At 39.0% G+C, this 488759-nt stretch overlaps 1 protein-coding gene and 1 non-coding gene across 2 annotated transcripts; one reads left to right on the top strand and one right to left on the bottom strand.

Annotated features, from left to right (window-relative positions):
• The first annotated feature begins 69574 nt into the window (after positions 1-69574).
• On the top strand, positions 69575-69706 carry LOC115831055. Its single transcript, XR_004026603.1, has one exon. It is a non-coding gene; the product is annotated as a small nucleolar RNA SNORA20 (small nucleolar RNA).
• Positions 69707-186181: 116475 nt separating this feature from the next.
• LOC100601868 (POU domain, class 6, transcription factor 2) lies at positions 186182-414132 on the bottom strand. Its single transcript, XM_030795618.1, has 5 exons — positions 414021-414132; positions 312745-312916; positions 191747-191838; positions 188461-188689; positions 186182-186393 (listed from the first exon to the last, which is right to left on the bottom strand). The coding sequence occupies exons 1-5, from the start codon at positions 414123-414125 to the stop codon at positions 186182-186184; spliced, it is 810 nt and encodes a 269-aa protein (XP_030651478.1). The 5' UTR covers positions 414126-414132.
• Positions 414133-488759: the final 74627 nt, after the last annotated feature.

Here is a 488759-nt window from a genome sequence, read left to right on the forward strand (position 1 = left end):
TTTCTACCAAAAATACAAAATTTAGCTGGGTGCAGTGGCGTGTGCCTGTAATCCGAGCTACTTGGGAGCCTGAGGCAGGAGAATTACTTGAGCCCGGGAGGCGGAGGTTGAGTCCAGACTGAGTCCAGGCAGAGTGAGTCCAGATTGCGCCATCGTACTCCAGCCTGGTGACAAAGCGAGACTCTGTCTCCAAAATATATATATATATATTTGTCTATATATATGTCTATATATATAGTCTATATGTATGTCTATATATGTCTATATATATGTCTATATATGTCTATATATATGTTTACATATATGTCTATATATATATGTCTATATATATATGTCTATATATATATGTCTATATATTATATATAGATATAAAATATATATATATGCTTTACAATCTCTCACACCACATTGGACCAACTGGCCAGAGCCTCATACATCTGGTGACTCAGTCCTGCTCCTGTGTAACTCCTGTGCTCCAATCTATCATGTGAGTTAGCACCAACAAATGCAGCCCTCCTCTTAGTTGCACAGGCAGAGTACTGAAAGGTCAAAATTGGCGCTGAGCAGTCTTTCATACTAGTTGGGAATATTCCAGGACATAAAAACTCAGCAGCCAAAGGTGAATACCTAGCTCTTCTCTGGACATTTTGGACCAAGAAATTGCATCCCAGATGTCCCTAGAAATTCTATGCCTGGAATTGGGTGGGGCTGGGCTGGGCTGAGGGCTTAATCTCTTGGTTTGAGGTTATTTGGGAGCTGAAGGATAAAGTGGCAGTGAACAAGTCTTTCTTTTTTTTAATCATTGGTTATGGTGGTGGAGACAGAGTCCGGCTATGGAGCCTACATCTCCCCACCCCTGCCTCATGAACTAGGCCAAAGCCCCACAGACAGCAGCACGGGCCTAAGCTGAAGGGGCTGCCTTCCCCAGATAAGGATGGATCCTATGTGCCCCTAGGCACAAGCACTGCTGCTTTGAGGCCAGGTGCTGGAGAGTGACATCAGTTAAGGAGGTGGGATTTCTGGGGGTATCAGGCCACTTGGGCACTGAGATGGTCTGTGGCTCCCGAAGGTCATTGGATGCAGAGTGAAAAGTGAAGCTCTACTCAGATGGCTTCACGAAGCCTGGAATTCATTGCAGGTGGACAGAGGGGACTCTCCATGAGCACTTGTGGACATGCTGAAGAGTTATTCTAGAAGTATGCTGGAGAGAGAGCTATATCCTACATGGGGCCCAGGTCCAAGTTACGCAGAGTTATCGATGAGCTCTGCACCTAGGGAGCTTGGGAGCACTTAAGGGAGGGGAAGGAAATAAATGAGTCTGGCTGACACACAATGATCTGGTGGCAAACTCTTAGAAAGCTCTCCAAAGGGATGCATTTCTTTTTATTTTTAAATTTACTGACAAAATAGTCAAGCCCAGAGTTGAGGGGAAAAACTAGCTTTTAACTTAACCCAATACATTGATTTGATTTTGAAGTAGAGCGGTCAGCATTATGGAAACACACCAACTCTAAATCAGATTTTATCCAAGTTATATGTAGACAAAGACTGTATTACTACAAGCCTACACATCTCATTTCCTTTTCTGTCTAGTCCTCCATTTAATAACCTGAAAAATCTATGTTTTTATTGAGTTTCATGCTATTTTCTTACTTACATACAATAGTGCTACTCTTACCAATTGCCTATTGTCATGGCACATTAGTTAGGTGAATTTGTTGATATTTCAGTTATTTCTGTTATTTTTTTATATTCTATCATCCAGTTTAAACAAGTGATTGGGGGCACTCTTGTGATGAAAGTTTTTTAGAAATAAATTTTGCCACAGTATAGCAGTGGGTGTTACTCTAGTTTCTAGCTACAGAAAAGCACAATACACTCTTTACCCACCTATGCCTAATTTACTTCAGTTCCCAATACTTGCTGAGTTCTTACAAGGGACAATGGGTGCTATTGAGTGCAGAAAAAAGGCCAGGAAGGATGAGGGCCTCCAAGAAAGCTGAGACACAGGCTCTGTCTTTCTGGAGCTTCAACGCAGTGTTGTTTATCAGATATTTTCTAATAAACCAAGGTGCAGGCTCTGTGCTAGACCCCAGGGACACAGAGATGGACAAGACAAGAGCCTCATGCCTTGAGGCACTAGCCGTATAGTCACCCTACGTAGCCAATGCTTTAAGAGAAGGGCAGAGGGAGTCCAGACAAGGGATCCTCATCAGGCTGTGGGGAATGTGGGAGATTTCTTGGGGAAGACAGCTTTGGAACTGAGTCTTAAAGGATGGCTCAGAGCTGATTGTGAGGGCAGTGAGAAGGTGAGAGGAACAGGCTTCTCACCCACTGGGAATAGCATCGTCAAAGGTGTGGTGTTGAGAAATAGGATTTTGTGTGTGGAGAGCTGCTAGTTTGGCACTTCTGATATTTTGGGGAACATGAAGCAGAAGGAGGAAAGCAGCAGATTATGGGGTAAGGCACGTGCTTGTAGAGGGAGGACCTTGTATATTATTTTATGGACTTGTCCTCTTTATTCATAGGCAATGATGGAGGGACATGATCAGATGTGAACTTTAGAATAATCACCTTGGAGACTGAGTTGGATTGGGTGGAGATGGGTCAGACTGGAGGCAGAGGAGAACAGGAGGTAGCTGGGAGCAATAGGGCAATCGGAGGGAGGGAGTGCAGCTGGGGGTAACTGCACACAGAAGCACGGTATGGTTCACCACTCATTCATTCATCAAACACAGCATCGACTGTGTGTCAGGTATGGTGGTGTGGTCTCTCCCTGCAAGCTTCTAGAGTATTGGAGAGACAGATATGTAGACAGACAAGAGCCAATGGGTACAAGCCAGTGTACGGGTATGCTAAGTGAGCCGTGGACATACTGGGGAACTGGTTAGCTCAGTGGGGGAAAGAGGAGGGGTGTCATGGAAGCTTCACAAAAGAACTGATAGGAGCTCAATCCCGGATAAATCACAGACCAACTGAGCAGATGGGAAAGACACACAGTTGGAATAGAAGAAAGAATAATTATGGGATTATGGGATGTCAGAAAGCTGGCTATGCTCTGAATGTCCACAGCACACCTAAGACAGGAGATGGAGCTCAGGAACCTTCTGAAATGGGCTTTGAAGGCAGAGAAAGAAGGTGGGAGAAGGAAAATAGGAAGTCCATGTATGAGTGGTGTGCTTGAGTTCATATGGCATAGAGTGCCCACAGAGCGTTTCCCCTGCAGGCTGTTGTTATGAAAACACCTCAATATTCACATCCTCATGCAACATTAAAGAGCTAGCCTTAACAGCTTTGCAGCCCAGGAAACAATACCAATTGGTAGTCATCAAGTTATAAAATAATTTCATTTATTTTATATAAAGGGAATGCTAAACTGCTGACTGACCAAAAATTAATAATTGAACTTTGAATAATAAAACCAAAGGCATCATCTTTAAAAATACAGAATGTTCTCTGTTACAAAAAACTACATATATGGATGATGAAGAACCCCCATGGCTGGGTGCACGTGTTAAGACTGAGCTGTGATTTTATAAAGGATAATGTTAAAAATTAATTAGAAGGGCTGTACTAGTTTATTATGAGATCTCAGGTTCCTGAGAATCTGCACAGCATAGCTGGAAGTCTTTTATTTATTTGGGGACTAAGTACTGGAGTATTCTGATGTATTTTACTCCAGAATATTGTGTCTTTTCTACAGATTATATTTGTACCACTGAAACCCAAGAAAATTTTCTTAAGTCCAGCTAATTCAATTAATTACTTATAAGGAACAAAACATATGCCTCCTCTTCCTTCCATCCCAATAACCACATTGGTTATTAAATATGCTTGTAACAAATGTTATGCATAATATCTTTGTTTTATCAGTCCATGGGCAAATGGAGAGCTTTGTTAAGCTGTTACTGAATTTTATTGTTATGTATAATGGCTTGCTTGCCTCATAAAATGTATCCACTGAACAGCTGTTGTAGAAGGAAGCTAGCCAGAGATATGCTAGCCATCCCACAAAAAATACTACATTTGGGCCATATGATATATATTTTTAGGGGACCAGTAGAAATGAAGCCATTTGTTGTTGGTCTGCCGCTGAACCTTAGAACATCTACCCTCTTGAATTCACAATAAGGGTCAGATATATCATTTTAACTATAGGGAGAAGAAAATGCCATTTCTGGTCATGTCACACCCATCTTAAGTGGGTGTCTGTAAGCAGCCCTGGGTTCACATCCATGAAGATTTCTTCATTGTAAAGAGCCCAGGGGGTCCTTTTGGCAGATGGTTCGAAAAACAGCTGAACATTCCAGGAGCACCTGCCACACCTGTGCCAGAGGTGCCACAGCATTAAGTGCCCAAAAGAGAACTATGTCGTCAGGAAAAAGAGATGGTCTAAATTATTAGAGAAAATACGACTGTGTAGAAGTGGGAAGATAAGTACATGAAAGGGAATGCAGAAAACATGACTAGAATGCTCAGAGGTAAATAAAATCCTTCTCTGCTCACAAAATATATTGGTTATAGTTTGTTCTAAACACATTAAGCTAACAGTAAGAACCACTACCTGTAGAAGCCGTAAGCCAAGAAAATATAAAAAGTTGTTGTATAGATTGTTTGGGAAGTTCCCATTAATAAAACCGAACATAGGTTAAAAAACATAAAGCTTAATCTCACCAAGAGCAAAAGCAAGGCTGTGTGGGAATTTTCTACATTTAGGAAGAAGAGAGCAGGGAATCACTGATGAAAGAAACCCATCTCCCCAATCAGCAAAGAGAAAAATATTTTTAAAAATGCTTTGGCAATCCTGTAACTATTGAGAAATGTTTAGCTGTGCACTTATGAGCAGAAACTAGGTAACTGGTAGTGCAGGAGAGAATGTAAAATTGCTCAAAGTCTGGGCACCTGGGCTCTCTTCCTGCATCAGAAGCTCCCTGGTCATGCCATCCTGCCCCGCCTGAGCCTCCATGTTCCTGTCTGTAAAACGAGAAGGTTGAACTACATCCGTGGTTCTCAAAATGTAGTACCAGACAGCAAAGAAGCCATAGCAGTATTAGGGATGTGTGTTACAGAGTTAGCCTTCCCTGACGAAAACCTCTGATACACACTGAGGTCCACCCATCAATCATCCCTTGTGTTGCTCCAAGGATGGGAGAAAGCCAGATTTGCTCCCTCCTTCCAGAGTTCTGTGGGGTGTTGAGTCTAAGGCTAGTTCCACGAACGCTCAGCTTCTCCGAAGCAGACCTGCAAGAAAGGGCTTTCTCCCACAGTAGCACTGAGTGTGGTCCTGGAATGAATCACATCAGCTTCACCTGTGAACTGTTAAAAATGTAAATTCTCAGCATCTACCCTAGACCTGCTGACTCAGAAACTCTGGGGGCTGGAGCAGCAATCTGGGTTTTAATAACTCTTCAAGTGATGCTAATTCATGCTGAAGTCTGAGAAGCCCTGAATCAGATAATTTTTTAAGGTTCTTCAAATGATAAAAGTCTACGATGATGCTAAAATGGAATAAAATTTGGAACAGTGCTGTATTTTTTGAGTCCTGCTCCTAGAAGGATTACTAAATAAATGTATTAACTAAATAGAATTATCTAAGTCTGTTTCAGCAAGTAGGAACATATGGCTAGAAATAAATATTTAGTGAGTCAAGGCTTATAGCACGTTTTTTAAAATACCTGGGCTGTTCATTGCCTTCTAGGTTGGCTTCCAGCAGCCCACACGCAGCAACAAGAGGCACGTGAACACCTCTGGGCTGGGAATGGGACTAGTGGCCTTTCCAACATGATCAGAGCTATCACAATGTTCTATCCTAGGGAAAACAATAGAACTTTAAATCTATAATATATTTTTAATAACAACTAGTTACCTAATGTTAAAAGATAAGTAACTGCAAGTCGACCAGACAAAGGCTTTCAAGATTATAGCAAAGACTTAGAACTCACATAGCAGTTTTGCCTGTGTACTGAAGAACAGTACTGCAGAAGGGAGGAAGAGAAAGGATTGGTTGTCGCTTTGCAAGAGAGGGTTGCCGTCTCTGTTGACAGAGACACAGCTGCTGGGGATTTTCATCAGGATAACTTTGTTATGAAACTTGGGAATAATTTAGGTTTTGAGGGGATATATTCTTGTGCCTGGATGGTAGAAAGTTTTACTTATGCTTTGATTTTTTTCAGAATAACATGTACACTACTGAGTTCTTATTTTGTACATTACATTTTCAAAAATGAGAGCATATCTTATTATTCATTATGCCCCTATACTTCTCAATTGCCATACTTAAAGGAAAAATAAAGCAAATGGTTCAGTGTAAAAAAAAGGAGGAAAAGAAAATAAGCAAGTTTAGGAGGTGATCATATAATTATTATGTAGGAAATATTAAAATAAAATATAGAAATAGAAACTGAAGTAAAAACCACAACATATAAACATGTTTACTTTTCTAATATTTTGGCTTTAAGAACTTGGACAAATTGACCAAGATAGTCATCAGAGGTTTCAAGAGAAAAAGCCATCAAATAACAAGAAGAAAATGTGATTTTTCAAGAATTTACCAAAATAAAATGGAAGTTCATAATGTTTTAAGAATAATGTATTTTTTAGCTAGTGGCTATACATGTTAGCAAGCAATGATATTTTGGTAGAATACTTGACAATTACAGCAATTCTCAACGTGTGTTTTGTGGGACCCCAGTCCCAGGGTTTGCCCAGAATGAAAGGCTTGGGAATGAAACAGGTTTGGGGAACACTGCATGAAGCATCTACCTCTTGGTGATTTATAATACATGTCAGGACACTGACGGTTCTGAAAGTTGTCCACAGGTAAAAAAACAAAAAACAAAAAACAAAAAACCTGCTCAGCTTGTTTAACTCTGCATTGCCCAACATTATTTGATGATAGTACCCATTTCTCATGTAACGCCACTAACATCCCTTAGAACTTATATTCTATGTTATACACTCTGGGAAAAGCCGGGTCACGTATTACTTTGTTATCCGCCGATTTAACGAATGCACTAATGGAAGAAATCTGTAATCCACCTTGGCTTTTCTCATCAACTATAGCTAAAGGAAGGACTTTATCTTCCAAACGTAGATGCTTCTCAAACCATCTAGGTCTGGAAAACATTCCCTTTGGTGCTTTTGTTAATGTTCATGCAAATTAGTTAAGATTTATTGATTTAAAAAGAATCATGGAGATGCATGAGCTTTAAGAATTCATGAACACATCTGCCTTGCCTTACCATTAAGTGACCATCACGGTGATATTTCTGCTTTGTCAGAATTATCAGAGTCTCGCTTTGTCGCCCAGGCTGGAGTGCAGTGGCGCTATCCCAGCTCACTGCAGCCTCCACCTCCCGGTTTCAAGCGATTCTTCTGCCTCAGCCTCCCAAGTAGCTGGGACTATGGACACACACCACCATCCCCAGCTAATTTTGGTATTTTTAGTAGAGATGGGGTTTCGCCACGTTGGCCAGGCTGGTCTCGAACTCCTGACTTCAAGTGACCCACCCGCCTCAGCCTCCCAAAGTGCTGGGATTACAGGAGTGAGCCACTGCGCCCAGCTATTAAGTGAAATATCACTAAATGAGCATGATCGTATCTGCTGGTGTCCTCACTATCACTACCTATCTGATGTAGCAACTTTTACGTTCCAAAAAAAGAAGAGGTCTGAATGGAATGGAATGCAATGGAAAGGAAGCACATGTATTAAACAAAAAACTCTTAAGAGGGAAAAACTATAAAGTTGTTCTCAGCAGTAGGTGGGGATTTGGAGTAGGGCCATCTGTGTTCATTTGTGTCCATATGTGTCTATTCTAAAGGTCATAGGGTTTGAAATGGATCTGTGGCTGACTTGCACAATTTTGGCTTGGGAGTAATACTTTTCATTATTTTCTATTCATTTGTGCCTTAATATAATTGTTAAACACAGGGGAAAAATGGCCACTAAGAATCTCATTTTGTTTTTGAAACCTCAACATTAAATAAAACCAAGAAACACAAATTTTTATATGTATAGAATATTATAGTTAGGAAAAAACATTTTTGTATGAAGGAGCCAATTTACATTTGGTACTCTATTTTCCTTAGTTTCCGTAACCACAGCTTCTTTTTTAACCTTGGAAATACTGGAGGATAGAGTGATTTGCACCTACAGATCAATTGCTGTCCTTCACAACTGCAATCAAGGCATGTTACTCACAACTGTTGGTCTGGTTATATCCAAAGTTTTTCAGAACTGAAAATGTTTATATCCAGTTTCTGAGAAACTTTGGATATAACCAAAGTATAGTCATGATAAATTATAATAAAATATTACAATTAAAAGCCTGGCTCTAAAATAAATCATTTTGATATTTTAGAATTTATCAGTGACAAGATTGTTTTGAAGCATGTCAGAATAAAACTAAAGCATGTAGAATTATTGTTCTTGGAAATACATTTATTCAAGACATGATATAGTCATGTTGCTACGCTCTTTTCCCTAAATTTTCACTGATGTGTTTAGAAAAGTAAAATGGCACAGGGGCTTGCTGTATATTTCTGAAAATGAATGACACTACTTGTGTTTCTTATGGCCATTGCTAGTAACACTATGACCAATACAGATATATTTCTCTGTGACAAACATCTTCTTGAGGAGGAGCCAGTAAACTGAAGTGTATAGATATCAAAGTAAAACAATAAAATTATGGTAAAGAAGCCCAAGAAATGTAGAAAAAATTGCGTTCCATTTCAAAAACTTTTGGAAACAATCCTATAATTTTCTAAACATTTTTAATGCATTTCTTTGTCACCTAGTATTCAAATAGTAATCATGCAATACATTATAAAATAGGTTATCTCAAGTAGAAATGGTTTCAAATATGAAATAGAGTTTATGTATTAGCCATTAATTTAACAGAATAGGTAGATGCACTTAACAGCAAAATAAAGACTTTTCTCTCTCTTTTTGATTTTTGTTTTTCTCAGAAGACTAAGTCCAGGAAATTCAATTCACCATTATGAGAATCATTCCACAGTCAACTTTTGTTTGAAAATCATTTTGGGCCAGGTGTGGTGGCTCACGCCTGTACTCCCAGCACTTTGAGAGGCTGAGGTGGGTGGATCGCCTGAGGTCAGGAGTTCGAGACCTGCCTGGCCAACATGGTGAAACCCTGTCTCTACTAAAATTACAAAAATTAGCTGGGAGTGGTGGCAGGAGCCTGTAGTCTCAGCTACTCGGGAGGCTGAGGCAGGAGAATCACTTGAACCCGGGAGGCAAAGGTTGCAGTGAGCTGAGATTGTGTCATTGCACTCCAGCCTGGAACAGAGTGAGACTCTGACTCAAAAAAAAAAAAGAAAGAAAATCATTTGGATAATCAAACAAGGATATCAACAGGACATTTAAACAATGGAAGCAAGGAGATGATTTTGATTGATGGGGACTGTGATGATGCCTACTGAAGTTCCCTTCTCTGTTTCTGTGATGGTGAAGTTTTCCATGTGAGCACTGTCACAGGACAGTGAAACACTGGACCGTGAAAACAGATACACGGTCAATTCTGCTTTCACCAAGAAACCTCTCCATTCTCTTTTTATAAAGATTGAAAAACATTTACTCTGCTCCTTCTTTGAAAGGTCATAACCTGAGGATTTATAATTTCCTAGAAATAACTGATTCTGGTGTCCCTTTATTTTTATTTTACAATTAAAGGATATGAAGTGGCCTTGTTGATGGATTGGATGACTGCTCGAGGCAGGAGGTCTGGCTTTCCCTCCACAAACTAGGAGCAGCCTCAGGAATCACATGAACATGTTAGATGTGCACCTTTCAAGGCCATGGCTGGATCTTAGATTCATTCTGTGACTATCTAAGGCTCAGTCCTGACAGCCAATGGACTCCATCAATGGTTGATTAACGCATGATGTTCGACGACTATCAAACAGCAGCTCGAGAGCATCTGTAGCAAATGAAAACAACTGCTTTTGGCGGAAATTGTCCTGTATCCAAATGGACAAAGCTGAATAACTGTGTGTGGATGGTTATATCAGTTCTACTGTGTGGAGCCAGGAGCCACCGAATTGTGGAGGTTCATGTGGATGGAATGCGCCCCATGACGTACTAACTTGATCCTGACATTCCAATGCAATCCCCTATTCTCTAAAGGGAAAAACTAGTGTATTTGTTAGAGACATAATGGAACTATAGAGAGTACATTCAATCAGCTACGCAAACTGTGAAACAAATGTCAGGTTTTCCTGAGTTCTGCCATTGTGGTCTGTAAAAGAAGAAGTCTGAATGGGATGGACTGCAATGGAAAGAATGCACATGTATTAGACAAAAAACTCTTAGGAGGGGAAAACTATGAAATGGTTCTTAGTACTGGTAGGTGGGGATTTGGAACAGGGCCATGTGTGCTCATGAGTGTCCATATGTGTCTATTTCAAAGATGGCACGATGGAAAATAAAATAAGGATTGTGTGTGTCTTGTCATGGAGACAACCACTGTGGAGAGACAAGCAGAACCATCCAGTGTGTGACCCTGGGTTCCTGGGGATGAGCGGGTTGGGTCCAGTGTCTTCCTGTCCCCCAGCACAGGGTGCCGCAGGGCAGCTCGACCTACCACAGGGTCCCCTGCTGCAATGGCCCTGGGCAGCTAGTGTTTCCAGCTGAGATACAACTTCTCTGAGCAGTTGCTGTTCCAGCTTAGACTGTTTCTGCCCCACTTTCAGGGCTGAAGTCATGAGCCCAATACAAGGGGAGCTGCAGAGGGGAGCACGGCATTGACTATTACCATCATCTCCTAACTGGCTTGCCGGCTGTGTATTTAAAGATGTTTTTGTGTGTGTGTTGAAGACAGACTGGAAGGCAACCACCTATCTAGGGATTTATACACAGGATAAGTGTGCTAATAATTGTATGCCACTGCTATTTGATCCAACTTCTTCCTGCTCTTTTTTGCATTATTTTCAGAAAATTAAAGAAGGAATTACAAATAAAATAAAGTGGGACTCTAGCTCAACCATGGCCTAATATTATGGAGATAAGGTGACCTTTCCCATCATAGTTCAGTCCCTGTGCTGTTGCCAGAGCAGCCATCCTGAAACATTTGCTGAGATCCTCCACCTGTTAAAAATCTTTGCTGGTTCTCCCTTGGCCTCAGAGGAGCGACTCATCTCTCATCTCACTGTGACTGCCCCAAATGTACAATTCTAACCTTATCTTCACTCTGCACCAAGTGTGAGGGAGCTATAATGGAAACCGTGGAGCTCTGGAGTCATATTGTTTGGGTTCTAAAGGAGGCTCTGCCACCCTGTCACCTAGATAGAGTTCCAGGTGTGTTTACCCAGAAGCAGACTCTGTGAGTTTAGTGTGTAGGATGTTAATGGAGGAGGGACCTTGGGATTGACCCCTGAAGAACAGAGCAGGTGGCAGCTGGAGTGAGTAGAGAGAAATCAAGCTATGGCACAGGCCTGGCATCTCTGGCAGCCCCATGGGGAAGCTTTGGAGCCAGAATGGTCTGTAAAAGTGGCCTAAGTTGGGTTTTTTTTTTTTTTTTGAGACAGAGTCTTGCTCTGTTGCCCAGGCTGGAGTATAGTGGCGTGATCTCAGCTCACTGCAAGCTCTGCCCCCCAGGTTCACACCATTCTCCTGCCTCAGCCTCTCGAGTAGCTGGGACTACAGGCGCCCGCCACCACACCCGGCTAATTTTTTGTATTTTTTAAGTAGAGACGAGGTTTCCCCGTGTTAGCCAGGATGGTCTCGATCTCCTGACCTCACGATCTGCCCTAAGTTGGTTCTTTAAAGCACCATGTGAGTAGGTCATTGGATGTAGGCCACCCTGGAAAGGGGCATGGTCTTGGGCAAAGCTTTGGATGAGAAGACTCTGCAGCTGAGACCCTCTGGGAGGGGCTGCTGACAGCAGGTGGCTGTGAGCCAAGAGCACTCCCAGACAGCTGGAGCAACACTTCTCCATTGAAGAGGGATCTGGGGCACTACAGCATCCCCATACCTAGCCTCTCTAAGCCTCAGGTTCCTCCAGTCTCAATGGGGAGTGATAAAAAGCATTTACCTTGGGACATCGGTATGAAGTTCAATGCTCAGGCACACAGCAGGTCGCACAAGGGTGATCACTGGGTTCTTAATGCTCTGACCACTCTGAGCAACTTCGCAGCTCCTAGAACCCAACATGTTCTTTCACACCTCCAAGCCTCTGATTAGCATACTTCTCTCTCACTGGTGATGTGATGGTTTCCCAGGACCGTGTGCAACTCAGGAGCAGAGACCATGTCTTATTCATCTTTACTTCCTCCCTCTGCCCCCGGTGCTGAACGCAATGCCTTGTTAGGCAAGCAATGGGTGTTTGTTGAACGAATAAAAACACAAGAGGGAAAAAGCAGGCATTCGTGACACACAGATACTCTTTCCATTGCAAAGATTTGAGATTTGCAGAACTTATTGTTTCGTTTTCTAACTTTACCCTCGGGAAGCTCAGGGTTAAATTTAATTGGCAATTATAGCAATGATATAAGCCTAGCTATTTGGTATCTTATTTTCTTTTCACTCTGCATGGATTTTGGTGTTTGTATTACTGGCTCTGCTTATGAGTATTATATGTTTTTGATTATAAGTTCTCTCAGATCCCTTTTGGATGTAGGCAGGTTATAAATCACATATATACAAGTAGCATTTTCTAAATCCTGGCTTCAAAAACATTTGGATATTATTTGATCAAAATTTATCCCTTTACTTATGAGGATTTATTTAGAGGACACGAAGCTTCCAAATGTGTTCTGAATCAACTTGACCCAATAATTTTGCTTTCATTCTGTGTGTATGAGGAGCTGTGGGAAAGACAGATAATAAATGGGTAAACCACAGACAAGGCAATACTAGGTAGTGGGAAGTGCTAGAAAGAAAAGGACTAACTGGGGAAGAGAGAAAAGATACTTTCAATTGTGTGGTCAGGAGAGATCTCTCTGAGAAGGTGAGAGTTTAGAAATGAGAGGAAGCCAGCCATGGAAACATCTGGGTGCAGAACAGTGCTGAGAGGGAGCAGCAAGTGCAAAGGCCCTGAGGCAGAAGCAAGCAGGGCTTTTTCTTTTGTCATTTTTTGTATATTCATTATTTTAATTTATAGCCAATACATGTGGCAATGTGTTCACTTTGGTTAAAAAGAAACACAAAACGACTGAAGATTCCAACTAACTCTTTAGTTCTCAACTCATTTGTTGCCCTACATTTCTATAGTCTTCGGACATGATCATTGATAAGAGCACGCTTTGAGTTGCAGTGCATTTTGTTAAAACTTTTAAAAACTTTATACAGTTTTTAACAGGTCATCTGTCACCACTATTACAAAAAGGAAACAGCCCAGCCATGTTGTCTGGTCCATGCCCTGGAGCATTTGATCCAAACCAACTGCAAGTATTTCTAAGGACAGAGTATCTGTTATTTTATGAGCCACGACCAATAAAATTCCTTTCTCCAGACTTTAGTGGAACAAATGAGAACCACTGGGGCTGGTTTGGATTTATCCTCCCCTCCTTGACCTCTAACTGGACAGTGCTTTGGATTATTGAATCAGCTTCAGGATCAAATATCTTTGAGTTCCTTATATTTCAATGATTGTTTACCACATATTTTGAGACTCCTATCTGGGGTGCCATATATCATATTCAAATTAAACATTCTGGGGAGAAGATGATACAGTTAAATCATTCTGTTAAGCATCTCTGAGTGATATGAACTCAGTGCTGATGTTAATACTCTGTTGGTGGAGACGAAAGAGGTCAAAGATGTATCTCTTCATGCTGAAGAGTTTACACCACTGGATTGATCTAATTGGGGGTCTTAGATCTCCTGATTAAAGGAAATTTAACATTTTCTTTATAAGAATAAACTAAAATATTGCAGAAAATAGGAACATAGGAGGTTTCTGTTAGTGGTGATTCAGACTGAGGTTCTTTTGTCATAGACAACAAAAATAGCTGTCTGGAGTTCCTAGAGGCATGAATCATGTCAGATCACCAGGATTTCTGAATGGCTGGGAGGCTTTAAAAACAATTTTAATCTTGTGCATGGAAATATTACAAAATGCACTGCCAACTACATTTCCTTCTTTAACCTTTATTACTTTTGTTACACACAAAGTACAAGTTTGTTGTAGAAAATTGTAAAGACAAGCAAATAAAACTTAAATTAAAACCACATCAATCCCAGAGATTACAATGCTAATATTTTGGTACCTGTCCTCTTGCAGTTCTCCTTGGCAATGCACATATTAATAACAATAGGAGCACAGTATAAGTACTTTTTGGGGAAAGGTAATTTTTAAATTCACTTTTTAAAAACTACATGATATATTATTCATTACTTTTCCCCACCAATAATTTTTTGTGCCTTCCTATACTTAATGAAATTCCTCATTTTCTTGATGACTCCAGGGTATTATTATGAAGATCAATTAGTTATAGTGTGACCTGCCTGGCTCTCTGCCCCCAGTCCTGTTTCTGGGGTGTTTGAGGATCTCCACCTGAGGAGCTTTGCCCTCTCAGATAAACAGTACATTCGAGCTTTTCTGACTTAGTGCCCTATTCTAAGGCTCTAGGTGGCAACCAGCCTCTTCAAACTGGGTTATGATCACATTTACTCTTGCTTGAGCTCTTTCCCTGAAAACCTGCAAGCTACAATTCCTTCCAGTCTGACAGCCTCCTCCAACCTTTAATCTTCCAACCTCCCAAGAAAGCCAGCTCTATCCTAAAGCCTTGCCTCATCCTGCATACCAGGGCCAGTAGGCCCACCACATGAATTCCTGGGTCCAGTGCTCTGTCTCTTTTCCCTGAGATCCGTGGCTGGGGCGGGGTCTATTCCAGTTGCCTGCCTCACCCTGGTCCACTCGCCTGCCTCGGTTCCTCTAGGTCCTCCCCCGTCCTGCTGGCCCAGGTCTGAGTCTTTGTGCTGGTGCTGCCCTCTTTCTATTGGATGACCTCCACCCTTTGCCTCAAGCTCCCAGGCCCAGAGGCTCTGTCTCTCTGAGTTGTATGTTTCTGTTCTGTATCTTCCCATTCTGATAGGTGTCCTTGGGTCTGCTTCTAAAATCACCTTTTTCTCTTGTTATTTGTTAATTACAATCTGCCATGCTTTTGCAACCAGATAACCAATCTGGTTGGATCTGGGTCAGAACTTAAGTGATTTCTCTCCTTTAAATAACGTACATGACATTTTGACAAAGATTTAACCATTTTTATATTATTATTATTATTATTGGCTTGTGTGTTGATTCTCAACTGCTACAAAGAGCTAAGTTGCTGGACAGAGGAGCTTCTAATAGGGGAGTTGCTACCTTAGTTGTGGGTGAAAAAAATGTTTTTTCTTACACTTTGTCATGAAATTACATAGCTATTAGCTCAAGGGATTTGTTAAAGATATAAATAGGTTCCAGAAGAGCTTGTATAACTTTACTACAGACAGAAACTGGGTCAGTAAGTGGAAACCAGGAATCTAATCAACTGATTATAGGAATCCATTTCATAATTAGGTCATTTTTCTGCTTAAATTGGAACATGGGCATTGTCCCCTGCAATCATGCAAATATCCGTAGGTTGAGAAACACCTATACGTACAAATCAGTCATTTGCAACTCATAGCAAAAGACTTCCTTGGGGGTTCTCTTGAAAGTAGCTTTGGATGGGTTGGTGGAATGTGACCCAAGGTGAAATGCCTTGTGCCTGGGGAGGAAAAAGAAGTTTTTAAAAATGGAAAGAAATGAAGCTGGGCATGGAGGCTCATGCCTGCAATCCTAGCACTTCGGGAGGCTGAGGTGGGCAGATCATTTGAGGTCAGGAGTTCGACACCAGCCTGGGCAACGTGGTGAAACCCCATCTCTACTAAAAAAAAAATACAAAAAATTAGCTGGGTGTGGTGGTGCGTGCCTGTAGTCCCAGCTACTCGAGAAGCTGAAGCACAAGAATAGCTTGAACCCGGGAGGCAGAGGTTGCAGTGAGCCAAGATCGTGCTACTGCGCTCTAGCTGGGGCAACAGAGTGAGACTCCATCTCGAAAACCAAAAACAGAAACAAAAATTAGCTGGGCATGATGGCTCACACCTGTAATCCCAGCTACTCAGATGGCTGAGGCAGGAGAATCGCTGGAACCCGGGGTGGGGCAGAGGTTGTAGTGAGCTAAGATCGCACCACTGCACTCCAGCCTGGGCAACAGAGTGAGTGAGACTCTGTCTCAAAAACAAAAACAAAAAACAAAAAAGGCTGAGAAGGCTGGATGGTTGATCACAATTTTCCTGTCACTCCATGCTGTGGGCTGCCCCACAGTTTTCTCCTTTTTTAGGGGATGAGATAATCTGAGGACTTTTGAGTCCACCTGTCTCTCGAATGCCACACAGTGCTTCTACCTGGGCCCACTGGAGAAACTAGCGGGTGAGCACGAGTAGAATTTCTGGTGCACACGACACGAGGAAGCAGGACTTGGGGATCTGTTGGGAAACTTGTCTCGGCAAAGTCATTACTAAATATCACTGTGAAGAGAACCAAGAAGGGAAGACTTCTAGGAGCCAAAAGGCAGGAGCAGCACTTCGGCAGCTTTTCATACTTTGCCTCTGTACAGCTATTTATCATAGAAATGGATATGTGCTAATATAATAATACAAAATAGGTAAAAGATATTTCAATTTATAATGAGGTGACTTTTTTTTGCTAGAATCTAGTATTCTCACACTGATGTTGTTCTTATTTTGTTATAGTTTAAAAACTTCCTGTAATTTGTAATAGAAGCAGTACTGAGCTGAAAATAAGGAGTTTTCAGAGCATCCTTCTGCTAGGCTAGCCGAGTGGCCTACATCAACATTATTAGAGATGCAAAAAGATTCCTGCAAAAGATGATTTTTATACATGTAATAAAATTTACCATGTAGCATAGTATGTGCCAGATACCTAACAAAAATTACTGCACTTAATCCCACAACACATTGAAAAATAGATTCTATTATTCCCATTCTCAGATGAAAAAACCAAGGTTAAATGCCTGGTCCAAGAGGCCCGGGAGCAGCTGCAATTAGAATCTGGGTCTCACTCACTCCAGGGATGACACTGCCTTCTTAGAGTACAACAAATAAAAGAGAATTTTGTAGGCCAGGTTTATACAGCTCAAATTAAATGGAGCCATGAAAATATTCAGTGGGAGCATCTATATTTCTCATGTGAATAATATGGCAATTTTTTTCCTGAGTTATCTATATTTCTTCAATTGGGTTGGGATGAATAGATCATTTCTAAATAAAACAGGAGAGCATAAAAAATGAAATGAATGGGCTCAATCCCAGTTGAAGCAAGAAGAGTAAAATACATTTCCCTGCTTGAAAGAAAACGATTCATCTATTTGAGGTTCTATAAATGCCCTCTTTCAGAAAGTCATACAGCTCTGTCTAGAAAGGCATTTTACCTCAAAATGACGAGGGCTTTCATTTTGAGAAGGAATATCCTCTGGCACTCTGGCCCAAGCGAACAGTTCTCTCTGAAAACCAGGGGAGTTGGTGTTGGTGATATGAGGGCAAGGCAGGATGGGAAAACGATGAGGAGAAACCAGCCCTGGATTTGTGTTTAAAAATTTTTTTTAAAAGAAAAAAGGAGAACAATAGTAATCATCGTGGAAAATGGCGGAGCTTGTAGACCGTCTGGCTCTACTGCAGGATCACAAAAACCGGGTGGAATTTTACCTAAAGGGCATTTAGTAATGAGTCATGCAAAACAGGAAAAAGAAATAATTTGTGCCTGTCCCTTAACATCTGAGTTAGGAGGATTGGAGCTTAAGGAAGGGAGGTGAAATGATTCTGCAGGCAGGTGGGTGCAGGGTGAAGAGCAGGGGAGTTGGTTTGAAGACAGAAGGGGAAGTGGCTAGCTGAGTACATGGACTTTCAAAATGTAATAGTGACTGTAAGTCTCAAAGCAGCGGATTGATTGCTGGAGGAAGAGTAATATAGTAAAATATCTTTCCACCAGAAGAGATTTTAATGCATATGATTCCAGTGCAAAATCTGTGGTTCTAGCTCCAACTTGGGCCTAACCTCCAGACAAATCCCAAAGGTCTGTTGTGTATTTCCACGAGAATGGTGCACAGCACCTAAAACTCAGCTTGTTCAAAACGGACTCAATTTCTTTCCCCCAGAGCCCTCCTACCTGATTCCTGAGTCATTCATGCCTGGCTCCTCTCTTCACTTCTAGGTCCCATCAATGACTTATCTTACCATTTTGACTTTGAGGATCCATCTGCTTGTCCTCCTTTTTTCCACTGCTGTTGGCCTAGCTCAGGTCCCCATTTCTTCAAATTTGGACTATTGCAAGGTCATTCTTGACCCACCTCTAGCATCTTTCATGTTTAATCAATCTTCCCCACAAAGGAAAATCTCAAAGAACTACATAATTCAATTACAACATGAGCATCAAGAGAGCTTAAAGAACTACATAATTCTGTTATAATATGAACATCAGACACTTCTATATGCACGTGAATTGCCAAGAATGGCTGATTTCACCTTTCATATGATCAGAAACAATTTAATAAGGATTTCACATTGGTCTTCCTGGAATCTGAAGAGTTTCTGCTACTTTTTGAACCCAAGTTGCAAGGATGATAAGCAACATTACAATGTTGGAGAAAGAAGGGGTTTTTCAGAAGATCTGTAGAAGGGCTCATTTTTCAGAAGCAGAAACTAACAATCATGACAGCAACAGATTGATGGGGCACAGACTGTGAGGCAGAGTCAGGACTTGCTTAAACTCTGTCTTCTGACTCTTGGTTCATGCTCTTCCATTCCACACCATGCTCCATCATACCACCTCATGCTACATCATGCCGCCAATATGCCACATCATGAAACCAACATGTTTCCCCAAAGTTTCAGGAAGGTTGACTTAGTCTGTAGGGGGGATTGGAGGGGATTAGGGGGAGCATGGATAAGGAAGAATGGGAAGGAGGTCAGTGCTAGAGCCTCAAGAGCTATGACATCTGCAAGGTAACCCAGGATGGTGGCAGTGAGGACAGAGAGAAGGGAATAAATTTGAGAAAGAGAACATGACTGCACCCGTAAACTACTGATTTTGCTCAAGGATGTTCCTGGGATGGAGATGGTCTCTTGAAATATATTCTCATCATTATAAGAGATGGATTGTCTTCCAAGGTAGTGGTCAGTAAGTCACTTCTCAGATGCCATCAAAACCTGGGTCAAGAGATGGGGTATGTACTCCCACTTATATCATTGGACCAATGAGTGGCACAAAATATTCTGAGGGATGCAGATAGCTTGAGGGGCAGATTGCTGGCAGAAACTTAGTCAAGAGATTTGACTCCAAGCAAGAGGGAGAAGGAAAAGTTTGAGGAGAAGGAAAAGTTCCTCTCCTAAACCAGCTCTTCTTAGAGGACCTACCTTTTGTGGCTTTTATGCAGGTTACTTTTAAAAGTAACTAATTTTTAAAGTGGATATGGTTTTTGTATCTTTCCTTGCTTTTTTACAACTCTTTACCTTTCTGCAAGTTCCCCCTCCCAAGTCTACCCCTAGTTCTTTGGGGGAATTTCTGGGGTTAAACCCACATGTTTCAGGTCTTAAAGCCATCTTGGAACACATATGGCAAAACAAATATATTTAAATTCTTCTGCCCCAAGGTTGACACAGCAAGGTGGGAGCAGGGAGCTAGTTGCTGACATCTGAACACTAAATGAAGCTCTGGAAGCTCTTCCTGTAAAGCTGTCAATGCCTATATGCTTTGGCAAATCTTGAAGATGTGGGCCCAGGAAGACAACCTTTGAATAATTCTCTTAAGTATGGCAAACATTTTCATTTACTAAGGAAATTATTTCTTTTATATGTAATTAAAATATAATTATAGGCCATGCACGGTGGCTCATGCCTGTAATCCCAGCACTTTGGGAGGTTGAGGTGGGTGGATCACCTGAGATCAGGAGTTCAAGACCAGCTTGGCCAACATGGCAAAACTCTTGTCTCGACTAAAAATACAAAAGTTAGCCGGATGTGGTGGTGTGCACCTGTAATCCCAGCCACTCGGGAGGCTGAGGCAGGGGAATCGCTTGAACCCAGGAGGCGGAGGCTGCAGTGAGCTGAGATCACACCACTGCACTCCAGCCTGGGCGACAGAATGAGACTCCATCTCAAAAAAATATATAAATAATTATAAAAATATTTAATATTTAAGTTATTTAATATATAATTTAAATATAGTTATATATATTAAACAATTGATTTTAATTCACTTTATATATTTAATATATATAAACAAATATATTTATATGATAGATATAAGTAAAATATATTTTTATAATGAAATAAGTAAATATGCACTTAAAATATGCTAAATATTAAATATATAAGTATAAAAATACTGAATAAATATTAAACTACACTAATATTAAAATATACTAAAGTAATATTAAAATAGAGCAAAAATAATTCTAAAAATAAACAACAAAGCTATGTCCATCACAGATACTCACATATTTAAAGTATCATTTTGAGCTTGACATCTATTCTAGGAACTGGAGGCTTTTCCAGTGTTGTGGTTATGACTATTTTAATAGCAAATGATATTCAAGTAGATAATAAATTTAGAGTTGTAGGAGTCCCTGGAGATCATCTACTTACTGGGCATATGTGGCCTTAGGTATGTTTCTCAAATACTCTGGGTCTTACTTTCCTTATCTGTGAAATGAGAGAGCATGAGAATGTTATCCAGGTGTCAGTTCCAGACTGGACCGAGTCCTTTTCAGCACCAAGCACAGCACTGAGTTGGTGATGGAGCCAGCACTAAGATTCCCTTCTGGAGACCTTATTCTCCACAATTCCTAGCCTCAGTGCTCCTCTCCTTTGCTTCTCCTCCTATGAATACCCCTCCTGAGTACTCACTCCTCCAACACAGTTTATTTTCATACTTAATTTTAGCAGACCAGAATAAAAGAAAGTTTCAGCTCAAGCCACAAATCTCCTTTGCTGTCCTTAAGTGAGCATCCAACAGCACCATTCTATAGTATAGATCAGTGAATGGATAAATTGTGGAGTCTTGTATGACCCTATAAGGCAAATTAATCACCAATTTGCAATACATTGAAAATGAACAGAATTGAGTCAACAATATAAGCTACAGTTTGTTGAGGACAATTATTGAGGGCACACAATAGGCATTGTGCTAAGTGGGATTTTTTTCCTTCAAATAAAAAAAGTCTAGTGAAATAGGTACTCTTATAGCCCCATTTTATAGATGAGGAAACTGAGGTTCTGAGAATTTAAGTAGCTTGCCCAAGGTCACACAGCTAGTGAGTGGCAGAGTAGGATTTGAATTCAATATAGTCACGATCCCCTACTGCCTCCTTGAAAGGGGCAGGGATGAGGTTTGGGAGCAGAGAGAAAAAACAACAACAACAAAAAACTCCACCCCCAAATTGCTCTTTCTGCCAAAGCATCTCCTGCTATTGACTGCCAACCCGAACACTTAGTCACAGGACAGCTCTGGGTATGTCTCTTGGGGCTAAATGTCTCCTTTAGGGCTGCTTCTCCTGGGGGGACTGTGTTAAAGTCTGTCTTCTGCCTCCCCTCCCGGGAGTTTCCACACTGCTGAAGCTTTAAATAGGAATCTTAAATATTTGAAAAAAAAAAAATCAAGGAGGGAGCATTGGTCTTGGCCATCGAGTCCCTGTGTCCCAGCAAAGGGAAAGGTGAGTGGAGAGCAGGAAGCCAGGAAGAAGGGACCGCAAAAGAGGACTGCATGGCTGGCTCTGGGGGTGCCTCCGTGGAAGATCGGGGGGCTGGGAGGACTCCCACAGCACCAGGGACTGGGCAGCATGGCCTGAATGAAGGTGGAATTTCCCAGTCCCACTGGTCATCATCTGAGTAAGAGCTGGAGAGTAAATGAAAATAGCCATCCCCAGGAGAAAAATATTTATTCATTTAATGGCTGAAACAAAATGCCATCTCTGTTGTGATAACAAAAGGTTTAAAGTGCATTACTGTCGTTTCTCAATACACTTGTGGTTTCGCTCCCGGGTCATATGGTGCAACAGTCCATGTAATCCCCTGAATGGAAAAAAATTAGGCTCAAAGTGCCAAATGGATGCCCACAACATAATATCAGGTAAAACAAGCATATTCCTTCATCTTCCCGCCAGCCCCCTCCCAAAACCTCCCCAAATGTTAGAGAAATAGAGAGAAATTCCAGTCATTTCTCATTACTGTGAAGGTCAGCCTGGCTGGGAAAATTGTTTCTGCTTTACAATTCCCCAAACTGTAGAAAGCAGTTAGACTTCTGGACAAAAACTAATGTTGCATTCAAAGGAAAAAGAGGCTGAGACGGCATTGCTGCAGTAATAAGAGAATTTTTTACTCTTTCCACTTCCCTGTGAACCTAATCAACTGTGACATGAGAAAATATACTGGGTTCACCCAGCCAGAATCTGACTGCCACCTGAAAATGTCCTCAATATTCCACTGTTTGGGACTTTACAATGATCCTTCCGACATCAATTTTGTGCATGTATATCAAAATGCCATTAGAAATGCCTCCCCACTCCTCCATTCAAACCGAGAGTCCTGGTGAAGACTCCCCCGTGGTTGACTGACGGTTCCTTTCTGCTACTCATTTGAAAACATTTGCTTATATGGAAAGGTGTCTTGTGAGGAAACTGGAAATCTATGGATCTCTATGCTGACTTCTCCCTAAAAGCATTCTTGAATATCTTTAGATGGGGATTTTAAGAATCTGGGGGGCTTTAAGAATCTGCCTTAAACCTGTAATTAGAATTTGTTGACTTGAGTTCCCAGGCTTTCCTCCAGACCCAGAAAGCCGTCAGCATCTCACGGTAGACTGGAGCTCAAGAAAAGGCGAACCCAAATGTGTTTGTGTGCAGGGGCTGCCCACATAATCCTAGCTGCTGTCAGAAGCTATACTGTACAGGTCCAGTGCAGGTGGGTAGGTACACAGATTGCTTTTTATTCCATTCTCCTCCATACCACAAGCTTGTGTACGTTCTCTGGGCTCATACACAGACACATATACATGCATAAATGATGTGCAGCAGTTTTTGACAAGGGCTTGGCATGTATAATGACATTCTTGATGACAGCTGTATTATTTCTCAGTGACGTAAAGTTGAACAAATCTAATGCGACTTTTCACAGTGGCATTATCATCTTCTCCCTTTGCCCCAATATTTACAGGAAATATTACAAGTGTTTGACATATAAATTCAGCATTTGACTGACTTTAATAACCATGTGATCAATAAGAAGTGATATTTTTATAGTCCAAGTTCAATATTTAAAGGGTCACAGGTGGCAAATCTTTATCAAAGTAATAAGGCCAGATCTTTTTATTTTTCAAAATCCATTATTTCTTAAAAAAAATTTCTTTTTGGGCCGGGCGTGGTGGCTCACGCTTGTAATCCCAGCACTTTGGGAGGCCGAGGTGGGTGGATCACGAGGTCAGGAGATCGAGACCATGGTGAAACCCCGTCTCTACTAAAAATGCAAAAAAAAATTAGCCGGGCGTGGTGGCGGGCGCCTGTAGTCCCAGCTACTCAAGAGAGGCTGAGGCAGGAGAATGGCATGAACCCAGGAGGCGGAGCTTGCAGTGAGCCGAGATCGCACCACTGCACTCCAGCCTGGGTGACAGAGCGAGACTCCGTCTCAAAAAAACAAAAAAAAAACAAAAAAACCAAACTTCTTTTTGGAATGAATATAATGAATATAATTAAGAGTTAAGATCTATGAAAAGTTGCCTATGTTTATAAAGAGTACGGACATTATAGAGGGCACAGATACAGATACATTTGCTCTCTCAACACCTTGATTTTTGGATACTGAGAAGAAATTCAACATGATGAACATAGATAGCAACTGGGTAGAAAATCAATGAATGTAAATCTGGGAGCTTATTCTTTATTCAATAAGAAGACCAGTTCCCAGCCTCTTTGTAAAATTATTGCTTCACCAGTAAATGCATACAATTAGCTAGACTAGGTAGGCAGTTCTCCATTTTCTGTGTGCTTGGTTCTGAATCATTTCTGAAGGGAAGTACCAAATTCTTCCATCCACCTTTCTCCCTTAGTCCATACTTCTCCTTGGGGGCGGGATCTTCAGAGCGAAAGAAACATCTATGATCTTGATTACTGGGCTACAGAACAGGACCGTGACTGTTGGCTCTTGGCATACTAATTCTCATATTTGAGTTGCTCATAGCATTGGTCAGCCTCATAGGTCAATTAGTCGATCTTCCAGCACTTAAAATCTGGAAAGCGCTCAGTGTCCCAGAATTATCAGAGCTTATCTCCCATCTTCTTTGTACCCCTCTCTTCTTTTACCTTCTTTCATCAGTGTCACTGCTATCATGGTCATTCATATCTAGTACTTATATAGCACTCACTTTGTGCCAGGCATTGTTCTAAGAACTTTACAAATACTAATTTAATCCTGATTCATAGCAGATCTATGATGCTGACACTTTAATCTGCATTTTTAAAAGAAGGAAACAAAGGCGTAAAAGGGCTAAGCAACTTGCCTAAGATCACACAGCTACTAAACGAGAGTCAGAATTCAAACCCAAGCAGTCAGGTTTCAGTCTCTTCTCCTAAATATACATCTTGCCTCTCATTATCTTTATTTTAATTTTTAAAATATCTTTATTTTTAGGGGGCATTATTATTATTATTATCATTACTATTACTCAATAGCAAGGGTAAGAAAACTACTGCTCATGGGCCAAATCTGGCCCATAGCCTGTTTTGGTATGGCCTATAAGCTAAGAATGATTTTCATAGATGAACATTTGCAATTGATTTGTTAATGAGGAGCACTAAGTTTGTACTCTAATGATGTGATACATTATCCCCTGGTGATCGTTAATTTTATGTGTCAACTTGACAGGGCCACAGGGTGCTTAGATGTGTGATCAAATATTATTCTGGGTGTTTCCATGAGAACATTTTTGGATGAGGTGAACATTGAAGTTGGTAGACTGAATAAAGCTGATTACTCTTTGGTATGTGGGTGGGCCTCATCCAATCAGTTGAAGGCTTCTGCAGAACAAAAGACTGACCTTCCCCCTAGCAAGAGAGAATTTTTCTGCCTGCTCACCTTCAGACTCTATCTGGTATATCAGCTCTGCAGATTTTGGACTTGAGAGCCTCTATTATAAGGAATTGTATAGATAGATATATTCTACTGATCCTTTTTCTTTGGAGAATGCTGACTAATACCCCCAAAAGAATTCCATTCTTCTCATTAGTAAATCTGTGTTATAAAAATTCTACTCAATTCCTATTACTATATTTTGAGTTTCATCAATAAAAATTTTGTGGAAATTTGTTTTCTCTCTTTATATAAGTACATAAAGAATATCCTTGGCCAGGTGCAGTGGCTCAAACCTGTAATTCTAGCACTTTGGGAGGCTGACGCCAGAGGATCGCTTCAGACCAGGAGATTAAGACCAGGTTGGGCAACACAGGGAGACCCCATTCCTACAAAAAATTTTTAAAAAATTAGCAGGCATGGTAGTGCATGCCTATAGTCCTAGCTACTTGGGAGGGAGGCTGAAGCAGGAGGATTGCTTGAGCCCAGAATTTGGAGGCTGAAGTGAGCTATGATTGCATCACTGCACTCCAGCTTGGGCAACTGAGCAAGATCTTGTCTTGAAAAAGACACACAAAAAACAAACAGACAAACAAAAAGAATATCCTTAACTTGCAAAGCCTAAGATACATACCATCTGGTCCTTTACATAATATGTTTGCTGGCTCCTGCGCTATAGCAATGAGCCCGTGGTTGAATGTAAACTAGTTAATTAGTTTGATTAGCTAATTGTCTACCATGAGTGGGTGTTTGGCAGAATTATCAGTGGAGTCAAATGACAGAGGATAACCACAGTGTGTCCAGCACGACTCTCCTCTTGGGTGGTATTGGGGAAAGCCACAGAGCTGGCTCCAGAGGACATCTGTAAAAGTGACAGAATAGCCAGTGGACTGGCTCTGCATGGAGCAGTCAGGGGTAAAGGATGGTGGGAGGAGGAGAGAGGACCAGCTGTTAGTGCTCCGGGACCCCAGATTGAACTTTAAGAACCATTCTCGGCTGGGCACGGTGGCTCACGCCCGTAATCCCAGCACTTTGGGAGGCTGAGGTGGGCAGATCATGAGAAACCAGCCTAACCAACATGGTGAAACCTGTCTCTACTAAAAATACAAAAAAATTAGCCGGGCATGGTGGCGCACGCCTGTAGTCCCAGCTACTCAGGAAGTTGAGGCAGGAGAATCGCTTGAACCCAGGAGGCAAAGGTTGCAGTGAGCCGAGATCATGCCACTGCACTCCAGCCTGGGAGACAGAGTGAGACTCTGTCTCAAAAAAAAAATAAATAAATAAATAAAAAAAGAACCATTCTCGAGTCTGGCTTCTTTTTCCCTGAAAACACATAGACAGCCTTGATTCCATTGACTGCAAAGATAAGTATTCTTGCTTCCACCACTGCACAGGTCTATGTCCTGCCGAGGAGAACTGTATTCCTTTCATCTTTCTGGAAATTCATATGATCTATGAGAAAGGGAAGGTATTAGTTAGGGTTCTCTAGAGAAACAGAACTAATAGGAGATATCTCTGTCTGTCTGTCTACCTATATATTGAGGAGGAGACGGATTTATTTTAAGGAATTGGCTCACAAGATTATGGAGTCTGGCAATTCAAAATCTGCAGGTTGAGCCTATAGGGTGGAGACCCAGGAAGAGCCCATGTTGAAGTTCAAGTTCAAAGGTCATCTGCTGCAGGATTCCCTTTTGCTTGGGAAAGGTCAGCCTTTTGTTCTATGAGGCAATCTGCTTTACTCACGGTCCACCAATTTAAATGTTAAACTTATCCAAAACACCCAGAATAACACTTGCGCTATGTGGGCACCATGGCCCAATCAAGTTGACATATAAATTAACCACTGCAGGAATTAATTTAGGCAGGGGTGGGGAGGGGGCATAGTTGGCCAAAGCAGTGGCACCCATTTGAAGCAAAAGAGAAATCATCCAACTGAATAACTACTACTGATTCAGACATCCAGGAGCACATGCACCAATGTCTTCCTCTGGCTCTTCCTGTCCTTCTAAATTATACTAGAACTTCAGAGCCCTGCTCAAGTTTCACCACCTCAAGGAAGTCCTCTTGGACACTTTCAGTTCTTAGTTGGCTCCTCTTTGGGTCTTTGAGCACAACTGCTGTCTTCCCACACCGTTGATCCTTTACTATGTTCTCTTATGTTGCACGTTAGTCTTGCCTTCTGGAAACATCCTAATAATCTATACCAGTAACAATGACCCCAAGTCATCAGGAAGTTGCAGTAAGGTTTCCTTTCATTTACACTGGGAAATCTCATCAATCTGTCAAATCTGTGAAGTGTCTACCAGGTTGCTGGAGGATAATGCAGGCATACCTGGGAGATATTATGGGTTAGGTTCCCGACTACCACAATAAAGTCAATATTGCAATAAAGCAAGTCACATGTTTTTGGGTTTACTAGTGAATATGAAAGTTATGTTTACACTCAGTCTATGAAGTGTTCAACAGCATTATGTCTAATGTATAAAAATACTTTAGGCCAGGTGTGGTGGCAGCACTTTGGGATGCTGAGACAGGAGTATTGCTTGAGCCCAGGAGTTTGAGGCCAGCCTGGGCAACATAGTGAGACCCTACCTCTAACCACCCCCACCAAAAAAAAAAAAAAATAGCTGCGAGTGGTGGTGTGTGTCTGTAGTCCTAGCTACTTGGGAGGTTGAGGTGGGAGGATCGCTTGAGCCTGGGAGGTCGAGGCTGTAGTGAACTATGATCACACCACTGCATCCCAGCCTGGATGACAGAGCAAGATCACATCTCTGAAAAAAATACTTTATTGTTAAAAAACGCTAGCAATTGACTGGGCGTGGTGGCTCATGCTTGTAATCCCAGCACTTCGGGAGGCCAAGGAGGGCGGATCACCTGAGGTCAGGAGTTCAAGACCAGCCGAGCCAACATGGTGAAGCCCCATCTCTACAAAAATACAAAAAAAAAAAATTAGCTGAGCATGGTGGTGGGTGCCCGTAATCTCAGCTACTCAGGAGGCTGAGGCGGGAGAATTGCTTGAACCCAGGAGGCAGAGGTTACAGTGAGTCGAGATCATGCCACTGCACTCCAGCCTGGGCAACAGAGCCAGACTCTATCTCAAAAAAAAAAAGAAAAGAAAAAAGAAAAAAAAAAGCTAACAATCATCTGAGCCTTCAGTGAGTATATCTTTTTGCTGATGGAGGGTCTTGCCTGGATGTTGATGGCTGCTGACTGATCGAGGTGGTGGTTGCTGGAGGTTGTGGTGACTGTGGAAATTTTTAATTTTACCCACAGTAGAACTTCTTTCAAAATTGGAGTCAATCCTCTCAAACCCTGCTGCTGTCTGAGCAACCAGTAGTTTATGTAGCATTCTAGATCCTTTGTTGTCACTTCAGCAATGTTCACAGTAGTTCACCAGGAGTAGATTCCATCTCAAGGAACCACTCTCTTTGCTCATCCTTGAGAAACAACTCCTCATCCTTTTAAATTTTCTCACGAGACTGCAGTCACATGAGATTCAGTCACATCTTTAGGCTTCACTTCTAATTCTAGTTCTCCTGCTATTATATTTCCACCCCACCTTCACTTCCTTCCTTCACTGAAGTCTTGAACCCCACAAAGTCATTCATGAAGGTTGGAATCAACTTCTTTCAAACTCCCCTTAGTGTTGTTATTTTCATCTCATTCCAGATGTGCTGTCATCCAGGCTTTGCTGTTTCATTTATTTATTTATTTATTTTTTTGAGACGGAGTCTCGCTCTGTCACCCAGGCTGGAGTGCAGTGGCGCGATCTCGGCTCACTGCAAGCTGCGCCTCCCGGGTTCACGCCATTCTCCTGCCTCAGCCTCTCCGAGTAGCTGGGACTACAGGCACCCGCCACCACGCCCGGCTAATTTTTTGTATTTTTAGTAGAGACGGGGTTTCACCGTGGTCTCGATCTCCTGACCTCGTGATCCACCCGCTTCGGCCTCCCAAAGTGCTGGGATTACAAGTGTGAGCCACCGCGCCCGGCCTGTTGTTTCATTTGTAAAGCACAGGTAGAGTTGATTTAGCATCATTCTTAAGGGCCCTAGGATTTTACCCTAGGAATGGTAAATGAGCACTGGCTTTAACTTAAAGTCACCAGCTTCATTAGCCCCTAATAGGAGAGTCAGCCTTGTCTTTTGAAGCTTGAAGTCAGGCATTGAACTCTCTAGCTATGAAAGCCTTAGATGGTATCTTCTCCCGATAGAAAGCTGTTTCATCTACACTGAAAATCTGTTTAGTGTAGCCACCTTCATCAATGATCTTGGCTAGATTTTCTGAAAAACTTGCTGCAGCTTCTACAACAGCACTTGCTGCTTCGCCTTGAATTTTTACGTTACAGAGATGGCTTCTTTCCTTAAGTCTCATGAACCAACCTCTGCTAGCTTCCAACTTTTCTTCTGCAGCTTCCTCATCTCTCTCAGCCTTCATATAATTGAAGAGAGGGGCTTGGTCTGGATTAAGCTTTGGCATAAGGGAGTGATGTGGCTGGTTTGATCTATCCAGACCACTCAAACTTTATCCATATCAGCAATAAGGCTGCTTCACTTTACTTTTAATTTCCTTCAAGAACTTTTTCTTTGCATTCACAACTTGGCTAACTGGTACAAGAGGCCTAGTTTTCTGCCTTTCTTTATTTTTGAATGCCTTTCCCACCAAACTTAGTCATTTCTAGCTTTTGATTTAAAGTGACAGACATGCAACTCTTCCTTTCACTTAAACTTGGAGGTCATTGTAGGGTTATTAATTGGCCTAATTTCAATATTGCAGTGCCTCAGGGAATAGAGAGGCCTGAGGAGAAGGGGAGAGACAGGGAAATAGTTGGCTGGTGGAGCAGTCAGAATACACACAACATTTATCGGTTAAATTTGCCGCCTTTTATGAGTATGATACATAGCACCCCAAAACAATTACAATAGTAACATCAAAGATCACTGCCCACAGATCACCATAGAAGTTCTCATAATAATGAATAAACTTGTAATATTGTAAGAATCACCAAAATGTGACACAGAGACACAAAGTGAGCACATGCTGCTGGAGAAATGGTGCCGATAGGCATGCTAGATGCAGGGTTACCGCAAACTTTCAATTTGTAAAAACTGCCCTACTTGCAAAGAGCAATAAAGCAAAGTGCAATACAACGAGGTGTGCCTGTATGAGATCATGTTTGTGACAGTACCATATAAACCACGGGCAAGATACAAATAGAAGATTTTTATTACTGTGATACTCTGTTTAAGAAGGCAGGGGATGGGAGCAAAACGCTTTTAAAAGATGTACATTTTACACCTTTTATAGTGCTAGTACTAAAAGGTTTAACCCTTACCTCTTCTGGGAAAACTCATCTATCAAGAGAAACTTACTTGTTTGAGGGTGATGGATAGCCAAGGTTTTCCTGTGCTATCCTGATATTCTTCCATTCTGTGTCTTTTAAAATACGTTTATTCTCAGATTTTAAAATTGTGTTTATGTTCACAACATGGGTGGTGGCTATTGGACAAATGGCTTCCCAAGATCATTGTATATTTGAACATTTAAATTTAAAATTAAAGGTTCAAATTTAAATATATATGAATATTTTGACTGAGAGGAGGAAAGGAAATAATTTCCAAACTACTGTTACTGGTAATGGTTAAATTAATGAAGATTAATTCATCAGTTTTTTTGGAAAAATGACTTATGGTGAATAGTGTTTGCCATGGGTGAAAATGACCCTAAAGCTTTCTTGTGATTCTTAAAATATTGCCCCTCTTCAGGTTCCACCCTCTATCTTTGTAAAGATGAGCCCCAAAACTTTGTGTATTCCTGAAAAACTCACCCCTTCTCTCTCCTCTGGGTTCTCAAAGCTGCCACCACAGTCTACCTGGAAGTAAGCCCCGACATCTTGTATCCCTGTTTGTGCTGGTCACCTCAAGACGCCCAAGAATCCCAGCTCCATCCACACATCTGCACATCTTTTCCCATATGGCATCTGCACACCCCCTCTTCTCCCCTGCCTCCCCAGCTCCTGAGACCTCCCTCTGGGCTCTCTGGAATTCCTGGTCCTTCACTAGCCAAGTCGCCCAACTCCTCAACATCTTCTCAGAATATGCTCCACACCTTTTTGCCCCAGCAGAAGTCTGGCTGTCCTCTGAGGACACTGCTTCACTGAAGACCTCATAGGTGGTGGCTGTCCCCTACCCGTTCCTAGTGTCTCTGGGCTTGGGTGGGAGGGGATCTTGCTTGCTGGTCGTTGCTGCTCTCAGACTATTCTCCCATCTCCTTGAAGACTGCAGTTTAGAAGCTCACACCCTGGGACTATACCATTTGCTACCCTTTGTTACCCTTAAAGTCCTTAAGTCACCCCACCTCATTCCTTGAAGCCTTTGCTCCTGGCTCTCTGTCATGCCTTGTGGAATTATGACTGCTGGGGGAAGTGTGTGTGTGCGTCTGTGTGTGTGTGTGTTTGTGATATTTACCTCCTTCCAATACTGTGGTCTCCCAGTTCTTTGCCCTTCTCTCCTCAGGGAGGATGTCTTTTGCTCCACCTCAGCCGTATCTCCCAAGGTCATGCTCTGGTATTGTCAATGACCACACCCTTTCCATTGTCTCAGGTACAAGTATTCCACTCTCTGGCCTTTCCTACCTGTTTCCAGCTCATTCCTGTGACTACTTCAAACTCCAACAGTTAAACAATTCTTTAACCCCACTGGAATTTATAACACTTAAATCCCACCACCTTTCTATTGCCCCTAAGCATCCCATCCCCTAGAGTTCTTCCTTCTTTACCCAGCTTAATATTTCATTGTTCAACTTTGCACCTGCTCTGTGCCTGCACCTACACAGCTGAATGTGGCTGGAGAAAATCCTATAACTGTGCTGATCAGCCTGACTTCAGATACATAACCATTAACCTCGAGTAGACACACCCTGGCACCACCCAGCAATCCTAGGACATTTTACCCACACACCTAGAAGGACTGTTTCACATCTTCTTGCTTCTCTTCAGACCTTTAGCACCTCCTTTCTCATTCTCACTCTTAGCCATTGACCTGGCTTCTTATTCCATTGAGAATAGATAGTCTACTTTTTGATGGGATTGTTTTTTTCTTGCTAATTTGTTTGAGTGCATCATAGATTCTGGATATTAGTCCTTTGTCAGATGTATGGATTGTGAAGATTTTTCTCCCACTCTCTGGGTTGTCTGTTTACTCTGATGATTGTTCCTTTTGCCATGCAAAAGCTCTTTAGTTTAATTAAGTCCCAGCTATTTATCTTTGTTTTCATTGCATTTGCTTTTGGGTGCTTGGTCATGAAATCCTTGCCTAAGTCTAGAAGGGTTTTTGCAATGTTATCTACTAGAATTTTTGTAGTTTCAGGTCTTAGACTTAAGTCCTTAATCCATCTTGAGTTGATTTTTGCATAAGGTGAGAGATGAGGATCCAGTTTCATTCTCCTACATGTGGCTAGCCAATTATCCCAGCACCATTTGTTGAATAGGGGACCCTTCCTCACTTTATGTTTTTGTTTGCTTTATCAAAGATCACTTGGCTGTAAGTATTTGGGTTTATTTCCAAGCTCTCTATTCAGTTCCATTGGTCTATGTGCCTGTTTTCATACCAGTACCATGTTGTTTTGGCAACTACGGCCTTATAGTATAGTTTGAAATCAGGTAGTGTGATGCCTCCAGATTTGGGCTAGGGGCATGAATAGACAATTCTCAAAAGAAGATATACAAATGGCCAACAAACATATGAAAAAATGCTCAACATCATTAATGATCAGGGAAATGCAAATCAAAACCACAATGTGATACCACCTTACTCCTGCAAGAATGGCCACAATCAAAAAATAAGAAAAAAAAATAGATGTTGGCATGGGTGTGCTTAACAGGGAACACTTCTACACTGCTGGTAGGAATGTAAACCAGTACAACCACTATGGAAAACAGTGTAGAGATTCCTTAAAGGACTAAAAGTAGAACTACCATTTGATCCAGGAATCCCACTACTGGGTATCTACCCAGAGGAAAAGAAGTCATTACACGAAAAAGATACTTGCACACGCATGTTTATGGTAGCACAATTTGCAATTGCAAAAATGTGGAACCAACCCAAATACCTGTCAATCAACGAGTGGATAAAGAAACTGTGGTATATATATATATATGATGGAATACTACTCAGCCATAAAAAGGAATGGATTAATGGCATTTGCGTGACCTGGATGAGATTGGAGGCTATAATTCTAAGTAATGTAACTCAGGAATGGGAAAGCAAACATTGTGTGTTCTCACTCATAAGCGGAAGCTAAGCTATGAGGATCCATAGGCGTAAGAATGATACAATGGACTGTGCGGACTCAGGAGGAAAGGGTGGAAAAGGGGCGAGGGATAAAAGACCACAAACTGGGTGCAGTGTATACTGCTCAAGTGATGGGAGCACCAAAATCTCAGAAATCACCACTAAAGAATTTACTCATGTGGCCGGGCGCGGTGGCTCACGCTTGTAATCCCAGCACTTTGGGAGGCCGAGGTGGGCGGATCACGAGGTCAGGAGATCGAGACCACGGCGAAACCCCGTCTCCACTAAAAATACAAAAAATTAGCCGGGCGTGGTGGCGGGCGCCTGTAGTCCCAGCTACTCGGGAGGCTGAGGCAGGAGAATGGCGTGAACCTGGGAGGCGGAGCTTGCAGTGAGCCAAGATCACGCCACTGCACTCTAGCCTGGGCAACAGATCGAGACTCCGTCTCAAAAAAAAAAAAAAAAAAAAAAAAGAATTTACTCACGTAACCAAACACCACCTGTTCCCCAATAACCTATGGAAATTAAAAAAAAATTTTTTTTAAAAGAGAATAGAGAATCCACCAGAAGACAACTTCCACGCCCTTTCATTGCTGCAATATCCACCTGCAGCAACTATGTCTATGTTCTGTTCCTGTGGATGAGAATGCTGAGCTCCTCTCTAGAGAAAACCCCCACTGCTTCAGTGCATCCATGCCTCTTGCATATTCAAGAACATCCCTGATTTGTTTCATCAATTTCCTCCCTCTACAGGATCTCTACCACCAAGATATAAATACGAAGTTTCTGTTTCCATCTTAAAAAACAAACCTCTCTCGACCCAACCTCTCCTTTAGCTATTATGCCATTTGTTGGCTTCCTTTCAGAGAAAAATGCCAGAAAAGAATTGTCTATTCTTGATGTCTCCAATTCTTCTTTTATTTCTTTTTGAATCCACTTTGATCACTCCAATTCATCGCTCCCGCTCCACTGAAGCTGTTGTCAAGGTCACTACTTATTTCCAGGTGAAAACTCCAATGGTTAATTCTCAGATTTCTTTTTACTTGACCTACCCAAACTGGTTGACACAGTTAATCATTCTCTCCTTGAAACACTTGATTTACTTTTTCTTCTAGGAGCCCCCTTTTCCTCCCTCACTGAGCCCTCTTCTTAATCTCCTAGGCCAATTTCTCTTCCTCCTCAGAAATCCTTAAAGTTGGGGTGCTCCAGGGTCCAGTACTCGAACCTCTGTTTCATCCAGGCTCACTCTCAAAGTAGTCTTATCTAGGCCTCTGGCTTTACATACCAGCAGTACACTGATGAACTTGCAAGTTTATATCTCCAGCACGGACCTTTTTCCAAAACGTGATTAACTAATTGCTTCCTCAACATTTGCTGTTAAACATTTAGTGATCTCACAAACATGACGTATCTAAAACTAACATGTTAAGAAAAAAACATGCACAAACCTTCTCTTCTCACTGTCTTCTTTGCCTCGATCAGTGGGGAACTTCATACTACCAGTTGCTTAGGTCAAAGTCATTGCAGACATCCTTGACTCATCTGTTTTCCTTACACTCCAAAGCCAACCCATCAGCAAATTCTATCAGCTCTTCCTTAAAATATATTCAGAGTCTGATTACTTCTCTCCATCTCCACCACGTACAACATGGTACAAACCATGATTGTCTTTGTCTGGATTGCTGCAGTAGTCTCTTAATTGGACTTCCTGCGTTCACTCCTGACTCTCGGCAGTCTGTCCTCTTTATAGCATCTATGGGTGTTTGTGTTTTATTCCAAGTACTAGCTACAGTTCTTACAGTGGCCTACAAGACCCAGCGTGATCTGGCCTCTGCTTCTTCTGTGGCCCTATCTCCTGCCTCTCTGTCCCTCGCCCACTTTGTACTGGTCTTGCTGGCCTTTCTTGTGCTTTCCGGAACCTTCCAAACGTCCTCCTATCTTAGGGGTTTCCATCTGCTCCCTTCCCTGGAGTGTGCCCTTTCCACTGGTCCCGGGAGAGATGCCGTCTCTGATTAACCTACATCAAAGAGTAACCCCCTACTCTAGCACTTTCTTTCACTTTGACCCCATTTATTATTCCCTCCATGTAACTTATCAGTGTTTGACACACTATGTGTTTGTTTATTTGCCTTTTTTTTATTTGTATGCATGTTTGATTCCTGCCCTAGCTCCTAGAATAGTGCTTGGCATCTGTAAGTGCTTAATACATAGTTGATAAATGAACAAATGACTCATTAGACTAAAATGATACCAGAAGCGTAGATCATAAGTTTACTAAAATGGTATCAGGAAACTGAAGAAAGTTCCCTAGAGGATGAGGTCTGGGTCATTTTGCCATAGAATCCCCTGTAAATCTTAGTATTCCACGAGTCCTTCTGACCTTGCTTGTACTGTAAGCAAGCTTGACCAGAAGGGAGGGTCCTAACAAGGGGATCCTGGCAGGTTCTTTTTGGGCTACTCAATTCTCCTTATATGTGTTGGAATCAACAATTGCATTTCCCCTTCCCACTTTTTTTTTTCTGGCTATTGATAGTTTTCAAGAGGAAATAAAAAGGCGTTGCTTAAATGCACACTATCTGAATTTTGGTCCAGACTAGAAACTTCAAGATGTATTTTAATAGATGTTTTTTGAGCAATTTAAGACTAGATTATAATTTTGTTTAGATTCACTGAAAGAGCAGCTTCATAATCTTAAACAAGGGGATAGCAAGGGCTACCATGACATTGGAGGCTGAGGAAACTGAATACCACTGTATACTCTCAGACATCACCACCAGATAATGGCAGCCAGAGGGAACCTGGCACTGTCCTATATGGCTGGGTGCCCTGTCTGCTGGCCGCTTGTGAAGGACACGCTACATCCATGAGACAGAGGCACTCTCTGTGGCCTCTTCCCCCTTGCCTAACCCACTCACTTCTGCAAACAACCTCGGATTCTCTCAAACACCCGAGCTCAAACATTTGTAGGTGTTCTTTATTCAGACTCAAGAACTTGCAATTTCATCGTGACCTCTTCAAACAGCACAAGTAAGGAGAAGTGGTGAGAGAAACACATCTTTTAGTGTTGTTTCTTGGCTCTCAAAGTATGTTACATAAAAAGAAAAAGAATAAACTTTAAAATGTTTTTCGAACTGTCATTTGATGATGTGTTCGGCAGTCTTCAGAAAATAGGTACATGTTACTACCACATTAGGGAGAAAATAAGTTAAATAATAATTTCCAGTAGCAAGCCTGAAGGCTATCATATTGTCACTCAATAATCTGTTTCTGAAAATCCCCAAATGCATTTTAGTAGGTCTGCGTGCTTTCAGCTTTCTGGATCACATATCATAGGCATTACATCCAAAAGAAACAGAGGCAGTCAAACTGACGGATTCTAATTTAGAAACTGAAAAGTGAATCTTCTAGTGTTTCTGAAGGTTAAAAAAATGACAGCCTTGCCTCTTCTCCTGAAAACTTATCTTTAATTATGCTTTGTGGTGGGAGAAAAACAGCATACTTGCTAAGTACAATACCTGAGTTTTAAAAGCTACTTTAAATTAATTCATTCGTACTTTAATCAGTGGGTCAAGGAGTCTGCTTTGCAGAGCTCACAGCTACATTTATGCAGCCAATCTCGATTTATAAGAGAAATCAAGGCTGAGCACAGTTGAATACAGGGAAATCACCACCTACAAATAGAAAGTAAATTTTACAGTGAGGGCTTCATTAGATTAAAGCCTTTTGCCTGTTTGGGGTATGTTCTTTCTTTCCTGTTGAATTCCTGAGTTCCCTCAGGCCAAGTACGAGGTCCAGGCTCTCCACCTCTGCAGACCCCTCTTGCATCAGGAAGGCCAAGGTTCACACCTGGTGGAGCTCTCTGTGCATATCCACAATGCAGAAGCAGTGTCTCCAGAGGCAACACAGGCTCCATGAGGAAACACACGAGTGGTCAGATTGAATTCTTTCAGCAGATAAGCGGGGAGAAAGGGAGCAAAACTAAGATCGATTGAGTGACTATTACGTCCTAGGTGCTGAAAGATGCTTCACATACATTATTTAATCCTCACTACAAATTGTCAGAGGCATTTGAACCAGAGCAACTTCATCTTGAATAGGGACTGGGTAAAATAAGGTTGGAACTTCCTGGGCTGCATTCCTAGATGGTTAGACATTCTAAGTCACAGGAAGAGATAGGAGGTTGGCACAAGATACAGGTCATTTGCTGATAAAAACAGGTTGCAGTGAAGAAGCCGGCCAAAACCCACCAAAACCAAGATTGCCACGAGAGTGACCTCTGGTTGTCCTCATTGCTACACTCTCACCAGCGCCATGACAGTTTACAAATGCCATGGCAATGTCAGGAAGTTACTCTATATGGTCTAAAAGGGGAGGCATAAATAATCCATCCCTGTTTAGCATATCATCAAGAAATAACCATAAAAATGGGCAACCAGCAGCCCTCGGGGCTGCTCTGCCTATGAAAGTAGTCATTCTTTCATTCCTTTACTTTTTTAATAAACTTGCTTTCACTTTATTGTATGGACTTACCCTGAATTCTTTCCTGCACAAGATCCAAGAACCCCTCTCTAGGGGTCTGGATCTGGACCCCTTTCTGGTAACAAAATGAGTGCCCTACGTGATATTTTACAGGGTAGAGGTAGAAAGCCTCAGAATGTTTATGTATAACTTCAAGGTTTCTACTCTTTCTACTTTAAATCATGTGCTTGAAGTTTAGATAAATTGTTTATTTTACATTTAACGTTTCTGTTTTCTTTGTTTTAACAACTGTGTATAGCTTGTATCTCATCTCTCTCCCTCTAAAAGTACATTCAGTATATTCATTGGAAAGTATTTGCCTAACACCAAGTTAACTAGTACTAATTAATTCTCAAAATCATAATTAATAGGTAACTGCATTGTGGGCGGTATATCTCAAAAGGAGCACTTTCCCTTGGTTAATATTTCATATGTACCTTAACCATAGGAAGATACTATCTGAAAATGCAATTCTAAATAAGGATGTTAACTACCCTGTTGAAAAGTACCTGAATACTTCACTGCAAACAAATCTTGCATGTAAAATATAAAAATTCTCTGTGTTGCATTTGAAATCTGATAAATATTTATTATCAATGCTGTTTGCTTTTAATCTGTTCAGGATATCATTTCTCCAGCTTCTTAGTAGTTAAACAAAAATGGCATTTACATTACAATATTGCTTGCCAACAATCTCATTTTCTGGTTTAGTCAGCAGCCCTTCATGCTTGATTAGTCTTTAATTATACAAATACCTACATATTAAAAAAAGTTTTCTTTTTTCCATACTTTGAGCATGTAATTATTTTCTCTTGCATGCAATAACCTTTAATTTTAGGATTAAGCAACTGATTCTTTTTAGTATGGATGGGCCTTTTCAAGTGTTAAAGCAAATTTGGTTATTGTATTATGAGAAAAATTAACTTTGGGAAACCTCTCATCAGTGCATTTGACAGCTCCCTGATCAACTGTTACAGAAAGCATCTGGAATCTAAAAAATAAAACGAGACTTCATTCCTCCAGCTTTTTGCTATGTCTCCCTATCTCTTCGGTCTAGAAATGTGATAATTTAATTAATTAAAGCCTCCAATGTACCAATTTTCCTATTTCCATAAATTAGGAAGGAGAGCATATATTTTACATAAAAATATTTTAATACAAAGGCTGTTTACAGTTCTAGTAGAGAAAATCCCGAACTGTAAACTTTTATAATAAAATATTTTTCTATAATAAATCCAGAGGACATTTAAAATATATGAGTATCTTGTTGGGTTATACGGTGTTTGTCTCTACTGGCCATGCCTAATCCTTGGGGCCAATGAGATGATCAAACAACAATGAGGCTTAGAAGTGGTACCTCTCTTTGCAAAACCAAACTTGGTGTAGATGAGCAAATCCTTTACATACTAACACGTTGTTAGGTACTTCTTCTGTATTACTTTCCTTCTTTCTCCTCTCATACTAAACCCAGAAAAAAAAATCATTTTCTTAAGGGAATCACCTTAAGAAGCAAACTAACTATAGAACGTCACAGCACTCAACAGCCACATTAAATACGTACCATGTTCTAGGTTCCATATTAGGCATGAAGGAAACAGAAGTGAGTAAGACTCACAAATCTATGCAGTTAGGTTTTGGCCTGTGTTTAACGTGCTGCCAAGAAGACATTTTAACTTTTCTTTATTATCTGTTCCAAAGTTTAATTCATGGGACAATAAAAGCGTCTTCTTGTCTTACTCAGTTTTTTTTTTTTTTAAATATAGAAGTACAGCTCCACTTCCTTTTGTCCTATTCTCAGGGTTAGCCAGAGGATCTCAGAGTCTGATAGGATCATAAAGCACACCTGGTCCGACTCCGCTACTCTTCAAGAGAATCACTGAGGAAATATTAACTGATAATAATGAACAACCATCTTCAGTTATTCAATCTTTCTGTTAAAAACCCCAGTCTCTCACAATGCTGTAGCTCAACCCATTAACCATTTTTTTGTGTATTGCCCTGGAGCCTTAAGTAACAAGTAACATCTCTTTATTAATAAATTGTTTACAACTTTATAGAGCAGTAGTTCTTAAACCTGCTGATCATGAAAATCACTGGCTGCATCAAAGACATTCTGATTTTGCAGTTATTGGGTTGGGTGAGGGGAATTTGTATTATTAGAGTCCCCATCTGATTAAAACTTTTTTATTTAATTTTTTCTTATGAGGAATTTTAAATACATCTAAATAAGACACAATAGTATAATTAAGTCACATGGACCCATCAGCCAGCTGCAATAATTATCAACTCACGGCCAATATTCTTTCATCTGTACCGCACCTAAACACCTCCACCCACATTATTCTTTTTCCTTCAATATAATTTTAGAAAAAAATCCTAGGGCATGCCATCATTTCATTTGTATTTCAATAGGTACCTTCAAAAGCTACTCTTAAAAAAGAACTACCTATCACTATCACACCAAAAAATATTAAAAATAATTATTTCATATCATCAGATATCCAGTCAGTGGTCATATTTCCAGTTGTCTCATAAATGTCATACTATTTCCTTTTTACCGTTTGCTTGAATTGTAATCTAAATAAGGCTCACATAATGAGATTGGTGTTGTGTCTTTTGATCTACAGGTCCAATTCTCCTAGCTCACTCTGTCTCTTTCTCTCAAAATTCATTTGTTGAGGAAATCTCTGCAGATTGTTTTGATATGTGGCCAATCTGGGAATCATGACTGCTCTGAAGCACCCTCAGAGGCCACCAGAAGGGGCGCTAGAGCAATTCGTACTCTGAAGCCCCCACCCTTGTTTATGAAACCCTTTGCCCCTTCCCCTCCATGCCACCTGCAAACCTTTTACCAACATGGCATTTTTGGCTCTAGAGAGAACACGATACAGTTATAAGAATTACTTTTTCCATCTTCTTATTAAATTTAGAAGTCATCCAAACTTCCTAGCTTTTGTGGCATCGAGCCAAGTGAAATCAGGTGGCAGTTGGGAAAAATGTTGGAGGTGGCATGGTGATGGGCTTGGGGTAAAAGGCCAAATAACTTATCCTCCAAGCCAGAACAGTCCTGAGAATGAAATGTTAGTGATTACCTGGATGGTAGACTTGCACAGAGACTACCCTGGTTAAAAGGGTGGGAGGATCCCATGGGGTCAGACCGGGGCTCAAACTCCAGCTCCACCTCTTACAAACTGTGGGGCTTTTGATAAGTTACCAGCTTCTTCTGAGCCCTAGTTTCCTCACTTTCATAAATAATTGCATGGCATATGTAGAAAAACATACCCAAAACACCTAGGACAGTGCCTGGCATGTGTTAAATGCCCAGCAATGTTTTTGTTTTTTAAACTGGATCATTGTTTTCATACTGGGAGATTCCATGTATGTTTGTCTGCTCTTGCAGTGGGGTTTGAAGCAGCCAGGCTGTGTCATGTAAGAGTCCCAGGCATCCAACAGTGGGGTGTGAGGTGACTCAAGGTAGGAGATCCAGTTTCATTTACTTTGCGTCTCCCTATCTTCTTTATAATATGTTTATGCTTTGGGTAACATGATTTAACCCACGGATCAATCAGATCTATAAAGTATTAACAAGACCTGCTTCTTTGCCTATTATATTCTGAATATCAAGAACTACCATGTGTTATTGAGATGGCAGGGAAAAGGAAACAGATTAATTAGAAAATGATGGTCCTTACTTTGATGTACATTTCTTCCCAGATAAAATAAACTGATTTAAAGCATTTAAATCAAGCCCACATTTCCCAAAGCCCACTGTGAAGATAATGCAGAGAAGGATGGGGTTGAAACAATTTCAAAGGAGTCATCATAACATCTAAGGCTTTTAGAGTTCTTACAATGTGCCAAGCATGGTTCTAATTATAACAATAAATAGCTCTTCTTTCATTAGTCATTGTTATCTTCATCAGGAAATTTTGCAAAGAATTTTAAGACAGTCTGATCACAGGCACTTACATATTTGTGACATGAATAATTGTTAAATCAGAAATCATCACATACAACAATTATTGACAGCTCTGGGATACAAGGAGGTGTGAGACATTGTATCTGTTCTTAAGGGGCTTATAATTCAAATGAGATAAATTGTCCATAAAAAAGATGGAAATAAAAGAAAAACACTTATTCAGCAAATGCTAAGTGCCCAATATATGAGTTCAGGAAAGCGATTGTTGATGGCTGGGCCACTGTGGGCACTTCACGGAAGGAGCAGGAAGTGAAGTGAGCCATGAGGGGTCAGTGATGAGAAGAGGGGGCATTCCAGGCAAGGGGCATAGAGCAGCAAAGCGAGGGAGGGATTGTGTCAGGCATATCTGGGCATGGTGGGGGGCCAGGGTGAATGCGGCAGAGGGAGTTGGAGGATGGGGTGATGAGTAGGGCCACAGTGTCCAGGCTAAACAGGCCAGCGGAGGGTTTGAGCATGGAGGTGATATAAATTAAATGTTCTTTTAGGAAGATTAACTTGACAGTGGTTTGCAAAGTGGATTAGAGAGAAAACAGAAGTAGGAAGACCAACTTAGGGAAGATGGTGATAGCTCTGCCTCAGGGCCAGACTAGATGGGAAAAGTGAGAAAAGTTCCAGGTACTTTGGATGTGAAGCTCGACAGCCCCTGACTTCTCTGACCAGGGGCCTGCGGACCTAGCCTTCGACTTGCACCTTCCTGAGGGACACAGCTTCCAGGGACCTAAATTAGCCAGTTAATCCCCGTGGGGTTCTGTGCTTCCTTCCCACTGTTTCTCTTTCCCTTTCACTTTCTCTTTAGAATTACCTACTCATTTTTGGTGGGACTACTTGTCAGCTTTTAATATATTACTTAGTCTCTCATTTTAATAGGCTTGTTAAACCACTAATCTGCTGTGTGTTTTCAACCACATACGCAGTGGTATAATGTTGAATCTTGAAGTTCCCTGGAAGATACATGTGTGTGGGTGAAGGCTGGGGGGCGGGGTGGCAGGCATTTCTTTTTGGTTCTTTTTGACTGTTGGGAAGGGTGTTTGGTGTTTAGGGGCTCATCATCACATGCAATATGTTGGGATACTGATATACCTGCTTCCTGGCCTGTTACACACCTAAGAAATCCCATCTCTGTCTACCTGAAAAGCTGGGTCTTTCAGGCTAGGGTTTTTCAAATTCTTCTGACCTTGGCTCATAAGAAGAAACACATTTTACATCTCAAGCCAACAAATATATACATACAAAAATATATGTACAATTATATCTATCTCTCAACATGTAACTATATATGTCTATTTGTATATCACTTAAAGGAAAGTGTCTTTAAAAAAATTTGTAGCCTTTCTGTGCTCTGGCATTTTCTACTCCTTTTTATTATTTTCTTTTAAAAATGCTAGTTACAAACAACTAAACCGATTTAGCAATCACTCACAATGTCATGAAAAACACCATGCCCTTCCCCAATCTGGGCACATGGTTCCACCTAATCCTTCACAAAGATCCCTAGAAAGGTCCAAGGCACAGCCTCTCGAGTGCCAGGGCCAGCCTGTTTTCCATGACTGCCTGTTTTCCTATTCCTTGGTTCAAGGGATCCTCATTTTAAAAATGTGCCAGATTCATTCCTGGTGGGAGGGAGAGCCTTTTCAGACTGGGGGCAGAGAGTATAAACATCTGGCCCAGTGATGAATAAATGGGATTTGGGCAACCCATCATATGGTCAAGAAGAGAGCTCTTACTGCTCCAAAGGCAACTGATAACTATTGATTGGGAAGAACACCTCCTCTCCCTCCTCCTTTCCAATAATCTCTGTTTTAAGATGATTTCCTTCAGGAAAGGTTGAACTCTTTATCTAGTTTCCTGATAAAGCAGAAATGGTTAGCAAGAAGTCTTACATTCCTCCTAAATTCTAACTTCTGAGAATTTCTAATGAAATGGCTAGACTGGGTCTCCTTCTTTGTGTTTTAGGGTCTCCTTCTTTGAATCCTAATGGGGAGATAAGAATTAACTACAGTCAGATTCAAGGATATACAATGAAAAGGATCTAGACTCTGATGTGTTTTCTTTAAAAAATACTATACTCCGTGCACATCAACCCTGAACACATGGTATGGTATAAAGTGGTGTTTATCTAAACATTAGAATACCAGGACCATATCTATGTTGGAACAATCAGATCTCACAGCCTAGGTTTCTTCTTCCTCTCTTGTGACACTTTAGATTATTTCAATCCATGTCCTAGTTGAAGAGCCATGTTGGCAAGGAGATTTTTCTAAAGGTTTTTTTCCCATTGCTCAGAGCTAAAGGTTTTGTCCTCTGACCTTTTGATTCCCGCTCTGCATCCAATCAATGTCAGGTCACCACATGTAAAACTAAAAGGAGGTTAAATGGAAAAAACAAAAGCACAAAGCCAAAAAAGCACAGGGCCCCAGGCCCGCCCAGCTGAGATTAAAAAGCTCACCATTTTGAAATAGTACAATAGTACAGTCTCTTGGAAAAGAAAATATTTCTTGTTTACCCTCCCTGTTCCCCCCACCTCCCATTTGTTTGGTGCCAGATTTGTTTCCAGTTGCAGCAGGGAGGTCAGAGCAAGCCAGGAAAATGAATGGAATCAGCCTCCTGCCGGGCCGCCTGGAGCGGGCGGGTGTTACGGATCAGCGTAAAGCCAGCTTCCTTTCCCGGGCCTGGGCCGATGTAACTCACTGGAGTGGCAAATTACATCAGACCTACAGCTGTAACCCGACATTATGATTAATTTGATCAGTAATTTCTCCTGTTTTTCATTTTAATCGGTGTGACTATTCTGCTGTGGCAGGTCTTTCAGATCTAATTAAGATAAATTTCCAAGTAAAAGACTTGGCAGACTTTCCGAGTCAAATCCAGGCATCAAGTGTGAAGACCTGCAGCCCCAGTCCATCACCTTTGGGGAGGGCCGGGCCTCCCGCTCGGCAATCAGCCATTCACACTTAAGCAAATTCATAATCTCCAGCACTGCTTAGTCATTCTCTCAAAACGTCCCAGGCAGGAAAGGAAAGGAAGTAAAGCCCCAGACAATGTCATGTTTCCCCATTCCACTGATTTGCCCAAACTACATGGATCACCCCAAAAGTGGATGCTTCACAGAATCCCTTAGATGATTTTAAATAAATTTTAAAAGCATTTAAAATAAATCCATGCATATGCACATATTAAGCAAACGCAAGTATGTATACATACAAATATTGAAAATACATGCATGCAACTATGAGGATTTGTCATTCACATGTACATAATAGTCTAACCCTTTAGTTCAAGGAGACAACTATACACATATTGGGTGGGGGTTGGCAGGGCATAAGAGTTTATTTTCCCGATTTGTTTTCTTTTAGGTCAACCCATGCATTCATGTATGCATCCTTAGGCTGATATTTGTACAAGTTCCCGTAGGTTTCTGTTCTTTGAAGATGAAAGTGTGAAAGAGATTTCTTCCCAAAGCCCATCAGCAGGACCTGCCCTTCCAATCTGGGGCAGGCAGACATTGGGCAAAGGTCCAGCTGTGCCTGGGTTCCTAGGTCCACCTGCCTCCTTGCAGGAAATGCAAAGTCAGGCCAAGACCTTTGAAAGGGCAGGTGTTTTTGAAGACATTTCTTCCATTTTGTCAAGAAAACGTGTTTTTATATTCCACGTTCTCACTTACAGGTGGGAGCTAAATCTTGGGGACACAGGGACATAAAAGATGGGAGGAATATGAGACTCTAGGGGCTTCCAAAGGAGGGTGGGTAGGAAGGGGCAGGGGCTGCAAAACTTCCTTTTTTTGGGGTGCTATGCTCATTACCTGGGTGATGGAAGCAATAGAAGCCCAAACCTCAGCACCTTGTGATATACCTTTGTAACAAACCTGCACATGTACCCCCAAATCTAAAATAAAAATGGAAATTGAAAAAAAAGGAAACTATTGTCTTGCAGTGATGGCAGTACTTCCAATTATTATAAAGTAAATTCCCCATTCAAACAGGAGTGACTATTTCTGAAAACAAACATATGACTGGAGTATGCTTACTATGAATGTCATTTTGTACACAGTTCTTCTGCACCCCTGCCCCCTTAAGAGGTTAAGGAATTTCTCTGAACCACCACTACAGGATCTGAAATCAGGTAAAAAGAACCACAGTCTGATTCTGTGTATGGCCTCTACATTTTAAGGATCATTTTGCTACTGTTTTGCATGTGTCTTGTGTTTTGCTCTTGAAAAAAAAGTGTTGAAGCTATGGTGTTAGGAGAAGCCGCCGCCCCCCCTCACTGAGGCAGGCAATCTCAAATGTACTGTGATTGCTGCATGAAAGACAGTGGGGACGGGTATGTGTGATCTTCACAGTCCTATAGCAAGGTGATTTGGGGCCTACAAATTAGCATAAGACCCTCTGACTTCTCACAGGGTTTCTGTTAGCTATCTCAGCTCTGATTTAGTTACTGGCCACAGACCACTTTAATCGCTGCACTGGTGTTTCAATTTTGTAGAAATGGCTTCAACAAAACTAGTATATTTACTAAAGAAAAAGAAAAAACTTGTCCTTAACCCTAAGCTTAGAGTTGCTGATTGCTGAGCAATAATCAATCAAGATTTAGATCAGGAGCTATGAGAAAGCCGTAAGCTTCAAGAAAGATCAGAGAGGTGGGCAAATGAGAGTCTTTCCTCCAACAGTGCTATCTACCTGCATGGCTCCAGGAGTCATGTAATTTAAATAACATCACTTTAGAAGGAGGAAACTCCCACCATGAGAAAAGACTAACAAGAGGCAGATTTGCACAGTGGGTGAGGTTTTGATATCAGATAGATCTGAGTTTAAATCTTACTTCTTACAGGTCCTCACACCTAACGTCCTCATCTGTGAAATGGAGCTGGTGGTACTGGGGCCGGGAGGTGGTGGGTCCATTGAGTAGCGCTTTTCCATTCAAGGTGAGTGACCCGCTGCATCAGCATCCCTGGAGCTGGTTAGAAATGCAGCATCTGGGGTGGGCTCTGGATCAGAATCTACATTTACCAGCATTTCAGGTGGATCCATATGCAAATAAAAGTTTGAAAAGCCCTACTATAAACTAAATGAGACAACATCTAGCAGCAGCGGGGCATCTAATGCACTCTCAATCAGTAGCAATTGTTCTTGTTTTGAGAAGATGTTAGAGATTATGACAAGGATTATTTACTTTCCCTATTATAATTTAAATATCAAATATAAATCACCAGGTTTGAGCTTTTTCTGCAGATATCGGGCTAGTAATTCAACTCCAGAGTCTGAGAGAGGCCCAGGTGGCTGACAAAGCACAGACAGGGTTGTTTTCCTTTCCTGATGGGCTGTGAATCTGGGGAGGGGTAGAGCACAAATGATGCTGGCTCATCCTTTTTGGAAATGAAGACCCAGTCTTATTATATCATAAAAGTAAAGTCAGTGCTGAATCATGCAATCAATACTTAGGGCAAAAAGCATTTTGTATAAACAAAGGGTAGGATTTTGTTCTTTAGAAATGAATAATTGGCAGCCTATTTACAAGATCATACATAGTTGTCCTCAAAGCTGGCTGCACACTGGAGACTCCAGGAAAGTTTAAAAAATGCTGGTGCCCACCTTGGTTCCATTAGAATCCTTGGGCGGGACCCAGGGCATTGGTATCTTCAAACAAACAAACAAGCAAACAAACTCCTCAGGTGTTCCCAGCGTACAGCCAACATTGGGAACCACTGCTGTAAACCTGGAAAATCTCTTGGAAAAGAATACAAAGGAATTGAACAAAATATGGCTGTAGGAGCGCAGGCGTGGTCTCAGCTGTTTGAAGATGGTGTGGCTTGGGTGAGACAAGAAGAAGGAGAGATAGTCACCTGCCAGGCAAGGCCCAAGTGGCCCTGAAAATATTTGATTACATGCAGGTCTTCCTTTCTGGTATGAAGATGCTCACTTTTTCACTTGAGAGGCTCACTAGCAATGAAAATAACATGTAGGCTGTGCCTTGAAGATGTGTCAAATGGCTTTAATGTGATCATTGCATGCAGGGAGCTTGGAAAACATCCATCTTTGCTTTCTGCCTTTCATAACTTTCTGCCTCAGGCTGGTCCCAAAGACCACTTGGCTTTAGCCTTAGATTGGTCAGATTCCTTCCATGGAGTGCAGACTACTGGAGGTGAAAACTGCTCTAAGGAATATTCCTTTTTTGAACCTTAGACAGGAGTTCAAGATTATTTGTATTTTATCTAATTAAAAAAAAAAAAAACAAAAAGCCAAGTTTCCAAGCCAACCAGATTCCAGAGAGCTTTCCTTGGGGGAAGTGAGAGGGTTTCTCTTAAATCTTCTCCCCGGAACCCTAAATATTGCTTTGTTCTCTTTAAAGGCCACAGTCACAACATCAAAATACAAGGACAGAGAACTCATGTCTGGAAAGAGCAGCTAGTCTCTGGGAGGATATGGAGTCCAGCCGAGAAAAAAAAAAAAAGGAATCTCTAACTTTACTTCTGTTTTATGACAGTTACATATCTCCTGGTGTAGAAAACTAAGTGGAGGTGCTGGGCTGAGCCCTGTCGAACTACAGTTCAGACAAAATGGGCTGGAAGGGTTGCATTGATCGGAGCCCAACTGGGCCTTCAGACACAGCTACTAGTTCTGAGCACAGAGCTGACAGCATACAAACGCAGGGCACCCCTCCACTCCTGCATTCATCTGCGGCCGTGAAGGCATCCCTACCGAGTGGCCAAGGACACAGAATTGCCCTATCCAGGAGACAGCCACTCCAAGTGGCAGGTGAACCTGTCCTGCATGCCTCAACGTGGTGCCTTTCTCTGCCTTGGCTCTGCACTCACAGGGCCCCAGGACTGGTGTTTTCAGCCAGAATGCCCAATTCAGTTCTGAACAGTGGAAGACGAAAGAGAAAGAAAACACCAGTGATTCTGAGAGTCTATTTTTAAAAACAGGAAATAGAAAAAGAGCAGGATAGGAGCCTTGTAACTAAGACAATGCCCCACAGACACGGAGTTTTGACAGCTTGGTGCTCTAGACGACTTAGTCCTGGCTTACCACACAGATTTCAGGCTGATGTGACCTGTTGTTTGGAATACAGACCCTCTTAAAATGCAAGGGTGGAGAATGAGGGTGCCAGGGGCTGGGGGATCTCCTGACCATTGGAAATTCCTCAGTCAAAAGATGAGGAGGGTGCAGGTGAGGAGGGGAGAAGGCATGCACTCTCCCAGTTCTGTCGGTCCCGTGGGTCTGCAGGGGCTACGTGGTCCAGGGGCACCCTGGCCATTATTCGCATGCTCTGGCAGGGGGAGGCAGGACTCCGGTTGTGTGAGCAGGAGAGACAATGGGCAGTGAAGAAAAGGAAGGAAGAAGGAGGACTATCTGGAAGAGAAGGTCTCCAAGACTTCAGCTGCCGTGAGAAGCAACCCAGCCAGGTATTTTATGAAGTGATTTTCCTCACTGTCAATTATCAGAACCACACCGTTTCAGCTTTCTCGTCTCTTGCCTTAGTTTTAAGTTTTTCCTTCCCTCTTTTCTCACCTTTCTATACTTGGTTTTCTCCATGGCCCAGCCTATTGGACCTTGTCTGTGGATTTCTACATACTGTCCTGGATAAGGAAATGGAGGTTATTTTAGTTGTGCTGACTCCACAATTAAGGAGGCTTTAGAGCAGTGGTTCCTGAAGGATTTTTCACAGGAGATATTAATTAGCATTATGTGAAATAAAAGGCTCTAGTGGTTTCATAGGTTTCAGAATTTCTTGGTTAAATCGTGTTAACTAGACATCTCTACTGCAGGATGTCTTTTAGCCTTCAGTATTCAAATAATCTTTGCAAAATATATAGGAACAGCATATAGTATGCAGCACTTCTATCTACCCATCTATCTATCTACCTGCCTACCCACCATGGAATCTGTTTTCAATAAAATTTCTTTGGATCAGTGTTTTGTGGAAGAAAATTTGAGAAATGCTGACTTGGAAAATGCTAGGAGCCAATAAGGAAATAAGAATATGTATTTCACTAACAACCAAAATGAACATCGCAGAGGTGGTAAGATATAAATAGAGACACTTTGAAGTCAGACAGACTAGATCTGGAATCCCAATTCAGCCATTGTTAGTGATGTTGAGAAATTTGCTTGAACTTTCTGAGACTTAGTTTCTTTGGGTTGGAATGAAGGCAATTTTAGCTTCTTCTGGGTTGCGATGAGGAGAAAAAGAGAGACTAAAGAACTTAGTAAAAGATACATAGGTAAAGGATCATGGTTACTCCAGTTAGAACTGTGAACTCAAGAGGCCAATGCATGAAATCAGTATATAAAAATGCACTTTGTAAATTTCAAAACAGATGGAAAATACTAGCCAAATAGAATCAGAAGTATTTCTTGAGTACTGCATATGTGATGTATGTTATGGTGTGGTACGTATATCGTTCTTTCTTTCTATAGAATTTAAACCATGTTATTTGTGTTATTTCAGAAATAGAATGTGGAGATAGGAAGGGTTTAAAGATCATCTAATATAAACTTTTCATGTAATAAGTGACATAACTGAGTCCTAAAGAGATTAGGTGACTTGCCCATGGTCACTAATTAGCGATCTAGTTATTGGCAGAAGTGAGATCATCAAGATTCTTCTTCTTTACCCAAATATTAAAAACTACAACTTTGGGAATTTACAAGGAAAAAATAATTCTTGGTTCTTTTTTTGTTGGTTTTTGTTTTTGTCTCAAGAGTTTATTGTATAGTTCATATATTGAAAGTTTTAGATGTAACAACTGTCTTCTCCCAGCCTAATATCTGTACACCAATTTTCCCAACTATTGACCACTACACAATATGTCATTTCCCTATTAATTTGTGATGGCATCTTTATCCTATATCAAGTATAATAAAAAAATTATTCATTCTTAATAATAATATTGATGGGATGGGCACAGTGGCTGACACCTATAATCCCAGCACTTTGGAAGGCGGAGGCAGGTGGATCACTTGAGCCCAGGAGTTCGAGACCAGCCTGGGCAACATGGCAAAACCCCATCTCTACAAAAAATACAAAAATTAGCCAGGCGTGGTGGTACACGCCTATAGTCCCAGACACTCGGGAGGCTGAGGCAGGAGGATGGCTTGAGCCTGGGAGGTCGAGGCTGCAGTGAGCTGTGTTTGTGCCACTGTATGCCAGCCTGGGTGACAGTGAGATTTTGTCTCAAATAATAAGAATAATAATAATAGTAATAATAATATTGATGGGGAAACTGAGGTTTACGTTGGAAGTCTTTAAGATTATACGATTAGGCAATATTAGCATTATGTGAGTGCATGGCTACAGTCCTTTCTTTCTGTTCTCAACCCCTTGGACCTCCACAGCTCTGAGATGCCCTTTAGTGTAGGTTTGCCCTGTACTGTGTGTGCTCCTCACCCCTTTCCTCAGAAATCCCCCGTACCTCTCTGACTCAGGATGACGCTATGAAACTGACATGCAATTGTTAGCCTAATTCTAGCTACGATGGGTTTTTGTGTAGTTTGCAGGGCATCATTTTATTGTGTGCACATGCATTTTTACATTCCTGTGACTATTTGTGTTTTGTTCAACTTTGAGTGCATGTGTTTGTCTCATATTCCCCAACCGATTATAATATCTATAGTCGAGGATGGAAAAAAAAGTAGGCAGGATACTAACATTTTTTGAGTGCCAGCTATCTATCAGGAACCAAATTAGATGCCCTCATATAAGCCATTGCATTTAATCCCCACACCAACTGTCTGACCAGTGAGGAAACTGAGACTCAGAAGGATGTGCTGACTTGACTCAAATGTCCAGCAGAGCGAGCATTCAAACCCAGGTCCATCCGCTTCTCAAGATCACACTTTCTCTGAGGCATCATTTTGTCTGTTCTGCAAACCTTCTCCAGGACAATGCACAGCACAGGTGCTCAATAAATATTTACAAATCATGATAAAAGTGCTTTCTTTACAACCAGGAGAATATTCACTTGCAAGTCTATGCTTTGGAAGTTAATTTAAAAACCAGTGGAAAATTTACCCCAAACCTGTGGGAAATAAATTGAAGCTACAAGATGAGAAATAACTTGTGATCATGAAAGCACTAGAATATTGTATTAAGTTCACATAAATACTGGCCAAGCATTGCTGATTCAGAGCAAAGTGCCAGCCGGCACATTTTGGGCATCTCAAATTGCCACTAGACCCTGCATCTATGCACGTGAAGGCAAAACTGTTTCAGAAGCATTCTGAGCTAGACTTTGGGATTACTTTTATCAACCATCATCCAATAGCGAAGGGACTGGACAGTGTATGTGGCTCTAGGCTCTTTGCTGAGCTTGCTGCAGACAGACCATGGCTCTACTCGCACTGTCAGGATCAGAGTGGTTCTCTTTTCTTTGAGACGTGATCACTTGCCATGTTCAAACGCTGCAAGAATCTTCCCATCCTCCTTTGAGTCTGGCACCCTCACCATCTATCGCTACTTGACGTGAGTTTCCACAGCCAGTGGTGTGAACACACTTCCTGCTTTGTTAAACCCCTTTCTACATGATTTGAGTAATCTACAGAGCAGTACCCAGGAATGGTAAATTTAGACAATGACAAAGAAGCACTACTGTATATAAGTAGATTCTTGGTAAACTAATTTTTCCCCTGCCACTCTCAAAGCAATATAAACTTTGTTGTTCCTCCTGGATCTCAAATGCTTGTAATAAATTCTTTGAAATGTCAGTAATGTTGAACTGAGGGTTTTTTTAAGGAGATTTTCTTTCTTTCATAAAAGGAAAAATTGTCCCTTGCAGAGTATATGGGTAAATATGTTTTGTTTATTTTATTCAGTCCTTAATACAGTTGGGTAAAGGGATTCTCATTTCCCACCGGACCTCTCACTGAATGAGTGAATCATGAATGAAGCCCTCAATTTTCTGGAAGGTAGTATAAACAGAAGTAAATTCATACTCTTTTATATCTTTAGGCTAATCAATATTTGCTTAACAAATTTATAGCATACAGAAGCATTCTCATCAGTATGTTATATTTAATTTTCATAACTCTCTGAGCTTAGATGGATTTTCTTTTCCATAATAATAAAGTTTTCTTTGGCTTTTTAGCCAAGAGGAAGCCTTGCCTACCCCACGTGGACTCTTCCAGTATTCCAAAGGTCCTCAGAACTCGGATTGCTCTGAGAGAATGTTGTCTACATAGTGATACTTCTATTATTTTTATTAACTTACTTAATTTCATAAAATCATAAATTAGTTCAGTGAAAAATGTCAGCCAAAAGAGTTATTTGATTGTCATAACATTTCAGTTCCATCAAAAATAATTGCTTTATTAGATCTGTGCAATGGGGAAGATGGATTTCTAGCCCCTTCCTTGCCCCAATTTGTTATCCAACATGCATTTGTTTTTCTACTGTGCAAAATTTGGTGCAACATTCAAGTTCAACTAGAAAGTGAGATCAAAGACCTGGCCGAAATTTACAATGGACAGAATGTCATTGACTTTGGTGGATTTTTGCTAACTAAATCATTTAGACAGCCGGTAGCAAAGCTGAGAGGGATGAAGGTGAGATGAATGAGGCACTCATTTCAGGAACCGAATTTAAAGGTGTGTCCAGAAACGTAGTAATCAAGATGAATAAGATCTTAATACAATATTTTTAAAATAAGAATGAGTGCCAAAAATTCATGATCACTAAATGTTCATATGACTGATTTTTTTCTTTTGCCTCAGACTCCAATATGGCTCAATACTGTCACTGATCCTGCATTTAAAAATTTGAAATTTTGTTGTTCATAGACTTTTGGCGTTCATTTTGATTTCTGAAAATATTTCATTCAAACATTATCTGAATTTTTGAGTACACCCTTAAATTCTGCAACTGAGATGAGTGCTTCCAAGCCTCACCATCGTCTCAGTACTGGCTAGGAGAATTCTGCATAGTGATTTAGCCCTGTGTAGGTACAGAGATGTCTGAGTTCTATATTTACAGTGGCCACACAAAGGAGTTATATGAATACACCCACATAGTCACCCAACTCTACACAGTTTTAGGGGTTTGTAACATAAAACTCCAATGGAACTGAAGGAGTTCTAGAAAGTATTTAATTTTACCCCCTCCCTTTTATAGATGGAAAAACAAACCTAGTCCCACAGAGCCTTGAGTAATATTGTGGTAAACTGATCAAGACTAATTGCTGGGGGGGAAGGGGGTTCGGCCTAGGACACTGGGTCTTTTCCATAGGGCAGACCCATGATTGGAGACCATTTGCTTTAGAGAAATTGAAAGTCCTATAGGTCTAGCTCCTTCTCAAGGCTTTGGGCTCTTTATTTTGAAAAGTGATAATGTACCACCTTCTCCCATGATGTATGCACTTTGGAACTTAGTACTAAGTTTGCCAGTGGGAAAATATCTCAAATGGGAAGACCAGAAGGCGATGCCCACTGTGCAACAGAGGTGGGATTCCTATGCAGTTTTACTCTGCTGTGCCTGAGTGGTAACTAGACCTTTCCATTAGCAAATGCACACGGTTGAGAATACATTTTACGCTCTCAAGCAACTTCACCTCCGAGGAGGAGACAGTGCCCCTCATTCCTCATACAAGCACAGATAGCTTTCACTCTCCAATTCCTACTGATCTCTCTCTCCCTCTGTTATTCATTAAAATGTGCAATAGAACAAGAAAAGGAAAAGATTATCCTGCATCCTGCCATGCAAGATGGTACGCGGGAGGCCAAGGTTAAATGCAGCATTTGGTTTCTTAAGCTTCTCTAATGTATAGGTGTGGAAAAGCAATCTGGGACCAGAGCTTATAGCAGTGACTCTCTGAGGATAAAAACTTGACTTTAATTTGGACTCTCTGGCTAAGATAAAATCTGCTTCTGCTATCATTATCCCACTTATGTTTGTCCTCCACTCTCTTTTCACTCTGCCACCCAGCTGAGTGGGAAGAAATTAACCTGACCTTGAAGAATACTCAGAGAATCTTCAGGACCATCGAGTTTTCAATAGCCAATAAAATTCCAGAGGCCTACTAACATTGAGATTATAGACTCATAGGCCTGAAAAAGACCTTAGACCACACGGATGAGGGAAATGAAGTCCAGAGAGCTAAAGTGACCTATCCAAAGTTATGAGTTAGTTGGAGGCAGGGTCAGAACTAGAAGGGGGACTCAAGCCCTCTGGTTACCCTCTTCCACCTACACCATGACTGGGCTCCAACCATGCCCAGCATATCTCCAGACCACTCAAGAGGGAATATGTGCACAATAGGGCTTTTATAAGATGTCTGAAATTTTACCAGTGCAAATAAAAACTCCCAAGGAGTTTTCTTTTCAAGAAAATTCTTCTTAAAGTCATAGAAAGGAGGCTTTTATTTCACCATTCTTATGCTTATGGGGTCTCTATCCAGATTAAAATTACATATTGAATTGTTTTTTTTTTTTACCTAGATCGTGTTTTTTGCCCCAAAAGATTGCTTCAATTTATGTTTCTGCTTCTATCAAACACAGTCTATATTTTTAGTTTTAGATTCAGGCACAGCCTGTGGACTGTGCGTTTGAGCAAAAATAAGGAGTATGGACTGCTCTCCATCCTGGCACCCAAGGACTAAATTCAGCTCACAGTGCATCTCGTTTGTCCCACGCACTGTTTTTATAAATTTGATTTTGGGTTTTACAACCAAGATTACTTTACTTATTTACAGGGACTGCCAGGCCCTGAAGACCTCTGCCCTTGCATTTCCTGTCTAGAACTTCTCTCCTCAAGCCTCCTGGGCAAGAATGAAGCCATGGGTGGGTGGGTCCTGAGTCTCCATGGAGAATCTATAGACAGATATCCAGGGGCCAGCTTCTAGAGTCTGCTTTAGACCACCAGACGTCCTATAATGCTGAGTGATCAAAATTAATAAACAAAGTGATCCCCCTACCTGTGTGTCTCTGAAAGGATAATGCTTTAGACTCCTATCTATCTTAAAACAACTTGGTTTTGTAAATGTAATCCTTTTCACAGAATTGAGTAAAAGAGTAAAATAAAATTACACTGCAATATTGCAGAAAAGCCCAGTAAGAGATATTTGGATAATTTTTGTTTAGAGTATTACTACCTACCAACACTATTGATTTTTTTTCATCTCAAGAAATGACCTCACCCAAATATACCACACAACCTACTTATATTTATTTTTTTCTAAAGACATGGGAGCATCTGCACAGTTTTAGAAATAACTGTTGTCCTCCAAAGTTTTGTTTTTAAAGCAAAAAACCTAATTGACTGGCTTTCCCTGATAATCTACATTGCATAGTTCTAAACTAATATCTCTCCAGCAGATTTTTGAATGATGTAAAAAGATAAAGCCCACATGAAAATAAAGGATTGTAAAATGAAATTTAGGCTATCATATATGAATTTAGTTGATCTTTATTCCCTTAATAATCTTCAAACAAAAACACTTTATAAAGATCATTACTTTGGAGAGTTAAATATCTTTGCAATTCCTTTTAAACAGTTTTCTTTTTAAAAAGTTCAAACATCCCATGTTCCACAAACTCAAAAAGCCTGCAGCTAGTGTAAAACATTTTTTAAACCAAAATATTCTCTATTTCCTTTATACATGCCTCTAGTAAAGGAAAAAAGTCCTTTTATGCCTACTGACACAGATTTGTTCAAAATTAGTTCTGTATCTGCTCAGTAACATTTAAAAAAAATTTTGTACCAAGTCACTCATTTGGTGGTCACCTGTTAGATCCACAGAAGTCAAACAGCTCCTCTATATTTAAATGTACTTTAAACATATTTATTAAGTTTATAAGTTAAAACTTCAATAATGAAAAATTAGAATATTCTCTCAGTGTTACAAAGAAAGAAATGTAGCCCTGAGCCTTCATTTGTTGCAAAAACAAAACAAAACAGTCCTGGGATTTCCATGAGAAACTGTTAGGAGAACTTTCAGAAATTCTCCTAAGTTTATTTTCATAAGGCTGCATGGTCATTTCATCTAAAGTCCTGTCAACAGTCAGTCAACAGGGCTTGTCTTCACTGGGATCTCACTGGCCAACAGAAATTTATAAAACACTGACAGTGTTCAGGGAAGGCTGAGGTCCACAGAGCTCAAAACTTTCACCTAATAGGAAGGAATACTGGACTATATAGGACAACTGGGGACATGCCTAAGTAATTTCACTCCTCAAGGAAGGGCAATTTTTTTCTTTGGTAATTTTAACTATTTTGGTGCCTGGAATAGAGAAATTAGATGGTATATAGGTACATCTAATGTAAGTGTTCTTAAAAAGCATTAAATTAATTTTTTGAAATAATAAAGTTGAATCCCAAATGCTGCCAACATTAAGGTTGCTGTAGTCACGCCTTTTGTAAATTTGATGACACCTGCTCTCCCAGTAGGTGTCAAGTGGACAATGAAGACGTTTTTGGCCCATGTTCATTTTAGTCCTGGGTCGAAGGTGTTATGTTTTCTCACCATCATAAGATTTGTATAAATACATCTTGAAACTCCACTCATGGAAATGTTCAAATTGAAAGTAGCTCTGGCCCAAGAGCCCAGAAAAACACAATGACTCATCTCTCCCAAATGTGTTCATTTCTAGGAATGCTTTGGGCCACACCACTGAGAATCCAAATTGGAGGAGACAAAGCTATGGGACAACAAACTAAGTTCTAAAATACCAAGTCTCTAATCCACCTGCCTTTCTGTCCATGTACCAACCTGTCTTTATTTTGTATACTTTTCTATTTAGGAGCCAAGGATACCATTGCTACTGTCATTCTCAGGCTGGGGAGAGCCAGACTGACTGAGATTCATACCCACCACTATGGCAGGGGGATGAGATGGCACTTGAAACAGGTCCACAGGCTGCTCACTCTGTTGAACTTTGTCACAGTGCTACAAATACACGAAGTTGTCTGAAATCTCACAGGGAAAAATGTCATTGTGCAAGTCAAAGAATGGATGGCTTGGCTGAGTTATTAATTTCTGGATCTGATATGATGACATCACAGTCATTATGTTTTGAAGCTAATTTATTTTAAAGACACCTAAGTTAAAAATGGTTTTCTGAAGTTTTAAGTCATATACATATATATATATATTTATGAATGCACCTATCCATTCCTGCTCAATAGGTAGGTTATAGAGGAGCTCTCATGGTTAGCCTGAAATATCTATTTATGAAGCCCTCAGCTTCACAGTAATAAAGTAAACCGATAGAAGTTTTATTCCTTTATAAAGATGCATATTGGTTGAGGCTCTTGGCATGAATTTAGAGTACTTGTTAGTCTGTGGAGTAATGGTTGGAATCTGGGACATAAGACTGGGGCTAAATTTCTTTGCCCTCCTAACCCCAGAGAGTCTTTAGAAAAATAGAAACAAAAGAGCACAAAGTACTTAAGGTGAGACACTGTTGTATTCATAATATAGAGAAATAACCACCATGCCTCATGGACAGTAGATGCAGTTCTCCACGGGGCTACAAAACTGTGCTAGTAATAATTTTAATTGGATGCTATCTTTGCTGCCTTCAAAAAGTATCATAAAATGGAATTATTACAGGCTCCAAGTGCACTTATAGTGCTGGCCTCTCACAGAAGGAAACAGATAACATTTATCCTTTGGAGGGCAACAGAAATGGGCTTCTATTTGTTTCGTTTACATGCATCCCCAGTTGCCTTCTAGTTGCTTCTTCTTCCCTATGTCTAAGAGATCAATTTGAATTAGATGCTGCAGAACTGGATGCTAAGTTTTGCGGTCCCTCTGCCTTTGGGGATGGCACCACCCCATGGAAAGATCCTTGGTGCTCCTAGGGGCAGATGGGAAGCACGGGGAGCATACCTGTAGAGGATTGGGTGGCGTGAGCGGTGAAGGCAGGCCATGTCCTGGAGACTGACTGGGTTTCTGCGGGGGGCTGGAGCTCTGCTGGGTTGGAGATGGTTGGTTCTGGTTCTGGGAGTGGGAGTGGGGTTGGTGCTGCTGGGGCTGAGGCGCCTGTTGCAGCTGAGATGTAGGAGCTGGCGGCTGATGAGAGGCGGGTGGTGGCTGCTGGGGTGGGGTGGGCTGCAGCGGCTGCTGCTGGGACTGCGAGGGCGCCTGCGGGGCTGGCTGCGGGTGCTGGTTGGTTGACGGGGGAGGCTGCTGCTGCTGCTGCTGCTGCTGGAGCTGGAGCTGGAGCTGCTGGAGCTGGGAGTTCAGGGATGAGGTAGCTACAAGGAGAGAAAGCGAATGTGGAGTGAGATAACATGACAAAGTGTCTTGCTGGGTCTTGACAGCCTGTCCAGTGCAAGCGGAGAAGAGTTTCCTTTAGAAAATTCTTGTCCTCGCCCCCTGAAGCTCTTTGGTATTTAAGAGGGTTGTGAGGCACTGGGAGAACAAAGGTCACTTCTGGGGAAAGTTTAGAATTCCACGAGGACCAGCATATAACACATCAGGCATTACTTTAAAAGGTGGTGAACAATGCAAGCCAAAGGTGTGTGGTAGAAATGGAAATTGTTTTTTAACTACTTTCTCTCTCTTCCTTTCCATACTGCATGGGAAATACACTCATGCTTTCAAGATTTCATTTAGATTTTTGAAGTCTAACCAGTTTAGTTGTTTTGGTAAGTGTTTGACTGGAGTTAAGAACAAAAAACCAATTGTTTGCAATTGCCTTTTCATCCATCATCAATATCATTAATGGTATCATTTTCACTTGCTACTTCAGATCTCCACCCAGTTGCTTAGACGCCTTAGTGTCAAATTTCTATTTTTTTATTTATTTTTATTTTTTATTTTTTTAATTCAAAAGTAGTACATGCTTCTCCATTTTGCAGGGTCAAAAGCCTGAGTCTGAATTTTTTGCCTGCTGATTAAAGAGACGGAACCCCTAAACTGGAAGGATGATAGCAGGTGACTGAACCAAACAGTGGGGTGATTAGACATCAGCACCTAAGGACAGGACAGCACCTAAGGACTGAGGGAATGAAATCATCTTTTAAGATCTTGTTATGAGAAAGGTAGAGTTGGTGGGAGAAGGTATCTTAGCACTGAGCACGCAAAATTTGTTCTCACATGCCCACGTAGCACTGAACAATTTCTGCAGCAGGAAGCTGGTTAGTTTGACCTAAGAATGGTCTAGAGAAATTTATGGCTAAAAACCAAGTTCATTTTCTTTTTTGCCTAAATCTCAATCTAAAAGCTTTCTAACAAGCCCATGAACAAATAAATATATAAGGATCAATGTCAAACCTACAGGCCTTAAAGGAAAATGTAGCTGTATTGGTGAAATGACGATGCAACCATTCCCAGGGGTATCAAATACCAATTCCGTGATCTCACGTACCACGTAGGGCTTCCAACTCGGTCCAGTTGGGATAGCAAGTCCTCACTGAGCCATTGAACTGCTCTAGGTCTATGCAAGCAGTCCAGTGTGTGGCCTGCCTTGTGTGTAGAGCCAGGGTGCTCTGGGGCTTGTGATGTGATCGTAGAGATAGAGATGGCATGGGGGAGGTCTGGAAAGTACACCGGCATCAGCCTGTTTATTAGACCTTTTAGAGAAGGGCCTGCTTTTGCCATTTCCCCCTTTCTTCTATTTTACAAAATCACATTTTATCAAAGATCTGGGAGCCCCGCTCAATTCTGACCTCTCCAGATCTTCTGCAGTCTGGAGGATCCTGGGGCAGTGGAGCCTGATCTCTCCTTCTGGTGGAGTTCCAGACTTCAGGGACTTGATTGCATCTGGCCTCCTGCCTGATTCAAATCAAACCTAACCTGATGTCTTTCAGGTGGGGGCACATATGTCAATGCTTATTTCCATGGTTGACTTAAATACCACACTGCTTCATTTTGGTTAGAAAAGCATTTATCTAAATCAGCATTTAGAAACAGGAAAGTCTGGGAATATTGGCAGATAGATATTGGCAGACGGGTAGGTGCAGCAGACCCTAATCTACTAATGAGCCCTGGTCCCAAATATGTCTCCCTTCCTCCATATCCCTAAGTTCATATTGCCTGGGTATTTGTTTTCCATAGCAGCAGCTTGACTGGAAAGGCATAAACCTAAGCCTTTGAGTTACATAAACTAATTTGACATCTGCAAGCAAAAAATAATACAGAATTAAATATGTTCAGGTATATACCAGATGCAAAGGAAAGCAGCAGGGGCATATATGAACGTAACTTGGGTCTGAAAAACACCAAAGCCACCTACACACTAACATGAAAATGAGGGTTAAAAATGTGAAAATATAGTGCATTGAAGTGGCTCGTTGTATAAAGCATAGTGAAATAGGACACAGAAGAATGAGAAAGTAAGATGAATAAAGTTAGGAAGGTTCAAGCCTGTATTAATATTTGAACTACAAAGAACGTTTGCAGATAAAATGATGCTTGTTGGGGTAAAATTCTGACCCTAAGCAGGGAAGGTTGAAGACTTTACTTTCTTCCCTGGTATTTATGCCCTTTTATGGTGGTTTCCTCTCTGTCTTGTTACTATACACGACATAGGTCAATGTTAAATGTAAAATTTAACTGCAGAAACAGCAGCCATGAAAGGAAAAGGGATGCCCAGAAATACATTCTGAAAATTTACTTTAAAATTTTGAAAAAGAAACGCAAAACAAAATTTCATCAAACCAAATTTCCTAGAGAGAAGAGAGAGTTACGGTAAAGCCAGTGTCTTGAAATTTCTCAAATAAATAATTTAATATGACAAAGAAGTAGCCAAGAATCCAATTTGTTCAGTTTCTATATATTAGCTGTAAATCGTAAACAATTTCTCATATTGAATCTTTGTTAAAAGTTTCCTCAGTAAACCCCTACACATAAATGGAGCCACATCATCAGAGGTATCAGAATTATATCAGATGGGGTTTACACAAGAAAAGTCAAAAGCACTTGAAAAGCAAGTCCGTGGAAGATTCCGGAAAAATACAAATGTGTCCTATACTTAGCAATGTACAGAAAGAAAAATGGTGCTCAAATGCTAAAGGAAGTAGGATTTCTAGCAACATCCTAACCTACTTTATGCCAAAATATAAGATCATACTATTATAATCACTCTAGTCAGCATCTCCACTTCAGCATTTACTTGGACTTCTCAGGCTCAGGCAAATGTGGGCATGGCTGGCAAACTGGTGGATTGGGTGTGAAAGCCTATTGGGAAGGAGTACAGCCATTACTCACTGCTGTTCACACACCTCCGGGTATGTCTGGGAGCTGGAGTAGCCTCATCTGGATATGTCTACAGAGGGCAGAAAACCCACACTGAGGAGGAAGGAAGCAGCAGGGTTTATCATTGAAAGTGCCAGGAATCCTGGAAAGAAGCCTTGTGGTAATGCTTATCCAAACCCATCCTCATCCCAGCCCCGCCGTGCAAGCCTGGGCTAAGCGAAAGAAGCCAGACAGCCTTGGCCACATTCCATTTATATGAAATGTCCAGAATAAGTGAATCCACAGAGACAGAATGCAGAGGGGTGGATGCCAGGCTCTGAAGGTGGAAGAGAGGAGATGCCAGTGGGTGTGAGTTTCCTTTTAAGGTGAAGAAATAGTTCTGAAACTAGACAGTGGAAATGGTTGGACAACATTGAAAATATACTTAATGTCACTGAATCCTACACTTAGTTAATAGTTAAAATAGATTTAATAAAGTGGTAAATAGTTAAAGTGGCAAGTTATATGTTATGTGTATCATACTACAAGAAAAGAGCTGTTTCTCTATATTCACACACTGGGGACCAAGTTACATCGCCTTGGGAAGCCACAGGGCAAGAGCATACTTCTCTTTTGCTCTTCATGGCTTTATGGTCCTGAGGGGTCAGGGCAGCCACCAGCAAGGGCTGTCCTGTTGGAGCCACAGGAGAGCCTTGGCCAGGGTGCCGGCACAGGGAGAAACACATCGTGCCCACTGGAGAGGCACAGGTTTGGCAGGGCAGGGCGTTGGGAACTGTGGACTCATTTTTAGGTGCACACAAGACCCCATCCCAGTGGCTTCGAGAAATGCTGGGGAAGACTTGGAAGCTGCACACTGAGCAGGCACAGAACAGCCAAGGAAATCTGGGTTAAAAGTAAGACAGTGCTTCACAGTTTGAAGATACCTTCATTTAATATGACGAATTAGCTTTTCAAGACAACTGTGTGGACAGATGGTGTTATTGCCATGTTATACATCTAGAACTCAGTCTCAGAAAGGTTAAGTGACCTTCCCAAGTTTACATAGCCAGTGAATACCCTGGGCACTTCCCAAAACCTCTTACGTGACAGGATTATTTGTAATGATGAGGCAACCTATTTTCTCCTAAGGGCTTGATCACAGAAGACTGCTCACGTGCAGAAAGATGCACTCCATGGCTGTGCTTGTGAGAAGGGGTGGCTCAGGTATCTCATTATTGAGCCTAAATTGAAGGGTCTGCTTGTTCAACTCCTGGGAAAGTGTACAGTTGTACCTCAGACCTACTGCAGGCAAATCATTTGTTTAAAGCCTGCTGATGAGAAATGTAAATGTGTGTTTTGAAGATAAAGATGCTAATTTGAGTATGAGCCACAAGTTATTATAAGGAACAGAGAAACATGGCTGTGGGGAGTGTGGTGGTTGCAGGAAGGGAGGTGAGAGGTATGAATGGAAGGGAGGTGGAGAAGGGCCATGGTACATGTTATTCATACCACTAGTTTACCTTGATGGTAAGAAAATGCCTCCTCCATGCTTAGACATAGGGTGGCAGCAGCTCTGTGCTCAGGCTTGGTGCCAGTTTAAGGAAAGTAAATAGGCATCACTTTACCTTGTCCACAGAACTCTGTGACATATTGTCTCTAGAGTATCCCCGGGGTGGCATCTAAGAGTTCCCCAGCTGGATTTGTCCCTAACTGGGGGAAGCAACTCCCTGATCAGCCCCAGTTGTAAAGAATCAATGGGCCCATGGAAAAACCTGTGTTCCCGGATGTAGCCTTTGCCTCCCTAACTCTGTATTTATTGTGTGCTTTTGCTCCCCACTAAGATCTCTAGAAGAAGAAAAAACAGGAATCTTGAACATCCCAAAAGGAGGAATCTGAGTTAGTAAATGGAACATCCACACATGCCCATTAGGTAAGAATATCTCAGGGAGCTGAACCAAGGATGCAAATCAGAAACGCTTTCTGGTGTCCTCAGTAAGGGCATCCCTAGCCTGCACCCACAGATGGAAGTTTTGCAAAGTCGATGGGAAAAGGTAGATGGCTGGGGACTGGGGATTTTGAAAAAGTGTAGAAGGTGGAAACTTGCTGGGAGGTCTGCCTTTATTCTTTTTTTTTTTTATTTTTCAAACTGTAGATTCAGGAGGTACATGTGCATGTTTGTTACGTGAGTCGATTGTGTATAATAGTGGTAATTTGGCTTCCAATGTACCCATTCCTCAAATATTGAACATTGTACCCCAGAGGTAATTTTTCATCTGTCATCTGCCTCCAATCCTCCCTGTTTTGGAGTCCTCAGTGTCTATTATTTCTATTTTTATGTTCATGTGTACCCAGAACTCTGCCTTTATTCTTGGTAACAATGTCAGAAACGAGCAAAGTAAATTCTGCCTCAGAGATTATGATGTGTGACCATCTTGCCTATGGTCAGTGTTATCAGCTCCAGAAGTATTGCTACACATGTACTTAATCTGTCTTTTTGCTTCTTTTGCATTTAAGGCGGAGATCTAAGTGTCTCTTGAGACGTCAGGGGAAAATAAAGAGATAAATTCTTCCAATGAAAACATCCCTACACATTTTCTTGTATTGTCTGAGCCACCCAAGTTTCTTTCTTAGGTTGATTGTTTCTGCCAACTCTAGCAGCCTATCTCCAATTGTGGACCAGAATCACCAGGGGAGCTTGTTGGGAAATTAGATTCCAGAGAGTAGGGCAAAATCTGCATTCTAAAGACCTACCTCAGGGGATTGGGAGCCATTACCCTTGGGGCTCCTAGCAGCCCTACAGGGAGTTGCAGCAAGTGGGGAGAGTGTGACTTTTCCCTTGACTTTCAACCAGATCAGCTTGCAAATGCAGCTCCCCGACACTGAGCCTATTTTTATTTTTATTTATTTATTTATTTATTTATTATTTATTTATTTATTTATTGAGACAAAGTCTCAATCTGTCACCCAGGCTGGAGTGCAGTGGCACAATCTTGGCTCACTGCAACCTCTGCCTCCCGGGTTCAAGCGATTCTCCTGCCTCAGCCTCCCGAGTAGCTGGGACTACAGGCGCGTGCCACCATGCCAGGCTAAGTTTTTGTATTTTTAGTAGAGATGGGGTTTCACCATGCTAGCCAGGCTGGTCTCGATCTCCTGACCTCGTGATCTGCCTGCCTCAGCCTCCCAAAGTGCTGGGATTATAGGTGTGAGCCACCACGCCCGGCCTGAGACTATTTCTTTTAAACAAATTGTTCTGCCATTAGAAAAAAAAAAAAATTGAAACAAGATCATTGGTTGGAAAGAAAAGAAACAGACATCTGGAAATCACCCAGTGTTCTTTAGTGCCTTTTGTTTTGGAAATTAGGGCAATTCCCCAACCACTACCGCCTTTGTTGACATTTTAGGGCACACTCTTACTGGAATGTTTCAGGACAGGTTAAGTCTGAGACATAACATTATCTTTTAGATGCCTCATTAAACAGGAAAGATACAGAGCGAAGGATGAGTGCCCCCTGTAAAGTAGAATGTAGAAGCTAAGCAAGACTAACCCAGGGGAGCTGCACCTGCTCAGCAAAGCGTTGGGGGCGGGGGCTAAGCACTCAGAGGTGGCAAGTCCCCCATGAGTTCCCAGGGGGTGCTTGCTGAGGTCTCTTTATGGAACAGCTGACTTCCCCACTATTTCCACCTGCAGAATGACCCCACCTAGGCCTAAAATCTCAAAAAAGTAAGAGAAAGAAATTGAGAAAACATTCTAACGTGGATGTGGGCACCCCAAAGTAAAGTGCTTTTCCTCTCACTTACCCTAAAAAAGCCAGTCAGCCTACAATCTCACCCCAAAACACTGAGCTCTCCATTGCTTTTCCCAGTCCTTCCAGATGTCTCCCGAGTGCCAACCAAGATGAAAGAAAAACAATCCGCACCTAGACTATGCCGCCATGAAACTGCAGGACACCAAAGATAAAGATCTTTTAAAATCCAAAAAGATTTTGGAGAGAAAATGAAGGGCCACATATAAAGAAACATAAATCAAACTGCTATCATACCTCTCATTAGCAAAACTATATAGCTAAAATCAGAGGAACAATGCCTTCAAAGTTCTGAGGGAAAGTTATCTCCCACCAAGAATTCTATTGCTAGCTCAACTGTCTGGCCAGGGCCAGAGCAGAGGAAGGCCCATTCTGGAACTTACAAAGACTTAGACATCTTATCTTTACATAATTTTATCCTTACATACTTTTTCTTAGAAAGTTGAATAGGTACTTCAGCAAAATAAGGTTATGAACTAAGAAAGAGGAAGACAAAGGACCCAGGAAACAGCATCTAAGTCACTCAAGAGAGCAACCCAAAGGAGCCCCACTGCAAGAGCTGTACAGCAGTTCCAGACTGCAGCCAGTCCACAGCAGAGCATAGGGGCAGAGGCTGTAAGGGGAAAAATCTGCAGAAAAATGGGGGATTCCATAGTAATGAAAAAATATCTGAGATTTTGGAAGAATCTGAGAATGTGAAAAAAGAAACAAGAAAATTCAGGAAAAATCAAAGCTGTCGGGGAAAGTCACAATCCAAATATGAAGCAGCTGTTCCAAATTAGAACAAGAAGTCATTGAGCTTCCAGGAGAAAAACTGTTGAATTCAATGCTGAAGAAAAAGTAAGAAGTGAAAAGATGCTAGCCAATTCCTAAAGAAGATACACATTTCTTTTTATAATAATACTAATGATTTCAAAAGGAAGGGCAATAAGAAATTTCTGGCAAAACAAACAGCATTAGAAACAAATGCATGGTTTTATAAGAAACAGTAAGAGAAACAAACATAAACCAATTGTGCAATAAAATGTGATGTACTACTTATCAGGGAAATGCAATTCAAAACCACAGCGAGGCCGGGCGTGGCGGCTCACGCCTGTAATCCCAGCACTCTGGGAGGCCGAGGTGGCCAGATCACTTGAGGTCAGGAGTTCGAGACCAGCCTGGCCAACATGGTGAAACCCCATCTCTACTAAAAAATATACAAAAATTGGCTAGGCGTGGTGGCATGTGCCTGTAGTCCCAGCTACTTGGGAGGTTGAGGCAGGAGAATCGCTTGGACCCAGGAGGTGGAGGTTGCAGTGAGCCGAGATCACACCACTGCACTCCAGCCAGAGTGACAGAGCGAGACTCCATTTCAAAAACAACAACAACAACAACAACAACAAAACAAAACAAAACCAGAGCGAGATACCACCTCACTCCATTAAAATGGTTATTATCTATAAGACAGAAAACAAGCGTTGGTGAGGATGTGAAGAGGGAACACTTACATACTATTGGTGGGATTACAAACTAAGACAGCCTTTGTGGAAAACAGTACAGAGGTTCCTCAAAAAGTCTAAAATGGAACTACTATATGATCTAGCAATCCCATTATTAGATGTATATACAAAGACAATGAAATCAATATAGTCAAAGAGACATCTGTATCCCCATGTTTACTGCAGCACTATTCACAATAGCCAAGATATGGAATCAACCTAAGTGTCCAGCAACTGTGAATGGATAAAGAAAATGTGGTACAGATCCATAATGGAATACTGTTTAGCCATAAAATGAATGAAATTCTGTCATTTGCAGCAACATCAATGAACCCGGAGGACATTATGTTAAGTGAAATAAACCAGACACAAAAAGACAAATACCACATGATCTCACTCATATGTGGCATCTAAAAAAGAAAAGCCATAGAAGCAGAGAGTAGAACAGTGTTTACCAGAGAGTGGGGAAGGGTCAGGGGAGGAGAGGCAAAGCTTGGTCAATGGGTACAGACTTAAAATTAGATAGGAGGAGTAAGTTCTAGTGTTCTGTTGCACAGTAGGGTGACTGGGTAACAGTAAAGTATTGTACATTACAAAATAGCTAGAAGAGAAAATGATAAATGCACAAAATAATGAATACAACATAGATATGCATGGAAATATCAAATGGTAACCCAAAATATGTACAATTTCAATGTCAATTAAAATAAATAACTTAATTGAAAGTAAAATGTGGTGTGATTTTGAGCACCTGGTGGAGTATGAAAGGATGATGCACTTGGATGTTTTCTTTGAGTGGCACTAAAATCCACACTGAGAGGAATACTTGATCACTGCATATTTTTTTTGGCTCTGCAGGAAATAATAAGGTAGCCATATTAAAGTCAAGAGTGTTTACTGACTTGCAATTTTTGGAACAACCTATAAACAAAGCATGAAAGATTTCATGAGAACACAAAAGCTATCATCCTTGACTATGTGGAAGGGAAAGCTTGGTGGGAGGGAGGAGGGAAAGGGAGGACCAGGGCACTACGTGGAGAGTAAAGAGATGGCTCTGTAGTTGACAGAACAAATAGAGACTTAAGTATGCTACTTAAAATTATACAGTTAACTAAAAATAGTGCTATGCTTCTCTTTGGAGCAGGGAGAAAAAGAGAGTGAGAGATGTTGTAAGTGAACTAAACCCTAATACTCCACAGCAGGAAATGAACAGATGATACATCAAGTTAATACAAGACAGAGATAAATTGGAAGTCTTTGGAAATACGGAGGTAAACTCATAAAGCCTAAAACCAGAAATGGTTAAATGTGATTCCCCTGGGGAGTAATCCTGAGGGTGGAGAGGAGGATGGCTGAAACTTAGCATGTTTTCAGAAGCCTTGTGGATTGAATTGATTTTTAACCACATGCATGTATTACATTGATAAAAAATTTAAACAAAAATTAGTTTCAAAACTATGGCTACATTTTATATGATAACAGCAAATTCCTATGTTTTAGGCACTGTTTTAAGTATTCGACGTTAATTTCTTCATTGGTTTTCTCAACAACCTTATAAAGTCAGTCTCCTAAATTGGACTCTCTCAGATGCAGACCCTGATCTAAGAATTTGAGTGCAAATGATTTAAAGAAGGGCTCCCAGGAAAAACAAGGAGGGGAGCGAGGACAGCAGGATGGGAGGGCAAGAAGCCAAGCAAAGGCAGGATTTCAGGGCAAGTCCCAGCCTCATCCTGATTCCAGGGAGCTCTGAAGCATAAATGACACCTTGGGGTTTATCCTGCCTCACAGAGTCCCTCTATTCCCTTGACTTTTCCCAACACCAGTGAATCATTGATCCCAGCTGGGGACCGGGCATAAACTCCAAAACATTTTGACTTTCCGTAAGGGGCAAGTGACTTCAGTGCCTAAGAATCAAATGACTTCTAAGAATCAAACTATATATTTAAAACTATTATCAGAGGTGTTTATACTATGTAACAGGCCATGTTAAAGTACTCTTAAGAAAGTAGAAATTGCCCTCAGAGAGGCAAGCTATGAATTTCCATGGAGCAAATTTATAATGGGTTGGTGAAAGCACAATCATATCAGGTCTTCTTGGCTTGCTTTCTGTCTCATATACACAGACATATAATAATAATATATTATTATATTTATTATATATTATACAATTATATATATTTACAATAATATATACCATGTAATTATATTTTATACATATTTACAGTGTTATATATAATATATATATTACACCAAGCCATGTTAAAGACACAGATGGCTTCCCATTTATTTGCTGCTTATAATCTCACTGTGATATGAGCAATTATACACATGGGATAAAATAATATTGAGCCACTGTAAATTGAGATGAAGTAACCATTTTCATCTCTTCTGCATGGAGTAGACATTGTTTCTGTGTAGTATATCTAAATATCCTTGAACTGGTGAAGGTTTTAACATATTGACAGAAACTAAGTGTCTATCAGATGAAGGTTAGTCATTACGGGAAGTACAGAAAGATGGTATCACAGAAGCCAATTCTGAGGTTGCAGTGGTGGTCAGAGGCCATGCCCTATCTGGTCCAGCTGGCAGGCATATCCCACTGTGTAGACACATGTGGCCATTATATCTCTGAATAAATCGACATGTCAAGTCCTGTATTTATACTCATCCTGCAACTTTCTGACAAGAAAAGGATTTTCATGGAATTGTCCTTTACAAGCAGAGAAGGTGTTGATCAAAGGGCAATAATATTAGCGCCCCTTGACAATTATATTTCTCTTTGTAAATTAAAATGGGCATTCTGGTTCTATAGTCTATCTTCTTCAGTTTGAGTCAGCATTGTGATATTCTGATCCAGCCTAGGACACTAATTACATTGAGTCTCTTGCCATAGGCTGATATCTAGACCCTATACGGGACCAAATTCATCTTTGGCTCCACTGATGATACCAACTGTGGCATGAACCCTCTTTTGAAAAGTCAACAATAGACATTTGTTCCTGATAGATTAAGAAATATTCCCTAGGACTATTCCACAGGATGCTAGTTGCCACATATGTTCCATGAAAAACAAGTGTCCGATGGCCAAAAAAATTATTTGGGAGATACTGCATCTTTCATCCTATTTTTGGAAATTCAGTGAGCATTAGAATATTAATGGCTAGAATTTCAGCATTAAAGAAAGCCGATTCGGCCAGGCGCGGTGGCTTACGCCTGTAATCCCAGCACTTTGGGAGGCCGTGGCTGGTGGATTACGAGGTCAGGAGATCTAGGCCATCCTGGCCAACATGGTGAAACTCCGTCTCTACTAAAAATACAAAAATCAGCTGGGTGTGGTGGCGGGCGCCTGTAGTCCCAGCTACTTGGGAGGCTGAGGCAGGAGAATCGCTTGAACCTGGGAGGCGGAGGTTGTAGGGAGCCAAGATCATGCCACTGCACTCCAGCCTGGGTGACAGAGCAAGACTCTGTCTCAAAAAAAAAAAAGAAACCCAATTAACATTTTCTATCCAATACTGACCAAACTCATTTGACCTTGGAACACCATCTTTTTTTTTTTTTTGACACAAACTAATGCATACATATATGGAACTAATGTTATTGGGGGGGGGGGCCTACTTAGAAATAACCTGAAGGTGTCACTGTCTTTGTTGTCAGACATGACTGTTTTATAAATGAAGAAATTTTATACATATGTCTATATATATATATGTACACAGAATTTTATATATATGATTTATATATTTTATATCAGGATCTCTGGAGAACATGATGAACTATTTTCAATATAAAATAAACATAATAAAATTCTTTTTCTTTTTTAGAGTGGGGGGTCTCACTATGTTGCCCAGCCTGGCCTTGATCTCCTGGACTCAAGTGATCCTCTCAGAGTAGCTGGGACTACAGGCATATACCACCATACCTAGCTTGCCTATTGATATTCTTGTTTATCCCTAATAAGATTACATGTGTTAATCCATATGTCAAGCTTATCCAGTGTGATGAAACTGGCGAATTCACACTGAAGAGAAATTTGAAGGTAATAAACATCCTTGATAGATAAAAAATATAAAGGTGTTAAAGTATAAATATGTGTTAAGTGGGTATATGCGTATGAATTTCTGTTTTTTTTTTTTTTTTGAGATGGAGTCTCCCTCTGTCGCCCAGGCTGGAGTGCAGTGGCGTGATCTCAGTTCCCTGCAAGCTCCACCTCCTGGGTTCACGCCATTCTCCTGCCTCAGCCTCCCGAGTAGCTGGGACTACAGGCGCCCACCAGCACGCCAGGCTGATTTTTTGTATTTTTAGTAGAGACGGGGTTTCACAGTGTTAGCCAGGATGGTCTCCATCTCCTGACCTCGTGATACACCCACCTCAGCTTCCTAAAGTGCTGGGATTATAGGTGTGAGCCACCACGCCCGGCCTGAATTTCTTAATAAATGCAGTTTTCATGAAGGCAAAGTATTTCAGATAGTCTTGTAGGAAAGGAGAAAGAAATACAAAAAAGGGTCTTAAAGTGTGCAAAGGTGGGAAACTGGAGCTGGGACTTTTCTGACCAACTAGGACAACCTGGGGCTTAGCTGAACTCTTCCCAGGCTCTGGGAAAGCATCACTGTTATGGATTTTCAGCTGTGAGGAGCTTCGTATGAAAATTCTGCTCCTCGAATAAGCCTACAGCATGAGTTAAAGAAGAAAATGCAGTTCTGTCAATACTAAACATTTTAACAAGATCTTCTTTAAGACAAAAAATTTAAATAACCCTCTTCTGCCTTTTCCCATCAAATTTCAAGTATTTTCCAGGTGTTAATACGATAGCAAATTAGAACTCCTAGGGTTTGAGTGGGCATTTTGACTTAATTCTGGTGGATAGATTCTACATGTTCCTTGATTTTGCTTAATTGATGTTTGGATAACCTGCAAGGAATCCATAGACTGTTTATGGAAACATTGATTCTTGATTTGAAATCTGTCTGCTCAGCAGATGGGACCAAATTTACCCATCAGAGAATCTAGCTCTCGCATAAGAACTAGTAGTATTCTTTCCTTACAGAGTTTGACAGAGGATCGGTGAAGAACACGGCAGAAACAATGGGACTCTCCTTGGATATCAGTTCTTTGTGCTCTGCAAATTCTCCAATACATGGATAACCTAGTGGTTGTTGTTGTTGTTTTTCTAGAAGTCTGAGATTCACTGTCTATGCCTCACTGTCTTCTTGAAACCAAATGAGTTTAAGGACAGAACATACATTTGGGTGAGATAGGAAGCAGCTCAAAAAAGTGCTCATGTCACATTCAATCTCATTATTTTTCCTCCAATAATGTGAAAAAGACCTATTTACATCTTTGATGACTTCTTAGAAGGCCAATCCACCTTGGAGGTCAAAAGGTTTAAAATTAGAGCTAACATTTATTGAGCATAGGTTTTCCAGGGATATTTTTACATTTATAAAAATTAATGTAGAAGAGAACACATAAGCCATATTCACTAAAAATTATGCTATGGGTATGGGGGGAAGGGAGAAGTATGCTCAGTTTATATTCCTATGTTAATAAAATAATTCCTTCAATTCAGCAAAGCAAGATGCACCCCAGCTTTCAAAGCATCAGTGTTTGACTTTTCCTTCAAATGGAGATTTGTAGGAGAAAATATTACAGACAATTCAATGGCTACTGTGCCTGGTTTAAACACAGCACTATGCTCAAATTTCTTTTAGGCTATAGAAACATGGGCCAGTGCTTATTTTCATGGTTGATTTAATCCATCCCCTGTGCCAGTGTGGGGATTATTCCCTACAGTTATTCTCCAGTGATCTGTCAGTTCAGATTAAAAAAAGTTAAGTGACAAAGATGCAGTGGCTGATTCCTTTAGAAGGCTGTGGAAGCTGGAGTATACAGCAAGAGACTTCTTTTTAAGGCTCTGACTATGTTCTCTCTTTAACTTCCCTCATATCGCCACAAATCTTTCTTATCTAGGCTGAACTTTAAACTTCCTAAACAGGCAATTCAATTTTGTTCATATACAACAATTTCAGGGTTGCCAAAAAGGGTTTCCAGATCTTACTTCATTGGCTCTTGCTTAGTTTTTAAGAAGAGGAGATAGCATATATTTCCTCACTTTACAGATGAAATCTAAGACATGATTCTAGGACCACATGGATCCTAGCTTTGCTTGGGATACACAATAAATGATGATACTGTCTCTTAAGCTACATCTCTTTTTATATTTTGAGATATAGGATTCAAAATATACCTTTACCAGATTTGTAATTCTGTTCCAAATTCTTTGAGAAGAAACCTGCAATAAAATGATTTTAATTGTATAGCAAAATGTTACTCGCGTTAAATGGTAAAAGTTACTCATATCATAAATATTATTATTATCCTCACTCTTATTTTCTCTTTCCATCTCTACAATATAATTCTTTAGTAGGATTATGAAGATACTGGGTGAGTAATTTGGTTATTTTGTATTGATGTGCAAATTAGTCATTCAATTCACACATTCATTTTAAAGGCTTTCATATGTACTAAGTTAAAAAGAAGGCAACTGACAGTTTTAACAAAATAATTACATTAATTCTACACTCTGCTGTGAGAAAAGGGTCATCAAAAATAGAATCCTGAGAAAATTCATAAGAAACAATACAATGCTGGACTATTAATGGGGCTAGGATGTAATATGGTTGCATCATCTACATGATTACAAATGTTTTCTGCAAATGTCTCATGGATTTCTGCTAGGATGGTTGGTCTTGCTTATGAGAAGTAAAATAGTATTATTTTTACTTTGTCTACTGCAATGTGGACAAAAGGGGCAAATAGAACTGGATCAATCAGGATAGGCTAGGTTATGCTGCGATAACAAGCAACCTCAACATCCCAGTACAGTTTACTTCTTTATGTGTCCTAAGTCATCAGGGGGCTCAGCTCATTGTAGTCACTTAGGTGGCCAAGCTGGTGGAGCACCTACTATCTTGAACATTACCAGAAGGAAAGAGAGCTTTTGTGGGTGAGAATTGAATGCTCTGGGCCAGAAATAGCCCCCATCACTTTCTCTTGAAACTCATTGGCCAGCACTGGTCACGTGGCACCACTTGAATGCAAGCAGACCAGGAAGTGCCAAAGTGTCAACTCTCAGAGAGCAGGAGAGCCAGGGAAGTTTGGTGAACCACATTAGTGACTTCCACAAAGGTCTCACTCTGCCCCTCAGATGGTTTCCATATTTATCACTTCCTTTCCATTTTCATTTCCCTTTGTTTAACCTCATTTTGTCTTGTCTGCATCACTGCAAGAGTCTTTTTTTTTTTTTTTTCTTTTTTTGAGATGGAGTTTTGCTCTTGTCCCCAGGCTGGAGTGCAGTTGCGCTATCTTGGCTCACTGCAAGCTCCGCCTCCAGGGTCCAAGCAATTCTCCTGCCTCAGCCTCCCAAGTAGCTGGGATTACAGGCACCCGCCACCAGGCCTAGCTAATTTTTGTATTTTTAGTAGAGATGAGGTTTCACCATGTTGGCCAGGCTGGTCTTGAATTCTTGACCTCAGGTGATCACCTGCCTCAGCCTCCCAAAGTGCTAGGATTACAGGTGTGAGCCACCTTTCCTGGCGGCGCAAGGGCCTTTTAACTGTCCTCTAATCTCTTGCCTTCCTCACTCTCTCTCTCATTTATTAAATTAACTAATGTTATCAAACCATTTGCCAAGTGTCCATCTGCCACCAGAATTATCTTTGTAAAACACAGATAGGATTATCCTATTAATTTTTTTAAAGAAGGGAATATGATATCTCTCAGCCCAAGGAATTAAACCATAGTGCTCAGCCCAATATTAGAGAATGAGGGAGGGTACTCTGACTTCAACCCACTTTTCTAGAGATATCCTGACCTCTTCTGAGAACCTCACTTCTAGTCCAGAGGTAGAAGCTGATGGTCCATGGCCATCCACGGGGATGTCCCACTTCCACACATGGAATCAGGGCTTGAGAAAAGTTTGAATTGATTGACAAGAATAAAAAATCAGGAGAGCCTCCATAAAATATGTATTGTCCATTTTTCTTAAAAACAAAACAAAACACAACCCCATATCCAGAAGGTCTGGTAACATGACCCTGCATGGGGACTGGAGCTGAGTGCAGCTGTCCTCTTGCTGGGATCCGTGGCAGCCAGAATGAACTGCCCCCTCTCCTGAAATTCTATGAGGGGACATCCTGTTGTGCATTGCACCACAATTAATGTGTCCCTGGATGGTTCTTTTACCAACTAGCACCCTAAAGAAGGTAACCATTTTTATGCAAGACTTTTTTTTTTTTTTAATCTTCCTGTCTTCTCTCTCAGCAACCTGCATATAGCAGATGTTCACTAAATAATTAGGAATTATAATTGTAGGGAGCTGTAATTTGATTGGCCACTTGATGACTTCAGCTTATTCTTCCTACCTAACATGTATATGTGCTTGTTTTGGTTAAGTTCACAAAAGTAGAGATATCATTGGAGAATTTCTGAGGTTCACAAGATCCATTGCTCAGGGTTCTAGGAGACTACCTATAAATCATGTGACCTCTGAGCCTGCATGGAGCTGCAGTTAATTTGGGGGAACGGTATAGATTTATTTTTCTAAAAAATCAAATTCTTGTGTTCCTTTTTTGAAAATATATAACTGTACAGGCCAAGGCAGCCACCTGGATGCATCTGGAGCCATATCCTAAAAATTCTGTAAAATAATTTTGTTTATGAACTAGCAAGTTATTAAAGGAAGTGAAAGAACACCACCTAAGAATTCAGGATTTGAGGGTGTGCTATAGGAATTCAATAGGAAATATGTATATGAAATGTGGTTAAAGAGGAAATGACAAGCTTAGAGAGCCCTGAAAGGTTATCTGGATAAACAGAAAAGTACTGCAGGTAGGTCTGAGATGGACAGATTAAATCATAATCTTAGAAGAGTGAAAAATGCCATCTTAACCAAGGGCTGACCCAAATTCCACTCAATCTGGAGAGAAACATAATAGAACACATGGATTGAGGGTTTGACTTGAAGGTCAGGTTTTTAGTATGTCTGGGCTGGCAGGATGTAAAAGTCAGCCAGGCATAACAAACACGTTGCCCTGTTGAGTGAGCAGGTGGCGGAAGGGCCAAAGCATAAGGTGCAAGTGAGGCCCATGGGTCAGTTACTCACTTCTCTTCCCCGGTCACACTCCACTCCTGGCCATCTGCAATTGCATGCTCTGTCCCTAAGGGGAACCAGGCAAAAGTATAGGATGGATGAGCACAGATTCGCTAACAGGACAGGTAAAGCAACACACAGATCCCTTCTACTCACAATGAATTAGAACATTTAACACTAATTTCAAACAGTTTATAGAAAAGCTATTTAGAGGAGGATGAGAATTTGAGTTTTACAGCGAGATAGCAACTCAAAACTATAAGATACTTACTTCATGAAGGCTCTCATTGTTTGTCTGGACCCATGTAATAGTCTCCTGTTTTCTCTCTCTCTCTCTCTCTCCTCTCTATATATATATATATATATATATATATATATATATACAATGTTTATTCTTAAAGTACAGCTCCTTCCTCCCCTGCTTCTCTTTCTCCCTCTCCCTTCCTCCTTTCTTCCTCTTCCATTTTCCTCCCTTCCTTCCAATGCATCTTCTCTCCTTACTCTAAAAATTTATTAAGCACCTGCATTATGCTGGGGAATGTGCAGACAATTGAACTTATAAACATAACTTCAACTGTGATTCTGCCTTCCTGCACTTCGTTCACATCCTATCTGGGAAGACAGACATGCAAATGCTCAAGCACAAGGTGATATGTCAATATTTCTTCTTGGTTAATGATTTTCACTGCCTCCCCACATCTCTAGAGAGTACACATCCTCTCCCTTCACATCAAAGCCCTTCATGACTCTGTTCCAAGTCCACTTTCAGGTTTTAGCTCCCAACATTCTTCTAGGTGTAACCTCACACTCCAGCTGCCCATTGCACGTCATTTCACACTCACACCTGGCTTTTGCTCATGATTTGTTCTGCTTTCTGAAATGACCCCTTAGCTCCCCCTCCTTCTGTTTCCCTCTGTCATGATCCTACCCTTCTTTCAAAGCTCAGCTCTTCTTTCTGGGCAGCCTCTTCTGCTCCCATTTACACAAAGTAGGTATAATGAAGTGATGCCCTGGTTATGGTACACACAGTAGTGCCCCCTTATCTTGTGGTTTTTCTTTCCTCGGTTTCAGTAACCTGTGGTCTGAAAACATTACAGTATTTTGATAGAGGGAGGGAGAGACCACATTCACATAACTTTTATTACAATATATTGTTATGTTATAATTGTACTGTTATAGAAGAATTGTTATTTATTTATTTTTGAGACCAAGGGCTCACTCTGTGGCCTAGGCTGGAGTGCAGTGGTCTGATCATGGCTCACTGCAGTCTTGACCTCCTGGGATCAAGCGATCCTCCCATTTCAGCCTCCCAAGTAGCTGGGACTACAGGTGCATGCCACCATGCCTGGCTAATTTTTTAAATTTTTGGTTGAGATGGGATCTCACTATGTTGGCCAGGCTGGTCTCCAACTCCTGGCCTCAAGCAATCTTCCCACCTCAGCCTCCCAAAGTCCTGGGATTACAGGCATGGGCCACTGCACTCAGCCAAAAATTGTTGTTGTCGTTAACCCCTTACTATGCCTAATTTATAAGTTAAACTTTATAGGTATGTATAAACAGGAAAAAAGCATAGTATATAGAGGGTTCAGTACTATCTGCAGCTTCAGGTAACCACTGGGGGTGTTGGAACATGTGCCCCCTCAGAAAAGCAGCAACTACTGTATGTCTTTTATATTAATAGTTGTTAGCCAACATTAGAACACTATTGTCCTAGTTCAGACCATGCTGAAACTCTAGGGCTGCAAAAACACTTTTTTGGATTATGAACCCCTTTGAGAATCTGATAAAAAAAATGTACCCTTTACCGAGAGATGTGTTTATACTTATAAATTTAACATAATCTCTCAGGGGATTTCAGACTCCTCTAAAGTTCATCCAGAGACACCTACCCATCTGATGACTGACAGCATCTGCGGGGGACCAGGCTACAGGTCTGGGTGAAGGGCATCTGTCCCTGAAACATACAGCCCTTCCTGGCATCCGTTGATGGGGAGAGGTAGGTCTTCTAATGGAGATTCAGAATCTGGAAGGTGGGCCACAGGTGGTTGAGGGAACTCTGGCCACTTGTTAGTTTTTATTCTCTTCAGTCAGGTCTTGAGAATTCTTATCTAGCCTCTGGACCTCCCAGGTGAGAAGAGTTAAAGCCTATCTGCCCCATGGAGGTTCATTCTGAGTGAGCTCAAGGTGCAAGCCATATTATCTGATGGGAGGTTACCCTCTGAGCTGGCTTAAATTCATGTTTAAATAGTCTAGCCTAGTCTCATTCTGTTATGGGCCTTCAGATCAGACAGTATAGTGCATTGCTGAAACAAGATGCAAAGAGGATGTCTGAGAATTAGGTAGACATCTCTTCATGCTTTGTTGAGGCTGTCTGAGAATTAGGTAGACATCCCTTAATGCTTTGTTTATGTTATACAGAAATATGATTTTAAATAGTAATTTTGGAAAGAGCTATTGGTGTTCTGTGAGTCCCGCTCTCTGAAGGAGTAGGGACTCTTTCCCCTTCATTTTATACCAAGAAAAGGGGGCTTCCATGGAACTGGTTTGTGTCCCTGCAGTACGGAGTCACATCAGACCTGTGTTGGCCTCTTGTTGGAAAATGCCACAGGTAAAAAGACAGGCTGGTTAGCTGCTCTAACAGAGAGGCTATGGAGAGATTGTGGCCCTGGTGGCTGGCACTTGAGGCTTGCATAAGAATTTCCTCAGAGCTGGATGTGGGCCACATGAGTGACAAAACCCTAGCATGGCCCACCTGAGATTGTGTCTGAGAGAGTCCCGTGCAGGGGTGAATATATCTCAGCATGGGGAATTTAGAGGTAGGGCATCACCCACATTAAAGGATTGTATTTGAGAGGCCAGGACTGGGAGGTTTCCAAAAAACCACAATACCATCCCCCAGAAAGAGTCATCTGTAAATATCTCCAAGTCCAGTGAGCGTGAAGCCAGCCAACAGTAGTGCCCATCAGTAGGAACCATCCCTGCTTTCTTTTCCTCTGAAAGGGTCAGAAACTAAAGATAGAGGAGGAGGCGCTGAAACTGTAGGTGGGGAACAAAGAGAGATTCCCTTTCCCAGTTACAGGCTTTCTGCTAACAATTTGGTTGACATGTAGGACATGGGAGGTGAAGGGGTCTGAAACCTCAAATCAAATTGGAGTTTTGTTTTATTTTTTTGAGGCAGGGTCTCCCTTTGTCACCAGATTGAGGTGCAGTGGTGTGATCATGGCTCACTCCAACCTCAAAATCCCAAGCTCAAGTGATTTTCCTGCCTCAGCCCCTCTAGTACCTGCATGCACCACCACATCCAACTAATTTTTTAATGTTTTTAGAGATGGAGTCTCACTATGTTGCCTAGGATGGTCTCAAACTCCTGGGCTCAAGCCATCGTCCCGCCTCAGCCCTCCAAAGTGCTGGGATTACAGGTGTGAGCCATTGCGCCTGGCCCCAAGTTGGAGTTTTGACTATTACCTGGGTTTGTACGTTCTACTTATTAAAGCAAAATAGTAGTGTTTATATTACCTAGCAGTAGCCTGGGATGTTACAGGACTTCCTTGAGTTGTCATTTGGGGGTAAGGGAAGAACCAGCCCTAATGAATAAGTTGAAAGCCATAGTGAGTTGAACAAGTCATGTAGTGACTGCACTAACCCCAGAGGAACTGAGCCTTGCTTTGTTTTTTTCTTAAGAGAGCAGAAGGGTTCTTTTGCAGCAGACACATAAGAGCTACTGGGTTAAGTGCACTGTATTTTCTTCTGTGCCTTTCCTCCTTTTCTCTCTGGTGTTGTCTTTGTGAGTCTAGGACCTTTGTTGAGGAGAGGGGTAAGTTTCCCTTTCTTTGGAAATGTTCATTCAGTATTCAGCACATATTTATTGACTGTGCACTGCAGAGGCTATCAAGCCTCAGGGTACAGAGGGATCACCACAGGTGCTTGTAAAAATGCTGATTCCAGGGCCCCACCTATGCAGATTTTGATTACATACCCTGTAGTGGGCTGAGGAATTGGCAGCCTTTAAACAAGTTTCTGGTGCAGGGGTCCTTGGTCCATACATGAGTAGTGCTGGTCTCTACTGGTTTCCTGGCACTGTGCTGGGTGCCTAAATATCACAAGAAATCGGGCATATTTCTTACCCTCAAAAATCTAACAGTTTGGTGGCATATGTAGCTGGCCTGTAAATTATCAACGTGTTTGAGCATGTGTTTCTTTGGAAGTATTTACAAACCATGAGACAGCAATAGGGTTAGTGTGGGAAGAGAGAGAAAAAAACCCGTGTAAGTGCCAAGCAAAAAACGTTTCCTACTAGTGAGACAGTCAGGCTGGGAAGAAAGGGAAAATGAAGGGCGAAGTCTTTAAGAGGCTCACCACAGTGAAAGAGCGACTAGTAATTTGAGGATTCCTTTGCCAGCATTCTGCCAAATGTATGAGAATTAGAGCTGTCAGGGTCCTTGGAACTCATCAAACCCAATTTTACCCTTGAGAAATAAAGAAAATGAGACCCAGAGACCCTGAATGATTTGCTCAAGTGCACACAGAGAAGAAGGTAGGATTGTTTATCTGATACATTCTGAATATATGTTGAACCAATAATCACTTATGCCAAGGTGGGTCATTTATTGGCTTAGAATTCTGGAGGCAGTTCTGTACCTAATAGTTAAAATCCCTGTAAATATATGATTCAATGAGGAATATAATTAAAAAGGCCTCCAAAAGCTTCTTTATAAATAACCATTTTGTCTAAGATAAAACAAGTAAGTGAAAAGAAATCCCCATGGTAATGTATTATGTTTTAGTTTTTGACCATAAATTATTAAAACTGAAAAATATCTTTGGCACAAAAACTGAGTTGTGAATTCATCTTCATTTGTTCAGGCACCATGTATTTACTGAGAGCCTACTATGTTCCAGGCAACCGGTAATGACTTCCAAGCCAGTGTGGACTATGAAAGAGGGATCCACTTTAGAAAGGACACAGCTCCCTCTGGGTGTGTGCTGGCTTTTTTTTTTTTTTTTTTTTGAGACGGAGTCTCGCTCTTTCACCCAGGCTGGAGTGCAGTGGCGCCATCTCGGCTCACTGCAGGCTCCGCCCCCCCGGGGTTCACGCCATTCTCCTGCCTCAGCTTCCCGCGTAGCTGGGACTACAGGGGCCGGCCACCTCGCCCGGCTAATTTTTTGTATTTTTAGTGGAGACGGGGTTTCACTGTGTTAGCCAGGATGGTCTTGATCTCCTGACCTCATGATCCGCCCGCCTCGGCCTCCCAAAGTGCTGTGCTGGCTTTTTACAAGTCATCGGCGAGTTCCAATCATGTGGACAGCCTATGTGCAGGCTTAGCTGACTGGGGAGTCAGTTTTACATGCCACTGAGCTAGGGTGTTCTCTGAGAGATACTGCCCCTCCAATGGCAAGGCCAGGTTAAGCAGCTTAGTGACACTTACTTCCTTGTAGCATAAAGGATAACTTACTGCGGAGGGGGTGGGATTTGAGAAAAAGAAATTCCTGCTCTGGAATAAAGCACCTCGCTTATCTTGAGAAGGAAGGTGAGCTCCTGATTCTTGCCTTGGGAAGAACATCAGAGTCTTCCCTTTCAGGCTGAGACAATCCCATGTCACTGGGAAGCTTTTGTTAATCTCAGGCTATGTTTCTGATTTTGCCCCTCACTTTTCAAGTGAAAGACTTGAAAGAGAACGGATATTCAAAAAGACTCACCTCCACATGAGTTTATTTCCCTTTTATTATTAGGTGGTTAACAAAATCAAGTTCTATTCTGAAACTAATAATTGTAACATTTCGTCTTCCTCCAGCAATAGGATGAAGTGGCCCGTTGCCTTGTCTTACAAATAAATACTTTAAAAGTCTGAAGATCCATTTAGGAAGGGAACTAGGAAACCTAAAGTCTTTCAGAGGAGATAATACACAGAGATAGCACACCAACTATCTCTGTGTGCTACACCAACTTAGGGGCTCCCAAGATATAAGTCTTACATGGAACATAGCACAAAGAACTTGGCAAGCATGGGGACTGCTGGGTATCCCCAGAGCTGCTTGACCCCACATTGTGGTGGTGAAACTCACTCACACCGCAATCAGTGGGTACTGGGTGAAAACTCAGGGGTCTCAGGGGCAAGCTAGATTCCTAGGATATTTCTCAGCCACACTGCCTGAGGTCCAAACCCTTTACTGTCAGGTATTCGCATGTGGGTCCCTGGATATATTGGGGACGAGTGTCACATGAAACTCTGAATAAAATCACAATTACACTTTGTTAGTGTTAGAGTTAAAAAAAGAAATCAAAACACCAAGTTCCTGCCAGTGTTCAGAGGCTCCCTGGAAGCAAAATTAATTCAAATCTGTCAGCCCGGTGACCCAAATGGTACAGTTTGGGCATTTAAAACAGGAATGCTGAAAAGATAGCAAGTTGAATATTGAACCCTGTCAATAGATTGAGGAATGCTATTTCTGAGATTTCTACTCCTGCCATTACTACTGTTACTATTCTTATTCCTGGTCTGATTGTGACCACTCTCATTGCTGTTACTCCTACTGCTACCAGTATTACTACTGGGACACAGTGCTAAATCGAACTTAAACTCAAGGAAGGGCCTCCTCAAGCTGCTCCCAACCAACTTCTCTCATCTTAACTGGCAGAATTTTTCTCGCAGGAGAAGTATATCAAAAGGATAAACCATTTAATTTGGGGACAAATTATGTAACTAAATCTTAGGCCTTTTGTCTATATAATTAGAAAAAATTCGTCACACCACATGGGTGTTATAAAGCCAATCCTAGGTCAGTGTCACCCATGAAGTCGAAACACTGAAAGTGTTCATTCTTTCCTTTTCTTTCTCCCCAGCCTACTGCCATTCTTGCTACTGGAGACTCCAACCAGGACTTAAGGGAGAGATCCGTGGGATAAGTGGGAGAGTTTGAAGGAGAAAGGGGAATGGAATAAAGAGGATTAAAGCAGAGCTGCCCTGCTCTAGTAGCTATGATGAGGGGCCACTCAGATAGTAGGGCTGCCTGCTGGAGGATGGAGGAGAGTGAGAACTGACCATAAACCAGTGGCCATTAATTTTTCTAACAATACAGATTTACTGGCCCCAAAACACAAACTAAACTAATGCAATCAAAATGTTTATGGATCATTCATTGAGTACCTATTATGTGTCACACTTAATAGACCTCCTCTAACCCTTGCAAAAACCCCTGGTGCTTCATTTGCACATATGACTTAAGGGACTTGTGTTAATGACCAGCCGCAAGCCAAGCCAGGAAAATCCTTCCTGCAGTGACCCTCGAGTATGGATACTTCCCTGGAAAAATTAACATTGTAAATGTTAAGGAAGTGTTTAAAAGTGAAAAGAAGATTCTCTCCTAGGTTTGATAGAATTAGAGTAGCAAGCCTTTCTCAAAAATCCTAACCTATACATAGCTATACATAGCAGCCATCCCCTACTCAACAATAAATGGAAAGCACAAACTTTTCTTTCTATGGCTATAAAGCATGATACTAAAACTGACAGCACCATAAATCTCAAGTCACGGAAACGCTGTGAAATGTTACGTGTAATGGTGCAGTGTTACAGGTAAGACCACAGAGGTTGAAGTTTTGCTATGTTTCGATTTTGATCACCTGAACACCATCTTTCAGAAGTTCTTTACTGTCATGGTGCCATGACTAAGAGGTTTTTTTTGTTTTTGTTTTTGTTTTTAAGTTATCTACTTTAAAGTTCAGAAGAGTAATTACCTCAGTTGGGCTTAAGCAGGTACATTTCTAAAGAACTAGGAACAATTCTTTTTTTATTCAGAGCTTTAGATCTATACCTTTGCTAGAGTTCAGTTCGTGTATCCTTTAGAATCAAAGTGTGATTAACTTCAGTTCCAACAAAAAATAAGTTTTTGTAAATGTAAGAATAAATGTTTTATGTTTTTACTGTGGCATGGAATGTTGTTATGAATTCTATAACTTGCCAACTGGACTCAGAAACAGCAATAGCCTTACAAACATGATTATTAGGAACATAAGAACGACGAAATAGAAAAGCAAACAAAAATGTTTGTTTCATGCTCTTCCTTACCACTCCCAGCAAAAATGCCCTCTCACCAAAATGCCCTAAACCAACTCAATGCTCTTTAGAATCTTTAGCTTATTCACATAAGGTCTTTTACCCTTACATCAAAGAAATATTGAAGCTTGCTTCATCCAAGGCCCATACCTAGCTGCGAGGAGTTGCCTGAAGATCATATTAATGACAATTTTCAAAAGAAATAGGGGATGATCTGCTTGCTCAATTACAGCAAATGAATTCCTCCTGTTGGAATTACTGCTGAATTGTAAATCTCTTCAAGAAAGGCCAGTCAACCAACTGTGCTGGACTCCCACACGCCGGGAGTGTTGTGATTCAAAGTGCAGCCAGTAGGAACTGGGTGAAGAAGCCAGGGACCTGACCTGCAGGCAGAAGTACAGTCACAGTTCCCAAATGTAAATGTCTGCAAATCACCGTCACACACAATAGAACAATCGAAGCTGCACGCAGAGCATCACAGAATCTCATGTGTGCATAGCATCACAGAATCTCAAAGCAGAAGAAGTTGGGGGCTCTCTGGATTAAACTTCCTTCAGATGGTAGGGAATTCTCCCATAGGGTCCCTGACAGCAAACATCCGGCATCTTTTTCACAATCTCCATGGGCGGGGAAGCTCAGCATCTATGAAGACGCTGATTCTATCATTAGCTCTGACGCTAAGATAATTTTCTTGAAAAACGGAAAAATTTACCTTTCTGTAAGTGTTCAAATTCTGTTTCTGTAGCAATATCTGAAAAGTCATTGTTGACATTTCTTCTAATATATTTAGGGTTAATTAACACAAAGGCTAGATATTCATCAGATTGTCCTGATAAGATTTGGTTTTCAGACCCCTCCGTTTAACTGCTTTTACCCTCTAGGTTTACTCTGGTTCAAAAATGTTAAGGGGATGGACGGGGAAGGAATGGACTTAGACCCTGATTTATTTATTCACTAAATAAATACTCGAATGGTTACTGTGTTCCAGGCACTATTCTAGGAATAAAGAAAAAGAAAACAGATAATAATTTGCAACCTCAGGGAACTTACATTTTAGTCTGGGGGAGACAGATAAGAAACAAAATATGTAAAGAAGATAGAGTAAGCTAGATGGGAATAATTGCCAAGGAGAAAAATCAAGCAGAGAAGAGAAAAAGAGGGTGTCCGGGGTATTGGAATTTTAGGTAAGGCAGCAAGGAAGGTCTCATTAAATAAGTGAGGGAATAAGACAAGTGGTGAAGAACCCTTGAGGCAGAGGCAATAGTGCAAGGCCTGAGGTGTGGTTGGGTTGATGGGTCTGGGGATCAAGAGGAGGGAAGTGAGGCTGGAGAGCGTGGGTCAAGAGGGAATGGAGTGGGGGATGGGGCTGGAAAGATAAGGGAAACCAGAAGGGGCAGAAACTTGTAAACCATGGAAGGAACTTTCGGTTTTCTCTGAGTGAGGTGGATTCTCCACTCATCTCTTTACTGAGTGGATTTTCCGAATTGCTATGTTCTCTGGGCTCTCACATAGTACAATAGTCCGCCCTTATCTGCAGTTTCAATTACCCGTGGTCAGCAGTGGTCAGAAAATATTAAATGGAAAATTCCAGAAATAAACCATTTACAAACTTTAAATTGCATGCCATTCCGAGTGGCGTGATGAAATCTCACACCGTCCCACTCTGTCCCCTGTGGGACGTGAAGCAACCCTTTGTCCAACAGATCTACATTGTACCTACTCCCCACCTGTTAGTCACTCAGCAATCTTGGTTGTCAGACTGACTGTTGCAGTATCGCAGTGCTTGTGTTCAAGTAACCCTTACTTTACTTAACAGTGGCCTCGAAGTGCAAAAGTAGTGATGCTGGCCATTCACATTTGCCAAAGAGAAGCAGTGAAGTGCTCACTTGAAGGGAAAAGGTGAAAGTTCTCAACTTAATAAGGGAAAACATAGTACATAGAGGGTTTGATGCTATTTGCGGTTTCAGGCAGCTAGGGGTCTTGGAATGTGTTCCCCACAGATAAGGGGGGAACTCCTGTAGTGGCTTTACTGCTTGGCTTTGTGCAAAATACTTAGGTCACGTTTTCTCTCGAAGCTTTATTGAGCTTGCCCCACTGTCTTCTGGCACTGAGTGTTTCTGTGAAAAAGCTGGAGACCAGCTTACTACTGGTCCTTTCTAGACAGCTTGCCTTTGACACCTGCATGCCTGAATAACTAACCTTTAAGTTCAGTAACAGTACCAAAACATACCTTATAGCAAAGATTCATTATTAATTTTTCCCAGAACTTATTTTTTCACGCTGATTCAGTCCTTTCTTCATTTCCAGGTGTTTTTTTTTCCTACTACATCTTCCATTCTCTTTGGAAAATCAATTCCTTTATATTTATGTTGGATCACCAATGTCTATCCTCGTATCTTTTTCTTCTGTGAGTTGCTTTAATCTACAATTCCTTTTCTTCTATTTTCACTGCATAGAGATATAGGGCTATTAATTCTGTTTTCAGCTATGTGTATTCTGTTCATTGATGTTTCTAATTTATTATTCCATTCTCTAATCATGTTATTCTGGTTCATAATGTGTTCCTGTAGCCCCTAATTCTTTCTTTAGAAGTTTCATTCAATGTTGCCATTACCTCTTTGAGGTCTTGTTTAATTAATTTTATGTTCTCTTTCATTTCTTTTGTAAGGAACTTTTTATGTTTTTAAAAACTTTCAGGATAAATCTTCATTTGCCCTTTGCATACTTTGTCCCTTTATTTTACAACTTGTCATTTGTGTCTCTATCTATCACAGCCTTCACCTGTGGCTTTATCTACAGCTATAGCCACTGCTCTCTATGTTTATACCTACACCTACATAGCTAGATCATTGAATTATTTCTGCCTGGTCTAATGCTGTAACATCATTTATCCACCCATCCACTAATTAACTAATTAATTCAACAAATACTTATTGACTACCCAGTAAGGGCTGGGCACTGTTTTGGATACTGAGACAAATCAGCGATAAAAACAGACAAAAATTCCTGCCAATGCGGAGCTTACATTCTAGCGGAGGAAGACAGAAAGTAAATAGTGAGCTTCATAAGTTGGTATATTATGCAATGTGTAAAAAGGTGATCAGTGTGATGGGCAAGACTGTGGCAGGGCGAGGTGATGAGAAGTGCAATGGGTCACCACAGGAGAGTTTTGAGCAGAGGGGTGATATGACTTGGTGTTTTTTTATTTTTTTTATTTTTTAGAACCTGGCTGCTTTTTGCCTGTATAACATGTACCCGATATGACCACTCTGCATAGTGTGAATGGGTTCTCCTTGAACTTTTTTTTCCTTATCAGGGATCCTTTGCCCCTCAGAGTTTCTGTTGAAGGCTAGGGTTTTTCTTTGACTGAAAGAGTGAGGAGGAGGAGACAGCCACTTGGTAACCCACTCCCTGCTCTCCAGAAATATTGCCAAAAACTGCATGCCAGGATGACTCTATCCAACCGGGATGTGCCCTGCTTCCCTGGAGGATCACCCTCCTAACTGTCCCCCCAATTCAGGGTGAGTTGCTTTCACTGGAAACAAAGGCAGTCGGCTTGAGGTCGCCATTGTCCTGCTTCATGCCTCTTCCCTCCCTTCCCAAGCAGCTCTTCACCTCTGTCTTGGACACAGGATGGGAAACGCAGGCAGCCAGTGGGGCCCCTGCTCTGAGGCAAGGCGGGGGACTTCACCAGCACCCTGTTGCTGGGTCGCAGCCTCTCCTGGTGGCTCTTGGCTCTGGTGTGCCCTCTTGCCTTTCATTCTGCAAAATCCTTTCTTTTAGTTCTAGGTAATGACAATAGTTCTGCCTTCCTCCTGGCTGGGAGAACAAAACTAGTATGTTGTGCTTACACCATGTAATGGTTATTTGTTAGCATCACAAAGTACACACTGATGCATAACGGTGTTTTCTTAATTTTAAAAAGAATCTGTTTAAAGGGAATCAAACTTTCATTTTGATACTTAAACCAATGACAAATGTTTTTCACCAACACTTGAGGATTTGGATATCTATCACTGGTTGGGAAAATGAGGGTCTTTTATTAAAAAGTCTGTGCTTCTAGGGGACAATCTCCTTTGTGTTCCTGAGTCTCATAAAATGAAAACTTAAACAGATATTTGCGTAGAAATCAATAAGGACACTTACCCCTTCCACGCCTTATACATAAAGCTGTTATTTCCTAAGTGTGTATAACATGTTGAAACTTCAGCTACTTTTCAACCTTGGAAAGTTATTTTTCAAAAAATTATTAGATTCAATGCACAGATCTGAAAGGCTTCCCATCCTTTACAAGATTTTTTTCTTTCTCTTTTTCCGCTCATTGTAAAGCACTGTGAAGTATTGCACTGTGGGGCTATATACTCTGGATTGCCCTAGATTCAGAGAATTCAGAGTTAAGGCTCCAACAGTAACCTTAACTTTGCCTTCTCGCGGGGTTACGGCAGGCTTTTGTTATGTGATCACATCATCCAAAAGAGCTAAATTCTCCACCGCTTATCTGCCATTCCACCTGCAAAACCCTCTTTGAAGTCGATGGAGCTCTGGGCACTGAGGGGCCAGACATACTATAGGAGAATTAGGCCCTGTGCATTCAAAACTACAAAATGACACATATATGTGCATTTCTTATCTGCGAAAAAAGGTTTAAAAGGCCACAATTTAGCTACTTGTTGGTGCCTTCTGGAGGAGCTATAGAGAAAAAAGAGTGTGAGCTCTTCCATTTATGTAAGTCACATTCTATGTCATGTCACAAACTCGTATATAGTTGTTGGATAAAAGCCTCCATTGTACAGGAAAGGTAACCTTGTAAAAATGACAAGCGTAGGCTTTCTCCATGTTTTATGCAATTAAAATGTTAACCTTGACATTATACTAGCCCTTCAGTTTTCTTTAAATGCCCTTCAGTTTGTGAACCTGAGGAAAAAAAAAATTTTTTAAAGGTGTGGAGTTTCTAGAGCTAGCAATCTCCTTCTTACCCACATCTTCTTTATGGACAGCCATGGGGATCCGCTGACCCAGCCAGGGGCCATTGCCATTATTTGAGGGTTTCCTTCACCGTCTCTACTCCTTCATTTATTCCAGGAAGTTTCTTTCCCATCCTACCCTGCCTCTTCTCTACTGAATGATTAGAAGTTAGAAGAGGGAAGAGAGAGGACAGAGAGCAAATGTTTTTCCATCCACCTCAGTCCACCCAGTGTGACAATGGCAGGTAGGATTCCTTGCACCATCTCCTCACTTGAGGAGGCTCCGGCGTTGCTCCTTAAAGAAAATTCTTTGGACCCTCTCCAAGTCCTGAGTTTCCTCAAAGGCAGCTGAATCTCTTTTAGTTCTCTCTATATTGTGTGCCCCACTCCCTCCCCCTCGTTCTGATTTATAACCAGGAGTGCCTCATTTTTATCTACATGGGGGGCAAACAAACAGGAGGGTGGGTGACACAGAAGACTTTGAATGGCCGCTTGCAAGCAGTAACATCTGTGTAGAAAACCTCATAAACGTGGCATGTGTCTCTGGGTGTGGCTGCGCCACAGGACACTGAGGGAGAAGTTCTGAGATGCTGCTTTCCAAAATGGCCATCAGAACCCTGCGCTGACCTGAAAAGAGGGTAGGAAGGTAGGCGGACCAACTCCTGGCACCCGCAGGGGAAAGGAAGTGAGTTAGTGATGGGCAGTCAGATGATGTTTCCTGGGATGGGGTGGGGTACATGGCACAGGGCGCCCACTTCCTGCCATGCCTCAGCCCTGGCTTGGTGGAGCAGAATACACCCTTTTCGGCTGCCCCCAGGAGCAATGGCCTCCAGTCTGAGCTGGATGACGTTCTGCTTCTTCTGCCTGGTATGGGGGAGGGGACAGGAAGAATGGAAACCCTAAATCCTATTGTTTTTGAGGATAATGTTCTGATATTCCAGTTGGAATTCTGAGGTTATTTTTACCTAGAGACATGAGCTCAATTCTCACTCACATCTGTAGTCCAGGACCAACTTTCGGTGGGTTCTAGATTAGGAAGTGTGTAGGGCCAGAGCTGGAAATCTCCTTTTCACCATGAAGCTGATGAAGCTTACGTCCCAGGGCCCCTCATGGGAAGCTTACACACCTGGGGGAGGCCCTCACACCATGTCCTTCTGATCACACGTTTCACTGAGATATTTAACTGCAGGTGGCAGCCTCTGTTGTCTTTTTCCACATTGATCCCCATCCCTGCCCCCACCCCAACACTGCCCTAGGTTGGGGGTACTTGGAATGGTCGTGGGCATTTGTGAGGAAGTTGAGTTGGGGATATATTCAGCTATGGTTGTCAAGACTGGGATGTCTTTACGTGGTTTGCAGTTCCTTCTATGAATAGCTGAGTTACTGTGAAATATCTTGGTGTAGAAAGTCCTTCTACCCCTTTGGAACATGGATATGCACTGCCATAGGACCTTGTTCGGTGGCACCTGGCACTGGAAGTAGGTGGACAGTGGAGGCAACAGTTGATATATGCAAAGCCAGAAGCTAGTCTATGAAATATTCTTCTAAAACTTACAACTCTTTTTTTTTTTTTTTTTTGAAATGGAATCTTGCTCTGTTACCCAGGCTGGAGTACAGTGGCGTGATCTCTGCTCACTGCAACCTCCATCTCCCAGGTTCAAGTGATTCTCCTGCCTCAGCCTCTCTGAGTAGCTGGGAGTACAGGCATGCCACCATGCCACGCTAATTTTTGTATTTTTAGTAGAGACAGGGTTTTGCCATGTTGACCAGGCTGGTCTCGAACTCCTGACCCGCCTACCTTGGCCTCCCAAAATGCTGGGATTACAGGTGGGAGCCACCGTGCCTGGCCTAAATCTTATAACTCTTATAATGAAAGTAACTTAATTGAGGACTTTTTTCATTTGACAATAATCCTAAAACTTTACTTACCAATAACACATGAAGCTCTAAGAAGTTTTTGTAAGAATGAATAATTTTTCAAAAAAGATTAATCATGACAGAGGAAGTACAAAATTATCTTCAATAATCTCTGCGGAAATTGAGATTGCACAATTTTTGTCATCTGAAGAGGCAGTAAAAAGTATTAACCAAAAAACGTAGGAAATATTATTGAGTATGATAGATTATATTTGTTAATTTTGTGATGTTTATGGCCTTTCCAACTTTTATATTTGTAATTTGTTGTGATTTTTTTCTTATTCTAAAAAATATTAACTTTAATACGTAATTTTGTATTCTTAATTTGGTACTCTTTTTCTTAAAGAGAGTTCCGAAAATTATACATGCTTCATGATCTACAATCCCAAAGCTGCCATTGTAGAAATAATTCAAATCAACATCTCTCAAGCCATCATTTGGTGGGTCTCTTGGACATCTGAACAATCCAATGTCCTCAAACACTTCATCACTGAGTGACGTCCCCTGTACCTCTTCTAATGGATCCCTCCAGAATTCTGATCCTAATTCAGAGCTGAAAGATTGCAATAGTAAAGCCCATTACAAACAGGAGCAAAGAAATCAAGAAACAATCTTAATCCTAACGTGGATGGAAACAGGGTCCTCTGGCAGAGTAAATGGAAAGCAACAACTCCAGTTTGGCCAGAGGTCTCCTATCCAAGGATTAGTATATAAAATCATGCTCCAGACACCCTGAAAGCATATGCAAATAGCATGTCTTTTATTTGGAAAGAAAGTCCTTAGGCTTTTGGTGTTCTGCAGAAATCATATATTCCTGGCCAGTTTTTCTGAATTTAGCTAGATATCTAGATTAGGTAGTGACCCCAAAAGTGAGACTAGACCTAAAAACTCGAACGCAATAATTACAATGATGACAGAGTGTGGTTAATATATTCTAGAAAGTAGAACCAGGCAGAAGGGCCCCAACTGGCACCTTGTTAGTGATGTAATAGTGGCAGGGTGGCGTAGCTGGGAGAGCATGGGTTTTGGAGATCTAGGTTTAAATCTGACCCTGGCTATGTTACATAACTTCCTGAACCTTGGTTTCCTCATCCATAAAGCAAGCTTAATGATACCCACCTGCAAGAATGCTAGGAAGAATGAATGCAATGCTGTGGGTAAAGTGTCTGGATACCAGGCGATATTCAATGAGTGACAGCTATTATTTCCTTTGTGAGTTTATGCCACCACTGCTGTTGGAAGGTCAAAGTCTTAGACTCATCCATAATAGCTGCTTTTATAAGCACGCGTGACTTTATTTTCAACAATGCTAATTTATTGGCTACTGACAGGCTGGCAGTTCTTGATTTAATGTGTTGGGTTCTCTTGATTTGTGAACCTTGTTTCTGTTTGTTAGAAGCTGGGAAATTTTAGACATTGCTCACGGATATAGGATTTCACGGGCTAAATTTGCAAATGGAATGTTTCTCTCTACAGTTAAGTAACTATAGATTTTTTTTTTTAAAGGGAAAGAAAAGGAAATCGTAAGAAGGGCTATTCTGGAAGGAAAAGAAACTGAGTCATTTCAGAGTGGTTAAAGGATTTACTATTCTACTCCAACTTAGAAGTTCTCTAAGAATAAATTTAGTTCATTTCTCTTTCTCTTTTACAAATATTCAGTGGAAATCACATACAGGACAATTCAAAGTATCAGGCTTCAGGATGTTCTCTGCACATTGAAGAACATTAGCAAAGGCCTGTTTACCATCTTACATTTTCAGAGAGATATAATATTGCCAATTTAAGCCAACTGTTTTCCTTCAGGTCATACTGTATGTTCTCATTGGAATTGCACAGCAGGGGAAAAGCCTCTACAGAAGTCCTCCTATGCAATTATAATACCTGGAAACTTCAGAATTTTAACGCTGAGGACTATAACAGCAAATAACCACAAATACCAGGAAATGCGCAGACATTTGCTGCACATCTGTCTACACATAATGATTGCGGCATGAATGCTTGTGAGTAGGCTAACTCCTCTTGGTCTTGTGATAATAAACCCAATATAAAGCTGGAGGGCCATTCTGACATTTTTAAAAACTACTCTTTAAGAGTTACAAGAAGGCATTTTTGAGTTACATACATTTTGATTTAAACACATTTTAGAAAACAAGATAGGAATTGTCATTGATTATACAGTAAGAAGTGCAAAATTAGAAACACTATTATTCCTAATTGTATTCCCTTGGGCAAGTTACTTGATTTAATTAAGCCTTAGCTTCTTCAAGAGTAAAATGAGGAAATGATACCTTCTTAAGTAAAGTGCCTGTGAAGATGAAATGAAATCATGTTTCTAAAGAGCTAATCTCAGCACTAGATGTCCAACAATGGTAATGATGATGATTTTGGACTTTAAGTTACATAGTGGATTTTAGCATCACACATGTTAACTTGTGAATTTGTATAGTATACATAATTGCAGAAAGTTTGTGTTTGTTTGTTTGAAAACAGGCTAAGAATTTAGCTGGGCAGGCATTAGCCTGAAGGTATGTGTTGTGTCTTCTAACACACCTTACTTAACTGAAAGACTTTTAACTAAATCATGCTCTGTATGAGTCCACTTTCTAGAATTTATTAGCACACTCTGGTGGCAATGGTAATCATCGCTCAGGGACTTTTAGCATTAGGCTTACTTTTGGAGTCACTACCTAAGTATCTTAATTCAGTAAAACTGTCCAGGAATTTAGACATTTTCTGCAAGATATCAAAAAATTTAGGGACTTCCTTTCCAAATAGAAAGGAATGCTGTGTGTGTGTACTCTCAGCTTGCATGGGGAATTATTTTTATTTTAATCTTTGGATGGAGGACTTCTGTTTAAGCCAGAGTTGATGGTTTCCATTTACTTTGCCAGTGAGCCCTATTTATGGGTTATTTCCATTGGAACTTGATTTAAGATTATTTCTTGATTTTTTTTCTCCTGTCTTTAAATTGGCTTTGTTTTACAGAATCTTCTAATTTGGGGTCAGGATTTTGGAGAGATCTTGTGATACACATACTTCTGTTATAGAGTTAGTGAGCAGAGGTTCGATAGGAGTTAGTCATGGTGAACTGTCTGAGGTTAACGGATTGTTCAGACACCCAAGAGACCCACCAAACGTTGGCTCAAGATACGTCGATTCGAATTCTCAAAATCTCTCCAGAGACTGTTTCTGTAGTTTGTTAAGTTTTCTCTTTCATGTCTTTGCCCATGTTTTCCCGTGATGCAACAGCCCCTTCGTTACTGTTTGTGAGATTTCTTTATATATTAAAGGTACTTCACAGTCTATCATATGTGTTGCAGCTTTTTTTCTCAGTTGGTTATTTATCTTTTCATTTCGGTGGACTTTCAATATAAAGTTCTTTTACATTTTTACATATAAAATCATCAAAGATTTTCCTTTATGGATTTGTTTTGCTTTTAGTTTTAGAAACACCTAATCCTATTTGAAATGATATAAAAATCACTGAAAGTGTTGGTGCAAAGGGGTGACATTATCAGAACTGTGGTTCAGTGAATTAGTCTGACACCATATTTGGGATAGTTTGAAGTGGATTGATGTGGAAGATGGAGAGGGCTGAAGTTAATACTTTTGTTAAGAAATTATAAAGGTCTGAAGTAGGTGGTATTTCATGTATTATATTTCTTGACTTTGTTTTTTCCCTCTGAGAAGAATTAATAAGACAATTTCTTAGAATTTAGTGAACTTCTTCCTCTCTTCTTTCCTTTCCTATAAATATATAGATTGCATGTCCATTCCTAAGTCTGCAGGCCATGGCTAGGTGTGCTGTGTATATCATCACCTGTCATAGTTGGTACTAAAGCTTTGCTCCCACATTGACTGAAGGAGGGAAGTCAGCCTAGCCCCCAGAGCATCATTCCATCCCATCCAACCAGGGGATCACTTCTTTTCAATCTTCCAACAGATGCAGGGAATGAGAATATTGTGAAAAAGAGAGGACAATAAAAATTATAATCTGAGAATGTTGTGTTTCTACACATCCATATTAAAATAGTCAAATAGAGGAATTAAAACATAAAGCAGGGCTGGGCTCGGTGGCTCACGCCTGTAATCCCAGCACTTTGGGAGGCCGAGGCAGGCAGATCACAAGGTCAGGAGATCGAGACCATCCTGGCTAACATAGTGAAACCCCGTCTCTACTAAAAATACAAAAAATTAGCCGGGTGTGGTGGCAGGCGCCTGTAATCCCAGCTACTTGGGAGGCTGAGGCAGGAGAATGGCATGAACCCGGGAGGCGGAGCTTGCAGTGAGCCAAGATGGCGCCACTGCACTCCAGCCTGGGTGACAGAGCGAGACTCCGTCTCAAAAAAAAAAAAAAAGCAATACGCAATACACTGTAGTGACAGCTATGTCTGGGCTACAATATCCAGTGCCTTTTCAAGCAGATGCAAAAGCAATGATTCTCCAAGTGGAATCCCCAGCCAACAGCATCAGCATCACTTTGGAACTTAGTAGAAATGTAAATTTTCAGGCCCCAGCCTGGACCAACTGATAGAAAACTCTGCATAGGACCCAGGAATCTGTGTTTTAAAAAGTCCTCCAAGTGATTCTGATGCACATTCAAATTTGAGAACCAATGGACTGGATTAGACCTCATATCTAGGTCTCTGACGTTCAGTCACTCATCACTCAGTCATTGTTGTATGCCTACTGTGTGCTCAGTTCTACAAACACTTAATGTACTCTAATGGAACTGGTTGTATGATAGATGCTCAAGCGATGAAGAAAGGATGTGGTTATGCATATTGCTTATCTAAGAAGTAATTTTGATTTTACTCTATTTTCCTGGCTCTCATTGATTGTTTCTTTCAAGTCAAGACAAATGGTACTTATTGAAATTCTGTATGTCTTGTGCTGTGCTAACCACTGTAGAGAGTCCAAGCAATGAGAAGACATAGCCTCTGTCTTCAAGGATCTTACAATTTCATTGAGACCAATCAAACACGCAGGGAATAAACAGTGCCAGGTTAGAATATAGATTCAACTACTGAATTCAGTGATACCAATGTGGAGTATTGAGTTTCTTCTTTTACACTCTATTAGTCTTCAAATGACTCTTACCCAAACATTTTATCTTTGGAACAAAATTCACAAGTGCATAGAGTGTGAGGGAAATAAATTTCACCCCCTAACAGTGCATTTTTGGTATTAGATCCATCTATTATGATCTTTATTCCTGTGGTGGAGTAGATCCCCCCTGTTGTCCATTACCCTCTTTTTTAAGAGTCCTTAGGTTACCTTAGTTCCAAGCTTCTTTGAACAAAACTTGTCTCATAACTTTTGAATTTGCATAGGAGAATGGGGTGTGAAATTGAGAAAATGTAAAAAATTTCAAAAGATGGAATAAGATGGTTTCTGAAAACTATAGACTGGAGAAATTGACTTCATTCTCATGCAAAACTCACAGCAACTGTATTAAATAAGTGGGTTGTAACTGCTTAAAGGGGGCAATGGCACAGAGCTGGCACATCTTATCCATGAACAAATAAAGAGGAAGAATTCTTTTTTTTTCCCCGGAGAAACATTAGCTTTGTAGACTTGGAGGAAACTATAGACAAATTACTACCATTATGTGGATTTAGGCAGAAAGTCAACAAAGTATGTCTGTGTGATTAAGTTGGAAAAATATAGGCTACTGGTGGCTCCATAAAATCCACAAATCACTGAGCATGCAAGTCTAGAGGACTTTTTAATGGGGCAGTGTCAGCCCAGATAGCTCTCTCTGTTGCACAGCCTTAAAGATCTGTCCTCAGCCCTTTTCTATTTAACATTTCATTAGTGACTGGAATAAGGGCATAGAGGGACAGACTGTCAGGGCAATGACTGATGGAATAAGGATCCAAAAAGTTCATGACAGGGTGGAATGATGACACAAACCTGACCACATAAAGTTTAATGAAGGCACAGTTAGCAATCTTTGTGGTGGTTTCACACGCACACACTCAACACGTGTGCCTCTGCAAGATTGCTAGTGTGTGATCTGCGGGTAACAGCAGCACATGTTAAAAAGCCTTACAGGTTGTGGATGACAACGAGCTACAATGGATTCAACAACAGAAGATGCTGTTGGCCAGTGCTGATGTGATTGATAAAGGAACAGTGCCTGGAGGAAAGGTTGTAAAATCCCTCTGCACGGTGGACTGACAGATCCTGCGGGGGGATATTGTGTTCAGTTCTGGATGCCATGATTTGCAAGGGCACTGGGAAGATCTCATCATTTCTTCCTGATGCTGGAAGACTCTGAAATAAACACAACCCAAACTTTTGGAAATGCATCAATTCTAGCTTTACAGGATAGCAAAGAAAAGGAGTCGAAAAACTATTAAATAGCCACTGAAAAACCACTTTTGAGCATCTGGATAGCCTTCTGGATAGCCATCATAGTGGACCAAAATATAAAAATCCTGAGAAGAAGAAAGGCAAGGTTACTCTATGGCATTTCCTCAAAACACAAATGGGATACGATTTTCCCTGTAGAATGAAAGACAGCATTTCAAGGAAAAGAACTTTGCAAAAGTGGTAGTGAGTTTCCCAGTAAAGTTGTTAGAGGCTGAATTATGTCTCCTCCTGACAAGTTTCTCTGTTGAAGTCCTAACCCCCGGGACTCTCAGAATATGACTGTGTTCAGAGATAGGATCTTTAAAGAGGACAGACATTAAGTTAAAATCAGGTCCTTAGAGTGGGCTCTAATCTGGTGTGACTGGTGTCCTGATAAGAAGAGGAAATTTAGACATGGACGTGGACAGAGGGAAGGTGATGTGACCTCTCAGGGAGAAGACAGCCATCTGCAAGCCAAGGAGAGAGGCCTGGGACAGATGCTTCCTCCATGGCCCTCAGAAGGAGCCACCCCTGCTGACACCTCGATTGCAGACTTTGCGTCTCCCGAACTGTAAGAAAATAAATTTCTGTTGTGTTAGCCACCCAGTCTGCAGTACTTTGTTACAGCAGCCCGAGCCAACTATGCCGAAGTTAAGTGAGGGCTGAAGAGGGTGGCTGTTGGCCAGCTCCAGCATTCGTCACTTGCCGTGAGGACTGGCCTGAGAGTTGTAAGTCCCTCCCCAGCACTTTGAAACACCTTCCTAAGGTCCCTATCACTCCTCTGCCCACTTTCCCTCCCTTCCTGGTCTTCGGGGATCTGGATATGTCCCCGATTATCTGCATGGTTTCTATTCCACACAACTGAATTCTGGCTTCCACTTTAGTTCTAGTTATTTATCACAATGTTTAGTTTAGCCATGTAGAAGTTTTAAACTTTTATAAACTCACGTTTGTTTACCTTTTTTTCTTGTAACATTTTTGTGAAGGACACAGTTTCCTACACTTGGGTTTCAGGATTTCTTCAGTGGCTGAAGGTGATTGGCACTGGGAAATACAGCAGATGGCGGGTCCTCGTGGGCTTGGCCTGCCTTTGGGAGGGGAAGAGATGTGGCTCTGCAGTGGGAAGTCAGGCGGCCTCACTGGGACTGCTGGAAACAAAAACAGTGGGCTGGATGCTGAGAAGGAGTCTCTGCCTCCTGGCTGGGGGCATGAAACAACAGTGGCTGTTTGGCAGCAAAAAGCATGGCCTGAAGGAAGCTGCCTCGGGGCACATGCCAGCGTGCTAAGTTAATCAAGTTGTGGCTCATCACTTTTTCCCTGGCTGAGAATTCTCCCGAGCCTTTCCTGCCCGAGGGACCTTGACATCAGCAAAGGCCCTTTTGGAGTTGAATGAAGACCCACGTGCAGAAACAGCAAAAATATCAGTGAGATGGGTAATCTAGGAGTGTTGTTTAGTTTTTAACCAAATGCTCCTTAAATCTGGTTTATTTAGTTCTCACGCTTTTTAGATTTCAACATTCAATTATGAATGAAGCCCATACCAAACTTGAAACAACTCAAGCCCCTCATTACCTATTTAGAAGTAGTTTTCTGCTGGGCAGGGAGGATCTTTTTCATGGCCTGCTGTGAAATTGACACACTTCTAGCTGTTTCTGTTTTGTTTATTTCGGTGTCTTTCGTAAGTATCAAATGCTGCAGGCACAATTCAGGGAATTGGGCTTATTAATTATTTGAGTTCCTTCTCTAAGTGGACCCAAACAGATCTTTATGAAATAGATGAAATACACAGCAGTAGCCAAAAGGGTCAACAGATAAGACTGTCTGGTTATTCAAAAAGATGAAGAAAAATATGTGAAGTAGTGATGAAAAATAAAACTGCAAGCATCTGCCTGGCCCGACTTCAAAAGCAGGTGAGGGTAGTTTAAATTTTTTAAAATTTAATTTAATTTTTATTTTTGTTTTATTTTATTTTACTTTAAGTTCCAGGATACATGTGCAGAACGTGCAGGTTTGTTACATAGGTTTACATGTGCCATGGTGGTTTGCTGCGCCTATCAACCCGTCATCTAGGTTTTAAGTCCCACATGCATTAGGCATTTGTCCTAATGCTCTCCCTCCCCTTACTCTCCACCCCCTAACAGGCCCTAGTGTGTGTTGTTCCCCTCCCTGTGTCCATGTGCTCTCATTGTTCAACTCCCACTTACAAGTGAGAACATGTGGTGTTTGGTTTTCTGTTCCTGTGTTAGTTTGCTGAGGATGTTGGCTTCCAGCTTCATCCATGTCCCTACAAAGGACATGATCTCATTCTTGTTTTATGGCATCGTAGTATTCCACGATGAATATGTACCACATTTTCTTTATCCAGTCTATCACTGATGGGCATTTGGGTTGGTTCCATGTCTTTGTTATTGTAAATAGTGCTGCAATAAACTTACATGTGCATGTGTCTTTATAGTAGAATAATTTATATTCCTTTGGGTATATACCCAGTAATGGGATTGCTGGGTAAAGTGGTATTTCTGGTTCTAGATCCTTGAGGAATAGCCACACTGTCTTCCACAATGGTTGAACTAATTTACATTCCCACCAACAGTGTAAAAGTGTTCCCATTTCTCCACAGCCTCACCAGCATTCTATTGTTTCTTGACTTTTTTATTGCCATTCTGACTAGCATGAGATGGTATCTCATTGTGGTTTTGATTTGCATTTCTCTGATAATCAGTAATGTTGAGCTTTTTTTCATGTTTGTTGGCCACATAAATGTCTTCTTTTGAGAAGTGTCTGTTCATATCCTTTGCCCACGTTTTGATGGGGTTGGTATTTTTCTTGTAAATTTGTTTAAGTTCTTTGTAAATTCTGGATATTATACCTTTGTCAGACGGGTAGATTGCAAAAATTTTCTCCCATTCTGTGGGTTGCCTGTTCACTCTGATGCTAGTTTCTTTTGCTGTGCAGAAGCTTTCTAGTTTAGTTAGATCCCATTTGTCAATTTTGGCTTTTGTTGCAATTGCTTTTTGTGTTTTTGTCATGAAGTCTTTGCTCCTGCCTACATCCTTAATGGTATTGCCTAGGTTTTCTTCTAGGGTTTTTATGGTTTTGGGTTTTTTTGGATTTTGGATTTAAGTCTTTAATCCACCTTGAGTTAATTTTTGTATAAGGTATAAGGAAGGGGTCCAGTTTCAGTCTTCTGCATATGGCTAGCCAGTTTTCCCAGCATCATTCACTGAATAGGAGATCCTTTCTCCATTGCTTGTTTTTGTCAGGTTTGTCGAAGATCAGATGGTTGTCGATGTGTGGTGTTATTTCTGAGGTCTCTGTTCTGTTCCATTGATCTGTATGTCTGTTTTGGTACCAGTGCCATGCTGTTTTGGTTACTGTGGCCCTGTAATATAGTTTGAAGTCAGGTAGTGTGATACCTGCAGCTTTGTTGAGGATAGTTTAATTTGACTACACTGAATCCCATCCCATACTGTCAGGGACATTTCACAGATGGCAGCCTAGCAGCTGTATTTTAGAAATATCCATCAAGACACATACTTTTATTTAAGACTGGACTTAAGAGGGGAGCAATATATGTCACAGTGGCCTTGCAAACTAATTCAGGCCATGATTATATATGTTAAAGCAATAGATTTCCAGTTTCCCTACTTTTTGGTTCAAGTAGTAGTCAGATAAGAGATTGGTCTGAGGCAACTATACACTTAACCAAGTTTTTCTTGTATTATAATAATGTGGCCCACGTCATCACTTGTTAAATCTGAGTTTCAAGTGATTTTTGTCTCATAGTGAAGGTAAATGCCAATAGGAAACCCATGATGCTGATGGTATCATGGTACAGAGTCTCAGACTTCATACAGGAATGCTGAATTCAGTCCAGGAAAAAAATGTGCATCTATATGTGAATTCGTATGTGTGTGTGTATATATGTATGCGTGTTTGTAAATACCCCTATTAAAATAATTAGGCATAAACACTAAAGAATACAATTTAAAACGTATTATTATTAGAGATTTTACTCTAATCATCTTAATTACTGCTTAATTTAACTCTTTTGTCTCATAGGCACAAACAGACCTAGGCTTTCAAATATATTTTAGAATTAAAAGCTGTTCAGGCTGTACATATTGTTCTGATACCTTGGGGTTACACAGCATGTTAATGTTAAAAACTCCTTTGGCTTTGAATAAATAAATGCACTGAGCTTTTATTAAGCAGTTAAACTCATTCATTCATTGATTCGTTCATTCATGCATTCAATGAGAGACATGGGACAGGCACTGGAGAAACCATAGTGAATAAAACCAGGTGTAGAACCTATTGTCATAGAGCTAAGTGCCAAGAGGGGAAAACACGTTAAGCTAATAATCACATATATGAATGTAAAGTTACATCTGTTCCCCTCTGGGGTGGCACTGGCAGGAGGGTGGCCTCCCTGAGGATGAGTTCGTGCCAATGAGGTGGGGAGGAATGAGGTTCCAGGCAGAGGGAACAACACCAGCACAGACTGTGCAGTAGGAGGGTGTCAGGAGACCTGGGGAAGGAGGGCTTGAGGCTGTGTTTAGGGATTTTGGCTTTTATCCCAAGAGCTACAAGGGTACAAAATGCTAAAATTTGCATTTTGAGAAGATCACTCTGGTTGCAGTGTGGAAAACAGATTGGATTTGAGGAGAGGAAGAGGAGAGAGGATGGTAGCTTATTGAAATGCTATACATGATAAATGTGAGTATTAGGAATACAATTAGACTAAGATATTGTATCTTGCTCTCAAGGATACTTAGTAGGGAAGGCAAAAATTAAGATTTAAAATTTGTTTGGTAGGGAAAACAGATTAATTAATTTTAGAGTTCTCGTAAATAATTAATTTTAGAGTTCCTGTAATTAATGAGCATCTAATAACTCTTCTATTTTCTCTTGTTCCCACAAAAGATAAAAACCCAGAGAATGTACAGCAGGGATCTATGTAGGAAGACTGGGGTCCACTCTGAAATTATTAACTAGAACATTATAAGCTTAATAGATATCTCTAAGTTTCAATTTCCTTAAATCTATGATGTGACTTTGCTCTCATTAAGCTATTACAGATGACATTTATATGATAAATGCACTCCCATTAGGGTGCAAAGGTCTGATAACAGCACTAGCTCCTCATTAATTTCTGCTAAAGTGTGAAGGGCTGATAACAGGGAAATGCAGCTTTACAGAGGCAGGTACCAAGATTCCTCAGGTCTAGTCTAGTGTCTGGTACATGTTGTTGATATGAAATAAAACTGGGTTAATTCTCTCCAGTTACTTGTGTTTTGAAAGAATATGTTTAATCATATATTGGAAGAAATTTCTAGTGGATGAATTCTAGACAATTTGCTATGAAGGTTGTAGAAATCATTTTAAGTAGTATTGCCTTCTTGATATCAAGATATAACAACACACAGGACTACTCTATCTAAATACTAGGCTTGAGCTGCCACTCTTCTTTCCCATATCTAACTTATTTTTTGGAGACAGAGTCTCACTTCTTCTCCTAGGCTGGAGTGCAATGGGGCGATCTCGGCTCACTGCAACCTCCGCCTCTCAGGTTCAAGTGATTCTCCTGCCTCAGCCTCCCCAGTAGCTGGGATTATAGGCAAGTGCCACCATGCCAGGCTAATTTTTGTATTTTTAGTAGAGACTGGGTTTCACCATGTTGGCCAGGCTGGTCTCGAACTCCTGACCTCAAGTGATCTGCCCGCCTTGGCCTCCCAAAGTGCTGGGATTACAGGCATGAGCCGCTGCACCCAGCCTCCCCATATCCAACTTCTTATTGTCACGTCACAATTCTCCCATGAGTCCCAAGAAAGCAGTGAGACTGATTTTCGTGTGTTGCTTACAGAACTCAATCACCCACACCCCCTAGGTTTTCAATTTAGGACTCTGATAACTGTGGAAAACATAATTTGGACTAAGTATTTTGAAAAAAAGAAGAAAGAAAGAAGGAAAGAAAGAAAGAGAGAGAAAGAAAGAAAGGAAAGAAAGAAAGAAAGAAAGAAAGAAAGAAAGAAAGAAAGAAAGAAAGAAAGAAAAGAAAGAAAAATTAAAACAATCTTGCTTAGGACTACCAGAATGCAAACTAAGAAATGTAATTTTTTGACCCTAGAGAAGTCATGGCATGACCCAAAGATGGGAATCTATTCATAATCTGTTTCTCTGAATCCATGAAGTATTGTGGAATTCCTGTTTCACTCACCAAATGAAACGATCATTCCCCCAGGACCCGCCCCTGATTTCAATGCAGAGCGTCTTTCAACATAAGTCCCAGGCCTGACTCTGAAATGTTCTCATGTTGTGGGCTCAGTCCAGCAAGCATCCCATAAGGGGTCAAATACAAGTCAGTCTCGAGGTGGGAAGTGGAATGGCCCAGCCACCCTACAGCCATCAGGCTGGATAAACATTAGCCACCCATGCTGGGAGTGGCACAGGTCCTGACATCTCTTGGTGATCTGGCTTAACCAAGACTGGCCCACCCCTTTCTTGAGCTCTAGAATGAATCAGGATGCATTTGGTGGACCTCAGTGGTACAGCAACTAGTGAAACAACATTTTAGTCCACAAAATTCAAAGCTAAGATGGACTCTGCTTTATAAAAACATCAACTGAGACAAATTTTGTTTTGTATTTAGACACAGTTTGGCTCATTTGCTACTTCACAGCTCTTTCAGTCTAGATAGGCAGAGGAAACAGTAGCTTGTTTTTGTTTTGCTTATCCAAGGTAACTCTTTTTATTTTTCCTTCTCCCCAGTGGATTGTGAAGTATTAGGTTGGCGCAAAAGTAATTGCAGTTTTTGCCATCAAAAAGTGATGGCAAAACCGCAATTACTTTTGCGCCAACCTAATACTATTGTTAGACAAATGAATGCATCTTGTTAACAAATTGGCTGGAAAAACCTACTTCTAATTCCTCTGGCTAACCAGAAATATCAAGTCAGAGTAAAAAAATAGAGACAGCTGTTGCCATCATGGTTTCGGGTTTCTGAAGGGACCTTTCTCCCACAGTGAAATGATCTCACTAGACCTGATTCTCATAGTTTAAATACAGGCACTACTTTATTTCCTTTTACTAATCAACTTAACTGGTTACTAGTTTTTACAACTAATAAATGCTATCAACAAATTGCCTCTCAATTTTAATACCAAAATGGTTTAACTTACTTTTTTTCCCTTTTCCCTGTCAAATTTTTTCATCCTTTGCTCCAGTCTTGTGCAGACCAAGCTGGACCTCCCCATCCAGTCTTCGATGATCACTCAGGCCAGGATGGTTTCATGCCTCTCAGTTTCCCCAGGGACAGTGCAATTTCACCTCACCTCACAGGGTTGTGTAAAAAGAGATGTCCTTTTTCATTGGGATGAGAAAGACGTTGCACTTTAAAAACAAACTGTCACGGGTTTCCTTTTTTGGGCTGAGTTAAAATGTGAACTCGGTCTTCAGGTGCTGTTGATTTGTTATCACATTTAGGTTTTATACATAGCTGACCCAAAGACTTGGCCCACTCCACCCTCCCTTGTCACCGGCGTTCACACACAGTCCAGTGAATGGGCCACCCATCCTTAGGAGGAAGTGGGCCTGCTTTCCTCAGCTATCACGTGGTCTGAAGCGATAATGGTTCTAGGTAGATCCGAAAGCAAAGCCAAAGGAAGAGCCGGACAACAAAAAGGAATGAAGAAAGGAAAACAAATTCAAGGGGAGTAACGACGGGCCCCAAGTGGCCTTATTATATGAATAGACTGCACATAACTACATCTTTCTACCGCAGCGCTTCATAAATTCTGTCATCTTGTTAGGATTGTCAGAAGCACACTGACCTCACTTCCTCCATTAACGAGCTCGCCCTATTTTGAGGGGAGATTCTTTACGAACACCCAGCCCAGAAACACCTCATAAACAGCTTGTCAGCCTTGTAATTCTGGAAGTAACGAACTCCATGCCAAGGAGAGTGAGGGTGGCACCCCAGAAGCCAGCTGACCCGCAGCAGAGGGGAGCCTGGCACAGTCAGGGCCGGGCAGAGGCAGGCACACAGCTGGGTTTGTGAAGCGGCTAACAGCAAAGTTTAATCCCTGCTTACCAAGAAAGGTGTCAGAGCTAGATTGGTGGCTTTTCACGCATTCACCAGGTTCTTTTTATTTGCCTGGATGCTTTCTCTTTTTGGTAAGACAGAGGCGGCCAGAGCCCAAGCGAGATTCGGGGTTTGGAAGGGAGGTACGGAAAAGGCTCATTTGCGCACAGCCTACTCTGATGTTTTCTTGTTTTTGAGAGCCACTGCAAGACCTCAGCCATCCCTGCAGCCCCCCAACCCGATTATCTTCTTTCAGGCTAGATGAGGAAAACAGCTTTACGTTCCCAGTGATCCAGGATGGATTAAATGGTCAAAAATTGCATTCCGCTTCTATGAGACTGAGTTTTTGCTGAAGTCTCCAGTACAGTCATGAAAAGATTCTCGACTCTATAAAGGGAAGAAAAACTCCCCATGGTCAGCTTATGTATGGGGCAAGCTCCATAAAGTTGCTCTTGCTGACTAGCCTCAGTTTTAGTGTCTTGAGACAAACCGCATCAAATTATATATAAAAACAATGCATCCCAAATGCCAACGAAGACCTTATCTCTTATTCCTAAGGTGTTTCCTCTTGCTCCCCAGCGAGCTACTTTTCACCCTGTTGATTTACGCTCTGTTGGTGGACACAAAGGTGGGCCGAGCACAAACTGTTTAGTGCTTGCATTGGTGCCTTGAACAGATAATGAAAACAGCTCAGTGGCCAGGACTCCTTGCCCTTTCTTTCCCATAACGATGGCACCAAAACCCTTCACAATGCGCATGGTCATCAGAGCCCGTGGCCAGGGAATGGATTCATCAAAATTCATTGGATGCATTTTGGGGAGGGTGGAGGTGGGGAGCAGAGAGGCAGACAGGAAAATGAGCTCGGGACTCACCCCCACTCTTGCAGGTTTCACATCTAGCCTGGCGCCGGGTGGAAGGTGTGTAGGGTCATCAGTTATTTCCAGTTGCTATTTTGGTCAGCAACATAAAAAAGATCCCTGACAATTCTGAATTGCATGTATAAACCATTTTATGGCTGTTGGTCTTGTTGCTCTCTCCTCTCCTTCTCAGTTTTTTCCCCCTTCTGAGTATCCCATATTTCCTCCTCTCTGCTATATCCAACATAAACATTTATCTTCTTGGACCATGTAGTCAAAAAAAAAAAAAGGTAAAGGGAATAGTAAAAATACAGAGTCAAATGTGAGTGGCAGAGCTATAATTCTTTATGAAGTAGCAGGTAAGATTGATTGTCAAGGGTCAAAAGGCTAGGTCAAACTCCGCTCATTCGTCAGCTGAATGTCATTTTTGTTTTCCCTGTCACCAGATAGCTTTAAAAAAAATTGCAACTCCTTCCTCATTATCTGGGACTTGGCTCCTTTTCTGCCATCCAGTATTAATGAAACCGTGCTTCAAGCCTAGCCCTCATCTTCTGAGGTTCTTCTTCATGTGCTGCCTCTCTCTCTAAAGCACTGCAGAGAAAGCACCGTTTCAAAGGCCATTTTCTCCTGCAGCCACATTGGGAAATTGCCACTAGAGTGAGAATGATTTGAAAACACACACGAGGTATAAACGTCTGAATGAACAAAAATGTAATTAAATCATAGCAGGTCTAAAGCTTGTGATCCAGTGTAATTGGATGGTGGCAATATCTTTGCATCTCATAAAGAGGAAAACAAAATGAGATGTAATATCTGGAAGCCATCTAAAATTATGTGTCATAAATAAAGAGAAAAATTTTCCCCTTATAATTATAACAGGTCACAACAACATAATGGAAAACATAAAATAATGCATTGGCATCTAATGTGCCATCCGCAGCAGGTCAAATGTAGGTTAATGCTATCAAATAATCTCACCTTCAAAAGACTCATTTAATTAGCTCATGTTTAATTATTCTAAAATGAAAGACAGTGGTGATTAGATGGGAATTAATTTGTGAATTTTTAAGCACAGATTTGCCAAATGCTATACGTTATCAGCTAGAAGAGGTAACCCAAATTTATATCCACAGCCAGATAAAAGCTTAAAGTTTAAACCTTAAGCAATGATGTTCAGTTCCTTGTTTTGTAAACTTGTGCTTTTTTTTTTTCTGTCCTCTTTGCCTCTAAATATTAGTTCAGAGACCTGGACCAGAGTGGCTTGATAAACCCAGATTAGAATTTTCTTTATAGTAGTGACATTATTTGAATCAATCGTCTAATCTTCTCCTCATGTACTTGCAATTTTCACTAGTCCATCTTACTCCTATTGGTTGGCAGCCACGTGGTGTGAGTGAAGTCTTTTATGAGCCGGGGAATTTTGCTTTATTTCTATTTCGTAATCACAGGCCTGCAGTCCCTGAAGGAGGACAGGTAGTCACCACAGAAAGTCCTGCAGAGCATCTCAGGAGGTTGCAAAGAGAGGGGGTAGCTGGATTTGTAAGATCGACACATGGTCTGCTTCTTAAGGAGGAAAAAATAAGGATGACAACAAACAAAAGCCTTCAAGGAAATTCTCAGTTAATTTAAATTTACCTAGAAATGATAATTAACTTCGAATATAACATCTATTGATTTTGTAGCACGATATGTTTAATCCCTGAAAAATGGCGCTTGCAAAGCCATTCACCAGGTTCAGCTTGAAGAACTTGATTAAAAGGAATATAGCCTACCCATGTTTAGAATCGAGAATATCAGAGCACAATGCTCAGAGAACAAATTCTGTACAGGGAGTGGCTTGGTGGGGAGACTTGCCTAGGCAGCCTGAAGCTTTTAGCACTGTCCCAGGGAGCTACTCAAGCGAAAGGTGCAAGTACGGAGGTAGGCTGTGGCAACAAGAATGTTTCCAGTGAGATCTGGATTCTCAATGGGGATGGGTGGGGACAAGTGGCCCTGGGGAAGGAGCTGTGAAGAGCAATTCAGGAGACGGACTAATACGAAAGAGTACGTTGTCCAACCCAAAATATGAAATGGATTTTTAAAACTTGTATATCTGTGTGTACAAGAAAGGTGCTGACATAAACACGTTAAAAATACTTTTCCTTAAGTCATATTTTTCTTCTAACTTTGGATGGTGCTTTATCTTATCATTTCTAATTAAAGCGAAATGATTTTACATTTTGTCATCCTGAGTCTTATGCCTATTCTTTGTAAATGTCACTGGGTGGTGAGAACTGAGGCCCAAGTCGTCTGACTAAGCTAAGATGGTCCAACAGCAACACTGCTCACACTACTGACAGCAACTGTGAGGAGGAACACAGTCCAGAGATGACATGACAAGCCCCATGAGGATTGCCCCAAACTACAAATAATAATGGAAATGTAACATCTCTGACTGAAAATGACCTGTGTGCTATACTGTGGGGCTAGTGTATTTGTTTTAATGGACTACCAAAACCAGTGCCAACTATTTTGAACCATAAATTCAGATTATTGGAGAAAACTGTAAAAAACTGACTGTATACATTTTCTTTTAAAACATCATTTTGATGTTGTTGAATGATCAACAGCTACACTAGAATTTCAAACAATTGGGAACTGAATCACGGATAGACCTATTAGTGAAAGTTGATAGCTAATATTTTTCACAATCGAATCAGAATGCTAAAAGACCTTGACAATTTTTGATGTGGGCATCAACTGAAAAAAAAAAAGTGAAGTCCTGCTTTTAGGTAAAACAAAACAAAACAAAACAAAACAAAACAAAACAAAACTGTATAGCTGTAAGATCAGCAAAACTTGGCTTATGACACAAACAAAAGACTTTATTTAATTATATAACCTAACAGTTTGACTTGAAAATAAAATGGTCATGTGGTGGGTGGTTTCATAGCTAGAACGGAGTTCATAGCAAGGCTGGACCAGCCCTTCTGGGCCTTGCTGTCTAGTTTCCAGTGCTGGGGCTGGAGTGGCCCCCTGTATGTGTGGCCTGTGTTGGGTAATGCTGGGGCAGGAGGACCTGTGGCCAGGCAGAGCTGCCACTGATGCCTTCCAGAGGCAGCTGGGAGGAGGAACCAATGAGGAGGGGTTCATGGGGCAGAAAATAAGCAGAAAGGGAGGTGTGAGTGCTAACCTAACATATTTCAAGATGTTCTCCTGAAAAGAAGGAATTATAGTTAGGTAGCTCCAGTTTAGGGGAAGATCAGGAGCAATGTTTGGAAGTTGGAGAAAACTCACTGTTTTGGGCTCAAAATGAAATAAGGGCTTAATTTTTTATTCTAAGGATGGAATGTGCTGTCTTGATAATCTTTGAATACCTCTTGGTGGGGCTGAATAGGCAGAGGCTGGAAGAACACCTGGTGTAGAAGGATGCTGAAATTGTATGGGGGCTTGGCATAGACATCCTCCACAACTGTATGTAACTATCAGTTTCAGTGGCCAACATTGATTGAGCATCTTCTACGTGCCAGACACTGTGATTCAATGAAGTACCTAGTGGTGTTGTCAGCATCTACATGATATGCTCATTCACTGCTTTTTTATTATGTGGTCTCTACTGACCACAATTAGGGAATGGGTTGAAAACTATGATGACTATGGGCACTGTAGGACAGATTATTCACGATCTGCTTAAATGATGGGCTTGCAAGCCAATGGACCAGGTGGTTGTAGCTCCAAGAAGCATTTCAATTTTTCACTTCACCAAGGTGTTCACGAAGAGAAGGCTGATATGTGATGAAGAAGAAAGGAACCAGTGTTTGCTGAATGTCTGCTACTTGTGAGTCACTATACTAGAAGCTCTATATTAGTTTATCCTTCTCTGTCCTATGAGATGAGCCTGATTATGCCCCTGTGACAGCTGAGGATGTTGAAGCTCAGAGAGGTGAGGTTATTTGCCATGTCACATAGCTGAGAGGGGCAGAGGTGGGCTTTGAACTCAGGTCTGTCTTATTGCAAAGATGGTGGTCTTGACACTGCAGCTTATTGCCTCTGAGGATAAATAGTCCCCTGAATTGTTAACATTATCTCTCATAAAAGCTAAAGCTTCGATTATAATTGAAAGAAGATTAAACAATTAAAAAGAAAACATAATTCAAAAGCTCGGTCTTTAATTATTTTTTAGTGTTTAAAATGTACCTGCTCTTTGATCTTATTTAGGCAAATAGTGTTAATTGCTATGAACCAAGCCCCTTCCCATTTACCCTTTGCATGCCTTTGACTCCAGAATTTCCCAGTCAGCAATCTCCCCTACTGACAGTATACAGGTTCAGTCAATACACACAGATGCCAGAAAGCCCCCCTGAGCATCTGTTATATACAGAGCCCTGGGCTGGGTGCTGCGTATACCCTCAAGGCCAGTGGTTTTCAATTCATGTGCCCAGAAATCACCTGACATTCTTGAGAAAATGCAGGCTCTGATTTAGTGGGTCTTGGCTGGGGTCTGGGAGTCTTCATTTCTTACCAGCTTCCAGGTGATCTTGGAGTGGCAAAGCACCTGGGAACCAAAGAATGACCCTGGACAGGTAAGATTTTAGATCATTAGATGATTGACCCAAATGTTTTTCTCTGTGTGTGTCTCCTGGAATCTGAATGTGAAAGGCAAAACCAAACACAGTTAAGAGGGAATAGGCCCTGAATAGAAGAGAAGATAGAAAAATGACACACAGCTAACACATAGTACTCTGCATACATGAACATATTTAATTTTCAAAATGACTCAGTGAGGTTGGTAGACTATGACTTTCCCCATTTTTTTGATGAGAAGCTAAGGCCTGGGAGGGTGAATAATACCTAGTAGTAACTAGAAATCTGGACGTTAGCTTTAAGGCATTGTGCATTAAAGGAGGGGTAACATACAGGGAGAAGAATCCAGGGGAGGAAACTGGGACTTTGAAGTCTAAAAGCCGTATCACGCGCACAATTCTTGAGGGAACTATGATATTTAGCCTGGATTTAGAACTTGTCTTCCTTATCATTTTCTTCAGTTATTTGATGAGCTGGTTTGAGGAAGGGAAAGTAGGTTTATTTTATGTTTATTTAGGTAACTATTTGCAAACATTGCTTGTTGGGCTATTAATCTTGAGAGATGCTGTGCCAGTAAAAAGTGATGCTGTGGACACAAGCAGGCTTTGTGCCTGTTCCTCATACAGACTCACAGCATCCATTAGCCTATTAAAAACTCTGAAAAGTCCCTGGGGAAACAGACTCGCTTGACATCTTTTAAGTTAGGAATTTCATTCTTATTTGACCACAGACTCCCTCTCTCCCTTATGGAAAAAAAAAAAAAAGAGACCTCGAAAAGCTGGGCATGGTGGCTCATGCCTGTAATCCCAGCACTTTGGGAGGCTGAGGTGGGAGGATCCCTTGAAGCCAGGAGTTTGAGGCTGCAGTGAGCCAGGATCATACCACTGTACTCCAGTCTGGGAGACAGAGCAAGACCCTGTCTCTAATAATGATGATGATGATGACGATGATGATGGTACCTTTTAACATCCTATGAAACTAATTTGCATCATTGGGACACATTTCGGAAAATGCTGATGTCAACTGGCGTAATAGGGCCAAGGAATGAAAGTTTCACATCAGGGAATGAGATTCCAGAGTAATATAAAGAACTTTTTTAACAATCTGACCTGTCCAACATAAACTCGCCATCACCAGAAATGTTCGAGGAGAGGCTAGAAAACTGTATTTGAGAAATCTGAGCACATCTGGAAAGACACACCATTTACAGAACAGGTAACTGGAACGTTTTACATTGTCCTGTTAATTCTGCCCCTTAATTTGACAGTAAGATTAAATCATGCTGCGGTTTCTAAAACAATGACATTAGGAAATAATGTTATATAAGTACTGTAGGTAGTTAAATTATTTTGGATTCACTGCTGAGCCAGGATGTTTCCTCCTTGTAAACTGTGTGTACCCCAGCCATCCTGCTACAGAAATACTTTTGTGATCCTTGGCCTGGTTAACAGCTCTAGAGTCTTTGAATCTATGTAATGTAGCCCCCAGCCCCATCTTGTTGGTAAGTGGGATAGATGTATGACCGTAAATCATTATTTCAGAGGTTCCCTCCCCACTTCCCACTTCCCAGGTTAACTCTCTCACTTGCTCTCTGGGGCTAAAGTTTAATAAAAGAAAAGCTGTTTGGTCAACAAGTAGAGATGAGGCTTTAAGTACAGATGCTGGTGGGAAGAGAAGCTCATGGACTCCTATTCACCCTTTTGTTCACTAATTCACTCCATCAATCAGCATTTATTGTGAATGAACGTGTGTCCTGTGCTGGGAATATAGAGCTACATGCTTCCTCCTTTCTGGGAATCAATGCTAAGATCATATGCAATCCTGAAAACAGGTTTAGATATGAGGATGGGGAGAAAGGCACCAGGAGTGGGAAGAGAGCAGAGGAGCTGACAGATAGAGGAACACGGAGTTGCTGAGGATGCTACTAAGAAACTTCATCATCTCGTGTAAAGTCAAGGGCCAGTCTTTTTACAACATTTTATATAATTTTCAGATTTCTTTCCTCTATGGCTGATTGAAATATGTATTTTTTCAAAATCTAACTCACGTGATTTAAAACATAAGGTTTTTGGTCCTTACCTGGGGAGTATTTTAGTTTTACAAAATGTTGAAATCCATACTATTGCCATGCAAGTTTTAGAAACACATAGCAACTAGATTCAGTACAAATATGTTTTAAAACAAGCTGGCAACTCTCCCTATATTCACAAATGGGAATCCCTGAACCATTGCTACTGGCTATGGAAACAAACCACACATTCAAAGGTCCTTTTTGCTAGTGGGTCAGCTGGGCAGAAAACTATGGGTGACTAACACATGAGGTACGTTGGGCATGGTGGCCATACATCCTACAGGTTTTATGGGCAGTCTTGAAAAATACCCTGTCCCTTTGTCAATCTGTGCATCATGCATGGAACCAACCATGGCATCAGAGTTTTCAGTGGGAACTATCTGCAGTGAGGGGGTATACTACAGGTGATGGAAGATGAGTTCCAATCCTTGCAGGAGGAAAAGTCCAACAAATACAGTTGTGACAAATTAGAAAAAAAAAATTGTTGATTAGGAGTCTGAAGACCTGGGGATAAAATCCAGGATTTGTCGCTTTCTGGCCAAGCCACTAGAACAGCCTAGGTTTCCTTCTCTGTAAGATGTGATGGTATTCCCTGTGAGGGATGCACGCTGTGGGCTCGAGAGCTTCACGGAGATCCCCATGGCTGACCCAGGTACAGGGGGAGTGAAGCCTCCAGCCTTCTTGTGGATCCTACAGACCTTGCCTGTGAGAAGCAATGATGCCTAGACCCACCCAGACCATCCTTGTCGTTAGGGACTACAGATATTTGGGCATCTTGTATGGTCAGAGGAGGAGGAAACAGCCCTTGAAATACCATCATATTCTTACCAACCTTGACTGAATTTAACTTGAATTAGGAAGAAAAGCCATTTCTTATTTCTTGAGTGGCATGGAAAAGCCCAAACCTGTTATGATTTTAATGGCAAACACATTAAAATACCAAACAAAGTATCTGAAAGCTAGCACAGAGAAAGAGATGTGTATTTCTCCAAAGGATATAGAGTCTTACTCCCACTCAGAAGGCAAATATTACTATTTTAAAGAACAAAGATCAAATTAAATGTTCATGTGCTGTCACCAAGTATGTCAGTATATTTATGAACAATTCAAAATTTGAACTGTTTTCCAGACAGCTGGTCATATGTACATTAAAGTAGTTATAATAACCTGTCAGGAGAAATTTCCTCCAGCACATTCATTGGAGGAAATACGTGTAAGCATGGCAGCCTTTTCAAACCCCACCAAATCCCTTTATCTTGTGAACAGCTACTACCACAGCTGCAAAATCCACAGAAAGCCAGAGCTCACAGGAGTTTATTATATGACCTCCTTGTAAATTTGCTCCCTACTGTGAAGACTTTGGGCTAAAACATGCATTTATACAGAAAGAGTTGCACCAGCCCAGCCTGAGATGTGTTAAATGGAATCAATCAGATCTCCAACATACAGACTAAGTATCTATCTTAATCACGTGTACTTCAGAAAAATTTATCTTACTACCAAATCTCTTTTGCAAAAGGATTTCCAGCCTTCTCGAGACCATAGGATCTTGATAATACCGGAGAGGCTTGGTTTATGGTGTAGGGGAAAGGTTTGGCCTTGGAGGCAGAGAGTGAAATTTGCATCCTGGTTTTGTCATTTACTAGATGTGTGCTTAAGCAAATCACTTAAATGGTTTAAGCATTTGCATCGTCTTGTATTATCTGTATCCTTTTGTATTATCTGCAATAACTTAATAATGCATGTGTCACACTTTGAGAGAGTACAGGTGCCAAATTTTTAAAAAGTTAGAAAGGAAAATAAGTTAAGTGTCTTTTGGCTGAGCTATCCAGAAGCAGTGTTTCTTTAATATGTTCATTTGGTAAAATCAGCAGGTCTTGGGAATGAGTTAAAATAAAGTAAGCTTAAAAAGTCATGATTTGCTCAATAGCCAAAAAGTGGAAACAACCCAAGTGTTCATCAGCAGATGAATGGATAGAAAAAACGCTGTGTATACATACAATGGAATATTATTAGTCTTAAAAGGGAAATTCTGATACATACTACAACATGAATGAAACTTGAAGACATTACCCTAAATGAAATAAGCCAGTCACCAAAGGACAAACACTGTATGATTCCATTTACATGAGATACCTAGAGTAATCAAATTCATAGAGACAGAAAGTAGAATGGTGGTTGTCAAGGGCTTGGGAGTGGGGGGAATGGGGAGTTTTTGTTTAATGAGTACTGAGCTTGAGTTTGGGATGATGAAAAAGTTCTGGAGATGGATAGCAGTGATGGTTGCTTACGAATGTGAATGTACTTAGTGCGACTGAAATATACACTTAAAAATGATTAGTAATTGGGAAAGAGAAAAAAATAAAGGGCATTCAAATTGGAAAGGAAGAAGTTAAATTGTCCGTATTTATGGATGACATAATCTTATATATAAAAAAACTTTAAAGACTCCACCAAAAATCCTTTAAAACTAATAAATGAATTCAGTAAAGTTGCAGCATACAAAATCAACATTCAAAAATCATAGCATTTCTAAATGCCAATGGTGAACTATCTGAAAAAGAAGTCAAGAAAGCAATCCTGTTAACAATAGTTCCAAAAAAAGAAGTTACCTAAGAATAAATTTGACCAAGGAGTTGAAAGATCTCTACAATGAAAACTATTTAAGCACTGATGAAAAAAATTGAAGAGGATACACATAAATGGAAAGATACCCTGAGTTCATGGGCTGAAAGAATTATTATTATTAAAATGTTCATACTACCCAAGTGATCTATAGATTCAATGCAATCCCTATTAGAATACCAGTGACATTCTTTACAAAAGTAGAAAAGCAATATTAAAATTCATATAGAACCACAAAACAACCCAAACAGCCAAAGCAATTTTGTACAAAAAGAACAAAACTGGAGGCATCACATTACCTGACTCCAAAATATACTACAAGGCTATAGTAATCAAAACAGCATGGTACTTTTAGAAAAATAACCCCAAGACCAACAGAATGAAATAGAGAACACAAAAATAAATCCATACACTTACAGCCAACTGATTTTTGATAAAGGTACCAAGAACACATATTGGGAAAAGGACATTCTCTTCAATAAATGGTCTCACAAAACTAGATACCCCCATGCAGAAAGATGAAACTAGACCCCCTATCTCTCATCACACACAAAAATCAATTCAAACTGGATTAAAGACTTAAATGTAAAACCCCAAATGATAGAAGAAAACATAGAGGAAATGATTCATGACATTGGTCTAGGCAAGGGTTTTTTGGATAAGATCTTAAAAGTACAGGCAACAGAAATATATAAATAGACAGACAGGACTATACCAAGCTAAAGAGCTTCTGCACAGAAAAGGAAACAATCAACAGAGTGAAGAGACAACCTGTGAAATAGGAGAAAATATTTGCAAACTATGCATCCAACAAGGAGTTAACATGCAGAATATATAAGCAACTTGAACAACTCAATAGCAAAGCAACAAATACTCTGATTTTAAAAATGAATAAAATGCCAAATAGACATTTCTTGGAAAACATACAAATGGCCAACCTGTATATGAAAAAATACTCAACATCACTAATCATCAGGAAAATGCAAATCAAAACCAAAGTGAGATACCACTTCACCCCAATTAGAATAGCTACAAAAAATAATGAATGCTGATGATCATGTGGAGAAAGGGGAACTCTTATACGCTATTGGTGTAAATGCAAATTAGTATAGCCATTTTGGAAAACAGTATGGGGTTTTCTCAAAAAATTAAAAATAGCACTACCATATGATCCAGCAATCCAAGTACTGGGTATATATCCAAAGGAAATGCAATCACTATGTTGAAGAGATGCCTGTACTACCATGTTTACTGCAGCACTACTCACAACAGTCAAGATATGGAATCAACCTTAAGTGTCCATCAACTGATGAATGGATAAAGAAAATGTGGTATATACACACAATGAAATATTAATTCTGCCATAAAAAAGGGATGAAATTCTGTCATTTGCAGCAACGTGGATGAATCTGGAAGACATTATGTTAGGTAAAATAAGTCAGACACAGAAAAACAAATACAGCACGTTCTCACATATATGTGGGATCTAAAAAAGTTGATCTCATAGAAGTAGAAAGTAGAATAGTCGTTCCCAGAGGCTGGAAAGGGGAGGCAGGAGGAGGGATAAAGAGAGATTGGTCAACAGGTACAAAGTTACAGTTAGATAGGAGGAGTAAGTCCTGATATTCTATTGCACAGTAGGGTGACTATGGTTAACAATATTGTATTGTGTATTTCAAAATAGCTAAAAGAGAGGCTTCTGAATGTTCTTACCACAAAGAAATGATAAATGTATGAGGCGACAGGTATGCTAAATACCCTGATTTGACCATGATGCAATGCACACATGTATCAAGACATCACACTATACCCCACAAGTATATACGGTTATTATATATCAATCAAAAACAAAATTAAGAAATGGTAAATTTTATATACATTTTACCAAAATAAAAAAATATAAACATTAAAATGGCATGATTTCTAAGTGAACCGGTTTTCATATGTCTTGTATTCTCTGTTTATTTCCCTGGTATTTTCCATTCATAAATACTAAAACTTTTAAAAGATGCATTTATCTTGCAAAGTGTCCTTTGGTGCTACTCTAGGAGATTTTGCACCAGGGTGCTCTGGATTCCGGCAAGATCATAAATGTTTGGAAATTCGCTAGTATCTGCCAACTTGTGAGCATCACCACTTTTTAGGGAGTGCAAATATAGGATCTGATGATTACTTTGTAGGCAGAAGATGTCTTCATTCATGTTTTATTCCCAGTGCTTCAGTTTAGTGAAATCCCAAAGCAATCGCTATGTTAACTTATTTTCTCTTGGCTGCATTATCTTATGCATTATCTTGGTTGCATTAGTTTTCTTCCTCCATTATGCTGTTCAATTATATAGTGTGAAGCTTTCAGTAAAAGAACCCACCTATCCCACTTCACTGCCCCCCTTAAATTACCTATGAGAAATGTATCAGATAACTAATTTCAGAAAGTAGTCATAATTATTTCCATTACCAACATGCAGCTGTAATTGCCTCTTCAGCAATTTTCAAAAGCAATGGAAAGGAGAGTAGGTTTCAGAGACATGGTCTGTTTGAATCTTTAATCTTGGAACTTGTATTATATGTAGTGGCATAGTTTAAGATTCTGGCATTCCTATAAGGTCAGATGGGAATGCTCAGGAGAGAAGGAGGGAAAGGAAGCAGCATGGACTGTGTTTCCTTGGTTGAGCACACACTTTGGGTCACCTGTTATAGATGCCAGGGTTGTGCCTGACAGTGGAGTGGGCAAGCCATCTGCACACACCTTGGGGAGCATGGGCTTAGCACATATGAAAACTTTGTATTTATTATGTGTCACAGGTTAAATTAAGTACTCCCAAAAAGATATGTTGAAGTCTTGACTGTCAGTACCTCAGAGTGTGACCTTACTTGGAAAGAGTGTCTTTACAGGGATAATCACATTAAAATAAGGTCATGAGGGGGTCCTTACCTAATAGGAACTGATGTCCTAATAAAAGGGAAAATTTGGGCTGGGCACGGAGACTCACGTCTACAATCCCAGCACTTTGGGAGGCCGAGGCAGGCTAATCACAAGGTCAGGAGTTCGAGACCAGCCTGGCCAACATAGTGAAACCCCATCTCACTAAAAATACAAAAACTTATCTGGGCATAGTGGCAGGCACCTGTAATCCCAGCAACTCAGGAGGCCGAGGCAGGAGAATCACTTGAACCCGGGAGGTGGAGGTTGCAGTGAGCCGAGATCGCTCTATTGTATTCCAGCCCAGGCAACAGAGTGAAACTCTATCTCAAAATAAATAAATAAAATAAAAGGGAAAATTTGGACACAAACACAGACACACACAGAGGGAAGATAGCCACATGAAGATGGAGTATTGGAGTGATACAATGTACAAGCCAGGAAATGCCAAAGATTGCTGGCAAACCACTGAAAGTGAGGAAGAGGCAAGGGAGGCTTCCTTTACAGGTTTCAGAGGGAGTGTGGCCCTGTTGACACCTTGATTTCAGACTTCAACATTCCAGAACTGTGAGACAATGAATTTCTTTTGCTTTAGGCCACCCAGTTTGTGGAACTCTGCTACGACAACCCTAGGAAAACAATGTATTATTTCATTTCATTTCCACAATCACCCCACGGGATGATGTTATTATTTTCTCCTATTTCTCAGATGCAGAAACTGAGGCTCAGAAAGGTAAGGACTGAATCAAAAGTCATATGAGCAGCATGGCAATCCCTAGGCAGATGCTGCTTAGGACATCTGGGAAGGTCGGCAGGTGGCACCTGTGTTGGGGCTTGGAAATCCAGTAGATGTTTGCTGGGTGCAGAAGGGAGTGCACTCCAGGGTGAGGTGAAGGAAGAGGATTGTGGGGATCAGAAATTCTGAGTGACTGGAGTATAGGATGAGTGGCAAAGAAGGGCATGAGGTGAGATTGGCAAGAGTGGCTGGAGCTGATTCTGAATGGCCGTGCATGACACACCAGGCAGTTCGGAGAGACTAGGGCCAGGGCGCACCCGGGAGACTGGGCAGTCCTAATTCCAATTAGAAACGAGAGTTGGGATTAAGGCTGTAAAAGTCAGGTTAGGGAACTGGAGGTGTGTTTGTGTGCTGTTTTGGAGACAGAATCTAGAAAGTTGGAAGTAGTTGGTAGTGAGGGAGAAGGAGGTTTGAGTTTCACTTCTCCAGCCTGAGGAACCTGTGGATGGTGATGGCTAAGAACGGCAATATGCAGGATGCCATGCACAAAAATGCTTCTCAGCTGAGCCACATGCTGGACTTGGTGACAGGCACACATCCCACTGTTCCTGCCTGTATAGCCCCCTGTATGCCAGCGTGAAGAGTGGGCACAGACACAGAGCTGCTGGCTACAGGGGCTTTCTTGAGGTGAGAAATCCAAGGACTTCTCAGCTGTCAGAAAGGAGAGCCCTTACACGGGGGTGGGACAAGCACCGGGTGGGTGTCTAGACTGGGCCACCTGCCCGCATTCTACTTACAAGGAAGGTCTGGAAATCAGTTTCAGAATCTACTCAACACCCTTTGTTCTCTGCATTCCTCTATAAAAGGTAAGTTGCCAGGCATCCTCATTAGAGGGTGGGCTCTTTTCAAGAAGAACAGAGTGGAAGAATATTGGCCAACTGGACTCTTCTGATCGATGTGGAGAATGAGCAAAACCAGGTGCGCAAACTCCCCTTATCCCCAACACCATGCAGAAGGTGACTGTAAACAGGCTCAATGCCATTGGTTTGTGTCTCCTGGGCCTCGATCTATGGAAAGAGCTTACTTCCGGTTTCTGATCACAGTGATGCCGAAGTGTCCCGTGGCTCCTATCTCAGGAGCTTTTCCGAAATGTCTTCTCTGCTTTTTCTCAGAGTTCTCCTTGCGCTGTGTGGTCTAGAGGAGCTGCTTCTCATCTACGTCCCCCAACATTTCCTTCCTTCCTTCCTTCCTTCCCTTCCTTCCTTCCTTCCTTCCTTCCTTCCTTCCTTCCTTCCTTCCTTCCTTCCTCCCTCCCTCCCTCCCTCCCTCCCTCTCTCTCTCTTTCCTTCTTGCTTTCTTTTGATGGAGTTTCACTCTGTCGCCAGGCTAGAGAGTGCAGTGGCCCGATCTCGGGTCACTGCAACCTCTGCTTCCCTGCAACCTCTGCCTCCCGGCTTCAAGCGATTCTCCTGACTCAGCCTCCCAAGTAGCTGGGACTACAGACGCATGCCACCACACCCAGGTAATTTTTGTATTTTTAGTAGAGAGGGGGGTTTCACCGTGTTGGCCAGGATGGTCTCGATCTCTTGACCTTGTGATTCGCCCGCCTTGGCCTCCCAAAGTGCTGGGATTACAGGTGTGAGCCACCGCTCCTGGCCCCCCACCTTTTTCTATAGGGCAGCTTGGCTCCAACAGCTTTCTTAGGAAAATTTCCCCCTAACCACTTCGGTGGCCCAACCTCATGAAAGTTTGTTAAGGGAAAGTTAACCAAAGCACCAATGTTTTCCCTTTCCCTGGGTCTTTCCCCGCTCAATTGATGATGACAAAGGATCTGAGATCCTAGATACTCCACACTTCCCCAGGGCTGAAATCAAGGCACTGGTGCTTGGATACTCAGTAATACTTGCTTTTTTCGGAAATAGAAAACCAAATATTGCATGTTCTCACTTATAAATGGGAGTTACCCCTGGGTACATGTGGACATAAAGATGGGAACAATAGATGCTGGGGACTCCAAAAGAAAGCAGGGAGGGAGGGATGCAAGGGCTGGAAAACTTCCCACTGGGGACTATGCTCACTATCTGGGTGTCGGGATCAACAGAAGCCCAACCTCAGCATCACGCAATATACCCATGTAACAAATCTGCACATGTACCCTTTGAATATAAAATTTAAACTTAAATTTAAATTTAAAAATGTGTTTTTCTGATTATATTGATTTATTAGTGATGGGATTTAAGAGCCAGAGAACTTCCTGTCTACCTTTATTTACTTGAAACTGTACTGTTTCTTAAATCTTAGCTATTGTTTTTACAATTGAAAGTTTCTCCCAAAGCACAATGCTGGGAGTTATGTTTAGAAAGAGAATTTTTTATACGACTGGTTCAAATTAAATGTTAGTGGCCAAGAATAAATATTTTGGTAAGTAGTTTGAAGACGAAATGAGAAGGTCACCAAATTCTTGAATACAACTGTTAGTTTACATTATGTAAATTAAATTTATTGAAAATAAGCAAAGTTGCCATAGTCATGCAGTTATTATAAATATTTGTTTCAATATTTTTGCTTTCACTCTTTATGGTTTATTCCAAAAAGCATTCTAACTGTATAATCTTTTATTCATTGACATTTTTCATGGTTTTATCACTATAATTTTGTTGCCAACATAGGCTTCTCTAAGGCAGTGCCTTTAACTTTTCTGACGCAACTAAAGTGTTACATTGAGAAGTAGGTGACAAATTGCAATCTACTGAGGTAAAGGGAGGAGGGAACTAGTTAGTACTCACTGTTCCCCGGTGATACTCTTTAAAAAAAAAAAAACCAAGAAACCTTTAGTCTTACAGGGTTTTTTCCAGTTGTCCATTGACATCCTCTTTGTGCTTCAAGATCCAGTGCAGGATACCATGTTATATTTAGTTGTCAGGTCTCCCCAGTCTCCTCTGGCCTGTGATAGTTTCTCAGTCTTTCTATGTTTTTCATGACCTTAAAGTTCTGAGGAGTACTGGCCAGGTTACCTGTAGAATGCCCCTCCATCTAAGTTTTCTTGATGTTTTAATCTTGATTCGACGGGGTTATGAGTTTTTGGAAAGAACACCACAGAGGCAAAGTGCCTGTCTCATCACATCCTATCAGAGGGTACATGACATCCACATGGCATCGCTGATAATGTTAACCTTCATCATTTGGTAAAGTCATGTTTTCTAGGTTTGTTCACTGTAGAGTATTTTTCCATTTTTACACTCTGTTCTTTGGAAGCAAGTCACAGAGTCTAGCCCATCCTGGAGGCAAGGGGGAGGGTAGGGAAAGAGCAGAATTATGTTCCCCATCCTGGAGGGCATGGAATATCTCTATATGTTATTTGAAATTCTTCCTTAAGAAAGATTTGAAGTTCTTTTTTATTTTATTTTTTCTTATCTTTGACTTGTCTAAGTTAGTGCTTCAGAATTTCTTGGCTAGTATCCTGCAAAATATCATATTCTCATACTTTCTCCCATCATCTCCCATTCTTTCATTCCCTAAAATGTTTATAGTTTGCTTAAAGTTGTCTTTTCATCCTCATTATCAAGGAATTCTGGAAGGAGGGCAGTGGCTCTGACTTTGTCATTGCTCATTGTTTGACTACAGTTGAGTGACTATTTGTTCAGTAAATATAATCTAAGTGCTAAGTCCTCTCCTACTTGTTATAGAAGAAAATACTTTGGGAAAAGAGCTATACTGTCACTAAATAAATCACCTTTATTATCCTTTCTGCTTAAAAATAGGTCTTCCTAAAAATATATAATTAAGAATCCAAAAGTCCTACATTAGCAAATTGACTCAGTTGGTATGAATGTAGCCAATGTTTGAGAAACTCAATCTTGGAAATTTAAGTTTCAAGAATGTTTGGTGCCATAATACTTAGGATATTTATTTTCAGGGAGCTCCAAACTCAACAAAATGTTTCTCCCCACTCCCAAAGTTGAGCTAAATAGGTGTTTTGGGTTTTTTTCAGCTAACATCTATTTATTGGGTTCCTATTACAGCTCTGTCCCTGAAAGCAGTCCTTGGATTCACTGAGGAATAAAATATTATGCTGGTCTCCAGGGACTTCCTGGTTGGTAGGGAAGGAGGACAGAAAGGCCCCCTGGTCCAGAGGGAGGAGGCCAGATTAGGCTGACTGGGAAGACTCCAGCAGCTGAACTGTGATGGGAGTGGAGGAGGATTTAGCCTGGAGTCTCTATCTCTCTACAGTAGTGGGAGGATGATGAATCAACTGGTTCTTAATACATTTCTGTTTGGTGTTTATGACTTATCTCTAGCTGAGCAACTACTAAGTGCTGTGTTTTCTTAAAAACCACGGAATGGTTTCTTCCCTATGATCCTGGGTTATTTCTGGACTTCCCTCTTAAGTTTTCTATGTAGCAATCATAATATTTAAATTTATCTCCAAATCTACCATCTAAATGTTTTTCCGAAGCACTAGCTTTTCTGTAATCTGATCTAACAACAACCCCCGCCCCGACACACTCACACCCCAACTCCTCATCCTCTTCATAACCGTATGGATCCCATGGATCCCATGGAACCCAGCCTTTTGCTAGATCAGAAATAAAATCTGTAAATTTTTTCTTCTGCAGCAAATTGATTTTGCTGGAAACATTTCTATTTCCAGGATTTATTTTTTTAGTTAAAAAAAGAAGAATAAAATAAATTGAATGACTATTTGAACGGCTCCTGGATGTCTCACCCTCATATTACAGCAAATTATTCCTCCTGGCAGAGATAATGTTTGAAAATGAGCATATAGGCATGTTACTGATGGAAAGTTGTGGCACATTGAGCAGGTTTGCTCAGCCACGAGAGGGGAATTTTGCAAAGCTCACGCTGCTGGGATAATCTGCCGTTCCCCATGGCTCACACAGCTGCCAGAGCCACTTCTGCTGGCACGCAGCCAGGCCCGGGCACTCTGTGATTCCTTGGCTGTAGGAGCTGCTCCCTGGTCATAGGGTTTTTTTTTTTTTTTTTTTTTTTCACGGATTGAGCACAAGACAGTACCTGGGTTTCCTTTGTAAAACAAAACAAAATAAAACAAAGCCAAACTAGAACTTTTTCTCTTGCCATGCCTTTAGGTCCATGTCGGCAAACTTTTTCTGTAAGGCGCCCACATCATAAAGGTTTTAGGCTTTGCAGTTATCTGGTCCCTGTTGCTACTCATATTCAACAGCCCCCAAACAGCCTAACACAATATGTAAATGAATGAGCAAGACTGGGTTCCAATAAAACTTTATCCAAGGACACCGAAATGTGAATTTCATATAGTTTTCGTGTCTCATGAGTGCTTTTCTCCTTTTGAATTTTTTCAACCATTTAAAAATGTAAAAACCATTCTTAGCTCACAGGTATATAATAATAGGTGGGGACTTGGATCTTGGGCTGCTGGTTGTGGTTGGGTCACCACTGATCTGCACTGAAGGATACATTACCCAGCTGGCCCCTGGCTGGAGAAGAGACCGCTCTGTGCTCTGTGGGGTGTGTGAGGGCAAAGCTAACTGGGCCAGGACTCTGACAGAGAATCCTAGAATCCTCAAGGAGGAAGGGGTCTTGCAGAACACTGAAATAAAACAGCCTTTTGAAGCCAGGGGGAAGAAAGTGAGCCTCGAAGTTACTGAGCTGAGTTGAAGTTATGTCACTAATTGGGGCCAGAATATTGGTGGTTTGATTCTCTAATCTGCGACCCTCCAAGGCCTCATAGTGACCAGCAAAAAAAATCAATGTTCCATTGTAGCTTGATTTCCTAGCATGACAAGATCCAGGTTTAGGCTGTGGAGGTGATAAAAGCCCCACATATACTTCATTACCTGCAAAGACTTGTGCACCCTCCCTTACCTTCCACTCCACAGGAGAAGAGAAGCGAAGAGACTAAAAATAGCAATAACAATAATAACAACTGCCATTTACTAAATCCATTTCCTTGAGGCAATATAGCACATGTGTTAAAAGCATGATCTCTGACATCAAACTGCCTGGATTCAAGTCCCCTATCACATACTTCCTATGGCAAATCCTTTAATCTCTCTGTGCCTGTTTCCTCATCTGTAAAATAAAATTGTTCTAAAGATTCAGTCTGTATCTACAAAGTACCCATGGTGCTACTTCATGTGTTTGTTCCCTCATGTCATCAGAATGACTCTTAAAGGCAGGCATTATTAATCAAGTGTCACATGTATGGATACCAAGCCTTAGGCATGTGACTTGCCAATGGTCTCCCCCGCTGGAATTTGTAGCTAAGTCTGCTCATTCCTGTAACTGTGATGGTGCCCTGTCTCCCAAAGACAGGGAGAAATAAACAAGATCTACAGGGAAACACCCTCAAGTGCTCTTCTGTACACAGTTATGGGTCCTTTCTTAATGATTTTTGTTTTAACTATACTACTGATAAAACTTCTTCCTATTATTGAAAAATATTGAGAGCTCGTCTTGACTTAGTCCTGACATTGAAATTCCAGCCTTGATGAGTCTGGAATGAGATGGTGTGATTTTGTCTACTTTACCTTGGATGGTCTTCACAATAGCAACACACATACAGTCAATATGGCCCATGATTACATGACCCTCACACTGTGATGCCACATTTTTCCATGCAAACAATACATAAAAGAGGGTTTCCCAAGCTCCTGGCTTGCACCAAGAAGTGAACACAAAGCTCTAGCAGGCTTCACTTCAACAGGCTCAGGGGGTGCTCACAGAGGACCTGCCAGGCAACCCAGTCCTGCCTCAAACTCTAAAAATGAGGCACCTGGGAAGGCAGATTCTATGACCTGAGTCTATAGGAGCTGATGAAGAAAGAACCACTTATAGGATGAGAAGACGCATGGTAAAGTAAAGGGAATAGCTTACCCTTGACCATCCAGCTTGTCAGCTGGTGGAGGCCAGGATAGGCTTCCAGCCCTGCCGCCCAGCAGATCATCTGTATCTGGGCGGGGGTGTTGGGGCTGTCACAGGACTGGGGAGGGTCCCAGGCAGCATCTCAAGAGAATCAAGGCCTTTCTCCTGACCCCTTTACTAGGAGGAACTGTCCAAGAACAGTCAACATCATGCTGAAATGAGACAACCCATGTGCCAGGAGTGGCTGACGCTGCACCTGGCTCAAGGTGAAGGCTGTGTGTGTGCCAGCCTGAAACCTTCCTTCTCTCCCCTGGGGTCAGTGGTTCTCACCCACATCATTTCTTTTTAACACATACTTCATAACACTCCCTTACTAGTCTGAATTGAAACAATATAACCTACCTGCACACATACTTTCTAAAAAAATCAATATAACCCCTCAACTATATCAAAAAAGAAATAAAAGGAAGCTAATTTATAATAAAATACCATGTATTTCCATCTGTAAATGCTCGTGCATGGCTATGCTGAAAGATGTAGTGAAGTAGTCTGACTTTTGGTACTTACAGACAGAGTCCTGTGAGGATTATAACTATTAATCAGAGGGATCCAGGAGCATGGGATTAGCAACTTAAATACTCCTGGCAACACTTGAAGTGGAGACTTATTTAAAGCGGTGAAAACTCTCAGTCACTCTGGTGGCAAATCTGAACAAAACAAAATTTAGCCCTCTCCTGGTGTCAAGGGTAGTTGCATTCCTGGAAAATGTAATGTGTATTAATTCTGTATAAAAAGATTGTTTGGATTTATACACAAAGTGGACTTAAGGTTCTCTGCTCACATCATCATAGAAACATTTTTCCATGAGCGTGAGTGTCTGGCAGGACAGTCAAGAGCCACGCTGTATCTATCTTCATGTGCAAGGCTGGCCACGTGTTAGCTTCTCTTTCCCTTACCTATTTTTCCACAGAATACAAAGTGACAAAGGAGCTCTTTTTAAACACTGCCATTTGGAGTGCCCTATAGATACTTCTGCTTGAGCAACTTAACAGCAGTTCTATCTCTCTGCTTAAAAAAAGCCACTGAAAGTCATCAAGCACCTTCCGCCTCAGTACTTTATGTACTGCCATCCTTCTGCTGGTGTAAGCCATCACCCTGACATGTTTTGTATGATTGTCCCACAAGTACAGACACTCATAAAGATAACATCAGGCAGATCTAAATTGGCACCAATTAGTGTCCCTGCACTGAAATTCCAGCTTGGGTGGGTGCAGAATGGGCAATGTGATTTTATTTTATCTACTTTCCATTATCTTTGATGGACTTTACAGCAGCAACAAAATCACAGTCAATCTGGGCACGTGACTGCGTGACTTTCACACTCTGTTGCCACATCTCCCTATGCAGACGACACATAAAAACATGGTGTATTATCTCAGGGGCTGAAATGGACGAAGTCACCAAAAGCGAATGCTTCTCTGGAATTAGTATATTTTAAGGAGAAGCTTATCTGTGAGATTGCTGTGGGGTGCACCTTCAGGATCAATCTGAGTAACCCCTTCCAGTCAAACTCTCCTCACAAGCAAGCTGTGTGTTACCCACCTTAGGAAAAGACTGACGGACAGACAAAGGGCTTGGGGAGGGTAAACCTCATAGTATGAATAAATTAAATACCGAAATTAAATTAAATTCCGACATGAGGAATAAAGAGTGTCAGCAGACTAGCTAATTAGGGTTAACAGTGTGTGCTCAGTTAAACTTCAGAAATTTTAGTCAGGTGCAATGGCCCACACCTGAACTCCCAGCTATTCAGGAGGCTGAAGTGGGAGGATCCCATGAGCCTAGGAGTTTGAGGCCAGACTGGGAAACATAGCAAGACCTTGCCTCTAAAAAATAAATACATAAATAAAATATTTTTAAATGTATGAAAAGTTAACAGCTAGTACTCATTCATTATGCGTATTACTTTACAGAAGAATATCTTTTCCAAATCTTGCAAATTATAAAATGTCACTGGGATTCTCCCTCTGTCAGGTTTGTCACAAATTGGCCCTATCCAGGATACTCAGTGACAGGCAACAGATGCGGGGCTCCCTGCTGCCTCCCTAGGGCCTGGCACATGCCTGGCTTAGAATATACACTCAATGAGCATTTATTGAATACATAAATGAATTAATTCCTGAACAATTGAAAATAAGGGGTGCTCGAAGGATAAGAAAACTACAGAAAATGACACTTGTATATTTGAAGAGCAGAGAATCCAAGAGCCCAATCCCATTTGCTTTTCCTACAGTATAACTTTATGGGCGTCTATGTGTGTGTTCTCTTTCCTACTCCACAGCCTTCTCCCGTAGTGCTATTCACCCCTTATTTTTAACTTGCCTCTTCTTTAGTTTTCTAGACTTTTGCCATTTTCTTCTCCAATTATGTTATTCAAACAAGCACACCATCCCTGGAGCCCACCAAAATAATTCTTGGTCATGTTACTGATAAAATGCAAGGCAGCTTATTTAAAAAATATAGAATCTTCATTTCAAAATCACTATGCAGGGGAAGAGGTTGGTCCACAGGTACAAAGTTACCACTACATAGGAGGAATAAGTTCTGGTGCTCTATTGCCCAGTAGGGTGACTATGGTTAACAGGAAAAGTATTGTATATTACAAAATAGCTAGAAGACAGGCTTTTGAATATTCTCACTACAAAGAAATGATAAATGCATGAGGTGATGAGTACGCTAACTACTCTGATTTGACTATTATACAATATAGATATATATCAAAATGTTAAATTGTACCCCATAAATATATGCATTTACAATGTGTCCATTCAAAAAAAAAAAAACAAAGAAGAAGGCCAAGTGCGGTGGCTCTTGCCTGTAATCTCATCAACTCAGGAGGCTGACGCAGGAGGATCGCTGGAGCCCAGGAGGTCAAGGCTATGGTGACCTATGATCACACCATTGTGCCCCAGCCTAGGCAACACAGCAAGTCCCCATTCCCCCTAAAAAAAGAAAGAAATAAGAAAGAAAATAAAATCACCATACAGGGAGATGCAAGGGACCAATCCCCATGCTGGGTTGAGGGTGATTCCATAAGGCTATGTAAACGCTGCCAAGGAGGAGGGCCTGAGCATTCTGCCCCTCTGTGATTTCCTGGGGAAACTGGCTCATTCAGGAGCTCTTTGCTGATCAACTACTACATCCTTGTGGTGCAAAATGATGTTGATGTTGACCCTGAACCCTTCTTCCTGGTCAGTGCAGACTTGTATCTGACCCTGTTCACGTGGATATCCTCCACCTCCAATAAAGTTATCTTTTTTGGACACTTTTTAAGCATAAAAACTTTATTAAAATCTCCTGTGGCTCTTTGCCAAGGGAACTTCCCTGATGGGTCAGACAGAAACCCAGCTGGATTCCAATCCATGAAAAAGGCCTGGTGAATCAGTGTGTTCATGGGATGTTTCCCTCCCAGTGGGTGAGACGCTTTGATACATCTGAAAACCTCCACTTCCAAGGAGAAGGCAGACCAGCCTTTCTCTTCCCCTTATTATTGATATCTTAGCAATTAGAAAATGTACGGACTTTGAACATGAAGGGTTAAACACAGTTTAACTGATAAGGGAGAATTCATTCTGGAAACTCCTTGGAGACACTTGTAATTAATTTGATCTTCTTCAGTCATTAACTCAGACTCATAGTGAGTCGTCAGCACACCGCTCTATTAATTCACTGGAGATCACTTCCTGGGATTCATTTAGTTAAGCAGCACTGTAGGATTACATTTTAAAACCCTTAAAACTGGTTGTAATTGATGTCTGTTTATAGAAGCTTACTTTAATGGAGTCAAAGCGAGATGGAAATCTCTTCTGGCAGCCTGAGATGCTACCTTCCAGCATAAAACCCAGCTCTGGGGGTACCAGGTTGGGGAAAAAACTATGGCCGATTGAAATAAATTATTATTTTAATTTTGATAGCACATTCTAAAATGTGGAGTATTTCAATGGTAAAGCTATGGATAACTTATTTGAAACCACATGCCTCTCTTGAAATGCACATGTGAACGTTTAAATGTATTAAGAAAAGCACATACTTTCAAATGAGCCAAACATAAGTAATAATAATGTGGGTTAGGTGTGAGATTTGGGGAAGCCCTGGTTTTCTCTCTGAGGGAAGTTGGGGTGGAGGGACAGTAATGCTTTTTGTTAGACTTCCTCAAAGCCCATCTGGCTCCAGAAGTTCTGGTCAGGCAGGCTGGCCCTGGGTGGGTAGTCCTGTGCTCGGGGTATGGCCGAGCAGTTTAAACACCTGCACCCCAGACCTGGGGGACCGCACAGGCTTGGATTTCCTATCCCAAATTCAGAACCAGAGGGTCCCAGAATTTTTACTAGGGCGTGTATGTGTTGGGAGTGGGGGAGAGTATCTTTATTTTTTCTATAAAATAGCAAAGTGAGAACTGCCTGAGGTATACATTCTGACCTTTTCTGTTTATTTCACCAGGCTGGCTTTTCTCTGTCTGGCCAGACTTTACCTTTCCTTCAAAGTTCAGCTCAAGGCCTAACAACCTTCTTTAATAATCCTTCTCTGACCATGCCTGACAATAAGAGCAAATACTTTTTTGATGTGTAGACATTTGCAGTTTTTCCAAACAATTTTGGGTACTTTCTTGGATTTATTCTTCAGAACAATTCTTTGTGGTATGTAGGGAGTATACACATTAGCCATCTCCACACACACATACATATGTGTATATACATCTGTACACACATATATGTATGTATATATGCATATATATCCTCTGAACACCTAAATTATATATTGAATATACTTATTTATTTACTGATTCATTCAACATTTATTGAATACTTAGCCTGTGGCAGGTACTAAGCTAGGCACCAGCAGTACAGGCTTACACCATAGGAGGGGAGCCAGATGGGTAAATAACTGATGATCTCACCAGATCTTAGTCTGTCAGGGGACTGAGTGGCCAGGTTGGGCAGAATTATAGAGATGAACAAAGTTTAGACACCAGCTGGGACTCTCACCATCCCAAATGATACACTCAGGAAATAATCTTGCCCCCACAATCCCGCTCTTGCAGTCAGAATGGTTTCCTCAAATCTTCATTATAACAGGGATTGAATCATCTGACCAGGCCATAACTCAGTAGGGCCCAGTTGGATGGCTGGGCGTCCAAGTGTATTTGAATGATGGGTCCACATTCTTACTTCCTTGCTCCCTGGTTTCCTTCACTAACAGCTGACACCAATAGAGCACTTACTGTATGCCAGGCCTCATTCTAAGAGCTTTATGGACGCTAAATCATTGAATGCTCCCACAGCTGAGGTGGGTGAATTGCCCACGCAGCCCAGGTAGGAAGTGGGGAAGCTGGGCTCAGACCCTGGAAGTCAGCTGTAGGGCCCATAGTCCTCATCACCATGCTGAGAGGCCTGGACTTCCATTTTGATGTCTTAGGGGCCTTGAGACTGTCAAGAAGTACCTCCTAATGCCAGTCCTTCCTGCCATTGAGCAGAAAATTAGCAAGTTGACATTGGAAGTCAGACTGAGGAGCTGGGAGAACTGAGAGAATTCAGGGCAGGAAATGGCCACGCACACATCTTTATTCTGTCAGCACTTATTGAAGGGCTGCCTCTATAGTGCCATGTACTGTTCTAGTCTCTGGAGAGACAACAGTGAAGTAAAAATAGTCCCTGCCTTCAGGGAGGTCACATCTGGACATGGGCCATGGTGATAGGGGCTGGGGGAAAATAGACAATAAAAAAATGCTGTTCTGCATTCTATCAGGTTGCAATAAGGGTAATTAGAAAGATGAAGTGGGGCATGTGACTCGTGTGTGTGTGTGTGCGTGCACGCACACACGCACACACATGTAATTGTATGCATGTCTAGTAGGCTTCACAACTCAAAAGCCAATACAAATTATAATATCCTCTTTTGACTTTTTCTATTTTTCTTTGTTCAGTACATTGTATCCAAAAGATACCCAAATTATACAACCGTGTGTATCTTAATTAAACAAAGACACAATCCTCTGATCTTAAAAGGTCTAGTGAAGTTCAGACCAAAGGTACAGCTTCAGGAATACATTCAGAATAAGACGCTAAAAGAAAAAAAACCTTGACTGCTATAGAAGGTGTGATTTAAACTTTCAAAAACATGGGTCCACTATGTGTGATTAGATAAAATATTGAAAGGAGGAATACCAAAACATTACCAGTAGATAAGTCTGAGTTATAAAACTCTGGGTGATTTCAAAACACATATTTTATTTTAATACTGAAAAGAGAAAAAAGAAAGTAACATTTTCCTTAATCTTATGACAAATTAGGGATGATTCTAGTTTTCTTTTTAATACTTTTTTACATTTTTGAATTTTAAAATTGTGCATATGTGTCTTTATAATAATAAAAAGCACACAAAAGAGGTCTCTAAAAATGTGGACTGAATTTCTGGGGACAGCATGTGGTTTCACAACAAGAGGAAACAAATTGCCACAATCATCTTTAACGTGATCTTATATCAGATGAGCAGAACATGGTACCTTAGGAAACCCGTCTGTTTTCAGTCAAATAAAAGTGATGGGAAATGGTGATTTTCTGAGCAATAGCACTCTTGTTGTCAGAAAAGAAGGGAAAGGGAGCTGGGTGCTATTCACAGAAAATGCACTGGGTAATTTTGTTAAGTATATGTTATAGGTTCCAATGAATTTTATGTTTTTTAAAAAAATCTGACTCCGTGATTCATGTTGGTTGGAAAAAAAACAACAACAACAACATCGAACTACAACTATGCTACAAATAAAATGCATACCACAAGATCTGAAAGTAAAGACGCTTATGTTCTGATATGGTAATTCTACTCATTTTGAAGATAATAACTTTAAAGTTTCCCCAGTGTGATATTGATCAGTATATTATTATGCTTTTCTTAAATATGAAAAAACCCTAGTCATTTACAAAAAGAAGGAGCACAAAAGTGCTCTACACAGTTGTACAGCAGTTGTTGCACGTTCGGCATTTGTAGAATGAAGAGTCGAACAGTGATCCAATGTGGATTCCATCATTGAACTTTTACAAAATCAGGCTCTTAGAAAAAAAAATGGATATAAACCTGAGTTCCAGTAAGCATCTTTGGGACTTGAGCTTGTCAGGATCTCCAGCCACTGTGACTATGGGCACAAGCTCACTGAAGCCATTCAGATCCACCACTCATTCCTGTTTTATAAGGCCATCCTTTCCCCATGTTTGACAGTTGCCAGTTAGGTCTCTTCCTCTTGATGTCCCACCAAGGTCTCATAACAACACTGTTTTCCTACTGCAAATAGGAACCTCATGAACCACTGTTTCAGCATAATTATGTAATATATGAAGCTTATATTTGGCTATAAACTGGTCTAAGATGAAAGATTTTGAACCTTTACAGATCTCCCCAAACTGGCACCATTGAGCAACATTTTTTGTTGTTCCCAGACCCCTTTTCCAGTGTTTCTCCACCCTTCCATATTGCTTCCCGCAGCAGCCAACTCAGAAAACACATTTCAAGCTCTCCCACCCAGCTGATTCCCACAGGCCTAAAATCACGATGACAGAAAATACTGAATGTGTTTTAGATTTATTGGCTCATTTCCTTTACATCTACTCTGATGACTTAAAGACGTACTAGTGAATTTTCTAGTTAAACCAGAAAATATGCAATCTACATAAACATGACAAAAATGAAAACTCATTTACCTGAACAACATAGTAGAAAACAAATCACAGAACTACAGAGATGAAAAGGGCCCTAGGAATTACGAGGTCCATTTTGCCATTCTTAGATGAGAAATGACAGCATGGTGTAGTGTGGTCAGGTCCAAGTTCAAATCCCACCTCTGCCACTTACGAGCTGTGTGAACTTGAGCAAGGTACGTAAACATTCTGTGCCTGTTTTCTCATCTGTAAAACAGGGTTGATAACGGTTCCTACCTGAGGATTATAGGGAAGATTCAATGAGATACTTAAAATAAATGGATGAGAACAATGCCTTATAAAAAGTGAGAGCCAGAAAAGCTGATTCTTCATGATGGCCAAAAATGGAAAGTCAGTTTCAAGCAACTAGACAAATCCACATTATGACTTGGATATGTTCTAAGAGGCAACCACTGGAATGACCTACTTTAATAAGGTGACCTAAGGAGTTAACAGAGAAGATGTGATGGAGGAAGGAGGATTCAGGGAAATGCCTGGGTGTCAGGAGAAGAGCTGGCAGTACAGGAAGAGCATCCCAGTGGAGCGGCTTCCTGCAGGAGCAGGAGAGGTGGCCTGGCTGAGCCCTGGCATTTGTGGAATTAGTGGTCACAGAACCTTTGCCTAACTTTGTCTCTGTGGCAGCTTTCATTGTTGACCAAAAGAAGCAGGAGACAGTTCTGTGGTGTGGGGTGTGTGTGTGTGTGTGTGTGTGTGAGTATGTGTATGTGTTATGTAGATGCGTGGTATGTATGTAGTGTGTATGTGTGATACATGTGCTGTGCTGTGATGTGTGATATGAATGGTGGTGGGTGTGGTCTGCATGTGATGTAGGGTGTATGTGTGAGATGTGTATAATATGGTATGTATTTATAGGTGGCGTGTGTGGTGTGTGGAGTCTGTGGTATGCGGTGTGGTATCTGTGTGTGCATTGTGTGTGTCTGTGGTATGTGCAATGTGATGTGTGTATGTCATATATGTGTAAGTGTTGTGTGTGGTGTATGTGGTATGTGGCATGGTGTCTGTGTGTTGTGTGCATGTGGTGTAGTATATGTGGTGTGCAGTATGTATGCTTACGGTATATGTGTCGTATCTGGTGTGTATGGTGTGGTATGTGTATGCATGTGATGTATGTGTGGTGTGTGGTGTCTATGTTGTGTGTATGGTGTGTGTGTGGTATGTGGTGTGATGTGTGAGCAGCATGGTGTGTGTGTGGCTTGTGTGTGGTATGGTGTGTATGTGTGTGATATGTATGTGTATGGGGTGCATGTATATGTGTGTTTCTGGTGTGTGGTGTCTGTTGTTTGTGTGTGTGGTGTCAGCATGGTATGGAATGTGTGTGTGATGTGTGTGTTGTATGTGTATAGAGTGTATGGTATGTGCATGGTATTGTGTGTGTGGTGTGTGCATGGTATGGAGTGTGTGTGTCGGGGGTGTGGTGTGTGTATTGGATGTGTATAGTGTGTGGTGTGTGTGTGGTATTGTGTGTGTGGTGTGAGCACAGTATGGAGAGTATGTGTGTGGTGTGTGTATGTGTACAGTGTGTTTGGTGTGTGTGGTATTGTGTGTGTGGTGTGAGCATGGTATAGAGAGTGTGTGTGGTGTGTGTATTGTATGTGTATGGACTATGTGGTGTGTACGTGGTATTGTATGTGTGGTGTGAGCATGGTATGGTGTGGTGTGTGCTTGTGGTGACTGTGTGTGTGGGTATGTGTGTGTGTGGTGCATGTACCTGTAGGGCATGCACACACACAGGGCTCCTACCCTCCAGTGTCCCACAGGCCCGAGGCTGCAGTAAATTACAAGCCAGACCCTGGGCGTCTGGGCTCTGTCTGCATGGTGCCTAGGAAAGCTGAGAGCTGGGGCAGGCTCATGGGCTGTGGGGAGCAGCCCCCAGATTACCCTAAGGAGCAGGGGAGGCTGTTGGAGAGGACGAGGAGGCCAGCAGAGAGAGAATCTGGAGCAGCCCAGGGAGGATGCTGAGATAGAAAGTTTTAGTGCATACACAAGTCTGCTCTTACCGCCCGGGAAAGTTAGGAATGCACAGGCCCAGGCTTCCTGTGTGTCCCCGTGCCGCCTGATCATCCTTTGACTCCAGGAGGGCAACACTGCCCTTAGAACGTGCTCAAGGAGGAATGTGGCTCCTGGAGCTCAGGGCTGGGTGTCCTGCTCTCTCTGCTTCTCGCTTGCCTTTTGACTTCCCACAGTCTTTGGACTCCTCAGTCATCTCCCTACTCGGGGCCCAACAGGCCATTTTGTTTTTCTCTCTGTTCAAGGACAAGTTACGTCGTTTGTGCATGTTTTAGGGGGATGATCTGTTTCCAAAGGCCGGAAACTTCTCAATACAAAGTCAGGCCGAATAACTTACCCAGGATTACATCTGAGTAAACAGTTGGCTTAAAAAGCTGCCTACTGTTTTATTTTTTTCTCGATAGAGAACAACATTGAAACTGGAAAACAAAAATCAGCTGCCGCTTAAGTTTATAAAATGTATTGTGACGAGGGCAGAACTGGGCTCTTATCAATCTATAGTCTTTAAATGTCTTTGCTTAATGTGGCTTCTAGATAATCATCCGACTTTTGATAGAGTGATTACCAGGTAATGCTATCAAATAACAATCATGATTAAACAAGTTACATGAGCCCTCAGGCCCTGAAGCAATTTCTGTGAAGAATGAGTTTGTCCTTCAAATGCCATAATAAGAAAAAATTAGGTGCAATTCACCCAGAACACTACGTTATACTGGGAGAAGTGTAATATGTTTACCCATTCCTAACAGTTACAAATGGCCTGCAGTTAGCTTCCTTTCTTTTCAGCTTCCTTCCTTTCCATTTACCTTTGCATTCTTTGTCACGTGAAATGAGCAAGGTGGTTTGTAGCTGCCACTGTGATTTTCTGCCCACCTGGACCACTTTACAATATCACAGATTCTGCGATGCCCCTACTACCTTCTTCTTCTTCTTCTTTTTTTTTTTTTTTTTTTTAACATCTAGAGTAAAAATCCACAAAGAAGACAGAAAACAATTTGTGGCTATTAGTGAATTTTACACCTGAAATGTCAAAAAAGCTATTAAACATAATTTGAGCCCAGAAAGAAATTAGCAACCAACAATTGTGTTACCACAATAGACGGATCTCTATGGAATGAAGCAACCAGGAAAAAGGTGGGTTGATTAATTTATCATATACAGGGTCTAGGCATAAGATTCTTAAATGTGAAACTTGTGGCTTATACCAGCTACCAGTGAGGACAGAATAATGTGACACACACTTTAAAACCAGTATGTGACAATGTCTGGATAAAATCCCAGGCTCCAGAACGCAGTTTTTAATATTTCTCTTTTTCTCAGTAAATGTTCTCAAAAAGTAAAAGGTAGAGCTGCCGCCTTCAAATCTCTCACAGTCCAGTATAGTGCTGTTGCCTCTGGGTATTTATTTTTATTTTGGGAGACAAATCAATGAAAAAATAAAAATATGTAACTACCGTTTCTGTTGTGAGTTACAGTCATAACCAAGTCATCTACGTGGTATTATCTGAAAGTTAATTCCACTACCCAAGGATATGAGAGCTAAGAATTTGTGATGTATTTAATCTATGTTCGGCCTCAATTTATATCACATTCTTCTCCCCAGGTAATCTTGCATCAGTAGGAAATGGGGGGAAACAGTGGTCGTCCTAACAATGTAGTTTCAAAAATGTATATGTAAATAGTATTAAGCACTGATACTTTCTTTTAAGAATTTTATGTTCCCTCTGCATAAAAGTTATAGATGTCTGAAAGCTTTGATATGCATGAAACATGTCTACGGGGAAAAAAGTAGAGTAAGTGTGGGAGTGCCATGCACATATAAATTTCCCCCGTGTGTACCCTGCCTCAATGGGCACACAAAACTTCAGAAGTGTGGGTTTTCTCGGTGGAATTTGTGATGCTATATGTGATTTTGATTCAAATGCATAAGTATTAGCTTTTTATTTCAGATGTTTTAGGCTTGGGGTTGTAGTTGAAAGCTCCATTCTAAGCCTAGTTCTCTTGCCTTCTTAGTTTTACTTTTTCTTTGCAAGTATATGTCTTCACAAAGCAGGGTGGGTACATATGGCGCACGAGGTTGTGCCTTTCACACCCACCCTGAGCTAGTTTGTGGGTGTATAATCCTACGGAGACACAATGTAAGCAGCTTAAAGCTTTTGTTTCTAGATAACACACAATGATTTTCAGATGTGCTAACAGGAAAAGCAAAACCAATACGAATAGGAATTTAAAAGTTCACTGTAACAAGAAGATATTTTTTTCCCTTCAAAAATGGAAAATTTTATCTAAGGCATATTAAATAATTTGAAATTCTAACTAGGCTTTACAATGACTAAATAATTTCTAGGTTTTTCAGAAGTTGTTACTCCTAACTCCAAGTGCATGTATTTCCCCAAAGTATTAGGACGTATATCAGTCAGGATCCTAGAAAGTGGAAAGTCTCAAAGTCTCCACCTTTTCCTTCCCTTGGGTACCATGCTCATTTGTATCTGCACTGTTTCCCAAAATATAAATGTACGTGGCTCGTGAGCTTAGCTTAGCTTGTGGCAATAAACAGATGCAACAAACCTTCCATTGAGAGGGTTGACGGGAGTTCCTCATAAGTGAGCTGGTAAACTTTTAGGTATAGACGTGCTATGTAGTTAATAATAGACTCCTATGCAGTATTAGTTTGCTATTTGCTGCTATTAATAACACAAATTTGTGATCTTACATTTCTGGAAGTAAAACATGCAAAATGGGTTTTAATGGGTCTTACTGGGCTAACATCAAGTGTCGGCTGGGCTATGTTTCTTCCTGGAGGCTCTATGGGAGAATCCGTTTCCTCGCCTTCTTCAGCTTCTAGACTGCCCACGTTCTTTGGAAGGGGCTCCATTCGTCTAACTTCAAAGCGAGCAGTGGCTGGGCCAGTCTTTCTACACTGGTTGACTCTGACCTGCTGCCATCATCACACCTTCTTTAATTAGGACTTTTTTCTGCCTCCTTCTGCTTTAAAGGACTCTTGCGATTACATTGAGTCCACTCGATAATCCTGGATAAGCTCTCTACTTTAAGGTAAGCAGATTAGCAGCTTTATTTCCATTCACAACCTTAATTTTTATTTGCCTTTTAACAACCTATTCACAGGTTCTGGAGGTTAGGATATAGACATCTTTGGTGAGGGAGCATTATTCTTCCTATTGCATGAAGAGGGAGTTTAATGAGGAATTAATTCCACTCTGATCTTCCTGGCTCACCTCTTTCCCCCTAAAGAATTGGTACTGTCCCTGTTTTTCCCCCAGCCTGATGGAATCCTCTCTTGGGGATTTTGATACCCCGGTCTTCCTATGCTTACTGGCCTATGGGCATGCTGTCCTTTTGCCCCACTAGATTCCACCCTTCTTGTTCTCAGCACCCGTTGAGGGCCTGCTGTGTGCAAGGTCACATGCTTTATGAAAGGAAGTAGATGCATACATATAACAAGGTGAGAGTAATGAAAGCTATGGAAGAGCAAAACAGCAGAGTTCAAAAAAAAAAAAAAAAAAAGCAGTGCATCAGACAATCTCAGTGTGGAACAGAGAAACATCTGGGGGATTCAAGGAATGTACCTGAGAAAGGCAGAAATCATTCTCGCACTTGTAACTTTCTTGAATCCATCAATCCATTGGTAAATGTACATTGAGACCCTATTCTTTACTACTAGGTGATTTTTAATGTAGCCTCTATGTGGAGTAATCTATTAATTCAGCAAACTTCTAAGCAGGTGCTAGAGGCTAGAAAAGCGGAAGATAAAGATACAGTTGCTCACCTGGAGGAGCTCATGGCTGGAAATTTGAGAGGGGCAGTACTGCTTTTAAAGGGGTTTGAGAAGACAAATTCACATACACAGACTTTTAAAAATGAAGTCATCTGGAATCTGCCAGAAGGCCCTCAGCTTCAGACACACTGCCCTAAATCCCTTTCCTCACCCAGGGTCGTTACTGTCACTTCTAAAGTTAGACGGCTTACGATGACTTATTTGGCAACCGGTTAATCCAAACCAGGCATTTAGCTCACTTAATTTTTAAATAACTTGAGTTAAAACCTTTATACTTTCCAAAGTAGTTTGCATTCTGCTCCATTTCCTGAAATATTAAGACTGCAGTCATTTATTATTAATACCCCAAACATTTATTGACCACCAAATACGTGTCAGCTTCTTCATGTGACACCAGACACACAAAGATGAGAAAGGCATGCTTCTTTGTCCTGAGTCATAACACGAAGAATAAAGTGTCTTCTTTCCATGAGGTATATGTAATAATTTAGTGGAGCATATTCTCATCTACTCTGGGCAGGAATACTTTCATAATTTAAATTTTCCTGTTTCGGTCTTTTAATACCTCTAATATAATAGCTGTGACCTTCTGATTCACCATGTATTATTTCCAATTAAAATAATTTTCACAACAGTAGATGTTTATCATTAAGAAGGCACTTGTGTTTAGAGAAACCACATTAATTTTTTAAAGTGATCATTTGTTTAAAATCAAAGTGTCATTGTTTTAGGAATGCTTCAAACTAACTTTTCTATTTGTATATTCAATTATAATAAAAGGATATAGTCACACTCAAAGTTGTCTAGGATATATATAAAGGATATATATAAAAGGATATTCACACTCAAAAGTTGTTTAGACATTTTACAAATCTACCCCATTATTTACATTCTCTTAGATTAATCTGTATTGTTTTTCTTGGGCTGTCAAATGACCTGGGTGAGTTCAGCAGAATCACAACAAGATTTGGAAACACTTGTGTTGTGTACGCTGCTGCTGAGGCCCTAAACTGGGCCCACTTTCTTCAGCTCAAAATTAATCCTCTCTTAGAAGATATATGTGTTGTGGCTGAAATGCATGAGCAGGGCAGATCATATTTCTCTCTAAAATTTGAAATTAAGTACCGAGAGATCTTTTGCAACAGACACCAAAGCTGAAGTTATGGGAAGGAGCCAGAAAACAGATTGAGGATGGCCAAAATGGTATGGAAGCCAAAAATATAGGAGAAATTATGAAGAGTCAGAGTCCCACAGTTTGCTAAGGAGGCCAAGGGATGAGATGCTGTGATAAGGAGCTTGCAGATGCTGGAAGCGTGACATTGGTTCCTGGTGGCTTCTCAAGGTTGGTTCCCTGAGACTCGATTGCTCTGTAGTGTCTTTAGATTCCCAGGAGATCCTCATTAATATTTATAATGGACACCCTCTTTCTTGAAGCAGCTTAAGTGAACCTCTGCTTCTCACACTAAAATCCAGACTAGCATGGAAGTAGGTGTGGGCCCATTCTACAAACCTTGACTCTTCCATTTTCTTTTTGGTACTGCAAGAGCTGCCCTCTTTTCTGATGGGACGGTGTTTTAATGGATATCAGGCTGTTGGGAATGTTTAAAGAAAAAAATAAGAAAGAGGCAAATCTCACTGTCATTGGCCTCCAAATTACTCAGTCTTCCAGCTTTTCTGCAAATATTTGTGAGCCTTTTTATATGCAAGAATCTGTGCTGAGGGTCACAAATCCAGTGCCTATCTCTGGAGCTGTCTGAGCTCTGGGGAGGGTTTGGGTAGGTTGCACAGAGTGAGAAAATTATGACACGAGGTAGCAAGTGCAATGACAGAAGGAAGCAGAGATCAATGGACACTTTCCTTCTACTGATCTTCCAATGGCTCTTAAGTGTCCTGACTTTCAAATGGGCTTATGACAACTCCTTATAGTTGGTCAGATATCGCATTCTAGGCGAGATAAAGTTGAGCCCAGATACCAAGAGGCAGGATGTTGATAATGAATAAACTCTAAGAGAAAAATATAATGGTTTGGCTATCGCAAAGAAGCAGCGTAATAGGAAACAAACTGTTAAATAACTTCATCAGAAGCTTAGCTGAGAAAGAAAATAAAAGTTTCTTTGCAGTGCCCCATTTTCAGCGGTTGCTCTAGGCATCACTGTGCCTCGTCTCCTCCCTGCTCTGTGCCCTCCTCTACCCGACCCTCCACTTTGCATGACGCTGGGGTATTCAGCTTCTCAGTATTGTGACCTATATTACATGCTTCTCATTTAGGCGATGGGCAGCAGTGATCAGCTGTTGTTCTGGGATTGGTAGCAATTCTGTAATTTCATTCCCTCATTAGAAGCTGTGTGTTTATTTATTAAAGCCGCACACTACCCAAAGGCAATGTACAAAAAATACAGAAATACCAAAATTAAATAAAGGCTATTATTGCTGTTATTTTATAAAGCTTGTCTATCACAAGCCACCATGTGCATTTATAGGGTAGAGGCTCTGTTAACCAGGTGCTCCCCAGCACCTCACTCAACAAACTTTCTACTACCCTGCTTCTTGCCTCTGTCAGCACACAAGTCCTCTCTATTCCAGATTCTAGCACGAGGCAAAGAAGGCAGGAGATACATCTAAATTCCTGCAACTTTTTGGAAATTCTCCACCCTCCAAACCACCCCTCCGTGTAGCTCCTGGGAGCAGTTCTGCTGAGCTCAACACCACAGAGCAGCAGCTCAGGAATTTAACGAATATTTCTGCCTCTGCATGGGTTCTTTCCTCTGTGCTGGAGGAGGGATCACAGCAAGCCGTGGATGCATTCCTTCCTGCACTAATGTTCATGGAATGCCCACTATGAGAGGTGTCTCTGAAGCTAGGAAGCCAGCAGAGACCACACACAGTCATGGCCCTGCTGGAGCTTACATTCTTTGGGGGCTAGCAGGTGGTACAGAAAATGGACAAATACTCAGGGAAATACATGGTCTATCGCATTATGTTAAGAGCTATAGCTAAAATAAAGCAGGGTCAGGGCATAAGGTGTGCCTGTGGGGTGGGAGTTTGGGGGTGCTGTTTTCTACATAGTGGTTCAAGGAGTTCTCACTGATAAGATGTCATGAGCGGACCTCTGGAGAGACTGAGCCAGCAAGCCATGTGCACATCTGAGGGAAAAACATTCCAAGGGAAGGAAGAGCAAGCACAAAGACTCTGAACATGTGTGGCAAAAAAGCAGAGGCTGTTAGGTTTCTCCAAACACAAATGTTCAACCTCTGCAAACAGGAAGCTCATTTATAACTTGATGTTAAGGACCCTCTCCATAGGAGAGAAAGCTGCATGAATCCTCAAACATGCTTTGGGTTAATGCTTTTCATTTCACAGTGGCAAAGATGTCTCTATTTCAAGCTGTTGGTTAGTTAGATTTTCTTCAGATATTTTTCTAGTGTTGCTCAGGATTCCGTGTGTGTGTGTGTGTGTGTGTGTGTGTGTGTGTGTCTTTCTGTGTGTGTGTTTCTGGGGTGACTCTGGAGAGGCTGCAAAACTTATAGATCTAAATTTTGTAACCGGTTTGTAGGATTATCCCAACGTCTTTGGGGTCCTCTTTGGCTCAGTTAGAAGGGGACCCACACTGAAACAGAGGACAGGTAAGTAGAGGACAGGCCAGATGCCAGTGATGAGAGGTCCTCCTGGAGCTGCAGGGACAGACCCTGTCTGTCAACTCCTTTAGTGTTCTTTCTCATGATGTGCTGATCTCTCCACAGAGATCTGAGGAGCATGAGAGAAACAACAGGGATAGCCACACACTTGAGGGATGTAGAGCTGGCCCTCACATTTCAGATAGAAATTGAGCGGACAGGAACAATTTTTAGACACAGGGATGGATCAGAGGCAACTGGTACTGATGTGAACCACTGAAGATTCTGCTACCAGCCCTTTCATATCTTTTGAGTCCCTTTACTTTTCTCCCCTGGGTATGATCAAACTTCAGGGTAGGGGTTGTAAGGGTGGTCAAAGGAGGGAAGAAAGAAATGAAAAAGGAGGAACTCTCCCTGCAACACGTCTGTGTCCATGCTGGGGGTCTGGTGGGCAGACTGTGGTGTCCAGAGCATGAATCTTAGTGCATGTCCAAGGCCACGGCGTCTTTGTGCAACATCTCCCAGGATGCTAGAGTACAGACTGCATTTGCTACATGAGGAGAGGAGTCTCAGAAATAGGAGCTCAGCTGGGCTGGGGAGATGTCTTCTTATTTTTATTTCTTTCTACTTAACATTAAACACGCATGCAGCCTCATGCTAACCAGTTAGCATTTGAGCCTATTTTAAAGGTAGGGGCCATCAAATAAAGCATTAACAAGAAAGCTTACTGCATTTTCTCCACAGATTTTTAGTTTCCTATAAAGAACAAACAAACCAGTTTTTCCTCCTTCACACTCTGGCGTGGAGACCAAGCTCTTCTCCAAGCTTAGGCTCACAAGTGTCATTTTGTTCATTCTCTTTGGCCAAAACTCATTTCAGAGAACACTGCTCACTATAATAACTTGGGTTTTAAGTGGAAATATCTCCTGTGATGCCATCAACTGGAAAAAAAAAAGAATAATTTTCAAAACTCTCTTCAAACAGCAAGCAGCACAGACTAGGCTGATCACAAAAAGCAGGCAGCCTCTTCTGGAGAGGGAAAACATTAAAAGAATTAAAAATGATAGAGCCCATTTCTCTTTTCTGAGCAATGGAGAGATTACAGATGAATGTGGGAACACTTAGCTTTAAAAATAAACCAAATCGTGTTTAGATTTACGTAAATGAATGTTGCCAACCTGTGAAGTTTAGACCCTTAATTAGATGCTGCAGAAGTTTCAAGTGTTTAATTTTGAGCCTAGCATCTTTCTCCCTCCAGGTTAGCAGGCCTCAGGGTGAATGCTATTATTGTTATTCCAAATGGAGACACAAAGCAAAAACGCGAACGCATTTGCAGTTATTCATGATAGCAAGTTCCTGCTTGGCACCGTGATTTTTTACTGAAAAGAAAATGTTGGTTGACTCTATCTGGCCAACAGGGATTTATTCTTTTATATAAAGATAATTTTTCCCTCAGGCCAATTCAACTTAATCTCAAGAATCCTTCATATCATAATATGAATTAATTACATGAAATGGCCACGGTGAATGTGACTGAGCAGAGTAGCGGTGGCTGAGCAATTCTGCCATCTGGGATTAAGGTGCTATCAGCCCCATCGGGGTAGGATTATACTCTCCTCTCTCGTTTCCACTGGCAAAATCTTGGAACAGAATGATTGCACTTCAAACAGAACATTTTCTATCATAAAGAGATGAGATAAAGAACTATTAATGAATAAGGAGATCTCAAACAGGGCCAAAGTAGGTTAAATGGAAGGTGGCTATTAAGGAGGGTTTGTTTTCCTTGTACCTGTGTATCAATGAGCCACATCTTTAGATAAGGCTTTCTCAGCAGGATACCAGATCTTATCCAATGTTGTTACACACTATTTAGTCTCTAGGGCCAGCGACACAAAAGAAATGACATCCCCAACAGAACACACACAAAAACAAACTGGAGAAAACCAGAGGCGGTGCAATGAGAGGGTTTGGGTGGGCTGCACAGTCAAGATCACGGTCACTGTTTTCCGTAAAGCTGAGTTTTACCTGAAGTGGGTGCAGATGATAAGATGCGTGCAAGTGAGTGGGTGTGTGTGGGTTGCAGGAGTTTTCTGAATAAGACACGTGAAAATGCAGGAGAGAAGTAGAAAATAAAATTGCACACGGGCTGCCAAGATGGAGCTGATATTTGTTTTCTCTGGTACTGCCGAGGCGGCCCTCTCTCGATCCAGCTTTTGTCCTTCAGTGCTGCGAGAGCCCACGCTTTAATGCCTGCAGGTTGACCATGCATTGTTATTATACAGTCTTCATGTTCACATCATGTGTCATCTGACCAAAGGAGAGTCTACAAAGTGAAAGGCTCATGCAAAATTTATGCTTATATGGCTGTTTCAGTCAGTGGAAAAATCAATACTGCAGGCTTGATGCACAGAAATGACTGAGTACTCTCTGACTGACACTAAAAGCACCGGGAGATTGAGAGCTGCATTTGCTGTTCAAGGAATCGAGTGTATTAGAGCTCTTATAATAGTCTGCTCACCTTATATTAGCCTTTCCTTGGGATTATTTTTTGATAACAATTATGATTGTGGGGTTTAAGGCAATTACACTGTTACAAAGAAAAAGCTGCTTTTTATGTCCTGTAAAGCTGTCATATATTTCACACCGCAACTGCCTTCCAATTATTTTGCTACAATGCACTTTGCAAGCAAAATGTCCTAACTGATATATATTAGTCCTTTATGTTTTATAAATAAAAATCAAAGGTGTAATGTAATCCTTCAAAAGGAGCTTCTCAGTTTCCCCAGACATGATCTGAGAAAGAGCAGAAATGTGGTGGGTGCTGTACATTTTAAGACAGATGCATTACAGCATCTGTGGTTCCCCTGGAAGGGCACACATTCCAGGGGGGCTGCAGAGCTCGGGAGAGAGACCAGGGCCGAACCCAGGTTTAAAATGCTAATAGCATCTGTTAAGTGGAGGGTTAGGGAGGCTTACAGTTGGCATTTAATGATGAAGCAGAAAAATAATCCTTAAAATTAATTCATTCTGAAAGGAACTCAAAGATATGTTGTGACAGCACATTAAGGAGTCAGCAACAATGCAGATAAGATTTCCTCTTAGTCTTCAAACCCTGTTGCAATGAAGATTTTACAGCCACGCTGGGGCCTAGCTGTCAGGAGGCGTGGATGGGTGGAATATGGAGACCTGCATGGGGAACAAATATATACCAGGTAGAAAGAAAAAATTCATGGACTAAAATGAGTCATTGTCACAGGGATCTGGCAGTTAAACTGTGGCCTGAGAAAGCTCCTTGGGGATGAGCCATGAAAAAGCATGCTTCTGTGTTAATGTCCCAGGGGCAGTGTGAGAAATGCTATTGTTTCTGACCCTGAAAACCATTGAGCAAGATGGGCAAAGTCAGCTCAGTGGGGATAGGGACTAACTGGGCTAACCTGTCTCTACCACCCACGTGACACGTAACTACTCTGGGACAACGAGGCAAGTAGTTTAGTCTCTAAATTAATGGTATTAAGGTTGCTTTGTGTTTGCACTCCAACAGTAAACAACAGAATTGCCCAAAACTACTGGAAGCACAATGGTTACTCTGATGATTAGGATTTAAATATGGATGTGGCACATACTGTGGGTGTATTTCACGAAAATTACCCACCTAAGAATCTTATCCATGCATGCACAGAGAAGATCCTTTGGGGATTAAGAATTCAATGCAGAAAGGATTTCCGTGATCTCTGGGCGCCCACTATAGTGGAGAGGCACAGACATCTGGACACGCCCAGTAGCAGCCTCATGCAGGAGTTCTGTGACGGGCTGAGGAGGGGAAAGGCGATGGGGCAGCAAGGATGATTCTCTGGCCTTCCTTGAACACATCTCATCATTTTGATTTACCTTTTATTATCTCCCTGATCAGAATTCTTTCTTAAGCTGTTTTGTTTGGCTTTGTTTTGTTTAATTAGGAAGATGCCATTTTAGTAACTTTCCCTTTGTTGATGCTGAGTCTGAGAGTGAGCTCATTAGCCAGAAACGCTATCTTAATCCCATATCCTGTTAAATATCTTTACGGCACTTGAAATGTCAACAATATCTCTTAATAAGTCAATATGTCCACTTCTCCCAGAGTAGTAATGCCACTGTGCTTTCTTTTCTTTTCTTTTTTTTTCCTGGAAAAGAGAACAGTTACTGGGAAGTCTACCAAAATCAACACACTAAATCCCGTCTTTAATATTGGATGTATTTTGAGGCATCCACCTGGGATACATATTAAGAAATTAAATGTACTTTATAATTTCTTAGGAAAAGGATCCATCCCAGATTGTCAGGAAAGACCTACCTCTACCCAGAAAGAAGAGCGGAAAATAAAGATTGTAGAGATGCTAAGAAAACTGCAGAAACTTCCAGGCTCTGACAGGGGTCCTACCTATTAGCTGCCCTGGAATATTGTGTTACAGTTGACCATTAACTTAAAAGTCTGTGACTTCTTGATTTGCTTGAAGTAAGTCCTAGCCTGGGGGATAGGGTGACTTCTGGAATTCCTTCATAGTCTCTTATGAAAGTGGGATTGGTCATTAAACAGTAGCTGATGAGTACCCATATATCAGTGAATGGGCTGATACCTCAGTGACTACGTTAGAGCAGAAAGAGCATTGGATTTGAGGTTCCGAGTCCTCAGGTTGAATCCTTCTCTGTCATTTATTAGCCGTATGACACTAAGAAAACTTCTTGAGCCTCTTTGAGCCTCCGCTTGCTTGTTTGCTTGCTTGCTTTCTCTCTCTCTCTCTCTCTTTCTTTCTTCTTTCTCTCTTTCTTTTTTCTTTGAGACACAGTCTCACTCTGTCTCCCAGGCTGGAGTGCAGTGGTGAGATCTTGGCTCGCTATAACCTCCGCCTACTGGGCTTAGGCGATTCTCATGTCTCAGCTTCCCGAGTGGCTAGGATCACAGAAGTAATTTTTGTATTTTTAGTAGAGATGAGGTTTTGCCATGTTGACCAGTCTGGTCTTGAATTCTTGGCCTCAAGCAGTCCACCTGCCTCAGCCTCCCAAAGTGCTGGGATTACAGGCATGATACACCATGCTTGGCCTCCATTTATTTATCTGTAGAGTGAAAATAATAATCCTTAACCACAAATCGTTGTAAATTACATGGTAATATTCAAGGAGGAAGCACCCAGCACAGAGCTTGGACCATCAGGAGCACTGAAGACTTGTTCATTCTTTGTTTCTCAGTCAGAGTGGTTACAGGCTAACAAAGCCACCCTGGAGGTGGAGGTTGCAGTGAGCCGAGATCGCGCCATTGCACTCAAGCTTGGGCAACAAGAACAAAACTCCGTCTCAAAAAAAAAAAAAAAAAGCCACCCTGGATTTGGGGTGAGCTGGATTGTGTCTCAAAACAGCAGAGAGAAGACTATCAATCTCTCTCTCTCTTTGGCTAGAAACATTCATAGACTAATTGGCTAAGTAAACACTGAGTGAAAAAAAAAAAGTCCTGGTTCATGAATGAGATTCTTAGGGCCCCAGTTTTTGACTGCTATTACTGCTGGCAATTACACCATGGATGATGAGGATGGTGGTTATAGCTGATATTTATTAAACCATTGAGAGGAATTAGCTCATTCTCAGAGTCATCCGATCAATTTCATGGGATAGTTAGATTGTTCTTTTATCCCAATTTTACATACAGGAGTCAAGGCTCACACAGGTTAAGTAACTTGCCTAAGGTCAAAGGAGGGCTGGGGTTGACACCTGACGCCAGACAGCTTGGCTTAACCACTTGGTCACATCTTTCACTAATGTTCCTTAAAAGTCACTTTCAGTAGGGGGTCAGCTTAAACCATCTCAATCTACACTGTATCCTTTATTTTCTCTGTCCTGACACTGTTTTCCCCTTTGGTAGCACTAATCACAATTTGCAATTATGTGCTGTCTGTGCATATCTTTAGGTAAATGTCAGGCCTCCCAGCAGAAAGTCCCCTCAGAAACCAGGCCTTCCTTGGTCTCCTCCTGTCATCCCAGTGCCCATCACCATGCCTGGCACATAGGAGGGGCTCAGAACATATTTGCTGATGGAAGTCAAACATGATTTCATAGATTATATTCCTAAAGGTTGACCAACATTTCTCCAATGAGACAATTTTAAAAGGTGGTAGCAGGTGACAGAAAAGCCTTGGGTTCACTTTCAACTTGGTTAACGTCTTGTTTCTTTCTCTCTGAGCATTTACCGCAAGACTCCCTGATACGTGGCTCCCTGAAATGGTCAGTGAGAGGAAAGCAAAGTAGCTAAATCATAAATAATATTTCAGTTTCTCATCTATATATCTAGTGCTTATCTCAAAATGCCATCTGGACTTTGCTCCCATCACTATGCTTGTAGAAAAAGGGTTGGAAACAGTGGTGAGGGCAGCAACAAAAGGCATCAGAACCATGATCTTCTTGGTCAAATTACATGGTCTTCTTTCTACTTTTTCAGGATTCTTTCCCCATTGATGCTCCTATTGAATCTAGCTGGAACTATGTGCAGTCCCATGTATTATACACTGGAGACCTCTAAGGTTTTACTGCAGATGATAACATGATTTCATGCAAAAACTAAGTTCCTCCTAGATGGAAAGAGACTTGCATTAGTGTTCAGTCCTAATCCAGCACGTAGAACTAATAGCCTTTCCAACAAACTGAATGATGTGATGCAGACAGGAGCCTCTTCTTAATAAGTTTAAGAAGAAAGTCAAAAGTTGATAAAAAAACCAAGTCATAAAAAAAGATTTTCTTTCTAACTGGTAGATATTGCTATCAAGACAACCTCTTGGGCCAAAGGCTCAGCTAATATTTTCCCAGTGGGTCTAAATAATAAACAGAATGAAGAGACCCCAATGCCTAGGTGTAAAAGTGAAAGGTAGATAATCATATGTCATTTTCACTTTTCAGAATTCAGAACTAGAGGAGAACTGATCAGTACTCATGAAAATTCTACTTGGGTCAAGTTTTACGAAGCTGTCTGCTCACTTTTGAGTAAGTTAATTTGTTATTATCTTCAACTCAAGATCTTAATGCAGGGCCAGATATTTTCTCCAAGCACGTTTAACCTTTAAAGATATTCATTTCTGTGATTTAGAGACCCAAAGCAGACTTTAGCTTTGCTTGATGGTAACTCACTCAACAAAATCCTTAACTTCATTAATTCATTACCTAAGCCCCACATTATTTCTGTGAAATACCTATAAGGTTATCGACTTTGGACATCTCCAGGATACCTTTTTTCATGGGCTGCTGTGAAGTTCAGAGATTTCTCATATCCCTCTGGAAATATTAAAGGCCGTTTGGAGTATTTGTGGCTGTTACTGAATTCTTCTGGTTCATTAAAAGGTATAATTTTTATAAATGATATCCTTTTCAATAGAAGAATCATTTCTGGGTAAGGGGCAGCTGTGAAGTTAATGCCAAGGAAGAACTGATGGCAAGCTTAGATCCTCTGAGTTGGGGATGGTGATTCTGTTCATGGTAAGTATAAATGAGAACCATGATTTTAACACCTGGCTCAGAATGTGGACCTTCATGGGACAGATAAACACAGGCTATGATTTTTCTACATTAACATTACACTACTTGTATGAATGTGTGTGTGTGAGTGTACATACAGAAATGAATGACTAGTTGATGGAATTTCTTGGGATTTCATGATATTGTAATTTTAGGGAAAAGGAGCTACCAATAACTACCACCAGTAAGTTAATACCAGTTCCAGCTATTTCTCATACATTGATGTATTTAATCCCCATAACAACTCTAAACATAAATATTCTTATTCCTGCTTTATAGAAAGGAAATTCAGCTTCAGAGAAAGAAATTCATCATGGTCACACAGGCAACGAGTGGTACTCAGGCTCAGCTCTTGCCACAGAATCAGACCGTTTCCACAGTGAACCCAACTGTAGTTGTGAGATGTTTTTGCAGCGTGGGCATTTGGTTTGGGGGCAAAATGCTGTTTTCTGTCTTCCTTTTAGAAGCACTTTAAAATATGCCTATGCCTCAGAAAGATATCACAATCTAAAGTTAATGACAGTACTTGAAATTTATTCTAATGTCTCTTGACAAAACTGTTTTTTTATATGAAGTTTTAATTGAATTTCTCTTTTTCTATTTTGTAGTCCCACTTCATCTGGAAATACAGTAAACCAATATTTTTCCCTTGAGAGAACCTGTCTCTAATCTTATAATGGACATTACCAGGGAAAGATTGTCATTAATGGAAAGTTATCAAATATGAATACCTTTTTGATCAAAAAGCTTCAAGTCTCCTCTCTCAACAAGCTTTAAGAACTTGAAGACAACGTTGTAGGTCTGGAACTGTCAATGACCTGAAGGACTTTCCAGCACTAAAAATAGGCCGTACTTCAAAGTTGGTACTTAGTTTAAAAAAATGGGCAAATTCTCAGTTTTCCAACTGACCAAGAGACAAATCAGATGGATTCTGGGGACTTCATTTCTGGGGATTAGTGTACTATCCTAACAGAGCTGAGTTTTCACACCCTTACAATATAAAACCTCTAAAAATGTGTTCATTTTGATCTAGTAGTATGAACTGTCCTGGTTCCCAGAATAAATTATTGATACTACAATTAGCACCTCTTATCTCTTCTTGGAGAACTCAGTAAAATAACTCTCCTAGAGCTGAGCCAATAAATAAGGATTAAAGGGCTTTTTGTTATATTTTTTCTTTGTTTGCTCTCATCCTTCTGGCTCTGCAGAAGTGGTTACAAAGGTAGATGCTCTCATACCCTGGCAGGGTATAATTGTTCCCAAGCAATGAGGCTGGGTCTTCCATTGGTGAGTGGAGTGGAAAGGGCTTGCATCCAGCTGAGTGAGGAAATGGCTCAATTATGCCTTGGTTAAGGGGTGCAGGGGGTGCAGTGGAGGTGTGTCCCCAGAGTATCCTGTATTTAGTGGTCCTTGCCTTTCCATCACTGGGAGGACAGTTTTGAGAAAGAACCACAGGAAATGAATGATGAGCCCTATAGTCTGCTACTTTTGGGGACCACCACTCTTGATCCAGTTGGTAAATAAGGAAGAATACTGCCATTTTATTATTGTTCAAATAATATAATATGTGCTATGTGTTATTGAGAAGAGTTTTATTTAGTGTCTCTGTCAAACCAGTTTTGATTTTAAGAAACAGAACTATGAAATAGGTATGCTTGGTGATTTCTTATAGTTTTAAAATTCATTTAATTCAACAAACATTAATGGAGGTACTTCTATGAGGACAGTATTGTGTGGTGGTTACAGAGTTCAAATCCTCCAGATGTCACTTATTCTTAATAGCTGAATGAACTTAAGTGAGTGATTTTCTTCTCTGTACTTTGGTTTCCTCATATGAAGGGTAGAGGAGAGAACTAGAACCTGATGGAGGTGGTGTGAAGATTAAGTTACTTCATACCTGTGACTGTGTACACATGTGCCTGCATGTATCTGGTACATCATACATGGCAGTAATTATTATTTTCAGTATACTGGCAGGCACAGTGCAAGGTGTTTTCTATATTCAGTGTCTATGTTTGTTAGTACAAATATGGTATGTAATTATGGGTATACCACCCTTCTCATCCCTCAAGACTTGGTTTATGCAGTAGCTTCCTATCTGATTTTCATAACAAGATCCTAATTCCAGCCCAAGTTTGTCTTTCTAAAGCTTTGATTTTACCATATCATGACCACCCCCAAAAAAGCCTTTCTTTTTAGACACTTTACTGAAAAAGATACAGAATAGACAAATAAGTTCAAGAAAGATGGTCAACATTATTAGTCATTAGAGAAATGAAAGTTAAAGCCACTAGATGCTTAGTGGAATGGCTAAACTAAAGACAAGAAAAGAAAAAAAAAAAAAGCAAAACAAAAACTGACAACATGAAGTGCTGACAGGATGTGGAGGAACTAGAATGCTCATACCCTGCTGGTGGTATTGCAAAGCAGCACAACCACTTTTGAAAGCTGTTTGGCAGTTAACATACACTTACAATACAACCCAGGAATTCCACTCCTAAGTATTTACCCAAAATAAATAAAAATTTATGTTCACAGAAAAACCTATATGCAAACGTTTACAGTGGCTTTATTTATCATTGCCAAAAAAAAAGGGAAACCATCTAAATATCCTTCAACTGGTAAATGGATAAACAAACTGTGGCATATTCACACAATGAAACCTTACTCACAGAAAAAGGAACTAACCTGTTACATACAACATGGATGAATCTCAAATGTGTATTTTAAGGGAAAGGAGCTGGACTCAAAAGGCTACACATGACGCTCAGAAAAAGGCAAAACTATAGAGGCAGAAAACAGATCAGTGGTCACTGAAGGCTGGTGGTCAAGGAAGAGTTAATTACAAAGGGGATGAGAAAATATTTGAGGAATTTGTCTCTATCTTGTATCACAGTTACACCAACTGTGTGTGTTTGTCAAAACTCATGGAACTGTATACTGAAAAGAGTGGATTTTGCTTTATGTAAAGTATAGCTCAATACATTTAACTAAAAAAATACTTCCCATTACCAATAGAACAAGGCCTAGTCAGAGAGCCAAGTTATAAAAATTTATTTTTCCAAACTGATCCTTAATAACTGTCCCCTACTGACCTCTCCTCTCTTCATTCAGTGTCTCTCTTCCCACGAATACATGTTATATATGTTTCTACTTCCCTACATTGGATCAGACTCTCCCTGCAAATGAAATGCCTTCACCAGCTCTTCACCCATATCCAGACCATCCAAGTTCAGGCCATGTGCCACTATTCCAGTGACACCTTCCTCCCCATACCAGCACACAGTGACATCTTCAGAAAATCCCTCTGTCACTTAATCTTTGGATCACTCATTTGGCATTTTAACATCTGACTTTTTATCTTGATGCCATTTGTTTCTATACTGATTCATTCTTTCTTTTACTTATTGAACAGCTATTTATTAAACAGATATTTAATTCTGGAGCAATCACTATCCATTGATTATGTAAATCTATTCCTCTGCCTCCTTCTTTCTAAGAAAACCTTGATTTTGTTCAGGGAACATACCCATTTCTCCTAAACTATCGAAGACAATTATGTATCCCAGACCTCTTGCCAGGAACAGGTTAAGAGTAGGCATGTGACCTAATTCCAGCCAATAAGAAGTGAGAAGTCTGCTGAGGTCTTGCGGGGAAGGGAGGAAGGTTACATGATGTTGCAAATGCAGCAGCTGTTTGGCAACCACAAGGTGAGTCAGCTGCAAGAAAGTTAACATGCCCAAGATGGTGGGCAGAGGAAGGAAGAAACCTAGGTCTTTAGCGACACTGTTGAGCCAATAAAAATGCCAATAAATGAGCCAATAAAGATGCTGTTTCCCTTTTGAATTCTTAATATATGAGATGAGACATTTTCCTGGTAAATAATTTTGAGCTGCGATTTTCTGTATGGCTGAAAATATCATATCTTTTACTTGCAAGAGTCGTTAAATAACAAAAACTTCATTAGTATTTATTTATCAAAGAAACTATTGTCTCAGTAACAGAACTATTATTAAAATAGTCATTCGTTCATGCAGCAATACTTTTTTAGTACCTACTTTGTGCCAGGTGCTATTTTAGATACTGGGGATGCCACAGTAAACAAAGCAAGGTTGTATTTTAAATCAATAAGTATTTTGTAAAGTTTCTTACTCTGTAGATTCCTCTGGTCTTATGCAGGAGTTTGAGTTGATTAGTAGGAACTGGTTTCTGGCCTTACAAAATTGGGGCAGTTAGAATTCACAGAATTGAGAGGCATATTAGAAATCAACTTTCTATTTATAAGGCCCCTTCGATTTACAAATGAGGAAACTGAGGCACAAAGGGATTCTGTGGTTTGTCTAAGGTCACCCAGCACGTAGTGGCAGATGTAAGAACCAGAATTTGGTACTCAGAGCCACTGCCCTTTCCATAAAGTTCTTCTTTAGATTATTTTTAGACACTGAACATCCTTTTGAAGGATCACTTATGTGACTTGCTTCTCCCAATAATTATTCCTTTCCTTGTCCTGATTTGGGGTAATTTCCTTGCACATGGCCACCTTAATTCCAGTACAAACAAAGATGTCAGAGACAGAAGAGTCCTTTCAGTGGAATGCTTCAAATACACACAGCCCAGCAGGAATGCTGGAAATGGAGTATTTTTAAAACTCAGGCAGAATCAGCACTAAATAAAACTCCTTTCCTGGTCCTTCAAAGAAACCCTCATATTCTGTTCAAGAATACTTAGCAGTTTCTGATCGTAGTGGAAGTGTCTACTTGTAGATGTGACAGAAAACAGCCTCTCATAAGAGAGTCCCATTTGTGAAGTTATCCTGAGTGGTAATTCAGGACTTTGCCCCCTTTATGAAGCCACAGTTTTCCACCTCTTTGTCATGAAGTTTCCTCAAGGGAAGGTTTATAGGCTACTGTCTTTAGAAATTTGGTTCCTGATAGTTTTTGTAATTAGTGTCATCTGGCCCTAAGGAAAACAATTGTCATACGCTTCCTTGGAGTGGGAGCAGAAATCACAATTAATAATATTAGTCTTTGTTAAGTGCTTTGCATGAGACAGGCATTGTTCTAAGTGCTCTTCAGGTATAATTTTATTTAATCCTTATAAACTCCATGAGGCAGATATAAGTCCACAATCCCTTCCCTAATGATCTTGGTCCAGAAATTTTGGATTCAGAATTTTTAATATTTTAGAAAATTAACATGGAAAATATATACCACATATTAATAATATTCCCAGTATCATCTGTAGCAGCATTCCACCATGAAGCACATTAATATTTCTGCAACAACACCTATTACTTTTCATACTAAGTGGGATAAATAAAACCCATAAATATTCTGATACAAGTTAAGGTCAGTTGTGCTGCTAAATGAATTATGAAAACACCTTTGCTTTTCAGAGATTTTTTGGATTTTGGAATTGTAGAAAAGGAAATTTAAACCTACTCAACCATTTGGCCATTCTACAGTTGAGGAAACTGAGGCGCCATGAAGACAGCTGTCCCAAGTCTTATCACTAGTCGGGGTGGAAAGTCAGGATTTGACCCTTGACAATCTCAGCTCAGAGAAATTCTCTTCTCTGTCTCTCTGTTTTTCATATTATTCCACTTCAGATATAATATCCCAAGTGCAGAAAGTACATTAATTTTAAATATATAGCTCAAAAATGTTTACATATGTAACTGCCATCTCGTGCTAAATAATGGAGGTATAGAATGCTTCAACGGCCCAGAGTTTTCCCTCACTACGCTGACTTGTATCACCAAGAGTTCGTTTTATATGTTCTAGAACATGTAAATGTGACCATACAGTATGTACCCTTCTATTTTCAGCTTTCTTTGCTGGTCCCATGTTTCTGTGTGTAGGAACTGGTCATTCTTTTTATTACTGTGCTCTTTGACTGCACAAATACTACACCACAATGTATTCACCCATTTTCCTCTTGATAGACATTTGAGTTGATTCCAGTTTGGAGCTGGAGTCTTCACTACCAGACCTTGCTGCCAACAACTGTCAGTATCTACCCCAGATCCAACCTCCAAACAGGCATGGTCACAATAGCAATAAACAGATTCCTCCAGTCAGGAGGAAGGGAACTGCCTGCAAATGCTGTTGACTTGGGTTAAGAGCTATAGAGCAAGTGTTGGCAAACTTTTTCCAGAAAAGGCCAGATGGCAAATATTTTTGGTTTTGTGAGCCACATAATCTTTGTTACAACTATTCGACTCTGCCATTGTAGCATAAAAGCAGCCGCAAACAATATGTAAACAAATGGATGTGGCTGTATTCCAGTAAAGCTTTATTTAGAAAAACAGGTGGGAGATGAGATTCCGCTGGCAGACTGAAGTTTGCCAAGCCCTGTTTTCTAGTTGATGACTTTGCTTTCTGGTAAGTTAGTCTAAGAAGGGAGAGAAGGGAGAGGAAACAGACACTGGCGAAGCAGCTGCCATGTGCCAGGCGGCGTTTGTCCTTATATGTTCATTGTCTCTAATCTCCGCTGCAGCCCACTTGGCAAGTACTATCTTTGTGCTCATTTTACAGATGCTCAAACTGAGTTTAGAGAGGCTTAATAAACTGCCTCAGTTTGTAACTGGTGATTTGAATCCAGTGCTCTTTCCATGCACATTTAGGGACCCATGAGCGAACCTCAGAGTATTTATACCCCCCTGAAATTACATGCAGATATCTGTGTGTTTCAGGGGATGTGGGTTTTTTTCTGTAGGGAGGATCCATAGCTTTCATTCACATCTCAAAGACTGTGATTCAAAGAGCAAGAAGAACCAGGGCCTAGAGAGAGTTCCATCAACACGAGAAATGGAGAAAACCAAATGGTTTGTTGCTGTATATTTAGTAAGGGAGTTTTCACAGTGGCCAGAAGTAATGTTACATTTAAATTCTGCATCCCAATCCTGCATTTCAGAAAGGGACATTCTTTTTTATTATAAAAAAATGTTTAAAAGTGAGTTTTCATTTGAGAGGCTCTTCCCTTTTGTATGGGTGCCCCCTGCAAGGCCGGGTCTAGCTGAGTCATATTTACAGGTACGGGAGTGAGTTGCTGCTGAAATGCACCATGTTCAAATACACAAACGGTTGTTTCTGAGGGGCAGTAGTCCTATATGGATAAAGATGCCCAGGCATCCATCTATGGACACCTTTCTACAAGTGTCCATAGCTCTTATCTGTCCATGGGTTCCACTCAGCTAAAGTACTTCCTGGACCATAAAGAAAGGGAGACAGCGAACACGTAATTGTTAGCTGTATTTCATGTTCACAATTCCTTTGAGAAAGGTCCTAATTAGTCTAAGCAGTGTTTAATGTAAATCAAGTTTCACTTTCAAAATTTCAAGGGCCCCATTCTGACAGAATGTAGATTTTTTAATGCTACACATAAAACATGGGCGCTAGTAAAACTTTGCATTGACAGGCAGGGGAAAAGCAGAAATCAATACAGGAAAAGTTACTGAAATTAGGTAGGCTCGGCATCCTGGAGCAGCCTAGGAAAATAACCCTTTTAAAAAGAAGACTTTCTAAGCACACGCTTAGAGCTTTGTTTTCCTTGGCTTTCCATTTGCTGATGCGCCTTCTCTCTCCAGCCTCATTCAGGCTTCTACAAGTGTTGGCTCTGACTTAGGGCTGTTTTCACTCAAGGCAAAAGGAGGAAAATGTTGAAGTGCTTCTGTGTGTGAGGAGTGTAGCACCAGACAGCCCCTGAGACACTGCTGGGATTCCCAATACCCTGATTTATTTCACAATGTGATCCAATTATTGAAAATAGCGTCTTTATATCTTCCAATTCTTTTATACACCAAATCACAAAAACCAGGATCTTTCTACTCGTGTTTGATAGCATGTGGTTAGCAGTTTTATAAAAAAAAAAAAAGATACTTACAGTTTTAGTATAAACTATGATTAATTTTGTTAAGAGGATACATTTATATATCATAAAGTGATAATTTACTTGAAGATCTTTTTTTTTTTCTGTGAGTTGGGTAGTTTCCCTTTGTGAAGAATGCAGAATTGTATATGAGATATTTGAGTGTCTAAAACGATGTATGATAAATGAAATAGCATGCTACTTATACGCTTATCATGTTCCCTGACTAGCAACAGGTTCAGCAAAGGGCACAGCCAGTAAATGAAATTTTCCACCAGGACAATATATCATCACAAGAAATGTATGTGCTGGAAACTTACAAGCTTGCTCAAGATGCGGACGAGGTGTGAAATGGTAAAAAATGAAAAGCAGCAGCATCATACAGCAAATTTCAAATTCAAGTGCATATTGGTTGGGGCTGATACTTAACTATTTCAAACCACAAGGATGAGAAAAAAAATGCAAACACAATCTGAAGGCAGGAATAAGTTTCCATTATTACCAACACCATGGAAGCAGAGAAAAATGACAGGTACTGAAATGTATATAAGTGCTATGGTATTAATTTGAGAGGCACTTAGTTATATTCTTAGAGTACTCATCACCGTGTTTAACCTTGAATGCATCCATTAATATTTCTGTACCTCAATTTCTTTAGTTGTGATGTAGAAGGTGGGGACAAATAATTTCTGAATTGTATTCTATTTAAAGAAAATTCTGTGGTTCTCTGAGTCTTACCTTTGAGTCCTCAAAGGAAGTGGTGAGTGCAGTTTGGTTTTCAGTATGTATTATATTAATAGTTTCTTGGGAAAATGTTGCAATTGCATTTTGCTACTTAACCAAAGAATAAAAGATCTATTCCAGAGACGTTCCAGAAAATGCAGATGCACCTGTTCAGTATTCCATTTCAATAATGATCACTTCTTAGGAGTTATTTATCTCATCTTCTGGCTCCTTCAAAGTCATCAAATGATGCTCTTGATTGGAAATAAGACATCTGTGTGATCCAGGAGGTACAGGCTCATTTTCCCCCACAAGTGTTTGCATGAAGTGACACCAAGGTCCTCTGTTGATGGGCAACATGCATATGATTTCCGTTTGCTAGCTACTTCTGGTGACAGTGGAAAGTGACAGTTTGCAAAGGTGAATTATCCGCAGCATAGTGTCAATAGGTATAAATTACAATAGGCCTAGGTGACAGCTATTCTAAGGATGGGCTTCCTGTATGTTAAAAAGCTCAGGGGATACAATGCCCAGAGAGTAAAGGGATAAAATGCAATCTGATCTAGACTGAGGTCTTGTCAACGCCAAGGACCTCAGAAGGGAAACAGGTTGAAACTTTGACCCTCAGGGGAGAAAGCTCAGTGGACTGGCAGGAGAAGGGGCAGGGTGGTCTGGTGGTGAAGACAGGGAGACCTTGGCTTTCATCTCGGCACCACCAATTACCAGGTGTGTGACCTTGAACAAGTGAAATGGAGATGATAATAACTACCTCATAAAATCATTATGTGTATAAATGAGATAATAATATGGAAAGTCCTAACCACAGTACTTGATATTCAGAAGGTATTTTTATTATGATCTGCCCAGATACATCTATTATGCTGCCTTTGTTGCCTCCTTTTCCTTTTCTAAAAATGAGTGGCTGTAGATCTGGGTCAGACAAAGGCAGGCTGCTAAGAGAGATGAGCATGTGAGCAGCAGGTAGTTACACAGCAAGGAAAGGAAAAGATGGTGTAATATTAATTAAGAAGGTAAAAGTAGCAAATCCCGGAATACAAGGGGCTGACCCCAAAGCACCTTGGTGGTGTAGAGTTTAGCATCCTAAAGACAGCAGAGACAGAACCTACAAGGCACTACAAACGCATAAACTGAAAGTGGGAAGGCACTTGTTCTGTTGCATTAGAGTGAAAGAATTGGCTTCTCAACACAGGGAGAAAGCCACGCCTAGGGAGGAATGCCTAAGAGAATTTCACTCAGTTAGCAGTCTGGCAAAAGAATTATTTTGATGCCATATCTGGATAGTTTTACTTCCAGAATAACATTATAGCAGAATGTAACAAAAATGGAACAATGGTACTACTGATGCAAGAGAAATTCAGTGTGTTGGCAAGAAAATTGACATGAGTAGAAAATTAATTTCTAACAGTCCCTATAAAATAGTAGTTCACTCCTATGAAGAGGGGGTCAGTGGAATCATTGGAACAAAAGATGCTTTTGCACCTAGAGGTAGGTTGCATATGAAGCAGCCAATAGACAAACAACATACAAAAGAAAGGTGAGTTTCCAGAAGGATCACACTGTGATCTTGTTCCTTTACTTCGTCTCCTTCCCGGAGATAAACACAGAGCAACGTGGCTGCATTTTGTCTTCACCTGAAAAAAAAATCACTAAATCCAATAACTCATTGATATTAATCTTCTGCACATCAAAACTCATAGAGTCTAAGGCTTAAGAGCACTCAGGGCCTCAGCACTGCACAATACCAGGAGGCACCATTTCTACCATGTTCTCTGGGACAGGGTTGGGGAGAGTAGGGGACAGTCACTTAGAATACAGTGACAGCTGCTCAACCAGGCAGTACTGAAAGCATCCAAGTGCTAATCAGAGGCCAGAAAATATTTCCATTCAGAGTCCTTTGTTTCCCTTAATAATCTAATTTTAATCATAAAGAATCCCAAGGGTACCATCCTATTCAATACTCGAACAGACCGATTTATCATTAAAAGGGAAACATGCATTTTATCTAACAGAGGGATTACAATATCCTGGGCTGATTGTCTACAAAATGGGGCTCTTATGGTGCTGTATGCTTAGCATATGTGTGCCAAAGATGTAGTTTCCATAAAATTTATGTTAAAACAAGCAGGACAGAAGGCCCACATGTCTATTGGTAGCAGAACATTAAAGATTCAGCAATGCCTTTCTCTGCGCCGAATACCATTTAATGAAAAGTCTCAGAGGAAATATCCCCATGCTCTGATTTCACAACCAGAAGCCCGGAAAACACAAGAGGAGGACAACCACGCAGATGGATTGATATAATTAAAGTGATTGGGTTTTACACTTTCTGAAAGACTCTGCTATGCTGGAGAAAATGAGTCACAAGGAAGTTCGGTCATGTATACATATTGTGTGTTGGGGGGTGGCATTCACATGCTGGCTTTCTCTGGGGGTCCGCTAACAATCACAGGACTCTGGCCAGTGGCATTAGTAATGCAGCCATGTGGAGGGGGCTTGGGAAGAGATGAAGAAACCCAGGTCCTAATTCCACTTTGCCATAACCCAGATCATCATCCCCTAGCCCTCCGGACAGGATTCCTCCTCTGTGCTGGGAGGGAGGGAAGTAGATTAGCCTCGGGACAGACCCTTCCTACAAGTCCCAGAGAATGAGAATGTAGCAGTGCAAGAAGCTTTGCACTACCTTATTTCTAAAATAGTTATTAATTAAATTATTGATAATATTGGCACCTTAATTAATTAATAAGGCAGCTAATGATAATGTTGAGAAAAGCCAAACGCTAAATTCAGACTGGATACCACTTAGCAGAATTTTTTTTTTTTTGGTAAAACAGATAACACCACCATTTCTTTAGTTCTCATTTTACAATATTCTATCAAATTATTTTGCAAATTACCTGTTTTCAGGTCTATCTTCCTCACTAAACTATGACCTCTGTATTACTCCTGTTAGAATATAATATTGAGAATGTGGGTTGAGGTTCCAGACAACTGGTATCCCTGAGCACAGCATAGGATAGGTAGTTAATAAAACACATGATAAATAAATTAATTAATAAATTGCATGTAATTTGTCAGAAAACATTTAAAATGTATAATATGCTACAATGTGATCTACAATAAGCTAAAATATTATTGACAATAAGCTTAAAAGCTTAAAAAGCAAGGAATAGTCCTGGAGAGTATGGAAATATATTACACACAGAGTCAAGTTCTGTAGATGTCCTTGAGAGAGCACACAACTTCATTCCATGGGCAAGTCCTTAGTTTAATGCCATGGAAATTGATCCCACACCAGAATATTCCTTGCCTTTAGCATGTGCATTTTTTCAGGCAAATGACATGGGCCATAACTACTTCTGATCTTAGCATGTCATGGCAACATTAAATGATTGCCACTGCAATAATATTTGCTTGATATGTTGAGTTCAATAAAATCATTGGTAGCAAGAAGTTAAAGGAAACCTACCAACAATTTCAGCATGTGTTCATTCTGGTTAGATCTTTTAACTGCAATAATATAAATATTCAGATTAATTTAGTAAGTATTTGAATACCATCTATATGCTGGAGGGAGATATACACATTCTTAAAAAATTGGATGTTTTCTATTAAAGGGTTTTCAACTTAGTGACCATGAGTGATAGTCTTTTCAGAGACAGCTCCTTTGTTCTCCTACTTGGAAGTAAAATGATTGTCTTTCTAGTTGATAACTTTGATCATTCATCAAGAGTCAGTGTTTTGTTTGGGTGTGGAATAGAAACAGGTAAGCAGCACTTGGTTATCTTCTCTCCATTTTTTTTTCCTAAAAATCTTTTGTAATCTATTTACTTGTCCTTTGCACTTGGAAAGAAGAACAACTAACAAATATCTAGTTAATATCAGAAGAACATGTAAAGAATAGTGTCTATTCATATGTAATCATAAACATCATACATTTTTATCTGTTTCTAAAATTGTTGAATATTTATATACTTCAGGGACGGACATATTTGTATCAATTTATGTCTCTATAATGAGAAAATTCAATGATAATTTTATCCTTTGACTTTTCTATTTAGAAGAAACACAGGGAAAATTATAGACATCTTTTTACAACTGTTTCTTGAAAATAATTTGTACTTGTTTTGAAATGGCTTATAATCATTTATTTGTAACACAATGTAGTCATCATGGACAGGGGCTCTGGGATTAGAAAAACACAGATTCAAATTCCAGCTTATTTAAAGCCCCATGTATTAATTAGGGCACACCAACTGCTCCAAGAAACAACCCCAAATTTTAGTGGATAAATAAAATAATGTTTTTTTTTCTTTCACATCTATGTCCAGCGAGGGCCAGTGGGGCACAAACAGTCATCCAGGGATCCAGGCCATTCCCTAGGACCCCTGAGTCCTCCACTGGATCCGCAGGAAGGGAGAACATGCAGGGGATTGAATAGAAGGAATTTTTTGGAGCCAGTTCTGGAAGAACATATCTTATTGTACCCACATTCTATTGGCCAGGATCAGTCATAGAGACCCGCTTAACTCTAAGAAAGGATGGAAAATATGGTCTACGTGTCAATGAGGAAAAGGAAATGAAGTGATCAGAACAGAACTATCTCTGCCATACCACTTAATCTCTTATAGCAAATTTGTCATATATAAAAGGGTATAATTATATATATTTCATAGAGTTGTGATGATTAAATATGATGTCAATAAAGCATATAGTAAATGCCTGGCATGCCATAGGGGTCAAAAACTGCTACCTATTATCATTGCTGTTTTCCTGGAAGTTAATTCCATCCCTGTTTAAAATTGATTATAAGGCCAATCCCATTAGACTGTGAAGAATACTGAAATAATTTTTCAATCATGCTAACAATATTAAGATGCTTTTCTTATCACAATTTCTAGCCAGAACACACTTGCACTTTCAGATTGTAAATTTAATAAGGCTTCTTTACCCTTTGTCATTTTTTCACCCTCAACATTAGTTCTTTGATCCAAGGTTTATCAATCTCAGCACAATTGACATTTGGGGCTAGAGAATTCTTGTTTTGATGTTGTCCTGTGCCTCACAGGGTATTTAGCTGCATCGCTGGTCTCTACCCTCTACATGCCAGTAGCACCACCACCACCAATTACAACAACAAAAAATGTTTCCAGACATTGCCAAGTGTCCCTGGGGGAGTAGGGGAAGACTCACCCCCAGTTGAGAACTACTGTGCTTTCCTTTGTCTAGCACCTTCTGACCCCATTAGCACACAGATCTATTTGGGGTGCATTGGGGGGGCTTGTATTCTAATTAAAATTTTAGTAATAACATTCATCAGACACAGAAAAGTGTGTGTCTATATATTGAGTATATTGATCAGTACTAACTGGCATTCTCCCTTCACTTATTCATTTTAAGAATGGCAGAAACTATTTGTATCAATTCTGATATTTCTGTTGGGCCCTTTATGATTTTTCCCCCTTTCTAGATTTACTTGCAAATTCTTCTATTGCTATGGGAAGGAGACATATTTAGAGGCATGAGGTTGTTCCAGTTAATCAATTCATCCAGTTTTATTGAGCAAGTATTACAATCTCAGCATACCAAAATTTTGTAATCAAACCATGCTATCTTGAACTCTTTTTTTTTTTTTAAACAGGGTCTTATGCTGTCATCCAGGCTGGAGTGTAGTGGTGTGATCATAGCTCACTGCAGCCTCAAATTCCTGGGCTCATGTGGTCCTTTGCCTCAGTCTCCAAAGTAGCTGAGACTATAGGCATGCACCACTACACCCAGCTAATTTTTTTTTTTTTAATTTTTGGTAGAGACAGGGTCTCACTATGTTGCTTAGGTTGGTCTTGGACTCTGGCCTCAAGGAATCCTCCTGTCTCAGCCTCTCAAAACGCTGGGATTACAGGCATGAGCCACCATGCGTGGCCTACCTTGAAATTCTTACAGATCTTGTGGGAGCCACTTTAAATGTTCCAAACCAGTAGCAAGTAAACCTGATTCCCAGTTCCTGGAGCAATGGAAGGGACAGGGCATCTCAGCCAGACAGCCCAATTTCAAACTTGGACTCCACTGCTTCCTAGTTTTATTATTTTGGAAAAATCTCTTAATCGCATCTGTGCCTTGTTTGACTACCATGAACAGTGAGGAGGATAATGCCTGGACAGGGTGCCTGTGGCAAGTAAGTAAGATGAGTTTTGAGAGTGCTCAGAATTTAGTATGTGCTCAATAAATGTGAGCTGCGAGTCCACACAGGAACATGGAGATCCTCAAAACGTCAGTTAGTATCTCCCCTTGTCTCCCAACCCCAATGTCCAGGATTACACACATTGTTTAGGGCAAAGATTGCAAAGTAAATGGAGAGACTTACTGCTGTTAAGAGCTACCTGCCTGTTTCTTTAACACACTTTCCATGTGAATGGAATCTTTTGTTTAGGTAATATTCGGATCATTACTGAGAAAACTTTAACATCAGTGTCTCACAAACTAGTATCTTACTAGTGAAGTCATATAGGCTATAGGATAAGGGTATGAGGGGGAGGAGGTTCTTCTCTTTTCCTAAATAATTCCCAAATCCAGTTACCTGATGGCTGGCCCAAGCTGCTGCTTTCCTGTACGTGTTTCTGGAATCATTGCTGGGAAATTCAACCTCAGGATGAGCAAGTGCATTGAGACTTTTCTCAAGAGGAGGTTTGGACCAAGGAGAGAAGGCAGAATGGCCCGGACAGTTGATGCCAGATGAGAAGGGGAGAGAGGGAGCATCGCTAACGAGGGCAAAGGAAAGTCCGAGGTCGAGAAACAAACTCGTCCCAGTTTTGCCTGTGGCCGATCCTTCAGACAAGTTTGCCAGCTCTTAAAGACAGCCTACTGAAGTGAGGCTGGAGGATGCGCAAACAAAAGCTGCCCTATTGTTTTCTCTTTCTTGAGCTCTTTATGTATTCACAGGCAAATGTCAAGAGGGCTGCTGTTTTCTAACCAGAGCTATCAATCCACTGGAAACAGCATGCATTTAAGGCTCTCTTGACTAAACAGGAACTTAGTGCTGAAATGGATCTCCTCATCCAATTCCACAAGCATCACTCACTACTTTGTGGTCTATGGAGATGGCTATCTGATCAGCAGGGATGTACTTGTGGTGAGGAGAAAATGGGGCCAGGAGGCTCTCAGTGCCTAAGCCTGGTCCCCAGAGTGCGTTTACCCCATTGACACTTTTCTGCAGAGCCCGAAAGACATTCCCAGAACAGCAATTGCAAACTCATCCATGAGCCTGGGAGCAAGGGTCCCAGGTTTAGAAGCTATTAATTAAGGTAATTATTCCCAGGGCTGCAATTACAACCCAAAAGGTCCCACTTAGCATCTCTTCTTGATTCTCTTGTTTCTGTAATGCTGATGTCTCCAAAAGATTCATTTGCGACCACTTACTGATTACATTTACTCCAGTATATTGTTTCAGATGGACAGGACGGAAAGCCAATACGGAATATTGACCTTGGCGGCATCCTGTGATTACATGGGCTGTCCCAGCTATCATTAACCACCCCGTTTTATTTTCTGAGTGCCACAAACACTGCTGGTGACAGATCCGTGACCTTTTCCCTAGAAATGTTATGAACCGAATGTGCGGCAGAAATGACAGGAGGGATGGATGTCAAATGGTTGCTTAAATGCTACGTCAGCAGCCACAGCTACAGTCTTGGGTTTTGACGTTAGAGGACGTTTTGGTGGGAGGGCTATGTGCTTTCTACTTCAAGAAAACAACAAAAAACCAAGCCAAAAGGATGGAGTCAATAGGCCATCCTCTGCCTACAAAAACAGACACTTCTAGCCAGCTCTCAGGAAAAAGTTTTAAAATATTTTATATTAAATTGGGATAGAAATCTCAATTTAAGTCATCAAACCTACACAAAAACAATGGACTGAAAGTATATTTTGAGCCTGTGATTTGAAAATGCAATTAAATAAATAATGCAGAATTCTCCTATAACCTATTTGTGTATGTGTATTTAGGTCAAAGACACAAATGCAGATATTGTGAGTCAAACAACTATTCCCAGCATGTAAAAACTGCATAGAGGAAGAGTAGAGTTGTGACTTCTGGTAAGGCAGGGATGAATCCAGGCCCACCAACCCCATCCTCTCTCCTTCCCTTCCTCACCTAAAATAGAGCAACTTCACAAAGGGTTTCCCTACCACCTGCTCTTAACAGAGCTGTGGTCTCAACCCTGGCTGCACAGGACACTCAACCAGGGAGTTTTTTAAAGGTACCAATGTTGCTGGGCGCGGTGGCTCAGGCCTGTAATCCCAGCACTTTGGGAGGCCGAGGCAGGCGGATCACGAGGTCAGAAGATCGAGACCATCCTGGCTAACACAGTGAAACCCCGTCTCTACTAAAAATATTAAAAAAAATTAGCCAGGCATGGTGGCGGGCGCCTGTAGTCCCAGCTACTCGGGAGGCTGAGGCAGGAGAATGGCGCGAACCTGGGAGGCAGAGGTTGCAGTGAGCTCAGATCGCGCCACTGCACTCCAGCCTGGGTGACAGAGCGAGACTCCGTCTCAAAAAAAAAAAAAAAAAAAGGCACCAATGTCACAAGGTACCCTGGATTCATTACATCAGAACTCTATGAAGGGGCCTAGGAATTGCTCTTTTTTACAAAGCCCAGGTGATGCTACACAGGCAGCCCCACCTGAGAAGCACCTCTGTAGTTACAGAGCTAGAAAGCTGCCACTCTGGTTGAAATCAACATGATACAATTTTAACTTACTGAAATGACTAGCACTTTTCTTATTAGAGAAAACAGAAAAATAAAGATGAGAAAACTTCACAAAAGAACAAAGCTTGATGGAAAAAAAAGGAAAATAAAAGAGGACATTCTAAACAATCTATCTTAAAAGATTTCTCACATTTAGTGGATTTATTTAAATATAGTACAAGTACCAATTTAGCCAAAGACCTTAATATTTAGAATTTTTAGAAGTTCTACCTATATTCAGCTGTGGTTCATGGAGGAAGAGATGAAAGCAGGGAAAAGAAAAGAGACAGAAAATGGATTTTGAAATTCGAAGGCAAATAATTTCACAGCTTATGCTTTAGTACAGGGTCAAAGTATTTAAATTTTATCAAATATTTAAGGCACAATAATTTAGAAACAATATATTTCAAAAAGTCATGACCATCTGTCAAAAATAGTCAATGTAAAGGGAAGAAGAATAGCATGCAAAATTAAGCCCGCAACTCATTCCCCTGTTCAAAATTCATATCAGCTCATTACTATTGAAATATGATAGGTATTTATTTTTTATCAAACAGAAAAGGAAGAGTCTTGGCCTTTCTTCCCTAGAACACTCTTCTCTGACCACAGAAACAATTATGAGTGTTTTTACAAAATTGGAATAAAAAGGGAGAAAAATGGGCAACTTCTGAATGACCCACTTTTAGGAAGATATAAATTTACCATCCTGCTAACATGTTCTAGGTTTTTGGTGAGGTGTTAATCATACTTTTGAAACAAACAAAAAAATGGTTTAAAGTGAAAGCTTTACATTCAATGCACTTGTTTCTTTCATGTACATTTTAAAGGGTCTTTCTTAGACATTACCTAAACAATGAAGAACTAAGGAGAAGCCTCCGTGTTGCTTTTAAATGTGTGGTTAGATTGTATTTGTGAGCATTTGATGTTCTTCTTTAATAACCTCAAGTAAAAGGCTGAATGCATTCAACAACAGTAGCTGAAAAAAGTGCAATGAGTCATATTATAGGAAAATGGAGAAAAGGATACAGGCCTCTCCACTGAACACAATCCTATATTGTAGGCAATCTGTGATAACACCCTTTTCATTTCAGTTCAGTCCCATAAAATTACCACTAACATTACAACTCATGCAGAACACAGATAAATGTAAAAATGTCGCAGAATTCTTCCAGATGGGACTTTTAGTTCCACTAGATCACCATCTACTTTTTTACTTGTCTAATATTTCATTACAACCTTCCATAAGTTAATTTTCTTTCCACTGACCATGTAAATCACAAATCAATTTTCATTTAAAATGCCTGACTACAGATTGCTCCTGAAAGCTCAGAGCATATGCTTCAGTGAATTCTCCAACATCCTTAATGTACATTAGAAAAATGTTGTGTGTTTTTTTAAAAAAAAACCTTTTTTTTTTGTAAAGGAATTAATTCTACATTAAAACCTGGCATGAGACCTGAAGCATTCTATTTTCCCCCTAAAATGCGGATATGTTTTTACGGCATGAAATCACATGTGGTCAAACATTTGTTATGACAAAATTAAAGAATATGGCAACCTTTTATACCTGCATAAAGTACAACAGTTTTGCTGAAGAACACACGCACATTCACATACATCTATTACATACACAGCATGTGGCTATATCATCTAGTTTTTAAGAGAAAATTATAGATCAAATTTTAGACAAAGTCTCTTATACCTGATAATTCTATGAATGTCATGGATGTGGAATTTTTCCCTTCATGGGAACATGCTTTGAAATCCATGTTTCCCCTTAGTGGGGGGTGAAGAAATTCAACCCCAGCACATTGAGAATTCTTCAGAAATATTCAGACAGAAAAGGGAACATGCTTTGAAATCCAGGTTTCCCTTTGGTAGGGGATAAAGAAATCCAACCCCAGTACATTGAGAATTTTTCAGAAATACTCAGACAGAAAAGGTAATCTTGTGCTTTTGTTATGAGAATTCAACATAGCCCGATTAAAACAACTTCAAGTTAGGCGAAAGGTGGGCAGCTAGGAACCAAAAAAAATATATTATAAAACAGCCCTCTTTTCGAGTTTTAGCTCCTTAATTAAATGTTTATTATTTTACACTTGAACCCGGGAGGCAGAGGTTGCAGTGAGCCAAGATGGCACCACTGCACTCCAGCCTGGGTGACAGAGTGAGACCCTGTCTCAAAAAACAGAAAGTTTATTATTTTAATGCTATTTTGAATTAAACAGATGTTTATGTTTGATAACATTCCTGATTTCTCCCAAAAGCCTATGAAATTCAAAGTGGTTTGAGGTTTTTGTTTTTTAATGCATTCATAAATCGTATTTCTATGTGAACACAATATTGAAATATTTCAGGTGAGAAGTGGTTGGAGTTCTCCTTCTTAAAATACAGTTCGCAGCTGGCTGCAAATCAGTAAATCACATGGTCATACGATATTCTGGAACATTCAGGAGGGAAGCACTGACAAGACTGTCCCAGGTTTCAGAGAGAAACTTTCACTTACAGACTCAGTCACATCTGCTGAGGGGCCCTCCAGAATTCTGGAAAAGCTGTGGTGGGAAATAGGCATGTCCTTTTTCTGTGCCCACTGTGTGAATGAATGTGCTGTCAGTCATTACAGACATTCACGAGGCTGATCAACTGGTGTGAGGTTATTTTTTCTTTCTTCTAGTAACAGTGATTGTTTTTGCTTTTTTTTGGTCTGTATTTCATAATATTATCACCCTTGTGACCAACAAATAAATTTTCAAGTTTGCTAACTGGCATAAGGTAAAGCAGTCACTGGTGGTTCTAAGGTGTGTTGGGGGAGTGGAACCCCTGAACATGGACCCACTGAACTCTCAGTAGCATTCTGCTCCAACTGCCTCATCTTCATTTCCAAAGACTTGGAGAATTTAGCTAAGAAGACATAACTGCCCCAGACATAACCTGGGGAGAAATGCTAGAGCAGTTTGGGGTTTCAATAGCTATATTTCCTCTTTTTTTTTTTTTTAAGTGAAGAAATGCAAGAGCATTAATGATTTGAAATGCAAATATTCTCAGAGCCAGGCTTTCACAGTTGGAAAAGTACTACCTAGGAAACACACAACTTTCTGGCTGGGAGTTGGCCAAAAAATTAATGCTATTTTATGACCCATTCATTAATCTCCTGAAAAAGTGTGCAATATCATTTTATGAGCACCAATGACTTTATGATTTTGAGGGGCTTTTGTACACTGATTCTTTTCTTTTGAGGTGACCTGGCTACCTTACCCTGCATTCTATTTGTGGCTAGAGTATGGGGCAGACTGTACAGATGATATAAATGTCAAAAGCTTGCTGGCGAAGTGCACCTCTACTAACTGCATATCACACTTGACTTAAACAAAATCATCTATTGCATGTGAAAACTCTAAACACAAAATACACCAAAAATGTCTAATAAATATATAGGATTGGATAGAAGTGCTCAAGTAGAGAACCAACTTAATTTTGTTACTATAACTTGAAGGCTTTAACTACAAAAATTAAGGCTAGAGTAAAACAAGAGCTAGAATAGAAAATTTACTAGAAAAGTAAGTATTATACTTCAAACTGATGAGAGAGCAGCTCCCACTAGGCTAAAGCATGAATATGGCAGACATGTTCTTGACATTCAAAGCAGAAAATAAGGCAATACTCTGGCATGGAAGAAATTCTTGTGATTCAGGAAGGGATTTAGATAGCTCTCAAAGTTAGGGAAGATTTCAAGGTTGGGGAAAAATGCTACAAAGAAAAACAGGATGATTGTTTAGGTCCTCTGTCGAATTCCAACAGTCAGGATTTTACTGAGCAAGTCACAACTTGAAAATCTTTAAGGAAAATTTTCCTCCAATCTCTAGGTATTTTATTTTTTGCCCAGTGTAGCCTTTAATTGTATTGGAGTTCAACAGAAAAAGAGGATTTGCATTGCAAGAATTTCTTTCATGGTAAAAAGAAGTGTTCTTTCATGTGAGTATCCACCTGCATATATAACACAGTTGTATATACCTAAAGTGTAAATCCAACTGCAATTATATAAATACCGTAATGATGATATTTACAAGTTGAAGGGCACAAAGCAGAAGTAACACAACTTCTGAAGCGTGCCTTCTCCTTAGGTTATTTTAATATTTGATATCATACTTGAATGTGATTAAGCCATATTAGGAGAAGTCAGTAAGTAACTGTTCTCTCAAAAATGCTCCTTCAACCATAATGAGATATCACTTCACACCCAACAGGATAGCTACTATAAAACAAAACAAAACAAGAAGCTTCCAAAACAAACCAAAAAACCTCAGAAAATTGTTAAGTGTTGTTAAGGATGTGGAGAAACTGGCACCCTTGTGCACTGTTGGTGGGAATGTAAAATGGCACAGCTGCTACGGAAAATAGTATGGCAACTCGTCAAATGATTAGATGTAGAATTACCGTATGATCTAGCATTCCTCTTCTGGGTATATACCCCAAACAACTGAAAGCTGATACAAATAGATATTTGTACACCCATGTTTGTAGCAGCATCATCCACAATAGTCAAATAGTGGAAACAACACAAGTGTCCATCCACAGATGAGTAGCTATACATACAAGTGAATATTATTTAGTCTTTAAAAAGAAAACAATCTGACACATGCTACAACATGCGTGAACCTTGAAAACATTATGCTAAGCAAAACAAGCCAGTTACAAAAGGATGAATACTATATGATTCCACTTCTATGAGGTACCCAGAGTGGTCGAATTCATTGAGACAGAAAGTAGAATGGTGGTTGCCAGGGACTGGGGGAGGGGGATGGGGAGTTGTGTTTTAACAGGTACAGAGTTTCAGCTGGGGAGGATGAAAAAGTTCTAGAGAGATGGATGGTGATGATGATTGCACAGAAATGTGAATGTACTTGGTGCCGCAGAACTGTATACTTAAAAACAGTTAAGATATGAATTTTATGTTAGGTATCTTTTACTCCAATTTTGCCATGAAAAGTCTCTTCTCTTCCTTTTGTCAATTTCTCTAACTAGATCAGACTGAATAATGGATCCTTACCAGATAGATAACTCCTAAAATTTTCAAGCATTCAATTGAATTTGGCAGTTCATTTAATTTTTTTTCTGGAACTTTCAGAAATCTGCAAATACCCTTTGTGGAATTATTGGAAGCTTTTAGCAAAAGCAAGCAACAGGCCCCTTGCAAATATGTCTGATGTTGTGGTCAAGCATTCCCTCTGAAACATTCTTTAGTGACAGACAGCATTGCCTATGGTTCTTTTTAAACAAACCAAATTCTGTGTGGATGCCTAAGCTTTTATTCAGCTAACTTTTGGTGGTGAAAATAAGTAACTAACAGAGACTGCAAATGAATTAAGACATTTTTTTAATCCCAGAAAAAATATAGCTTGTTTGTTAATTTATTAAGGATATGGAAGTATAATTCTTAAGGAGCATTTTTAAATGTTTTAATGTTTTTTATTTTAAAATATTTAAACCATAAAGACAACTACAGTGAATAACACACAGAGGGCCTGTGTACTCATCACACTGTTCTCACAAATTCTAACATTTTGTCCTTCTTGCTTCATATTGTGTTTTTTTAAAAATATTACAAATACAGTTGAAGCACACAATTTCTCTATATTTCACAGTAAAAAGTGTACTAATTTTTAAAAAGACAAGATCATTTTTGGGCCAGGTGAGATGGCTCATGCTTGTAATCCCAGCACTTTGGAAGGCTGAGGTGAGTGGATCACTTGAGGTTAGGAGTTCGAGACCAGCCTGGCCAACATGGTGAAACCCCAGTCTCTACTAAAAATACAAAAATTAGGTGTGGTGGCACACATGAATAATCCTAGCTACTGGGGAGTCTGAGGCAGGAGAATTGCTTGAACCTGGGAAGTGGAGGTTGCAGTGAGCTGAGATCATGCCACCGCACTCCAGTCTGGAGGACAGAGCAAGACACTGTCTCAAAAAAAAAAAAAAAAAAAAGAGAGAGAGAGAGAAGTTTAGATTCTGATCAATGGAAACTGCTCATAAAACTGCATCCCAAGTAGTTCCTATACTATAAGCAGAGAGCCTACAAAATGTGTTGTCTCTAATTTGTGTTACCAAAGTGGATCCTTTGTGATTTTCTGCTTGAAGGTCCACAATTTACATGTACACTATTATTTTTATTTTTAATGAGCATAGCTTTTAACCAGCGCCATATGTATAGGCAGATCCTCCAGGCCTGTGTTGCCCAAGAGAAACAGAATGTAAGCTACAGCTGTGAGCCACCCATGCAATTTAAAATTTTCTGGTGTTCATATTTTAAAAAATTTTTTAAAAAGCTGAAATTAATTTTAATAAGATGTTGTATTTAACTCAATGTATCCAAAATATCATTTCAACACATTATCAACATATAAATAATCATGAGATATTCTGCATTTGTGTGAATTTTACACTTACAGCATATCTCAGTTTCAATTATCCACATTTTAAATGCCCAATAGCCATGTGTGGCTCATGGCTACCATACTGGATTTTGCAGCTCTGAATAACAAAAGTAGCCATCATTCATTGTGCATTTACTAAGTGTCAGGCACCATGCTAGTTATTATGTTCCATACAGTATCACATTTAACTTTTAAAACAACCCTAAAAAGTAGACAAGCAAAGCAAATCTCAGAAATCAGAGTGCCTTGTCTAGGCTACATAGCCAGCACGCAGAAGGGCTGGAAGTACATCTGGTCAGTGTGATTCACAGGCCACTCTATTAACTACCATGATCCATGTTTGCCTGAGTGCAGAGTCTTTGTCCTAACTGATCCTCTCCTGACCATGTAGCTTCTGTATTAACTAAACATCTCAGATCTTATCCTTACCAGGTGCTTGGGTTTTCAGTTGCATAAATGCCTTATCTGGTCCCAGAGATGGTGCCAAGTACACCCCTCTTTTTCCCGCATCTCTTGTCAAGGGGCTGGCAAATGCTTTGACTCAGAATCACTTCACAATGAGACAAGATGTACTAGGGCATCAAGTTGCAAAAGAAAGGGAGACACTGATATAATTTAACTTGGTATGCTACTGCCATCTTAGATTCTTTTGTCTATATCCATTGTTCAGCTATTTGACAAACTCCTACTTCTATTCTCTCCATAAAAGTCTCCCTAGTTGGGGAAGTGGCACACCTTTCATGGTTTCATAATAAACTGGAAGTGAGTAACAGAACCAAATCAAAGGAAATAAAACTCCAGTCGCGGCTGCTGCTGGGGTTGCCTTCTGAATGTGGCTTATACAATATTTCATCTGTGCTGACACCTTTCACTCTCAATTATTTGGCTGCTGTCAAAACAAATCAATCAAATTATAGCACTGTGTCTTCATGTTACCATTCTATTGCAAGTTAGCAGCATTAACTTTGAAATATATGGAAGTATAAATTTTATCTCTATTATTTATTTAATGCAACTTTCTCCCATGTGAGTTATTTTCCAAACACAGCAAACTCAAATTATCTTATGTCAAATGTTGAAAAAATATATATATATACATATATATATATATATGTTCTGCTAAGAATTTCTAAAATAATGCCACACAAGGGTACTGAGATGCATAAAAATGTGTTAATGGACCTGTATATTTGTACTTATCCTAATCCAGTGACAAATGACAAACATACTATGTTCTTTTTATTTTTTTAGTTTTGGCTATAAACTTGGTAAGCACAGTTGGGAGGAGATAACACTAAACCAAAGTAAAAGGTTAACATGGAGCCAAGTATTTTTCAGAGATTAGGTTTGCTTACAATATTAATAAAATATAATGTTCAAGGTAAATTGTTTCAGAAAATTAAAACTGTTATTTAAACCACAGTTTTTACAAGCACAAATATCCTTCCCTACAGCACCAGATCTAAACATAATGGTGCCATTTCCACTGCCCTACATGAGGATAGCAGGCATGACCCAAAGGTTCTTTAAAAAGAAGAAAGGAAGGGAAAAAAGGACTCAAACATTTTCATTTTGAGATTTTAAGGCTACAACTACATTTTTTAAATAATAGATTTAATTCAATTGAGTTACTTTTCAGCAAAAGAACAAACACTGTTGAAACTTTTATGTAGACGCTCTTAAAATAGCTTCTTTATACATGGAAACCTGGCAAATCCTTAGAAGATTAAAAAGCAAACTGACATACTTTTTTGGGGGGCTCCTTCTTGTTGCATTCCGGCTAAATAAGGGGTAAGCAACAATCAAAAACACCCACATTAATGCAGAGATTATGTCCATGAAAGAGAATTCAAACACAAGAGATATCTACAGGAGCCCCACATAACCTGGTGTACAACGATTAGACAAGTTGAGAATGCTTCCTTAGCCTCTATTGTGCCTGTCCCTTCCTCTTCCAGGGCTTGAAGAGTGGTGCTCCTTCCCTAACCTCTTCTCCCCCAGAAAGCTCTTCCCTCCCTAGCTTCAGTCATGGTTTCTGCAGTCACTGGTTTTCTCCAGCACAAATCTTTTTCTGAGTTCTAGATGTAGGTATTACTAACTGGCTAGTGGTATCTCCATCTCAATATTCTACAGGAAATTTGAATGAATCATGGTCACCTTAAAGTAGGGATCTCCTCTCTCTTTCCTCTTATCCCTCTACATTTAACCCATCACCAAGTCTTATCAAACCCACCTTGTTAATGCCTCCTAAATCAGTCCCCTGCTCTCCATCATTGCCACCAGGACCTCTTCTCCCTGGATTCCTGCAACAGTTTCCTAACTAGACTGGAGTGCATACTATAGTGCCTGGCAAATAGCAGATGCTTAGAAAGTATTTGTGAAATCGATCAACCAATCTTTGGGCACAATTCATAGAAGGAAATGAGGTTTAGCTTTTCCCCAGAGGGAGCTGAGAAATAATAGCTGTGACCTCTCACTAGGAATCTACCCTGCAAGAATTACACACATTAAGAGAAGATACAGTTTTCCTGGAGAGCATTAGCTCTCCATTATCTAAACAGTGGGCCAAGAATAATGGGAACTGTCTACTATTTTCTTATTTTCAATAAACCCCCACTGTCTGTCCCCACACTTCCCTCAGATGGAGAAATTCTCTGAATTTTGGTTCCAGAAGAGAAGTGAGCAAGTAAACCCACTTCCCTTCCATTCATGGTAATGGAGTGAGATTGTGAATTTCAAACACAGTCTTTTCCTTTTTTAGGCATCAGTGACATTCTAGTGGCAGCCATCTTGGAAAAGAGCTACTCACTTTTGCCAACTCTGATGGCTGGCTTGGAATCTAATCCAGTTTGCACATCCTAGTGTAGAATCATTGCTAGATGCCATCAGAAGCCCTGATTTACAGCCTTATTATGTGCAAACTGGGGATCACATTACTTTCCTGCCTTTTGCTTTGAAAATAAATGCTTTGGCTTTGCTTTGACATTTATGTGGCAGCTGGAAACCATTATCCTTTGACAATGCTTTATTCCATTGACAGTATCTCTTAAATACACAGTATACTAGTCATACTCCTCATTCATGTGTTTCCAGTTTAATCCATGCCCCAGTGCCTCAGTGACACCTGCTTCAAGGATAATGTACTACAGAACAGGCTCTCCAGGTATTTTAAATAAAAAGTCTAAAGCCTCAGAGATACAGAGGTTTGAAAAACTGCCAAAGTAAGACACATTGCAACTACTTTTCATAACTTCTTTATGGTGGATTTCTATTATTGCATGGCGTGTCTTGTGGAGCTCTTCTGAATAACACTGTGAATATGAATTTATGCACTAGGTATTTTTACTATTGAGCTTTGTGACAGCAAGCCACGTATCATTGCATACTAAGAACCAAAGTCCTTTCTTCTCATTTCTGTGGCAGGTATTGCATGGCCCTTTTCTGTGAGTGGTAATGGATCTCTGCTCTCACATTCATGGTGCAAGCAGGGATGCAACTTTCTGAGTGTGGTCATAACTAGAATAGCACAAAATTAAATCACAAGAAAAAGTGGTGCATCTGGCCACCTACTTGTCTTCTTCAAGAATGGTACCAGAAGGTTTAGCACATATTTCCATCCCCGCCCACCCACTCCCTGCCAGCAATTTCTCCTTCGATCAACAAAATCAAGCACATTTAAAGACAATTTTATTAATATTAAATACTGTTCATACATAATGAATGCATAGAATTGCTTTGTGGTTGTATTGTTTTTAATCTGAGAATTAATGCACTTTGTGTTAAGAGCTGCTTTTTTAAAGAAGGTGGTTAGAAGGTCAAGACAGCAGACCCATAAACCTAACCTTGGCAATGCTAGTAATTATGTTGTGGATATGGCCTTCCACCTTAATGAATAGAAAGTATTCGGATTTCAAAATAAAAAGTATTAATATAAGAATTTCTCATTGTCTGGAACCTACCAGTAATACTTTGTTATATACAGTATTTATCTTTTATCATTTCCTCCCTCTCTCTGTGGGTGTGTGTGTGGGTGGGGAGGGGGCTTCCTTTAAACAATTGGGATCAAATTACAGGCATTTGGAATCTTGATTATTTTACTGTTAGCTTCTGTATCTGAGAAATTGAGCAAACAACACTGTTTAATGGGGAAACTGAGTCTCCCATTTCCATAAAGATTTTCCTAGTTTCAATTTCATTGAAAGTTTTGTATTTAAACTTTTTTTATGTTTTAAAGAAAGTTGGTATTTTGTGAAGCCCTAGAACATTCACTTACATTTTCTTTTTTTGGGGAAAAACTGAAACATATTTTGCATACCATAAAATTCCCCCTTTTTGTACAAATTTGACAAACACAAATAGTGAAACATCACCACGATCTAGACAGAGAACAGCTGCATCAGGCCCCAAATTCCCTTGTACTCCTTTAAATTCACCTGTCCCCCACTTCAGCAACCACTGATCTGCTTGTCATCCCTCTACTTTTGCCTCGTCCTGAATGTTACATTAATGAATTCATTCTTTCATATGCCCTAATTTGCTATTTTAAACAGTCTCCAATTGGCCCATATATTCGTTACCCATTTTTACATTTATCATTTGAATTCTATGGTTAGAAATTGTTAATATGTGTGTTCTGAAAAACCACATGAATAGACCACGTGATCTAATGGGTTCACCTAATAGAATTCTAGAATCTCAGTGTTGGAAAGAATCACCTAAGTCAAACACTTCTGTAGTGTATTGTTAATGCAATGACTGTTGGACACAGCGCCTTGTCATACAGTTTCCAATTTTGTGTTCCTCCTCTCTTCCTTTAGGGTTATTTATTTTCCTCCTCCACACCACTGGCAGCTGGCTTGACCAGGTGACTTGTCTGGCCAACAGCACGTGAGTGGAAGTGATGTGAGCAGCTCTTGAGCTGAAGCTTTAAGAGCCACTGTAGTTCTGGCATTCCCTGCTCCCTTTGTTATGAAAAAAACATATCCCAGACAGGGGCTGCTTCTTCTGCCTGGATCCTAGAAGGTGGAGGATGTGCAGCAGAGTCACTGCACACCTATGACCCATATGTAATATGAAATCAACAAAGAAACACACCTTCCTGTTGGAGATTTTGAGATTTTGTGCTTAGCACTTAGGACTTCTCCCTGGGACACTCTTTCTTCAGATACTGGCCAGCTTAATCCCTCTTGTCCATTGGGTTTCTGTGCAGTGTAGAGACCACGACTTATGACCTTGCATAAAATGCATCACATATCCATCCCTGCCATGCTTCCCCAACTCCATCTGCTTCACTCCCCCAGTAGCATATATGTGCATTAAGGAACTCTTTGTTTACTGCTATGTCCTAAGTCCAGATCACGACCTCTAATGCTTTGAAAGTTCAGTAAGTATTTGTTGAACAAATGAATAAATGTTGCCTTAATAGAAAAACAAAAATAAATAGGTCTGTTTCTTATCAAACTGGTGTGGTCTTTTACTGTCAGATAATTAAAACCATATAACTCGATACATAGTTCTGATTTGTCTTCTAGTTCTGAAACTTACTCTAGGTTTTTTCTTTTTCTATTAAAAAGATTTTGCTCTTTCTTGCCTCTTGTTTGTATTTATTTATTTATTTATTTATTTATTTATTTTTGAGATGGAGTCTCACTCTGTTGCCCAGGCTGGAGTCCAGTGGCGTGATCTCAGCTCACTGCAACTTCCACCTCCCAGGTACAAGCGATTCTCATGCCTCAGCCTCCTGAATAGCTGGGACTATAGGTGCCCACCACAATGTCCGGCTAAATTTTGTATTTTTAGTAGATATGGGGTTTCGGCATGTTGGCCAGGCTGGTCTTGAACTTATGACCTCAGGTAATTGGCCTGCCTTAGCCTCCCAAAGTGCTGGAATTACAGGCATGAGCCACCACTTTTGGCCTCTTTCTTGCTTCTTACATTACAAGCTGCTTCATATTCTTGAGCTTACCCAGGCATAAGTAAGTAAATACAAACATATATCCATGAAAAATTACAGCACAACTGCATTGTTTTTAAGTATGTTCATCTCTAACATTTCAGGCTCTATGATGGCCACGCTTACACACAGGCAAGGCATACAAGGTCCTCAGTATCGCCTTCTTCCCGCTCCTGTAGTCTGATTTCTTGCCACCTTGGATTCCCAATTTTCATTGAACAGACAGAGCTATTGATAGAACCTGTAGACTCTGGTTTCCTCGTGCCTTCTTCTCTACATTGAATGCTCTCTTTACTTCTCTTTACTGGACTCTTAGTCTTTAAAATTCACTCATTCACACTTGAGCACCTTTTACAAGTAAGCCAGGTACTTTCTCTGTTCTTGGGCCACTTTATTGAACCAAATAAAGATGCCTGTCACAGGGCTTCCATTCTAGGCGCAGAGTCAGACATAAATGATGCACATTAGCAATACATCATACACAGAGATTCTCCTCTACAGCAGCAAGCCCAAGGATCACAATGCTGCTGACCCTGCCCTCGATGGCTATAGTAGGCATCACCCAAAATGCTCAAAAAGGCCAAATAAAGAAAAACAAACATTTTTGAGATTTTGTAAAAGGTCCTAAGTGTTAGGGAAAAAGAAAATGCAGAAAGCAAGTAAGGGAGACAGGAGTGCTGGGGCAGGGGAGGAGGAGGAAGGAAGGCTTGACGCTTTCTGGGTGGGAACAGAGTGCTTCAGGCAGAGGCAACAGCCTGTGCAAAAGGCCCTGGGCTAGGAGTACATGCAAAGAACACCATGGAGGCCAGAGTGCCCTCACATCAAAGCTGATTTAATTGAAAGAGAGGGGTGCAGGGAACAAGAAAGTAAAATAAATTAGATTCAAGGTGTCTGTCTTGGAAAAAACTTTGGCACAGGGAACTGACTGGAAGCAGAAAGAAAAGAAGCATTCCCTTTTCTAAGGGACTGCATTTTCAAAGGAGCTACACATCGCTATCTGTGGGAAACATCAAGCAGCCCGTTAGACCTCCAGCTTCTATAAGCTATACATGGACTGAGAAACCCCCTGAAGAAAGGTATATTCCTCAACTTCCTCATCAGATGTGGCCAAGGAAGATAATGGACAGGAAAGAATCTCCCAGGGGTGTGGCCAAGGGCCAAGGAGAACAGTGGCCTACAGACACCCAACAAGTGGCCTAGAGACACCCAATCAAGGAACCTCCATGATGTCTGCCCACTGGGATGTTAGAATGGTCATAGATAAGCAAAATATGGCATATTTTTATGATGAAACACTGCTTGGAATTTAACAGAAAGGAACTACTATACTGTTGTATACACAACAACATGGATGAATCTCAAAAACATTATGCCAAATGAGAAAAGCCAGACACAAAAGAATATACATAATATGAATCCATTTATGTGAAGTTCTAGAACAGGAAAAAAAACAGATTACCTGGTTGGGTGGAGGGACTGACTGCAAAGGGACACAGAGGAATCTTTTAGAGATAATTAAATGTTTTCTGTATTGATGGAGCCTGCATGGGTGGATGCAATTATCAAAACTCATTGAACTAAGCAAGTAAGGTCCATGCATTTTCTTATATGTAAAGGATACCTCAGTGAAAACAACAACAACACAAACAAAACGGAATATAATGTAACTTGCACATGAAATCCCTAATCCCCAAACTATTTCCAGGTACTTCAGCATCCACAGGCTTTAATTTGGGGAGTCAGAGAAAACCAGGGCAGGTTTCCTGCTAGAGCGAAGGGAAGAAAAACCATCCTTGGCCTTGATTTTTCAACTGGCCTTGAACCTAATTGCTTTTCCATGTTCAGGTTTAGCAGCACTTTTTAATGTATTTTTGGTCATTAATTTAAATGTTATGCTTGACTTAACTGGAATGTTCACACTTTGACATAAATCTCCTATGTAGCACATTTATATTCTCCATTTATGTTGCCTACAGTGATTAGTAGGTCATTCTGGCCTGTGCTGTGAGAACAAGTCACTAACCTGAACCATTTATCCCAGAAGTAGACTCAGCTCTACTGTCCCATTAACTCTTTTGCTGCCTGTTGTCACTCACGTCGAGGCAGTATATATCTTCATTTCCTGCCTATGTTTCAAAAAAGCAAAAGATCCAACACATTTGCATGAGCTCCATAAAGGGGATTTTACTTTGCTACATCAACTAACAATCTCTGTTTTTACCCTAGGACTGCACATCTTTAGTACAGCTATCTGTGTTCCAAAGTAATAAGTAAAAGGGAAGACACTGACTTTTCAAGGAGCTTATGGAGTTTGTGACAGAGCAAGCTTAGTTATCTTCTTTCTTTGCAGTTTATGGCTATTATTCATCTTATTTCACAGGTGTGCGCTTGCTTACAGTCATCAGAGGCCAAAGCCCAATAAACATGGGATGAAGGACGCAGGGATGGAGAGACCCAGTGTAGCTGATGATGGATGGTACTTGGAAGGGGAAAGGGGCACTCGAGGCAAGGTAGGAGAGGGCACAGAACTCACCTATTTCACCTAAGGACACAGGGCTTTGAGGAATAGGTCATTTTTAGATCTTATCTGAATGCTCTGAGTAGAGCATTTCTGAATCCCACCCAGAGCTTCCAAGGACTTCGTTCAAAACAGTCAGAACCTAAACCTCACCACTAGCATCTCCTGAGCTCAGAATTTGTCTCAGTCCTTGCTCATAGAAGGCCCTACTGGCTTTTACTGTTCCCAAGAGAAAGGCCAATGTCCAGCCTGCCTTACCTGCCACCCCTTCTGCCGATGACAGAGGCTCAGCTTGTTTCTTAAGCTCACTTGTCCATGTCCCATACCACATCATTCTGGCTTCCCACTTCCCACCGACATCATAGCCGAGAGGACAGAAATGAACGTCTCAATCTGGGGGCAGTCAATCTCCAGTCTGGCCAGTGACACGAGATAGCTTAAGTTAAAAGGCTCAGCCTCATGGTAATTTCTCTCTTGGATAGTCAGAATTTTAGACAGACATGGAGATAAGGATAAAGATAAAGATGATGGAGATAGAGAAAAATGGAGAGTTCCTGACAGGTACTTGAATTGGAAAGATGCCTGACCTTAGAGGAGACAAAATGGAACATGAATGAACTGGAATTATGATTCAGCCAAAAGCCAACCAATGCAGTAGAGAAACGTCCTGGAGGGAGCAGGAGAAGACAGGGAGATGGGTCATTAGTCATTCTGGGTGTGGGGATTAGATGCCTGCCTCCTGCAGAGGAGAGGATGATACGGCCTGCAGCCTCATGGTTTGCTGGGTGCTCTAATGCCCAAATTTCATTCCAGGTTCCAGTGAGGCTGGGTTACAGGACTGTTCCTAGGATCCTGCAAGATGTCTAACTCCTTACAACTGTGTATCTTCTTAAAATAAGAACTCATCACTGATGAGACAGGAATCAATCTCTTTCTTGCTGGGAAGCATCTGAGAGAAAGAGAAAACAATCCCCAGGCCACGCATACAGGTTTTCTGCTGAGTTATAAGGTCTTTTTATCAGCAAAGCAAGACTTTCATTGGATAAAATCTCAGAGCAAGGACTTCAAGAGGGCTTCCATTATGTAAAAGAACTTCCCTTGGTCTTGAGGATATGAAAGTCCTAACAGAAGCAAAAATGTTCCCACACATTATTCCTTTCTGTCATTCTCATCTGGAGGCCTGGGGTGGTGAGTGAGAGCGGGAGCATTAATGAGGACATTCACTGCCTTCATGTGGGTCATCCATTATCATAAGAGTCTCTGATTCTGGCTGCTGGTGATACTGGGGGATGCCATGGACTGGATGTTTGTTCCTTCCACTCCAAGAAGTTCTTATGTTGAAATCCTAACCCCCAAGGTGATTGTATCAGCAGGTGGGGCCTCTGGGAGTTGATTAGGTCATAAGGGTGGAGCCCTCATGATGAAATTAGTGCCTTTATAAAAGGAACCCTGAGAGTTCTCTCATACCTTCTGTGGTGGGAGGACACAGTAAAAAGACAGACATCTATGAACCAGGAAGTGGGCCTTCACCAGAACAGAATCTGCCTATGCCTTGATCCTGGACTTTCCAGGCTGCAGCACTGTGAGGAATACAATCTGTTGTTTATAAATCACCCTACCTATGGTTTTTATGTTATAGCAGCCCAAACAGACTAAGGCAGGGAGATGCCTAATGAACTTTGAATAATCTCCCTAGATCAGCATTTCTTAAACTTTAATGTGCATGGAGATTATCTGGGGATCTTTTAAAAATGCAGATTCTGTTCAGAGGCTCTCGGGTATCTCGGGTAGAGCCTGAGATCCTGTATTTCCAGCAAGCTCCCAGGAGACATTGATGCCGCTGGTCTGGGGACCATGTTTTAAGAGGAGATTGTGATATGACCCCCGCTGTCAGAGTAGAGAAGAGCTGCTCTCAGTGTAACAGCATGTCACGAGTGCTCATTAAAATACATGTGTAAATCATGGCCTCCGAGGCTCTGAGAGCTATTCCGTGTGACTTGATAGGGGATGTAAATGAACACGCTCTCAATCACTTCAGTAAAAAGGAAAATATTTGAAATCTTATCCCTGAATTCCAAACCATTAAGAGACTGATGTCAGCAACTTTTTTTTTCCTTTCATCCTAGCAAATTTGTGGCTTTTGAGCTAGAAGAATAGACAGGCTGGAGGGCTGGGTAGGAAGGCTGGAGATAATTCCAGTTGGCCGAACTGTTTCATGAATAAAAGCTTAACTCTTCACAATGAGGAAAAGGGAACTATTCATGATCAAGCATGTTACATGGCAACAGGCTCTGCTTCAGACTAGGTGTGCAGACTAAGTATGCAACCTCCCCCCCACAATGACCCACCAAATCTGTTTTATAAAATCACTGGAGAAGTGGGGTGTTTATTATAGATGAGCAGACTTAAGAGTCATTTTTAAAGACTCTGAAAAGCCTTGGGCTGAGGTTGCTGTATTTATTATATAGGAAAGAGATGGGGGAAAGGAAACAGCCTTCTCCCCTTGCTGTTGACTGTATGAATGCGTGTAAGGATTCCTTCTAAGGTACTGATAGTCCATTGACAAGACTCTCACCCTTAACTCTCACCTTTGAGACAGGATGAGATTTGAGGTCATCTTGAAAACTAGCTCAATCTCAGAACCCCTGCAGATGACCTTTCAGCCTGTCAGACATTCACTCACCATCCCAAGAGTCCCACTGCTTCTGTAACATAACCTGGAAAGCTCCACAAGCCATTGATTCTGCCTAGGGATTGTCAAGGGCTGTGCAATAGGTCGCCTAAAGGTGGCAAAATCAGCTTTGGGATGGCTGCTGGTGGATTGATTACAAGACGACCACTGGCTTTGCCCTTTAGGTGGTGGACATTTATCTTGGGCGCTTTCGAGGCATGAGACTTTTCCTGATTACCATCCTTATTGCCCTTGAACTTCTCGTTAGGATGACCACCTCTTTCTGGGTTACCTGACACTTATATGAAAAGAATAGAAAATCCCAAGGAAATTGGAAGGTAGAACTTCCCTGGATCCTGACAGTGATTTAGGACTTGGGATTCATTCACAAAGATATTAAAGAAGAAGGCATTGGGGAAGGAGCTTGATGTTAAGCCTAATTAGAAAGCTTTTCCTATAACCAGCTGATTTGCAACTGGGAGGTGTTTTATTCTAATAACCTCATCACCTTCCCTCCAACGTCAGTGAAATTTTAGAGGAAGACAAAGGGGAAAATGTTCACTTGTGCTTGTGTAGCAGACAAGAGCTTGGGCGTCAACTCCAACCCACTTCTGAAGATGATGCTGAGAGGGAAATTGTATCAGAAGCGCCCAGGGATAAGAAAAGCAAGTGCTTTTGTTTCCGCTACTTAATCAGGCTACAAAGCTTGGGATTCCTTTTCTGAAACCAGAGGTGCCTCAAAGAACCAAACTCCAAACTATAAGCTAATAGTGAACTTTGATATTTACAACAAACAAAAACAAAAGGGAAAATCTTGGTGGAAGAAGTCCATGTTGGACCAATAATTAATTTTGAACCCTTAAAAAAACAGGTACTAATATCTTAAGAATACCAAACCATGATCAAGAAATAACAAGCCTACTTTTTGTTTTAAACTCAGATTTTTGGCATCCATCTTAACCAAGCAGGATTAATTCGTGGCCTAGGAGCTCTCTGAGCTTATGTTTATTTATCATATTCAATATTCCCATAAGCACAAATGTTCCAAATGGAAGGCTGCATTTTGATAATGCCCATTTCTTCATTAAGATTTCATCATCCACCTACATTAAAAAGCCTCTCCCTACACTTTGTTGCTTCGGCTTTCACCTTGTGTATTCTTGCTTTATTTGCTCGATCTTGAGATCTGGCTTCCCAGGCACTCTCAAATTTGAAACAAGCAAAGTTTGTGCATTAGCGTATCCTGGGCATGCATGATTTATGAATGGCAGGTTTCTTGGCACAATTTAATGGTACAAAGATACTTCGTTTTAAACATTAAAATGGAAGTCAAGAAGTGGCAACAATGGGTGGGGTAGCAGAACATAGAGCACGGAAAGAAGTTTGGGTCAAGAGTTAACAGTTCTTACTTGGTCTGTTTCTTAGTCTTGTGGACTGATTCTCCAATAAATTATATGAAGCCCTAACATTTGACCAACTAAAAAATTATTTTAAACTGCTATTCTGATAACTTACCCAGATGAGCCCTCATTCTGCAAAAAATTTAATTGTTAATGTTTATATATATATGAAGAAAACAAACATCTTTGACTAGTCCAAAATAAATTCATTTTCTCTTTAGCAGGCATCCTATTTATATTCAGGTCATTTTCCACCAAAATAATTCTTCCTCTGACAGAATCTTTTGTAAATCAATCTATCAGTCAATGCTATCAAATCTTTTAAAGAAAAGTCAAAACCTTCATAATATCAAGACAACTACCCTCCCTAAGTAAAATTAGAGTCTGACTTGTTATATGTCCCTGTAATATAAAAGGTCAACATACAAGTCTATTTTTCTCATTGCAAAATATGAGCTCAAGTAACACAATTTTTGTTTAATAACTATAACTAAAACATACTTTGTAGAGCAAAATCATCATTAATAAATTGTTCCAAATAATATCTTGTATTTGAGATGTTCCAATCACTTCAAACACAAACAAGCAACTTCTAACTTTTCTTTAACCATGGCTAAATTGAAGAATTGGTGAGATGATAACTCAGGTCTTCAAATAACAACACGGGAATTTTACTTTTAAGTTTTTGATATGTCATGCAATGATGACTCATAAATGCTTCCAGGAGATCTGAAAAGTTTTGATACCAATGTTAGGAAATGAGGATTGATAAAACCAATGGCTTGTGCAAGCTCAGGAGTCACAGACAACTGAAAATTTTGCTTCCTACGGAAGCGTTCCATATCATTTAGGGCAGAAGCAACTCTGAACCATATTCACCATTCTTGGCACTTTTTTTTTGTCCACTTCAGAGAATACTGGCCAATGGGTAGAGCCTTATGTGGCCCATGGACACTACGGATTACCTTGTAGATTTTGCAATGGCAGAGTCATAATGCCTCCGGCTGCAGCTGCTGCCACCAGCCCTTGGATGTTGGTGAGATTCGCTGTTGGCAGTGTGAGAACCAGTCCTTGCTGGCCTCCTAGCTGTCCCGCCATGTTGAAGGGAATGAGGATTGGCTGGTTGAGGGCTGGGGGGCCTCCCGGCATCACGCCAGCCACAGCAGAAGCTAACTGCTGTGCCGTCAGAAGTGGCTGCAAGGAAACAGATACAGCTAGCTCACTTTCCTGTGGAACCAAGGCATGGGTTTTAAAAACATCTTCCTTCCATTTAAGTAGGGTCAGAAAGTTCCTGAAGAAGTACCAAAAAACATGCTCTATCTCATTAAAAAAAAGATTGGTAGAAAAAAATTTTCAAATTTGCATTTCATTGATTTCTTTGGAAAATTTCATTTGGTTTGGACTTCTGAGGAACTCAAATACCTTTACAAGTAATAACTTACGTTTATATGCTATTCTTCCAATGAATTTCCATTTGATCCTATCTTCATATATTTGAAGCTCTCAGCTAATTTATTCTCTGTTGTTCCAGAAAGAACTCATTGGGATCAGTGGGATTTTTTGATTCAAAAAGAGCAACGAAATACTACTTCTGACTTTTAAATTAACAAAAATAATGCAGAAAATTTACTCAATGCTGGAAAGTCTGTATTGACACCATTATGCAGATCGATGGCTGGGGGACATGTACACTAGCATAATCCTTTTGGAAAGCAATTTAGAAATAGATTATCAAGAGCTGCAAAAATAGTTATCCCCCTTTAACTCAGAATATACTCCTAGGATACAGCTTGAAGATATTATTCAAAAGGAAATAAGATAACTGCATAAAAACATGCAGTTTCAAAATACATAAATATCGAAAATAGTTTATTACAGTACTAAACTAGATGAAATATTGCATAGTCATTAAAATGGATCATTATGACACCTCTTTAGAAAAATAGAAAATGTTTGTAATATGAGAATACAATAGAAAATAAGCTGGATAACTATTAAGTAAACTTGATGATTATTGTTAAAATGGTAGAATTATGTATGTACAACGACAAGATCTAAAACTGAATATAAGACATAAAAACATTTGATGTGGATAAAACTTAAAAGATTTGAAAATAATTCTTTTGTTATTACTCTAACGTCATTTGCCCAATTAAAATGATATTATACAAACACATGTTTACATCCACTATGGAAGGAACAGCCCTTCTCTGGTGGGGAAAGGCAGCTGCTGGGCATGTTTTGAGTGCAGCATGTGGGCTCTTCACCAGGATGACATGGGAAGGACTCCTGTCCTGGTCAAGCCAGATGACCACAAGAGTCATTTGATCTTAGAGTTGATTCAGGAGTTTCATTGCAGCCTTATGGGAGCCATGTGGAACATAATAATCCCATATCTGTTGTTCTTCTACAAGAACCAGTGCAAAGCTCTTATGTGAGAGGTAGGTAATTAAATACAGGCATACTACCAAGCCCAATGCATAATAACCAGGCACTATTCTAATGCTATAGTTATTCTACCAATGAGATACAGAGAGGTTAGTAACTTGCCCAAGTTCCATGTCTAGTTGAGAGGGGGTTCAAGTTCAAGCCCAGGAAGGCTGCTCCAGAGCCTATGTTGTACCCCTTTCTTGTATCCCCTCCAATACAAAGAACAGATTTAGAGAAGTGGGGCTGCTTTATCTGAAGAATGAGGGGAGGTGTGGAGAGGGCTAAGCCCACACTTTGGCCATTCCCTGCAGTGTTCCTTTCAGGACCCTTTGGGGGAGACTCTGCAGAGCCCTAGGATTCTGCACAGCTGAGTTTAGAACTGCTGCTTTAGACCCCACAGGCCTTGCTTCCTAATGTATTTGTGCACTTTGTTAAATTCACACCAAGTAACTGTGCTTCTCTTTTTAAAAAAGTACAGTTATTCTAATGAGCAAAATAAATATACTTCGGGAAGGAATACAAAATTATATGCTGGCCCTCAGATTCCAGGTGTTACATCACTGCCAGTAGTGATACTATGGTAAGAGGGAAGGCAAATGAGTAGCTCTCAGACCATATATGGGTCATAGATTTGGGGGTTTTGGCCTGCAGCATTTTAAAAATAGGATTTGTGGGCTCAAGGCAGGGCATGCAGTCTCCAGTTTGTCAAAGGGCCACCACTCCTCACTGACCTGGGCCTGTGGGGCTGCCTACCCAACCTGAAGGCATTAGAGTGTGTTACCCCCAGTATGTTCACAGGCAAGTGTGCAGGCATACACACACACAGACACACATAATTACATGAACACACACACGATGTTACAAGCATAAAATTATAAAGCGTATGACACCAAAAATCCTGTTCCTGAGAGTCCCAGGAAAACTCTCTAGGCTTCCATAAGCCAGCAGACATTTCCCCAGGCTTTCTGTCCACAGGCACGGAGTGATCTGTGCTCCGAGATGGACTATGGGATCTGAGGCCATAGGGAGTCTTGGTGGCAAGTGGAATAAGAATGTCAAGGCCAACCCTCACTCTAAACTTGGGTGAGCCTTCAATGTGCTTAAAGTCATTAACTTCCAGGAGCAATAATGACAACAAAAGGGAGAGAAAGGCCCAAGTCTCAGCTTCTCTTTCCAAAAAAGCAGGATGAACTCTGAAAGCTTCACACTAAATGATACAGGTAAAAAGGAAAAAAAAAAAAAAGCCCAGCCTTTTATAACTGTGTTCTACATCTCCATATAGCCCACACCAGGCTGCAAAAAAACAAATATTGGACTTTAAAAAATAATGATTGTATTTCTTTATTAATGCAAGAGCTATGTGTGATGTACAGTATTGTCAAACCCAATAAGCTGAACTTGCATTAAAATTGCATTAACTTTTTTATATTAAATCACATCTTGTATTTCAAAAATGGCTATAGTAAGGTTGAAATAACTTAATTTTCTTCACACTCCAGTCATTAAAGTTTTACTTTCCAAGAAACTGCACAGTAACCAACAGCACAATTGTAGTGGGTTTTAAGTTAAAAAAAAAAAAAAGTGTTTCCACATGATTAAAGCCAACCTTTCCTTTAAGAAGAGAGAAGAGTTTTGCAAACACATATTTTCTTGGTGGTATTTAATAAATAATGTAGTCATACAGCTTTTCATACGAAAATTTATTACCATCTTTGCTCTGTTGGAGTTAATTGGATTTAACTCATTATTATTTATTTGGTTATTTATATGGTTAAACCATCCTAAATGCAGCCCAGTGGAAAGCAGTTGAGAGATACTGACCTGTGGCCCAACTGGAAATGGGGGGTGGGTCTGACTGGCCTGGTGTTGGTCAGGAGTGCCTGGCTCTGATAGTGCCAGGTTTCCTCTGGCCCCTGGAATTCAAAAGAGAAATGCTCTCTTAATATATGATCCAGCCTGGGAACTGCACACAACCCCATTTTCCTGTGATGTCACATAACATTAAGGCATAGATGATATGACAGAGTGGTTTATCAATATCTCCAGTGCTCAAATCACTTATCAACTGCATAAATAATGATGAGAGACATTCAGGATGGCCAAGTTCATCAAGAGGTAGAAGAATAGAATAGCAGGGAATGTAGCACAGTCAGTTTGCATAGAGTATGCCAGTATGTCATATGTGTGGGAAACTGCACCCTTTAAGTACAGGCGAGCCACAGCTAATCTAGTTTCCTAAAATTAAACAAAGTGTGATCTCAGATATGACCAAGTCCATCAATATTTCCCCTCATATGGCTTCCCCCATCTCCTTCATACTCCCTAATATGGCTTTCCCCATCTCCTTCATACTCCCAAGTTCTTCTTCCGTACTCTTTGAACACTGAATCTTATGACATCACTTTCCTGAAAACAAAGCCTTTTTCCATATCACCTTATACAGTGTTCTAAAAAGAATATGGCTCTCCCTAAGCAAGTGTCCCAGGTGCTAATTGAAACAGTAGGAATCCCACAGTGGCTCCAGGGAGCTCCGCCATGCTAAGCACAGAACACAACTTGCTTCTTTTACTGGAATCCTATTGGACAGCAAAGCAGAAAAAATGAAATTCCACCAAAGAGCAAATCCTTCAAACCCTTTTAACATGGTCATTTCTCTATGTGTGCTTCTGCGCTTTGTTTCAGGACAAACTATAGCAGGTAAGATAGTGGTAGAAACAATAAATACACAAACAAACAAACAAATAAAACCAGTGGCAATTTTTGAGAATTTCTACTTGGTAGCTTTGTTTCCTTGGAGTTTTCTAATGGGTGGTTGAAATCCAATTCCAAGCCAACCTTAACAAGATCCTCTTTCCTGACGTTTGTCCTATGAATAACAAGTGGAAGACAATTCAAACCCTGTTTACCGGCATGCCATGGACAACCCAGAAAAAAAGATATGACTCTGTCACACTTATAAATTTTAAAGAAGGTATTATTGGCTCATTTAAAACAAATTCTCCTATATATTCTCCAAAGGGACAGACTTATAAATAATGGAAACGGGGGAAAATACTTCAGCACATTAAGCTACAAATAAAATTGACTGCTACATATTATTCAATTGACTTCTATCTCCACCACAATGTGTCAATCATAACAGCATTTTATAATAGGATTAAGCAATAAATGTGCAAAGCCATTATGCAGAAATCTGAAAATCTGATTAATTTGTAATATTTTTTGTGCAGAAAGTCAGGAATGGACATTGCTTGGGGAATACTTACAAGCATTCTATTGAAATTTCTAAATTGATTTGGAACAAACTAATAAAAACACAGACTTGCTGACATTTTATAAAGTGAATTCTGTCAAAATATGTTTGGCATTTTAATGATTGCTGTCATTTAATAACAAGGGTAAGATGACCCACCATAAGATGCCAACCATTTCCTCATAATGTGCAGAAGACCTTTCTTCTAAATTTTTTATATGTGATTTACCTATTATGCTTAAAAGCACGGCATTTTAAGCTGGGAGATGGCCTGTGCAGTGCAAACCTTGCAAGTCTCTGTTCTTTCTTATATACCCAAGTCCAATTTTGCCCTAAAATTCTCAGCAGAAATTTATGTACTTCAAAGAGCTTATGAGGTTTCAAAGTGATGTTTTGATCAAATATTCAGATTAGGTAAATTCTCAAATGGCTAAAAATGCACAATTTTTTAAAAATTTGGTTGTTTTCCCATACCTGCCAGGCATGGGTTTTTATACCAGACTACAAAAAGAATGTTTTTACAATGCACAGAAAAATAGAAAAGCCCTTTTAAGCAATTAGAAAATGAATACCTTCATTCTAAAAAATTTCTATACCATGCCAAGCCCTTCTGTCTCTTGTTTCTTTCATGCATACTAAGCCCACTTTTTGACTGTGTTTCTAATGCATGCCATTGTAATGTTTGGGATTGGTCTCACACAGGCACTGTGTCAACAAGATTGTGCATTTGTTCCCTTCAACTTTACACAGATTACATTTGCTTACATTTATTCTTTGTTGCTTTGAGGCCTAGCTGGTGCTCAGTAGCTTGTTCTGAGGCTGGTTAATTCTCAGAAACCACGTTCAGTGCAGTCCAGGGCAATTCCACACAATTTCATGTGTAAAATGAAGTCTTTCACAGGCTCTAGAGGAGATTATGTATGCTCTCCTGCCTGGATCCAAAAGTAATGTTTCTTCTTAGTGTGCATCCCCATTTTCCCTAAACACATGTATCATGCATAACCTTGTAGGACCATAAACTAATCCGTCTGGTTGGAAGGCGGCTCTGGAATCAGGGGCCTTCTCAGAGCCAGAGGGGGAATCAGGAAGTCAGAATGAATAAATGGTGTTGGCTAAGGGTTTCAGAGAGATTTGAAGTAACACTTAGCTGAACGTTTGCAGAGAATTTGACGTTGGATATTTTCATGGGCACAGATATAAAAACACAAACTTGAATGGGTTGGATGGGTTCTTCCTGACCAGGAGCCTAGGAAACATGTTACATCTCTGAGACCAAGGAATTCCAGGAAAGCTCTCTGAAGTCTGTTCTGAAGATAGCAGCCTATGCTTTTGAGGCAGCAACTATGAGCTCTATGGGACAGGGGCTGTGCTGCTGGTTCATCACTTTATGCTGTCATTTCATTCACATTTCTTTTTCAATAGAAATAGGGGTCTGGCTTTTAATTCAGCAGTGATATAATTCCTTTAAGACAGTTACTGGCATCCACTTGACTACTCACTGTTGTTTAACATAAACCTTCGAAATATCTTTAAATTATTAGCTTATTGGCAAATTCTACCTTGATTCCAATTTAGATATTAAAAGCCGTTTGGTGTAAGAGTTAAAACCAAGAACTGTAAAAAAATTTAAACTCTGCCTGGGTTTAAATTTAGCACTACCACTTAACTGAGAATGTGAACTCTGGCTTGGTTTCCAACTTCATGCATCACCTTGTAAAAGTCAGGGATAACAACAGTACCCCTCTCACAGCATTGCTGTTGTGAAGATTAAATGAACTAATATATACGTAACTTTCTTGAAACAGTGCATGCTTGCCATATAAGTGCTATTTCTCTTGATTATTATTATTTAATAAAAATATTTAATTTGTATTTTTTTTGAGAGAGATAGTATCTCACTCTGTTGCTCTGGCTAGAGTGCAGTGGTGTGACCATTGCTCACTGCAACCTTGATCTCCTGGGCTCAAGCAATCCTCCTGCTTCACCCTTCTGAGTAGCTGAGACTACAGGAGTGAGCCACTACATCCAGCTAATTTTTTCTTTTTTTTTGGGTACAGAAATCATCTCACTCCATTTCCCATACTGGTCTTGAACTCCTGGCCTCAAGTGATCCTCCCACATTAGCCTCCCAAAGTGCTGGGATTTTAGGCATGAGCCATAATGCCCGGCCTAAATTGTAATTAATCTAATAATATTTAACATTATTTAATTTGTCTATAATAGTGACCTGCCCCAAGTCAACTCAATTCATATTCCTGCCCCTCTGTCCCTTTGTGTGGAGTTCACATTCTCTTGCACACTGGCTACAGGTGGCCACTGTGCACTGACCCTAACTCTGTCCTTGGTACCACTGTATGAATGTTTGGAACTCAACTAAATAGTTGGGTCCTGAAGAGCCTACAAAGCAAGATGTTTACATATATAGTGCTTCCTTTAGGCCATAGTAGCATAATCAGGAAATATGGCACAAAGATAGTGGCAAAGTTTCCAAATTTTTACACAGACCATGGCTTATAGAAGTGGTTCTCACCCAGGCCTGTGAATCATTTGTGGAGCTTCCTGAACACAGAGGTTGATATCCTTCATGAGGCTACTGACAGAGCATCTAAAGGGTAGCTCATGTGAATGTTTTATGAAACTCTACCTGTGACTGAAGACCACAGGGAGCCAGCAGTGGCTTAAATGTTACCCAGGCAAGGCTGAATCTCTGCACTGAGACTGCCATATGCAATCAGTTTTCTGAATGGCAGATGGGTCTGCAGCTAGTGTAATCCCCTTGGCCTTCCAAGCTTCTTTATCTGCACCATTCTTTTATCATAATCCTGATTGACTTCTAGCTTAGCAAGGGAGGAATCATCTCAGATACATCTGTTTTGTAATTATGATTTGTTCACAGGTAATTTTAAAAATATAATTGATTTTAAAGGGATCATAATATAAAATTTAAAATAGCTACATAATAGAAGTTAATTCTCTGCAAATACAAGAAACCATTTTGAATCTATTATGGAAGTGATAGGTCATAAATGGTGAAGACATCAAAATACTGATTAGGAGTTTGGATGGTACACTTGGATACAACTTATTATTCATTGTTATAAGACCTGGTTGTCAGAGGGCATTGTTCACTCAGCACCATTGGTCCCAGGGTTGATCTCGCGTCTGAAACCCACAGGGTTGCCTGCAGATCCCTCTGCTCTGGAGGGACTGTGACCCACAGAGCTGAGAGGGGCGACCACCTAAGCACAACACTCCTTTCTTCAGTGCCCTCCTGAGGACCAAGCCTCCCACACTCCACTCTCTCCACCCAGCTCAAGATGAGACCCTGAACAACCATCACCAATAACTGTCACCGCACTCCTCATAGCAAGCTCATTTTTGTTTTTCAAATTCTTTTTTTAAAAAAAAATTGGTACAATAGATTTTCATTAACCAAGGGAAACCAGGCTCAGCATCTCTTAGCTACACTAAAAGTAAAATAGATGTTCACTCTTGCACAGAGTTTTGAATTCTTCCCTCTTTTTGGAGTTGACTCTTCCAAGTAAGTCATTTTAAGAAACAAATATACTGTTTTTAATCCCGAGAGTATATACTCCTTTCTGGAGCCTTACCCTTTGCAAAGAGGATATGACGGCCAGGGCAGATTGAGAAAGGAACAGAATTGCAAATATGAATTGCTCATCCCAAGCAAAGCAGCTCCGCTTTCTCCCATGCATCAGCGATCCCTCCAAAGTACAGTGCTTAAGATTCCCTGGTTAATGACCAATGCATTTTTTATGAATTGGGTTCTTTGGATAGAGAGTTTGGGTTTCTGTGCTCTCTGCATTACCACAAACATAATCACATGAAGGTCACAGAGATCCCTCAGCTTTCTCTGGTATTCATACCTTTCTCACCCACTGTTTGCAGTTTCCACCAGTGAAGGAGGTGACACAAAGGTTACTTATTCTAAGACGGACAGTTGGATGCATTATTATTTCATGTTGGGTGTGAGAATCCCAGCTAAGCAGAGCAAAAGTCCCCTCTAAATTAAACTTCTCTTCCTTTCAATTTTTTCAAGATTACTAACCAAGGAGGGAGTGGAAGTGTCTATAAAAATCTCTGCTCAGCTACTGCCACTGCTTGCCACTTTTTATTGCAAGTTAGAATTTCTTTATGATACTGGCCACACAGGTATTTATGTACAGAACACTGTACAGACCCTTAGTAGAATCTGAGACTCTAAGGCTAATTCTATAAGCCATGCTTGGAAATCAAACATTCATTAATCCACAAAAGGGTTTGTACGTTTTTGCAAATTACATTGTCAGGTACTTGTAAATTCACCTATTGAGGCCTGGAGAACCAAGACTGTCTGATTACATTAATATGAAAAATGCATTTCTTTATTCTTACAGTGAGTACTTATCTGGCTCCAGCAGAAGGAAGTCCAGCTTTCTTTGGGTGAGGAGTCTAGGTCCTAAGTAGTTCTAAATCTTTACTTTATGGCTGCATCTATACATGAAAAGCCAAAGGGAGATTTGGGACAATTAGATAAAGCACAAAAAGAAATCCTACAAATCTCTTATTTGGACTGAAGATGTTTTTGTACTTTCTGCCAAAATTCCTCAATAATTGCTTGATTTTTTATATGTAGATTTAGTCTGTGCTATAGAAGACTTTAATGACCTTTTTTCCTCAAAATTTACAAAATAGCCCTCAGTCTTTCTCCAACAAATTTTTATCATTTGTTTTCACATCTATCTAACAAAAGCAGAGCTAAACTCCTGGGTGATATCCAGGCCAATAAAGTTCTCAATTTCTGTAAATACTTTTTCTCAGAGAGACATGAAAAAAGGAGATAGTCATCAAATGTATTTTAGCAAAATTCCATGACATACTTTAGGCAGTTAGAGAACTTTGGGAGTAGAGATTATTCCTTGAGTACTGCTATCTCTACAAGAGTGTAAGTTCTTTCAGGGAAAAGTCTCTAACTCATTTTGTATCTCCCACAGGCCAGCTCCAGGCCTTTGTATGTAGATACAAATGTATGTATCTCCATATGTATGTGTGTATGGTGGTGTTGAGGTACATCACAGTGAGTTCAAATTCTTAAAACGATGGAGGTATGCGTCAAAATCAGCGGAAAGAAGTCAGACACAGATTTTAGAGCATCCAATAATAGTTTAATTTTTAAAATGCCTTTTTAAATCTAAGAAGCCTTGCTCATTTCACCACAGTTCTCCCAGGAAATGCACACTGGCTCTGACAAGGTCATTGCTAGGAGGTGCCCTCAACACTTCACTCCATTCCTGGACAGAGTCTCCTTATAACTGATAGCTGAGCTCTGGAATCCACAGATGGTGCAGCCACACGTTCTGGGCTTTTATGCCCATCTAAGCCGCTTCCCTCTTGCTTCGTCCTTGCTCAACTCTGTGCCAATGGGGTTAAATAATTTGGGGGGATCAGTGCAAAATAAACATGCATTTTTCAGATTTTTTCCTCTGCAGGTCCTGGCCTGGGGCTGGGAAATCAATCTCTCCTTCCCCAAGGCACCACCCCAACCTATCACAGATGGGGGAACCCAAGGGATTGTAACCTTCCCACTGAGATGTGTTGGAGACCTGGATCAGGGTTGAGCAGGAAGACCCTTGATGAGTTGCACGCTGAGCATATGATCTTCCCCTTACCTGAGACCAAGCCCCCTGAGAAGGGCAGAGTGGAGCACGTGACAGCCACACTCAGGCTTCCAGGGCCGCCAGGGGCAGAGAGTGGGCAGCCAGAGCCCGTCCTGTCCTGGGGAGGTGAGGAAACTCTAAACCCCCTCCATCCTCCTACACGCTCAGATGTCCCATTGGACTTTACTCATAAAACACAAACTCACAGAAAAATTCTGAAGAAATTCAGGATGGTGACCTCAGGGCATTAAATCCCAGCCATGGGGTTCTGTGGGCTGTCGGGCTCTGTGAGACTGCAGCCGTCACCTGCCCGTGAAAGGGGCCCTCCCCACAGCTCGCTGCCGATTCCACTGACTCGGTTTCCATACAATTTTGGGTTACTAGTTTTCCTTCAAGAAACCTCAGAAAGGATCCTCAAATTTTGAAAATTGTTCCTACACTTAAAACTGCTTCAAGAAAGTCGCTTTTCTAAATCAGTGCAAATTCTTTTTTCTTTTTTTTTTTTTTTCTGGAGATGGAGTCTCACTCTGTGGCCCAGGCTAGGGTGCAGTGGCTTGATCTCGGCTCACTGCAACTTCCACCTCCTGGGTTCAAGCGATTCTCCTGTCTCAGCCTCCTGAGTAGCTGGAATTACAGGCACACACAATCATGCCCAGCTAATATTTGTATTTTTAGTAGAGACAGGGTTTTGCCATGTTAGTCTCGAACTTCTAACCTCGGGTGATCTGCCTGCCTCAGCCTCCCAAAGTGCTGGGATTACAGGCGTGAGCCACTGCGCCTGGCCCAAATTAGTGCAAATTCTTAAGAATGCTTATATCTACAGAGGAATTTAAACATGGCTTTTTTTCCCCAACAAGAAATCAAACCTAGAAATCATCAACATGTCTATTACAGGTCATTATGAATAACCTCCTAAACATATCATTTGGTGGGAAATTAAGATAAAGTATGATTTTGTTTTCTAACTCATTATCTATGCTGATAATAGAGAGATAAGGTATGAATTCTTCAAAAAAGGAAGCATTTGAAAGGTGTCACCTGCCTTTCTTCAGCTGTAGATCTACCTTTGTGACAGGGTTTCACTTTCACTAACAACACAGATTTTTCTCTCCTGGCTAGCTGCCAAATCACTGGGGAGCTTGACAACAAGGGGACAAGATTTAGATTCTTCAAGGCAGTGTGATTGGCCTAGCTTTAAATTGTTTTCAGTTTACCTACCTATAATAAAATCGGCAAGAATTACCAAGAGCTGGCTTTAAATGTGCTTGAAAAATGGCCAAAGCTGTTAAAAAATCTTTGAAATTTTGGGACTAGCTCAGGTGGAGAGAGAGAGAGAGAGAAGAGCATTTTGGAGGTGAGGAGATATGGGCAAAGGGAGGGGAGCTAGTCCATGTTTTCTTACCTAACACCTGCATTACACTACTGTGGTGTGGAAATGGCAAGGCCAAAGAAGGCTGTAGTTCTTTCTGCAAGATCCCACCCTCCAGCCCACTTTTAAAACATTGATTTGTGTTCTAATATCTGCAAGGCTCTCTTTGCAGCTTTACAGACCTATAGGACTTCCCCATCTGACACCTTCTTACGAGATTTTCAACTGTTTTTACTCACTGAGACTGTTAGATAAGTGGCCCCACATGGATACTGGAAACTGAAGCCTGAAGAGGAGATGGGGATGGAACAGAGATCGCTGTGTTGTGGTGACAGGAGTCCACACTCTTGCTCGGACCAAAGTTATCGTGAGAACGACGGTGATACCTCATTTCCCTCTTCTCCTCCAAGACCCCAGATGCCTTCTAGAGGTCTGAACTCTGCACAACCCTTCAGCAGCAAGGAGGCTACTAATCTGTCATATAGAATATGATTTAAGGACGAGTTACAACAGAATAAACCATTATTTCAATTGAAAATGATGGCCTCTGGGTGCAGTCACTTCTGATAACATGCATGGTACAAGACCTCAGAGACCTTAGAACAGTGGTTCTTCATCGGCAGTAGCTGCATTTGTGACTGCAAAGGGCAGGTGATTAGATCATCACAGACCATGGACTTCCCCAGATCTTAAGATTTCACAGTGCAGTCAACTTAAAGGAGAACATTAATAATTGGCACAATAGGAATATGAATCTTGAAATTTAATTTTTCCAAGAAAAAAATTTTAATTGTCATGTGCTACTGCGTCCAGACTTGGTTCCTTGTGGTGGGTTCTTGGTCTCGCTGACTTCCAGAACGAAGCCAGGGACCCTCGTGGTGAGTGTCACAGTTCTTAAACATGGTGTGTCTAGAATTTGTTCCTTCAGATGTTCACGTGTCCGGAGTTTCCTCCTCTTGGTGGGTTCATGGTCTCACTGACTTCAAGAGTGAAGCTGCAGACTTTTGCAGTGAGTGTTACAGCTCATAAATGCAGTGCAGACCCAAACAGTCGGCAGCAGCAAGAGCTACTGTGAAGAGCAAAAGGACAAAACCTCCACAAGGTTGAAGGGGATCTGAGCAGGTTGCTGGTGCTGGCTCTGGTGGCCAGCTTTTATTCCCTTATTTGGCCCGGCCCACATCCTGCTGATTGGTCCATTTTACAGAGCACTGATTGGTCCATTTTATAGAGTGCTGATTGGTCCATTTTATAGAGTGCTGATTGGTCGTTTTTACAGAGTGCTGATTGGTGTGTTTATAAACCTTTAGCTAGACACAGAGTGCTGATTGGTGCATTTACAATCCTTTAGCTAGAAAGAAAAGTTCTCCAAGTCCCCACCCGACCCAGAAGCCCAGCTGGCTTCACCTGTCACTATCATGATCAAACAAGACATTTTAATGCCCTTCTCCCACCCCAAAGGATGTGTTCTCCATCTCAAGACAATCCTTTAAAATGAAGAATCTCAGCCTAATGAAAAACTCACAGCATCAGGCTTTCTTTTTCACTTTCCTTTTGACCAGTGACTGTTTCATTGTAGATGGACCGTGGTCTGTTTGGAGTGTTTGGGAGTTTCATGTGTTTGGTGTCAGCAAGGTAGGATTTGAGGAATCACAGCATGCTCACTGCTTTTATTCTTCTAGGCACAGGAATGTGTGGCCAACACTCCTCTTTATTCAAAATTCTTTTGAATAAAGAATTCCTTTCTTCCCTCAATCCTTATTTTTAAGAGACAAAAATATAATTTCCTTCATATATACATATTTCTATGTGCCAGGTCATACACTAATGACTTTGTATGTATTATTTCATCAACTCTTACAATAACCCTATTAGGTGTTTATGATTATTCCATTCATTTATACAGGAAACAAAACTGTATAAACTGTCTAAATAAATAGACAGAAATTAACTCACTGCCTGTTTGGCACAATGAGGAAGCAGCAGAGAGATGAGTGTATCTGGGCTTTCTCATTGATGGCAGGATCACGTCTTTATCCAATTAGTTTCTCTACTGCTCAAACATTTTATAATACCTGCCATTAACTCAATACTTACCATGTGCCAACCACTATACTCAGTATTTTATATCTGTTTTCTCGTTAAATATTCACAGAAGGTCTGTGTAATCAGGACCATCATTCCCATTTTGCAGATGTGGAAACTAAGGTTTAGACAGGTTAAATAATTCACCTGTGGTCACAGTTAGTGAGTGATAGCGTTGGGATCTGATTCCAATTCCATTTGACTTCAAGACTACACTACATTATACATAAAATGCAAATATTTCAAAAAGACAGACAACAATAAATCACCAATATCATGATACAAATTGCATTTTTCAGGTATTTTCCTCTGCATCTAATGGAGCCTGGCCCCAGAGCACTCTACGTTCCCAGTATGGTGCGTGGAGGAGGGGAAATGGCAGAGAAGTGGGGGAAGGGGAAGAGTGGGTCCCACCAGAGACATCCTTTTCCTGTGCCCCATTTTTTTCCCCAGGAAAACTTGACCAAATTCCAAAGAAATAAGCACCCCCCGCAATCGTCTTTAAAATAATGTTAATAATGAGGTAAGTGCAGCTGCATTCTTAGTTTAGGGTCTCCATAGTCAAGGTGTGACCCCTGGGCCAGCAGCATTGGCATCCCCTGGGACCTTGTGAGAAAGGCAGATGCTCAGGTCCCAGTCCAGCTGGGTCTCAGACCCACCAAATCAGAATCTACATTATAACAAAGCCCCTAGGTGATGCACAATGCCCAAGGTAAACTGCAAGAAGCACTGGGTTTGAGTTTATAATTCTTTCCCTTTCTCCTTTTCCTTCCTCCCTTCCTCCATCCTTTTCTCCTTCACTTCTCCCTTTCTTGTTTCCTTTCTCTCTTTTTCATTCCTTCCTTCTTCCTCCCTTCCTTTCTTTTTTATTTGAGCAGTACTAAAAGCAGGAATGCACCCACAACTCCTAACTTGTATCAGACATTTGCAGTAGACTCTTAAATCCTAACCCACAAAAGTCAAGGGGGAGGCGTGAGAATGTGGAGAAAGAAAATGTGCCGGAGGAATGCTCTCAATCACAGTAATAACCTGGGCCACTTCTCACCCCATGCAACCTGCTGGGAGGACACCCAAGGAAGAGGTTCACAGCAGGAAAAGCTGCTCCCACATTCTCTTAAAGGGAACCATATTTATCCTTTTTAAAACACAACAAACCTGGTGCCAAATGTAGCCCAATATCATTGCTCTGTTATTTATGGCAATTTTCCTGACCACTTTCTCCTTCCATATCCATATCTTTACTTTTCCATTTGTGAGGGTCCATGAAGATAAGAGTCTGGCCCATCCATTTCAGTTATTTGCTCTCAGAACACTACATTCTTTACAAAAGTAGCCAAAGCACCACTTTAAATAAGGGGAATGAAAATTTTAAATCCCTTAAAGCAGAAATAAAACAGGATTTCTATACAGATACTCCAAAAGGGTAGCATTTGCAATCCACTCTTGTGTGCAACTCACAATCGGTGAAAGGAGGGTCATTTAGAACTCAGAAAAGGACAGGAAGGAAATACCTACCCCCAGAGGAATTACATTGCATGAAATTGTAGCATCACACCTAGTTAGCAAACCCTTATGGTAATAGAGCTTCTATAACAGACAACACCACAAAATTGATCAGGAAGAGAAAGATGTCGCACAACTCACTACAAACAAATTACCAAGAGTTTCAAACCTTCTTCAAAGATGGGGTAACAAAATATTGCATTCCTATGAAGATTAAGTAGATCTAGAATATGAAAACTCAAATCAATGTCTCATCAAGAGATTGTTGGAGATTTTTTCTTTCCCAAGAGTTGGTTATAAAAAACCAACCAGCCAAACAACTAGTCCAATTCATGTGTCTCTGACCATTTTTCTCTCAGTCTATTTCTTTGCATTACTATAATTGAAAAAGTCTCTATTGCTAAAAGATGCTATTAACTTGAGTGCATTCATAGAGTGTTATATTACTAATAGACTTAGGTCATATTCTTTTATCCTTTTAGCAAAGCATTATTTTGTTGTCCTCTTGTTCTGAAGATTATGTTCCACTTAAAGTCAAATAGAACAAAAGCTCCACAGAACTTGTTCAGATTATTTTTATGATTATTTTAACACCATTACATGATAGTATCAATTGTGTTGCGATTTCCATTTGTTATATCAACTTATTTTTGGGTCTGTGTCAGAGTTCATCTTATATAAATACCCCTACTAACCATGACTTGGACTCTGATTATAACTTACAGGTTTTCAGTCCAAATTCTTAAAAAATGTACTTCTTGAGTTTACATTTGATTTTAGAGCTTTAGGGTCAGAATTGAAACAAGACACATACAATGGTGAAAAGGTGAAATAATAATAAAAAAAGTATCAAATAGTTTAAAAATAGATTTCATATTTTATTAAACCCAAGATGTTATTGATGTAAAATTCATGAATATTTTGTTCCACAAGGAAAGAAACAAAGCTGCCAGTTAAACCATGACATGCCACTAATTATTTTTTTTTTATTTTTTTTTGAGACGGAGTCTCGCTCTGTCACCCAGGCTGGAGTGCAGTGGCGCAATCTCGGCTCACTGCAAGCTCTGCCTCCCAGGTTCACGCCATTCTCCTGCCTCAGCCTCTCTGAGTAGCTGGGACTACAGGCGCCCGCCACCACGCCTGGCTAATTTTTTGTATTTTTCAGTAAAGACGGGGTTTCACCGTGGTCTCGATCTCCTGACCTCATGATCCGCCCGCCTCGGCCTCCCAAAGTGCTGGGATTACAAGCGTGAGCCACCGCGCCCGGCCAACATGCCACTAATTATAAGGCACATCCCAATTTGCATCCCCAAATCTTCCTTTTAAGATGCCTTATTAAAATGTTGGTTAAAAGGCTGTATATCTTAGAATGAATAAAATACATTAGTACTCATTACTCATTGGGCTTTATATATCAGTGAGTTATGGCACAGACAATAGGAAGTCAAACAAACTGGAGATTTTGACGTACAATTTCTAAAGATCCTCAAGGTTTGGTGGGTTAAAATGTCTTTCTGGAGTATGGCAGTTGGATAAAATGCCTTATTAGAAGAAGTTGACTCAGCTGGATGTGGTGGTTCACGCCTGTAATCCCAGCACTTTGGGAGCCAAGGCAGGCAGATCATGAGGTCAGGAGTTCGAGACCAGCCGACCAACATGGTGAAACCTTGTTTCTACTAAAAATACAAAAATTAGCCAGGCATGGTGGTGCATGCCTGTAATCCCAGCTACTCAGGAGGCTGAGGCAGGAGAATCACTTAAACCCAGGAGTCGGAGTTTGCAGTGAGCCGAGATCATGCTATTGCACTCCAGCCTTGGTGACAGAGCAAGACTCCATAAAAAAAAAAGAAGTTGACTCAAACAAGAAGGGATCAGGGAAAGAAACACCAGTCCTTGAGCATCAGCCTAGAATCTAGCAATATTCTATCTAGAAAATTCTGCATCTGTGATCTCATTTAATCTTCATAACAAACCCATGATATTAGAATAAAGGGTTAGAAAATTCAAGTAACTTTTCTTTTTTTAAGAAAAGGGGGAGGAGGAAAAGGAAGAGTTGGGATTCAAACCTGAGGCTGGTCAAGTTCTTGTGCTCTTTCAATCCCAAGCTGCATTGTACACAAATCTATGTATTATATGCAAGTCTATCAATGTGTATCATGAGGAGTATTTAGGTATGTCAATGTACTTTAGCCACAGACCACCATGTGGTGGAACACATTCTGATTTACAGATTCACTGAAAGGAAGGGTCAGGCGCAGTGGCTCCCACCTGTAATCCCAGCACTTTGGAAGGCCAAGGCAGGAGGATCACTTGAGCTCAGGAGATTGAGACCAGCCTGGTCAACATGGCAAAACCCCATCTCTACAAAAAATACAAAAAAATTAGCCAGGCACGGTGGCACATGCCTGTAGTCCCAGCTACTCGGGAGGCTGGGGTGGGAGAATCACCTGAGCTTGGGCGGTCGGGGCTTTGGTGAGCTATGATCGTGCCACTGCACTCCAGCCTGGGTGAGGGAGTGAGGCCCTGTCGACATACATATACCATGTGGGCATCTCAGTAGGAAGTGGGTAGAAGGAATGATGGATAGGATTTGGGCTTGCATTCAGTGATTTTGGAAAGAGTTCAAGGAAGTGGAGCTTCACTCTGGATTGGATGATGCTTTCTGAAAGTGGGACAATGTTATGACTAATTACTTTAGTAATAATTCTGCAGGAGGTAGGAAAAATGAAGCCAATTTAAAACTATTTGGCCAGGCATGGTGGCTCACGCCTGTAATCCCAGCACTTTGCGAGCCCAAGGAGGGCAGATCATGAGGTCAGGAGATCAAGACCATCCTGGCCACATGGTGAAACCCCATCTCTACTAAAAATATTTTAAAAAATTAGCTGGGCGTGGTGGCACGTGCCTGTAGTCCCAGCTACTCGGGAGGCTGAGGCAGGAGAATAGCTTGAACCTGGGAGGCGGAGGTTGCAGTGAGCAGAGATCATGCAACTGCACTCCACCCTGGCGACAGAGTGAGACTCTGTCTCAAAACAAAAACAAAAACAAAAAACAAACAAACAAACAAAAAATATCACAAAAACAAACTGTATTTGATAAAAGAACAGTATGCACTCATATTAGTCAGAATGAGTGACTATTTGGTCATTTTGTGGTTTGAACAATATTGGTTTTTTTGTCTGTCTTCAGGCATGATAATGGAGTGCACCTGGTTTTGCCATGGTCCATCCTGGTCAGAGTGGCCTTGTCTGATGTTGTGGCCTCGTCTGATGTTGATGTTCTATGAAATTGTGCTCAGTGGGACAATACCAAGACCTCAGTTGTGAGCACCAGGCCAAGTCCTAGGTGTTAGGGGCTGCTCTTCTCTTTCTCAGTTAAAGAGTACAAGTTTCATTTTGAGAGTATATGATGGACCCCAAACCATGTGGGAGGTATGGATGATGCTATCTAATGCTAATTATAAGATTTTTGTACAGGGAGATACATTTGGTAATGAAGAGCTTCTCTTGGAAATGTCAGCTGAAAGCAGAATATCTGATAAATTTCTGGTTGACCTGTCTGACAGTTTCATCTCTCTGGAGTTCAGGGAGCAGAGCCTAGACTTAATTCTGAACAACTGGGCCACGTTGCTGTAATAGGATCCTTAGGATAATGTGACTGAATATCCTTAGACTGGTTGTTTATCAAGAAAGGGAATGCGAGGCAGAGGCAGATGTGCCTAGACTTTAGAAAATTAGATTCTGAAAAATTCAAGAAGATCATTCACATAATCCCGTAACCAGAACCCTTAGAAGATAACAAGAGTCTCTAAAAATCAGATTCTGGCCAGGCATGGTGCCTCTGCTCTGTCCTGTCTCTTGTCCACCCTACCCTCTGATGGCAGTAAAGACTTGTCAATGCCACCGCGGAGTGCAGCCTAGCCAATGCCTCCAACTTTGGTGCTTACTCTCAGACAGCTGAGTCAGGAGATTAAGCAGTCAGGGTTTGGGGTTTGGGGTGGAACAGGCAGGCAAAGACACAGCCTCCATTAGGACGCCTGTCAGTGGTTAAGCGCCAGCCCCAGGCAGGGATCTAGCAAGAGCCTGAGGACGAGGAGCACAGGCTCTGAAGGCAGACTGCCTGTCTCCACCACTTAATGGACATGGGACCTCCAGCAAGCTGCTTAATCTTTCTTGGCTCAGTTTTGTCATCTGTAAAATTGAAATAAAAATGCTACTTCCTTCATAGAGTGAGGCTGAAGTGCACTAAATAAATAAATTGCAAAATCACAGTTTCTGGCACATAGTAAACACACAATAAATGTTAGTGTTCTTATTGTTACCTTATTATATTTGAAGGGAGACAAGAGACCACCTTGGCGATCACATTAGTAGGCATGTCACCCAGCAGGGCTCCAGAACGTAGAGCAGGTGGCAGGCCTGGGAAACCGGGTCACAGCTGTTTGATCTGACAAGATACTGAGATTCTGAGCATTAGCCTCAAGCATTGTCAATGCCTAGGGGCAGGGTAGAGCCCACAGGTGTGTCAGGAGAGGAAGAAACAGAGCTGGGGAAGGAGCACACCCTGACAGCACCTCCCCCAGTGATTTGCAAAGGCTCTGCGGGAGGGGAGATGACAGGCACTGCTCAGGGCTCAGACACAAGGGACATAGAGCTCAGGACAGAAATCCATGCAGTCCTGTATGAGCAGTAGTGGAAGAAGAATGAAAGGAATTATATTTCCAGTGCGGAAGATATCATTTTCAGGGCAATGTCTGGCAGGGATGGTTTTGGGCAAAAATGGCTCGGTTGGTGCTGAGGAATCTATACAAAGGCTGAGGTAGTGTCTGAATGTGCATCCCCAAAATAACGCAGGTCCCAAGTGGAGCATAAGCACACATGTAGACATAGGTGGACTGTAACGATAGGGGCCATATAAATAAACAAAGACCAGGGAGACAGCCACCAGGGAGGTAGTGACAGCCTGCATGCTTAACCAAGTAGCAAACGCTTGCTCAGAGCCCAGGCTGGATTCTACTAGTATTTTCTTGCAGCTGTCATTTATCTATCTGCACTCCATTCCTAGTAGCTCTTAGTCCTTGCCCCGCAGGAGAACTATGCTTGGGGATTCCCAGTTCTAAGACCCTGGTCTGAGTTCCAAGTTCACTACTGACTATGAGCTCTAGCCACCTCATATGATATTTATTAAATTCTTGCCAGGTGGAACGTATTTTGCAACATGCTAGGGATACATAAAAAATATACCAGCCATGCATGGTGGTGAGTGCCTGTAATCCCAGCTACTTGGGAGGCTGGGTTGGGGGAATCACTTGAACCTGGGAGGCGGAGATTGCAGTGAGCACCGATAGTGCCACTGCACTCCAGCCTGGGCAACAGAGCAAAACTCCATCTCAAATAAAATAAAATAAAATAAAAATATACATATATATTCCAAGTTGTCATACTTCTCATTACTTAATTAATTTACTCATTCCCAAAAATATTTACTGAATGATGGCCAGATATGCTCCCTGAGCCTCTGGGGCCTACAACCTGGCAATGAAGCTACCTATTAAACTAATGGTTAAACAAGGAATTATTTCAGGAGATCACCTGAAAGAGGATCTAGGAAATTCCAGGGAACGCAGGGCAGCACTAGAATATTCCCCTACATGTCTACCAGTTGCCCCATCAAGAGAAGATGTTTGGGAATACCTGGTTCTATTTTTATAAAACTGTCTTTGAGACATAGGCTTCGTTTTTAGACATATCCTTCATAAACTTCTGTTTTAAGTCATTAGCATTATATTTCAGGGTTTGTAAAAACAGTTAAAACAGAAGTTTAAAGACCTGGATGCTTGAACCCAACTGTCTCCATTGACAGTTTTCCTGGTTGTCATGTTACAGCGGGAGGGAGGACAATCCAGTGGCGCTGTCCTGGATCTGATTAGCCCAGGAGTATTTGCTGTATATCTTCACTGGACTGAGCATTCTTGTCTTTAGTACACTACTGTCCTTCACCCCCCCTCCCCCAACCCGCCCCCCATCCTATTGTAATGCTGTTCTAATGACTTTACACTGAAGTGTACTTGCAGCCATCATAACTTCTTTAGGTAACAGTGGATAAACATCAGCTTGAGAAATTCCAGGTCTATATTATTTATGAAGCTGCAATTCTCCTGTAAATAACCCAGTTGTTAAAATGATATGTATCTATGTAATTGAGTCTTCCGTATACAAATAAATAAGACTTTATTGCAATGTCAGAAGTTAACAGACCAGTCAATAAAATCAATAACTCACTTTTTCTTGCTTATATATCTAACTTTTCTCCACCTTTCCTATGTCCTCTGTTTGTTCTGGTTACATATTACTGCTCAAAAGAAAATACAGCTCTTATGCTACTGTTTATTAAACTGTAGGTGAGGGGGGAGGTGGCAGACAAAGGGAAAAAGAAAACCATTAAATCTCCCACCCATTTGGTGTGTTTCATATTTCACATATATTTATGTAAGAAAACCAAAGAGGAGAGAAAAATGTCTTGTAAGTCAGAGTGCAGATATTTTGAGCATGAGTGCCCCACCCAACCCACAAACAAATCAGGTGACAGCCACAGGCTTGGTGAGCTTCAGCAAACTGTTGCCTTGCCCCACAGTTGCTGTCCAAAGAGCCCTGCTGGATTAAAGCTGCACCATTTTGCTACCATGGCTGAGATTGTGTCAGCATTTCCCTTTTAAATCCCTAGTGTTGAGAAGCTGGTAATTCAGCTGGAAAAATGTGCTGGGCATAAATCTAGGCATATACTATCTCTGAAATAGGGAAGAGGTTTGTTTGGAGTTAGTAGGTTATTTTTTAAAGCAATTTGCTTAATTGATTTGGCCCTTGTTGAGCTCACTCAAAAAGCTTAAAAGGACTACTTGATATTTTTTTGTGGTTATTTAAAAAATCCAATTAAACAAATTGGCACTGATTCAAATTTTTCTGCACCTGAAGGGGGAAAGATAACCAAAATAGAGAAAAAGAAAAATTAACAGATTGGGTCACTGTAATCTTTATGATGATTCTATTGCTGTGCAAATAAATCCATAATTTATTGGCCTATTTGCATGGACCAGCTTGTCCCTTCCCAAAGACTAAACACATGAATTTGCCCCTCTTTAGTATCTATCAAAACAGAACTGGGCCTCTTAGGAAGGGAGGCCCCTGGCATTTGCAAGACTTAATGGGGAATGCAGGTGTCAGCCTGGACTTACGGACCTTAATCAGGTGGTTGGAATGTTGGACTCTGAGAGGATTTTATGTTGGAAATATGAAGATGTTTGTACTTTGGCTTGGAGCATGATATAATAATCTAGATTTGCATAGTGTGTTTTGTGTTATAATAATGAGGAATTATATTTGTTATTGGGGATAACAAATAGTTGCATAAACTTAAAATTCACTCTTTGGCAATGGAAGCTATAGAAGAAGGTGGTTTGTATGAACTCTTGGCATTGTTAGGGCTAAGAAATGTGAGAATTATTGGTCTAGAGCAGTGGTCCCCAAACTTTTTGCTACCAGGGGCCAGTTTTGTGGAAGACAATTTTTCCACAGACCAAAGAGGGTGGTGATCTGGTTTGGGTCTGTGTCCCTGCCCAAATCTCATGTCTAATTATAATCCCCAATGTGGAAGAGAGACCTGGTGGGAGGTGATTGGATCATGGGGGCAGGTTTCCCCCTTGCTATTCTTGTAATGGTGAGTGAGTTCTCAAGAGATCTGGTTGTTTATAAAAGTGTGTAGCACCTCCCCCTTCTCTCTCTCTTCCTCCTTCTCCTGCTGTATAAGAACTGTCGCTCCCATTTTGCCTCCTGCCACCATTGTAAGTTTCCTGAGACCTCCGCAGCCATGCTTCCTCTGTAGTCTGTGGAACTGTGAGTCAATTAAACCTCTTTTCTTTACAAATTGCCCAGTCTCAGGTAGTTCTTTATAGCAATGTGAGAACAGACTGATACAGCAGGTGGGGGATGGTTTCGGGATGACACTGTCCCACCTCAGATCATCAGGCATTAGATTATCATAAGGAGTGCACAGCCTAGATCCCTTGCATGCACAGTTCACAATAGGGTTCATGCTCCTATGAGAATCTAATGCAGCTGCTGATCTGACAGGAGGCGGAGCTCAAGCAGTAATGCTCACTTGCCGGCCTCTCACCTCCTGCTGTGCAACCCAGTTCCTAACACGCCATGAACCGGTCCCAGTCTGCAGCCTGGGAGTTGGGGACCCCTAATCTAAAGGATATGTCAATTGTTGCCAAGCCAGGTTCCCAGAAAACATGATTTTCCTTGCTGCATTTTTGCTGGAATAAAAATTTCAGGTTTGGGCATAGTAAGTGTAAAGTGCCTATGGGACTCTGACGGTGATGTTGATACCACCAGATGCTCAAGAAAGAGACACAGACTCAGGTACAATCAACAAACAGGTGATACTTCAACCACAGAATGGATGAGCTCTCATTAAGAGTGGGTTAGAAAACAATGACTTAAGGATGCAATTCTGGGGAATACAACGGTTTACAATTGCAGCAGAAAAGAGCCCAGGAGTTAAACCGAGGAGAAACATTCAATTAGATGAGATATGGGACTGTAAACTAGTTCAACCATTGTGGAAGTCAGTGTGGCGATTCCTCAGGGATCTCGAACTAGAAATACCATTTGACCCAGCCATCCCATTACTGGGTATATACCCAAAGGACTATAAATCATGCTGCTATAAAGACACATGCACACGTATGTTTATTGCAGCACTATTCACAATAGCAAAGAGTTGGAACCAACCCAAATGTCCAACAACGATAGACTGGATTAAGAAAATGTGGCACATATACACCATGGAATACTATGCAGCCATAAAAAATGATGAGTTCGTGTCCTTTGTAGGGACATGGATGAAACTGGAAAACATCATTCTCAGTAAACTATCGCAAGGACAAAAAACCAAACACCGCATGTTCTCTCTCATAGGTGGGAATTGAACAATGAGAACTCATGGACACAGGAAGGGGAACATCACACTCCGGGGACTGTTGTGGGGTGGGGGGAGGGGGGAGGGACAGCATTAGGAGATACACCTAATGCTAAATGACGAGTTAATGGGTGCAGGAAATCAACATGGCACATGGATACATATGTAACAAACCTGCACATTGTGCACATGTACCCTAAAACCCTAAAGTATAATAAAAAATAAATAAATAAAAAAATAAAATAAAATAAAAAAAAAAAAGAAAAGAATCCAGAGAGTTAACAGTTGTCAGGTGGCCACAGAAGCAGAGATTTTGCAAGAGGACAGTGCAGCTGGTCATCCCAAATGCTTTAAAGGGATTGAGAGAAGAGAAAGATGCCTACTAGATTTGTTAATATGTTAACAAGTACTAAGTACATAAAATATTATTTGTATGAATAAGCCCTAACATGAGCAGTTTCATTGGAATAATGAGAATTGAGACTACATTTCAGTGAGGGCTGAGATGCATAGGAAGTGAGGACATATATACAATGTGTTTAAATACGCAAAACAGGTTAGATCAATGATTTTCAAACTATAGGTTGTAGTCCATTTGAGGAATGTGAAAAAAGGTTTGTGAGTGGCAACCAGCATTTACGAAACATAGAATAGTAAAATATATAATAGAAAGAAGTGGAATAAAATCAGAAATAACTGAGTGTTCAGCACATATTAAGGATAAATGCTATTTGCAATGTGTCATTTGTACTATTTAAAATGTGACATTTACAATGTCAATATTATAAGCAATGTGAAATGTCTTTTGTGCTTTAAGATGAAGTAAAAAAAATTGAAATCTTCTGATTTATAAAGCAGAAAAGGATAATATGGAGTATAATATTTTGTTTTTGTTTTCTTTTTTTAAGGAGGTAGAGAATATAATCTGAGAAGGCGGTAGTTAAGAGAGAAAGGTTAAAAATATATGTAGGAAGTTCCTAATGGAATAAGCTTGCTGAAAGAGGTGGGAAATGAACTGAAAGCTCACATGATACGTTGGTTTTGAACAAGAGGAAGGAAACATCATCTTTGGGGCTGGAAGAAAAGCAAATGAGTGTGGATGGAGGAAGGTGATGGAAAAGCAACCTAATGACTTTAATTTTCTAAGGAATGAAGGACATCAGCTCATCTGCTGTGAGAGAGGTGGGGATGGCTTCAGTTGGAGAGGGGTGGTTGTGATGTTTTAGACAGTCATTGAAAGGAGTTGGAACAGGAGCTCTTTGTGAGCAAGTAACAGGACTAGTTGAAGAGGTTGCAGACCATGGATTTTTCTGTGGCTCCAATCTGGAAAGTTGCGCAAGTTGTGTAATGAGTTGAATGATTGCCTCCCAAAAGATATATCTGTTCCCTATTCTCCAAAGCAAGTGAATATTCCTCTATTTGGGGTGGGAGAATAGATAAGGTAGGAACAAAGATAGCACTGAGAGATGATGCAGAATAAGCCTGGGCTCCACATACGGTCTTTGGAGTAAAGAGTTCTGGGTGATAACAGAGTTAGAAATGAGAGTACATATCCACAGAGAAGGTGAAGTCTGCCAGAGTTGAGGTGGCCAAGGAACATTGCCTTCAATGACAGAAATGAGGCAAGAGATGCAGCATATCACAGAGGAGCAAGGTTCTCAAAGGAACACAGTGGAGGAGTTATGGTGTGTTAGTGGCATTTGGGGGATGTGACAATCCCAACCTCCTCCTGATGCCATCATGTGTAGGGTGGACATGATGAACAGTCTCTTCTTGAAAGGACTGCAGAGAGCCATGTTCACAGAGAACAGCAAAGTTTTGCTTAAAGCCAGGAAGGGAAGATGCTTTCTGCAAACAGGACTGTTTTTCTCTATCCTGAATGGGTGCACATTAGAATCACATGCACACCATCACAGAAATACACAGCCCCAGCAATTCTGCTCTAATTGTCTGGGGTAGGACTTAGATGTTAGTATTATTTAAAGTGCCTTAGTTGACACTGATGCTTAGTCAATGAGAACCATGGGTGGGAGGGGTTCTTATGGAAAGGTGTTCTGGAAGGCAAAGGGAAAAGGTTGGCAGGAGGGTCAGCAGTGGGCAGCTGGTAGGGAGAAGAGGGAAACTGAAGCCAGTACTGGGGCCCAGTGCAAAAACAAATGTGCTAGGTCCCTTGTTCAAAAATATCAAGCATTTCAAGACAGTGACGGCAGAGCATTGAACTAAACACAGAGCCCTTCTGAGCTTGGGGTCTTAAGCACCTGCATGAATCACACAGCCATGAAGCCAGCCATGACCCAAAAAGGCAAATGACCAGGAATAGCAGAGACACAAGGCTAGAGTTTCCCATACAATTTTGGAATAAAGTCTTTGGTGCAGGCACATGCTAATCCCTGGGAGCATCAAAGCCTGGTGGAGGCAGTAATTAGTGGCCAGGTGTTGGGAGGCTTCTTCTGTGCTGTGTGCCCCAAAAGTGGTGGGGGACACATTTGCTGATTGAGTGGCATTGAAAGTACTTTGTAAAATAATTCCTCTATTGTCTTTGCATCCACTCAAAAAGCTTCGATTAAGATTTCGACAGAATGTTCTACCTTCCCTTTTATGCCCTTTTTCTCTGGCTACTTAAAAAAAATCTAATATCTCATTAAATCTTCGGAATAGACCCTCCGCTGAGAAAGCATGCTAGTTTGCTTTGGCTCTCTGAATGCATGGATACACACCTGGGCGTATTTGCTTCTGTCTCTGTGCTGTTTCCTCCATTAGCAGTTACTGCTACATTGGAATAACAGCCAGTCTGCCTCTCCAGCCTCCTTCAAACCTCAGCTCAGAATTTACTCTTCTGGGGAGCTCTCCACTCCCAGTCAAATGTCCCCCAGTCCACCCCTCCTTCTGCTACTATTGATCCCTTTTCTATTGGGCAGCACTTTTAATTTTTCAAAGAGCTTTCACATACATTTTCTCATTTGACCCTTACAACAATCCCATGAAGTAGGTAGAGCAAGTATTATTATCCCCATTTGGAAGATGGGAGAAATGAAATACAACGTGCTTAAGTGGTGGGCCTTAAGTGATATAACGTGCAGCTAGTCAGGGCCAGAACCGCATCCTCCCAGCTCCCCACCAGCTCTGGGAACTTTCCAGTAGACAAGGAGTGATTATAACCAGAGCCACATTGATCTGTCACTCTTGCTAATATTTTCTGTAAACACATCTGCTCTCCATCTCTCCTACTCAAAGCATGGTCTATGACCCGGCGGCAACTGCAGAACCTCAGACCACCCCAGATCCAGTGGATCAAGATCTGCATTTTAAGATCCCCAGGCGCTTTCTATGTGTATCAAAGATTAGTTCTGTAGACTGTGTGTGTGTGTGGGGTGGGGGGGCATGTGCGTGCGTGCGGTCTGAGTCCCATGCATAATAATAGCAAAGATTCAACTGGGCTTAGCAAGTGCCAGACTCTTCTAAATGCTTGACGTATTCTAACCCAGTTAACCTCCACCGCAACCCTAGCTAGGAGAGAGGAGGATACCACTACAACCTGCGTGTTACAAACAACAAAAGCAAGGCCCTGGGAGGTGAAGTAACTTTGCCTAAGCCACTAAAATTCGCAGAATTGGATTCAAACCTAGGCAGTGTGGCGCCAACATGCACATTCTTAAGGATTATGCTGTTCCACCTCACCGGAAGAATGAAGGAGCATCCTTTCTGGTCTTTTGGGATCATTCCACGGCACTTAAGACAATCGTCTTGATACAGTAGCAGTGACTTAAATTTTCTTCACTGACTGATAATGCTATAATAAGGTGGAATACAATCATGTTATCTTTATGGAATCCCAACTCCAGGTATCTGGAGGCCAGCATCCTTGAAACATAGGCTTCCAGAAGAGCTCCAGAGCAGAACCTATAGCTGATTAAAAAAACCATCACGTCTCATCCCTTTAATGAGGAAAAAAGCAGCTTTTATTCACCTAATAAAACACAGCTGAGAATGCCCTGTACCCAAACAAACACTTGATCAGCTTGTCTTGGGTACAGAAAGGAATGCCCTGATGGGATGGAACTATCTGGAAAAGGACTAGCCTTCTTCCACCAGAGCCAACAAGTAGAAGGTAAACTGGCAGTCAACAGAGGACACGAGAGCCAGGCAGCCTCTCAGCGGTCCTGTCTTTGATGAGGCCACCATCATCCAAGATCTGTTTTTTGGTTTTGCTGTCTCTGAACTTGATTACTATGATTCTCTTGGTTCATAGGGTGGAGATATTTTTCATGAAAAGACTCAACTTTATAAAGATCACAAGGTTTGTAGACACCAAAATGACAAGTTATTAAATTAAATTTAAAAATAATACAGCCTCTCTGGGTAGGCTATGCTTCCAAATTGAGAGAGTTTCTGCATGGGTAGTTTTAAAAGCATATTTAATGTTATAACTCTTAATATAATTTGTATTATACTTATAAAATATTATAATACTTAGAAAATAAAGACTACTTTTATAATCAAACTATAGAATGTAAAACTCAATGAATACTTTTTATTCAATAGGGGCATATAGAAGAGAAACTCTCGTGGGATATTCAGGGGAGAGTTAGGCATATAAAAATGGGGAATAGTAAAATGTTTATATCTGAAGAAAGTGGTTTTTTTTTTTTTTTTTTTTTTTTTTAATGGAGTCTCACTCTGTTGCCCAGGCTGGAGTACAATGGCATGATCTCGGCTCACTGCAACCTCTGCCACCCGGGTTCAAGCAATTCTCCTGCCTCAGCCTCCCAAGTAGCTGGGATTACAGGTGCCTGCCACTGGGCCTGGCTAATTTTTGTATTTTTAGTAGAGACGATGGTTCACCATCTTGGCCAGGCTGGTCTTGAACTCCTGACCTTGTGATCCACCGGCCTCGGCCTCCCAAAGTATTGGGATTACAGGCGTGATCCACCACGCCCAGCTGAAGAAAGTTTTAAAGCTTAAAAAAGACGGATACAGGTATAACTATATGGAATACAAGTTACAGTTATAAACTTATGCTTGTGAATTTATAGCAAGAGGAGTAGAGTACCTATTGGACTTTTCCTATTCAGGGAAATCATTAATTTTAAAATGTAGCATCAATATAATAACTTCTTAGATTAAAATGCTGTATCAAAAGTAGAACTGATTATGAGACACCTCCTAATTTGAGAATGTTACAAATCTTAGAAGAAAGAAAAACTGGGAATTTCATATTTGGTGGCATCAGTCCCTCCGAGTCCAAGCTCATTCAGAACTATGGGACCTTTCAGGCCAAATTCACAGGCCATGCCAGCCCCTTCCATGTGAAGTGCTTAGAAGGACACTGCCAGCTTCAGATTAAGCCAGGAGGCAATGTAGATGAAATGCAACACAAATAGTGTTGATTTTAAACTTTACATCTCAGAAGGCATTTTTCGTTCGCTTCTTTCCCAATCCCATCTCATCCAGGTGTTCTTATCCCAGAGACAGCAATTTAGTGCGTTTGAGCTTCCACTCCCCCATATGGCCAACGGCAGACACTGAGAGTGAATTCTGATGCCGCGTCAGAGTTCCTCTAACACAGGTGCCTCCACTTGATCACAGTTAGCATGGAGGTTGAAAGAGATTTTCCATCCCTGCCCTGAGCTCTGTGTGAAGGCAGGACTCAGGAAGTCCCAAGGAAATTCTTGTAGCTTCTGAATCCTTACAAGGAGGGTGGAGGCAAGGGGAGGGGACAAAAGGCCAGTGTCCTAGGGACAAATACATTGAATGACGGACACTGGGTTCTGCATGTGGATCCTCCTATAGTGACCTGCTTTTCATTCTAAAAATAAACTATAAGAAAATGCAGTTAACTATGCATTGTGTTTGAAGAGTGGAAAAAATATTTTAAACTGAGTGAGCCATAGCATAGAAGGAATAGGCTGCTTGAAGAATAAGTCATGAGATAAGGCTGCAAAGGAATTCTGTGACTTTCTATGGGCATGTTTCTAAATAAGGTCCATTCCTTCCAATGGTTTCATTATGCCCATTGACTTTTATTTTGGTAGGAATCAACATGTTTCTAGTTTTTAACAGACTAAGGCTACTCTGATTTATTTCTCATGCTTAATGTTATGGACTCTTCTAGCATGATGTTTTCATGGTATTTGGAAAACTTCAATATTCTAGAATTTGGAAAATGTGTTATTTGTTGCTAACACAAGATATGGGGTATGTGTTTGTATGTATGCATTTTCTTTTTGACCTTTCTTTACTCATTTGTGAATAAAACAACATTTCAAGGCCCTGATGTAAAAGTTATGATCAGTTAGACCTGTAGAGCAGCGATGATCCAGGAAGCATATTTTGGAAAGGAAAAGGCTTTCCTTATCTTTCTGGAAAAGACACGCTTCTCCCCTAGTGTTGTCTCATTGGTCCAACCTATTCTGCAAATGGGAATTCATCAGATGAAATGTGAGAGCAGAGGGGGCTTCATGAGGGCATTGAGTAACCATCCAAGCACGCAATGTCTAGGCACCATACAGAATTCTCATTCTCATTATTTGTAGCATTAAAGATAAAATTAACATTCTTTACAGAGCAATTTTTCTTGAATTTAAGCATTAAGGCTAATCTAGAAAAACATGAAGCTGCTTTGCCAGTTAAGTCATGCTCATTCTCTCTGACAAAGAGAGAAGCACCATCACCTGAATCTTGAAATGCTGAGAGATGCTCCTCACAGCCCAAGAACAAATTCACAGCAGGTGGGAGAGGAGACTGGTTCCTGCATGGAGAAGAGCCTGCAGGCCAGGGGTGGTTATTTGGCAGAGTTAAGCACTTTGTTGCTGGCCAATAAAAGCATCTGAAAGTTATAAAGAAAGAAGAGGGGAATACACTCAAGGAAGAAAACAAAAAGAAAAATGAGAAAATGTTTGGCCAAAGTCTGCTTCTTTGATTTGCTGATTGACCTAAGATAAAGGCGGCCATGGGACAGTCTTCCTAGATGGAAAGAGAAGCTTAGGGAACTGTGGAGTCACAGGTAATCCTTCTGCTCAGTGGAGTGGGTGCTGAAGGGATGGGTGGAGGGGACTCAAGGATGATATCCAGGTTTTTGAAGTGGGGTCTTTTGAGTGAATGTGAGGATGCTAGTCTGTGAGATAAATCAAGAAAGGAAGCACATCTGGAGAAGTGGGTGTTAAGGGTAGCCACACATGAGGCCACATGATGATTTTCATGGTTTCTCTGGCACACTGGCCTTTGTGGGCCCCTTTCTTCATTAAAAAAATTCAAAATTATACTTTATGATTGCATTGATATAAAGACAAAGATAATCCAGGCTGGATTCATTATTACTTTATTAGTAGTATATTAATTTTTCTTCTGATTTTAAACAAAATTAAGATGTTTTCATGGGCCCCTAAAAGTATCATAACCATGGCCTGGGCACTGTGCTTGCTGTGCCTAAGTGACAAGTAGGCCCTAGACACCTGTCTCGATTTTCCTGGAACAGTATCTGTCTATGCCTATTGTTGTGGCATAAGTACTAGTAGTACCCCTTTTTCACACTCAAAAGTTGACCTAGTGTGGACAATAAAATATATGGCCACCCTATACTGATGCACGAAATTTTGGACATGCTTAGTTTGAGGTGCCTACTCGGATGTCTGAATGAAAGTGTCTAGTAGAAAGTTTGAAGTATGGGTTGGAAGTCAGAAGAAAGACTTGGAGTTAAAGTATGGAGTGGAGTTATCAGTGCTTAATATCATTAAAGCCAAAGGAGTGAAGGTATAAGAAAAATAGAGGACAGAAAAGGGCACCCATTCAAGGGATGGATAGAGGAGGAGAACCTAGTAAACCAAAGAGGTAGGTGAACACACACACACACACACACACACACACTGATAGTGTGGCACCATTACCAAAGGCAAAAAGTAATTTGATGATGGAGGGAATAGACAACAGCATCAAACACTGGAGAGAGGTCACAGGAGAAGAGAAATAAAGAGTACAAGGAGCACATGGCTGACCTGGGGAGAAAAGTGCCATTGCGATGGTGGGCAGAATCCAGATCACAGGGGCTTGAGGAGTACACGGGGGTCAGGGCAGGGATGTCATAAGTGAGACCGGTTCTTGCAAGTATCAGGCTATGACAGACAAGAGAGAGATCAGGCAACAACTGGAGAGGATGTGGAGTCCAGGAAGACAGGAAGGACTTCAGTGGATTTAAGAACAGATGTGAAGGAGCCAAGTGAGAGTGATCAGGTGAAGACTGAGGAGAGAGGAGACAAGTCATGGGGTGAAGGAAGGAGGAGGTGGGCAGGAATGGGATTGAGGGCTTTGGCCATGTTAGGATACCTCTTCAAACAAGAGGAAAAGACAAGCATGACTGCAGATAAGTTTGCAGGTGTTTTCAGCACTAAATGAAAATAAACAGATCATAGTAATATATTAATACAATGAAAATCAGGTATTGCTAGCTGTTCTCTAATTATAGTCACCCTTAAAAACAGTCCTGATCACACCCACAATATAAAAATATTGTGCGCTAACACTCAATGTTCAGGACACAAAAGTCAATATGGAGAAGTGGCAACCAACAAGAATTCAACAAGAAGTTCCAGGTATGTTTTCTAACTGTGATGTGCCTGAAGACAGCCTGCCTGTTGGTCAGCAAGAGGGTTTGCCTTTAATACAGCATTATCTGTGAGATTCGGTCACATTTTCTAAGTACAAAGGACTTGGGATTCCAGCCGGTGTCTTCCTACTTAAAGAAATCCAACCCACCTCCAGGGTGAACTGAAGGGAGCCTTCTCCATCACACCTCCACTTGGTAGATCTTTCCCGTCCTATGGCAGAACCACTGAGGCACATACACCTGGATCAGCATGAGAAGCAAGTTTTCTGGCTCAGAAATCTCTGCCAAACTCTCTTTTCAGTTATTTCTGTTTCAGCTCCATGCTGAGGCTGGAATATTAGAAGTTGAGAAGACAGGTAGAATAGGCCTAAATTTCCACTAAGTAACCCATGCAAACTACCATGACAGCCACAGAGTATGTAGCCATGCTAAGAACCTGTGGTTCCCGCTACATTCCCATCCACCACTTGGAAGAGATCAGAACATATTATCTGACAGGCCAGGAGGAAATAGTGTAGGCCTCTATTAGAGGAGGACCAAAAGGAGCACCCCAGAGAAGCCCTGTCATCAACATAGATTAAATATAACAAAGAGGTACCTGATTCCACATTGCTTTGGGCATCTAGGCTATGAGTGAAATGCTAGTCCCTTTCTCCAGAGCATGAGAGCAGTGATTAGCTTCCAAATAATTCATTCTTACCAAAAACAGTGACAAGATGAAAGGGGAAGATGATAGGATGCTGAGTCACTGGTTAATTTAGAGTAGGATCACTAGCTACACTTTTTCAACATTTCTTTACAGACATTTATTGAGCACTGTCTCCGTGGATTATGTCATCAAACTCTACAGCAACTCTACCCAATAGTTACTATGACTAATCCTGTTTTACAGATAGACAAACTGAAGCATAGAAAAGTTAAGTAACTTGCCTGAGGTTAGCTCATAAGCACAGAGCTAGCTGAAACTCCAGATGGAATCCACCTTCTTATCTACTGCTTAAGCTAGCTCTCCACAGCTGTGCTGTCCCAAGTAGTAGCAGCTAGCTACATACAGCTACTGAGCCTTAAAATGTAGCTAGACTAAAAAGAGATATGTGTTAAATACAGAATGCGTAGGTCCATTTCTAACACTTATAAGATTTAGAAGATATCTCATTAGTAATTCTTATATCGATTGCAGATTGAAATGATAATCTTTTGGGTACACTGCATTCAGCTCATTATTAAAATTAGTTTCCTCTTTTATTTTACTTTTTACATATGGCTACTAGAACATTTAAAATTAACATCTGAGGGTTGCATTTGTGGTTCACATCATATTTCTATTGGACAGTACTTCTCTAAAGTATTAAAAAAAAAAAAAAGAAAAGGGGACCTGGAGGCCAGGCACGATGGCACACGTCTGTAATCCCAGCACTTTGGGAGGCCGAGGCGGGCGGGTCATTTGAGCCCAGGAGTTCAAGACCAGGCTGGGCAACATGGAGAAATCCTGTCTCTACAAATAATACAAAAATTAGCCAGGCTTGGCAGCATGTGCCTGTAGTCCCAGCTACTTTGGAAACTAAGGTGGGAAGATCACTTGAGCCGGGGAGGTCGAGGTTGCAGTGAGTCAAGGTCACACCACTGCACTCCAGTCTGGGCAACAGCATGAATCTTTGCCTCAAAAAAAAAAAAAAAAACGAGGGGGACCTGAAGAGTCAGACCTGTGATAATTCTGATAATTTCTGTCTTCAATTTTCTAAAACATGAAGGTGGGGGTGGGGTGGGTAGTAATTGATCCACAAGTATAATTTTCCTACAATTCCTGGGTTACAGATGTCTTGAAAATAACAAGATTCTAGTGAAGAGTCACCTTCACTATGTTAAGTTCTATAGGGTAATTCAATAAATCCTATAGAATAAGCCACTATGTGACCAAGGAATTACTCTGTAGAAGTTCAGGTCCAAAATGATGTTACCTGGATGACACAACAGCCTCAGTGTCTCATAGGAGGAAATGGTTATGTAAATTATGAGATATAAGTGAGCTGGAATGTTAAGTAAAATGTTAAAAAGACTAAAGAGTTTACAACGATACTAAAAAATGTTTGCAATCTAATGTTAAATATATAATATTATTTTAAATATGTGACCACAAATGTGCAAAGAAAAACTGGAAAACAGTACATCAAATATTTGTAATGACTATCTCTTGGGGAAGATGAGGTTTGAGATGATTTTAAAAAACAAATCTTTTTACACTTTTCTGATTTCTCTAAAAGGAACAAGTGTTCCTTTTGTAAAAATGATGCTTTAGCAAAGCGAACCACTTTTCATTTTGCAGACTCTCTGTTCTCCTCCCCCGCTCCAATAAGAACAAATAAACAAAAAAGCAATTCACAAAAATTGCCTGATGGCCCTACTCCTTAACAGTCATGAAACTGTTGAGCACGAAAGATGTAAGTTAAATATACAGAAGTCTCTCTTGACTTGCAAAGTTTTTTAACACTTGGATGTGTTACAAGACCGAAGTGATTTTCAATGAGCAGATTGAGTGGATGGTGCTGCCGTCTACACAGGGCAAAGGACACTGTAGCATCCCTTCCTACCCGAGACTGCAGGAAAAGGAGCCATGATGGGTGTCCTATGGCTAAATGCTCTGAAATTTGGATTTCTTGCACAAGTCTATTAGGGATGGCCATTAACCAATTGAGGGATTATTTTTGTTTTATAGGTGAACATCTTTTTTTCTTTTTAATCCAACTGCTTCTGTTTCTGTCTTTTTGACTCAATATTTTGGGAAGATAGACAATACTGAGAGATGCTTGCTAACAATGTCTAAGAAAAATCTAAATCTAAATAAAAGGCATCTTATCATTTACAGATTTTTCCCAGATTAAAATGAGCTCTGACACTTAAAAATTGGATATTCCATCTTTAAGTATAACTGCTAAAACATTTTGACTAAGGAAAATTGTTTAATTTCTAATTAATAATTTTATACCAGAACTTGCAGCAGTATTTTATAGCAGAACTTGTAGGATAAATATATATTATAAAATACATATAAGATATATGTGAACTTATGGACACAGGGACGGGAACATCATACACTGGGGCCTGTTGGGGGATGGGGTAAAGGGGAGGGAGAACATTAGGATAAATACCTAATGCATGCAGGGCTTAAAACCTAGATGATGGGTTTATAGGTATAGCAAACCACCATGGCACATGTATGCCTATGTAACAAACCTGCACGTTCTGCACATGTATCCCAGAACTTAAAGTAAAAAAAAAAAAAAAGAAGATATATGTGAACTACATTTAAATTCTAATTCTTTAAAAATTCTTATTTATTTTTTATTGATATAGTTGTACATATTATTGGATTACGTGTGATTTTTTTTTGTAAAGTGAAAACAAGTTTATTAAGAAAGTAAAGGAATAAAAGAATGGCTACTTCATAGGCAGAGCAGCCACATGTGATATTTTGATACATGTATACAATGTGTAATGATCACATCAGGGTAATTGGGATACCTGTCACCTCAAACATTTATCTTTTCTTTGCATTGGGAACACTACAATTCTTCTCCTTTAGTTACTTTGAAATATATAATAAATTATTATTAACTATAATTTACCACTGTACTATAAAATTAATTCTGAATTTTGTTCCAGATTTGCTTAAAAGTCATTTTAAATGGTTAATAATTTTATAGGATTATGCAGCTTCCTTGATTAGTTAAATGAGGATTAGGTAAGTCTTTGTCTATTGTATCCCTATTGTTCCTAGTTTATGATTAAATATATATAATGATATCGCAATATTGCATGATTACGTTGTTCAAAGTTGGGAAATTGGGAAATTTTTAGTTGTCCTAGCCATATGAATTCATCTGTAGACCTAGACCTAATGGTTTTAATAAAATTATTATTGCAACCGATATACAGCATGTAGTTTGCAAAGGATTCTGGGTATTTTCTAATTTTTTTACTTCATTTTTCTCTTTAAAAAAGACAAAATGTAAGAATATGCATTTTTACCAATCTAACTCTCCAATCTGCAAAGTTAAAAAAGTATAGTAAGCAATAGAAATATGTAAAGACTAAACAAAAACAACCAATAAAATATTATTATTATTATTATTATTGAGACAGAATCTCACTCTGTTGCCCAGACTGGAGTACAGTGGCACGGTCTCAACTCACTGCAACCTCCACCTCCCAGGTTCAAGCGATTCTCCCCACTCAGCTTCCTGAGTAGCTGGGATTACAGGTGCCTGCCACAACACCTGGCTAGTAGAAACAGGGGTTCACCGTGTTGGCAAGGCTGGTCTCGAACTCCTGATCTCAAGTGACCCGCCCATCTTGGCCTCCCAAAGTGCTGGGATTACAGGCATGAGCCACCGCGCCCGGCCTTACCTTTCAATTCAATTTTATAATCACAAATGTGATTATAAATCATTTTATAATCACAAATTTTATAATCAGAAATGTGATTATAAATCACATTATAATCACATAATGTGACATAACATTATGAAAAATAATTTTATTACAAAAAGTATAAATATTTTATTCTGAGTACTGACCCTTATTTTATTAATTTATCCAATCATTCAACCAATAATTGTACCATCCTGGACATTGTTCTATGGGCTACTACAGATCAATTCTCAAATGGTGTGGTGGAAGTTCCAGGTGTATTTAATCACAATCTGACAGTGAATGTTCTAGGTATATTTAGTTAAAATCTGATCATGTGTCTATACTAGGCCCAAAAAGAATGCAGAAATTACATTTTTACAATTGAGAGTTTTAAACATTGTATGACTTGATGAATTTTATTCACTGCAATGAGTATGTACAGGTTAACTCTATTCCCTTTGAACAGGTTTTTGTTGTTCGTTGTTGGTTTTTGTTGTTTTGGAGGGGCCCAGACACTTTATGGGCGTGTTGCAGTTCACGCATATGCTTAACAAGCATAACAATTCTTCTCCCAAAGACTTTCATTCTCAAAGCATAATGGCTTTAAAATAGTAAAGTAGTAAAGGAGAGAAATTAAAGGGAGTTTCAAGTCAACTTTTTAAAAGAATAAGAATTTTCTTCTGTGACTAAAAATCAGCAGGCATTAAACTAAAGGTATTAAAGTTAGAAGCTGGATCTAATCAGATCTAAAGTACAGTTGTTTGAACAAAACAAAACTTCCCTACTGTACAAAGTTCATCTTCCATAATTCACATTCTCTTCATAGTCCAGAATTTGTCATAGGATACTATTGAAATGTACAACTCAGTTAATTCCACAATGCAAGACTGTTAAACATAAAATAATGTACTGAGGTAGGGCATCCCACCATCCATCACAACAGTCAACTTGGGAAACAGAAAGGCACTGCATTTTCAGAGTAAAACGCAATCTAATGACCATTGCTTTGAAATGGATCAATCTGGCCACATGGGCGCAGCTGTGCAGCATTCAAAGCAGCAATCACTGCTGGCTCTGGTGTGGTAGTTTTCTTCCCAATGTCATCTCATTTTATCCCCTCAGAAAATGGCAGTGGGGACAAAAAACATGCAGGAGAGACACATCAGGTTTTTCTTTAGCGTCCTTTCTATTGTGTTAACAACTCTCAATTGTGCTAGCAATTTTCCACTGTCTTGTATTAGGAATTATACTGGCACAATTTGCACCACTCCAGTTAAGCCTGTATCGGGCAACCACCCTAGACTCTTTCCAGCAGGCTTCCAATGCAGTCACAACCATTGTGTCAGGCCAGAGGTGGGGAGAAAGGGCTTGTGACCAATGATTTTAACAAATCTGTATTGCTTAACTTATTTAAGCCTCTCACTTTGATTACAGTCAAGACTTTCTGCCCTGGGATTTCTCTGCGTGTGGAATAACGCCTGGTAGAAAGGTTATGATTGTTACATTAGTAGAAAGAATACTGGAATGTAAAGAGAGCTGTTTTCCAGAATCAACAGAGATTAGAGACCTTAGACGAGTCACTTAAAACAGAAAATACTCCCTGCTCCATGTACCTCATATGGTTGTCATGATGCTGCAAATAGAGAAGCCAGATACAAAAATGTTCGGACAATTTTAAAGTGCTACACAAATACAAAACGCGTTTTGTCATCTGAAGGCTCATGAGAAATAAAAATAGGCTATTATTGATGCTTAGTCAAAATTCCTAATTTTGTTTTTTCCAAGACAAAAAAATCTCTTATAAGATCTAATAAATTGTATTACCATTGTAGATATGTTTTCTGTGGTATCCTTCTCAATTTGAAAATTCTTAGATATGCCAGCCACAAAAAAATAAATTCCAGCTGGATTAAATATCTATTTTTAAAAATAATAAATTTGAGAAGGTATCAAAAGAAAATATGGCAATAGTTTTACAGACCTGAGTTAGAAAAGGCCTTACTTAACTTGACACAAAAGCCAAAACCTAAAAGCCAAAAATAGGTATAACATATGTGACTATATAAAATATGTAACTTATCTGAGGCACAAATGAATTTTGAAGACAATGAAGCATTGGTATAAAATATATCTATATATAATATTCAGAGCATTAACATTCATAAAATATAACATTGCCTATACACCAACAACACAAAGATAACCTAACAAAAAATTGGCAAAAGATATGAATAAACAATTCATAAAAGAAATACAAGTAGCTAATAAAGAAAAAGATATTTATTATCACTAGTAATTAAAGAAGTGTATAAAATGCTACAGTCATTGGGAAGGGAAAGTTTGTAGTACCGACTTAAGTGAAAGATTTTCATGCATGATACTCAGGAATTCCATTTCTGGATGACCTTCTGGTAGTAATAGTCACACTGAAGCAAAGATGTCCATACAATTTTCATAGAAATATTGTACAGGTAAATGATTAAATATTTTACAAATGACCCAAAGGTAAATTAATCGATAGAAAACTAAATTATGAATAATTGCTAACATGGGATACTATGATACTAGTACTATGTAGGATACTATGTGGCTGTTAAACAGTGAGCACTGCTATAGGCAGTGCATATGATGTTTTATGGAGTACGAAAGAAAAGTTTTTAATAACATGCATGAGTATGTTTTTTAGCCAAATAAAATTATATTCATATACATACGAGTGTAGGTATATATGTTTATATAATATACCTTATAGATATTATATATACAACATATTATCTGTCTGTCTTTATGCATATGAAGTTTGTTTGGATATACACAAAGTACTAAAGAATTTAAATCAAACTATTCAAAATGTTTGCTGGAGAATGGGGTGTGAGGTGTGAGGAAAGATGTCTATATTATTTGAATATGCTACAAAGAATATGTATTATTTTGAAATGAGTTAATAGCCAAACCCACAAAAATTTCCCAAAATGTAGTTTGTCTATTTCCATATAGAAAACTTACTGAGCTAACACTAGTCTACGGGAAAATCCCACTCAAATTTGGGACACTACTGGTCATGAAATGTGTCTTTTATCCCCCAAGAAGTGCACCTGCTTGGAAAGAGGCTTTCTGCCTCACTAGGGCGAGGTGAACGTTCCAGCACTACCTTCCACAGGTAGGCTCAGCAGTTGGACAGGATCCATTAACGTAAACAGGATAAACAAGGATCACAGTGGTAACGAAAAAGCTCCAGAGAGCCCCAGGGGTGAGAGAGGTAGGGACAAGCCCTCAGTCCCTTGGAAGTGTGACTTTCCTAAGGCGTAGTGACAGGCTCCGGCTTTCACAGATAACAGTCAGGCTGACACTTGGGCTTTGTCAAAATGATGTCCACTGTACCTCTTCCTAAACACACCCTCCTTCTCCAAGGAACTGTTTCCCAATCAGTGTCTTAGAGAACATTACTTCTCTGGTATCCATAATTTAGCGGGCGAACAAAGTTTACATGATCAAATAAGGTTGGGAGATACTAGAGGTCAAGCCAAATTGAACTTGGAGAGAAAGTCTAACTCCCGTTAATATGTAAAATGGACTGTGAATATGAGAAGGGATTATAGGATATAGCATTTTCCAAAGTTATTTTTAATCGTGGAACCAACCAAGTTTTCCACACTGTCTGTGGAATCCTTGTTTGAAAAACCAGACCTAAAAGTGATAAATTTCTTAGGTTTTGGCAGCAAGACTCATTCATTTATTTATTAATTCAACCACTACTGGTGAAATAACTTGTTTGTGTTGGACATTATGCTGGACACAGAAAATGTCAAGACATAGGATACAGTCTGGTGGATAAGATGAACACGAATAGGTATTTGTGCTGCTGAGTAGTGAGGTGCAATGACAGAGATGTCGTTAAACGTCCTAGAGTAGGGAGAAGGAATGAATGGAAAAGCTTCTCTGAAGGATGTGATTTGCTTACCACAAAGCAAGAATGATCACCTAGGAGCTGCAATGTACTACAGGGATTTGGAAAGTTTGGGATTGAGAAAGTTTTACTCGTGTGTGGCTCCTCAGTTCCTAATTTTTATTGTATTTATTGGCTGATTATTACTTTTTGCCTCTGGATTTTTATTCACCTTGATCCTCTATTTAGAAAACTCTCCTGTTTCCCCCCTCTTCTTTTTCTTAAGTTTCCAGGTTTTTTCCTCCATCAAGAGCTTGACTACTCTTTTATCTTAAGCATCTTGATCTTGGAAAACTTTTATGTCAAATAAACTGAACTTATTTAAAGGTGATAATATTCTGATCACATTTTTAATTTATCAAAACATACATGACTATCCTTCAGGGTTACAGATCAGCCTATTAAGCCACAAAAATAATACAACTTCAGCCTAATGAAAGAAATTTGATCTGTTAGTTGTTTATCATGAGTAAATTCTTATTTGACGACTTTTGAAACAATAAAAATAGTTAACGAAACTGCCACTATTGGCTTCAGAATCTCTAGGGGTCCAGGGACTCATGTAAGGCATCACTGTCTTAGACAATTAATTTCGTAGTTGGTCTAGTTTCAGCGTTTCAAATTTTAGTGGAAATAAATTCATGGTCTTCAGTTGAGACTGAGGACAGAGAGTAAGCAACGTTGGGTAGTTGAACATATTTGTGTTATAAGTGTACCCTTCATTAATCTTCTAGCCTTTATGCAATAATGTATTTTGTGGGAAGGAATACACTAAATGTTTTATAGATCCTGAACAGAAATATTATATTCCACAATTACTAATATGACCAAAAATTCTCTGCATGATGGGAAAAGCTATTAACCTGCAAATTATATTTATTTCCGAGAACTGTTGCCATTTTTGGAATTTGTTGATTTCTTTTGTAGTAAACATTCTAAGTGACTAAAATCAATTCCAAACAAGGTCTAGGAGGCACACATAACAAACATGGGACATTTATGTTTGGTCATCTCCAGCATCCTTTCATCCAAGGCTGGGATACACTGCCATTACTGTATCTCCTTTCAGAGCTCTCACTTTTATGCTCATCATCTATCTGGTTCTCGCCTCTTTTTAATACAAAAGAGGCAAGTCAAGTTAATTAGTAGCTTCTAGTTTAAAGAGGCTTCTGCATGTGGATGAGTCAGTGTTGAGGAGGAGGCTTCATCTCTCCAAATTCTTGAGGTTACAACAAAGGAGGACTTAAGAAAGTAGGCAGGAGATGTTTCTCATCTATAAAATGATGGGTCAAACTAACTGTCCTTTAAGTTTGGGTTACTGGCTACATGGTGGTGCCTCTCAGTGGCAAAGGAACAACAGCAACGACCAAATCAACAGGAGGGAAAAGAGATTGTTCAGAAAAGATAATGTGTCCATTATTGAGTTTGAGGTATCTATGGGATATGCAGATGGAGGTAGTCTGGAGACAGGTAGATATATGGGAGTCCTGCACTTCAGAAGGAGATTTGAGATAGAAAATTTAATACTAGAATCATCAGTGTATGTAGTAACGAAAGCTTGGAACTAAAGAGTATAGCCTAGGAAGAGTATGGGGACAGAATCCTGTGGAACACCAGTCTTCATGTGGCAGGTAGAGGAAGGAAAACCACTAGAAACAAAAGAAACTGTCAAAGAAGAAGGAGAAGGAGAGAAAAAAGATGGACAAGAAGAGGAAGAGGAAAAAGAACTAAGAGGAGGAAGAAGAAAGAGGGAAAAAGGAAAGAGAAGAAGGAAGAAGAAGAAGAACAACAACAACAACAACTAGGACAGAGCGAAGTTCCAAAACCAAGGGAGAAGAGATGGAAATGGTCAAGAGTTCCTATCATGGCAGACTCAACAAGATGAAGACTGAGAAGGATCTGTTGGACTAAGCAACAAAGGGACCATCTCAGAGTAATCCAATATGGTAAGCATGGTAAAAACTGGTAAATGTGGGCTTTCAAGCTAGGGGCTCCTTTGCTGGCTCTGTCAGCTGTGTGAATTTGAAATAGTAACATAACCTCCCTGAGCCTGAGAATCCTCCTATGTAGAGTGAAAATTCTGCATTCATATCTGACTCTCCAGGCAATATATGGAATGAGTGAATTAATGCATGCAAAGCTTTTATTACAGTGTGTGGTGTAAAGTGGATTCACAATAAAAGTTGAATTTCTCCCTCAAAATCAGGATTCTTCCCATTGCAAGGGTTTGAAACCTTGGAGCCAGTTTCAACTCATTCCCTTCATCTCATATCTAACTAATCATCTGCTTTTGTCTTAATTATTTTAGCAGTGTATCTCACATCCTACCCATTCTATGTGCACAATCACCAACTATTTTCTCTACATCATGCCTGCATTACTACAATAGGCTTCTAATTGTTCTTTCTGCTGGTTCTCATTTCCCCTTGCTACTGTGTCCCCCATCCACTGTCTCTCACTGATGTCCAGCAAGCATCATCCTTGTGAAGTTTTTCCTGGGCTCACAAACCTTCAGTGCTCCTCACCATTCCCAGAATAAAATGTAAATCTTCAAGTTTCTAGGACCCCCCAACTCCAGGCTCTGGACCCATCTTTCTAAGTCAATCCTTACCTCCCAGAACTGCTAAGGTTACAGAGTAAACTTTTAGCCACTGCCTTTCTGATCACTTCTGAGTCCTCTGCTCAAGCTCATTTGTGTCTCTGTGTCTCTGTCCTTGCCATCTCCAGACCTAAAATGCTCTTTATTCATTTGTCAAAATCTAACCCAACATTTGAGGCCCAATGGAAGCCCCTGTAGCCCATAGATCTGTTTTTCTCTTAACAACTCTAAGCAGTTACAACCCACAATGATTATTTGTGCATTCAGTTTGTTAAACTGTTTCATGGGAACTATAAGCTACTTGAGGGTTAAGACCATGTGTTATACCTCTTTGCCCTCTTTCACAATGCTTAAAGTAGTCTTAGACACATTTCTTAAATGCTTAAGTTGCTTATTAAAATGAAATAAATTTTGAAACAGCCAATAAGCAATTTAGCAATGTTTTCTTGGTAGCTAGCATAGAAATACTGTTACTAATAAATAAAATTCATTAAAAAATCAATAAATAATGCAGGTGCATGGTCTTAGTGCCAGAAGTACAAGAAGAAAAGGAAATAAGTAATCTGTTTGAAACGGAGGAGAAATGAAACTACTAAGGAATTTGGATTCTGGTACAAGTATAGTTCAATGCTCAAGTAGAGTTTAGGAACTTGGGATTTAATCTACATTGGTTCTCAACAGGTGTACTGTGGTCCACGAGTACACTGCAAACCCTTGTAGGGTGGACTGCCAAGTTTTGATGAATGTATCATTTACTTGTCTTACAACCAAAGAGATGTTGACTATGATGTCTGTTAGAACTTTTCAAGGATTTAAAGTAAAATGGGATAGCTGTGAATAGGGGATAGCAGATAAGATGTAAAATCAGAATTCCTGTTTAACAGAATGTGCAAGAACTATACACATCCATAGAGTCTACGTCATGTGGGCATAGGACAGCCCTATTGGGGCAGAAACACAATTTGCCAAGGGAACAGAGCGACTGCTATGGAAAGGTTGTTTGTTGTTGCTGTTTTAATGGGAGTCACATTTTTAAAACTGGTGAGCCACTGAGAATGATAGTACGCTAAAATGTGCCAAGAACAGAAACAAAGGCTAAGTGCCACAGCTACAGGAAATGGAATGGGCTGGGAGAGGTGGAGGGAGGATACGTTCCTAGCCAAACAAAAGAGGCCCAGTCAAATGCAGCTACTCCTCAGAACTGGATGTGTAAACTTGTTAACGTGGACACATTATCTAAGCTCCATGGCCGTCAACTTTCTCGTTTGCAAAGTAAGGCTGCTAATTCCCTCCTGGCTGTGTCATTAGGAAATTAAACACAAGAATATAGAAAGCACTGTCACATATGCCCACTGTGCTCAGCATCCTGCAAAGGCTTGTAAATGTTAGTGTTGTCACTTTTCTCGTCTCAACCTTGGTGAGTCACTGGTCCACATTCTCTTGTACAAAATGGGATAGAAGGGTTCAGATTATAGGATCCCGAAGATCTTCTCAAGCCCTCAAGTTCAATGAGTTTTCATCCCATTAAATGCACCAAACACACAGCCACAGCCTGGCTTAAAAGGGTTAACAAATGAAGAAGGGGTTAGTCCCACCTGAGACACCACTTTATGAGGGGCTGAGGGGAGTGGGGCTGCCTTTTAATCAAGGGCATTAGATTATCACCAGGATGGAAAAGTCTTATGAAAACACTGAGTGTGCCGCCAGTCAGGGCGGGCTGTAATCCCCGGGGAAGCAGGACATAATCATTGATCCTAGTGGAGCTGTAATCTTAGGAAATACAAACCCTTTGCATAATTTAAATAAATAGGCCAAGGATGACTTCAAAGAAATAAAAATAATGGGTGGCACCATGCTAATATTAATGAATAGGAAAAGTGGGACCATATCTAATGTACCTAATGCAGACTTGGGAATGGAGTGAATGAGGGTAAAAAAGACTTATCTGGCTTACTCGAGAGGATCAGCATCTCCTTGTAAAGCCTCCCATAAAGAAATAACGTTCAGACGCAAAATTCTTAACAGATATTCACCTTTAACTACAGGAGTATTAGACTTTAGCTTTTCCTTCTCATCTTCATTTCCCTCCTTTGCTCACATGTGTGAGGCCAGCATGCCCTGTCCCTGGCTTCCCCCATGTTGGCTGTAACTCTTTTTGTGAACTCCACCCTGCTTCAGTGCACACCCTAAGGACCACCAGCAGCTCTGGATGGCAAATGCTTCCACAGCATCCTTTTCCATCTGAGACTGCACCCAGCACAAATTGTGACTTAGCACACCCAGAGCCTTATTGCTAATGGGGACCTTCCAGAACAATGGGTTCCTACCCTGCTCCATAGAGTCCTGCTGGAAGGTCACAGAGAGGGACAGGGTGGCAGAGTAGGTGGAACTCTGGGATAGAAGTGGGCTCAGAGTTCCACCTACTCTGCCACCCTGTCCCTCCCTGTGACATTCAAGCAGGACTCTATGGAGTGCTTTTATCCACTTTATAGAAATGATTTCATTTGAAAAGCATGGATGTAGGAAGGAAAAGACGGTGAAAAAAAAATCGATGGTTTAACTGCTATGTTTGAAACTTACTACTATTATTTATTTTTTAATTTACAAATAAAATTTATGATATAAATATATACAACATGTTTTGAAATATGTATACATTGTGGAATGGCTAATTCAAGATAATGAATATACACATTATAGTTACCTTTTTTGTGGTAAGAGCACTTAAAAATTTACCCTCTTAGCAATTTTCAAGTATACAATGCATCGTTATTAACTATGGTCACCATGTTTTATAGTAGATCTCTTGAACTTACTTCTCCTGCCTAACTGGAATTTTGTATCCTTTGAACATCTCCCCTTCTCCCCAGACTTCATCCCTCTCCCAGCCTCTGGTAACCTGCACCTGGCTTATTTCTTTTAACATATTGTCCTTCTGGTTCATGCATGCTGTTACAAATGACAAGATTTCCTTCTTTTTTAAGGCTGAATAGTATTCCATTGTGTATCTGTACCACATTTTCTTTATCCATTCATCCACTGATGGACACCTAGTTGTTTCCATTTCTGATCTATTGTAAATAGTGCTACAATGAACATGGGAGTGCAGACATCTCTTCAACATACTGATTTCATTTCCTTTGGAAATATACCCAGCAATGAAATTGCTTTAACCATTAAATTTTAAAGATGAAACTGAAACCAAGAGAAGTTTATTTATTTATTTATTTATTTATTTTAATAGAAAGAGAGTCTCTGGATCTGTTCTGTCCAAACACTATTGATGCAAGAGACAGATCCACAGGATGCCAAATGTGCTGTCCCAAAAGAGGTTTTAAGGGATTTGGTCAAAATCACCTCATAAGTGTCAAAGCAGAGACTAGGCCCCCAAGTCTCTGAATCTCCATCCAGAACACTTCCCACTACAGATAGTGCTTCATAATGCCATGTTCTCTATGTTACTCCTTCCATGAAACTACTTCTAGAAACTTCTCCACAATTTTTGTAGCTACAATAGAAGCTTCTTATCTCCACTAGAGATTCAAATATGAGAATTAAAGCAGCTTTTTTGAGTCAATACTAATGGTTTAGATATGATTCTTGGGAGATATTATTTCTTGATTTTTAGAAATAATCTAATTAATTGTCCAGAAAATTTCCTTAGGTAGATCAGGGCTTGATATTCTCTGTCAGATTCCAGTTGATCATATACTCTTTGACACATTGCATTTAAAATTGTCTTTGATTAAGAGAAAGGGGTTAAATTCATACTGGTATGGGTTAAAGCCAGACATCAGAAAGCAAAACAAGGTGCTTCTATGAATGATAGAGATTCTCTGGAGTGTGGGGTAATAGTAGAGACACACAGCTAAGAGGTTCTAACTTTGTTCATGCCCCAGTCGTCCCTAGAATGATATGACAAACCATGTTACAGATGCCTAGAAAACCCAGGCTCTATAACAGCATTTACCCAAGTAATTACTCAGTTTTCTGAATGATACTAAGGTAGTAGAGGAAATGTTTTATTTATTAAAATGTCTGGGAAATACTGAATACTATCCCCCCTTAGAAATTTACCAGCACAATGGCATCATGGCTCTAAGAAAGCCAGAGTGTTTAATTTTGTTTATACTAAACTTCTTTGTCCACAGAACTATAGTTTTGCATGTTACTTATGAGCACCCTGGTGAAGTGGTCCACCAAGGAACACACTTTGGGGAATATGGCTCCATTGGACTCACATCAAACTTGCATCGTGGAGATTTATCTGACTTGCTAAATGGAGACTATCTGATCTTGGAAAAAGCAAAATTCAGGTACAACAAAACCTCACTGTGTGAATGAAAGCTAAGTTAAGACCTATTCCCTTGAAACTATAGACTGTTTTGGAAGATGTAAAACTTTTTTGTATTTATTGGTATAGAGTAACTAGGTCTACGAGTTAAACCTTCTCAAGTTGGCATTGCAACCAAGCCTGCTTACTGAACATGTACCACTCTTCTACAGAGCATCTGTTGTTAGAAATTAAAATGCGAATTAAAATATCCTAACTACTGTAAATATTCCTCACTAAGGCTTACTTGCACACTTCTTGTCTTTCCTCTGGAGCTCTTTTTCTATCACATGGCTTCATTTACCAAATTTCTTTTTCTCTCCTGCTACATACACTTAGCCTCTCTGTGTTCTACAGACACAGACTTATCCACAGCCCCTGACCACATGTCTTATAAAAATGCCTCCTGGTCACCATGGAAACTCCATGAGAGGGTATAAATGGATCAGCAGAAAGGCATCCCCACAAATAGAAAAATATATCCAAAGCACGTGTTATGATGAATGGTGGGTCAAGTGCCTTATTTTCTGATCCAAGGACAACGTTACTGTACTATGCAGGTGAAATAAACATTGAAGAAGATGGCCAGTATACCACGTAAGATGATGACACATGAGAAGACAACCAATTCTTGGTCCCTAAATGTCATGGCAAAATGTACTTAAACAGATGCAGGGCAGTCTACCTCCTGTTTTGCATAATCTATTTTTCTTTTCCCTTATTCTTCATTATTCTATCTCCGGATGGTCTTCCCTGATTTGCATAGTACTGCTTTTGTATCATAAAATTGTGGGGAGACAAGGTGCCTGTCACTGACCAATACAGCCATGAGCCAAGCAATACTCATATGGCTTTGGTCTGAGGATTTGAAAGATGCCTCATCAGTTTACATGGGCCATTCTGAAGTCAGCTACCTTGAGCAAATCACTTGAACTCTCTGGGCTCCTATTTTCTCATCTATAAAACAAAGATACCAGCTTGGATCTGCCTGGCAGGGTTAATACTACACCAACATATCTGTCATACAGCTGTCTTTGGAAGACTGAAAACTGGAGAAATACTAAATTCTAGTACTACAATTCTACTGACCTTTGCAGAAATGAGACTAAGTTAGAACAAAGAAATACACTTCAGGCAGACGGAAGTGACTCAAGTAGCATATCAGTTTCAATGAGATGCATGTGAATGTTTTTCTGAAAAGATAAAGTACTACATGAAGTGGAAGGTATTAAACCATCTCCCTATAAAAAGATTTGTGAAGATGAATCTCAGCAGAGGAAAGAAAGGGCAAACAGGAGAAAACAGAGAAGGCAAGAGATTGTAGTTAGGAATAGATGGTGCCTGGAGTGGGTGATGATTAGAATAGATAACTAAGAAACAGGAAATCTCTCTGGTACTTACCCTTGTGCATTTGCTTTTCCTGGGCTCTCACAGTTCTGATAGTCTGACCCAGAACTTTCATCAGAATTTATTACTACTTTGTGCACAAAATGTGAACTAAAAGGTTAATGAAAGATATCAATGGCTGCCATGAACTCAATTCAACATCTATTTAACAAGTAACTATTATGTGCAAAACACTGTATTTGGCACTAAAAGAGGCACCCAAAAAAAGATAATGCTCTCACTTAGCAATTCACTGACAAAAATTATCCTCTGGACATTATAACACATGGGCACTCCTTTAAGAGTCCTAAATCTAGCAAGATTTACAAGTTCACAACTATCATACAAGATATAATATTATAAGTGCTAAGAATATTGAGGCAAGTTAATCCCAAAGAATTAATTGACAAAGTCTTCAAGAAATAGGCTGATTTTTAAATAGGGCTGATGGCAGAGGCAGAGTTTTTACCAAGGGAGAAGAGAATGGGCTGGAGCAAAAGTCCAGAAGCAGGAAAGCAGGAGGTCAGTTTTAGATGAATATCAGCTACAAATAAAGAAGCAGTGTCTCAAGACACACAGAATGGCCCTCTCTTGTTGATAGCTGAGGTGTTTGTCATAGATGAGTGGCAACAAGGAGAATCAAAGGTGCGGACTGGGGCAGAGGCTCCAATCAGAAAGGCTAATTGGAGACATTAAAGTAGAAGAAACCAGAAGAGTGTCTGTGGGAAAGAAAAGTACAAGAGGGACTGGAGGGACCCTTCTTGTAAACTGCTCCTACCAGAGCTCTGACATAAGCCTTCCGCCACTGGTTTACTGAAATTATAAAATCCATTTGGCTGTGCTCAGTCTTCCTCTACTGGATGCTCCATACAGAATTAATAAATTATTTTAATAACTAGCATTCAGTAAGTGTTCACTGTGTGCTAGGAGCTCTATGACATATGCGCCACACTGGCCACAGCCTCCTTTGGAAACCCTCCCTCAACTTGGGATGCTGTCCTCTCCTATGTTTGCTGATAGTTCCTCAACTCGTACTTCCCAGTCTCCCTTGCTAATTCCACTTCTGTCCACACCATCAGAGACACTGAATCAAGATAGTGGCCCTCTCATGTTATGTCAGAATCTCAGGATTGGCTTATTTAAGTTGCCCATGCCATCCAAAGATTCTGGGAAGGCGTGTCTTTCTGGTTGAGAGTCACAGGTCTACCTTCTCCTTTCTGACAGGTTTAAGTAGATTTTTTTTCTCTTCTCTGGCCTCACTTCCCTTCTCCTCTTTTTCTTTTCTTCCTCTTCTCTTCTCTTTCATTGACAAATTCTTAGTTTCAAGAACACAGTTTGCTTATTTACTTCTTGCCTCCCTTCTTTCTTTTCCTTCCTACCCTCTTTACATCCTTTCTCTTATTATCTATTATCACCTTTTTGTTACCTCTTCCCACCACAGTACCTAGTATAATGCCCATTTTAATATATGTTCTATGCATTTTCTCCTGCAGTGCTTTGCACAGAGTAGGTATGCAATAATTATCTGGATTGAGCTACATGTGCTTATGTGTTTACCCAGCAGAAAGGTGCGTACATTTCAACACTTTAAAAAGACTACATAGAAATTAAATGTGGTAGTCAAAGCTATAAAAGTGTAAGTCTTTGGACAATAATTTCTGACTGGATTAATTATATCTTCAGGTGCTCCACAGTGCTTACATGCAGGGGAGCTTTTGTCTAATACCTCTTCTTGGATGAGAATTGAAGAATGGATTGGGGAAGAAACAGAGAAAGAAAAAGCGGTTATATATCTTTGTGTAATTATAAACTGCCAATGAAAGATAAGACATAGAACATAGACAAGAACATAATCCTATAGAAAAACAATAAATAATGTGACACTGGAGGAGGGCATCTGCAATGGTTAATTTTTTTTTTTTTTTTGAGACAGAATCTTGCCCTGTCACCTAGGCTGGAGTGAAGTGGCACCATCTCAGCTCACTACAACCTCCGCCTCCCAGATTCAAGCAATTCTCCTGCCTCAGCCTCTTGAGTAGCTGGGATTACAGGCACACACCACCATATCTGGCTAATTTTTTTTTTGTATTTTTAGTATAGATGGGTTTTCACCATGTTGGCCAGGCTGGTCTCAAACTCCCGAGCTCAAGTGATCCACCTGCCTTGGCCTCCCAAAGTGCTGGGATTACAGGTGTGAGCCACTGCACCCAGCCTGCAATGGTTAATGTTTTGATGTCAACTTGGCTAGATTAGGAATACCCAGATAGCTGGTAAAGCATTATTTCTGGGGATGTCTGTGGGGGTGTTTCCAGAAAAGATGGCATTTCAATCTGTGAACTGAGTAAGGAAGATCCATCCTCATCCAGTGTGGGTGGGCACCATCCAATTGGTGGGGGCCTGAATAGAACAGAAAGACAGAGGAAAGGCGAATTTGCTCTCCTGGAGTTGGAACACCCTTCTCTTGCCCTTGGACATGAGAACTTCAGGTTCTCTGGCCTTTGGACTCTGGGATTTCCACATGCTGATTCCCAGTTCTCGGGCCTTCAGCCTCAGACCGAGAGTGATGCCACTGGCCTTCCTGGTTCTCCCGCTTGCAGACGGCCCATAATGGGACTTCTCAGCCTCCATAATCACATGATCCAAGCCCCCTAATAAATCCACCCGTATATGTCTATCTCTATATCCTATTGGTTATGTCCATCTGAAAAACCTAATACTGTATCTAAATTCCTTGGCATTTCCCAATCATGTCTGGAAATTTTGCAAAATCTGTGAAACTTGAGGACGCGATTCAACATTGTATCCTCAATCCTGCCAATTAGAATATTTAATAATCACTTACTGAATTCAGGAGTGAATGACGAATGCTTTTAAAAAATTACTAACAATTATTGAGTACTATTAGCAACATACTAGGTTTTGTGCTTACTGTATACGTTTCCTTTAATCTCCATCACAACATCCTAGGAAGAATGGAACATAGTTATTCACATTTTACAGATGAAGAAACTAAAGCACGGAGAAGTTACATGAATTGCTGAAGTTGGAAAAAATAAAATCCAGACAGCCTGCTTCAGATCCCTGCTCTTCAGCCTGTAGTATGGCTTCCTGAATGAACAGCTAGCATCCTGAATTTTTATCTGCTATATTAAACATCTTACTCCAAGGAGATATTTCGGCTGCTAACCATCCAGCATTCATTTTTACTGCTTTATTATAGGCCCCAGAAGGAATGACAGTTAACCATTTAGGGATCCCTCAAAACTTTGTCAGTTTATTGAAGTTGCACCTCCAACAATTCGTTGCCCGTTGAAAGAATGTACGTTTAACCCGACTTGATTCTCTGCAGTTGTGCATGATTTCAGCTGTAGGACAGAATCACTTGCAGTCATCCAAACCATTAGCCAAAGGGGTTTCTTTAAAACATGCATTGCATGCAACAAAAGGGCAAAACCTTAATACGGTTTTATTTGCCAAGTAAATGTAGCTGTAAATTAATTCCTTACAATCACTGTTCATTAATATTTAATATATTTATATGAAGGATGCCACTGCACAATTCCCTACACACTCAGCATTTAATAATCTAGAAACAGCTTATCTTCTTTAACTCACTGAGACTGGATTTGCAATAACCAGTAATGTTAAATGTATTTTTAAAAAATCAATAATAAATAAATGCATAGGCACTTCCCTCTAGAATGCTTCTGATGTTATTTACAAAATTAAAAAAAAAAGATGACAGATCCACAAAGGACTTTATAACCATTTCATTACCACCTCCCTAATTGTGTATGGTGGAACTGCGTAATCTGTTTATTGAAATTGAAATCTTTGGAACAGATCCTCCCCACAGACATTAACAATAAGCATCTTGTGCAATAACATAGTACTTAATGTAATATTAACATTATATGCACCAGGCCTTAACTGCTCACTGGTTCGCCCACCGGAATTGAACATTTTAACACTCTGTGCTCTGCCTCGGTATTCAATTCTATATCTAATTTACAGGCTGTAAAACACAATATTCGCAGATTACAATAAATACAAAGAAGTTCTAAGGACATATCTGGTGGTACTAGGAAAAGAGAGACTATTTTGTTTGCAGTAGAAACAAAAGAAAACTCCCCCTTAAAGTTTTGACCATGAAGAAAACCATTCTGTTCAGGGAGCCAGGCCAAGTGACACAAAGGCATTACTTTGATGCTAGGTGAAGGTTTGTGCACATATGTGGTGCATGGTTGAAATCTAGACATTCCTCCCCAGCTTCCTTTTCCTGAAGAGGTAAGCAGGGAAGGGAAGAGCAATGAATGAGGGTTTGGGAATACTGGTTTTTGTCTTGAATCTTCCTGAATGATCTTGCATGCTTTTGAGTCGTTTAACTTCTCTATACCTTAGATTTTGTATCTTTAAATAAACAAGATGAATGACTGTCTAGAAGATTCCATCCAGCTATAAAACTCAAAAAATCTAGAAGGAAGTCCTCCATGTATTAAAGTTAGTTTGCAAATCCCACTCTGAGATGTTTTTCATTACCCTTTCAGCAGTATCTCTTAAATTTCTGGCTTTCTCATTAACAGAGCAATTATAACAGCATTCATTTCATGCTGCTGTATAGTTTCCTAAACTCTTTTTACATATTATCTCAATTAATCTAAAGCACAGTACTGACATAAACTACATAGCTGAGATTAAGACTAGAGACAGGGTTAAAAGGGAAAAAAACGTGAAATTGCAAAATATCTACTGAATAATAGAAAAACCTCAAAAGTCAATGAACACTTGCCCAATTCTTTCATGATCATTCAGCTAACATAAATGATCTAATGGGGGTCTGTAGTCAATATGGTCTTTTGTAAAATACATGTTTATGATCATATTGTTATCCACTAATCTCAGACACAGCATAAACGTTCCTTCATTATTGGTGCTACTTTCCTGTGTTAGGCAAGAAACTCACAATCTGGATTTTACTTGGTCATTTAGAGAATGATATAGACATTTTCTTAGGTCATTATGTCTCTATCAGCCAAAATGTGTATTTAATATGTATTTTTTGGAAACTAATAGCTATTTAATATGAAAAATAATGTGACCCATCAAATTCAGGATAGGAGTTACATTTTGGGAGTAGGAAGGGGAATTTTCTCAAGAAGGAATCCTCAGGGGCTTCAACAATAGGTAGTATTACATTCTTTAATATGGGTGGCTAATTGAATAGTGTTTGTCATATGGCTATTTACACATTTTATATAAAAATATATAGATAAAATTTGCATACTAAAATAATAGATAAACTTTAAAAATAAATTTCTCTCAAGTCTGTCTTCCTTTCGGAAAGCTTAGGGAACAAAAATTAAGACCACTGAATTATAATGTGGTGGTCTTATAAAATTGGGTGTTTGCCTTTTATTTATTCATCCTCTGACACAACATGTAGTTGTCTTGAGAGTAAAACATTTCAAGACACATGAACCCGGTTTAAGACAAATACTACAGGATACATTTGATGTGGATTTGCTAGCAAAGTTTTTCAAAGGTATTTGCAACTTCAGAGCTTATAGTTTGCAAGTTGAGTTTTTCTAAATGGGAATTATACTCCTCCAGATTGGTCTTCAACAAATCATTCTCTTATTCTCCTCCCTCTTTTCCCAAAAATAAAACCACTTTTCGCCATTTTCACACAAGTTTGGAAAGCAAGGCATTCTGGCTATAGTGAAAAAGATTTTTAATACCCTTTCCATCTCACCCTCTTCATCTCCTTCCTCTCATATAAGGTTGCTCTATCTCACTACTAAGAAAAAAAAAGCTTTAGGACTGAACTCCCCCCCAACCCCCACCCCCCCAAAAAATAAGTAATAGCAAGAGAAATACTGGTTTGAAATTATTTCTTTTTAAAAGTTGATCAGTTCCTTTCAGAACCCCCAAATGCTTTATCTTTAATCTGATCTTGTTTTGCCTGCTTGGATATGAGATTGCTTTATCAATCATTCCACCACATTGGTCACTGAGGAAAGTCACTACTCAACTTTCACTTTCAGGTGTGGTTCTTTTATGGATGAGAGGGGAGAACTTGTGTACCGGGATCATTTTATTCCACAGGTCCACTCCTCTTGAACAATTTCCAACTGTCCTACAACCTGAAAGCATGAATCAGCACATAGTATCAGTTGAATAGCACATGTTGAACTATTTTACTATTTCCATGCCATGGGATTACTACAGAAACACAGCCAGCTTCTCCATTTTGCTGGGGTTCTGCCTAGATTCACAGTAAACAAAGGGAAAGATTACTATGCCTTGAGCAAGGGCAATCATCAGTACATTCATTGCAGTAGTGATATTCTCTTCCCCAGTAGTCATCTTTTTTTCAACTTGGCTAGGAGGCCCCACCCTCACCTACAGAGCCTATATACAAAAGAAGAGCATGAATTCATGTTTCATTCAGGGTTATCAACCCTAGAAAGTGGCTCTACCTATAGTTGCAATTTCTAATCCAATTAATTTCAATAAAATGGATCAACTATTAGCAATGTGGGAAGTACTATAGAGAAGATCAAAGCATAAGCCTTGCCTTTAAGGATCTTAGATATGAATGAACTTAGACATAATGCTCAGACACATGAGCACATAACAGTAACAGTGCTGTTAAGGGAGCACTTGCTGTGCTAGTAACTAAGCAAAGAGTTATATGTATGTTTGCTCATTTAATTCTATAAATGCCTTATACAGGCATTATCATGCTGGGGCCAAGAGAGCTTATATACCGGGGTCCTAAAGCAAAGTGGAAGCAGGAAGCAAACCCAGGTCTACCTTACTCCAAAGCCCATGCTGCAACTACTGTCTTAGATGCCCAGCACAGCTACTTGGCCAAGGAGACAGACAACAGAGTATGGGAATGACTGGGGAAAGTAGGAAACACATCCCTTTAACTTGATTTTAAATGACTTAACCAGATTAATGTTTGCACTTTGAAATGTTTGGCTAACGAACCTATGAGTAATGTATGCTATTCATTTTGTTTACAACAGTATTTCTCAAAATCTAAATCATCTTCCATTTTTAAAGCTAATTATCACTGTGAATAGCCAGATTTCTAACAGATACTACTGATGTTTATGTGTCCCTACCACTTACTTGTGAACATTATAGGTGACAGAGTATATTAAATTAGCTGTCATCCATCTTTACACCAGTGGCACGGGTACCCATCTGATCTCTCACCCTCCCAGCAACCTGGCTGTTTTTCCAAGTGCGTCCCCTTTGCCTGCAAGGCTGCTTGCTCATGGTACTGCACTCTTTTGCCTGGATGTTAAGGGACTCAACTACAGTACTGATTTTTACATTCCTACTCTTTAGAAAAACAAGCATTGTACAGAGATGAAGGGAAAAAACTGAGTAAGTAGCACCACAACTTCATCTGGGCTGTTGAAATCAAAAAGAAAATCAGCTTAATCAGTGTATCTGTTCATTTCTTTTAATTAATTGTCAACTACAGTAGTATTATGAGGATACTGATTTCATTTCACTGATTTACCCTGAAATAAAAAGGCATCAAAACCCTTCTGTTGACATCTAGAATCTCTGGATATAAATGTAGATGTTTTGAAATGACTCCCTATTTTTTTCATGCTCTTGACCCCATATTTCCCCCAAAGGGTGGGATGCAATCATATTGTGTAGCAAAATCAGAGAAGCCACCATGTCTGAGATCCTGGGTTGGTGTAGAGAGATGCAAGGCATGTCACATCAATCCCAGCTTGGTGTCATGAATAAATGCCACATCAGTTCAAATACAGATCAATCTATTTTTTTTAAAGCAATAGAAACTGCCATCATTGGTGTTGAATGCTCAGTATTGCTCTTCAACCCTCCAACCTTCATAATAATATATATATAAAATCTTTTCTCCATCAACATTATATTGGCTGCTAGTTTTGACACTAAGTCTCCCCAAACCACCTTTGTCCAATGCACATCACCGCAGAAACCATTTCTTATTGGCTAAAAGCAGATAAACCTGCCAAAAGCGAGTGCTTATTTCTTTCCCAAGAGACCTCACTTGAGTAAGCGTAAGCGAGAATAACTCTGTGTGTTTTCTTACCCAAAGTGACAGGCAGCCTGGGAACAGAAGATCTCCGTTTCTTAACTCGGCACCCTGGATTTGGATGATTTAACTATATATAAAGGCAGCACTAGGTTGATTTGAAAGATACATTTTATCAAGTTGTCAGCTTTCCAGGGCCAACTGTTTCAGAATCACTTATAAGTAAACTAGAAAATGATTTGGATTGTAGGAAATTTAAACCTTACTTTCCCAGAATGTTGCAGCAAATAGCTGAAAAATAGACATAGAATCAAACTCTGAAATTAAAGTGTCCTGAGTGTGTCTCGCTGGTGGTGAGAGGCTGCATGGTCTAATGGATGGAGAGCTGGATGCCGAGTCAGGGGACTTAGGGAGTGATTTCCACTCTGGCAGCAAATCACTGAGTGACCTTGGGAATCTCAGCCGACCCAGCCACAGGGAGAAGACCAGACTTCTTGGGCTGGCACCCCTCACTGCTTTGCCCGTTTGCCACCTTTTATGGGGGTCGGTCTGCCAACAGGTATGGGAAACCTCTTAATACAGGGACAAGGGAGGAGAGGTTTGGACCGGGTAGAGAACTTTAATACCAGCCTTCCTTCATATCTCTCTCCAGTGGCCAGGAGAAGAGGCAGGAACCTTTGGGGACAGAAAGGTCCTCATGCTTTTTCCAGCCCAGTAAAATAAGTAACTGCCACAGCCAGTCCCTAATGACCAGCTGGGGGGTCACTTACCCACCCACAGCCTGGAAGATAATTTGGCCTCTTGGTTGATTTGTCAGGAACTCTTGGAGGAGGATTAATCAGGTACTGACTATTGAGGAGTTTTTTCAGGACCCTGAGCATCTCAATGATAAGAATCTTCATGATACTTTTGAACCCCAGTTTCAGACAAAGCCCTACCCAACTAAAACTCACAGTTCACTGCATTTTCCAACACTGCATGAGTATACAAGCATAAATATGCAGTGTGAACAATGTCCTTGGCCTGCAGATCACCTTTTTCTCTATCGTGAGCCCTCTTGGCTACAGAAAGAAGGTAAGCCACCCTGATGTTATTCTCATCCTGATAATCTCACCAGTCACAAGGCACAAACAGAAAAAATACAGACATTTTGTTACTGTCGTTCAAAAGGGTTACCAGCGGTCCCCTTCCTTACTTTTTCCAGACTCCAATCCTCTGCTGGAGTCTTGGAAGCACTAGATTTGAAAGCCTCCCTCTACCAAGCCCTCACAGAATGCACACACAGTTAAGGGCATGGGATTATTGGCAAAGGGGCATCGTTGCCCTGACATGGCATTTTAAGGAATTTAATGAATCTAATCATTTCAGAAGCCATATATCTGCCTTATTTGAGTTAGATGAAAAGAGAAGTTACTAGGGTAGGATCAGGCATTGTCCCCCTTTTAAAAAAGGGGTCATAGATCTTGTACTGCCACTGGAGAGCAGATGATGCATCATAGAAATCTCTGCATGACAAACTATGTGAAGCTCAATTTATCTACTTCAGGAAGACCAAGAGCTACATCAGCTCAACAGGGATTTGAACTTGTGGTCCCAGGGACTTCTGGACTAATGAAGCTGATGGTTAGATGACTAAGTCATCACCACTAGCTAATGGGCCCCCAGAGAGGATACATGTGATCAGAATGATTTATTGATCAATGCTGACCTCTAAAACTACTTTAGGACAGGCATTGGAAACGTAAAACCACTTTTACTGTGCCATGGCTCAAGCTGCTGTTACTTCAGCTTTGTAAAATGCTGTATGGGACTGGGATCAATCATTGCTAGGCCTTGCAGTTTGCTGACCTCCATTAGGAAAAGAACTCTCTAGAAGAAGCAGAAAACCCATGTTTAATAGCAAAGAAAGCAATGCCACTTCAGTAGTGCATTTGGAATCACGATGAAAACTTGGAGGGCAGAAGTCCCTACCTCCCATAGGTTGAAAGAGTTCTATGGAAAAAAAAAAAGTGGAAAAAGTCAATTCCACATAGTTCACAAAGAATAAATTGCATTATCAGAAGAATTTTTTTTTCTGAATGAGGAATCTTTCTTCAATTCTATAAATAACCTCATATAAAGGTGCTCAACATCACTAATCATCAGGTAAATGCAAATTAATACCACTATGAGATATCACCTCATACCCATAAGGATAGCCATTATCAAAAAGTCAAAAGATAACAAATGTTTGCGACAGTATGGAGAAAAGAGAACCCCAGTACACTGTTCATAGAAATGTAGATTGGGCTGGGCGCAGTGGCTCACACCTGTAATCCCAGCACTTTGGGAGGCTGAGGCAGGCGGATCACCTAAGGTTGGGAGTTCGAGACCAGCCTGGCCAACATGACGAAACTGCATCTCTACTAAAAATACAAAAAAATAAGCCAGGCATGGTGGTGGGCGCCTGTAATCCCAGCTACTCAGGAGGCTGAGGCAGGAGGATCACTTGAACCTGGGAGGCAGAGGTTGTAGTGAGCCGAGATCACACAACTGCACTCCAGCCTGGGACAGAGTGAGACTCTGTCTCAAAAAAAAAAAAAAAAAAAAAATGTAGCTTGGTACAGCTGTTATACAAAACAGTGTGGAGGTTCCCAAAGAAAATAAAAATAAAACTATCATATGACCCAGCAATCCTTCTTCTGGGTGTTTACCCAAAGGAGATGAAATCACCACCTCGTAAAGATATCTACACTCCTATGTTCATTGCAGCATTAGTCACAATAGCCAATAGGTGAAAACAACCTAGATGCTATACACACACACACACACAGACAAACACACACACACACAGACATATTACTCAGCCTTAAAAAAGGAAATCTTCGGCTGGGTGCAGTGGCTCACGCCTGTAATCTCAGCACTTTGGGAGGCCAAGGCAGGCGGATCATGAGGTCAGGGGATCGAGATCGAAACCATCCTGGCTAACAGTGTGAAACCCTGTCTCTGCTAAAAATCCAAAAAATTAGCCAGGCGTGGTTGCAAGTGCCTGTAGTCCCAGCTACTCGGGAGGCTGAGGCAGGAGAATGGCATGAACCTGGGAGGCGGAGCTTGCAGTGAGCCGTGAGCCACTGCACTCCAGCCTAGGCAACAGAGTGAGACTCCGTCCATCTCAAAAAAAAAAAAAAAAAAAAAAAGGAAATCTTGCCATTTGCCACAAAATGGATGAAACTGAAAGCCATTATGCTAAGCAAAATAAGCCAGAAACATAACATTTTGCTTGATCTCATTTATATGGGGAATATTTTGCTTGATCATATATATATATACATATGATCATATATATATATATATGGCTCAAATACACAGAGAATGAAACAGTGGTTACGACTGGCAGGAGGTAGAGGGAGAGGAAATGGGGAGATGTGATTCAAAGGATACAAAATAGCAAATACGTAGGATGAACAAGTTCAGAGACCTGATGTACAACATGAGGACTAAAGTTAATAAAGTTGTCCTGTATTAAACATTTTTGTGAAATAAATAGATTTTAGCTGCTCTTATCACAAAAATTGTAATTATGTGTGATGACAGATATGTTAATCTGCTTCACTACAGCAGCCATTTCTCTATCTTTATGTATCCCATAACATCAAGTTGTAAACTTCAATTATACACAATAAAATTTATTTTAAAAATTAACAAATAAATAAAAACACTAGATATCTATGCTTAAAAAAAAAGTATTCTGATGAGATTTTGCCATAATATTGCCTGCAAGTAAGTACACGGCTGGATATAGACTGAACCTCTGCATAGGCTAATTAATGGAGGTTCATAGTCAACAATAGATTGGAAAATCCACACGTTGTCTACAGATGGGGTGACTTGCCTGAGGATCTGAGGGAGACAGTGAGGAATGGAGCGAGACTAAGGCACCACATCATCCAGAACTCAGGAGAGCCTCAGCAAGTCCGATAACCCCTTGATCCCTTCTCTGCTGCTTCCTCAGAGTCCTCCCTCAACAACAATCCTCTCCCTCCCTCTCTTGGATCTTCAACTTCTCTATCAGTGCTTTCTCCTCAGCAAATAAATATGCTCAAGGTTCTACTATCAAAAAGAATGCCCTCATCCTTCCCAGGAAACTCCCTGTCCTTCCACACTTTACTGACAAAATTTTTACACCTCAGTATCCACAGGATCCACATTATCTCATGATCACTACACAATTCCTGCCACTCAAGGTTTCCCACAACCATTTTGATAATGCAGAATCTCTGGAGTAAGACACATGTTTGGAATGGCAGATCTGTGTTTCACTAGCTAGGTTAATTTAGACAAATCACTTAACCTCTTTCATTGTTTCTCTTTTGCAAATGGGAGGATAACAATATTCTCTAATACAGTTGCTGTGAACATTAGCTCATTTAGCAATATCTATAGACAGCATTCATGAAGTGGTAATCATCATCAGCATCATCACCATCATTATCATTATCATCATCATCATCACCATCATTATCATTATCATCATCATCATCACCATCATTATCATCATTATTATCATCGTTATCATCACTATTATCATTATTATCATCATTATCATCACTATTATCATTATCAGCATCAACATCATTATCATCATAGTTAACACTATTCCTCTATTCCTGGGGAGGATATCCAAAATCAGTGTCAACCCAAGGAATAGATGCTGGGACAAGCACATGGTTATGCCAGAGATAACTCGAAATTATCATATCAAAACTCAGAAGAAAAATGTGGGACTCTGAACCCAAGAAGCAGGTAGAAAATAAGAGGCAACCAGAGATCAGAACATGGTAAGAAGGTGAACTAGTTTCTGAACCTAGATGTCACAGATTTGGCCCCTGGTCAAATCCTGTCAATTCTCAAGAAGGTCCAATCTGAACTTGTAAAGCCACCATTCTACAGAAAAAGTGCCCACTGGCAAAGAGGTCAACCATATCCTAGGTAAGATGAAAATTCCTTTTTGTTCTGTGCCAGCCTTTCTGCTGATGGGCAGAAGGGCCCATCCTAGTTGTTAAATGGTTTCTCATGTCCCTGAGAGGGCTTCTGCCATATTCATGTATGGTGGAAATAATTAAATAGGGCATGGTTGTGGGCAGTGCCTGGGGGTGGAAAGAAGTGATGCCTCCTTTGGAAAACATTTGAGGTATTTAAAAACTACTTTAGAAGATTTGGAGAGTGTGCATGAGTGTGTGTGGTCATAGACTGCATAAAAGTGAGTGTGGGCTGCAGATTTGCATCTCTTCTAGGTGCATGGGGCTCCTGCAGCAGGGAGGTCTCCCTGAAATGAAGTATAGGACACAAATCAGGCAATCTAAGACAAGCTATAGCACAAGGTTACCTGTTTGTACTCTGGTTTGAGAGAAGTTGATTTCCTCTGAAATTTCCAGAGCATCCCATGTTCCTCCAATAATCCAACCCTTCCCATTTCTCTAAGTTGCCATGTGAAGAGTTGGAAGAAAAACAGAAATGCAAAAACACTGGAGTGTTTTTACAACGGAAGAGAAAAAAGGGAAAGAGATTGGAGAGAACCTACCCTGGCCTGGGACTTTCTCCATCCCTTTCAAAGTATGTTTCATAAAAATCAATGTTTACAAATGGAAACCTGTTTCCTTGTTCATTCTTTATTAGTTTACAAGCGACCTCAACTCCCATATAGGTTAAATTTGTATTTTTCCAGAATCTTTTTGTTCTGTACACTCATGTCCAAACAGCTCACACATCTCCTACAAGTAAATATACATAAATATGTCCTACACTTGCAGTAGGATTCACTTGATTATGTTATATTTAGTTTTCCTGAAAATTTTATCAGACAGAAAATATCCATTAAGTTGGTAAGAAAGTAATTGTGGTTTTTGCCATTAGAAGTGTGGCAAACACCCCAATTACTTTTGTACCAATCAAATATACAACCTAAGAATTTTTTAAGTAATACATTGTTATTGTAGAACATTTAGAAAGTATAAAAGATAATAAAGAATTTGATAAACCCTGTCTGTAGTCCCACCACTCAGATAATATGTTTTAATACACATTCTTCTATGACTTTTTCTATGTGTATATGCAAATTCACATAGAAATATATGGAAATGTATTTATGCAGTTAAGCTCTTTTTTGTACCTATATTTTTGTAACCTAATTTTTCCAGATAATATTATATATTTTTAAAAATATTTAAGCCATTAAGTTCTCTAAGAGCATAGAAAGCAGCCTGGTGGAAAGACCCCTTGCCTGGGGATAAAGAGTCCACTGTGCGCTGAATATGCGGTGTGACCTTGGGCAACTCATTCTACTCCTGAGTCTCAGTTTCCTGTGCCTTGATAAGAATCAGAAATAAAATAATTTCTACCAACTCACCATCATCACCTTCACTGAAAAACCCACGACTTGAAGCCCAGCCCTCCCTGGGGCCTTGGAGGGGCCTTCTAACCCAGGCTGAGCTACATCTCTTCCCATCCACTGCTAAGCACTTTCCTGCTTTTCTCTCTCTAAACTGTGATCCCCGCTATCAAATGCGTGCAACTATACAGTTTAGATTTGGGTGTGCTCACCTTACCCAGAACTTCATTTTATCTTTCCTGTTTTCATTGTAAAAGCAAATCTAATCATATCATTCTCCTGCTGTTGCCTCTCAATGGCCCATGATGGCTCTTACAAAGAGGTTTCCTGAGCTGCCTCACCTACCATCCTGCCTAGTTCCTCACCCTGCCTCCCTCTGCCTTCCTGCCCTCAGGCACCCTTTGGTTTCTCAAAAGCGTCAAGTCCTGTGTCCCCTAGGCCTTGGCATCCACGGTTCCATTACAGCCACATTAACATTCTCCCACCACCACCATGCCCACCCTCCAAAAGCAGTTCATCCTTATTCAGCCTTCAGGGAAAGTTAATCATATGCCTCCTTCCTCCTTTGAAGTAAATTAGATCATCATTTCCAGTGCTCTCCCTCCCATAACATTTAGCACAGTGTATACATGTGGTTATTTGATAAGCATTTGTTTCTCCCTTAGACTGTAAACTCCATGCAAGAGAAGTGTTCAGCTCATCCCTGAAGCTTTACTGCTCAGCTCAATTCTGTGCACATAGCAGGCACTCAATAGATATTTGTTTTAAAAATGAGTGCATTTTCTCTTTATAATTTCCTCCTCTAACTGTTTTAAATTGCAGTTTTCCTTGTGTGATCTCTGTGCAGGTAAGCTTCCTCATGCCCTTTCTGGATCCAGGATGAGAAAAGCAAATAAATAAAAATGAATAGAGGATGGGTTATGTTATTCTTTCTCTCTCTTAAAGAAAACATAATACAATAAGAATCATCCACAACCCCACACCCTTAAAACTATACAAAGCAGCTTCTGAGAAAGAGGTGAGAAGCCTGGGGTACCAACCTTTCCACTGGAGCTGTTCTTTCCCTACGAATTGCCCAAGGAACTCAAAATGCCCCAGACCCAAATACCTAACTGCAGTCAAAGGGTGAGAATATTTCGGAGCAAATAAAAACACTTGGAAAACCTTTTTAGAGTCATTCCAGTTACCTCAGGACCTGTTAAAACCATTGCTGGTTAGAAGTAACAAGGTTAAAATGCAGGTCAGTCAACACTACACATTTGCAAATAGGCTCAACAAATGTGCCAAGGAGTTACTTCTCTCTGCTCAGGCAGGTTTTATTTGATTACTTATAATAAATGGCATACACTGGTCAAAACTGTGTGATCTGGTTCTCTCTCTCTCATAAACGTCATATGCTCACCAATTCCAAGAATGTTCTAAAATGGCAATGTAGTTGTTTTTGAAGTAGATTTTTTTGTAAGCATAGTACCTTGTCTCACTGCAGATTTCTCAATGAACATATTAATTCTTAACTTATTGAGGAAATAAACTCTTTGGTTTGATATTCAGTGAATTTTTGTAAAAAGACACTAGAGATACTCTATAATAGAGTGGCAAAAAATAGTTTACTTTTTTATTTTCTCTTGAAATATCAGATTTAAGTGGAGAGAGAAATGTGAAGAAGGTGCCATTAAGAAACTGGCATGAAATGTCCACTCTAAGTGACCAAATGTGCTGCTATGTGAAGGAATGAAAGCCTTCATTGCAGAAGCCACCGATGTCTTGCCTGTAAATTGCAAATTCCGCATGAGTCAATAATGACCTTGGCCACTTGAACTCCAGTGGAGAAAGGAGGCTACCATAGACCAAAGACTCCTCCAGGAGGAGCAAGGAGGACCCTTCAAATCTCCAGAGCTGTGTTCCTGCAGTGTGTCTAATGCCCTGGAAGAAGAATATACCCCTGGACAATTCTAAAGGATTTGCTATAATAATTACACCAAATGACAGTTTTGCCTGAGATCATTCATGTAAAAAGTTTAGAAAGATAGTTGATGATTCCCATGGAGGTACTAGAAAGCATCAAACACCATTCAAACCAAAAGAGAAACTCACAAAGGTGTTGCCTGATCAGAGATGAATTACGGGTACTTATTCACACTCCAAAGGCCACTTGAACTTAAAAGTAGTTCTTTAAACAGCAACTTCCCAAATAATCTAGTTATTTACTTATAGAGACACTTAGGGGATTAATAGAGAATGAAAATTGTGATAGAATAAACCTAAAAGAAACTGATAGATATATAGCATACTGAAAAGCCATCAACAATTAAGATACAGCTCCAAAGAAATTATAATGCATATCATAGGAAATTATTAGGTTTATCCATAGTTCTTCAGAACCAATTATGCAATATGAGAAACTTTTTAAAATAACAGACTCTTCCAGTCCAACATGGTTTTATTTCCTATATATGATGATAAGATCTCAATACTTCTTATCATAAGTGAGCTTTTTATATTATTTATCTTGTGACTTTATTCAGAAGCAAGGGGAATACAGTAGTTTTATTTTTAAAAGGCAAATTCTTAAAAGGCAAAGCCCAAGTTGTGTTCAATTTCACATTCTCAGTGCTTGACACCTCGTAGGTACTTTATAAATATTTGAAGAAGGAAGGAAAGCGAGAAGGAAGGGAGGGAGGAGGAGAAATAAGAAGGAAGACCTATTTTGATGAGATCTGCTATTCGGCTTGTGGTGGTGATCCTCCTCTTTAGACTTCCTAAATATGTCAGCCTCTTTTGTTCCCTTGTCCATAGTTCCTTGATTCAACTTTTGAAATCTTTTGAAGATTTCTCAGGAATTCAGTTTCTTCAATAATTGACGTAGTTCAATAATCCTTCTACATAGAATAAAATAATAAATGTTTAAACTCTTCAATCTAACTGTCCAGATCCTCAATAAAGTTCCTCCTTTTCCCTCACCCCAGCCCATTTATTTTATTTTAAAAATTATCTGGGTGCCTGCAATGGGCCCAAACTTGCCCTAGGTTGGTCCTGGAGGTTCAAAGACTAATACAAAAACCCCAGCCCTGGGAGTCTTCACTCCTTCAGCTCCCTCACTCCTTAAGTGGCTCTTATTCCCCAAATGTCCATCTCTGGTCAGTCAAGCCATCTTGCTTATAAAGCAGACACCATTTGGGTAAATATTGCTATCTCTTTTGCATAGAATGCTATTTAATACATTTAGAATTCTCTATCATCTTTGAAGTTTCTAATGAGCAGAGAGCTTCCCAGACAGCTTCACTGATCAACTAGACCTGGCTTCAGCCAATCTCTTCTGCACACTCCTTCAGCAGTTCTTAGGAAACTATAGTAAACATTTAATCTCCTCAATTAGGCCAAACCCTGTGAAGGTGAGCTCTGTATACGGAACTTGGTTTCTTGCCTTGCCACAAAGAGAATAGTGCTTAACACAATAAGGTAATCATTTCATTTTATCAGTTCACTAGGTCCTTTGGCAGCCTCTTCTGATGCTAAACCTGATCACTATGAGGACCAACTTGGAGACCACCAAAGGCAAAAGAACTTCCTAAAGTGGTTTTGATGCATAATATCCTCATTGCATGTACTTCTCTATGCCACAGCTACTTCTGATCTTGAGATTTTCTTCAGAAAAAAACAATCCACTAGAATGCAAATGAAGGCAGGGGTTTATACTAGTTTTGTTCCATGCTGTATCTCCAGCATCTAGAACAGAGATGATACATACAACAATTTCATAAAATACTGTTAGCAAATTATTGCTTTAACTGTCTGTTAGATAAATAAATGTACATATGATTTTATAGATCCATATACATTTATATGTTTTTTAATGTTTCAAAAGCATATGACATGTGGAAGATTACACACAAAATTGCTAAAATTCATTAACTCAGGGGAATGAATTACAGGAAAGGAGGTGTAAGGGTGCTATAACTTTTTTCTTTTGTACTGTATTAAAGCAAAAGAGAGGCTCAAATAAGGAGGAATTTAACAAATACAAAGTTCTTTCAGGGCCAGGACTCAACGTATTTCTGAAAGCCAAGAGAATTTACAATTCAACAAAAAAATATCAATAAGGAAAGAAAATCAAAGGTTTATGAAGTTTCATGGAAAACCTAATTTCATTGTGTGCTGAACTTTATTAGGTAATATTTTTATTTGTTTCCAAAAAGCAGCTCTTACCTTTCTTTTCTTTTTCATTAGTTACCAAAGTGAATTCTTTTTCTTCCTTTAATACAGATTTGCAGCTAAATGCACAGGGACATCTACAAGCTTGTAAACAATTTTCAGCAGTTCATTACCCACCTCTCCTGCCCTACAGAAAGTATAAACACTATGGTACTACAAATCACATGAACATTCTTTTCTGCGGCTCACGGTATAATGTTCAGAGAACAACGAGCAGACCAATAACCAAGAGATGCCTGCGAAGGCACCGTGCAGCTGCCAGCCACAAGCCAGGCCTCCACGCTTCAGCATGTACCATTTGCTCTTCACAAAAGAGTTAAAGAGGTGACCCTACATTAGAAGACATTTTGGAGTTTTATTAGAAGAGCAAGGCTTGGTTTGGTGTGACAATATTTTTTTTTTTTGTTTTGCTTTGTTTTTTTTTAGACCGAGTCTTGCTCTGTCACCTAGGCTGGAGTACAGTGGCACGATCTCGGCTCACTGCAACCTCCGTCTCCTGAGTTCAAGTGATTATTCTGCCTCAGCCTCCTGAGTAGGTGGGACTACAGGTGTGGGCCACCCCGTCTGGCTAATTTTTTGTATTTTTGGTAGAGACGGGGTTTCACCATATTGGCCAGGCTGGTCTTGATCTCCTGATCTCATGATCTGCCCACCTCGGCCTTCCAAAGTGCTGGAATTACAGGCATGAGCCACTGTGCCCAGTCTGGTGTGACAATATTTTTAATACTTTTTTTCAGTCTTCTTTCGTGGCATTCCCAAAGTTCCATCTGTAAACATCTTTTTTAAAATAATACAAACATTCATTATGATTATTATTGATAGTTTATTTTGAGACTGAGAAAAGAAATTTAAGACCATGATATTTCATCCTTACTAGCAGTATTAAGATATACAGTTTTGGAACTATAGACAAATTTTAAGGGTTGAAGTGGAAAGCACTAAAATTCTGTGGAACTGTGTTTAAGACATACAAAGAATGCAATAGATTTTAGTAAAATGAGGCCATTGATATCTTGTAGAATAAATATAAATCAGAGTTTTAGGCTGGCCTCTTTGTCTTTCCTCATCCTACATCTCAAACTGACTAGGCTCAGGTGTCTGGGTGTGAGCTGAGATTTGGAGAATTCCAAAGAACAGGGTAGACTTTGCCCACAGAGGGCAGGAAAATCCATTTCCCCAAAACTCCCTCCAACTGCTTCCTTATATCTGAAATCCCAACCAAGATGCTTTCCTAAGACTTTGTTACTCATTCAATCAGAAATACTCCTGAAAAAGATGAGATTTTTGCATTGATGATCAGTTGAGCTTTTATGCGCTCTCATTCTTTCCCAAACAAAAAGAAGAGAACATGAGAACCGTTGCACCTCTTGCCAGAACACAACCCCCCGAATGTTTGACGCTGAGGTTTAGAGGCCCTAGTGTGAGTTAAGTCAGAACACCAGGAGGCTCAGGGAGTGCTCGGAATAACTTCTGACGTTAAGACTGGCCACAAGCTGCAGCCTCTCTACAATCCCAAAAGGGAGTGCAAGGCTTCCTCCTACTTGTAGGCATGGGCTCCTGTGCTGCAGTGGTGTCCTAACCAGACATCCTGCCTCTGCTCCTGACCCTTGAGCCCACCTCCACAGACTCTTAAAACCCCTGGTGACTCCTCACTGCACTCAGGATACATTCCAAATACCTGAGCAAGGCTTAAACGATCTTTCGATATCTTTCCATCTCCCTCCCCATGGCAGGCAGAATAGCGCCCCACAGAGATGGCCACTTCTGAATCCTTGCAACCTCTGAATGTTGTGGCAAAAAAGGGTCTTCGCAGATGTGATAAAGTTAAGACTCTTGAGATAGGAAGATTATCCTGGATTATCTAGGTAGGTCCTTAAAAGAGGGAGGCATAGGGAGATTTGACCACACACAAAAGATGAGGAAATAGGTCATGGAAAAAGAGACTGGGATGACGTGGCCACAAGCCAATGGCTGCCAGCAGCCACCAGAAGCTGAAAGAAGAACAGATTGTCCCCTAGAGTTCCTAGAGGGAATCAACCCTGCTGACACTTTGATTTCTACTTCTCGCCTCTAAACTGTGAAAGAATAAATTTCTGTTATTTTCAACCATCCGGTTTGAGGTGGTCCTTAGATAAAACTAATGCACTCCCCTATGCCCTAGCCATTTTGGAACTAAACAGATGGTGCCACTTTAGCCTCCACCCCTTAGCACATGCTATTCACTCTGCCAAGAGACTCTTGTCCACCTAAAATTGGGAGGTGGAGGGACACCAGGGTGGAAAATGGAAAAAACTTAAATTCTGTGCTTAGATTTATAAAAGTAGGCATCACAGGGTACTGCTCTGATACATCTGCAGGGTTAATAAAGGGCTCTTTCCCATCCCATTTGATCCTTACAACAACCCTATGATATGGGGAGGGATAAGTAACAAGATCACCCTTTATGTATGACAAAAACTGAGGCTCAGAGAGTGGATCTCACGGTAGCTGGTTAATGACGCTATTAGTCTCCTGACTGTCTCTAATGTGAATTCCTGCCGTCTTCAGTGTCCTATAAAAATGGCATTGACATCTACTTTTCAACCCTAGTCCAAATCATCTAGCTACTACTGATTGTTCCTGAGTCTTTCCTAGAGCCAGAATAGCTGTTAAGTGCAAACAAGACTCAAATGCCTTTCCAGGAGGATCCATCTGCAAATCAAGAAGTGACAACTCACAGACCAAGTGAGGAAGGTGGGCCACATCCCTCATGTCCACGCTGTCTGGATTCAGAGGCCATGTGGAACCACCCAGAAATCTGCCCTGATTCAAAGAAATCCTCTTCCTTTTGCACATTAAAGAGCTGCAAAAATCCTTCCCAGCCTGGCTTCTGAAATAGACATCACATGAGAAGGAGAATCTAGCACAAATCATGGCCGGAGTTGGTTCCACCCTTGCAGAACAGTGTCCAGAGTATTAGGATTGGAAAACAGCAAAAGCCACCAAAACCGGGAGCAATGCGGCTTTTAGCAATTTATTTAGAAAACTAAGATAAAACAAATAGTTTGCTTTTGTAGCAAGAGTGACAGTTGTTTCTATAAATAACTCAGAAAACAGACAGGGAAGGTAGAACAGAAGAAATCTAAACTGGGACTCATAAAATCAACAGCAAACATCAGCCTATCGGCACTGAAATGATCCCCTAAGCCCAGTCTCCCTAGATGCTGCCTCTCTGGGGCAAAGGCTGTTTTCTCATATTATACACGAGCAAAGTTAGACAAGTCAAACACCTCTAATGCCTCAATAATCTAGAAACTATTACATTTCTATCAGTGAGCATACCTTTCAGCAACTGCTAGGGATCAGTAAGATGGGACAGCTTACTTAACAGAAGTGGCTACATAATCTGCAGTGCCCAGTGCAAAATGAAACTGCAGGGCCCCTAGTTCAAAAATTCTTAAAAAGCTCAAGAGGGTGACAACAGAGCATTCAACCACACACAGGCCCCTCTGTGCACAAGCCAAGCGACTGCACAGCTTTCCTGCCCATGAAGCTGACCCTGCAATGAATGATAGCTCTCCCTCCCAACAGGTGATAAATTCTAGTTTACTAGGTTCAAGCAAGAGGAGGTGAGGGAGGGGAGAGTCAAATTATGACTCCATGATATGAAAGAGAAAGATGAGTTGTGCCAATCAGATCACTGTAAATCAGCAGTCCCAGGGACCAGTTTGGTGGAAGACCATTTCTTCCATGGACCTGGGGGGCAGGGATGGTTTGGGGATGATTTAAGCACATTACATTTATTGTGCACTTTATTTCTATTATTATTACATTGTAATATATAATGAAATAATTATACAACTCACCATAATGTAGAATCAGTGGGAGCCCTGAGCTTGTTTTCCTTCAACTAGATGGTCCCATCTGGGGTTGATGGGAGACAGTGACAGATCATCAGGCATTAGATTCTCATAAGAAGTGCACAACCTAGATCCCTCACACACACAGTTCACAATGGGGTTTGTGATCCTATGAGAATCTAATGCTGCCACTGATCTGACAGGAGGCGGAGCTCAGGTGGTAATGTGAGTGATGAAGTGTAGCTATAAATAGAGATGAAGCTTCACTTGCTTGTCTACCACTTACCTCTTGCTGTGAGGCCTGGTTGCTAACAGGCTACTGACCAGTACTGATCCATGGTCCAGAGGTTGGGGACCCCTATTTAAATAATATAATTCTCTTGGTGATATGTGTATTATGTAACAGACTGACTGTGGGCCAGGCACTTCGCCTACAAATTTGCATCACCTCATTTATTTCTCACCAACATCCACCTATAAGTAATATTGCTCTCCTCATTTTATAGTTTCATAAAGAAACAGAGGTTCATAAGGGTTCATTTTTCTAAGGTCTAATGTCTGAATGCTTTTCTTCTAATTATTACTTAATACGGTTTCCTTATATTCAAAAAGCATGCAGAAAAGTACTGTTACCTAATTTAATAGCAAAATCTTACAGACCCCCAATTCCTGTAATACACATGATGACACCCACCAGATTTGTGCTCATATTACTCAGTCCGCAAGTTAGGTGTAGGCCTTTTCACAGGACTGTAGGCTTATAGGCATCTCTCTGCAGGGTTTTGTGATATTTCTCACAGGGACTTCCTGGTTAAGGCCCACATCCCCAAGAAGCTTGGAAGTAAGTGGGAAGATCAGTATGCATAGGTTGAACTGTAACTCATCCAGGAATGTAAAGTATGGGATTATAAAGAGGCACATAGGGTTTATAAAGAGTAATGCTATTGGGGAATCTCTGAAGAATTCAGAGAAGAGGTGATAGTTGAGCTGGGCATGAAATGACATCAGGAGTGTTTAATGTTTATTTTTCTGTATGTTGTCTTTGTTAAAGCTTATTTTTGTGATAACCAATTAAAATTTTTGAAAAGTTGAAAGCTCTTTAACTATAAAAAAATCTGTAAGGCCACCATCCCCTAAGTAATCACTGTTAACGTGTTATATTTCTCTCTATGATATTTCACGTGTGTATATTGATTGGAAGATGGAATTGTATAGTAAATATAGTTTTGAATCCTGCCCTTTCACTTAACAATATGTTTGGGTCATTCAAATCATACTTTTTAAATAATTTCAAAACATTCCAATATATGGAGGTGCTGTAATTTATTTGACGTGTCCCTTGTTACTTACCATTTAAGTCATTTCTTGGTGTGTGTGCCTAGCTTCTTAACTTCCCTTTTTTCTTTTCAGTTGACTCATAATAATTGTACTTATTTATAAAACACAGAGTGATATTTTGATACAATGTGTAATTATCAAATCAAGGTAATTAGCATATCCACCATTTCAAACATTAATCATTTCTTTGCTCGGTGAACATTTAAAATCCTCTTTTAGTTTTCTGATAATATACAATAAATTATAGTTAAAATTTAAGTTATTTTGAGTTTTAGTGCTTCTATTAACAATGTCGTAAGGAACATCTCCACTCTTTTTTTTTTTTTGACGGGGTCTCGCTCTGTCACCCAGGCTGGAGTGCAGTGGCACAATCACAGCTGACTGCAGCCTTGACCTCCTGGGCTCAAGTGATCCTCCCATCTCAGCCTCCTGAGTAGCTGGGACCCATCTCAGCCTCCTGAGTAGCTAGGACTACAGTTGTACACCACCACACCTGGCTATTTTTAAATTTTTTTTTAAGATGGGGTCTTGCTATGTTGCTCAGGCTGACCTTGAACTCTTGGGCTCAAGTGATCCTCCCGTCTCAGCCTCCCAAAGTGCTGGGATTACAGGTGTGAGCTGCCATGCCCAGCTACCTCCATTCTTAATAGCTGATCTGCACTATGGATTGCATCCTTCTAAGATTATTTAAGGAACAATCATTGAGACAAAAAGCACTCTTTATCATGTATTTAAAATTGCCTATTTTACAAGCATATTAAAATTGCTTTCTTAAAAGCCTGTACAAATGTGTACTAAACTTATTTACACCCCAGCCACATCAGCCTTCAGTTCTTTAACATTCCCACTGTTTTCTACTCCAGGACGTTGGTGCATACTATTTTAATCACACTGCCTGGAACATTCACATATCCTAGGATCTATCTCAGAAGTATCTGTAACTGTTCTTTGATTTGACCTCTAGTTCTTGAGACAGTACCTTGTGGTTCCAGTGTTTATAGCACCACAATACATTTCGGTATCTGGTAGGGTAAGTTCTATTCCACCTCCACCCTAATAATTTACTTTTCAGATTTTTTACAGTATTTAAATTTTTTTATTTTTTTATTTAGATTTTGTCAAGCCAGCCAGATAGTCCCCTATATATTTTGCATGGAATTATGTGAAAATTGTTAATTTGGGCAAAAGTAACATCATATTATTTTACAGTACTCCCTTTCAAGCATGCAATATACATTTCCATTTAGTCAAATATTCTTTTATATTGCTCAATAAAATTTTGTGGTTTTCTTCATATAGGTGTCACACATTCTTTGATAATTCATAGTTGTTGTTGCTACTATATATTTTACAATGTTTATTGCTGTTATATAGAAATGTCATTGGTTCTTGTATATTTATCCTGCAGCCATCATACTTTTGATGAACTTGCTTATTAATTCAAAACATTATTTAGCTGTGGTCCTGGATTGCCAAGGTATGTCTAATCATGCTGTCATCACAGAAACATAATTTTATTTCCCTTTTTTATATTCTTATTTCCATGGTTTATTGTATTTACTGGAACTTTCAGACAATACTAAATAACAATGGTGACAGTGAGATTTCATTTCTTTTCTCTGCTTTAAATGGAAATACCTTCACAATGAAATGTGATGTTGACTCTTAGTTTCTATTTTCTTTAACAGGTTGAGAAAGTATCCTCCTATTAGTGTTCCAAGAGATTTTTTATCAGGAATAGATATTCAATTTTATTGAATATCCACCGAGATCAACATTTTTTAAATTAATAGACTTATTGACTTGATGTATTAATGCATTGTTAAAAATATTAAACTATCATAACCTTGGAATGAGTGTGGATGAGCAGTCATTCTAAGGTACTTTTGAATATAGTTTCCTGGTCTTGTGCTTACATTTTTCCATCTTTGTTTATATATGTGGTTGGGTTATTGCCCTCTGTATGTGGGCTGTCAGACTTAGGTTCACAGAAAGTAAACGCCACAATGGCTGAGATTTTTGCCTAATTTGTCCAGTGCTGGACCCTCTGCCTAGGTCAGTGCCTGATATATAGTAAGTACTTGATAAATATTTGAGTTAATAGAATATATCTGATATTTCTGAAGTTTTTGAGTCAATGCTCATAACTGCTTTTACATAAATTGTCTATTTCATCCAGATTTTCAGATGTCTTGGCATATATTTTTGTTCACGTATTTATCAGAAGCTCATGTCTTGTTAGTTTAAGATCTGCTTCCTGGATTGAATTTTTCCCTCTATTTGTTTTTAGTTCTCTAAGTTACTGAATTTTACTCTTGTCTTCATTTTTATTTGTCTATAAATTTTCTTTTATTGTTCTCTTCATAACTTTTTAAGGTTATTGCCTATTTCATTTATTTTTATTCATTCTTCTTTTATTAAGAAAGATTACAAAATTATGAACTTGCCTTTGACTGTATCTTGCCCACATCTCATAAGTTGGTAGTTTAATGCACTTGCAAAGCTTTTAAAAAATACAGGACTCATTTGGGACCTATCAAATCAGAATCTCCGGAACAGAGACTAGCCATCTGTACTTTCTGAGAGCTCCTTGGGTGATTCTGATATATAGCCAGAGTTAGGGTATGTGGGTCTAAGCCTGCCTGAAGCTTGCGCACAGTTTGGAGTGGGGTATTGGAGAATGACTAGTGCCTTCCAAAGGTGGAAGATGGCTTTAAGCACCACATGAAAGAATTTGGACTTCGAGCTATAGATACAAGGAGTCATCAAAAGTTGGCAGCAGGATTAAAGTTAAGACCACACTTTCAAGACAATAACTGAGCTCCAATGTAAAGGCAGAATGAAGAAGGGAGGAGAAAGACTGTCACTGGCATCATCTCTCATCACCATTATCATCATCATGATCTGTGGATCTTACAGCAATGGTTCTGAAAGTGTGACTCCATACCAGCAGCACCAGCATCCCCTAAGAAGGTTGCTGGTCCCACTCCAGACCTACTGAATCAGGGACCTCTGAGGGCGGGGCACAACTAGTCCTGCTTTTAAAAGCCTACCAGGTGATTCTCATGTATGCTAAAAATGACTGCCTTATAGTTATTCATCATTCAGCAATAAAGTAAGTGATAGTTTCTGTCCACTGTAACATAAGAAAAATAACATCAGAAAAATCTGGCTGGGCTTGGTGGCTCATGCCTATAATCCCAGCATTTTGGAAGACAAAGGCAGGAGGATTGCTTGAGCCCAGGAGTTTGAAACCAGCCCGAGAGCAGTATAGTGAAACTCTATCTCTACAAAAAATAAAAAATTAGCCGGGCATGGTGGTGCACGCCTGTAGTTTCAGCTACTCAGGAGGCTGGGGTGGGAGGATCCCTTGAGCCCAACAGGTCAAGGCTGTAGTGAGCTATGATCATGCCACTGTACCCTAGCCTGAGCAATGCGGCGAGATGGTCTAAAAAAACAGAAAGAAAAAAATGATGCATTTATTTCTAAGGTATTTATTGAGCTTCTACTATGTTCCAGCCCCTCAGGGCTGCCATGTAGAGCTTACACAGGTTGTACACTGTGGTGGTCTATGTGAATATCACCCCCTGGAATTGTACAGTGCACAGTCCACCAAGCCACTGGCTGTGGCTGTGCCCCTGGGTAGGTATTAGGTTGACACTATGGAGAACAAGACAATGTTATTGTATTCAAGGAGTTTACATTCTACCGGGGGCAACACACGTTATACTACTAAACAAATGCAGAAGATAATTATAGATTGTGAGAGTGCTTTAAAGAAACTAAACAGGCAACATCGTAGAGAAAAACATTTCTCATCCAAATTACTGAGTATATTCACCAACACACCCATAATCATTTTGAAACCTAGTAAAGAAAGAGACCCAACTTTTGAAACACATCCCTTCTCTTGACTACTCATTGCAGATAAGACACTGACACAGCCCTGCTCTCTTTTACACAGCGCTTCAGAAATCACAGCTGTTGATGTGGGTGCTTTTGACTCACACCACAACACACAGGCTACATACATGCAGCAGCTGCCTCTCTCTGACAAGGGGACATTCTCGTATTAGTCACATGCGTGCCTGTGGCAGATGGAGCCCCAGCAACAGCTGACTACAACACTCAGAGGCATCACGAGGAATGACACGGCCAGGCTCTCCTGGACCAGGTAGTTTGCAATATTATCTGATTGCGTGCAAATGACAGAAAACACTTTCAGAATTTATATTTGATAGACAGTTCCTTGCTTGTAGGTAGAACTATCTGATATAGTAGAATGTGATGTTTTATGAGCTGGATTGACTTGTTTCATTGTCCACAAGAAGCTACAGGACTTTTGTCAAAGAGGTAATCTCACACACCATCAAGAAAATGTTCTTAATAGAGACAAATGTTAGTTAGACATCATATCTTAACTTTAAATGAGCTACCTCTAGTCTCCAGTTCCATGTCACTAATGCGGGGGGAAAAAGGCAGTCCTGAAAATGTGTTCCAGAGTGAAGTGTGGTAAGTGGAGAAAAAAAAAAAAAACTCATCTTAAGTAGATGGAGCAAAATAATTCTCATGTTTCTTTCCCCTTCCCCTTCCTCGCCCCACACCTCTTCTCTATAAACACAGAGTCCAAAGGCTTCAGGCTACTTTTACTCTGAACTCCATTTTTGTCAGATCAATGACAAGCCACGTTAACAGCGGTGTTTAATTCTATCAATATGTGACCAATTGTGTTAGATTGTTTGGCCATTGATTTCACGTAGAGCTACAGTTGAGTCCGAAAGGAGCTGCTCTTCCTTGCCATACCTCACACGGTGACAAATGCTGAGTGCTGACTTTGTGCTGGGCTTTTACACACTGATTCCACTTTAGGGACACTCACTCACGTGCCAAAGCTCAACTACAAATGATACAAATATTATTTCTGAAATTGCAGGGTCATCATTTGCCTCTCTGATTAGCCTTGAATGAGAGCATGGCCTGAAATGAATGGACGAAGAGATAAAAAATTAGAAGGTATGAGAACTAAGCAACTGAAAAAAAAAATTCAGTGTTCCGGCTGGCCACAACAAATGGAATTATGAGCAAATGTGAATTCAGATGGTTAAACTGTGATGCTCTTCTATTGCTGTAGTCTTACAGTTTTCCAAAATGACCAGACAAATTACATTTGATGTGGAACTATGGTCATTATCCATTACTTTCACTCATTCCCTCTGTCCGGCATCCACACTTCCTTTGCTTCCAAAACAGATGCCTCTCATATGGCCTAGTATTTGATAGCATAACAGGGTGACTATAGTCAATAATAATTTAATTACACATTTTAAAATAACGAAAAAGTATAAGTGGATTGTTGGTAACACAAAGGATAAGTGCTTGATGGGATGGATACCCCATCTTCCATGATGTGATTATTACACATTGTGTGCCTGCATCAAAACATCTCATGCACCCCATAAAGATACACACCTACTATGTACCCACAACATTTAAAAATTTAAAAACATTAGAAAAATAAAAAAAAAAACAAAATAGATGCCTCTCATCGGAAGGGAAGCAAATCACTCTCTAGCCAGTCAAAGGAGCCTCTCCACTGTGCAGGAGAAAGATCAGAAGATAAAATAAAGGTTGTAATTTCCTGAATACCAACCCACAACCTCCTGACTTAGTGAATTTCTCAACATGGGCTTATGGCACTTGAAATACCCATTTCACAGCCAGGATATAGAAAATGGGTCTAGCTCTTTAAGAAGGAGGAGATTCCAGCCACTCAGGATGGCCTTAGATTTAAGGCCTTTTCTCCTCCGACTTGACTGACTCAAGGGCTCTTCTTAAAGGCTGGCTGCCTCCGTCAGTTCAGGCGGTCAAAAAGAACACTCCCTCAACGGCAGTGAGGCCCAGCAGCAGCGTGCCACCGCCGAAGTCCTCGGCCCTTGTGAGCCGTTACAGCACTCAGCTTATCAATTTACTTGCAAATGGCTCCCTGAAGTATTAACCCAGGTTAATTATTCGTCAAATATGATTATGCAATGGTAATGTAAAAAATCGGAAATGCGGGATGGAATTTTTCACTCCAGCAGTTTGGCAATTGTGGCAGCTGGTGGAGGAGCTGGAGTAATTACCAGGCCATTCCAGCTGGTGGATCACCACTCTGGTTCAGGAGGGGAAGGGGAAAAAAGCAATAAAGGACCGGAGGAGCGGGAATCTGAGTCGTGCCAATCGACGTGGGGAAAATTTCACAGCTGCTGGTGGTGATAAATGAGAAATGGTGGCCCTACTTCTAATCAATACATGTAAATGCTACTCATTACAGCCTTTATACACACTTCTCAATTAGCCTTTCCTCCCACTGGTAACAAGGAATGTCATGCTTTCTGGACTGTGAAAGTGGTTCAGTGCTGGGTTCACCTGCATCTGTGAAACGCAGCAACTAGGCTCCCGGCGCCCGGGGCAGCAGGTGGGAACACCGAAAGGCCGGATTCCTCCTCTAGCCAAGGCGGCCAAATCCCAAGTGTACCCTTTTCATTAAACAGTGACTTTTCAGATACCACTTGTTCATTTGGAGTGACTGACAATTCCACCCAGACTCTACTTAGCATCTAAAAATGCAGGCGCATTTGAGGACATGGCCCAGAAGAAATGTTTTTTAAACAAATTATTTTCTTCCCATTTGAAAAAAAAATGCTTTTTTAAAAGTTGTTCTTCTGAGCAATAAACTCTATTATGATTCAGTGAGTTTTCCACATATATTTGCAGAACTTTTTTTTCAAGAAAAACACAATCTATGAAGGATTCCCTTATTTGCTGTATGTAGTTTCATTTTCCTTTTGTGTAGGGAGATAAAAGTCCAAGCCAGGGCACACTTAGCTCAGCAGGTTGCTTGTGCCTACGTAGCTTCTCTCAAGTGAATTTTTTGCAGCTATGATGCTGTTCCATGTACTGTCAACCAAGTCATTTGGATGGCCCATGTGCATCTAAATCAGGCATCCTATATTTAAAGAGTTGAAATCCTTAAGGAAAAATGCAAGTCTCTAATTCTGTAAGTGCAGTGTTTTCCTGCCTTCCGGGTGGTGAGTAATTATATGAATTTCATTACCTTCATTCATTTTGTTTCATCCGATATTAAATATAATTTTTCCTATAGTTAATAAATATCCTATAGAAAGGAAAAGACATTAAAACACACACACACACACAGACACACACACACACACACACAACCCTTTCTTTACTTTAAAAAAAATGGTATTTTACTTAAGTGCATGCTGTGAAATTTTTTTTTTTTTTTTTTTGAGACAGAGTCTCGCTGTGTTGCCCAGGCTAGAGTGCAGTGGCACAATCTCGGCTCGCTGCAAGCTCTGCCTCCCGGGTTCATGCCATTCTCCTGCCTCAGCCTCCCAAGTGGCTGGGACTACAGGCGCCTGCCACCACGCCCGGCTAAATTTTTGTATTTTTTAGTAGAGTTGGGATTTCACACCGTGTTAGCCAGGATGGTTTCGATCTCCTGACCTCGTGATCTGCCCGCCTCGGCCTCCCAAAGTGCTGGGATTCCAGGCATGAGCCACAGCGGCCGGCCGAAAAAATTTTTTTAAATAATTATAATAATGCCCTTTGAAGTTTTAACTGTTGCCTAGTGAAAGATAAATCTTTCAAATTGTGTTAAAAAATGATGTGTATGGAGCCATCAGTCTGTCTGTCTGTCTATCTATCTATCTATCTACCTGTCTATTGTCTCTCAGCCACCTGGACACATGAAAAAAAATTGTTACCAGTTTGAGTATAATATCACAATTAACAAACAGGCATTGGGGTTAAATGCCAAAGAATGCTCATCATCTCAAAATTAAATTGTATAAGTCCATTGTCAGTTAAGCTGAGGGCAAAGCTTTGGGAGGGTGTGAGAAGAGATGAATCAGTTATACTTCTTAAGGTTTTCCTATATAACAATGTATATTTATATCAGTTTAGGTCAAATTTCCTTTATCTGATATTCATAGAGCATCTACTATATGCCAAGCACCTTTCTAGGCAATAAGAATGCAATAGTGAACAAGATAGGCAGAATTTCTATTCTCATGAAGCTTGGGACTCGAACTGACATCCTTGGAGTTGCTAAACCTTGACATTCCCAAGAAGAAAGCCATTCTCCTAAGAAAGCAGAGAAATGATGGCCAGACACAACTCAAAAGACAGTTTTTCTGACCACACTAAGAAATGACCAATTACTAAGATAAAGAATCTCCCTTTTGAATCCTTTGCCAGCACCTTTTTCTCAGTCTGAACTCCTGAGGGGCATTCATGTCATTTCAGATATGTTTATTTTCACCATGATATTCCAAAAGCAATATCTACCCTTATCCTGATCCTGAATTTCATCCTAACTGCATTAAAAGAGTCTTTTACTAAATAAGGATGCTAGAAAGATATTTGTTCTTAGAGTCTAATATACTCCCACTGAATTTCAGTCGAATTCCTTTTCAGGGGTAAATGTACTTTCTTCACTCTACAGAAAACTTAAATCAGACACCAGGAATAACTTGTGATTCTAATAGGAGATAAGAAATGGTTTCTCTCTGGCTGCCAGACTGCCTGAGAACACATGGCGATCATAGATCCAAGCAACTGGATATCTTTGGTTTTCTTTCTTGTTTCCTAGCAATAAACACGTTGAATAAGAATAAAATACCACCAATTTCATCCTGTGCACATTCGTCACTGATAATAATCAGACTTTTCTGTAAAGACTGACAGTAGACTAGAATTCTGCATTTACACACCAAAAAGTCCAAACATCCTTATGCAGGAGTATTTCCCACAGATAATCATCAAATTAAGATATACATCTATGGTAACCCATTTATATGTAATAATCCACATGTGCCAAATTTTGCTAATGCTCAGGCTAGCTGCCTAGCTCTGCACAAGCCCTTACATGCAATTTATGTCTAGGATTCAGCTCCTGTATATTTGGGAGGCAGATTTCACCATTAATTTTTTGGTTAATAATAGCATTGTTTTAGTAGAGTTCAGAAATGTGACTGAATGAATATTGAATTTAATCTTATAGAAATAATGTAGTTAAAAGGGAAATAAATTTTTTAAAATATAAAAGTGTGCATATACATATACATGATATTGTCTAAGCTGCTTCTTCTCCACGAAGCATCCAGATCTTGTCACATATTAGCTCAAAACTTTCCACTGGCTTTTCATCTTATTTAGAGTAAATTTAAATCCTAATCATGGCCTACAGGATCATATAAAATGCACCTTTCTGCCTCACAGCTTTTCCAGCTGCTTCCCGAAACAAACTTTCCCCAGATCTCCACGTGACTCAATCTCTCCCTTCATTCAGGGCTCAGCTCAAATGTCCCCTTATGCGACACCTTGTCAGCCCCCTCTAATCTAGCATGGTACCCCCATCACACTCCAGTTCTTCACACTGCTTTATTTTTCTTCATAGCCCTTGTCTCCATCTGATGGATTGTATATTAGTTGTCTCTTTCTTCCTGTCTCCCCCAGTAGGATGTCAGCTCATTGGTAGAAGAGATCTTGTCTTTTTCATTTCTATACGTGGTCCCCATTCTTTACTCCAGTGCCTAGTACATGATACACTTTGAATATTGCTTGAATGACTAAATGAATGAATAAATATTCCCTACCTAAGCCAAGATACTACCAAGATCCTCTTCATCATTTCTGAAATAGACACATTTTTGGTAAGGAACCATAGCTTCTTATGAGTCACCATGTCTGTCTTATGCTATGTTATTATCACAGCCACAAGCCACATGTGGCTATTGAGCACTTAAAACGTCTCAAATCCAAGTGTGATATGCTATCAGTGTAAACTACATACTGGATTTCAAAGACCAAGTACAAAAAAGAATGTAAAATATCTCACTAATAATCTTTACATTTTTATCTAATGAATACATTTAATTCACATCTTGAAATGATAGCATTTTTATATATGAGGTTAAATAAAATATATTGTTAAAATTCATTCCTTGTTTGTCTTTAGTTATTTTTTTAACGTGGCTACTAGAAAGTTTAAAATTACATACTTGGCTTGCATTTAATTTCTACTGGACTGTGATGGTCTAAAGCATATTTCACTGCTTTTAAAGTCTTTAATCTATTTCTTTAGCCCACTGGTCTAATAAATTATTCTACTTACATTTGATTCCAATAAGCCACCTTGCAGATAAGCATGTGTTGGTATGGATTGTAAATATCTATGTGTATCTCTGATTTCTGTATGCATTTAAGACAAATTACATACACAATTAGTTTTAGCTTTCTCACATGCAGCATTAGAGAGTGTTAGCTTTCAGGAGATAGATCTGAATCATCAATATACCGAGAATTTGGACCATCTTTATTGGCTGAGGCCTGCTTAGGAAAATCTTAGGCCAGTCTTAATTATTTTCATTTCTAAATATAGACTGAGTATGGCAGAAATCTATGAATCTTGCTGTAGTTCATGCAGCCATTTCTAGAAGAAGTAAAAGAAACTCATGACACATACTTAACTAGCAGGGACTGACTCAACATCCTACTTAATGACGGAGTGCTCATGGCCAAATATGACAGTCAGGAGTGGACACCAGAACAAACCAAGGCACATCACATTCACTTCCCAATCCACACCTGAAATTTGCATGCCCTTCTCAGAGCTGGACCTTCCTCAGAAGTTCCCTGCCCTCCAAGTGGTGACTTTTAGCCAAACCAAAGTTTGCCTCCACTTTCCTTTTCCTTTCCCTATCCCGCTGGATATGACATGATTCGCAAGCATGCCCATAGTGCTGTATACCTTACACCTTAGCCAAGGCTGAATTCAGCTTACATGGTGACGGAGGTTAGGTCCAACGTGCAGATAAAGATGTCTGTCCTTGCTCTCTTGTGTAAGAGCTGATAATGAGCAAGACTGGAATGGAAGCTGCCACTTTGCATTGCATCACAGGGACCTGAACAATGTAAAGAAATTAAAAGCTCCCGGTGGCAATGGATCCCATTTCAGTTATTAGCTGCATGGGAGAGACAGGCACCATTCAGGAGACTGGAACCAGTGGGAGTCTTTGGTCCTCAGGGAATTTGCTGCTAATGCTGCTTTATGCCCCATTTCTTTTTAGTGCACCTCAAGAACAAATGAATTGCTATTCTTTGTTTTGATTATTATTTAGGTCCAGCTACTGTGGATGGAAGGTGGAGGTTTAAAAAGGCAAGGCAAGGGAAGAGAGAAAGACCCAGTGCATTAATCTAGAAATCAATATATTTTTTAACAAATGTACATGCAAAAGTATATTTGTATGTTCATGTGAGAGATATTATAAGATAATAAATACAAAAAATACGAAAATGGGCTTTCTTTATGCTTCCTCCCCTCTCTTTCTCTCTTTTTTGAGGCTGACCTACTGAAAATGAATGAGACTAGAAAACCCAGGACTGACTCTTATTTCAGGCTCAGAAATATGAAAAAAATGTAATATATTTTTTAACAGAAACTCTGAGAATATATGCTTCAATCTTGGAGTTTCAAAAAAGGCAGTGAATCAGGCAGAAGGACAGAAGGTTACAGATTAGTACTGGTCATTGCTCAAAGAGTACAGGTTATAAATAATAAAGGAGGAAAGGGTGAAGGACACTAAAATATAACTGGGGACCCACAATGGAATAATCAAAGCAGAGAATCTAATTTCAGCTTTAAAAATACCATCTAACATTGAATTCCAGCTGTATAGGAATCTTTCTGCTAACACACTGCCACAGATACATAAATGCTTACCTCACACACATAGTTCAAAGTTTCAAGAGAAGTACCAGGCTAGTCCGTGATCTCAGGCCAAACAGTGTCGTATTGTTTCATTTGCAAAGTGAATAAAAGTATTTTCTATAAAAGTTAAAGTGCAATTTAAAAAAAGGAAAAGAAAAAAAGGATTGTGGTAGGTATTTTTATATCAAGGCCCAGTAGTAATTTTATGTTTTATATAAATTATGTAATACATAGACATATTAAAGGACATCTAACATTAAGGGCCTCATATTTTGGCAAATTTATCAATGTTCCTGTAGACAATATAAACTTGGCCTTCCTCCACACACAAACACACATACAAAGAAAATATAAAGAACGGAAGAAGAGAAAAATAAAGGCTTAAGGATCTATCTGTGCTTCAACTAACTGTCCTAATCAAAATGAAGGCAAACTCAACTTCTGAAAAAGCTGGCTGTACAGAGATAGGAAAACCTGTAAGATGCACCTCTTCCACTAACAGGGTTGTTCTATGGGGCACATAATTTGTGTCCCCGAAACGTGGTTGTTTTGTGGCAAGACTCAGTCTTCACCAGTGGGTTTTGCTTGTTGTTATTGCTGCTGTTATTGAATCCGCTTCTATGAAAGGAGGGCTCAGTATGAGTGTATAAGCCCCTGGTAGGAGGAGAATAATATAATTAAGCTCTTCAATACTTCCATACATCTCAGAAACCACTCTTGTCACCTAAGCGACAACAGCTATAATGACAACAGCAAGTCTTCACACCGTCTGGGAAGTTATTCTTATTTATTTCAAAATACAATTTGGCTATTTCGTAAAAATATGGTTGTTGATCACCAAATACAACTTTTCATAGGACAATTTCATCTCTGAAGATGTGTACAGATAAATAGAATTTCCGGCTGGGTGTGGTGGCTCATGCCTGTAATCCCAGCACTTTAGGATGCCAAGGCGGGTGGATCACGAGGTCAGGATTTCGAGACCAGCCTGACCAACATGGTGAAAGCTCGTTTCTACTAAAAATACAAAAATTAGCCAGGTGTGGTGGTGCATGCCTGTAATCCCAGCTACTCGGGAGGTTGAGGCAGGAGAATCACTTGAACCCGGGAGGTGGAGGTTGCAGTGAGTCGAGATCGTGCCACTGCACTTCAGCTGGGCTGACAGAGCAAGACTCTGTCTCAAAAAAAAAAAAAAAAAAAAGAAGGCCCAGTCTATGGATGACGAAAGTAAGGTAGAACAAGTGTATGTAGGAATGAAGCATGTATTTGGTTTCTTAGTCATGTATAGTCACAGTGGTATGCATCTGTGCAATTTATATTCTATATATGTATACAAATACTTTCATTATCATGAATTTACAGATTTTACTACTAGTTACTTGATTTTTCTTCTTAACATATGTGAAGTTGTTGAAATGTCAGAATAGATAACTGTAAATAAAATAAAATAAAGAATAAAAAAATAAACCAAAGATCAGATCAAGGGAAGGTAAAACTCTCCAAGAAACTGAGGAGTCATTGCTATGAGGCAGTGCAATCATAACAGAAGCCTTAAAAATACCCAAGACATCCTGAAAATGAGCAAGAGATAATAGAAGTGCTGTTAGTTTATTTTAAATCCTGGCCAAGCCATAAAGGACAATAGAGATGGCTCCAGAATAGTTTCTAAAATGCCCCAAATTAGCAAGCAATTGATGCTCTAATATCTGGGAAAATCATGCTTGACTGTAAGGAAGTATATTTTAGGAAAGGATGTTTTAGTTCAGGCCCAAACCAAAGAAAATTGAAGATATAATTTTCACAAGTATCTAATCAAACACATGTTCTATTTCTCACCAACTTTCTGAATGCTTGATTCCTTGGTTATTAACTCCGGTCTGTGTTTTGGATTGTCCTACTTCTCTGAAGAAGCAACCAACCTTTCAGTTTTCCCTAGGGGATGGAGAATGTGTATCCACTGCCATAGGAACACAAGATAATCAAGGCAGAGCAAGTGCACACTACATACGGCGCAATGAAACAATGGCTTCCATGGCCTTGAAAATTCATTTGCATAAATTTAGCATTGATTGAGGACCTACTATATTTGTCAATCATCATGACAGCTGATTTGCACACATCAGCTCTAGTCTGCTCAATAACTAAACACAGTTTAGGTTCGGTATTTATATATGAGGAAACTGAGGCTCAGAGAAGTTAAATAACTTGCCCGAACTGCACAGTGCGTAACTGGTGGCATGTTAACAGGCATCCATATCACTGGGTGCGGTGGCTCACACCTGTAATCCCAGCACTTTGGGAGGCTGAGGTCAGGAGTTTGAGACCAGCCTGGTCAACATGGCAAAACCTGTCTGTACTAAAAATACAAAAATTAGCTGGGCATGGTGGCATGCACCTGTAATCTCAGCTACTCAGGGGACTGAGGCAGGAGAATCACTTGAACCTGGGAGGCAGAGGTTGCAGCGAGCCGATCACGCTACTGTACTCCAGCCTGGACCACAGAGCAAGATTCCATCTCCAAAAAAAAAAAAAAAAAAAGATAGCAGTCAATCTAAAATAAAGACAAAACAGAAAATGGGTCATCAGGGAAAGGCAATATTCCTTCTTCCTTAGATTGCCTCCCCTCTGCTGTTATATGCACACTTCATGCTGTCTTTTAAAATACTTGTGTTTGCTTATTTTGCATAAGGCTGTGTGCTAAATACTTTACACACTACTTGGCACCGGTGGCCTATGAACATGCCCATTCAGCTGATGGGAAAATTGAGTTTCTTTAGAGATTAACTTGTCCAAGTTTCACAGAGAGCGGTGAAGCCAGCTTTTAAGAGCTGGCCTGGCTGCACAAGAGCACGTGCTCTTTCCACTCAGTCATGCTGCTCCTCTTACTGTGTGTGTGAATTGTGCTAATTTCATACATTAGCCATGTTCTAAATGCACAAGTTAAGCTCACGACTTAAAGGTAATTTGTAGTCCATCTTTCAGGAAGTACAGAATCCTTCTCTAAAATACATATACACATTTCATAAAATGGCTTATTTGCCAAAAGGCCCAAAAGATAGGCTTAAGATTACATTACAAATTAGGTGTGAAAATGGAAATGGCATCACATCCCATGCCCTGGGTATATTATCAATGGTCACCATCATCACCTACACCTGATTATTAAATACTATCTGTAGGCTGGGTGTGGTGGCTCATGCCTATAATCCCAGAACTTTAGTAGGCTAATGCGGGCGGATCATTTGATGTCAAGAGTTCGAGACCAGCCTGGCCAACATGGTGAAACCCCATCTCTACTAAAAATACAAAAGTTTGCTAGGCATGATGGCACATGCCTGTAGTCTCAGCTACTAGAGAGGCTGAGGCAGGAGAATCGCTTGAACCCAGGAGGTGGAGGTTGCAGTGAGCCAGGATCACACCACTGCACTCCAGCCTGGGTGACAAAGTGAGACTCCATCTCTAAATAAATAATTAGTAATTAGTATCTCTATATGGCCTCGTATACACTAAGTTGGTACACATTAATCTTTTCCTCCTGGGTAGATATACAAATTTCTGAAAAAAGTTATGCTGGCCAAAAATAAATTAAAAAAGAAAACAGCAAATATAGTATGTACCTACTACAAGATAATGAGTGAGAAATAATAACAAGAAGTACGTACTTTGACAGAGAATGTTGACCAATCTTTTCTAACCAATTGGGAAAATCATTCCTAAACTGCCATTCTTAATTGTGCCACTTAGCCAAAGATTCTGGCGAGTGACAAGTATGGATAGGAGAATACATTTGGTAATGAAAGCCAGCATCTACTAAGGGCCTTCTGTACTGTGAGCTGGGAAAAATGTAACATGGATTATTATTGCATTCCATCTTGGCAAGAATCATCTGAGGAAGATACTACCATTCTCACTTAATGGATGAGGAAATGGAGGTTCTAAGAGTAAGCAACTTTTCAGAGTTTACACAGCTCATAACTGTTGCAACTAAGATTCATGTGTCAAAATTATGGTCTTAACAGATATTTTTGTGACTTTTTAAACCTTTCTCATACCAACATCTCTCTCTCTCTCTCAATTTGTCTCTCAGTTATATAGAACTAAAACAGAAGTTTCACAAAACAGTAATCACCCTCACTTACATGCGATATATGCTGACATTTTTTTTCACTGTGGGTCACAGTGAAAGCATTTTTTAAGTACTGAAAAACTAGCTTAGTGGCCTAGCAGAATCTTGCAAATTGACTGGAAAGAGCCACCAAGAATACTGCTGGCTTACCAATTTCTCCAGTTTATATGATTCTCACCAGTCCTGGCACTCCTGTATCAGATTCCAATGAGGATCAAGGCTTTTGAAAAGTATAAAGGACAGGGTTTCTAGTAAGAAAGCAATATTGAATTGTGCAGTATTTTTCCAATTACAGCCACAACTACTCTATTCTATTCATTCCAGAATATTCTGAAATATTGTATTTTATTTCATTTTAAAAAATAAATGCTGCTATTAACCTACTACATTGATTTCATGACATTGGATGGAAATCAACATTTTAAACATGAAATAGAGAAGAATGGAATAGAAACATATTTACTACAAAGATCACCTTGTTGAGTTGTCAATAAATTATAAAATTTACGTTTTCTCTTAAGCTGTTTTATTATAGACTAGCTATGAAAATCAGTATATTTCATTGCTCAACAGGTTGACATATTCCCAAGAAATATATTATGTGTAGTATTGGATTATTTTTAATTAAAGGTATGACTTTTCATGAAAGAGAGAGGTAATAGTTCATTGCATTGGTTAGTGCCCTATTCCTCTGCTTTAAATAATTATTTTTTATTTTAGTTATACACAGCATTATAATCAGATATATAGGCTGGACATGGTGGCTCACACCTATAATCCCAGCACTTTCGGAGGCCAAGGCAAGAGGACTACTTGAGCCCGGGAGTTTGAGACCAGCCTGAGCAGCATAATGAGACTCTACCTCTATTTAAAAAATGTTTTTAAATCAGATATATGAAGTATAATATAGAACTGAATTTATTTGATACAATACTCTGGTACCCAGAGAATTAACAGGCTTCTGGTCATTAAGTGATATGATATTTGCCAAACTCTTGTAGACAAGTGCTGGTTTATAATCACTTCCTACCTGTGGCACTTTGACTTGGCTTGGATTTTATTTTATTTCATTTCAAACAGCATCAAGTGAGAGCCTTGTGTTCCCCAAACCCAAGAACATCAATTCATCATATATGCCTTCTAATTCTGTGAATTGCAAACCCTTTGTTTTAACACATTTTCTCATGTTTGAACCAGGTATGACATATATTCTTATTGACCTGGAGAAATTATCACAAAAGGAATCAAACCCACTATTAATTTATTTTGGTTCATAAATAAGAATACCTATTCTTTAGGTCTGGTTCTTAAAATTCATTTTTAATATTTACAAAAGTAATACAACACATTTTTAAAACCAAATAGTAAAATGCTTAAAGAGAAAACCATTTATCTTGCCCAATCCTTCCTCACTCTTAGTTCCCCTCCATGCCTATATTTCTAATTAACAGGCTTGCCATGCTATTCCTTGATTATCTATTTTAGCCATTATTTATAGCTTTCTCTTTTGGAGGGTGAGAACTGAATTCTCTCTACCCCGTTTCCACTCCCCTCTTCCAACCATCCTTCCATTTGACTCTCTCCCAAAGCAAATTATATCACTATCTTTGAATAAATCAATTTGTGATGTTTACATTACCATTACGTATTTATTGTTTACAATGAAGACACAGTGTACAGTGATGTTTAATTATTTCTGACAGTTTGTTGGTAATTAATAATTATCTATTTAGTAATTTTCTATCTGTAAATCATTATTTCTTCTTTCAAACTCTTTGCCAATTGCCCTCAACGTTGTTGAATGTTGTTGAATGTCAGGCATCTAATTGTGCCCTATTCCCAGGAGCATCCCAGTGTTCTATTCCTAACAGGATTGGTTGGTGTCCAGACCTTGCCTCCCCTGTGTGGCTGGGAATTCCCTCCACCTCTTTCCTGGGTCCCATCTCATTTTATGGCTCTCAGGCCTTCTTTCTTGGTTTATCTTCTCATTTTGCTGGAGCAAATCCTCCAGGAGCTTCCCAAGAAGCAGTACATAGGAGATGCAGTTTTTTAAAGTTGAATATGAGTGAATGAAAACTATGACTTGCTGCATAAATTGGCTGGACTTAGAAGTCTACACATGGCTTGATCATTTTCTAACTTGTTGAGTTATTATTGAGAAAACTGATGTCACTCCAGTTCCTGGTATATGATGCTCTTTTATTGTTTCTGAAAATGATTAGAATCTTCTAAAATGTCATGGTCATTTACTTTGGTGTGATCTTTTTATGTTCGTTGTGTGTGGGTTACTTAAGTCCTTTTGATCTGGCAGTTCATATCCTTTGTTTATGAGAAATTATTTTTGTATTATTTATTTGATAATTCCTCCCTTTCTCATTTGTCTGCTCTTCTTCTGCTACTCCTGTTAACCAGAGAATGAATTTTCTGGTTCTACCTCTAATTTTCTCATTAATCTTTTCTATCCTGTTTGATCTCTGTGTACTACCTGAAAACAACTGGTAGATTTCAACTATCTCTTCTAAACCTTCTGTTGATTTTTTAATTTCAGTCATCATATTTTTTAATTTCCAAGAGCTCTTTCTTGGTCTTTGTCTCTTCTCTGTGGCATCCTTTTCCTGCTGCACAATTGTAGTATCTTATGTCGTTGAGGGGATTTTTTTTCTCCAAGTTTTATGTTGCTGTATACATTGCTTTTATTTTTCCAGAGTTCCTTCTCCCAATCCTGTTTCTTTATTATCTATCTTTCATATTGAAGGCTTTCCTCAAATACCTGGTAATCCTTGGCTGTCAGTTGTTATTTAAAAGAAGGACACTAAAAAGCTAATTGGATGCTCTGTATGCATAGGTGAGATTTATTGATTTAGGATATGTTAGGCTGAGAAGGAGTCATTTTGCTGGAGAACACTCAATGTCAAAATCTGGAGGCCTTTTCTAGTGGACCAGCTCATTTCTCCAGAGAAGAACCCTGTAATTTTCTGCTAATTGGAGACATGGGAAAGGTGGTATTATAAGAGTCTAAGGATGACTATTAGCATTCTACAAGGTGAGCACGGGAAGGAAACTGAGGGTTCACCTTCTCCATTGGTGAAGTCCATTGGAGTTCAACAACTCCAACCCTGCGAGTGAGGGTCCAGTTCTCACTCGGTGCCTTTGTTTTCGGCCCTTTGGTTTTCCTGTGCTGGGCTGGGTGTCCCTGAGACTGGAACCTCTCTGTTTCAGTTACCCCAGAGAGTAAGGCTCATGTCTCCGATGGGTTGGGGAGAGTTGCTCACCTTCTGAGAGAGAAGCAGGAGAGATCTTAGTGCTCTGACTGCTTTTTATAGGTTTTCAACCAATCCTCTTACTTTCAGCTGTACCTGAACACTTCCTGTGCAGAGGTACTAGGTGCCTCAGTTCCTGAGGGGACCAGTGGCTTTGCTGTGAGGACTGGTTCCCTCTTGTTGGCTTCTCCTCCTGCCTGCAGTAAGGGCTCACCTTTCTCTACTCATCCAAGTCAGTTATTACTCATCCATTTTCCTTCTTCCAAAAGTTTGCTGACCTATCTTGTTCAGGGTCATCTCTTTTCTGCTCCTCTTTGTCCTCGTAGGTTTATGTCTTTTTAGATCCCTTTATGGTTATGTTAATTGGGTTTCAGAAGACAGTGAAGAAAAATGCATGTTTTCAATCGCCCACATTTAACTCTGCGTCCACTCTAACATTTTTGGTTTTAATTTGTTTTGTCTAGCCCCTAGTAGTATCAATATGGGAGCTGGTTTGGTTTCTCTGGGAAGTATAAGTTTGTAACTCAAGTTTGTACTGCCTTGTGAGGCATGGTTGTTTACTCTTCCCTTGCTCGACACCCCAAGCTCAAGCTTTCAGCAGCCACACTAAAGATTTATTATCATTCCGTCTCAAAAAAAAAAAAAAAGATTTATTATCATAATGATTTACTAGGTAACAAGTGAAGCAATAACTCATTTGCTATTAAGTAATTTTCTGGGTATGCATTGCTGAATTCATTTGAAACATACCTATCTTTCAAAATGTATCAGATCGAAATGCAACTGCATAGGTGGTCCCCCGGCTATAATTCACCTCAAAAAAGGAGCTCTCTCAGACTCACCGTACAAACAAGAAGGTGCCACTACATAACGTCATTTCAGAGAAATCAGGATAGGCTCCTAATACACCACTGAACCTCCTAGTGCCTGTCTGACTTATTGATTAAAATTCTGTATTTAGTTTTAAAATTTCTTTTGCTTAAAAGTGATGTGCAATTACCCTTGGGAGGTGTAAAGACATAAAAATCTTGGTGTAAATAAAAAAATCTGAAGATTTTTATTTGGAAGGAGGGAGGTCATCAGGATATCTAACACTGGAGGGAAGAGAGAAAAATGTCATAGAGAAAAGGAAGGAGGTTGGTAGATTAGAAGACATCAAACACCCAAGCCAACTGGTTACCCAGATGAATAGTTTAGTGGCTGAGAGAAAGGCTTTGGGGGCCAGAGAGACCTGAGTTCAAAACTCACTTCCATTTATTGGCTGTATAATATTAAACAGCCTCCCTGTTCATTTTCTTATCTACAAAACAGGAATGATAATATTTATTTCAAAGGGATTAAATGAGGTTACATATGAAAAATGCTTAGCAAAGTACCTGGCACCTTGTAAATATTCAGTAAACACTAGTTAATTATATGAGTGATAATGATAACTTGCTTCATGATTTTTTTTTTCTTTGAGACACGGTCTCACTCTGTCACTCAGGCTGGAGTACAGTGGCATGATCACAGCTCACTGCAGCCTCGATCTCCTAGGCTCAAGAGATCCTCCCACCTCAGTCTCCTGAGCAGTTGGGACTACAGGTGCACGCCACCATGCCCAGATAATTTTTAAATTTTTTGTAGAGACAGAGTCTCACTATGTTGCCTAGGGTGGTCTTGAACTCCTGGGCTCAAGCGATCCTTCCACCTTGGCCTCCCAAAGTGCTGGAATTACAGATGTGAGCCACCATCCTGGCTCACTTCATAATTTTAACTGGAGCTTGCACTGAGTGCAGGAGAATAAAAAGATGCCCAGATGGAGAAGTGAGTCTGCTGAGTAGGCTTTGCCCAAATCCTCTGTAGGACAGTGAATGAGTTACTTAACCTCTGAACAATCTCTTACTTTATAATCTGCAAATGAGAGTAAAGTACTCAAATTTTAATTCAGTCTATAATCAAATAAATATTTCTGTAATCCAGGAAAGAGAAGCTGTTGCCAGAGCTACATAAGTATACTATACAAACAGAACGCACCTTTAAAAAAAAAAGATTTTATTTCACTTAATTTTTGCCAAATGCTCTACTTCTTCTACCTGTTTCAAATGGCGGCATCCAAAAAACAAACATACCAGGCCTGATACTGAGCTCCGGAAGCTTTGACTTGATCAATTCTCATCTTTTCCCAAAAACCAACACACTGGCCCAAGTTAGGGGTTCCTTTGACTTTGCTCTCAGTAATATGTCAGTAAATACAGTTTCTGTTCTCACTTCTAAGATTTCCATGTAATCCTAGAAGTCTTTACGGAGTAGGCAAGACCTGGGCTGGCTTTAAAGCCATAAGGAACTTCTTCATGTGAAGGAGACCAGCAGGCTCTACTGGGCCCAGGGAACAGTGGCAGGACAGCAAGAAGGGACTCCTGAAAGAAGTCAACCTTGTTTGTGGAGCCCAAAGTACCAGAAAAGAAGTAGCAGAGAAGGAGTAGGAAGCAATGGAAATAGAAGGTACCTAAAATAAATAAATAAATAAATAAGTTTTGAAGGTTTTAAAGAAAGCTGAGATTTAATGGGAGAGTGAAAAGAAATGGAAGTTTGTTAAGAAAAAAGATATGGTTACATGTCCCATCTCTGACATCTCTCCACACAATCACTGGGAGAGAGATGAGGACAGAAGACCTTGGCTGGGCCTGGCTCTCTTCTCTGGCTGTATAATCATGGGCATCCATCTGGATTTCCTATTTCTCATCTGCTGAATGAAAGGTAAAGCCAAAACCCTCAAAGGTTTGCTTTCCACACCCACCTGACATTGAGGAGATCACTTTTGTCTTTACACAACTGAGAATATAAATTGCTAATTATATATATTTTAACTGCTGATAGGCATTTTAGCTCCCTAAACCACTATGATTTATACCTATGTAAATCAAAGGAATATAGGCCTATATAATGCAAACACACACATATCTATCTACTCACCTGTCGGCATGTGTACTCACATATGTATGTGAGTAACTAATGTTACACATCTTTTATAAAATTTAAAAATCTCCTTCAGCTAAGATACATGTGATGATTTCTCCAATTAGCAGCAAAGCGCTCACAATTCAAAAATGATTATTAAACATTAAAAGATGATACTCTTCTTTTGATGCAAGGTTTAACAACTTCATTTTTATGGTATAAAAACTGTAATTTAGCACCTGACAAATGGCAATTTTTAAAATAAAATTCCTGGCCTTTAATACCATCAAAAATCAGTTTCATCTCTTTTTCACCCAGAAAAAAAAATCACCTTTTTATTAACTTCAGGTGGTGATTTCCATGTGAATGATATTGTTTATCTGTACTTTCCCCACATGAGACCTTATTTTCTTCTAAGAAATATGGAATATTGCTTTGGGCCTTTGAAAGGCAGGGGGCTGGAGGAAGTTCCTATTAAAATAATCTTCATCTAAAGAGGTTTTAAGACTCACCTATCCATTGACCCATGAAGGGTAAATGCTAAATTCCCATAGTCAAATACTCACTCTAACCCTGCAGAAGAGATGAATGAGCTTCCCTCTTATTTAAATTACTGTGAGATGGATAAGATTTTTCCTATCAGTTGAAAAGTGATGAATCATGACTACCATCACCATCACATGGCTGTTAACAATGACAAAAATGACAAAGAAATTTGGATTCACCCATCATCTTCCATTGTAATGTTTATTTGTATGTGTGTAATCTCAGTACTATGCAATTCCATGTCAATATTCAGGATGTTTACCTATAGGTACATGCATGGATTGGTGGTTTGTTTGGTTGTTTTTATAAACCGTATAGCCTAGGATTCTGCTGGACCCCAAATTAGCATTCAGTTAAACCATTTCTTAAGAGATACACTCTGCTGACTTCTAAATATTAAAAAAGTATGCTATGGACCTAGCCAGAAGGGTGTTCCTTGAATTTTCCCCCAAATAATGGCCATGTCTTTTTGCTCTTTTCTCCACACTTACTCACCTCCCATCAGCCCTTGTGACCAAGAGCAATGCACCACGTTGGAAGCAAATGTGCTCTCGTGACTCTCCATTATAAGCAACTCCATGTGTTCACAAATTATTTTGGTCCAGGGTAGATTTTGTGGAAATGAGGCATTTTCCTAGTTTGCAGAAGCTAAAGATAAACTATTTCTGAGGCCCGGTCCCTAAACAGTCAATTTGCAATGAAGAGAAACAAACCTAAGAAGAGAGATGTAATAATATCACAACCACTTCTTCAAATTTCCAGATCTTTTAGAGTTGACTAGGTTGCTGGCCAGATCTTTAGAAGCCCTGTTTTTATCTCTGCTTGTTTTAGCTCCTGCTTCCTCTATGTAACTTGAGGGAGAATGTTCTAATTCCTTGACTATGTCATTTCCTTGCATATTCTTCTGTCTTTTAATTTTGATTTGGGGAGAAAACATGAAGTTTGTTTTTCCCTTGGTGAGCTGCTCCAAGTAGTAGTCCCATTACTGCAGCCATGAACCTCTGGGCCAGTAACCCGGACCCCAGGATGAGATTGTCTGACAGTGGTGTTTTAAGGTTCTAGCAAATTTTATCCATTCATTTAACTTAGAGTATTTCTCTTTTCTTTTCCTGTTGCTTAAAAAACAAATACAAAACAAAACAAAACGAAAAAAAGCAGAGCACTTTCTCCTGGACCTTCGCAGGCAATGGTGATACATTCTCATAAAGTGGGTACCAAGAGGCCCTTTCTTGAGCACAGTTTTCGAATTTAAATTCAAGACAATGATATACTTCAAAAGTTTTTCTCATGTTTCTTTTCATATACTGTGTTTCTTTGGAATTTATATTCTAAGCTGATTCAAGGATAAAATCAAGATATTCATGTGAGTTTTCTGGTCTCTGGAAATAATTTTTTTTTCTGTAAAAATGCAATTAAAATTCAAAATTTTCAGCTGTCTTATAAAAATCAAGAATAGTTAATTAGGGGGTTAAAATATAAACATCTAATCCATAATAGCTTAAGATGGCAGTATCTTTTCTCTGGGGAGCAGAAACTTTAGAAATCTGATTAGCATTGCTAATCAACACAAATCCTTTCGGCACACAGTTATTATATAGCTACGTAGCCAAGCCTAATTAATATTCCAGAGTGCCAGTCAAGTTTCATTTTTATTCATTTGATCTATGAACTTTCTCAAGTAAAACACTGATTGGGGGGCTATAATTGGCCCCTAGAGGGGATGATGTTTTTTAAAAAATAGGAGAAAAAAAACACTCAATTCTTATGCTGTAAGCAATTTCATGTGGATATTAACTGAAATAGCTTGCCAGTGGCAACTCAGTTTAAACAGCAGTTTTGAATGTTACTTCTCTGCCCTGCCTTTATTTTTGGTTATAAGTATATTGAAAAAAGAATGGACAACAGGGTATCTGTGATCAAGCAATAGTACCAATAGTATAAGCATGCAATAATATGTTACGTACTGTTAGTAGATCATAAAGCTTTTGTGCTACGTGCTATTTCCAGTATACAGAAACATTTTGTTATAGCGAGCACTTCTTTGTAAGGGTATTTGTTCCAATGAGATTTTCCCTGAATTCGCTCATTTAAAAGTAGTACTTTTAAGTTACCTGTATCATATTTAAAAAACTAATTAGAGTCCTTAAATTTCTGAACCAACATGTTCAGCCAGTTTTCAACTGCGCAGACACACTGACAAGGGCTGGCTACTGCTTTGGGTTTAATATACAGGTGAGAAGTCAGGTACTTACAGAATTATAGAACTGGAAGGGTAAGAACAGAGGTCATCTGAATCCCATCTATAGCAACTATCATCCCTGCCTGAGGACTTCTAATGATGAAGAAATCACCGCCTTCTCAACAGGCCACATTTAATTTTGAACAATTTTAGCTATTTTATAATTCTTCTTGCATCATGACAAATTCAATTCCCCAAAGCTTCCACCCATTGGGGTTTGGTAAGCCCTCTGAAACCACCCAGAATAAGTCCGGTCTTTCTCCAACATTAAAAAAAAAAAATCTGCCGATATTTGCAGATATTGGAAATACCTCCCATGGCCTTGTAAGTGTTCATTTCTGCAGGCTGACTGTTTCGTTGTTAAGTCCTTGTGTGATACAATTGTGAAACCCTTTATCTTCTAAGGGTCATCTGAATATACTATAGTTCTCCACTGTCCAAACTGAACGCTCTTCACTCTGAAGACCATACAATGTCATTTTGTCTGTCTGCCTATATCTCTATATCTATTTTTTATCTGTACCTATATCTAATGTATTTAAGTATCTACAATTATGATGCAGCTATAAAATATAAAAATTCATTATTTTAACATTTGTTGAATGAATTATGCAGAGAATCATTAACAACAACAGCAAAAAGAACAAAACCCTAAATGGTTGGTCATATTTTGGCCATATAAATAAAGGTCATATTTTTCTTAATCTGAGTAAAGGTAAAACTCTTCACTTTCATTTTACTATCCACAGAAATCTAAATACTAAGAATAATTCATAAACAACTTCTCTCAAGAAAAAAAAGTAATTGATAATCCTGCCTAAATGTCTTCATGATGTTTCTGAGGTCAAAAAATTATTAGCAAAACTTCATCTCCTTGTGGGGCCTCACAAACCTAAAACTGGTATGTTGGGACCAAAGTAGCAGACATCACCAGAATTTGAATAATATCCAAACAATTGTGTAGTGGTAATTGTTTAACAGCTAGCCTCCTGGGGACAGAAGTATACATATACACGCATATTCACATTTATCAAAAATTGATACGAAGAATGTATAACACAATTTACAAAAAATAACAAAATATACTATTTACTTAAAATTTTTTTACACATATAATTCTGTGACATACTATTTCTGAAAAAATCCACTATCAGTTTTTATAATTCTATTACCAATGATAGTGTTATAAAATCAGACTTCAAATAAATGTTTGATTACTATCTGATTTAGCAAGAAGTCATTCACTCCATTGACAAACATTCCGTGTGAATGTTGATTGTTATTTTCATTTCTGTCAATAAGATAAAAGTGAAATAACAAAGACATACATTAGAGCTTCGCTCATTTATCAATGATGTAAGTGATTTCCTTGAAGACTCATATAATATCTTTTGATTACTGTAAAGCTATTTTCTAATTTCTTTGTGCTATTAATAGTCTAATATCTGTAGAGACAACACACTTTTAACTTTCATCTATATTATTAATATTTTCTCCATGTCTTTTCTCAAGTTTAGACAATCAACCAAACAATGAATAAGGCATTTGCCTATTTCCATAGTGTAAATACTCTCTCCCTGGCCAATTTCAAGCTACCAATGTGATATAATTTAATGTAGGAATGGGAAAAGACATACAATAGCACATCATTATGTAGTATTTCTACCATGCAGATGTAATAAATGTGAGTAACCTCAAGAGCATAGAAACCAATAAAATAAAGTAAAATATTTAGAACATGATCAGTTTTCATATTTTTAGCTTTGTTTTCCATATAATTCATATAATTATAAGATTATATAATTTAATCCTTTTTTTTTTTTTGAGACGGAGTTTCACTCTGTCCCAGGCTGGAGTGCAGTGACGCGATCTCAGCTCACTGCAACCTCCGCCTCCCAGGTTCAAGTGATTCTCCTGCCTCAGCCTCCTGAGTAGCTGGGATTACAGCTGCCCGCCACCAAACCCAGCTAATTTTTGTATTTTTAGTAGAGACGGGGTTTCGCCATGTTGGCCAGGATGGTCTCGAACTCCTGACCTCAGGTGATCTGCCCTCCTTGGCCTCCCAAAGTGCTGGGATTACAGGCGTGAGCCTCTGCGCCCAGCCAATTATATAATTTAATTCTTAATAGCAGCTATATTTAACAATTAGCTCACAAAATTCCCAAAAATGTAGCAATTATCTCTCACAAGCCAGCATGAACTGGCTCCAGGACACCACTCATGGTAGACTTAGGGAGATACGTAATTTTTCAAGAGCTACTTTGATCTACTAGACGCCTCTCTGAGCTCTGGAATCATTGATTCAAATCAGAAATATCACTCTAAATTTAAAGCCAAAATAACTTCATCAGTAATGCTACCTATACGATTTACATTTTCCACTGTGTAATAGGTATACCAGACATACAGCTGCAATATTTATTCTGTCAATAAATTATAGTATAAATTATACTATCAAACTAAACAATACTTTTTACCAATCCTATAAAAATGTTATAAGCTCATACACCAGGACTAACTTAAGAGAATAAGCTAAAATCTCCATCAAGCAAATGGAAGGATGCCTCATTGGATGCAGGGTCACATTATGCTACCACTCATCAGGCAGAATTCATTCCTTTTCAAAGACCAACTCAGGCGAGATATCAGTGTCTTGGATCAATACCCAGCACATACAACTGTGGTGCTTTCATATGAGTATAAAATGGTAATAATCGTATATGGAATTATTCTTATTTCATTCAAAATTAATAACTGGTTGAGTATGGTGACTCACACTTATAATCCCAGCACTTTGGGAGGCTGAGGTTGGCAGTTTGCTTGAGCCCAGGAGTTGAAGATCAGCCTGGGCAACATAGCAAAGTCTCTACAAAAAATTAGCCAGACGCAGTGGCAGCACATGTCTGTAGTCCCAGCTACTCAGGAGGCTGAGACAGGAGGATTACTTGAGCCCAGCTGTTTGAGGCTGCAGTGAGTCATGATCACACCACTGGACTCCAACCTGTTTGACAGAGTGAGACCCTGTCTCAAAAAGTAAACACAAAAGCAAAACCAAAAACTAATAATTAACAGCAAAATTGGGGCACCCAATTTGCAGACAACTAAAGACTCCCAAGAAGTTTTTGTTGTTGTTATTGTTGTTTGCTTACAATTATATACTTAACCTTTTTCCTCTAGTTTTGATTGGGAAATTCTTCCACTAATGTTTCATAAAAAGATACACTTTTTGTTGCAAATTATTACCTAAAAACATCTCAAGAGTGCATATAAATCTGTTTGTTATTGCATACTCCATACACAAACTTCTCCACATATTTATTTCTTTGGTTAATGATTGTTTTATCTTTATCTAGAAAGAGAACATTAAAACTAGAATCTGTAGATAGATACTAAAGATGCATTTCATATGGTTACTGTAATAACAAAAAAAAGCTTCCTCTTGGGAAATGCATTCACTGTATCTCATAATTTCTCTGGGCAAATGAAGATATCTCTAGGAAATATTCCCTGGGTGTACACAACCAGCCTAGGCTGGGGGAACATGATCAAGTTTCTGGGGATGTGGCACAGGGTACCCCAGAGCCTCCCCTGGGCCACTGATCAGAGATGTAGACCCCTAGGGAGAGACACAGGTCTGTCTGGATGCTGTGTGGGAGCCATTGCCATGAGCGGTCCAGCTGAGGTTGAAGGAAAGAAAGAGGGTTGACACCTGGTAATTTACACTGCTGGTACCTAGTTAAATCTCAACCAGCATCCAGGCTAGGACAGAAATTGGGATCATTAAAGGAGAGAAAAAAAGGGAAAGAGCAAAAAACAAATAATTGAAGGGAAACATTTCAAATTCCTTACACTCCCTCCTCCCAACGACTGCATCTAGACACTCCATGCCAAGACTATGCAAGTCCCTTCACTCTTTTGATTATCAGCATAACCAGATGAGGCGGTTACTATGGTCGCCCTCATGTTACAGATGAAGATCCCATGCTAAATAACAGTTTAATGGCCAGGCTGGAGAATTGAGAGCAATTTCAGAATCACAGTTATAGCCCATTGTGTTGAAACCATCTGTTCCTGCAGATTTACACTCTACCCTTTCCACCTTGCTCCATGTTCTGGGAGGCTGATCTCTATGGACTCTATCAAAGGCTTTTCTTGCTCTGCTGTTTCCACTTGGGTTTTGTCAAAGGAAGGGGAGAGAGAATAAAATTGGAACATTTATTCCTTTGTCTCTTTTCTGGTGGAGTCTTCTTGGGGATGGCTGCATCCCACAATAGAGGTGAACTTTTTCATCTGACTCTCTCCTTCCGGGTTTTGGTGTCTGCTTCTCCCTGGTCCCTTTCAGGTAAAAAGAGAGGACAAGAGCCCAGGGGCGATAAGTACACTGCATTACTTATGCTTGTGTGTTGTAGGGGGCGGGGGGTGGTTCCACTATTCCTTGTGTTACCCTACATTCTACTCAAAATTTTGTAAATAGTACCATTATTAAACTTTCCTCAGTTTACCCAGTTTAAGTATGCCATCTCTTTCCTGCCAGAATCCTGACTACAAAAATACTATAATATTCTGCCGTGTATAAACAAATTGTTGGTCTTTAGATAACTAGCCAATTCAAAAGAAAATATTTTTCCCATCATACTTTTGTTAATATGTTTTATTTGCTCTTATCTAACAGTCTACAAAAGTGAAAAAACATGGGAAAAAATAATACTGGTGTCTTTTTTAATATGAAGAGCTCATATGAAACAATAAGAAGGTGGGCACAGTGGCTAGCGCTTGTAATTCCAATACTTTGGAAGGCTGAGATGGGAGGATCATTTGAGCCCAGGAGTTGGAGACCAGCCTGGGCAATGCAGAGAGATTCTGTCTCTACAAAAATTTAAAAAATTAGCCAAGCACAGTGGCACATGCCTGTGGTCCCAGCTACTTGGGAAGCTAAGGTGTGAGAATTACTTGGGCCCAGAAGGTCAAGGCTGCGGTGAGCTGTGATTGCACCACTACACTCCAGCCTGGGCAACAGAGTAGGCCTTGTCTGAAAAAAAAGAAAAAAAAAAAAAAAAAAAAAAAAGGTGGATTTCCCAGCAAAAGAAGTGAAAAATAGGCAATTCACAGAAGAATTACCAATGGTCAAAAATCAAAAAAAGAGTATTCAAGCCTAATTAGTAATCAAAGACAGGCAAAGTAAAAGAAATACTATTTCTCCTGTACCAAATTTTCGAACACCAAAAATACTGATAAAAATCAGATTTGGTGAAGGAATAAAAAAATGGACAGTCTCAAATACTGTTCAGGCTTGAAACACTGTTCACAGTTGTATAAATTTGCATATCCTTTCTGAAGGGCCTTAAAATGTGAATACCTACTGATTTAGTAATTCTACTTCTATTAATTTATCCTGAGAAAATGATTAAAGATGAAAAAATAGTTTTATCTACAAAAATGTTCAATTTTAAACATTGGAAACAATCTAACTGTTGAATAATAGGAGTTTAATTTAATAAATGATAGCATGCCCATATGAGAAAAATACTTCACATCATTTAAGCTATTGCTACAAAATATGTCTGCATAGAAAAAATGTCCAATACTATAGTTTCAATAAAAACAAACTAAATATGAAAAAAAGCAAACTACAAACCCATTTTATTACTGCATGACTATAGATTATTACAGCATAGTTATAGCATTAGGTTGTAGATTATTACACGTCATCTGGAACATGCAGGGGATGTTGTGGGTGTTTGAAATTTATTCTGAGTTCAACAGGAAACCACCATAAGTCTCCAAGTAGTAGAGAGCAACAATGCTCATAATGGTATCAACTCTATATTACCTAAGGTCTAATAGCCAAATCCTGGTAAATATCTGCCTCATGTAGTTTCTGTAAATGACAATACTTCGAAAATGCTAGTCTATGCAATCGTTATCACCATCACTATAAAGAACATCTGGAAACAGTAAAGACAAGTGTGTAGATGCACTTGGATATCTATTTTATTATGAAATTCTTATAATTGGGATTTAAGGAAGACCTTTCGTGAAAAGTTCTGCAGACTGGCATTTCATATTGCATCTTTGCGCCACACACCATGATCTACAGAGAGTGGTTACAAGCACTGAGCTTAACATGTTCTGGTACCCTACCCACCTCCCCACTTGGGAACATCCCTGGCTGTACTGTGTGTGAAGGCTGGCATCCAACTAGGTTCCATCTTGGCTTTCCATGTATCCCCTGGGGGACTTGAGGGCTGGAGGATATTGATTCAAGAAAACAAGATTCCAGGCTAGAATTCTTAGAATAGTGAAAAGAATTCAGAACTAAGTTCATGACTTTTTCTGTTAATAAAAACGTCTTAGTCTGGCCACTATTTGAACAACACATAGCAATTAAGCACATTTTAGTTTACCGAGTCCATACTTAGAATAACTACAGATAATTCTGAGTCTTAATGGGATCTTTTGCACCAACCCCCATTTTCATCAACAGAGCCAGAAATTATTTGTATATCCTCCTATCTAAAGCACCAAGAATACTTATTCTTGCCCGTGGTGAGACTTCCTGATAGATACTATCACACATGGGGAAATGTGGCATCAACTTCTACAAGAATTCAAGACACTTGAAGAGGGAGTCTCTTAGACAAAACCAGAAAAAAAAAAAAGCTGAGGTTAAAAAAAATCCTAAAACATAGAACTTATTTAGTTTAAAAATATTTATAGAAAATTGTGATGTAGATGATCTTCTTATAAACAACAATTGCCTGAAATATCTTCAAACACACCAACTTGTTTTTCTCAGCCTATCCTATTTTAGAATGTCTAGTGGTAGACATAAAGAGTCGGAAATGGTTTATTATAACTGAAATTTCTGTCTGTTATTACCAAAGAGAAATGTATTGAGCTTAATATGTTAGGTTTGGGAAATCTATTTTCATTCACTATAACCAAAGGTCTATCATAAGTGTGACATGGTGGACTTCCAGATTCCATCTGCCCTCTGCTCCTGACGCCCTAAGATAGACTTCATGTCTTATATGCTTATTGAGTAAAAAACCAGATTCCAAAATTTAAACTAAACCTCTTAATGTCTGTAAGGAAAATAAAAGTGATAAAAAAAAAAAGTCACCTTCAGGAGAACTAAACATGCAAATATCTATAAGATATTGAGCTATGCTCACTAAATGTTGCAGACGTTATCTCCCATTTAACTCTGCTTCAAACAAGATCTTCTGATCCATTCAAATATCTCTTCACCAATAAGAAGACACTGTCTCCAAAGTGCTTTTAAGTTTATGAGAGAGAAAAGAAATAGATATGTAGAAGTAATATTACTTTTGTGGTGATTATAAAACCTGTCCATTAATTTGTTGATACTCATCAAAAGTAGAGTTTAATTCCCCTCTTCTCAAATATGGAACAGCCTTAATGACTTGACTCTCTAATAAGTAGACAGTGGTGGAAATGATGCTGTTGACTTCCAAGGCTAGGTTAGAAAAGTCTAGTTTATGAAAGCCAGAGTCGTAAACTAGACACATGTAGTGCCTCTTCCCTTCCCCCTCCCCTGTCTCTCCATGCTTGCCCTGGGAACCCAGCCACCACATTGTGAAGAAGCCCAGGTACATTGTGAGGAAGCACATGCAGCTACTCTGGCCACCAAGCCCAGCTAAGGTTCCAGCCACCAGGGAGATCAATCACAAGACTCGTGTGAGAACAAGTCTTCAAATGATTCTAGCCCTCCACCCCAAACCTGCCACAGCTAACACTAAGTTGGACAGAAATGCACTGTCTCTACCAGGCTTGCCAAAATTCAAGATTTGTAAGCAAAATGAAAGTTGTCATCATGTAAACCTCTGTGTTCTGGAGTGGGTTTTAGTGCAGCAATAAATAATGGGAGCAACCCTATAATTGTAACTAGAGCATCTGTACTTTAAGAATCAGCTGTACTTCAAATAACACATTAGCAGAGGACGCGTAGAGCTGGTGGTAGGTGCTCCCACCATGTCTCGGGCTAAGCAGGGGGAATGAGCGGCAGCTCCAGAATTTCGAGTCTATCTAGTTTTGCTCTAGCTTTCCCAGTTTTGCTCATTCAGAAGGTAGATCTCAGTATTCGTCATTAACACTCTTCCTGGTTCTACCCCTTTTCCCACAAGGAAGCCCTGATTCTTTACTTCCCTTTAGGTAATTATAGCTGGACGTAACCCTTTTCACTCTATATATTTGTCCATGATGTTTGCGCTACCTGGGATGCCTTCTCTGTTCTAACCTTGAAATATCAGTTTTAGAAAAATGTCTTATTTAAGTGAAGCCTGGAGGTCATGAACATACCAGTACAGGGGTTCACCAGTACAGGGGTTCGCCAGTACAGGGGTTCTCCAGCTCCAAGTAACACAAAACTACCCTGGCTTACTAAAGCAAAAACTAGAAAGAGAGAGAAAAGAATTTGTTGTAAGGGTTTAGGATGGAACACAGAATTCAAGGAAAAAGCTAAAGATCTAGTTTTCTCTGAAGAGATAGTAACCAAGACTCTTCCAGGAATCAAGGTAGTAAAAACCAGTGGACATTTTCTAGGTGAACCACCAGCTAGACACAACCTCATGGCTTTTCAGTCTTTGGATCACTCAGTTCAAGAATTAGCTTCCCAGGAAAAAGCACCTTGTTGTCTACTTTGGGCCATGTAACATCTCTTTGTCTAGGGGAAGATGGAGTGTCTTGACTGATCGTCCCACCAAGACTGTATCCAATGGGAGAGGAGTCATTTGCCAAAGTCACATCTACATATTGTCCACCCAGTGTCCACTACAACAGGCGATGCTACCAACAAAGTCATGAGCTCTCATTATTCATCCTTCTAGCTTCTGTAACTTCTCTTTTAGAACACTTCTCACAGTGACAAATTATTAAATTTCTGGATAATCATTGCTTAGGATTTGAGTTTCCTATGAAGTCCACGAGAGGAGGGACCAATTCTGTCTAATTTCTCACCACGGTCTCAGCACCTAGTCCAATACTTAGCACAAAGGTGCTCAATAAATATTTGTTGGATATGTGAAAAAGCACTTTATCTTTGTTTTGTTATTAATATTTGTTGATATATACAGTTTACACCACAGAACAATGTTTTGGTCAACAACAGACTGCATATATCATGGTGTTCCCATAAGATTATATCTTATTTAGTATTGTATATTTTCTATGCTTAAACACACAAATACCAATGTGTTACTATTGGCTACAGTATTTATACAGTAACATGCTATACAGGTTTGTAGCCTAGGTGCAATAGGCTGTACCATACAAACCTAAGTGCGTAGTAGGCTCCACCATCCAGGTTTATGTAAGTACACTCTATGACATTTGCACAATGATGAAATTGCCTAACAACACATTTCTCAGAATGTATTCTTGTCATTAAGTGACACATCGCTGTATGTGTGTGTGTGTGTATATATATGCACACGCATACATATGTAAGCATATATATATATATTTACCTCTGTCCCTAGATAGGATAGTAGACTCCTGTGGTAGAGTCTATTTTCCCTTAATATTCAGTAAATATTGGCCAAGTGTGGATGATGTCCAGAAACATCCCATTCAGAAGCAGTTCAATTCAAAAAACATTTATCTGGCACTTAATATATGCAAGATCTATTATCTGTCCTCTAGGGGCTAGCTACCCAGCAAGGAGGCAGATAAATGCACAAGTCATGATAATACTAGGCAAACAGTGGAAATGGCTGCAAAAGAGGCTGTAAAAAATGAGAAAGTGGTTGGAAAGCGGCGGAAGGCAAGAGTCATTGTAATGTTGGAAATCAAAAAGCTTAGCCAGAATATTTTGACCACAAGAAAGGGGGAAGAGCAACTGGGGACATACTTAATAGGTGTTAATTTTTGAATAAATTAACCTCTCAATAAATTCATTATAAGCGACTTAGACAGCACGTCAAGATATTAAATGGTTATTTGCACCTGGCCCTTTCACCTAATTGAAACTGAAGTGTTATTAGCTAACAATGTATTGCTCTGATGATTCTGTAGATTTTTTCATAAAGGCTGATAGCTGATAGGAAAAAAGAAATACATCTCTGGAGGATCAGAAGACCAAAAAATAAGGTGTCCTTCCAAAAGATAGTGTAAAAGTATTGTCATTTTCATGAGCAAATTATTGTAAAGAAAGCCTTAGAGTGAGGAAGCCTATTTTAATATTTTTAATTAAAAAGGTAAGCTACAATTTTGTTTTAAAATTTTTTAATTGACTAATAATAACCGTATATATTTATGGAATACAGTGTGATGTTTTGTTGTATGTATACATTGTGGAATAATTAAATCAAGCCAATGAACACATCCATCATATCACATACTTATTTCTTTGTGGTGCAAACATTCAAAATATACTCTTTTGAGAATTTTGAAATATACAATAAATGATTATTAACTATAGTTACCATGCTATTATTAACTATAGTCCCTGAAACATATTCCTCCTAACTGAAACTTTCTACCCTTTGACCAACATCTCCCCTTTCCCCACCCTAATCCCACAACCTGCAAATTCTCAGGGATGTCAAAGACTGTAAAAATTTCAAGGACCCCAAGGAAGAAAGATGTTTGAACCACCATGGAACATATAAGAGAAATCTGTACAAAAAAAAAAAAAAAATCTTGCTTAGAAAAAGCAATTCTTCTCTTAAGTGCTGACTTTTAGTCAGGACTGATTAAGAAAAGAATACACAGCCTGGCATGGTGGCTCACGCCTGTAATCCCAACACTTTGGGAGGCTGAGGCAGACGGACCACCTGAGGTCAGGAGTTTGAGACCAGCCTGGCCAACATGGCGAAACCCCATCTCTACTAAAAATACAAAAATTAGCTGGGTTTGGTGGCAGGTGGCTGTAATCCCAGCTACTCAGGAGGCTGAGGCAGGAGAATTGCTTGAACCCAGGAGGTGGAGGTTGCAGTGAACGAAGGTCGCCCCATTGCACTCCAGCCTGGGCGACAGGAGCAAAACTCTGTCTCAAAAAAAAAAAAATACACTTAACTTTTATAAAAATATGAAAAACTGGAAGATTTAGTTGCAGAGTGCACTCTAGATGGTAGCTGGAAATGAATGGTGTGGAAAGGCAGGTCAGAGCTGGGTGAGAGGCTCAGTAAAGAAGGCTAGACCCAATTCATGCCATAGAATGAAGATGTGGATTTTCATTCCTATGTACAATGTAGCCCAACCTTGTATTTGTTTTCCCAACATCATTCTTTCCACGCTGACACTGCTCAGGGGTGCAGCCAAGTGGAGACAGATTTAAGTTTGGTTACCCAATGACAAAACCACAGGGGGAACAGTAATAACATCTGGGACATCTAAGGGGCGATACAGCTATAAATTCAGTGAGGAAAGTCAAAACTGTCACATTATATGAAGGGGATGGTCATTGCCACTGGCTTAAAAGAGAGTTTGTCTCTTCTACTTAACATTAACACAAACATGTACATTAATTCAATCTGAAACCATGATTTAATATTTTTCAATATCACAATATATTTATTGACATTGATCGACACATGTTAAATGAGTGGTTTTAGAAGTGCCAATGATGTCTAAGAAATGAGCATAGGGCATGTATATGTAATTAAAAATGTGTGGCGTTGCCATGGCAACAACAACAACAACAACAGAAAGATGTTCCTTTACTGATCCTGACGACTTTGGTGTATATAAAAGGAACCAGGTTTAATGGATCTCAACCAAAATGTGTAAATATTCCCAACAAAGGTTATAACATGTTTCCTCCCAATGATGGCTCCAAACGTCAATTTAAGCTACTTAAATATTCACAGCATGTTCAAACTCTTGGAAGTGTGGCACTAATAGATTTTTTTGAGGTTGCCATCTTATTTTTGGTTCGTTCCTTTTGAAAAATATATGAAAAGGGTTCATTCTTGAAGATTTGAAAATTCCAATTAAACATTGGCTATGAAAATTCCTTAAGGAATGAGGACTCCATGGATTTTTAGTTGAAGGCATGTTCCCATGCTTAACACATAACTAAGTTCTTGAGAGAAGCACTTCCATTAAGGGGCAGAAAAGAGCTCTCTGCTGGGACAGGGAAGACCCACAATCCAGTCAAATCCTTTGCTTACAGAGCAAAGGTTATTCTCTCTACATCTAGCTTAAGTTTTGGCTTTCACGGAGAAAGCTACGTTGAGAAAACAGATCTTAACGTTCAGAGCCCCTGCTGATGATTAATCTCTGATCCACGCTCCCAAGAGAACCCCCATCAGAATAAGTCACTTCTCAGACCTTGGAAAGATATGCATTGGGCTAAGAAGTGAGGGGAAGGGGCTTTCACTATTAAACACCACCATGTGCAGGTATCTTATTTGCCTTCCTTTACATAATCTTCAACATCCCATTAGATAGGTATTTTAAACACTCATGTTTCAGAAGAGGAAACGGAGGCATAAGCTCATAGCCTTGTGCCTAGGTCAAGGGTGGTGATTCGAACCCGGGTTACCATCCTTCTGCAGCACCATTTTTCTAAAATCGTCACAACACTTCAATGGAATGTTTCTCTCTCTCTGAAATTTTCTGTAGTTTACCCTGATTAGGTCACAAAAGCATCCTATGAAAGATCTCTGGGCATTTAACTAGAGGCAAATGCTCTGTTCCCAACATGGGCAACAGTGTGATCAAGGCAGAGAGATAGAAGTGCTTGGCCTGGAGCTGGCAAATTCCCTTGGAGGGAGGGAGGGACAGCTGACGCCCCTGGGAGAAACTCCACCCAAAGTCAGGCTGCCCCCAGGGTATCTGACCACACCATGAGGGAGAGAGGCATTTGCTGCCGCCCACAGACATCTGGCTTCATAGCACTTCTCAAGGCCAACATTATTTTTAAAATCGCTATTATTTGAAAGAATCACACCTTCCAACATTTTAAATTTAGAGGAGTGAGATGTGTAACTGCCCTGTTCCATCCTTGCTCACCACCTCACTTACGTACTCTCCATAAGATGAAGAGAATGAACTATTGTCCCCTCTAGAACCTGCTTACAATCCATTTATGAGTCTGAATTCTTTCCTGAATGGACTTGAAGAGAAAGCAAAGACTGAAGAAGGGGTGTTGCCATTAGGAAGCAAAGATCCCCAGAACCTTTCTTTGATCAGGAGGACCTTTGGGGGCTGATATTTCCTTATGGAGAAGCATGGTTACTTCCAAAGGTCACAATTTTTGTTGGTTTTATGGTATCTGCTGCCCAAAATTAATCAGATTCTTTCTAAACATAGCAAGTACATTTTCAACTCTTAACAAAGTGTGATATTCATTGAGCTCCAGTTACATTCCAGGTACTCTATAGGCTTTTACGTGTGTCATTTCACTTCAAGCTCAAGATTGCCCTGTGGCGTACCAGCAATACCTCCATGCAGAGATGGGGAAGCTGAAGCTTCAACATGTTATTACCTTACCCAGCCAGTGAACAAGTGGTAGGGCCGGACTCAAGCCCACACAACCTGACTCCAGAGCCTTGAAGCACTACTTTATAGTATAAGATAATGGCCAGGTGCAGTGGCTCATGCCTGTAATCCCAACAGTTTGAGAGACCAAGGTAGGAGGATAGCTTGAGGCCAGGAGTTCAAGACCAGCCTAAGCAACAAAGTGAGACCCCCCCCTCTCTTGCAAATTAAAAAAAAAAATTAGCTGAGTGTGATGGTACACGCCTGTAGTACCAGCTACTCAGGAGGCTGAGGTGGGAGGATTGCTTGAGCCGGGAGGTTGAGGCTGCAGCCATGATCATACCACCGTACTCCAGCCTGGGTGATAGAGCAAGACTTTGTCTCAAAAAAATAATAAAAATAAATAAATAAATAAATAAATAAATAAAATGTGTTGGCCCCTGAGAGAACATACGTAAAAACATAAATAAATAAAAATTAAAAAATAAAAAATATATAAGACAAACAAGAATTTTGGGAGGAGAATGAAGGCAGAAAAGACAGGCAGGAAGAAATAATCTGATTCATCCTCCCTTTGGACATGATTAAGAGACAATCCCTAAAGAAGAGCAATTGTGTTCCACGGCATATGCACCAAACACTGTGATGAAAACATTGTTAATGTCATTTGTCACAAACCGCTTAATACTCCTTTCTTCTTCCCTACTTTTTGGAGATAATAGGTTTTTTCTCAAATGAGGTTTCTAACCAACAAACAACTCTTGAAAAGCATGGTTTTGAAGACTTAAAATTGCCTAAAAAGCTACCAGAAATGATCAAGTAAAATAGAATGTCAATGTATGATGCTGATTGTGGGCTATTTCAGGGTGGGGTCCCCATGTCTTGTTCAGTTTTGCATCTTCAGTATCCCTCACAGTGGGTGAGCTAGGTGATCAATTCTATCTGGTGTCTTCTCCACTGAGTCCTCAGGACACAGCACAGCCCCTGCCATAGAGCAGGTGCTCAACAAACATTTATTGAATGGATCAATTCACTGTTCCATGTTGAATACATAAACTGTATTGAATAGAAAAAACTCACATAACAAATAGGGCAAATTATGGGTTTTCACTTCTATTCTACACTGTAACTACACGGTATATATGTACCTCTCCTTTGTTTTGAAAGTGGCACAAAAGTAAGAAATCCAGTTTCAAAACACTTCACAGCAAAGGAGAAAAATATAAGAAGTGGAGACAACAGAGAGTTGATGAAAATTCCTAGGAAAAGTAATTTCAAAGATTCAATATAGAAATGATCCCAGGATATCATGGTTTTATTTTCATCAATTGTTTTATTTTGAGAGGAAAAGATTGTTCTTCTAACTTCTATAAACATGCCCCCACCAAAATTGAATGTTTCTTTGTATGGCTTTGTGACTGTCAGAGAGCAAAGAAGGAAATGTGATGAATTTTGACAGAGAATAATAATAAATAATAAAAACCCTTTTATTTATTTTTTAGTACCCTCTCTGGAAAAGGGCATATATACTAAGAATGGCATAAAATGACAAATATAATGACACTGTAATTTCAAAGAGTGCAAAATGTTAAAAACTTGATAACCATTGTAAAACAGCTTCATAATTAAATTTATATTGAAAATGTCATCACTTTTTATCTATATATTAAAGATATGAAATCAATTTTTAAAGTATTTTAAAAATAATTTCAATATATATTTGCTTCACCTGATATGCACAGTTGTGCTATTTTGCTTTTATGTTGCATGAAGTATTTCATTATATAAGCTAATTTCAAATATTGTTAAACTAAAAGCTTTACATCTATGTTCACTTGCTAAATGTTCAAACACAGCCACATTAAAACAAACCATTTCGGCTTTCAGCCATCTATTTTTAAATTTTAAGTCATTTTTTTTTCTAGGCTGCAAAAGTGTATTACCAAATAAACTGACAAAACATCTCAGCAACTAACATAAACGTGCAATTTTAATGCCTTCTAATCACACAAATCAATATGAGATTTTTGTACTTGTGCATGACCTTCTTCAAATTATCCCCCCATTTTGGCTGAATCAGAACGAGTGTGGGCTATTTGATAAAAAACCCTAAGTGTGTGAAATAAGAGCCCTCGCTTCTTCTGCCAGACTCCTCTTGACAGAAAGATGATAGAAGCATCACATCCCTGGGAGAGTAAATGCAAACTGACAAGAGATGAGCCTTTAGATGTTGAATATAATCTTGAATTGTGCTTGAAGTGTCTTATTATCTTGTCTTTTGATGTCTGAAGGGGTGGCTCATTGTTAGAAAAAGGAAAACCCTCGCGCATCTTTGCCATCTTTAAAAATTGTTTGGCCTTTAACAACTGCTTTTCCAACTAATGTCCATTTCTCCTGACAATAAATATGGCAGGTCGTCGACAAGTGACAAACAATTTACTTTACGTGCCACACTTTTATGGGTTTTGAGAGCTCATGTGGAAGTATTTTAAAAAGCCCGTAGAAATTAGCAGTATTACAAATGTTAAGAGGACTGAGATCTCCGTGCAAATACTGATGTGAAGTTACTCATCGTGGTTATTTCCTGCTGTTTCTGGTTCTATATCTCACTAGTGCCAGATTCAAAATTCAAGTTCTTTATTTATCATTGACTAAAAATAGCCAGAGAAAATGAAAGAGCAACAATCAGTTCTGACAGATTCCATAAAGGAAATGCACGAATACAGATTTCCAACACACACTGCAATATTCAGAATGGTATATTTAAAAATGCTTATTTCTAAGTAGGAGATCAAGATCAACAATGGGCTTGCTGCATTTTGCCTTTTATCTAAGCATCTTCAGCACGTTTTAATTTTCACTGCCACTTTGGGTACCCCTTACCCTTTGCATCTACCATTTGTTTTGTGGTTCTTGTTTTAACTTAAAAGTTTAATGATGTTCCTGGTCAACAGGATTTCTTAGCAGCTAAATCACAGTCCTGCTAGTTTTCTGTCACCCAGCCAGATTTTGTGAAAGCTTTCAAGATCTTTTCTCAGACTTCCGTCACTCTAAGAATCCATAAGAATTCTCAAAAGGACCATAAACCGTTACAGGGTTCAGGTTATTGTATCATTATAAAAACATATTGATACACTACAGATGACAAGACGTGTAGCCACCATTCTAGGCTACTGCAACCACCTCAATGCCATCAGCAATCTCCAATGTGACCAGCTCTTTTTTTGTAAGCAGGCAGCTGTAGACATTAATTCCTTTTAGAACACGAAGCATATTTTTTTAACACTTTTCTGATGGCCTGCAGATTCCAGTTGGCTTGCTAGAAAATTACTAGGAGTACAGGATGTAATTAATGGGAGAAGTAAATATTCAAACTAGAGCAAAGAAATCAACTAGGCTACCTGAAAATTTGAGCAATTTCTTGGGTAAGGCTTAAGACTAAAACCTGCCTTCATCTAGGAATCAGAATAAAATGAACCAATTAACACTTAAAACAGTGACATATGTTCCTCCCAAAAGTTTGTGAAAGTTTTCCCTCATAATCGAGAAGATCCTTGTTCTGGATATTTACCCATTCACAGATTATAGAACAGTGTACGGATTTAATTAAATGGATCCGTTGAAATAGGAGTTTCATGCAATATTTCTTGCATGCTTCTCCTTTTGCAAATAGCAAGCGTCCTTTCTGACACATTTCTATTTTGCAATATTTTGGGAAATGAAGTAGGTATATTGAAAAAAATGCCAGTTTTGATGAAATGCATTTCACTCCCCACATGACTTCCATGTGTATACATTTTTAAATACAGGAACATGTGGGTTTCCATTTGACTTTTTATTCTCCTTTACCCTGGGTCAATTTGAGCAAAAAGTCATGTGCAATAATAATTTTTCATGCTTTTAAAACAGCTTCAAATATTTGCATTTTTAAATCATATTAACCCCTTAGCTTCTCTTCTGCTTTGACAGTGATGATTCCCTCCTGCAGGAAGTCACCCCAAATCATTAATTTGTAAAAATAAATCTTGCCATATTGGTATTAAAAGACAAATCACCACATATGTGGTCATCAAGAACTGCAAAAGGAGATTAATAATACCACATTAATAGTAAATGTTTAAAATATGATTTCTTTATTGTACACCAATCACTCACTCTACCTTGATATATAGGTGCATAGAACCCTTAAAGGAATGTGTAACAAAAATTGTGCTTAATAACTATTGAATAAAATGTCTTTGACTTAAAAAAGAAAAGGATAAATATTTACATTGTGATATATGTCTATCCCAGAAATAGACAAATATTTAAGTTCCCAATATTTAGATCCCAAGAGTCTTCCCTAGCTTGGGTAAGTTGGTATGCTTTAAAAATACATATATTTTCTATAAGTCAAGTTGTCCAAAAACCCCAGATTTCTTTACTGAATTAAACTGCACAAATCCTAAGGAATCTTCTTGTCTCCTGTGCTCAGTAAATAGCAGCATCGAAGAAGACGCTGGAACTTGGATTCTAGCCCAAGTATAGCTGAAGCAATACTACAGTATAATTAGTTTCCCTTTTTTGGTAAGCTATTAATTTTGATAAATTTATCAGGGAACTATTTCTTAAATATATAGGAGAAGTACATTTAAATGATGGATGGATAGCATGAACTAAAAGAAAGCTTATTATTACAAATGAGTCTTTGTTAGTTTTATAATAGAGAGAAAATACATACATACTACAGATTCAGTAAGACAATTTGAAGCATTATGTGTGTATGAAGAAAATGTGGAGAAAAGCAGACCATAGACACACACAAATATTTTATACAGATAGCATTACACTGTTTTCACTGTGCACTCACAGTGCCTAAGAAAGAAAATATAGGGAAACAAAAATAAAGTATGGAAGTGGTAAGAACATGGATAAATTTGCATTGCTATTTTAAAACACTGTGTTAATATCAGTCTTTAAATATGAATTGCTTGGTTTTCACAAACTTTTGTCATAATTATGCTTTTTTCTCATTAATAGGATGAAATTAAAGAAATACAAAACATTTGGAAGGTACATCAGTCAATCCCAACAAACACTAATTATTTTACAGGAAAAGATGAAACACTAAGAAAACTACTTAATGCCAAACAATATATGGCAGGATACAAGTATTCATTAAATTGTGAAACTGTTTCCTGTTGGCTATCATTGGGACATCATAAGTATCCTAAAAATACCTTCATATTCTACTTCATTCGTGAGCTAGACTAACAGATTTTATTTTGTTTATTTACTAAGAACATTTTTAACCATCTTAATGAATGCAGATTTCATTATACAGTCCCATTTTCAAATGGTCTTTTGTATAGCAAATCTCTTTAGCATTTAGTTCATGTACAGTTATATTACTTAGTTTCTCTAATTATAGTCTGATCATTTTTTCCTTATATTTTCAAATAGTTTTAATGGCAGTGTGGTCCCCCAATAATAGTGACTTGCTTAGACTATTAGTTATGTTGTTCCAGGTAGCTAATTTTTTAATTTAAAAAAAATCACAATATATTCTTGTTATATATAAGACCTTAAAATCACTTAAGAAGGAAAAACTATAAGAGAAGCTTGGGAATGGATTTTCTTTTCCATTCTCAAATAAAATATAGACATTCATATAACACACAAGGAAATTTTTTAAAGTAGAAGCTAATTATTACGAAGCAATCTCAGGGGGTATGCATCTTGATTAGGTAGTTTTAAAAAATCATCTTGGAATACATATAAAACAAAGTTAATTTCCATTTCTCTATGAATGACAAACTTTCTTTAGCCTTAAGAGATCCAATGTTATTCTTTCTGACCTCTGCATTCACACTAAAAGGGCTTAATCCATTTTTGATAGCTCATAAAATGACACAGCACAGAGTAGGAAATGTCTCCAAATAAGTCCACCCTTGTTTCATTTTTATGAAATCTGACTTTGACAATCAGGAGGTGAAAGTTTACATTGAAAAGATTAAGAATCAGATCAACATGTTTAATAATCGACCTCATCAGAAGCCCCCATATTGTCAAAGCACAGATACTCCTTTATGAATAAATATTACTTGAAGGTATTCCCAAAGACAAGTCCAGTGTTGATAGATTTAGAAGCTCATTCAGAGTCATAGCATGACAAAGTATATGTTCAACTGCAAAATACCATATAAAAAATTAAAACAAATTATGCTCACTTGTTTCTCTCTCAAAGAAAAGACATTTGAAATTTAAAAAGATGAACATTTAAAAAGTAAGACTGAAATGGCATGAATAAAAGAAAAGCTGAACAAAAACACCAGCTAAGTACAGAACCCAGGAAGACAACAAACAAGAAAATTCCAGAGCCAGGCTGGATATTAAAGAGAAACCCATCTACTGGAGAATGGCAACTGTTACTATGAGCTTTCTCTAGCTACCTCTGCCTTTGGATATTTTTTAAAAATTTATTAACCTGACAGCGGGAAACTTTATACAGATTGCCCCCTGACAGGGTGCCAGTTTGGTATAAACACTGTGCTATCTTTTTCTTTAGCATAAAAAATCAAGAAACATGTTAAGTGGAGCCAGGTGCATATTTGGGCAAATGTGCCTGCCTCTCCGATTGCCTCTGCATTCCCAGGGAAGGCCTGAATAATCAGGGCAGCCCAATAGCAGAACTGAACCTTCTGCCCTTCCTCTTCACATTTACTTTCTTTTTAATGTGTGAATGTCTGATGTATTATTAATCCCCAAATATAAACCAGCAAGGTCGTCAATCAAAGAAAGTGCCAATTCTCTCACAAATTAACTGTTGGCTGTCTCATAACAAACAAGGTCCACTTGAAACGGTCAAGTGAAATCTCAACGTTGAAGTGGGAGAAAAACGTATTTGGTCAATTCTTGAGAAGGGGAATGCTAGCTGTATAATTAAAGCAGGTAATTAAGAGAGAAAGCAATCTTCTTAAGGGCTGAGCCTTGGGAGCTTGAATCTGGAATGCACCTCTATTTATTAATTATGACAGAAACTGGGCTGGGTGAACTACAAAAACACTGTAATGCCATGTAACCTTTAAGTCAGAAACATCCAAGACATTCAAGAGACTAAAATGGGATCATTTAAAGGAGTGATGATGTACAGATTAATCTCATTTCTAATACCTTATTTCCTGTTGTTTTTAGGACCATTTAATGACAACAACAAAATACAAGAACCACAGTAATCAAAATAAAAGGGGAGAAAAAAGTAAAACCATATCAGTATTTTGACTTGCTAATGTGCTACCATGGAGTATCCTTGGACACTGCAATATTGAACTTCCTGCAGAGGCCTGGCCTGAGCACCCCAGGCATAGCAAAGAGCTAGCAAAGGCAGGCACAGAGGAAGGTCCCCACTGACGATTCTGACATATATTGTGCACTGTCCCCCATTGAAGTGCACTTAGAAATGAGCAGCTCCACAAACAAATATGGTGAAAACTTTGAACACCAGTGCCTCTATGGATTTATTTTTATTTCAAAACTTACACACTCATGTTATTTAAAGTGGATTTATTTATCCATGCAGCATTACAGTGGTTTTTCTGGGGGGGGGGCGGGGGGAATCTACTAAACTAAAATTGTCCAAATGCACACAGCCTCTCACTGATTTTTTTTTAAATACCCCAGTGCATTAGACTTTCTTAAATGTAAGAACTGTATCCAAATGTGCATTTTTTTTTTCACTCAAGTAGTCAGCAGCATGACAAGGGCTTGTCTGACTATTAAACCATAACTGATTTTTGACAAAGACCTTATGCATCTCACTTACTTCCACAAATACAGGTTTCTACAGATTTCTTTTAAATAACTGTTTTTGCATAAATCTATTACTCAAATTATTTAGTTGATTTAAAAAACACACTTAACATTTCTTTAGCAAAACTTTCTTTGGTGAAAAGGGGTATAAATTTTCAGTTGATATAATATAGAAACTTTTAAAAATACAGAAGCATGATACATATTTTAAATAAATATATTTCTCTAGGGAATTTACCTCATCACCTCCTAGCTAAATCCCTCTTAGGTTTAAGCTCTTGGTACTGATTACTGGCCCCAGAATAGTTAATCAGAATATTATAAATACCCAATGTACTGAAGCCTGGAGAGAGACATTTAAATAAAGTAATGAAGACAGTGATCCCATAATGAAGCCCTCCACTGATGCACGGGCGTGAGGCAGCCTCACCCCCAATTGCAGTCCCCATAATGCCCTGCAATGACCTCCACGCTGACCTGCAGAGACCACTGTCTCAAGGGGTGACAGACAATTTAGTCCTTTATCCTTTTGTCATTGAAAGCGACTCTGCTGCCATAAATTCTAATCAAGTCAAACTGGATGGCAATTTGAAAGAAAAAAATCTTATAATGCATGTTTCTGTGAGAAAGATCACAGAAAGGAAAATAAATACACAATACAGTACATTCTATAGCATGGAGGAATCCCTGAGCCAACTTTAAGGCCTTTTCCAACAGCTCACAGATAAATGGCATTGAAAATATCCACTCTTACAAGTATCATTGCATGCAATTTCTTTTATCCTAGGAAAGCACAATATCAGAAGAGAAAATCAACCACAAATTTTTTACTTTGGATGCAATGCTTATACATGGTTTTCTAGCTCCATCTCAGCTCAAGGCTCTTAGCTATGTGCCCAATTCATGCACAGTGTAGTACGACTGAGAAGCCAGCCACTGTGACTAACACAGCCACCCAAGATAGCTGGGACTTAAAGGAAAGAAATCATGAGGTTTAACTTCAAACAATAAACATTTTCCCAGGAGAAACACTGTTAATAAATCATCTTTCAAATCTCAAATATATATGGGAGAAAATATTTAGGGCATGTTTTATGAGATCTCACTTCTTTGGCTAAGAGTGCATGGGAAAACTTTAGAGCACATATTTTTTCCAAGGATATATATTACTTTTATCCTTTCTGCGGTCATTTTCCCGACCAAGTTGTTGATGCTACCATTTGAATTTTAGCATCCAACTTGACTGAATGTGGAACACTGAATTCTTGATGGGCATAACTAAAAGTGAAGCACCACATTGACACGAGTACTATAAATGTCACTAGAGAAACACAGCAACCTCTTCCCTTTAAGATTGTTTGCCAAAGGCCAGTTTTGAGAATGGTTTCCAATATGTACATCACTAGGCACATATTAAATGACTGGCTCTATGTAGCATCACTCATCTGATCACACAGCTAAAGCCCTGTGAGACACAGCGCCAGATTCTCTGATAATCCCCCACCCCCAACCACACACAAGCCTGTTCTCCTCTATGCTGTTTCTTACGGCTCAGAGCTTAGCATAATACAGTCATGAACTGAAAAAGGAGATAGTTATCCTACAGGCTTTAGAAGAATAAATAATGCATCACTTAATGATATTACCCAGAACTACCTAACCACATGCTTCTCAATGAAATGTGGATTCATCTCTCCTAAGTGTACTTTAGTTTCCACGGCTGTTCAAGTTAAGCAAAACGTTACCACTGATGTAATTACTTTATAAAACACAAGGGCCCTTTTCTGAACTTTCCACTTAGGCTGGCATATGGCTTCTCCTTTCTCCTTCTGGTATTCTGAGCTGCTCGGAGCACTGAAACATTCTGCACAGTATGTTTCCCTTTGGATGCTGTTAAGTGCAGAGGTGCAATTTAAGGAGAGGCATAAAAGGCCCAATGGTTCCTGGAATTTCCTTTGTTTATCCATAGAGGGCATCAGTATTAGCCTTTCTCCTGCAGTTTTGGGCTGAAGGTACCATACTGTGAGGGAAACAGACTTGTCCTCTGGACTGCTAATTTGAACAGTACACAGATGGGGGAAGAGGCTTCAAAGAAATCCATTTATACTGAAATTTCAGGTACAATAAAAAAAACCCCGAGCTCTGCTTGTCTCCTGTTGTTGGTTAATGTCTCTCCATGAAACTAAACATATCAAGATGCACATGATTTGTCATAATCTGGCCATCTCATTAGAGAAGCCCAATTTTCAATAATACAGTGTATATGTAGAAGAGTGACAGTTTGAGAGAGACAGTGAGTATATTAGAAAATTATTGTTTAGATAAAAACATAGATGCTGTCAACTATTGAGGAAGAATGCAATTCTTCATTATCAAGTAAAGGGTATAATCAGGACTACATCTAAAAGCAAAAAACAGACTTGAACATATGCATATCAAAGAAAATCATGGTTCCTTAAATTGTGTTGCCAAAGTTGCTAAAAATTCTGGGACAGAATTACTCTGGAAACTTTTAGTCAGTTACGTAAACTAGAATTGCTAAGGCCAAGTCCCAGTAATATCAAAAAGTAAGAGCATAACAGGTCCCCACAAAGGAAACCTCTTCCTCCTGATCCTTTCTATTCTTTCTTTCTTATATTGTCTCTATTTTTTTCTCAAGTTCTCAAAACTGTTTATCTACTGATTTCTTCTTGACCTAATTGGAAACTGGGAAATACCCACATTGTGTTTGAAAAACCGTCTAGAGACCAAAGGCAATTAAGTGAATTCAAAAGTAATGTAAGATGTAGATTTTGCTGTGTTTTCTCACACAAACTCAGAAGTTGAGAATTTCAAAATGAAAAGTGGATTCCTTCTAAAATCCATTACGATTTTAACATTAAACTACGAATCCTTAGTAAATGCCATTAAACTTTTAATTCAAATGTCTTTGATCCTCTTGGAATTTTTGAAGCTTTTTTCTCTACACATGCAAATCAGTAAGACATAGCATAACAAATCTATAACAGTGTTCAACACTGGGAACCCTAAACAAATGAAAAAAATCAATCACCTCTCTTTTGGATTACTTGAAAGAAAACAAGTTGGAGCTCCAAGCTGAAGTCTACAAAATCCATTTACTTTTATTTTAAATGCACGCAAAGTTTAGGAACAAAAATGTAGTATCTGTAGCTTGTTGAACTCAAAATTGATTACTTTTTAAAACTCAAAGTGCTTACTTAGCATACTCAACATTAGAGGGGCGTGGGCATGGCTTTTACCTTTCTGTAATTTATCATTTTATCTGACTTTTCTCACTAACCTCCTAAAATTGAAGTGAAGGTTTTAATACATAATTCTTCCTATATGGATAAAAACTTACACTATAAAAAATATTTCTTTGGGGTGAAAATGCTAAAACCCTAATGCGCAGGTTTGGAAATTCATTTCAGAGGTGGCATTGCTGCTTTTCAAAGAAGGGGTGCTACCAAAAAATTTCTTGAAATTGGAATCTAGTATATTGTTAAGCATAAAACAGTATTGTACCCAGAGAAGATCTGAAAGGCAGAGTTTCTCTGTGACATCTCTCTAATGTTTGATTGAGTAAGCATTTAAAACTAGGGAAAAGCTTGTCTGTTGAAGCAAGCTAGCCTAGAGTTGCCAAACTCTCAGGGCAGCTTGCTTTCTGTCAGTTAAAATAAATAAATAAAGCCTGTGTTTCAAGCCGAATTGCTGACTTTCTTAACAAAGTAGTAGTCTATGTAATGATTTTTTTTTTTTTTGAAGTTCAGGTGCTTGATTGTTTCTTACCTGAGACCAAGCAGTACTCTGCCTGATATATATATGTCAGGTTAGTATGTATATCTATGTCTATGCACTTGAAAATAATTAAAAGCAAATGTTTCAGGAGCAATTGTTCTGAAAACCTAACGTCACTCTGAACCCTAAAGTGCTTCTCCAGCAGAGACATCCATTAACATCTATCACTCAGGCATGCGCCTCAACAACCCGCTCCCCTTTCTGATTAGAGATCACAGTTGCATGAGTTGTCTTACAGAGTGTCATCTGTTTGAATGACAGATGTCTTTGCTGGAGTGGCATTCTGCTTGTTCTTGTTTTGTTTATGAAACAAAGATTCCTAAAAGGTCTTGGGCTGCCTCTACTTGTAGTTATGAGGCTGTAAACACAATGCTGAAAAGGAGAGGGGTAGAGGAGGGAATCAGAGAACCTGTTTTCTTTCCTCATCACCTTTTTAAAAAAAGAAGAAATATTCGTTCTGATTGTGATGACACAACGTTATTTCTCAGAGCAATTCCTGTGTCCACCTTTGTTTACCTGGCATAGCACGACTTGTACTGATATTTTTCAGTTCTCCTCTCCCATCTTTAGACGACAGATAATGTCTTTACTCACCTTCCCCTTAACAAAAGGCTGCGAAGCAACCTGAAACCGAGTCGATATTTACTCAATAAATGTTAACAAATTCTCACAATGGAACCGATTTCCTGATTATTATTACTTTTTATTTTTTTCCAAATAATTTCCAGCCTGGGGACTCTAGCAATATTTGACAAGTCAAAATGGGCAGCGAATAAGTTCCTTGTTGGTAAAAGTTTGGAGGACATCCTCCTAGCCGGCTGGAATCAGCTTCAGTGGCTTAGCACCTCCAAGATGCTCCTTTTTAGTACTTACGAGAAAACTGAATGAACAACAGAAAAAAAGGGGGGGTTGGGGGGGTTTGGATTGCTCTTCCGGACAACATGGTAGTACTGAAATGAAATACCTAGACAGACTTACCGAAGAGCTTGCTGGGAGTGTCCTCGCTGTCATTTGATTCCACAGGCGCAAGCAGGGGCTCATTCAGCTCGCTGTCTGAAGTAGCAGCCTTGTCCTCACCTCTCAACTCCGCATTCATTTCACTCCGCACTGACAGCAAGGGCTTACTGACTTGTCCAGCTATCATTGGATCCTAGGATGGGCGAAAAGAGTGAAGGGGAGGAAAAAAAAAGTGGCAGCTTTAGAGTGCGTGTCCTCTCTCTCCCTCTCCCTCTCTCTTCTCTCTCTCTCTTCCACACACACTCTCCCTCTCTCCTCTCTCTCTTATCTCTGGCTGCTCCCGCTGTTATTGCTGGCTGCAGTCAAGTGAAGAGCTATTACAGATCCGATGAGTTCTCCATTACTCCCCACCCTATTAAAGCTCAACTAGCATGTGAGAGATTCAGGAGGCTTCGGAGGGAAAAAAAAAAAAAAAAAAAAAAAAACTTCTTTGAAAGCAACCTAACCAACACGGCTTTAATTGTGGGATATGCTTTTGTGCGAATGTTTTTACACCTTGTTCTGTCTTTAATGCAGTAAGAAAAAAGAAAGTGCTGGGCTTGTACTTCAGCAACATACTAAAAAGGAAGAGCACCCTATGGAGGAACCACGGGCTATTTTAAGAAGCCTTCTCCCCGGGGGAGAAGCAATTAAACCCTATCCCAAGAGCAGAGAAAAAAGATAGGGAGAAAAGAGACCTCGAAAGGCTTTCAATGGAATAAAAGATATTTCTTATGTAAATTATATAAGCACCCTTAGAAGTTGGCTTCACTGGTCCCAGATTGGGAACCGGAGCTGACCCCAAATCAAATGAACATTTTAAAGCAAATAATACACAACACAATACACGAAAATTGATTTAAATTTTTTTTAAGGAATTGGGAAAATACTTACAAACTGTGTTCAATAATTCGGATACCTAGAGCATCGTACACCCAGAGCATTAAAGAAAAAGAAAACAAAAATCGCCTTCAGAAAAGACAAACTTTCCCCCCTAATTATTTAGATCTGCTTTATCTTCAGCTCATTAAGGAGGGCATTTTAGGATCAGAAATATTTTCCAAGTGTAGTCTTTTATTCCATTTGCAAACTGAGATGCATAATATTGTTTTGGCACAATATCGGATGCAGAAGGAAAGGAAGAGCAAAAAGTGCCCTTTTTGCGAGATCTGGGAGCTATTTATTGCCAAGTTCATGCCTAAATGGTTCCTGAGCAGGAAACAGGTGACCAGCACAGAAGCAGGTGGGGCGGCATGCTCCCGGGTCCCACCATTGCATTGGTTGCGGTATGACTGTGTTTTTTTTTTTTTTTTAATGTATTCATGCCTGAAAAGTGAATTTGATATGACACATGATAATCTATGAAAATGTTAATCAATACAAATAGTTTAAGCTGTCATCAAATGCACTTCTTTAGTCAATACTCATACCATTGAAAACAATGTCACTGTCACCAGGGCTTAATTTGCACAGCACTTAAATATTGGACTCTGTGCATCAATGCACTTCTTCTTCAAATACTGTAGGTAAACACATTTTCTCCCTATTTAAGGCTGAAGCACTCAGCACGCATTTAGCTGAGCCGAATCCTCCCTTTTGAATACCTTGATAGGTCCACTGGAGGGCAAAATTAATACTTAATTGAATCTCACAGTCATCAAAATAATCAATACTTTTTTATTATTTATTCTTTACAGTCTGTTGACTGTTTCAAACCTCTGAGGGAATGGTGGAAAGGATTCATGGCTTCGAAACACTGTCATTTAACAAGGTAATTTTCAGTGGGGCATTAGGGGTTGTGAAACATATAATAAAACAAAAATGGTGGCTTATAATAGGAAGAAAGAAAAGAATTATATTTCTGCCATCTAACAAAACAGGATAAATAAAAAAGCAAGTGCAGAGAGAGAGAGAGAGAGAGAAAGGAGGGGGACGAGGGAGAGAGAAAGACTGGCTTTTGAAGGGTTTTATCATATCAAGAGCAGAGCCGAGCTTTCATAATGCTGACATTTCTCATCCTGACAATCCTAAACAAGTGGAAAGGATGAGATCGCAGATATCATCTTTCATCACATTCCCCAGCTTAAGAACCAACATGACAGCTCCTCTCCCCTTTACACTGTTAATTACTAAATAAAATACTACGCTCTGTCAGCACCAGATTATTGCAGATAGCAACCACAAACATTTCTCCATTGTTTTTCCCCCTCAGAAATGGTGACACCTACCTTGAACTCTTTAGAAAAGAAATTAGACTTATCTCACCATATTGTAAATATTTGAAATATAATCAATGTAATCAATGTGGTCGATTCACAGTATTGTCAGCTTGAATTTGCTAGTGATAGATTTGCATTTTGTTTACTGGGTCTTGCTGCTGGGATTTGGAGCGCTTGAAACTTGGGGGAGATGGGGGAGGCAGGCAGAAGGGAAAAGAGACACACGATTCTCAAGATTTCTCCAGATCTCTTTCCTAAATATCTAAGAAAGCATGCATGTTCGAGTTCCGATTCAGTTGGTGGGTGGGTGGTTAGGGAAGGGAACAACGCTCGTTGGTTGACCTCGTGGCGTTCCTAAGTATACTCGCCACGTGATGTCAGGATCCCAGGCTTACATTCTAGTCCACTCTTTTTACTTTATAAAAGGTTGAACCCTCAATCTCTCTAATCTAAAGGAAGGGGTGTGACCGGTACCTTTGAGACACCCAGTCTCTGTCACTGTACTGCTCATCTGAGCATTTTTTAAGATAATGTTAATGATAAACATGTTGAGAATAGCAGTCTTATGATAAATCAGACATGATTATTAACGTGCCAGTGAATATCTGGGTAAACTTAAGAAAGAATGTTCTACTCTTGCTTTATTTGTGAAGGGTCAAACTGAATCCCGAATCACACTGACGAGCTGAAATGCAGCTGCTGAGTTCAAGTGCACTTAAATCTTTAAGATGTTCTGTCTGGCTGATGTGTGCAAAACATGCACTGGCAGATGGTATATGTTCACTGACCATTAGCTCTTCTTCCTTAAATTACTTTTATGTACCTCATACATGGCTAGGTTCCCAACTAGTGCCTCTCACTGACTTGAGCTTTGAAAATCCAAGAGTTTGTCATTCAAGTACTCATTTAATTTTTTTTCTTACAAAACACTTTACCTTTTCCATAATGCAGCTCTAGCCCATATATACATATATGTGTGTGTCTGTGCGTGTGTGTGTGTGCATGACATGGTTAAACAGCAAACCCCTAGTGAGGCAGAGAGCAGACAGCTTTTAATCACAGCTGCAGCCACTGGGGGGTCCATTTGAAAATGTGTCACAAGCCGTAACCAGTGAGTACAGACTTATAAGTGATGGGGGAGTGCCTCTTTCAAGTAGCACTCAGCTTGGAAGTCATTCTCTCTCTGCCAAGAGCCATAGCAGTCTGTGAAATCCTTTCTGTCGGAGTGAAGAGAGGATTTTCCAACATGCATCTACGTAGGTGCTTGTAGAAATGCAAAAGACCTGCAACTTCAACCTGTACAAGGATCTCTGCAGCGGTAAACAGGAACAGAAATAGCTAGTGCCGGTGAGAAGTAAAATAGAGCTGATGAAGACTTCTTACTTGAAACTCTGAAATTGTTACTATCACAATAGAAGATGTTGAGACTTCTTTGCAATTCGTTTATCAACCCTGACAGAAGAAAGTGACTAGTCCACCATGGAACAGTATTCCATGTGTGCAATAGGATGTGGCATGTGCCAATACAGGACACTCATGGGGCCATCAGAGACCCAAGAACCAGATGGCGGAAAAAGGAGAAGCAGGAGAAGTAGTTTCTATTAGCAAAATCGCAACAAAAATTTTCACCGTGTCCTACAAAGAGAGGACTGCAATCACCATCAGAAACTACACAGTGATTATCTGTCCACTTCAAGCATTATTAGGGAATAAAAATAGGTCCCACTTATTGAATGCCTTTACTGGACAGTCTCCTCAGATGGATCTAATGTTACCCCAGCTATGCAAGGTATTAGCCCCACTGTATGGGTAAGAGACGGAGGCTCAGTAGGCTAAGTTTCTTGACCCAAAGGCACGCAGCTAAGTGCTAAAGCTGCATTTTCAATCCTGGCAGATTCATCTCCAAAAGCCAGCACCTTTTTTACCCAGTAGGCATTGAGTGAAAAATTCAAGGTTTATGGACTTAGTAACTCATGGGGTATCCCAGATTTTGGATGATGAGCCAGAGCCAGTGGCTGTGAAGGGTGTTAAAGCCTGGATAACCTAGTCCCAGACATACTGTGTGTAGTATCATCTTCCCTACAGAATGTAGGAACAAAACAGCTCTCTGGCTGACATTGCTTGAATGAAATCTATGGGGCAATATGGTATAGTAGACAGGACATCAGATAGTGTTCAATACCCAGGCTTGCATTCAGCTTCACCCTCTAGATAAACATGGCAATCCACTTAACCACCTTTGGCCTTGGTTTTCTTGTCTAGAAAGTGAAAAGGCTATAATAAAATGATATTTCCCAAAGTGCATTCCACAAAACACTTGCCCCAAAAGATACTCTACAATGAAAGAGTTCTGCAGTCATACCCGCGTGGAAAACTCAGCAGGGAAGTCTACCAGGAAAGAAGTCGATCTAACTCTCTTATTCTAGCACTTTCCCAAGATTATCTGACAATGGGAGGTCTTTGCCTTATATTATCTAATAGATCTGGAATGGGCAAGGTTCGATTATCTGTATATCACTGCACTAATTTTTAATGATTCTATAATACTAAGCTCAAACACTTCTACAAGTATATATTTGTGTAGTGCTTCTCACATTCTAACAACTTTTTACCTAACTAATGTTTCTTAGTTTATGTGTAGTTAGCATATACGATATATGATTTACTATATACTAACCATATATACTGTCATTATATGCTAACTTCTGATGTACTTTCATATAATTTTTAAATAGAGATGTCCCAGTGTATTCCTATCATAAAGCCTTTAAAGAGTAGATACAGGGTACTGTATTAAGGAGGAGAATTCAACTTGGGCTTTGTGTTTTTTTAACCGCACTGCTAAAAATAATACCACATAAACAAATATGTAATTCAGCTAAAGACCTTCAATAATTTAACCAACAGAGTTTTGATAAGCATATTCATTCTCATTTTATAGTTGGAGAAACTAAAGATAGCGAGATAACTCAACAAAGCATCCGTGTCCAGTGGCAGCCACATGGTGGAAATACCCACACCTCTCTACACTGAGCTTGAAAGAGGTCCAGCATATTTTTACGTACATGCAAACTAATGATGAAACAGTCCATCAGAACGGCTTTGAGGAAAATGCAAATAACATAGACAGGCTTCAAAAATCCAGGGAAACAATTCATTTGGTTGTGAAGCACCCAAGTATAGTAAAGTTATACAATACACAACAGATTTATTCCTAGAATTCAATAGAAAAATTACATTCATTATAAAGAAAAAAATGTATTGGATTTTACCTCCTCTCAAAATGCTACATTTCAACTTGGGAGAAAGGATAGAAACAAATTACCTACATCCAGTTTAAGATGCAAACACACCGTCGTATTTTGTGTTTAGTTTCTCCCACGGAGAAGAGGTAAAAATTGAAATCAAAAAGAATTAAGAGGAAGAAACGAGGCATTGGTAGGTTTGGGGAAAGGGTAACTTCAAGTGTGAATATCATTACCTTAGTCGTGAAAAAAAACAAACTTACTTTCTTTTATTAATTACCAAATATTATTAATTAGTTTAGCTCTTGATATGATATTTAACATAAGAGTATTTCTCCCAAAAGTTATAAAACATTTCTAATTTTTCATCATTCACTATTTCCTTACCTTTTCAGGAGTTTTTTTAATAAGAACTTCTATTTGACTTTCTGAAATAAGACCATATTTTATTTTTAGAAGTGTTTTTTATTGATGTAAGTATACGTATTTATTGTAGAACATTTTGAAAATTTGGGAAGATCAAAAAAGGATGCTAAAAGTATTATAAATTCACCCACAACGGATTATTTTATTTTAAATTTCACTTTTTGGGCTGCAAACAAAAATTATTTTGAAAAAAAGTGGAAAATCCTACATTTCTAGCAAATATTCAACAGACAAAAATGTCCATTATAATGCACTTCACTATAAAGCTTATACATGCATACCTTTGATTGTTCCACAGTAGATTTTCACAGCCAAATATTGATCCCAGCATGCACTTCCTCAGCTCAACATTCCCAACTGCTATCTTTTTTTTCCCTGTGTCTCTCCATTTTGCAGTAAGTGTTGAGAGGTGACAGCATGCTGGCAGTCCTTGCAGCCATCGCTCGCTCTCGGCACCTCCTCTGCCTGGGCTCCCACTTTGGTGGCACTTGAGCCCTTCAGCCCACCGTTGCACTGTGGGGGCCCCTTTCTGGGCTGGCCAAGGCGGGAGCTGGCTCCCTCAGCTTGCAGGAAGGTGTGGAGGGAGAGGCGCGGAGGGAGAGGCGCGAGCAGGAACTGCGGCTGCGCCCGGCGCTTGCGGGCTGGCTGGAGTTCCGGGTGGGCGTGGGCTTGGCGGGCCCCTCACTCAGGGCAGCCGGCCGGCCCTGCCGGCCCCGGGCAATGAGGGGCTTAGCACCCAGGCCAGCGGCTGCGGCGGGTGTACTGGGTCCCCCAGCAGTGCCAGCCCACCGGCGCTGCGCTCGATTTCTCACTGGGCCTTAGCTGCCTTCCCACGGGGCAGGGCTGGAGACCTGCAGCCCGCCATGCCTGAGCCTCCCACCCCCTCCATGGGCTCCTGTGTGGCCCGAGCCTCCCCAACGACTGCCACCCCCTGCTCCACGGCGCCCAGTCCCATCGACCACCCAAGGGCTGAGGAGTGCGAGCGCACAGCGCGGACTGGCAGGCAGCTCCACCTGCAGCCCCGGTGCAGGATCCACTGGGTGAAGCCAGCTGGGCTCCTGAGTCTGGTGGAGATGTGGAGAACCTTTATGTCTAGCTCAGGGATTGTAAACACACCAATCAGCACCCTGTGTCTAGCTCAGGGTCTGTGAATAAACCAATCAACACTCTGTATCTAGCTGCTCTGGTGGGGCCTTGGAGAACCTTTGTGTCTATACTCTGTATCTAACTGATCTGATGGGGATGTGGAGAACTTTTATGTCTAGCTCAGGGATGGTAAACGCACCAATCAGCGCCCTGTCAAAACAGACCACTTGGCTGTACCAATCAGCAGGATGTGGGTGGGGCCAGATAAGAGAATAAAAGCAGGCTGCCCGAGCCAGCAGTGGCAACCCACTCGCGTCCCCTTCCACACTGTGGAAGCTTTGTTCTTTCACTCTTTGCAATAAATCTTGCTACTGCTCACTCTTTGGGTCCACACTGCTTTTATGAGCTGTAACACTCACCGCAAAGGTCTGCAGCTTCACTCCTGAAGCCAGCGAGACCACGAGCCCACCAGAAGGAAGAAATTCCAAACACATCCGAACATCAGAAGGAACAAACTCCAGACACGCCGCCTTTAGAACTGTAACACTCACCGCGAGGGTCTGCGGCTTCATTCTTGAAGTCAGTGAGACCAAGAACCCACCAATTCCAGACACAGTGTGGCTGAAATTTTCTTTAATCCTATCCCAAAATATATAAGTATTCTGTGAAAATCAAGCAGGACATTCAAAATTAAAAATAAATGCTGCGTTTAACAGTGTCGTACTAAAGAGGGGACCCCATGGATATTGCCTATTTTAGCACTAATTACTGGCAGGACCGTGAATTGCTCTCTCTTCCATCTTGGTTCCCATTCCAGTGTGGCTTTCTATATCCCGTGAAGGATATTGTGAGACTCGGCTGGGCGCGGTGGCTTATGCCTGTAATCCCAGCACTTTGGGAGGCCTAGGCGGGCGGATCAGAAGGTCAGGACTGCGAGACCAGTCTGGCCAACATGGTGGAACTAAAAATACAAAAAATTAGCGGGGCATGGTTGTGGGCGCCTGTAATCCCAGCTACTCGGGAGGCTGAGGCAGGAGAATCGCTTGAACCTGGGAGGCGGAGGTTGCAGTGAGCTATCGTGCCATTGCACCCCAGCCTGGGTGACAGGGCGAGACTCCGTCTCGGAAAAAAAAAAAAAAAAAGATATTGTGAGACTCAAGTGAGGTAATGTACAGATAATGTATATGAATATGTTTTGAAAGATGTTACACAAATAGACAAATAGACTATTTTCTACAATACCGCTTCCCACATTAAGGTATCTAACTGACTGGGAGTTACTTTTCTCTCCACACTCTCAGTTTGGAGCACGAGTCACCAAATCATTGAAGTTGAAGACTCAAATAGATGCTGTAGGGGATGCTGTGGGGGTGCTGCCCAGATCCTCCCTTTATTTTCTATTTTTTGAGACGGAGTCTTGCTCTGTCGCCAGGCTGGAGTGCAATGGCGCCTTTAGAACCAAGGCACTCATTTCCCAGTAGCCAGGCATGTTGCCCCTCAATGGCTCACAGCAGATGCGTCTTTTCTCAGGAATTGCTCCTGCCTGAAAGGAGCTGCCTCTCTCAAGGTCATATCTGTTGCTCTGGGGCAGCCTGGATTTTGCCTTATGGCCTGCAAGCCTGAAATATTTACCATTTACCTCTTTACAGAAAAAGTTTGCTGACCCATGAGCTCCACCCTGGGTTTGATCAGTCGCCTTAATTGATATTCATGCTCCAATGCTAGCATTCAATCAGAAAAGCCACATTCCAGGCATGGCCAGTACAAACACTGTTCACTGACCACCACTCCCTCACCCTGCATTTTGCTGTTTAGTATCATTTATATTAATTTGGGTAGAATTAGTACCTTATTGATCAGCATTAATGGAGGTTAGAAATGGGTTATTTGGTTAAATTAGTCATATTCAAAATATGTATTGGCTAAAATATTTTGGAGAGCTTCCCCACCTTTGTATGAAAGCAGAGGATATTAATGATCTAGCAAGTGCTTTTGCCTATGCTTATAGATCTTGCTCCTAGAACTTTGCCATAACTACCTTAATGAACCTTCATGCAAGGTATGCTAGATTCATCTAAAATGACAGAGAACTATGACTTCATTAAGCTTTCAGACAAGTCAAGTAAACTATTTGGAAATAATTGGTAATAAAAGCATGTTTAATAAATATCTGAATGTGTGGCAGCTCTTGGTCTGAGAACTTGTTTTCATCATAACCAGAATGCAAGGCTTTGAGGATGATATAGCAAACCCTCACTCATCTCTAACCATAATGGTAGTTTTGATGGCCTATCATTATCTACCAAAAATAACCTAATAGTTGTGCATACAAGTGTTGCCGCAGGCCATCTGCAACACCACCCACTGCACCGGGTGATGACCCCTAGTCAGATGAACAATGTATTAGAGGCAAGCAAGCTAGTTACACAGTAAAATAAAGTCTAGAGCTTCTGTTAAAAGGATGTCCTAGGCAAATTATACTATTTGCTATTCCCACTAATCTCCAACACTTTATCTAGGGAATATTTGGTTAAGGTGAATGTCCAGAATCATCTTGAAAAAAAAAATAATACAGCAAATATAGGATTTGCTTTGGTGTAACAGCATGGTGTTTCATTACTAACAATGAGTGTGCACATACGGGCAGTTTAAGGGTCTCTTGTCTTTTTGTTGAACCTCAGATAAGTGTCCTCTTCTCCTGTCAGTATCCACATAGGGTCTCTATCCCTCTCCAAGTCGCACCATGAATCCCAGGTCCTCTTAACTATGCTTATACTCTAGAGGCTACTCCAATTGATAATGAAAACAGATGCAGCTGTATTTAAACACAGACAAGCAAATAAGCCAAACTGCTCATCAATGCAAACCTGTAGATTGAAATAACAACATAACAATCAATCAAATAGGAGTTTGCCACTTCTGGACTTCTACAAAGCATCTAGCACACAGTTGGACACACCTCCTCGGAATCCTCACCTTGAACCTCTGCAGCTCCTTTGCCCCTAGGAGGTTAAAATGACTGTATGAATGATGCTTCATGTGTACTTATCTGGGAAGAAAGGGAGACACTGGTATTGACAACCTAATAGCACCATCAATTCAATTTCTGCTGCCTTTGTGAAAAAACATCAATACGAGTTCAATCCAGGCTCATCTAGATCTGGTCTTTTGGTAATGGGGTTATACAGCAGTATTGACATTGCATACCCATACCCTATATTCATACACTCTTCATAATCTGATGGCTTCAAATAGCTATCAGGATTTAATCAGAATACAACTCAGATTAAAGTGAATTTACATTTAGCAATTTGAATGTAGAGTTGCTTGAGAGTTACAAAGAGAGAACATCTGGTCTCTGTCCTAAAAAGAGCTTTCTAGCATCTTAAAAACTCTAGCAGAGACACTTAATGTGTGTGTGTGTGTGGTGTGTGTGTGTGTGTGTGTGTGTGTGTGAATCTCAACATTTGCAACCTTTTGCAAAAGTGAGATAGTCAGTTTCCAGAATGGAAAGACCTGTTCTCTAGTCCCAGTGTTTTAAAACTGTGCTCTGAGAAGCCCTGAGTATTTTAGAGAGGTGCCTCCAGGGCCTCAAAGGGAGATAGGGGAAGACCTAAGTGCCCACTCCCAGTTTTTGAGACCATATTGGTTCCTCCCATCTATTTTACATGGAGTCTTTAGTATACTTGAAGAAAGGGTTACACAGATCTGCCCATATTGCATATTTGCAATGCATCACGGATGCAATAAAAATCATGATACTTTGTCTGTTAGCTAACGGTTTTATTTTTATTTTTCTTTTTAAAAAATATAATTTATTTTTATTTTAAGTTCCAGGATACATGTGCAGGACGTGCAGGTTTGTTACATAGGTAAATGTGTGCCACGATGGTTTCCTGTACTTATCAATGATTTACTTTTCCAAAACACTTAAGTGTTAGACCCTATAGCTAAGATGTTTGAGTCCCTGGCAGGCAGACATATGTCAAAATTCCCAGTACTGGGCACTATGTCTGATACAAAATAGGCTCTCAGTAAGTGTGTTTGACTGATTGACTGATAGGAAGGAAGGAAAGAAGGAAGGAAGGAAAGAAGGAAGGAAGGAAAGAAGGAAGGAAGGAAGGAAAGAAGGAAGGAATGAAGGAAGGAAGGAAATGGAAGGGAGGAAAAGGAAGGAAGGGAAGGAAGGAGAGGGGAAAGGAAAGGAAGGAAGGGAAGGAAGGAGAGAGGGAAGGAAAGGAAGGGAAGGGAAGAGAAGGGAGAAAAGGCAGAAAGGAAAGGAAAGGAAAGGAAAGGAAAAAGGGAAGTTCAGAGCAAGGATTAGCCTTGGTTGATATTTTTAGCATACATTCAGCTGTGTCTGAAACTACATAATATGAAGCTGAGGCCTCACCCAGCTATCTTACCTCTCTGACTCTGCACACACATACATACTGACCCATATGCTGCTTCCAGAAACAGAAGTGAGTTCAGCTTGTGTGACTGCATTACTTGTAACATAGGACAAGATGGAAGAATGTCATAGCTACACTGGAAAGGAAAAGGAAAGTCTCATTTTCCCCCAGGACTGAAGTTGAATGGGAGAAGAGCTACTACCAAGCTAGTCTGGGGATTAGTCCAACAAAGCGAAGGCAGCAGAGCCCCAGGGGGCCCCAGGTGTGCACAGGGACCACGCCCCAAGGGTTCAGCCTCTGGCCTCTGTCTCCTCGTTCAGCTGGAAGCATCTTCATGTCACTGAGGGAAGCTGGCCACTGCCAGTGCCACTGGGGCACTAACTGTGGTCCCAGCCTCCTCGTGGCCTTCAGGAGCAGTGTCATCAAACACACACAGCGTATTAGAAGCGTGATTTTACTACAAGTGTTCTCTTGGTACGATTTTTCTTAGAAGAAGAAGAGATTTATTTAAATGAATATTACATGACATATGTGTATACATCTAATCCTGTCCTTCCGTTCTGATGACAAAGTTGAGAAGAAAAACTTTTTCTTCAAAAAACATCCAGCCCTTTATGGTTTCAGATTTCCATAAATAAATACAAAAATCCATCCTGCCCCCTGCTGACAGACTAATATTCCTAAAAATCCAGCTCAAAACTTGACTGTTTCCAGAGTAGTTTCTGAGTTGGGCCAGAACTCCAACCTACCGTGCCAGGCCCTCCCCATTCGGAGCCTGGTCTAGCTTTCTTGGGCTATGACATTGGGCCGGGCACTGCAACACCAGGGAATGTACTGTTCACACTATAATGATGGTAAAATTGCTAAGACAATTTTCTGTCATGTGGCAATAAAGTGTCCAGGTGCTTCCTGGTCTAGCTCCACAGAGATGCCCTTTGGCCTGTAACAGGCAGTCTGTGGCCAGCCTCACCTGGGACCTCGAACAGCCCCACACCCTAGTCCCACGGTGCCAGAGTGGGTGCTTGGGAACTGGAGCCCAAGAGTCTGTAGTTGGGTTCACTTTCTACCCACTGAAAGGCACAGTTCTCTGAGCCTTCATTTCCCCGAGAGGAAAATGGGGTAATAACAGTATATGCCTCATGGGATGGATGGGTTAGCAGATTAAATAATTAATTCACAAACAGTGCTCAAAGCAGGCCGACTGCTTAGTAATAATAAGAAATTTCGATATTGCTTGCTCTCTGCTGTGTCTGTGACCCTTCCGACAAGGTGTGACTGTTTGTGTAGTTTATTGTGGAGAAGCTCCTTAGCCTTCATCAGATTTTAAAGGGATTCATGATCTGCTGCCTGATCTGCTCCCCACCCCACACCCCACCAAAAAAATTCAACAAGTAACCACTGCTAAAAAGAATACACTACCTTTATATCCACATACTTCAAATATTAGGACAGTGCTGGGCACATAATAAACTCTCGCTAAATATCTATTGCTTTCATTTCAAAAACAAAAATAAGAATTGATATCTATAAAAGATAAAAGAAGAAAAGCATTTTTTAAATTTAGATTTTTTTTTTTTTTTGGAGACAAGTCTCACTCTGTCATCCAGGCTGGAGTGCAGTGGCGTGATCTCGGCTCACTGCAACCTCTGCCTTCTGTGTTCAAGCAATTCTCCTGCCTCAGCCTCCCAAGTAGCTGGGACTATGCCTGCCACCACACCCAGCTAATTTTTTGTGTTTTAGTAGAGATGGGATGTCACTATGTTGGCCAGGCTAGTCTCGAACTCCTGACCTCAGGTGATCCACCTGCCTCAGCCTCCCAAAGTGCTGGGATTACAGATGTGAGCCATTATGCCCAGCTAATTGTTTGCATTTTAGTAGAGATGGGGCTTCACTGTGTTGCCCTGGCTGGTCTCGAACTCTGGAGCTCGGGCAATCTGCCAGCCATGGGCTCCTAAAGTGCTAGGATTACAGGCGTAAGCCACCATGCCTGGCCAATTTAGATTTTTAAAAATAAAATTACTCAGAAGTCTTTTGAGAAGGAAACTCTATAAATTGTAACATCTTATGATTTTAAGAAATAAGTAACTGTCAGGAGGCTGTAAATTCCGTAGAATTTTCTCTCTGAATTAAAACAGTATCTGGCTTTTAATTCTACCAGGTTCACAACTCCACATTCTCTAAATAAGCCAGTCTACTTCTGTTCAAAAGGCCATTGCCTAATTGATTTCACCAATAAATGTTTTCCTTCCCCCTGTTCCCAAGCTGTAATAGCACACACTGGGAACTGCTAATGTGGCTTGGTTGCTCCAGCGTTGCTTCCTGTGCTTCCCAGCAGTCTGGGCAGCTTTCTCTTGGCCAGCACCAGATACTCTCGTTCTCTGACTTGGGTCTGTACATGGCTGTACCCAGCGCCAGCTGCTCCGTCCCTCCCTCTCCTGTAATCCACTCTCCTTTAATATTCCAAGGGTGACCCTTGACTGTCCTTTGAATGCCGCTCCAATTCAAAAGGCTTCTGAGCTTTTAAGACGAGCAGAGATAACATAATTCCAAGGAGATGGGGGTGGGGAGGAAGGAAGAATGTGATTGGAAAGATTAGCTAAATCTTCTCATTCCTGGGGATTTGGCTGCTCACGAAAACATGAACTGGAAGGTTTTTGTTTTTTTTTTTTAATAGGTTCTCCCCATTCCATCAGCTGTCTATATTAACCCCTGTTAAAAATATTTTGCAGATTTGTTTCCAATTCAAACTATAAACAGAGGCTTAAGTAAATATTTCTTTAAATCTCTAGCCTTTGAAATTGAGGGCAATTTAAAAACCAGGCCAGCCTTTATTAATATTTACTTACATCCTCTTTAGTTTGCATGGATTGGGGATGGCTCTGAATCAGAGCCTACTTAAGACAAAACTGATGCAATTCAACAAATATTTATTGACAGTTCCTCAGTACCAGGTGTTGTGCCAGGGACAATGAGAAATGTCAAGATCTAGAAACATTAGCTACCATAAAAAAGTCACCATCTAGTAGACATCGGCAAAGGGAAGAGAGTAATTGTATTCAGCGTCTTCCATGTGCCTGTCTACTTTCACAGTAATAACATTTTCTTAGCACCCTGATCATGTTTACGCAATGTGTTCTATATACGTAGATTAGGCATGTGCACACACAAACACAACGCCCTCTCTTGGAAGCAGTGTCTTGACCTCATTATAGTTGCTAAGAAATAAACATGTCGCTCCATGCAGGGAGTTTTGACTGGTTTTCTAGGCTTTGTTTCTCATTTTAGGGAGATAATCGGCAACTGACAACCCACCATCTTACACTCTGAAGCTCACACAGTGAAACGAGGTTTCCACACAGCCATTCAAGATTGGCACTGCTGGATGGAACAGATGAAGCATCTGAGTTGCTGTTTCTCCCTGCGTATTTGTAAAGAATTGCTGACTTAATATCCTCAAGCACCTAGAATGGCTAACGTGTTGTCAAGGGGAAAATCAGACCCATTTTAACAAATCAGTAAGACACCTTCATAAAAGCACGTAAAAACAGGTGAGCTAAAGTCTTCATAAACAATTGGCTCTGTTAAGTGGGTTTAGGGGCTTATCCCATATCTATTTGCTAACATTAATTTGCTTAGACAAATTGTTTAAGGCAAAAGTGCATCATAGATTGAATAAAAACAACTCAATGCTGACTGAATTATTCCAAATTTTAATATGTAAGCGAGGTCTGTTTCTATGACACTGATGTACCTGTGCCCCAAGAAAGCTCCATCCTCCAAGGCTGGAATTTAGCCTCGTTACACAATCAATCCTCTTTCAAGCTACTCCACTGAGCTTCTGCACTGTAACTCCACAGGGGCATGCATTTTGCCTGAAAAGTTTTCTATGTCCCCCACGACACAAATGAGAGATGAAATATTGCTGGGTTCTCCTACTTTCTCTCATACCTCAACTACAAGGGCCCATGTATCCACCTTTCTCCATGCAGCTGTTTCCTGTCCTGATGCCCTGTGAGATTTGAGCTCTGTCTGCAAGTCTTGCCCTTGGCGTTCGAATCTTGTGAGTACTTATTTCCTTAGTATGTCAAGCAAAACGCTAATCAAGCCTGCTGAATACTTCGTTAATCAGCAAGAAATCATCTTTTGAATTAAAATAAGAAGAAAAATCCGAATTAGTGTTCAGATAAACGAGGAAATAAATTCCCAAATTTTGATATAAAAATAGTCAACTGCAATAGACTTTTAAAGTCTGAATACATTTTTAAAATCCAGTGGAAAACAGTTTGATTTGTTGTCACACAAAGACTATTAGAAATTTTTTCTCATTTAACTTCGATATTGTGTGTGTGTGTGTTTCTTTAGAGATAGGGTTTCACCATGTTGCTTGGGCTGGTCTTGAATTCCTGGGTTCAAGTGATCCTCCTACCTCAGCCTCCCAAAGTGCTGGGATTACAGGTGTCAGTCACCATACCTGGCCTTGGTAGTGTTTTTAATGTTATTTATGTATCCAACATGCCTATTGAATGAGTACTATATGCCAAGGGTCCCCAACCCTTGGGCCACAGACCAGTCTGTGGCCTGTTAGGAACTGGGCCACACGGCAAGAGGAGAGCGGTGGGCAAGCAAGTGAAACTCCATCTTTATTTATAGCCGCTCCCCGTAGCTCGCATTACCACCTGAGCTCTGCCTCCTGTCAGATCACTGGTGGCATTAGATTCTCATAGGAGCACAAACCCTATTTGAACTGCATGTGTGAGGGATCTCGGTTGCCCATTCCTTGTGAGAATCTAATGCCTGATGATCTGTCACTGTCTCCCATCACCCCAAGATGGGACCTTCTAGTTGTAGGAAAACAAGCTCAGGGCTCCCACTGATTCTACATTATGGTGAGTTATATGATTATTTCATTATATATTACAATGTAATAATAATACAAGAAATAAAGTGCAAAATATATGTAATGTGCTTGAATCATCCTGAAACTGTCCTCAGTCTATGGAAAAATTGTCTTCCATGAAACCGGTCCCTCGTGCCAAAAACGTTGGGGACCACTGCTGTATACCATCTACTCCCCTAGGTGATAGGAACACCTCATTGAACAAGACAGATCAAGTCCAGGGCCCTCTTGCAGCTAAAATTACAGTGGGAGAGATGGGCAAAAGTGAAATAAGTAAATATGATGTTGAGTAGTAATGAGTATTATGAACAAAAACAAAGCAGGGCATAGGGTGACATGGAGGGGTGTGGGTATGTAACTTACATAAGGCAATCAGAGAGGTCTCACAGTGAAGGGACCCATAGGCACAGCCACAGTGCCTGAGGGGAAGGGCATGTGAGCATCACAAGGCCATGTGGAGGGAAATGCCCTGCACTGGAGGCCTGTTTAGTGCCCTCTTGGGGAAAGGAGGCTGGTGAGGCTGAGAAGTGAGTGGGCATGAGTACTAGAGAAGTGGCCCATGGCCAGATCTAGTGGGCTATTTCTTGGCCATTGCAAGGACGTGGAATTTAATTCCAATCATGAGAGAAAACCACTTGACGGTTTTGAGCAAGGCATGACAAGGTCTGATGTGCCTTCCAAAAGGCTGCTTTGTGGGGAGGCAAAAGCAGAAGTGTGGAGGAAGATGCCTGGTAGTTTAAGCACTAGACACATTTTGAATTAAAAATAAAAGATTTTAAGAGGTTTACTGGGCCATAAAAAAGCTGTTATTCTCATAGAACTAGGGAAAAAAATTCAATAACCCATATCTTACAAAAATTCAAATTTAAGCCATTTTTTTCTTACTGTCTTACCACAACGGTCTTTATATCAACCAAATTCCTTTTGAGAATCAAATAAATCATCTCTCAGCTTTAGCTGCCTTTGCAGAACCAGTACTGGCTGCTTCCTTCTTGCCTGTCAGGCTTAATTGGATTATTACCAAAGCCCCCTGGGCACATGCAGCCAGTGAGGAAGGGAGTGAGTCCCCAACATCACTGAAGTCTGTTCTTCCTGACTCTGGACTAGCTCCCACACAGTCTTCAAAAAGCCACTTTAACTTGTCTGAATACAGTTGGCCCTTGAATTACTCAGGTCTGCACCTCAAGGGTCCACTGATACATGAATTTTCTCCGGCATCTGCCCCCACTGAAACAGCAAAACTGGCTTCTCCCCTTCCTCCTCCTCCTCAACCTACTCAAAGTGAAGAGGACAAAGATGAAGCACTTTATGATAATCCACCTGTACTTAATAAATAGTAAATATATTTTCTTTTCCTTAAGATTTTCTTAATAACTTTTTCTTTTCTAGCTTACTTTATTGTAATAATCCAGTATATAATACATAAAACATACCAAATAACTGTTAATCAAATGTTTATGTTATTGGTAAGGCTTTTGGTCAACAGTAGCCTATTTGCAGTTACATTTTTGGGGAGTCAAAAGTTGCATGTGGATTTTGCACTGCAAGGAAGTTGATGCCCCAACCCCTGTGCTGCTCAGGGGTCAATTTTATTTCCTTCAGCTAAAATAATATCTGTCACTTCCCAGTGGGACTTAAAAACCATGCACGGTCTTGAGCTCGTCAAAATAATATGAGTATCATCTGCAGGACTCTCCAGGCATGAATGCCCTTCCTCACAGCCTGGGCATCAGCCCGGAAGAGGCCTCTGCTCCACCTTCCCAAGCAAGTCTCTTCTCAAACACTAGGTCCCTGGCATTCTGGGCTTTTTGACCTAGTCTCACATGATAAAAAGCCCCTTTTCAACTGCTAATGGTTTGTACTGACCTCAGTTTAGGGACTGCTGCTTCTAAGAGCCCTTGTCTCAATGCAGCTTTTAGCTCTGTGGTGACACTGGCAAGGAGCTTGTGCTTTTTAAGTCTCAACTTCAATCCTGCCCACCTATTGTCATCTATTCTGAGCCACTCAAACCCACAGTGGGCAATGTCGCAGAGGTTCTATATTCTGTACAGAAGGCAAGTGCTTGGTCCACTCTCCACAATTTTTATGTGTGATCCGCAGGTCCTGTGGATCAGAACCCTGGGGGGAGCCAGGGGGTTAAATAAAGATTTCCGGATCCTTCCTCAAACTGCTAAATAAGAATCTCACAGGGCAGGGCTCAGCAATCTACACTTTTATCACGTTCCTAGGAAAATTCTTATGAATGCTAAAGAGTGGGAACCCCTATCCTAAAGATATATTCTGAGGAATCAGAAAAGAAGAGTTATGAAGTTTCCCAGCATTTCCAAAGAAAGCAGGCCACAGCAATACACAGCTTTTTTTTTTTTTTTTTTTTTTTTTGAGACGGAGTCTCGCTCTGTCGCCCAGGCTGGAGTACAGTGGTGCAATCTCGGCTCACTGCAAGCTCCGCCTCCCGGGTTCACGCCATTCTCCTGCCTCAGCCTCTCCGAGTAGCTGGGACTACAGGCGCCCGCCACCACGCCCGGCTAATTTTTTGTATTTTTAGTAGAGATGGGGTTTCACTGTGGTCTCAATCTCCTGACCTCGTGATCCGCCCGCCTTGGCCTCCCAAAGTGCTGGGATTACAAGCGTGAGCCACCGCGCCCGGCCCGATACACAGCTTTATAGTAACTTTTAAATAGGAGAAAACTTATGAGTTGCTGTTATTCTGTCCCCTGGGCTATAAAATTTGGAGTCTTGAGCTATTTACTTCATATTCTTTATATTTCAGACTCTATCATTTAACCTTTCAAAATTGCTCTTCAACTTGACAGTCTACATTTATTTTTTAAAGCCATATTTTCCCTGAGTTTTAGTTTAGGATTATGGAACTTACTGTATAAATTTATGAAAATTATATATATATATATATATATATATACACGCATGTACTAGGTGTATATATAATCTCTGTTATCTTTCTTAGTGTTTTTAGAATCCGATTGCATACACAAGTTAACATCCTGCTTTTATAATTCACTTTTTCATTCAATAAATATTTATTAAGGGCCTAACGTGTGCTTCCAGCTAGGTCTTGGACAGTGGTCTTTAAAATGAGGCCTGTGCATGTTAGGGGTTGTTGCGAGACAGGGCATTGATGTACAGTGAGAAAGTATTAGAATTTCTCCTCTTATTTCACTTCTTGTAATTCTATTTTGTGTATGTTTTTTAGTGGCAAAAATGTATGCTATAAAAAGAACTACACAGATAAATATCAATATATTAACAGTGCATGGTAAACATTGTTTTCATTGATAAGGCTGGGCTATTAAAAAACCAGGTAATCTCTTGATTTAAGATGTGTCCAATTAGTCACACAAAAAATAAAATTTTGACAGTTTTAAATACATTCTCAGGAGTGAAATTACAGGTTAAAAGAATGTGGACCATTGCCAAATTGCCTTCAAGATCAGGTGGTGGAAAATTTATGTTCTCAGTGTATGAGAAAGCCTCTCTTTTGTATTATCCTTAAAATTTTTTTCTAACCTATTAGATGGAAAGTGGCATTTTATTAATGTTTTAATTTGCATCTCATTACCAAGGTTAAATTTTTCAAGTTTATTAGGTAATTAAGTTTCTTCTTTTATAAATTACTCACATCCTTTACCTGTCTTTCCACTGGGGGTCTAAGTGTTTTTCTCATTGAACTTTATGTAGATTTATAAAAGTAATAATTATAAAAATGTAATAACTGACATTTATTGTGTTGCACACTGCCTGGGCTATAAATACATACTTGATTTTGACAGCTTGCAACAACAAAGACTGGTATTGTTATTTTCCCCATTTCATTGATGATGAAATTGAGATTAGTGAAAAATAAAATGTAATTTAGCTGTATTTCTGATTCCAAATTGTATGCATCCCAAATATTTTTTCTAGAATTTGTTATTTCCATTTGATTTTTATTAATGTTAATTTTTTTAAAAGATTTTTAAATTTTTATCCAGTCATATTCAACCTTTATGTTTTATTACTTTTATGAAAAGAAATCACTTCCCTGTCCACAAAAAGACATGTATATACACCCATTTTTAAATTTCCTATTATTTTATTTTTAAAATAATTCTATAGTCTCTGGAATTTGAGTGGGTATATGGCATTAACTGTAAATCTCACATCTTCCCAAATAATCAAATTTTAGAGCATAATTAGTTGAATAATCCATTGGCATATTATGCTTGCTTTTTTTTTTTTTTTTAGTCAAGGTAAGTTCTAATGAAATTCCAGGTCTATTTTTGAACCATATGTAGTGTGATGATATATAATGCCATAATACGTGTGTATACATTAAGTGTATATATATGCCATATACATAATATATACATTTTATATTTCTAAATATGATTTATAAATAAGTATATTAATATATGAATTATATACAATGCATATGTTATATGTGATGTATAATGCATATAATTATATCTTTCTATTGTGTTATATTATATATAATAATATATATTATATAATACACTATATATAATGCATAATATGCTATATATATTATATAACCTATATAATAGGGCAAAAATCATCTATATGCTATTCTTCTTTGTCAAAAACGTCTTAGATATTCTCAGCTCTTTATTTCCCAGATGAACTTTAGAATCATTTTGTCAAATTCTAAAATAAAAAGGGGGGGAATAAATGTCATCTTTATAATATTCAGTGTTACCATCAACACTTGCTTCTTCTCTCCATTTATTCAAATTTTATTTTATTATTATCAAGAAGATGTTGTCATTTCCTCCATATCTATTACAGACATTTTTGTTTTAAAATTTCCAGATATTTTATTTGTTGTTCATATTATGAATTAAATCAATTTCTTTTTCTATAATCAAGTTATATGTGGTCATTGCTCTTATATAGAAAAGCTATTGAGTTTTCAGTTGATTCTCTTAGGACTGTACACATATATATTCATATTTTTATCAAATTAAAATAGATATCCCCTTTTCACTATTTATGGCTATTTCATATCTCATAACACTAAGCAAAATAATACATAACAATAGTGATATAAGGCATTCTTCTCTTAGCCTTGATTTTAATTGGAATGCTTCTTGCATTTCACTGAAGTAAGATATTTGAAACATATTTGGTGTTGGTTTAAGAGAGATTAGCTTTTTCAGGTAAGAAACTTCCAATTCATCCAAAAAAAATTAAATCAGAAATGGCTGTTGTATTTTATCAGTTGTTTTCTTTTTTTCTTTCGAGTTAACCTAAAGTATCGTGCAGATAAGTTTCCTAATAGTAAAGCATCTTCGGATCCAGGAATATTCTGAGTTAACTGTCAAGCTGAATTTGGGTTTCAGAATATTTTATTGAGTATTTTGCATTGATACCTTTATAAATAAAACTATTTTATAAGTTTTTTCAATTGCTCTGTTGTGTATTAATATCAAGATAAGACAATTGGCTTATAAAATTATTCCAGTCCTTTTTAATATTTTTCTATCTCTGGAATAATTTATGAAGCATAAGAATATGTGTCTTTTGAAAATTTGAGATTATTTACTAGTAAAATTATCTGTACTAGGAGCCACATATTTTCTTTCTTTTTCCTCTTGGAGGGATTTTTAAATAATTTTATAATTTTACTATAGTAGTACCCTACTTATTTATTGGTCAATTTGGATTATTCATCTTTTCTTATAAATTCATCTATATACAAGATTTTCAAGTATATCCAAATGGAATTGTATGTAATATTATTTTATCACTTTAACATCCTTCATATTCATTGTTAAATCTTCTCTCACTCATGCTTTTTTCCCCCATTTTATGTTGTTTAAATTTAGCAAATATTTATTTTATTAGCTTTCTTTTTCAAAGATCTAACTGTTAACAATTATCAACTTAAAGAATTTGATTTCTTCTTTTATTTTCATTATCTTTCTACCCAATGTCTTTATTTTTCTTTATTTTCACACTTTTGTGAATTTATTTATCCTTTTAAGAAATAATGAGAGAATGTAAGGTTATGAGTTTGTTCTACCTTGTGAATTCTCATATTCATGTTTTAATACTTTTAAAATTAATAAATAGCCCGTCCTTTGATGTTATTTTATTCTTTGACCCAACAGTAATTTTGGAGATGTTTTAAATTTAGTGGAGGGTTTTTACAAATTTGTTCTTTATTATTAATTTTTAATTGTAACCGATTATGGAAGAGAATGTGTTTTTGAATTCTTTTTTGGGAGAACTTTTTAAGGCTTGTTTTATGATCAGCTTTTAAATGATCTACAGATATGTAAGATCAAAGTATCTTCTATGTTTATAAGAGAGCCTAATATATAAATTAAACATTTAAAATTATGGTTTTAATTCTTTAAGTTATTATTTACTTTGTGTCTCCTTGGTCTAGCTAGAGTTGACCGATGAGTTAATATTTCTCACAATGCTGGTTTTTAATCAACTTTGCATTGACTTTCTAAAAATTTCTGCTTTATGTATTTTTAAGTCTTGTTATTTGATGTGTAATGTTTCAATTAGATGTCAATTGCATTTTACCATCAACAGAAATGGAACTTTTTATCATTTAGCACTTTTTGTCCTGAATTCTACTTTGGGTTTTTTTGTTTGAGTTTTACTGACAAATATTTGCTGCTTCTTTGATATTGCCAGTTTTATGTCTTATTTTAGGGGTGTCTCTTATAACTAAGATGTCTGCTGTCATATTTTTAATGCAAAGTTGCTATTCATATCTTACAGAGAAATTTAAAACATTCATGTTTATTGCCATAATTAATATATTTGATCTTATTTTGATTACCTCAGTTGTTTCTGTAGTTTTATTATTATTTTCAGTTTAATTTTTATTTTTATTTTCTGTCATTCTGCTTCATTTGTCATTTGGAGTTTTTTATTTCTTTTTTTTTTTTTTTTTTTTTTTTTTTTTGAGATGCAGTCTGGCTCTGTCACCCAGGCTGGAGTGCAGTGGCACGATCTCGGCTCACTGCAAGCTCCGCCTCCCGGGTTCAGGCCATTCTCCTACCTCAGCCTCCCGATAGCTGGGACTACAGGCGCCCGCCACCTCGCCCGGCTAATTTTTTGTATTTTTAGTAGAGACGGGGTTTCACTGAGTTAGCCAAGGTGGTCTCGATCTCCTGACCTCATGATCCACCCGCCTCGGCCTCCCAAAGTGCTGGGATTACAGGCGTGAGCCACCGCGCCCGGCTATTTCTTTATGTGTCTCATTTGTTTTTTTGTTTCATTTGTGCATGTTTGTATTAATCTTTGCCAGAAATTTGAAAGTTTTATATACTGCTTTTAGCTGTTCAACTGGTAACTACTATTTTAAATACACTTGTTAGCTTTTCATTTTTAACTCTCATAGTTGAGAATATAATGATATCATTGAGGCACCCTTTCTCAATGAAATTTGTGTTAAGAAAATGGGTTTCTGTAGCTTTATACAACCACCAACACACATCTTATTCTAAGTCTTTAATACAGAATTTTATATCAAATTTACTATTATTATAAAAATATTTTATACTCTAAAATGTTTTCTCTCAATATTATTTTGTATTTGTATTCAATTTCTTAACTAAATTTCTAAGTTATTCAGTCCGCTTCATATCTAATTCGCTTCAAAGTTCGGCAGCAATCCATTTACTTCATGATGTTCCTTTCCCTTAGTTCATTTTGATTCATCTCATCTGTCTTCTAGCAATTTTTTAAAAGAGATTATGTGGGTGGTGTATCAGCTGAATCCTTGTTTATCTGATAATGTATTTCTGTTGCCTTCACACATTAAAGGCGTCTTCACTAACTAAATTTGTTATATTGCTACTTTTGGCTCAAAATTCTATTGAGATTATTTAAATGTCTACTGAAATTTATTTCCAAATGGGGATGTTTTTAAACTAAGCTGCTACTTGTTCTTTTACAATTAATATTTTTGTTTCATGCTTCATGTTTATAAAATTATTGTTTCTCTTTGTTATTTTTTTAAAAATGACCAAGATATCTCCAGGGTGGGTCTCTTTTCATTGATTTTCTTAGAACTGAGAGAACCCTCTCAATCTTGATTTCTCAAGGATTCCCCACCTCCATTTAACATTGCTTTAAATTCTTTTCTTCTAGTCTTCCAGAAGTCTTGCATTGTTCTTCATTCTCTGTCCTTCATATCCATTGTCTCTCTCATCCGTTTAAGCTCCTGTGGCTTTGTCTCTGTTTTGCAAGAGTTTTACGTGTTTCATTATACATTGGTTTAATTTGCCAGTGGAAGCCTATACTTTCATCTTCTAATGTGAATTTTGATTTGTCACTGAAATGCTTTCTTACCTCGAGGAACCCCTTTTTGCATCTCACTCTGCTGTCTTTCCTCTTAGCCCTATTTTCTGCTATAATTGTTGCCCAAGCTGATCTCGAATTCTCAGGCTCAAGTAATCCTCCTGCCTTGGCCTCCCAAGTGGTGGGATTACAGGCATGAGTTGCCACATCCGTTAAGTTCTTATATACACATTTAAGGATGCCAAAGAATTTTCTAAAACCTTCTTCTGATTTTTACCATAAATCATATTTACTAGCTTGCTATTACAGAGCATTCATAATAATGTTTCTTTTTCTTTGTCTTGTAGCACCTTTATATGAGTCCAGTATTTTTCTTTTTTTCTGTGTATCTGTCCACCAGAAGAAAGCTATCCAGACTATTATTTACTTAGCTAATAAGTGACTTTGACCCCATTCCAGAAGCTCACTGAAGCTGATCACCATGTCTCTTTCTCAGATCCACAGTGAACAGGAGTTTGTTAAAAATAATTCCTGATCTTATTCTCCCCACTCCTCCACCATCTCTTTTTTGGTAAACAAACAAACAAACAAACACTCCTGGGCTCAAGCAATCCTCCTTCCTCGGCCTCCCAAAGTGCTGGGGTTACAGGCATGAGTCAACGAACCCAGCCCCCCAGTATCTTCTAATATTTTTTCTTTGTCCCTCCTATTAGTGTTTCCCTCCAACGACCATTGTCACACTAATGATTATATATCTTTTAAGGTTTTATCTAGTATGGCTTTGCTGGACTAAAACTGGATCTTCTCCTCCCCTCTTCCTGACGCTCTGATGTTGCACGTGACAAAGTACAATCACTAGTGTGCCTTCGAGGGCTCTACTTACAGCCAGCCCCACGAGGTGCTGTTGTGGCAACCTTCCTAGTTCAGGATGGAATGGGCAATTGCCTCTACTCTCTACTTTCTATGTAGTCACTTTTGGCAATAACAAGGTCTAACTGTATATGAAAGGTAAGAAGTGGGTGGAAGGTAGATCGTGTTCAAACTGTCTAATACGATACCCCATGAGAAGTTTTCTTACAAGTTTTCTCATTCGACAGTTCTCAAAGCATGATTTTGCAAATCTCTAAGATCTCTGAGATACTCTGAGGAGGTCTGCAGGATAAAAATTATTTTCATGGTAATATAATATTGTTATATATAAGTATTTTTTTAATAATACTGACACATTATTTGCCTTTTCACTGTGTTGACATTTGTATTCAGGATGCAAAACAATGGTGGACAAAATTGCTGGTATCTAGGTATAAATCCTAATAATGGCTTCAAGTTACACATGTAGTATCCATGAACTCACACTAGGATTAAAAAAGAAAAGAGAAGACCAGTTTCACTTTAAAAAGTCCTTGACGTAATGGTGAAAATATTAATGTATAAAAAATTTTTAAATCGCACCCCTTGCATACTTTTTCTTAATATTTTGTGTGATGAACTGGAAAGTGCACAGAAGCACCTCAGCTGCGTACTGAAATATAATGATCGTTTCGAAAGAAGCACCTTGCAATTGTTTAAGCTGCATTCTTGAGAAAAGAGCAACAAGCTGGTTTTTCAGTCTTTGGTATTTGACAGGCAGACTTTTTTGGGGAAAAATGAATGAAGTGAGCCTGTCACTTCAAAGAAAACAACTGAAAGTATTTGTTGCTGATGATAAAATTTAAGCTTTCAGAAAAAAAAAATTAGAATTTTGGAAAACTTATATTCACCACCAAAAGTTTAACAACTTCCCAATACAAAAAGACTTTTCTGTTAAATTAAATGGTGATATTACCAAACAAGATTTTTTATATTGTGTAATAAAATATGTCAACACTTGGAAGTGCTATATAACACAGTGAACCAATAATTTCCAAATGACCAGTTGCATGATATTGCAAAGTTATGAATTGGTACAAGATTCATTTAAAGTGCAAAGTAGGTCAATGGATGTTATTGTAAATGAGTTCAAACAGTTTATTAATATGGGTTTTTAATTCTACTTTGAAACTAAGCTTGAAAAAAACTATCACTAGTCAGATTTTGATACTGTATCAAAGACTAGCCACGATTATCCTAAGAGGCTATCAAAATACTCCTTCCTTTTCCAACTACACATCTGCATGTTTCTTGCTTTCTTCATAAATTCAACAAAGGAACATATCATAATAGAATAAACAAAGAAGTAGATATAAGACCACAACTGTCTCCTGTGAAATCCTATTAAAATGTCATTCTATTTTACATGTCAAATATAAAATAATACCAGTCTTCTAAATTATTTTATTTGGAAAATATAATTTTTAATAAAAATATTTATGTTAACATATGCGTTTATTTTAAGATGCATTAATATACAAATGTTAAAATTTCTTTGTATTTATAATTTAATAAATATCAATAGATATTACCCATGTAAATGAAAGCTCTTTGCAGTCTTCAATAAGTTCTTTCTTTTTTTAAGCTCAGTGATGGTGTCTATTTTGCCCAGGCTGGAATGGAGTGGCTATTCACAGCCACAATCATAGCACCCTACAGCCTTGAACTCCTGTGTTCAAGTAATCCTCCTGCCTCAGCCTCCAAAGCAACTGGGGCTACAGGCATGCAGCACCACACCCAACAGTCTATAAGTTTGAAGAATGTAATGGAATCCTGAGATCAAACACTTTGAGAACCATCATTCTATTTGTGCAGAGTTTTTTGAGTTTCTGAACCAGCAATAGAAAGGGACAACTTTCTACTTTCTGTGTCTAGCTACATAGCATTGTTGGACTACCAACTGCATTTTTCATCCACATTTTATCTGTCTTGAAGGTAGTAAACATTTCTCTCATACTTGAACAACACATAGGTGGACTGTTAGACCTATCTGGGGATTTTGTAAATTTTCACATATTTAGTTACTTCATATTTTGTAGTGCAAATTGAGAACTTTTTTCTTTTAACTACATCACAAAATTCACCATTTTAAAGTGTATAATTCAGTTGTTTTTAGTGTATTCACAATGTGTGCAGCCATCACCAGAATCGACATTTCAACACCTTAAAAATACCTTGAGTTATAACTCCATTATCTTCTCATACCCCAGCCCTAAGAAACTACTAATTTTCTATCTCTACAGGTTTACCTATTCTGGACATCTCATACAAATGGAATCATACAATATATATATATATATATTTTTTGAGACAGAGTCTTGCTCTGTTGCCCAGGCTAGAGTGCAGTGGCACAATCTTGGCTCATTGCCACCTCTGCCTCCTGGGTTCAAGCGATTCTCCTGTCTCAGCCTCTCGAGTAGCTGGGGTTACAGGTGCCTGCCACCTTGGCTGGCTAATTTTTGTATTTTTAGTAGAGACAGGGTTTCACGATCTTGGCCAGGCTGGTCTCAAACTCCTAACCTCGTGATCCACCGCCTTGGCCTCCCAAAGTGTTGGGATTACAGGTGTGAGCCACTGTGCCTGGCCCCTGTCTGGCTTCTTTAACTTAGCACAATGTTTTCAAGGTTCATCCCTGTTATAGCATGTATAAATACTTCATTCTTTCCTATGACTAAATAATATTTCATTGTATGACTATATCGCATTTTCTTTATCTATTCATCAATAGGTGGGTATTTGGGTTAGTTCCATGTTTGGCTATTATGAATAATGCTTCTGTGAAGATTTATATACAAGTTTTTATACAAACCTATGTTTTCACTTCTCTTAGAAATAGATTTAGGAGTATCATTTCTTGATCATATGGTAACTATAGGTTTAACGTTTTGAGGAACTGTCAAACTGTTTTCCACAGTAGCTGCAACGTTTTACATTCCCACTAGCAATGTATGAGCGTTTCAATTTCTCCACATCCTTGCTAGCACTTGTTATTTTCCTTTTTTTTTAAATTACAGACATCTTAGTGGGTATGAAGTGGTATCTCATTGTGGTTTTGGGAAACTGAGCATGTTTCAAGTATTACATTTGTGAATGAGATCCGGTCACTCACTTTAAATATCACATGCAAGTTTCTAAAGCTTTTCAATCAATCCTTTCCCCTTGATTCTTTTCTTTGTTCTCTTGAGTCTCCTAGAAGTATATATATATTTATCTAAGAACTTAATTTAAAAGATCTCAACATTATTTTCCTTTCCTAATTATCTTATCTCTAAACATAGTATTTTAAAATTCTCTTCTTTGACGCTTACGACTGAGTTCCTACATGAACACGTGAGCTGATAGGGCACATCCTCTGAGAAGTCGTTATAAAAATGATTATACTGATTCATTATTTCCATGCTGTTTTGTCAGCTTTCCAAAAAGATATTGTATAAAAGCATTCCAAGAACCTTTATTTGCTGTGACAGCATCTTTCTAAAAGGTGTGTATTTTTTACATTTTTATTTTCCCAAGTCTTTGAGACTATTTCTTACCTTGTGGAGAAATTAAACTCTTGATCTTCATAAAATCCAGGTTGTTTTCATAAATATAATTTTTAAATGAAGATTCTGGGTGTTGGTTTGTAGTCAGCAGCTGTGAGTATGCAAATTAATAAAACTCCCTGCCCCTGTGTAAATCACCCACAATTTAGATTTTGTAGATGTTCCCTCCATCATTTGTATTACATAAAAACGTTAATGAACATTTCCAATACAAAACTGATAAATATATAACCCCATTTACATATCTAGTCATGTAAAGAATAATTTATTCTCCTAATACTTTGCAAATATTAGAATCATCTAAATTTATTACTTGTAATTCCATGTTTCCATGGTGATAGATTCTTCATCTCCAATGTCTAGTTAAAATAACCATTAAGAGATTGAAAATGACTAAACACTAGAAACAAGAATGCAGAGTAATGGAAAAAGATGATTTCCCAAATTCTAGGGAAAATGTATAACAATTGCAGTATCAGTGACTGGTGATGAATTAGGATCACTATGGAAATGTGTTCCCAAAATGGGACCCTCTGCACTGTGCAGGAGACTGATTGGGTTCATACCTCTGCCTAACTCTGCTTCTGATATACAGGGGTTCATCATTTGGAATCTTTCCCTTCTTCCCTCCTAATCCCATCCCCATCCCCCATCAGTGCTCCTCTCACTCTCCAAATTCATCTGGGGGCATTGACTGGCTCCTAGTACAGAACTCACCAGGATGTTAGTGTATTGTTCCCCAGGAGACTGAGTCAATGACAGAACTACAGATAACTTGGAGAAGAGAATACAAGCTGAAATATGCTGCTTTCAGATAGTACATTTAAACAAGGGGGGAGGAATTAGATGCTGTTTCTAGCTTTATGGAATGGTGAGAAAGTCTAAGAGCTGGAGCAGCAGAGACATTAACTTGAGTTTATCAGACCTTAACAGACTGGGTACCTGCAGGGCCCCAGAGGTGGACAGTTTCTGTTTGTTAACACTTCTGGTCATCCAGGAGCCTGGTGGACAGAAAGAGAGCTGGAGACAGTATTGAACTCCTTCCGGAGGAATAAACCAACACCCAATATGAGGCCTCACTCTGTGAAGAATAGACTAGTAAAAACCACTTACTATAGAAATATCACAAATCACTGGAAACAGAAGAGATTTTCCAATTAATGATGCTAGGAGAAAATGATTACTTGGAGAACTGTCAACTGAAAAGGCTTACCTCACATTAAACACCAAAATATATTCAGGCAGAATAAAGAGCGAAACACAAAAAGTAAAACTACAAAAATAGAATTAAAATGTGAAAATTAACTAGTCTTGGAATAGGAATGCATTTTTTAAGCACAGAGCAGTGGAAGAAATCAAAAAGGAAAATATTAATGATACAAAACTATTGAACTTTTACATATTGAAAACATTATAAACAATTAGGAGGTAAATGAAAAGCTGACACTAATAACTGCAACAAACTAGACATACAATGATTTAATGTCCTTTGCAAATTGAAAAAGCCTCAATTAAAGTGTGTGAAGATAAGAAACAAAAGACATAAAAAGAAATAGAAAAAGATTTCAAAAATAAACTGACTAGCATTAAAGGAAATGTAAATTAAACAGACAAAAATGATGATCTACCATTTTTTCTTTTCAAATTTTAGAGAGAATTTTTTAAAAAATTGTTATATTTGGTTTAGAATGGTGGTACAAAAATGGCCTTTCCCAGTTACCATTTTTAAAAGCATGCAAAAGTAGTAAGGAGAATAAGAAACAGAAGCACAAATTCCATATTCAACAAAACAGGAAGATATCTGAAGCCCTGAACCATAAAAGCAATGAAAGTTTAATGTGATAAGGAAAGACTTAAGAGAGAGGAAGCCACAACTTCAGAGCTTAGAAAATGCTACCAACGCACCCTTCTCCAAGATGAAGGACTCATTCTCAAGTCAAAACCAACAAACATTATTTTTTAACAATGGAACAGAGGGCAGCAGCTCATAGAGAAATGAGTATTTTCTGAGTCTCGTTTGATTCCAATGAGAAGAAAAGAAAGGGTCATACAGACAAGTTATGTTTTCAGGGAGCATTCCACTGATAAGACAGAGTAAAGAAGATAATTCTGCATTGTCAGCTTGTGAGCAACCTGGAAGTGCTGATCTCAGTTGACTTGGGAGTGGCAAAGTCTAAATAAATACCCACATTCGCACAATTCTATTATTAAAAAATCTCCTACTGGCATAGAACATAGCATTGGCAACCCCATCCCCATCACTTACACACACACACACACACACACACACACACACACACAGAGAGAGAGAGAGAGAGAGACAGAGAGAGAAAAAGAGAAAGAGAAACAAGGAGAGAGCTTCTGTTGAGTTCTAATCCTGAATTCCAGGAAGTCCTGAGTTTTTAGAGTAATAATTTTTATAAAGAAGTCAACACTTTATCCATACAAAAATTATAAAAAAAGATGGAGAAGGAGACAACAAAAGAAAATGCATCAAGAAAAGAACATTCACCAGAAAATGTTTGCCATAAGGCAATTTCAAGCATCATGTTCGAATATATTGTTATACATTTTTAAACTTAATGAAAGAATAACCTCTATAAAACAAGAATATAAAGCAAAGATTCAATAGTTCATGGAAGATAGTAAGACAACAGAGATAAAACAGGAGTTGACAGAGGGAAAAAAGTAAAAAAATTGTCACAAAAATAAAAACAAAATTGAAACAGCATACATCTATCCTGGCTCTCTGATGCCTTCACAATAACCATGTTTTATCTCATTTTCTGGAATTGAGAAATAGAGAGTAAATAAAAATTTATACATATGACAGCCCTGTATTCATATTTTATATGGGAAAATAAAAATTGCTGAAAATATTGAGAACTGGATTGAGGAAAATCAAGCAAAATTAAATGCAAATAAAACAAAGCAAATACCAAATGGCTTTTTTTTAAAAGATTAAAGAGATATTGATAGATGAGGCATCTAGACCAAAATAAAAAGATTCAACATGAAAAGAACAAAAAATTAGGAAATAATAAAGTATGCTTTAATAATATTTTCTAGAAATAAGACTTGAATCTACAGTTTCAAAGGCCCACCCCATCCCAGGAAAAATTGAAACAGAATGCTCAACATCAAGATACAGTCATGTTATCAGATGAAAAAAAGAAAACTTTCTGTGCTGTGTTTGTGTGTATCTAGAAGGAATCTACTATTTTCATTTTCAGTATTTTCTTCTACCAATGTCTAGAATATTACTTACCTGCTTTGTACTTTTGTTCTTGCTCAAACATACAGACTCTGATCATAAAATGAAAAAAAAACTCGACGAAAAAAGAATGAAAAGAACAAATAAGTCATGATTGCAAGGAAGGAAGAAAATATTCCTATTTGCTTCTAATTGGAGAGCTTAAGGATAAACATCTTTAACAGGAAGTTAAAGTAACCTAATTAACATTATTTGTTTAATATTCTCCCTCACAAAAGCAGATTTTTTAAAGTGTGGAATCTGCCCATTAGTATTCAGACAAACAGGACTTATAAGATCAAGTTTGGCAGTGTTCTTCATCTCGTGTATTGCTGGAATACAATGTTGAACTATCTTAAATTACAATAATAAATTATCTGCCCTGAAAGAAGAAATCCCACCATTGCATCTTTTCTCATATCCTAAGAGAAAATTGTAAAAGATGACATACAAATCATAGCATTGCTTAGCTCTTTTATTACTTTATCAACAGTCACACACTGACATACCATTTCCCCTTGCTCACCACCTGCACTTAATCTCCAAGGATAATCAATTTATTTTCCTCACTATCTATCTTCTGACTTTGACTTCTACTTTGTCCCTACAATCCACTACTTCTAATCCAACTCACCTTCAGATAGCAGCTTTTGCCCCCTTCCAATCTATTCTCTTTGCACCCAAAGTGATCTTTTTAAATAGCAAACATGATCATGTAATTATCTCCCCCACAGGAGACTCTGACCATGCTTACAACTCTTCAGTGGCTTTTGCTTATCTTGAGGGTAATGAGTAATCATTACATGATCTGGCCTTTTCCACCTGTTATCTTCAACTTCTGCAGCTTTTTTCATGTGCTCACACACTTATTCATACTCATTGAATAAGTGTGTGAGCACATGGTTTTTTGTTTGTTTGCTTGCTCTTTTTTTTTTTTTAAGTTTTTCCAAAAAGCTCTGATCTTTTCCCTGTGCTCTGGTGGAGCATTCCTCCTTCTTGCCCCACCCCCACTGCAGCTGCAGCTCTCTCCTACTCAAATTTTGTGTGTCTGTTTAAGCAACCTTCCTCAAAGAAGCCTTTTCTGAGGCATTGTATCTCCTTCCTCTTAATATTTGTCTCTTCCAACTCTATATCCATGCTTAGAGGGCCATTACCTGTATTCATTCATATTTACTTTCCATCCCTCAATTCCAGAAAATGAAATAAAACATGGTTATCTTAAAGGCATAAAATATCAAGGATAAACCAAACCCCTTTATATTTCATTTATTTCATTTTATTTAATGTCACTCTAGTGTGGGAGGTTTGAGTAGGTTGCTTAAATTTCCTGTGGCTTATTCATCTCATCTATAAAATAGGAGCAATTATGCTGCCCATGACTGTTGTGAGGATCAGGGTTGATAAGAAATGTTGTAACCTTTTATAAAGAGCTAGATCATACTAATTAATAGGATAATAATAATTATTATTCTCAAAAGGTGTTATTGGTCTAATCATATATCTGAATGTAAGACATAGAAAGTACCTTGTGGTAGTTTTGATACTAAAAAATATATAAACTTTTTAAAGTGTTTAGATTTTTTTTTTCTTTTTTCTTTTTTTTTGGAGACAGAGTCTCACTCTGTTGCCCAGGCTAGAGTGCAGTGGCATGATCTCGGCTCACTGCAACCTCCGCCTCTGGGTTCAAGCAATTCTCCTGCCTCAGCCATAAGCCACCGTAAGCCACCATCCATAAGCCACCGTAGCTGGGATTACATCCATAAGCCACTGTAGCTGGTCTTTTTTTTTTTTTTTAATTTCATTTTATGTTCTATTTGCCAGTACTGATTTCTTTTAGGCCAAAGACATGTAGTACTTCAAAGCTATTTTTACAGCATGACAGCCTGAGGGAAAGTTTCTAAAACCCCCAGAAGAGTGGTCAAACTGATGGTAAAGAATAGGAAAAAAAATGGGCAATTATCTGTAGCATATGCTTGCAGATTATACATGCCAATGTGCATGTGAACACACAGATGAAATATTCATTTCATATGTTCAGAAAAAAAGAACATTTTATATTTTAAGTAATTCACTCTTTACCTTAAGGATCTTCTAGGGAAAAAAACAGTGGTGGTGTTGGCAAATGTGTATATATATTTAATAGATGTATGAAAAAAAGAGAAAAGTAGGGAGAAGATAACAAAAGGGAAAGAGGGACAGAGAAGAACGGAGGAAGGAAAAAGACAAGAATTATCAGGATTCTGTTTTAGAAAGTCCCTTACTGGGCAAAATTACCAGGGATCCAATGTAGAAAAGGCAATTTGACAGTGAATACACTAACTTTCCTAGTGAATGCTTACTTTCTGGAACAAACATAAAAGGCCCATGTGACAAAGCTGTGATGCAAAAATTTCTTGGATTTCCCTTCTTCATTTTGAGGCCATTTCTGAAAAGGGAACACTAAGTTCTTCTTCTTCCATCATCTTAAAGGGATTTTCATCATAGATTAGCTCTACTAAGGCCTTTGAAAAAATGGAATGTATTCTACCTCTTCAATATACCCCACACCCCTGCCCAAGTTTCTAATTCCGTAGATCTGTGGCAGGCCTGATATTGTGCTTTCTAGTAAGTTCCCAAGTGATGCTGATGCTGCTAATCTGGGGATCCTGACCTTCAGGAAACTCTGAAAGCCAATAGAAAGAACAGAAAACCTTAGAAGTAGAATCATGATTTGAAAGAGCTAGGAGAATGGACAAAGCCAAGGTTCAGTGTGGTTCTGGCACACACTGAGCACCCCATAAACACTGAATTAATAAGTGGATGAATAAATAACACTGTTTTTCTCTGAATGCTTCTGTGAATGGCCCAAGGAAGAAGAGCACCATAGTGACCAAAACATAGGCTTTGCCATTGGATATATCAAATTTCAAATCTTGCTTCTTCACTTACTGGCTGATACGGTTTGGCTCTGTGTCCCCACCCAAATATCACCTTAAATTGTAATCCCCATAATCCCCATGTGTCAAAGGTGGGATCAGGTGAAGGTAATTGGATCATGGGGGCCGTTTCCCCCATGCTGTTCTTGTGATAGTGAGTTCTCATGAGATCTGATGGTTTTATAAGTGTCTGGTATTTCCCCTGTTTGCACTCACTCTCTCTCCTGCTGCCCTGTGAAGAGGTGTCTTCTGCCATGATCATAAGTTTCCTGAGGCCTCCCCAGCCATGCAGAACTGTGAGTCAATTAAATTTCAGTTCTTAATAAATTACCCAGTCTCACGTATTTCTTCATAGCCATGTGAGAACGGACTAATACACTGGCCTTATGACATTTTACTATCATTTCATTTCTCTGGGCCCAAGTTTTTCTCATATTTATATTGCAGTCGCAGTATTTACTTTATGGAGTTGTTCTGAAGATTAAGAATAATGGTTGTTAAACTGGCTAGGTATGGCTCCTGTCACATTGGAAAGACACACTATGTGATGCTTATTCTCTGCTGCTGTTCCAAGGCTCCCCAAAGTTGCATAGGCTATGTGATAGGAAGGTGTTTCAGGACTAACACCCAAATAATCAGCAGTCAGCCCCCAACACCTACCAGTGATTTGTAGAAGAGGGCCTAGCCAGTTCAGGGTTCATGAGTATGTGACAGGTGAATCGCCACACAAATGGTTAAGTATAGTTCCTTTACACGCTTCCCAACCACACACTATTGTGCATGAGAAGGACACCCTCAGCTTCAGTAAGCAGAGAATAAATGGACTCTAGAGAAATAAACACTCATGGATACACTATGTTTGAATAAGGATCTGGAGTCAAACACTTTTTCATAAACTTCCTGTTCACTTCTCCACCCACTAGATCCATATTACTTCTGAGAACATGCTCTAGTAACTGTTTTAACAGAATAATCTCTCTTTTTCGGGAGAAGATGGCAATCAAAATAAAAGGAATAGCTACACCTGAGTAAAAAACATCTTCTTTAAAACTCTCAAAGAATATTACTAAATGCCTTATTGAAACATTGTTCAATTCATACACCTAGAGCTTTGGCTTTTCATACTCAAGATTAATATTTCTGTAGAGTATATGTGAAAAGCTTAAGTAGGGAAATGTAATCATTCCTCAAGTGTCCTGATGTTTTCCTATCACATACCTCAGTGCCCTGAATATTATGTACATAGAAAGTAACAAGTAGATTTTTGAGCATTAGCCCTCACCAGCAATTTCCACCCAAATCTACTCAAACATATGCTGTAAAATAAAAGACACCATGAAAACTAGCCAACTCTACTACTTGCTCTTAAGCAAAAAATGGAATATGGGTTGTGTTCAGTGATGTCATTATTGTGGATCAGCTTTGCCCCTTGGTGTCCTTTGCCTGTAGAACTTCTGCCTATCAGAAACTCACTCTAAGCAATGATCTGAGGTTCATTTGCATTAAAATACAAAATAATAAAAATATTTAATTCTGTCTTCTCTTTGATGTCTAAGGCCCATTGCAGAGCACTAGGCTAGGCTATATGAGGTGTCCTGCAGCATAGGCTAGGCATAGTGGCCTGTGGAATCTAAGTGAATAATTCAAGATGCTGCAGCTTATGGGGAAACAAAAAAAAGAGGCTAATGAATTGGTGGAATGAGCAAGTCACCAAATATTTTCTCCAAACAGTAATGATAAAACTAGACAAATGTATCAGAAACAACCATTGCAGTGTCCTGGAAATTGACCAGACACTTAGAGCAAACTGATAAGCACTTATTAAAGAAAAACTATTGAATTTTCATGAGAACTGTGGAAATCCATGGCATTTTTGCCTGGGCTGCTCCCCTTCTTGTCCCCCAGCTTTTTTTCTTCATGGTAATTCTTACATGGTAGGGCACAGGGTGAATAGCATCTTAACTGTAGGAGGAAGATAACTTGATTTGGAGCACTAGTTGGACAATCCCATCCCCAGCAGAGATATCAACAATAAGCAACAATATCAAAGACAAAGGAATTAGGACAACAAATTTTGATACCTGAGGTTGAATCCTGGTTGAGGCCCTAACGGGCCAACCAGAAGTTTAGCAGGAAAATATGGGAAATGAGACAGTCATGGAGACACTTGATACCCTTGGTTGACTGGAGGTGATGTGTACACACAGGGGAGACTGGAAGAAGTCCAAGCTGTTCACATATCCCTGTCTTACCAGGAACCTCTGTGTTTTGCAGAGGAGATACCAGAAACTGCAAAACAGCCTGAACTAAAAACTGTCTGAACTATGAATTTGTTCCTGAATCCACATAGAGACCCATCAACTCAGCGGGAGATTTTGCTGGCTTGAAGTGTTTGGGCCCAATCTCTCACTAATCATTGGCTGTCATAACCATTAGGTTATGCAGAAATAGGACTCCTAAGAAGTCAGCCTTAAAAATATGAACAAGGTTGTGGCAAGAGGGTTGGGGGAAAAGGGGTGCTAAGCAGAGAGTAGTGTCCACACACTATAGAGGAAAAAACTTCAAAAATTTAGTCCAAACAAGTTATTAAACAAAGATATAAACATATTTTTAAAATAGTATTGGTAATAACCTCCAGAACAAAAAAAGTGGAATCAAGAGCTGCTATAATATGGTATCTTAAAATAGTCCATATTCAATAAAAATTATGAGACATGCAAAGAAACAGGAAAGTGTTACTCATATTAAAGAAGGAAAATAGCAGTGAGTAGACATTTCTCTGAGCGTCCTCAGATGCCAAATTTAGCAGATAACAACTTCAACTCAGTTTTACATATAGGTTCAAAGAACTAGAGGAAATTAACAGTAAAGAATTAAAGGAAATTATTATGACAATAATCCAAAAAAAGGACCTCAGTAAAGATATAGAAATTATTTTTAAAATCCAAATGGAAATTCTGGTTATAAAAGTACAATAACTAAAATAAAAATTCTACTTCAGGGCACACTGCCAGATATAACACAGCAGAATTAAGTTGGTATTATGATAAAGTAAATTGTAATTACTTAAGAGGCATAACCACAAGCTATCATTTCTGACCTCTATGCTAGGCTATAAAGCAAGCCTCAATAAATTTAAAGGATTGAAATAATATAAAGTGTGTTCTATGACTACAACAGAATTAAGTCAGAAATCAATGAAAGAAAGAGATCTGATGAATCCCCAAATATTTGGAAATTAAACAACACACTTCTAACACCCATGAATGAGAGAAAATTGCAAAATATTTTGAGCTGAATTAAAAACAAAAAAAATCAAAATATATACAGCATGCATCTAAAGCAGTGCTTAAAGGGAAGTTTATAGTTTATAAAAAGAAAAATAGTCTCCAATCAATAATTCAAGCTTCCTCTTTAGCTAACTAGAAAAATAAGAGCAACCTAAACCCAAAAACAAAAAGAAAAAGGAAATAATATGGATTTACATGAACATCAAGGAAATAGAAAAAAATATAAAAAATAATGAAACCAAAAGGTGATTATTTAAAAAAATCAACAAAATTGGTAAATCTTCAGCCAAACTAAGAATAAAAAGAAAGAAAGCACTAATTGCCAAAATAAAGAGCAAAAGAGGTAACATCAGTACCAACCCTATAGAAATTAAAAGGATTCTAAAGGGACATTAACAACTTTTTCCCCAAAATTTGACAAATTAGATGAAATGACAAATTTCTAGAAAGACAGAAATGAACAAACTGACTCAAGAAGACATAGGAAATCTGTATAGACATGAGACACCATCTCACACCAGTCAGAATGGCTATTATTAAAAAGTCAAAAAATAGATGCTGGGAAGTTGCAGAAAAAAAGGGACTGCTCATACACTGCTGGTGGGAATGTAAATTAGTTCAACCACTGTGGAAAGCAGTTTGGTAATTTCCCAAAGAACTTGGAACTACCATGCAACCCAGCAATCCCATTATTGGGTATATACACAAAGGAATATAAATTTTCTATCAAAAAGACATGCACATGTATGTTCACTGCAGTACTATTCACAATAACAACGATATGGTAGACTGGATAAAGAAAATGCGGTACATATACACCATGGAATATTAGGCAGCCATAAAATAGAATGAGATCATGTCCATTGCAGCAATATGGAGCTGGAGGCCATTATCCTTAGGACACTAACGCAGGAACAGAAAACCAAATAATGCATTTTCTCACTTAGAACACATAGACACAAAGAGAGGAACAACAGACACTGGGGCCTACTTGAGGGTGCAGGGTGAGAGGTGGGTGAAGATAAAAAAAAAAAAAACTACCTATCAGGTAATATGCTTATTACCGGGGTGATGAAATACTCTGTACACCAAACCCCGCAATATACAATTTAGCTACGTAACAAAACTGCACACATACCCCTGAAACTAAGATAAAAGCTTAAAAAAAGGGAGAAAATTTGTATAGACCTACAACCAATAAAGCAATGGATTCGTAATTTAAAACTCTTACCACAGAGAAACTCCTAGTTCTAGATAGCTTCATTGATGAATTCTATCAACTATTTAAATACCAATCCTTCAATTGCTCTTTCAGAAAATAAAGAGCAGTCTTTCCAAATCATTCTATGAGGCCTATTTAACAAAGCCAGCCAAAGACATCATAAAAAAATAAAATTGCAGATAAATGTCCCTGAGAATATAGAGGCAAAAATTCTTTTAAAAAATTAGCAAACCAAACCAATCAGCAGTTTAAACATATTTTATACCACAACCAAGTGGGATTTATCTAAGAATGCAAAGTTGATTTAACACCTAAAAATTACCTTACATGACCATTTACAGATGTAGAAAAAGAAAAGGCAGTTGACAAAATTCCACATGCATTCATGATTTTTAAAAAATTTTAACTGGAATCAAACAGAATGTCCTCAACGTCCTCAATGTCTACAGAAAAAATAGTAAGTGCATCTACATTGGAAAAGAAGAATGGTCAAAAACAATTAATTTTTTTTGTTTGCAGATGACATAATCTTGTATGGAGAAAGTTCTAGGAATATACACACACACACACCACACGCCTTCTACAAGGTTGCATGATAGAAGATCAATATACAAAAAATCTACTGTAGTTGCAAATACTAGTAATGAACAATCTGAAAATCAAATCAAGAATACAATTCCATTCACAACAGTAACATAAAACAAAATACTAATGATGAATCTAACAAAGTGTAAGATTTATACCATGAAAACTACAAGTGCTGAGTGAAAGAAGTAAAGGGAGGTAAAGAAATAAGTGGAGACATATTCCGTTTTCATGGATTAGAAAACTTAATAGTGTTAAAATGGCAATTCTCCTCAATTTTATTTATACAAATTCATGGCAATTCCTATCAAAATTTCAATAGGCTTTTTTGTGAAAAATGACAAATTGATCAATATATAAAATTTATACATAAATGCAGAGAGCCTGGAATAACCTGAATAATTCCCAAAAAGAAGAACAAAGTTGGAAGACTTGCACTAACTACCTGGTTTCAAAACTTACTGTAAAGCTACAGTAATCAAGACAGTGAGGCATTGCTGTAAGTGTACGTATATAGGTTAATGGAGCAAAATGAAATTCCAGAATTAAACGTTTACAATTTTGGTCAATTAATTTTTGACAAAAATGTGGAGACAATTTAATGGGGAAAATGACAGTCTGTTAACAAATGGTGCTGGAACAAGTGGATATTCATATGAGAGAAAAAAAGAACTTAGATCTTTATCTCATACCACATGCACAAATAAACTCAAAATAGACCATAACCCTAAATGCTAGTAGTTTAAACTATAAAACTTCTAGAACAGTGGTTCTCAATCGGGATGAATTTGCTTGCCAAGGGACATTTGATAACGTCTGGAGACATTTTCAGTTGTCATAACCAGTGAGAAGGGGTCAGGCAGGCACTAATGGATCTAGTGCATAAAAGCCATGGATGCTGCTATGTATTCTAGAATGAACAAGACAGGCTCCCATGACAAAGAATTATCTGGCTCAAAATATCAAGAATGTTGCTATTGCAAAATCCTGATCAAGAAGAAAATAGCAAGAATGCTGTTATTGCAAAATCCTGATCTAGAAGAAAAGTTCTGTGACTTGGGTTATATAAGGAATTCTTAATGTGGCAATAAAAGCACAACCCATTTTTTAAAAAAGATTATTAAGATGAATAACTCTTGCACTTCAAATTAAACTATTAAGAAAATAAAAAGACAAGCCACAGACTGGTGGAAAATATTTGAAAATCAGATTTCTGACAAAGTGCTTGTATCCAGAACAAAACTCTTCAACTCAATAACAAACTCTTCAACTCAATAAGACAAACAAGTCAATTTAAAAATGAGAAAAAAATTTAAATATGCTTTCACCAAACGAGATATACAAATAGCTAAAAGACACGGGAAAGAATGCTCACTTCTTTTGTAATTTGGGAAATGCAAATTAAACCACAATGAGATACCGCAATAAATCCATTACAATAGTTATAATAAATATAGACGATATCAATTTTTGGCAAGAAGGTGGAGAAACCTGAGTTGTTTTATACTGCTGATGCTAATGTAAAATGGTACAGCCATTTGGAAAACTGTTTAACAGTTTTCTAAAAAGTGAACCATAAACATATCAATATGACCCACAAATTCCACTTCTAAGAATCTACCCAAGAAAAGTGAAAACATGTCTACACAAATACTTGTATCTGCCTGGTCATAGCCACATTATTCTTAATAGCAAAAGACAGGAAACAATCCAAGTGTCTGTCAACTATGAATGGGTAAATCAAATGTGATAAAATTAAAGTAAAATGCAAAATAAAAATGGATAAATAAAATGTCTGGAAAAGGCCAATTCGTAGTGACAGAAAGCAGATCTTTGGTTGCCTGGGGTAGGGGTAGGAGTGCAGACTGGCTGTAGAGGGGAATAAGGAAACATTTTGGAATGAAGACAGTGTTCTAAAACTGGTTGTAGTAATGGTTGTGAAACTTCACAAATTTAACAAAAATCATTACATTGTACATTTTGAATGAGTGAATGTACAGCATGTAAATTATGCCTCAATAAAGATTAAAAAAAAAAAACAAGCTAAAGAGCCTCATCCCAATGTGAGAATACAAATAATACTAGAAGGGAAGTCAGAGAGATCAAGAAGGTTTATGGCAAACAGATACTGGAAAATGCCATAAAGTCTACTAATGGCAATGTGCCTAGAATCTTGGCAGGGAGAGAGCATAAAGAGCTATAACTTGCTGGAAACCCCTCCCCTCACACCTCTGGAATGAATGAAGCTGGGTTAGCCACAGGCTTGTGTATAGGAAGCTCTCATGCTTTGGGGCATGTAAAGGTAGGAGTGAAAATCCCACCCAGTGGGTCCTGAAGCTGACCAAGGTGCTGATAATTTCTCAGTTCAAGATATAGGTACGGGATACAAATTCGTGATGCTTATTGCTCTGAGGAATGGAAACTGATAGAGGAGTGTACTACATCGTAACTACAGGGTTTACAGCCTTAAAGAATCTCAAGGAACATTATTGTAATGAGGTGGATACCTGTGTACCCAGAGAAGTCACTACCTAGAAGGTCACAGACTCCTTATGCCAGTCTGTTTTTACAAGAAGCATTGCAAAATTGATCAAATAAGATTTGCATCTGGTGAGGGTTCAGAAAGGGACCAAACCATGCCCCTGGAATGACCACAGATAGGAATTCACCTTTTGTGCCTTCAAAGAGGACTGATAATTGCCCTTTAATATATTTCCCAGCTAAGCCAATCACCAGTTACAAAAAAAATCACATCCTTCTTATAAAACATCATATGGAAAAATATCTTTTCTTCTTTCTGTATGCTAACTTGAACATACTTTTTTCTGCAAAAAAATGCTCATATTTATCAACTTATTCATGGGCTCTGTCAGCAATTTTTAGCCTGTGAAGAATGACATCCTGTGCTACCCACAACAACCTGTAAGAACAGAAATGGATTTCTAATTTAATCACATCACAGTATTGGTCAGTCTCAGAAAACATTTATTATTTCATGACGGAGGTGGCAATATTTTGAAAATTGCTTTATAAATCTATCAGTCTTGGAAAAACAACATCTTTTAATTTTAAATCAAAATGCTACAGTATCTGCTCCTTCATTAAACACAATTGTCTCAAAATATCTCAAAGCATTTTATTGTCAAAAATGGAATGGGTAAGCTCCAGACAGAATCTTTACATAAAATATATCCATAATTCCTGTAGAAGTAGAAATATCTGGACGTGTATTCTTACGCACAACAAATCTTGAATGTAATGTGTCTTAAAGCATCATGAAAATCATTTGGAAAAATGATGTAAACTTGGATTTTTTAGTTTCTCTGAATAAAGGTATTTCATAAATGGAAAACAAAATGATAATGAAAATTGACCCCATACATTCTTTAAAATTTTCTAATGGGTCACAGCTTAAGTACATTCTTTCTTCACTTCCAGATTCCTAGACTCTCCTGTGTGTAAGAATCCCCTAGGGTGCTTGTTCAAAATGCACTCTTCAAGTCCCTACGCCCAGGAGATTCTACTTCAATGCATCCGAGATAGGGCCTGGAAACCTGGTGATTCTGATGAAGGGGCATGAGAATCACTGCCTCTAAGGACTCTGGTGAATTGCTTAAAGCCAGATGTATTTCCCAATAATTTTGTACTTGAGCCTGGGGTATGGCAGCCTTCATGCAACAGAGAGCATTATGGGATTCCTGAAAACCTGGACAACGGAGAACCAAAGGGGCAGAACGGATCAAGACTACACCAAGCTAGCAACTTGAGGATGTTTTCCTTTGGAGGATTCAAATAAGTATGCTAAAACCAAGTCCATGCCAGGTAACATCTGTTCTTTCTATGACTATTCAAGCAAGACAACTGCTAATAATAACTCCTTGATTACTGAACAACCGTAAATGCTAGACAGCCTGAGGAATCTGTGTGGGCATTACATGTTCTTTTCTGGTCATAAAATCCGGTTGGTGTGCAATTACTCCAGTGTGACACCTTATATAAGCTAGAAATCATGTCTTCACTTTAAACATTGTAAATCAATAAAATTACATTGTAGCCATTGACAATACATACAATTTTGCCTGTTTGATGCCCCATTACTGCAACAGCACTCGCCTTGGTTTGGAAAGCAGTCCTTCACTTCCATAAATGAGTATTACAGGGGAGTTTGCCCCTCCTTGGTCTTCTTGCATTGAGGACATATTTATAGACAGAGAATAATGTCACAAAAATTGCTCTCATAAATAGTCTTTGCTACTTTATAGTATTGGTGCCCATTCCTAGGTCAGATAGTGAAATTTCTAAGAGTTCCATTTTTTCCCAATGTATTTTCTTACCATTTTTACATAAAAAGGTGGTGGAATTGAGAATTACATGCTTGAATTAAATGTGTCATGTTAAACACAATAATGTGCAAAATATAGCGTGTTAAAACTGTACTCCTATGATATAAATATAAAACTTCTACCAGAATAAAATTAAGGAGGATGTCTTTTGTGGGATGTTAGGAAGCCTAACACTCCCCCAGTATCCCTTCTGGGATCCAACTTACAGAGAACATACACACACTCCAGAATCACTTGCCCAGTGAGGATCAAATTGCCAATGTTATTCATGCCCTGGTAGGTGTTTCCAAATCTTCCAAAGGCAGGGCCTCTGTTTGGAGGATGCAGTGTAAGAGACAGCCTGAGACAAAGGAGAAGATTTCTATTCTCCCTGCCCCAATTAAAAACAGGTCAGTGTGCACTGAAGGCACAACTTAACCATCCACATAGAACTGAAAAGCTGAAACAAAGTACAAACAGGCATCTTGGTGGGTCTCCAGCAGGCTCTGATAAGATCCGTTTACCACTTGGAGATTGACAGTGCAAGGTAAGCCCCTCTAAAGAGGCTGACATTAAAGGGAATAAGCCTGGGGTGAGGTCTACACTATTTGTTGATGAATGTGACAGTCAGCATAGGCTAGGTCAGGCTGCAGTAACAAACAACTTCACTTCAAAATCTCAGCATCTTAAAACAGCATTTTTTTCTTGTTCATGCTACATGTCAAACATGGGTTGGCAGCAGGGCGCTGTTCACTCTCGTCACTCACAAACCCTGCTGACAGAGGCATGGATCTCAGCACATCCTTCCATGATCACTGCAGCGGAAAGTCTCACCATTCCAATTGAATGTCCTGGCTATACAGTGACATACATCACTTTTCCACCACAATCCAGTGGCCAGAACTCATCCAGTGGTTCCTCCTAACTTCTAAAGGGCAGAGAAGTACAATCCTCCCATGAACCAGGAAGCTGTAAACACTAGTATGTATGCCACAATGGGGAGTAGCATTGCAGGAATCACCATTCATTTAATTTGCTCTTTCTATTTTACAGCTTGGCCACTCACATTTTTAATTGATCATTTTCCTCTGATTCCTTTGATGTCTTATTTACAGAGTCTCAGTGGGCATTGAAATGGAACCTCTATAACAATGTAGGCATGGAAAACAACTTTCCCTCTGTTCCTCCCACACTCTCTCCTGCCCATACTTCAGAGTATGTAACCAAGAAGCCAAGAGGCTGTGTCATAGGAAACTATCAGTTTGAACACTCTGACCATACGTTTGTAAATCCAGCCTAATAAATGCCTGTGATTCTTACCAGTCAAATTAGCCAATCCTCCTCACATGGGGAAAAGTAAAGAAGCAGATGAGATCATTTCAATACTCCCTGCATCTTTGGGTGGGAATGGAAGCCTCCTTTTCCACGAAAACATGTGGGAGAAAAGATATCACCTAATAATGTCCTAGTCTTAGATTAGAGAAGACTTTATAAGTCTGGCATGAAAGCTAGGTATCATAAGGCAAAATTTTGTCTCTTATAAGACAAAAGAAACCTTCAATAAGATGGAAATAAAAAAGAATATATTGGAAGAAAATATTTACAACACATGTAACAAAAATGTAGTATCCGTAATATAAACAGTACCTATAAATAAATCAAAAAGATATTCAAATGACCAATAAACATAAAAATGTGGTTAACCTTACAGATAATTAAAGTATACTGATAATTTTGCCTATAAAATTAGCAAATTTAGAAGATTGATTTCAATCAAAAGATCACCAGAAAATGGAGAATTGGTTGATGTATAAACTGGAACAATGATTTTGGAGAGCAATCTACCAATAGTAGTCAAACTTTAAATTTACATGTCTTTTGACCAACGAACCTCCACTTCTAAGAATCTGAACTTCAGAAAGACTTGCACAAATACCTCAATTATGTAAGCATCATACTTCTTTACAGGATAACTTGTGAAGTGAAAAATTGGAAAATGCACAAAAGTTTATCCATAGAGAGATGGTTCCATCCATGCAACAGAAGATCATGCAACCATAAAAAAAAATCAGATAAAGCTATATGTACTGACTTGGAACAAGGCCTGTGGTACATTACTAAGTGAAAAGCAAGCTGCTGAATAAAACATATAGTACACACCACTGATGTGTTGGGATCCATCTCTCATTGAAGGAGGAAGCCTTGAGTAGTGTTTGCTGATGTCCATGAGATGAGCACTAACCATGGCTCAATTCAAGCTACCAACCCTTTAATAATCGGCTTGAAAAATTCTACAGACCATGGTATGAGTATATTTTCATTTTTTAAAAAGTCTGTATGTGTTTGAGTATGTAACTATGCGAAAGTGTATGCATTTGTGTGTGAGTTTAGAGGCACAGAAAAGATGTCAGGAAGGGTAAATAGAAATCAGAACAGAATCGTAGTGGGACAAGAGGCAAAGTACCATGTTGTAATTTACATACTTGAATATTTGAGTTTGTTTCATTGAAGACTATTGCTTGAATAGTTTTCTTAAATTATGATTTAAATATTTTATCATTACAAAAATAATACATGATTACTATAGGAAAAATACAAAATATAAAAAAGAACAGGGGAGAAAATTAAAATTACCCAGAATTCTATTTCAGGATAACCACTGTTACTATTTTCTACATTTTTTTCCAGTTGTTTTCTTCTACTTTGGGTTTTTTCAAAACCAAGTTTACATTTTATGGGTAATTTGTAAACTGTACAGAAAATTTTCATTCAATTTCTGACTATTTCTTTAGGAAATAATGTTATTTATTATCTTAGAAGTGGCATTAATTACTGGCTAAAGGTAAGATCACAAAATATGTCTTAAAGAGAGGATAACTACATTACATTAAATGTAATTCAGGTTAATTCTATGTAATGAAATTTTATGTCTCAGATTTTCTAAAAATATATAGATAGATTTTTATGGCAGTAGAAATAAAGAAATTAATGTATTTTTTGTACATTTTACTACCTATGCATTATTTTACATGCAAGAAAATTATTGGCCCTGTAAAGCTTGCAATAGAAGTAAAGTGCAGTTATCTGGATTAACTCAGTCAATCTGGGATTTTATATATATATACACACACACATATACATATATATACACACACATATAATACATATATATTTTACATATATATATATATATATATAAACTTTAACAGGAAAAATAAAGCAAGCCAGTGCAGACATTTAGGAAGTAATGAAAATCTTGTCAATACAGCTGCTGATAAAAAGCAGGTGAGGGAATTCAGTACAACCTACTTAAGCCCAGGATTCCAGACACCTGCATTCACCAGAGATTTGAAGTCATTGCATCAAGCTCTACACCTAATCCGATATCGCACCAAGTTGAGCCCCAATCAAACTTCTGGTTTCACAGTATGATTTCCAAATGCACTCTTCACCTAACCTTTGCCCATTACTCAAAAACTGAAAATCCAAATTAGTAGACATAGCTTTCATGGGATACTATATTCTGAAGTATCTCAGGACCAGAGTCCGGGATATTATGTGTGTCTCAAACCATTTGTTTTATTTGCGACTATCAACTCACATGCTGATGGTTCTTAATCCAACATACCTCCATTCCTAAGTTATTTAAGTAATTGATAGAGTTCCAATATCCATTGAAATAATTAGGATTACTTGGCATCATTATTTACCTTTCTTTTCTTTTTGCAATTATGGAGACTGTCTATAGTGAGGGAGTAAAGAAAAAAATATAGTCTCTTTTTTTTCTTTAAGTGACTGCAATTAGTTGATGCATCCATAAAGGAGCTCACCTGTACTTCATCAAATTAAAGATGTAGACATCTGAGGACGTAGATGACAAAAAAAGTCAGATTTCAATGAAAATTGACTAATAAGCCCTCTTTACTATTGATTCATTTTCTTTTAATAAATTGTGGAGAACACAGTGAGTCTCCAAGAATGAAGGAAATTAAATGTGATGCCATCATTCTATAACCTCTTGTATCTGCCATTCCCAAACAGAACTTTTGACCATGGTAAAATAGCAAGAGAAATGTCGAGAAAATCAGATAGAGAGTAATGGAATCTTGGAACCAATAAACTACAAATTAGTAGAGAAAGGGACACCCTAGAGGCCCTAATCTGGACTTGAGTCAATATTGTGATACAATTGTCCAACAAAACTTATGTGAATTCAAACTGGCTTGAATCCATGCCCTAAATCCATGTATTTATACATCACCTATTCCCTGGGAACTAAGAGCACTTCATAAGCAGTTTTGTCTTCCCTCATTATTAAACGCCCACAGTTTCCCCTTCTTTTGTCTCTGTGGTGACCTAATATTCCCTGTCGACAGAAGGAGAGGCTGGGGTAAGAAGAAGCTCTCTCATATGCCTGAGACAAATCACAAAGAAACAACTAAAGTCAGCCCAGGTACTGTTACTTCCAATGGGACATATTCTACACTAGCCAAGATTTAAATAGGGGAATGTAGGATTTAATTAAGATATCAGCAAGAACTACAGTGGGTATGGATGATAAGGCAAGGGTTTCAGCAGTTTAACCGATTACTAAAGAGGTTTTTAAAGGGATACACAAGAAAGAATAAATACCGCACTTAATTCCAAAGTTATAATAAAGTCAAGCCAGAATGAAAAATGAGAAGATATTTCCCCAAGATTCAAATTGCTTTAAGGCTAAATTTTCAGAGATCTGAGTGCTGTTTGTATGTGTGTTGTGGCGGGTGCTTGGGAAATAGTCTTTGCTATCAGTTATCTTCCTAGAACTAACTTAAACGTTTTGGGATTCAAAGACATTTATTTTAGGCAAAATAAAGTTACCATTTTCTATTAAAAGTAGAGGCCTTAAATGTTCATAGGAGTGTTTAAATTCCTTAGAAATAGTCAGCTTAATTTTCCCCTGAAACAAATGCAAATTTTAATATACAATGAAATCTAGGTGACATAAACGATGGAAAAGTATAGTACACCAAAGAAAAGGGTATGTCAAAAAAAAATGTGATCTTGTATCTTCATCTTGGTGGGACAGAGTCAGTCCTCCAGACAGTTCTTACAAGTGGAAGAGACAATCCTATGACAAAAGAGAGAAACTCCAGAGTTGGCAAACCATTTTATTCCTTAATTTTTGAATGCTCAGTTAAGCTACAGCTTCAACAGGTCTGTGTCCAACACACATTCATTCAACTGGTCCCTTGAGTAGATTACCTGTTTCCAATGAGGACTCCTTTCTTTGAGACCATCAAAATAAACCTGCTATATATTTGAATTTGGAGAGATTTTTGGAAAATAGCTTATTGCATGTTTCTTGCTTGCTTAAACTAATATGGGGTGGTAAATGGTCAGGGGACGGTACTGCTAAACCATCAGGGTGATGGCACAAAGGACCTCTCCCAAGAGCAAGGCAACCAAAACCTCTCTTCAGAACTAGATCTGTTTTCGAAAAATACCAACAAACATGATTTGGTCTGTGGTACTGGAAATGTGGACAGGGTGTCTCCAAATAAAAAAATGAAAACATATAAATACAGAGTAAGATCCTGTATCTCTTTATTTGCCTAATACGTTGCTGGAGACACAAAAGAGAAAGCAAATGTTACTAGAAAGTGAGATTTTTCTCAGAATAGCCACAATAAATACCTTTTCAAAAAAAAATTAAGACAAAAAAGAAGACAACCTTCATCTCTGAAATCAAAGAAAAGCCAGTTTTGGTCTAAGATGTTGAAAAAATGGCTCGTGAGCAGTTTGTCGGAGTAAAAATATGACCCCCGTGATGTTGCCAAGGTCTCCGAGACCCAGGGTGCTGCTGAGTAAATGCTGGTTGCATAAGTTAGAGCAGCTAAGGGGACACTTTAATTTATGTGCTCAATTTTTCTGAGGTCTCAAAAAAGAAAAAAAAATGAAGGTGGGGGAAAGGGATGAATGAGGTTAATTTTCAGGGTGGCACATTCAGGGATGCTTTGGAGATTAAGGGTTTTTCCATTACCTCAGTATCCTCATCTGAGGGAAAAGTGATTTTGTAGGAAAAAGCATCTCACTGGAAGTCTTAATTCACCCTCCCCAAAAGGCCTCAGGGTCTTTAAACAGCAACTGAGTCTCTCAAATTCATTTTTCAAATGAGGATTATGTAAGAAAGATTTCAAAATGATAATCAATAAGAGTATGCTTCATATCAGGGCGATGAAATAGTCTGTATACAAAACCCCCATGACACGTAATTTACCTATATAACAAACCTGCACATGTACCCTTGAACCTAAAATAAAGGTTTAAAATAATAATAATAATAACAGGTACTCTTTCATTTCACCATGGACCTACAAGTTAAAATACTAGGACACTGTGAATTAAATGGAATAATAAATATAAGAGGCTCAAATTTCTTGTAAAATATTGTCAAATATAAAATGACATATAAATTCATATGCATAAAATGTATTTTTCCATTTACCGGGTATTCCTTCTTGGAGTATAAGACATAAGATTTTTTTTTAAATCTATGTCAGATAAAACTTAAGCATTCTATTCCTTTCACAAACAAACTTACTCTGAAAACAAAGAATCATAACTAAAAACTTGAAACTTCCCCTTCCTCTTATTTTTAAAAGGCATATGTCTTATAGTCACTGGTAAAGCAAGGAAAAAAACATTCTGCCTTGAAAGTTAAATTTTGTATTTAGTATTATGTAGAATAAATGTAAATGGCATCATTCATGACAATTAATTATAATTAAATCATTCTTTCCATACTTTGCAGGTGTTTACATAGTAGTTCTGATTCCTGAGATTGAAGGTTCTACCCAATGGAAACATATTCTAAAAGGCTATTTTCGGTAGCTTATTTCTGAGTTGTTTGGGGACTGTTACAATTAAATAAACAAACACAAAACGGTTTGGCTAAGAACTCTAATCATTCCTGCTGCACAAAAGTCTAGAGATGATTAAAAGAAGACTCAGGGATAAGGATGGTAACGTTAACCAAAGTACTACATCTGGGCCCTACATACAAAGACCCATCATCACAGACAGAGAGACAGCCTGTACTCCTTGCGAATGACCTGTATCCTGTAGGCAAAGGCTCCACCTGTTCTCAGCATGCCTCTCCTCTCCTGCACGCCTCATATTCTTTGGGCGGCATTTTTCCAGTTTGGGCAAATAAATTTAGATCTCTGTACAGCTGTACTTGTGACTTATGTTATTACAAATATACTCGATTAGCTCTTTGCTTTAAAAAAAAAAAAGTTTATTTGAATGCAAAAGGCTACCAGGACCTGTGGTGGAGAGTGTGAACTTGGCCTTCTGCCATGGGTCACTGGTGATTTCAACTTATTTCCTCTCATCTTCTTTTACTAAATTAAAACCCTTGAAGTTCAAATTAAATTAAGTTTAAATTAAAAGCTAGGGAGCAATGTTATCTTTTAGAGTGGAGAAAAAAAAAAAAAGCACCAAGTAGCAATTCAGTGGCAAATGTGTTTCAACTTAATGGAAGGTTAATATTCCTTAATTTCTCCAGCTTCCTGGCCCTTTAAAAACTGGGAATCCCATTCAGCTATTTTCCCCTGTAAGTTAGAAACCTGATTCACAGGAAGAAGTGAAGTTTTACCCTAAGTAAAATGCAGAATCTGCCAGTTACTTTTGTCTTTGTCGCTGCCAGTTCCCCTGTGGGATACAGCAAAAGAAGAGTCCTTCATAGACTTCCCCAGAATATTTTTATAAATCCCATTTTCTTCACTCGCCTTCTCCTCCAAACAGAAAACACCAGTGCCTTCCCTCTGTAATGTTTCCCTAAATGACATACAGCATATCTCAGTGGCAATGTGACATGACGAAGAGAAACCCATAAAAGATCCTTCAGCAGCTCCAGAACTTTTATTCTGGAGGGGAAACTGCATTTATAATTTGTCCTTTTAAACGGGGATCTTCTTGCCCTTGCAGAGTAAGAGCTTGAGATATCAACATAAAATCTGAACTCTTCTAGCTTTGCAGATAATCAAAAATCTTCCATTCACTTTCCAACCAGATCAAACTTTAAAAAAATTTTAAAAAATATAATTATTTAACAATATTAAAAATATATATACACACATATATAATACATATGTGTGTGTGTGTGCATATAAACACACATTAGAGAATCCTTCTGTCTACCTTCCAATCAGACCTGAAGATGGATAGATGGATGAGTAGACAGAATATAGAAAATATTTTAAAATATTCTATTTTTAATAATTGTTTTTTAAAGAGTTTCCTTACTTTTGATTCATTAAAAATAGCAAAATAAACAGAGAACTAGGTATCCCCTCACAACCAAATGGCTATGAATGTGGCTGCCAAAATAACAGGGCGCCAAACTTGAAAGCAGCATTTGCAAACTGCCTCTCCTATTGTGCATTCACCACATCACCTCAATTATGATCATAAACAACCTATTTGCAATGCAGTCTACTCTTGACCTGAAAAGCTGAGCCAACCCGCATTTGAAGCTCAAGATTCACACCCAGCAGTGTCCACTTTAAATAGAAAAATCCCATTGATTGCATGAAACTCAGGACTCATTTTGGTCCATCGATTCCCCTAGTGACCTTCTGCAGCATCAAAGCCCAGAGCGAACCCAATCTGACCCCGACTTTATGTGCATTATTATATCAAGAGACAGGAGCTACTTACAGTCCATGCCATTGTCTCCATAGATGTGTAATAAAGTATTCTAGAACTGCTCCTGCCGAGAACACTTCAGGTGCACGTCATTTTCGTCTCTATCTTCCTCCCCGCTCTCTCTCCTACTCTTGCATGCAAACACATACACACTCTCCTCCTACCAGTATAAAAATTCTTCCTTTACTGAACGTTTCTTTCTTCCCAGTTCAGAAGAACTCAAAAAGCAACTTCAGACTTTGACTAATACTCACGTAACTCCCAGTAAACAACATCCCTCACCCAAATCCATAACTAATCATAATGCTCTTTATGAAGCTCTTCTGTGAAACAATAGGTCTAATACAAAGCTCCTCTCCACACTGTTTTAATTACAATAAATCACCTTCATTATGATGCATACTTCAATATAACATGTCGGCTGCTTAGCTACCTAGGTTACTCCCATAATGAGAGTAGGGCAGACGTGCACGTCTTGAAAAAAGTTATTTACGCACACTAAAAAATTCTACGGCATCCCATGGCTTTGCAGCACGATTTTCAGCAACTTTTATCTTACTTTACTGTTCATAACATTACAGCTGAGAAGACAGGGAAGAAAAGAGTAAGAAAAAGCACCACATCTGAAAAATGCTGTTTACACAAATAACAGTACCCTGAATACATCTACTCGTGCAGAAAAATAAGTCCTTGCAGTACAATCATTTCTCTATAAATGTATGAAAGTATTTTACTGCCTGGTGCAACAAATCAGCGATGAGACACTAGGCTGTGGTGTGTAAGTTTCAAGGGACTGCGTGTCAAAGTCAACTTCCCGGGCAGTCCCCTGAGAACTGCGCTGGGCACATTCTCATGAAAGGTGTGAAAATCTGATTTTCTAAAATGGATCAGTAATTCTCTATGAAGGGGGAAAGGATCGATAAATCTTTGCTAAGTAGATTGTAAAGGAAAAATTATTCTTTCAGTGACAGTACATTAGGATCCGCCAAACAATCTCAATAAACTAAAGACATAGCGTTTCTCCACCAGCTACTTTTGACTTCTGATATATTTTTGTAATCTCAGATCATTCTGCAATGCACATACATTTATATTTGCTAAGCAATGTTCCGTGTTGATGTTGATTTATGGTATGTGCCATTATAATGTTTGGCTGTGACTAGCAAAAGAAAATTATTAGCCGCTTGTAACCTGATAGATGTGATACAAGGAAATGTCATTATAGCCCAACGCGCATATATGTTCCTAACTATATCAGTTCGCCAGGTAGCCACAAATGTGTTGTTGGTATTCTTAAGCCTAATATATATGTATTGTTTTTAGGCAACTGATCATTGATGTATAGTGTATATTCTCTTAATGGCTAAAAACACCTGGGGTGTGATATGCTTTGAATCGTGTGACGTTAATAGTCCTTGAAGGAATGTTTCTTTTTGCCCCTGGGCAGAGACCAAGGAAATCTTTAGACACCGGTTTTATCACATACACTCGATGACACTCAACGGGAGTAACTACCAGCCCTGGCCACTAACACATTCGCCATTTGTTTCACAGCTAGGGAGTCCATACTCCTCATCACGCTGAGGCCTGAGAATCCTCGCTAAAGAATTTAGACAGAAGATGCGTGTCATGAGAAAACAAGCCTAGGAGTGGACCGACTGCTCCCAGGAGGCTCTCTGGTTATAGCATCCTGAGCTGTGTGTGGCTGAGATTTCCCCTGCTCTGTGTTAAAGTGGTTATTAAAAAATATGGCCTGTGTGGTAGCGAGGTATTTCAGGGGCCTCAGAGCATGCTGAACATCATGTGTCCTGCAATACTCAGATCAAACAAAGCAAATTCTCAGCATGGCAGGCTGAAATCTGCATTTCTCTCTATTTATGCACATTTATGTCAGAATTAACAATAGGATAGCTCCTTCGGTTAGAAAAAGCTCTTCCACAGGATGCGCTACTTTCATGTACAACGTCCTTGGACAAAAAAGGGAAACAAGATAATTGGCATGGCAAATTGTAGCAAACAGGTGTGATTAATGTGTGCAAACCTCATTCAACTGAATGTCTACATATATTAAAGGAATTATATCCACTAGTATCTTATCAGGGATGGCGGCTGCATGCCAACAGTTTTACAAAATGCCTCCTTTCCCTCTTTTTAATTGAATAATGTTAATAATGGACTCATTCAGGTACAAAAGAGAGTGGCTGTAATTTCTTTTGGCATGAAGAATGACTCACTATGATTATAGTCCCTCCCACCATTTGGTTTTTGTGATGTTTTCTGACCAGAGAATGTTAAGAGTCCTAAGAAATAAGGTCAAATTTCTACAAAAAGTCCAACATCCAATGCCCACTGGTAAACAAAATGCAACAGGAAAGTCTATGTGGTATCAAATGAAACAAGACCTCTGGGTATCTGTAAACATTTTGGAGAAAGGTGCCATCTTTTAAGCATCCAAAGGAGACCATTGATCTAGAAATAATGAGTAGCATCCTTCCTGATTCACAAGTTGGATTCAGTGGGACACAACTATTGACATATAAAAATTCAAATTTCTCCAAGTCAGAGCTTGTAAATCACATGGAGTTCTGGGTCTTACCCAATACAAGGCAAGTGCATTTTTTTTTTTTTTTTTTTTTTTGAGACAGAGTCTCGCTCTGTCGCCCAGGCTGGAGTGCAGTGGCACAATCTCGGCTCACTGCAAGCTCCGCCTTCTGGGTTCATGCCATTCTCCTGCCTCAGCCTCTCCGAGTAGCTGGGACTACAGGCGCCCGCCACCACGCCTGGCTAATTTTTTGTATTTTTAGTAGAGATGGGGTTTCACCATGGTCTCGATCTCCTGACCTCGTGATCCGCCCACCTCGGCCTCCCAAAGTGCTGGGATTACAAGCGTGAGCCACCGCACCCGGCCTGTGCAATTTTTTTTTAAGGCAATCTCCCTCTGTTGCCCAGGCTGGAGTACAGTGGCATGATCTCAGCTCACTGCAGCCTCCACCTCCCGGGTTCATGAGATCCTCCCACCCCAGCCTCCTGAGTAGCTGGGACTACAGATGTGCACCACCATGCCTGGCAAATTTTTTTATTTTTATTAGAGACGGGGTTTTGCCATGTTGACCAGGCTGCTCTCGAACTCTTTGTCAAATAATATGTCCACTTTGGCCTCCCAAAGTGCTGGGATTACAGGTGTGAGCCACTGTGCCCGGCTGGCAAGTGCAATTCTAAGAAAGCTAAATGATAGGAGGGAATTAAGTCAGCCACATTTCAAAAGAGAAACGAAGGCTGGTGGGTAAATAAAATACTGATGGATAGAAATATAGAGTAGGTGTTTTGTTACATATTCACATTCACGTGGAACCTTAAAATGAAATGTCTTCACTGATACTGTTTTAATTTGGATTCTAAATTTGAAAAGCATTATTAGTATCAAAAATTTATTTTTCTGATCCTAATAATTGTCCTGTACTAAACTTCCAACAAAATGGCTTACAGATAATTTTCCTAAAATCAATATAACAGTATATTAGCGAGCTAAACATCCATCTTAACAGTTAGCATAAAAACGACAGAATGAACTAAAATACAGTAGGAAAGAGCTAATAAAAATAAAGTTGGCCAGGCACGGCGGCTCACGCCTGTAATCCCAGCACTTTGGGAGGCCAAGGAGGGCAGATCACGAGGTCAGGATTTTGAGAACAGCCTGGCCAAGATGGTGAAACCTCGTTTCTACTAAAAATACAAAAATTAGCCAGATGCGGTGGTGGGCACCTGTAATCCCAGCTACTCATGAGACTGAGGCAGGAGAATCCCTTGAACCCGGGAGGCGAGGTTGCAGTGAGCCGAGATCACAGAACTGCACTCCAGCCTGGCAACAGAGCAAGACTCTGTCTCAAAAACTAACTAAATAAATAAACATTATTTAAAAAATAAAGTTTAGTTCAATTTTTTTGGAAGGGGGCAGGAGGATATGAAGCAACAGTGCTCTCATGTATTGGCGGGAATGCAACATGGTACAGTCCCTTTGGAAGACAGTTTGACATTTCTTTAAAAACTAAGCATAATCTTCTCATATGATCCAGCAGTCACACTCCTTGGCATTTCCTCCAAAGAGCTGAAAATGTATGTCCACACAACCAGCACACAAACTAACGTTTATTGCAGCTTTATGCATAATTGTCAGAACTTGGAAGTATCAAATTGTCCTTCAGTAGGTGAATGGCTAAACTGTGGCACATCTGGGCAATGGAATATATATATATATATATATATATATATATACACACACACACATATATATTTGTGTATATATATACATACATATATACATACATGTATATATATACACATATATGCATACATATATACATACATGTATATATACACATATATACATACATATATACATATACATATACAAAATATATATATATTTTGTATTTTTTGAAAGTTCAATACAGAAGATTAGCAAAAATTGCTCCTTTGAAAAAGCTAATAAATAATCAGATCTCAGGCAAGAGTGATCTAGACTAAAAGAGAGGATGCCCAAGTGAACTATATGAAAAACTGAAATGGAAATATAACTATAAATAAAACAGATACTGAAAAGATAAAAAGAATTCAATGAAAAATGTACGCGACTGAGTGCAAAATATTGATCAAAATGGGCAATTTCCTAGAAAATAAAACTTTTCCAAAAAACACAGAAAGGGATAGAATACATGAACATCTCTCTTCATTATTATATACATTTAATTCATGATTTTAGGACTTCATATACAAACACACACACCACACACTGACTCAGATGATTCTACAAGTGAAACTTTCAAAAAGTAATTTTAATTTTTAAAAAGTCTTTTAAAGAATAAAGAAGAAATACTTCCCCTAAGCTATGAAGTCAGTAAAACCTTCATACCAAACCAGACTAGGACATACGACAAAAGATACTTCTAGGCTAACATCACTCATGAACAAAGATGCAAAAGGTCCTATTAGCAAGCAGAATCTAGTAGTGTATATAAAAATGATAATGCATCATGACCAAGTCACTTTTATCCCAGAAATACAAGAGTGGCTTAATATTTTCAAATCTATAAACGCCATTTAATATATTAAATTTAAAGATGAACAATTATGTGATCATTTTAATGTATACAGAAAAAGCATTTGATAATACATTTCATGACAATTATAAAAATAAGATAAAATTTTCAACAAACTAGAAATAGAATATCCTTACCATTTTAAAGGAATTCTATAACAAACTTATATAAAACATAATTGTTCTTTCTTTTTATTTGTATACATTTTATGGGATACAAGTATAATTTTGTTACAGGGGTAGAATGCATAGTGTTGTGAAGTCAGGGCTTTTAGGGTATCCATCACCCAAATAACATGTATTGGATCCATTATATAATTTCTCATCATCCACGCCCCCTCCCAGAAATGTTATTTTTGATAATGAAAAATGACAAGTACCTTTAAAATGAGGAGCAAGTCAAATATGCTTAACCTCACTATCAGTATTTTTATTAAATATTGGATTCAATATCTGAGCCACTGTAATAGGAAACAAAAGTAAAAGTACCAACAATAGGAAAGAAAAATAAAAAATGTTATTTTTCAGATCACATAATTGTCTCCATAGAAAAACAAAAAAAAAATAAAACAAAATATTAGAAAGTTTGGCAAGATGGCTAGTATATGATCAATATATAAAAATCAATTCTATATACTAGCAACGATAATTTTAAAAACTATTTTAATAATAATACGAAAAGTTGAAAAATTTGTGTTAAAAAGAAAATCTAGCCAGTTGCAGTGGCTCATACCTATAAACCCAGCACTTTCGGGAGCAGAGGCAGATAGACCCTTTGAGCCCAGGAGTTCCAGACCAGTCTGGGCAACATAGTGAGACTCTACACATTTATTTTTTAATAGCCAGGCCTGGTGGCTTGTGCCTATAGTCCCAGCTATAGGTATAGTGCCTATACCTCCCTACTTAGGAGGCTGAGGTGGGAGGATTGCTTGAGCTTGGGAGTTGAGGCTGCAATGAATTGTGATTGTGCCAGTACACTACAGCCTGGGTGGCAGAGTAAGACCCTGTTTCAAAAAAAAGAAAAAAATTTACAATATTCCAAGTTACATAGGAATAAGCCTGAAAAATATCTGTACAAAGAGAACGATACAAATTTTCTATGTATATGTATAAACTATTTTAGAAAGATATTAAAGAAAACCTGTAAAAATGAGAAGATATATCATGATTATGGATTAGAACGCTTAATAGCACACAGATGTTAATTCTTCCCAAATTTATTAAAAAGATATAAAGGTACATCTAATATATAGCAACAAAAATAAATAAATAAATAATTGTAGAAAGTTATAAGGACATTCAAAACAAAATTTCAACTAAATTTTTAGGTTACTTCTCCTACCAGATATCAGGACCTTTATGAGGCAGTAGTAATTAAGACAGCAAAGCAATATTTTTAGATGTTTAAAAAATATAAAAGAGTATGTCTTTTAAATGTTGAAATGGGTTAAAATTTCGTAGGCAAGATAGTAAGAGAAACAAACATGAAATAATTTTAAAATTAACTTCATCTGCATCAAAATTAAAAAATGCCCGCCCATCAAAAGACACCATAAAGAAAGCAAAAACATAAAGCATGAGTAGGGAGAATATTTTTAAAATGAACATAACTGACAAAAGACTGGTGTTCAGAATATATAATGAATATGTAATATGCAAAAACAATAGAAGATATGACATGAACAGGCTTTTCACAGAGATAAAATAGGAATGTCAAATAAATATATGAAAAAAATGATTAACCTCAATAATCAGGGAAATCCCATTAGAGAACTATGAGATACAATTTTACATTACTTAGTTTTGGAAAAATTAATAATTGGATTATACCAAGTCTTGGAGAGTATGTGGATCAATGGAGATTCCTAAATATTGCTTCGTAGGAATATAAATTGGTATATGCATCTGAAATACAAATTGGCATTTTCTTTTAAATTTGAGCATACTTGTACCCCAGGTACAAAGGAATGTCATGGAATGCAAAAACAAATTTAAAAAAGTCCAGAATGTACAAAGCAATGGAGGTATAATATAATAAGGCACCTGCAGAATATTTCAGAGAACTGTACATTTTTCTAGGTGGCGCACAAGATGTATGTTTATGGGGGAAGAGAAGGAGATTTGATTAGCAACACTGGCAAATTGCCAACTCACGGTGGGTTGTTTTTGCAATGTTAAGAAGTTTGTACATTGCCCCACATGGCAAACTATTTCAAGAATTCTTAGTCACAGAACTCCTTGAAATTGAAAGTCAAAAATATAAAAAGACAGAAAAGCAGAGCTGCTGTGATTGAAATTGGAGGACCTTGGACCAAAAGGGAACAGCCCTTCCTCCCTTTCCATGGAGATCCCTGAGGACATACCACAGTGCTCCTAATGCTTGGACACAGGTTTTTAAAAGCCCTTGTGGGCAATAGGGTTTTGAGCACTGCAGTGCCACAACCTAATTTGCATTATAGAAGCACCACATAACATCAGTGTGATTGGATGATGGCAGAAGCCTAGTGAGTGTTTTTAAAGAACACCTGCTTGATGTACAGTAATGGTGAGGGTTTCCGGAAGGATATCCAGTTGCAATATCAAAGGTACCCAATGTATTTGAAAGAAGCTTTGAAGGTCTCAGGCATACAAATATATTTCCTATTACTAATTCAGATTGCTTGAAACACCCTGGGAGTACACTATAATCTTCATAAGTAGTTTACTTATATTGTTTTCTGTGCTGTCAGGAAAAATTGCTTATGTCTTTTATTAATCCTAAGCAAAACCTACTTGATACCACTTTCAATCATCAGAAAGTTGGACAGTCAAATAGAAAACAAAAATAAAAATAGAGGGAAAAGCCGTCAATTGCCTAAATTCATCCCTGAGTATCAGAGGAGACACTTGATTTCTGTTATGTAGTTTGGCAATTTCTAAAGAGGAGATGAAAATATCCATCTTCTTACTGCCCTGCATTCCAATCTAGGTTACTCCATCATCGTAGTACAGATGGAGCCCATCTTCTCTGGGACTATCAATATTTTTACGTTAAAAGTAAAATTAAGTAACTTAAGTGATAATGCAAAAGTTTTATATTAAAATAAACTCAAAAGAAATTTTAGTCTTAGTAAACTATCACACTGGCCTAAACAGAAATCTTGGCTCTTTCACCAACCATTGGGCCTTTTTCCTTTCTGGCTTCAGTTTCTCCATTTGTAAAGTGCAGAGAATACCTACTTCTCAGGCTTAAGTGGAATAATATAGAAAATATATAAAATGGAGCCTGTATCATAGTTAAGTGTTCAATAAGCAATAACTATAATGTGACATAGGAAGACATAAGATTTTATAAATGTATAAATCAGATGGAAATGCTTTTCTAATAAGAACACTTCAATGAGAAAAATGGAAAATGTATTTGGACATTTATGTATCACTCTAAACCAAGATTTCTCAACCATGACTCTGTTGACATTTGGGGCTGGATAATTCTACACTGTAGGGAGACTCTTCTGTACATTAAAGGATGCTTACATGTATTCTTGATCTCTACCCACTAGGTCCTAGTCTTCTCTCTCCAAGTTGTGGCAAACAAAAATGTCTCTAGACATTGCAGACATTGCCACATATTCACTGAGGGAGCGGGGAAGCATCTTAGCCAAGATACTGAAAGCACGAACAACAAAAGAAAAATATGGCATATGAATGTTATGAAAATTAAAATTTCTTCTGTTAAAAGCCTTTGTTTAGAAAATGGAAAGGCAAGCTAAAGACTGCTAAAAAATATCCACAATACCTATATCCAATAAAGGCTAGTATACATATTTTTAAACTCCTGCAAAACAATTATTTTTAAAAAACTAATCTTAAAACTGGGCAAAAGACTTGAATAACACTTTTAAAACACAGATATACAAAGGATCAATGAATATATGAAAAAGTGCTCAACATTATTAGTCATCAAGGAAGTGCAACATAAAGCCACAGTGAAATACCACTACCCACCTACGAGAATGATTAAAGATAAAAAGACTGACCATACTAAGTGCTGGTGAAGATACGGCGCAGGTAGACTCTCATACACTGCTGTTGAGTGTATAAAATGGTACAACTGCTTGGAAAACTGACAGTTTCCTATAACGTCAGGTATATACCTAATCTACCACTTAGCAACTCTACTCTTGGTATTTACCCCAAAGAAATGAAACCGTATGTCCATGCAAAAGAATGTTCATAGCAGCTTATTCATAATAGCTCAGAACTGGAAATAACTCAAATGTCCAAGAGATGAATGGATGTACATGGCGGCTTATCTCTCCAGCAAAAAAGAAAAAAGCTGGAGAAAGGGGGGAAAAAGTCCCAATACATGTGAAAACATAATGAATTTCATAGATGTTACACTGAGTGAAGAACGAAGACATAAAAGAATATACATTGTATGATTCCACTTACATGAAGCTTTAGAACAGGTAAATATAAATTATGATGACAAAATTTAAAAAGTGGTTGCCTCCAAGGCACTAGGGAGCTTTCTGTGCCCATGGGAGTGTCCCATGTCTTGGCTAGAGTAGCTGTTACACAGGTGCACACAAGTGTCAAAACTGATTGAAGCGCACATCTGTGTGTTTTATTGCAAATGATGGGTGGGGGATAATCAGGTTGAGCAATCAGAATTAATAACACCTACAGGAAAAAGGAAATACAGGAAACTGAAGAAAACTAAATAAGCGTACATATATATATGTTTCATTTTAGTGAATTTTGAGAAGGCATTTTATCCAAAAAAAGAGCCGCCAAGTATGAAAAATGAGCAATTGACATTGAGAAATAAGACAAACTAGTGAACTAGGCTGGAGAGAAGAATGCAGAAAATAACAAATAGTGAATATCATAAAAGAAAAGAGAAGAAGGAAGGAAAGCATTAATCAGAGATATACTAAAAGATATGTTCCCTGAGCCAAAGAAAGTCACAAGTGTCTATATCCTAAAGTCTTCCTAAGAGCCAGATAAGATTATTTCTTAAGGCCTGTCCCTTGACATATCCTGACAAATTTCTGGATTCCAAGAGTAAAGACAAAATTCTAAATATGTGTAGTAAAAAAGAAGGAAAATATTATCTTCAAAGAAAAATGCTAAAACTGTGGGCTAGCAGAATTAGATTTTAGAAACCAATACAAAAGACAAGAGTTTCTAAACAAACATTAAGGAATGAAGTATAATTGCTAGAAATCTTAAGCAAGATGAACTAATTCCCTGGAATTTTATTCCCATGTAAATCACCATTTTTTATACATTTTAAAATGCAAGGATTGAATTAATATGATATCTATGTGCCTTTTGTAAAAATTATTTAAGAAAGATGTGAATCAACATAACTATAATAGAATAGAGGGAATTTGTAGTATACATGAAACATTTTGGGAAAAAAATAGTAAAATGAATATTAAGCTCAAGAAATTGTTAACAATATGGTTTTAAAACTTAGATCAATTACACAGAAAGAATTCTTGAAAGAAAAAATAAATAATTTTATTTTTTAATACATTATGGAACCAACATTTCAGATACTTACAATAAAATATGGCAAATGGAGTGGAGTAAATAAACACTAAATGCTTATCTTAGTCTGTGGTTATGGAGAAAGGCTATAAATAGAGTTTAGATCTTGCCGTTAGAAAAAAAAATTGGTCAAGTATGTTTGCTATAAAAATTAATATTATCTGCTAGTAAGAAAGAAATAACATGCAAAACTTTCAAAGCAGTAAGAATAAAAACTGATCATTCCAAAGAAAGATAGCAAAGGAAAGAAAATAACCAAATAACATAAATTGAAATAGATAAGGTTTTAATCATTCCACAGTGTAAGCATATACCAAACATTACATTGTACCCCATAAATATATAATATTTATTCACCAATTAAAATACAATTTTTAATGGTAAAAATAAGACCAAGAGCAAGCAAATCAATTAACATAATTAACAGAAGGAATTACATTTCTCCATTAAAAGACAATGGATCCAAAATTGAGTTAAGAGAAGAAAAACAAAACCCAGCCAGAGACTGTTTAAAAGAGCATTTTAAATAAAATGATAAAGAAAAATTGAAAATGCTTGAAGTTAGGCAAATGGAAACAGAAGGAAAGCAGGTGGCAATATTACTATCAAAGTATAGCTTAAGCAAAATGCATTAAATGGGATATTTCATTTTTATAAAAGGTACATTCTGCCAAACAGATATGTCAAAAGCTTTGCACATTAAAAAAAAATCTAACCTAGAAATACATTAGGCAAAGAACTTTTAGAAATACGATGAGAAATTGGCAGAAACTGCAATCTTAAGGGCAATAACACCTCTTTCAGAGTGTGACAGATCAAGTAGATAAAAAATAGAGAGTAGCTGAATAACACAATTAAAGAGTTTGATTTATTGAGGAGAAAGAGTAAAAGAGAAAACATTGTATCTTACAGATGTAAAATACATATTCTTTTCAAATTTCCACGTAAAGTAATGAAAAGGACTCATGGATGAGACTGCAATGACCATCTCAAAAAATCCCCCAAAGAAGGAACACCAATTAGCCCACACTTTGTCCTCAATGCTGTAATTCTGGAAATAAATACTTCTGCATGAACTTTGGAAAGGAAAGAAATCACATCAGTGGTGGACTGAGGAAGCAATATGAGTGCTACAATTATTGTATAACAATATCTTGAAGTAGATATTTGAGTATCTTGAGTAGATAAAAATGATTTATCCCTTCCGGGACCATTCTAAATAGCTCATCATGCAGCATTATAAAGAGATGACATTATTTTATCAGGGCCTGCCTGAGGAAGTCTTTGATCCTTGTCAACACTTTCTCAATACAAAGGCACTGGCTTCTAGAATGAAGGATAAGACCCCAGATTGGGAGCTACCTTTTTTAGGGGGTCTGGGAGGGTACACCCAACCTGCTCACTTGCTCCTGGTTCCACACTTCCTAGAATCAAGCCTGACATACGCAAGCTGCGAACGAAATCCATGATGGCTGCATTTAATAATTATCTTACTTCTTCATTCATGCATATAAATGGAGAACCAACAGTTACCAGATTCTGAGAAAAATTGTAACAAAACCCCGAAAGAATCAAAAGGAATACATTGATTCTCTGATGCTGGAGAAAACAGAAATAATTCAGGGAAGAGAAGGGAATCATAAAATAATTTTAATTGGTGGTGTGACGAAGAATTGACAAAATATTTTATCCACAAAACAAGAACAGGTTGCAGTGAAAAAAGGAGCAAAGGTTTTTGAAAATTCAAAATGTAATTGTTGACATTTGAAAGATTGATAAAACACTACATGGAAAAGTGAAGGAAACTTTCCAGAATCTTAAAAAAAAAAAGAAAGAAAGAAAGAAAATGTGAAAGATTTCAGCACAGTCAATCCAGGAAGGCCAACATCTGTCTCCTAGTAGTTCTAGAAAGAGGTAGCTAAGAAAAGGAATGTAAGCAATTTATCAAAGGAGTAATGAATGAAGTTTCCCAAAGCTTAAACAAACCTACAAATAGAATACTGTAAGTCTTCATTTTGAAAGATTCCATATGGTGTTGAGCAGAAAAAAAATGGAGGAAAACAAATCTAAGAGCATTCTTATAAAATTTCAGAACACAAGGATTCTAAAGAAGATCCTAAAAGCTTCCAAAGAGATTACAATGTTTATCTTCAAAGGAAGAAGGACCAAATTGGTTTCAGACATTTCATAAGCAATGTTGGATGCCAGAAAACATCAGAGCAATGCCGTCAAAAGTTCTGAGTGAGAATTATTTTGAACCTAAATTTCTAGCTATCAATCAAGAGTAGAGACAAAATAAAGTCATTTTCAGGCATGTGGGGACTTATAAAATTTACCATCTACAGATTTGTTCTTAAAGAATTACTTGAGGATGCCCCCAGATAACAACAACAACAAAAATGGGATGTAGGAAGGAGGAAAATATGAGGTTTAAGAAACCATGGACCAAATTAAGGCTACAAAATGAAAGGAAATTCCAAGAAGTTGGTCATGCAATCGTCCTGGAAAACCAAGGCTGCAACACAAGGAGGCAGGGAAATAAGGAGTGTTTCCAAGAAGCAAATGAATTCTAGGTAGTAAGTTTCTAGGTGAAATAACTGAAACTTCTTCATGAAAAGGGGAAACTATATTAAAATATGTAAAGTAAAAAATGCTCTGCTCCATTCCCTCCCACTTCCAACTTTCACTCATTGTATTTCTACTTTTAGTGGCACTGCTTTCATGATACAAGGTTATATGTCTTAACCTATGAGTTATTCTATTTTGTTTTATAGTGACTATTTCAAATATTGGATGTTTTAAATTTTTAGATTCAATTTACAGATACATATGGAAAATTTAATTATACAGGCTCACAATTCCCTATGTGATTCCACTGGAGCAACACATAAATGAGAACTCAGAATTTTATAAATTTTACAATGATAATGCAGTACTAAGATTACATATTAACTAACACTCCCAGCACATTCTGGACTATTAAGCTGATTAATATTTCTGCACCAAAAAAAAATGTAAATGGTTTACTTCATGTCAGTTCAGGTGAGGTTTTGTCACCAGATAAGTTCAGGTCATGGCTTCTGTCACAACCAATCCTCACACCTGACACAGAAACTAAAGGGTGGGCTTGTACGCTCTGCAAACCAATCAGAATCATTCCCTACTTCCTACTTCATGGAGAGAGCATTTCTGAGAATGATTGGATACAAAGGAAAATAATGGTGAGAGATGGAGACAGAGAGACATGGCCCTGATAGAAGTTTTGAACATCAAAAATCACCTCTGCCTGCAGACAGTTCTATCCCTAGACTTCTGTGAGCCATTACCATTGATTGATCTGGCTTTCTGTCATTTGCAACTAAAAGAGTTCAGACAAATTCTATATTTAACACAAATCCCAAGGACTTTTCAATAGGCTAGGAGGAAAACAAAGATGCCTGCTATCACCGTAAGTTTGCTACATTTGACTTGAGAATGTTAGCCAATACAGCAAGGCCAGAAAAAGAAATGAGGTATAACTAACACACACACACACACACACACACGCACACATACACACGCATGCACGATCTAGGAATGAGCTTAATAAAAATTTTGGAATGTTTTATATAAAGGAGTCATGCAAATATTTGGGTTAGAATACAAAATTCAAAGCCTCTGAGATGACAGCATGCTTGGAATGTTTGAGGAACAGCAGGAACGCCCGGTATGACTACCCCAGGGTGGATAAGGGGGCTTGTAGTAGATGAGGTAGGAGAGGCAGGGAGGTAGGAGAGGCAGGGAGGTAGGGAAGATCACGGAGGGTCTTAGAAGCAGCTCTAAGGACAGTGACTCCTACTCTGGGTGATATGGGGACCTCCTGATGCTTTCCAGCCAGGGCTACAGTAATCTGCTTTAGGTTATCATAAGATGGCTGCTGGATTGACAATAGGTAATGGGCCAACAAAGGAGAACAGTTAGAAGAATATTGTGATAATATGCATAACAATAACAGCAACTAAAGATGGTGATTTAGCAGTAGAATTACATTTGGCAGTACAAAGTAAACAGATCCCAGATAGATTACATAAATCACTAACAAATCTACATAACATGTTCACACACAGCCCAGTGTACACATTTTGCTCATTGTTATGTAAAACTGTATTTACTAATAGCTAAAGAAAAGTCAAGAAGAATAAGTAAATGATATCAAATCATTGATTTAATATGTATTTATTGAGGACAGCATCCACGTGTTAGGCACTAAGCTAGGCCATGGAATAGGGAAGAGGATACAGTTCTTGCCCCAAGGAACTCATAGTTACATAAGGGAGAAAAAACAACGTGGTAAAATAAAAGTTGTAAAACTTTATACACACAGGAGCATCTCAGGGCAACATCTCCAGCCTTCCCCTCCCAAAGGTATTTATGACATTCACTGGTTCCCTAGAACTCCTTGGATCAAAGCAAATTTTCAGCAAGGTCTCCACAGTCTGGCTTACTGCCACCTTTACACTCCTCTTGCTCTCTGTGCTCTGCCACAGTGGCTGTCGGCCTTCTTCAAGTCCCTTAAACTGGATGTGCCACATTCCTTTCAGCTGCAGGGACTATGCATGCACTGTTCCATTTGCAGAGAGCACACTTAGTGCCGTCTTGACCTACACAACTCCAGCTCCTCCTTCAATCTCACCTCCCTGATATACTCACTGATAATTTCCCTAATTGGGTCAAAGTCTCGTGTGATGAGCTTTCACACCATTCATCTCCCCATGGTAACACTTACTACTGTTTCATATTTATGTAAATACAAATATTTGACTTTGGTTAGCTAGAGTCTTTTCTACTGAACTGTAACCGTGGTGGGCGGCTATATTGTTTTTAACCCTTTTAAAATGCTCCTGTGCTTATATGATTTTACAACTTTTGTTTTACCAGTTTGTTTTTTCTCTCTAATGGGACTATGAGCTTTCTGGAGCAGAAACTGTGTCTTCCTTTCTGTCCCATGTCCTAGCTTACTGATCAAACACACGGATGCTGCACTTAATAAATACATATTAAACCAATGAATTGGAATTACTATATCATATTCCAAATTACTAGAACCCTGCTTGGCTCACAATGGAGATTCAATAAATGTTTTTTATTATATAGTATATATTGTATTTTATATATAGATAATCAGTATATATTGCATTATATATAGGTAATCTTATATACATCTACAGATAATATAGATATAATGTATATCTATATATAATACAGATATAATGTATAATATAGATATAATGTATAATGTAGATATAATATATAATATATAATACAGATATATCTAACATAGGTATAATATATCTATATCTAATATAGATCGATATATAATATAGATATATCTATATCTAATATAGATCGATATATAATATAGATATATCTATATCTAATATAGATCGATATATGATATAGATATATCTATATCTAATATAGATATCTATATATAATATAGATATCTATATCTAATATAGATATCTATATATAATATAGATATATCTATATATAATATAGATATCTATATATTATATATATCTATATATAATATAGATATCTATATATAATATAGATCTATCTATATATAATATAGATATATCTATATATAATATAGATATATCTATATATAATATAGATCTACATATAATATAGATATATCTATATATAATATAGATCTATCTATATATAATATAGATCTACATATAATATAGATATATCTATATATAATATAGATCTACATATAATATAGATATATCTATATATAATATAGATCTACATATAATATAGATACATATCTATATATAATATATATCTATATAATACAGATATATATCTATATATAATATATGATACAGATCTATATATGATACAGATATATATTATATATAGATATATATCTATATATATATATAGATATATATCTATATATAATATATATCTATATATAATATATAGATATATATCTATATATAATATATATCTATATATAATATATAGATATATATCTATATATAATATATATCTATATATAATATATAGATATATATCTATATATAATATATATCTATATATAAAATAGATCTATCATATATAGATATATATCTATATGTAATATAGATATATCTATATATAATATATATCTATATGTAATATAGATATATCTATATATAATATATATCTATATGTAATATAGATATATCTATATATAATATATATCTATATGTAATATAGATATATCTATATATAATATATATCTATATATAATATAGATATATCTATATATAAATAGATCTATATATATAGATATATCTATATATATAGATCTATATATAGATATATCTATATATAAATAGATCTATATATATAGATATATCTATATATAAATAGATCTATATATAGATATATCTATATATAAATAGATCTATATATTATATCTATAAAATATTATTTTATATTTTATTATAAAATTAATAATATTATAAAATATATTATATCCATAATATAATATATCTATATATAAATATATCTATATATAATATAGATATATCTATATATAAAATATATCTATATATAATATAGATATATCTATATATAAATATATCTATATATAAATATATCTATATATAATATAGATATATCTATATATAAATATATCTATATATAATATAGATATATCTATATATAAAATATATCTATATATAATATAGATATATCTATATATAAATATATCTATATATAATATAGATATATCTATATATAGATATATCTATATATAATATAGATATATCTATATATAGATATATCTATATATAATATAGATATATCTATATATAGATATATCTATATATAATATAGATATATCTATATATAAAATATATCTATATATAAAATAGATATATCTATATATAAAATATATCTATATATAAAATAGATATATCTATATATAAAATATATCTATATATAATATAGATATATTATATATAAAACATAGATATATCTATATATTATATACCAATATATACTATGATATAATATATCTATATATTATATATCAATATATACTATAGATATAATATATCAATATATACTATAGATATATCTATAGTATATCTCTATATTATATATAGAGATATACTATAGATATATCTATATATTATATCTCTCTATATATTATATATCGATATATAATATCTCTCTATATATTATATATCAATATATAATATAGATATAATATCTCTATATATAACAATGTATAATAGATATATATTGTTATATATAGATATTTATGGATATATCTCTCTATATAATAGATATAATATCTCTATATATAATATAGATATATATAATACAGGTATATAATATATACATAAAATCAGACCTACAGATACCATTAATAGTCATCATATTTTTTTAAAAAAGGAAATAAATTCTAAGATTAAGAAATTGTTAGGCATTGATGTATTTTTAAAATTCTGCTCCTGAACAAAACAGAATATTCTAACAGAGTTATTGACATAATTTTTTTAAATCCATAAGCAAGATGATAAATATTCTCAGTGGTCATCTGAATGGAGACCACGAGGAGGAAGACGATCATTTATGGTGTACCATCCTTCTGCCCAAAGGCTCTTGACTCCACCTGATGGAGGAGTCAATAGCAGTAGCAAAAAGGAAGTCACAGCTTCATGGAAACAGTTCCACTTTTGCCAAAAGGAAGCTAAGAAGTAGGAGGCGCCATCATTTATTAAACCAAGGATGTATTTGTATAGCCAACTGTGAAAAAGAGCTCTCCAACATTTGTGTGAGAATGATCCGCAGGACCTTTGACGTTAGGAGGAAGTCTGGTGTGGAGAAAACAGGAAAAAAAAATTTTTCAATTTTCTTTCCAGGTCTAAGCTATAGCAACATGTGGAGGTGACAAAAGAAAAAAGATAAATTGACAAAGAATGAAAAAAAAATTCAGCTTTTTCTGAATCCATAAAATTCCACACATATTTCACAAGGATTTATCAGGTGAATTAAGACTTGCCTTGCACATAGACATTCTTAAAACTAACTCAACAATGTTGTCTTTGTATTACCCAAGGCATAGGAGAAAGATTTAACATTAAAAGTTGCTAAACAATGTCTAACATGTTATCATTTCTGTAAAATTAATTTTATCCACTTTTCAGTATGTTCACCTTCATTTTTATAGTAATAGCATCTGCTCTCCTGAAAACATGCTTTTCCAGTTAGCTAGAAGAGACCTTCATTCACCTACCATTTCCACACCCTGTCTGAAACAATCTCCTGTGGGAAATGTTCATTTAAAGCTGCTTTCCTACACTGCCAGCATTGGGTTATGCCTCTCTGAAGGTTCTGCTGCTAAACATTGGCTTTTAAGTAACTACTGAAAGACACTCCCAAGAGACGTACAGTTAACTGTCTCATAATGAGTCGCTTCTCCTAGCCAGAAAAGATATTTCCGCCACATCCATATTTGATTTTCTGGAAAATCTATAGTAGGCTAAGCTTCACACATGAGCCAGTATAAGCTTATTATAAGCCTATGGTTTTTCTTTTTGCAACTCATGAAGACTCTCTCATTGCTCTGAAGGGAAAAAATCTGGAAACAAAGTAACCTGACAAGCTGAGTACATAAATTAAGTGCATAAATTCTTTACAAATAGGGCTCTTGATAGTATATTTAAAGTAAAATAGTGTTTCTACAGCACACCCAAGGAGTTCATTTTTAAAATGAATGAAATGACATTGGAAAGATGACATATTACAACTATTTCCTCCACTCATTGACTTACAGCAGCTCCACTCCCTTGGTGTTTATAGACAAATGCCATTAACAGAAAGGAAGGGACCATGTTTAACATAAATGTTGCCTTCTTTATGCTATAGAACACTGCAAAATATCATTATCATGCTGGAATCAATTGATTATATTATCCCCAGCATTCTAAAAGTCTAAAACTCTACAGACCAAGACATTGGTTACCCCATTTTTAAAAAGTACATATCTAATTTTAAAAGAAGCAATTAGAAAACTGGAGATAAATTCTGTTCCTAGACCCATCAGCAATGACCTAGGTCTCCTTTCAAGTTTTCTGTGCCTTCAAGACAGAATACATTCCATGAAATTTTCTTCCCACTTTCTTCCTAAGGAAACTGTGGGTGTTACTGACCCAACATCCCCCCAAAATACTTTAAGCCTCCTAATTGCAGATATCTCGAAATAGAAGTGTAAAGTAATACTCAAAAATCTAGAGTATCTTTTCCCATAAAAGCCACATCTACCTTATTTTTAAAATGAAATATAAGAATAGCAAATAAAATTCCATAAAAGATTATTTATGTGCAGCTTGTATTTAGAATATAAACTCTAATGGTCAAGTACATAAACAGTAAGGAAAGAGATATATATTCAATGTAGGTGTTCAGTAAAACAAACTGTAGTATTACCCATGGATACAGCTTATGAATTAAGGAATAATTCTGGCATAAAATAAATCTAACCTTTTGAAGAAGCAGCACATCAGAGCAAAAGGGAATCTCAGTCATTTGACTCAAGGAAACATGACAATTATTTCCCTCCTATTTTATATAATAAACTCACAGATTATAGTTTTGTGGAAATTTCCTATTGGTAGGCATTCTGAAAAATCAACAAAATACCTGAAGAAGAGCACTCATTTGCCACTTCCTCTTGGATCATTATAAGAACATTCTTTCAGCATCTTGACAGTAAACAGCAAACAGGGTAACACAACCAAAGAGAGTTCATGCCTAGAAGAAAACCCCAACATTTTATTTAAATGATGACATTGCAAAGAAAACTCAGCTGAAATGACACCATACTTTTTACAGGACTTGGCAGACAGAACACTAAACAACTAGGTTCTGACTCTGACTTAGCCACAGATCTTCCGTGGAGCTACATGGGAAAATAAGAAGCCCTAATGTCAGCTCTCTGACTTTGTCTCTAAATAAAGAAGCTATTTTGAAGGTGTGGCTTCTAGGTACATTGTTCTATATTTTTAAAACAAATCCTAGACTCTACTTATTTATTTATTTATTTTTTTGAGACTCAATCTTGCTCTATCGCCCAGGCTGGAGTGCAGTGGCACGATCTTGGCTCACTGCAACCTCCGCCTCCCAGGTTCAAGCAATTCTCCTGCCTCACCCTCCTGAGTAGCTGGGATTACAGGTGTGTGCCACCATACCTGGCTAATTTTTGTATTTTTAGTAGAGATGGGGTGTCACCATGTTGGCCAGGCTGGTCTCGAACTCCTGACTTCAGATGATCTGCCTGCCTCCGCCTCCCAAAGTGCCGGGATTACAGGTGTGAGCCACCGTGCCCGGCCCAACTCTATTATTAATAACTAGAATGGGGACTTAAAAATGCGATCAGGTGTAAGATGCTTCTCCATGCTCCTGACTCCAACACTTTTAAACTGGGCCACTTGCCCCTTATTGTGCCCCCCAATACCACAATACACCACATATATGCTGGCACAGCGTTCCTTTTCTTTAGAGAGATTACTTTTCAGGTGGAAAACTTGCTAGCTTAGATTCTACAATTAAATATTATCCTGGATCTCTGTCAGAGATTAAATACATATGAATTTGTGTGAGGATAGCTCCCTTTCATAATGTCCATTTTACTGCTGCATGCCACAATATGATGAAAAGGTCCAATTGTTTCTGGATATAAACATAAACTTGCAGAGATCTGTTAGATCCTTTAGAAGATAAAGCAACTCTTGGCATTATTATGAATTATTTGTCTAGGAAAGTCAGTGTCAAAACAAAGGAAATCTCAAAACTCAAACCCAAACCAGACAATAGTCCATTCTCTTGCATTTATACCCTGTCAACATTGGATCTTACTCACTTCAGGAGTAAAAAAAAAAAAAAACTAAAACTAAAACAAAAACCTCTTTGACGGCAGGTCAAGACAGCATGCGGCTATCCACCCTACCTACATACACGTGCACGCGTGCCTGCACGCACGCGCGCAAACACACAACACACAACACAAACACACACACACACACAGAGGTTTCTTCCTTTCCTCAAAATGCATTTATAGTAAATATCCATCCAGACAAAAGCCTCTGTTTTCCTACTGCTTTTGTGTGCTGTGGCAGGAAGCAGTTGTCGGCTGCGTTCGTGAAAAATAACAACCGCAGACACTGAGACACATGCCACAATGTTCCCGTGGAAATCAAACTCTGAGAAATTTTTTAAATGTTTTCAACACATCAGCATGAAGCATCGACCTAGTTGGAATCACTTAGATCTAAAGCAAATGCACTGATTGTTTTCACAGCAGGCTTTTCTTCTTGGAGCTGAAACAGGCGCACTGGCGAGGGTTGTGAGGAAAGGTTTGCAGCCCCCTGCCTTGGTCTGCTATAGCCAGTGACACGATCAATACCAGGGTGAGCAGCAGAGGAAGCTCAGGGAAGATTATGAAGATGAGGTGAGTGACAGAATTACCTTATAGGGTTTGTTCTTTCTCTCACCTTGAATCTCATCTGCCACAGATGAGATGGAAAACCATCAGGGCACAGACCAAAAACAAGAGGTGGAAAGGGTTGAAGGGCATTAGACACCATATGTGCTGAGAGCCTGGCCCTTGTGTCTTTTCACATGTTAGAATCCTCAGGAAAGGGCAAGTACTGTAGCAAATCAGGGCGGCATCACTGATTAACGAGAAGACAAATGCCAGCATCTCTTGCAGGGCCCGGAGCACAGCAGGTGGACCAATAATTGGCAGCCCTCATTTTCAATATATTATTATTACTGTTAATACAACTACTTCTCCTATTTTACTTTTTAGTCCCAGATGAGTATCATTCGTGTAAATAATATACATATATAAAGTACCAACTTTCCAGGTTAAACTGTGGGATGAAGTGTGGACAAGACTAAATGTGCCTTAGGTGCCCATCATTTATTTATTGAGGGCCTCCTCTGCACAGGCACTGCTAGTCCACAGTTTTCTTCCCCTAACTCAGAGGTGCAAAGATGCCTAAACAATTGAGTCAGCTCATTCACTGGGCTTGTCCTGGAGCTTAATAGAGGCACCAATTTAGTGGAACAAATTCTCATTCAAAATGTCCAGAATGCAAGGAAACAGGAAAACCTTCTATTGTCTATCAATCTGATTGAACGGTCCTGACCAACTGAGTAGAGTTGACTGTATTGATAATCAAATGTGCCTAATACTCATATTGACAATAATATGTCCAAGCTATAGCTGCTTTTATAATCCAACTCCCTAAATCTTGAGATTTTAAAAAATATTTCTGTGAAGTTTAAACAGCATATAAGAAGTGTCCAAGAAATTTGAGGCTCTTATTTGTTATTTGTTTCCTTAAGGCACTGGGTGAACACAGTGAAAAGGAATATGTTCTAGGCCTTTCCAATTATTATTACCAAAACATCAAGATGAATTGTTATCAGAGATTTTAGATTTTATTCTGATTCTTTGAAAAATATATATAAACATTTATATGTATATCTCATTTTAAACGGAATGTCTATTCGTTGAAAAGTTAAAACAAACATGATTCCCCAAACCTAAAAATTATCACTGCCAAAAGTTTGGTTATTTATTTATGGTCTTTTTTTCTACACTTTTAAAATTTACATAATTAGAACCATAATACATAAGCTATTTTTTTTTCACTTAACATTACACATTATATCATAAGCATATACCCAGGTCAATTTCTTTGAAAACAAGTGTAATGTCACATGATTTATGAATTTAATATGCTTAATCACTCCCTTCTTTTTTTTTTTTTTTTTTGAAACGGAGTCTCGCTCTGTTGCCCAGGCTGGAGTTCAGTGGTGCAATCTCGGCTCACTGCAAGCTCTGCCTCCCAGGTTCACACCATTCTCCTGCCTCAGCCTCCCGAGTAGCTGGGACTACAGGTGCCTGCCACCACACCCAGCTAATTTTTTTTTTTTTTTTGTATTTTTAGTAGAGACGGGATTTCACCGTGTTAGACAGGATGGTCTCGATCTCCTGACCTCGTGATCGCCTGCCTCGGTCTCCCAAAGTGCTGGGATTACAGGCATGAGCCACCATGCCCAGCCCAATCACTTCCTTCTTTTAAGACATCAGATGCTTCCTTTTTGTGTGTGAGTGCTAATATAATTTCTTTATCCAGGTCTCTGCGTATTTCCTAAAAGTAGAATTACTAAGTCAAAGGTGAAAACAACTTACTATTTTTGTGGTTTATTTCAAAAATCGTCTTTTTGCCTTTGAACTTCAGAATTTAAATTTTGAAGTTAGAAAAAGGAAAAAAAAAGAAAATGTTTTCAAAACATCCTACAAGTAAGAGATTAACATTTTAATATATCCTTGATGGCTTTTTGTACACATCCATAAATATTTAGATATGCATCTCATCTTTCTGTATTATTTATAAAACAGAAGCATGTAGTACAAATGTACTACAATCTGCTTTGTCTGGTTAACTAAATAACTGAGATTCTTTCCATGTCATTAAAGTCTTCCAGATTCAGAAACGAAGATAACTAAATCATGTTGGCTTTCCACAAGTGCTGTCCCATAGATTATGAATGAGGCTTAGTATAACTAATAGCAACTCAGTAAATTTTAAAACACTCTTTTCATAGTCTAACATTAATACTAAATCATAAAGGAAACCTTCATATTCCTATGCTGAGGACATATTGGCAGGAGAGGGAGGAAAAGGAAGAGAGGAAAGGGCAAGGCTGGGAAGAAGATATGCATCAGAAAAAATTCAAAAAGTCCCCCAAGGGGAAAAACAACTTGTAGTCACTTGAAGAAATTAATCAAATCAATAAATTACCAAAGCAGTAAGTCAGTAATCAGTTTATTGCCCTAAAATGTTATTTTTCTCCTTAATACTTTGTAAATCACTGGCTGGGTGTGGTGGCTCACACCCATAATCCCAGCACTTTGGGAGGCTGAGGTGGGTGGATCACATGAGGCCACAAATTCGAGACCAGCCTGGCCAACATGGTGAAACCCATCTCTACTAAAAATATAAAAATTAGCCAGGCATAGTGGCATGCACCTCTAGTCCCAGCCCCTTGGGAGGCTGAGGCACGAGAATTGCTTGAACCCAGGAGGCAAAGATTGCAGTGAACTGAGATTGTGCCACTGCACTCCAGCTTGGGCAACAGAGTGAGACCCTGTCTCGAAAACAACAACAACAACAAAACTTGTAAATCACTAACCTCAAGGCAAAATCAACCTTATATTAACAAACTGGTTTCAAAATCTCTGGATTTTGCCTAAGGAAGAACAAAGTAATAGCAATCACTTTGTTTCTCCTAGAATTCATTACCTATCAAAGAAAATGCATGAACTCTAGAAGTATTGCTTGCTCCTTTGCCACAAAGTGTACATTCAAGAGTAAATTGTTTAAAGCCAAAGGTAAGAATAAACAACTTATTTAATATCATCCTGTCTGTTATTTCTAGGTCTTCTTTGATAATATGTCAAGGAGTTACATTTGACATAGCCCTGTTATTTTTACCACAGGTTAGTTTTAAACCCCACCGTGGCTTATAATCAACATTACCATCAACATCACCAGCAAATCACATCACCATGACTATCACCACCACATCATCACTATCACCAACACTGTCATCACCATTCACATCATCATCCCCAACACCATCAGCATCATCATCACATCACCATGACTATCATCACATCACCACCATCACCATCATCATTACATCACCATCACTATCACCATCACATAACCACCATCACCAACATCACCATCACCATTACCATCACCATTATATCATCATCCCATCACCATCAACATCATATCACCATCACCACCACCACCACCATTATCACCATTTCTCCCATGGCATCACCAGCTGTGGTCAACAGGTTGACCATGCAACCTTTAGGAAATAGCTCAGACATGGTTTCCCACATATCCTCATCTAAAGTAGATTTCCCATCCTCAATCATAATTCACTAGCTTAGTAATAAGTTTCATTTCCTTTCTGGTGCATATCACAAATTGAGATTCTCCTTTGTTTTTTTACTTGTTTCTCATGTTTGCTTGTCTACAATGCAATCTAGGTGAGAACAGGGACCACAGTTATCTTAGTAATCTTCTATCCCCAGGATAGGTGCCTGACCCATAACAAGTATTTGATAAAAATCACATGAATTAAATAATATATCACCTATTATCAACTCTTTGTTTATAAACTCTAACCCAATGCAAAAAAAAATCAAAATGGCCTGTGTCAAAGAATGATCTTTCTAGTATATTTTGTCTCATTATGGAAATTTAATGCTTCTATACCCATAAGTCATTTTAAACTATTTACCAACTATGCAGGCACAATCAAGAACATCAAGGTAGAAAAGTAACCTGATAGGTAGCACAGGTTAAGAGGTAAGGAACTATTCACTCAATAACATCTCTCTCACCTTCCCAATATGATATTTCCACCATTAAATTAATCTTTAAGGATAATATACCGTAATGCCAAGAAACTCATTTTAAACAATAAATACTGCATGTTTACTCACATATTAATTCATAGGTATGAATTCATATACCCAGATCAATTTCTTTGAAAACAATTGTAATGTCACATGATTTATGGATTTAATATGCTTAATCACTCCCTTCTTTTTTTTTTTTTTGAAAAGGAGTCTCGCTCTGTCACCCAGGCTGGAGTTGAACAAACAACACTGGGCAGGTCATTTTTAGCTTGCCAAGGACCAAGGTGTTGGGAGATATAAGGAAAAGGAAAGGCCACGTTATTGATAAGGAAGGACCAACAGTGCACAGGAGACCCTGTGCATGGGGCAGAGAAGACACGAAAACGACAGGAGTGGGAAGACAAGTGTCTGTTGACCCTGATCTTTTCTAGATGCTCTATAAACAAAATGTCAGAGTGCTTTTGCTCCATTTCAGCAAATATGTTTGAGTGACCCCATTTATAGCATTGGGAGAAACAAAAATTGGTCTTGAGGCCAGGGCTATGAATGCATAAGAGAGATTAATATCTCATTGTAAGTTGGTGTGTGTGTGTGTTGAGAAAATGGAGAGGGTGGAGATGTAGAAGAAATGAAGAGAACATTTAGCAGAAGATAGACAGTGGAGAGCAGTCTAATATTAGTGGCTGTTGTGTAATAAACATTGGTAAAAATATTGTATTTGCTTCACTAGACAGTACAAGTGATCACTAGAAGTAAAAGCCTTATAAGTGAATCACTGTTAAACAGTAAGAGGCTTCCCATTTAGAAAAGCACACATATTCTGAGGATTTTCCCAAGAGTGTATCTATAAGCTTCAAGTAACACAAACAGAAATCTGCTGGCTCTAGGCCAACCTGCTTAAACAGTGTGCTCCAATGTCCCCCCAAACATGCTTGCTGGCACTTGGAGAGGAGAAGCATTTAACTCCACTTGAGTTACCCTAACTGACCCCTCACTGTCCGCTGTCCACTTTCCTTAGCTTGCCATTCACAAAGATGAATTACAAAATGAACTAAAATCAGGGCTGGTTATTTTTTCCAGGTTTCAAGAAGCTCCCTTTAAAAAATCTCTCATTACGAACAGAAAATAAAAAGTTTTAGTACCTACTTTAAGGGAACAAAGCAAGTACATTTCATCTTTGGTGGCATGAGACAGGATAAGACAACATATTTGTTCTATGCCATCGTGCCTAGGAACATCTCATAACCAGACTGCTTATTGAATTGATCCCATTTTCAAAATGTACATGTAATAAAACGGTACCCCCCAACAAAGCAATAATAAATCTAAAAGTGGGCTTTCAAAATATTAATGTCACAGTGTTACTAGCAAAAAAGACTATTAAGCATAGCATTGTCATTACAAAAAGCACGTAAACCTGTCATTGGATGTGTCGACCAAACAGGAGGCCTAGGGTTAGTGAGACGAGTTAGGCGTGGAAACGTTGTACAGTTGTCACCTCTGCATAGACAAGGATGGCTAGCAAGGGCTTATTTTAGGTGGGAAAAAGCCTATGGTTCCCACAACAACAGTAACTTAACCAGTTACATATATAGTATATTATGACATGAAAGTTGACACCACATACAGAAATACTAAATACTACATATGCTTGAGGGGTACAAGTTATTGTTGCTATGGGAGCTGTAAGTTCTGAATGGCGATAAAAATGGAGTAAGAACCACCTGAACAGCCTTGGATCATGCCTTTATGAAAACCCTGTGCATTCGTACACTTGAAAAAATCTTTATTGAGTGCCTACTATGTGTAAAGAATTGTGCTACAGGCTGTGGGAAAATATGGCCCCTGCCTCCAGTAGCTAATAAAAAAGTATCCATTGGGACCTTACAATTTTACAAGGACTGAGGGAATTTCTCCCTCTGTAGCCAAACAGTATATTCCACATTATTCAAATGTCATGTACGGAAGCCTATATAGGGGAGATGCTATTAGTATCTACCCCAAAATGCCTTCTACTTAACTCCAGCATCTGACTCCTGAAGTTAACCCTCTGATGCCCATTGCTATGTTCTCCACTGTTGAGTCTTTAAGCATAATTGTTGGTCTACCCTTTCTTCCCTCGCCCTCTTCCAACTCGCCCTTATATCAACTAACGTGATTAACACCGGCTGGGTGCGGTGGCTCACGCCCGGGTGCGGTGGCTCACGCCTGTAATCCTTGCACTTTGTGAAGCCGAGGCGGGCGGATCACGAGGTCAGGAGATCGAGACCATCCTGGCTAACACGGTGAAACCCCGTTTCTACTAAAAATACAAAAAATTAGCCGGGCGAGGTGGCAGGCGCCTGTAGTCCCAGCTACGCGGGGGGCTGAGGCAGGAGAATGACGTGAACCCCGGGGGGCGGAGCCGGCAGTGAGCCGAGATCGCACCACTGCACTCCAGCCTGGGCGACAGTGAGACTCCGTCTCAAAAAAAGAAAAAAAGTGATTAACACCAAGAATATCTTTACTGCTTAAATTTTCCTAAAATTCTCCTTGCATTGAAAATACTTTACAGAACATGTCAATACTTATTTAAATTTGTTCAGATCTCCAAATGGCATTTATGTATCCCATGACATCTCAATAAATATCAAAATATTTGTATGTCTACATATAGGTATGATTTTTTAAAATGAGATCATATTGTATGTGATGTAAACTTCTCTCATTGGGAAACTCCTCTCACTGGGACCTGAGCACTGCAACCCTATCTTCCTGACTTGTTAAAATTCACTCAAGTATACTTTAATCACACAGGACAGCTGAAACTAGAATGTACCTGATAAAGAACATGGGAGAAGGTTCCCTCCACCACCCCAGTCTTGGGAACTTGCAAGGTCTAGGAGATGTCACAGGTAATTTATTAACTGCAATGAGGAGTAAAGCAATAATTAACTGCATATATTGTTCACATGACTGTTGAAAAGGGGCTTGAGGGGAGATAAATAGAGGAGGGAAAGAGAAAAGCCTTGATCATTTAAAAATTCTTCAGAGAAAATAAATGTACATATAAAGAGAATTTTGCAAAGAATATTCTCTGTTTCTCCCATTTTTCTAAACCAACAAGATCTTATGCTTAGAGACCAGTCAGAAGTGGCTTGAGAGCTGTGATGTAAGTGCCCAGAGAACAGGACTCAGGAATCTTCCAGGTTTGGCCACTGCCTTTGAACAAATCAGTTAATCTCTTTGAATTAAAACAAGGGTCTTGGGTTAGTTGGACTTGATAATCTCTTTCCTCTAAAAATTCTAAAACTATATGAAATTCATCCTTCTTCAGGGAAGGAGCAACTTATCACATCTGCTTACATATACCCATACCTGCCATCAGTCCATAACAGCTAGGACCTTGTTGTATCTGGAGGGCCAAGAAATTTGCTTAACAAATACTCAATAAGCATTTGTTGGGTGAATGAATTTTTTTCACCATCTGCAAATGTTTGTGTTTGGTGGGTCTAGGTTCAAGGCTGTGTGCCGAACACATATCTACATAGGGGGTAATCTCCTAGAGGTAATCATCAAGGGGAAATAGAACACAGGCTTATAATACCCCTAAAAGAAAACAGAATGTGGATGCCAAAAAGAGGCACAATGTGCTCTGAGGATTCAGATGAGGCCAGGCTGGTTTAGGCAGACAGGTAGAAGATTGCTGCAGGAGCTGTTGCTTCAGAAGGATGGACAAGATTTAAGTAAACAGAAATTGTTGTGGAAGTTCAGAGATAAGGAAGAAAGAAACTGCAGATGTTTGAGAAAAGTGAATAGTCTAGTTCAATTAGACTAGAGTTTAGAGTCTGAATTGGAGGAGTGAAAGAACAAAAACAAACCAGGAAAAGACAGGATGGGGCTTTGCATGACCTCGTGTTTCAGAATAGGGAAGAATGCATTCCAAGCCATGTCTTAAGGAAATTATCCAGAATCTGGCTCAATAGTGAACAAAGTCAACACAGAGCAGGTGGAAATCTGGGTTCTTCTCCCAGTTTCAGTGAGAGCCCCACTGCCTTTGTCTGCTCTACATTTGGGGCTTCTGAAGTTAAATTTGTTTGAAAAAAAGAAATATGTGAAGGTCACTGATGTACAGAAAACACAGGAACAGGAAGACTAGAGAGGAATTACGTCAATAATTCAGGCAAGAGGAACAGAAGTCTGGAAGGGAAGGTGGTAGCAAGACTGGATAAAGAGATTTTTCAACCCAGGTAAATTCCATGTGCTCTGTCCATTCATTAAATGTGGGGGGAGTCAAGGTGACTGAGAGTCCAAGATTCAGTGAATGGAAGGCTGTCAGCCTTTGCAGATATAAGCAAGTCAAGAGGCATAAACATAGAGTAAGCCTGCTTGAACTTGAACCTCAACTTTGCCACTTTTTCATGTTGAGATAGACACACAAGCAGAGTTGTTAGAACACCATCTGGCACACAGTAAAAGTAAAAAGTAGTGCTGTTATTCTTTCAGGTGGAGTGGATTTGTAGGCAAGATGCCTTTAGCATCCAACCTGATGCTTGTGAAGGGAAAGTCATGGATGTTTTCTAGGTAGATATGCTCTAAAAAAGTGGTCAGGGCTGCAAGTGGATGAAAGAATACATAGAAATAATAGTCGGAGTTACTAAAGCTGATGGGAATACAGAAGAAAGAGAAGAACCTGTGAGCAAACCTTGGGAATGACTTTCTGGAGAGGGGGAAGACACAATAGCAAGTTAAATAAATAGAAGAGAGGTAAGAAAACTGGGAGTAGAAGGTTAGGGTCAAAAAAGCCAAGCCCCGGCTGGGTGCAGTGGCTCACATCTGTAATCCCAGCACTTTGGGAGGCCGAGGCGGGCAGATCACCTGAGGTCAGGAGTTTGAGACTAGCCTGGCCAACATGGTGAAACCCTGTCTTTACTAAAAATACCAAAAATTAGCCAGGCATAGTGGCGGCTGCCTGTAATCCTAGCTACTCAGGGGGCTGAGACAGGAGAACCGCTTGAACCAGGGAGGCGGAGGTTGCAGTGAGCTGAGATCACGCCATTCCACTCCAGCCTGGGCAACAAGAGCAAAACTCTGTCTAAAAAAAAAAAAAAGCCAAGCCCCTTACTGAGGAGCTTCAAGAAGCATGACCAGCAATATCTCACACAAAAGGCAAAGATGGACGAGCACTTCCATTTCTTCTACAAGGAAAGTTTAAGTACTGAAGAAGCAAGAATGTGAGGATAGATACAAGAAGTAAATGGGTGACAATAATCAGATTAACTCATGTACACGTAGTGTTTTCTGTGAGTCAAGCACTGTGCTTCATTCTCTAAGTGAATTATCTTACGTGTAATTCTCACAGCAACCCTCTGAGGTAGTGATTTTTATAACTCTTGCTTCACTGTTCAAGAACGGAAGCACAGAGGAGCTAAGTAAGTTGTGCAAGGTATAAAAGCTATAAAAGGTGATGGGCCTGGTATTCAAATGCTCATAAAGAATTGTGCTAGAGGCTGTGGGAAAATATGGCCCCTGCCTCAAGTAGCTAATAAAAAATTATCCATTGGGACCTTACAATTCTACAAGGACTGAGGGAATTTCTCCCTCTATAGCCAGACAAATATTTTAGTCCTCTCTCTTTTTTTTTTAATCACAAAGGGAATTTTATTTTATTTATTTTTTGTATTATACTTTAAGTTTTAGGGTACATGTACCCAATGTGCAGATTTGTTACATATGCATACATGTGTCATGTTCAGTCCTCTCTTAACCACTTGGCAATATTGCCTTGAAGATGCAGGAGAAACAAATGCCAGAGAGTGGGCCAGTGAGAAAGACAAGTTTCAGAGGTCAAATTCTTGGAAGACAGCTTCTTTAACGACATCTTTTCTAATTAAGTTGTCCTGATTTGTATAAATCTAATCATTCTCCAAGACACAGAATGGATAGATGTTCATGAATTCCCAAGGAATCTCTGGAAAGCAACTTAGTACTTTTGATCCCTTTTTAAAACACAAGTAATAGAGGAACATTGAGCTATGAAGAAGACACCTCTGAAATTAAGCATTGGGTTTCAAATTCTATGGTCAATATAATGAATATGCATGGCTTTCCAGGGATTTCTTCTGGGGAAATGTTTGAAAAGCTTTTAATAAGAAGATCTGAGTTGATCAGTCTGTCAATGGGGATTCTTGGAAGTTAAAGACTGGGGAAGTAAGATGGCAGCAGGTTGTAGAGAGTTTAAATTCACCACATTAGTGAGTGGGTGAGCAGAATGACAAGATACAAAAGGGCAAGTTTTGAGGTTTTATCTGGAATTGAGGGCAGTGTGAATTGGACTGGGAACTGAAGGAGTGGGGAGAGCAAAGTAGAGCTCTGAAGTGAGGAGGGACTGAACCAGGGAACCAGGGAGGGGAAGAGTAGTGGTAAAGAAAACTGGGAAGCGGGGAAACAAAACAGAGCCAGCTGGATTCTCTGACCACACAACCCTTCTTTATTCAGAGGGTCGCTGATTAGCACCTCCAGACTCAGCCCGGTCCCCAGCTCTGCTCACCAACCCTGTCACGGGCATGGTGAGGAGCATTCACGTATGTCAGCCTCTAGTCCTACTCTGCCCCATGCCCTGGGTTCAACAAACTGGCAGACACTTTTTTTCTATGCGCAAAGCCTCATTTGCACCCTTGTCCTGGCAAATGGATTTTCCTAGTTCTTCCATGCGGAATTATCCTTCCCTTCCTCCTCGGGGACCTGCAGAATCAATTCCCTGTTTCTCCCCCCTCCCTCTATTCCTCTTACCTCCTCTGAAACCCAGCGAGTACCAGTCGTTATACCATCATGACACAACACTGTTTTGCAAAACCTCTGCCTGGCTTTCCTGACCAACTGAGTGACTCCTCACACCCACCCCATCCCACTCTGCTGTCTATTTCTGATTTCCAGGTTGTTGATTCACTCAGGCACATCCATGCAGCACTCTTGCAGCTTGGAGTACCCATGTTTTTTAGAAAGAGATGACATGATATTTATCCAAAGCTCAATGAATATAGGAAAATTGAGAATAACAAAGAAGAGTTGGCACTAACAAAATTGATAGGTTTGCCTTTTTATTAGCCTCAGATATTTTGAATTCTAGGTGGACAAAAGGTTTGTTCAACCAAGTGGAAAAATCACTTCTAGGAGAGATAAGAAAATGAATATTACCCACAGCTGTGAAAGGTACTAAGGAATGACTGAGCTAAATTTTGCCTCCAAAGGGAGAAACTCAAGCCACTGAGAACACGTTACTCCTTTGGACCAGCAAGAGGCCAATGCTCCGAAATACGCACTCAGAACACCAGGCATGTTCTTCTTCCACGGAATGCTACGTTGATGTGTTAAACTTGGAGTACTTTACACATTTCACAAGCTTTGACTTCTTGTAAAAAGACCAAAAAAACACAAAAGGTTTCCATATACTATTAAAAAAACAAATATGAACCACTGATGTGTGTGTGTGTGTGTGTGTGTGTGTGTGTGTGTGTGTATGTGTGTTTAAAATCCTGAAATTCAAATATCAGTGTTGCTCAGTGTCAGTTCAAGTGCTAGACAGATTTTCCCTTAGGTTATTTCTGGAATCATAAACTTAAACCTGAAACCCCTGAGAAATCCCAATTTCAGTCTCAGACATTATTTCTGACATTTTTAGATACCATTTTATACTTTATAATGTTACACAATCCTAATTTAAAACTTGAAAATTATAACCGTTATGCATGACACTCATTCAAATAAATGAAACCAGTCAACACTGCATTTTTTACTGATCTAGTCTAAAATCTTATTTTCTTTTTACCTTTGCCTATATTCCTTTTTCCTTAATTTGTTATACAGAAGAAAAATACTTATTTCATTAAAAAGAATATATATAGGTATATATGTATATGTATAAATAAGCTTCACTACTATGTTGAAAATTGAGCTGAAAAACCAAGAAAAAATTAAATGTCAAGTGATGAGATACTACTATTTGCTTATCTTTATACACAGAAATAAAAAATAGTCCATTAACATAACTTCACTTAGACATTATTTTGAGAAAATATTATTCAAGAACCAACTAGGGTAGATCCTAAACTCAAGTCACTGTTTCCAAGTACTACCAAAATAATCTCTTTATTCATTAACTTTGTCAATTTGTAAGTACGCATGAAGCTGCCAATTAACATACTCTTCTGTGGCCTTTTGTATTAAAAGTTTTAAAACATGATTTGAATAATCCATTTCCCAGACTGTAGAAAAATGAAAATTATTCACAGTCACTTGTACTGCATAAAACATTGCTAAAGTGAATAGTAACACAATATTTCCACCTGGAGTAATATTTCAGGGACTATGTTTTAAAAGTGGCAAAGTGTTAGTACAGATTTGTTTTTGCCACTAAAAAAATAGAAGAATGTTTTCATGAAATCCCTGAAGACAATGATATTGGCTTTATAAGCTGTTTTTCAGTCATGCTCCTTTGGTCATGTCTTGTTTATCTGGTCCCCATGTAACTTAAAATCTAGTCAATGTAAACTCCTAAAACACAAACTCTGTGTCCTCATTCTCCACTCCCCTTTGTCTTTTAAGATCTGTTACAAAGAACCTCGTGTCCCCCCTTCACGTTTTAAGATTCAACATTATGACTTCCTAAAAATAAGCATCTGCTGGATACCATGGTGGTGGCTGCTTAAATTAAACGTGTTATGCAGTATGAATAAGGAACCATGGCTGAGAAGCCCTTTCCTTTTAGACATCATATGAAAATAGAAAATGACTGTTTTCAAGGATAGCCTCATTTACACACTCTGAAATGAAGCTAGGAGCAGAGCGCAGAAAACAAATTCCCAGACAAGGAATGTTGAGAGGGAACAAATGGAGCAAAGGCAACTTGAGGCTTCAAAACCACTTGAGACGAGCATTCTACTGAGGTATAAATTAAGAGAGTGACAGTTGTAACGAAGCAGTCATTCCATAGTGCCCACTGAGCTCCCACTACAGGCCAGGTCATACCTCTAGAGAGACTTAGGAGTTGTACGGGAAGTAGGAGATAAGGGGAAGGAGTAAGATGCTGAGTATGAAGAGAAAAAAACAACCTGTGTGGTCTCTAGCAATGCTTTCAACTCTTCACCTGTTCTAAGATGATTATGGGCCAATTCCATTGTAGAGAAGGGAGGGAGGGTGTATGGAGACAGAAGAGAAAATGTTATACAGTTAAAGATAGATAAAGATAGAGATGTGAGAGAGAGGGAGAGAGACAGAGAGAGAGAAGTGAAAGGAAAAGAAACATCTCTGCACCAGTCTAAACTGAAAATACAAACAGCCCATAATTCTATTCTATTCAAGCCCCTTTGCTTGGATTTTCAGTCTGACAATGGCCTCAATAATACACCAATATCACTCTTTCCTGAAAAAAGTGGCTGGAAGGAATTGCCCAGATAAAGAAAGGTGGGAGGCATTCTGTTCCCCTGGTCTCAGGTTTTCATGTGAACATACTTTTCACCCATGCGAGGAACAATTCTGTATTACATTGGTGCATGATAAGAGTATGACATTCATGGCCTCTAGTCCTATATGTGAATTTGATCTTTTCCCTCTTTGTCCCACTCCCAGTAGGAAGCAGAAACCCTGGGTAAATGGGTCTCTTCATCAGACCCAAACTTTCCGCTGGTAGACTGTACCAAGATTAAAATGCAGGGCACAAGATGCTAGCAAACCAATTTGGTTGCAGGTCTAAAGCCACAGTTTTCAATGAGATTTATAAGTATTAAATGAAAACAAACTAAGAAATTAAAGAAAGGGTCTTATTTATTGTCCCTTGAAACTCTAATAGAATAAAATGAGTGCATGAGGCACGTATTTATCTTTTTATTAATGTATAATGGTAATTCTTCCTAAACATAAATAATAATTGGTTAAGTCAGGGACATACTCTTTTGTTCATTTGTTCATAAACATATTAATAATTTGAGCCCATAATTTGTGCTGTGGTATCAAGTTAATATGCTGACTTTAAGCAAATAACCAGGGGGCAGCATGGTCTCTTGTCTTCAATATTTCCATTAAATCTCTGTTTCTTATAAAGATTTGGTCCAACCAGAAAGAAAGAAAACCACCAAGAAATATTGAAGGAAGGGAGGTGTGAATAGACGAGAAAACCTACCAAGATCTTAATGCACAAAATCTCTAACTCGTATCCTTGTCTACTGTGTTGGATTCTAGCACACATCTCTCTTTTACTCCCTCTCAAAAGATTCAACCCAATTTCCCGCATTGCTGGGCTCTTGCAGGAGATGGTATCAAGGCTCAGCTTATCTGTTTGAACAATGACCATGTCTCCTCCCTGTGATTCAGAGTGATCACTGAAAGGAGGGATGCAGGTGTGGAGAGGTGGCGGTACAAGATATAAGATATATTATATTACAGGCCCCAGACAAAAAAGAAAAAGAACAACGCTGTCTCTACCAAGCATTATGTTCCCTTCTGATGTTCCAAGGCAGTAAGTGCTTTGTTGAAGATCATGTTGATTTATTTCACCAAATCAGCATTTTGTTTTCTAACCATATATCCATGAGGTCTGGCATGGCTGAATCATTTGTAAAAGCGAAAGGAGATATTTAGGAGTACACTCTATTTGGCCTTACATTCATAACACATAAATGTAAATAAGATAACATTTTGTGAGCATTTCAAACTACTAAGTAGAAAGAAAGTTCTCTTTTTCAGCCCCACTCCATCTCCAGGGCCACACTGTTTAAAATGCCATTTGACAGGAAAAAGGTTAGTTGAAAACAGCCAGATAAAAGATGCCCTTTATCGAATTCAAAATATGAGAAATACCGCAGGATTTTTTTTAAGTTTTCCAAAATTTGAGTTAAGATATACTTTTTTTGGTAGAATCCTCTGACTTCATATCACCATAATCCTTAATGATACAATATAATTATTTCATAAAAATGAATTTAGAAGTGCCAGCATACATTTGGCAGGAATTTTGTTGAGTTTTTGTGAAGAATGGATGGAGAAAGCAAACTTATCTTGCAAATAAGTTGAATTTGATTTCACATTTAGGCAAGAATCTTAATCAGTTAAAAGATGATAGATATACAGATGATAGATGATTGACAGAATGTTAATTTATCAAAAGATAAAAGCGTTTCTGAGGCTACGAATCTCAAATAGTTCAGACTCCATCAGCATTTTAAAGATAGGAACCTGTTTTCAATTCCATGGGAATTTTCCACACACACGCGCACACACACACACACACACACACACACACACAGAACAGTGCCTAATATATATATTGTTTTTTGGATGGGTAAATATTTAGCCCTTTTCTGGATGACAAATGGTATTAAACATTAGACATTCAAGAAAGTTTACAAGAGCCCCACTGAAACACACACAGACACACAGGGATACATGAAATGAATACCAGACTACATTCCCTCCATTCCTCTTCTGCTGTTGATTTATGATTGACGGGGGGCAGGAGGGGTTACATTGTTCAATTTTCATAGGTGCATAGAGTGCACTAGAATCACCTGTAAAGCTTTTTAAAAATACTAATACCCAAGCTCCACCCAGATACATAGAACCAGAATTTCTGAGAATGAGTCCTTCACATCAGTAGATTTTTAAAGGTTGCCCCTGGTGGTTCTAAAAGGCAGGCAGAGGGAAACAGTGAAACTTTAGAAAATGATATGAGTTCAAGTCTCATTTCTTCCACTCATTAGCAATATGGCTACAAATAATATACATAACCTCTCTGAGCCAGCCTCCACTTCTATAAAATGGGGATGATGATCTGTACTTACTTCTAAAGCTGTGGAGTTCAAACAAGATCATTAATATTAAAGCCATACTCTGCAATTTGTTCTTAAAAGCCATTTTAAGCTCCAAGCAAAGAAGCCAGCTACCTTTAAATCTACAGATGAAGCATACTTGTCTTAGCATCTGGAAGGAAGAAACAAGAGGAAAAAGAACACACACCTACCCAGTGGACAGTTCCATAGACTCAATTCTGGAAGTCTGTGTAGGGAAAGATGGCATGGTCAGCTCACACTCCCATCTTTTATTCAAATACAAGATTTCATTACCACCTACATTACTGTCTTCTTAGTATATGTGAGGTGATGTAATTAAAGAGAACAAGCAGAGACACATACTAAAAGAAACGTAAAACATAACTTTTTACATTCTCTGGAATATTTCAATAATGTACACTTTGTTTACCTTCTCAAAACCCTAAATTAGTAGAATTCAAGAGCTAAGTCTCATTAGTTTTTATTTAGCCCTGCTTATGACTGCATTATTTAACTTATGAATCAGGGTTGAAGGATTGGTCTGACAATATGAAATATAGAAAACAGAAATTTAACTGACATTAATTACCATGAATTTCTTCTGGTCTCTTTTTCACTAATCTAGATACACTAACTGAATCATACATTGGAAACATACATCTATGTCAATTATCTTAATAAACAGCATTGAGGCTCATGAAAGAAAATAACAAGCATTTTGTTCAGTTGAGTTTGGTGGCTTGGAGCAAGCATAAAGATTTTCAAGTCATAATGTGTCTGACTGAGAACCAGCTCCTTATGCTGTGATTCTTACCTCTTTGTTACTAAATACAATAATTGTGATCTTTATTGCTATTTTAATTGGTTTGACTGTTCAATATATAAATGATAAGTATCTTTTCTTGTGGCATAAAGCTACTCTTCACTTTTAACATTACACTTAACCTTCTCTCAGGAGACACTATTTATGAGTTCTTTTGCTCAAACAAATCCTATTTGGAAAATTCTGAAATCTTTTATGTTAAGAGAGATGAAAGTTCTCTACTTGTTAGACTGATTGCAGAGACTAACTTATTTTTAAAAGCTAGATCAAGTGAGAACTGGTTAAATAAATCATTGTATATCCATAAAAGGGAGTACTACAGAGAAGGATGCAGATCTATTCATAGTCACATGAGAAGAGGTTCAAAATATTTTTTATATGTAAAAGTAAGTCGCAGAACTCTATGTATAGTACGGTTCTACTTGGGTTGTATAAGGATTGCATATACATGCATAGAAAATCTCTGGAAGGATATATAAGAAATAGTTAACAGTGGTTATTTGTGGCGAGTGGAATCAGGATACTTTACTTTCCACTTTATACTATTCTGTGCTATTGAAATGGTTTGCCATATGCAGGCATTACTGTTATAATTTTTTAGTAAAAAATTCAAAAATACTCATAGGAGTCTACCATGTAACTAACTCACTTCAATCACGTGCATATAAGACTTCTGTTCATGTACTGTCACTTTTACTCAGATGTTCCACTCCCTGCCTGAACTAGCTGTTTAAATTCTATTTGATAAATAAAGGTAGAAAGGGAGAAAGCAATTGCAGTTTATAGGTTTCAGCACTAGTACACATGGCAGTTCATTGCAAAGCAAACAGCCCCCCTGTTTTTGGAAGGAAATAACCGCAATATTCATACGTTTGCAGTTTTCCAATCGACTATGTACTCAAATTCTTACCATAAACTTGATGTTTAAAAGCTGCAAAGTACTACTCAAGAGGCTGAGGTGGGAGGGTCTCTTGAGCCCAGGAGTTCACAGCCAGCCTCAGCAACATGGCAAGACCTCATCTCAAAACAAAAACAAAAAAGTTGCAAAGTATTTTTCCATTCTCAACCAAGTTGAGAAGAGTATTTTAAGTAAACATCTACCATAATTTTTTCAGGTACTAAGATTGAAAAGAGACAAAATATTTTTAGATTATTAGAGGTTAAATAGTCAAGTATTCCTAAAATGTTTAAAGTATGCCTGTGAATGTTCGTGTGTGTTAATGAATTAGATTGCTAGACTGTCTCATTTTCATTTTTACTCTAAATTCTTTCGTCACTAGAAACCTAGATATAGGTTTGTTTACAAATGAAAAAAGTTTTCAGAAAAGAAATCACAACTTTCAGAAAAGAATTGAGGATTAATATATTACCTAGGAACAATGCAGGACGGTTTGGGATTTGAGCCATATTAGCCTTTGTTCCCAGAAACCTTCTGAATATTATTACAAACACCTCTTGTATTAGCAGTTCTAGAAATACACCAAGAAATGCACCTAAGAATGTGCAAAGACTCACTTTGTTAAAGAAATATTGAAACAGAGAAAATGAATGCAACAGAGATTTACTTTTAGGACCCTTGAACACCATCTGCTGATATGAACAGAGAGAAATTTTCAAACTTGGCAGTCTTATATCACAGCCAAACTTTCATAAAATCTCTTATTTTTCCCAAATTCTGACCCTGGGGCATATCATCCCACAATCATCACTTCTGCCCACCATTCAACCAGCATCTTGTCAAATCTGGCTGCAAGATTAAGTTTCCCAATTCGGAATTCAATATTGTAACCCTAAGGATATAAGATTCAAGCTGGAACATTCTGGATTTTTTTTTAATGGATAAAATTGTTTCAGCCCAAAGACCACAGTTCGCCCTGACCATAATGATGAATCATCAGGACTGACACTAAGTGAAATGGGTTTGATGTTCTCGGTTTTATTTGTGCCCATCAAGCAGCATTTTACATTTGTCCTAACTCTCAACCTTTTGGAGAAAAGGTTGAAAGAGGCTTGTTTTCTAGTATTATTTAAGACTTACAAAATTAACTAGCTCTGTCTGAAGCAAGTTTGGCTTGCCATAGTCCCTACTACTGTGTGTCCAGCTCCATTCTTGCCCATTCTGCCCTTCCAATTTGGAGGAAAAGAACTGAAGAATTAAGAACATGTACTTTTCTCTCATATTTCCTCAGTATCAATTACAGCTTCTGGTATCCTTGCTTCTGTCTTGGTACAATATTTACCTTTTACTCTCAACAAAAACCTACTTCCTTTAAAAAAAAACCCATATATGAATTCCATGCTGAAAACTAAGCTCCCTATAAATGTCGTACTTTTTTCTTTTGAAGAGGAATTTGTCTGAGCTCTGATCCATGCTAAAAACACCATTTAACAGGTATGTAATCTTTTAAAAATATTCCTGTTTCTCTAAATTTTTAGGTGTTAGAGGTAAATGTTTTTTTCTAAAAATTGTTTTAAATTATTCATCAAAAATCAAAGTCATAAAATATGTAGGGTCAACATCATATTAAACTCCAGAAATAATAAGTACTATTTCACAGCATCGGAGCACTGGTTAACCTCTTGTAAAAAGCTCTAAAGATTTAAAGAAAAGTTTTCCTTAATATTGAAATTTGTGTACAGCACAGGCGCTGTGAGGCCTTTTCTTAGACTTTATTTTTTAATTCTAGTTTTCCTGTGCTAACGTATTATTTCACTGTATTTTTGTGTGTGATTTGAATTGCTAGGTGAGATGAGGTAAGCTTACAAAATAACTTAGAAATATAAACTAAAGAAGCAGGTATATTGGTGAGTTTTCTGCTGCCTTTTTGCTTTGTTTTGCTCGAGGTCTTGTCTCTCTTTCCAGTGCCCTTTCCTGCCTGGGAAGCCCACAAAGATTCACTTTTCACTTATTACTCATCAAACTGACTCTGGTTCACAGTGGAAAAGAGAAGAAAAGCTGATGGAGAAATGGCAGTGAAGAAAGAGAGCAAGATGTCAGAGCAATACTTTTGAGCGACTATATCCTTTCCATTAAAGGTGTCAACACGTTTATTTGCATCTTTGAGCCTAGGACTAGGGAAGTGCTGGAAATTATGTGGGTACCTTTTCCCATTGGAAAAATATACCTCCTGGGTTGGGGGAAGCCTGAAAATAGGTGAAAGTTAGAATACTCAGTTGATTTTCAATTTTTTTTTGTCTTATAATTTAAAAAGTGCTGTTGAAAGGAATAGGGTTGCATTTCACCTAGAATCAGTGCCAAGTATCAACAGCTAGTGTCTGTCTTTTAAAGAAAGAATCTTTCATACCATGGGGGTTTTAAAGCTACTGATAAAACAAAAAGCTATTTTCTGAAGACCAGCCAACCTGAAAAACAAGTGTTTTAAAACCTAGAGAATTTCCTTTAATGTAAATAATCAAAGATGTTTTCAATTATTTTGCTATTACTTACGTACAATGGTTTTACATTTATGAGAAGTGCTATCCCTGAAATAACAATAATATGATCGTTTATAAGTGGGGTGTGGAAAAACAACACAAGCATACAGCAAACTAGGAAGGAATTTTTCCAATAAAAATTAAGTAACCTTCGCCATAATTTGCTGACATTGTGGAATTGGGAAGAACAAGAAAATAATAAAAAGAAAAATAAATCTTTACTGAAATGTAGTGATAGTGTTTCACTCACAACCCTTCTTCAAATTGAGATGCAGGAGAAATGTGTAAAAAGCAAAACTGGTACAAATCTTGATTACAATTTTGGATCAGTTTAAGACAATATGGCTCAACAGAGCAATTTACATAGGCTAACAGAGCAGAGCTTGAGTTGGTAATTTACTTTATTGGATACACATTTCACCTACAAAAAAAAAAGAAAGGAGGGAGGGAGGAACAAAAGAAGAAAGGAAGAAGGGGATGTAGGGAGGGAGGGAAGGGAAAAAGAACATAAATCCAAGTTTGAGATTATATATAGAGCAGCTATTATCTCCCAAGTAAAGATTTGGCCACAAATTACAAATTAATTTAAAAGTTGTGTAATTTGGATTTTCTTTTAATGTTCAAATTAAAGTCAATATTTATCTTTTTGCACATTGTTTCTTCAAATCTGATCCTGTCATGTTTGCACTTTATGTCACAACTTTATTTTCTACTCAATCAAGCATTAGAAAAGAGTAACAGCTTGTAAAATATCACAATGCAATTGAAAAGTGAAGTTTTTCAATATTTGCAGACATGTTAATTATATTCCAATTTTCATAAGCAGTAAAGAGAAAAACACTTCAAACTGGTAAATGCAGTTTACATAGCAAAGAAAAGGTCAATGAAACATCCTTCACTGACCTCTGAAACAAATATTATAGATTTTACATGCAGGAAACTGATTACACGTAAACTTTCTTCTGTAAGCATTTGTATTCTAAAAGTTGCAGCCACCTCTCTGCATATGTTAGAGGTAAGAATGACAAAGTTTTAAGTTCTTAAGTATTGAAAATGATACTTGAATGGTACAGAGAGTTTCATTAATTGACCTTAGAGATAGAAAAGAAAATTCAGTTTCAAGACCCAAGTTCATCTAATTGTTGTTTAGTATTAGCATTATTGTATAGTAGTAGTATTACTATATTGATAAATTTTACTTAAATGGACAAAATTGACTTTATCATTTAAATGTCTGCTTTAATTTTTAAAAATTCTAAATGTAATAAAAATTAAGTCCATCTGGTAAAATGTAAAAGGTTAACATAAGACTTTCCTGTAAGTATGAATGAAATATTAAGTGAAGTTTTTTAGGTCAGTAAACAATACATAGTACAGATTCAATTTTGGTGAGTCCGGCACTTACCAAAAGAATACTAGCACCAGTATGTATAAGAAAGAATAATCCTTAATTAATCTGTATTTTTTCTAGTATACCATTCATCCATAATACCTTGGGGAAAAAGTATTCTCAATAAAATTCAAGCAGTAATAATTTCACACTCCCAAAATACATAGATTTGTTGAAGCAATCTGTCAGTTTCAAAAATATAGGCATTCACATCCACAAAAATGACTTTTTTAACAGTATATGGGAATTATGCTTCACATGAGTAAAACAGGGTTAGGTTAGCCCCAGTGTTTCATTTTTATACTTAAAGCATGAATATCAGTCTAAATTGACAGAGCGCAATCTTCAAGTGTGTTATTTACATCATGCCAACGTCCCCTCTCCCTAGACCACTTGCATCACATATCAATTTGAGCATATTTTAGGTAAGCAAATTATTATTAAATCTACGTTAAATACTTTTCGGAACAGGGGATGGTATAAACAAACCTCCATGTAAAATTAATTGTTTTGATGCTATAACAGTGAAATATTTGTGTGTTTTAAAATCTCCATATAAGAAAACGTACGTGGAGATACTGTCAAGCCAAATGCATGCCCAGATACTGAGCAATGTCTGAGACATTTGCATTAGTTTTCTAATGTACAACTTTACAACACTTCAAATGGTCGAAATGTACTTTGAAAAATAAAAGACCCATTGTACCAGTAAGGGAAATTGTAAACAGCTTTTTATTGCACTTCTAATGCTATTAAAATATAGAATGTGTGGTCTCTTCTCTCTTCTACTAGTACTTTAGCAATGTCAGCTGGAAGTGCATCCATGATCACTTTATCCAGCTGTCTGTCTCACTCCCAGAAAACTCTTAGATATACTTGATAAATATTTTCATCTAATTTGGTTCATCTGTTGTTTTTATTAACAACTAATTTAATATCCTCTGTTCTGCAATATTTGCAAAAGTCAGTCTATAGACGTGAAGCCAACCGGGACCCTCAGGCCTGTGCATCAGGATGGTGGGCTGGCTAGGTCCTCTGGGGACAGCAGTGCCAGAAGGAGTATTGGACACAGTGACCCAACTGTATGAGATGAGAAAAAACAAAAACAGGAGGTCCGCAGTACTGATGAACTAATCTGTCACTCACAAGCTCAGGTCTGCAAAAAAAAGAAATGAAGCACTAAACATTTAATGGCCATAAGAGATGGAAATGCAAGTCTTCATTTCTAAATGATAATCAAACCCACGATCAGAAACTGATTAACTGTGTAATTGAATTGAATTGAAAATCATCCCATGGATAACAATCCATCCTACCTTCAAGGGGTTAGGAAGCTAACTACAGGTCATTGCTATCAGAAATCTGATTTGATTTCCAAAAATTGTGTGAATGAACAAGTTTCTTCATCTTGATATACTAGGCAGGGAGTTTGTTCTTCCAAGTACTAGACTGCTTAATTGCTTGCTTGGGGGAGGAGAAATCCTAGGGGAAAGTCATATATGAGCAATTTCTACTCTGTGAAGCCAGCGCTGTGTCCTGAGCTGGACCATGGCCAGAAACACAGAAAAGTCTACTCTTCCCTACAGTGGAGGCAACTGTGGATATTTCATCCTAGGAGTGAATGAAAAAACCTAAAGCTCATACTTCATGGGAATCTTTCAATATTCTGACTGAAAACTGGTTATTTGCTCCTCCAACCCAAAGCCATCTAGGAACAGGACTCAGAACAGGAAAAAAGAAAAAAAAAGACAAAAATAATAATTATTCCAAAACGTATTTGAGAAGAAACAAACACAAACATTTGCATTATTAAATGGGATTGTTCACACCTGCTAAGTAGATATAAGATGATATTTAAGACAAGAGCTAAAAAATAAACTATCCCTTTCTGGTTTTGAGTGATAGCAGAGCAATAAAAATTATTTTCACATTCTTTTCCCTATTGTTAGAAGTAATCATTTGAATAAATACACTTATCTGTGCTATAACTATTAAAATGAATTCATTTCAAATATGTATACCACCTTTCTTTTTTTATTTCTAGATATGGTTTCAGTATAGACTTTCTGACTTTTATGGTATACATATACGACAATATTCTATTTTCCTTTCCTTTTAAATACTTACTGTTTCAATTTCAAATAAAAAATAAGCATTCTAGTTTGTAAATTTTAGCACAGAAATGTTTACAACCTTCAGCACAATTGCTTTTGTAATTTACTGACTTGGCATTTTGAGGCGTTTTTAACAAATTATGAGAAATAACACCTTCAGAAAGCATGTGACTACTTTGATGCAACCATTTACAATGTATTCATAAGAAGTCATCAACATGTAGAGTTCTTAGACATGTGGAACCTTTAAAAATTATACTAAAGAGTACATACAAAATACAGAGCTATGTAATAATAACTAATTTTAAATCCTGACAAATTAGAAGTTAAGCCTACTATCTGTAAAAATATTTACTGATTCCTTTTTTTAAGTATATACCTGAGCCTTTAAAAAGTATATGCCTTTACAACTGATTTCCAATAAACAATACTGAATATCAAACTACAAGTGACTTTCCTGATTTTTCACCAGAAATATATAGAAAAAGGAAATCCTATTCTTATTAGAGATTGAAGTACAGTAATTCTGCACGGTATTAAGAACCACAACTATGCCATACAGAAGACAGGACTTGCAACCTAAGAAAAGTTTTATTAAACAGGACAAGACAGTGATCAGGGGCTCAAGTTTTATTTCAATATGCAAAATCATCCATTGTAACAGATATTTATTTCATTCCCTACACCACAATTATTTTAGCTATATTTGATATATTTGCTCATCAGTGAATACTTACATTGAAACAGGTATTAAGAGCATGTAAAATCAGTTTATATATTTCCTCCTGCCTAGAGACTTCACTTTATATATGCCTATAGAACAAAAATTAACTTGAAAGTTTTAAAAAATATTTCTCTGTCGAAGCAAATATCTACTTCTTTTAAAATAGTGTGAGCCTGTGAAAACATGGTATTATGTATTTGACATTTTCCATCTAAAAATACATTATGAAGCAAGCATGCTGGTATTAATAAACCATGTGCTTTCAGAATCCTGAAGTGCTTTTCTATAATTTTGTTGAAAACAGAATAAGATAATATATTTTCCACCATGCTATTAACATAAAGCAAACAAATTTTATGTCATTGCCTTGCCAGCTTGCCTTGATTGGAAAGTGTACAAAAAAAAACTTTTAGGAGTTTATAAATATTCGTGACCATAGTCTGGTTTATGAGTTAACAATCCATAAGTAAACATAGATAACTTAGAAAAATTTAGTCAAAAATATATTACAAAAAATAAAAGAAACGATGTATATTTCCTTTTTCCTTACCCCACCCCCATCATAGGCAGAAAAATCACCCTCCCTTTGCAGCAGGGTACTATCCTTCCTTCCACCACTTTAGTTATCTGAAGGCAAATGAAAATACAATGATCCTTTTCGTCTTCTGATTTAGCTTACAATGCAAACATTTTAACACAAACATAAACTACTGACTTCACAGAAAGCACCAAACAGAAAGAGCAAGACTCACTGACCCATTTGGAAGACAAAGACGACAGAGCAGGAAAGCTCTAAAAATCAGCTTGTGAGGCCTCTGAGAGATATTCTTCTGGCATTTCATCACAGCAGCCCCAGACCAGCTCACCTCCCTAGATACAAGGAGGAGGCACTAAATAGAGCTGTTTATTAAAGCTGCTGTGCTGGATTGCATTAGGAAGCACGAGCAGACCACCTGGACCTTTCAGATTGTGACAGTGTTTAATTTGCAGCCTGCCCCTCTGCAGCAGCCAAGACTACTACTACATTTACCGGGCTCAATCACACATTATCTGGGTTAGAAGTCAAGGCACATGTATTTATATATTTATATTTCCCATATGGAGAAAGGGAGAGAGGGAGAGAAAGAGAGAAGGAGAGAACACAGTCAAAATAAAAATATTGAACAGCATTAGAAAAATTTTAACTACTACCTAGGAAACCACACTTGATTCTCTTCTCGCACTTTCTTTCAGAGATCAAAATCTAAAAAGAAAGCAAATTTCTAAAATAGATTTTTAAGAAACATTCAGACCAAATTATAAATTAGATCTCTTCTTCAGTGTTTTTGTTGTTGTTTTAGTTTTTGTTTAAAAGAATCGCATTGAAGTTTTAAGCTGAGATCTCCCTGGTCAGATTTAATGGGTGCCTTTTGCCTTTCACACTTTCAGCACTACACTGGCAGGTAGCTGAAGATACAGATAGAAAGATGGTACTGTAAATATGAATTATGTGAATCATATGGTGAGACCCTTGTGGAAAAAAGGGGAGTTGAGAAATGGCTGACTCCATACCTGACCAATTACAGCTTGCATGGTCCCCGTGTCCTGCTGCGCTGAGAGATCGCAATCCATCATATGTTGTCTTTGAAAAGGAGAATGGGGGTTTCTGGCATGCATCTGTCAATCAACTTCTGCACTCACAACCATCACCAAAAGCAAGGGGAAAAAAAGTCAAGCTGCTCCACCAAATAGGATGAAACCGTCATGTGACCTCCGGCAGACAAGCACACACACATTCACTACCTCCACAGAGCGTAAGAATTTTCTGTAGATATGAAATGACATTGACAAATATCCAATACCAAGTAAATAAAGTGAGACAAACAGCTATTTACCAAAGACAAAAACATGGGCTGTAATCTTCCGCTAAAGGTTTAACAAACCTATGAGGGTTGTTTTTAATGCTCTAGAAATTTATGTTTAAAACAAAACAAAAACAAAATGAACTATCTCATGTGAGTGTCCATTAAGACTTTGATTTTTGTGCTATTATACACATTTTTAAAGTTATAGTTCATTGCTCTACTTTTCTTAAGGGGTCCCTAATGATTTTATTTTTAAAATCTCTAAATGACCTTTTGATAATATGCAGTTATCTCTGTTGTTTTATATAAAGACACCTTTTCAGAGAAGCTTGAAATGTTAACTGCTACATAACAAACACCCTGATATTTGTGGATTGGAAATGGACATAGAAAATCACCCGCGTAAATGATGATGACCACTCTAATATAAAATGTTCAAAGTGTGTAAATAGTAGTCACTAAACTTTTTATCTTCTAAAAGGTAAGGGGATGATTTACTTGCAGCTCATCTAAACTAATGTAATGTGTTTTTAATGTGATGACAAGTATTTTAACTTTTTAAATTTAATTTTAACTATCTGATTCCACACAATCTAGGGACAGATTGCTAATGCATTATGGGTCAGTTATTGTTAAGGGTGACAAGAATATAACTTACCAGCTTTTTAACCTTCTTAGGCTAAAGATCGGAACCTGACTTTCAAGACAATCCTACAGGTATTGTGAAGTTGCTCTCCAAAAACCCAAAACCATAAACACCATCCATTAACTTGGTGGCTTTGTGGCTGTGAAGAACATTTGCATTTGTCTACTTTTTAACTGAAGTTCGTTAGTTAGTATACTCTCCCTAACTTTTCAAAAAGAATTTATGGGAAAACCTTGTGTTAATATTAAAATGGAGATTTTTTTCAAGGCTCTAAACTGATGACAGGTCGGGGAGCAATGAGAACGATTTAATACACAATATATACCATTATGTATATTATTGCATAATATCCACTGCTTGAAAATTAATCAAAAGGAACTTCAAGTAAGAAAAAAAAACAAAAAACAATTTTCAACATTGTTAAAGAAATCTTTAGGAGCAAAGAATGAAGGACCGAAGCGCGCGCGCGCGCACACACACACACACACACAGACACACACACAGTTAAATCAGCATCCCCAAATAAAATGAGACCGTGCGCCAACTGGGTAGCCCTCTTGGGAGCTGAGGGCTAACTGAGGAAAGGCCCTTCTAAACATCATTAAATGTCCTGTCTGCGCTGAAGTCCTACCCGGGGGTTTCTGCAGTTATCCCAGATCAGAACCTCAGGCGTCCCATCGTCTCCTTTGGCCAGGGAAGGGGAGGCCAGGGAAGCCGAGCCTGGAGCATCGACAAGGACTGAGCCAAACTTGCCCGAATCCTGCGGGCTCATAGAGGGCAGGGGGCGCGACTGCTCGTGGCATCGCCTTCTTGGGATCCCGCCTGGGCGGACACTAGACAGAAAGCCAGGTGATAGGACCAGTGGGAAGTTGCGGAGGAGGGGCGAGCTGGGGTCCCAGGCCTCAGCAGCCGCTGAGCAGCCGCCCCCGCTTTCTAATTCTTGGGGGGCTTGCAGCCAAGCCTGGAGCGCGCCCCGGCGGCACGGCTCTCCTGGGCGCCCCGGAGCACCGCACCCTCCGCCTGCGTCCTCGGACTTTGGCAGCTGAGCGGTGCGCGTGTGGGGTGAGCCCGGGGGTGGTTTTGGCGTCCGGCGTCCTCTGTAGTGCAGCCTGGGTTCCCCACGCGCTGCCACCCGATCGCAGGCTCAACTTCCCCTGGGATCTAAGCTTCTTAAGCGCCTTCCTATGGGGCTGGGGGCTGGGGGGCGTGGGTGGAGGTGAGTGGGAGAGGCTGGCCAAGCTGCAGCATGAGGCCGAAGACCTCCTCTGAAGCTCTGTCCCACAAATTATGGTGGTTCCGATTGGCTTAGGGACAACACTCTTTGCTAATATTCCAGTTGTTTACATGACAATCTGGCCTATATGAATTATAATTATTACTAGCCAGCATTGATGGGAGGCTGAGCCAGGCACTGTGTCAGACACTTCACAGTACGTTACATGTGAAATAACAACTCAGTGAGGCAGTGATGGTTATTCCCATTTTGCAGATGAGGCTCAAAAAAAAAAAAAAAAACACAGATAACAACTCATGATTAATAGGAATATAATTTGAAACTGCTCTGAATCCAAAACTGGAGCCCCTTCATATGAAACCACAGAGTCAAGTAACGTTCACAATAGTGACTATCACACATGAAGCACCCACTCTTCTGTACGTATTTATGGAACCTGTACTAGGTGCCAAGTACTATATTGGTGTTAGTGCAAAACAGCACAGATTGCTTTAGAAACATAATAAAAATAAACCAAATGGTTAAAAGATTTATCTGGGGGAATTGTTTGATGCTAGCTGGTGGAACATGCTGACACTTTTTAGGCACCGTAATGCACGGGCTCGGGTTGGGATGGACTCCCTCCTGACATCTCAGGGAACGTGGCCTTGAGAAAGTGCCATTTCTCTGAGTCATGGATTTCGTGTCTTACACCAGAGATAATAATCCCTCAAGGGTAGTGTAAGGATTTGGGGAGATAATGTTTTGTGAAAGCTTATTGAGCTATACTGTGTAAGTGCCCAGCAAGTGTTAGTTATTTTCCCATATGGGAGTTCTATGGAGGGCAGGAAAGATTAATTCTCCTGGGAAAGGGAGGAAGCCTCTATGCAGATGGTGAAAAGATTTGGGTTGTGATATAAACGGAGGGCAGCTCCTGTTCAGGGCAAGGGGAATAGCATGAGCAAACCATCTGTTTCTCTATCAGTGTGGGTGGCAGACACTTCTAAGGTTTGATTAATGGAAAACAAATGGGAGAGAATGGGGGTATGCCAACTAATGTTGATTCCCACTCCCACAGTAGCATTTAGGAGACTCCTTGAGTGAAATATTTACCATTACCATCATCTCTCTGTTTTCTTACCTCCCATCAAATTTCCATAATATTGTGCATTTTATGGCCCTCTAAAGCCCCCTCCTGGATCATGAAGCAGCTAGATATGTCCTTTTCCAAGATACTCTTGTAGGCAAGGCAGCAGTGATGGCAAAAGGTCACCATAAGTCAAACCAAAAGAGGTCCCACCATTGCCCAAAATCCCAGTCCCCAGCTTCTGAGGATAGGGATGTCCTTGATTTCTTAAACCACAAATGACACTGATAGATAAATGGAGGACTGGGAATCAAGATAAAGTGCAGATGTTGGTCGTCTCTGTCTTCGTTTGTTTTGATGAATGTTTTGCAATGTTTAAGGATGAGAAGAGCTAACATACCTGGAGGCTTCTTTAATCCAAGGACCAAAAGCAAAAAAAAAAAAAAAAAGTGAATAGATGGTTCAAAAAGTCATCAAGACACTCTTACTAGACTTAGTATATTTCTACTTATGCTATCACAACATGTAGATGTACTACAAATCGATATGACATGCCTTTTTCTCTGTTGAGACCTGTTCTTTTTGTTGTAGTTGTTTACTTTTTTGTTTACAGTTTACTCTATTTTTTTTTTCATTTCTCTGTTACTTCTTGCTTTTGCATACATATCTTTCCTGATTTTTAAAAGACTAACTTACCATTCCTCCGACTTGTTTTATTTTTCATTTTAAATCTCCCACCCCTAGTTTACTAGACTCTAGTCTTCTTCCTAGATTAAGCATCATGGCAGAGCACTCTCTACAGCATGACTCACCACGTAGCTGTCTCTCATCACATGATTTTTGAGACTGACATGGGAATCAGATGACGGGGGGACAAGAATCAACATACCCAATCAAGACTCCTCATTGACTGCCCTTTCCCTTCTTCAGTTGGCTTTGCTTCTGCCCTTCTTTTCAAAGTCAGTTTTTCCTAGAATTTCATATGCTGCCATCAGCCTCTGGAATGATCCATTGCTTTTTCTATTTTCACCCCCACAACAGTACATTTTTGTCTACTTTCAAGTTTTGTAGAGAATTTCTCTGGAATGGTCTTTTTAATCACCATCAGTTTCCTTAAGCAACATTAGGGGTCTCTTAATTCCAGAGGACATTGACCAGCATAACTGATCTGTACCCTGGGATCTTTTGTTGTTATTTTCATATTTCTAGGGAAGTCGAGGACAGGAAAAATATCCCAAACAGAATGATTATTTTTAAAAGAGAAAGGGAGAAGGGAAGAAACCCCACACATCAAGCCCAGAGACTACAGAGTTGAAAGGGGCTTGACTTTGCTGAGCCAAGGCACCATTAGTTGTGATGACCTATGATTTACAGTTTTCTTCTACAACAAAATTTGGGAGCACTGGTTTTCCTCCAAGAAACAGTGACAAGATATTGCCTTTAAAATGAACAGCTGAGAAGTACAAGAGCCTGTTGACTCTGGGCAAGGAAGACCTGTGAATATACTAATGCATTATCAGACGTCCAACTTCGTCATCCTTTCTACCAGGGGACTTTATCCAGGATAAAAACAGAAAAAGCCAACACATGAAGCCAGTTCCTTTATTTCCATTTGCCCTCTTTATGAAATGTTTTGGTTATAGTTATGCATTTCTAGGTCTTCTAGAATATATTTCTTCTGCTTGAATATGCTTGGAAAAAGGCATTAAAATGCTCCTGGGTTTTACTGTACTTTGGGTAGTTTCTGTGTCTGAGCCCAAATGTTAACACGTAACTTCTCATGAAAATTCTCCACAATGGTAGAGACACATATTCTGTTTCCTTACAGCCACAGTACACTAGAGAACTTTTTCTTTTTTTATTTCATGGTTATAGCTTCACATGCCTGAAAAAGCTAAATACCACTGTCCTTTTATTCCTTGTATCAATAGATTCGCAACACATAGACCTAGTTCCACCATTTTAAAGACAAACGTTTTTAAATGGATGACTGTACAGAACCAAATTCATCAAGAGAACTTCAAAACTTGCAGCTCTTCTATTGGAAAACCCATATCTATTCTGGATTTCTCTGTAATCATCATCATCATCAATAACAATAACAGCAATAATAATTATAGAAAACATAGAAGAGGATCTCTAGATGTAGTTTGAGTACTCTTGAGGGCTCATGAGGCCCTTTCAGGGGGTCTGGAAGGACAAAACTTTTTCAAAATAACACTAAAATGAGATTTTTTCCTTTTTCACTCTCATTTTCTGAAGAGCATACAGTAGCATTTCCCAAAGCTGCATGATATGTGATTTCATAGCAGATTGAATGCAGAAGCAGACATGAGACTCCAATCATCTTCTAGTAAGTCAGACACTTACTAGAGATTTGCAAAAATCTAGAACAAAGCCATTCTTTTTACTAGATATTTTGTTTGTGGTAAATATAATTTTTTTCATAAAACAAATTATTTATGTTACGTAGCTATTTAAAATAAATCAGTAAGACAACTTTTTAAATTTATTGGTTTTAATTTCTAATATAGTAAATACTAGTAAACGTAACCCACAACACAAAAGCTTTTTGAGGTCTTAAATAACTTTGTAATAGTGTAAAGAAACTCTAAGACTAAAAAGTTTGAGGGTTGCAGACATCCTAGAGTATTTATATTTGCCATGCAACTGTTCTAAGCACTTCGCTTATACTAACGCATTTAATCCTCACCCTGGCCCTAGAAAGTATGTGTTCTTTATCCTGATTTTATAGATGAGGACACTGAGGGCAGTATTATACTGAATATTATAAATGCAAAGGTTCTTAGGGATGAATGTCCAAAACAATAATTTTATATGAGAGTCAGCTGAGATATGCAATACCTCCTGGATGGAAATGTTGCAAAAAAGTCACTTTGTTGAAGTTTTTAAAGGTTTTTTAAAGGATACTCATCTATGATCAGCATCAAACCTATGTCCCAGTAAATCAAATGTCCCTAGTAACTATCACATGCCACAAAGTAGAGGCAAAAGAATTAAGGGCTGTCTGATTCTACTCCCATCTCTACCGCCCACTCCTACTGGGCCTGAATGAAGGTGTTGGATTTTTAATGCCCTTCCAGTTACAATATTTTGTAATTGCCACATCCCCATGTTAGTTGGCAAACAGATCTATACAGAACATAGAAGATTAAAATATATAATTTTTAAGCATTCATTTGACTGTAAAACTACAGTTGAAGCACTGGGCAAAAAAAAAGGATATTCATTAAAGAGAACAGAGTTTATATTAATTGTTTAATTATCTAGCCATGGCATTCAAGATTATTATCTTGCAAAGGGAATTTTATTTCTTCAAGAAAATATCTGATACACAGCTTAGCCAGGCAGGTCCAAAGGGAAGGTAGAAGAAGACAAAGTAATAACGACATAGCTAGATGAAATAAAATTATGGGTCAAGGAGAACAAAGAAGAAGGAGGAGGAGGAGGAGGAAAAGCAAGACAGACCAGGCAGCTGGAGCCTGAGCGTGCAGGAGTGGATGAGAAATACCCCACCATGTCCCATGAGGGCAGTGAGAGTCTTACAACTGGGAATAGCTAATATACAATGTTAATTGAATATATTGCTGTTGTTTATTTTTCCCTGCATTGTACATATGCTTTGAATCCCAAACCTTCAGCAAAATTGACTACACACATAAATTCTTGTGTGAGGGACATTTTTTCAGGGAAAGGAAGGCTGAATCCCACATCTGGGTCAACAGTAACAAGCTGAGAGAAGAGTTATGGAAAATGAGATGTAATGTGTTCAAATATTTGGCGAAGTCTGAAGAAGTGACACAATATAAAATAGTATCTGTTATCATGCAAGGAATGCAAAACCAAACTCAGACTTACTTGGACAACAAAGGGAATTTTCTGTCTCACAAAACTAAAAAGTACAGATGTTAGTGGGCCTCAGGTCTGGCTTGATCTAGAGGTTTTTTTTTAACATCTAATAAACCCTGTCTCTATCAAAAAATAAAAATAAAAATAGGCAGGCATGGTGGTGCACACCTGTAGTCCTAGCTACTTGGGAGACTAACGCAGGAAGATCACGTCACTTGAGGCCAGGAGTTTGAGGCTGCAGTGAGCTACAATTGTGCCACTACACTCAGCCTGGATGACAGAGCAAGTCCCTGTCTCTATAAATAATAATAATAATGGCAATAATAATAATGTAAATAGAGTTCTAGCTACATCTCTCCATGAGTCCCTTTGCTCTGTTTCAATCTATCCATTGGTTTTGGCTCCCCTCATGGTAGTGAAAGGCTGCAGCAACTCCAGGCCTTATACCATACCACAACCCATACCATCTAAAACAGGAGAGAGCTCTTTGTTTCAAATATCCAAACAAAATCCAAAGATCCTTTTTTTTTTTTAGACCAGATTAGGTCACACCCCTAACCCTCCCGGTCTGTGTTCAAGGGAATAGCTTCAATGGTGTAATGTACTGCAGGAGCTGGAGGCAGATGCAAGACCCCTGGAAATACATGAATCTACAAGCAGTGTTAAGGGGCTTTTAGGAAAGGGAGAATGAATGCTGGGTGGAAAGAAGGACAATACAAAAAGTCTACTACAACAACCCCTGAGAATTCACAGACATTTTGCAAATCCAGGCAAGAGGCACAATAAAAGAATTTTTAGTTCATTTTAGCTAAATCTCAAAGGATAGGCTGACCTGGTGGCTGATGACCTGGTAGTTGTCTTGAGTATTAAAAGAGAAAATGTTCATGAATACTGATTACAGTGCATGAAATAACAGTAGATCTGTACACATCATAATTCCCTTCTTCTTCTACTTTCCTTCTTCTTTTTCTCTCCAGAATATAATATATATAATTTGAAGTTTAAACAATAGTGCTGAATTTTGAAGCACGGTGTTCTTAAATTAGAAAGATTATAAATTATAAAACAACATTTAAAAACACGTGGCCATCTTGGTAGAGACATGGCTATGTAGTTGTGCGTACTTCAGCATATAGAGATTTGAAGCCCTCATGACAAATAGAGATGATAAGAACAGAAGTAAAATACTGAAGAGTCCTTGTTTTGTTTCACTTATAGCATTAGTGAATGTATTCAAATTTACGGATGCTGTTGGTAGGGACACTAAGGAGCCAGACATGGTGGGATTCATCCGAAGAAAGGATGCTGATGAGAGAGTGCAATAACAGGACTAAAAAAGATTGGCATTTATCTGGGCCCATAGTGAAGAGGAAGATTAATTTGATGATAACATAAGAATGTACCTTAAAACACAAAAACCACACTTAACAAATGGGGGTTAGTCTAAATGCAGCTTTAAATGTTGAGTCCATGCTGTGATGAAGATTAAGCACATTTTTAAAACCATGGCCTCTGCTGTCAACAAGCTTGTAGTCTCATGATGGAATCAGATCTTAAACAAATAAGCCCGCAAATAAATATGTAAATTATTAGTTGTAATAAATACTATACAGGAAAATAGGGAACTATGAGAGAATATCAGCCTTTTCTATCACTCATTTAAAAAATTACATTATGTTTTATAAAAATTATTAGCACAATTATTTAGAATTATTCCAGGGTTAAATGGACACAGACTGTCTGTGCATTTATTAGCAGTTTTTGTGCAGTTCAGTAACATAAATTCCCCATTCATGGATTCCTGATTCTGATTAATCTTCAATTAGGCAGGATTATGTTTTCAAATAAGAGTTTAAGGCTGTTATAGTTTCAGAATTACTGTATATTTAAAAGTGTGTTATCTGTTGCCTTACCTAAAAGCTATTCCTGATTATGTGAAGTATTTGGGGGTTACATTAGGTTTCCTTCAACTTTGTGGACATTTCTTCATGATCTCCTGCCATTTCATGTTTCAGAGGAAAAGTCTTTTGCAGGTAAACTGCTTCATGTGCTAAAATATCTGAAAAGTTTTAGTCTTTATTTTCGAAATTTGGTGACTTTACCATGAGATAAATCATTCTCTTGTTATTTTTTGTTAGGAAGTATTCCAAAAATACACAAAAGTAGAGAATATAATGAACCTCTGCGTAATTACCATCCAGCCTCAACCACATTAACACTATCATACTTGTTTTGTTTATTACCCCCACCAGCTTTCTTGGCTGCTGTTCTTTAACAAATATCAGATGTCATGTTCTTTTACCACTAAACATTTCAATATGAATTTCAAAAAATAAAGGACATTTTCTTACATGACCACAGACCATTATAAAAATTAATAATAATTATTATTTAATATTAGCAGTCATTTAATAATTTTAATATTATCAAATATTGAGTATTATAATATTCATTCCACATTAAAACTCTCAAAGTTGATATATTGCCCAAGATGTCTTTTTTTTGTTTGGTTGAATTAAGATTTAAATATTGTTTAAATCTGAATTTATTGTTTCTATTTTCTTATATCTTTTGTTTCTTGTTTTTGTGTGTGTGTTTTGTTTTGTTTTGTTGACGGGGTCTCACTCTGTCCCCCAGGCTGGAGTGCAGTTGCACAGTCTTGGCACAGTGGCACCATCTTGGCTCAGTGCAGCCTCCACCTCCTGGGTTCAAGCAATCCTCCCAGCTCAGCCTCCTGAGTAGCTAGGACTACAAGTGCCTACCACCATGCCCGGCTAATTTTTGTGTTTTTTTTTTAATAGGGATGAAGTTTCACCATGTTGCCAGGCTGGTCTCGAACTCCTGGCTCAGGTGATTCGCTCACCTCAGCCTTCCAGAGTGCTGGGATTACAGGCGTGAGCCACTATGCCCAGTTTATATCTCTTGTTTCTTATAAAATAATACAAAAAATCCCCACTTCATTTAGTTTCTTATGCTTTAAATATTGAAGAGACTAAGTTCACTCCATGTTCTGACTTTTGCTGATGGTTTTCTCTTACTACGATTTAACTTGTTTCTCTGTCTCCTGTATTTCTGTAGACTGGAAGTTAGATCTAGAGGCTTGCTTAAATTTCATCTCAAGTAATGCCTTACTTTCCCATTGCATTACTTTAGGAAGCACATGAAGCCTGGTATTCTCACTTACAGAGGTAAGAAAGTTTGGGGTTCGGGTGCTGACAACCTGTTTCTTCATTGCAAACATTTCCCTTGACATTTCATCTAATAGTTTTACAGCCCATTGATGACCACTGTCTGAAGTGATTTTTTTTATAAGTTACAAAATGGTGACTTTTCATAATTCCTTCCGCATTTATTAGCAGTTTTTGTACAGAAAAACCCACCCACTAAGGATATTTTTTCTTGTGAAACACAGTTCGTGCTTGCAAAGGCAGAGTAAATGCTCAGTTCTTTTCATTTCATTATCAATTTTCACCGTAATGAGTTTGTGCCCTAGCAACCTCCAATATTGTAACAATGAGTTATGTCTTACTTCTTTTTTATTCTTTTTTTAATATCACTAATAACTCATAGATTTTTATATTTTCAGTGAGTTTTCAACAATTGCAATCATTCTTCTCATTGATGCTCAGATTGTCACCTTCTGCCACGGGAGCCCATCAAGCTGGCTTGTGTACTTTGACACGATCCCATTAGCCTCTGATAGCTTCCTTGATCTTTGTGCCAACAAGATGTTCCAGAATCTTTTTGTTCATTTCCTACACCAGTCCCAGGTTCTTTTTGGAGAAAAATGGTATTTAGAACCACTGATAATATGTCATTTCAGTGGTCAAAGCCAGAAAAAAAATTTTAAGGGAGGAAAAACCACAAGTTCACACTGATATTTCCAATTCAAAATGTAAGAGTACAGATTTTCCTTGAATTCTTTATTTTGTTCTTCCATCTCTGGTATCTCTTTGCTCCTATGATTAATATTTTATTTCAAAATAAAATTAATATGATTATTTGCTTGTTTTAACTTAGAATTACAAATCTAATAGTTCATAAAATGAAACATCATTCTTGGTTTTACTTATCAGTCAAAAACAAGATAAAAATCATTGTGATAAGTTTCATTTGTTGGAAGGCTACATTTTCCATCTTTGAGTATTTTTTGTTCCATTTATTTAAAATATGTATTATTTGAACCTCTTTCTGTGCTATACATATTTAACATCTATTATATAATCTTTTTTTTTTTTTTTTTTTTTTTTGAGACAGAGTCTCACTCTGTCTCCCAGGCTGGAGTGCAATGGCACCATCTCGGCTCACTGCAACTTCCGACTCCCAGGTTGAAGCGATTCTCCTGCCTCGGCCTCCTGAGTAGTTGGGATTACAAGTGCACACCACCACACATGTCTAATTTTTGTATTTTCAGTAGAGATGGGGTTTCACCGTATTGATCAAGCTGGTCTCAAACTCCTGACCTTGTAATCCGCCTGCTTCTGACTCCCAAAGTGATAGGATTACAGGCGCGATATGCAGTGCCTGGCCATATAATCTTTTAAATCTATGAATCTTTTTCCTCTATATGCTTTTCTGCATATTTGGGGCAGCCCACAATTTATGGAGCTGTGTTTCAGGACAGAGCCCTTTCCTATTGTCAAGGTTATTATTTATGTAAACACAAATGATCTTATAGAGTTTGAGGATAAACAAATTGCTTTGGTGCCTAACAGATACGGTTAGGTGTCAGAATCTGAAAAACTTGGGGGTACCTATGCAGTTGCTTTTGCCAATGGGAGAAGCACCAGTCCCAGCAAATGTGTGGGTCTTTCATTGAATAGGTAATTCTGACAGCTGGTTTCCACTTCAAACTCCATAGAAAAGTATGATCACATGGAATATAACATTATTTGACAATACATACTAAAGGCAAACCTGGTTTGATTTGAAAGGCGAACGTTTGGGAAACATAATTTTTTTTTTTTTAAAGAAAAGCCAACAAAGTAAGCACTCAAGTTAATACAAAAACACTGGGGATGGGATTTTAGGAATCTGTAATGAAGAGAGGCTGGGATTTTAATGCCCAGCACAGACAGGAACGGAGGCTTCCAGGTCCTAATAGATATAAATTGGAATTGAGTCCCTTTATACTGCTCATATCCTCAATTGATTGGAACTCAAACCTACTCCTAGTATATGTTTTAAGTATGAATTTACTTTTTTGTTTGTTTACATTGCAATTACACTGTATGATGAAAATTGATCCAAGTTCATGATTTACTGGGGCATCTGACAGAAGCAAATGCAAACTACTGCAATTTTTGCCCTATGGAATTCTCAGAGCTTATAATAAAAAAAACCAAAAATATATGATAAACTCATTTGCCAATCAGAAACAATAAATAAGATCTTTACATTTTTAGATTTTAAAAAGATTGTAAAATGAGTATGATAATAATGATAATTAAACAAATGAAAGATGGTACTAAACCTTAAAGAAAGAAGAAAGCCAGTGAAAATGAACAATGTCAAAGAATCAAATAGATCCCTTAGTAATAAAAAATATAACTAAAATAAAAACTCAATGTATCACTAAATAGCAAGGTTTATGCAAAGAAAGTGAAGTGCAGAGAGGTGGGTGAACTGAAGGATAAGCCTCAGACACTTTAACCAGAATAGCTCAAGGAGACAGAGGGGTGGAAATTACATAAAGGGTTTAAGAAAGATGGAGCATAGCAAAAGAGGTCTAACATATGTCCAATACATGAGAAGCCTTGCTGAAAGGGCTACTAAAGGGTGTACTTCAGGAAAAAGAAATTTGAACCCAGACTGAAGGATACAAGAACTAATGTAAGTAAAACAAAAGAAAACAATTTTTAAAAACCTAAACTAAAACAATATTAATAAATATGTCTATAAATCTAAATAAGCAGGGGCTGGAGGAGGGGGAAAGTAAGATATCGTTAATGAGGTATAAAACTAAGGTGGAATTAATTACTAAATAACAACAATTTGTAAAATGAGAGGGATGGAGATTGGGGTTAAAATATTTAAAGGTCTTTTATTATTCAGAAGGAAGGTATAAATATTAATAATCCCCAGAAATCTAGTATGCATGTTCAATTTTTATGGGTAATCACTAATAAATAGTATAACTTCTTGAGTCAATAGAGAGATAAAAAGAAATAAAGTATAATTTAATAGAAGGCAAGAAAGGAAAAAAATATGAAAGGAATGCATTGTAAGTATAAAGCAGAAAGTTTGACAGTAGAGAGTTTTTTCCGGGAGCCAAGATGGCCGAATAGGAACAGCTCTGGTCTACAGCTCCAAGCCTGAGCGACACAGAAGACGGGTGATTTCTGCATTTCTGTTTGAGGTACCGGTTTCATCTCACTAGGGAGTGCCAAACAGTGGGTGCAGGACAGTCGGTGAAGCTCACTGTGCGCGAGCCAAAGCAGGGTGAGGCATTGCCTCACTTGGGAAGTGCAAGGGGTCAGGGAGTTCCCTTTCCTAGTCAAAGAAAGGGGTAACAGACGGCACCTGGAATATCAGGTCAGTCCCACCCTAATACTGCACTTTTCCAATGGGCCTGGAAAACGGCACACTAGGAGAATGTGTCCCGCACCTGGCTCAGAGGGTCCTATGCCCACGGAGTCTCGCTGATTGCTAGCACAGCAGTCTGAGATCAAGCTGCAAGGTGGCAGCGAGTCTGGGGGAGGGGCGCCCGCCATTGCCCAGGCTTGCTTAGGTAAACAAAGCAGCCAGGAAGCTTGAACTGGGTGGAGCCCACCACAGCTCAAGGAGGCCTGCCTGCCTCTGTAGGCTCCACCTCTGGGGGCAGGGCACAGACAAACAAAAAGTCAGCAGGAACCTCCACAGGCTTAAATGTCCCTGTCTGACTGACAGCTTTGAAGAGAGTAGTGGTTCTCCCAGCACACAGCTGGAGATCTGAGAATGGACAGACTGCCTCCTAAAGTGGGTCCCTCACCCCTGAGCAGCCTAACTGGGAGGCACCCCCCCAGCAGGGACAGACTGACACCTCACTCGGCCGGGTACTCCTCTGAGACAAAACTTCCAGAGGAACTATCAGACAGCTGAATTTGTGGTCTCACGAAAATCTGCTGTTCTGCAGCCACCGCTGCTGACACCCAGCCAAACAGGGTCTGGAGTGGACCTCTAGTAAACTCCAACAGACCTGAAGCTGAGGGTCCTGTCTGGTAGAAGGAAAACTAACAAACAGAAAGGACATCCACACCAAAAACCCATCTGTACATCACCATCATCAAAGACCAAAAGTAGATAAAACCATAAAGATGGGGAAAAAACAGAGCAGAAAAACTGGAAACTCTAAAAAGCAGAGCACCTCTCCTCCTCCAAAGGAACGCAGTTCCTCACCAGCAATGGAACAAAGCTGGACGGAGGATGACTTTGACAAGTTGAGAGAAGAAGGCTTCAGACGATCAAACTACTCTGAGCTATGGGAGGAAATTCAAAACAATAGCAAAGAAGTTAAAAACTTTGAAAAAAAATTAGATGAATGGATAACTAGAATAACCAATGGAGAGAAAGGCTTAAAGGAGCTGATGGAGCTGAAAGCCAAGTTTCGAGAACTACGCGAAGATTGCAGAAGCCTTAGTAGCAGATGCGATCAACTGGAAGAAAGGGTATTGCTGATGGAAGATGAAATGAATGAAATGAAGCGAGAAGGGAAGTTTAGAGAAAAAAGAATAAAAAGAAATGAACAAAGCCTCCAAGAAATTTGGGACTATGTGAAAAGACCAAACCTACATCTGATTGGTGTACCTGAAAATGATGAGGAGAATGGAACCAAGTTGGAAAACACTCTGCAAGATATTATCCAGGAGAACTTCCCCAATCTAGCAAGGCAGGCCAACATTCAGATTCAGGAAATACAGAGAATGCCACAAAGATACTCCTCGAGAAGAGCAACTACAAGACACATAATTGTCAGATTCACCAAAGTTGAAATGAAGGAAAAAATGTTAAGGGCAGCCAGAGAGAAAGGTCGGGTTACCCACAAAGGGAAGCCCATCAGACTAACAGCTGATCTCTCGGCAGAAACTCTACAAGCCAGAAGAGAGTGGGGGCCGATATTCAACATTCTTAAAGAAAAGAATTTTCAACCCAGAATTTCATATCCAGCCAAACTAAGCTTCATAAGTGAAGGAGAAATAAAATACTTTACAGACAAGCAAACGCTGACTGATTTTGTCACCACCAGGCCTGCCCTAAAAGAGCTCCTGAAGGAAGCACTAAACATGGAAAGGAACAACCGGTACCAGCCACTGCAAAAACATACCAAATTGTAAAGACCAACGAGGCTAGGAAGAAACTGCATCAACTAACGAGCAAAATAACCAACTAACATCATAATGACAGGATCAGATTCACACATAACAATATTAACGTTAAATGTAAACGGGATAAATGCTCCAATTAAAAGACACAGACTGGCAAACTGGATAAGGAGTCAGGAACCATCAGTGTGCTGTATTCAGGAAACCCATCTCACGTGCAGAGACACACATAGACTCAAAATAAAGGGATGGAGGAAGATCTATCAAGCAAATGGAAAACAAAATAAGGCAGGGGTTGCAATCCTAGTCTCTGATAAAATACACTTTAAACCAACAAAGATCAAAAGAGACAAGGCCATGACATAATGGTAAAGGGATCAATTCAACAAGAAGAGCTAACTATCCTAAATATATATGCACCCAACACAGGAGCACTCAGATTCATAAAGCAAGTCCTGAGTGACCTACAAAGGGACTTAAACTCCCACACAATAATAATGGGAGATTTTAACACCCCACTGTCAACATTAAACAGATCAATGAGACAGAAAGTTAACAAGGATATCCAGGAATTGAACTCAGCTCTACACAAAGTGGACCTAATAGACATCTACAGAACTCTCCACCCCAAAGCAACAGAATATACATTTTTTTCAGCACCACACCACACCTATTCCAAAATTGACCACATAGTTGGAAGTAAAGCTCTCCTCAGCAAATGTAAAAGAACAGAAATTATAACAAACTGTCTCTCAGACAACAGTGCAATCAAACTAGAACTCAGGATTAAGAAACTCACTCAAAACCGCTCAACTACATGGAAACTGAACAACCTGCTCCTGAATGACTATTGGGTACATAATGAAATGAAGGCAGAAATAAAGATGTTCTTTGAAACCAACGAGAACAAAGACACAACATACCAGAATCTCTGGGACACGTTCAAAGTAGTGTGTAGAGGGAAGTTTATAGCACTAAATGCCCACAAGAGAAAGCAGGAAAGATCCAAAATTGACACCCTAACATCACAATTAAAAGAACTAGAAAAGCAAGAGCAAACACATTCAAAAGCTAGCAGAAGGCTAGAAATAACTAAAATCAGAGCAGAACTGAAGGAAATAGAGACACAAAAAACCCTTCAAAAAATTAATGAATCCAGGAGCTGGTTTTTTGAAGAGATCAACAAAATCGATAGACCACTAGCAAGACTAATAAAGAAGAAAAGAGAGAAGAATCAAATAGATACAATAAAAAATGAAAAAGGGGATATCACTACCGATCCCACAGAAATACAATCTACCATCAGAGAATACTACAAACACCTCTATGCAAATAAACTAGAAAATCTAGAAGAAATGGATAAATTCCTCGACACATACACCCTCCCAAGACTAAATCAGAAAGAAGTTGAATCTCTGAATAGACCAATAACAGGTTCTGAAATTGTGGCAATAATCAATAGCTTACCAACCAAAAAGAGTCCAGGACCTGATGGATTCACAGCCGAATTCTACCAGAGGTACAAGGAGGAACTGGTACCATTCCTTCTGAAACTATTCCAATTGATAGATAAAGAGGGAATCCTCCCTAACACATTTTATGAAGCCAGCATTGTCCTGATACCAAAGCCTGGCAGAGACATAACCAAAAAAGAGAATTTCAATGTCTTTGATGAACATTGATGCAAAAATCCTCAATAAAATACTGGCAAACCGAATCCAGCAGCACATCAAAAAGCTTATCCACCATAATCAAGTGGGCTTCATCCCTGGGATGCAAGGCTGGTTCAACATACACAAATCAATAAATGTAATCCAGCATATAAACAGAACCAAAGACAAAAACCACATGATTATCTCAATAGATGCAGAAAAGGCCTTTGACAAAATTCAACAACCCTTCATGCTAAAAACTCTCAATAAATTAGGTATTGATGGGACGTATCTCAAAATAATAAGAGCTATCTATGACAAACCCACAGCCAATATCATACTGAATGGGCAAAAACTGGAAGCATTCCCTCTGAAAACTGGCACAAGACAGGGATGCCCTCTCTCACTGCTCCTATTCAACATAGTGCTGGAAGTTCTGGCCAGAGCAATCAGGCAGGAGAAGGAAATAAAAGGTATTCAATTAGGAAAAGAGGAAGTCAAATTGTCCCTGTTTGCAGATGACATGATTGTATGTCTAGAAAACCCCATTGTCTCAGCCCAAAATCTCCTTAAGCTGATTAGCAACTTCAGCAAAGTCTCAGGATACAAAATCAATGTACAAAAATCACAAGCATTCTTGTACACCAATCACAGACACACAGAGAGCCAAATCATGAGTGAACTCCCATTCATAATTGCTTCAATGAGAATAAAATACCTAGGAATCCAACTTAAAAGGGATGTGAAGGACCTCTTCAAGGAGAACTACAAACCACTGCTCAATGAAATAAAAGAGGATACAAACAAATGGAAGAACATTCCAGGCTCATGGGTTGGAAGAATCAATATCGTGAAAATGGCCATACTGCCCGAGGTAATTTATAGATTCAATGCCATCCCCATCAAGCTACCAATGACTTTCTTCACAGAATTGGAAAAAACTACTTTAAAGTTCATCTGGAACCAAAAAAGAGCCCGCATCGCCAAGTCAATCCTAAGCCAAAAGAACAAAGCTGGAGGCATCATGCTGCCTGACTTCAAACTATACTACAAGGCTACAGTAACCAAAACAGCATGGTACTGGTACCACAACAGAGACATAGATCACTGGAACAGAACAGAGCCCTCAGAAATGATGCTGCATATCTACAACTATCTGATCTTTGACAAACCTGACAAAAACAAGAAATGGGGAAAGGATTCCCTATTTAATAAATGGTGCTGGGAAAACTGGCTAGCTATATGTAGAAAGCTGCAACTGGATCCCTTCCTTACACCTTATACAAAAATTAATTCAAGATGGATTAAAGACTTAAATGTTAGACCTAAAACCATTAAAATCCTACAAGAAAACCTAGGCAATACCATTCAGGACATAGGTGTGGGCAAGGACTTCATGTCTAAAACACCAAAAGCAATGGCAACAAAAGCCAAAATTGACAAATGGGATCTAATTAAACTAAAGAGCTTCTGCACAGCAAAAGAAACTACCATCAGAGTGAACAGGCAACCTACAGAATGGGAGAAAATTTTTGCAACCTACTCATCTGACAAAGGGCTAATATCCAGAATCTACAATGAACTCAAACAAATTTACAAGAAAAAATCAAACAACCCCATCAAAAAGTGGGCAAAGGACATGAACAGACACTTCTCAAAAGAAGACATTTATGCAGCCAAAAAACACATGAAGAAATGCTCATCATCACTGGCCATCAGAGAAATGCAAATCAAAACCACAGTGAGATACCATCTCACACCAGTTAGAATGGCCATCATTAAAAAATCAGGAAACAGCAGGTGCTGGAGAGGATGTGGAGAAATAGGAACACTTTTACACTGTTGGTGGGACTGTAAACTAGTTCAACCATTGTGGAAGTCAGTGTGGTGATTCCTCAGGGATCTAGAACTAGAAATACCATTTGACCCAGCCATCCCATTACTGGGTATATACCCAAAGGACTATAAATCATGCTGCTATAAAGACACATGCACACATATGTTTATTGCGGCACTATGCACAATAGCAAAGAGTTGGAACCAACCCAAATGTCCAACAACGATAGACTGGATTAAGAAAATGTGGCACATATACACCATGGAATACTATGCAGCCATAAAAAATGATGAGTTCATGTCCTTTGTAGGGACATGGATGAAATTGGAAACCATCATTCTCAGTAAACTATCACAAGGACAAGAAAGCAAACATCGCATGTTCTCACTCATAGGTGGGAATTGAACAATGAGAACTCATGGACACAGGAAGGGGAACATCACACTCCGGGGACTGTTGTGGGGTTGGGGGAGGGGGGGAGGGACAGCATTAGGAAATATACCTAATGCTAAATGACGAGTTAATGGGTGCAGGAAATCAACATGGCACACGGATACATATGTAACAAACCTGCACATTGTGCACATGTACCCTAAAACCTAAATAAAAAAAAAAAGAAGAAGAAGAAAAAATAAATATCCAAATTGAAAGGGAAAAATAAAAATCATCTCTTTCTGCAGATGATATGATCATATACCTGGAAATCCCTAAAGACTCTACACAAAACACTATTATAACTAACTTAAAAAGTCAATAAAATTACAGGATACAAAGTTAACATACAAAAATCAGTGGTGTTTCTATACACTAACAACAAACTTTAGAAAAGGAAAACCAAGAAACAAGCTCATTTAAATTAGCAACAATAACAACAAGGAAATACTTAGAAATTAAGAAATAAAAGACCTGTACCCTGAAAATTGTAAAACATTACCAAAAGAAATTTTTCAAAAGACACAAACAGAAAGACGTTCCATGTTCATGGATTGGAAAAATTAAAATTGTTAAAATGTTCACACTACCCAATGCAATCTACAGATTCAATGTCATCCTTATCAAAATCCCAATGGCAATGTATACAGAAATAGAAAAAACAATTCTAAATTCGCATGGAACTACAAAAGACCCTGAATAGCCAAAGCAATTTTAAGAAGAAAGAATAAAGCTGGAAGCATCACACTGCTTGACTTCAAATCATATTACAAAGCTATAGTAATCAAAACCGTACAGTATTGTCATAAAAACAAACATCTAAATCAGTGGAAAAGACTAGAGAGCCCAGAAATAAGCCCATACGTTTATGGTCAATGTATCTTCTACTAGGGTGCCAAGAACACATAATGGGTATAGTTCCTTAAGAAAAAAAAAAAATTGGTGTTTGGAAAACTGGTTATCCACATGCAAAAAAAAGAATTAAATTGAACCCCTATCACACACATACAAAAATCAATCTATAATGAATTAGAGACTTAAACACAACATGCAACTGTAAAACTCCTAGAAGAAAACATAGGGAAAAAGCTTTTTGACAGTGGTCTTGGCAATATGTTTCTGGATATGGCAACAAAAGCAAAAATAGATATCCAGTATTACATGAAACTAAAAAGTTCTGCACAGCAAAGGAAGCAATCACCTAAATCAAAAGGCAACTGATGGAATTGGAAAAAGCATTTGCAAACCATTCACCTAATAAGAAGTTAATACCCAAATATATATAAAGAACTTACACAACTCAGTACCAAAAGTATAAATAACTGAATTAAAAATTGGGCAAAGTACTTAAATAAACACGTATCAAAAGAAGAAATTCAGATGGTGAACAGGCATATGAAAAAGTACTCAACATCTCTAATCATCAGGGAAATGCAAATTAAACCACAATAAAATATCACCTTACACCTTTAGGATGACTATTATTAAAAAGACAAAAGATAACAAATGTCGATGAGGCTGTGGAGAAAAGAGTATGTTTTTCCCCTGTCTTTTCAAAGGGACTTTCTCACAGAAACAGTTCATGATTATTAACACCCTCTCTTTGCGTCTCAACACAGCAATCAGGTTCCCACCCTGCCATGCCACTGAAGCTATTCTAGCAGAGGTCACATCTAGTCTAATTGCCAAATCCAGTCAATAGGTCTTAGTTCTTGTTTCAGTTCTTATTTCTGCAGCATTTGACAATAAATTATCCATTCCGAAAAGTCTTTCAATTCTTGTCTTACACGACCTTATTCTCTAGATTCTTATTTAGCTTCCTGGCCATACTTTTTCAGTCTTACTTGCTATGTCCTCCACCTCCCTCTTCCTGAGTTACTGTTAAGTGAATTGCAGTTCAAAAACAGGATGCACATTATGGCACTATTTGTGATGTATTATGTACACATAAATATGTTACTGGATAGAGTTGTCCAGGTTCTTGCCCTGTTGAACAAAGAATTGAACAAAATGCAGAAACAAAGTGACAAAAGAACAAAGCAAGGAAAAACAAAGCAACCGGAGAATGGAGCAAGGAAAGGAAAGCACAGATTTATTGAAGACAATTCACAGAGTGGGAGCGGCTGTAGCAAGCAGATCAAGAGCCTCTCCAATTAGGGTTTTTATAAAGTCAAAATAACTTGGCAACATCCCTAGGTGCCCTTTATTGGCCTCCAATTGGTTATACCCTATGAAAGATGGGCCTGCAACCCAACAGAGGCTGAAGGGGAAACTTCTGTCTTGTTATTACAAGAGTGAAGATGTGGCCTGTATGCTGCCTCATCTTGCCTAGAACTGGCTGCACCTGCTATTCCTTTGCTTAGAACTGGCTGCACCTGCTATTCCTTTGCTTAGAACTGGCTGCACCTGCTAGTCCTTTGCCTAGAACTGGCTGCACCTGCTATTCCTTTGCCTAGAACTGGCTGCACCTGCTATTCCTTTGCCTAGAACTGGCTGCACCTATTATTCTTTGCTGACTTATGCCTCAACCCTTATCTATCCTAATTCCCTATTTTTCTTCCTCAGATATATTATACATAGATATTTAGAGTGTACACATAAAAGTTGTGTTTATGTGTAAGATAAGTGCGAAATATAAATATGTGTATTATATATGTGTATGTGTATATATGATACATATGTGTGTGTCAAAATGTTAGGCAATGGAAATAATCTCTGTGAATTTCACTTTTATCATTTCTGTATCTCTTGAATATGTTTGTAATTATTTATAACTCTAAGAATCGATGTTATTACTCCGTTTTCAGACTGCTATAAAGAAATACCCAAGACCGGGTAATTTATGAAGAAATGAGATGTAATTAACTTACAGTTCTGCAGGCTTAACAGGAAGCATGACTGGGAGGCCTCAGGAAAAATACTCGTGGTGGAAGGCGAAGGGGAAACAAGCACTTCTTTACCATGGCAGGACAGGAAAGAGACGGGGAGATGGAGGAAGTGCTACACACTTTCAAACAACCAGATCTCGTGAGAACTCACTAACTCTCACAAGTACAGCAAGGGGGAAGTCCGCGGCATGATTGAATCACCTCCCATCATGCCCCTCCCCCAACACGTGGTAATTATAATTCCAGATGAGATTTGAGTGGGGACATAGAGCCAAACCATATAAGTCAATAATAAATTATCCACTAATGCTAAAAAAAAAAAAAAAGAAAGTTTGACAATAGAAATAAACATATTGGAAAGTTTAAAACACAAATAAAATAATGTGTGAATGAATCAAAGATAAAATTATTTTGGAAATTATAAAATGTTTGAAAATTAACAGTGAGATCATTAACCATGAGACAGATCAATGTGTGAAATGCAACTAATATAAACTGCTTAGAGGTCAACGTTTATAACTTTAAATATTATGGTAGGCAACTTCTAAAATGATTTCCCAGAATTCCACCTCCTTGTATTTGGGTCCTTGCATAATCTCTTCCACCTGAGTGTGAGCTGGACCTGATGGCCTGTTGGTAATTAACAGAATATGGTGCACATAATGAGATGTCACCGAGGCCAAGGTATAAAAGATGCTGACTTCTACCCTGCTTGTACTCTCTCGAACTCTTCTTCCTTGCCTACTCTGTTGAAGCTGCCAGGAGGTGAGCTGCCCAACGTAGAGGCCCCTGTGGTAAGGAACTGAGCGCAGCCTCCAACGAACACCCAGCAAGAAGCTGAGGCCCTCAGTCCAACAACCCATGAAGAACCGAAATCTCCCAATTACCATATGAGTGAGTGTGGAAGTGGATCCTTCCCATGTCAAGACTTGAGATGCCTGCAACCCTGGCTGGCACAGATTGCAGCTTTTTAGAGCCACAAAACCTGAGGAACCAGCTAAACTGAGCCCAGATTCCTGACAGTCAGAAACTGGGAGGTTACCAAATGTCGTTTTCAGCCATAAAGTTTGGGGGTAATGTAACAATAGATAAGTAACACAAATGCGTTTATAGGAAATAACAAAAAAATTAAAAATTGTAAGCTAACTATCCAACTGATGAAGTTATAAACAAACAAACAAACGAACAAAAAACAAAAGAAGAGAGTAAACCAAAAGAAAGTAAAAGGAAAGAAATAATAAAGATAATGAGAGACATAAGGGAGAAACAAAATCAAATAACTCGGTTTGAGTGTTCTTAACTTTTTATTTGAAATAATTTCAGACTCACAGAAAGGTTGCAAAAATATCACAGTTTCCTTATATCCTTCACCTGCTTCACCTAATGTTAACATCTTACATAACTATAGTATAATTATTGAAACCACAAAACTAACTTTTTATCTATTTTTTATTTTTTTAGATTTAGAGAAAGGGTCTCATTCTGTCCTCCAGGCTGAAAGTACAGTGGTGTGATCATAGCTCACTGCAGCCTGGAATTTCTGGGTTCAAGCAATCCTCCCCACTCAGCCTCCTGAGTTGCTGGGACTACAGGCATGCACAACCATGCCCAGCTGATTTTTAAAAATCATTTTGTTAGAGACAGTTGCACTATGTTGCTTAGGCTGATCTCAAACACACCTCAAAGCAATCCTCCCACCTCAGCCTCCCAAGTAGCAGGAATTACAGGTACAGGCCACCATGTCTGTCTTCAAAATTAACATGGCTACAATACTATTAGTAACTACAGGCATTATTGGAACTTTGCCAATTGTCTCATTCTTTTTATTTCTAGCCCCAGAATTCCACATTTGATTTAACCATTAGGTTTCCTTGGCATTCTCCAACCTAAAACAGTTGTCATTCTTTGTCTTTCATAAACTTGACAATTTTGAAAAGTACTGATTGATTATATTGTAGAATGTCTCTCAATTTGAATTTATTTAACATTTCTTATATCTCAGTTTAGTTATATATTTTTGGCAAAAATTCCACAAACAAAATATGCTTTTCTCAGGGGATCATAATGGCAAGTACATTATGTCAACACATTTCATTACTGGTGATGTTAATTTTAATTACTCAGTTAAAATGATAATTGCCAGGTTTCTCTAATGTAAAATTACTATTTTTGTCTTGTAATTAACAAATATCTTGTGGGAGAGACTCTAAGACTATTCAAGTATTCTATTGTTATACTTTTATCCATTGATTTTAGCATTAGTTAATTCTTTAATTTATGTCTGTGGTGCTTGCCAAATAGTAATTTTCTCTTCTATCATTCTTTTAATATTATATATAATATTATATAATATAATCACTATTTTATATATATAATTAGTTATAACTATTCTCTAAGGAAGAGCTGTCTCTCTCCTGGCATATAAAAGCTGCTTAGTTGTCTTGACAAAACTAATAAAATAGACAATATTGGGCAATAATGATAATGTAAAAAATGAGAAAGCACAAATAATATTGGGGATAAAAATGTGAAGAGTGTCAGAGATGCAAGAATCATAACACTTTATAACACCTTATGCCTGTGAATTTGAAAATAACTTTAAAATGCTGTTGTATAAAAATATAAACAAAATATATTTATTATTGTATATTGTATATAATAATATATTATATATTTTATATAATATATTATTAAAAATATAAACAAAAATATTTAATTTGATGACAAATTAAATATATTAAATTAAATATATTAAAATTTGTTATATTATATATGTTAAATATATTAAAATAAATAAATTAAATAGTGTGAATATTAGGGTATGGAAGGATTGGAAAGGAATGGGGGTGGTTTGAGCTGTATTTAAAGTGTTCAATTTATTTTGGTGCAAAAGATATTAGAAGCAAAAAATGCAATGAATTTTATTTTTCTTTTCAATTTTTCAAAGGTCTAATGGTTCCATTTTCATTTCTTGCTTTTCTGTCATATTCTTTGATATTTTTGTTCCATGGAATTTATATCTTTTGAAATTCCTTAAGTTACTAGTACTGTCTAAAATCATTTTTCAGAAAATATTCTTAATCTATGTTTTGCAGCCTCTTTTCTAATTTCTTTTTTTAAATTTTTTCTTTTTTTAATTTTCATTTTAGGTTCAAGGATACATGTGCAGGCTTGTTATACAGGTAAATTCAGCTCACAGGGGTTTGTTGTACAGATTATCACATCACCTAGGTACTAAGGCTAGTACCTAATAGTGATGTTTTTTTGATCCTCTCCCTCATCCCACCATCCACCCTCCAGTAAGCCCCAGTGTCTGTTGTTCCCCTCTTTGTGTGTACATGTTCTAAGTGAAAAAATGAAGTATTTGATTTTATGTTCCTGCATTAGTTTACTAAGGATAATGGCCTCCAGTTCCATCCATGTTTCTGCAAAGGATGTGATCTTGTTCTTTTTATTGGCTGCATAGTATTTCATGGTGTATATGTACCACATTTTCTTTATCAAGTCTACCACTGATGCTGCGTAGTATTTCATGGTATATATGTATCACATTTTCTTTATCAAGTCTATCACTGATGGGCGTTTAGGTTGATTCCATGTGTTTGCTATTGTGAATAGTTCTGCAACAAACATATGTGAGCGTGAGTCTTTACAGTAGAAAGACTTATAATCCTTCGGATGTACACCCAGTAATGGGATTGCTGGGTTGAATGGTAGTCCTGTTTCTAGCTCTTTAAGGAATCACAACTCTGCTTTTCACAATGATTGAAGTAATTTGCATTCCCACCAGCATTGTATAAGCATTCCCTTTCCTCTGCAACCTCTCCAGCATCTGTTATTTTTTCACTTTTTAATAATAGCCATTCTGACTGGTGTGAGATGTTATTTCACTGTGGTTTTGATTTGCATTTCTCTAATGATCAGCGACATTGAGCTTTTTAAATATGCTTGTTGGTCACATGTATGTCTTCTTTAGAAAAGTGTCTGTTCATGTCCTTTGCTTACTTTTTAATGGGGTTATTTTTTGTAAATTTAAGTTTTTTATAGATGCTGATATTAGACCTTTGTCAGATGCATAGTTTGCAAAAGTTTTCCCCCATTTGGTAGGTTGCCTGTTTACTCTGTTGATAGTTTCTTCTGCTGTGCGGAAGCACTTTAGTTTAATTAGAATTCATTTCTCAATTTTTGCTTTTGTTGCTATTGCTTTTGGCATCTTCATCTTGAAATCTCTGCAGTTCCTATATCCAGAATGGTATTGCTTAGCTTGTCTTCCAGGGATTTTATAGTTTGGGGGCTTACATTTAGGTCTTTTATCTATCTTGAGTTGATTTTTGTATATGACATAAGGAATGGGTCCAGCTTCAATCTTCTGCATATAGTTAGCCAGTTATCCCAGCAGCATTTGTTGAATAGGGAGTCCTTTTCCGATTGCTTCTTTTTGTCAGCTTTGTCGAAGATCAGATGGTTGTAATGTGTGGCCTTATTTCTGGGTTCTGTATTCTGTTCCATTGGTCTATGTGTCTTTTTGTACCAGTATCATGCTATTCTAGTTACTGTACCCCTTTAGTACAGTTTGAAGTCGGGTAACATGATGCCTCCAGCTTTCTTCTTTTTGCTTAGGATTGCCTTGGCTATTCAGGCTCTTTTTTGGTTCCATATGAATTTTAAAATAGTTTTTTTTTTCTAGTTCTGTGAAGAATGTCATTGGTAGTTTGATAGACATAGCACAGAATCTGTAAATTGCTTAGAGCAGTATGGCCCTTTTAATGATATTGATTCTTCCTATCCACGAGCATGGAATGTTTTTTCATTTGTTTTTGCCATCTCTGATTTCTTTGACCAGTGTTTTGTTATTCTAATTACAGAAATCTTTCACTTCCTTGATTAGCTGTATTCCTATGTATTTTATTCTTTTTGCGGCAATCGTAATGGGATTGCATTCCTGATTTGGCTGTCAGCTTGGCTGTTTTTGGTGTCTAGGAATGCTAGTGATTTTTGTATGTTTATTTTTGTATCTTGAAACTTTGCTGAAGTTGTTTATCAGCCAAAGGAGCTTTTGGGCCAAGACTGTGGGGTTTTTAAAATATAGGTTATGTCATCTACAAACAGGGATAGTTTGACTTCCTCTTTACCTATTTGGATGCTCTTTATTTCTTTCTCTTGCCTGATTGCTCTGGCCAGGACTTCCAATACTATGATGAATAGAAGTGGTGAGAGTGGGCATTCTTGTCTTGTGCCGGCTTTCAAGGGAAATGCTTCCAGCTTTTGTCCATTCAGTATAATGTTGGCTGTGGGTTTGTTATAGATGGCTTTTACTATTTTGAAGTATATTCCTTCAACACCTAGTTTTTTGAGAGTGATTATCATGAAGTCATGTTGAACTTTATCAAAAGCCTATTCCACATCTACTAAAATAATAAAATGATTTTTGTCTTTAATTCTGCTTATGTGATGAATCACATTTATTTATTTGCATGTGTTGAACTAACCTTGCATCCCAGGGATAAAATCTTCTTGGTCATAGTGGATTAGCTTCGTGGACTGCTGCTGGATTCAGTTTGCAAGTAGTTTGTTTAGGAATTTTGCATCAGTGTTCATCAAGGATATTGGCCTGAAGTTTTCTTTTTTTCTTATTTTGTCTCTGCCAGATTTTGTTATCAGGATGATGCTGGCCTCATTAAATGATTGGGGAGGAGCTCCAGCTCTAGTGGTTTTTTGTATCTTGGTCTCCTTCAGTTCCACTCTAATTTTGGTTATTTCTTGTCTTCTGCTACCTTTGGGGTTGGCTTGCTCTTGGTTCCCTAGTTTTTAAAATTGTGATGTTAGGTTGTTAATTTCCGATCTTTCTAATTTTTTGATATGTGTGTTTAGTGCTATAAATTTCCCTTTTAACACTGCATTGCTTGTAAACCGATTGAATCTTTTCCTTTAAAAATGAATGGTGTGGGCCAGGCGCAGTGGCTCATGCATGTAATTCCAGCACTTTGGGAGGCTGAGATGGGCAGATTACCTGAGGTCTGGAGTTCGAGAACAAACTGACCAACATGGTGAAACCCCATCTCTACTACGAAAATACAAAAAAAAAAAAAAATTAGCTGGGCATGGTGGTGGGCACCTATAATCCCAGCTTCTCAGGAGGCTGAGACAGGAGAATCGCTTGAACCCGGGAGGCAGAGGTTGCAGTGAGCCAAGATTGTGCCATTGCACTACAGGCTGGGTGACACAGTGAGACTCCATCTCAAAAAAAAAAAAAAAAAAAGACTGGTATGGGGGCTGGATATTGGTGTTTGAGTTTAATCACTTACCTGCTTGTGGCTATATGGGGAGAGAATTGGGACTTAAAAGAGCCACAACTCAAATCCCCCTAGGTGGAATTTCTGATCTACTGCATTTTAGCCTTTTCTTTAATGCATTGTTTTCTTTGCTGAGGAGATTATATCCAGTAGCTATAAAACTGATTGTGGCCTTTCTGTTTCCTTTTTCTCCAGCTCTTCAGTCTGCCACCATTCTCTTGGGAAGTTCATCAAGTAATTGAAAATAAAAATAGCGTGTGGCTTCTAGGTCTCTTCCCACTGTTGGGTAGATGATGGGCTCCAAGCTGAATGTTTCCTTCTCCTCCCCGGCTAATTTTTCCGAGCATATGGTTACATACTCAATCTTTTATCTTAGGTCAGTTTTATATCTAAATTTTTTTATAAGCCTAATACATTTCGATTCTTATCAATTTGCTTTATTTTCTTCTCAAGGATACTTGTAACTTCTTTCCTTAATTTTTCATACCTGATTTCTTTCTCATTTTTCCATCTCTTTATTAGTAATTTTGTGATATTTGGAAGTATTTGAAATTCAGATTGGCATCAGATTTTTATTCAAAATGAAAAAAGATGTTAGAGCAATGCCTGCAGCATCTCTGCATTCAGTCAATATGGTGTTTTTCTCTGGGAACAACAGAGAGATATTCTCAGACATGTGAAGTGTCTGGATATATTTCATTACTATATTTGTGATTAAAAAAAAAATGACCCAAAGAAATATTCTACAGCTCACTGAAAGTAACCAAGATAGGAAATTCAAGCATTGGCACAAAGAGCTCCAAAAGAAGAAGTAGAGATCAATGGAACCTGTTAAATATGGGAGCTGTCTAAATACACATAGTGCATGATTTAAACGGTCATATTTTACCAACAAGCACCAGACGTCCTCCTAAAGTAGAAACTACTTTTGTTTAGAACAATGCTTTGATAAGCAGTTTCAGATGGAAAGTAAAGACAATTATAAAACGTACCTTTTTTGACAATTTACTCAGTGTTTTATTTTGTTTTTGTTTTTATTTTGAGACGGAGTCTCACTCTGTCACCCAGGTTGCTGGAGTGCAGTGGTGTGATCTCGGCTCACTGCAGCCTCTGCCTCCCAGGTTCAAGTGATTCTCCTGCCTCATCCTCCCGAGTAGCTGGGACTACAGGCACATGCCACCACAACTGGCTAATAATTTTTTTTTTTTTTTTTTGAGACAGAGTCTTGCTCTGTCGCTCAGGCTGGAGTGCAGTGGCGTGATCTCGGCTCACTGCAAGCTCAGTCTCCCGGGTTCACGCCATTCTCCTGCCTCAGCCTCTCAAGTAGCTGGGACTACAGGTGCCCACCACCACGCTTGGCTAATTTTTTATATTTTTAGTAGAGATGGGGTTTCACCGTGTTAGCCAGCATGGTATCGATCTCCTGACCTCGTGATCCACCCGCCTCGGCCTCCCAAAGTGCTGGGATTACAGGCGTGAGTCACTGAGCCTGGCCGCTAATTTTTGTATTTTTAATAGAGATGGGGTTTCGCAGTATTGGTCAGGCTGCTCTCGAACTCCTGACCTCATGATCTGCCCTCCCCAGCCTCCCAAAGTGCTGGGATTACAGGCATGAGCCTCTCCGCCTGGCCTACTCATTTCTCTACTTCTGTTTCCTCACTTGTGAAATGGGGTTAATAGTACCTACCTCATAGGTTGTGAAAACCCTAAGTGAACATATAGCTAGTACTTGATGATGATTAGCAATTGTTATTTCTCAGTGAGTAGAAATTTAAGTATGAAGACTGGAGCAGAGCAGTAGGAGGGAAGGAAAGGGAAGAAAAAAGGCTGAGCACCTCATTGAGAAGTTGGAGCTGAGCTGGTAGAACTGAAGCGTCACAATAACATGTATTTAAGTGCATGCTTTTAATTCTCCACTATGACACTGAAATGGACCCAACACTACCTCCCACCTCCCCACCATCACCTTTCAATTTTACACTCCCAAGACTTCAGGAAACATGACACCTACTCCTCCCTCAGTGAGTGGCACTTTGAGGATGGGTGAATTAAGGAGAAGCAGTCTCTTGTATGTTTGGGAAACACTGGGACAGAAATGTAAAATGAATTTTGAAAATTCAGCAGAAGACGTAACTCAGAACCATGGGTAACTCGGATGGATGCACACTGCTGAAGATTTTTTAAAATCTTGGTAAAACTATAGAGTTTCTATAGATTAGAGGAGATTCTGACAAGATCTTAAAGGACAATGATAACCCAATTGACATCTGGTATTGCAGCTTGTTAATACAGATGACAAAAGTAATTACTTATGAGATAAGAAATAAGCATAATATGGATTTTAAAGTTTTGGTTATTTTAACAAAAACAACAGACTTAGAAGAAGTAAAAACATACTACACGTATCATCCTACACAGTATATAGGTGCTATTTCATGCTTCACATTAATAGAGAAATACAAGTTTAATCCTGCAAGACACGCATCAGACTGAAGATTGCTTGAGCCCAGGAGTTTGAGACCAGCCTAGGCAACATAGCAAGAGCCCCATCTCTACAATAAATAAATAAATAAATAAATAAAATTGACTGGGTGTGGTGGCACACGCCTGTAGTCCCACTACTTGGGAGGCTGAGGTGGGAGGATCACTTGAGCCTGGGGGGTTGAGGCTGCAGTGAGGCATGATTGCACCACTGCACTCCAGCCTGGGTGACGGAGCGAGACCCTCTCTCTCTCACACACACACACACACATACACACACACACAAAGACATCAGACTGGTCCACTATCTTAATGACATCTTTTTGAAAAGATTTGGGTTGGTGAAAGGATCAGGAACCCTAGATGACTCAGTGACACACAGGCATGTGGCACATGTGGGTAAATCTCAGGAAGTACATGATCTTGCAGGTGACCGGAAGTTTTTGAGTGTTCAATATTCTGGGGTATGTCAGGATGTTTCCTTCAAAGTAAAGAACAAACTACTGCCACTTTCATCCCCTATTCATAAAAAGAGCCAAAATACTTGATGGGCATCTTTAGGTATCAGATATGTGCTACCCTAACTCATTAACTAGATGATCTGAAAAGTTGCTCACTTGGAATAGACCACCTAACGAGAAGACTCTGTGGCTGTTCCATGGGGCAGGGTGCATAGATACCCCAAGTGGGTGCTTTTCTGAGGAACCTAACTGATGCAGTCATTATAATAAAACCCTGTGGTTGGCTAAACCAGAAATCAGAGTTTGTAACTATTCTAGGATGACAAGAGAAAATACAAGCGATACAGCAGAAGAAAAATCTAAGAGTTTGAAATCCATTGCTTCTGGGGAGCAGGACAGGAAGAAACAGCTATTTCTCATTACTGTTGACTTTTTAACTATACACTCATATTTTTGTGATACAGATTTTTAAATAATTTGAAAATTGATCATTTTCATTAGTAAATTAATCAGCCGAAACATCTTATTCTTAAAAATAATTTTATCTTTTTTAAAATCTAAATGTTCAATAGGAAAGTTTGACACGGGAGATTTAAATCTCTTTTTTCTTTTAATATACAACATTTACTCAGGCTTTCATTTGTCTAATGATGACATTACTGAAACATACTTCTGGGTAATACATGCTTCCTAAGCCATTTCTGTTCCTCCAGCAGAATCAAGGAAATAATGTGCTCACTAAGCTAAAACTCTGATTATATCAAAGAAAACATGCCCGTCCTCCATTGAGCTCTATGTGATGTGCTTAATGTGGATAGGAGTTGCAATGTTGCTATTTGAAAGAAGTATGAAATGTTGTTTAGAACTTAATATGATAAAAACAAAAATTTTGTACTTTATTACATATTAATTATATATTTAGATATTTAATATTACATATTTTGCACTTTACGTGTTTCAACACTAAAGATTTAGACACATCTTATGTTACATATTTTGTACTTTATTACCTATTTGGATATTCTTGTAAAGGAGTATTCATTCACAAAAGTTAATGGTTTGGTGAGTTTCTTAAAACCGAAATCTGTCCTTTGGATAGCACAATCTGTAATCAATACTGGCATCATTGTTACTCCTAGTCAGCTGAGTGATGGGCAGCTAATGACTGGTTTTCCAATAACACCAACCTCAAATTCCCCTTTAGACAGAGTTTTGGCTAGGGTTCAGAAACGTCCTGACTTCTTGCACTATTTTTGCTTTAATGCAGTGGAGAGCTTTGAAATACCTTCAGAGCTTTAAGGCAACCCTGTTTTTGGTCTGGTGAATTTTCTATATCTTGATTATTTGACTTCTCAGGTAAGTTTTAATATGATGTGACTGCTCAGGTAAGGCATTAGTTATTCAAAACAAATACGTATTTTAAAAAAGAACAGGAGACTTTTCTTGTTGGGAAAAAAAAAATAACAAAAATTTCTCAATCTGCAGGGTCACCCTGACTAGCAACCTGCTTAAATTGTGCACTGTCCGACTCCAGAGAGTGCTAGTCACAAAACCTGTAAGAATGGAGGTCCAGAAGTGTGCATCACAGTGGCCCTGCAGTCTCCAACAAAGACAATAGACTCCCAGATTGCAAGGTGTATCCTGCTATTCAGCATACAAAGGTATTTCAGCACTTAAAATAAACATATTATAATTCTAATCTCCTTTTCAGGCTCACTTTGAAAAATGTATTATCCCCTGAAAAGCACAACCAAGGGAATAGAAATCATCAGAATCCTGTCACTAATATTTCTGTTAGAATTACATTAATTTTCAAATAATTGACATCTTTATTACATTTTCAGTCACTAAGATTCACACATAATTCACTTTTTTTTTTGTTTCCTTTAAATTTTGTAATTATCTTATTTTAACTTCCTCACAACTTTTGTTAAGGTTATTGCTAGTTAGCTTTTGTTTTTGGTTCTTGTTATGACCAGGATCTTTCCTGAAATATGTAAATCTTCAGCTTTTGGATATATTAAACTCTTCCGAACTCTCCAAAACTCATGCTGTTTACCCATTCTTAACTTTATTCCTTGATTCTCTACTTCTGAACCCTGAATATCTACTGCTTCTCAGTACCTAGAGGGAACCCATATATCAAAATAAAACCTTTGATATTTTATTATTTCTTGTGTTTCAACCAGAGCAAATGATTAACATTGTGTTCGAAGTTGCTGATACTATTCTGAAAAATTCTGATCCAAGTCTTCTCTTGTTAATTTACTCAATTATTGATATTAAAGGCACAGTTCATGACATATGGCAAATCATTACCATTTTCCTCCAAATGAGACATCCAACTTGTTAAAGAACCCTGAAACAAATTTATCACTGGATTTTCAGTTTGAATAATGTAATTGCATTCAACTTGAGTTCCTTTGAGTATATCCTGCTATGAGTACTTCCAATGCGCCTTCCTCTATGGGCACAATTATGTCTCAGTGAACAGCAGGCTGAAACTACATCAAAGAGAAGGACTATTTCAACAGTTCAACACAGTGAATTGGATGTCAAGAAATCTTAGTTCTGCAACAGCTAACCGGGACAATAGCATTTCTCTATAACGATGTATAAGTATCTGAAGGTTAATATTTCTTACATGAGAAAATATTTGCAATTTCAAAAATCCTTTTAGCCTTAATGTTGGGCATGGTATAAAAGTAAATTAAGAAGCAGGAGAATCAGCAGGGCACGGTGGCTCACGCCTGTAATCCCAACACTTTGGGAGGCCGAGGTTGGTGGATCACCTGAGGTCAGGAGTTCAAGACCAGCCTGACCAACCTGGTGAAACCCCCTCTCTACTAAAAATACAGGAGGCCGAGGCGAGCGGATTACAAGGTCAGGAGATTAAGACCATCCTGGCTAACATGATGAAACCCCCTCTCTACTAAAAATACAAAAAAATTAGCTGTGCATGGTGGCGAGTGCCTGTGGTCCCAGCTACTCCGGAGGCTGAGACAGGAGAATGGCGTGAACCCAGGAGGCGGAGCTTGCAGTGGGCCGAGATCACGCCATTGCACTCCAGCCTGGGGGATACAGCAAGACTCCGTCTCAAAAAAAAAAGAAAAAGAAAAACAAACAAACAAAAAATTAGCTGGGCGTGGTGGTGTGCTCCTGTAATCCTAGCTACTTGGGAGGCTGAGGCAGGAGAATCACTTGAACCTGGGAGGCGGATGTTGCAGTGAGCCAAGATCGTGCCATTGCACTCCAGCTTGGGCGACAAGAGCAAAACTCCATCTCAAAAAAAAAAAAAAAAAAAAGAAGCAGGGGAATCCTCAAAATTAAATTTGAGGGCAACCTTTGAGGCCACCCAGCCCCATTCCTCCAAGAGAATGTGATGCACAGATGCCTTTTTAAATATGAGAGCAAGTCAATACTGTAGACAGAAGCCAGCCCGCAGATACCAACTAGAACTTAGCTACCTAATGTAACACTTGATCCTGTAACTTTACTAACTACTGTTGCTTCATGAAGTGTACTTTAAACTGATAGTCCAGAACATCGGAGGTTAAATGCCATAGAGGTGTATTTTTCCTACCAAGCTAATCCATGATTAAGGGCAAAGGGAAACGTTCTCATCTGGTACTCCTCTACTATTTGAGAATTAAAAAGTCACTTTGGACTGTCCGCCAGTGGCTTCTCCACATGGCGTAGCTCCTGGAAAGTTTACTTGACACACATTTGAATATTGATATGATTACCCGAAGGAAATAAAAGTTAAATTTTAAAAAGCAAATCACAATATGTCACATCTCTGTATTAGTTTGCTAGGATTGCCATAATAAAGTACCACAGGCCAGGTAGAGACATTTATTTTTCATAGTTCTGGAGGCTGGAAATCCAAGATCAACATGTGGGCAGGGTTAGTTTCTTCTCAGGGCCTGCATGTGGCCGTCTTCTGTGTCTCCATATAGTCTTCCCTTCTGTGTCTGCACCCTCATTTCCTTTTGTTATAAGGATACCAATCATATCAGATTAAGGCCCAGTCATTATTGCATTTTATCTTAATGAACTCTTTAAAGGCACTATCTCCAAACAGGCATATTCTGAGATACCAGAGATTAGGGCTTTGGCATAAATTTTGCTGGGGACACAATTCAGTCCACAATGGTTCCCTACTCGAAAACTTTCCCTGACTAGTTTTGAAAACTCTTCCCTTGTAGCTCTCCCTCTTGCTCACTAATCTCCAGTTGAACAGGCTTTCACTCAATTACTAAAATGTGCCGAGACCTTTTCTGCAAGAGCTTTGCAAACACTACGCCCTCTTCCTGGAATGCTGTCTCCTCAGCTTTGCCTGACTAATTCCTTACTGTTCTTGGGGTCTCAGTTTAAATATTTCTTCTCCAAAAGGTAAGATATCAAATTAGGCATAAAATACGATGATAGAAATATATCCATATATGTAAATAACTGTAATTACTGCAAAACAGACTAAATGATCCAGGAAAGTAGACAGTATTTTCAGATTAGCTAAAAAGATCAAATTCCAGCTCTGTGTTATGTATAAGAAACATAAGTTTGAAAATAAAAACACAGACAAACATAACCTATGCAAATTACAATCAAAAGAAAACTGAGGTTTCTCTATTAATTATCACACTAGACAGTTTAAACACAAAGAAGAAAAACCAATCATTATGAGTGATAAATTCTATATCAAAATTGTGACCTTCCATTTCTCAAACTTCACCAATAAGAAAGTAAAATGACAAGCCACAAAATGGGAAAAGATATTTTCAGAACTACAACTGGAAGAGAAGTAAAATCTGTAATATATAAATAACTTTTTCAAATTAATGACAATGAGAAAAACAGCCCATTAGAAAATGGGGGTATCATTTCAACAAATAATTCACAAAAGAGAAAACTTACGAAAAGATGCTTAATATCATTAGTAATCAAGGAAATGTATTTTAAATCACAGATGCCATTTCACATCTTCAGATTAGCAAAAAGGAAAAATGTTCACATTTTCAAGTCTTGCAAGGATGTAGGGTACCTAGAACTCTTCTAAAAAGCAGATGGGAGTATAAATTGATACAACTTTGGAAAACCACTTGGCATGATTTATTCAAGTAGAAAGTAGATATACACTAAACATGACTCAGCATTTCACTCCTAGGTTTACAATCTGGACTGGTGGCCAATGAGCTGTGCCCTGAGGGCCCAGTCCAGCCCAAGTCTTGTTATATTGCAATATATACATGTCCATTTGTTTATGTAGTGTCTACGGCTGCTTTCACAGTATACAGGCAGAGTCAAGTAGTTGCAACACAGACCACATGGCTCTCAAGCCAAAAATATTTACTATTTGGCCTGTAACAGAAAAAGGTTGCCAACCTTTGATCTAGAGAAATTCTTGCATTTGTCCACGAGAAGACATTTACAAAAATATTTATGGCAACACCGTTTTTAACAAGAAACCGGAAGCAACCCAAATGTCCATCAATAGTAAATTGTTACACAGAATAAAAATATGAGTTAACTAGAGTTTCACATAACAAAATGATGCATCTCAGGAGCATAATGTTGAACAATGGAAATAAGTCTCAGAAAAATTACAGTATGGTTCCATTTACATAAAATTTATTATAGTACCTTATTATTTAGGTGCACAAACGTGGTAGTATTATACGTAGAAGGAAGACAATGATAAATTCAAAATTCAAGATAATGGCTAGCTCTGAGTGGGGATACAAAGGGAAGAGACTATGAAAGGGTAGGGGCAGGTTTTCCAAGTTAAGGTAGGTAATGCTTTCCTCCTTAAACTTGGTGGTGGTTTCCAGGTGCTCATTATATTATTTTTCTTTATATCCTATTGTTATAAACAGAATTGTATCCTCACAAAATTCGTATGTTGACGCCCCAATCCCAGTGTCACTGTGTTTGGAGATAAGGCCTTTATGGAAGTAATTAAGGTTAAATGAAGTCATAAGCATGGGGCCCTAATCCTCTAGAACTGGTGCCCTTATAAGAAGATGAGGGGACATCAGAGCATGTATTTCTCTCCCTCTCTCTCTCTCTCTGCCTCTGTCTTTCTCTCTCTGCGCAGGCACAGAGGAAAAGCCAAGTGAGTACACAATGAGAAGTTGGCTGTCTACAAGCCAGAAAGAAAGTGCTTGCCAGAAATAGAATTTGCAGGAAACTTGATCATGGACTTCTATCCTCCAGAACTGAGAAAAATAAATGTCTGTTGTTTAAGCCATCCAGTCTGTGGTATTTGTTACGGTAGCCTAAGCAGACTAACATAAACATGAACATGTTTATAAATGTTTTACTTATTCAATATTTTTATTAAAATTGTGGAAGTAATACGACCTCTTGAGGGGATATTTAAGCTGAGTTCTGAAAAATAAGTAAAGGTATTATATCAAGTACAATATTTGTACCTCTCAAGTGATTGAATGTATTGGCATTAATTTTATCCTGTGTCAGTTTTGGTATTCTGTGCCTTTAAAGGACTTATTTAAATTATCCAGTTTACTGACATGTTCATACTATTTCCTTATGATCCTTTTAATATCTATAGGATCTGTAGCCATGTCTCTATTTCATTCTTGATACTGATAATTTGTGTTTTCTTTTTTTTCTTTATGAGTCTATTTAGAAATTTATTGGGTTTTGATCCTTTCAAAGAACCAACTTTTGGTTTCACAGATTTTCTATTGTTTATTCATTTTCCATTTAATTAAAAATTCTATTATCATCTTTATTATTTCACTTTTTCTGCTTATTTTGGATTTTACTTTTCTTTTGAAACTTCATTAAATGGAAATTTAGATCATTGATGTTACCCTTCTTTCTTTTCCAATATAAACATTTAGAGATTAAAAACTTTCTAAGGACTGCTTTTTGCACGTCTCACAAAATTTGATATGTTTTCAATTTCATACAAAATGTTTTCTAATTTCCCTTGCATTTCTTCCTTGACCCATTGATTATTTGGAGTGTGTTACCTAACTCCCAAATATTTAAAGATTTTTCAGCTATCTGGTTTTTTTTTCTGTTCTAATTTGATTCTGTTGTGGTTAAAGAACATATCTTGTATGATGTCAGTCTTTTATGTATTCAGACTTGTTTCATAGTCCAGCATATAGTCTACCTTGTTACACATTCCATGTACACTTGAAAGTAATATGCACAGTTGACCCTTGAATAATTCAGGGGTTAGGGACATAGATCCCTCACACAGTTGAAAATCTGTGTATAACTTTTGACTTTCCAAAGACTTAACTACTAATAGTCAACTGTTGGCCAGAAGCCTTACCAATAAAATAGTCAACTTACACATATTTTGTATGTTATGTGTATTATACACTGTATTCTTACAATAAAGCATGCTAGTGGAAAGAAAATGCTATTAAGACAATCATAAAGAAAAGAAAATATATTTACTATTCATTAAGTGGAAGTGGATCATTGTAAAGGTCTTTATCCACACTGACTTCATGTTGAGTAAGCTGAGGAGGAAGAAGAGGAGGGGTTGGTCTTGCTGTCTCAGAGGTTAAAGGGGAGACAAAGAGGCAGGCACACTCAGTGTAACTCTTCTTGAAAAAAATCCATGTACAAGTGAACCAAGTAGTTCAAACCCCTGTTGTTCAAGGGTCAATTGTATTCTTCAATTGTTGAGTGTAGTGTTCTTTAAATGCCAATTAAGTTAAGTTGATTGATAGTATCATTCAAATCTTTTATATCCTTCCTAATGTTTTTGTCTACTTATGTTGGAGGCTGAAAGAATGAGGGTTGTGACCAACTCAGTATACCACTGGAGGCTACATGAGCAAACAGCAAACTGTTCTCATGAATGCAGGTTGTTGGCAAGCTGACAAACTGCGTCTGCCACACAGAAGGAATGCTGAGGGCCGTCACCCCCCAGGGGCAGTGTTTCTTGAGATTATCTACAGGCACAACTGAAGCCTGTTAGCCATCATGTGAACCTGTGATCAATCAAGCAGCTGACTAATCCTTACCTCCTCCTCCCTGCTCCTTCTACCCAATAAATATGAAGGGCTGTAGAAGCTCAGGGCTGCCTTTGCTCACTAGAAACAAGGAGCCCCCAACCCCTTTTTTAAAACAAATCCTTTTTTCTTTGTTTTCATTTCTGTGTTTGTCCCCCTTCACTCAGTCCTGTAGTAATGGTCACATACTTATGCTTTTATGAAAAGGTTATTAAATTACCATCAGTAATTGTGAATTTGTCAATGATGTAAGTTTTTTTCTTGTGCGTTTTAAAGTTCCATTAAGTATATACACTTCCACTATTGTTATATCAACACGTATTTTTTCTCTAATTTTGCTCCATATTTACTCATCAGGGAATGATTAATTTTTTAAAGAAATTGTATAAACAGTAATTTCTCAAGGAAAATAATTTTTTTTAAATACAGAGCAAAATAGCAAAGCCTCTCTACCTTCAACTCCTCATCCTCCTCCACTTATCCATCTCACATCTAATGCTATTAACATTTTGATGAAAAAATCCAGGCTTAAAAAACTTCCTTAAGCTCCCACCTTTAAGCCATATTTTAACCCAGGAAAGTTTGAGACTGAGCTGTGTGTCTTGGTCTGATGTTCAAAGTGATCACTTTCTATGCCCTCCACCATGAGCCAGGTTGTAAAGGGGGGATTTGTAGTAGTTAAGGTCAGAGAAAAGAAACTAGAGAATTCCTCAATCTTGTGGTGACTGGTTTTCAGAACACGCTTTAGCTGTTGGTGATGTGCAGGCCCGGTGAAATATCCCGGCTCACCAAACTAGCGCAGGAACAGAAAACCAAACACCGCTTGTTCTTACTTATAAGTGGGAGCTGAACAATGAGAACACATGAACACAAGGAGGAGAACAACACACACTGGGGCCTGTAGGGCAGTGGGGTCAGAGGAAGGAGAGCTTTAGGAAAAATAGCTAATGCATGCTGGGCTTAACACCTAGGTGATGGGTTGATAGGTGGAGCAAACCACCATGGCACACATTTACCTATATAAAAAACCTGCACATCCTACACACATACCCTGGAACTTAAAATAAAAATAAAAATTAATAATAATAATAATAAAAGAAATATCCTGGCTGACATATGTGAGAGGCATATGTACATGAGTTTTTAAAATTAAAAACCACTTTGTATCATTCTATTACACTCTATTAGTAAATATATTCTAGATTTGGATACTCTATCAATGGAATCAGCATGTCTCTAATACTTAAGAAGTAGATGTGTACTCATAAATTTAAGGGATCAGGGGACTCTTTAGTGAGTATTCTGTACTCTAAATACCTTTTTTTAAAAAATTCTGTGTATGCTATTTTCCTCTCCACATTTTGACTAAGAAAAGTCTTTACATGAAAGTTAACTACCAGTAAAAGTTCTTAAATGGCCCTAAAGTCACTTACCACTTACACTCTCTAGTTCTATTGCTAAAGTTTGTTTTCCCTTTCCCTTAGCAAAACAAATGATGTGGAACATTTCTCACATGAAGTGCATCAATAGTCCAGGACATGAGAAATAACATAGAATTTTACTTTGCACTCCCGAAGATTGAGTGCTAGCTAACTAATTTCACCATTTATTTCAGGATGAACTTCCAAGGTGAGGATAGCAAAATCTGGTGCTCTGAATCTCACCCTTTTCCTCTAGGGGAGAGATATAAAAGAATGACCCGATTGTATGAGTAATAGGACTCAGATATTTATGTTCTAAAACATACATAATTTTCATTGTGGAATATAATGGCTCAGTAGGAATAGGTTTATCTTTTGAATCTATTTTCAATTTTATGAGGCAAACTTTAATGTGGTGTTTCCTAAAGTCGCTGCCCTGTCAAGTTTCTAAGGATAGCTCCTCATTCTCATGTGCCAGAATTGGATAAAAGTCAATCATTTCTGTGTATCCATCGAGTTCATTTATTATACATTTCAATGTATAAATAATAATAAGTACTATGTTTGTATAGTACTTTAAGGCTTACAAGACAGTGACATTAAATATTTCACTTGTTGTGTCTCATTGACTCAAACATTTTACATTTTAGCATCTCTGAAATCAGGAAATATCTTACAGTTGATGGTGTTATAGTTTAAATGGCAGTGTTTCTTTTTTCCTTAGTAGTACATAAAATAATGTGTGTCTTATAATCAATCATATCTGAGAGTCTATGAAGCAGAGTAATTCTGACCAAAATTTTCAATTTGATATGCTAATTTTACTGATAAAAGAATTGAGGCTAAAAGAGGTAACATGTTTTTCACAAAGATAACATAGGAAGTAGTGGATCTTGAATTTGAAATCTGACTCTTAAATCCATTCGTTACTACAGTGGTATTCATCCAGGGTGGTCAGATGGTGTGGAAAGAATATTAGCATCAAAGAATGGTGTAGACAGCAAACCGTTAAGTGAACAATAGAATATGAATCATCTACTTCACATTTTTACTCAGAAATCTTTGCAAATCTTCCCCTGCATCCTCTGCCTCAACATACCCACTCAGATATTCATCCACAAATATCTTGTTTCATTATTTCCAGTCTTCCCACTTCTGTTCTAAAAGCCACAACACTAAATGTTTACTCAGATTTAGTGTATTAAATTGTCTTCCATCTTGTAACTAACACATATCCCATGCATCGCACCCCAACACTGGACATAACTTTCCCTGGCATTATTTGGATTATATCATTCACATCCTAGAAACTCAAACAAGCTTCCAGTTTCCTCCTTTTTTTTTTTTTTAATTGAGAGAGAGTCTCACTCTGTTGCCCAGGCTGGAGTGCAGTGGCACGATCTCGGCTCACTGCCAGCTCCACCTCCTGGGTTCATGCTATTCACCCCCCCTCAGCCTCCTGAGTAGCTGGGACCACAGGCGCCTGCCACCACGCCCAACTAATTTTTTGTATATTTAGTAGAGACGGAGTTTTACTGTGTTGGCCAGGATGGTCTTGATCTCCTGACCTCGTGATCCGCCCCCCTCAGCCTCCCAAAGTGCTGGGATTACAGGCATGAGCCACCGCACCTGGCTCAGTTTCCTCTTTTTTAATGTCGTGTGGTTGCTGAATTTGTAGGAGCAAATCTTGAATGTACCTATAAGATAAAAACAATCAAATGTTATAAACAAACAAATAAGCAAATACAGTCAGTGTAGTGTTTTTGTTTTTGTTTTGAGATGAAGTCTCACTTTGTTGCCCAAGCTGGAGTACAGTGGCGTGATCATGGCTCACTGCAGCCTCCGTCTCCAGGGTTCAAGCGATTCTCCTCCCTCAGCCTCCTGCCTCAGTAGCTGGGATTGCAGGGGCATGCCACCACTCTCAGCTAATGTTTGTATTTTTAGTAGAGGCAGGGTCTCATCATGTTGGCCAGGCTGGTCTCGAACTCCTGACCTCAAATGATTCGCCTGCCTCGGCCTCCCAAAGTGCTGGGATTACAGGTGTGAGCCACCATGCCTGGCCCCAGTGCAGTGTTTTTTGACATGTTAAAACCCAACTAGAAACTCAAACAAGCTTCCAGTTTCCTCCTTCTTTTTTTTTAATTGAGAGTCTCACTCTGTTGCCCAAGCTGGAGTGCAGTGGCACAATCTCAGCTCACTGCCAGCTCCACCTCCTGGGTTCATGCTATTCCCCCCGCTCAGCCTCCTGAGTAGCTGGAAAGTCCAAAATGATCAATGACCTACAGAACAATCATAACAACTTGGAGTAGATGCCCTAAAAATGGTTTGTTATGAATACACTTTTGTTTATAAGGCAAACATGGCCTCCTCAGAATTGAAATCTAAGATTGGACCTTACCAGAATATCCACAGTGCAAAGAAGTTTATTGAGATACATGTTAGAGGAAGATGTATTTTATGATCTCAAAACCATCTTACTAACTTTAGGAAGGATGCCCATGTTAAATAAAGACTAATCAAATTCCATGAAAATCAGTAGTACTTACCTTCCTGCTAGCAAGAGCTTAATATGGCAGCAACTGTCTTTTCTCTGTATATCCTTAACACAGTGCCAGACCCATGGTCCTGGACAGAGCATTAAGAGTCAGGAGCTATTATTTGTGTTATGATCTTGCTTTAAACATCAAGTAATTTAGCATCAAAATATTTTTAAATAATAGCATATTTTTAATTATGGGAAGAATTTCGCTCCTGTTTTTAAAAAGTAAACCTCCAATGTAAGAAAGCAATTTACTTTCTTGGTTAAATAAACAAAAATTCCTTGAATAAACTTCCTGCATTTGGGTACAGTCAATGTTGGATGAAACTTTTCCCAGTATTTTGCTATAAGTTCAAGTTGCTTAGTTGTCTAAGACAAAATGTGACAAACAGATCAACTAGATGTCAAGAGACGCATTCTAGGTTTGGATCTGCTTTTATTTAATACCAGCTTCTGGGTCTAGAAGTCCCCAAGTCTTCCAGTCTCCTGGGGCCACTCTTTCCTTTAGTATGTGAAATAAGATGGCACCAGTCTATCCGATATGCACAGCAGGAAGTTCAAGCCTTCTCCAAGATTTTCGGGCATTTCCAGAGGGACCTTACCAGTTCATGCACACTTCCCATTCTGGATTTGTGCTCCTTCTGGATTCTCAATCACTGTACTTATTGGTCAATACCTGGGCTGCTGTCCTCTCTCTGAACTTCCTTACCCCATACCCGACCCCACCTCTCTTCCCTCGTTTTCTCAAAGGACCACTAACCACAGCTGTTCTGTGTAGCAGACATTTTATTGAAGGCTTAGGCTAACAGAAGTGAATTACATACAGAGAGGTTAGAATTGGCAACCACATAAAACTGAGAATTAGATATCACTGTGCTGAGATCCGAAGGTCATCTCTACTGCAGATCATTTTTTGTGGGTCCTTCCCTCCAAACTTCACTTGCTTCCATCTTCCTGGGTCCCCTCCATCAGCCATGACACATCTTTTCCATCCCTCCCTTTCTGCCTCCCACTTGCACTGTCAGCTTAGATTCTCCCAAAAACTCTTTTTATCCAGAGGAAAAAATTCCAGTTACTTTGAAAAGCAACATAATTAACTTCATTGGCCTTGATCTTAACTTTTCAGGCCATACCCTACTGACTTTTAGTGCCAAATAGGTTATTTGCCATACAAAACCAAAAATTTTACCCTAAGAGGAATTTGGACTTTCCACCAGCTCTGACAGCTTAAACTGAAAATAAAAAACAAAATAAATAAATAAGTAGGTTTACAGGAACATTTTTCTCATTCCCACTAGTGTTGTCATTAAGGAGTATATTTAACACAGATCATTCCAGAGAAAGGGCCAAAACTCTATTCTTCTGAAGGTTTTTTTTGTGTGAATACTATTTGGAGAAATGGAAATGTTACAAAACTGTGTATATCTTCACTTACCTATGTCACAAATCTGCACATCCTGCACATGTACCCTGGACCTTAAAACAAAATTTTAAAACCCCACCAATCTGTGTATTTTTTACAGCTCTGTGTTATGATGTCTATAATTCATTTAAAAATACTTTAGCACAGAAAGCATGATGTAAATAAATGTGTGTATTAATTTTAGTCTACAACTTCAGGGATGTTACTTATCCTAATTAGAAATTTATACTGAGAGAGAGATCAGCTAGCATTTAATCAGAAAGGCCACAGCTATCCAGGGGCTACATATGTTTATCTTCAATCAAAACTAGAAACTTTGCTAATTTACATATTGAGTATTGAAATGACTTTGTGTTTATGAAATTACTGACTTGATAATTAGCATAAAGAATGTTAGAAATGGTTAGATTAAACAAGTGGCACTAGAGATATGTGGATTGAGTAAATTACTTTAGATATATAGGCCACACTTGCATGCACCTGCAAGCCTTTGAGATGGCACCTGGGACATGACTCTAGTCCCAATTTTAAAGGCTAATGGTTGTCTGTTGCCAATTACTAGGTAAACTAAATTCTATTTTTGGACTGTTGCTATACTTGCTTCCAGTGAACCCTCCATTCAAGATGTTTGCAGATTGCACAAAAGAACCAAGAGCTAGGCCTTTCTGGAACTCACAGAATGAGTTGTGTGATGGTTTATGTGCCTGCTTGCTAAAAATGTTTGTCTAATAAATGTATGTATGTAACAGAATTTGTTCTTAGACCTTGATTTCTTTAAAAACATATCCAGGGCCGGGCGCGATGGCTCACGCCTGTAATCCCAGCACTTTGGGAGGCTGAGGCAGGCAGATCACAAGGACAGGAGTATGAGATCAGCCTGGCCAATATGGTGAAACCCCATCTCTACTACAAATACAAAAATTAGCCAGACGTGGTGCCGGGTGCCTCTAGTCCCAGCTACTCAGGAGGCTGAGGCAGGAGAATTGCTTGAACCTGAGAGGCGGAGGAGGCTACATTGAGCCAAGATCGCACCACTGCACTCCAGCCTGGGTGACTGAGTGAGACTCCGTCTCAAGAAAAAAAAAAAAAATTCAGTTGGGCACAGTGGCTAATGCTCAAAATCCTAGCACTTTGGGAAGCCGAGGAAGGAGGATTGCTTCAGGCCAGAAGTTCAAGACTAACCTGGTCAGCATAGCGAGACCCCATCTCTAAAAAAACAAATAAAAATAAAATAAAATAAAACAGATCATGGAGGAATAGCTAAAGCTCTGTAGGAGCTTTGATTTCAGTGAATACTAATATCTACCAAAAAACACCTAATACTTGCACATGACAAAAGTGATTCAGATGAGTTCCAAACTCTTGTAGCCAGAGCTCGACTGTGGTAGGGTCACCATCTGCTCCTGTAGTGCATTTTATAGGTTTAGGCATATAATGCATGCTTAATAAATGTAGAATGAATGAATAACTAGGGCACATCATATATCTAACTAGGTTACTGAGGAGATAAGAATGAAAAAGAAGATGTGTTGTCCTTGTTCATTTCATCATTTTGGTGTGTCATGTAGAAATTTGGATATGGACACAATAGAAGTAAAATCAGCCAGGCTATTTCAGGACAGGGCCACGCAGAGGAGTACCTGAATTATACACTCTTATCAGCATGCAGGGGTGATCAGGCCCAAGAAACTATTTTGCAAAACTGAAGTGTTTGAAAACTGAGGTAGGCACCAAAACTGAGGTAGGCACCAGAACAATTTGTTGCTTTATAATGAGAAATAAAAATAACATGAGCCAAAATTCTAGCATCAGTGTGGCCAAAGAAGCTCTAAAAAAGACGTTAATAGAAGCCGGGCGCGGTGGCTCACGCCTATAATCCCAGCACTTTGGGAGGCTGAGGCAGGCGAATCACAAGGTCAGCTGTTGGAGACCAGCCTGGCCAACATGGTGAAACCCCGTCTCTCCTAAAAAGAGAAAACAATTAGCCGGGCGTAGTGGCGGGCGCCTGTAATCTCAGCTACTCGGCAGGCTGAGGCAAGAGAATAGCTTGAACCTGGGATGCGGAGGTTGCAGTGAGCCGAGATCACTCCACTGCACTCCAGCCTGGGCAACAGAACGAGATTCCGTCTCAAAAAAAAAAAAAAAAAACAAGAACAAAAGACGTTAATGGACAGATAAGTCAAAATAAGAGTTACCTGGTAAACATGGGTGTTAAGCAAATGAGCTATTAGTCTAATGTTTAACAAACATTATATGATTTTGTCTTATTTATCTCTACATTAGAGATGCAATATTGACAATAGAGCACAAAGTTGATGGCCAGGCCCCCTCTCTCCCCACCCTTTTTTGTTGTTGTTTCTTTTGGGGTTTTTTGTTTTTGTTTTCTGAGATGGGGTCTCACTCTGTCACCCAGGCGGGAGTGCAGTGGCGTGATCACAGCTCACTACAGTCTGGACCTCCTGGGCTCAAGCAATCTTCCACTTCAGCCTCCAGAGTAGCTGGGACTACAGGCATGCACCGCCATAACCAGCTAATTTTTAAAATTTTTTGTAGAGTTGAAGTCTCACTATGTTGCCCAGGCTGATCTTGAACTCCTGGGCTCAAGTGATCCTCCCCACTCAGCCTCCCAAAGTGCTGGGATTATAGGCGTGAGCCACCACACCTAGCTATACCTTAAATCTTGTTACCATTGAATTTTGTGAGCCTGGATCCATTGTCAGTTTGGGTAAATTTTGCATTACTTTTTATACATACTCTAAGGATATACTAAACTTAGCACATATTTGGCACCCCCTAATCTTGGTACCAACAGCAGGTAAACATCATCATTGATTGTCAGAGGAGGGAAACACTCATTACAAGATCCTTCACAAACAGCCTGCTTTACTTTATATAAGCTTTTGATAATCATGATGATCTGAATGATAAAGCTTGAAGAAATATCAGATGATGGTCTGCTCTAAGTGACCTTTCCTCCTTAGATATAAACATCTAAATTATTCCATCCACATTTTTTAGTGCTCATTATTATGAAAACATTACATTAAGCTTTATGGACTATTTGAAGGAAGAACCAAAATTGTAGCCCTACTCATGAGAAGTCTTAAATTTAGTTAGAAAAATTTGGTTCAGACACACAGCACAACTAGAGAAGAGTTACTCTGAGATAGTCAAGTTGGTGGATGGTCTACTTTTGAGCTTAAAAGCTTTATTCATCGAATGAATGCTACAATAAATGCTACTTTGTCCCCGGAACTGAAATTACAAAAGGAAAATTACTGAAATAAGTTTATAGAAATCAGCATGGGAATATGGCAAGGAGATTTTGTGCAAAAAGGGAAGTGAATTCTATCTCGTTGGATATTTAGAATGGGTAAAAGAGATGAGGTGAACATTCTAGACTAGGGGTACAGCAAGAGGAAAGGTAAAGGATTAGAATGACCACAGTGAGTGAAGAGCATGAGAACATGTAATCAATTAGTGAGGCAGAAGCTAAGTGACTAAGGTACTCACCAAGAGAGAAGAAAAATAACAGGTTGGGTCTGTACATTATGGATTCAGTGAGGTCTCACAAAAATTTGGGAGGAAGGTATTAACATCCCCATTTCACTGAGTAGACCAAAGTGCACACACAAACTCCCCGCAGCTACAAATCCTAGAACAGAACTCTAGGAATCAAATACTATCGTTTCTCGAAAACAGTTAAGCAGACTGCTGTGTCCTTTTCAGGCCGAGGGACCCTGACATGACTTTAAGCAAGGGTCACACACTGGAAAGCCACCAGCTACGTCTTAATGACATAAGACCCACAATTTTTGTTTCTGTTGTTTACTTTTGTAGTCGTTCATGTCTAAATAACAAAACATTTCTCATAAGAACACTGTGTGGCCACATGGGGTCTCTGCATTCCAGCAGGGGTGGCATCTGAGGATGAAAGCTGATCACCAACTGCTCCTTCCAGTGAGGCCAGCCCTCTCCAGTTCTCACTGTGACTGACTCCAGACACACCACTCACTTTTGTCCACTGCCTGACCCCTCTGGGTATTTGAGTTTGCAAGTACTGCATTCAGATAACTCTACTGAGTAAATAATTATGGAAGCAACAACAACAACAAAAGAGGTGACCTTACTACATGTTTCCCAGAAGGCTCTCTGTCCTCAGAAAGTCCCTTCCATCTCACACAATTCCCAACTCTGTGAGGAATCAGCCTTGGATGGAGAAGAAACACAGGCTCTTGGGCCAGTGTGTTTTGCTTGCATAATTTATCTTGAAATACCTGTCACAGAAACTGAGCCTGGTCTGATAGGCTTCTGTAAAGACAATGTAAATGAGCATGGGTAGACAAATTAGAGCTATATAAGTCCTAAATAGTCACATTTGTTATACTCACAGGCATGCCTATTTAGGGAGGCAGGAAGATGCCAATGCCAAGTCTTAAATACAAAACAAATGGGCCAGAACCACAGTTATGTCATGGAAACAGGAAAATCAGTGGTTAGAGGACTGGCATAGCTGTAATTCTACTGTTGTTTTAATGTCATTTTTAGTCTCTGAACAGAAGAGTTTTTGATTTTTATTTTGAGATGATACAAAATTGTTCCACTGATCTTAAAATTGACTTCAAAAGACATGAGATACTACATTTTAGTCCTAAAGCAGCTGGTACACAATGCAGAAATTGCCATATACAAGTTTTCTGAAACCTTTGAGTATATATTCTAGTCAAAAAGACATGTATTTTTGTAAGTAGAATCATTAATTTTCTCTTCACTAAAAAGCATATTTTAGCATCTAATTAAATCCAATGCTGTGCAAGGCACTTTACAAAGAGAATTGCCTCTACTGGCAGAGGTAACATCAACAACAAAAACCCACACCTATAATCTCATCCCATGATCAAAGAATTATCACTTTTTTTAAGTACCACTGACATTTTTCATATGGACAGGTATTCATATCATTATAATCTGAGACACGAGTTTATGACTAACTCACACATGTTTGAGATAAATAAATTATAGAATAGATTTGTTTAATGAAAGGAAGTTAGCAGTTCTCTGCTTTGAGACTCCTGACTGTGAGGCACGTCCCGCCAGCCACGCATGCTCTGACATTGTTCTTCGCTACTGCCCCGCTCCTTGCTGGTGTTTGCAAACTCTTAACTATCTTGTTTCCTCACCTAAAATGCAGTCCCACCGCTGATCTTCTCTACTGGGAGTATAAACTAAGTCTACATAATATTTAATCCTCAGCCATACCCAAGAGGGTTTTCCCTGAATTCATTCTGGTGTTGGGTGTTCACATGATAAAAATCCGTTTCCTACATGTCAAGCAAAATATAACAATTTTATTGTTATTTTAATTTTACATTTCTGTGAATACAAAATGTTACATTTTTCTTCCTATAGGTTTATATGGCAATTTCAAGTTCTCTTTTGTGAATTTTCCCCCTTTCCCTTGGAATGGTTTCCTACTAATTTGTGAGTGATCTTTTTAAAGATTAACACTCTCTGATAGATCTCTGGGATTTTTTAAAAAGAGTTTTGGATGCACAAAATTTTTATTTTTTATCAAATCTATCATATCTCTTTTTATGTGCATATATAATCAGAAAGTCCTTCTCCATACTAAGATTAATTAATTGCATTTACCTTTACAGTATTGCATTTAATTTTTTAATGTTAAAAATTTCATTTAACTTCACTTGTATTGTATTTTGTTGTACTAGATAAGAGATAAAGACCTTTGTTCTCTATTTTCCAAATAGTCAACATACTCAACATGGACTTTAATCTTATACCATATAAAAAAATTAACTCAACAGGAATGAAAGGCATAAACATAGAGCTAAAACAAGGAAACTATCAGATAAAAACATAGGAGAAAAGCTTCATGACATCAGATTTGGCAATGATTTCTTGGATATAATACCAGAAGCATAGACAAGCAAAGAAAATAGAATAGATAAATTGAACTGCATCAAAATTTAAAACTTATTCATGCATCAAAGGACACAATCAACAGAGTCAAAAGACAATTCATGGAATGGGAGAAAATATTTGCAAATCATCTATCCAATGAGGGATTAATATCCAGAACATACAAAGAACTACATCTCAACAACAAAAAATAACAGCCAATCAAATTTAAAAATAGACAGACAACTTGAATAGACAGTTCTCCAAGGAAGATATACAAATGGCTAATAACCACATGAAAAATGCCCAACATCATCATTAGGGAAATGCAAATCAAAATCACGAGGAGATACCACCGCACGCCCATTAGAATAGCTACTGTCATCACACACACACACACACACACACACCAAAACCCAGAAGATAACAGGTGTTGGTGAGGATGTGGATAAATTGGAACCTTTGTGCACAGTTAGTGGGAGTGTGAAATTTTGCAGTGACAATGAAAAACGGCATGGCAGTTCCTTGCAAAATTTTAAATAGCATTACCAATTTCACTTCTGGGTGCATACCCAAAAGAATTGAGAGCAGGATCTCGCTGGGTGCAGTGGCTCACGCCTGTAATCCCAGTACTTTGGGAGGCCAAGATGGGTGGATAACCTGATGTCAAAAATTTGAGACCTGGCCAACATGGTGAAATCCTGTCTCTACTAAAAATACAAAAAATTACCCGGACATGGTGGCATGCATCTGTAATCCCAGCTACTTGGTAGTCTGAGGCAGGAGAATTGCTTGAACCCAGGAAGCAGAGGTTGCAGTGAGTAGAGATCATGCCACTGCACTCCAGCCTGGGTGACAGAGCAAGACTCAAAAAAAAAAAAAAAAGAATTGAAAGCAGGATCACAGGATCTGAAGAGATGTTTGTACACTGATGTTCACAGAAGCATTATTATTCATAGTAGCCAAAAGGTGGAAGCTACCCACGTGTCCACTGGCAAATGAATGAAGTGTGGTATATATACACAATGGGAAAGAAATTATGACGCGCAAAGCTAAAAAATTACGACATATTCTACAACATGGATGAACCATAAAGATGTTATGGTACACCAGGCAAAAAAAAAAGAAAAAAATACTGTACAATTCCACTTACATGAGGTACCTAGAATAGTGTAATTCATAGAGACAAAAAATAGAATGGTGTTTGCCGGGGCGAGGGTGAGGGGATGGGGGAGTCATTGTCTAATGGGTACAGAGTTTCCATTTTGCAAGATAAAGAGTTCTGGAGATTGATTATACAATGTGAGTGTACTACCCAGAATTGTATTCTTAAAAGTGATTAAGATGGTCAATTTTACAGTTAAACAATTTTTTAAAAATTGGATATATGGAAGACAAATGAGGGTGGGTAGAATGAAAGGGCAGGAGAGATGTGCCTGATTCTTCTCAGCTTCTGCTCCTGTCGGGACACCAACCTTTCCCTGCATACGGTGCAATTACAGTGCTGCGGGTTTTTTTGGTTTGGTTTGGTTTGGTTTGGTTTAGTTTAATTTCATGGATACTTCAGTGGGAAAATGAGGCAGAATGAATCAGTCACTGTTAGCTAACCATAATTTTAAGAACCACCCTCCCTTTAAAAAATATACATATAACATTTTACAAAAATACACACATCCAAAATCATGTTGGATCACACAATGATACTGCTGCAGGAACAGGAAAGAATGCACATTTATTTGAAGGCTAACAATATGCCAGGGCATTTTTGGTGCTATGTCTTTTCATCTGAGATCTTCTGATTCTAAACCTGGAGATCCATTTTAAAGTGCAAACACCCATATATAGAGCAAGAGTCCAGGGACAGGACTGTGATTGAAGGCATTGTCCTAAGAATGCAGGCTTAGGTTAAACCCCTTTCTTCCAGGAGCTGTGTGTGTGTGGTGTGTGTGTGTGTGTGTGTGTGTGTTGTAATTGCATCTGATTCACCTTACTGGCAAATAGGGGATCTTCTCCGTGGGGAGGGAAGCTTGCGGTTAAGTGATTCAAAGCTGTTCCAGTTTTACCAGATATCAAGGCAGCACATAACATTGAACCTTAATTTTAGTGCTTACACCACCGTGTGTGTGTGTGTGTGTGTGTGTGCACGCGCGTGCACGTGTGCTGGGGTGAGGTAGGTGGAGGTATGTAGAGATGTGTGGCCACTGAATGTTTGGGAAAACAAAGGACACTGCAGGGTAGGCGGGACCCACAAAACCAAAGGACAAGCACTTTTCCCTTTGCTCTTTTGGAGCACTCCAGGGCTCCTTGAGTGTGGTCCACAGACCGGTGCTGGTCTGCAAAGTACTTATCACCCGGATGTAATGCAATAAGTACAGAAATCCAGAGTAAGCCTTTAGACACTTTTACAGCAATTTGACACAGATCTAATACCACACAATTCTAGGCCCATGTTTGAAACAAGCACGCCACCCTGGTTGTGGTTTCACACCAAGCAGTGTTCAGGCATGTTGCAAAAAACCAAATTGGAAGCATGAATGTTGGTCGAGAGGAGTCTTATTTCATTAATGGTTAATTCTGCTCCTGTGCTCCTATCCCCACTCCAATTAAGTATAAAATACACATTTCAAGATTTGATGCCAAACCATAAAGGCTAGGGACAAGCCCTGCCACCCAGCAGTAAATATGAAGGGAAAGATTTAATGTAAACGGCAGCGTATGGCAGTGCTGATGATTTCTCATAAACTACATGGACTAATTTAGAAAGAAAAAAAAAGTCAGAGAAGCCTTCAAGGAAGTAATAACCCAGAGGTAAAAAATATTGATTAGGGAAAAATATTATCTTAATCAAAATATGTCTTTTAGCTGGAAGTTGTTTGGGCTTCAGAAAGAGAACAAAATATGTTTCTAAGATGCACATTTTTCCTGTGGTTTTTGTTGAATAATGAGCAACGCCATCACTGTTACTGAAGGCTTTGCCGTGTAAATCAAAAGGAAGGCTTTAATAATTCTATAGGAAAACTTATTTATTAGTGTGATCAACAGTAAGCAATATTAACTATTTTTAAAAATCTCAATATATACCCATGAATTTGGGTATTTCTTAATGTTAGATCCTGAAAAATTTTACAGCGCTTGCCATATACTATATTTTCTTCTAATGAGAGCTTGTTATGTCTGATCTCTTTTTATCTGTCTTTAGAAGCAAATAATTCAAAATAACTTGTGTCTGCTAGCATTTGTTTGGAGCTGAAACAACTTCTTTTTGAACTCCTTTCAAGTTTAAAGCTTGACCTTTTAAACATGAAAATCAAACAATATTTGAATAGGCTACATGTTGTTTTATTTTTAGGAATTTTCTCAATTGAAACTGAATCTGAATCAAAGTAGATAAGAGTTACTTTCAAATACTAACACCTCCCCAGCTTTTCCTTGATCTTATAATGTATGACTGTTCTTAAAATTTTATATACCCCAAAGTGTCATTATTATTTTCGTTTGCCATTTTGACACTGAGAAGTTTATTCTTAGGAGAAACTGTCGGTGGGAATACAGGATTGCGTTCTGCATCCTATACATGGAGCAGCCGAAACTAAATGCTAAGAGACGCTCCAGAGTAACGGGGGGAAGCAAAATTAGAACATATTTCCTGACTATTCAGTCTGTGTTCACGTACACAAAGTGAGAAGTTGATAAATTGCCCAATAAATTTAGTCATTATAGCCCAGAAAATTTAGGTGTAATTGATGATCAATGACCCAAATCATTCAGGGACCCAAGTCCCTAGGAACTTCAAATCCCCATTTCATGTATAAATACTGGCTCTCCCTAAGGCCTCCTTCCCTGACCTAGACATTTCCTCACGTTGCTTTTGAACACATTTGCAAAACCGTTGTGTGTGAGAACTATAGTCTTTACTTTTGCATTGAAAGTACAAGGAAAACTGAAGATTATTTGAATCCAATCGTTTTTCTCCTCATCAAAATATGCAGTGAGCGCCCCCTGTTGGCTGCCTGGCAGCAGGCAATACACAAACACAGCCTTGTTAGTACACAAAGAAGGAAGTAAACCAAAAGAGCCAATGGTAATTTGGACTCCCGTATCTAAGAGGGGTAGAGGTGGGGAAGGAAGGAGAGGAAATCAATATTTGCTTAATGGAAAAGGACAACATTGATAGGGAAGGAAGTTTTATTCCCAAGCTTTTAATAGGGTATTATAAGCACTGGGGAGGAGAAAATTCTCTTTCTTTTCTCTTTTTTTTTTAAGCTTAAAGCTGTATTTTTTTTTTTTTTTCAGTGTTAGATGAGTAAGAGTTCCTGAAATTATAGTGGGCAGAAAAACCAAACAAATACATTTGCTTTTGCTAAGGGCACACTTGACTTTTTAGGTTGTGCCTTTCCTCTATTCTACTTAAGTCAAGCACTAAGAAATCTACTGTAAATTCTGGACTTTCCACCATGTTTTCAGGTAGGTGATCTGGGCATTGAAGGGAGGAAAAATGGCTAGGAGAATAATACATAAACACGCACACACATATATTTTCATTCTGATATCCTAAGGATTGAGTCAATAAACATAGATGTCCTTTATATTTACCTTAAGTGTCTTAAATTCTAGCCCCTTCTAGTTTACCCGTTAAAATCTAGCTTTACTAATCTACAGGGGAGCATAGATTTTATTTAAAAATCCTGTTTAAAAAGTATGATAGTGGGTTTAAAAGTATAATGGATATTTTTTCAATCCTGACAATAGAGGAATAAGATGAATTTCTCTCCAAGAAATCTCTTCTCTGAAAGGGCGCGGTGGCTCATGCCTGTAATCTCAGCACTTTGGGAGGCCGAGGTGAGTGAATCACTTAAGGCCAGGAGTTTGAGACCAGCCTGGCCATCATGGCGAAACCCCATGTCTACTAAAACTACAAAAATTAGCTAGGTGAGGTGGCACGTGCCTGTAATTTCAGCTGCTTGGGAGGCTGAGGCACAAGAATCTCAGCTAATTGGGAGGCTGAGGCGTGAGAATCACTTGAACCCAGGAGGTGGAGGTTGCAGTAAGCTGAGATCACACCACTGCACTCCAGCCAGAGCAATAAGAGCAAGACTCTGTCTCAAAAAAAAAAAAAATCTTCTTTCAGAAAATTTAAATATTCATGGTTTTATTCTCAATTATATCTCTCCCCAATTATAAATTTTAAGTATACGATTATGCATGGCATGGCCAGCACACTAGACTAAGAATCAAAGGATTGGGGTTCTAATCCTGGCTCTGCTGCGTTTCATCCCTATAACTGTGTGGCCTTGTAACTTCCCTGAATTTTAGTTTTCTCATCTGAGAAATGAAAGTCATTAACTTGATCATTAATTCAAGATACATGGGGATGCTAATTATGTAGCAATGCACTGCCAGATGCTTAACTCTGGAGGCTGTGTTTGGAGAAGGACTCATAAAACTAACAATAAGCTAGATCCTAATTGCTGTACATTTCAGTGACTTGACTCAGGAACAGAGAGGCGCTTGATTCTGGTGTCAAACAGATTGGGCCTCAGTCTCATCTCTGCTCTTTTCCATCTGTGTAACCTTGGAAAACTAATTGTTTCTAAAACTGGGTTTCCTTATATGGAAACATTGAGTTGTTTCTCCCAAGTCCTGTGAATGAAAAATGGCAGAAGCAAGACAGGACTACAACCGTGCCCTTAAGGACCACTCCTCTAGAAGGGAAATGAACACAAATAAAAAGTTACAGCACTGAGCAACCTGGTTCCTGAATTTTTTTATTGTGCTTCTTGAAGGGACCTCAATGACATGCCAAAGAATTTAGACTTTATCTTGTGGATGAAGGGGAGTTAGTAGAATATTTTAAGTAGGAATGGGGTAGGATCATGACTAACTCAACAGGATGTTAAGAGAATTTGAGAAGCAACCATATGTGAATGTGATACATTTGTAGAAATTTTCATGGTTATATTTATCATCGGTGATCATGCAGAGAAAAGACCCAAACACTGTATCTCTCACTCTGATGTTGGACATTTGTGTTCTAATATAATGTCCTATGGGAATAAAGTAAGACTACTCCTCTATAGGAAATTAGAACTTGGAAACTGAGCCTTAATTAATGGTTGCAGGTCAGCCTTTCCTGTTTTCACTCGTCTCTTCCTTTAACCTGGATTCCAAGAAAGCTTGACAACTGTCTACATTGTTGTGGAAAAATGGCCTCTGCCAAGATAGGCAGCCAGGGCTGGACAGCCAGTCCTTCCCGTCTAAATATTCTCTCTTCAGTGCCAACCTCGGAACATATTAAGGTGATAAAGTTGCTGCCAGATACGTGAAGAGAATAAGGTTAATTTTGTTGTCTTAAAGGAGAGAGCCATCCGGTGTTGCTATAAAGCAAATATAAATCAATAAGGCACTCAAATAAGCTCAATATCTAGTCCTTGACAATCAACAGGAATATGTTCCACTTAATATGACATCTCACCAGTTAATTTATTGCCAAAATGTGACAGGGTTATGTGAAACTTTGGTTATAAATTCTAGTGCATGTAGTTCCTGATATCTAAATTTTCTGCTTTGGAGTTCATTCTGGGGCTGGGGGCGTGGAAGGATAGAGCATGCTTATTATGAAAGGTCAGCATGCGGTGATTACAGCTTTTCTAAATCTGGGTCATGGGTTTATAAAAGGCTTATGATCCATCAAAAGACCTCTCTGAGTCCACAGAATGAAAAGAATGTAGAAAAACTGTTGTTCAGGGAAATGCTTTGCTTGTTATTAAGATGTGGTCATTTCAATTATTAACTTACTCTGTAATGCAATCACCCAACTAGAATTCTCTACTTCAAAGTGTATGTCTTTGGAATGTTACATAATCTTTTCAAAATAGTATGTCTTCCTTTCTGAAAAATTCATTTCTCCAATGAATTAGGAAGCTGAGTCACTTCCCTAATCAGGACAGGCCCCTCCTCCAGGAGTGCTGTTCGGCTCCATTTTAACTACCCTGGCAGGTGGCGGCCTGGTTTTTAATTCCTTGAAATCTACAAATATACCCTTCACTTTGGAAGAGGCTCTTAGCTCAAAATGCATTTCTTTAGAAAGATTCACTGAGAAGAAGTAGGGAAAAAAAAAAATCACAAAGCCATGTACTTAAACAGTCTCTTTCAAGCACCACTTAGTGGCGTGGAACTGAACTGAAGAGATTAGGATTTGACGTCTGACGTAGTCACTCTGTAGCTCCATAATCAAGGGCTGTCCAAGGGTGAGTATGGGGCCTCGGGTCTCCGGGTTAATGTCAATTACTGAAGGAGTTTGGGGAGGAAGGGAGGAAATAGGAAGGGCAGCCTATTTCTGTGAAGAGGAGAGGATTGATACCAGCACTGGAGTGGAAACTGTAATGAAGGAAGTGGCTATCTGGTTGGCAAGGCCATGATTGAAGGGGTCAGATCCCGTGGAGAGCACCTGCAGCAGATGGGACCCGTGCCACACTTCTGTTGGATTTTGTCAATGGGGGCGGAGGGAGGTTTAGGGGAGCGCTCTTTCAGAGGCTCTTACGTACGTCATTCACTCTAGGGGTTTGGTTTGTTTTGTTTTTGAAACAGGGTCTTGCTCTGTCACTCAGGCTGGAGTGCAGTGGCACCATCACAGCTCATTGCAGCCTTGAATTCCTGGGCTCAAGCAATCCTCCCACCTCAGTCTTCCCAGTAGCTAGGACTGCAGGTGTGAGCCACTGCACCTGGTTTTTATCTGTAATTAATGCCAAATTTTACCCTTCAGAAAACAGTATAGGAAAACTCCTTCACTGAACTCTGTAGGTTGCATGTTTATGGCTAAACCAGAATGAAAATTATGATAATGCAGGGTAATAGTTATTAAACAAAAAATAAAAATTCTCCAATGATAGAAGGGGCCTTGGAATAGGCCAACCCTATTCCATCAGCCCTTTGAACCTGACAGCACTTACCATATATAATGGGATGAGCTACATGCATTTCTGCACCCCCTGACGCATGGTGAGAGGCACATGAGGACAGGGAATCTTGGGCTTTCTCCTTTATATTATCGGTGCTTAGCATTGGGCTTAAGTAATACTGGTCTGACATTTGTTGAGAAGCCATGAAACAAAAATGTATAAAATAGTGTAGTACTAATGGACTGAATCCCTATTTAGAAAAATGTATAATAATCAAGTGAAGGTGGTGGTGTTGGTCTTGGTGTGTGTTGGGGGTGGGAGTGGGGTTAGAAGTCAGGTAGGGTTTTTTTATGACTGCCTAGAGTGATTTCTGGCTGGTAATAATTTGTTTCATCTAAGTCTGTATGCAGTGGACTTTAATGTCTCCCTGTGCATCAAAGGCCTCACACTGTACTTCAGGGGGCTTTTGTGCATCCTGGTGGGTGCTGTCTACCCAGGGTTAGAGGAGATACTGGGACACCAGACACTCGGCAAGTGACGTGCTAGCTGCTGTTGCAAGAAAATTCTTACTGAGCCTCAATGCAAAAACAATTAACAAAATTCCTCAGCACAGGGGATGCATGGTCCTCACCTGAATGGAGCCAGGAAGTCCCTAGGCATTAGCATTGGACTCTGTTCATGGGACCAGGAGCTGGAGCAGAACGGGAAAGCTTTGCCTCTGGGTTCTCCCAGCTTTCTCCCACTTCATGTTCCCCCCATTCTTCATACTCCTCAACCTAGGGATTCCTTTCTGGTCTTAGAGTTACAAAGATTTTTATTCATCAAATCTCTTTCATGTTCTCCTGACGCCTGCGCAATTGAAAATGAAAATACAAGACTTTGCATTTCTGCCATATCATTCCTTTTCTGAGGAAATGAGTAAAGAATGCCAAGCTGACAACACGGGAGAAGACAAAGGGTAAAAGAACTGGTGCAGGAGGAGGGAAGAACATATAAATTAATACTTACATTTTTAAAAATATACTATCCTGTTATATAAGTCACTAAACAGCCCATTTACTCAGGGATGATAGAAGAGAGACAGAAGATAGCCTTTATTAATATTTTCAATATGGACACAGGTATGTGGTCTTCTCACTTACATCACAAATATCAAGCCCTCTGTGTCCGTCTCTGTTACCATATTATCAGGACTCTTACACTTGGCAAGTGAGAAAACTGAAATTAGTCAGATGTGGTGGTGCATGCCTGTAATCCCAGCTACTCCGGAGGCTGAGGCAGGAGAATCGCTTGAACCTGGGAGGTGGAGGTTGCAGTGAGCCGAGATCGAGCCATTGTACTCTAGCCTGGGCGACAGAGCAAGACATTGTCAAAAAAACAAAACAAAAAAAAAAAACAAGGAAAGAAAAAAAGAAAAGAAAAGAAAATTAGATCGTCTCATGTACCTGGTAAATACAAGATGAATTTAGAATTCTTCACAGTTTGATCTGGTTGCTCAAGCATTTATCCCAGGGCTCTCTCTCTCCCTTGCCAGTCCTCAGCAGAGCAGTCCCTATTGGCTTCATTATTCAGTCAGGCTTTCCCCACACAAGCAAGATGAAGGTGGCGACAAACAATGCAGACTCACATTCTTTCAGGTTGGTGAGCCCAGAAGAAAGAGGTTCTCTTCCATGCTCATTTCAGTGAAGAAGTTTTGATCAGCACACCTTGAGTTAAAAGTCCTTACCTAGGGCCTGGCGTGGTGGCTCGAGCACTTTGGGAGGCTGAGGTGGGTGAATCATGAAGTCAGGAGTTCGAGACCAGCCTAACCAACATGATGAAACCCTGTCTCTAGTAAAAATACAAAAATTAGCTGGGCCTGGTGGCACGCACCTGTAATCCCAGCTACTCATGAGGCTGAGGCAGGAGAATCGCTTGAACCTGGGAGGCAGAGGTTGCAGTGAGCTGAAATCACACCATTGCACTCCAGCCTGGGTGACAGAGTGAGAATCCGTCTCAAAAAAAAAAAAAAAAAAAGTCCTTAGAAGAATTACTGTGTCCAAAGGAAATGTATTATAATTGGTTCAACTTGCTCACATGCTCACCTTGAAGGTAGGAAGTCCTGGTGACTGAGCCCAACCAGCAACACCTAGAAATTAAAGATTACAACGTCATGAAAATGTTCCAGAAAGTAAAAAACTAATTACTCCACTCTACTTCACTTGCCTTATTATTGTATTTTTAAAAAAAGAAAAACCATGATCCAGTACTTTTCAAATTGCAGATTGTTCCCCAATTGCAGATTATGAAATCAACTTAATGAGTAGTGACTAGAATATTGTAGGGTAGTACAGAATAGAATAGAATAAAAAAAATTAGCAACGTGGTTTGCATCACTTATACTAAAGGTAAGTATTATTTCATGGATATTTTGTTTCAATTATGTCTCTCTGTGTGTATGTGTGTGTATACTCTTTCAATATACATATCAATATCTAGGTTATGATATAGAGCAAATTTCTTACTGTGGGGTGCAGTAAGTAAAAACAAAACAAACAAAAAAAACCTTTCAGATACACTGAGATGATCTACCTATCAGTAAGACTTTCAAGTACTCTTAATTCTTTGGAGGATAAAATTAATTATACTTAGCACTTGGAGTGATTAACCTCTTCTGTTAAGAATCCAAATTTGCTCTGCATTTTTAATGATTTTTTGCCAATTTGTTTTGTAAAGAGTTTGGCCATGAAAACAATAAAAGAGAAAGTCCTAGGGACCTAACAATAAGTGCCTATAGTTTGAATGTTCTGAGATTGGCACTGTAAATTCAGAAAATAGAACCTCAAAGGCAGTACATATAAGTGGTTGTAGAACAACTTAAGTAGCATACTCTGTCAAATGACTATAAGAATCTGAGCAGAGTGGTGCCTGCCTATAGTCATAGCTCCTAAGGAGGCTGATGCTGGAGGATGGCTTGAGCCCAGGAGTTCAAGGCTACAGTGAGCTATGATCACACCACTAGACTCCAGCCTGGACAACATAGTGAGACCCCATCTCTAAAAACAACAACAACAACAACAACAACAACAAAACACTTTAAAATAACTGTAGGGAAAGCAGCATCAGAGTTGAATGTCTTTCACAAAGCAAGTCAACAATTTGCAAAGATTCAAGAAAACTAGTTCCAAGAGTCAGAATTGTTTTGTATTTTTTTAAGTTATCTTACAACTTACTTATGGAAGATATATAGTAAAATATTAAGTTGTTTTCATTGTCAAATGATAGCCTGGAAGCAGGAAAAGTTGTTATAGGCAATATTAGTCACGGAAAGAAACTGGCTTAACTCCGAGTTAAATCATCACATGTCTGTGGAATAATACCCCAGTGGCTTAAAAGAGCTCTAGCTTCTCAGGGTCCTGATTCCTTTCCAAAGATAGAAGGACCATCCTATGTTTGCAAAAAAAAGGTTATAGTCTCACTGTCACCAGGTATAGATACACTGGCAGCTTGAACTGCCTAAAATCTTAGGGAATTTACTACAAATACAAACCAAAAATGAAAAGTTCCTTTAGAAGAGATTCATGGGCAATTCGTTACTGATACATAATAATTGTGCATGTTCATAAGGTACAAGTGATATTTTGATACATGCATACAATGTGTAATGTTCAAATCAGGATATTTAGGATATCCATCACCTCAAATATTTATCATTTCTTTGTGCTGGGAACATTTCAACCTTTCTCTTCTAGCTCTTTCGAAAAATACAATAAATCATTGTTAACTAGTCATCTACTATGCTGTTGAACACTGGAACTTACTCCTTCTATATAACTGTATGTTTGTCTCCATTAAGCAAACTCTCTTCATCCCCACCATACACTCATCCCAGACTCTGAGAACCATCATTTCTACTCTCTACCTTCATCAGATCAACTTTTTTAATGCCCACATATGAGTAAGAACATGTGACATTTATCTTTCTGTGCCTGGCTTATTTCACTTAACATAATGTCCTCCAGTTCCATCCATGTTGCTGAAAATGACAGAATTTCATTTTTTATGACTGAATGGTATTTCATTGAGTATATCTATCACATTTTGTTACCCATTCATCCATTAATGGACACTTAGATACACAAACTATGAATGATTCCCTATCTTGGCAATTATGAATAGTTTTGCATGGGAGTGCAGGTATCCCTTTGATATACTGATTTTCTTCCAGCATTTACTTTTTGTCTTTTTGATAATAGTATTTGTAACTGGGGTGAGATAATACTGCATTGTAGTTTTGATTTGCATTTTCCTGATGATTAGTAATATTGAGCATTTTTTCATATACCTGTTGCCCATTTATATGTCTTCTTTAGAGAAGTATCTATTCATGTCCTTAGCCCACTTTTTAGTGGGATTATTTATTTTACTGTTGAGTGGTTTTAGTTCCTTGTATATTCTGGATATTAATCCCTTATCAGATGAATAGTTTGCAAATATTTTCTCCCATTCTGCAGGTTATATCTTCAAGCTGTTGACTGTTTCCTTTGTCGTGCAGGAAATTTTTAGTTTGATGTAGTTTCATTTGTCTATTTTCATTTTCGTTTAATAGGTAATTTTTATTGCCATTGTTAAGGCAATAACGGATGACAGTTCTGAAGCCTGAGGCTTTATCAATCAAGTATGGAGTGGGATGGCAGAGAGGGGAGAGTGAGATTCTTTTAGATAAAGCAAACCCTCAGAAATTAGAGGTAGTGGGACCCTTAGGGCATGCCAAGTGATTCTGCGTGGCTGGAGAAGAGAGTGGCAGAAAGTGTGGTGGCATATGAGGCTGGAGAGGTAGTGAATATAAATCAATTGTATTTTAACCTAAAAGCAATGAAGAATCAATGAAAGATTGTAGGCAGAGAAGTTTACAATCAAATATCTTTTCTAAAATATCATTCTAGATGCAGCATGAATAAACAAGGGAGAGGCATGGGGATGGAGAGACCAGTTAAGAGGTTGTTATAATAGTCTAGATGAGGGTTGATAGTGCCTTGAACTAGGAAAGATGTGAGAATGGAGGGAAGGGTACAGAGCGGGAAGTTAACAGGTGAAATTAACAGAACTTGGGGACGTGTTGGGATTTGGGAGTATATATGAAGAAGATGCATCTGAGAAGACTCCCAGCTTTCTGACTTGGGCATGTAGGTGCTGCCAATCATGAAGAAAAGAAACTCAAGAGAAGATTTTAAAGAACAGATAATGAATTCAGTTTGGGATCTATCCTCAAAAAGGAGAGAATAAAAGAGAAAAATATACAATAATCAATGGCAGCAATCAATTTGAGTCCCTGTGAATTTAATGATATTCTTACACTGTATGTTTAGTTGAACTGTCTCTCAATCTTTGCATTCATGTGTTTACTCTTAGTAGATGCTAATTGTTAAATAAATGAATACCATCTGTGTAAATGAGTAGGCGAAAACATGCCTTTTGAGAAATCTTCGAAATAAATTACATAGTAATAATGTATTATTAGTATTTCTGAAAGGTAAATCAGGATGTTGGACACATTTCATAAATGAAAGAATCCAGTAAAGGACCCAAAAATTAAATCATGGAACCTCCAGGAAAAACACCTGCCCCATATAATCTTTTGCATAGGCCAAATAAGTCTTCCCAGAAGCCTTCCTGCTATAACCAGTGAGAAAAAACATTTAAACAGACTTTACAATGGCAATATTAACTACATGCCACCAGCTTTAGTGCACATGAATGCTCAAAGTAAAGGATAGCTTCCTGACACCTAAGTGGGGGCGATGTCAAGCAAGGAGCCAAAGATTCTTTGCTTTGCAAGGAATCCTTATCCTATTTAAAGTTGAGAGAAGACCTTCTGGTTGAAATACGTGATATTCATAAGATAGCACAGATCTTGACAGTGGGATTGGGAGTCACTCTGACATAATTTTTGTTTTTTTGACTCGCTCTATTGCCAGGCGGGAGTGCAGTGGCGTGATCTCTGCTCACTGCAACCTCCGCCTCCCAGGTTCAAGCAATTCTCCTGCCTCAGCCTCCCGAGTAGCTGGGACTACAGGCTTGCATCACCACACCCAGCTAATTTTTGTATTTTTATTAGAGACAGGGTTTCACCGTGTTGGCCAGGCTGGTCTTGATCTCTTGACCTTGTGATCCGCCCGCCTTGACCTCCCAAAGTTCTGGGATTACAGGTGTGAGCCACCACGCTCAGCCTCTGAGATGATTTCTAAGAGGTTCGATAAGGCTAGCTTAATTCATAGAATTTAGTGTGTGCAAACACAGAAAAGAGCCATTATTGTAGGATGAAAAGACTTTTTGGGTTTGTAGATGCTCTAAAGGCATTGATCTTCCAGCCACTTCCAGCAATGTGGCATTTGGAGCACAGCTTGTAACTTGTTACCAATAAATCCTTTCCCAGATATAAAATTACACTGAAATTACACCAAGTCTGCAAAGAGTATCACTATTAAAGTCTGAGTATTTTCTTCAATCCTGCAGTTTAGCATAAGAGACTTAGATAGTATTTGTAAATTGTGGACCACAGTGCAAACTTAGCAACATTTTAGATCACTAGAAAGAGAAAAATCTGTAATGTATTTGTTCGTTAGTAGAAAAGGACCAACCATTACAAAATGGGAACTCAAAGGAAGAAGAAATTTAATGCTCTGAGAATAGACTGTGCCTTATTTCGGAAAGGCTATATTGCAAAAAGTCATCTTCCAGTCTTGGTTTTTCAGTGTTTTATTCCTTTCTATTAAAAAGCAAGACCCTTATCTTCTAACCACATGCCACTTAAACATGAGGAGATGCATTACTTTTGACTCAAATAATACTTATTATATTAGGAATACTCCCAGGGTATTGCAGGTAGGGTTTTTGTTGGCCGGCTGGTTGGCCTCAGGGTTTTTCTCAACACTCTCCGCTTCATAGTGATCCCACCTCCAACAAGGAGTGGGAACTCCAGGCCAGTCCGCTATTGACCTACTCGTTAAACTGGATACTTGAGCCAGTATCTTTGAGAGGTTCAGTATTACAGTTTTTCCTAACTTGAAACTGAACTTCAAAATGGCTCCTGACCCTGAATCTGGCTGATCCGTGATTGCCCATCCAAATCTTGCAAAGAAGGCATTGTAAAGTCAGTTGCTGGCTGGAATTCAGCTAGGATTGGAAGAATGACAAAGTTCTAGACTTTGTCAGTGCCACACGCAACTGAAGAAATGTGGCAAGGGAAGACGGGAGTGGCAATTCTACGCATCATCCGATGAGCAAGGAATTCAGCCCTGCTGCTGTCTGTTCTTTTTTTTTTTTTTTTTTGAGACACGGTCTCACTTTGTCACCCAGGTTGGAGGGCAATGGCACGCTCTCAACTCACTGCAGCCTCTACCTCCTGGATTCAAGAAATTGATCCTCCTGCCTCAGCTTTCCCCAACAAGTAGCTGGGACTACAGGCATGCACCACCACATCCAGCTAATTTTGTTTTTTATTTTTTGTAGAGATGGGGTTTCACCATGATGCCCAGGCTAGTCTCAAACTCCTCAGTGCAAGTGATCTGCCTGTCTGTCTCCCAAGGTGCTAGGATTACAGTCATGAGCCACCGCACCCAGCCTGTTTCTGTCTTTTCTAAGATACCTTTCCTTAATCTCTTAGGGCTAGAAACCAAGACTGTTTCCCTGGTTACCAAAGCCCACTTAACTAAAGCAAAGGGCAGGGGAAGAGACGATATAAAAATTGCTTGGAGAAGAAAGCCAACCTGTATATGTGTGCATGTGTATGTGTGCGTGAACACGTCAGTTAAGGCTCTGACAGTTAGCATCAGAAAACGAATTTGAACTTGTTTGAACAAAAAGGTTCCTGGGATAGCTTATAGAGTCCAAGCATCAGGAAATAGTTTGATCTTTTTCAGTCTTAATTCCAAAAATCTCAGAGAAGGGATGAAGATCAACAAACTATATATAGGAAGTGGAAAGACTTTGCGGGTACCTTGTGGGTGAGGGGGCTGGGGGCATAGGGTGGTAGGGAGAAAGTCCTAAAAAATGGGTGCTGTGCAGACAATCCAATAGATGGTCATTACAATGTATCATAAATGATTAGAACAGGTCTTCTGCACTAGTAGGCCTTCTCAGCTGCAATAAACAGACCCAGGATGGAGAAAAAGAGGAGAAAAGAGAGGTCCATCATCTATATCAGCTGATGAAAGCCCATGGTTTTTTTACTCCACACCCAATCTTATCAAAAAGGCCTTTCCCCATCCTTCTTTTCACTTATCTGCACCAATGACAGGCACTGAAGCACAATGAAAAGATGGGAGGTGTCTTTAGAGCGGGGTAATGGAGAAGGAGTAGGAAGGAGCTTGTGAGAACAGCAAGAGTGGAACACAGGATCTACAGGAAGCAATGTGAGGGAAAGAAATCAAAGGAAGAGCATTTCCGATGGCCTTGGGAGGGAGTGGGCATTGGGGTAAAGGTGGGGGGAGTTTCTCCAGTAATTTCCAGTCATTCATGTGTCAGAGAAGAAGTTCATGATACATCAGCTGGAGATGTTAGGCCTTGGGTTCTGGTACTGCCACGTAAATATTTTTCTCCAGCAGTTGTCAAACCAGTTAGAAATATTACCCAGGAGTCTAACAATGATGCTTTTCTTTCTTGGGTTCTTCTGGGTATGCTCCCTTCTTGGGGGGACAAGTCTTCCCTATTAATGATTAAAGCCATTTTCTCCTTAAGGCAACAATCGAAAGGCCATAACCTTGGCATTGCATGCAGTTCTAGGCAAAAAAAGAAAAAAAAAAGAAAAAGCCAAAACCTAATTTCTGGGTCAGGGGCTTGTAACTAAGGTTGTTTTTCTATGATAATAATGCCATCAATGGTGGATAAGCCCCCAGGTTGTCACATTCCAACCTAGCTTATATAAATGAATGGAGTACAGCAGAAACACAATAAAATATAAAACATAAAACTCTATGGTGATTGTTGGTTTCCTTTGTAAACTAATGTTCAGGTAAGGACAAAACTACGAAATGGTCATTGTAGGTTATATATTTTATTTTATTACTGGTACTGCAATGGCAATAGTTTGTACTATTTTTCATACCATGTATAGATTCAACTGTATTATGGATTTAAAGGCTTTCTGGCTCAGAAATAAGGTGCAATTACTGTTTCTGTAAAAAAGTAAGTCTTAAGATTTAATCAATTAACATACTGGTTGTGTTAAATTTTGGAACACAATTGGTGACTGCCATTGCTTTCATTGTGCAGCAAACCCTTCTCTTCTTCCTCTTTTCTTCTGCTCCTCTTCTTTTTCAATTTTTTCATGTCCTTATGTTAGAAGAAGGCTCTTATGCCACAAATGTACTTTGAAATTGGAGTCTTGCTGAAAAATGGACCTTGTTTCACAAATGATATTTGGATCCAATGGCAGGATGTGTTTAAGTATTTTGTTTCAAAATTTTGATTGAAAATGAAAGATTTTCTATGAAATAATACATTTTTCTGGCACAGCTAAACATCTGGATTCTGAGTAGATTGAATTCATGCTTTAAGTTAAAAATTAGTTTTGTGCTTTTCTGTCAAAAATATGAAAGAAGTTGAGTAAGTGGATTGCACATAAGCATTCTATGTCTGGGGAAAACTCAAACAGATGGTCTTCGAAATATTCTTTTAGTAAACATATAATAGGAATCCAAAGGATGAACAAAATATTTCCCACATTATTCAAAATCACCACATTAGAGTATTGAAGAGGTTTTTTGTTTTGTTTTTGTTTTTGTTTTTGAGATAGGGTTTCACTCTGTCACCTAGGCTGGAGTGCAGTGGTGTGATCTCAGCTTACCACAACCTCTACCTCCCGGGTTCAAGCGATTCTCCTGCCTCAGCCTCCCAAGTAGCTGGGATTACAGGTGCGTGCCACTATGCCTGGCTAATTTTTTGTATTTTAGTAGAGATGGGGTTTCATCATGTTGCCTTGGTGTTGAACTCCTGAGCTCAGGTGATCCACCCACTTCTGCCTTCCCAAGTGCTGGGATTATAGGCGTGAGCCACCGCACCCAGCCCTGAAGGGTTTTTTTTAAAGGTATTTCCTGATATTTTTAAAGAACTTTTAAGAGAACTTCAAATGTTTCAGTGACCAAGCTATTCCATTTCTACACATTTTCCCAAGAAAATATTTATAATTTGGAGATATGCACAAGATGCGGTGTTCATCACAGTATAATTTATAATAGTGAAAACTTGAAAGCAACCTAAATATTGAAAAGTAGAGGAGGATTGGTTGGTTATATAAATCACGGAAATCAACTCCATGGAAGACTATATAAACATAAGTAATTATGTAGCTCTATATTATGTGAAATTACATTGTTGATGTATTAGTAAGTGTTTTTTGTTTGGTTGGTTGTTTTTTTTTTTGAGACAGAGTCTTGCTCTGTCACCCAGGCTGGAGTGCAGTGGCGCGATCTCGGCTTACTGCAAGCCTTGTCTCCCAGGTTCATGCCATTCTCCTGCCTCAGCCTCCCAAGTAGCTAGGACTACAGGTGCCCACCACCATGCCCTGCTAATTTTTTTGTATTTTTAGTAGAGATGGGGTTTCACCGTGCTAGCCAGGGTGGTCTCAATCTCCTGATCTTGTGATCCGCCCGCTTTGGCCTTCCAAAGTGCTGGGATTACAGGTGTGAGCCACTGCGCCCGGGCAATAAATTTTTTTAAAACGCCACAGAACTCTAGAGTGTGATTCAAATTATGTTTAAAACACATAAAGGTCGCCCTTGTATATACATCTGTGGGAAAAAAAATCTGGAAAAATATCCCTCAAACTGCAATGCATATAAAGACAAAATTCCTCCTAGGGTCTCTTCTCACTCTCGTTCATTACTGAGTAATATCGGACAGACCATTTATATATTGCCTTTTTCTATTTAAAAAGACATTAAACTTCTCCATTAATTTCTAATACTTCCCGTCTAGACATCCATAAACGTGAAGTATTAACATAATCTGGAGTGTTTTCCAATACCTACAATCAACTCTCCGACTCACTGGACACCAGTTGGGTGTTCAACAACTTAACTCAATTTTGATACTAACCACCCAGGGTTAGCACAGACCCTATAGCTTAAGAGCTCAGTCCCACAAAACTGCCCCCCACTTCAAATGTCAGTTGCAAGTCCTGGGCCTCCTGTGCTTCTGGCCCACCAGATATAAATGGGAGCTTCCTATGAACCCCTCCTAAGGTACCATAGCTTGTTAGAATGACTCACAGAACTCAGGAAGACACTTTATTTACATTTACCAGTTTATTATAAAGGATACAAATGAACAGCCAGATGAAGAGGTGCACAGGGCAAGGTCTGGAAGGGTATGGAGCACAGCAGCTTCCGTCCCCATGAGGTACTCCTTGCTCCCACTGCGTGGACGTGTTCATCAAATTGGAAACTCATCAAATCTCATTTCAAGAGTTTTTATAGAACCTAATCTCCAGTCTTCCCCATCCCCTCCCTGGGGGGCTGAAAGTTCCACCCCTATAATCAATTGGTCTTTCTGGTGACCAGTCCCATCTTGCTGCTATATAGGAGCCCCACCCTAAGTCACCTCATTAGTATAAAGTCAAGTGTAATAAAAAGGGATTCAATAACAAAATATACTCCTATCACTCGGGAAATTCTAAAGGTTTTAAGTGCTCTGTGCCAGGAACCAGAGATAAAGACCAAATATATTGCCTATGATAGCACACATACCTAGAAGGACGATCACTTATGGGAAATTACATAGAAAAGGGTAACTGGTAGCATCTTCTAACCTCACTATGAGTAAGATACAGCTCCATGTTCTCTGTAATTGTACAGAAAGTAACATTTTTGGGCCATACTCTTTCTTTATCTATAAGAGATCTCTGATGATCACTGCACAGTCTCCTTTGAGAGACTGAGTAAAGAGCGACTCTGCACATTCCCCAAAATTTCTTTTCTTCTTTTTATGAAAACAAGTAAGTCTTGAGAGTGGTCCTGTGCCTCTAAATGAGGATCACAAAAAATGGAACCTGAAGAGGAGACTGCAGTGTTTGTTATGTGTATACTGAAGTGCAGGAAACAAAATAGCAGTACAGCAGTGATAAATACAACTAGGCCCCGGCCTTTGGCAAAGACCTTGACCTACATTTTCTCATTTGTTTTTCACAACAACCCTGATTGGAAGGTACTTTTAGCCCATTTAACAGCTAAGAATACTGGACTTTGGAAAAGTTAACTTGTCCTAGATTTATTATAAATGGCACACACAAAATTTGAATCCTGATCTGATTCTCAAGTTCTTAAATATCACAATGAACTAGAAAAAAACAAATGCATATTGGTACCCTGGCAGTACTGTTCTTGTTCTATGTCCCAAGATTCCAGAACTTTTATATTCTGAAAGTTTGTTCTTCCCACACACGTGAGCGTGTGATCGCTCCCTTTCTCCTGTGTCAGGTGGGCAAGTAGAAGAATAATAATTTCCTCAGGTGCAGTAGGTGATGTCTTTTGGCTGAGTCATTTCTATTCTCAAAACTCCTCAATGGCTCCCCACCACTGTATCAGTTAGGACTAAGTCTGTCTGCTTGTGATGGGCAAGCTACAATAACACAAGGGATTATTATTTTATTCAAAATAAGTTTGGAGGCTGGGCTCAGTGGCTCACGCCTGTAATCTCAGCACTCTGGGAGGCCGAGGTGGGTGGATCACCTGAGCTCAGGAGTTCGAGACCAGCCTGAGCAACATGGTGAAACCCCGTCTCTACGAAAAATACAAAAATTAGCCAGGTGCAGTGGCATGCCCCTGTAATCCCAGCTACTCAGGAGGCTAAGGCAGGAGAATCACCTGAGCGGGTAGGCGGAGGGTGCAGTGAGCCAAGATCCTGCCACTGGAGTCCAGCCCTGGTGACAGGAGTAAAACCCTGTTTGAAAAAAAACAAAACATTAGTTTGGAGGCAGGCAGTTTAGAGGAGCATGTTGGCTTCAGTCATCAGGGACCTAGGCTTCTCCTATCTTTCTGCTTCATCCTTAGAATTTGGTTTTCATCCTCAAGGTCACTTGTGGGACCTGTGTGGTTACTGGAGAATCTAATGGCAGAAATGGTGAAAGGGGTATCCCCAGATGTCTGTTCCCCTTTAATAGACTTCCCTGAAAGGCACACGTAACATTTCCACTTGTATGTCATTGACCAGAACTTAATCACATAGCCACACATAACCGTGATGGAGACCAGGAAATGTCTTTTATTTAAACATATTGCTGCCCCTAATATTTTAGGAGTTCTTTTACTAATAAAGTAGAAGTGAATGGATATTAGGAAGGCATTTAGCAGTCTCTGCTACAACTGCCTGTGGAATTATACACAAATTTATATGGACAGACTCTAGCACCATCCTACCTAATTGGTCTTGTATCTGACTCTTTGGTTGCTATTCCACATCTTTGTGTCTCTTCTTTTTTTTTTTTTTTTTTTTTTTTTCCGAGACGGAGTCTTGCTCTGTCGCCCAGGCTGGAGTGCAGTGGTGCCATCTTGGCTCACTGCAAGCTCCGCCTCCCAGGCTCACACCATTCTCCTGCCTCAGCCTCCCAAGTAGCTGGGGCTACAGGCACCTGCCACCATGCCCAGCTAATTTTTTGTATTTTTGTAGTACAGACGGGGTTTCACCATGTTAGCCACGATGGTCTTGATCTCCTGACCTCGTGATCTGCCTGCCTCAGCCTCCCAAAGTGTTGGGATTACAGGCGTGAGCCACCGCGCCCAGCCTGTCTTTATGTCTCTTCTTATACTGTTCCCTTTACATGGAATATTTTCCCTTTCCTCTTACCATCAGCCTCTTACCTGTCCTTTAAGGAACACTTGATGTGCTGCTTGAAGTCATCCCTGATCTTCCCAACTGATTTGATCACTCCCACCTTCAAACTCTCACACAATGGCTGACTTAAACTTCCCAGATACCACTTTCTTTGTGTCATTTCACTGCTCTAAATCTTCAATATCTTTTTATTTTCTCATAGAACAAGTCTGAAATGTACTCAGGTGGCAGGGCACCGAATAGTCTAGTTTGAGAAAGCACCATGAATGGAAAGATGTTCAATTAATTAATTGATTCAGTCAACAAATATTTATAGTGACCCTATTATGCACACACACTGTGCTAGGTTCCTGGTACATGTTTAAAAGTAAGAAGTTGTCAAAGCAAGCTTTATGGTTTCTTTCTGATTTTTTTTGTTGGGATTTATTTACTATTTTTATGTATTTTTATGTCTCAGTGCTTGTTTATAGCTAAGCAATAGCAAAAATCAAAGATTTCAAGAAAGCATATGTGAAAACCCTAAATAAAATATTTTACCCACTAATCTATTGATTTCTTTCTGTGAATTGGGAAAATAAAGTGACTATTTGATTTTACCAATAAAACCCCTTGGTGCAAATCAAGGCACACTAATTTCACAAGAATCTAGCAAGAGAACCACCACAGTGAGTCTAAACTTTACCCCTTCAATGTTCCCTCAAATCTATATATTTCCAAAGATTCTCTCTTAGGTTGTAATACTACACAATACTATACCTCAAATATCAATTAAAAGTAATGGCAAAAACTGCAATTAGTTTTGCACCAACCTAATATATGTTGAAGACCTCAGATTATTTACATCCAGCACCAGACTCCTCTTAGCTTCAAAATCAAATAACCAAATATCTACTGAACATTTCTTTTATAAGCCAAATAGGGAAAAGATCAACTTTCCCACAAAAGATGGGTAAAGAGCAAGAGTAGAAAGGACAGAACAAAGTTGAAAATGGCCAGTAAATTTACAAAAAACATCCCCTCATCAGAAATCAAAGAAATACAAGTTAAAACAAAAATTAAAATATTAATACTATTTTCCCCAAGCTAAATTGACGAAATGTGTAAAAAGTGATAATATCTAATGTTTGATGGTAGGAGGGTTTAGAGCTCTCATATATAGCCCATGATAGAATAAATTGTGAGAGATTGAATATATAAAGGGGCAATGGCCAGACCAGATATTAAAATAGAACTCTGACCCACAGTCTGAAGCAAACTGCAGCAATTGCCCAGGAAACCAAGCTATTGTCCACAATAGAAAACCCAGGAATCTAGCCTGACAGTCAAAACTGCCATCTCTAGTAACAATCCAGGAACCTTAACTATAACCTCTGAAACAACCGGCCTAAAATGACCAGGACTTTATTGGTAGTTCCTTAATTTTTACTCCCACTTCCAACTAAGACCAATCAGAGAAAACCAAATATCCACCCCTAACCAATCACATGGGTTGCCCCACTTCTGGTTAGCCCACCTGCAGCTTTCTCATGCCAATAGCCTCCAACCAGGACCTACCTGAAGCCTTTCCTTTTTCCACCTTCCCACTCTTCTGCCTGTTTTTGAGTCTCTGCCACAGCACAAGTGCTGGTGGCTGACTCCCTTTCTAGAACAAGCTCTGAATAACTCCTCAATGGCATTTCTTATTTGGATGATCTTTATTTCTACAGTTGATACCACCTTGCATTACAGCATTTTCCAAAATTATGCACAGGGATGTTAATTAGATGTACTTAAAGTATACAACAAAATAGAATGATTATATACATTACTTTTCATGGGATGGAATTATAATGTGAAATCATGTTTTATTAAAATCATGTTTCAGAAGAATATTTTACAATGTTATTGGGAAACAATCTTGAAATACGACTAAGTAAAAAAAAATGACAAAAGTTGGTAATATGATCTTTGTTGGACAAGTTTTTGAATAAATACAGACAGACAAAAAGAGAGGGGAAAGGAGGAAGAGAGAGAGGAAAAGGAGAAAAAAAAGAAAGGCATATATCCAACAATCATAATCTAAGTGGAGAAATCATGAGTGGTTTTAGAATTTTATTTTATAATTTATTGTATTTTTTGAGTTATCTATTATGAACACATGGTACTTTTGTAATTAGAAAAATGTTATTAAAAAAATCTAATGTGGTTGCTCAGGGAAATTTTCAATAAGCTATATCTTAAAATGACATTTAGAATATTAGAAGGTAACAGGTTTCAGTGGGTACAGTTTTGGAA

Source organism: Nomascus leucogenys, chromosome 17 (genome assembly GCF_006542625.1).
Source record: "Nomascus leucogenys isolate Asia chromosome 17, Asia_NLE_v1, whole genome shotgun sequence".
Taxonomy (NCBI): domain Eukaryota; kingdom Metazoa; phylum Chordata; class Mammalia; order Primates; family Hylobatidae; genus Nomascus; species Nomascus leucogenys.

Bases quoted from the DNA above. Each gene is read 5' to 3' on its own strand.
- LOC100601868 (XM_030795618.1), bottom strand. From the start codon at position 414,125: ATGCATGCCAGAAACCCCCATTCTCCTTTTCAAAGACAACATATGATG. The intron at 191,839-312,744 runs GTAAGTCTGTCT...TTTGAATTCCAG, and splicing joins CACTCCCAGCAAGCTCTTCG to GGGCCAGAGGAAACCTGGCA. The intron at 188,690-191,746 runs GTCAGTATCTCT...GTTTCCTTGCAG, and splicing joins CATTTCCAGTTGGGCCACAG to CCACTTCTGACGGCACAGCA.